Source organism: Nomia melanderi, chromosome 6, assembly GCF_051020985.1.
Source record: "Nomia melanderi isolate GNS246 chromosome 6, iyNomMela1, whole genome shotgun sequence".
Taxonomy (NCBI): Eukaryota; Metazoa; Arthropoda; class Insecta; order Hymenoptera; family Halictidae; genus Nomia; species Nomia melanderi.
The window spans coordinates 3,709,228-4,285,943 of NC_135004.1; the positions used below are offsets into that span (position 1 = coordinate 3,709,228).

The 576,716-nt window shown below is 39.7% G+C and overlaps 17 protein-coding genes, 6 long non-coding RNA genes and 1 other non-coding gene across 60 annotated transcripts in view; 13 read left to right on the forward strand and 11 right to left on the reverse strand.

The window, feature by feature from the left end:
* The window catches only part of slgA (proline dehydrogenase slgA), a 43,054-nt gene extending 19,631 nt beyond the window's left edge, over positions 1 to 23,423 (forward strand). Inside the window, exons 2-11 of one of the 3 annotated variants that reach the window (XM_031977976.2) lie at positions 10,003 to 10,211; positions 12,247 to 12,428; positions 18,691 to 18,755; positions 18,857 to 19,041; positions 19,316 to 19,490; positions 19,649 to 19,759; positions 19,846 to 19,977; positions 20,134 to 20,333; positions 20,418 to 20,506; positions 20,852 to 23,423. In XM_031977976.2, coding sequence (XP_031833836.2) covers positions 10,003 to 10,211; positions 12,247 to 12,428; positions 18,691 to 18,755; positions 18,857 to 19,041; positions 19,316 to 19,490; positions 19,649 to 19,759; positions 19,846 to 19,977; positions 20,134 to 20,333; positions 20,418 to 20,506; positions 20,852 to 21,057 — 1,554 coding nt within the window. In that variant the 3' untranslated portion in view covers positions 21,058 to 23,423. Of the gene's footprint in view, positions 1 to 10,002; positions 10,212 to 12,246; positions 12,429 to 17,292; positions 17,381 to 17,673; positions 17,800 to 18,690; positions 18,756 to 18,856; positions 19,042 to 19,315; positions 19,491 to 19,648; positions 19,760 to 19,845; positions 19,978 to 20,133; positions 20,334 to 20,417; positions 20,507 to 20,851 lie in introns of those variants that run through there. The other 2 variants (XM_031977983.2, XM_031977990.2) reach the window with 2 other exon arrangements.
* A 245-nt stretch (positions 23,424 to 23,668) lies between these two features.
* LOC116427164 (UNC93-like protein) lies at positions 23,669 to 35,536 on the reverse strand. The gene is made up of 8 exons (XM_031977178.2): positions 34,646 to 35,536; positions 29,530 to 29,904; positions 28,839 to 29,263; positions 28,207 to 28,412; positions 27,490 to 27,881; positions 27,181 to 27,313; positions 26,960 to 27,097; positions 23,669 to 26,742 (listed from the first exon to the last, which is right to left on the reverse strand). The coding sequence occupies exons 2-8, from the start codon at positions 29,719 to 29,721 to the stop codon at positions 26,522 to 26,524; spliced, it is 1,707 nt and encodes a 568-aa protein (XP_031833038.1). The 5' UTR covers positions 29,722 to 29,904; positions 34,646 to 35,536; the 3' UTR covers positions 23,669 to 26,521.
* An 8,133-nt stretch (positions 35,537 to 43,669) lies between these two features.
* Positions 43,670 to 62,179, forward strand: LOC116427046 (putative sulfoacetate transporter SauU). 3 transcript variants are annotated; one of them, XM_076368190.1, is made up of 10 exons: positions 43,670 to 43,817; positions 55,328 to 55,439; positions 56,139 to 56,262; positions 56,674 to 56,826; positions 57,764 to 57,874; positions 57,987 to 58,149; positions 58,801 to 58,999; positions 59,658 to 59,936; positions 60,791 to 60,988; positions 61,430 to 62,179. In XM_076368190.1, the coding sequence occupies exons 2-10, from the start codon at positions 55,334 to 55,336 to the stop codon at positions 61,624 to 61,626; spliced, it is 1,530 nt and encodes a 509-aa protein (XP_076224305.1). In that variant the 5' UTR covers positions 43,670 to 43,817; positions 55,328 to 55,333; the 3' UTR covers positions 61,627 to 62,179. The 3 variants fall into 3 exon arrangements, with proteins under 3 accessions (XP_076224305.1, XP_031832777.2, XP_031832788.2); XM_031976917.2 differs by lacking the exon at positions 43,670 to 43,817 and adding an exon at positions 54,669 to 54,790; XM_031976928.2 differs by lacking the exon at positions 43,670 to 43,817 and adding an exon at positions 54,680 to 54,807.
* A 1,056-nt stretch (positions 62,180 to 63,235) lies between these two features.
* LOC116427090 (uncharacterized) lies at positions 63,236 to 98,461 on the reverse strand. Of its 6 annotated transcripts, none has more exons than XM_076368189.1 (5): positions 97,941 to 98,461; positions 97,024 to 97,132; positions 89,679 to 89,855; positions 69,267 to 69,477; positions 63,236 to 69,121 (listed from the first exon to the last, which is right to left on the reverse strand). In XM_076368189.1, the coding sequence occupies exons 4-5, from the start codon at positions 69,449 to 69,451 to the stop codon at positions 66,904 to 66,906; spliced, it is 2,403 nt and encodes an 800-aa protein (XP_076224304.1). In that variant the 5' UTR covers positions 69,452 to 69,477; positions 89,679 to 89,855; positions 97,024 to 97,132; positions 97,941 to 98,461; the 3' UTR covers positions 63,236 to 66,903. The 6 variants fall into 6 exon arrangements, with proteins under 6 accessions (XP_076224304.1, XP_031832925.1, XP_031832902.1 ...); XM_031977065.2 differs by lacking the exon at positions 89,679 to 89,855 and adding an exon at positions 97,216 to 97,330; XM_031977042.2 differs by lacking the exon at positions 89,679 to 89,855.
* A 23,960-nt stretch (positions 98,462 to 122,421) lies between these two features.
* On the reverse strand, positions 122,422 to 224,437 carry LOC116427121 (protein amalgam). Its single transcript, XM_031977103.2, has 10 exons — positions 224,137 to 224,437; positions 128,362 to 128,562; positions 127,503 to 127,831; positions 126,782 to 126,932; positions 126,382 to 126,657; positions 125,754 to 125,860; positions 125,479 to 125,668; positions 125,170 to 125,196; positions 124,979 to 125,096; positions 122,422 to 124,616 (listed from the first exon to the last, which is right to left on the reverse strand). The coding sequence occupies exons 1-9, from the start codon at positions 224,186 to 224,188 to the stop codon at positions 125,005 to 125,007; spliced, it is 1,425 nt and encodes a 474-aa protein (XP_031832963.1). The 5' UTR covers positions 224,189 to 224,437; the 3' UTR covers positions 122,422 to 124,616; positions 124,979 to 125,004.
* On the reverse strand, positions 188,271 to 192,889 carry LOC143174584 (uncharacterized). The gene is made up of 4 exons (XR_012998745.1): positions 190,206 to 192,889; positions 189,886 to 190,112; positions 189,092 to 189,572; positions 188,271 to 188,764 (listed from the first exon to the last, which is right to left on the reverse strand). It is a non-coding gene; the product is annotated as an uncharacterized LOC143174584 (long non-coding RNA).
* Positions 188,729 to 189,639, forward strand: LOC143174585 (uncharacterized). The gene is made up of 3 exons (XR_012998746.1): positions 188,729 to 188,949; positions 189,075 to 189,242; positions 189,314 to 189,639. It is a non-coding gene; the product is annotated as an uncharacterized LOC143174585 (long non-coding RNA).
* On the forward strand, positions 203,216 to 207,751 carry LOC143174586 (uncharacterized). The gene is made up of 3 exons (XR_012998747.1): positions 203,216 to 203,369; positions 204,329 to 204,365; positions 207,535 to 207,751. It is a non-coding gene; the product is annotated as an uncharacterized LOC143174586 (long non-coding RNA).
* A 3,918-nt stretch (positions 224,438 to 228,355) lies between the features above and the next one.
* Positions 228,356 to 230,449, forward strand: LOC116427053 (uncharacterized). 2 transcript variants are annotated; one of them, XM_031976950.2, is made up of 5 exons: positions 228,356 to 228,599; positions 229,370 to 229,539; positions 229,617 to 229,754; positions 229,835 to 229,917; positions 229,980 to 230,446. In XM_031976950.2, the coding sequence occupies exons 1-5, from the start codon at positions 228,512 to 228,514 to the stop codon at positions 230,041 to 230,043; spliced, it is 543 nt and encodes a 180-aa protein (XP_031832810.1). In that variant the 5' UTR covers positions 228,356 to 228,511; the 3' UTR covers positions 230,044 to 230,446. The 2 variants fall into 2 exon arrangements, with proteins under 2 accessions (XP_031832810.1, XP_031832800.1); XM_031976940.2 differs by having other exon boundaries at positions 228,447 to 228,599; positions 229,835 to 230,449.
* Positions 230,450 to 231,773: 1,324 nt separating this feature from the next.
* On the forward strand, positions 231,774 to 236,293 carry Edc3 (enhancer of mRNA-decapping protein 3). Of its 2 annotated transcripts, none has more exons than XM_031976762.2 (6): positions 231,774 to 232,006; positions 232,203 to 232,369; positions 232,471 to 232,721; positions 232,916 to 233,064; positions 233,149 to 233,409; positions 233,487 to 236,293. In XM_031976762.2, the coding sequence occupies exons 2-6, from the start codon at positions 232,212 to 232,214 to the stop codon at positions 234,078 to 234,080; spliced, it is 1,413 nt and encodes a 470-aa protein (XP_031832622.1). In that variant the 5' UTR covers positions 231,774 to 232,006; positions 232,203 to 232,211; the 3' UTR covers positions 234,081 to 236,293. The 2 variants fall into 2 exon arrangements, with proteins under 2 accessions (XP_031832622.1, XP_031832633.1); XM_031976773.2 differs by lacking the exon at positions 231,774 to 232,006 and adding an exon at positions 232,013 to 232,107.
* An 860-nt stretch (positions 236,294 to 237,153) lies between these two features.
* LOC116427598 (MAP kinase-activated protein kinase 2) lies at positions 237,154 to 247,792 on the reverse strand. Of its 5 annotated transcripts, none has more exons than XM_031978127.2 (10): positions 247,641 to 247,792; positions 247,177 to 247,278; positions 244,712 to 245,000; positions 238,868 to 239,007; positions 238,697 to 238,761; positions 238,513 to 238,620; positions 238,323 to 238,421; positions 238,145 to 238,220; positions 237,856 to 238,066; positions 237,154 to 237,746 (listed from the first exon to the last, which is right to left on the reverse strand). In XM_031978127.2, exons 1-10 carry the CDS (start codon positions 247,655 to 247,657, stop codon positions 237,507 to 237,509), a joined length of 1,347 nt encoding a protein of 448 aa, XP_031833987.1. In that variant the 5' UTR covers positions 247,658 to 247,792; the 3' UTR covers positions 237,154 to 237,506. The 5 variants fall into 5 exon arrangements, with proteins under 5 accessions (XP_031833987.1, XP_076224317.1, XP_031834013.1 ...); XM_076368202.1 differs by adding an exon at positions 246,373 to 246,657 and having other exon boundaries at positions 247,177 to 247,784; XM_031978153.2 differs by lacking the exon at positions 247,177 to 247,278 and having other exon boundaries at positions 247,641 to 247,783.
* LOC143174581 (uncharacterized) lies at positions 243,673 to 245,142 on the forward strand. Its single transcript, XR_012998741.1, has 3 exons — positions 243,673 to 244,001; positions 244,130 to 244,179; positions 245,040 to 245,142. It is a non-coding gene; the product is annotated as an uncharacterized LOC143174581 (long non-coding RNA).
* Positions 247,793 to 247,898: 106 nt separating the features above from the next.
* LOC143174171 (orphan steroid hormone receptor 2-like) lies at positions 247,899 to 256,356 on the reverse strand. 5 transcript variants are annotated; one of them, XM_076368199.1, is made up of 10 exons: positions 254,256 to 254,631; positions 254,103 to 254,172; positions 252,459 to 252,599; positions 252,213 to 252,320; positions 251,944 to 252,096; positions 251,594 to 251,858; positions 251,255 to 251,517; positions 250,976 to 251,172; positions 250,623 to 250,900; positions 247,900 to 250,540 (listed from the first exon to the last, which is right to left on the reverse strand). In XM_076368199.1, exons 3-10 carry the CDS (start codon positions 252,591 to 252,593, stop codon positions 250,281 to 250,283), a joined length of 1,659 nt encoding a protein of 552 aa, XP_076224314.1. In that variant the 5' UTR covers positions 252,594 to 252,599; positions 254,103 to 254,172; positions 254,256 to 254,631; the 3' UTR covers positions 247,900 to 250,280. The 5 variants fall into 5 exon arrangements, with proteins under 5 accessions (XP_076224310.1, XP_076224314.1, XP_076224313.1 ...); XM_076368195.1 differs by lacking the exons at positions 254,103 to 254,172; positions 254,256 to 254,631 and adding an exon at positions 252,937 to 253,127 and having other exon boundaries at positions 247,899 to 250,540; XM_076368198.1 differs by having other exon boundaries at positions 254,103 to 254,630.
* Positions 255,318 to 257,093, forward strand: LOC116427634 (uncharacterized). The gene is made up of 3 exons (XR_004235126.2): positions 255,318 to 255,706; positions 255,784 to 256,019; positions 256,791 to 257,093. It is a non-coding gene; the product is annotated as an uncharacterized LOC116427634 (long non-coding RNA).
* On the reverse strand, positions 256,883 to 259,297 carry LOC116427625 (microtubule-associated protein 1 light chain 3 alpha). Of its 2 annotated transcripts, none has more exons than XM_031978181.2 (4): positions 259,098 to 259,297; positions 258,598 to 258,760; positions 258,331 to 258,515; positions 256,883 to 258,210 (listed from the first exon to the last, which is right to left on the reverse strand). In XM_031978181.2, exons 1-3 carry the CDS (start codon positions 259,138 to 259,140, stop codon positions 258,353 to 258,355), a joined length of 369 nt encoding a protein of 122 aa, XP_031834041.1. In that variant the 5' UTR covers positions 259,141 to 259,297; the 3' UTR covers positions 256,883 to 258,210; positions 258,331 to 258,352. The 2 variants fall into 2 exon arrangements, with proteins under 2 accessions (XP_031834041.1, XP_076224327.1); XM_076368212.1 differs by lacking the exon at positions 259,098 to 259,297 and adding an exon at positions 258,921 to 259,091.
* A 55-nt stretch (positions 259,298 to 259,352) lies between these two features.
* LOC116427589 (dual specificity tyrosine-phosphorylation-regulated kinase 2) lies at positions 259,353 to 320,721 on the forward strand. Its single transcript, XM_031978115.2, has 2 exons — positions 259,353 to 264,004; positions 305,378 to 320,721. Exons 1-2 carry the CDS (start codon positions 262,835 to 262,837, stop codon positions 306,455 to 306,457), a joined length of 2,250 nt encoding a protein of 749 aa, XP_031833975.1. The 5' UTR covers positions 259,353 to 262,834; the 3' UTR covers positions 306,458 to 320,721.
* Positions 274,280 to 277,736, reverse strand: LOC143174582 (uncharacterized). Its single transcript, XR_012998742.1, has 3 exons — positions 277,432 to 277,736; positions 275,010 to 275,954; positions 274,280 to 274,908 (listed from the first exon to the last, which is right to left on the reverse strand). It is a non-coding gene; the product is annotated as an uncharacterized LOC143174582 (long non-coding RNA).
* Positions 320,722 to 331,613: 10,892 nt separating the features above from the next.
* Positions 331,614 to 337,948, forward strand: LOC116426567 (uncharacterized). 6 transcript variants are annotated; one of them, XM_031975725.2, is made up of 9 exons: positions 331,614 to 331,671; positions 333,813 to 334,333; positions 336,318 to 336,374; positions 336,444 to 336,501; positions 336,570 to 336,698; positions 336,759 to 336,944; positions 337,183 to 337,450; positions 337,529 to 337,718; positions 337,795 to 337,948. In XM_031975725.2, the coding sequence occupies exons 3-9, from the start codon at positions 336,368 to 336,370 to the stop codon at positions 337,869 to 337,871; spliced, it is 915 nt and encodes a 304-aa protein (XP_031831585.1). In that variant the 5' UTR covers positions 331,614 to 331,671; positions 333,813 to 334,333; positions 336,318 to 336,367; the 3' UTR covers positions 337,872 to 337,948. The 6 variants fall into 6 exon arrangements, with proteins under 6 accessions (XP_031831585.1, XP_076224318.1, XP_031831577.1 ...); XM_076368203.1 differs by having other exon boundaries at positions 331,616 to 331,671; positions 336,318 to 336,501; XM_031975692.2 differs by lacking the exons at positions 331,614 to 331,671; positions 333,813 to 334,333 and adding an exon at positions 335,639 to 336,244.
* Positions 337,949 to 338,204: 256 nt separating this feature from the next.
* On the reverse strand, positions 338,205 to 340,052 carry LOC116426592 (small ribosomal subunit protein mS37). Of its 9 annotated transcripts, none has more exons than XM_076368207.1 (4): positions 339,326 to 339,470; positions 338,840 to 338,983; positions 338,562 to 338,685; positions 338,205 to 338,495 (listed from the first exon to the last, which is right to left on the reverse strand). In XM_076368207.1, the coding sequence occupies exons 3-4, from the start codon at positions 338,680 to 338,682 to the stop codon at positions 338,263 to 338,265; spliced, it is 354 nt and encodes a 117-aa protein (XP_076224322.1). In that variant the 5' UTR covers positions 338,683 to 338,685; positions 338,840 to 338,983; positions 339,326 to 339,470; the 3' UTR covers positions 338,205 to 338,262. The 9 variants fall into 9 exon arrangements, with proteins under 9 accessions (XP_076224322.1, XP_076224323.1, XP_076224320.1 ...); XM_076368208.1 differs by having other exon boundaries at positions 338,827 to 338,983; positions 339,304 to 339,448; XM_076368205.1 differs by having other exon boundaries at positions 339,304 to 339,442.
* Positions 339,356 to 350,134, forward strand: Zw (glucose-6-phosphate 1-dehydrogenase Zw). Of its 4 annotated transcripts, none has more exons than XM_031975649.2 (7): positions 339,356 to 339,507; positions 346,973 to 347,097; positions 347,758 to 348,125; positions 348,368 to 348,966; positions 349,092 to 349,297; positions 349,374 to 349,534; positions 349,638 to 350,134. In XM_031975649.2, the coding sequence occupies exons 1-7, from the start codon at positions 339,492 to 339,494 to the stop codon at positions 349,726 to 349,728; spliced, it is 1,566 nt and encodes a 521-aa protein (XP_031831509.1). In that variant the 5' UTR covers positions 339,356 to 339,491; the 3' UTR covers positions 349,729 to 350,134. The 4 variants fall into 4 exon arrangements, with proteins under 4 accessions (XP_031831509.1, XP_031831518.1, XP_076224316.1 ...); XM_031975658.2 differs by lacking the exon at positions 339,356 to 339,507 and adding an exon at positions 342,688 to 342,835; XM_076368201.1 differs by lacking the exon at positions 339,356 to 339,507 and adding an exon at positions 344,509 to 344,692.
* Positions 350,135 to 350,139: 5 nt separating this feature from the next.
* Positions 350,140 to 355,579, reverse strand: Strip (striatin interacting protein). The gene is made up of 11 exons (XM_031975617.2): positions 354,877 to 355,579; positions 354,683 to 354,799; positions 353,856 to 354,139; positions 353,291 to 353,780; positions 353,052 to 353,214; positions 352,830 to 352,984; positions 352,508 to 352,752; positions 352,200 to 352,427; positions 351,959 to 352,130; positions 351,683 to 351,887; positions 350,140 to 351,519 (listed from the first exon to the last, which is right to left on the reverse strand). The coding sequence occupies exons 1-11, from the start codon at positions 354,877 to 354,879 to the stop codon at positions 351,254 to 351,256; spliced, it is 2,328 nt and encodes a 775-aa protein (XP_031831477.1). The 5' UTR covers positions 354,880 to 355,579; the 3' UTR covers positions 350,140 to 351,253.
* A 149-nt stretch (positions 355,580 to 355,728) lies between these two features.
* U3-55K (U3 small nuclear riboprotein factor 55K) lies at positions 355,729 to 358,018 on the forward strand. Its single transcript, XM_031975671.2, has 8 exons — positions 355,729 to 355,894; positions 356,002 to 356,114; positions 356,188 to 356,288; positions 356,362 to 356,589; positions 356,669 to 356,778; positions 356,860 to 357,056; positions 357,154 to 357,491; positions 357,559 to 358,018. The coding sequence occupies exons 1-8, from the start codon at positions 355,844 to 355,846 to the stop codon at positions 357,789 to 357,791; spliced, it is 1,371 nt and encodes a 456-aa protein (XP_031831531.1). The 5' UTR covers positions 355,729 to 355,843; the 3' UTR covers positions 357,792 to 358,018.
* Positions 358,019 to 358,028: 10 nt separating this feature from the next.
* On the reverse strand, positions 358,029 to 429,047 carry Ephrin (ephrin). Its single transcript, XM_076368204.1, has 5 exons — positions 427,358 to 429,047; positions 377,469 to 377,610; positions 375,976 to 376,279; positions 372,776 to 373,081; positions 358,029 to 369,911 (listed from the first exon to the last, which is right to left on the reverse strand). Exons 1-5 carry the CDS (start codon positions 427,474 to 427,476, stop codon positions 369,751 to 369,753), a joined length of 1,032 nt encoding a protein of 343 aa, XP_076224319.1. The 5' UTR covers positions 427,477 to 429,047; the 3' UTR covers positions 358,029 to 369,750.
* An 86,723-nt stretch (positions 429,048 to 515,770) lies between these two features.
* Positions 515,771 to 515,877, forward strand: LOC116428425 (U6 spliceosomal RNA). The gene has a single exon (XR_004235261.1). It is a non-coding gene; the product is annotated as a U6 spliceosomal RNA (small nuclear RNA).
* Positions 515,878 to 576,716: the final 60,839 nt, after the last annotated feature.

Consider the following 576,716-nt stretch of genomic DNA (forward strand, 5'->3'; position numbering starts at 1 on the left):
AAGTTGTAAATAACATTGTAAGTGCCAACATCAAATTCAGGAGGAAGAAAGTTACCTAACATTACGTTGCTCGTTATGTCATACTGACGTCATCTTTCAGTATCATCGGCATAATGGATGTCTGCTATTATCGATGACTACGTACAAAAGGAAAATCACATTTAAATTGTATACCATAGGATAAGAATAGAAAAAGACCATTTTTCAGCTTTAACACTTACTGTTTTCTACTAAAACTCTTCAGTTCTGTAACATCGATTGGTTTTCAACATTTTGATCGTCATATTTTTCGAATTTAGATGACCTAATTTTTTGTATAATTTTAAAAATTAATTTTCTCAGTGACGTATTAAGTAAATCGAATTTTATTGAATCTATGTGATGCAAGAAGATTGAGAGGACAATACCTCTGAAAAATGTTGACTTTACAATTTCTGTTTCGCTAGGAAATTTGCTTCGATTATTGGAGTCATTTGATCAGTGTCTAGCCGATAATAATCAATATGTTACATTGATTTTTCTGAAAATAAAGCTTCGGACAGTAAAAGTTCGATCGTTTTCGACTGTTTTGAGAACCCACGTAGATGTATATCATGATTTTCGATTCACGCTCTATATTACTGGGCTAGGAAACGCGTCTATGAATTTCACAAGCGTCAAGGTTATCAAGTCGATGAGCCGGAAACTGATTCTAACCTAAACTACCGCTTAATCCAGCAGATCAGGTATTCTAATCAGTCTGATACAATTGGAACGTGTTTGGACGTTGGTCTTGTTACTGTGTTCGGCAATTCTGGAATAATATAGAAATTCGGGGCACTGCCGCTTACAAAAACATTGTACAGTTGTGCACATATTTGTGCACAACCGTTTTAATGCGTTGTCTACTGTTCATGAATATTATACTGTGTTTTTTCATTTTTCGGAAGTGTATACTTTCGGAAAGATTGAATTCATTTAATGGAATTCGAAACCGACACACCCAGGTTGGGCCATTTAAAAAATGCAACACGTTTTTGTTCAAGTGGCGTTAATAACAAGAAAAAAAAATATACAACCCATCGATTTGAAATTTTAATATGTTTGCCTACGTAACGCTGACTGTGGATAGTATAACTTATAATTGTATCGTACAAATGATGAAATGTTGATATTTCAAGTTTTTGTGCACTGCAAACGCCATTATCAGCGAAGTGCAATTTTTAAAATATTTCTTATTTAACGCAATAATTCTCAAAAAATATTATATTTATAATAGTTACACTACAGTGTTTGATTAATGGCAGATATTTCGGGGGTAAATCTTACAAGCAAAAACAAAACAAAAATGAAGGGTGACAAAATTGCAATTTCAGCTTCATCTTCAAGTTATTAGTGATTCAAAATCTCTTTCAACTATGACGATAGGTCAATAGTGGTGGGTATAGGGTAGGTTAGTAGCAGCGCGTAAAGTGGCGTAGAAGGGAAAGAATAAAGGCAGGATCAACTCACGCGACGCCGATGTTCCAGTTTTAATTTATCATAACTTGAAAATCAAGTCGGAATCACAATTTTGTTACTTTTGATTTTCATTTTATTTCGATCTGTAATGTAAAATCGAAGTTTTGTTCCCAGCAATGTACGAATTCATCAAAGCCTTTAACATTGTTATTTGTAATGTTCTGCCGTTTTTCTGGGTACCTTCAAATACCAACACGATAGAAATTCTGATGTTCAACCGAAGAATGACTGATCGTTGGAAAGAACCTTTTACAACATTTAATACCATCCATAATGGAACACCGTGTATAAAGTCGGGCGTTTCCGCGGTCTCGCGATGCATTCATTGATCGCTATTGACAAGCTGTCCGAGTACTAGGAAAAAGCAAACCTCAGCTCGAATATTCGTGCTGAGCAGAGCACTTGACGATTTCGAGATTCTCGAAAAAAAATGGGGAACTTGAAAAATTTGACTAAGCTACTTGTAATAAGCACGTAGTAGTACTCCTATACCCTATTGTTACGGTAATTGCCGAAAATTTTGGATTTTAAGTTATTTCTTCGTGTTTACAAAAATCTACGCGTACCTGCCAAATGTCATATTAAGAAAAATTACAGTTTTGGAGGTTCTATGAAAGTGAAATCATTTAATAAAAAACTATGTGGATTATGAAGAAACATGTCGATGTTCTTTATGTTTTTCTATTATCAGAAAACAAGCAAATTGAAAATATTGTATACATTCGTTAAATCTACTATACATCTACCGGGTACATATTAAATGAACGAGATTTATAGATTTTAGATCTTTAAACAAATACGTGTAAAGCATGTTCGTTTCACTTTATAGAATTTTTGAATATATTAATTCTTTAGTTTAGTAATAAATGAATGAATGTGTGTAAAATCTCTGAAGCATAGTCTTTTTATGTTTACAATACTTAAAATTTGGCAGTTGTATGGTGACATTTGTGACTAACTGTATAAATGTAGAGAAAGATTTGGATATGTTGCTTCGAAATTTGTTTTGATCTTACTTGGTTTATTTGTTCAATAGAAAATGAAATGTTTTGATTATACGAGGAAGTGTATAATAAGATACATAGACTGACTAGAAAGATCTGGTATACAATAAAAAGAGCAAATAAAATGCAGGAAGAAGACAAAAAAAATATACAAGATGATTCGTGAATCGAACAGAGTTGGTAAGAATAAAATATTCCAAAAAGTATGTCTCTAATAAAAATAAATAAAATAATAGAATCAATTTACACGATCAAATTGCAAATTAAAATTCAGTTTGGATAATATTATCAAGAAAATATTTTATTATTATGAAAGTATTATCAAGATTTTTTTATATTTGAAATATAAAAAATCAAGTATTAATCAAACAATATGGTAGTAAGATTTGAAAAGAATCAAATTGTGGATTCACTCATTGAAATCTGCGAACAATACACATTATGCTGCCGTACTCTAGCGACTGTTTACTTATTAGATAGTTATCAGTGAGTATATGTAATGTTGGCAAACTTCAGTAATCTTCGTGACACTTTGTTATCGCGGCTACATAAACAAAATAGTAGCCAACGTACACAGTGGTCCGTTTTCTTGTAAATATTGTCATTCGGCTTGTTCAGTGTTGGCTGATTCACCTTCATCCCCATAATTTTTTTTTAACACTAGAACAACCGGGCGTTTAACATAATTAGTATGTATTCCTTACAAAAATTGTAACAATACATTTTTTCTCGGCATCTTTGTATATTTATTATAGTATCCAAGTGAAACTTCTTGTTCATTTATCCTTCAAAACATTTCGGATATTTAACAACTTTAAGATATTAACAATCGACGTAAGAAAACTGATATCGAAGTAAGTATAAAGTATGTATAACATACTTCAAAATGAAGAATATAATAAACGTGTACCCTTAGTAAAGTTTAATATATGTTAATTATGTTAACCCTTAACAGCCGACAATTTTCTAATTACTCTTTGCAGACGAAACTGTCTTAAACTTCTAACATTTATTTTCACAATAAAACTGAATTGTACGTTAAAGTCTTAAATAGTTGAATAATTAAATTGTTCATTTTCAGTTTTCGATTTTAAATATCCAAGCTCGAAGTCGCCATTACGGCAATATTCGACCACAAAGGGTTAATACAGTTGGTCCACCATGTCCATGTCTAGCTCCGCTAAACTAAACAATTTTAGAGGCAAAGGGACTCTTTCACTCAAGGTGCTCGCGTTAATAGCTATAGAACAGTTGATGTTATAGCTGTGTGACGAAGAAAATAGACGGAACAGAATACGACGAAGCGAGATGTGACGAGCACTGCTGCTACATTTTGTTCCGCTGGTTTCTTATATTTACGAAATTCCAGCAACACAGATCCGAGTACTGTTTCCTGAAAGAATCGGGGTGGTGCGTGCGACCGTGTCCCCTTGCTCTTGTGCACTGTTAGCTTGATAGAGCTCGGCATAGACTTGGGGAGTCTACTGTATTCTATTTATTTCTATCTTTGAATATTTACCGTAAACATCTGCAGACTAATGATTGTAGCCTTAGTGTAGTACTGTAGCAGATATAGTAGTATTATGATAGTATTATGATAGTATTAAGTTACCTAGAAATTATTACTGTATTTCTAAAAACTAGTATGAAAATTATATTCATATGTGATTAAACAAAGCTTGAATGTATTGTTCATTTTGCTCATCAATTCTGTGGAATGAGATAGAACTCATGGAAAATCAAATTTTTTGTTTCATTCGAATTTATATGAAATAGTCAATGAAAATCATTGATTGAATGAACAAATGACGATGATCGTAATTTTTTTGATGCCTCAACGAACTATTCAGCATAATGAAAGTGCATTGGCGTCGGTGTCTGCATAACCACGAAGATTTACTTTTGCAGTGTGTCGTACCACAGTTTCGACGTCAACTGGTTTTTACCGGTACTGATTTAGTTGAGATTGAATTACGGTGTCTATTAAATGTCTCCTATGTTTGCGTGAGATATTTATACAGGGTGTCACCGAACGCGTAGTATAACACGATGAAGTAATTTCGTAAATTAACGAACAAACCAGTCCAAAGTGTAGGGTAATATTCGAAGGTTTTCAATGAAATCGATAATGAAAAGTTATTGTTTATTATTTGCTTTCTACGGTAAAGAATTTCAAAAATTAAACAAAAGGAATTAAAAAGTTTCATTTGGGATTTTGTATTTTACTATTATGGAAAAGATGCATATAATAATAATTTTCTGAAAAATAAATAAATTAATTTAGCGATACTCATTCTAAAATATAAGTCGATCAACATTTCAGTAAATGGACTCTTGTTATTTATATAAAAATATATAAACCAATCGATTTAACTATTCGATAGTTCTAAGCGTCGCCACCTTAATCTTTTCAAAAATTCCGCTTATTCCAACAGCAGAAAATTTGAATTTCTTAATCAGAAAGATACGAAGAAACATTTGAGCTTTTATATACTATTTTAAATTAATACATATAGTTACGGAATAATACTAAAATCGCAATTATACAGCTATATTTGTTCAAAGTAAGCATTTCAGATTATATTTACTCCGTTTAACTGTCTTCCCCCTATCTTTATAAGGATTTTATCGTAGAAAACTAATTATCCAAAGTGAGGACGAAGTATTATAATTAGACCGCAGGTTATTATGCAAATTCTGTGAAGTCCATGTAATGTTCCAGATTTTAACTGATTCAGAGCTGGAAAATTCCTTGTTGACTTTTGATCCTCACGATTCCGACTATAAGATTGTCTCGTGAAACCTGCCGTGATCGGATCGATGGGGAAACACGCTCGCAATTACATTCAACCCTTTCGCGTTTGCATCATAACGATCGACTGTTCTATTTTGGGGTTCCGACTAATTGCGCCTCTTCTCCTTTATCTAACTAGTATCGGTTTCCTAGCAATACGCGTTAATTGATTTCTTATTTATCTTCCGCGGTGTCTTTTGCGGCACACGAGAAACGCGTGCGTTCACTCTTCTATTCTTGAGACTTTATTCGTTAACTCAATTCGGTATTACTTTATTCGTTAACCCTTTGCCCTATGATTTATTTCGTAACTGTGATCGGTACATCTACTTCGTCGTTAATAATTTATTAGATAAAAGAAACTTATTAATTAAAAGAAGAAATTTATTAATTAAAAGAAACAATTTTAATGCTTATGCTACGTCTACGTTTACTTCAAAGGTTAATGATCGATGGTAGAAAAGTAATATTCAATTTATGAGTAATATTCGATTAAAATGTACAACCAGTCGTAAATTGTAACAAAACTTTCAAATAATAATAATAATAACTGATTTATTACATAAAATGCAGTGCACGCTTTAAGTTTTATGAAGATTGAAATTTGTGATGTATTTATCTATTGTATACCTTATTTTAATATTTTAATCTTTGCTCGCGAAAGAATGAAAAGCAATGCATGCTCATTTTTTATGTACATCGTTACATTTACAAAGAAAACTCATTTGTATGAAAATACACCTTATCGTACCATTTAGCATTCCATATAACTACTCTTTTTGTATGCTCGACTAAATTCAAGACATAATTGGCTTCAATTGCTTGCCCCATATACATGGTCGTAGATTTTAGTATTCTTGTGTCTATTTTTGGAAAATAAATAATTCTTTTATGTACCTTTTTTCCTTCCGAAAACATAAATTTTATCTTCTAAGTCTAAATGAAGTATAAATTCAAATTGTTTAAATTGTGATCTACTTTCTTTGATCTAAAAACTGTGGATATAATCCTTACTTTTCACAGGGTGCAGTGTCCCTAAAATATTACGAATGTCGCAGCAGTATGTCTCGTGTGCAGGGCTCGCGGTGCACGTAACCGACATCGATTAGAACTATATAGGTCGTGTGAAATGCGTCTACGAACTCTGCCAGGATCAATACGGTCTTGGCAAAAAGTTCTTAGACGTCGGCTGATCGATAACTGCTACCCCTGTTGCCATTGAACCAAAATATACCACCCATTTGCGGATGTAATGCTTTGAGTCGTATCTCTACTATTATGCAATGTCGCAATTTAACGCTTTAATGGCTGAACCAGTGTCCGGAAAAATCCCATAAATTCGATGCAACTCATTTAATGAAACGGAAACTGGGATAACGACATAGCGATCACATGGCAACATGGTTTTGTGTCTTTTCGACGAACTCGTAACCAGTCGGAGGAATGTATTAAATGTAGAAATTGATTCGATGTTTTGTTAAAATTATTTTATCGTCTGTTTAAAAAAATATTATACATCATATATATATATTTATATATGTAAGATGTATAATAATCATTAATTTGGATGAGTTTTCTGCCATTTTCGAAAGAAAAATAGAAAATTTTTAGAATGGTGAAGAAATATTTACAATTTAAAATGAATTTAAAATTGATTAAATTTTTACGCCTAATAATATCAAGAAACTGTAGAGGAATTTATATTCTACTTGTTCAGATTCTTAAGGAAATCAATTTCTATTTAATTAATTCTATCTAAATTCTTTCTGATCTCGTGCCGATGACACTTGGTGTTCAATTTTATTCCATTTATAACGTACTTCCCTGGTTTACGTTGTATTTATTTATAGCGTTAAGTTAGATAGTATGAAAGTAAAATTGTCGCGAAACGAGACCTTACGGAGGGTAAGTTTCCTGTTTCGATTACCTTGGCTCACGAGTCAAGCGCGTGCAAGAGGTTATCCAATTACACGTAAGGACCCGCCTGCTTTCATTCTGTCGTGCTATTTCTCTTTCTTGAATTTCTGCCCACCACTAACCTAAGGTTACCAAAGTGCAACGCTATTGATCTGATGCTGTATTTATCATTTGTCTCTCGTCTCGAAGAAAACAAAAGAAAATCATTAAGATACAGAGCCTATTTTATCACACCCTGGGTAATCCATCTAAAAAGCATTACATTTAGTTTTCAGCCAAAATTACTCAAGCTGAATTTGAGCTTTTCATGAGATAGAAGTATTTCTATTGAATTTTGTTAGTTTCCTAATCACATACTCTTCTATATACAGTAAGACAACTAAGATTGCATTATATTCACCTTGAAACTAAACAAGGTTGATCAAATGGATAGTTTTCTATCATTAATACTATGACTACCGTTAAAATGATGGGATTTAATTTTCTTATTTCGTAGTCACTGGTATTGTAAATATGTTAAATATTTGAAATGGTTATGAAGATTAAGAGTTTCTCTTATTTAATGTAATGAATATCAGTAGAAATAAAAATAAATATATTTTTATAATTTTTATAAGAATTATATGTTAATCATGTTAAATACTCGTACAAATGCTAGTTCTACTGTTAAAGGTAGGCAAGCTGTTTAGATCTATTTGAGATGCTTAACCCAGTATATCATTTTCTCTCAGTTTATCAGAGAACAACGTCATCCTGAATGTGAAACGTGCGCGTCCCTTCAAATGAGTAATAGGCTAGCGTATGCATAAATGATCATTCAGATCGGAGAATCAGTTTAATCGTTAATAGTTCCTCGTCACAACTCGGAAGATAATCGATCTAACAGGTTATCGTTAACAGTCATCGCAATTAGTTATAAAGGTCAGGAAGAATCATTTGTACTTGTTTTGTAGACATTGTCATAAGTGAATGATAATATCGACTATAGGAAAATATAGGATTTTTAAGAGAGTACGTGTTTACGATTGAATAGTACCTCAAATATTCTAACAATTTTTTGAAGTTAATGAATTATTAATTTTATTTAGAGATTTTTTTTATGACCTACTAGTAATACGAACAAATTTATTTACAAGATAATGAGTAATATATCATTTTAAATAACAGATACATTGTTGAAAGTAATTATACTGTTTAAATGACATTTGGAATACAAATATTTTACAGAAATAAAGTAATCTTAATAAATTTCGTCTATGTTTATGTTTTAATACAAATCATCACTTGTATATCACTTTAACTATAAAAAGATTATTAGTAAATAGTTTCGTATTAAGGATAAATATTAAATGAATTTTTATACTAGGTTTTTTTCATTACAGTAATTATTTATGTAATTTTATTTGAGTTACAAGTAAGTGCTGTTCTTAATCGTATTTAATCTCCTTAATCTCCTTTTTTAATTTTATGATCAAGATTTGCCGTACTTCCACAATGAAAATAGAAGATGTTGTAGACATTTTCAAAATTTATGGTTCGTAGAAAGGAATATTTTTATGACAGTAATAACATTATATATCGCTTTTGGTTCGTAAATCGGTGTAATTTGCTTGCGGTTATTACATCGTCATATGTGTCATAATTTATATCTGTGACTCGCGTGGTCTACAGTTTGCAATCATCAGAACAAACAGAACTCATTCGCAGAATGAGAATATGATTAGCATTTTATCCAGTTTTTAATTCTATAAGAATAATGCTTTAATTTTGTTTACATTCAGAAATAATATTTACAAGAATCATAATTAATATCGGATATAAGAGCACATAGAAATAAATAATTATAGTTAGTAATGATAATTATTATACCGACATAATATATTCAAATTACACGAATTTTTTCCATAATACAACATGTTAATGTTTCTTCTAAACAATTTGTGTACTAATTCCAGTAATAAATATACAATTCATATGAGTAACGCTGATATTTTAAATTCTGATAAAAGAATTACGGATTCGTTTAACGTATTGTGTTTTTATCGTAACAAAAATTTATTGTCGCAATAGGTATGTAGTCAATTTTAAAAAATAAGAATAGTCAGTTTTTATTTTTATCGTTTAATCGGTTCTCCGGTTTACGTCGAAATATTTTCCATTTTTATGCTCGCGGTTTCGCATGTGTTAAGCAGTCCTTGAACCGATTACGACCAATAAAAGCTTTTTATGTTTCACAACGTTGTGAAATACATGACACAACGGGACATTGCGTTTAACTCAATTCTTATCGTCGATTATTAAAATGAAGGAAAATCGAAGTAACCTTGTAATTGTTCCGAACTAACGAAACGTGTTCAGAATGTTTTCCGTTCCACTTCATTAAATCCCTGTCTAAATCAAATTGAATAAAATACAATTCACTAGAAACTAACATCATATCTCTGTCCGTTAGCAACAAATATTTCTTGAAATAAATCAATAATTTTCATTGAGGTTAAATTTGACCGATATATAATATGAATTTCAAATCTGAATTAATCTAGAATAAATAAGTTTGAATTTCTGTTATTCCGCAATAATTAGTTTAGTGACAGTACAAGCATTCAGACAACGAGGAGCTATCATTTCTAAGTTTCTCACAAATTTTTCACTGTCACTGAAACGACCAATTTCTACACATTTCCGAAGTATGAAATGGTACACTCTTCTCGACCTTCTTTCTTGATTGATTCGATTGAACAATATTATTCATTTACTTAAAAATAAATTGTTCTTTGTTCGTTTCAGCTAATGAAAATAGCCAAGCAGCTCCTTGGCGAGAAACTTTTCACAAAGTTTATGAAGGGTACATTCTACGGTCACTTTGTCGCCGGCGAAGACGAGGTGCAGATCACTCCTGTCCTGGATAGGTTGCGGCAGTTCGGTGTGAAACCTATTCTTGATTACTCTGTCGAAGAAGATATCTCTCAAGAAGAAGCAGAACGACGCGAAATACAGTAGGTTCCATTTTTACGTCCATTATACCCAATCTGTAAAGTTACCAAGAAAAGGCATTTCGTGCCAATTTTTCATTATCCACTTTCACCGGAAGAACAGTGCAATTCAAGTTTGAAATTTGGCACAAAAATATCTTTTCTTGGTGGTCTATCGGACAGTTCATCGTAAATACTTCTAACACATTTTTGGCTCCGTTATATAATTGCATTAATCTTCTTTCTCCATTTTTACATTAAAACCGTAATGCCATCCCTGCCGCTTCTACTTGCCAAAGCATTTTCGAAATGCTTACGTTTGTTCGAACTTCGATATTCCAAGGATTTTGAACCAGTTTTCTTTATTTTTAAAACACAAATAGAGTGAGAGTGTTCGAGAACTAGAGACACGTAGCAATTTTTTTAAATTTTTACCGGAACAGTGAAGTGTGTATAAAAAATATACAGATGGGTACTTGGATACCTGGTTGCTTATATAAGGATTAGAAAGAAGGGATGAGAAACACCCTAAAAAGCTCTGTCTAGAATACTCGGTTTTTATTTTTCCATACAAAAGAATCCTTGTACTGAGAAACACTTTCTCTTTTAGCTAACTCAGATACTGGGTCACTTCGTCGGCAGGTCCTTTCAAGAACTGATCCTTTAGGATTCTTTAGGAACAATGTACTTACCTACTTATTTTTAAGGCCATTTAAGAAAGCTTCAACATCCACTCAGCTCATTGAAAAAAAGCACCCCTGCGCCATCCTATAGCTGGAAAACTCAACATGACGTCGTCCAATCACTAGCCATCGCCCAGCGACAGCATCGTTCAACCCCACTCACCCTCATTTAAGACCGCACGCAGACTACTTAAGCCCCTATCATAAATCCTTCGAAAGCTGAATGGCAACTCGCCATACTCTTCCGACTCCACTGATGCGTTGACGCTGACACGCATTTGTAATGTCCCGCCAGGTGAGAATTTAAAGACTCTTGTCGGCGGGACAAGTATCGGTGATTGTCGTAATAATAGCGTTCTGCCGAACAGAATTCTTTATTTGTTTACGTATCAACGAGCGGAAATTCGGGAGTGTCTCTTATTTATTGTCTGTTGCCTCTGCTTTCGAGGAAAAATGTCGTTGGACACTTTATTAAATTTATAACATTCGGACATTATTATACAGTTTATTCTGTTGTTCCTAGCAAAATGGATATCCGTTCATTTAGATCTTGGAAAGTAGGGGTTTAAAAATAGATGATTAGAATACATATTCGTGCAACTACATCAACCAAAATCCACATAAACATTTACCATATAATGCTTATAAAATTCAATATACGTCGAATTCGCGCATTCCATAAATCTAGTGTTAAGTACAGTTGGTCCACCACGTCCATGCCTAGCTCCGCTAAAATAAACAGTCATAGGGGCAAGGGGACTCATCCACTCAAAATGCTCATGTCAATAGCTATAGAACAGTTGGTGTTATAGTTCTGTAACGAAGGAAACAGACGGAACAGAATACGACGGAGTGAGATGTAAAGAACATTGCTGTCGGATTTCGTTCCGCTGGCTTCTTATATTTATGGAATCCCGGCAACACAGGCCTGAGGACTGTTTCTTGGAAGGACCGAGTTGAAGCGTGGTGCGGTCGAGTCTCCTTGTCTTTGTGCACTGTTATCTTGCCGGAGCTCGGCTTGGACATGGTGGGCTAACTGCATTAGCTGCCGGGAAAAGTCTGTGCGGCTTTCTTGTTAGCAATGAATTGCGGTCCGATTTCAATCAGTATTTCACTAGTTTAATAAATGAAATTGGTATTAGCAGCAAGTTATGTTTATGCTGTTGGTATTCAATGAAATGAAATTATTTTAGAAAAATGTTCTCTGTTTTCAAATTTTGGTTTAAAAATCCATACGAACTTTTTCAGTACCTAATAGCATTGGTCCAAATTCCAGAATGAAAAACCGAAAGCACTTCGGACCGCAAAGGGTTAACCGTAAATTAAATTGAAAGGGGATAGAACGAATCGATAACGAGCGCGATGATCGATTGCAGGAGTTCCGTATCCGAAGCTGGAGACGAGAAACGAGAGGGTCCTCTGAAGAAGTATCATGTGGCGAAACCATTCGCCGACCGACGGTACAAAGTATCCTCGGCGAGGACGTACTTCTACCTCAACGAAGCATCTTGCGAACGGAACATGGATATATTTATTCGATGCCTTGAGTCTGTTGCAGGTGAGTCAACCCCTAGCCCCGGAAGCTAGAGGATTACTCCGACTGTGCCACCTATAAACCCTTCACTCCTAAATATATTTTACAATAAATTGTAATATTGATGCTGTGAAACGGATGATTGAGATGCTTGTAAATACTCGTGATAGATCCTTCACTCACGACAATCACAGTCCGTTGATAAATTGACATTTTGGCAGCCGACGGTTCTGGCACGAGATACCCAGGTAGATGTCACGTAGAATTTCTGAAAGTTTATAGCCGAATGCTACAGAGATTTGCTACTGAAGTGAGATTCAAATAATATTGCTTCACATATCATATTCAGAATTTTTATTCAAATTCAAATAAATTTAAGTAGTACAAACGACGAGGGACTGTATCAGCAGTGACTCGTTGTTGATTTGAAAGTGATGTGGATGTACGTCAACGGCTGCCAATACGTTAACTCTGTGCACTAGAAGTATTATCTGGCAGGTATCGGGTAACTGTGATTTGTAGTTCTTCTGTTTCATCCGTAGGATTTTGGGTTTATTGCGTAAGCGGTCATTTTTTTTACTAATTATTCTCTATTAATTAAGTGATTTTTTAGACTTTTTTAGTGAAGTTAACGTTTAATATATGGAGCTAGATTTGACTGTGTTTGATGTGGTGTATGAATTACTTAGATGCTACTTGGATATACAGTAAAACCTTTAATACATATAACAAATGTATTACGTGTAATTTATGTCTAAATGTATGGTGGTATGATAATTGGTTGTCTAAATACATGTCAGTATCTTCCAACGTGGGAATAGTTTGAATAATTTAAGGGGTAATTACGAAATGCACTTCGTCATTTCTTATAGTTAAAAGATCACTGTCGGTGATAAATTACTTACCTTGTAAACCCTGACTTTCCGGAAACTGTTATTAAATTGTAAATGACTTATTACTAAAAGAGAAATCATCTGGTATCCTACTTTGTGGAGATTTTAAATAAAAATTTAAACTAAATTAATACAACTGAAGTCAAATAAACTTTAGGCTCAAGGATCATATTAATTAGATTTGGTTTTTTTTGTTGAATGAAGTTTGATTTATATTTTTTAACATATAAAGTGTAATATAAAATTTATATTCATCAAAAATTTGTTTTTTATTTGAAGCATCTATCTTATAAAAAAACGTTGGAAAACATTGTTGTTCACGATAAAAGTGATGGAAAATGTCTATAATGAACGAAGTTTTTATTCAAATGACGAATGCGTTGTTCTGCGATTCTTGGGTATCGCTGCTTAAGAATAAACGTGAAATTTCAAATTTGTTTACCTATGAAGCACCAAGAACGTTTAAAGTAAAAAATTAGAATTTAAAAAAAAATGATATTTTAAAAAATCTACGCAATGAGAAAAGGTAAAAATAATGGTACATCGTAGAAATTGATGTGTCTATATCATATGTACCAATACATCTTCATGAGAACGAATCCAACGTTATCGGAAGGTCGCATATCTTTATGGCAATAGTTGTAGGATTCCTATAACATTCCATAAGAGATATGTTCTATTTCAGTGTTCTATGCCAGACTGTTACAAATTCAAAAATCATGAAAATACGACAGTGTTAATTGCCTGTAGGTCGTGTAGAATTTCCATTAAATTTGTGGCTCACGTCCAGCATTGGCAATTACTCAGTCCATAATTACATCGAGCAGGAGTAATTATTTATACTTCTTACGCTAATGTATTAATTTTGTAAGCGAAAAAACTCACTAATCAACGTCTGCGCTTGCTAATTTGATAAGTATATTCGCAGTGAATGAAATTCAAATTTTTATTGCAACGAGCAAACATTCGTGCACCTAATCATAAAGAACGAATGTTAGATAACATATCCACAATATGAAAACCCAATATTAAATTCAATAACTCCAGATTTGATCGGACAATAATACAACTAAAATAAATGATCGGCTTTTTCATTTTACGCTTTTCTCAAGACCCGTCACGTGAATTAGAAATAACCAACATTACTAATTTTCGAGATTATCGCTTATCGCGTCGTATACTCGTCAATGTCTCAAATCATTGCGGCTTAATGTAATCGCTTCACGGAATGTATATTAAACGTTTACAACGCGTGAAAGCTGTTGTATGGTTAATCAAATGCTATATTGCGCGTTGTAAATCATCTAAAAGTTTCAAACGCGGATACGAACGGGAACGAAATCTCGGCGGATTCGACTTTATCCGAGTCAAGGTCGATTATTCGAGGAAAATCGTTTTCCATTTTGCAGCCGGCGATTTTAATTAAACATGATACACATACAAAGAGTTATATATTTTTTAAATACAAAAAGAAAATATATATTTTTTAAATGTAATTCTTGCACACCAAAAAAAGATAGATTTGATTTTTTCTGTAGCTTTATTTAAAAAATAATTAAAAAGCGACTTGTATAATAATTGTACAATAAAAGTGCATTCCACAAAAAAAAATCTAATACATTTATAAAAAGTAGATGTAGATATTGACTAATTGTCCTTTATACAATATAAATAAGTAGAATGAAAGGATGAAAGTAATGGAGAACATACTAAAGTAGTATCCACACACACGTGACACTTAAATTTTAATGTCGAACTAATTTGATTTTGGCAACGAAATGCCACTTAAGCCATTGCGCGGCTGCTATGGAGTTATGAAGCTGATTGTCTCCATAAAAGAGATAACCAATTGCAAAGTGTTAAGATTTTATAAACACGGTGAATGTATACGTAGCATAATCGTGTGGAAATCATGGCAGTTTTTATGTATGTTTCTTATATGCTATTGAGAGTTTAGGATATCCGAACGTTGCGACACTGTAGGCCATTAATTAACATTGTTGTTACATCAGCCACGCAATGGAAAATACCATGTGTTTCGTTTAGAGAAGTCAAGGCGACTTTCAAATCTCGCAAGCTGTACCGCCAATTTATCACACAGTCTTATTAGGCAATGTTACATTTCTTTTATCAACGAATACTGTAATATTTTGATGTTTAACAAAATTCTACGTCCACGTGTCAGCCGGTTCGCCTGATAGAGAGTCCACTTTAATTTCGTAAGACAAAATTATAACTATAGAAAAAAACATTTAATGATAGTTAAATATTAATACGTTCATCTTGAAGTATTATATCGTTGGAGGGTTGAATGCTTTTTATCGGCGATCGCTAATTTGCAAAATTTATCAATGGCAGACGTTAAAAAAAATTCGCGATAAGATTGAAGAAAATTAAATTAATTAATCGAAGGTGACAAGCAATCGGACATCAGGATAATTGAATAATTTCGTGGAATGAAAAAGAAAAATTCGTTGGTGATGTTATATAATATATAATGGAAAAAAATATTAAATTATTTATTCAATTTACACGTATGATACAAATTTAATGAAATTTATGCGAGCCGAGTACTGCAATAGAATTAAACAAAGATAGTGAACGAATGTTGATAATTTGTTTAACTATTTATAAATCCTATATTTCGTTGGATGTTGAATTACAAAAACTAGAATCACGGAATTTGTTTGCATTAAGTTTTTGTTAATAGAAGACACTGTATCCGAATCAGATAGATGTTCACATATTACAGTATTCGATTAAAAAACGTTTGAATACAAGATCTCTACTGTACTCCTTTTTTTGGAAGATTAATGTCGTACTCAGAGCTCGTTCCGTCATTGTTGAGTTTTACGTTACCAGCAAAGCAAATATTTGATTAATTCAAATCATGATTGTACAGGTCAAGATTGAAAGTTTTATTTTGAATCTGTGATCATTGATTTTTGTTACAAAAATGTACAGTTAAACGAAAGTAATAGAGTTAAATAACAGATCGGCCTAAAAATTTGATCATTTTAATTATAGATTGATCTCGTGCTCGATACTGAAAAATGTTCTCGATAGACTTTGAAAATTTTGGTCGACGGAAACGCGTGGACGTACCCATCTATAAATATCTCCCCTAGAGAATCTTGTATTCGCCTAACCGTTCAAATAACGTGGCATAACGGTGCCTCGAATCGCTGAAAAAGTTTCCGATCCATTTGAATAATGTATTATAATTCGGAACAGCCGAATGTTGCTTCACTCGATGCGAGACGAAATGATAACGTTAGACGATTATTGATTTAAATGAATTCCTCGAGTTGATAATTTCAATATGCACTATTTTTTGTGCCAAAAACAAGCGATCATTTAGTTTCTTTGAAAGGATATTTTTAGGTAAAAATTTTGGAACGATCGGTAGTCAATATTCAATAATTTATTAATACTAACGAATACTCGATTTTTTTACTTTGCCATTAATGATTGCTTTATGATTTGGTTCGGGATAAAGGTATCAAAAATTACTTTATTGTTTACAATTTTCCAGTTGAAAAATAAATGATACAGGTGATGATATAGATGAAATAAATGATATAGCTGAACGATATAGGCGAAATAAATGTATTTTAACTGTAAAATACTAAATAGCAGTTATAAACGCAATTTATGTCAATGACTAATCATATTTACTAAATTCAACTGAATATTATTAAAACATTATAATGAAGGGATTAAGCCGATTAGATTTGTCAGTATATAATTTAACTTGGTATTTGTCGACCATTTACTAGCTACAAATTTTATGTGAAAGTATATTATAAGTTCGTATATAATATATGTTATGTGTTAAGTACAATACAGCTCTTACGTTCCTGAGTGCGATAAAGCTAAAAGTGCACAGAATTCGTTAAATATAAAAAGTATGTACATTTCACTTCATCGCATTTGTTTCGTTTGCGTTCTTTAAGGATATGCTAAGGACGAGGCATTATGGTTATCATAGCTATCGGACTGAGCGCCACGAGTGGACGTCTCCCTTTGCCCATTGTGCACATTTAGCTTGTCGATCGCGGTTGAGAACGTGAGAGCTGCACTGTAAATATTTACAGTCCTTGTATATTAAAGCGTACTAATATTTAATATAGCAATACGAAAATTGTCGTTAATATTTAATTTAGATGTGTATACTTTATATTATTAGACTGCAAATTTTATGCATTTGTTGCAAAAGATTAATTGAAGTTTAGCAAAGTGTTTCTTAAATTTATCCTCATTTAAGTTTAATTAATATTTGTCAATTGATTCATGAAAATCGATATGCGCATGAATATTTGCAGCCTATGTATTTATTATTTAATAGTATTATTAATTGTGATGTGGTGTTGCAGAGGACGATGTTAAAACTTTAAACATGAAATATCCCATACACTAAATTAAAATCAATATCGAACTCGATCCTTGTCCTGGAAGAAGAAAACATCCTTCAAGTACATAGACTCTATCCGATTTGTTCTGTAAATATCTATGTGCCTCGCTTAACATAATTGTAACCTTGCAACTAATTGTGCAACTAGTAAAGTGTACATTCCATTTGACTGTGTATGGTTTGAAGTGGTTCTGGGAATTCATTTCAAGAAATGCGCCGATATCATTTAATTCAATTACATTTTAATCTACTTCTATAATCTTTACTTTTTCTTTAAAGTTTGAAGTTTTCATATAAATTTTAACTCTCGTTCAATACATGAAACAGATTTATTATCGATTATTTCTTATTTTTATTATTGATTTATTTTAAAATGAAGTTAAATGAAAATTGGTTTTCTAAATCTACTTATACATAAGAGATTGGATTCAGATACAATGTAATTGTAAGATTGTAAATTCTTTCATGGATGGAATAATTGAATAATTTATTAAGAAAATTATTTTGTGTCCAGTTTCAACTCCCTATATGAACTAGGGTGGTTGGTACAGGGATAATTTGGATTATAAAATTCTGTACAGCTGTCTATAATTAATGGTTTAAAAAATATCTGACAGATTGTAGTTACAGAAACACAGATGAACAAATTTTTGTTCTATTGTTTAAAAACATACTTTTGGTTTATTTAATATTTATAATTGGTTGAATTTTAACTCTTTTAATTTATATATCATATTGCTGAATATGGAAAATACATATTTAAGCTCAAAATTTGAACATGATAAGCATAATGATACATCATTGTGATAAAAATGTAAATGATGTCACTAAAAATTTGAATATCCAAATTTTCCCTTTATTTACTCTTCCAGGCAAGATAGAAGGTTGAGGGTTGCACTATTTCAAATGCACTATTAGTTGCAAAATACATTGTAAGGTTTTATTTACATTTTTCTAATTTTCGTGTACTTTTGTACAGGTGCTTCAATGGGAGTTGGTATTACAGCTATTAAATTAACAGCTCTTGGTCGGCCACAACTCCTGGTATGTAAAACATTTTTCAAAACAATTATATATGTGATTCTCTATTAATAACACGAAATATTCAATGAATTATGTAAGTCATTTTGTAATTTCTTTTCTAGCTCCAGTTATCAGAAGTAATTATGAGGGCACGACAATATATGTCTGACGTGATTGGAGGTGAAGGTGCTGTTTTAACTCATCATGCAAAACCTGATGACTTCATGAAGAAGTTTGAAGAAGCACACATCAAAGATGAGGCTCCAGTGCAAAAGTTTCTTCAAAAGATTCAGTCTGACAAAGAGGGGTAACTTTCTTTATACGTGGTGCTACATCATAGTATTATATTTATATTATATTATATTCTTTTGTTATGATCCATTAAATTTTTCATACTATTTTTTCATATTATTTAATCATTTCACATTTATTTCCTTCATGTTTCACATATTAAATTCTATAATGTATCTTAAAACAATGAATGTAAAATATAACAATTTCTTAATCTTTATTATTTACAGCAAGCATTTTAAAATTAATTACAGAGACTGTAGTTCCTAATCTGTTTTATCTGATTTCAGTGTTATTCACTTGTTCCCATGGAGTGGTATTCTGGATGAGAATTATGAACTTAGTGAAACTTTCCAAGTACCTGATATTAAGACAGGGAAAATGGTGAGGCTTATGTCACAACTGACATCAAAGGAAGAAGAAATGTTCAGGAACATGATCAGACGTCTGAATAATATAGTTGCGGTATGAATACAGTAGAAATAATATATTAGAATATTAAACTGTTCATGATAAATAAAGAGTTAATCGAGTATTAAAAGAGATGAAACTCTATTATAATTCTAATGTGACAAGAATATTTTGTTAGTTGACAAAGACAGGATTATTAATTTCTGTTTCAGGTGGCTGATAAGTTGAATGTGCGTATAATGATAGATGCCGAACAAACCTATTTCCAACCTGCCATTTCACGATTGACGTTGGAGATGATGCGCAAGTACAATACAGATAAGGTAATGTTTTGTTATCGTAGATATGTTATTATCACTTAGTAAATTTTCAGTGAATGATTTCTGACTCCCAATGGTCTACTTCATAGGCTGTGGTGTTTAATACCTACCAGACATACTTACAAGAAGCTTATAATGAGGTGAAAACGGACCTCGAACAAGCTGAACGCCAAAATTTCTATTTCGGTGCTAAACTTGTTCGCGGCGCTTACATTGAGCAGGTAATTTTATCATTTATTATGCTTGTTAATATAAATTGATTACAAGATTTAAGGTGAACCGGATGAGATTAGTGCTTACCGGATTGATTAAATAACGTATAAGTAAACACTATAATATCAACTACATAACATTCTATTATGTCATTCGGGTATTAGGAAAGAGCAAGAGCGGCAGCTATGGGTTATCCTGATCCAACGAATCCTACGTACGAGGCTACAACCGAGTCATACCATAAGACGCTTATGGAATGCTTAAGGCGGATGAAACAGTACAAAGATAAAGGCGAAGATCCTAGAAAAATTGGTATTATGGTTGCGTCTCATAATGAGGACACAGTACGCTTCGCAATTGAAAAGTATGTAATGAGTAACGCTTTGAGAAATTTCTGTGACTCAATTTTATTTCTTGAAAGCAATTAACGATTTTAATGTTCACTTAGGATGAAGGAGATAGGAATCTCACCGGAAGATAAAGTGATCTGTTTCGGCCAATTGCTGGGAATGTGTGACTACATAACATTCCCATTGGGTGTGTACTTTATATTTAAATAATATAATTTAAAATAAACTATGAAATTTTTCTTCTTCTTTTCTTTTTCTTCGTTTTTATTATATGTCGCATCTATTGTAAGGTTATTAGCGACGATAGCAAATACTTCAGTTTTATATTTTGTTGAATATATTTATTTCTTTGGGTTAGTTTATTGTGTTTCGTATGTGATCCTGATCTGTTATTTTTGTCTTTGTAGATTTGTTGTTCTGCATTCATATAGTATATAGTTAGTTTTATGAAATTTTTGTTGGAAAGTAGTTTATTAATTTAAGGAATTTTCTTTATTGTTTGGTAATTAAATTTTTGACAATTGAATTTCAGGTCAGTCAGGGTATTCCGCATATAAATATATTCCTTATGGTCCGGTGAAAGAAGTATTGCCATATCTTTCTCGACGTGCACAAGAAAACCGAGGCATACTTAAGAAAATAAAGAAGGAGAAACGTCTTTTATTAGCTGAAATTATGAGACGCTTTGTGCGCGGCCAGATATTTTACAAACCGAAGGGCAACTACACTCCCGTCTGAGCAGCTGATTCGTATCTTTGCACAGACAGATTTTAAGTATCAAACTTAAGTAGTGATTGTAAATTATTAAAAAAAAGACTTCTGTGGTACGCAGAGTAACGTGCGCGCGTGTGTGTGAATGGAAGTATTTGCAGTGTTATTCATTACGCAAAATTTCCTCGGTGTGACGTTATCAAGTGCAAAACTGCTCAAAATCGCACCATATGGTAGGACTATGTTCATTATTCCTTATGTTTGTTACAGAAAACTCTCAGTGAACTGCGCTATGACTTTTAATAATAATAATAAGCACGTTTTACGCTTTGTTAATGAATACCGTGTTCATTAGTACATTCGTGATACAATATTGAACATCGATATTTTCAGTAGTTTATTTTATAAAGGAGAGAAGATATAAAAATTATCGAAATCTCGTTCGCAGTAACCTTTTATATGGTCATTGTTCAGAAAAGGTTCTACGAGGAAATACAAAATTCGATCAATTCATTCTAAATAAAATTTTAATTAATATGGAAAAAATATATATGATTGTTTGAAATGTATTAGCTTTGTTACTAATATTTTATTTAAGAATCTCGTAGTGCGTGCGTGCACGATTATTTATAATGGACATGTTTAAATACTTCTTGACTTACGTAATTTAGTATTTCTCTTGAAGAAATATAATTTCCAAATATGCAACTGTAAAATTATATCTGTAGCGAACTGCATTTAATTAAGTGGAATACTCGTGTGGAATGAATTTTCAGCTCAGTTTCAATGCTTTATGCGTAGTTACCATGAACGGTTATTACCAAAGTGATAGTATTGGCAAATACTAGGGACTGCAAGTCGTAGCAGAATCTGTTTGATTTGAGTGGAAGTGTTTGCACATAGCTTTAGAAAGTGGCTCTTATGAGCTTTTAACAAATTAACGATAAATTGTTGAAAATTAAAATGTTGAAAATGTTTGCTAATTATGTGCTGCAAGCATACGGTAAGAGCCACTTTTTAATATGTGATTACTACGCATGTTGAGATAAAAATTAAGTAATCTTGGGCTGAAACAGTGATAAACTGCAAACTAGGAATTGAAAAAAGTACGTAATCGTGACATGTTGCATAAGTATTTAATTCACGTTGCTTCAGCCTAAAGTTGCTTTGTCTTATCAGATAATAATAATCATGAATACACTATGCTGCTGTTTAAATGATGCGCCCCAGGAATTAATACGGCTTACACACGGTTCTTTGATATAATTTTTTCTTTTATGAATTAATTTTAAGAAAATTAAATATCAAAAAAGATTTATAATTTATAAATAATAAATTCTTGTCAAGTTTTAAGAAAGAGTTTTACGTATGTAGCGACGAAACCTGTGCTTTTGCTCAGTGGAAATTTATATTGTTGAAAATGGAAAGGTTAATGATATCTTTATATGTATTGCAAATTGCTGAGCAACATTTTCCTTTTTTAAAAATGAAAACACTTGAAATTTCGATGGATAATTTATACACAGTTGCATAACTTTAATACTTTCCCGTCAGTATTTTTTTTGTAGAGATCAACAGATGTAGAGATTTTGTAGAGATTAACAGATTTTCTTTTGTGTTTAATATTTTAATCTATACGTACATATTTACATACAACCGCTGTAAACATTTAATTTCATTTAGATAATATATGGAACGTACAATTTTTTTATGATCTCCTGTGTTATTATACATTTGTACTGCATTCGGAATGCGTATATAGTTTGTATTTGCAATTGTCGGATAGAAACATTTTGTTCTGTAGAACAGAAGTTTTGTAGGGGTATAATTTGTGTTGAAGTTAAGTAAACTCCCGGAATGACGTTATATTTGCAAATCTAGAAAGGAATTTAAACAAAAGAATATAAAGGGGCATTGTTGAAGTTATACGGGCTATAGCTAAAAGTTCTTATATGGTTAATGGTATGTGGAATGTGAGTGATATAGGTATAATTCTACTTGTTACATTTAGTGTTCGGCTATAACGTCAATACATGAATTAACTTCTACACGTCTCGTGATGATGACAATACTTTAGATAGATAATGTTACAAACTTATAGGCTATAAGTATAAACTATATGCCATGATGGATTGAATTCATCACTTATAAAATTGAAGTTATAAGAGAATGACACAAGATTAGTAAATAAAAGCCAGTAGAATGTGAAGAAACGGAGATTATCTTCGTACAAAATTGTACGAGTCAGTATGTACGACTATACACAAGGGACGTTTACTACCTCGACCGTGCATTCTACTGCCAGAGTGAAAATATACAAGACATTCTTTCTTGGCTCGAATATTATAATAACTATTTGCCTGAGTGTGAATAATATATTTATGATGAAAGTAGTACAGTGGTGTTCAATATATTGTTTTAGTATAATGTTATATAGTAATATTGACTTATTATGAATGGGATATATATATATACATATATATATATGTAATTTAATAAGTGAAAAAATGGTTATAATAATATTCTGGTATTTGCTTTTCGGTAAAGACATTTTTAATTGGAACCGACTTAAAATATTTCTTTTTCCTTTTTTTTTAAAGAAAAGTATGTCACAAAGGAAATGAAAGTACATTGAAACTTTGATCAATATAAAATAAGATAATATTTATTATTTCACGAAATACAGTTAATATATGCTTTTGCAATACCGTTTATAAATCCGTATTCATTTACTAGGACACAAACATTTGCTTCCATTATTTGTAACGAAATTGACCGTCACTGTGCAAGTCCGGCTCAATGGTTGAGGACTATCGCGTTTTCCAACGAAACCAGAATGAGCAATTTTATTGCTGAATATTTGAGATGTATCGGAAGTAATGTTCTTGTCCTAGCTGTACAACAAGTAACATTATTTTTCTCTTGCATATTGTTGATGCTTTATAAAGCGTTCCTCTTATATTTTCTCTTGTACAGATCTCAGTGATATTATTAATTTTAATATTGCAAAATATATCGGTGTACATATAAACGTGATACTGCTAAATGAATTACTTTTATGTTGATTAGCTTGGCTTGAACGCATCATCATAAGTCAATACAAATGATCAGTCATGTTTTGAAAATTATATAGTAACAAGGAGGGTGATTTTGTATTTCAAAAGTTTTTTTTTGTAAAATTTACAAATAGTCCGGCTATTTGTCTGTTTTTTATTGATTTTTATAAATTAGGAAATATTTCATATAAATACCTATTTGCTAAATTATCATGAAACATGTTGATTTTCTATATTGTAACATTATCCAAGATAACATGTATTAATTTGTATTTCAATTTCTTTTATATCATTACAATTTCATTCACCTTAAACTCTATGAGAAAATGTAGCAGCATTATTGATGTAATGATGCATGGTATCCTTTGTGTAGGTAAAAATTCTATAGGAAGAAAGCATGATTTAAATGAATTATATGTACCTGCGATATGGCAAGGATTATTTTGGAAGATGACATATTGAAAAACAGGATAAATATGAAATTATTTCAAGTACTCTTACTTGTGCTTATTTCAAGATCATTACGAATAATCATTACAGAGATAGTAATGATACAATATGTTACCCTTAAATTTCAATTCTTCGATATATAGTTGCAAAAGTAATAAATAACAAATAGATAATGTTGAAAACAGAGAACGTTTACGGTTAAAAAAGATTTATGACATTTATTTCTTTTTTTTTAATGTTAATAAGTAATTATTGACTTAGAATTATTCGATTCTTCTTGAAATTTATCGATAGACGAGTATAGTAATGATGTATATACTAACATCGGAATCGTATAACGTATGGAATGTTTTTTTAACATAAAACGGCAAGATTCTTTATAAAAGAAATTAGAAATGTTGTCTTTCATACAATAAATTCGTAACTTGCTTATTTACTCATCTTTCCATATAAATATCTTTGATATCGATTTTTATAACTATAGTCGAACTATGACTCTATTTTACATTTCTTATAGTATTCCATTTCGATTCTGTGATAAGAAGGTAGATGTGATTCATGGATTCCATTTCTTTGTTAGATTAGAATTAATTGGGTTTTGAAAGACATCAGGTACGTTTCGACGTTGAACGTCAGTTAATGATTTGTCAGAGAGATATTACTATGATTGGTATGCTCGATCGTTAACAATATACGTATGTATTTATATATTTTGCTATCGTTCAGTCTTGTACGATACCGATTTATTAAATCGACCGTACCTATAGCGGAACAACAGCTTGCCCGCGAGAGCATGTATTTATACTTTGTTGCATGAAATTTTTATGATCACACGTACGCACGTTCCATTCAACTTGAAGAAAGACTTCCCTGAATAAATACCATTTAATAAATAGACTGGGTAGATTGATGTTCAAGTTTCACAGTTAAATGATATAATAATTAGATTATGAAGAATATTTTTATAATTCTAATGTAAAATTTGTTTAAATATCAGGTAAAACGATATTTAGTGTTGTTTATGGTATTTCAATGTTTATACGTATTTTTATAGCTCCTCGTTTTACATAATTTTCTTTTATAAATAAGTTTTTATTATATCAATTTTGTTGGGATAAGTCAGTATCACAAAGTTTAATATTTTGATTCAAAAGATTTTACATTCGATTTAAATTATTTAGAAGTTATATATACCGAAATGGAAATTTTTTCCAATTTTATTTTATCATTGTTGTTTAAAGTCTTGAATATTTTAATCAATTCATTCTACTTATTTCTTCCTTTTTCTGATATTGTATTTAATATTAATTCGAATTAAGCGGTATATAACACTGTGATATGAATTATAAATGATTCCTTGAATCAGTGTAGAAAACACTCCATGTATCTTAACAATCAAAAGAGATAATTACAATTATTGGTATCAAAAGACTTTAATATGAGTGTTTTGAAAAGAAATATATCACTTGATGAGGAGTCTCATCTAAGAATATAACTTGTAGTTGAAGTATAAACTTTATGACAAAGTATAAACATTCTACAGTGTAACTAAGTTATAATTGAGTTAAAATACAATTAAATTAGTTCATTAATTAAAAACTGATCGGTTATTTTATCCCAGTCTATTATTTAAATGTTGAGATTACTGAGAATTTATTATAAATTCAGCTTGAAGAGACAGGAAGAACAGAGCTGTCATCAGCTTTAGTACTTTTTTGATGGTTATCTACAGTTATTGGTGAACATTGTAACAGAACGTCCTTTGTATTTACATTCTGCTCAATATTACTTGCAAAGGCAACACTGTGAGCTCTCCGTCGTGTGCACCTCTTTGTTCTACTTGTACCATATAACATAAAAGGTTTCCTGCTTCTACTATGTCTCTTAGCCATTCTTAAGTTGAATAGAACGAGTTTGTCTCAATCTCTGTAACGAGCGTCTGTTTTAGTGCTTGAACCATGATCACTCGTAGTTGAGTTTCCCAGTCACAATGGTGCCAAACTTTTACCTCTCTTTGCTAGTCTAATTTCTAGCCATATGTAAGGAACCACAGATAGAAGTAGTACACAAGCAAGGCCTAGTACCCTAAATTGTGTGCAGACTAGTCCATGTAAACCAAGTGTTAAAGCAAGACCAAGCCATCTCCAAAAAAGAGATGTTGATAGAGGTCCCTGCCAAGAATTTGGATATAAACCCAACACTAGTGCTGGAATACAAATAATTTTTTCTTATTATTATTGTTATAAGTTATTATATCAGATTAAACCATAGATGTTTTAATTTCATTAAATCAATAGGTCATATTACTATAATTTTTTAAATAGATTTGCATAACTGATATTCTCTGAATACAATCACAAATGATTAATATCAATATTTTCAAATTTAAATTAAGTTTTTTTTATTCTTACATATATACTTACTATATATTAGAGTTTCCCAAATAGAATTACAAACTCCCCAAGCAGCAGATATAACATGAAAGAGAGCTGGATCATCACCAGATGGTCTCCATGTCATCAGAACCAGTAATAAGCAAGCATGGAATACAAATCCAACAACTTATAAAAAAAATATAGTAGTTAGTAAAACTGAAAGTTCAGTACATCAAAATTAAATTATGTATTAGAAGTTGCTTACTTACCTACAACAAAATATCTTTTTATGTGTCTTAATAACATCGATAGTGTTACACCAGCAAGGGCTTGTAATGATGCTAAACTTAAAAAACTTAGAGTTACTGTGCCAGCTCCTCCCAAAGCACATACTACATATGCCTGTAATACAAACAATTGAGTAGTTATTGCAACGTGAAACATAATAAAACTACACAGAATATCTTAAAATATAAGGACAATTGTAAGAAAATAAAAATACAGAGTATCTAATAGAAAATGAACTTTTGATAAGGTAAAGTAGATATAGTATAAGAAGATTAAATCATATTACTTACTTCTATGAAATCTGCGTAGATAAATCCTTGCTCAAGTCCGATAAAAAGAGTTAGAGGTGCAGCCAATTGTAATTTGGGATCTTGAAATGCAGATTTTACAGATGCAAGGATATTTTGAGTGCTATGCTTTTCATTCACGTTCTGTGGTTCTTTCATTCTAGAATCAAGAAAAGCACAGGATATACTTAAACCAAGGACTGCAAGACCAAGCCATATACTGATCAGTATTCTGGATGTTCCAGGTGGTAGTAATGGTATATTAGTTGTGCCATTTTCAAGGTATACTTCCTCTGGGCAATATTCGGCTCCACAGACATCATTTGTTTCATTGTTTAATGTATCAAATGGTACTGAATCTGTCAGTTTTACAAGTATGGCAGCGATTAGACAACCTGAAAAAAACATACAGTTACAGATATTATTTTGTAATATCAACTTAAAACTGATTATTTTAAGTAATAAATTATTTCATTGATATCTTATTGTTATTATTTGATATTACTAATGGAATTGTAATATTGAGTTGGTCAATGTCTCCTTGGGTTTGTTCAAGAAATGTAGAGACAAGTTTTATTTAGAAACATTCTATCATTGTTCAGTGTATATATTTATTTTGTATTATAATACAGACGCTATATTGAAAAAACGAGAAGACCTTTTGCTATTCTGACAAATGATTTATTACTATTATTATTATTATAATCGTGTATTTCATACCCAGTGCGAGACCTATGTCTTCTGCTAATTTAATTCCTCTATTAAGTCGTCTCAGAAGGCACTCGCGTCTTGTTTCATCAGGATCCTCGGGATCAACGCACACCAGAGCTAGACTAGTTGCTGATGTGTTTACGTGCGAAACTCGTGCTATGAAACTCGGTGTAATGCAAGCACCTAGTGCTGCATAACTAGGTAATAGCACGTACCTGTTAATACAAAAACATGAGTAGTAAATACTTGAATTTAAATTTAACACCATACATTATTTAGCATTTACCTAAAGCACAGACTTGTTCAAACCAATTGTTTCGATAAGAGTGCTCAGTAATCTTTTACAAATTTCATTCTTTCAGTATTTAATTATTTTAATTATTACTTTTAAACTATGAAACGTACTGGAAACTGAAAATTCGTATTTTCCTAAATCGATTACTTCAGAACCACATTCAGGGAAAAGGAATTTACAGGTTCGTATTCACTGCTCAAAAGTCTATAAACAATGCTTAATGAATCTTATGAATTCGAAGTTAAATTATAATTTATCGAACAGTGTAATTTTATCGAAAATTTTGTTACATGATCAAAAATTTGTTTTCAAAGCGGAAGCAGCATGATTTCATAACTGAGCCTACCATTTTGGATAAAGATGCACCCCGACGAAGACAGTGGTAATTACATGAGTGGAACTTATCGCGAGATTAGTTCCGAGTCTTTGCACGAGGATCGGTGCAAAGCAGCTGGTGATCGTTGCGGTCGCGTAGAGAAGAGCTAAAAGCATCGGTCCTAAATGCGGATTGAATGTGCCGAGACCAGCCTGCAATGGAAACATGGGCAACGTGGCGGCTGAACAGGTAGCATGGCCCAAGAGGAGGGCCACGCAATGCCTCAGAATTGCTTTTTTCGGCGGCCGAGGACCAGAGGGTGCAGCTCTCACGGCGGCAATCAGTCGACGCACCGATGATGCTCCTGCCGATGAATTCATCGAGTCTCGTCGCCGCCACGATAAAGCGGAAGTCCTTGTCGAACGACAGGAGATGGGCGAATAAGCTGCCATGTGCTGCGAATTTAGAGTTCTTTCTTGAACTGGTTCGATAATTATAATAAACATGCAATAAAAGGTATTATTTGGATAATATAGGACTTTAAAGTATTTTAATTACGAATTGTTATTTGAATTACTTAAATTCAAATTCAGTTTTGAAGTTGTACATAGATTCAATGCAATATCTTCTTTTACTATATTTCAAGGTGAAGGAAATCTGTTGATCTTCCGATCAGCAGTATTGTTTTTATAAGAGAAGAGTTTGATAATCGTTATTATACCTCTAGCATAGCATCGTTATCCCACAGATTATGGTGATGACCATTACTTCTGGCGCGTCTATGTGTATGTGCTAGTGGTGGAGGTTGAGCTGGCAGTCGTATAGGTCCTAAACCACCGATCGGTGCTGGCCTGTAAGCAGGACTCTCTAGCTTGTCCTTAGACAACTCGTGAAGATTCGGCAGGGATCCCATGATTTGGTTTTTCGTGTTATCCTTCTTTCTCTTCCTTTTACTGAATCGCTACCCTTATAACTGTTCGGACGTTTTCTTGATTCTGGTTAGAATCATTGTCATGGAAGTATGCAACAGTTACCATCGTTGCGATCCTCATACCCTTCGGTTTTCAAGTTGTGCATCTATTGGTTTCGACGATACCTAGAACGGCAAGATATTTATTTAACGTAATATTTACTTTAGTTAATACCAATGCAATTACTTTAAAAAGACCTTAGACGGAAACTTGGTTTATCTTTCAATGATCAAACTGGTCAGCTAGTGTTTAAATTTCTTTTATGTTATAAAATTTAAAAAGCACTTCTTATGCATTTTCATATGCTAAATATAACTTTCGAACATAATAATAATATGTGAATTTATATAATAATAATAAATGAATTTAGTCTTCAACTAACTAATTAAGAATATTCATTAACACGTTGCGAACCGGAAACGAGAAATCTCGTTTGTATATAATTACCTACGTAACTCCGTTAATTACCATACCAAGTCAGAAAATATTATGTTTTATTAAAAGTGATTATATCATAACTGATTTTATTTTTAATATACGTTAAATACCAATAACATATTCGAGTGTTCTTGTGTGTAGCGATATAAGTTGATGTCATTGAAAATCGCCGGCTGCACAGCCAATTTTTCTGAAAATCAGCCGACGTGAAACGCGTTGAAATCGCGTGTAAAATCGAGGAAATCATTTCCGGACAGAATGATTCTACGTAGAACAGATGATCTACTTATTGATGGTTCCGCGGATAAAATTTCCCGGAGTTGAAGCAGGATCGCGAGCACGGTTAAACGGGAATGGCAGTTGCAGGTGTCCGCGGCGGAACGGTACGTTGTTCTTGCCTCTATCGATACTCTGTGGGAGTCTTGCATAATTTAACCGGCAATTCTCGGAGTCTAGTCGCGCCTCCAATTACGCAGAGAATAAAACAAAAAAATAAGAAGGAAGATAAAATCCCGTAGTCACCCGCAGAGACCTTGAACGAGAACTTACGACAGAAGAACTGTTAATATAATGAGTGTACCGGTCTTGGCCTTGATATTAATCCCGCTGAAAGGATTTCGACCAATCATGATGGTGCAACAAATCGATAGTCGCCGCATAGATCGGAAATGCAGATCGATGCAAATCGTTCCGTCGCTCGACGGAACCTGACTTTGGTCCCCGCGACCGTGCTTCCGTCTCCAAACGAGTTCAATACGTACCAGGTGGTGCTGATGGTGGTGTGCACCTCATTAACGGACATTAGCATATCATCGTGCAATTTTCGAATGATTTTATTTCAACACTTCTCTAGCGCAACGTTCGTGTGCATAGAAAATCCTAGCAGTCGATACGAAACCCAGGTAGCCGAAGAATATTTCTTACTAACATTTAATCGGTCGAGTAAGAATATCCATTTAGACTTTGTTGTAGATTGAAGTAATATCTAACATTTAACGGACGAGTGGTTTTCTGTCAATTCTTCTGAAGTCCCGGGAATTTTTTGGGGAATGATATAAACTTGTTTTCATGTATTTCGTACTAGTATGGTGTTTTGGATAGTATTAAGTTAACATGTAAATACGTAAATCTACGTGTCCCGTTCGTTAAGTGCTAAGTTATCAATCATAACAATTATCAATTTTTTTGTAAATTTATATATTTTTTTTGGAAAGGGTCATATGTTAGCAGAATTTATAGTTTACCTTTTCTTTCTGCAAACTTACAAAATATTGCCGATCGTCAACGGTTAAATGTTAACAGAGTTTGTGTCGAATTCGGTACACTGTGAAAAGCATTATTAAACCAAATGTAGTTTACGTTATTAAAAAGTATTTATACTAGAAAATAGTAATTGTTGGTATTACTATGTTTGGAAAAATAATGTTTCAGGCACGTTTGCATTGGATCTTGTAATTGCAGCGTTTGTTAGCAACAATTTTTGAAATACTAGAAAATAAGAATATATCATTTTTGTATATTCATCACATTCTACTCTGTACCATTTTTTGGCATACATAAAAACATAATATTTCTTGTATTTGCAATTTCTAAAAAATTAATTTCTTTCATGACAAAAAAATTGAAACGTACTTCACTGAAATACAAACTTCGCTATCGTTCTTGTTATTTATATTTATGTAAAATATTTGGTATCTACATTTGTGAAATATACTGCTGTGAAGTATAGAAAATTAAGTCTGGGATGGCGAACGCTATTTATTTGAGCCCATTTCGCGTGTCAAATTGATATTGACGATTGAATGACGTTTTATTGGAAATTGTACATATTTGTATACTCTAAGCGGCACAAAAGCGAGATCGGATTTGTAAGCTGATTTCAGATATGTTTGCGTAAGTCAAAATACTTGTGTAAATACGCGGATTTATCATTATCCCTTCAGATCTGAACTTTATTTTACCAAATAATAATATTTCACTGTTATTTTATAGATAAACGATAAACATATGAAATATTTTCTCATAAATATACTTAATTTTATTATGTTTTTGAAAGGGGAACAAATGTTTAAACAATATAAAAATAAACAAGAAAATATATAAACTTAAACACGAATTATGTTTTACTGCTATCAGGATGGATATATGTATTCTATTATTTACCGAAAGTAGGAAACAAATATAATTAATCAGATTAAAAAATTTTTAAATCTGTAATGAACTAAAAGATTGCTTCTTCAAAGTAATACACTATACAATAATAGGTATATACCACTTTGAAGCGTTCAGTTAGCTAATTTTAAACGTTTCATTCTGGCAGCATTTCTTTATCTTACTTTTTGTTTGATAAATGCCGCATACATGTTGTAACAAAAATACATTATTCCACAAAAAACACGATAACCTTGAATCCTCGTGAAGCTATTGCCATTAGAGCATGAAAACGAATTCGACCACAATATTGTATAATCTATTTTTTGTTACACAGAATATTCGAATGCGAGACAACATTGGAATAAATTTATGTTCAACTGAGTATTAAAACAGAAGGAATTATACCGTTTAAACAAATCCAAATGAATTATATATAGTAGTAAGATTAGTTATTATCGATGAATATAATTTTAATTATTATTTATTACTTCATTATTTAAACGTAATTAAAACAAATGTGCTTTGTAACTGTCTTCAGCGACGATATTGATATATTGCTCGTTTAGCTTCTATTGAAAAGCTTTGGACCGTTTGTGTCGAATTAATTAAAGCAACCTACAATGGACGCGGAGAGTGTATTGAAAGAAAGTGTATTAAGATAGTTAACGAACTCAATTTCAATATATTCGTTGTCGCTAAAAGTTCCACGAAATATAATTATACATTTGAATTTGTAGTTCATAATATTGCAATAATGAGTTTCATCAAGAATAATACTAAATAATTCTTCGCATTCGATTTTAATTTCACGTTTACCTACAGAAAACAATGATATTAATCTAACGATTCTTTAAAAAACTATAATCTTAAAAAAACTTATTTTTTAATCATTTTTCACTTAAATCAAAATAAGAATTGTTTTTTAACACTGTATTTTAGGATCGTTTAAACAACGTTTACTTGCATTGAAAATTGGTTGTTATTATGAAAATCCCATTCTTATATATTGCCTATTATGCCAATAAAAATTTATCCAACCCTATTAATTTCACATTAGTTCCACCGCTTTGCTGATCAAACTTTCGCGCATATAAGAATGAAAAATAAAATATTATTATAACGCGATAATACGCATACGCTTTGAAGTGCCGGGTGTCGTGCAGGCTATGATTATACTTTGCTTGAACTCAATCAGTTTTGCTTGCACACACAGAGATTCATTGTTACGCGTTCTTATCTGTTGCTTTGACAGTTAAGGAGTTAACAAGCCAACCATATACAATGTAAGTACCCCGTTCGATAGTACATGAGAGGAAATTTAAAGGGTGATTTTACTCGCAAGGGAAGTTACTCGATTAATATGTGTCAATCTTCATACTCTGTTAGCCTGGTATGGTATTAAATACAATATAGATTCCAAACAACTGTTCGACACGTATTTGCTTCTATTTATAATGGGTTCTATTGAAAAGGTGAAATTTGTTCCTTTAAATATTCGAAAGTTAGTTAGCACACGTTATACGGTTCTGTATTAAAATCGAAAACAATAAAATGTTTGTTAAGCTTTCATCATTTATTCCTAACCAGTTAAAATTCACATGAGAATTTTTCGAACGTATCAATCAGTTAATTTAAATTAAATAGCCGATTTTCATGTAAATATAAACTTAATAAACTGATTTACAAAGACCGAGATAGAACAGAAATGTTTTATTTCACTGTGGACTTTATGGGCAGCAATTACTTTCTTTAAAATACTATTTTAGAGCTCAGTAAAAATGTTTTACAGTATCATGTTCTACAAATATGCGAATGTTGCAAATAATAATTAATGATCTTTTGTTTTTATTCTTGCCGCATAAATGCTACGTACGCTTTCTACGTCCCAGCACTTACTATGAAGTGTATATTTTTGTGACAGACTCGCCGTCAGCACAGAAAAGTATTTTTTTTTTATTCCCTTTTCCCTCGCCATGAATATTTTTCAAACCTTTTGACCACCACCGTGTATAATAATAATATTGATTTTTTTACCTTCCGTTTTTATACTAAACGCTTTGTAATATCCACTATACGTAGCTTATTAATTTCCACATACACGCGACTACCAACGTTTTATTCTTTTTGCGCTTCTAAACTTCACGTTCGTTCCTATTCTTCATACATTTGTCCGACAATTCGAAAATAACCGAAAAAAGCAGCTACACATTAATAAACATTCCACTGAACCGTGAACAAATTGAAAGCCTGAAGAGACAGAAAAACTGAACTTACCTCTTGGTAGCCGAGTTGTTCAGTCGACGAAAATACGCCATGGTTCTTTCTGCGACGAGACAGCAGCTGGACAATCGTGGTCATCCTTGATCGTAGCTTACGGTTTACTGGCACGTTAATTTTTTAAGAACGTTGTAGACGCATGTACGGAACACCGTTTCGTAGAACACATGTATAAACACAACGTCGACTCGTCAAAATCGGCCGGGTCCCCTTTCGTCGAAGGTTCCGATCGAGTTACCAGCGACAATTATTCAGGAACATTAGAGCGTGACACGCATCGAAAACACGATTGACGCGTCTGCATCACCTTTACCATTATTCGCGACGTATTTATAACACTTCTCTCACCGTTATGTATCGTTACAATGATCGATAAACACGTTCAACGGTGGACCGCAGGAGGAAAAGCGAAACAAACACTGAACGATTGCCAGGCAAAAGCTGAGACTACGTCTTTGGGATGAACGTCGCACCAACGAACCAAAATTAACTGTCTGTATCCGATCGTCACATCATCCCTTAAATCTTCCCTTCGAATCGTATCAACGACTCGCACGATCTAACTTCACACTGAATAAGGGGAAGAAAAAGAAATAAGTGTCTCGGGGGATGAATCTTCTCAGCCGAATTGTTCCGCTTGATCGAAGGGTGTCTTCGTAGGTTCTGAAGCAATTTTCATAGGAATCACTGGCCGCGCGACGTGATTAGCACCGTGTCCGATCGTTTAAATGGGAAATCATCGAGATATATCGAAGGGGTGGCGAAAGGGGTTGTGGTGAACCTCCGTTCTTGGTCTCGAACGAAAGCACAACAGCGAGCCAGAGCGAGCGTCCCCTTCGGCCGAGCTCGGTGATCCTCGCCGCGGTTCGCTCTCCCTTGGTTCCACTCTCTCTCCTCTCGATATGGTCGATAACAGGGAGAGTGCGTACTGCATCCCCATTCCTCGATCCCTCGCGATTCTTAAGCGCACGCGAGCGGAACAAATAACACTGGAATTTAGCTTTTGTTTCGGGACGCACGGCTGCCGGCCGACCAAGTCGGAGGACAAGCCGAGCGTGAAATGGTCTTAACGATTCGATCTGTTGAATCTTTCATAGGAACAGGAGGGAGGGGGTGGACGACGGGGATCCGCGAATTTCGTCGGGAATCCCTTGAATTTTCGCGACCAGTTGTTTCAATTATTACGTTCCCCGAGGGATTATTGGAATCGTAAGCGTTGCAAGACTTCGCGAAATGCATTCGGATGATCTTAAGTAGTTAATAGATGATCACAGGTAGTTTGCGGCGTTTCTTTTGCTAGCGATTATTACGGCGTGTGTAAATGTGTTTTAGATTCTTGGCAGCAAGGTACATTCAGTTGTGATAGTAATAAAATAAAATACATGAAATAATGTCAAATAAAATGAAGTGGAAGTGTAAACACTTCTGCAAGTGGCTGTCAGAAAGGAATGTTGCGAGATTCTTGCTAATGTATCTGCACCTTAATATTTTAACAATAAATAGATAGAAATTGCTGGTGGATTTGGTGGGAAAATATCTTCTAGTTAGTACACAACGATACAACAACTTATTGAATGTTTAATGAATGAAATGAATTGTAAATTAATATGGAATATTAAAAAAACATTTTTAGAGTCAAAGTCATAATGTATTTCAAGATTTGAGGAATCACTTTTACATTATTAGGCATCGATTAAGTATAGGCGATACAACATTTTGTCTAGTCATAGTAATTAATTTATTTACGGTGAATATTGAATAAATTAATTTTTGTTATGATCTATATGATACAACAAGGTTCCGAAGGTGAAGTTTCATTTTCTTTATCAAAGCTTTATCAAATGCATTATTAGAATTTTGAAAATTTGTATCTTTTTACTTGAAATTAAACTTCTCGAAAACTGAGGATGACGAACAGAAAGGTTCTCAGTTATTTAGCTACAAAATATGTGTTGGATCATGTTATTGATCCGCGGGAAGGTCAAACAAATCCCGCAATATGTGATCAAAGATTTATAAACGAAAATGGTTCATCAGTGTGTGCACAGTAAAAATAATACCACCAAAACGCTCGCCACCTTTGCCAACCCTGCGGCGTGTATTTCTGTAGACAGGTCAAGAACTATGATTTCAAAACCATCGAGAAGTGTTTTTTAATCGATTGTGACCTTTCTAAAAGATCTGTTTGCATTAGGTTGCATACACTTATACATCATCAATAGCGAACACCGATTTATTCAGGAATGTTAAAATATGCAGTGTCACTAAATTGATTTCATCGCGAGAAATATTCTGTAATATACACAGTGTCCCAGTAACATATATTATTTGAAATATTTCTGCTATTATCAAAGATATGGAGAAAATTTATTAACATAAATTGTTAAGAATATTGTAATAAAGTTGACTGTAAGATACTAGTAATAATTTCATTGTAGATGAAGGATATTCAGAGGGTATATATTTTCTTAGATCCCATGTTGTACTTTTTTTACTCCTAGAAAAATGGATAATGTCTAGACAATTTTAATAACTTCAAATACAAGGTCATTCAATCGTAAATAAAACCATAAAACACAGAGCATTACATCAGAGAAGATGATCATAATCGTCGAGTCTTAAACATTTTTTATTATTAATCTCATCTACAAAATGAATTTGCATAAAAAGTATTTTTTCTTTCAATGACACGAAATTATTGACATTTTTTTATGAAAACCATTCGGATAATATCGATGAAGCTATCAATTTAAGTAATAATGGAACAAAATACCAAGATCTAATCTTTTAAACAGAGTTCAATTTTCTGTAGTAATGATTTTTGTAAATTAAAAACGAACGATAGGCAGAAAATATAAATTTTTAACAGTATTTTATAAAAATAATAGTTGATTACAAGTACTTCTTCGGTTAAAGCTTAAAGAAATGCCAAAATAATAAAAAAACTTCATTAAAACGTTTTTGAACCGTTTACATCTCTTATTTCGTACACTTGTGGATGCTACAAGTGTATAAAGTTTACAGTCAATCGCAAACTGTAAATATTAAATTAAATTTGAAAAATATTTAAAATTTAAGTTAACCGTATTAAATTCTATTGAAGTTTCCATTTTATTGTTTCTCAGAAAATTGCAATTGGCTTTGAAAATATTTGAAAACAAGGGTCGATTTCCTGCCCATTTCATGTGCTCAACGGGTGGAAGGAACTGACATGAATGGTGTTTGATGTGTTGACCGTGTATAATAATATTTTTCTATATAATCTTGAAATAAACCGTGGCGAAGGGAAAATGAAAGTACGTAGAATTTATGAATATCTAAAAAAAGCAGTAGGTTGTATAGAATGCGACCGTGGATTTCCATGCAATCGTAATAATAATGAATATTCAGTATCAAATTCACTTTAACCGCCATGTTGTCTTATGTCATTGCACTTTGAAATAGAAAATATAGAATGATATAGGATAATATATCTGTTACCTGTTTACTGTATCTACTTCAAACACTATGCACGTAAAACGTACTAACTTGTTATTACCAAGCTTTAATATGGATTCTTAGAAAAACCATTTTCAAATAAAGAAATATTTTTTATTTAAATCAAACTTATTTTCTCACGTAGATTCAGGTTCCTTCAAGTTGTACCACCAGTTCAAAAACATTTAGAACAAACTAAGAATTTTTTACGTTGAAATTGCAATCTAAAAACTTGGCAAACTTGCATTATCTTGACTAAAAAACCATAAAATGCATTCGTTTATAATTACAGTTATTTATAATTAATTGTTTACTTAGAACAACTTTATATTGACATCAAAACGAGACTTTTCAAACAGTGTAACATATAAGTGACTCGTGAAGGGTTAAACAATTTGTTACAGTATTTCACGATTGTGTGCACATAGTACGGTCAGTGAAACATCCGGTGACACGGGTGAAACACATGGAAACCGTCCAATAGTAAACGTGATCCGATTTTTGAGTTAGCCTCAGCTCGCACGAGCGACGAAGCACGCTCATCGTTCGTACGGAGCTGATCGAGGGGGATGGGGATCAAAAAATGTTCACGCATGCTTTACTTTTAGCGACTGTTCCCCTCCGATCGGTCCCTTTCAATTCAGCTCAATGCCACTTGCGCCTTCCGTTTCGCAGGCGTGGTATGCGCTTTGCTATGCAGCGATTGACCCGGATATCTATACCTAGCGCGTTCGTAACTTCTCAATGGTCTGGAAGTTCGTTTGTAAGGCGTTTTAACCCCCGGAAAACTGCTGCCCATAAATCATCGAGCGTTTACCTCGGTCTATTTTTATCCAAACTTTTAGAAACTTCATCTAATTTATCACCTTTTTGTAAATATCTTAAATTGTGATCATTGATTGCATTAGATTTATTAAGACGATGCACAGTGGGGTATTTGCTCGATCAGACCGGTCAAAAGACGAATTTAAAAATTTTAGCTGAACCGACAAATTTTTGCTGTTTGAGATAGCTGAATATTTGAGGAACAATGTCCTACAAATTTTTTACCCTTGGAGCACTCGAAAAGTGCTGAGCTGTCCTGAAAGTTAGACACTTTTCGACCACGCGTTTTACTAAATTTTTCGCAACACTTTCCGTATGTTTTGGAAAAATTGTAGGAATTTTTCTTCAGTACCAAATTTTTTAGGTAAGTATACGCTTTACCTTTAATAGTTCATTACCTTTTTACTATGCATCTTTATGTGAATATCGACATTTTAACATAGCTATTACATCGTCGATATTTCATACAGTTGTGCAACTTTACGAATGATTTTGTCGTAGATCAGTATGAGTCTCGGCATTCTTTCAAGCACAGTTGTATTTACTGAGGTTCTGAGATTGTTATCTAAAAATAAAATTCTCCGCATACGTGCGCCTTTTCATTCCAGAGCGATTTGTTTACTGCGGTGCGCCGCAAATTCGGCGACCGTCCGTCGCGCATCGTCACTTGCAGTGTTTCGAAAAGCCACTTTCTATGATCATTAATGTTTAATACTTCGAAACAAATTTTTTTCTTACAAATTTATATCACTTTCAACATCAGCTGTTTCTCAGCAGAGATATCGTGTTTTTTTAATTTTGCACGCTAGTATAGAGAATTTACAGAAAATTAGTAAATTAAACAATTATATATTATTTATGATATACTATTATGTATTATATAGGTTGCATCATTACGTATTACATCATATAATATATGATATATAAATATGTATTCGTTTATATACTTATATGAAATCATTATATTACATTATATTACATTCTTATATTTTCTTGTATAAAGTCGATTTAAACCTGTCCTTTATTTAGGAAACTCATATCAGGCAAATACCCCACTGTGCTACGTATGCATTTTATTGAAGCGTGTTTGAAGTATTTATGAAAATTGGTAATTTTTGTAAATTTTTAGAATTTGAATCGTCCCGAGCATCGTCGCTCAATTTATTTTAATTAATTATGAACTAATAACTAATAAATAAGATATTAAATCATTTTTTAAACGTTTGAATCAATTACTAAGAATGAAATAGTATGCGTGTCATAATTTATATGTTTCATACAGAATCCAGTACATTCTTGTTTATTCTTACAACTACGGGCAACTGGCAATTTAAATTAACGACTAAGAGCAGAGAAGTTGAATGAAGTCTTCAAAAAGGTGGGCAGTACCACCGAGTTGCCACATTGGAAACTGAATAAATCGGCAAACGTGAACTACAAAGATAATGATTCGAAAGAATGCAAAGTCACGCGCGGTTTGTGTCATTGTAGTTCGACAATCCTTGGGGGAATGACAATTATTTTCCCAGCACGGAAAAATTACTCGATATCCTACCGAGAGGTGATTAACCGACCAGTTCAGCAGACATGCATGGCTTGCACACATTGCATTATCGGCGTAACATTGACACACTTAACCATGACTCTCATGACAGGTGTTTATCAGACTGACATCCAACGAAGAGTTCGTAGACTCTCCTTGAAACACGGTATTGTTCCACAGACGGTTTAATAACACAGCTCTTCCGAAAGTAGCGCTGTTAATCTAATTATATAGAAACGTTCGCAATGCATATTACTGGTGAATCATAATTTCCCAGCTTTCCATTGCGTTGTATACGATTAATTCATTTTCGTAAAAGGATAACGGAGTAAAAGCATAGGACACATGTTAGTTTTGAAAATGGACTAAATCATATGTTCGTAGTTTCTAGATATTTAAAGCTTTGTGTTTGAATGCATCAGAAAATATTTGTGTACTGTGTAACAAAATATCTCAGAAAATATTTAGAATGCAAAAATAAGAATTTATTATGACCGTGTAATGTTGTGTGTAATTCATAAGGAAATATGATTGCTGATGCTCGAGATGACTTAAAGCATTTTCAAAATTAATTAAATTATTAATTAAATCCATTTGTAATTACACATTTCATAAATAGCTTTTCATCACTTTGGTGTTGCATATATGAAATGTTGCTTAACCAGCGTTGATCAACCAATGTCACGCAAACGTGATTTTATCAGGATGATATTCCCGTGCCCAGTCTATCATTATCGTTATTAAAACAATTGATTTAAATGAATACTAGAAATATAAATAACATTTGTCTATAAATATACAACTATAAATGACACTTATCAAGACTGATGATGACTGTGTGACATAAACTAGTGAATTTCAGCAAAATGCGATGTCGCAATTAACTGTTCCTAATGATCCATTCAACGACACCCGCCTAGAAGCATGTGGTTTACAAGAAAACCCTATTGAGCTTTGACCCTGTCATAAACCTCCCACGAAAGAACAGCGCTAGCCTACTTCACTCTACAGAAGCCTATTTCATACTACAGGACAGGACACGTCGCATCAGATGCAACGAGAATCACTAGCACAGGACTTGTAAGCAAACTGTTGTACAGTCGAACGTCGATAAATTGAATTTCAATTTAAAAACACTTCGAGTTATCATGGTTCCATTGTAATCTAAAATGTTCTCATTATTTTAAACATTATATCAAATGTTTGATTAAAGATTGAGAAGAATCTTTATTTCCTTCGATTCTCAGAGTGATTCTAAACTTATGTTGCGACAGTGCGTGAACGAGATACTTTTTATGACGTTTTGCAATCGGTAGGATTCGAAGGGCAGCGATCATTCAGATTGCCGTATTTTTAGCGCAAATAAAGGAAACGATGACAAATTAGGAATACAAAGAGCGAATAAAATTCAAACTTTCCGAAGATGAGCATAGCTTAACGAGACACGTAACCCCACAAAAAGAGGACTGCGTCGCGAGTGGAAATAGGGACAACGCTCAGCCCGATAAAAGTGCATCATATTCTATTGACGAAGCCAACAAAAAGCCAAGTGCCGGTCCAATGAGGATCACACAAAGGTTGCTTCAACGGTGCGTGGAATGCTTGCACTTTAATGTCGACTTTATTGTGTCTAATTCAACGGAGACGTTAGATAACTTACGAAGGAACATAAAGAAATAACATTCGTCGATTTTATTAATAGTCATCAAAAAATAGTCCATAGAAAATGTATTTTTTTACCATTGTTCGTATGTTAGGTGTAAATAGTTGCGAAAGTTAGGGCTCAGACAAATATTTGTTTGCATATCTTGAGTACCACTGGAATTAGGAAAATGTTGTGAAGGATAAAATGTATTTTTATAAGGAATTTAGCTGCGCAATTAGATTTTAAATAATTCCCTTTGTTAAAATAATACATTAAAGGACAACACTTTTTTCCAGTTTTATTCCTGAAATATGAATGACGATCGGTAACAGATATACGTGAAACGTCCAAACAACTGAAGCTTAATGTTTTCGCGATGAAATTCTATTACCTCAGCGATCGATCCTTACAAAGAGTGAAAACGGAGATTTTCAAGGCGTGTGGTGCAAAAACAACACTCATCCCTCGATTTACGTGGTAAATGATGCCTTTGTTTACGCAGTGCGTTTTACAGGCGGTTTCATGTAACGCGATCAGAAAATGTATCTTCTATGTAATATTTACTATTTCTTACATTCGTTGCATAGCGTTTTATTAAAAAAAAATCATCTAAAGATATCTTTCAACTATATTGTGTTAATTTCGATCGTCTAAAAGGCAACAATTAAGATGAGAAACAAAAAAAGACGCACAAAGAAGTTGCAACTATTTCTGTTCACAAAACATTAACAGTAATACAGTAAATCCGTAACGCAGTACTTCGCTGAAAGACCACTTAATATTTAATTATCAAATCATCTTACGTCTGTCTCGAAAATAATTATTCCATCGCTAGAATAACAAAAAATGTGTTAAAAATTTAATAATTTGCTTATTTTCCACTCTACGCGACTAAAGTTAAAATAATTAGTTAAAAAAAAAACTCTCACTTAAATAATCTCCCTATAAATAATTGATCTGTCGCTAAAATAACAGAAAAATGTCGCTACTACGAAATACCATAAAAATGAGCAAAGTTCTTCGGTGATTGCACAGTAGTACAACCGCAATCTTTACAACGTCCGACATCCAATCGGACGAATGCCCCGAACTTTCCAACTTTGACCGGCTACCCCATCGGTAAACAGTCACCCCGACACGTCCAAGTGGCCATTCGTCGACCGCGAACTTGATTGAAAATTCGAACGGATCCTGGCTGACTAATAGAACAAGATAGAAGCGGTCAACGCGGGGGACCTTGGAAATCGAAGATCAAGAGTATTCCGCGTTCCCACTATAGTCTAAGTACGCGGAGAGTACTTACCTATTAGACTCAGCAGACTCAGCTGGTCGTGCCCCTTCCTCGATCCTATCCGCGGAAGGTCCAATCCTTGGACACTTTCTTATAAATGAAGGTTGACCGGCGTCTCGTTTCTCATTTAACGCTCCATCCCTCGGCTGCCAGAGGGATCGATGCGTTCCACACACACAATACATCACACCGAAAGTTTCCCACACGTTCGTCCAGCTCTCTGCGGCTCTCCAGTGTAACGTGAACTGAATTGAAAACAGTGCGCCTCTTATTGTTTCTTCTTCTTTTCCTTTCGTTTTCTTGTTACTTTTTTTTTTTTACTTAAAGTTTTCTCCGCGAATCGCACGCGGGCAAGCGGAACCGAGCGGCGATACTGCTGTAAACACACGTAAGTAACGATCCTGGTGTTCGTGACATAACGCGTTGATTCGGGAACGACTAATTGCTCATTTCATTATAGAAATTATTATGTAATCATAAAAAAATCGAGCGTTTCGTCGTTGTGCATCGACACGCCGAGTGATCCGCGAAATTTCCGGTTTCTGTCGTGCGTTTCCTTCATACCATCCGCCTGGTATTTTATTCAGTTTTGTTATATGCTGGGGAATGGCTAAATAATTGGTTCTACGGTGTGTTATTGTTTACGTTGGAATTTTTTATTGTTTATGATGTTTGGGAATATTCAAGATGAAATAATTGAAAGGCACTGTTGTCTATTCTTTTATTTTGTATGATCGTTTACGGTTTCTTTTTATACGAGAACGTTGTCTGTTGTGTTAATTTCAAATAAATTTAGTCTGCAGCATTCAGTATTAAAATAAATGAAATAAAGAAGTAAATTAGAGTAAGGGGCAAAGTATGGAAAGAAAATAATACTTTTTTTTATTGAACTAGACATAATTTCGATCGTTCGTTAGCATAGACTCAACTGATAAATTTGAGTTTGTTGCTCATCAAAGATGTGACTACATATTTTTAAACACGACAATACTTAATGTTTCTCTATGTCTCCAATACTTCATTCTAAAATCCTCAGTTTTCTAGATTTTATTTTTAAATTCGAAAGTATGAATGTCACATGGGGAAAATACTTTAAAAAACCTCCGTTTCGTAAAATGAAGCAATTAACTAATGTCTAGTTACGAGCAATTATGGTAATTGGTTGAACCTTTTATCATTTTTCTTTTATTTCAATTTCTGTATCAGTGAACAGAAAAATGAAAAATGTTATGCTTCGTTTCATTTCATTTAAACTGTTGCAAAATCAATGTAGCCGAACGAATTCAAGGTGAAGAAAGGCTATTATTATGGTCCAACTTACTCTTCTAAATTTCAAATGCTTGCTGCAAATGAAATGTGGTTGAATAACCTCCGTACAATCAATACTCGCGTTCTCCCAGGTTTAGACCGTTATAAAGGTCACTATAAAGGTCACTATAAGTGTTCGTGATATTCTTATTTCCGTTTTAGATTGATCAGTGGCTGTGCCTGGGTCCATAACGACCCACGTTTCAAAGAATTCCTGACAATCCCTCTTTTATTTTACAAAGATTGTCATAAATCTACAGTTGTTTCTCTTAGGTATACATTTTAACCAATAAACCGTAGAAATTTATGGACCGATAATATTTATAACTGTGTAAAATACAAGGAAATGTTTACTTCAATTATCATAAGTGATACTGCAATTTTATTTTTAGCGTAAGGTATCTGTCAATCGACGTCTTTTGATTTTTATAAAATATGTTATGAAGATAGAAATTCCTTACAAAGATCTTTAGTCTATTAATAAATCTTTTTTATTATTTTTCGACAATCTGTACTACCTATGCAACCAAATACTTAAGAGGCATTCAATTCTTCATTATTTTCTACTGGGACATTTTCAAATGAATGATGGGATCTTTACTTCCACAATTTAATTTTATATACAGGTTCTTAAATTCGTATTGTTTTCATTTCATTCTCATTGAAATATATAACATTTGCTAATTGGCTACATATGTCACTCTAAATTCTGCCTTATAATATTCAATTACTTAAAGGAAAATAATATCTTCCATCTATTGTGACGTTTATTTTGTACAGAAAATTTGCTTTTACGATGAACATAAAACATTCCTTCTATTGGAAAGTGATTAACGATAATGTAACCTTTGCATGTCTTGTCAAGAAATGAAGTCATGGGCGGATAGGTTAACTATTCGTGACGAACTATCGATTTAAATTTTCGGTTTAATTTAAATAATTCAAAATTTCGGAAAACCACTAAAAATTGTGAATCAATTCCATCATCGAGACGAATAAGCGTTGCTTGGCCTACGCGTCATCAAACCCATTTTTCGCGAACAGATTCCCTGCTTGCATCAACATCATTGTCGTAACTTTTGCGTTTGAATCATTAATCCGTAGCATAAAAGAAAATTTTAATGATGTACATTTGCCCCGGGGCTTTATGAAAATCCTGTTAGATGCGATCACGGCAGATTTCCATCGAATTTGAAATGCAAAAAGTCGGGACACGCGTCATCATCGAATTACGAACGTACAATACACAATGTTCCCCATTCCGGAACTCATTCCAAACAGTGTTAATCACGGATTTTCTTACGAAAAGCTAAGCACAAGCGTTAGGTTTCAACTTACAACTGTTAGCGGTGTATCGAATCGTTTCGAATGATATACGGTGTGTCTCTCTGAGAATTACCACTCGATTGTCCCCGCTGTCTCTGGAAATATGAAAACACTTTATCAATAAAAGTTCCTCAGAATGATGAGATCTACAATGAGGCAGTAGTAATTTTGTTCTAGGCGTAGGAATTTTGGAGATTTCAATGTTACTTTCGTTTACATGAATAAAATCATATATTTTTAATGCTATAATAAATGCCGCCCTTATTTTCTATAGAAAAACATCAACCTCTGTACGTCGAAAACTTATCAGTTGATGTTTGAACCTCCAGTTCCTTGAATTTCTTAAATCCTGCCTGCCATATTTTCGTGTTAATAATTCACAGCACTTATCAATACGGGGATTTAAAGAATTCAATGAAATTAAAGTTGAAATATCTACTAAACTAATAAATATTTCAATATACATAAGTCAATACCTTTTTATAGAGAATAACGATTTTGGAAAAAGTTATAATTGCCACGGTATAGATCTCATTGTATTAAACAATTTTCGTTGATCTGAGATTTTTTTTTATATCTTCAGCAACAGCGAAGATAATCGATTGCCAATTGTTATTGAAGCACCCTGTATATACGTTTCGACGCGTGCACCCCGATAAGTGATCGCTGCAGTACAGATCGGACCACGATCGCAAGATTGTTTTGCATTATTTGCGCAACGGGCATTGCGAAAGCGTAAATAGATATGACTGCGTACAATTGATCGCATGTGTACTTTCAAAAATCGGTGCGCTACATCATCCGATACCTCTTTGCGCTGCGCTTCGACAGGCTTCGCCGCCGTGTGTATCACCGCTGACGCACATTAAATTTTTACTTCCACATCCATTATATCACGCTCTGTTTTTGTCGTGTGTTCATTAATGTTTATTAACGTTAACCTCTTTTTTAATATTAGAACTACCGAGCGTTTACTAATATTAATATGTAATCCTGATAAAAATTGTAAAAATAGATTTCTCTCGATTTCTTCATATATTCGTTACAACATTCAAGTGAAACTACTCATTTTTAAAATCATTCAGAGTATTTAACACTTTTAATATTATAAACTTTCAGTATTGTGATTCTCAAATGAAAAGTTGCGCAAGAGCACGTTGAACAGCTTTTGAAGAAAACAATGAGAATGTCGAAGAATCATAATAAGAACATTATTTGAAGATAAAACACAATTGTACGAGTGAATGAAAATTACAATTATTTATAAAATGAAATAGAAATTATAATTGACTGTGCATTGCGAAATAAACACGTGTTATGGAGACACTGCACAGCTGAATGCATCGCAAATTAAGAAATAATGTTTTTTTTCGGAAGAACAAAGATCATATAAGCAGGTACTTAAAACTAATTATTGATAATAAACATTTCAAAAAATGAATTACTCTTGCACTGTTAAGACCCTGGTTTCGCAGTAAAACCACTGGACCGAGTCGTTGCGCTTCACGTGTACCAGACAACGTGATTCAGATCATCGAAACGACTTCTCCCTGCTTTATAGCCGTACAATCACAAAAAGCTTAAGATATCAAAACGAAAAAAATCGGAAAACGTTACAGCTTACACAACATTCTACCATGAAAATATTAACCTTCTTTTTCTATTTAATCTCGAATGAAAGACCTCAGCCAACTTTTCGACAATTTCAATGCTTACAATTAACGTAAGTACCTTGGAAGGAATCAACCAAAATTTCCCCCCAAAAATGTTATAAGACCTTCAGTTTCATACTGAAAGAAACAAACATTAATCCAAAATTGTTAAGACGGAAGAAAGAAAAAGTAATTTAAAAAAGTTTATTTAAAAGTATCTAAGCAGCTATTTAAGATACGAATGTACGAATGGCATTAAAAAAGCTTCAGTTCCTATATGAAAAATCAATAAGAAGAAAAAAGATCGTTAATGATCTGTATCAAAGAATTTACCGAAAACATTACCGGAGAGCAATGCAGGCAAAGAACTAAATGTAATTTCGTCTGAAGCCGAGGAGGCCGCCCAGAAAAAGAGTTAAACAAAATGGCGGTTTCACGATGGGGCCATTGTGGCGGAAAGGGATAAAGCACCTAGCGGCCGTCAGCAATAAACTTGTCATTCAAAGAGTGACGATATCAATGAAGCGAAAATAGAAGTTATTATTAATCCATTAATTAATAGTGTAGCGTTGTGTTCTTGAACGTGTCTCCGACGGCTGACTAATTGATAGAGGGCCCGCTATTCCGTGTCCAATCAGAATTCCAGCTACTGTGTATACGCCCATGAGGCATGGTTAACCTTCGATTTAATGCCAGATCTCGATAAAAGAAAACCATACCGTAAACTAATCGCACCTCTGTCGTCGTCGTTGCTCTCGTTTCCGTTCTTGAACTATCCTTTGCAATGCTGCTGAGCAAAAAATGCTCGTTACGTCTGACTCGCACGCATTGAAAATTAATCTTGTTCTCTTCCATACCGGGTGTCCAGAGTATATTTCCTGAATCGAATGTATTAAAAAGAGGAGATTGATGACGACGGGCAAATATAGGTTTACAACGTCTGAATAGATTCTCGGAAGATTTAACTAGACTTTTAATTATTTTTTCGAGAATTCTAATTAGTATATACGACTTCGAATTTTTCATGACGTCTCAAATAAAATCAAGTGATTTGTTTTATGTAGATTTGCTTGTATAGATTTTTGATAATTAGCAGTGGTATAATAAAGTAGTTTAGTTACAATGAAACTACGGAGTAATAAGAAAAGAATTGTTATAAAATACGAGTTATAAAATATTCGTTGTAAAATATTGTTGTTTTTGAATAATACTCTGATTAGTGCTAAATATTTCTTTTATTCGTTGAAACATCTAAATTGCGTTTCGTAGGTTCGTCGTTGAACTTTGCGAAAGGAACTTCATTATGCTGTACAACTTTTTTACGGGTACGTGTTTCTCTGTTAGCAACTGAATAAAAAGTATAACAAGTTCCAGTCGTACGAATCCCACTGTATCTGTGTATACGACTTTTTTTCTAAAAACAATTATAACAGTTTGCATCGTTTATGCAAATCGCAGTTTGTATCTAGTTCAACCAGCAGAAACGAGATTCGGAAAACGTTTACTGTATTAAAGTCGAAAACTTCAAGTGTTTTCTAAATCAAATATCTCAAAAACTAGAAACAATGGAGAGGAAAGAATTTCAGATTCAAAATACTCATTGGACAGTTTATTTTTTAAATCACAATTTTAATGGCACTTTCATTCGGTGCACCCGGTATGTGGCCACGCGACGGACAATTCAGGGTTAAGGTTCTACCGGAAGCGTTAAATTTCACACGGCATTGAACGCGTTAAGCAGGGAAATATTTTATGTACAGTTATTGCGAATTCTCATCACATGGTTTCAGTTAAATGAAACGATAAAATTCATAAATTCATGTGTATCATCTTACCGGCGTGTTTCTCAGGTTGTTCATTCAATTAGTCGCGGGATAATTTGTTCGAAATATTAAACACCGCGGCGTGATACCATCGCGTCGACGTGTCTCGTTGATGCACGTGACTTCCGCGGAATCCAATAATATATTGATCGGTCGGAATGTTTAATTGCCGTGAAGAAATAACAACATGAATAATGGTGTCTTGAGTAATGGTATCTTGAGCATTAATTGCCGCGGCCATCAGTTCGCAACGTGAATCGAACAGCCGAACAATAAATCGCGCGGGGATGTTTGAGATTTCCGTGTCGACAATCTGACTTTGCTAGAAAAACTAGCATTCTGGCAAATGCGATTTTTATTGTCTATTAAGCCCTTGTCCTTTGATTTGCCTTTTCGCAACTATGCTTAATAAAACTACATTATCGTTAACAATTTAGAATAATTTAGGAAAGGAAAGGAATATGACACTTATTTTATGTCTACGTTTACTCGAAATATTAACGAGACAAATAATATTTAATTTACATTTAGAAAAAGTAAATAACATTTAGATTTGTTAAATCCTGTTTAAAATTTTCATCACGGGCCTGAAACATTATTATAGAACGAGGAGTTAAAAAATGAAGCATTTTAAAAATAATGGATCGCGTCTACTGATACGTTTTAAGATTAATCCAGTGTTTTTCGAGAAAATTAAGTAAACTCAGTCACTTTTTACTCTAAATTTAAATCACCAATTCTTGTACAATGTTTCATAAAAATATAAAAATTGCAGATATACATTAAATTAAAAGTCTATACTCATACTTAATTGATCATCGAAAGAATCTATATTTTGTCTTCGAGATATTTATATACTTAAGATATCTATTAGTTTGCAATATACGTGGATACGTGTATGTTCACAAAAATTAATGCAATTTCGTCTTACTTTTAACGCCAGGAATCTGTCTTATTTTGATTTTCATAGACTAACCCACGGAAATAAGAAGTCACATATCCGCAATTTAATGATGGCAATTACTATTTTGCTTTCGCATTCGAGTCCTTCGATATCGCCGGCGAAAATTTATGGGAACGTTCGTACGTTTTTAAAAGGGAGAGAGACAAAACAAAGGATTAGAACGTGGAAAATAAATGAAACACTTCAATGACAGGATCTTGCGCGATCATTATCGACTACTCTACTAAACGATTAGACTTGTTAGTATTGCTCGTATTGTGGCCGCATATATTTTTCTCGATTTCTTGCTCATTGAGCGGGCTCTTACCACTCGAACAGAATACATTTCCCGTCTCGCCTTGAGCGTATCAATTAATCATTAAGAAACGGTACAGGTTGTTCGTTCTATCAGCGTATTACAATTGACCGGTTTCATGATGCTATCATTTGGTCCATATGTTCGCTGAATTACAATTGCAGAATTCTAGTGGTCTGAATTTGTATGCTAGGAATGTCATTTTAATTATATAATTAATTTTATTCCGATTTCACGTCTCACATCTCTGGAATTTGATATCATGCTACCTTCGTTAAGCGCATAAGACGAACAACAGGGAAAAAATAATGGCTACGTAAAACATTTGATGATTGTACGTTTTCTTATTGTTGCAAATAATATAGTTACCAGTAATTACTATAATTAGTACTATAATTTCATATGTAAAATAAATATTTCTTTCTTACCAATTGAAATATCTTTTATTAAGAAATATCTCTTTCGTTTAAATTTATTAATGATATGAATCATTTCGATTATCATTTTCATAAATTACTTTATTTAATTTTCATAAAAAAGAATGGTATAAATTCCTTAATTAATTTATATAATAGATTCTTTTCGATTTCGATACCGTTAATAAGGTTACATAAATGCCAATGAAAAACGGTTTGTAAGGAAAAAGTTAACAACGTGATCAGTAATTACAAGACATTACATGGTGCGGTTCTAACAATGCGTTAACTATCGGCTCTCATCGGTATTAGTCAGAACAGTTAATGTTACCATTTTAGCGTATGTTCGTTCCGATATCTGCTAAAGGTTATGGCACAGAAGGAATCTAATTTCCCTCATTTCCATGTATCGTACGTCCGAAGTTCAAGAAATAAATACATACATACCCAATGTGCCTTGTATAACTTTGCGTTCAACGGCGGCTACGTTTCAGCGAATTCCGAGTTTTCATCGTGTGAAATTTTTTCATCTACGTCTGTTGCATGGTAATTCATCCGTGAAAAGTTAAGCGTATTCGACTGATTGATTGCTATAACTAACGATGACGTTAATCGGAAATTAAATGCATTCCTTGGTGGAACTTTATGAACTCCTCGATGGCGTCAAAGTATGTAGTAATAGCTTCCAGTTTAATGCACACTATCGCACGAAATTAATAATGGAAACATAGCCATATTTTTCGGTATAACATGTTCTTCACATGAAAATTTAAAAAATTCTTTTTAATTGTTTCCATAAAGAACTAAACTATGCATCGAAGTCTTAAATAATAGAGAAGAAGAAGCCACATATAAATTTGAATAATAAATTTATTTGTGCATAGATATGGATTTTATATATCGAAGCTCGAAGTCGCCATTATACGACAGCAAAGGGTTAAAAATTAAAAGAAGGAAGAAACATTTTGCTGTTTACTAAAAAAAATATTGGTACACTTCATTTTGTAATATCTTTACGTATTAACCAAATTTGTTTCTGGAATAGTGTAATATACTATGTATATAAGCAATGTGTATAGTAATAATTTGTTATAATTAGGTATATAATATAATACCTTAAAAAGGAAATTACAATGTTATTTTTGTTATATTACTTTTAAACCTTTATTTAAATTCTGTTACTTATGATTTGTTTTTCTAGCAGAATTAGTTAACTTTTCTGTTCGAAGTTATCGCAGTACCCTTATTTACCTCCAAATATTGCAACCATAATGTATTTTCCAATGACTTTTAAAGAAACGCTCACTACCCAATGACATTTGCCAGAGATAATTTTGTTCAGATATTCATTTTTCTGTTATCTAACGTGTAGTTAGTTTCAAGGTTACCCTCACTGTTTACACAGATCATTGGGTGGAGTTGGGTGGTATTTAGAAGAAAAAAAAAGTGAACTAATGAATAACGAATCCTGATTCGAAGATATCATTAAACATTAGCATCGCTATGAATATAGAGCGGGCTCTACCGTGAAGAAACACCGACGGTTGTGCTTTTACGTTTCACGTAACAGGTTCGAGACGGTTTCTTTTTGAAACGAAAAAATTTGTGAACCGTTGCAATTTATATTTATCGTTGCCGAATAACAATATGATTCTGCCATGTTTCCTAAAGAATCAGAAAATAAAAATCTTCGTTGGAAAAATGGCGTGCTACTAATTACTTTAATTATTTCAACAGTTATCTTCCAAAATTACATACAAAAAACAATATCGATTGAACTGTTTTATACTGAACTGCACAAAAAAAGGAGAAAAACGTAATGAATAACTAAGGGAATACTTTCAAAATCACCGACGTGTATCCTTCAAGGAGTCAAGACATTATGACGTCAGGATCCTCCTTGGAGAGGGTCAATGCTCTTCGAATCGACTCCCTCTCTTTCACGGTCGTTCGGTTTGCACCGAAAGAAACAGAAGTAGGAAAAGTGTCCTTGTACTATGAACCGTTTTGTTTCCGTTTCGACAACTTCTCTAAGGATACTTGAGAATGCTGACGATTGATTGGTCTCGATATTGTTTCCGTGATTCGATCACTTTTGGTTTCTTTAATCCTTCAAAGACGACGTTGCAGACGACGGTACAGAATACTGACTCTTAAGCCGTTTTTTGCAACTTTTTCCCTTTGTATTAATTACCTATCATGTTTTCGATTATTTCTAGAATTAAAGATATCTATAAAAGATATGAAAAATACCTATAAAAAATTCATATAAAAATTGTCGACGACATCTGCAACGGAGACAAAAGAATTGAAAAGAACCGCAAGAAAGAGGGAATATTTATTAAAAGGCTTATTGAATCGATACGGATAATTATATTGTAGACACAAAAAGCAATTTGCAATCCGTTAAGAGTATAACTGTTGTTTATACTAAAAATGTCACCAGAACAGGTTCTTTTAAAAGAAACTCAATTGTAGTAATTGTCACGAGAAATTATCGTCTGGGTAACAGAGCCACACACCGCAATTTACGACACATATTGTTGTAATTATCTGTGCTAAATTGTTGTTGCATTACTATTTTTGTACGTCATGCGTATTTACAGGTTTCACAATGATTTGTAAAAAAATAAATGAAGATAAATCGTAGAAGACAGAGAAATATGTAAATTGTTCGCGGGTGTAGTTACCAGACTGAATCATTGTCGATTTATTCATCGTGTTAGTATTTGATTTATTAACATAATTTTTCCCTCGAAAAACTCTGCGAAGATTTTTTTAAATAATCGGTAATTGTAATTAACCATTTGAGATTAATTTAAACAAATACACGTTCCAAATAAATTCTGTATGGATTTATGTTAAATATTGTACTATGAAAATTATTTACTAATTAATTAGGTTAATAAAATGAACAGATAGTTCGGAGGAAATAGGTTTCTTAATTAATTTGTGTTGAGGAGACAGACTTCCTTGAATAAAACGTGTCCTTTTTTAAATGTAATATCTCAGATATCCGCGTCGCGGTGCGCATGTTTCCAGACTTGTTTGGTGAAGACATTTTATTATTTATATAAATAAAGTATTTAAGGTAATTAAACGGATAATTTCCGTTCCGTCTCAATGATTTTGGTTCAAGGCGACCGAGTCACGCACGCGCGTTAACATCGTACAGAAACGTACAATGACGCTTCTACTGAGTATCTACCATTAAGCACACAGTAACAATCGATCCTGTACTTTATTCAATAATTACTAGAATAGAAATATTCTGATAAATAAAGAGGAATAATATCATAAATTCTCATTACACATTCATATTAAAATTTATTCTACAAACAATATAAATTACATTAAATTACTGTCATGTATCCCTTAGAGCTACCAACTTAAGCAATATCACAATATAGTGTCGCTTATATTTTAACAGTTTCGAAAATTATATAAGCCTCGTTAACCACTTGCGGTATAACGAAATTCACGATTGCGCGTGCCAGAACAGTCAACTGTAACTCGCTGCGAGGCGTCACACGGAGTTCGACGTGTTCCAGAAGAGAATATAAAAACGCATTAACTGGTGATGAAATTACATATGTATGAATAGTAAATTTGTTTATTAATAATCTTGCATATTATGATATTTTTCAAATCGATTTGGAAAATTGACATTTCTGTGACAATTGCCTCTCGACATGTACAACACGTCGCTGACGTTCCTGTAACAGAAGTTTTCCATTGCAAGTGGTTAAAGATATCCCAGTTTGATTGACCTTTAATTTTTCCTCGTTTAATTAATGTCTCATTACCGAGATCAGAAACAGTAAAAACCTTATCAGAGTATCCATCAAACTTCTGAGTAACGACAGTAAAACGAGAATCATAAAAATAGAGAAATGGTGGGAACAACAGCGATAAAAACGAAGTATTAATAACTTCTATGTTATATAAAATAAGGAAGTGTTCTTCATATATCCATCGAAAACTTAGCCAATAAGTAGTTCTTAAGATTCAAACAAAATATGCGTCAACAGTAATAATCTCGATCAAAGATAGAATACAAAACAAGTTTAAAAATAAAAGAGCATGAATTTAAAGAAAATTATTATTCTTATAGGTCACAATGTTCAGCTCGACCTTTCAGAAATTACAGTTCCTGTATAAACCGTATGCGTTGGCAATAGTTTCCATTGGATACGTACTTGGGGAGCTAGGTCATTATTTAATTGGTAAGCAATTAATATAATATTGTACGTCAGATCATCCCACATTTCAAAAGAGATTTGCAAACCATGATTTAAGCGGCATGCTAGTTTCAGCGACCATTCAGTTTCTCTGATTTACTTGCTACTTCTTCAGGTATTTGGAAAATATATCCTATACTTGTCCTGAACCATTCATGTTTCCTACTTCATCTTAATTAGTTCGTTGGACGCTTTATTTCCATGAAACCAAGATCCTAGGATTTCATCAATGCAGGGCTACCAATATCCTAAAGATCCATGGACGGTCCAGAATGAAAAATTCCCGTTTTTTTTTCATTACAACTGAATACTATATTCTTAACCTGATCTTGACCATCTTTGCTCCTTATTACTGTTGAGTTGCTTCGCTTGAAGCATCGTCCCGATAAGATCATCACCTAGGGATTCTAAATTGAAGAATTTTCAATTTTTCTTCTATCTTAGCTGAATACCATAATTTAGACTTAATCTGCATTACCATAAAAGTCCTCACTTCCTTTTAAATAGGCTAGGACTAGTGTAGGAATAGCCTAGAACTAATTTGAAACTACTTTATTTTGTGTAGAGCTTGCAGATAGGATTTTCGCTATGGTTATCCCGTATCTTCGTAGATATTTATAAGCCAGTATAGTTTTACAACGATTTTAATAATTCTAACAGTTCAATTTTATTTTCATTTTCAAGGTGTCACAAGTAAAGCCACTGCGGAAGATTTACATTATGGTGACATTTCTTGCCAGTTAAACTCGACAACATTATCCCTCATAGAGCTACCGGTTCAATGCGAGGCTGCCGAGAACGCAAGCTAGTAAGTTTAATCTTCCGTTTTTATAATTTTCTTTAATACAGCTTATTCTTATTGAAACATTGATTAAATCGATTCTGAAGAGGATTTATAATCCAATCATCTTCCCTTCAGTTTTCTAATTAATTTCATATGAAGTCGATCAAACGATTAAGTTCTCTTAACCGCTGACCTCTTCCAAAACCGAACTGATTTTTCTTTTCAATTCTTTTGTTTGTACCAACCATTCGAACTAAATCGAACAGGAGAGCGGACAAATGAAACTACAATAAGCAACAATTCTGGCTATTCTTATACCACGTTTACATCAGTATTTCGCTCTGATAATCATTCAGCCGTGCGAACATTTCCAAATGCGTCCGTTTTACTTTCACTCCAATTTGAATCGACCGTTGAAAGTGTTTTGTTTTGCAGCTGCGAGTCCCTGGAGCTGAACGGCACCCACTATTGCGAATGGAACTACAATGGCCTTGGTTTGGACTATCAAATCTTGGCGGGTCCAAGTTTCATCGCCGTGTTCACGATCGTCGGCGTCATCTTGGGTATCGCCGCTGATAAATATAACAGGTATCTCTTAGCGACAAATCATTAAGTTACACCTCCGTTGATTACACAACCTGTGCCGTTGCCCACTACTGTTCCAACGCCTCTTTATAATCCTGTTCACAGTTCCCGTCATTGTCGTTTCTCCAGCATAGATATGCATGTCCACTACTACTACTACCACCACCATTGACGTTCATAAGGAAAACTGCTATGTGGTGTACACCGTTAGACGAGCGGTATATCCCTATCATTATATAACTATTCAGTGTTCGTTTTGCAACCACTGCACTTAATCTTTGAATAAAAGTCATTATGTTAAATGTTTGGATTATTCCGCTGAGTCTGCTACAAGCCAATATCTAAGAACTTAATGGTCCGTGACCAGATGATTGAATTTTTAAACTTTGTTCTATGAGAGTATTCCATATGAACACAAAAATTTATCTCATTTCAAGCGTAAACAATGGTTCAATTTGTTCGATTGAATTTAGGGGTTGATTTTGATATGAAAAGTTCTAATTCAATCGGATAAGTTTTGCTAGAAATGTTTCTGAAAATTATCTACATATCATTTATTATATAGGGTATTTCATTTATAAATTCGTACAAAAATCGTTTATCATAAGACTATGTAATAAATCGATCTTGAATAATTGCACGTGTACATAAAATAAGACCATTCGTATCATCATTTTTAATTCTCCATATACCTTCCGAAAATACAAGAATAAAAATTTATGATATTCTCGTCGCGAGAAAGAAACGTACAAAGTAATTTTCAAAGCTATTAAACGATGTTTATATTCATTTTACTTCGGACATAAAATATTTTCCCCATTTCATTCATCTTTCTTCATTTACACAAATCTCACTGTTAGAAATGTTTCAACAAAAATAAACAATTGTAAATGTGATCCTCCAACAATCTACGTAATTTGAAACTATATTTAATTTACAGGGTAAGGTTGTTAACTGTCTGCACCCTGATCTTCAGTATCGCGATAGTTTTGATGGGATCAGTTACCCAGTACTGGCAGCTAGTTGTTCTTCGTATGATACTGGCAGCAGGGTAAGGCAAGAATAATCAAATTTTCGAAACAGTAAACTTTATAGCTTATCGTGTACATGTAAATTATATTTTATTAGTACAAGTAATTTATATTCTATTGTATTTTGTACAGGGAGGCAGGATGCAATCCTTTGGCCACAGGTTTACTGTCAGACTGGTTCAATGAAGAACAACGAGGACTTGTCATGTCGATTTTTAACTGGGGCATTTACGGTGGTTATGGTATCGCGTTTCCTGTTGGCCGATACATACCAAAATTAAATATTGGTAACTTGGTAAATACAATTTTCTTTATGATGTTTTGTTCCAAACTTTGAAATATGAATAGGAGCACAATACAACTAATCCATGTTAAAATGAAAAAAACAATTATCTTTTACTGTCGTTAGAGATTCCGTTAAAGTAGGTCTAATGTACACGAACATAAAAATTGATAAAACAAGAACATTTTTGGAATGTTCAATATTAAAAATTCTATTTCTATTAAAAACTGTTGTCACAATAAATTGAATCTTCGAAGCTAAAGTAGAAAGAACGTCAACTCAGTTCGACGAATAATTTTCAAAGTTCAAAAGGGAAATATGAACAAAGTAGATTTCAAGAACAAGATTAGTCAAGTGTTAAAACATGTTTAGATATTTCATTTAAACATCTTAATTACTAAAACGCTCACAAACTTGCTGTCAATATATAGAACAATGTCAAGTAAAATGTCATTGACCCCAAAGGGGTGCTTTGATTATTCTAAATTTGTTTCCGTTATAAATACAGTTTAAACGTATTGTACATAATTTTTATATATTTCAAAATAATTTCAAGTTATCGTAACTTGGTTGGATAAAATGTTTAACACGATCACGTAGGAATATATACGAGTTGTGCTATATGAACACAGAGAAGATGAGGGTTAAAATTGATTTTCATAGGGATGGAGGGCGTGTTATTACGGGGCTGGAATAATCGGGCTGATTATAACAGCGTTCACTTTGACGTTATCCGAACCGGAGAGAAAGACGATCGGCGAAGAGGAAACGAACAAGGATGCGAAAAAAATGCGGATTTGGAAGGCGATCCTGCAACCGAGGATCCTGCTCCTGTGTCTGGCTGCGAGCATCAGACATTGCGGTAAAGGGCAATACCTTAGCGCAAAGGATTGAAATACATTCTGAGGGTACATTAGCGTCCACGTGACTAGTTTATTCCAGTTGAATACACATCCATCCGATCTTCTAACGTTACTCCATGAGTTTTATCTTGTTCCCCGTCTTCAGTTTTAACGCTTCCACTAACAACTTACCAATGGCTATTCGTCGACATTGTAATACTAATCTTTAGTATAACAAAAATTGCGAATAGGTATATTTGTTACAATTGGAAAACTAATATTAATTTACTGCATAGTCTCCATAGACGAATTTCTACAAATCAACATGCAATATAAACCTATTGCTTTGTTAAAGAGTTAGAGTAATGAAAATAACACGGTAATTCTATGAAAATTTTGTTGTAACATTTGTTTTATCATGTTCCGTACAATGAGATCTATTACTTATAAATATAGAATTATTTACAGTCTTGTCACAATATTTAAATAGCGGCTTCATTATTTCTTCCAATATACATTCCATGTGATTTTTTAAATTATTCGGTAATAATGAAGGTTCGAGAAGATTAATTTAAATTCCATTCGTTAAAGTTGTCAGTGTTGTACTCATACTGTACTTGTGTAAAGAAGAATTAATTTTTTCAGAAATATCCTCTTACATGTTGCTCTTACTTTCAGGTGGCATGTGTTTCGCTTATAATTGCGATCTCTACTATAGAGATTACTTCCCTGATTACGATCTTGGCTGGTGGTTGTTCGCCGTGACGATTGTGATCGGCAGCATCGGTGTCGTAGTCGGCGGCGTTGTCAGCGATAAGTTCGTAGCGAAAATGGGAATCAGATCGAGGGTGGCTTGCCTCGCTATCAGCCAGATAATAGCAACTCCGTTTGCGTTTGGTTCTGTTTACTTTAATCCCTTGTGGGCGATGATCACCCTTGGTATTTCTTACTTCTTTGGTAAGTATCGTAGGCGAATACAGTACCGAATAATGCTACAACTTTTATTACATATTGAAAAAGAATCCCTGATTGAAAATATTCGCAATGTTTAAATAAAGCATGTAATCGTCGCGCAGAAACATTGGTTTTTTGAAATTATATGAATGGCTCAGAGTAATGGTAGTCTAATTGCTATTTCTGAGTTCTCGAAAGAAAGCTGTTGCGAAATATTCTTAGATTAACTACATATTAATATTACAATTACTGGTATTAATGATCAATTAAAATTAATATTATTAATAATATTGCCACTACTATCCTGAGTCATTCATTGTAAGATATACCAAAACCACCTATTTTTAAGTAACAAACTGCATTTTCGTGTCCATAGCATCATTCCTTAGCTAAGGGTGAATGTAGTGACCCAAATGCCACATCTATCGCGTGACCTTGACCGGAGACATTGAATCAAATCAGGATGCTACAGAGAATGCACTACCCTACGCGTTTCGAATGATTGAATACGAATATCTCCGGTCAAGGTCGCGCGAAGGTATTTAGGGCTTGAAATTCAGTTTTAGGTGAAGAACAATAGTATAAACATGAAAATACAGGATGCTGTTTAAAAGAAATTATCCACATCCTTGATGCAACCTTCACGATAAACTTGAACATTTGTTTTTATTTCTAATAATAATAAAAACATTCCAGTGCCCTATTACTGTCGATTCAACCTGTATATTAAATATTTTCTTATTCAATAAAACGATGAATTCGTTTTTTATTCGAATGATTTTTTTATGAATTTCAAATATATGCTTTAAAAACAATTATGTTCCAAAGCTGTTTGTTAAATAGACTTTGAATTTCAGCCGAAATGTGGTTTGGCATTGTATTCGCCGTAGTAGTGGAGATAGTTCCTTTGCACCTGAGGTCAACCACTATTGGTGCTTTCTTGTTTGTGATGAACAATATCGGTGGAAATTTGCCGATACTCGTTGAACCGACCAGGAGGGCCATTGGCTTCCGAGAATCACTTTATATCTTTTACGCTGGATTTTATGGCATCAGTAAGTAACCGTTTATAAATTATCGTTACATGATCAATTTATAAACACACAATCTATTTTATCACCATTCGATTGAAAATTAATTGCATGGCAATTGTTAACAACTTAGTATTGCGAGTAATTCGTTAATAATTTATCAATGATAGAATTAAAAATTTATTTTATAATAGTTATAAATTTCATTTAAATTCACATTTTCTTCAAATTTGAAATAACTGGACTAATAGTTTAAGTTTCTAAAGATCATAATTTAACAGAAAGATCGACATTCCCTTTAACATTACACGAAAGCAAATAATTTACTCGAGAATTTCTTTACCTGCAACTAAAGACCGTCTAATAATATTATTCTGAATTTGAACAAACTCTCGATGTATTTCCATTTCCGAAAGAATTTCGCTTCTGTACACCTTTTTGAGCTTGAATGAATGATCGTTCCAGGCTCCATCATGTTCTTCTTCACAATGTTCTTGATGGAGGGCTCCAAAGAAGAGTCAAAGAAGTCCGTGGTTACCACCAAACCAGAACTAGCATACGATAACACTATGTTTACCCATGACGAAGGAAACATACCGACTTTAGAATTGCCGCGGTTATATCCGCCATCGCCGCGCCGATTCGAGAACTCTAGGCTATAATGTACTTACCTATGTACAATTCACGAATTTGTAAATAGCATCTGAAGCGATTCAAACGACTGTACAATTGAATCTCGCTGCCTGTAGCAGTAAAACGCCGAACACGTTGCCTCTACGCCCAACGAAACACCTTGCTGTAAATAAAGTACACTGCAGAGGCTCACCGAATTCACGTTATTAAACGCTTGGAGCCCTCGTTCGCAGTACGTCCACGGCAAGAACGCAAGCCGATTTATTTATTCAATAAGAAGAGAAAGCGAAGAACAAAGAAGACACGGCAGTGTTGCGGTAAGATGCGCGGAAAACAAACAAGAGGCGGCGGAATGAATATTTTCAACTTCTGTAGTTTTTTTAACACGTTCTTACGTGATCGAGGAGCATCGGAGTTTCAAAGTATTCTTATTTTCGCTGCAGGACACGCGAAAACAAAATCAAATACGAATCGGTTCACCTTCGGTTGTACTTACCCTATTCACTGGAAACATCCTATTAGTAAGTTCCACAAATGCTTTCGTAAACGTTTTGTGTAAAAATATAAGAATTTTTATTCTGACTTTGAAAGGTCTTTTTATTTCGTTGTTCTCGATGCGGGGTGATCTTGGATCATTTGAATGAGAACGACCATGATTCATTTCCTGTGTCCATGAACAGGAAAATCGTTGCAATATTTATTAATTGTTTTCACGTCGATACGCAGAATTGTGACTATTGACCGCGAATCTTTGTGCAAAATAAGTTTTCTCAGAGTTCGCATGAATTGGAATATGCAGAAGTTTGCTTCTTCCGTCAATGATTTTGAGGAGTCGATCTGGTACGACCGATTCAAATAGTGGTGCATTTTTGGAAATTGATTTTCAAGTGACATTTGTTTCATCAATGTTCTTTAGTAAAAGTGGAGGCATGTATATAATTTTACTTTTACATTGTTTCTTTAAAAAGTTCTCGATAAGTAATTGGATACGCGATTGAATAGGAAATAACAAGATGGCGACACTTTGAAGCAAAGTTCACTTTCATAGTCAATCTGATTTTTATGCAAGGAAACGACTCTGTTCTACTTAATATGGAAAATAATGAAATCGATATCTGTTGTGGTATAGGAAAAAACAATTCGTAATTTTTTAACTGATACACCCTATAGAATCGAGGTGGGAGATATATACTATTTGAACAAAGCTATTGACAATGAATTTTCGTCGACCAAAATAGTATTGGGCAATTTTAATGCAACCCTTCCGTATGACCTCTCATCTTTTTAAAAAAATTAATTTTTTATCACGTATTCAGACGAGTATCGATTACCTAGGTACGAAAATATAAAAATTGACTCAAAATGAAAAGGTAATTCATAGTTTCATCTCTAGTATAAGTTGCAAATCATAGTTCATTCGACGCAATTTATTTTCCACGAGTATACACCGAATTATATGTTCGAACAAAAAGATTCAATAATTGTATTGACATATGTTACATAACAAATGTGTCGCATCGAAGTGAAAGAAAAACGTTCTCTGTATAGATAAGATTTCTAATTAAAGAAACACTTCCAAGCTATAAAACGTTTTATGATGGTTTTACTGATCAGTGGCAGGACAAGAAGATACAAGTCGGTTTTATCATTTTAATGTATTAAAAATAACTCGTTTCCTATACATGTGTACATGTGTCCACAGGGGTACGGAAGGTACATGTTTAAACACACGCACACAGGACACATTAACGCGGCAGCGATGCGATACGCGATATACAGTAAATTCGATATCGAGACTCACTATCGCATCGCTATTTATGTACAGTTTATTTAATATAAATAAAAAAGATACTCGCATTTGTAATGTACAAAATAGTGGGAAAGTATCCTTGACGATTCAAGACGTCACGTAAAACTTGTCATGAAGTGTGTACATATTTACATGGTCGTGATTTGCGAAACACATCTTGACATGTTCATCAATAAATAGGCCATCCAACAGTTATTACAATGTAAAGTGCCGCGATCCTAGTTACATTTCTACGGTTACCACACACCGTTTCCAAACGACTGGTTCTCATACGGTTCGTAAACAGAAATGAGAAGATTGCACAGAACAAAATTCATACTCATAAATCATACTTTTAATCATTAGATATTCAGATATCTGAAAACATACAGCTCATAAATAGAACATCCGAAAGACGACTAATCAACTGGAGATTTTTACGCATTTACTGTTTATTAATTTTTTAAAATTATTCTTAACCAATTGGAGTTCTTAATGCATTTAAAAATAATGTGCAGCATTATTTCAAAAAAAAAATTCTATTTTATCTGAATTTAGTGATTCTTTACTAAACACTGCAGTTCAACGGTTATTTCTGAACGGATGTTCACCAAAGTTGTTTCCATTCCTTTCTACAAGCTCTATTTGTCAATTTTTCTCAATTCCTGCAGTTCTCAAACATCCTATACACATAAATACATATATTCAATGACTCTTTACAACACGGTACATCGATGTTATCGCATAAATAAATACAAGAAATACATCTTCAGTACGACTTTATAAATATTCATGTATCCTAATACTTACACAGTCTAACTGCATAAATATTAAATAACTTAGAATAATATACAACGGTGTTGTCCGACATAAGCTTCTCACGGAACAAAGCTTTAGGGTCATCTATCTCCGCGTGGGTCTCCTATCTTACTAGCGTTATGTCTCTCACTTTGTTTCCATGTGAAGATGAAAATGATATGTTATAAAATGGATCTCACGAAAATAGTGCTATCGTAAAACATTATTAATTTTTCGTTTCTAAGCAAAACACTTCTATAAATTCTGATCGTAAACTGGTACGCAGAACTTAATTGAAAAATTTAAAGCGTAAAATTATAGTTAAATACGATAATTTGTTGATTAAAAAATTGAAGACAATGAGCAAATTGTTCAATGAACGTTATATAGTATATACAAAGGAATACACGTTTTGATGTAAAAGAATTCTATTTGCAAACGTATGTAATCCAGTTTGTTTTAATCGGTAATTTAATTTTTTCTCTAATCTATAGGTGAACATTTCTGAAGTTTAAAAAACTTGAAAAATTGTCTAGACAACAAATGAGCTCAAATACGACATTACTATAATATGATATATACCTCAAAGGAAGTCACGTCTAAGCTCACTTCTCGTTGAGAAAACGTTGTGACTAGATCGGAGGGTTTTTTCGTGAATGTAAAACGAGAAAGATGAATGTTGATTCTGATCTACATATGACCGTTAACACATTCGTTGTCACGTACCTGTGACGTTCCTATTTATAGTCCGAAGCATTGAGACATCGATGGGAGACGGGCAATAAAGTGATCGCAACGCTGTATAAGATATAAACACAAAAGTTTCACTCTCAGTTCATTAACGTTTCCCGACTGTTGAAGGGCAGTCCTTTTAAGTTCTACAAAAATCGGCACCGTTTGTGATATCGAATGAGAGGAGGTAGTTTATGACGTCACTTAAGTAAAACAAAGTGACCTTGATCGGCCGACCATATTAACAACTTGGCGTAGACATAATTTGTAACCACATACACGAAGTTTATCAGTAGATTGCGGGTAGTTATGCATTTTTATCGAATTCAAATCACTCTGAAAGAGAATCAAGTTCAATATCATTTTTACTACGATGTAGGCACATTAAAATCAACGACAGAGGGAATAAAGTTCTGTTCAACTCCAGTCTTTGTATGTTACAAAGAAAACTGTATTTAGTATCAAAGATCCGCGATCTACTTATCAATGTTACTTATAGCTGCATTCTTTTATCTTCACTTATTAATCTGACGCCTTTGATTCTTATAAAGTCTTGAAAAAAGTGAAAACAACTTTCCAAGAAAATTAGTGAAATCAAAGGACAGAATTTAAAAATATGATGCAGTCTTCTAGAACTTACGCCTGTACAATTAGTTACATGTAGTTAGGCCCGTAGTAAGAAGTCGAGGACAGAGCACAAATACATCAATATAAATGTATATTCTGCACAATTATAGCTAATAAATGAATTAATACATGATGAAATCCAAAGACAGATACCGTGCCTTCAGGATTCTAAGTAGTAATTATGGTTGCCAGACAATAAATATATCGAATTTTTTTTCTTGTTTTCGAATTATTAGTGTCGAATGTTATAGAATTAGGCTATTGAACTTGTTTCACAAAAATTTTTAAACTTTAGTTTTTGGATGTAGCTTTCAAGTGTACATATTTTCTAAATATAGATTTATACATTTTACACCACTGTGCTTGTTCTTATTCTTTAATTAAAGTTTCGCGAAGAATTTTTGGAGGTGATTCTGTTTCGTTCGTTCTCTCTCTCGTTCTCTCTCCCTCTCCCTCTCCCCCTCTCTCTCTCTTTCTCTCTTTCTTTCATACATTGTACACATAATTAAAGGTGTATTGCAAAACATTATTAGTTGATTGCAATTGAATCTCAAAATGATTGATCAAATGATAAATCGTTAGCACAACTTCAATTCACTTATAGACTTGTATTATTAGTGTGTTATGTAGTTAAGAGACATTTACAAAGTGTTCGGCACCAATCCAAATAAAACATTGTATGTTCATGGAGCAATAAACGAAGTGTCAGAGTTAAAATTTAGTAATACTAAACTTTTTCTCTCAGAAAATATGACTTTGTTATAAACGTAATTAAATATACGTTAAACTCAATACAAGATTTTCTTGCATTTGCTCATTGCATCCTTGAATTATTTTCTTAATTTTGTTACATTAATTCTTTTAAGTGATTTTACGTGATTTTAAGTGATTCGCCCCATAATACATGTACACATAATCCAATCTTGCTGACTGAAATCTTATGATACATTAAAATAAAGAATACTCTGGCAAATAAATAAAAAAAAAAAGAAAAAACCGTTTTGAATAGGTCATCACGATGAAAACTTCATTCACACTTCTGGCGACAATACACCGGGTTCTGATATATTTTCGCAATCATTCAATATTGCACTGCAAATTCGTAAGCGGCAATGTTAAAAATCACTGAATTTTAGAAAAACGTTCTTTCTAATTTAAATAAAAAATATATTCAAAAGAAAGAATTACTCTTCCTAAAAATTCTTCTTCACAAGAACCAGCGCGAGAAACTGCACAGAATCTATCATACAATCAACAACCTTTTAAAGAAATCCCTTCAAGAAGGAACGCATCGCGTTAAGTACGCTAAATAAAAGAATTCAGTAAACAGTACCATAGGAATATCAGGAACGTCATGGTTTTAACATTCATCTGTGGACGTGCTGGAGATCTGAGTGCTGGCGCCGCTAGAAAAACTGCTTCGACAAGTTTCAACCGCGAGCGCTGTGTCCGGCACTTGAACGAACTGCACCTTCTCTTTGGGCCACCGGTTCCGGCCGTACATGCAGTTGAAGATGTTGTACTTGTGATCGACCTCGAGATGGCTCAGGGTGCTACTGTGCCGCCTCTTGAGCACCTTCTTCGCCATCAGGCTCCTGTTGTTCTTGTACGATAGCTCCCTCCTGAAGCAGAAGAACCTCCTAAGCTCCCGCTTGACTCGTCTCGACCGATAACCGAACAGCAACGGGCTGACATACGCAGCCAAGATCAAGAAGCCCGACGCAAGCGCATCGTATTTGCGCGGCAGATATTGGTCAACGGATCGGGGCAGGTTGTTCATCACGAGCAGTATCACGTACGGCGACCAGCAAATCAAACCCATCACTATAACCAACGCGCTTATTCTAGCCGCCCTGGTTTCCTCACGGTGTCTAAAAATGGACCCGTTGCTGATCCTGTCCTTTAGCGAGCTTATGTAGCTCGACGTACTCCGTACGCTCGACACCCGGTGCAAAGCGTCGTTCTTGCTCGGCGCCGGCGTGATCGTCACTATCGGCGTCAGGAGACACGTGGACAGCTCCACGTTGTCCCTCTCAGTCTTGTTGCAGATGGTGCTCGAACTGTTGCACCTTCTAGGACCGACATCGATACTACCGAATGTCCTTACCAATTCCTCGCACGATTTACCCTCATCCGCACAGGAACCATTCAATCGACTAATTGGATTTGTTTCTATCGACTCTGGATCTCTCACGGGCTCAACGCGATTTTCATCGGTTTCGATTGCCAACTCCTGTTTCAATCGATCATCGCATGTTTCCTCTTCTTTTTCTTTTCTATCAATGATCACTGCTGTCCTCGAAGAATCATCCGCTAAAGCGGACCTGTAGTTGTGGAAGGACGATGAAATCTTCCGCTCGTATCGTAATCTGTTCTTCTCAAAAACATCTAAATTGTTATAGCACTCGATTCGTGTGTTGTCTTCCGAATCGCTTGCCTCTTGGAAATTCTTCAAATTCCAAGTGTCTGAATTATTCTCTTGCGCCGCAGCAATCTCTAAAGGCCTTTGCTCCTGGCCAGGCTTCTCCTGAGAATCAATGTTATCCAAATTTTCTTCAACGATAGGATCATTATTGGCTTCCCTATTTTCTCGATTATCATTCTCCGAGGACACTTCGACTTTTAGGGAGCCTACAGTGAAGACGATCCCCGAAGAAGGTTGATCATCGGTCACCGGCGCGGAGACTTCAATCTCCAGACTTGGCGAGAAGGATCGTCTTCTAGACAGTTGTCCCGTTGGCTGCATAGTTTCACTGGTTTCATCGATAGACGACAAGCTGGATATCTTCGGTAGCTTGCGGAAGTCTTCGATGGTGTCCGCGTGTAGTCGCTGAAGCCTGGGACCATACTGTTCCTCGCTGAAGCTCGCTGAAGACAGAATCGGCCTGGAGCCGCTTCGTCTAGCTCTTTCCGAGTTTCTGTGAGCTGCTACGTAAATGCTAACATAGATCCAGCAAACGGCAGCGAAAGGAAGGAAATAGGCAAAGATGCTGTACACCAGAGCGTAGACGAAACCATACGTAATTGTGCTCGGCAGAAGTGTATCGAAGATGACGGTGGTGTTCTCTATGAGATCTATGTCGTCGCCGACTCGCATGGACTCCAGGGAGTCTAATACACTTGGAACTCCAGTGGCGTTTAGTCTCTTGGATTCAGTCTGTAGTAACGTGATCGTGGACTCGCTTACGGTTGCTAGGTTTGAGGATGATGTAACGTTCCTTGGAATACAGGAGAGCCAGAACCCTCGAGGATTTGGGTTGAAAAAGGCTAGAGAACCAAAGACGATTGAGATCAACCACGTCGACACGATCAGGATGCCGGATTTGAGCTTGTCCACGCGGGTCCTGTACCGCAGAGGATCCACTACTGCGAAGTACTGGTCCACGGCGATCAGGAGGACTGAAAATACGGAAGACGTTGTGACCATGGCGACCGCACCTTCAGACATCGCGCAAACGTTTTCTGTGAACGTTGCATCCAGCATGAAAGTAGTAGGCGACGAAGAGGCGTCCATGATCATCAGGGGATTTATTGTTGCGCATACCAACAGATTCGACACGGTTAGGTTCATGACGAATCTGGAACAAACGACGGGGATTTGTCAATATATAAATAATATACAGATGATTCTTATTTATAATGGCTCATACGTTTATCCACAGAATGTAATGATTAATATATGAATGGAACAGTTGACAATGAAAAATTGTAATAAACACCAACCTGTTGGAAATAGTCCGCAACGACGGACGTATGAGGAATGCCAACAGAAGCGTGACATTTAAGAGGAAACAGCCGAACAGGGCAAAACTCCAGATCACAATGCTAGGATTATCCCACCATCCTTCTAGATCTCCTAGATCTGAGACCGATCCTTCTCCAACGATGTCTGGCGAATCTCCAACCATTCATATATACTAAATGTTACATGAACCTAAAACAATAATAGTCTTGGTGTTACAAATGAAACAGATTTATAGAAATATTAGAAATTTTATTGATTTTTAGAGCAAAAAGAATATGTTAACTATACAGAAAAAAATTTCCAAAAGACAAACAAAATTTTTCTTTTATCAAAAATTACTTCTTTTTCCAGTATTATTATATATTAGTAGTATAATAATAAAATTTACAAAAATAAACAAGTTTCTATTCAACTATTTGAAACGTTTGTTAAATCAACTTGGTCGTTGATTTCTCCATAATACTTATTTCGTTACTTGGACTTTAATTGGATATCCAAGGTGAACAAAAACAAAAAAGTGAAAATGAAAGTAAAGGAAAAAATAAGTACAAAAGATAATAACACTCTACGAACACATCAAGTTACACAGTCTAAAAATAACAATCGTTACTGATAACCTAAATGTATACTTAATACATTGGTGTTGGGACTTTACATTTTTTTCAATAAATTAAAACAAAATTCACAAAAGATGATACTTTATTCATGATAGTCTGTAAAGGATCAACGTAGGCATAATAAAAGTTTCCAAAGTATCAGTATGATGCCAATAACGTTGCACACCGTCGATTTGATATTCCAGACGTCGAACGCAGTTGTTCAAAGGTTCATTGCTCTAGCAGACGGAGAGAATATTCAAAAGAAGGAACTCATTCCAGATACAAAATTTTCACGTGTCCAAAATAAAAGTCTCGCGAGACTACCGTAAGAAATTATCGCTGAATCAAGTCACATTTTTATGTGGTATGATCACGAATTAAACGTTTCAATAATTGATTGAATTTTAAGTAACTTAAATAAACGACACTCCTGTGTCGGTCCCATTTTTCCTTTCTTCATGCTGCAAACTAGATTACACTTATATTTTTTCGAAGTTTTTTTCGATCGTTTGAATTTTCTAACGAGACTTATTATACAATTCAATCAACTTTTTACAGAACAAAACTAACTGATACTATTCGAAGAAGATTGAGGTTAAATGTTGAGGTTAAATAACGAGAGTATCAAGAAATTAATCGTATCAGTGACGATGGCTCCTTGATAATCCCTGCCGCTTGTGTTCCAGCTTTTTATGTGACCAACGGTTAATTAGGAATTGAAGGTCGTCTGGTTAGGTGAATCATTGATCACAATGTGAATCCCAATGAGAGTTTAATTGATTCCGAGTACTTCCTTGTGCTCGCGGTATTTCAAAGCATTCTTCTTATTCGTTGACAATGTTATCTAATTACGGAGACGGATACTAATCCTGATACATCTCGGTTACTTTTATAAGATTCTGCGGAGTGTTTGCGTGTCACTGTTTATCAATAAACTGGAGTAACGTATGTAGTAAGATTGTTTTTCTAAATTAAATTTGTGCGTATGTAGTATGCTACCGAAAGTATAAAATAAGTACAAGCTGGCAGGAAGTGATTCCGCGTATGAAAATAAATAGGGAGAATCTTTTTTCATTCGAGACTTAGTTTTTAAGAGAATTGTTCTTGGAAAACCTTTACGTAAGCGTGCACTGACAATGTTTGATTTTATCCTGATCTAATTATTTCGTAACGACTGCAGTAAATCAAGATTTTTTTCACTTTGGAATGCGAAAATATGAAAATCACATTTCTTAAGGCGTATACCTATGTTTTATCACGTAATGAGGAAGTAAATACATATGTACGTATAAAGTAACAGGTGAAGGCTTCTGATGTAAGTTATAATATATGTAACTTATTTATACGCAATAAGTGAAGTAACAGACTACTTAAGTAACCAAAACTATATGTAGTTCAGTGTACAAAAGGAAGGAAGATAGTTTAATCAGAAGATGTTTCTTAAGTTTACATTAATGGACGTCTTTTATGATTTGAATGGAATTCTTTATTATTATCACTCATTCTAGTATCTTATAATACTCGGTATTCTGAGAAAATCAAAACAAAACTGAAGAAAAGTTATTGAAAAAAAACTGAATGTTTGAACACTTAATAATTAAAAATTGGATAAGTCAATGATAGAACATCGAATGACCAAATAAATATTTGTTCAGGATAATATTTGTACAAACGAATAATCGTTAATTAACACAACTAAACAATTCAATAGTTGGCTAATGTAAAATTAAATTGTTTAGTAATAGAAAACTAAAAATGAAGAATTGAAAATTTAATAGCGAAAAAGAAGAATGATCGGGTAATGTAAAATTGAATGTCTAATTAAATGATTGTAAACTGAATAGTCGAGAATGGAATATTGTGGTTAAGACTGAACTCGAGACAGAATTCCCCAAAATCCAATAATAGGGAACCGAGTAACCGAAATTACACGTGCGAGACGTGCCGATTTCTGCAGTAAAAAGAAAATTGCGTGACCTCGATACATTGCACTAAAGTGTCGCCGTCGCTTTATATTTAGAGTTAACGGATTTTCCCGTAGGCTCAGGCTATGGAAATATCTGTGTAACACGGGCAGTGCGAGCATATGACTTACCGTCGACGATACCCGCATTTCAACTAATTGATGCTCCCATAACACTGTACTCGTACGTCGACGGTAAACACATGATATGTAAAATTTGTTTAGTGACGTAAATCCACGTCATTTCAGCAGGTTTACGTCGTTTTAAATGTGTTCTATGTAACTCATTATAATTACTTTCCTGAACTCATTATATTAGATATCGTCTGTCGGTTTCGTTATCTGGACAAAACGTCGTAAGTAGCGAGTAAAAAATAAAAATTTTGAATACACGTCAAGTTAACAGGCTACTGGTACAGTTAATAAACGTTTCCGCATTGTTGCCATGTAAAACTTGATAAATGGTGTATGCAATTTTTAAATATTTTTTTAAACAATAAAGAGATTTTTAACCTTTAATAAACTATAAGTTAAAAGACAAACATTAATTTATAACAAACGTTCATTATATAATATTACAATTTAATTATGTCTTAGTCATTTCATTCAACAACTTTCTGCTGTCGTTTAGTTCGAGCATCTTAATGCAAATATTACATTGAAAATAAAATACGAAGAATGTTGGTCAAATTCAATATTACTAAATATTTCTATTTATAAAGATACATAATAAACATACAAATGCACAGCTGACCCGAAAAGTTCACCGAATTTCTCTACTTCTAAAATATTTATTATTAGAAAAGTTCTGTTAAGCAATAAGTAAATATTTGCAACTAATCATGTATTATCTATTTCGAGAACGAAGAACGTAGGTATGTGAATACAAAATAAATAATTTTCATACTTTGTACCATATAGTACAAGTTAAGTTGCAATTGTTTTACTCGCATCGGCAGTAAAAACAAATATCGCAACAAATGTCACTGTTGCAAGAAATACCGTCTACAACATAGTTGCATCGAATGAATGCATTTTTGCATATGTATATACACTCACCACCACAGATATGTAACGTGAATGTAGGCAATGTTCACAAATAACTGCTCCTTTTCCGTAAATGAACGTGGAAAATTTAACATTGGCAATGTAGCCAACGAGGAAGGTGTCCGGAAAGTAGTAAACAATAAAATTATTAAATTTAAGTAAATACGTCGTGTGAAATTTGTCGAGAAATAACTTCCCACGCGAATGTTAGCGTACGATCATCTGTCACTTGGCAAAGTTTGACGAAATGAGAATGGTGGAAATGAACTTCTTAAAAATTGTGCAATCCACGGAAATCTCTGCTATGAATGAACGAACCCGTCTTAAACGTAAATTTGAAACGTACATTTTAAAACGAAAGTTGAATACTTAAGCTCGTACAAAAAAAAGTAATTGTAACTGTATCTTTCAATTTAAAGTGTTATACATTGTTCCCTCCGTAACATCGCGTTTGGTTGTCACCTTTAGAGTCACATTTCTATCTCCATTGTCCCGTCGTGTTAAAAAATGAAAAAATTTCAAGAAAAATGGACGAATTAAATAAACAAAAAAGCAAAATGAAAATAAATAAATCTTACTATCAATACATTCCCAGAAAACAGAAAGAATATTAGAAAAACTGAGAAAGTGCTAAAGAGTACAAAATACAGAACTTGTTTTTGATGAAGTGTCTTGAATGAAGTTACGATTAACAGAAAAAATTTGAAACTTTCAGTCCAAGTAAAAGCATTTTCATGAAAATACAGTACATTCGTGAACAACTGTACCATATGCTTTTGTGCGAAAATTTAATTCTGCAGATAAGTGATAAGAAATAACAAAAAATTGAAAAAAAAGAGCATGAATGCGCAGGGAACTGAATGATATCTCACAATGTTCTTTTCACGCAACAGGTGCTCGTTTTCTACTTCAACTGAATTGTACTTCAAGCAGTATTGAAAGTTGAATGTAGGTCGTAGCAGATTTGTACGATATTCTTTTCAAATATTTACTCAATAGAATACAATACAATAGCGGAGATACAAACGTTGGAATACTTATTCTCATATTGAATTATGTTTCCGTACGTCAGTTTACTCCACATCTTACTAATTATACCGTTTGAAAGTACGTAACTAGTTGCTTGAGTAACTCATGAATATTAAACATTTGTTTAACTTCGTTTTTGATATGCAATTACGTACGTGTATATACGTAAACAGTGTTTCCATAAACGATCAACTACACATGTGCGAAAATGAAATGTAACAGTGAAAGTTAATATTAACTGTTAATAACTGACAATTAAAAATAATCAATATTAACAACTAATAATATACATCAAAAACACTAATTTTCCTATAGAAGCATTTTTTTGGATCTTTACGAATAAAATTAAATTCGCGAGTATTCATGTCCATATTTTCTAATTATTATTTTATTTCTATATTTTGTAAATGTACAACAAAGTTTACTATTGTTCGAAATCTTAATAAAATCAGTAAGCTAAAATCTTCCATTTTCCTCGTTACCATGTATTTATTAGTTTCGTGTAGTTACTTACGTTAGTTTAATGTAACAGTGCTAGGTTTAAACTGACTTCAAGTTACATCCGAACTTATTTAAGTCACAAACTGATACATTTACTGTTTTCGCTCAAGAGCAAATATGAAATGTAACTTCTCACGCGAGAACGTAACACGTGCCACCGTGTATTGATCTTCCAAGCAAATGAGATCCTCTTCAAGTTCCCAAGGCACAAATAATCAAGAGTCCTCGTGTCTAAACAATCGTGTGCAATTCGCATGATAGTCGCGTCCACGTGGACATTGAATCTGCGTGATCTACATGTTTGTATATACGTTCCTCTAATTTCCGATATTTTACATGAAACACAATTAACATACAACAATATTTCACGGTATTTTATATGCAAAACTAAAAAAATATGACTTTTAAAATTACTTTCTAAACATTTTTTATTTATGGACGTATATTATTATATCGAAAAAGTAACGATGAAACAGAAGCGGTTCGATCCAGTTCAGATTCAATCGGTGAATGGATTTTACGTTAAATAAATACGTGTATAAAAAAAAAATCAACTATTCCCAAATTTTGACACCGTACTATCAGTTTTGGATTTTACATCTGATTTTTAAGAAATAAAATGGAATTATGGTATTTTGAAGCGTAACTACAGGTTTTATATGAATTTCTGCTATTGTGTTTGCAGTATCAATAAACTCATCGTTATAATTCTATTTTGTGGTTCAATAGAAAAGTTGTTCCGTTCTTTTATTACACATTCAAAACATACCTCGCAATATATTTCTACCATTATGTTCTGAAGTTTCTTTGAAGTAACGGATTCACAGGCAAGTATCTACGATTCCCGTTATAAAAAACGGAAACAGAAGTAACTCAACGTCAAGTAGTTTGAAAGCATACAATTTGTACCTATGTACATATATATATATAATAAAAATCTTTATTCATTGCTATGATTCACTCTTACATGTTCTTATCTTATATCCTTCTCATATACAAAAGGTTAAATTATATACAGAAATTTCACATGAAAACCTCATTGTCTTTTTATATAAAAATACTACAAATCGACTAAATTTTCTATTTAAATTTATGTGAATCTTTCCTTTGAAATTAACGTATGAAACATCCCATGAAACTCTTTTCGACCACTGAAATCGCTTAAAAACGCATAGAAAGAAAATTTCGTCGGACATGTTATAGAAGTCGAATGCGTTGCATGCGATCGTAAGATGTTGAACTTAGTGGGAAGAACGAATAACAAATACAATATAATAGTAACAGTACATACGTGGCCGCAATTACGGTTTTGAAGCGCTTTAAAAAACATCAAGGTGACGTCAACCGATGTTGACGTTCCCCGACGAGACGCGAGCATTTATTTTCGATGCCGAAGTTAAAGCTTCCCGCCGTTTTTTCCTCGTTTGTTAAGTTTCGGGCGAGCTGTTTATTCGGGTGAATGCATCTCCGGACGCAAGAAAATAATTGCCGCTCGCGTTTTTCTTAACACGCATTCGATTCAAAACGTAAATACACCATTGAACAAATTCGTGATAAAAGTAGAAATCAAGGTCGTCTCTTAGAGCTGATATTTGGAATTTAATTTGATCGGATGAATTTAAAACATGAGTAATTTGTCTTTTGTTCCGCGCGACTGAATAATAAGTGGGATGAAAAGTCATAAACGAACTACGAAGTTTACGAGGATGTATTAAATGAGGGCGCGAGTTATAAGAGAAGAATATTTGTAGGAGAAATTTCAAGTACCAAATAACAAACGTTTCTCAAACAAATTTTCACTTTTGGCACTTACAGTGATTTGTACAAGAACTTTTCGATTATTGAAAAAGAAAATGAATGTCTGTTACTTCCACTTTCCGTAAGTTACTTTAACGACATTTTTTCTGCATGAGGGTTCGTAATCTAATCAAGAGCCCTTGAAACGATTTCCAAAGATTAATCTCAAGTGGATACTTAGACGGATTCCATTCATCCATTCCAGATCCTTGTAGATAAATTTTTCTAAATATACTTTCCGTCGTACATTACACTTTTTATTTCATTCAAGTGCCACCACAATTTTAATTAACGTTTCAGCGTATATTGCGAGCCTCGTGCAAGTAAGTACTTGGCGTCGAGGAAGACTAAATCTGTCTTTTCAATCAACGCTGCTGGACGCTGAGACAATGTGCATACAGTTGTCACTTTTACGCGTGCAAAACCCGTCTTCACGAAGGATTGACACCAGTAACTTAATTTTGAAACTTCACTGACTCTGCATCACTATTTCGCGACGTGGTGACATTGCTTTGCGACCAGCTTCAACCAGATTCATACTTGTTTGACAACGAAACGCGACTACATCATATATTAATTTTAAAAGTAACCCTGCTGTGTCAGTCAACGCGATTTTTCTTGTCATTCTCAATTCAATTCAATCTTGAAGAATAAAATCAAATTCTCAACTTTAAAAATTACTTATGGTTTAACTGTGAAAATTTTACAAACGGTTCGGGCAAAAAATAAAGAACGGAAGAATCTGTATTTAGGTGGCCTTAAATAAAATATATTTCAAAGTTAACGAAACATCCGTTACCCATCAATTTTTACGAAGAATTGTACAATGCGATAGAACAGATTTTTTGGTATAGAAGTCATAAAAGTAAACTGTGATACGAATTTTGTTTTCGGTTTAAAGAATGAAATACTCTCGCGAGACATAAACCGCTGTCAGTGGCGCTCAACGTCAATGAGCGCGTGAGATTGCGCCGGGAGTAAAATGGAACGTTGGCGTCTTCTTGCGGAACTATTTTTATTTTCTCAGCAAATAGTTTCCAAAATAAATAAATGTTATTATTTCACGCGATTCATTTTCAATATAGTCTCTTATCTAATTTTAAAATGAACTTAACACATTGCGTACTGGTAACGAGAAATCTCGTTTTTATATAAAGACTCTTAGCTATATAACTTTGATAATTACCACAGCATGTAAGGAAATATTAAATTTGATTAGAACTAATTGTCCATTTAAAATATATTACATAACAATGATACCTGAGTTTTTTTTTATAGATAGCGATATAAATGGATCTCACCGAAAATCCGCACAATTTAATTTTCTGATAATTAGCCGGTTCGAAATGTGTTAATATTTAAAATAATCGGACAAACATTCACAGAAATTGGTTTGTAACGGGTGTCTCGTATTCTTCGGAAATTATTTAAACATGTTTACTTATAACACTTATAATATCTTTACTAACTTATTATAAACATATAACACTTATAATTTATAGTTTATATTATACTTGAAATAGAACCATTTCTCACAAGGAACGTTTATACAGCGCTTGTGGCTAATCTATTCAGAGGTGAGCGAACCGGAGGAAGAAAACAGTCGTAACTTCGCGAAAACAGTTGTGTTCGAAATAAGGTCCCGGATCCGCGACCACAAAGCGGTTGCCACTATCTATTCTAGTATATTTTAGTACGGCGAGGATAACCTTAACTCCGACAGTTAATGTCACAGTATGCACGTAATACGAATATTGACCCTTAGATACAGGAGGCTTCAGTCAGCGAGCGATGGTTTACAGAATGACGACACAAGGAACGTTTTCAGGTTATTCCGCGGGGGCGATTTGAATTTTAACAGTCTAAGAATGAAAGCAGACAACTTTTAGTCTGAAATTATTCGAATTATTTAATATTGTTTTCTTCAAGTTCAATGCACTTTATTTAGAGACGTTCTAATGCTTTTATGTCATCGCACTGTCGTACGTTAATAATATTTCAAATACTGCAACTTATTTTCGTCGAATTTCAATTGTACTGATAATTAGTTCAATATTTTAATATTTGCTACTTTATTGTAAATACAAGTATTTATTATTTAATTTCACTGGGAAAATAAAGATTCATTTTTCTGTGATGTATTTATCTGCTTCCTTGATACATTATTCTCATTTCAAATAAAAAGTGCTTAATGCCATAATTCATTGCACGGTCCAATGATTCCGTTTGGAACTTTTATTTCACTTAACAGTTCATAGAAAACAAAATTGTTTAAGGTCTCACGCGTATTCATGGAACTAACAATAAGCACAGTTCTTTCTAACCAACTTTTTGTGACCAATAATCAAGGTTCCAATCTTTAATTTATGAATCCTACGGTCTGCCACAAGTCACCGTTACTTTAGTTCAAATCATTTTGTTTGCTCCAATAAACCACATCAAACAGCAAAATAAAGGTTTCACAACGTACTAGTAACTTTGAATACTGTAGCCTTGATCGATCATACACCGTGAATTGGTTACCGATGCATAGCAAGAAGTGAATGTAAACATGTAAAATGTAACATCAATACATCATACTTTATTTACTGGTAATGATTCCTTTAAAAAATCAGTGATTAATGGTTAAAGATCTTCTGATATGTTATCAGGTAATATACCTAATCTAATCATTTCCTTCAAGATTATCATTTAAAAGAAAATTAATGCACATACTGACAAGCTCATTAATTTACTCTGTACAGTTAGAGTGTTAATTATAAATTAAACCGAAAAAGTTTATATAAATGCGGGTTTTTATAAAAATGTTTTTAAAAACTATTTAAAAAGTTCAACACAATTTAACTTTAAAGTACAAAAATTCAAAAATATTTTTATTTAAAAATTCAATAATTCAATATTGCAAAAATTCAAAAACTTTAAGATTCAACTCTTTATGAAAACAATTTCAGTAAATTAAAAGTAAAGTGAAATTGTATTAAATCCTGCCTTGATTTTACTCGTGCTGTGCTTCCTACGCACAAGGGAACACCTTATAAGATTGGCGAGCCATGTGTCTCCCTCGACTTCTTCTCACTGGTTTAGAAGATAATTGACAATAAAGGTCGTATTTTCCTTATCGAGGAGTAGAGAGAATCATTTCTGCGACACAAATCGAGGGGGAACCAGCTCCCCATAGATCTGACTCACACGTGCTTCCGCACTTGTATCCAATTTCGAGGCATGTGGAGGGTGCCACGAGCATATACAGGGTGAGTCACCCACTATTGGAAGCTCATAGTATTTCCATTATTCTCAACCCCTACAAGACGAATGAGGATTTTGACCTGTAATAAAACGTCCATTGTCCACACGTTTTATCGAAAATTCTACAAGAAACTTTATTCATATTGTTAACTGAATACGGGGTAAACATTGTATTCAAAACGCTTCTTTTCTATAAAATTGTTCTTTTCTGAAATTTCAATGTCATCGGCACCTCCTTTTTAAACAGGATAACTTACTTTTATTGTTATACCATTATACAGTAAAATGTAAATATAATCGATGAAAAACTGATTTTCACATAACTCTTGAAATTAATTAAGTAGGAGTTAGTTGAATTTGTCTTTTTTATTGGCTCTAATGCTACCATAATAAAAGTAAGTCGTTCTAATCAAACAAATATTAAAGGCATTGAAATCGCAGGAAATATAATCTTGGAAAATAGATCGTTCTTGAACACAATATTTATTCGTTTAAAATAAACATTTTTTCGTGTTATCATCAACAATGAAGATATATTGGATTACATTCTTAGGTGACTCACCCTATAGATTAGCTATTGTTCACGTCTATTCGTAAGTGGGAGCTCAGAATCGTTCCGTGGCAATCTCAATGAAATTCTGCAGGATGATACCAGCTGCTCGTTCATAGTCAACAGTGTCAGCAGCGAGCACGTGATACAAAAATAATGAAAAGTAGAAACAGAAGGTCGTGCAAACAAGTACCATTTTCGACCTTGCGATTGAGGATTAGTTGTTGCGTATTTATGTTGCGCGAAAAATTTTGAAGAAAAATGTTTTTGCCGTTCGAAAATGTAGTTACACTCTCGTGACACAGGATCTACCAATTTGTCGAACGTTTCTTTCCAAAAACTGGAGTGAATAATGTTTTTCAGTATGTGAGCATTAATCAATTAGTATTTTTAATCCTTATCCAGGATCTTTAATAAATTCTCTTTATGTTACATTTAGAAACTTTAGAAGTTTTAAAACAATTAATCATTGATTTCCTCAGCTGAGAAATAATATTCTTAATATAAAGATCGGAAATTGAAAGTGTTTGAATTATTATGCATACATCAGATAATCATAAATGTTACAAATATTTCCTTTATAAATGGAAAGTTCACTACTCTGTAAGAACGTTAGAAATTTTTCAACAGATACAATTTATCTCACGATCCAATTTATTTCAAGCAACATTACATCTGAAACTACTCAACGGCGAACATAAGTGGAAAATTCTATATAAAACCTCTATCAACGTATTTTTCTTTCATTTTTGCACACCTATTGCAGCATGCACTAATAAATACTGCCTAAATAAGTATTTTCATAATTTTGATGATTACAGAATATAAACGTTAAAACTAGCCATTTTCATTGTTTCGATGGTTCTAATGTTAAACAGATTTGAGCAGCTCGCGTCTGAAGCGGTGCTAAAAATGTTCGGTCAAAAAGGTCGTGGCAGAATTAGTTTTTTACTTTCTTAAATCCTAATTCCTTGTGCCTGTCCCGTTTGCGGAGATAAGTGTGTCAAGGTACGAAATCCCAAGGTGTATGTACCAAATGGTACTTGGTCGGGACAATCTCTTTCTGTTTTCTTTCGCACGCAGGTCGGTGTATGATTAGCGGATATTTTGAGGAACGAACGGTCGCAAATCAGCCGCAGATAGCAGGAGGCTTATTTGATTCCACGTCAAATATTTATCGCGACAAGCAAAAGTATCTCAAGTACAAATTTGCAAATCGAACAAGCATGTCTCGAGGATGTTCATGAAATTATATTTAACCTAACACATGTTCAAAGAAAACCGAACACGCGTCAAATAATTTTGTTTACGTTACATTGATAAGATTATAATGAAAATGCGGCTCGTTTGGATTTCCTTGCAGTACACGCACATACGGTCCACGTAAAGAATTAATTAAACTTAATTAAGAATACTCCACGTAAAAAAAATTCAATTGTAATCATTATAAAATAAAACTGATTGAAATCATAGTAATTTGAATTCATCGTAAAAGTTTGTCTTTTTCTACAATCACTTCTTACGAAACTGTAATTGATTAAAGGGCGCGCTTCTTGTGTAACATTTTTCGGAGATAGATTTAAGAGATAGATCATTCTAAACTGACATTACATAAGAAGTTAAATATAGAAAAAGACTTACAAGAGAAAAGAAGGCGACTTAACAAGTAAGCTTAACCGTATCGAAAATGAATTACATCAGCTTTTGTTATAAAAGAGTATAAATAAAATGCATTGCTCCGAGATACTTCAAGCACGATATAAAACGATACTTGGTATTAAAATAACTCTGAAACAAATAATTTCCAGTCACAAGCTTCTCAACCATCGAAAGCCAGACGGTTGCATCAATATGCGTACCGAATGATGAGTCGAAATGGATTCATAACGAACTTTTTCTTCTTTTTCGTTTAATCAGATAAGCTATACACATTAGCATTTCACCTTTTTTTCATCTGTGCACGGTTTATTATGCAAATGATGTAGGCACGCCCATTTTTCCTTATTTCGAAATATTGAAGAATTTGTACTCTCATCGATTCAAAAATACTAAAAACCGACTCTACTTAGCTTACCTACGTTCACAAGAATTTGAGAATATAAGTAAATACACTTTGTAAATGACTTTCATTAAAATTAACTGTATTTACATAGTTTTCATTTCGATTATAAATGGACAACTTTTCTGAGGGATTGTTGTACAGTTGGTACAACTTCGGATTAAATCAATGGTTTTCTATTAAAAGAAATTATTACAATTAATAAAGAAAGGTATTGAACTCATATTCTATATTATATGATGCAATGACAGAAAAAACTAAATAACCTTCCATTAAATAATAATCCGCACAAAAAGAAAGTCGTTACGCTACGTTCTCCAAAGGAACTCGTTCGAGTTGTCATAAAAAAAAAATTTATTACAAAAGCCTGAGTTGTTAATCGCTAGTTATTAAAAGACTATTAAACAACCGGGGGCAAGTGAAGTGTTAACGATCTCCCTTTGAACTTCGACGTGATCGTACCGCAAGAATCGTTGCCCATTGCCGATTATTGTCGTCGCGTATGCAAATCATTCTAGGTAAATCGCCCGGAAAAAGAGTCGTGACAACTGCACGCCTGGTGTCAGTATCGTGCGCGTGAAAGAATTTTTCTGCGCGTATAAAAATATCTGGCATCCCCGCACGGGTGTCAGTTAACCCTCGCAGTAACGATATCAGCGATTCCAGCGATCGTGCTGACGACCATGACTGTGTCCACGCGAACTCATTATCAAACCTTGCTGACATAAACATTTTGAGCTTATACTTCGTTATTTTACTGCTACGAAATGTCATGTGACTTGAGCATTTAAACAATGCAAAAAATTTACAGCTTGTATTTTATTATTTTATTGCTAAGAAATGTTATGTGAACTAAGCAATTAAACAGTGCGAAAAATTTGGAGCTTATTTTTATTATTTTATTGCTAAGAAATGTTATATGATTCTTTGAGTTTTCAAATTTATAGTTGGACTTTTTGCTCTTGATATCAATTTTTATTATAAATATTCATTATTATCTGGTCAAATATCCATAATATTATTTGCCACTAATATAAAGGAAAACCTTGCATAAATTAAGAGACAGAACTATTTAATTTCTATGTCTTATACAATTTTACATTGTACATACATTAATATTGTATACAAACTTTAATATTGAATTTAAAATATTATAATTTTGCTTGGATCGTTCAGAGTCTCAGTTATTCACAGACTCAATAATTCGAATTGTTAAATTATATCTGAGGATATATACGGTAGAATTTTGTAAACATGTTTCGTAGAATTTCTTGTCAAGTCTTCATTTGTCAAGATTGTTAATCGCCCAATTAAATTCGATAATCTAGGTTAAATTGTGCGTAAATAATACATTGTATATGTCAATATGGATATTACGTATAATCTAATGAGATATAAGAGTTGCACATCGGACGCATAAGAAAACGTTAAAAAAAGTTGCAGAACGTGAAGTTGGACATAAGAGACAAGCTAATTAGTGTTTCCCAATTAACTTGTTGATAAGTCCAACATTAGAGTACCATCATTAGATATTTAATAATTTATACATTAAACTTTCTTTTTTATTCAGAAGCATGCAGAATTATAAAAATCACAATAGTAATAAGATTCTTATAGAATCATGCATTTATTAAATCAATGATCAATGAGAAAGTAGTATTGTTTATTTGTTAATCATTTTGCCTTTCAGTAGATAATCCTACTCGAAAAATAATTGAACGTATTCCGTTAAACGATTACACTTATTTTTCGGGAGTACAAGTATTCGTTCCTATAAATATTATGGCGTGTATACGATCTTAAGAAAATGCAGTCGAAAATACATGAAAGTGCAAGTCTTCGAAACACCCTGACGATCCGTAACTGTAAAAATACACATATCCGACCGCTCTTTAAACGTTTCATCGAATTTTGTTTGTTGTCCTCGGTCGTATAAGAGCTTTCCACAAACGTTTGTTAGTGGAACAATTTAAGAGAAAAATAATACAGACTCTTATTGCGAACTTCCCTGACACGTGAAACAAACGTTCGCCAGACCCGTCTGACATTCACCTGATATACTTTGGATTCAAACATGTTTAATTTTTCTTCGTAGATACATCAACGTCCTTTACCAATATTTTTACGAACATATTATTAGCTTTTGTTACTCAAAGTGTATGTGAAAATTTTCATTAACAATTTAGATATTTTAATCACAACTCTACAATTGTTTTATATAATGTTCAATGTGTTAATCAGACATATTTCGTCTGAATGCTAGAAAACCGAAAATTTGTTAATAAGTGAGAGTAAAATGGAAATTAAAAAGTCGATTGAAATTGTTCCGAATACATTTTGAAAAATGAGTTGTATGCGAAACTATCAATTTTCTTTATAGTTTACCGTAAATACTATGTTCTTTCTATTTGTTAAACCTACCCGTCAATTCTATCGCATTCGTTTCAAACACATTGCTCAAAGAATTTCTTCTGACGTCGGTCACGTAAAACCTACAAAATCTTCAAGGATATTGCGTCACGATTGCATTAAGCTCAAGGAAGAATCGAAGATTAAGGAAACATGCTTTTCCGTTGTTCGTGACTCGATGATCGAGAATCTTATAACATTCGAGAGAGTGTGGTAACTTTATCGATACAGAAGGAAAACAATATTCGCAAGAAGAGCAAACGGTTTTTTCCTCTCATTGATTAAAACTTTGTGTATCAGGTGTAGACATAAATTCAGTGACTTCATATTTAATCCGGCATAAATTCTTTCTGGACATATAAATTATGGTAATGGAATAAAAGTTTGACAGACTTTAGATAAAGAGACCTTTATTTTATTACTGTAGTAATTAGACATAAATAATTAAATCCCAAATGTGATATTGGAATAAAAGTTTCATATCTCATAGAACAAAGGATATTTCTTTAATTTGAATGTTTGAGATCACACGTACCTTATTAAAGTATTTTTGTTTGTCCGATGAAATCAAATAACACATACTCAAATCCGAAACAAAATAGTATGCATTAAAATAATTTATTTCACAAATACATTATTATTCGAATAATATCAACTAGAATAAAATAATAAAGAAACTACAAAATAAGGTAAAACTATCATTTTACTGATCTTTAATGAAATTTGATTTCGATAATTTCTGATCTTAATACGGACTGTATTTCAGTAACATATACAATCATCTTCATGAGTCACAGCATCATCTGAACGGTGACCGTTAATACCTCCCGTCGTTGTGATCTAAACGCACACACAACAATTCAACGTACTTCCCAAACAGCTGCCGATTCATAATTATTATGAGCTAAATGAATGTGAGACTCGATCCGCCAGTAAATTGCAATCTCATGCTGACTCAGTATAATTTCCATCGTGAAAAGATATTCGCCGAAGGCTCATAGACGATTTCAAGAACCGGTAAATCTCTTGAGGACAAATATGTTACGGTGTCATCTGTAAATGTCGGAGTACAATAATATATCTCTAATGAAGATAATATTCTTTCGTATTTTAACGATCCAATTACTTTTTCTTTATGAAAGATTCTAAAAAACAAGATTTCTGCGAATTTTTGTGCGTTTATATTGAATACGAACATGAGGGGCATAATATAAAATATAAAAGATACAATTATTTCAATGTTTGAATAACAAAATTATTAATCAAGAAAGCAAACTTCTGTATGACTCCAATGTTAGTGAAATGTTTCGAGAATATTACATTTTGCATAAAGAACCGCGGTCTACCGATAAATCAATGGCCGGCCTTATCTGTTTCATACGATTTAATTTTAGACAACCTTAAGTCACTAAACTAAGATAATTAACACTACAACTACTGAATGGGTCGAAATCTGCCATTAGATTCTTTATTTTATTTGAAAAGTCTAAGCAATTACTAGCGTCAAATTAAAGACAGAAATATCACAAGTGTGTATATTAACCCGTTCACTGGCTGATATAGTCATTTTTTTAAAGAACAGGACTATGGACTAACGCAGCGTTTCTCAAATCATAAATTACGAGAAATTCCTTCCTTATTTGACTCACAAATAATTTTTTAAGTCTTGTAAATCATATTTGGTAATATGTAACGCAGTGAACGGCGAAAAAATGTCAAGAAGAAATGCAACAAATTTTACAAAAAAATAATCTGCTATTAGCACAGTTGTAGATACATATAGTATATGACGTAAAATAATAGTGGTCTAATTCATATTTTTAAATTCCTGAGAAAAAAGCTTTCGTGAAATGTTACTGTGTTAATTAAATACTATTATCACAATTATTAATGTCAACAATTAATAGTGATTAACATGATTAATAATACTGTAATATTAGTATCTAATTAATCCAAGAATATTTCACAAAAACTTCTTCCTGGAGATCTCAGAAATAGAAGTTACACCACTATTAATCTAAACTATTTGTACATGAAAACACTCAATATCGATGTACTTAATATGAAAGTCCCGTAACAAAGGAATCCCACTCATTTTCGATCAATAATATATTCGCTCGACGAATTAACCGATACGTGCCAGCACCATCGTCATCGTCACACTCTGTGTACGGTTTTAAATAGAAGTACCTAGATGCGTGTCTACGCATACGATATTGTTAGAATATCTAACTTCCGGTTTCGCGGTGACGGTACCGTAACACGGGCGCGTAACGAATGAAAAAGAGCGAAGGAAAAAAGAAGAAGAAGAAGAGGAAAAAAAGAAGAATATCACGGGCGTACATCGCACATCGCTGTGCTTTATGCGGGTTCCTGGTTCGTAAAACCGTAGTTTAATGACGTAAATTTCTCTATTTAGACGCCTCTGACGTTACAAATAATTTTGCACCTTAATCTTACGCCTCGCATTGTGTACCAGACCGCATTCCTGATAGATGAGAATTACATCGGTACACCATGAGGCCCGCGTATTTTTCGCACAGCACCGTCAACACGCGCGATCTCCGGTCGACGATGGCCAAACGCTTGAATTGCTCAAAGATGCCCGAAACATCGAGAACGATTACACAAGTCGATTCCCAGGTGTCACAGCTAAACATTGAAAGCTGAATTTCGTGTAAACTTAAGTTTCAGTTGTTCAGAGTGTTGCGGAATATACAGAGTGTCCCACTTAACCCCTTTCACAACTGCGTATGCTGAAAGTATTTTCTCGTTAATAATTTATTAGAAGAGAAGACGAATTCTATATTCGTACTGCGTCTGCATTTATTTCAATGATTAACAATTAATAATAGAAAAATGACATTCGATTTTAACTGAAATAAATATGATAATATTTACATTTGTTAATCTGCGTTAATCTACATTATTTAATGTTATAAGACAAAGAGTTGAGTTATTTGTAATAATAAGAAAAAAATGTTTGAGAAGAACACTATTAATTTTTGAAAGAATCGTTATATTGAAAACTTACGTGCAGTAATGAATATATCAGTCGCCCGATTCTTCTTCGGCATAAATATTTGAAATAGTTTATGGTTTAGTGGAAATACTTCTTCGAATCTTGATCGAATGTTTGTTTCAGATTTTGTATAAATTTTTGTTTGATAGATTATTTGTAACAAAATAGAGTGTTCGATTTAGCACAGTATTAACTCATTCATCATTGAAGTATTAAGTAGTGTTACGTTGATCTATGTTACGATAATAATCAGTAAATACTGTTAACACTTTACGACCCGCATATGGTTCTACGTCATCGCGCCTTTTCTATTATTGTGAATAGCCAATTTCGGGATTATGATTTATCGATAGCTTAGACACACCTAAAACTTTTACTAATTATAAGAAGGAATTTAGTATATACAATGACCTAAATTTGTGTTCTATGTAGTATTGAATCAAAACCACTGTTGTACCCATTAAATTACATGACTTATAATGACAAAAACTGAAACTATACTAACTTATAGTTACTTGTACTTATATCTAATATTGTAATATTTTTAACACATGAGTAATGTTACTATTAAAACGACCACAAAACTTGGATCGTAATGATTATTTCGTTCAATTAATATAGTTTGTATTTTCTTTGGCAATGGTCTACCGAACGGAAAAATCTAACTCTAATGCCGGAACCAACATTTACAATCGAGAGGAAAGGTTCATATAAATATTATGTACGAACCGACCTTGTTCTTCAGTTTCAGATTTTTCTATTCTGCACCAATTATTCATCTCTCTACAGAAGTTGTTCAAAGTCAAAGCCTTTGGCTCGAGTGCAAGCTTTTAAATGTCTTGTCATAGACCTCACCCGTTCAGAATTCCCAGGTGTTACCTGAATTCGTTGCTGACCTTCTTTAATACGCTGTTAGAATACTTCAATGTTATGTACTAATACATGACATACTCGAACTAGTGTATACAATATAAAAACTTTTATAACTTAAAAATAAGGTCACAATGGCGCATATGTACATTTCTATGAATTATCTTTTTCTTCGTACCCTTGTAACCCTTTTCTTCGTAACCTTTAAATTGTAAAAAGTATCGAAACTATTAATTAAATACTATTGGTGATAACGATATGTATGTATATTTGAAAAATGATATAAATATTTTCAAATTATGAAACTTTTTATCTGGCCAATTTACAAAAAAATAAATATGTAATTATATTAAAATACTGTGAGACTCACTTAAACTCCACAAAAATCTGATCGGCTAAATTCCACATCACCAGCCCTACTCTTCCTCCACTCACTGCCTCGAGCTCAGTCTGACGAGTTCCAGTAGACAGGGTCAGAAAATGAATATAACGAACAGAAAAGGGATAGATGTAGTCCATCGAGTATCAAGGGTCAAGGCGCGGGAGTTCAAAGCAATGCCGCATGCGTCAAATATACTCATGCAATAGAGAAAATTTTAATTGCAGTAACTTTAACGTTACCTTCTCAAATGTAGTACCGATGGATTGCTGAAACTTTTCTGATTAAAATGAGTCCAAACAGGGCGTAAATCATTATAATTTTATCAATTTGAGGGAAAAGAACCTTTAATTTCGTTAAGTACTTTAAGTCCGTAAAACTAGTCCAATTTCCACCGTGTTTGGACTCATTTTAATCACAACAATCTTAGAAATTCTCTGGCGCTATATTTGGGGTAAAGTAACTTTAAAATTACTGCATTGGAATTTTCTCCATTGCATGCTTGTATTTGACGCGTGCGGCATTACTTTGAAATCCAGCGTTTCCACCCCCGATTTTCGATGCACTGTACCTACACGGCTTTCACTCACTACATCGATTCATTGCCTTTATCACGTTGTGCTTGAGTCAATTCCTGGTAGGAAATAGGAATATTCCTTCTGTTTCTTCTGCTGGCGTAAATTCTACTACAGGAGTACGAAATTGTGGAATTTAAGCGAGCCTCACTCTATGTTCTCGTTAAAATAGCATGCAATTATCCATAACTAATAGGCCTATTCAACACGAATATTTCACGATCAACTTGAAATCATCAAATTGGATGAGTCACGCTTAGTTTGTTAAATTTTTTACATAAATCATCTCCATAATAATAAATCACAATAATAAAACTGACGCTTCGGCGGGCACAAATATTTACCGTTGGTCACGATGCATCTCTCAAACAGGTTACCACGTGCAAGTCTGCTGTGTACCGGTTAACTCGGCCCGTAGGTTACACATCCATTAGACCCCAATGATTAGCCACTGACTGCGCGTGATATACCGCGGTCTGGCTTTACAATGCGACAATCGTTCCGCGGAAGCATGTGAACAGCTGAAAATGCCTCGGCTATATACATACGAGCAGCAGTGAAAGCATGCAAGTTCCGAAATGCATCCAATTCTGCTTCTACTCAATAGATACATACAGCGTAAAAAAATATACTGTAGTTATACAAAAATAGAGATTAAGAAATATAGGTTTAAGAAATCAACAAATATTAAAGAACTATATGGAAATTTATGATAAAATTTGAGTGGTTATGCTAAATGAAACCAAATTGCGTAAAAAGAAAAGAAAATTTGTCTAACTCTTGTTAAATTACAGTTACATAAAAACAGAATTTGGTGTAATTTAATAAATTTCATTGTGAATCGATTGCAATCCATTCAATCTTCGACCAAAGTTTAATATAGAAAGTATTAACGATTTTATCTTTTGATACGAGAAACAAAAATCTTGTTTCTATTAAAAAGAATAACGAAAGTCTTATTTCTATTAAAGGAATTTCAAAAATTCTACTTTCATTAATTCGGCATCTAATTTCGTTTTTGTTCAAAAAGAGGAAGGGAGATTATATTTATCGATATTTTTTTGTTTGTTTACTCCAAGTTCTCGATTTTTCCTCATTACAAAATGTATAACCATAATGCTTGCAAAAGCATATCTGGTATTATGAGAATACGATATTTACTGACAAATATTTGTTCAGGATAATATGATAACAGACAATCGTAAATTTAAATGAGTACGGTATTAATAGTACCTATAGTATAAATACAGAATATAGTATTAGTATAACTTAAAGGCTTGTAATAGTGGAATTTAATGATTAACGATCGCGCTGACACATATCAGTTCGCAAGTTCGATCTAATCTCCAGATGTCTTAATTAAGCTGCGTTTCATTCTGTATCATCATTCATCCGAAAATGTTACAAGCACGATTCTCTGTCGAAGATTATCAATCGAAACAACTTTTCTTTTGCATTGGAATTTAGAATGGATTGACATCGAGTTTTCATCTTTTTTATAAAAATCAGTAACTGAATATCGAAGAAAATGTTTCCAAAGATTGAGAATGAAATTGAAGAAACTGATTCAGGCAAATAAAAAATAATTACGACTGTTTGCCTCATTCAGACAATTATGCGTCTTTCTCGAAGGTCTGTATATTGTTGGTCAGTACTACGAGACTATGCGAATAGAAATGAAACGCTAAGGAAGTTGGTAATGAAATTAACTGAATAAATCATTGATTCCAGGAAAGAAAGTGCGGGTATCAAGAAACTGATGTTATAAACATTCGTTGATAATGTAAGAAGTCTCGTTTCATTTAGAATTTGTTGGGACAACAAAGTATGAATTATCATTGCTGTATCATCGCTCGCGTCCTAGATATTTTTAATTTTATATTTAGAACGACCCAATTCAAGTATTCGAAGCGGGTTAAAGAGGAACAATACGTTTGCACGTATCAGCAGCGTAATGAAAAAGTGTAATGCCAACCTCAATAAACAAATTTAACTGTTCGTTTGCCAACTCATCGACACACACGCGCAGTTTCAAAGTCCTTTCACGCGCTCGAAAGATAGTTAATAGTAGCCATTAATTAGTCATCTAGAGAGATCTATCGATTCTATTCTAACAGATTGCTGAACCGTGAATTTTTTAAGAAATGAATACATTTGGAAACGCGATACAAGGATGTCTTCTCAGACGTTTTATGTAAAACTGTCTGCTTACGTATTTTATATATAGACTACATTTATGCATTCTTCTTATAGACAAACTTTATGTGCTCACTACTTATAAAGAGCGTTAGAGAAGAACATAGAAATGTTCATATAATTTAATGTCTTTTATATCATTTTTAATCCATCGAAACTATTAATATAGAAATACAATTCTAGTTTATCTCATTTTCTCAATATTCGATTATGGAAATATTTCGAACCGAAACGATTTCTGAACTAATTATTTTAATCATCGAATTATTTTCTGCCGTTAAATATTATTAACGTCCTAACAATCCAACTTTAAACAATTGAAACAATTTTTACAAAATAACTTCAATTAGATCATTTTATAAAATGAAAAATGTATCAAATATGCTGATTATCAAGCTTTCATTCTAATTATTTCTTTTATTTAATAGCTCAGCACGTATACAAAGAAAATTCGAGGCGATAATAAACTTATTCCACGAAATTCCTTCCTGGATATAGAATCCACTTCAGCGATAGTAATATTGACCTTCATGAAGCAATTTCCAGAGTTTCCTCGATAAAATGCGGCAGTATCGAGCGATCTTTGGTTTAAAACCGTCACCCGAATCAATATCAAATACCTATTAATATTGAACAATCAAATTTACTTCGATATACCTACTCAATATTACTTAATACCTATCTAACAATTTAGTAATCATCTTGGAAATATTTGTTCTGGTTAGTCGTAATAAACACTAGCAAACTTTGAACAAAGTTCTACCTTTACTGCATTAAAATTCTTATCAACTTTACACTGATATGCATAATACGTTAATGGTAACATCCGCTTCAACTTATTGTAAATGAAAAACTTAAAAAATTTTTTGCAATGCGTATGCATAAATTATACACAATTATTACGTTCTCTAATTCTTGCTCTAATAATCCCTACACTTTTATGACAAATGCATATTTGATTAGACAACAATGCTCGTGTGTAACTTGTACTTGTTATTAAAATATAGCTTATGTTTCAAGTAATAGCATGTAGATAAGACCGATAAAATGATTACAATCCCACTCACGTGTTCATCTTATGAGTACCAACACCCCACCTCGTGATACTAATTGAACAATTGTCTGTTGAAATCTATAGATTGACTCATTGCAAAATTTGCCAATTTCAATTATCATTCTATTCACATCAATCTTTTCAAAATATTGCGACGCAGAAGAACATGCCATTTTTTGTCTTTTTCATAAATAAAGAAAATCCAGCCAAATTAATTTTTACTATTAAATCGAAATTCAAATTTGAATCACTGAATTACCATGGATATCATAGACGATTAATTACATTGAAAAAAATTCTTATGCGAACTTGACAAGTATTTTTTGAGAATAAAAATGTAATTCGATCTAAAATTCGGAGTAAAACATGATGACATCTATAATATTCCATTATAAAAAGAATTTCGCTGAATAATTTCGTTATCAACCACGAACTATCACGATGCGACCCGACGCAAATGTTTGACCCAGGCGTTCTCAGGTTCGACGATCGACAAACCGTTATCGCGTGCAAGCTGTATTATGCAAATGCAATCTGAAATTGTCATTCCACTTCTATTGTGCACATGTCTAGATGGTGCTATAATAAGGATAGCCGTAACAGCTAATACCACATGAACAGTTTATCATGAAAATAGTGTAAGTACATTTAACCTCGTGTTAAGATAATTGAGATCTCCATTTCAATCGATTTAAAAATAAACGTCTATCGAATTTACCCACATTAATATAAATTAAAATATAAGTAACAAATCAACATAATACGTAGACGATTCTTCTGAAAACCAGCTATTACAGCCAGCTATTATTATATTTCTTTAAAATCATGAACAAACCTATTTAATTTTCATAGTTATCGAATTGCAAATATCATTAGATTTCAATCATTTCAATTTCAATTTCGCTACACTTATGCCACGTTTTAGTTCGAATTTCTTTGTAAACGGGAATCAGAAAAAGAATATCATTGTTTAATCTTAATATTTACTTATTGACCGCTATTTTCTTATTTTTATTTGCTTTAAAGATACCGACATGAGAAAATCCAACCTAGGTCCCTCAACCAGTTGGTAAGAAAGTTAAGGTTATGAATTCCACGAACAATATCGATATTTTATGAAACTTATGAAGTAAAGCATTTACCTAGCACTTCCAAGTACTGCTAACACCTAACACGGTGTATCTTCCCCCTCGGATTTCAAGAAAAGCGGACATTACAAGTCTCATCGATATTGAATTAAATATCCGATAACATCATTTTCAACCCACCGTGGATGTTTCGTCGAAACTGTCACGTGAATCAAGCAACAGAACATGAGTCGCGTTACATTTCAAGTTCAGGCGAATGAGATACACTGCTGACCGGGTTAGATTTCTATCGAGTATCAGCACTATAACTGCACCGTTCGCGGAAGAATGGCGGAAACTTTTCCACGCGACTTTACGAATGTCGAAACAGTACTTTTCCAAGCTAATTTGATTTCTTACAATCTATCCGTATAATAAAGTTGCAGCAACATTTTTATTTATACCTTATTTCTCTTCATGAAATTCTTCAATTTTTCCGTCGATTTAAACGGATGTTCCCAAAAACCTGGTTCATTCCTTTATGCATGATAAATAGAAAACGAAATATGGAACTTTAAACATATATAGCTTCTTTCCTTCAAATTCTTAAACCTTTTCGATGAATCAAATAGAGGTTTTCAGAAATTTTGTGCATTTCTTTAATCGTAGACAGAAAAGTAAATGTGAAACGCAGAAAATATCGAAGAAACGATTCAGATGGGTTTGCCAATATGTAAGTTAGCAAACAAAAAAGAACGTCTTTAGTTTGAAAAATAATAGATGAAAGTATATAAGTATACATTGGCAATAAAAAACGACTCTTTTTAGTTGCCTGTATCTTTCATTAAGAAAGGGGTAACTTACATACTCACCGATTTCAAAATCAGTACTTGTCATAGAAGAAACTAATTTTCATGTAGTAATTGTAAAAAATGTTCATCCAATTTTTTGGCCACATGTTTTAGTTGCTTCTGTCACAATACTCATCTGCAACCACTTCCCAGTCGTTTTTAAATGCTTCATGCTATTTAATAACTGGCTTGAGGCATTCTGTTCTTACACGGATACCAAATCTTTATGGATTACACTACAGGTATAATTTTTTGCCTATAAAAATCCAATAAAAATACGTACCTCAAATTCGAATGCACTTTTTTCACGAGGTTGCATGAATAATATACAAGGTGTTCCAAAGAATTGTATACGCAAATCTATTTGCATTAAAATGTAAGCGTGATATAGCACTATTGGCAAATAGAGTGTTCTAAAAATACATACTTATACATAATTTGATATGCAGAGTTTTTCTTCTACATAATTTCGGAACACATTGTATTATAGCACATAAACGACCAACGCAAATGACCTGAAACTTGTCCTACAAGAAGAATGCTGTATCATTGTTATAATTAATTGCGGTTTAGAAAATTTATATTATTCGATGATTTTTATTTTAAGCGTTTCTATCGAGCTCTTGCAGCTTAAATTTTATTTGTGGAATATTAATGGAATCGATTTATTTAGGATAAATGGATTTTTATAGTAATAAAATAAATACATGTTTTCAGTTTACAACATAATAGAGAATAAAACATATCATGACAAGGTTGAACTCAAACGATAAAAAAAGTACGCAGTTTTGGGCGCGACGAATTTCAACTGAAAATATTCCACAACGTCTGGGTGATACTAGCATGCCAATCACTGATAACTGCAACGGGTCATAATAAGGCTAAAAATATTTTCGGCATCCTTCAAACAAAGTATTATTTTTTAAAATATTATTTCAAAGATGTTCTTTTAATAATAGTTCTATAATAATTCTTTTGATACCTGTGTTGTTTCGACATATAATAATGCGTCAAAATTAAACTACTAAAATCGAAGAGTAGTATTTTTATACTATCACATGTGGTAACACTAGGTTTTGCGGACCGCATCAATCTGACGCATATTGAATTTAATAAATATTATTTATAATGTTATTATTGAATATTATTGGTAAATGTTTTCTTCGATTTCAACTGACGTAATTACAAGAGTATATATCCTAATTTTCTATCTTTAAACCTCCGATTTCCAAGATATGAATAAACGAACATCTATTTTTCTGGGAACAATAGAACAACCTGTACAATCAACTTCCGTGAATCTTGTGTTAAGTAACATTTGGATTAATATATCTAAGCTATCAAAAGTCATGTCAGCTAAACGTCTCGTCCATTATGTACTTAATGTCTACCCCTTTTTTGTAACTTAAACCGCGTCGCATAAAATATCGACAGAGTAGAATGGAATGTAATTAGCGATCGAATAATTTAACGCAATATACGCGGAATAAAATGAAAACAGATAAATTCAAATGATTCCGGAAGTGCTCAAGAGTGTATATACTTATTTAATTTTCCTGCGAGTCGAATACAACGGAAATACAACCAGAATTCTAAAACAGCCTCAGAACGTGTATTTTCTCGGAAGTTTATACCGTTAAAATAAGAACACCGAGTACAATACTAATTTCAAGACAAATTGGACATTTTCAATATATTCTTAACCAATTGTCGCGATCGTTGGTCACGAGTTGGTTCTCGAGTATGCCCAAGAAATTCGCGAGCGCGTCGTGATAATTGTTTTCCACGTTCCTAAAATCCACAGTTACGATGAAGAAAGAAACATCACAAAAGTGAAAGAACTTCGACTTCTCAAGTACGAGCAGTGATTCAGACCAAAGAAATTTAGCGATATTTTGAAGTCTAAATAAAATTTGTACTAGAAAATGCTAATCCTTTACACTTCGAACATTTTTTTGAAAAATCAATTCCAGCGACTATTGACTACCTTTTAAAATTTAATCAAATATTGTTTATTGATGCATACGGTATATCAATAACATTGAATTCACATAGTTGCCGACATTTTCTGCTGTTTGATTTCTAAATCAAAAATATTATTTCTCAATGAAACAAGAACCAATTATTGCCACTAATAATTTTAAATTTCAATGCTACCAAGTTGTTTATCTTGAAAGTTATTGAGCCGTTTATTTTGAAGGTGACTTCAATCCAATTTTCAAAAAAATCAAATTAGTGCTTATGATACCTACAATTCTACATTATATTATTATTTTTAAACGTTTCTTTTTAAGAACTTAAGCCACTTTTAAAATAAACAGCTCAGTTAACTAGAACAAAATTGAATCTATCCCGATTCCCCTTAACAGTGTGAACAGTCCTTTTTATTATCTCAATGAATCATCGAGCAATCATATATCTGACGCTCGAAATGTGTATCGCAATGAAATTATATATTTTAATTTTATAGTAAACAATGTAATGAGTTTGCAATTTTGAAAAAATTCAAACTTTGAACAACCTGGTACTGTGGATCAAGCTTAAAGGTCTTCTTTTCGAATGTTCAGGCATCACACGTGGCTGTTGAGATCCATTATGCGCGAAGATAGTTAGAATGAAAGTCATCGTGCCTGTCGAAAACGTTAATGAAATGAATGCCAGTTATTTTTACTTATAACGGAATATGAAGCAGAGAATTTCTTCTATTTTTTACCTGCATTAATGAGCTACGAATTCGTTGAATAAATCTCAGGTCACCAAAATAACATGGCGTACGCATGTATACTTTCTTTTAAAATTTTCCCTTATCGCGTTGATTCATATAGTTACTGAGAAATATAAATAGTAATTTTACTTAACCCTACCATGTTGTCTCATCGAATTTTCTTCTTGTTTCATCATATTTATTTACTGTAGTTGCAACAGTCGTGTAAAAGTAAAAAAATATTTCGAAAGCAAGAGATAAATATTGGCTTAATATAGAATAAAATCTCAATAACTTTAAATAATAGCAGGAAAATTATAAAATAACAAAAAGTAATAATAAACGAATGAGAATCTTATTGTATCATTAGGGAAGAAGGAACAGAAATTTCAATCATTTTCTACTAACTTTCTAATAATGATTTCGTTACAGTGTTTTCTTCGCGATCAAGCAATGTTTTCTTCACTATTACCGCTTAATCCTCTCGTCGCATCTACTGATAAATTTCAAATGTAACCAATCCTACAAGAAACTTCGAATGACCCTTAAAAAACATTACACGTGTTTTTTTTATCAATTTTACAGTAATTTCAAATATTTCGCAATACCAAAAACTACATACATGAAGTGAACGCAACGTTATAGCATCAAAAGTTAAGTGGGCGCTTAACCGAGTGTCAGATTCAACCCCCCACTCCTCTAGCGAACTAACCAAAAATTTCGAAACCACTTACCGAACGAAATTCCCTCGGCGAGAGAGCAAGTTTATTCCATTTGGATCGCGTAGACTCGAATCAATTCGCACTGCCGTGAATTCCCGGGTTACGATGATTCTCTTTTTCTTGTTTTAGAAGGAACGCGCAGGTTTTGTTTTGGGTATCGCGAAACTGTCAAACGGCACTGTTGCGCACAGACTTCCCCGAAACGCGGTGCATCGCCAGCATATTTTCTGTGACGGGACCCGTGTAAACGGCACGGTCGTCGGGGTACACGTTGACGGGGCAACGAAAGGGAAGCTCGTCGGCGTGAAACTCGTCGAAACTTGAACGCTGCCTATATACGATAAATATAAACTGCAGCGTTGGAACCATCACATCGCACAGCCAGCGTTTCTCCGCAACTGGCCGAACAGAAGCGAATTGCAAAAGAACCACGAACCGAACCGTGCTCGCCTCGCTCGCGGCCGAACTCTCCCGATCCGCCGTCACTCGGCGCGCTGTGATTGGCCCGTTATTCCTCTAACCGACTGGACGAAATCCTGTCTCTCTTTTTACTCCCTCTCCCTCTGTAAACCCCCTTCCCCCTCCACGATTCACGGAACCATGAGGTAAAAATCACCGCACCTCTCGCGGCGTTCGATTTCGACAATTTCTAACTGCCGGCAATGCACGGGGAATCCCCTGATAATTCCTTTTTTTGTTCATTTCTTTTTCTTCTTCTTTCATTCGCGTTTTGTGTCGTATAAATAGTACACGCTGTCCGTATCGACGCCGATACTTGGGAAGCTGTGCACCGCGCTGTAAATATTTCTCGGAGAGCGGCAGGTTGCTTCGTTCCAATTCAATTCGTTCCATTTAAACGGACCGGCGCGATTGTGTCATTGTTTGTAGTACCTTTCTAGGATTACACAGCTTAGTGCTCGATGTTTGGGTATGCCTCTTTTTTTTAATTTGAGGTTATGCTTTTTAGCGCTAGGTTTATGAAACGCGTCTATTTAAATATGTATAGATATATTCAATTTTATAGACATTATTAAGTGAATGTTTACGTCGATTTTGATCGATGCAATGACACGAATATATATTCTAATTGTCTCCTTTTAAACCTCTAACTTCTAAGATCCAAATGAACGAACATCAACTTTTCTAGGAACAATAGAATAAATTATACAGTAAATGTTTGTAAACCTAGCGTTAACGAGGGCATTCGAGATCATAAACATATGATTCATGCCTATTGGAATGCACGTTCATAGTATTCCGAACGTGGGATAAAAATAGCAGAAATAACGTGATTACTCTATCCTTTCTCTTAATCGTAGCAAAATTTCAAGTGCTTTCACCTGTATGAGGAAAAGAATTTATTTAAGGATCTAATATAATGAGAAACATGCATTCAGTTCAATGTATGTTGTTAACCCTTTGTGAACGAGACTTTTTAAAGCAATGAAACTCTTATCCGTGGGAAATTAGATAAATGTCGAACTCTTAAATGCATGCATTCTTACTTGCACGATTGAATTCTTGCATTGCAATTTACGTTTCTAGATGTGTAAACCTGACGTAAATAATACGACAATTTTCGTTTTTAAAAAGTTAATAAATACGAAATATAATAAATACGAAATACCTAACAATGGGAATAAAAAAATGGCATTATATATACATTCACGATTATTATGATTGGGAAACAAGAAATTCAAAATGAGAAAGTGCGCTTATCGAAACGAAAAAATGTTTTCTTTTTAATTAAAATTAATGTTAATTAATTTCTTGGACAAAATGTCCAAAATGTATATGAAACCGAAATATGATGTAGTTTGTTTCAAATTGGAAACTAGAAGTTAAAATCATTTCAAACTGTCAAAATTTTTCATTACAATTATAAAAAATTGCCTTATTTGAAAGTTTAGGAGACATTTAATTACACAAGTTTTGGAATGGCCCGTGCATTTGAAAAATGGACAATCTACATTCAAATGACATGATACGTTGTGAAATTGGAAATTTTATGCACAGCCTTGACTGTCAATATGAAATATGTTAGTAGCATTATTTTTAGACGTTTGAATAATACAATAGATAGTGTTCTGAGGTCCGTTAATTTTCCCAAATGCGTAACCATCCTACATAAATTTTACTTCGAATAACGAATCAATAATAATAAGTACATCACAAAAATTTGTTAAATAACAAACAATGATAAATGATTCACTGATCGCAAATTTATAAATGTATTTCAACTAGATTTATTTAATTAACGCTTTATTCGTCATTTGAGAGAACTCTGGGACGAATAAATGTGACGAATCAGTGGCGTTGTCAGACGGCAAGCAACTTACATCACAGATGAGAGTTTGAGGGACACCACCTGATGAGGGGAATACATATCGCAATTGCAGTAGACCATTGATGACAGAAATCATGCCTGGCAACTAGTTTTATCAATTGACTAAATTATTATTCTTTCGAATAAAAAATTGTTCATAACCATTTATATATTTATAATTATTATTCGATAATTATTCGGAAAAAAATTTTGTTCAAACGGATATGATCAATTTAGCACGTAAAAAATGTGTTATCTCAATGTTACCTCTCTCTAGCTATTTTTATCTAGTTGATAATCGTATTAATGTTTGCACAACTTGATGGTACTTGTCCTTCAACCAGTACTCTATTCAGGCTTTAGGGTTAACAGTAACGTTTCCATTTTGTTCGGTAAACGTTTATAACATTCGTTGATAATGTTATATTTAAGAATTCATAAATGCATCAATAAAAATTAAATTTCCTATCCCTTGATGTTGTCATTAATTTCCAAATCATGACACTTTTGTCTTCATGTTTTACATTTAGTACCATGTGTTGCAATTTTAATGATGTACATTCTCTCCACTCTTTCCCTTTTCCATTCGGTCCCTCCCTTTAATTTTCCAAAATTTTAAATCTTTGTTTTCATAATTTTTTGCAAATTCAATCTCTTTGGTACAATTGATATTGTTAAATGAGAGCTGTATTTCACGGTGCATGATTATTTTCTGCTTGGAAGATTATATGTGAAATATTTATTTTAATATTCAAAATATACAAAACCAAAAGATTAATAAGAGAATCCACAATATAAAATAGGGGTATCTCTACTATAATTTAAGATATTTCTTTGATATGACAAGTATTTTCTCAGTGTACGTTCACTTTTGTATGATGTGTAATTCACTTCTTATCTATTAAAATATTTCAGTATAATAATACATTTAGTTACAACATGGTTAATATTATCTAATATATTAATAAAAAAATAATTACTGTAGAAGACTATTATTTATTTTAATCAAACGAGCTTTCCCTATTTTATTTTCTACATCTTGTTTTGTTCCATTACAATATTATAAATTCTGTTTTATATTTTCAATGCATCATACCCACTTGTGGATCAAATTACATTATTACATGGACTTCAGATAAGACAAGGTTATAGGTGATAATGTCCGAAAAAGCTACTCAAAGTTTATGTGCCCTGTTTCAGTTTATGTACGTATACATATTTTCTCTTAGAAGATCCAAAAACCCAAGTCAAAGGCTTAAATTAATAAAAAGTGATTTTATTATTTATTAAATATTTTCAATTGAAATTTTACCTTTTATTTTTGTATTATTACTCTTCTAAGTTTTCAAAACTATCAGGATGCACACATTGAAAACCATGTATTCAAGTTTTGCCTATAGTTCATACATTTCCATTTGATCCATAACTGATTAAGAAATATTAAAAATTTAAAGCAAAGTTTATAATTTTTACACAAAATTGACCTGGTAACATAAATGTCCAATACTTTTTTTTATTGTTTATTAATTTTTGGATGTACTTTTCCAAATAAATTATCCTAAATATATTTTGTACTTTAAATATAACAAATTCAGAATATTTGTCACTTAAGGTGTTAAAGCTCATATGTCTCATAATTCTTATTTTGCTAAATTACTACAGAAGAACCTATATTTTCATAATAATTTAACTCATTCATCTGCAATAATTCATGTTCAAAATAATATAGAATAAGGGAAAGAAGTATTTCTTTTGAGGTTACTTTCACAATAACATCTTATTTTTCATAAACGATTAGATGTATTAGGTGTAATTACTTAACAAAAAATATCTATCATCAGAGTAATGTTTTAATTTGTGATATTCAATGTACTCATCCACTTATAAATTGTTTATTTAAAAATTGTATTGCAGTTCTTGGTAAGGACGAATTTTGTCACAACACAATGGCGGTATGTTTTGTCACGTGATAGAACTTTCATTGATCCACCTTGTACCGGATTAAATAAACCAACTTGTAATTAGTTTGAACAAAAAAATACCATTAGTCTTCCGAACAAATTATTATAGTAAGTTTGTAAATATCTGTTCAAATGATAAACATTTTATTAAATTTTCTTCTTCTTTGAATATTAACACAATTATTTAAAATGTATTAATGCCTGACTTTTTCACCAAATACTGTAACATTGTATGAATATTCGTATGTATATACATAATTCTTGCAAAAGTCAAGTGGCATTGCTGTGTGGAGTGGGTAGGCATCATTAGCGTGGAACAATCATGCAGCGCCAAATACACGAAGTGGTATTTCTTCCATACGTTTTCAAGAAACCAAAAAAAAAAAATATACTTTCTTGAAAATGTAATAAATAAGAAATTGGCAGATTAAAAAATATCTGTAAGGCAGAATCTATTGTATAAAACATATTCATGAATATAAATACTGCTGACACAACTACCAAGTATGCAGTTCATGTGCTCCATCTGGTGTGAAATTATTAAAGTAATACTTATCATATGTAGCATTGCATATTCAGGAAAAAGTTTAAACAAATTACACGTGTTTCATGTTTGCGCAACAGTATAAAATACGTATTTATTACTACGATAAACATATTATGTTAAATATTATTTCACACAGAATCGCATATACAACATCTATAGTAAAAAACAAATAACAGCTCATATTTATCAAAGTTTTGCATTTCATTATTTTGTAATAACGTTTTACATAAAATTATGTATTATTGTGGACTAAAAGAAAACATATTTCCTGCAATTTAATATTTATATTTTTATAGTAATTAAGTAACATTAAATATGTAAATCTTTAATTTTATACTAATTGAAATTTTATAGAATATATTATTACATTCAAACAATTTTTAACTATATTAGGTCACTTAATACAAAGTAGTAATATTTTAAAATGTTTTCATGTAGTATGAAGAGATTTAAGAGCCATTAAAAATAAATATAATAATAACTACTATATTAATGCTAATAATTTAGTGACAGAGTATTATTAAAAGCGAAAATGATAATATTACTATAATTTGCTATACAAGTACATTAAATAAGCATCCAAATAATGAAGAACTGTGGAACATTACAGCAGATGCAAACTTGGAGGTTCACATCAAATAGTATTTATATTGCAATCAATTTGTCGGTAATCATTATATGGAATAGACGTTTGCATTTAAGAATACCGTAACCCATTTTAATACCTCATATAGCTTTGCGACTTAAGTGTCACTAATCTTTGATGTCAGGACATTATTACCGTATCATTAAATGAAACGACATTTTCGAAGCCCCAGCAATTCTACTTTAATAAGTATTGTATACCAATGTATTTAACACTTCGCGGTTCGAATATAATACCTCGAATACCGTTTGTCTTGTAGAGGATATGTGAGTCGGTTGTGTTCCGTATTTCGGTAAATTACCAACTAATTGATCGGTGAGTTTGAGTCGGTTAGACTCGAAGATACGAAAAGAGATCAACACTGGATTAATAGTTATAACATTATCGAATTCAAGCTCGTTCTTTTTGAAACGTACATATTACTTTCGAATCACTGAGTCGTCAATAGAATTTCCTTTGTAAATATCTTGAATCGTTGCAATGACCTTTGTAGCGTTTAAACTTTGATTAAATTCGTAAAGCAAGAAATATCGAAATTGTTCTCCTTTTCTCCACTTGACATTGGGTCTTCCTAAAATAGTTGAATTTGAATTTTCACTTAAAATTATCAATTTGATAACACGATCTCGTAGAAGAAAATAATTAATGAATAATATATAACGTTTAACCTAAAGACATTATAGAAAAATGATGTTGAATGAAAGAAGCTATGGACTGACGAGGTAAAGTAAAGCCTTTCTGAAATATATAAGTATCATCCACTTAGTTATTACCTTCTTCGAACATTCAGTATAAGGAAAACACTTCTAACTTATCGGTATAACATTTGAGTCACGTCCTGTTTATTTCAGCATGATAACACAACTCGAGACTGATTGCGAGCAGTACTTACGATGTTGGCTGACAAAATCAACGTACAACGACCGTTTGCTATCGATAATTGGATACTTTGGCGAATGTAAATCAATTATTCCGGGAACGAGTGGAATTAAGTTAATTAAATGCTCATGCTCACGAACTTTCCACATGATTTGTATTTCGAATCCTTGGTAAATCTGAAGTGAAGGCTTGTGATCGGTGAAATTGAAGTGAAAATATTTTCTGACTTTAAATATTTGTTCTGACTTGGGAAATTTGCATATCAACTTCCTTAATTAAATAAAGAAAGGAAGTTGTTGTGTAAATCATATAAGAAAAATTGTCTGTACGCAAAATAATCAATTTAAATGATCATAATAAATGATTTAATTAACAAAAACAATGAAATCGATATTTATTGTAATCTCAAAGAAAATAATTTTCGACAGCTTTATTTGATGCATTTTGTGTACCGTGTGTTTATGATTTTCACGAGAGTATAAAATCTCCGATCTACTTACTTGGAAGTCTTCTTAATTACGAACGTTACACATTATGTAACGTTATATTCATAGAGGAACGTGCCACAGGTGTTTACTTACTTTGCCGCTGTATTGTCTTTCTTTGAGCAAACATGAAGAATGGTTTCTTTGTTCCACTTCTTTTCTTATTTTCCTAATGACTGTAGTTTTATGTGGATTCATTTAATGAGGGACACTCCATTGTTACATAGAAGTGGATTTACATAAAGATCACGGTTGAATAAATCGAACAAATATAAGCGAAATATATAACGGTTAAAAATAGAAAATGGTTAATTAGCAAGAACACGAGAAAGGAACGAAATAATTCGCAAAAAGTTTAATGAATAGAAAAAACCAATAGAACGGTGCGAAGTAAGTTAATTACTTTTGCACCTTTCTAGGCGAAGTTCTACCGTGTTCTTGTTTGCGAAAATGTTTTATTCACGGGCTTCTATAAACAGTTGATTGATCATTTTTATTTCACCTGTTTTCAAAGGTGACTACGCTGAAAACTTTTTCCAGCTTCCTACGCAGGTTTAACTTTCACCTTTAAAGAATTAAATCGATTGCGCTATTATTATAATGGTGCGGACGACATCATAATAGTCTATCGAAGTGTACGAAATAATAAATTTATATGTTATATCCGGAATCAGAGTAAATATAATCGTGATTTCAAAAATATCCGGAAAGTCACATGCGAATTAATTGCAAAAATTTTTGTTAGCGCATGTTTCGGTGAAGTTTCTAGAATATTTGCTTAAAATTGTCGAATTATATGAAAAAAAAATAAAAAGATAAGTGCAAGTAGAGTATTTACGTCAAGAAGAATTTGTTTTCTCCACTGCAGCTATTATTAAATTAAATGTAAACTAAGACTTATCCATCTCGTAATCTTTATCGACATTTTAATTTTATCTCGTTTTGCTTACTTGTATGTTCCATAAATATACAAAATCGTTCATTTAATTATAATTATCGCTGTCGAATGTTTGTTACGATAAACATTTGATCAGAAAGTATTGTGTAATTTGATTAAGTAATCTATATTTTCATCCGTAGTGTGTTTATCACATTGGTATATAGTCATGCGTATCCGTTGGGACATTATTGTTATCTAGCTTTGTTATCAGATGCATATTTTTTCGTAATTTTAAGTTTCATCAGTATTTAAAACTTGACAGGAGTTAAACCATTAATTCCGTATAATGCAAATAATAAAGTGGATAAAAGAAAACCAGTATGTTAGGACATTTCGAGATATTTAGAAGAATTTCATCTTTTACATTTTTTTGTATGGTCATATTTTAATAAAGATTTATTTATCGATTGTATTTATTCTATTCATATAATATGTGTTGTATATTATTTCTAAATGCATTATTAAAACAACTTCGATTTTCTCATACAAGATTCCCATGCAGTGATCTTGAAATAAGGAAATAATATTTTGAGCGGTCAATGCATTAATAGTATCGAACTTATTAATACGTATGAGATGCAAAGTTCAATATCTTTTGAATTCCTTTCACGCTTGTAAATCAACCATTCGTGTAATTATGCTATTATGAATTTCTACTGAAATTAATTAGTCAATTACAGGATACAAACTTTCTTTCTTTACAATTGTTTACGTTGAACATTAGTTTAGATGTTGCACAAATTTCGTCGAAATAAGATTTTCGTCTATCGGTTATGACTTTTCTTTTACTATTTTCTCGTGTACTGCTTCCGTAAGTACAATAAGAAGACTATGAAAATCACGGACTTTTGAACATACGTAATCGTCTAACACTTACCACGGTAAAAACTTTAATGAAGTTTAATGAGTTTCTTTTCGATCGTTTCGATCTTGAATGAAAATTCAATAAGGTAAACATATTTTGCTTTGACTTGATTTTATGTAAAGTAGGGTATAAGTAGATATCTACACTTTCACAATGGTTTATAGCTTCTTCACCATTAGATTATCAGATCTACGATATTCACGCAATGTAACAATTTAATAAGTGAGTTTAGATAGGTTCACGTTAAAGAGGCTTTTACTTTTAGTCTTAATAACTTCGGTACACGAGATAGATTTAAGAGATACAGAAAGAAATGAAATAAAAATATAATTACACTTATACAATTTCTCATTTTATTATATTTACTATCAAATTATAAGTTTAAATTCAATTCTCGATTAAAACATAATTAGAACATTGCAGTAAATTGATGCTCTAAAATAATGATCACATCTAGTGCAGAAAGTTTTGAAGTCTATTACAATAATGTCATCGTTCACGTAATATCAGAGACAATTGTAAGATTCATCGCAAAGTAATGCACAAGAAAGTCAATTGAAATTTAGAAACGTATCGTGTCCGAACGACTTTCTTGTCTATTCGTTGATAACGTTCCATCGGATCATCGGTCGCTTGCATTTATCTGTCAGACGTACAAACACGTTAAAAATAATCTTGCTAAATATTATTCGGAGTAAGATCGTAAATATCTTTGAACAGCATTTTATAGCAATGAGATCGAGAGTCTCCTTCGTTATTTATGCATTTGCTCGGAGCGTTTCGTTCTATTATACGACTGAAACGAAAGATAAAACATTACGCTTACGATGCTTTTAGTAAACGGTTTATACATTTATGGAAGTAAGCAATAAACTCCAGTCCTTCGCAGTCGAATGTTTATGCCGTTGATTCTTCGGCAAAGAAATGGCTCACAAATTTAACATGCTATCTAGGGCGAATTTTCATTTTATATTGATCTTTAACGCGTTCTCTACTAGACAGTTTCATGCCAATTTTCTGTACCATTCCTCGTTGTTCCTTACTTTTTCTCTTTACTCTCCTCCGATGAGTATTTGTTTGAAATAAATAAATTTTTCGGAAACCTATTGTCAATTTTAAAAACACATCATGAAAAATAGTTTTCACTGACCTTAAAGGGCTGAGAGTTTACCGTTTCTAGAAATTGTTAATAAGTTCTTTAATTTTATGATTATTTTGATATAATGTATTTTCAGTTTTATTTTAATTATTCTATTTCTTTTATTTCATGTCTGAAATCACCATTCACAATTCATAAAACAATTCAATAAAGAAAGAATGACTATTTCAGTTATTTCAAATTTACCAATTCTGTAATGTCCAAAGAAATAGATATAAACAGCAAATCGTAAATCGATTTAATAACAATGAATAATTTAACGAAAGATGAAAATGGAGAGAAATAATGAAGTACTTATCAGTATGTTTAATAAACAATACACACTTTATTATCCAAACAATTAATGTTTTGTGAATAGAAGCCTGTACATTTTTCTATAACGTATAAACACAATACACCTCGGTGGCCATTTTTCATTCATAAAACTTTGGCCATGTTCCAATTCGATCTGAAGCGTTTCCAATTAAGCATATTAAGTTATTAAAACATCAAGAAAAACATGTTTTGCACTGATTCATAGAGTTACGGTTAAAAAATATCACAATTCTGGTCCTTTGATAGAGCTCAAGTGTTTCGCACTGGTGTATATCGTGCATTGTATAATTATCACAACATACGAGATTACCACGTATCTACCTAAGTTCTAAATTAATGGCTGCAGAACGTAATACAGATCACTCATCCAATAGGGGTAAAAAACACCCTTACAATTTGATTATAAGATAATTAGATCAAGGATGTTTATGTGAAATTACATAAATCTATTACGTAATTCATCCAATTCACATGAAATGTTGTCTCCTGCATCAATTCAACGGATCGAGAATAATGTAATTATTTCGTGAAATTCAATATGATTTTACATTTTATTAATTCAGATTTTACTTCTTCATATTTCTATGACTCATAAATGCATAAACATCCATGGGTGTCGTATTATAAGTGTCTACCGTAACTTACTGAGAACAAACGTATATATTTTAAATTGTGAAAATAGTATTTATGAAATACAATACTATAGAATGCAAATTCGAATAAGTCATGAGTGTAAACAGTTTATTGCATACATTTATCTTACAAATTACCCAATATGTACGTACCATTGTTCATACTTTTATATCCATACTTATTTCTATCAAATATATACTTTTAAAAAGATTATTTTAAAAAAGTAGATTAAACTAGTTTCTTTATCTACTTTTTGTTCTAGATTTTACACCAGTGTTGTCTTTCTATACAGAAATATGTGTATTCTACGAAAATTCTACGAGACATTCTATCTAATATAATGTGTATTCTACGAAGTCATTGAACGTCTTTATTAATTTTTTCTATTCTCTTTTTCTCACTTTCTTAATGGATCTTGGCAAGTTCCAAAATTCGTCAATATGATTGTGCTTATACCCGGTTTGGGTTGATACATTACGAAGTTTTAAGAATGGAAACTATAACCCACGTGGTATATATTCATGTGTTCTTTATTAAAACAAATTTGTAATTGTGATACTATTTTTTATATTATGATGCCAGTCTTACAAAGTATCAATCTAGCCGGTCATTTTATATTTAAAGTTATTGAGGCCTTGTCAACGAAAATCAATCGAAAATGATTTCTTTCAAACAACTTTCGATTGTGTTTAAAAGTATAACTTAAAACTGTGTCGAATATTGTTGTTGGAGTCTTACCTACATTAAGAATGAGCGGATTCGCCAAACCTTCGTAAAAGTATAATGTATATTATTGTAATACTACATCAATATTCTATCTATCTATTCTATCTTGTGAAACAACGGCACATTTAAATTTAGGAAATACCGACGAATTCTATCGGCAAGTTCAAAATAAGACAACTTTGATTTAGAAATCTAAATCAAAGAATTGACAAAAATTTACATTTTATTTTATATTCATTTTACTTTTAGTTTTTCCATCTCTTCAATTCGTATTCTCTTACGCTTAATATTTCGTTCGTATCGGATAAAAAACTGTCATATTATTTATAAGATAAAAATTAACAAATTTGTTTGTTATTTGTTGACTTTTATTTTACAAGCCGAATATTTATGTATAATATTAATAGAAAATGAAGACATTTGATTTCTAAATGAAAGAACTTGTATTCACGTAATTGTTTCACGGAATAATTCTCAGTGGAAACTTCTGTACGCTTTGGTTGCACTCGTTAGATATTATTCAGATACTGGCAATCTCGAGCGACAAACAGTACGAAGAAAGGAATCGCTTTTGTTGCGAGATATTGGTGATCTTCGCGCGAATCTAATCCTTCAGATATTAACAACAACATTGTACTTTTCAAACCAGATGACACTGTGGAAATTAAATTTTCACTTTTTCAGATATACTTCTGTTACAGTTATTTTTGTTGATATGAAACCTCATTAGATAGGTAGCTTATACAATACTCTAATAAGGGAAATTGGAAAACAAGAAAATTCCTGTGATGCATGTTGTCCATTGTTTTCATGTTTTGGAAACATTCTATTAGATCATGCAATATGTAATATCATTTTTTAATAAATGGAAAATGACAGAACTTTGCAGAAAATGACATTAAGAAATTAATCGAAAAATGGGAAAATGTCATTCATAATGATGGTCAATACGTTAACGGTTGAAAAAGAAATATAAGTATTAATTGTGTAAACTATAAGTTAACATAAAAAAGCGGCATTATTTGTAGGACGAGTTAGTATTTTCTTTGTAGCTTCTATGCGCAACTTTTCAAAGAAATGTCGTATTCTTGCTTCTGGCACCTGGCACGTGAAAGGCAAGATTTCAAAATCGAATTACTCAGAACTTCGGCTGCTCGAGTTTGCGTTAAGCTCGAGACCAAAGCCCCTTATTAATCGAGCATGTATTATACTGGGTTAGAATCGTAAATAGACTGTGGATCTTGGGCAATTACAAGTTGTATAAGACAGAATACAGCAACCATTGAGGATATTTTTTTCACTTCCTTTTTCTTGATATTGCATTTTAATAATTAAACGCTAGGTTCTAATTGAAATAGAAAAGTTATTCAATTTTTGGTTGCTAAATAAAAATAGATGAAATCTGCAGTTCAATAATAATATCGCATTCCTGCATTATCGAGATTTTTAAGAACTGCGAGCGCTATTATTGTTAATCTATGTCAAGTAGGAATTGTTATCCACCTATCGACTCATATACGTGGTTACAATCCGGCATGAGAATCAATTGCAATTTACGATTAATCAAGAAGAGCACTCTGGCTATTCACAAGTGTTTACGTATATACAACAATAAAATAGTGATTTACGGTCAGATTATTATCATTAATAAATTAGAGATATAATAAGAATAAAGTATACGGTTTCAGTAATATGAATTTGTGAAAATAATCTGTAAAAGCAATGATAGTTAGATATTTTATTTTGTTGGTAATTATTTTTAATTTTGTTCGATAAATCAAGATATTTAAGAGGACGATAATATTAACAGGGGTCATCACAGAGATAACCAAAGCTGACTTTCATTTTTCGTGAAGTGTATTGCGAAGTGCGATATGATTAAAATATTTTCTAATAATTATTTTATACATTTATGGGTCATAAATACATTTTCAAAAAATAATTTAACATAGAGTTTTATAAAATGTCCCGCAGTTTTTAAATAATTTTACTTTATGAGAACAGTTGGCACAAGAATTACGACACTTGATGTCTGTTCTTTTAAATACATGTAGAATAATTATAATTGAAATGTTTTATGGGAAATTGTTGTAGAAAAACTGTGCATTTATCCAGACATTGTTTTATGAGTGAAAAGTTCTCTTGATATTACGATAATTGTTAATAGCAGTACGTGTTCTTTTATTAAATAAATCGCAATGTAATTTACACCCCTCATATTTTCGAGACATTTAATGTTCTCAAAATTAGAATTTTTCACTTTGTGGAATTTTAAAATCCGGGGAATCGTTCCATGCTTTAGTGAACGTCACATATTTGTAAGTCAATGATTAGTCACCTTTCACGGTCATTATTTTGCTCGTGTTCTTTGAAGTCGAGGTAACGATGAGTCTGCAATTTTTAAGCTATTTTTAAAAAGATAAGTTCTAGTGTGACGAACAAGAAATTAGCAATTGTCATTACATTAAAATTGTGATCGAATGAACATAGCTAAAAAATAACGTTTACATACTAATAACTAATGTATTATTTATCGTCAACATTATGTGCATTATTCTCCACCATTCTGAAGACAAAAAGTAGCGGGAAAACAACTATGTAATAACCAGAAAAATAATGTTCCATCTGAACTCAAAGGAATTGATTGACATTCATATTTGTTAAATTGTATTTGAAAACGTCGCCACAGGTCTGACACGGCATTACAAGGCAATGGGCTAAAAACTAAGCCACTTATAAGTCACGTAAGATAAAAGTTCATTACTCGTCAGTGGCTGATAACAAAGCTGAGTTCAGACGCGTGCCACATAACGACGTAGCGCGCAAAAATGTTGCGTGCTGCTGCAGCCAGTAATGATTTATTACTTTCCGTCGAATTTACGTCCGTGCCTTCGCTGCGATCAACAATCACTGGTAAACAACGTGGTACACGATAAATATTCATGACTCTGGGTGAACTTCGCCTCAAAAAAATTTGTTTACAGCCACGTGGTATCATAATTTCATTTTCGGTATTAAAGTGCAGCATACACTAGCAAGTAATTTGCGACATTCTTTCCCTTATAACGCTTCTCATGAAGAATCTAGTATTTGCTTTTACTTATGCTTAATACCGAGAAACATTTACTTTTTTTATGCATACAATCCAATGTCGCAAATTACTTGCTAGTGTATCTGCACTTCAATTTACGTCATGTGCGTGTGCACCCTGCTTAACCTCTTATCAATTTTTTTTCTCGCGATCGTGTTTGTCGGCGTTCTATGTCACGAATATTTTGCCGGGTGCACGATAATTCATTTGCGTGCGTAGTGCTCGCGTAGTAGCGATTAAACGTCAATATTGGTAAAATGATATTGCACACTGTCCAATGCGAAATGATTAATTGTTCGCGTTGGTTAATCGCGGTTCGAAATTGTTGTTTTCAGTTTGACCGATTAAGAGGCAATGGTTCTAGTAAAGCGGGGAATTGGCAGACGTAACGACACCGTTCGAGAATAAGATAATTATGCAGAACAGTGTTCACTTTGTAGATTTCAATGACCTTGAAACAAGGCATGAAGATCAAGGTCCTGAATAATTTTACGTATATTCGCTTATCAATCGATGTATGAACATACTAAATGTGACGAATGAATGTATTTAAAAATAGCGAAATTTGTTAATTTTATTACAAGCACACATTTTTGTATTCGATTTGGTAAAATCGCGTACAAACAGAAATGCATCGTTTAAACGTACACTTTTACTAGCAGATATTTATTTATTCCTTTATATTTACAATCTTAATGTTCGTACATTTAAGAAATAAATGTGTTATTGAGTTTCTATTTTTATTTTCATATATATATGAAAAAAATTAGGTCCACGATATTATGTTTTTATTGTGTTGCAACAGATGTTTGCTTTGTGTAGTGAATAAATACATTTACTAAGTATAGCACATTTTTGTATTTCATATTTTTACTGAAATTTTACGTAAATGCATATAAATGCATACATTGACCATTAAGTGTATACATTTACCAAATTTTACACTTCTCTTCGACACATGTAATAATTAAAAAGATATTCTTGGATGAAAAATAATGAAACGCATTCATTGATCGACTATGCACTGACATTGAATTTAATGGACAACATTTTGCGTATTAATTACATTAGAAATCATTTAAAGGATACTTCGGAAATGAATTTTTGAAACCGTGTAGTTTAATAGAATAGTCTTTTTACATAAAGCTCACTACAATTTCGAAATTTTAGGACCAAGTATTACAAATTGCATTTAAAAATCTCAAGAAAAAAATCAATTATTGCACTGTAAGCATTCCTTGACACCGTACAACTTTCCTTTGAATCGTTTGTTCATATGACAAACAGTTTACAAATAATTTAAGTTGGTAGACCTGGGTGACCCACCCTGCGCGTATAACCGCCGCTGACGTTCTCTCTTAAAAATATACGCAAACACTATCTATTACAATATCTTAAGGTGTTTTATCGTTCGTAGCTCTGATATTGTCATTTATGAGTCACGTATCGCGAGGTCGTAGACCCCGGAAATTACTCGATGTTTGTTTACTTTCCGTGTTCCGTAGTAATTGTAAAAGTACATTCGACCATATCTCCGAAATTAAAAACCAAGCGACGGTTATACGTCGCATTACATTATTCATACAATATAACATTATATACATAAAAATACTCAGGACACTGACAACATACTTTCGAAATCACTAAAATTGGTGCTGATGGATCTTATTTTATACAATCATCATAAATAAAAAAGAAGAGAAATACACGTCGACGTTAGGTATGTATGCGTCTCGCTAATGTCCCCTGTAACGTGGTCGACGGTACCAGATCGAGGCAGCGCCGGCGTGGGTAAGGATGGAAACGCGAGATAGACGGAAACTGTAATAAATACGTAATGCATGTATATGTACAAGTGCAACCGGTCCCCTTTCGCATGCACGACCGAATCGCAAAGGAAGTTCTTTCTAGTCGTTGATCAGGGGAAGCCAGTCGGTGTCTCGCGGTTGCCAGGTTAAAGTTAACGGTAGTTCCCGCGCAGAAAGGGACTAGCCACCGGTGTGCGCGGCGAATCGCAGCCGCCCGGATAATCTTCCATAGGAAAACGGCGGCCCTCCTCCATCCTCCCGGTCTTTTTGCTTCCTTCGTTCCAGCTTTCCCTTCCTTTCACAGACGTTTTATTCACCTTCGGGATTTCCCAACCTCCCTTTATATCCTCCGCTCACGGTTGCTGCCGATTAAAAGAAAGGCTGCGATTGGTCACAGCTGGCTAGGATCGATGATACAGCCGGCTGCTGGAGCCCACTACCAATATGGCTTCGTGTTCCAATCCTTCGAATCGCCGCGAGACGCAACGACAATGTCCGCGAACAGGAAGACTGAGACAGGTTACAACGATTCTAGTCCCGGGTCACTGGTCCTTCGACGCCGACGCCCTTGGAACACGAAAATCGATCGGCCGGCAGCGTTTCGAAATTCGCGGTCGTGCAAAATTCGCCATTGACCGCGCATCTCGGCCAACTCGCCAATCTATTTCGACGCGAGAATGGTTTCAGTCCAGGCCAACGATCTTTTGGGTTAACGGCCTCGACATTGGAGTCAATCGATCGGCTTCAAACGCCCCGAACATTTGGCAGGTCCTCGGAATCCGTCCGTCTGTCCCTGGGATCATCAGTCGTAACACGACCAATCCGTAATTCGTTCGGGCACGAAAGACGAAACTGCGAGCGGATGTTTCTGGAAAACGCGGCACGCGGCGTTCCTCGATAGACCAGCGGAGGTTCCAGCCAACACTGTTTTCGATCGATGACGAGGGAGGAAACGGAACGTTGAACCAGGGAGGAAGAAAGCTACGCGAGAGAACGATCTTCGTTTCGTATGGGGTCCATGAGGTACGAAAAGAACACGTCGATTCGGCTTTCGGCCGTCCGACATAAACGACAAACGGGGCATGTCGCCGTGCTCGTGTGACTTTTAGATCTCCTCTTCCTCGACGATTGGCAGGCTGCTGTGATGCAACAACGGGCTGGTTCTTGCCGTGAACGCCATCATCCAATAGTCTAGCTCCTTCTTGTTCTCCATGAGAAAGGTTAGAGCGACAGGCGAGTCAAAGCCCTTCTGCCTTACTAAGAAACCGTCGTCCCCGTAGCGTTCGATCATTGTGTTCCTAAGGTTCAATACGCCCAGAGGTCTGCACACCTTTTTCTGCGGATAGATCACGGCGAAATGCTCGACGCTCGTCCGATAGACCTTCACTTGAACACCTTGACGATGGCCGTTCGGACCCACCAAGGTCATGTAGCCGCTCATGTTCTCGGTGTTCCAGCACGAGTCCACGTTCGAGCCCTTTAAACTCAACTGGCTAGACTGCAGGTAGTTGGTGTGCATCGCTACGTCGGCTGGCATCTTGAACGGTGTGATCTCTTTTCACGTTTCACTCGAGGTCCATAGGGGAATCGATTGGAACTAAACACACGGTATATAACCGGGGAGGCCTGACAGCGGCGCCGGATTTATTATATTGGAACGCGTACCGAGCGAACGCGACGTGAACTTGTTACGCTCTGCGGTACGGTGAACGCACTCACGGCTGAACGTGACACACGCGTCTCACCACTATTACTCCAAGCGGACTATCCGCATGAACTTTCACCGCCTGCTATTTATATAAGATGTGCGCGGAGTTTCGCGCGACTCGGCGCATGCGCGCTTCTACAGAGGCTACTGCTTCCGTCTGATGCACCGCGGACGGATAGATATCTGCCAGTGTTGGATGCGATTTTATTTGAATCGTATTGAGCGAGAAGGAACCACACCAGTCGTGACGTTTTATGCAACCTTTTTCTTTTGACTTTTTCTTTTTTTATTAAATATTGGGAACATCGGATGAGACTCGTTTCAATTGCACACGTAATATAGTATACGTAACAGTATGTATGTATATGTTTACCATTTGAAGTAAATTTTTAGGTAATATTAAATGAATCACTAAACGATCGTATTTGGGTACAGAGATTATTTCTACAATTGATGGTAATTAATTTTTATGTTTTCGCAGGCAGGCAATTAATTTTGTGTGCTTCGCATAAAGCAGACATGAGTGACTGATAATCTAATTGATATTTTCGGTTTTATTGTTAGATTTATATTTTAGATCATCATTTAGCGGCGCATTTCGATTGTACTGGGAAATGAAATAGCTGCACTACGCCTATTAAGTGTAATAATGAACTAGGTTGAAAAGTCTTTATGAGCATGATGGAAGTTCTTTATGAGAATCATGACGTAATTACTTTAGAAATAAAGTTTTCGTAGAAGTATCCAACAAATTTGAACTTTATTTATGTGTTTCTGTATTCAGTGGATGATTGTAGATTCGTTTGTGATTACAAGTCTAAAACTGACTTTTTTCATTATTCACAATCTTTGAGGAATTTAATTCCAAAGAAAATGTTTAAACTTTGAAAATAAAAAATTGGCGACAAATACGCGTCAACTGTAAAAGTTATACAAATACTTCTAGTAGAAAATGATTCCATACACTTTTTTAAATAAAATTATATATATATTTTTTTATAGCATTATAAACATTCAAATATATTTAAACAATTTTTAATGCATTTAAATATGTCCAAACATTTTTGCGAATATTTTCTAGACTATATCAAAAACTGTGAGTTTGAGAGAATATCTAACAACTAATCACGTGTTTCAATTGTAATTATTAAATTTTTTATATATAAAATTCGATATTAAGTATCAGACTCTTGTAGGAATTAGAAGTATTTAAATATTTAAGTCTTGTCGATAATTAGTGAACGTTGACAACAATGTAGTTCAAATTCTAGTCTATTTATCTTAACAATAAAGAAAATTTGAGAGGCACAAATAAAGAAAAGAAGTATATATAGAAGTGTAATTAAATCGATTGAACGATGAGAACAGAAGTGTTGTTCGACTTACAATCCTTGTGATTATTGAACGAGAAGTGATCAAATACTTTCTTATCTATTGTTCGTTATTCGAAAGCCCTTATCTAGATAAGGAAGTTTGCCCATCTCTGGTATTTAGACTCGTGATTCTCTTTATTATTACTGTTCCGTTATATGCAAGAATCATATGAAAACTAAATTTAAACTAGACATATATGAACATATTCAATGTAAGAAAAAGTATTTATCTTAATTATTATATAATAATACTATGGAAAGACTTGGAGGGAATCCAATAGCTTGAAGTTATTTATAATCTGTACACTTCTCTTTATATTTTATTCCACAGTGATAGATGACAAGATAGATGAAATAAAGCGATAACACACGATTGTCCAATTACGTATTTTTGAATGAATTCTTCAATTTTAATTTATGTTTCATAAAAAAGAATTAAAAACATATTTATAATTATCATACACCTATGAACAATTTTACAGCGGTAAGTAAGAAGTAAATGTTCGCGTTTCACTTTAACATCTTAGATGGCCTTTTGTAACATAAAAATTCGCAAATGCAAAATATATGTAGAAGTGTAAAGTAGCAAAACATCAACTTTGTACTTACTTGACTCCGTATGTAAATAATATTCGGGTGAAAGATTTTACGTAAGAATGGATCAACAAAACCTTTTACATAATCATACGAATACGTGTAAGTATTCGATGTAAGTAAATACGATGTCCTACATTTGAATTTCGATGTATGGTTTTATAGTTACATAAAAATGATATTGTAAAGAATATTATACTGTATATTGATTTCTTTAAGAAAGAAGTGAACTGATAAATAGAATATCATACTATTCTTGAAACTTTGCCTTTGAGGATATGTCGAGTAAAGGTTTCTGAGAAATGTTGATTGAAAATGATTTCTGGAATATGTTGCGAGAATTTAAAAACGTGTACTCAGCGTTTCTATTAACAGCGCAGTATTGTTTATTAATTACATATGTACCTAATTATATATCTCATACATCATTAATTATACATTCGCTATTTATATCTCATACTTCGCTTTTTAAACGTAGTCTTCTGTTTTACCTACGTCATTCTTTATTCTTTACATAAGTTTAATTAGATTATCTGTTTTTTACATACTTCTAGATTATATAATTGTGTATTTCGATGCACTTTTGACATTCATAACTTTGATAAAAAAGAAAATAATAAAGCCTACAAATTATTTTCTGTTTCTGTGAGTCGAATTAATAAAAACTTTACTAAATTTGAATAAAAACAGCTCACATTTTATATTTTCATTTTGAGTAGGTTACAGTGAAAAGATTGGGTTTGTAAATTAAAATAATTTTTTAATTTATAAGCTCATAAGGCTGTTGAGAAATAAGTCGTAATTAATTTGTGTTTTTGTAAACAAATCATTGCGAATATAAATTTCTGCAGAAGTTCATAACGTATGCATTATTGTTTGCTCTTCGTCATAGTATTTTTGGCGAACGGTCTACCGTTTTTGTATCTCGAGTTTGGGATCGTATTTGCTTCCCAGATTTAGAGGAAGATGGTTTCTGCCATGGAGTATGAATCACAGTTCACAGCTCGTGTGACCCTTCACCAACTGAGTTGCCGGTACACTCATCGGCGTTTATTAAGAGTCACCCAATTTCCATTTTTCCTGACGAACGAGTAATTTCCATTGTGAACTATGATGCAGTCAACATTTGTTTGCATTCATTACTGTTTTTCCGTTAATACCATTTTTGCCGAAGGTACCAAAAGTTTTCATTTAAAATTTTAACTTAACATAAAATTTAGTTATATGTACTAATTTTATAATCGTCATAACAAAGATTAATTGAAGAAAAATATTTTGATGCAATAATTAATCTCAGAAAACAATTTTAAGTTAATATTTTGAAAGGTGCCTTCGGATAACTTCAATAAAAATAGTGTTAAAAGATTTGATCGACTGAATTTTATCCAAATAGAATCCTTTGGCCACGTACATTTGCTCTTATAAATACAATTGATTATAGGTTTAGGAATTTATTTGCTTAATAATGGAATACCTATATTTATTAATAATTACATGACCAATGTATGCACATCCTTGATCGGAGATCTCAAATATTCCTTGAAGTAAGTACTTAAGTTTATCTTATTTTCATATATATCCTTATCTTTCGTTGATTACTTACAAAGTGTCGCATTTAACTCGAACAATGAAAATGACTCACTTGCATTTTATTATAGGAAAAGTTTCGATGAAATAAATGTTTTAAAGTTGCTGAAATTGTGATTAGTAAAAAATTGGTTTGAAGACCATATTTAAGAGTCCAAGGTTATCGGTGTTTTTCTTTTTAAATAGAACCGTATCGTTTTTAATGTATTAAACGTTACAGTTTGTGTTACTCTCTACTACTTACGTCAGAAAATTATTAGTCTACGGAATATTTTAATTTCAATTATCGATTTAACAAATTCTCTTATTATGTACAATCTTTTTGTGACTTAGGATCAGTGTAACGGTGATGAAATGGTGCTCAACTGTTTTGATACATTCTAATTTTCCGGTGATACACCCATTTTTGCTTCCTTGCGACATTATACAATATCACTTTTTCACAGAAATGATGAAATCCCCAACAATCTCCAACCAAAATTCATCGTAATGAATTTCTAAGCGACACTGATTCGAAGAAGTGAAATCATCAGAGTTTATAATTCAACTGTTTGGCGTCAGGGACATATGCAATGCGTCTAGTCGTTCATTTATTAAAAACAAAAATATATTGCAGTTGATAAGAATCATTTTGAATATTTAAAAAAAAGTTAATTTTCTTCACTAGTTCGTTTGTCGTAAGTGTCATATTATTTACCGAGATTATGGGACTAGAATTTATGAAATTAGATATTGAAATCGAACAATCTCCAAAACTAATCATTTTCAACATCAATTTTATAACGTTCTTTCATGGTAACTGAGAGGATTGTATTAACAATGGCGCAGTTTTAATATAAAAACTAATAAGATACTTAACGTAACTGCTTTAATGAATATTTAATTCTTTTAATATACAATAGCGAATATAGAGTTAAATTAGACTTTATTCAAATATACACTCTTGTAGAAAATTAAATACTGAACTTTCTGTCAGAATTATTTCTGTCAAGCACAAATATATAAATGCATTTTCTAGAAATTATTGATGAATGTGGTCGGAAAAGAATCACAGCGTTACTTACGCAGAAATGTTTAAGCAAGTAGCAAAATTGCCTGTGCTATGTTGGTAACGCTGCAGGCGATATGGTTATCGACAAGAGATAGGACAGTGGACAGTCTGTGGACATTTTCCACAGTTGACAAGTTAGTTCCCCAAGCACCATTGCGTAGTCGATAAGTTAGTTCTAAGGGTACGTCTGCGGACATATTGCGTAATTGATAAGTTAGCTTCCTAAGTACCATCACGTAGTCGATAAATTAGTTTTAAGCTTAAAAGAAAATAACAATAAAATCAAAGCGGATCCCTACGTGGGCCGCCCACGTGAACGGGCTCCATTCCTGGGACACTGTACACAACTTAAAATAATAACTTTAAAATTCTGAGAAAAGTGTAGTCAGTTTCATTAAAGTTCTGCTTAGAAAACTCAAGTCCAAAAATATAGTTCATAATGAAATTAATACGACAATAACTCTTTAACACTTTCCGTGCCACGTGTACATTTATGGTACACGTGCAAACTTTGTAAGGAAACATTTTTTGTGAGACATGTGCCAAAAAACAATGGTACATCTCGCGAAACAACAAAAACGTAAAGAAAAAATATCAAAATATATTAAAAATCAGCAAAAGCTTGAATGCTTTCTTTAGTCGAGCAAATATGAAAATTCTCAGATTTGCAAATTTCTATTTTCCATTACTTGTTCAAATTTTTGTGAATATTAAATTCAGTTCATGTTATAATAAAACTTCAATAAAGCTTAAATACATTGTAACAGAATACTAATTTTGATGAATATTAAATACTATTGGTATTAAATTAAAATTCAATGAGCGTTAAATAAATTGTAATAGTGACTGTCAACTGCGGTGAATATTAAATTCAGTTTCTGTTATATTACAATTTCAACGAAGGTTACATAAATGTTAATAGAATATTGATTCCAATGGTTAGTGCGTACAAAATCAAATATTTTTGCATTGACCGTGACCCATCGTCGGTTAATTCGAGCAGTTTGATGCGCTCGGCAGTCGTGATTTTTATTATGGACGTATTCCAATACTTAAATATCCAAAAGTAATTATAGTGGGGACCACTAACGAGTAGGGCCGAAAGTCGCCGAGTATCACCGATAAAGAACGAAAAATGGGAAACAGCGATAAAGATTTCGAAATTTCACTATTAATTCACCGTGAATTATCATTTGCGGAGCAGCTCTCTCCTCTCTCGTCTCCTAGGCAACTACTGAAACTCTGACGCATTGCTGGACATTATTGGACTTCATTGAATAGTGTCGGACAATGATACACACTGTTTACCAGTTGTAATTAATGCTGAACGGTGCTGACCAGTAGCCATCCATGGCAAACTTACTTTTCATTTCTACGGAACAATGACTGGAATGTGATAACGATCGGTGAGTTGCAAAATAATACCTAAAAATATGTTATACATTTTAATTCTGAATGTTTAACAATTTTGTTAGAAACATTATAGTTTAAATAAAAATGTATATTAAATTTCAATTTTATTTGTCAAAATTTCAGTTATTAAAATAAAAACTATTGGTGTATATAATTTATCGAAGAATTTTCTATAACCATTTAATTAAATAGTATGTAAAATATATAGAAATTAGAGAAAGTTATTAAACGGAAACAATAGACACTTAATGAAATCTTTATTTTTGATTTAGTGTAAATACATCCGCTAACAGGCGAATTTTTTTCTTGTTCTGTCTTCAATTATGAAGGTATAATTAAGAAATACGAGGATATCACGGATTTATTTGGTGAAATTGCAAACAATGTATGTTATAATGTATTTATTTCAACGATTTATAACTTTTACGATTAATATAATTTTCGTTAGCATCGTATGCACTTTACATTAGATTGCATTATTGTACGCGGCCATATTCTTTGTACAGAACTGTATGGACTCGAATTAACGATTTCTATACATTGACGATTATCCGTTCGTTTCGAACTCTTCGATATAGTTTCACATTTAAGCAAATAGTATTTAACACATGTGATTTGCAATCCTGTGTAAAGCAAATACTTTGTTTAATATACACATCAATAATGCGGCTTCTCTTCTGTAATTGTCCTAAAACTAGCCGATCGGACAGTGACAATGCATTTCCTCGGTGCGAATAGTCGGAGCAACCGAATTATTATCAAATGAATAAATGCAACGAACGCTATACAAAAAGAAATGGTGTCGTCGGTCAAACATCGAAGTAAGCGTGACTGAAAACTACTACAATTAACGTTCACATGGCGCACATCATTTCACGGAGCGAATTGTTTCATCTTTTTTGTACAACTGATTGTTTAGTTCTATTGCTTGTAACGATCATTGTAACTCATTAAAACGACGTGTATCGGTACTAAAGCTAGTAAGCTATTTTGGAAACGATACATCACACAGTCCCACACATTCGCAACAATCATTCGTAATCCATGCATTGCATCGTATGCTAAAGGCAAATAAAAATGTTACAATCGTTTCAATTAAAAGCACATACTAGAGGAAGAAATCGGAGACAGTCAAAATATTTGATCATTATTCGACTTGATATAAGAATTCCAATTACATAAAAGTTATAGTTGTCATCTTAGATAAACTTCTATACAAAATGTCTCCAGAAGAAGACATTAACTCGGAACCTGACATTTATATTATATTGTGTAAAACTCAGTATAATAAAATGTTCAGTAACCTTTAATGAAGTCTCTATTTTATTTGAAGTACAAAATAACAAATTATTTTCATTTCAATTTTTGCCAATTAATCTTTAATGACCTTTCTTCGTATAAACATTTGCAGTCTAATAAAAATTGTTTGACAAAATGTTTCTGCATAAGTATCTAATATTCAGGTTCCATTGATTCATTTCAAATTAATCAATTCCATTAACTTCTTAAGATCACATTGCCCATTCCGCTTCTTGCCATGAATAAATCTCATTTCTATATAGAACATAAAGAGACGGAGAGAACAAGTAACATGATAAGAGAGGGTCTTTGATGAACTCAAGAATAATCAATAGATTTCCTCCCCCTTGTGGGTAGCAATTCTTCTAATATGTGTTGACGTTATGTGCTTTTAATTTACGAATTCTCGTCGGTCCGCTACGCAAATTGTAACGGTGTACATCAGTAACATTATTTCTTTGCTATTACACATTAGGTACCTACATGCCCGCTCGTTCACGGGGTATAATTTATTCAGTGCCGTTTCCTTTCTTTCCTTCTTTTTACTTTTTTTGTACAGGTCCGCGGAAGAATGAAACCCAACGTACATGGCACTAAGCAACATCATAGAACACGGATCTAGTAATCTTAAGCATACAAAAATAAATTATAATAATAATCATGTATCTCTGAACTTATACATGTACAGTGAATACTATATTATGTATACGTATATATATGTATATATTATATATATATATATAATATATATATATATAAATATATTTTAAAGTACACTATCCCTTATAGTTACTCCCGATTTAGGGCACAATTAAAATGCTCTTCTTTTTTCTTTCTTTTTGTAATACATAACAGAACATCTAGGAGAGTTGATTCTCGCACGCTCTGCGTTTCATTTTTTTGTTTAAATTCGCGCGTCGAGAATTGCCGTCGCTTCTTTCGGAATTGTGGGATATGTTTCTTCGTGTTTGTAAACAATTTCTTTCAAGAATAATGGAAGAATGGGGGGGGGGGGGTATTCGTGTTTGTTGTTCCTGGAACACGTGGTATCGCGGCTTTCTGTTTTGTGCCGTTGTTGGACACCGTTCAAACAACAGGCAAGAATACTGACTTTCCTTTTCATCGATATACTGTGTTGAGTTATTTATTTAAAATACGCCTAACTAATTGACTTTTTTCGAAAAATATAATACACTAATGGCATTCGGATCTCCTAGACATTCTTGCTTCACTAAACCCACCATTGCATCCGCTGGTGTTCGCTTTGGCTGCAGCAAATTACCTGAAAAGTTTATTATGAGACATTACTTTTGCAACTTAAATGAAGTAGGCATTTGCCTATTTAACAAATAAGTTAAACAGTTTATAATTATATTCTTTGATTTAATTTATTGAATATTTTATTTTGAATATATATTTATTTTATTTATTCAATACGAATGTAATTTATATTCTTCATATATTCATTACAGTATTCAAGTCAAACTATTTGTTTGCAAAGTTATTTCGGATATTTAACGTTTTTGAGATGTCAATAATTGGAAAATAGGAAAACTGACAGCAGTCATTCTTAGGGATACGATGGTTCTAGCGTTAAACAATATATTTCACATATAAAATGAGGAAAAGGAAATAGATACTCACCTACATAGTTTAAGAAGTTCAGTAAATTACAGACTTGTAAAGGCACAGGACGAGATGACTAGGAGTAATGTTGCCAAGGCTAACGTGGGTTGAGATGCAGCAGCTTTTTGTCCTTGAACTGCAAATATGATTAATTTATACGACATGTACGTTTACTTGTTAAAATAAATTACTTTATGTTAGATATTTACCATTTTCAGCTTCCTCGATTACTTCTTCTATAAAGTGACAGAAAAAGAAGAAAATTAATAAGATTATTTTACTCATTAACGTTATTACTTATGCTTCATTCATTATTAAAAAAAATAGCAACGTATCTATAGATTTGAATATTTCAATACTTTCGAGAGAATCATATCGTAAAATAAAGAAAGATTTCCATCCTTAATTCTTGTCCTATCATAAACCATAATTATCATATTGTTAAAAATAAAGATATTTAGCTGAGATTTCTGGCATACTTTTTCATATATCAAATATTTATAATGATGTTGTCATACCTCCCATAAATATGTACGGTTTCGAGGGTTGAGACCATCCGTATTCGTTTCTAGCTTCGAGAGTCGCTTCATACGATCCCGGCTGAAGTTCTTCGATCTCGTGTTCCACCGTAAATTCAATGCCCTTGCCGTTCGTTACTGTCGGTTTCAGAATGATCCAATTGGTTTCTCCTTTACGACGGTACTTCAACTATAGAAATTCAATATTCAATAGTAACGAAAAGCTTCTCCTAAACAATTCCTTATAAGAAAGAAACAAGAAACGTTAAGCTTACAACATATTCGGTGATAGGCGAGAAACTGTCCAGTCGCCATCTTAGGATTAAACCTCTATTAGTCTTGGCCGCCCCACCGCTTTCTATCCGTGCTTCGGATGGCGAACCTGAACAGTAAGAATTTCAGATTTAATAAATACTCTGATTACAAAGAGAATTAATTTTACTGGATGACATAACGTATCTCATATTTCAAGCGTATTCCGGTTGAGTTTAGACTCAAATATGTTTATTAAAGTTCTTACGTTACACTATTACCTAGTCATTTCTGTTATTAACACTACAACTACCGAACAGTGTTTGTGTATTATGAAAAACAGTTTCTTCAACCATTTTTGAGAATCATTTGTTACATTTTTGATAATTGCGAAAGAAGACGTAAGGAACGGGTCATTTTGACCCACATGGTAGTTTTAGTGTTAAATACCTTTATTCGACATTAATCTTTGTCGTAACTGTAGCAATTTGGAAGTTTCGGTCATTGATGACCATCGTGATAGTGGACGTGTTGAAAAAATACTTAGTTGAGTGGTTCATTATTTTTTAATCTACTTTTATTATTGCACTGACGCAGCGGTTAGAAACAGAACGAGGATATAGGAGAAGCTATGAAAAGCAAGACAATTACCGGTAAGGACAATCGACTTTTCAGCCTGTCCAAATTTGTTCTCCGCGACACACTTGTATTCGCCGAGATCCTGCTCTTTGGTGTCCGCGATTTTCAGCGTGTATAGCGGCTTCACTGTTTTCAGCTCTATCCTCCGCGGCTCCGGCTGGATCTCTTTCTGGTTCTTGAACCAGCGCACCCTAGCCGCCGGATGTGCGTAAACCTTGCACGTCAGATTCGACTCGACGTGGAGTCCAGTGTGCACCGAATCCCTTTCCACCTCTATTTCAGGAGGATCTATGAAAACAAATACGCGGTGTTCGTGTTTGATTCACTCGTTTGTGGAACATGGCTAAATATAGAGACGGCATGGACCACAGTCGTAAAGCAATACTGGGCCAAAGACTTCGGGTCTGCTTACAATTGACGACGACCGATATGACTTGCACGGGCGGCCTCTCCGAGCCGTCCTCCGCCAAGCAATAATACTCGCCGCTGTTGTGCCTGGTCACGTTCTTGATCGTCAGGTGGTTGGTTGGCATACCATCGTTCAAAACCAGCGATTTCTTTATCTGTATTCAACGAAAAAGGAGGTCCGTCGGTTAAAATTGCCAGTTTTAGGTCATCCGTAAGGGAGAAATTTCATTTCATTGTTTCGGGAGAAGAACATGAATTTTAACCATTTACACTCTTGAAAGGCGACCTTCGATCGTTACTTGATTTGACACGACAAAACTATAAAGTTTGATATTTAATATTAAAATTTGTATAATACATGAATGTATGAAATATTGAAATAAAATAACTTTCTTCTTTTATTTATGGACGATTTCTCTTTAAGCTGGTTCTAAGAAATGTCATCTATTGCTCGTTAAAGGACGATGAATATTTCTAGTGAAAGGCTTTCGAATGTAAAGGGTTAACTATTCATAATGGCACATGTGTAAAATTGTTCTTGGAGATCATTGAAGAATTTACTTCCTTATTGTTAAAATTTACTTGTTTCTACTTTGAAGATTCAACTATCAAACTTTAAATTCACATGGGTATCTGTAATTGTTCACTTTTCTATAATTGTTCTATACTATTCTATCAAAGAATGCTTAACTTCTCGTATTCACAATAGCACGATATTGTCTCACCTTGCGGTACCATTTTATTTTCGGTGGAGGTTGCATCGTAGTCATGCAACCGAGGACGAGCTTTTCACCGGCTGTGACTTGCACCGTGCTTCCGGGTGTTACGCGAATTGGTGACGTGTCAACGTCGATTATCAGCCTGTGCCTAATAGTAATGGCCGGTTTTTCGAGAATACTACATTCGTAATTGTCGGACATGTCGTTCACAGTGACGTTGTGGATCACCAAGGAGTTGTTCTGCAGTCGAACGATCCTTCTCGTGTCGTTCGTCACGGCGAACGAGTCGTAGTACAGGGTTTCATTGTTTCGTTTCCACGAGACGGCCACGTTTTCTGAAATATACGTGGCAAATGAAAAACAATGAATTACATATTAATATTCCCTATTAAAGCAATTATACTATGTAATAATAATATTATCTGATATTATGTCGCAATACGATGTACTTATGTATGCATATTAACCCTTAACGGACCAATGCCGTCATATAAACGGCATAGCACTTTTACTTACTGTGTCGAATGTCGTGTATATGGCGGTAAAAATCATTTTATTATTTTTATCACTATTATTGTTGTAGTATTTACAATTGACACGTTAAGTCTTGTGCTAGGTCACTTCTATGGATTTGTTTCCGCTTGTTACCTATGTTATGCTATTTCTTGCATTATGTGTAGTCAATACTTGCAGCAGGAATCAATAAAATATATAATGAATGAATGAATAAAGATGAAAATAAAAATTGATTTTCTCGAAATGTGTTGAGTGGTTGACTCGTGCAGTTTTTGAAATTTATGTGACTTCAAGTACCGAGAAGAAAATGCAAGAGGAATTCGGAGTGCAAAGGGTTAAAAACACTTACCTGTATTTTTCACGATACACGGCAACGAAACCGTGGATCCGTTCTTTGCGTGTATCACTTTTGGCTTGGACAGGATCTGCGGCGGTTCTGTGCTGGTTCCAGGTTCGTCGTCATCCTCGATCGGTTCGCTCTCGTAATCGGGAGGTGGATCGTCGTCGTGGTAATCCTCGCTCTCGGAGCTCTTCGTCGGCTTGCACCAGGCTGGAACAAAAGGAATCCCGTCACGTTTAATTAACAGCGGTTCGCGCGGTTCGGTGAAAACACACCGGAGATATCGCCGGTCACGTTCCATTACGCCGCGGTTGGTGTAACGTTCACTTTCAGCGAAACCCCTCGAATTCGCGGCGACCGTGACTCTCGCGCCGCGGCTTATTAGCATAAGACGACGTGGAAAGGGAGGAATTTCTGTACGAACACGGGACACGGGTAACCCGGGAACGATGCGACCGGATCCTCGGAAAAGATTCAATTAATCGAATCGATATTCAATATTCGAACCTCTTGTTCTCTGATTTCTTTCATAACTACGCTCGTTGGAATTGTTTTGTTGTTAATAATTTGCAAGAGAGGTTTGAAATTGTCAAACTTTTGAACTTTCGAAGCTTCAAGCTTTTAAACTTTCAAACTTTTAAACTTTTAAACTTTTAAACTTTCAAACTTTCAAACTTTTAAGCGTTCAAACCTTCAAACCTTCAAACCTTCAAACCTTCAAACTTCCAAACTTTCAAACTTTCAAACTTTCAAACTTTCAAACTTTCAAACTTCCAAACTTCCAAATTTTCAATTTTGCCTAACTGCAAAGGATTAATTATTATAGCTTGTTTTCTACAGTAATAGTTACAAATAAGAATAAAGACTCTTCGTGCTACTTTCATTAATCCAGTACAGTAAACTAATCGATTCGTATAACACAGTATTGTTCCTGCAGTTTCTCAAAAACGTATTGCACGAAAAGCAAATAATCAATTTTCTAGAAACTTCCTAATTTGAACCCTCAAATCAACTAACGTCTCAAATCGGAATGTGTATTCGACCGCTCATTCTATACCTTCCACATTCGTTTAGTCGCTTTAATCCAATTCAATTACATTGATCAATAGAAGGCACTTTCTTCTAAATCCACAAATTACTCCTCGGGACGGCCTGACAGCAGGGAGAGGCGAGGCGGAACGAGGTCGAAATTAGATTTCTAGTACACGACATGCGCTTAATTTCAGGGCAGCGTATGTAAGCACATCGTTTTCTAATAATATGTGGCCCCCGCGTGCTCCGGTCTTCCCGACAATGCTTTTCCACTCGTTCGCCGCGCTTTCACGCGAGAGCCGCGCACAGTTCTCGCCGGAACGGTTCCGGCCGAACAAAGGAACCGCGGGGAGGGGTTACGAAACGCTAGAACGAACGAAATAAGAGGTCCACACCCTCGGCCGCGTGTCTACACCCAGTTTACCCCGTTTTCTGGCACGCCGACCTCGTGTGTCCGGTCGTTATACAGAGTGTCCCAAAATAACACGTGCAAGCAACAACATGGTGACTCCTCACGAAAAAATAACAAAACCGTACAGAATACAATATTTTCATTCGACACTTCGTTAACTAGAAAATCGAATTTGAAAATTTGCTACATCTCAGATGAATCAAATTCGTGGAGTAACTATTACTATTTTGTTTGCATACAATTATGTTGACCTTTATTAGATTCAAGTGATATTTGAACTCGATTTTCTGAAAGCCTTATTGTGCATCTATTCTTTTATCTTATTGTCATCTATTCTTTTATCTTTTCAGGAGGAATCAGCTTGCAACCGTTCGTACGTTTCGACGCACCCTGTATACCTGGCGACGTTCGATTTTAACCAGAAGCCACGCCCTTATTAGCGAAAAAATATGGATTGCCAAGGGTTCGAGGGGCGGGCCGCTCTCGGACAACCACTTGTCACCGGAAGGACGCGCCGTCGTCCGACTTTCTTCTGATTTCGTTATGAACTCTTCCCGTTGGACACGCGATCTGACCCATATCGAGGAAAAAAAGAGGGAAAATTGAAGACCGGCTCGAAATTACGAGCGTCCTCTTTATCGCAACTTCCCTGCGCCGTTTCATGCTAGACCACGAGGGGTCGGTGGTCGGCGCTGGCCCTGTTCGAGATTTTCAGATTTAGAGCAGGCTTTTGATAAGGTCCGGCTGAATTCGAAGGCAGACTGAATTACCGCGCGCTTTGAAACGTTTGCAACCCTTTGTTTCGCGTCGATAACGTGTCGGCGATGAGATTAAATTCTGGTTTGCCGGCGTGGAAGGTTCCCGGGGACAGGCTGGTTCTGAAATAGGGGATTGTAATTTAGGTGTACGTTGAGCGAGTTTAGTTGTGATATTAAAGTCGATCGAACGTAACAGGTATTTGGAGCGGCTGGGAAAAGTATTAGGACACCTGCTGGTTTTATGGAGCCGGGTAATGTTGTAAAATAGTTTGATCTAACAGTTTTATACGCGGACTATTTAGAATAAAAATGCTTGCGAGTTATAAAACGCGGGGTTTAGTGGACCTTAACGCTGCTTTATTCTCTTTCCCGTTTATTGGAGGCATTAACGAAGAAATGGAAATTTATATAATGTCGGTCTTTTTAAATTCGCATAAATTCGGAAAGCGTAAACGTTAACTGCGATACTTGAGACACTTTTCGCAGCGTAATCTTTCCTTCAGCTGTGTAGACTGGAACGTTTTTCAACGTGAATAGATTGCTCGAAGAAACAAGAAATCTGTACCAGCGATAATTCTGCATTTACCTTAAAGGTTAAATATTGATGACAGAAACAAATAGTTATTACCCTGTCGTTAAGGGAACGAATAATTCTGATGTTTATTTTTAATTTCAAGTTTTGGACATAAAACATCGCAAACAACGGGACGATATTTAACGTTGGAAATGTAAATCTAAATTCAGTGCAATAAACATAGTCATTAACCTTGTTCGAGAGGAAGGGCAAAACTTTTTGCCCAATCCATTAGTTTCTACTTCAGATGTTTGTAACGAGCCTAACGTCATTAAGGCGTTCGAGTCTGGCGAAAATATTTATTCAAGAAACTAGCTCGTGGAAGGAAGCGTTTCAACGTCGCGTCACCGAATGCGAGATACGTTTAATCCTTTAAGGACAGGAAGTTTTTAGAATATTTAAAACCTTCAGTGGAGGAAGCTAAATTATATATAGAGTTTCTAAATATACGAGATACAAATTTTTGTACATACTTTCTTTCCTATCTAGTATCTAGTATCTAGTATCTAGTATCTAGTGTCTAGTGTCTAGTGTCTAGTGTCTAGTATCTAGTATGAAAGTTAATCGTCTTCAAAATGCCGACATTTGTCCCCAGAGGGTTAAGCCCGAGAGTGACCCGTGAATCTAGGTTAATGGCTGACCACTACGTGCCGATAGTTCAGTTTCTACTTAGCTTGCGAGCCGCGGTTAAGGATATCGGGTGGCGGACTCCCCTGGCGACGACCTAGAAAAGTCGCCACGGTGTCCCATTGTTCAATTTACTCTCACCATGGACACTTCCCGGCCGATCCTTCTCCTAGCTCGCATGTTCGAGTGAAATTAAGTTTCCTCGAGGGAAACGCGCCCAGCTGCCGGCGTTCACTGCGGAAATTGAACGTAATTCCTGCAGGATTACAATCCTCATCGCGACGCGATGGATTTAAATCGAATTTGCATATCAATTTCAATCGTCTAGCTTTCAACCGTTTGTGCGAGGTACTTGTACCAATAACTAATTAATTAAAACTATGAAGGCAGCGTACTTATATTATAAATATAAACATACTTCTACATAAACATTATATATCATATATTTAAATATTTATATATTTAATATTTAAATCGAAATATTTATATTAGATATTAAGTACTTATATTTATATAACCTTAACTGATTAGCCATTGCTCCCTAAATTCACCTTATTTTCTATTTATTTCGATTTAAAAAGATTAGTCAGTTATATGGTGCAAGAATCGACTCGTGAATTTTCGTCGTTCGGTTGGATTCGTGTTATGTTTTCCGAGAAAAACGAGTTTTCCGGCGCTCGCCGTGGAAACTGTATACAGCGCCCGCGGGATTACGATCGTTATTCAGCTGCGGCGGCTTTAAAACGATTTTGAGTATCGACTTCAACCACCTGGCCTTTAAATTCATTTCGAACATCGATTCCAGCTACTTGCAGTGGAGTTTAATCGGCGACTGCGTCAGCGTCTAATTAATTTTGCGATATTTAATCAGGAACGATCCTCGGGGAAGTAGTAAATGTACGTTATCCCTGCGACTATAGTAGTGGAAAATATTTTTGGTGTTTTCAGCGTGAGATATCAATCGTGCAAGTAGTTAGTTAGCTGGAAGTTTCGGTGGAAGTTTGTATGGCACTGCAATACTCATCCCTGGGATATTTACATTTTCTTTTCATACATGATCCCTTTCAAACTCTTGTCCTTATTATACCGATCCAGCCTGCTTACGATGCTTTTAAACGAAGATTAATAAACACGAAAATTATTCACCCTTTCAAAGTTAAACCAAGACACTATCCTCTTTTTGCCAACATTCAATCTTCAGAACACGAGCATTATTGGGATTTTATTGGTCACCATCGTACACCTCGACATATGGCAGTATATATCTCAACTTGCAATATTCGAGAATATCATAACGATTCGAACAGCGTCCGCCAACAAAAGGAGCGGACAAGAAAATAAAAATTCAAAGCCCAACGTGTCACGGAAAATCGTAAAAGGTACCACCGCGGAAAGTCGTTCGAAGAAAGCCAAGAACCGTGGCCCTTCACGATAAGGAAACGTTCGCGAAACGAATCGTCCGAGACACAGGAGCATTCGTAGTCGCGAATGAATATTCAAAGCGACCTTTCGTGAAAGCACGTTGTATACTACAGGGGGATCCGTTTCTCCTCGAGCTGCCGAAGTTACGAGCGCATTAAAACCCGGCGATTCTTCATCCGCCCGCAGTCCCATTTCGCTGGACAAAAGGTAAGGACATCTGAAAGCCGATCTATACGTTCGGCGATGTCCAAGGTGAATGGAAAGAAGCGGCAATACGCAATGCATCATAAACCAGGCATTCGAGTAAATGCAATAAAGGTACGGCGCAAGAAACTGGCCAGCCGGCGCGGTAACTTCATCAGGGAGGTCTTGCGAAATAGGAGGAAGAGAGAAGAAAAGAAAAAATTGAGGGGGAGCTGGGAGAGAGAAGAAAAAATTCTCCCGTTTCTCTCTCCTCGGCTGCGTTTCTCCGGCCGACCGGAGCGGGTCGCTCGGCTTCTATTGGGATTCAAGCGGCGCGCGCCGGCCAACACGAAAGAATAACGGACGTGCCTGAAAAACCGCAAAACCGTTTTGCATTAGGCACACGCGTTGCGGACGGTGATGTCATCCCGCTGTGACTCCGCATGTCCAAAAAAAGGGACCCGATTCATGCTCGCGATTCACTCGGAGGGTACACGTCATGCTGCCGCGTTATCCTTACGTGACTGGACGCTGGCCGTGGCCAACGCGGATGTAGAGATGCAGGATGATTGAAAGAGACGATGGCTCAGGGATTTGTCTTTTTTCATTGGCAGCACTGGTGAAAATGATACTGGTTTTTGTGTTGGTAGAGTTGCTGATGGTCGACTTGCTGATCGACTGATGTTTCGAGGACACCTAGCGATGAATAGCGATGCAACGATAGTTTATTGGAAGCTAGAGTGACTCATCTTCAGTGGTTAATAGGTTAAATGGCTGCGTATCATTTTCGAGAACTTTTGTCTGACAACGGGATGTATCGAGATGGTATTCACTGATTTTGATGATACTTCGAAACTGGTTGTTATAGAAATGTTTTGTATAAATGTGGTTTATCACGAATTGGTATTTGTCCGTGTTAAACAGGGCGGAAATGACTGTGGTAGTTAGGGGTGAGGCATAGAGTTATGGAATATCTTGAGAACAGCAGTTAGAAGAGTATTGTAAACGATGCAATTGTGTATTATTTAAAAACAAATCCAGATTCTGGGTAATTCCATTTGCGATTGGGACTTTCTTTATGTTATACAGTAGAATCTCGCTTATTCAATTTAAGTAGTAGACCGATAATCAAAATAAATTGAAACTTAAAACAAAATGTTTCAAAAGATGTTTGTAAAATTCAATGATACACATTCCGAGGTAGAATCTAAGGATCCAAATTATTGAGTTCCAATTTAACGGAAACTCTGAACGATCTAGATCGCGGAAAGCAGAGACTCGGTTAATTGAAGTCCTACTGTACCTTAAGAAGTATGCGTGCGTGACCAGTCTCGGCTATGATGAAGACGTGTATTTACCGTGGTATACCGTTTCACGGCAGGTTCCTCTACAACCCCAATAGATCAAACGGGGAGATTGTAAATTAGCGGGAAGATCAGGTGAAGGCGGTTCTACTAGCGACCAGAGAAATGTCAGGGTGCCGCTAAAGGGTGTAATTACCTTGGGGATGCGGACAGCGAAGCGATTTATACTGCGGGAAAATGTAATTTTACTCTCGCATTGCGGGGTGGTAACGGACAGTCTTTTACGTCTTCTGTAAGGGGTCATTTGAGATGTTCCAAATGGATTAACCCTTTCAGAAAGAGGATTTCTGTTTTTAGAGAAAAACGAGATGTAGCCTAAAAAAGATATTAAATACTATAATTACTCATTGTCGCGCAGTTCAATCTTGTTTACAATTTAATAACAGATTTCGTTTACTTGTCCGATATTAATTCTTTGCACTCGAAAGGTTTTCACTAGAAATATTCAACATGTTCCAATGAGATATAGGCGATATTCTTTGAAACTAACTAATGAGTTACTAACTAAATACAAAGATTAACGTTATACTTCTATAAAACTTTATAATTCTGGTATGTCAAATCAAGTGGCGACTGAGAATCGCTTCTCGGCTGCAAAGGATTAAGAAGTCAGACTATAAAAATTGTTTATCGTTAAAACCGCAATGTAAAATACGAATTACCCGTTAACAATCGAAAGTTTTCAGTTTCTCAGATTTACGAAATATGTTATCGTTAGCGAGGATCGTTGAGCGAAGGTAATCGATGCTTAATAACGGATTTCATTCGCTGAGTCACGAATTCAAAGCTAATCCGAGATTAAAGGAAATTTGTTTCGTTCACGGTTCGCCTAATTAATACAACACGAAATCCGTGAAATCCATTGGCGCGATAATCAACGCGATCTAAACGAGATACCGACGGAACGTGCAACGCAATGTAACCTTTCGTTCCGAGATCACAATCGATAGCCGCCAGTGTATCTATGAGGAACAAGCAATTAAGATTTATCGGCACAACTAACATTCCTAGCGTTTTGTAAAGTGTCGAATTACAACTGGGAGGCTGCAGGGAATGGAGTCGCATTGCGGATAATAGTTACCTCGGCTTCTAAGAATTTTCATCGAAACCGGTCACGGGTTACCGTTTACCTAATGTTTCGTCCGATATCATCTCTCGGTCCGCGGAAACGCATCGTATAACTACAAAAAACCGCTCACAGTTTAATCGAGAAGCAACAACGGCATTTTACGACTCACTTCCGCGAAAAGAAAACCGTTTGACTGTTGACGACGCCCTATTAAATTAAAATTAGTGACCAACGTAATGATGGATCCATAGGGAAGATTTTGAGGATTAAAACTACCCCTATCAACTATTTGCCTTTCAGTTGCCATTTATTGAATTTGGCCCAATAAAATTACGAAATTTTAAATTCAATATTAAATTTGGTATAATGTATTAATGCATGGAATATCGAAGTAAAATAATGTTGTCCCTTAGTTTATGCGAGATATTTCTTTACCTGTCAGAAATATCATTGACATTTCATCAGAAAGTAACGTACATTTATTGAGAAAAATATTCTCAAGTGCAAAGGATTAATATCATAAATTTTGAACAATTTTTAAAACAGCCAAATACCATCGTAGTTATGTAAAGTGGAAATAAATGTTCCAATTATTCCAGTTTTCCAATGTTGAGGTGATAACGGGTGATATCTCTCAGGATAATGGAAAATAATAACTGATTTCTGTTAATACGTTGAGTACGTCGATAACACGGTAAACTCGTCGACTTTCCCCCACGGTGCAACACTACCCTCGTGGAAGGGAAGGTTTGTCGTAGCAAACAAACGTTTTCCATGGGGGAGGAATGCACGATCGATAAGGGGGGAGACTGAAATCGTTAAGCTACGTCTTCCTATTCGTCTCCGTGGAAGATCCCATTCTCCTAAATTAAATGATTCGATGTCTACGAAACCGTTTTACTAGGGAGTAGTGAACAAATAAAATGCAGAAAGTAAACAATCGATGAACAGCGGTATATAAAGGAGATAAATTTTAAAACTAAACGTACTGCGACCGTTCAAATGACCGGTATTAAAATTTGATGAAAAATTTAGCGTTTTACGTTTAGTATTAATGTGAAACCCGCCATTTGGACAATTCTCAAGACGTGCTACACATCGATCTTCCAGAATTATTTAAATTTCACAACAGTAAAATTCCAATAACGGCGAGAATAATTCCAGGATTAATATATCAGTGCCGGAGCGCAGTGAAGCACGTTTGTACGTCTAAGTGACTCTTCCCGGTGCATTTTACGAGATAGTCATCCGCGAAGGTTTCTGAGGGTTAATTGAATCATATATGGTGGCGAATGATTCATAGCTATAAATCCTAGCAAATTCGAAACGATTATTCGACGAGCCAGGATTTCCATTTAAATGACAATGATTTCGTGAACGGCTGCGTTATTGGCAGACGTTGTTCCGATCGTCCACTTTGACATCCTCACGGTTTTGTCATTCAAAATTCAGGATTTCGTCAACGGTAGTTATATAAGATTGAATAATTGAATAGACTGTTCCTTAAATTTCATTGGAAAATTACTGAAATTTATAGAGTCGTATAAAAATATTCGTAAAGGAAATTTTCAAGGGTTTATAAAAATTCTGCAGTCTACAAAAACATATTTTCAGAAACCAGGAAAACAATTTCGAAGATAATTGCGAATATTTTTTGAAGAAAGAAAAGCTAAGGAGAAATCACTAGATTGTAAAATCTACGAAAATTTCAACATAAATCTAATCATGGAATAACACAAGAAAGTATTGCTTCAAGTAACCTTTTCAAAAGAAATGTTCCCGCAACAACGACGCAATCCTCTTTAAAATCACTTGAAACACCTTGACGTAACCGCAAACTCGATCAAGGCTCCACTCCCGAGAAACCGAGAAGAAGAAGACAGAGAAAAAGAGAGAAACTTATCAAACGTTCAAGGAACTCGCGTAAAAGTTTCAAAAGCGAGGCGTGCCGCGGGTTCCGTATATGGTTGTGGGACGAACAAAATTTCGTGCGCGGCTGTGATGAAACATCGTTTAAAAATCATTGTCCCCGATATCCAGCATTTCGTGAAACCGTGTTGTCTCGATATTGCGCCTGTGTGACCTCATGACGTACCGCCGGGCACCGGTTGGGTTTTAAGCTTCCTACACACGTTGAAACATGTTGGGATGGTATCGACTATCAGATCTCATGGAATCTGTATTACCTTGTTTCCTTTTACATCCCACTACACGTACCAATACCTAATCAGTTGTTATTATTGTATAAATATTTAATATGTAATATTAATGACATTCAATATTAATTATTTAATAATTTTAAGTAATATTCATGATATTTAATATTTATTACTTAATAATATTTAATATTAAATACTCGACATTAAATATTTATATTTACATTATAAATATACTACACTCACAGCCTTAACTAGTTCATTATCGGTACATTCACTTTACTGATCCTTCCATTGCGTTCATGACGCCAAACTTTTAATATAGATTCATCGATACAGAAGTACAATAGAACGTAAATTATTCTACCATGAGTTATCCAACTTTCGATTACACGAATGAGTCACCCAAACGTACACATTTCAAATACGTATCAAGCAACGTTTACATTCTAAAACACGTATCTTTCCTGCCACGAGCATTTCAGTGTCACGTTCGAATTTAATGTCTGCATTCAGGCCTCACCTATTTTTCTAGGAACAGTAGAATAAACTGACCGTTAAATATCCGTAAACCTAGTATCAGACGTTTCCAAAGAAATGTCCATGAATTCGGAGTCACGTGTCACAAAGGGTTAACCGATTTAGCCAATAAGAACGTCACGTATCCTGAAACCTTGGAATCGATGCATCGCAACATGTTTCAACGTGTGCAGGGGGCTTTAAGAGGGCCCCGTGTGTCGCGTCGCCGGGGGTCAATTCGGCCAATGGCACTCCCCGTTTTATTATCCCTACAGGGACAACAGACACACGTGCGTACGCGTACTCACACACGTAGTACGCACACGTGTGCAAAGGAAAACGGCTCACCGAACGGTGCACGTCGGGTTGTGCATTCCTTGGACCCCACGATCATCGACTCCCACCTCTTTTCGTGGTATTTCACCGGTCGCGCGTACTGACGCGACGGCGAAAGATGTTTACGGACGCGCACACGCGTACACGCGCGGCGTGCGTGAAAACGAGAGGGCCGGCTCTCGGAATAAGAGTGCGTGCCTCTTAGCAATAATAACCATTAAGGCGTGAGGGAATGCGAGGGTTGACGTCACCCATTCAACATTCGTGATCCATCGAACGTACTGTCAACCTCAGCCTTCGAAGGATAAATCCTGAATGTTAAATATACCCGCGGTGTGCTTGGGTGTTCCTTTTCTTCATGTCGGTGATTGTTGAAGGCTGCATTTGCGGAAATCATTTCATCGTCTATTAGGGCTTTGTTGCCGGCACCTAATCTGAATGTTAAACGTCGCTACGAACACTCGCGGAGGAAGTGAATGTTCATTTTCTTGTCGTAGGTGTTGAAGGCTGTGTTCATGAAAATAGTTTTTGTTGTTTATTAGGACCTTGATGGTGGGACTTTGTTTCTTGTTGTATATTGAGGCGTGTACGTTGTAATCTAAGATCTTATTTGTTTGTTATGTAGAATGATTGTTGGTTTTTGTCATGATAATGATCCGCGTTATGATAGATTTAATACATGTGTAGATACGTAAGTAAGTAGATAGATGAAAAGTTTTTGCCACAAGAAATCGAACGTCAGTTTCATTTAGATAACCAAATAGGACTAATTGTTGATTCGTATAGGTTGTAGATAGTGTATCGGATGTTTAATTGCATGTTATTGGGTTAATCATCCCCAATTTGTCTTATAACATGAATGGTCAAGTTATTTATAACATTTGTATAGTTGAATTGTAATTTAATATAGAATTATCAGCGAAATCGTTGTTCTATTATGCCTCGTACGTTTACGAAATCTATAAATTCATACGGTCTGAGATCATGCGATGGTAATAATTATAATTAATGAGTAAGTGTTACGACAATTTAATTCCCGGAACAATAACTCAGTAATATCGTGCTATGATAATATAACAAACGTACACGCAATAATGTAAATATTTTTCTTTTGAGTCATTCAAGCTTAGACTCACGGCGTTTCGTCACGGCAGCATTCTGATACGATAAAAGTGGCAATTGAATTATCAAGTGAACTGCAATAACCAAAAGAAAATGAAATAAAATATAAATAAATTATTGCGACACGTACGTTGTATATTAATCAGACGCTAAAGAAGTTAATTCTACTGCAATACTTCCTCGCGTGATTGCGTATTGTGGTTACTGGAGTATGATAGTCTTTCATATTCGTTTTCGCGCTCTAAATGTACCTTTTCTATTCCTCTGTGTCAGCGGTTCTCATATAATAACGACAACAGTATCCTATTGTCCAATTTATATTTTTTTCTCACAAGAAAAGTATTTTCTATTTATTTTTATACCTATATATCGTTATATTATTATATATTTCTGTTTATATATCATTATAACACACAAATAATTTATTCTTTTTCAGTTCAATAATTTTTCTATTCACACGCTCATTATAGGCATGTAATTGTAGGTGAATTCTACTTGTACATTTCATAAAAGAAGTTTCATTCTTTATGATGTATTAAAATATTATTCTCCATGTCATTTTAACCAAAGAATTTCACTTTCGCGAGGTCGATTGCTCCACATGCCAACGAAACCAACATTAACATTGGCAACTGAAACGGCGAGCCAAATAAAAGGCCATTTAACCCGCAGGAAATTGAAGTTGCATTTAATAAACCGTGTCGACCGGACGAATCGACCTCTTCGCAAGTCTTTAATATTGCGAAAGGAACTTTCCAAAATACTAAATCACACCGACACCCACTATGAATTTTATAGCCTACGGATTCAAATTTATCATTACTTAAATATTTGTCTCGTCTTCTTCCCGCAAAGAAGCGTTTATTAATAGATCTGACGTGTGACACTGACTTAAATACAATTTAGCGATTCGACTGTAGCAGACGTTTAAATCGATGTACTTCTATTTTGAGCAAACTTGGATTTTATGAACATACAATCAACATTCGCCGTTCTTGTTTTTCTAAGTATAAACCTACGTTTATGTCCTTTACAAAACGAATTATAAAGCGTATTAAAATATTATAATAACGGTTTGATATATTTAACACGTCGACTGCAACGATGGTTATTTGTAATTAGAGCTTGTAAATTGCTTGCGAATAATTACAACAAGGAACTGATATCGAATAAAAATATTTAATAACTTAAGCAACTAGACAATGGTGTGACGCAAGAACTGTGATACCGACTCGTTAAGAACTAACTTTAGCAAGATTTGTCTTTGTTACTAAAGAATAACTAACTATTATAAAAAAAAAACTCGAAATTCGTATGGCGGTCAACGTATTAATTCCCATACTATTCAAAAGTATTTTCTCTGATGCCTGGAAGATAAAAGAATAGTAAGTTAATAGCAAAATATAATCATAAGTATATTTTATTACTTGAACGCTGAATAAACAGAATTCATCAAATGTTTTCTTACTCGCTCTGTTTTTACAAACGGCGAAAATCGTTGCAATTGAATGAACGTCAGACGAAATCGATTAAAGAAAACGGTGGTAATACTCGCATTCTATATTTGAAACGTCCAGTTTCATCGAAATTATGATCGTCCGACCTCCACCTCGATAATCGGTGAAAACCGATACGGCAAACCTAATAAATCAGTCATATCCGATGAAGATTCTAATTGCATAACGGTTTCATGCTGGTTCTTCTGGCTAGTAGCTACGGTCATTTTGACATGGCGTGTCGATGCTTTACGGCAAGTTCTAAAAGTTTTATGGTGGCCGTTAGAATTTATCGAGCTTCTATTTTTGCATATTCACTTGCTCCTAAAGAAACTTCACCGCTGGTTGTTTCCGGCGAACAAAAAATCGTCGAACAATCACGCACAGTTTCGAATACGTCCCCAGCAGTCAATTAAGAAATGTTCATTCTATAATCTCCCATTTACTACGCGTGTCCCTAGAATTCGTTCTAAAATATCCGCGAGGATTTCCCGCCGCAGCTGCTGACACACTTCTCGCTCGTTACATAGCAACTTGCTTCTAAGCTGAAGCGGTTTGAAAGAGATTGAGGAATCTCTTGCGTGGAGTTAACAAATGCCCGCTTGCTTGTTTACTCGAAAGAATCGCGGTTGTTCTCGTCCTTCTCGTTGGATGCTATTTGCTATTCTGATTTCTCTTTGCCTAGTTACATGTTAAATCGTTTGAACGCTGTAAAATAAAAGTCGACGCTGGCATTCGTGAAGTTCCCGTTTCTAGAATTACCGCGAATAAAAGAAAGGGTAGAGCCAGTTGCTAACTGATTCATCATTTATGCAGGTACATATTGTGGATAATCCCTTATAACAACATTCTTGCAACACTCAAAGGTAAACGAATGATGCGCCAAATCGACGTTTCTTCCACTTATCTCAAATTCAAGATATAAAACTCCTATTGCAATACTACTATTAAATAAAGCATTTTCTACATTCAAAATAGAAATAAATCTCCCGACAGATGTTTCATTTACTCATTCAAACACCTTCTCCTCAAGGTATAACGGAAACACTACAGCTTCCAAAAAGAAAATCGTTTCCCAATTCGCTAAACGTTCTTCCCCAGAACAGTCCTCATAATAAATCCAGGCGTACAAATCCCACGACGAGGAGCCCGAAACACGCAATCGCTCCAATTGAACCCCGACAACCCGGCGAGAGGAGCCAGAATAGTTAGACAATTAATATAATTCGCCTTAAATGATAACGTCTAAGTCGTAGGGCTTCCTCCGGTTGCTTCTGCCGGATGACTAATGGTCCAGTTCTCACGGCGTCGTATTTCAGGCGTTGCGACACGTCCCCGATGCGTCGTCTTTCCCTTTTCTCCGGAGGCTAACGAATTGCGTCAGTGTTTTTCGGGGACGAGACCGAGTCTCCACTCTCCTGCGCGTGTGTTCCCGAGGAACGCGTAAAGGAGCGATTGCGTAACCGCGGGACAACCTCCGCAGCCACGAAACGATGAACGATTCGAAATAATCCCGCGATTGCAGCCGGTCCACCACCGCGAAAATAACCGGCCGGCGTGCATGAGAACATAACGGCCCGCGGGACGGAATAGCGAAAGGAACGGGACATTCAGGAGCTGGCGGCCCGCCAAACGGGAAGATAACATAGGATCGCAGATGCTCGGCCGCCGTTTCGGGTCTACGAAGTCGAAGGGAACCACGGGAGGAGACGCGACGCCTCTCGCCTTACCAGCCATGATTTTTATGAAGTCCAAAGCGGCCTGATTTAGACGCAGCCCGCGCTGCAACCTCTACTCCCACCCCTCCGCTTGTCTCACTTCAGGAACCGCCAGAGGCGTTTGCTCTAGCGATGGGGCCAAGTTCAATACACACCCCATCGATTGTTTAACACGTTGGACGCCATGGAAGTGATCTCCAAACAAATCAAATTACTATAGTTCAGTTAATTAAACGATGATTATTTGAAAACATTTCTGTATTCTAACTAATGCTACCTAATGCGCAGACGTTCAGCTAAATCGAAGTGGAATAATAATAATGTAACCGAATCGAATGATTTAATATTAAATTTTTTCTATTTTGTGTATTTTGCTCTTTGAAATCGCACGGTATCCAATATGCTAATGCTAGCCAAAATGGCGGTTCTCGGTTTTCTTATTTCGCAACTGTTGATATCTGAAACGTGTTAACGCTAGATTTACGTACATTTATTCTACATTTTATTCTATCGTTTCTAAGAAACTATGTATATATAGCTCGCGGAAAGTAGAGTTTCGAGAACAGAGAATTATAATGCGTATTCGCATAACCGCATCAATGAAAATCGACTTGAACTGTTAACAGATAATGTTTAAAAAATTCAATATCCGTCACATCGACGGGTTCCATAAATCTAGTATTAAATATCCTTTACCACTAGAACTACCGAGCAGGCAAGATGATCTTTTTAAGTTTTTCTATAGACACTCCAAGAGTACATTTGTTGGGATTTTAGTTGACTTGTGATTCAGTTTGCGTGTTATCGAATCAATTTCTTTAGTACTTTCTCAGAGAAGCATCTGTTATCTTTTCAATAATTGTAAAAGAATCCATAAATGAGCGATTTTGACCCATTCGGTAGTTTTAGCGTTAAAAATGAATAGTTTCTCTTGAATGTTACAACAAATACACGAAGAGAAGAATCTAGAAATGAGTAATTTTGATCCATTCGGTGGTTCTAGCGTTAAAAATGAATAGTTCCACTTGAATGATACAACGAATATAGGAAGAGAACTACACGAAATTACGGGAGCAATATTTACTTGCGATTTACTTGGTCCCATCGCTAGTCAGTTCCGATTTTGCCTCGCCCTCTACGCGCCCCGGTTGCATAGGTCCGGGAATTAATCCACGGTCCAAAGATAAATTCGCGCGGAATGTTAGCGAATAGACTCCCGGTACATTTCTTCGAAATTGACCGCATACTACGAGATATAATGAAAGCGCACCGTTTTGACAAACAAAGATATTTTTGTATACCGTTCTTTATCGATGAAATGTAAATAATAATTGTACTGATTATGTTTGTTATTTCAAATTGAAATTTTACACCATTCAATGCTCTTAACAAAGCGTCCAAGCAATCCTTTGTACAACGAGATCAGATACACCCGTCTTAAATATTAACCCCTTACTCTACAAAAACGTGTCGGACTCGCGGTGAAGATTTCCAGTAGAATTTTACAAACATCAATTGATTCTTCCACATTCGAATTGAATATTATTTATCTATTATTAATTGTAATGTTTCTGAGTAAACGTTAACATAGAACAAGTGTAAAATTTTCTTCCTCTTATAATGGATTATGAATAATAAAATATCCCTGTTGAGCGCAAGTGGGAAAAAAATCATAGGGCATGGGTTAATAATATTCCACAAATATAACATAATCCTTGTTATAAATGTTAGACGCAAAGGAAATTTGAACTTTCCAAGAATATTACTTTTTATTATTTTTCCGACCCCTTTTTAATTCCTTTCTGTGCAGAATTAAAAAGAATCTTTAGCAGTCGAGGGGGTTAAACAACGTGTCCTTCCGCAAGAGCCGCGGAATTTATATTAAAGTCTTTTTCCTGGAAACGCGGGATGTTCTTTCGGTGGAGGAAGAAAGTCGCGTACGACGTTAAGAGCGGAGGGGAGTATAATTAGTGGCGAAAAAGGACACATTTGCGCGTGGTGAGCGTTAAGCGTAAAAACTTTCTTAATAGCTTAAAATGGCCACGGTTCTCAAGGCCCTCGTCGTGCTCGACGAGCAGGATGTGGTAATTATTTGCTGACCGCGTACTCATCTCGCGTTAATAGGCGAATGTCAACAGTTTATCACTCTTTATGTAAACAGTGACTACCGTGCCGTATACGGGACGAATACGGGAAGAGATGGATCGCCGATCGAGAATCGACGGTCGCGGATGATTCGTTTAATGTGCGTTTACGTGCTCGGATACCATTCCATTTGCCTGACTAAACATTACGGTCACCGTTTAATTTAGGAATTTTTAAATGTCCGTGTAACGGTCCCTTTCACAGCTCCGCTGCAAATCTCCCGGATTAATTCATGTTTTTGACAGGCTTATTCGTAAGTATTTTTAAATGTTGGCCGGGGATTCGTTACGCGAATGTTTGTGAGGCGAAGTTATTCGATCCTACGTTTTGTGAAGCATTTCAATTCCGATATTTTTGATATGTTCGCTTTTAAATGTACTCGAATTGGTAAGTTCGCGATTGAAAATACGATAATTTGTTTTGAACCTTTGTTCAATAGAATTAATTGACGCTGAAAATGAAATAAATGTATTGATGGTGATATGAAATAAATTAATATTGTTTATCTGTAATAATCATTGATCTATGGACTTTGTATTATGTAGTTCATATCAGGAACATTTGAGAATAATTAACAATTATTTTAATCTTGAATGTTAGATAGTTTCTATATCAGTTTTACGGCATGGTGTACTACACATTATGTTCCTGTTCAGATGACTGTATTATTCCATCATGAAAACGACCATTACCCAGCAGGCTGCGACAAAACAAAGTTGTTACCACCGGTAACTTGATCGTTAGAATCGTTGTTAAATAAATAAGAGTTAATTGGCACTGCGCCATGAAATGTTCTCACAAAGTGAGAAATAATGAAGTCCCATAACCGTAACTCTCGCTACCATTACCTATTGCATAAACTTAATATAAAGGTGAAAGATTATATAAACGGTTAATTAAACCACTGCTGACAAGACAATTTAATCACTTTCTGTAAATTAATCTACGCCAAAGAATAAAGTAAAGTACATTAGTTTAAAATTATCAGTTTACCATTTCGATTTGATTACACTTGTCAAGAATGACTCTATAAAATTAAAACGAATATTTCTGTTTATATTATATATGCTTTGTATTTTCAAATATATAATATGTCTCGGCATCAGTATGTTTTATAGCTACAAAATATCATAAAAACGATCAATTAGACTACCATTAACAGAACACTTTAACACGTTAACTATCACGGTGGTCGCCGATGTCCGGAGCTTCCTAATACTCGAAAATAATTACACTAAGAAAATTGGTATCAAATAAAAATATTTAATAGCACAAGCAGCTAGATAACAGTGTAATATAGGTACCAAATCATTAATAATTATTTCTAATACCATTTGCCTCTGTTACGAAAGAGTAAGTATTACTACAAAAAACGCTCGAAACTCTCGTGGCCGTCAACGTGTTAATTAGAATAAAGTAACCTAGCGGAAAGAATAAAATAGAGGCTGCTGCGACACACTATTCCAAAATTAATAATTTACCATTTTCATTCAGTTAACAGTAACTCATGTAAAAAACCAAACTTGTATTTGAAACCAAGTAGTCAAGTTTAAGAGTACTTACACGAATAGTCAAGTTTTAAATCGTATGGTAAACATCTATTTCCATTTGTATTGTATATGCTTTGTGTTTTCAAACATAAGACGCGTCTCGACAACACTGTATATTTTATACAGGAGGAAGTGAAGAGAACACGACGTGACAACGTGGTTCACCCCTTCCTCCGCCGCAAAAAAAAACAAAGATGAATAGCTGTAAGATTTGATAATACGATACCGTCAAACACGAGAAGGAAACCAATCAAGGGTCTCACAGTGTGTAGATTCGCCCTCGCGGAACAACGAACTTAACCCGCGGGGAATCGATCGTGTAATCCGGTCACGTGGACATTTAACCCTACGCACGTCCCCCTGCATCTAATACTTTCCCTTGTTTGGAGGCGACGTTTCCCAGAAACCTCCCGCACAAACCAAACCCACGCACGTATCTCAAAACTCTCGTAACCGTCGGGTACCACGCGCGTCTGTGTGAACCCATAAAACTTATATATCTACGAATTATACGGAATTTTTATCGGTGGTCCCTCCACAGATTTACAACCGTCGCGTTTCACTTCACGTAATGCGAACGGAAGCTCCGATTCAGCCATCCTGGCTGTGGATTTAAATAGTACAGTTTTGAGTAACCAATAAATTCAGGATTTCTATGCAAATCAGTGTTGCTCAGATGAAATAGAGAATTTAAAATCATACTTTAACCGATTTCTTAATCTCCCAGGGAACTGTTGAATTTTATATACGAACGTATAACTCAATGTTTCCTTACTTGATGTACAAGGAAAATGCAAGAGAGATTATAGTAATATTTAATCGATAATTCAAAGAAATAACGTACGGAGCGTAGCCACCCAAAACGAGATTACTTCATAGAAATATTACTCTATTAACAAATACGCTGTTCCACGATTGCCTTCAAAATTTACTTGATACAAATACCAACTTAAGTATCATTCTTCTATTGAATTATCGACACAAAATTAACACTACTGAACATCTTACTTATTTAAATAAACAGAAATAACCTCTACACGTCTAAACAGCCAAAGAAATAAAATCAAAGTTGCAACATCGAAAACAGCTGAACCCTTTTCGAACGTAATCCACCTACGAGTATCGATAATTCTTCGAACCGTTGAACTCAAATACTCCCCCGCTACAAAAGCCGTGTATCAACGATTAAGGCGGACAATCGTCGGGGCACGGTCCCAGTCGCAGCCCTACGGTGTCGCTTTTCAATCCGCGTCATTGATCACAAGGAAAGGAGCGTGCATGGGCCGAGATCTTCCTCGTGAGAGACGATTAAACAGTCGTTAAATGGTGAGTCAGCTCCCGAGGTGATCGTGTCGCGCGAAGAATACAAGAGGAGTCGGTCGGCCGGTCGAACGCCCGGGGCGTGTACCGTGAATACGATTGATTAGCCGTGCTTACACATTTTTGAATAGCTACCGCGCCGCAAAGGAGGTCTGTTGACACGGCCGGAACTCCGTGTAATGGCATCATCTTCTTCATTACCATCGATACAAAAGGCGACCGGGACAGCTCGAAAGAACGAACGCCGCGAGCATTACGAACCGTATCGTTCCCCTCCACCCACGGAATCGGATTACACCCACAATCCAACCGAAATTCGACATGCCTCGCGCGAATTCGGAGCTGACGAGCGTAGTAGGGTCATCGAGGATGATAGCTAACCGAGGATTTTACTTATCATGGACCGTGGAAAGTGATTTAACAATTTTTACGAATTCGTTGGTAGATCGTAAGTTTCTTTTGTCTCGAGGGTTTTTAGTTCTTATTTGTTTCTGTTGATGAATCTGTTAGCTTGCGTAATTGGGTATCAGGATTTTAGTAGTAGTAGTACTGAGTAATTAATATAAGTAGTTTGTAAATGTAATTTTCTGTGAATTAGAAACTGTTTTTATTGTATTGAGATTTTGACTAATGTTCTAGCAGACGCGTGAGTAAATCAATTTTCTTAGTAATTTCTTAGGAAAGTAGTGTTGTCGTATCGTTAATAATTGCAAAGAAAGGGATTCGAGATGGGTTGCTTTGAGCTGTCTTGTAGTTCCCGTGTTAACCGACTTCTTTGCCCTATCCATTAGAGCCTGGGGCCGTTAATAGCAGCGGCGTCGTGTTTTCTCGCCGCACAATATTGACAAGTCTGATATTCAGCTTCGGCTCGCTGAATCTCGACCACGTGCCGCTGATGCCGCATGATGTCATCGTGAAATCGTCGCTCCCCAGCTCGGCTATTCTCGATTACAACGAACTCCCGTAATTACCGTCGCAATTAAAGCAACAGGCGCACAGCAGTCTGCGCTCGTAATCGTCCCCCCGCGTGCTCGCTTCATCGTCATCTTCTTTTACTTCTCCTTCTTCTTCCTCGTCTTTTTCTTTTATTTTTTCTACCTCATTTTTCATTCATAATTCATGCCGTTCGTTAAGTTAATTATGGCAAATTTACTAAAAGCGGTGATTAATCGCGCGATAAACACATGAATCAACATTTCGCTGCAGGAAAATGTTACAATGCCAACGTGTCACGACATTGTGCACCGAATTGCAAAATGGAAAAAGTTTACGAGCGTTCACGAACGGAAAGAATTAGGTTAAAGCGATTGAATATGAAATTGACCGTGAATTAGGAAAACGGAGCTTTCGCAACGTTGGCTTTTATATGCAGCACAACCGTGAAATATTGAAATAATGAAGTGTTCTTTAATCTCGTGCAAAAGAAAATATTGGAAACAATTATTCGTGATTAAAAAGATATTTACGACATAAATCTACAACACACTTTGGATATTTCAGATATTTCTATGTATCGCGTGCATTCTGTGCAATTTCGAACTTTCAAGTTTCCTATAAATGCATGAAAAACCGCAGTTTAATTATTATCAGCACTTAACACTCGAGAAGTGACTCTTAATCACCATTTGACACACCGAAATTATGAAACTTTATGTAGAATAGTAAGCTTCGTACAACGCATCAACATATAATATTTCAATGAAATATTGAAATAATATAGCTTTGTCCCTTAATTCATACTTCCTCATTAATTAGCTTGAAAGACTGTTGTCCGCGCCTCATCAGAAAACATTCAATATTTTTATCGAAAAACTTTCGAATGCAAAGAGCTAGACGCCAAGTCTATAATTGAATTCAGATCAGTAAGTACCAGAAGATATTAGAGGATTAAGAATCTAACTACTACCGCGATCGATTTTATTTCATCGAATATCAGGCGAATTATCTATGTAAATTACCACATAGTTTCGAAAACAGAGAACACGGACGGTCAAGGGAGTCAGTTTATTGAAAATTGTCTCGGATCCTCGAGTGCGTGTCGAACTTGATCCCGTCCGCGCTCGATGCAGCCCAGAAACTGGTAACCCGACTGGTCAATTAATACGGTCCATGACCGTGCGTGGAAGCCTAGCGAGAATGGAGTCTATATCGATTCGCAGTGTCAAGGAACCGAGTGCTTATCTAAACGAGTCACGGCTCGTCGGCTTCATTGAGGATTCACGGAAATCCAGCCGCGTTCCCCGTCACCGTGTCTACTCAATGATTTACAGGAGACACCCGCAAGTGGGTCAGCCGTGACTAAACCGTGGCTTATTAAGTCGTGGCCGTCGCCGCCGCATCTTTTCCCTCCTTTTTTCCCACCCATTTATCTCTTATCTCTCCTCTTCCCCGTCATTCCTCTACAATTTACATCTCGCGTCGCGTCGGTGTCGCGGGAATTACAGCAAGTCCACCTTCGTGGAATATCGCGGGCGGAGAGCGGATTTACTGGCAACGGGTCAAAGTGCGTTTCCTGTTTTCTTGGAAAACAAAGTGTGCGCTCTTCGACTTGACTCGCCGTGAACGTGTTCAACGGGATCGCCGTTTCGAAATGATGCCTTCTTCTTTCGTTTCTTTTCTACTCCTTTCTTTGATTTCTATTATTGTTTTGCGTTCTGTTGGTCGTATCTCCTTCTCGTTCTTTTTCTTCTTCTCCTTCTTCGCGTTCAACGCTTCCGACCGGAAACAGTAATTTATATGCAGACTGCCTCGCGACGTGTTGTGCAACCGCGGTGAAGTTCTTTGGTGCGAGAATAAATTGGTCACTTCGGGTAAAGATTTGTTTGTTTGAGGATCTACGGAAAGCTTGGAGTGGGGAAACGGAGAGATGAAACTGTCGGTAGAGGGTTTGTGGCACATACTTTTGAAGAGTTTTGGGATTTTTTAATTATTTATGTCCCTTTCAAATGGAGTGCTCTATTTTCTAAATGTAGTTTCTTTATGTGCATAAAGATGAATACAATGACATAATTTAGATTTGAATTGACCATTTTTGAACAGTAATTACACTTCGATTGTTGGCTTCAATACGATCGTTATCAGGGAAGCAATTTGCAAAATTAATGAAGCAGTTCATGTGTCTAGAAATGTGCCTGTAGATTAAGTTTCTACCCTCTAGTATCATATCAGATTCCTTGCGTAAATGTTTAAATTAAATGTAAGAAATATAACCAACTTTCGGTCTTCTCAAATTGAAACAAAGTACTATTATCCTATTGCAAATATTGATTCTTGAAGATAAATACTTTCTTCCAACCAACATACAATTCTTCTTATCCTCTAACAAATTATTTACCACAAAGAACTATCCTCGATGAGCGCAACTTTGAAAGAAATCGTAAGTCAAGCGATTAATCTTCGTCTATCAGAAATCCGACAATATCGATCGATCTATCATAGCACTAATCATTCGTATCAGATATACGTAAACACCGAACGAAAACAAGCCCGTGAATAACTAGTGTATCCAGCGCGGTGAACCGCGCGGTGAACACTGGGACACGGGGACCAGGCTTCAGCTGTTCCCATAAATCTCGGGGGATTCTTATCGAAAGCCGCGTGACAGATTTTTTTTCTTAATTCAGGTAGCCGGACTGTTACACGAACACTTCCACAAAGACTCAATCGACCAGTTTGTCGAGTTTCGTATATGGTGAAGCAAGCCTTATTGGAAAGTCCCGTCTGCTCCCGGCACAGGAAAGGATAAAGAGATGTCCCGATACCGATCGTGGCCTGGGATCGTAAAGAGTTCCATTGACCTTAGCATGTGCGACGTTCCACCGCACGACTCCAGCTCCTATATTTCATATTCGCGTACACAGCCGCCCGAGAGTACGACTAACCCTCGTATAATACAGTAAGTACTACTTGTGCTGCTGTAAAATTATTAGTACTGAAGGCAGCCATCAAAGAGGATGGAAAATGTGCCTTTCAATCAATTTTAATAATTAATGGATACAAAAACAAATTTTTTCTTGAAGTTTTGTATATGAAATTTCATGTTACAAATTTTAAACTTTAAATTCCAAATATCGAAATATCGAAATATCAAATTTCGTATTTCGTATCTCGTATCTCGTATCTCGTATTTCGACTATTAAGTAGCAAATAACAAACATCGAATATCAAATTTTAAATTTCAAATTTTGAACTCCAAATTTCAATTCGAATTTTTGAACTTTCTAGAAACAATCAATTTTTCCTACTTTACACCTGCCTTTTCCAAAGTTCCAAAAACTTTTACCCTCTCGAAAACTTATATTTACAAGAAACTAGATTCAAGCAGAATTTCCCAGCTGAAACGTTCAATTTTTCACCCAGCTATCACAATAAAATCTAATCCGAGGAAAAGGGAGAAGACGCGATACCGATCGCGGTGCAGAACCGTAACGTTCACGTTCGTTTTATCGGCGCGCGAAGAGGAGTGCGCGGCTCGAACTTGATCCTGCGGGAACGTTGCCTATTACCAGGACCCGAGGATAACAACTCGCGCTTCTTATTGTTCGGTTGGGTCCACTTATACCGATATGGGGCGGTGCACTGATTGAGAGCTTGAACCGCGGAGGGCAAGCCAGAGGGGGCAAAAGAAACACCAGGGCGAACGGCAGAAGCGTTTCTCCTTCGATTTACGATCGGACCGCTAGCATTGACCTTTGTGAATTCCTTCTACAGTCTGCTCGTCGAATCAAGACGGTTTCATCGATCTGTCTCGGCGTATAGCAGCCTCGCGCGGTCCCTAAATGGTTTCGTTAACGACCTATCGTAACGTCGCGAACGTTCAGCCCCGTCGACATGTATGTAACTACGATTTTATACAGGGTGTACTGAGTCTCGTCCGCGGAGCTCCCTTCAACCACGTTAAGATCGAAAAGTGAAGATAAATTCTGTAAACGTGCCGGCGAAACTGTATACTTCGAGCCTCCTTTAAACGTCCACTTGCTCCGCGAGAAATGCGAAGTGACGTGGAATTACGTCAGTGGCAACTGGAGATTGTTGCTGATATCTTTGGTAATACTATCTGACCGTTCATTTGCAAAATTGTTTATTTTCGATTGTAGACATGGGTACTGGAGTTTTGGAATTAAGGATTTTTATTAGACACTATGTTTTGAGAAATGCAGATGTTAAAATGCGTGTTTTATTTTAGTTTTAAAATTAACATTACTTTAGACCAATTATAAGTGTCGATTTTATGATGTGCGATATAAATATTTTGCTTGAGTACACGATTCCCAAGGTTATCTGTAATATCTGAAGTAATAGTATTTGGTATCGTGTTAATTGATAACTCGTTCTACCATGATCTAAACGTCTACAACTATTACTTTGATCAATGTATAATCTCTTGTCTATACAGTTCAAGAGACGCATTCATGCTGAACTAACCCGTGGAAAATTAACAAGTAATAAATTTAATGCTCTAGTTCGTGTTATCATGTCGACATGTAGGTCAGTAGAAAAAAAGGGAATTATTCTCACGAACTATTCGACGAACACTTTTTCGCAATAAAAACAACGTGTACGAGCAATGCCGTCGACTATAGTGTTCCGGGTAACGCGTCGATTTAAACAGTTAAGGTGCACTTAACTGTTCCGATAACGCTTTTCGCGTATCTGTCCAAAGTAAAAAGGGAAAAAGAACAGGAGAACGAGATATGATAATCTAAGAGAACGCATAACGTCGCCAGACATAGATAAAAAATTTAGAATACGTATATCAGCTTCGTCGAAACCTATACCGTTCGAGAGACTAAAAGTCAGCAGTAAAAATTATTCGCATAACTTATCGGCGACTTCGCCAAGGTTCCAGCGAGTCCATCGTGGGCATTTACACATAATTTAAAGATAAAATATATGATGCACATTGAAGCAGTTATGTAATTATAGATACGAATATAAAAGAAATGAAATTTTCTGTAAACTCTATTCTTGTAGGTGTCTAGTCTGTAATTGAATTCAGATTATTAAGTATCAGAAAATACTGAGGAATGAAAAGTCTGACTGCTACGATTAATTTCGTTTCATCGAACATCAAATGAATTATGAGAATTGGGATACGTATTTTTAAGCTATTTAGATCAAAGTAAACAGAAACTTCAATAATCTGTATAAAATTGAATATTCGTTCAATTGGCTGGTAAATCTAGTGCTCAAAGAATAAATTTGCAATTGCCTGAATTAAAATACGCCGACGCGCATCGGAAGAATATCAATATTCTGCGGCCAAAAGTCAATTCTCCAGTGTCCTCAAGGAAACCAAATGATTTATTCAACTAAAAACGAAATGTCGACTAACAAAAAATATAATAATTTCCTTCAAACATACTAAATAAACGCAAATAATAATAAATATTAAGAGTAGGTCATATATATTAATCACACACCTTGAATAACTATTAATACCTATAATCCTTAATTGCTATGAATAACTCTTCGCAAGACGATCGTCGTTTCGACATAAAAACTTTCGCTATTACCAGAAAAATCAGCTTGTCTTTATTTATTCAAATGATACGGACTGTTGTTCACTGCGCGGTTTTCTTGTTGGAACAGCTTCCTGGTTCCGTGAAACGGCGCGCGGCACTCGTGGGCCGGCTTCCTCTCGTTTAAATCTCAATCTCCGCGGGCTTGTTCAGTTTTTCGTGTGCACCTCCGGCCAACGAAAAGGTCCACGCCAGTCCCCTTTGTTCCCGCGGCGCTGGCACGCCGCTATAAATCACCCTCCGCCGTACTCCAGTGCATATATTACGCGCGGCCACAGCCGAATGCGCTTCCGCTTATGCAACCAGTTGCGCTTACGCGGTCCCGGGAGAGATCCATTGTGCCGTCGTTCGCATTTACATCTCGAGAATTCCGCCCGTAGTTTCCAGGGCTCATTCACGGCGACATAAACGAACAGCATTCGCGTATTACGTGTCTCCTAATATGTCCAAGATTTACGCAACTGTGTCCTTGAATTATGGGAGAACGGGGTGCCCGCTCGGTAGCCGGGCATCCAACATGGCGGCTTCTGTCTGACTTACTTTGGTTAACATTTTATCTGACGCTTCAAGGTGAACTCACTGGTGAAAGTCGAGATACATCAAATTAAAGATGATTTTATTGCTTATGGTAGTTCTTCGAATTGAATTCACTTAAAATCCCAATGATTGTTAAGTGCTAATAAATATTGTATAATTCGGAGATACTTCACGTAGAAAAAGATTATTAGTTTTATGGTGATGATTAGGTTGGTGGGGAAGGTATTTCCTATAATTGTTGTTTTAGAAGATTCTATTGCGTAAAATGTCATTGTTACTAATAATAGAATAATGCTGTATTTATCAAGGACGTTATAAGAAACTTACTGCCGTCCACGTAGGAAGTTGTCTAAATAAAAGTCAAGAAACGTGTACTTTTTACTCAGCAAGGACGCAAACAAATTATGCAAAATCAATTTACATGAATTAAGCGCGAACGTGAGTAACGGATGTGACGTTCATTGAAATTGTTTCTGCGATTAATTGCTATGGGCGTCTAAACTTATAATGTTTTTTGGTGAATTTTTATTGAGAGCAAGAAACAAAAGTTGAAACAAGGTTACTGTTAGTGTTTCGTTCGAAAAATTAGGAGGAACTCACGCGTCCAAGATGATCGCAGCTTTGAATCTCACTTTGGAAAAAGTCTTCCGAGAAATGAAATATTTACGCTTCGTTTTGTCGAAGAATTTCATCCGTCGTCCGCTAATGAATAAAAGAAGCAAACGTTGAAACAGAATTGCTGCTATTGTGGTAACCGAGAAACCGCGCGAGAAGCGCATACAAGATGGCGATCGCTTCGTTCTTCTCTACACGGAAATGATACTCCCGAGAAATCAAATATTTATGCGACGTTGCTCGATGAATTTCTATCCAGTAGCTTGTCGAAGAGAAGAATGAAAAGTTTAAATGAAACAGTTACTACCATTGTTCTGTCCGAGAAATCGTTGAGCAGCCGCACGCATATCTACAAGATGGCGGCTTCTTTCTGTCTCCGTTTGGCAAGAATCCGTCTAAGAAGTTACTATTTACATGACGTTGCTTGATGAATTTTTATCGATTCCTTTATGGCAGAGCAGGAGAAGAAGGGGACGTTTAAATGGGATTGTTACCATTGTCTTGTCCGAGATATCATGCGAGGACTCGCCGTTTCAATGAAGCTGGCGGGATGTCTTCGTAAAAGGCTTCGTTACTTCATTTAATAGGAGACAGGTGTGATGAAAGAGACTTCAGTTATGATAGGACAATGAAAAGAGTTAAAAGCGGTCTGGTTTTAATTGGTAAAATTAAAATGATTATCTTATTACTTATAATAATATATGACCATAATTAACTTCTATCAATATTTACCTCTTACACTCTGTAATATTTGAATCAATATACTTGTACCTTTCATAAATTGATAGAAATCATCAAGTACACATTACGAAATTCACATTCCTCCTAGTTTTACTCAATCCAAAAGAAATTCGTCTCGATTTAGGAATACTCCATCCTCCACGCGAAGAGTCCGGAATTAATATTTCCGAGCCAGTGTTCGCCATCAATACGCGCAACGAGTCTCTTTCATTTGGCAATTTAAGATTACGATATCTTTAGTAGCCGCTTTCCTACGAACGAAAGCATTTCCTTCCTGCATCCAGTAAATTATTTCTGAGATGTCCCACCCTCCCTCCGGGAGAGAGACATTTCACGAAACGCTTTTATTCGCTCGTCTCAACGTCGAGCTCGTTGAATTTAACTACGTTAATATTCGCCTCCCACGTACCCTTTCGAAACTCCGTGGTGGATAAGCTTCGCCATTAAAAGCGGGCAAATATTTGCCAGCCCCTTTTGGCTGCTCTTCATCATCCTATCTCGTAACGTCTTGGCTCAGGTAGAGGAACGGTAAATAAGAAATGATTTCAGAATTCTGTGGAGCCAGTCACCAAGTCAAATAGTCTCGGGCCGGTCTTCTCCTGCCGTTATTCATCGTTCAAGGGATCGCGGGGGTGCGTCTACGCCGCGGGAGCTACGGGACTGCCTCCCGATGATCATCGTCATTCGATTTCCATGTTCATAGAGGATCGTTCGTGAATGACCGACAATATATAATCGTGACACAGCCTCATACGGTCTCATTGTTATTAATAAATCGGAGATACCGCGAGAAAAATGCTTGACCGGGCAAGGTTCTCAGTTTATCGTCTTCCATGTCAATGTTTCTCGCTTTGGAACCACGATGATCTACAGATATTTGTTGCGGAACTGCTGCTACCAAAGAAAAAAATACAAATTACCATGGACCTTCATTTACAAGAATCACAATATCTGTTTGTTTAACCTTTTCCGATTTCCACGCATTCTCATTCTGCCAAGGATACTTTTAAGTTTGAGGACACAGTACAAGAATATTGTCTCTAGGTTGTGTACGCCTACATTCAGTATTGTTAAGGTAAATGTAGATAAGCTAAGGATCTCAAGGGTTAAATTATTTGTTATCAATTCGTACTACTAGGATCAGCGACAAGATTGTAGTTCCTCGAAATCTCCAATGATTACTTTCCATGACAAATCAACCGGGCGACTGGTTTTTGTCCGGCTGTGTCGGTTCGTCTTCATCGTTAACAGCGATGACGCAATTGTATTTCGATCTCATGCGCGCGAGGTCACGCGAGGCTGCGCGAAACATGCACGCCATGTCGGTTTCACGGCGTCCACCGTGTATCGGCTGGAAGGCATTGCTACGGCATCTATAAACCACAGAGGGGAAAGATATGCGCGCTCTCGGAATAGGGGGTCGCGTCATCCTGATATCCGACACCGCAAAAAAGACATCCGCTCGCGCCTCTGTTACGCCGGGTCGGACTCGGATTAATTGGTCCAACGCGAGTCGATAATCAAAGGATCCCTTACAGTTATGATCGGCCGTAAAAAGTGCCGATATCGGCGAGTAGTTACGCCCTACGCTGATTGAGGCTCTGATATCGACGGAGGATTCAGCAATCGTCGTCCGTTCGAAAAATGTTGAATATGATTTATGTCTGCTCCGAAATTGATTAATATTGAAATTTCAGGAGAATAGAAACTATGTTGGTAGCTTGAGTTTCATAGAGTTTCATGAATTTATTTAAATATTTAAAATATTATAAGGTCAGAAGAAATTTATTTTATTTGAAGATTGCAAAACAAAGACCAGAAATTCTGAATTCTGAATGAATTGCTTTTTGAAGAACCTAGAACGTTCCACTGTCAAATATCAGGAAAAAATTGAATATCTTAACGTACATAAAATGTTTTGTTTGAAACTCAAGACGTTTAAAGAAACTTCTGAAACGCAACCTAAAATCTTAAATGTATAAATGACATTTATTTTAATCGCGGTACTGAAAGAGTTAGTTAAAATGTAACCCTCGAAGGGACTGTGGGAAGAAAGCTACGCAAGCATATAAAGTCTTTCATTCGTAAGCTATCAATGCGCCTATCGTTAGAATTATGATATTAAGAATTCCTGGAAAAAAAGCATCAACACTCCTAGCTCCACCTTCGAGTAACGTTTCTCACTGATTTCTAAGTATACTAAAGCAACACGTAATCTAAGATAAACAGATGCAATCTGCTCAGTATCGAGGTAACAGTAACGTTAAATTCTGTTTACAACGACCGACACCCCAATTATCCTTACCGATTTTCGTTAGTACTGCGGCAATAGTTTATGAAAGATTGGTCTGACGACCATCAACGCTCCAGTTGCATTTCTTCACTGACATGTTTGTACCTCTGTCTAATCTTAATTGACACGACGACCGCGTAACGAATTTACGAGAAAAGTGCTTAAGAAAATACTCCGCGTACACCGATTAAACCTGTCAACGCACGAAAGTAGTTTCTCGCGGGCTTTCGAGTGGCTCGCTGACAATTTTCGTGACACGTTCCCCTCCGAGTTTTTGGAACGGGCGTAGAACTGTCGACCACGTGCGTTCTAACGGTGAATAGAATGGGTTACACTCGAATGCAACAAAATAATACTTTTCTCCAGTGTCAATTCGAAGCAGAGATTCTCCAATTGAACTTGAAATAGATTGGAGTTCTTCTAAATATCGTTTTCCTGCCCGAGAAATCTTTGAAAGTAGAATAATTAGTCAATTCTTCTAAACTGTGATATTCCACAGAAATGTTCACATTTTACTTATGATACCTCGTACCTGTCCGAATGTAATTATAAACTATTATGTTTTGACAATTAGATTTAAATTTCATACAACTGCACAGGAAAACTAAGAGTTAAGGGCAATCTAAGATTACAGTTGAGTGTACTTTGTTTAAGTCAGAGTTTTATTTGTTGTTATTACGTTAAGATCGATGTTTATCGAACTTAATTTCAATGAATTTCTTTGTTGTTGATTTCAAGGAAGCCCGTTTTAGAAAATGGTGGTCCACATCGAGTGGAATCGAAGCGCGTTTCTATAATAGTTTGTCTTTCCGTAAGGAAGGCGACAAATGGAGCCACGGCCGGAATCGTTCTCGCGACAAAAAGGACTCGCATAATAACGCTGGCTATATCTGGGACAGGGGACTGTACGTTATTTTCGATGGTGGGGTTCGTTGTTCCGCGGGCCGACGACCCGCGGAACCGAGAAAGTAACACGCATATTTGGTACGCCTATCTAGAATCACAGTTCACCGATTGCATTTCTGAGAACAGAAATTATTTCGAACCCAATTTCTTGAATCCCTTGTCGTACGATTTGTTTTTTGACTACGATCAATACAACTGTATACTTCGTCACTAGTAATTTACTGAAAACAGGAGAAAGATTCAAGGTTTATTCTACATCTCCGTTCGCTGCAAAGCGTAAACACTTGATAATAGGAGAATAATATTTAATTCGAACTGATTTACTTGCGCAAGTATTAGGTAGCATTAAACGTGGAAAATCTCACTAAACAACGCATGACAATTATGAAATATTGCGTCCATTTACGCATTCACTTCACCGAGCAATAACGAATTTAACGATTCAAGATGATTTAGCAAAATGTTTCTTATTGCCTCTTCCTATATCTCGCGCCAAGTTTGATACACGAGTCCGCAACTGTTCTTCTGATCTTAATGGCTAATAAATATAGCCGTAATTCCACTCGTTTAAAAGATTTCACGGGGACCGCGTGGCTCACTTCTCGAAGATTAACCCATTAAAAAGCAAATTCTTTTTCGCCTTCACTTTGAAATAATGATTGATCTTCAATTAGAGTTGATTAGGAAGAGGATTAAAAGGATTCTAACCGCTTTTCGATCGCTAATATTTCATTAAAGGTTCCCAATTAAGACCGCGCCGCTTTCAAGTAAAATATTCGGATTCCTGAACAGAGTTTACGATGCGGCCGTACGTACGTTTCATTGCACTTTACACGACCGATAAATCTCTTGAACAGGGATTACGGACGTGCTCGTCGGTAATGCCAATAACGGTAGCTAAATCCGAAGTTCGGCGGAACGGTTATCGAAGCGCTGATAAACGGTTTCGAGTGCTGTGCCGTGGGGAATCCGGCTTAAACGATGAAAACGATCGTGCCGATTAATATAATGTATAGCGGTGAACGAACCGCATGCAGGCGAAACGATCTATCAATTAATGAGTCATTGTACTAGCCGAAATTAAGAGCCGCGTAACGCGCATACCGGCGTTCCCCCTTGGCGATTGGTTTCACGATAGCTAGGACAGCCGAAGAATAGAAAGCACAATGGGTACACGGTTGGCCTTAATTGATCGCGCGGCACCGGGAGGAACAAGGGGAAAAACGGTTGAACACGGTCGTGCACACGGGGCCATTCGGAACGATTCGGACCGACAATCGGATATGGGACGATTCGAACAAGGGGGCCTTTCATCGTCGATTTCCTTGTTTTCACGTGGCCGCTCTGTTCCACCCACGAGCAAACGCGCCGAAAAGCTCGCGGTGCGTGACGCTCCACGCTCCTCTTTCGCTGTTCCTCTCTCTTTTAATCCTCTCTTTCTATCTCATTTTCTTCGCCCTTTCTCCGTTTCATTTTCTCTGTTTAACTCTCACTGTTTCTCATTCTGTTTACCTTTTCATCGTTTCATTTTCTCTGCTTAACTCTCTCTTTTTCATTCTCTTTATCCTTTCTCTGTTCCGTTTTCTCTGCTTGTCTCTCCCTTTCACTAATTTTTTCAGCTTCTCTTTCTCTTTCATTTCTTCTGCTCATCTATCTCATACTGTCTACCCGTCTGCCTTTTATGCTCTCTGGTCTTCTCTGTTTCTCTCATTCATTCTGCTCATTCCTCACTCGTTCACTCAGCTATTCTCTCTCTTTCACTCTCTTTACTTATCTCCGTTATTCTTTCCATTCGTCTGCTTCTTATTCTCATTGGTATTCCCTCTTTTACTTCTCTTCGTCTCTGTCTTACTGTTTTCTTCTCCCAAGGCATCTCCCTTCCTCTCTTTTTCCCGCTATCTACTTGTGTATCTGGCTGTTTTTCTCTTTCAATGCTTTTCATTCAATGTTTCTCTCTCCCCGATGCTCTTCTCATTCTCTCATTTTGTCTGTTCGTTCCTCTCGCACTCGATTCCTTTTTCTATCCGTTTCTCTCTTGTTTCCTTCTCACTTTGATACGGTTTCTCTCTACCCGAGCGTGTTCCACACACGTTGTACCATGAAGGCTCGTTGCATTTTTAACACCCGCCACGCGAGCACGCCGGTGGAAATAGGCACTATTAATAGAACCGACCGAATTCACAACAAAGGAAGGGGAGAGACCCTTCCGAACAACGTTAGTTCGTTGTAGGAAAATTTCCGAGGGAAAAAAATAGGTCAGTCGTACGATGTGTGGAATTTTGATTCAGGTTTATTTGTGCTGTTTCCAGGAAAACCTGTCATGCATATGTGTACATTAAAAGAGAGTATGGGGTTCGAGCAACAGACAAAACGAAACGTTATCAGAGTTTTATGGAAACAAGAGCGTTTCGGTAACCGGATGTTTTTAATTTTCTTTTCTACTTTGAAACCCTGACACGTCTACTTACTTGTTTCAACATTGCCTAATATAGTTACCAACGATTATATAATTCATTGCAAATAAAACTTTTATCTATTATAATCATACCTTGAATGCAATTGAAACATTACAACTATACAAAATATTACAAAATGCTACAACTATTTATAAGCAATTTAAATGCATCTATTCATACTTCGAATGAAATTAAAGTAAACATAGAAGTTCAAGAATAATTGGTGCATAGCTCGATTTAAATGAGGCTGCGGCTTTAAACTGTCGTCAAAACACAAAGACTTCCACGCAGGGAACATCAGTCACACCATACAACAGAAAGACAAATAAGAAACTTTCCGCGACAGTTTCGTTGAAGTCCAGTCAAGCATGTTATACAGTTAGTCCGGGCATGCTAACTATTGAACTGAGAAAGAGAAAAGAGCCAAAATCCGCAAAGACAACACAGTCCAAGTACAAAAACACATAACAGTAAGAAAGATCGATTTCTGAAATTTCCTAGTTCAATTTCCTTCAATTAATTACCTTAGATCGCGCTGGGAAACTGCAATCGGAATCCATGATCGACAAGAAGGCATCTCGATCGATCAACCAAGATCGTTAATTAGCATCTCCTAGACTACATGCAGCATTCCTTTCTCAACAGAACAGAATTCTTCTGTTGAAGAAAACCTTCTTTTCCTCCCCTAACTGCCATTTTGTCGGTTCAGCAAATGAGTAACTCTTTCGATCCGCGAGGGAGCTCGATCGGAATTCGAGATTGACTAGCTGCGGCGGCAAGATCGTTAATTAGCTCCTCGCCGGGGCCACGATATCTGGTTAATTGTGTGGGACCCTCTCGGTGCCGCGGTGACTGCTGTCGTTGGCGCTAGGCAACTTTTGTGCATTCGAAAATGAGCTTCAACGTTGGTATTGAATATGAATTATAGATTTGAACACCGATTCCCGATTTTTTCCAATTTTTTTTATTTCTTCTTCTTGCATTACAGATGTCACTACGATTTATTGACAACTTTAATTTTCCAATACTTTTCCACAAATATCTTTAATTCCAGAAAGCAGATCAATGAAGAATAAATAACGATACAGGAAAAAAGACGAATCGAAATTTACCAAATGATAAGTAGATAATAAAAAAAGAATAAACAGTGTACAGTTGTAATATTCCATATATTTAAATGTAACTAATTAATGTGCCACCTGTATTTGTCATGTGAAACACGGAACTCGAGTTCATATAGTTCGGTGATGTGATAAGGTTTAACCAAAACCCGAAAGCCACGGGCAGACCGTAACAGGCGATACCTGTCATTCTTATCACTCTTATTTCATATTTCTTCTTTTTGTTGCCTTCCTTCGATAAACTCTAATCCGTAGCAATTGTACATTCACGGGTCCGGAATCGTGTAACTGGCTCCTTCAATGTAAATTATGCGCGCACTTAGACCTCTAGCGATAATGCAAATGGGAGCACGCCTGCCTCGCCAATGCCGGAATTCAGTAGCGGTTAATAGTTCTACGTATTCCGTGGAAGCGAACGCATCCTCGCGTCTAACTTCGCTCTCGTTGTACTGAACTTAACGAGAAGTGGAGGGAGGGGTTAAGGGAAGGATGATGGCTCATTATAATTTCCCGGAATCGTTATTGCCTACCATTGGCCAGGTTACGCGATAATAACGTTCAACCGTGTTCCCTTGAATGATTGTTTTATTATTAGGGTAAACGCTCCGTTACGAACCGCCCGACGCTTCAGCGAAATTAAATTAACTTGTCTTACAATGTGGAATACGCGAGGAGACTTGAAGCGGAATTTGATAAATTCGATGAATGCTTTTTATCTAGATGTGAAACGAAAATTGAATAGGAACATTGAGTAAATAGATAGCATCAAGAGGGAAACTTCCCTCTACTCGAGTAATCACTAAAGATTAATAGTTAGTTTTTTATATTTCGTTTTCCACGTAACAATATGCTACAGCTTCATCTGCTTTGTCAACGTGAGCTGATGTTAATTCACAATCTCTTAGTGTCTTCAAGCATCAGAAAAAGGGGGAAACTCAATGATCTCATCACAAGTGATACATAAGGAACTCTTCGGACTCCCCGAACAGGAAGTACCATCGCTTGTGTCACAAAAACTTATTAGAATAAACAGTTCCTCCGGTAATATGTAATTTCTGTCCGTTAACACAGTTTAATGGACACTCGTAATGTACACTGAATACTATTAGAAAAGTATATTTCAAGAAAATTACTGAAATCGATATTTCTATGCGAATCACATTTGCCTATAAAAGTTAAGCGATAAATCAACGTATGTTAGACATCATTTCCGTAAACTCAGGTAAAAAGGTTGGGTGTGTGACGTAACCTCGCTCTTGATCCGACATTGAAGTTAATTAAGCCTGGAATGGTAATGAATCCCCGATATGGTCGCGTTAGCTCGGCTGTGCCACGCGCGCGTTCAAGCCCGCCAGAAAAATGGTCCCATGGTAAATGAGAAATGCGGCGTGGAAGTGATCAGGCAGGTGCCCGGAACAACACAGGAACCACTGTGCGTTCGTTCATAAAGATCGCCCTTATCCAGCTGGTGGCCTAATTCGTGACCGGTGTGTGTACTTGGAGGCAGACGCCATTAACGCGGCTGATATCCGATCGAGAGGCAGCCACGCGATCACTAATATCCGTCCAAATACGTTATCACATTCGGTGCAGGGTGTACCAAATTTCGTGGACGGTGAAACTCGTTTTTAGGCCGAATAGTGTTGACGTTATTGACGAATATGTTATAAAAAAGCGACTGCTGGTATCGCTGTTACATATAAGAAAAAATGATCGTTGAATTGATTGTACATTATGCTTTACAATTTCAACGTTTATTGCAGCGACAAATAAATTTCCAGTCCACAAGAAGCTAAGAGAAACTTTATTTTTTAAATATTTCATATTTGTTAATACATTCGATACGTTATGTATTTGTGACGGCCACGATTCGATACTTTACATACAAGAAAATGAAATTAATGTTATAGATATTGTTATTTCGAGTTAGAAGGTATAAGAATATGTTTGGGAACTTAACAACTCTTCTTAATTGTGCTCTTTTAATATATTTTTTCGAAGATTTCATAGATATAGAGTACTGTAACTGAGAAAATCGTCACCGAAACAAATAGTGATCGCGTTAAACTCTTTACCTGTATCATTTATGGCGTTTTTAAATTAGGTTTCTTAATTCCAATGCTTACGGTAGTAACATATGAATTCTCTGTTCATAAGAGGCAAAGAAACATTTGAGTTTAAAGTATTTATTAAAGTTGTATGTGTTATTCTACTTACGATACACACGCTCACCCTCGAAACGCGGCGTTATCGTGGCCGGTGATAAATCGTATCGGCCATCGCTGCCACCAGCCCGATCGATATTCAAATTTTCACGTCGCTCGTTTCGGTATAGGTTTATATATGTCTGCACGAAATTTCTGTGTCCATTGAAAATCCTAGATAATCTGATTGTATGATGATTCCGTGGCACGCCGCGTTAATTTCCGTATTTTGTGGCGAGCTATTAATTGAAATTGAATAACGGTAGACGGCGCACGGTTCGCGTAATTACCACGGGACCGATGTTCTACACGCGATAACTACTAGCAATTACCGTGAGAGAGATTCATTTCGACCGCTAGGAAAGTTGAATTCGTCGCATTTCGGAAATGAGGTTTCATTGGTTCCGTACGAATCTGGTTTGATTCTCGACCGAGGGAGAGTTAGTTAATTTCGATTTAGGTTTGTAGGACTTTCGTTTCATCCTTCACTGTCCGAGGACTTTAGTCAGTAATTTCAATGATTATGTAATCATCACTCAAGTAAATGCAATTATACTCAAATGTATTCAAATGTATTTAAAATAATTAAGCATGCACATACGTTTGAGCATACTTAACTTGATTACATTTATAAATACATCTAAGAAAATAGGATTTCAAATTACCTTGTGAAGATTAACGCATTAAATTCAAATTAAGTGAAAGTCGAAACTCCGTACAAGGAACGAAAAGTTTCTTCACGTATATAAATGGAACGATAGTTGCAAAAATAATAAAACAATAGCTGAAGTTTCTTCGTCTGTTCATTATAGCATTCAAATGGAACTAATCAGTTTGAAAATCATTTCGAATATTTATCGCATTTAATACATCAATAATTACGAAATAAAAAAACTGGAATCTATCATTTTGACGTGTGTCATAGTTCTAGTGTTAAATGTGATCGTGTCTCTCGTTTGTCTCGTTATAGTTTGGAGCCGGCGGCGGCGACGGCGACACTCGCGTGTTTACTATTTCACTTCGACACGAGCCGTGTATACGACAACGAAAGCGGCTTTAATTCAACGACGACATAATTTTCCCTGACCCAGAAACGGCTAAAATATTCAATGTGCCGGCGACCCTCTTCGTGCCTCTATGCCACCATTTTCCAAGTATTCCCGGCGAGGCATGCTTGAAATGTTTAATTACACTCGACTCGGGAATCGTTCCCCTTTTTCCCGTTTCTTTTTATCTTTTCATCTTCTTTTCTCTCGAAAGAAATTTACGCTAATCTTTTCTAACTGATAACGACGAGTCGAACGGTAATAAGAAATCAATGAGCGTGACCGGCGAGCTGAAAGAAACGATACATTCGATAAAGAATGAAAATGGTCCGTGAAAACGATACCGAAGTCAGTATTTAATAATCTTTAGAACCTCGAGATAGAATCTGTTTATCTAATTCATTACTTGCGATGGGACTGTCAAAGCATTCTTTTAGATACTGATATTTTTTTAACGAAATATCCATGAGACTTGAATTAACTTTAAATTACAATGTTTTATGGTATTTCTCTGAGAAGGCGTATCCGTCTCAGATAAATATTTTTATTAAATTATTTTATGGAACTTTATGAAATTAAGTCTAATAATTGGCGAATGAAGTAACATTACAAAATTATTTCGAATGTTCAAATAGTTGTAGTTAAACATCCGAGTGTTTAATACAAATAACTGAATTTGGAATAATAATTCTCATTACGAGCGAGTATAAACTTTCACGAAATTTTACGCAGCTTGACTTTCATTCACAATGACCAAGTCAACATGCGCATAAAGAATGTATTCATCGTGGGATGAACGGCAACTGTGAAGAAATAACTAGGAAAGAAAGTTCCTCGTCAAACGTTCAGCTGTCTCCAAAACATACAAACCCATTACATCCGTCTTAAAATTAGGAGTCACATGTCCCTTGTTAATAAGATGCACTTAAACTAATATAGTGAATGAAGCTAAAGACTTGATATTATACACTTATTTTATCCAAAAAATTAATATAGATACCTAATTCATACGAGTATCGTCACGTACAAAAGTGCACATAGAAAACTTAACATACTCTCAAGTAAAATACCATGAATATCTTAATAATTTCTTAACGACTGAAGTTTAAAATTACAATTTTAACATCAAACATGAGTAAGATAGTATTTGAATTTCTAATAACCCCAATCAGAAAGCACATTTCGAGACAAACATTTCACAACAACCACACCCTCAAAACCCCGTATCAAACGAACCACCCTTAACTCCAATACAAAAACTGAATAATACCTCCTCAAACATTCATACTCCCCAAGAAACCCGGAAAACCTATTTCACCACAAAAATGTCCAAACACAAAGCGATACCTATTCCATTCCGTTTCCGTGTACAAAACATCTCCACCTAGACGCCATAAAGAGCCCACGCAACAGGCCAAAGCGTTCCGTCGCGTCGGTGATCGTCAACGTTGCATCCAGCCGCAGCGTTACATATAGGTGTTCCTGGTGACCGGTGCCAAAAGTTGCACGCATCTCCAACTATTTCCAAGTATCACGTGGCCGGTCAGAAAGCACGTGCACACGTGCGTGCGTGCGTGCACAGTGAGCCGGCTGCTCTGTATTCGTCCGGTGATCCATCCACTCTACGCCTAAAAATTCATCTATGCGTAGCTGAGGGCAGACGGAAGGGGCGACAGAAGAAGAAGACGAAGAAGACGAAGAAGACGAAGAAGAAGAAGAAGAAGAAGAAGAAGAAGAAGAAGAAGAAGAAGAAGAAGCGGTAGGACGGAATGCCTCGGCCGGTTCAACGGCCTGTGCCGGCGCACCACCGTTTTCTTCGTCGTCTTCCCGTGATCCCGATGCACCCGGCCGGCCACATCCTCTTTTCTCCTCTCCTGTTGCAGGCCAGCGCCCGTGGAAATAATGCTCGCCGCTGTCGCCAAACCCGACCACCGCACCGGCGAGCCGTCGACCAAGAGGGGCACGAGACACGCGGAAAAGGAACGAGTAGGTGAACAACGATGTCAAGTGCGAGACCGTTCGCCGATGATTTACGAGCAGGCAAGTATCCAGGGAGAAGAGGACGGGTCTTGAGGGGGCCCGAGCTGGTCGGTAGACGCGATTCGACGCCCTTCTACGGGGAAGATACATTTGTAACGCGATATCAACTTCCGATTAAAAGCCAGCCGTTGATTTCTTTCCGTTGAAGCTTTCGAGGAAAGTGTGCTGGATGCTTGTGGAAGAACAGTCGGACATTTGTTGAGCTTCATAGGTAGATTCGCTCCTCTTTCGGGGAAGCGCGGTCGCTTTGATCTACACGGTAGTTTGGTTCGCAGGTGTTGATTGTTGTTAACCCATTGTCCTATGAGTTTTTTCGCAATTGGCGCCGGTGTAGCTGCTTTGTTGTTAATAATGTATTTGAAGAAGAGGAAAACGTTCTAGGCACGTTCTATGTTTGTGTTTGGTTTAGAGTATGATTACTGATAATAGGAAAATAATATTTAATTTGAATTCGCTAGGATTGGGTAATATCTGTGTTTGTTTCATTCTCTTTGAAATTTTCTTCACGAGGCTGACACGATGTTATAAGGTGAGTGGTTAGGGGACTGTGAATTTTGTATGTTCATGGAATAACTGGTTATCTGTGATTTAGGGTGTTGTAAAAATTGGTAAATGTTTGATGCGATCTTTTTGGTAGGGTTTATCGTTGCGTATGCTTTGATGAAAGACTTGATAAAAGAACCCCTTGACTTATGATATCGGGCGTCGAGGTGGCGGCTTTAAATTCGATTTAATAAGCGTGAATGTTATTAATGAGTTTCGTAATGCGCTATTGTGCTTACTTAATATGAAATCGGAGAAAGATAGAAAGAGGCAGTTAAATATGAATGGCGAATTAAGTAGTTCACGTCGATTAACTCTCAATAAATCATTTTTTATTGAAACAGCGAGGACTGAATCGATAAGAAATCAACGAGCGATAAGAAGACAGAGTTAAATATAAGTGACTTAACTAATCCCCCCTCGACTAACCAATAATAAATCATTCCCCATTAAAGTGGCGAGAAGTGAATCGATAATAAGTGAATGAATGATAAAAAGACACGGTTAAACGTAAATAACGAATTAACTTATACTGATTAAGCAACAGTCAATCATTTCCTATTAAAAATTTCATCAACGAATCAAGAAACAAGGAATTAAAGTATAATAAAACATGATAACACAAGAATACCATCCAATATATATCGATATTATTCAATTTCCTCGCATTAAAATCAAATACATCCATTCCTCTATCCTTTCTTCTAACAAACAACAAACAATAAAACATCATTCATCCTCTATCATTGATCTCGTCAAATGTCACCTCTTTATAATATTTACAACACGAAACAGTTTCCAAATAATTATCATATACTTGAATAAATGACACTAATTCAACTTGATTGGAGGTCACCGGTTCCCTCCACGGCATTCAACGCGTTAAACTCAAAGGAAATCATTGGGAGTTAACAGGCAGAGACTCGCGCCTCATTAAAACAGTTAGGAACGAATAACAAATAGACACGACACCGAGCGGGCTCAAAAAGGTGTTCGCCGGGATCACGAAGCGAGCGGTTCGTTCGGTACGCTCATTATAAGAAGCCGACTCGCCTTTTTAGAGTTGGCGCCTGTTGCGACGCGATCCGCGTCGAAGTTTAATGAATGGAGCGAGCGAGCGAGTTAGCGAGCCTGCAATTCGTGAGCCCGTTACGGGCCCGCGTACATCATAATAATTGTCGGTGGCCGTGCTCACGTACGGCCGAACCGTGAAACATAACGGGGTCGCCGTGGCCGGGCGAGATCGCGAATACTGATGTTACATTTGAATAATTATCGGCCGAGATTCGGCCGCGCACAGCCACCCCTTACATAATAAAAGCTGCTCGAACGTGCGGCTCGCTAATTTGAATAGCGCGCTGAACACGGATTTACAATTCAAAGTCCGGCGCGCCGCGAAATTCGAATCACGGAGGGGATCGGTTCGTGGAACGGCGAGCGGAAAACGGAGCTGGCTTCCTTTTATTCGGCTCCTTGACACGCTGAATACGCCGCGGAGGTCACCGATGACCGACACTTGACTTCTCGCTGACGCCGCCGACACCGCCGACCGAAAATTCACTGTAATTCGTTGCCAACGAACGATAACTTGTTCGTAAACTTCATGATGCTGTGATGTAACGTGAAACAATTAGGAGGGTCGATACGGGAAGAGTGATGATTTGTCTACATGTTTTTACAGTGTACTTCTATGAGATTTGTTGATTTGATTAAATCTGGCATAAATAACTGATAACTTTAGGTAGCTATTAGAGGCGGGGAAATTAAATAAAGTTTTTGAAGAGTTGAAATTCATCAGATGTCGACGTCTAATAGGTGAATAATTTGATATATTTTACTGTAACGAATACTTCGCTCTGTAAAAACTTCAGCCTCTCGGGCGACATATACGAAAATTGTCCGGCATTCAACGTATTATCGACACCGCACAGCTCGTTACACGATCGTGTATCGATAATTTTAATAAACTGCCGCGTACTTGTACACGCGGTGTCCGTTAATTGGGTTAGAACTAGAAGAAACCGTAAACAGTGTGTATATGTACCAATTAACAATCAGCTATTGAAGTCGGGTTTAGTTCCATGACATCGTTTTGCATATTAATACCGCTTTGCACTCAGCTATCGTCGCTTTTCCGCAGTTATTTCCCCGCTGTTGCTCTCTCGTGCCATAATAGTCGTTACAGTTTCGTCGTAGTTTTAAATGAAACCGTAATCGAATTTGTATCCGAGTAAATGTCCCGGACTTCGTCTTGTTAAGCACGAACACCGGCGATAAACTGTGAACCGTTTCTAACGTAGTGTAACTCGTCCTCTTTAAGGGCAGTCAAGTTGAAGGAACTGGTAGCTGCTTATCCACCGCGTCCAATGAACCGGCATAATTTCCAATTAACGCGTCGGCCGTAGAGGTGTTTCGATAATTTCTAAAAAAACGTGCGGTCGAGTACTTCATTCGAATTAAGATTAAGGAGTGATCAATGGCTAATTAAATGAACCGATTTGGTATCGCTAGCTTATTCTTTTAATCCTTTTCATTTGAACTAATTATTTCATTCAAAATACGATCACCGTGTCATACATCGTTAAGTTCGACTTTTTCATTACTACAATGTAATGTCATTAAAACTAGACGTCAACACGAGATAAAATGATAATGATTTCTATTGTCAAATAAAATATTATAAGATGATTATTTCTATTATCGGATAAACATTCCGAAACTATACAGACTCTCCTAATTCGTTTCTCCTTTCACTCAAATTAGAAACAATTTTTCAAACGAATCTCTTCGACGATCAATTTCAATTGATCACACCTGGTTATCCTGCTTCCAAAGACCATGTCTCCCCTAATATATCCTAATATCGATGAAAATAGAAAAAAGTCCAGGCTTCTCGAAAAAATAAAGGAACATCTTTCGAGAGAAGAAAGTGAGTTGTCGGAGAATTTTATCTGGCGGCAATCTCCGGCAGCTGATCGCGGCGAGGGAAACGATTCAAGCCACAAAAGAGGATGAAACGATGAATTATTGTACGCCTCGACGAAGGCGTGAACCCGTGAGGTCGGCGGCATGACAAACGGAGCAGCCAGGTGCTTCAAAATTCAAGGAGATCACATTCTTCGAGCAGGTGGTTCCAGGTAAAGCCGAGTTAAGCGTACCTGAACCTACACTCGAGTCCGATGGAACGCTGGCCCGTTTAGTCACGGCTCCTACCACCCACTCTCGGACTAATTAATTGCTGTTCACCGATCGCAACACTTTCGACGCTTCTGGTATTCGAACGACACACGATACGCTACAAATCTGCCTGTTGGGACGACATAAATCTCGTCTACATGTTTCTTCGCTTAACCCTGGGACCACTAAACCCTTTCCTGTTTTACTTTGGGACACGATTAAGTGAAAATGAATAACCAGGAGTAAATTCTAACAAAACGCTCAAACGACAGAATAATTCTCTAAATCAAGTAATTGGTTTATTTCATGAAATACACCCCGAACTTCTATTGAAATGGACAACGGTGCAATTCAAAAGGCATGTTTGACGAACTGAAATCTTTAATTACGCTTTCTGCGGAGTGTAAAGTAAAGCGCTTGCAAAGCTGAACAATGCATTTAGCATGTTGCGCAGTAGAATAATCACTGGGAGTCAACAGGTTAACCAACGATACTCGTTTACCACTTTGCAACCCAGTTTCGCGTTAAAACGCGGCGCACCGAAAACGCGCTCACCGCGAAGATGCTCGTACAATCTCTCGCAAGATCGCATTCCGTCGCGGTTACAAAGGGATTCCGAGGAAACCGTCTCGCGTCCGAGCGAAACGGTGTCTCTCGGGCTGCACGCGTAGCCGGCTTTCATCCCCTTGAAAGATAATTAGTCCCGCTCGGTCTCGGAGCGACAGCCGATAATAAATCCTGGCAGCACGTGAGTAAACCGGGGGAAGCGAGGAGCCACGGGTCTGTTTTAACGATCACCGTCGGCTGAAAAATGTTTTATTAACCCAACCAGCAAGAGAGACGCGGCCGCGCCCCGTGAAAAGTCTACAAACAATCGTCCCGGACGAGGTTAGACCTTTCAACCCTGGCTTTTCACACCGGACGCCGGTCTCATGGCTGACGGTTTACGAAAGCATCCACCTCGCGGTGCCGCCATAAAGATAAAAGGGTGGGAAGGTGGCGGGCTGTGACACAGCGGCTGGAAATGTAACTAATATCGGGGGAAGCCGACAGGAAACCACGGGTTCTGACTAATGTCGCTGCTGATAGAGGCCGTCCTTGGGGTTTTTCATAAGGTTTCGAGTTCTGCAGCCGTGACGGATAACGTTGAGGATACGATAAAGACGACTCGAAAGTTGCCTGAAAGTGTTTGAATAGCTGATGAAGCAAGGGCAAACGGAAGGAAGAATAATAAATGAATAAACATTTGTTTCTTTGATTGTAGGTCTCAGTTTTCCTATAGTTACACAGAAGTTGTGTTATCGTTACTATGAAACCGTTTGCTTTGTATTCAATTTAGGAAACTTACTCTTATTCGTAAACATAGTACCTTTTTCCACTAGAGAACTATCCCACGCGTTCATTCTAATCAAGGAAAAGTTAATAAAGCAAGGCTTGTACAAAAAAAGTTGAAGAACAATGTTGCTACGTTACTCTAACTGCTTCACAGCTACAACCCACTCCTTTAGCCAAGAAACACATTAGAAGCCACTCGTCTGTTAATCTAGAAAGCCAATTGGGCGGGTCCAGTGGGCGATCAGTTAAGAGGGAAAGGTGACAAATCGATCGGCGGACTGGATAAGCGATCGGAACGATCTCCAGCGGGTATATACGCGAAACCCGCTGGAAAACGTTTCACTTGCGGGGCACCGTGTACCAGATAAGATCGGACGCGCATTCCGTCCATCTATTGTTGCGCCGCGTCATTTGTTAAACGTTACAATGCGACGGACGAAACGGCGAACAACACTGAGCGCGGGCCGAGCAGAAAAGAACGGGCCGTGTTGAGCATACAGGGCCCCGGCGTCGTCCGCGATAACGATATACCCTAGAACGATTGTCACGGGGCCCCGCGCGAGTGAAAGTACCCCGGGATGCGGCGCCGCGGGGGAGAGAGTGTATTCCGTCGAACGCGAGGGCGCGTTTAAATTCGCCTCCGCCTGATCGCGAGAATGCGGTTGCCTTGTACATTATGCTTCCTTGTCGCGTGTTGCCGCTCGGATCCGCTCGCGAAACTTATAACGAGGACGCGCTAAGTTTCTATTCCTGGACTGGAACCTATGTGGGACCGGAAAGAACAATGAAAGTGCATTCTTAACGCAGTATCCGGGACATTCTGCTGATTTCGACGTGTATCGATTACATTCAAACTCATTTATTTATTATCCAATATGTTTCCGGGAGCTTTCATTGCAAATAGAAATATTTTTAATCGTATGTAAAAGAAATCAAATATTTCCTTTTATTGTGAGATATGTAAATTTGGTGTTATCCCTTGGTAGTCGTATTTGTTGGCTTGATATGCAATATTATTTGAATAGTTAGGTGTTCTATGAATTTTGGTTGTAATTATTTAATGATTAGTTTCATTAAATGAATCGAAGAGAATTTTAGTTGTCTTATTAGGTTTGGTTAAGTTTATTCACTTACTCGAATGTTCCAGGGTCCAGCATAGCGTTTCGAAGAGTCAGGATGAATCATTCGAAGAAGGCTCTGCGTGCTTGGGATCATTAATAACGGGTATACTATGTTCTTGCCAAAGGCAAACTGAAGTCAAGCCGCCATTTTGAAGTCGTCTATCTTCAATGCGAATGAACCGTGGGTAAAGGGTATTATATCTATTGTTGTAACTGAAAATATTTAATGAAAGGAAAGATTTCCGTGGTGTTTTTCTAACAAAGGGTTGATAAAGTATTGATGAACCACTGCTTCACAGTATCCTTGTCCTATTTTTACACATACCATATGACAGCGATTCTGACAAGAAAAAATCTTAGAATTCTTTACGCCTAAGGGATTACGCTCGAGAAATCAATCGGTTAACAGATTAATCATCAAGAAATTCAAGGATAAGTCGCAGATCCACTTTTGCTCCCCCTAGCATATTCATGACTCCATACCGGCGCGATCCTGGGACGCCAATAGGATTGAAACTGGCTGCATATTCATCGCGCTTCATCCTCGAGAGCACGTGGCGGTAAAAGCACTTCAGACCGGTAATGCACCGATCCAAGGTGTATCGTGAAGCCGTGGAACCAGCCCGAGGGACAAGAAGAAAAAAGTTCCAAGAAGTTCCAAGATATTCCGTCCGAACACCCCCGAGGCGTCATTTGTCTGGCACCTCCTCGATGATTACGGAGAAGCATTTACCCTTTTTTATCTTGCTGAGAAACATGCCTTGAACGTGGCCTCTTTTTTTTCCTTGTCTTACGAACATTTTAAACTCCCCTTCAGTAACGCTTTTTTGAACGGATAATGGATCTCTCGACAGGGTGTTGCAAATGGCTACCGAAAGACATTGAACATCGATGTTTTAGGGAGGTCTTCGGGATCATCCGGGAAATTCATCTGTTTTCTGCTTGTTAGGAGATATCACGGGTCTGAATGTTTTATTAGTTCTGCGATTGACACGTTAGGCTCTTTAGTGACAGAATTGATGAGACCTTTGGGGAAAAAATGTAGCGATAGGACAGAGATTCTACTTGTTGAGATTAAATACATGAAATATTTGTAAACGCGAAAACGAAAGGGGTGCGACTTATATTAACGGTACCAGTGAAATATAATTCTTCAATGATTCATAAATCTAAACTAAAATTATAATTAAAAAAAATGTGGAGACATGTATAATATCAATGATTCATTTTATTAACAATAAAACTACCAGAAGGGTCAAAATTATCCATTCCTGATATCTTCTTTTTATAATGATTAAAAAGATAACAGATGTTTCTCTGAGAAATGATTAAAGAAGTTGATTTAGCGATATGAAGACTGAACTGTAAATCAATTAAAGTCACAATAGATGCACACTTATATAAAGGAGTTTTAAAAAGTCAATTTAACTGCTCGGTAGTTCTAGTATTAATGTCCGCTCTTTGAAAATAAACCACAGCTTCAGACAACTACGCTCCACAAATCTTCCACTTCAATTTCCTAATCTAACCGATTAAAGATTAGGAAACAAATAAAGCATTAGATCACATATAAATAGAATAAATAATTATATAAACACAAAGTGTTCGAGTTATCTAAGCCCCTTTCTATCAAACAACCATTAAACGTCCCATCATCACCAGGTAACATCTCCAACGCTACGAAACCAACAATTACAAACTTTCCCCAAAATTCCAGTCAACTAAAAGCAAAAATATCCAAATCCAACGATGTCCACCCAGATTAATCATCCCTTACGCTACAGATCCGCGTGCATCAGCGGCACGCCCCCAAAGTTCAATCGCCCTCTTAGCTGCATCACGGTGGTAGCTAAAACGCTCTTTAATCGTCCCGCTTCTTCTGTGCCATTAGTGGGCCGTTTCGCGGGGAGGCTAATGTATCGATCGCTCGCGCAATTTCCCGCGCAACCATCCGGCCGGCATGGGTAAGAAGAACTCGAAGCTCGGCCGTGTAATCATAGTAATTTTCTGGTGTCGACTGGTCGAGGGCCCTGTCGCGTTCTGGCTTTTTAACAGCCAACGCCGGTCGGAGGAATCTTTGGATCGCCGCGCATGCAACCGGCTGACGTTGCCGCAGTCGGTGTATCGGAATGAAAGAGCAGGAGGGCGAGAGGAGGATGAGAGAGAAAGGAAGAAGAAAAAGGAACGGAAGGCAGGAACACGGTGGAGGAGAAAGTTGGGTGGCTGAAGAGCGATCGAGAGAGACGGAGGGTTCGGGAACGAAAGACGGAGCGCGCGGTTGCCGAGTCATGTTTACAAACGTGCAACGAACGGCCCTCTCGGTTAAATGGCGATTCGAACCCGGTGAAATCGGGCTCCGGCTCGCTCGAACCCTGGAATCTTATACCACGCGGCTGCACGACGAATGCGCTTTATCGTGCTCGCATGTGTTACGATTTGCGCTTTCGACCGCCGGTGCACCGTGCGACCGTTCTCACCCCCCGCGTGACGCAACGCTACCATGAAGAACGTTGCTTGGGGACTTCGGAAAATGGGATTGAGTCCTTTGTTTTCTAATTTAATCGAACCTGATGCAATGAAATTATGCGAATCGGTTTTCTTCGGTACTTTTGTTACTGTGTGCAGCTCTTACGTTAGGATATACGAAATGTATAGAAGTGTTGGCTGTTTGGAATAATCGTTGTTATAGGAATGACAAATCGAGGTAAGTTGTTTGATTGGAATGTGATGGACCTTGGGTACAAGAAATAGAGAAAATTGATGGTATATCATTAGTTTTTTAGTTCGTTTCGAGTATATAAGTATTGTCTTTGTATAGTCAATTGTGAATTGTGTTGGTGCACGTGTTTTTTGTGACGCAACGTATGGAATGCGTAAAAGTAAATAGACGATTAATCCTTGGATGCATATCATCGATTCAGTCTCGTTAAGAAGAGTTCAAACAGAAAGAAATAAACATCAATATTACTTAGTCTTCTATACCTCTAATGGTATATCAATCTTCTATTACCAATATTTAACCTTTGGAGTAAACACACGCTTAAGACGTATACAAATTACCTTTCCCTCCCGGCGAGCTATCGGGCGAATGTGGTCGACGCAACAGTGGAACCTAATCACAAGAGAAGAGGTTAACTACGAAACACAAATTAAGTCGTCATCGATTACACGTCTGGTAACGATATTACACCTTGGCGATCTCGTAAGAACGTTCGCGGAAGGTGTCAGCCTTATGCAATCGAGTGAATCGCCGATGACCACTTATGCAGTCGTCCTCACATCGGTATTCGTGTCACAGAGACACGAGCCAACCTCCTCCGATCTCGCTTGTCAGCGAAGAAAGGATCTCCGAGATTTTCCGAGATTCAACAGGCGTTGATCGGTAAATCTTGCATAACTTTCGAAACAATTTGCCTGCGCGTCGAATGTAACTCCTTAAAGACGAATGACGCTGATAAACCAACATCCGAATGCCCACAATCGATAGTATCTACGGTAAGATCTGATTATTTAAACAACAAAAGACTTTTTCTCCGCAAGAAAGTAGCGATCCAAAGCTTTTTCTATGAAATGTCGGTAACACTTTTCATAACTGGCGCATAAAGAGAAATCGCATATATGAATCAAGAATCATATATAAACCGATAATACTTTTAACCCCTTTCCCTATGCTTTACTTCTCAACTATGAACGATACAACTACTTTATCATCAATAATTTATTGAAAAAAGGAAAATTCTAGGCATACTCAATGTCTACGTTTGCTCTGAAGTATAATTATTGATACCAGAAGAACATCGTTTAATTTGAATTCAAACAAGTTCAGTGATATGTTTGCTTGCAAATTTTCTTTAGAATCTTCACCAAGAGTTTAACACGTTGTTATAAGGCAAGTTAATTCTTTGTTGTTCAAATAATCGATTTCTTCAGTCACAGTCTCCGGTGTTACACACGTCGCCACACGTCGACGAAATTACGTTGGCCCACATTTCAAAGAAATTTTCCCTCCACCTGCGGCCCGAACTTTCAACGGTATTTCGGGATCGCGTGATTCACGGACAGGAATACATGTAACGCACGGTAAAATTTCAAATACCGCCGCGCCACGTTGGTTCCGCGATTAGGCAACACCCTGACCCGCGGACAGAGGAACGTTCGTTTCGTGCCGATCGGGCCAGGTTTCGCTGAACTTTACCGAGTTTAATAACGGTTGCGGCGGGACACGTAAGTAAGTACGCTCGAGCTGAACGGTGCAACCCAATAGATCGAAGCTCGATCGTGAGGTGTTCGCGGTAACGAGCACGGCGTGCATGCTCGAGCGCGCGTGCACCGATCGACGAAATCGCGAATTTCAATCACGCGTCTGGTGCACCGTGTGATTTATCGGAGAATCGAATCTTATGACTTCATTTCTGCGGACTGATTGGGGACAATAATCTTGCGGTGTGAGGTGTTTACCGGTGGGTCTGTCGTGATAAGCGTAGCATAATACTGTTTACCGATTCACGTACTTAAGAGATACCGGTAATCATCTGAAAGGTGAGTCAGTTGTAGAAACGGTGTTTCGTAACGGTTTTTAGGAGGTTGTTCTCAGAAATTTTTTCCAATCAACTTTTAGAAGTGTATTTTAGTTGGGATTATAATAAACGAAGTTTCACTTGACGAAGTGAACACGGACTAACTGTTGTCTTTTATATCTTCATAACTAATGTCCTACGGTTTATTAAAGTTTATTTATTTAGTTTATTGAAAATGTTTCTTCAGAAACACACAATATTTAGTCGTCGCTAGGTCGTTTCCTCGATTAAGTTGAAATATCGTTAACTCACCATAAAAATAAATGCAGCAGCTCGGAAGGAGGATTATTGTGTTTCTTCCCGCAATTACGGCGCCACTTTCATCCACTAATCAGAAATCACTGAAGAACTTAACTTTTCCTCTACAGCTACGCCTAGAATCGCACGAGACCAGCCGCGGACTTTCGATTCCCACGAGCCTACGATTCGCAATGCAATTACTACTGCCTACTATTTCCAGCGTTGTACCTAACCGAAGATACCGCGTCGCAAGCGCAAGGTACACTAATCCATTAGCTTAATAAAGTTATTAAGTTAGGTCCCATTATAGGCAATCATCAGGTAATAAAGTCTAGGCCCTAAGAGCTTTCTAAGAAATGTGTCTTCTGTTTCTGTGTTTCCTTCAAATACCTGAGCCGTGATTCCACGTTGGTTCGTGAAAGGATGATCGTGTGACCTTCGATGGTCCGCAGGCAGCTTCCTTCTTCGTAGGGATGGGAACAAGTTCAACATGTACTCACGAATTCGAGTCAGCTTCGGTGATCAAGTTTCAGTTCTCAAGTTTCGAATGTTGCAAGAAATTGTGTTTAGACTTTCAACATTAAATAAAATTATATCTCATCAAATACTAATTATACTTTCGGTGATAATTAGTTAATTGATTAGATAAATCTTTAACTTATTTCTTCTAGAGATTACAATCTTTCATAATTAATTCTGTAAAATATCTGCTCGTAAACTTCATACTATAATTTGTTTTATAATATAATGTAGGGTGTTCGGCAACAAGTGGAGGAAAATTTGAGAAATAATTTACCGTGACACATGATATATAAGACAGCAGTTGAAAGCAAAAAGTTTTCGAACTGTACATGGCATTAGTCCAAAATCTAACCTATTGACTTTTTTATGCACCTCAAAATGTGAACATCCGTTTTAAAGTGGGAATCGAGTATATTCCCATTTTCTCAATCCTTGTATATTCTTCCCTTCCGTTTTAATATTGATTTTGATGGGATGGGGAAGGGCGCAAAATGAAAATAAAGAAAAGTGCAATATTAAAATAACTATCTGTTGTAAAGTTCAGTAACAACCAATCCTACATTGAATACAACTTTTATGTAAAAAATACGACTATTCAAACTTCCAAGGATCTTGCTAAGCAAACCAATTTTTATAGTTAAAAATTTCCATTTCTAAATTCTGTAGACACAAATATACAATCTCTTTAAAATTTTCATAAACGCCAAACACTAACGAATCAAATCTAAAATATCTAGTGTAAAACACGGTTCAACTCATGAAATGTCCTGACGTATTCAGTCAAACTTGAATCTTCTCGCCACACGCTCGAACCCATCTCTAGATCCCGTGTCCGCGACAAAATGGCAACGATTAATCACCGGGCAGGTAAATTTCAGTGCGTCCTGGTGAACGTCGAGGACGCGTTACAACGCGAGGGTAGGTGCGAGACAAGCGAAAACGGAAAATCAACAGAAAAAGATCTTTAAACTACACGTTTCTGCGGAATCCTCTACGCCAAGCCTGTGCGATTAATCTCTCCGCGGCGAGTGTATAAAATTTGGTACCGTGTAATCTCCTTCCGTTACGTGGAGCCGCGATGCACCGCAACAGTGCGCGTTATCTTCTAGCCGAGACGGCCTGTGTAAACACCTTTTACCTGAAATTTCCTGGATGATAATCAAGGTAAACAACGTCGCGACGGGACGTGAACCTTTGATATCTCCGACCGCTCGTTCCATTCACCTTTCTTTTTGGCGGTGAAAGACATCGCCACGGTACGAACGCATATGTTCCATTCCACACGTTGCATTGCACTTTTTAGTAAAATTATCCCTATATAACTGAACTCTGTTATTCACTTGGTTACGTATAATATTTATGTAATTTATAACTTTTTGGAAGACAATAAGATTACGAAGCAATTGTTTTAAGTTCGATATGTTCGTTTGAAATTGATGGAAGAGATATTCATACAAAAATAACGGGACGTGACGAAAATTAAGCAAAAATTAAACTATACGAGACCCATATTTTGATAATAGGTAGCTACCTTTTGAGCCAACGATATCTTCAGTCTCAGCGTTATCAAACTGTAGCTGCTAGAATAATGTTTTGAATTGACTGCAGACTTTATACGAGAAAAACCGATAGTTATCACGGGACGTTGCACCCTGCGGTGAACGGACGTGAAAATGTGCATCGCCCAAGGATACAAAGCGTCGGAATGTCCTCGGCTGATATTGGGGCCTTGAAGTTCCTCGATAGTTTCGTCGGATTCCATAATTTGAATTTCAAAGTGGGCCCCGATCGAATCAGATTAAGATACGCGGGCCGAGAATTAGCGTAGATGGTACGCGGAGGAACGGTTGACGTCGGCACGCCGCTAACCGGCCAATTTGACGCTATTTGCCTGTTAAGTTTTATGAATTAATCGAACGTGTCCCGAGCCACACACAATAAATCCCATTTACACAAGGTGGTCCTTGTTCTCAATACGTGTGCTGACCTTTCGTTCAATTCCAGTTTAATTCGAAACGTGCAAATTGCACCTTAGACGTTGCTGATCGGCCAATGAACAATACTTTCCGATTGAGTTATAGTTTCGTCCCCGGGACATGGAGTTGTCGGTGGACTCAACAATGGTAATTGAAAATTTATTATTTGATAAAGTGACGTGCGATATCGGGGAACACCATTAAATGCAAGAAAGGTATCGAAGACACACGATCTTCTTTGAAACAAACAATAGACTACTAACCGATATTCACGCCTAATAACAATAAAGGATATGATATGTCTCATAAAATGCTGAACGTTATAACCCTAAGAATCAATAAAAGCCCATAATACTCTTTAATAACTGTTCGATACATCACAGTCTTCTCTGAATTAAACAATGATCACAGACAAAGCCTTAGACTGCTAACTGATATTCACACCTAATAACAATGGAATACATGATGTATCCCCTAAAATGCTAAACACGATGAACCCGGGAGTCAATAAAAGAACATAATACTCTTTAGGAACTGTTTAATACATCGCTACAAGCAATAAATCATACTCGTAGAGTCAGCTCCTTTGTTGAGACAACATCGCATTGCCACACAGTTCCCCTATTAGAATATTACGAAACGCTTTGGAAACACATCGTGTCCGCCTGTGTGAAAGTCATCGATGACACGGATGCTGCCATGGGATCGCTCCGAAATGACACGTCGAATGAATAGGACCCGCGAGCCACTTCCGTGTCCCTCCGAAAATTTCATTGAATTCACCCTCATCAGGAGCAACACGGTTTCTTAATGCCCGGATTAAGGCCCTAAGTCCGTGATGCTGGCAAAAGTAGGTACCGACCACCCACAGGCGAACCTATCCGCCTCGATTCGTCAGGACGGCTCAACAAACGAAATCACGCGAGAAGAGCGGCCTGAATATGCTTCGTCGCCACTGCGGCATATAGTTGTCTACGTGACAGAAATAGAAAAACCAACTTTCCTGTTAGCTGTAATGGATCCCGCAGCCGCGCTTCGGGACAGTCGTTGAAATCGATAAGAAAACGATGGTTGAAATGTGTTACCCATGACGGGAAGGGAAACGCCTATTCAAATATAAATTCCACCTTGAAGATAAAACTTAATTAAATCATGGCCTATTCATTTTATTCGATGATTTCCTTCAGTGCATGTGTTTATAATGTTTATTCGTGGATGCATTATAATATAAGCACTAAATTAAACAGAGAAGGGTACTAAACAAAAACCCAAATTTCACATTTGAAGCATACTTTGTTTGTGATTCCTTCTCAGGAAGTCTCTAAAGATGAAAATTAAGCGATCAGTATGGCCAGTGATGTATATCCTAAGAAAAGAAAGATTTACAGTCTAAGACAGTAATGTCTGCAACAGCGCAATATTCTACAACACTACAATCTCTTTTAATTCCTCATAACATAGTTGAACATGTCAAAACGTGTCTAAACGAATCACGGAAAGCAGAAATTTAATTTCTATCCCCAAGCCTCGTTGACTCGACGCACTCGTGCGTCGCGTCAGCAGTGAAGAGGGAATGCGCGCGCGTTACGAAGCGAATAAGTAGAGGAGACGCGAAACGCGGCGGAAGATGCGGCCTTTGTGCGCGGATTCAACGATAGCGGCGACTCTGTCTCTCAAACGGGGCCACAAGAAGCAATTTATACTTAATTAGCGCGAGTGGCAATAAGGGCGCACTGTGGCGGTTCGGTTGCCGCGGTTGTCGGGTGCCCCCGGCATCATGGTGGACCGTGATGTGCGTCGAGTCACATGTTAAGGGACACGTCTGATCAACTGCCAGCCGTGGAGCGGACTAACCGACTCGTGAATGAAACACGGGCCCTCTGTCGAGGTGTCGGAAGACAGGATCGACGGGAAACGGGAACATCTGTGCGTCGGAATGTCGAGCCTCGGTTAAACGCATTTTGTACTGACACTGTTAACCGGAGATAAGTTCCTTTCGATAATTGCTTTGATGATCCTTGTCACTGAACATGATGGGACTAATTATTGTCTTTTCGTGTTTTGATATTTCGACTGTTGAGCGAATATGTTTCGTGTCTTTCATATATAAAATTTAGGAAAATTAATGTTTAACTAGAAACTGAAACAAATCATTTTGTAATAGAATTCATATACTTCTCTGGTTACCTGTATACAAACTTATAAACAGACTTGAAGTGTCTCCGATTAATTGCTGTAAATATCATTAGTTTAAGTCGGCAATAAAAGATACTTGGTGATTCACCAATGAAAATTACTCATCGTCTATTTCTTCAACATTCACTCTGAGCAACTCGATCAAACAGAGTTCGCCGAGTCTAGACATCCAAGTCGACGACGCATCGAGAAACGTTTCATGCTCAGATCAATAGAGCAGATCAATAGAGAGATGAGCGTAAACCGTCGCGGAAAAGAGTGTCCGAACGGCTCCATTCAGAAGCATTTGCGCACGTGATCCCTTGGCCTCATTGTCCCTCATCGATTGACGTCCCGATAGACGTATGAATCATTCCTATGGCGTAATACTACGAACGCAATACGAACATCGTCGATAAGCTAGAACAATGGGGTGGGGGATGACGGGGGAGGGGAAGACGAAAAGTAACATCGCACACGATAATGTTCCTACAGACAATGTACACTCGTAAAGAATAGTTTTATAATCGATATCGGGTCGGACCTCCATTCATAACTCTCTGAAACGTGAAATGATTCACGAGCAACCGTGAACAGCCTAGCCGACCGAACGATCGTTCGAAAGGAGTCAGGAGGTCAGCGCAGCCTCTATCCCGCGAGATCTAGACTTTATCACTAGCTCGATCCGAGTCGCCGATGAAACGTTTCGGCGTCGGAATTTCGACACTGAAATATTTCTTTGGGCCAGCTGAGTCTTCCTTGTACCTCTTTACGTGTCGCCCTGAGGAATGCACGGCATCATCATCTTCATCATCATCATCCTCATCATCATTATTATCATCATTCTAGCCAACCGACCGAGTTAAACCTCCCTAATCAAAGCTGACTGGCTCAACGACGAATTCCAAGAGAACCTGCACTCTCCTACCTCGACTACCTTGTGTTTCTGACCATCCAACCCTCGTTAACGAAAAAACCTCCGGCGAACCACCACCCATGGAGCTACACCGAGAATATCGTAATGTCATAATTACAAGAACTATGGTATATCTGTAAATTGTAAATACTGGACAATAGAGAAAGATGTCCCTTACTTTTTAAAATGCTTGAACTCTTATTACGGTCAAGTGATGACATAGTTATGGTTAACGCGTGTAATTAAATGAAACTAATTTTTACCGAAAATTTATTTTCTTCCGTAATACCATAAATAGTATAAGCAACGTAGAGACGTAAATTCTAGGAATATTCGACGTTACTAAGTGCTAGGAACCTCCACGGAGCCATTGACGAAACGACTTCCGGTACCGAATCGACTTCAATGCACTCTGCCAAACTAGATATTTCAGGATCTCGCGCAAACAGTCAACTCGCGCGAATAATTAACGTCTATAGTCGCAAGTGAAACGACTCACGCCCAAGTTGGAAACCGGCAGTCAGAAAATGGCGGCCAGACGATTTTCGCCGGGTAGTATGGGCGCGAACCGGCGTCCACCGTATTTATAGACCGTCAGACAGAAAATGGCGCTGGATAGGCGAGGAGGGTCTTCACGTGTTCTCCGTACTCGGTGAATTAATAACTGTCAACGGACCCGATGAAAGTGAAACCTTCATCTCCGTAAGCTGTCCATGGATATAAGTACACGCAGATCCATCAAGGACGAGCGTATACAGGAAATCCCAGTCGAACAAGTGACGAGTCATCCGTTTAGAAATTACTTCACTCGTTTTCTCTAGCCGGCGGCTTTACAGACCGTGGCCACTGAAAATAATCTTTCTTTGTAGCTTGATGGTAGCTACGTACTGTGTCACGATCCCGTCGCTGCGCGAATTCGGCCGTCTTGGGTCGGTCTACTGGTTTCACATGGTTTCACAATCTGATAATTTTAACTCGTAAACCGAACATTCTCGTCCCAGAACTGCTCTCAGGACTGCCTTGCATCGAAGTTATGCAGCACGAATAATAATTTGCCAAAAGAGGAATTAAGTTTTTTCGCACGTTGCACGGAAATTAAAAACTATCTACTTGCAACTACTTTCAACTAAAAATTAGAAATTTAGGATTGAAAGAATACATTTCTAGAGAATTTAATTTTGAGAGAAATTGATTTATTTTGTTAACGTTTGCTTTGTTTAAAAAAAAAATGATAATACTGATAATATTCTGATTTACTGCACAATTCAATCTATCACACCATAAAACATTGTCAGCATACATCTAACAGAGGATAAACTTGATTTGATATAATAAAATGAGCACGTAACATTTTCCTTGCAATCAATCAAGGTAATTCTGAGCAACGCAGACGGAAGTCATCTAAGATTCAAAAAGTTCCATGAATCTGATCCAAGTTCCTGAATCGTTGAAAAACTCTTGGGATTGGAGCTGAGAACCAAGCCGCACGAGGTCTTATCATTTTTCTTTCGGCGATGGAATGAAAAATGTCCCACGATCTTGAAGGAACGAGCACCTGGGCCCCCGATAAGATGGCGAGACGCAGCCCGCTGTGGTGTGTTGTCTGTACGACCGAAATAGAAAAACCAATTTTCCTGTCGGTGTTAATGGATCACGTAGACGTGTTTAGAAACAGTTGTTGGAATTAAAAGAAGAGGTTTATAAACGAATGAATCAGCTTCTATCTGATATAATTCGACAAAAATTTTGGAAAGATTACATTATAAAACTTACGCAAAAATAAAAGAAGGTAATAGATCAGAATGAACTATACTTCAATACCACGTCATAAAACATAAGACAGTGTGCATCCTTTAAGTAATGATACGAAAAACATTTTTCGGACAACCAAATAAAAGTATCAACTTTGATGTCAGTCTAGATAACTCTTCAGATATAAACACACTAGCAAGTAATTTGCAACATGTTTCATAACAGCAACTAGTAAAAATGTTTACTTCCACTTCATTTCATGTAATTACTGTTACCGATGTATTGGACCCGCCCCCAGCAATCTCAAACGCGTTTGCACGCGCCTCGAGAGTCGCTATCAGACTGTCACAAATTATTGAAAGCAACATAAACACATTCAGATGTATTTAATCTTTCCCTAGATTACTAGTTTCAGAAAACACTGAATTATCAGCGTTGCGTTTAAATCGATCAGAAGTGGCTTCTTTCATTGCATTTGTTATCCACTTGCAATAAATCACCATTCTTAGGCTCAGAAGGCGTCACACTCGTACCCGAATTTACTTATGTTATAGCCTAATACTTGGCCATTTGAATCTTAACGCCGAGTGCGCAGTGCTGAAAAATCTGGCCGACGCAGTCAGCTTTACGGCGGGACGTGGTTCGAGCTTTTTTCTTCGGGTTCGTAGCGAACACAGCGTGCCATGTGCGGGTGCTGTGGAGGCCCCGGACCTTGATGGGCTTGCCTGGCAACCACGGCAACCACGCTGCCACGGGCGCAGCGTTGCCACGAGAACGGTGAACGAACATGCGAATGCAAACGAGCTGTTCGGGGCTTATTGGTTATCCTTGAACTAGCGAACAAATGGACCCGTGCGGATGACGACCGCTCGGGAGACGCGGCGATGACCGTTCCCCCCGTCGCGTCGGCCCGATGTTGTTCCGATGCTGATAAGGGAGCTGATTCCTACGGGCCGTCGGGACCGTCCTTGAACTTGACAGCCTTGACCCCTGTCGAGATCCAAGACAGAACCCGTCCGTGGCATGGCTGAAGAGAGATTCAATGACGCGAGGGTTCTGAGACTGGTAGATGGGCCAAGCGGTCTTTCAATCGTTTTCTCTTGATACCCTGTGCGATCATTTTTAATACTTCCCATTTACGCTACCGGCGTACGCTATCTTCTTTATGCGAATTGAAGAATTTATTGAAAAGGACTTTTCACGGAGTTTTCATTTGCATTGGAGTAGTTGGGAAAGATTGTCACCTACAACTTGCAATGCTTTTCCTCTATTTTTCAAGGCTTCGAACAAATAAGTAATACTCAGATTTATTTAATTTATTTCGATTTCTTCGCTAAGAACTTGATTTTACAAGAGAACGTTATCTGTTGTTATTGACATAGTTTCATTATTGAAACTTGCAATACCTATACAATTTAGTATCTGTTTAACAGTAAACTACCAGGTCAAAATGGCCCAATTCAGAATTTTTATTTTGCAAGTATTTAAGTTACGAAGGCATTTCCGCAAAAGATTTTCTATTAAAGAAACGTATTGTTCTAATTTTTACAAACAATTGGAGGTAAGTCATTCTAATTTCTCTAGTTTTAATTCTAGTTTCAGTGTTAATGATCTTTCTTGATATTGTTAACCATGAGTGACCAATATTTTACAGTCAGTTCGCGCATCATCAACCCCCATGAACATTCGCGATGTGGCGAATTGCCACGCGGTTCCTCTTTGCCAGCGGCCCTTTTTTAATCGGTCTGTACACCAGAATTGTCATAAAATCCAATGTCGGGGGCCACAGAACCGGCTGAAAGGAAATACAATGGTCAGTCCAGCTCGACACTGAATCGCGTAGGGTTAAGGTAAAAGGTTTGCGGCATTCCGTTTGGGCGGCTCACGTCGCGGAACATGCGCACCGACGCCGCGGCGTTCAAAATATGATGAAGGAAAGCGAATAATGATGTTCAACGGGTCAACCAGTTTCTGTATAAGGTACTGTCCGCGGATCTCATTCCGGACGGCGCGCGCTCGATTTATCGAGCTCCAATTTGCTTGCGACACCATTTCGGCACGACCGTCCGCAACCGGCGCGCGATGAGAACATTGTCCAATTTAAGGCCGCGCCAGACGATACCTCGATATCCGGTTCTACCGTCACACCCAACAGATCTTGAAAAGCGACGCGTTCAGTCTCGCTGACAGCTTGATAGACGGAACGACGTTGGGATATTATTATACATTTGATTTTGCTTTCGATAGACGGTGAACGATCCAGTATTTCGCGGGTAATGATTGAAGAAATTTTGTTGAGTTCAAACTTTGTGCCTTGAATTATGGTATTTTTTGCTTTTTATAGGTCAGTGGAAGTTTGGTTTTTTCGACGTGCCAATAAGAAAATAAACCTTTAAATTAACTTTGTTTTTACTTGTATGGTAGCTATTAAGCGCAAATATTGTTTCTTCCGATGTTTATGTTTTATAGTTTAAATATAGCTATATGGAAACGGAATTGAATTAGATTTTTTGAAAGTCTGAAGTTTTAGTGATAAGAAAATTTGAAGTATGATTTACGTTACCGCGGATGTTTAACGAGGTGCCATCAGATCTGAGACTTACCTGAAACAAAAGAAGACAATACAATTATCACGTTTGTCATATCAAATAGAAAATAAAATGTAAAGGGGTTAACTCCACTCTCTCGAAATTTCTCTGTGAAAATGAGAAGTCACATGAACAGTCTGTATATGATTATTATCAATGTTCCTTACATTCTCAAATGACACACTTTTGTTTTCTTCTCCTCATTGCCACGTAATCACTTAGCGCCAAGCGAAAAGACAATGTGTTTTTTAATGCTGTTCGCCGTTCAAGCGTGCACCGACCGAAAAAAAACGACCTAAAAACTTGCCTCTAATAATACATGACTCACTAGCTATTCACTTATCTATCTAACCCAGGGGTTTCCAGGCTGCGACCCACGGAGATATATGTATCTAAGCAGTTGTTCCACCCTCGCTACTGTGGGTTAACCGTCGTTGATACACTTCTGCGAGCGAACAGCCGTAATCAAGCCACTAATCTAAATGTAATACACGACGATTAAAGCGGCGTTTCCTTCTCCTTATCGCGACCATTATCATAACGCTGTATCGAAGTCTGTAAACGCGGAAACATAAAAAAGTTAATGAACGGTTAACTATGTAAATCAGACACGCACGGGCGCGAAGATGATCGAACTTTGAGACTTACAAAATATGCATCGTTTTCCTTCAACCTTCTTTCGTTCGATCATCTACACTGTGAATTTTTATGCGAAACGAAGTTTCCTCGATGTAAGTAATGAGGACTGAAAATAAAGGTTTATTTCTGTCATTGATTTTGAAATGAAATTTTAACCTCTGGCCTTATGATATCGGGTCAAACTCGAGGGTCATAACATCACAACGAGTTTAATAAATGTAAATATCATTCGACCCACAATTTAATGAGAACACTCTTTTCCCTGTATGAATATTTAATGTTTACAGAAAATTTACTCTTGTAATGAATATGTAATCTCTTTTTCTGTTGGAAAATTATTAACGATAACATCGCTGTTGCAAACGTAATGAAATTATAAAGCGAGGGGTCTCAGTCGTACTTTGCGCTGTATTGCATTGCACGCATTCGTGTTTGGTATAAATACATACGTATCTGTATTTGAATTTTTTTTCACTTAGATTTAGATTAGCTTGAATATTTCTGTGTGACCCATGCGTCTATCTTACGCCTAAGCAGCAAAGAGTACATTACGATGTTATGTAAAGGCGTTCATAATAATCTCCTTATGCAAAGTTCGTAACATGTCCCCACTCATGGAGCACAGATCAGTTGCAGTCTTAAATGGCATGGAACGAAGTCCTTCAGGGTCATATTAATTCATGACTTATAAATATCTATACAGATCTGCTTACACGAATCGCACATCGAAAATAATTACAGGAATTAAATTAAACTTAGAGTATCACTATATTCTGGTACCTATCGAATAAAATATAAATAAATAACAATTTATGGAACAATGAAACTCATCAAACTAACGGATTTCAAATTTCTTGTTTTACATTGAAAATACTACGAAGGCACTTTTATTGCAGTGTACGTTGTCTTTCGCCGGAATAAAGGAATAAATATATATGTTAATTTATTATGTTTTCAATTAACCACTCCTACCTTAAAGTTCTGAACATGGGACGCGTCAGTACACCACAATTGATCAGTATAATCAATGCTGATCGTTCTAGTGTTAAAAACACCACCGTAAAGTCCCTAGCGGATAGAATAACCGTTTCCGAACGCAATTTACTAAATAACACAATATTACACATTACATTATACAGCAGAAAGTATTTAGTGCGCTGGAAACTTTCATAAACGTAACTCCAGCAATTATCGTATTAGCCGGCCTAACATCGTAAACCACATAATGGTTAATCTCAATAGCCGAACGGTTCAATTACGAAATTCCTCGATCCGATCCAATTATGCGGCACGATGACGGTGGGCTGCTATTGGACTGCGCTCGCGCGCGCCTTCACTGCTGTACACATTGTTGTACGAAGAATTCGCCGGTCTAATTTCTCGTTCGATTAGTCGCACCCAAAAATCGGGAAAAAAAGGAAAAAAAAACGAGGAAACAAAATAACGAACGATTGGTATTGAGTTTGAAACGATCCTCGACATTGCAAATGCAAATATTAAATAAGTTTCTTTCGTGTTTTACATGAATCATTTAGTCTGCCAGAAAATAGAAGCAAGAAGACAGTTGAAGACACGACTGTAGGAAGACAAAGGAATCAGAGTAGACAATAAGTACATAATTCAATAACATAACATAAAACATGAAACATTCTGCAACCATTATGTGCCAATAAAACAAAAGAAACTCTTGGGACAACCTAATAGGTAAATAGGTATGTTAACCTATTGTTAACCTATTTCCACCGAGTTTTCCCGTTAATCAAGTTATTCAAAGTCTATTCTAGTTTAAATATTTATTATTCTTTATTACTAACTGACTATACAACCTCAAACAACGACATATAGGATATATTAAGATTAATCAAATTCGAAATAATACAATCACGACTCACAGATTATTCAATGTTCAATGATACAGAGTAGTCTTTTGTTGCGGATGCAAACGGGTTAATAAAAGAGAAGAAACTTTAAGGACAACCAAATAGAAGCGTCGCATTTCGTTGGCAACGGCTCGGGTAACGATGCACAAGCGCGCGTGTATTGCACTCCGCTTCGGCCGTTACGTATCAATTAAATCGCGGGCGTAACGGTTTGCAGGGCATTGAACGGTTGACTGCTCTTGTCTCCGCGGATAATGCCTGTGTTTATAGCGATATTGATTCGTTAGTGGGAATGGGTTACCGTTCGGCCGATCGGTGCCGGCCGGCCGCTGATAACCGCGGCTTCTCGTAACACTTTCTTTATCAGCTTCCCTTCGTTCGACGTTGCATCGGGAACAACCGGCGTTCATGGGATTTGGGAAAGAGTTTCATAATGCTTGCACTTTCACCGCGAATCAAATGTAGTCCCTTTAGCTTTCGAATTCCTTTTTCTGATCGATCAGCGTTGGAATTGCATAAACCGTCTCGTTCTTCAGTCGAGCAATGTTGATTACTTTTTAATTTTAATTTGTGACACGTGTGCTCCGGTTGGATCGGGTATATCCGCTGCAGTAAAAGATATATTATTTTCGTTGGCAATCGGAATCCGGCGAAACTGATATTTCATAGGGATATTTCATTCTTGGCAGTTACAGGAAAGTGGAAAGCTAAACGAAATCTTCGAGTATCCAGGTCGAAACAGTTAACGCAAAGAAAAATCAAATAACATTCACTTTTTCAGATTCGTGTACTGCATAAACGCGTGGCATATTGTAGAATCTAGTTATTGCGTACGGTACAGGCCATTCCCATTTTATTTTCGGTATAATAAATCGCCACATGAAAAACGTAATAGCTCGAGTTATAGAAATCGCGCGAGGTTCGGCTACCCGAAACACAACAATAAACGTCTCTAAATTAAATATACGGATCAATGAAAGTTATGTAACATCAAGAGACCGCTCGAACGTAATTTAATGCCACACAAAACTCGACGGTTGTTTCTGCTTCAGCGTCAGGTGTGTTCAGTGTTCCCGTTGTGTTTGTCTCGTCGCGGGTATCGAACAAACCCTCGACGGTAATCCGGAAAATAAGCTACACCGCGTTTATCTTGCGCCTGGGATCGAATTTTCCTCTCACGGGACTCGCCGGTGATCTATTTAACCGCGGAACGAGTAAATCCGTGCTCGTAGCAGGTGTAAAGGTACCACGGCGGCGGTTGCCGCGAGAGATTACGGCGGTTTCTCTGGAATGGATCCAATTACCGTGTTGCGGTGCACAAGTATGAATGAAGTTGTACTTGGCTTCCTTTTTCATCCCCTGATTCCATGTACGGTCGGTCGGATTTTCAACCGACGGAATTAATAGGCAATTGAGATTGTCTCACGCCGCGATGTACAATCGAGAATACCTGTGCACAAGGTGTTGAAGATGTATTCATCATTGCGTGATTCTTCTCTTGCAAGAACTTCAGATCTGATACGTATAGATTGTGAGAAGAATCGGAGATGTAGCGGAGGATTGTATAGACTGTATGGATTTGAATGAATTTGTATGGATTTGTAACGAGATGCAATGAAGCGAACAATTTAATGGAAATAGTTTTTGTATTGGGTACTATATGATAGCGAAATCTATGATAAAACAAACAATCTTCTATAAATTTAAGTCTTTATTAATCAGTACATTCGCCGAAGGAAGAATCAAGGGTTTCCATATTAATCTTGTTTTTCAGGATAATGGCTTTACCTTTTTTATTACAGAAATCATCGATTTTAGCTTACAGAGCCAATCGCTTCCTCCAAGTATTAAATTTCAAATTTACTCTCGCCGATAACAAAATTTCTCACTTCGATTGCACAATTATCCCCTCTATCCCGACTACACCATGAAATTCGATCCACCCTGTGTAAGCGTAAATTAGATCGCAAGTTCCAAGCGCCGGATGAATTTACTCGGATCAACTTTTTCATGCTAGTCGATATGCAGTCGCAATATTATCTACAGCGAACGCACAGGAGAAAAACTGAATTCTCCGATAATTCATCAAGATCGAGCGCACACTTTCACTTACGTAAGGCGATAACTCGCGCCGCTCGATACCCGGTTCATTCTAATTAACCAAGGACACGAACTTTAAAATTAGCTGCACAGAGCGGCAATGAACCGAGTCGGGACCACGTAATTTTAGGGCATCGTCCATGCTCCGTGACATCATCATTCCGATGATGCTCATTACTGCTCCGCTCTCAACTCTCTCTCCCTCTCTCTTTCTCTCTGGTGTGCGCGAACCGTATTAGTAACATCATCGTCCGCGAAGGGTTCGAGCGCACGCCGTTTGATCGATGATTACGAGCATACCCTCGAAAATAGATCTGTCTTCTCGCAACGAAACTGTAACTCGACACCGATAAGCCCCGCCCCAAAAACTCTGCTACCGAACATGAAATCATCCCTACATTCGTAGCGCAAGATCAACAATGTTGCGAAGATCGATACGCAATTAGGGTTAGTTGGTATCTAGCGTTACCGTTTCATAGATTGAAGTGCTCTCAGAGTTCTACTCTAGAACTTGTATCAACGCTATGTAGTTAATTCAACTGTACAAAATGAACATATGCTTTCTTTCAGTAATCCATCATTTTAATTACATAATTCAAATATAGTTCGATATCTCGTTTTTCTGATTGATTTGTAAATATTTGGGAAGCGCTGAAATTGTACTTATGAATAAAATGATTCTGATACTGTGAATAATCACTACAAAACTGAAATACGTAGCTTGTTGAATACATTTTGTTCTCCCACTTCGAGTGTTCTCATTTTTCTGTCTCCCTTTGGTTTGCAGGCAAAACTACAGAAAATTTCATAAGATAGAATTGCATTTGCGTTTCGCTCGAAAATTTTTAACGATAGTAAAGGTGTGAGACTGGAAAAGCAAAATCTGTCGGCTTACGGAAGACACTATTTTCTGTCGCGTGACGGTCGCAAAACTCTTATTTCACTGTCACGTGAAAACAAGCCATTAGCTAAATGAATTATTCCGATCGGGGAAACTCTCTCGTTGATAGTCGCTGACATGACACAAGGCAGTAGTTCCCGAAGTGGACAACAGAACGACCCAAGGAGTCAGTAAATAGTGACTTCAAACAATAACATAGAAATAAAAGGTTATTTCGCTAACGGTTTACCTTCAAACTAATCGCTTACAGTGAACAAAACACTTCCTCGCGTTCTCATAAACCGTTAATATATATTAAGATAAATCTAACGAGCAAAGCAGCAAAGAAACTCATGCAGCAAGAGGTTACAGAAGATATATCTTAATGGTAAGTACAGTAATGTCTCTATATTAGACGCATACACATCAAGTTTTATCGCGGTACAATTTTAAGAAATACTGTAGAACCTCGATTATCCGCTTTAACTAGACTAACACATCAAAGAAGACTCTAGAAGAAATTCACCGAAACACGTTCGCAAAATTCGTGACCCGGTTAATCGAGGTCTTACCATAGCGGAGATGATTCCGCGTCTATTATCGAGTGACTACTGCGATTTTATTCTCGAAAAGAGGACGGTAGGCCAAATAACTTGCAACACCGCCATAAAGTCTCGACTCTGGCGCATCTTACGGTACGCATTTCGGGGTTTACGATTTCCAGGCGATCTGGCCAGCTTCATGGGCACCGCGCGGCGGCCACCATAAAACGGCGTCGCGTCGCGCCGAGTATACTTGACCCGTTTGTCGGTCGGTTGCAAACGCAAATGAGGATGTCCGCGCTTATAGCATCGGAACGAGGATGTTCGACTGCGCGGGCATCGGAACGAGGATGTTCACACTTAGCATCGGAACGAGGATATTCACACTTACCCGGCCCGTTGAATCTGATAATCCTCGAACGGGTCCCAGCTAAGTACTATGTGCACCCGCAATCACGGCATGCGGGACAATGGGTCGCGTCTAATTTTAGAATGAAAAAAGGAATCCCGTAATCTCGATTGTCCGATGTTTAATCGTCGGCAACCGCGGCAAACTTTTATCGCGCAACGGATCGTTGCGGCACGGAAAACCGGGACGCACACGGGGGCGGACGGAAGTGAAGCCAAGCGTCTCGTATTAGTAATCTACGACAATACAATCGACCTATATAGTGGCCAAGGGGATAGAGGCGAGGGAGGTGCTGGCCAGAAGGGTGGCAAGGCATGGTGGTGGCTGATGGTGGTGGTTTCGGCGGAAACTGTAAATTTTCGTTGGGCAATTCCGATTCCAGCCAGGCCAGCCAGCCAGCAGCAGCGCAGCGGTTCGAGACGGGTGAAAATAACATTCCCTCGTCAAAACGGCTGGCTCGTCAAGTTTATAGGGTGACGTCACTTTGCCGAGCCATCTGTGGGCCACTGTGTCCCGTGGCTTGCGCTTCTTTTTGCTCGAAATCCTCCGTCGGTGTCCCTCCGAACGTTTCACTCCGCGAGCGAGCAAAAGAGTCTATGTCCGCCGATCCCAATGCTGGCTTCTTGGCACCGCATCTCATGTATTCTCATGCCGGTTACATGTGCCGGCCCATGAATTTTTTCAGTGGATCGATTCAATTGCGAAATCGTGGAAAGTACCCTGGTATGCGCGTGTTCTACGAGCTATTCGTCGATAATGGGAATATGTGGAGGGTGTTCCGGTAAGCAGGAGGGATGGTTTTTTTATGAAGGTAAATGTGTTGTGGTTGAATATGTTTGCGCGATTTTTATCGTAGTTTATTGTTAACACTTAGCCAACCGAATGGGGAGATCTCCCACTTTTCATTCAGCAACGTATTGCCTTTTATTCTGTTTATCTTTTCTTTTGTTATGTAGTAAGTCTTGACGTGGGATTATTTACAATTCATCAAATACGGTTCTTGTTTTTACAAAACATAGTTTTTAACTAAATTAATTGAATGAGTACAATTGAAGATAATGGAGAAGGTTGTAGTTATAGTTCTTTCTAGGCGGTTGCCTAAGTGTTAATGTGAAGTCTTTAATCCTTTATTTTGTGACTTTCTTTGAAATTGTTGTTTTGGGAAGAGAATTTTATATTCGTTGTAAGGTAATATGTAACTTTATAAGGTTAAATATTGAGTAAAAGTAATTGCGTTTTATTTCGTAATGTTTAGTAATAATATATTCTTTTTGGTAGCAGAATTCTAGTTCTTTTAAAGTGCAATAAATAAATTTCGTTTCAAGTTTCGTAAAAGTTAATAAGGAAAATTATTGAAGAACGTGAACCTGTTTTATATTTACACGCGATTCAATTGTCGATTTACAGTTGCACAATTTGAAAGGAAAGAAAGGAAATGCTAAAGTAACAAATGTAGGACAGTAAACTGCAGGCAACTTTTATCTTTTTTCTGTCATTTAAATTGTGAAACTTGCGTCTGAATATTTCCGTATGGTAATGTGAATGTTACATAGGAGACAGCGTGCGACAATAATGCTTGCACAGTAACGCGTCTAGCAGTCCAGTTTTAACCGTTGGGATCGCTCGGGGAAAACAGGCGTTCCATGTTTTAATCGAGGGAATGTGGAAACGAATTAGTCGGTGCGGGTTGTAAAATCAATTTCGTTGGTTACGAGCCGTGAGAAACCGGGCGGACGAGCTTTGTAGTGCCTCGTTATTTCGGAACGTTGCGAGGGCCGAGCATACTTGACCCCCCACCTGACCTTCCGCAATTACGAATTGATAATGCGGCTTATAATTCTCCTACTTTCCACGGAATTTTTTAACAGTTTAAACTGAATCGCGCAAGAAAACTAGGTTATTATACCAGCCATTATTAAGATTGCTTTCTATCGAAGTATTTTTCATGTAAATTTTTACAATCAACTGTAATCTCGCTGAAATCTTAAAGGAACGTTTATTTCTTGTGCACGAATAGGTCATAATAATTCCTTTTTCAATGAGCAGATTGTTCCTGAATGAAAAAGATGTAACGAAACATTAATCCTTTGCACTCCGGAGGCGACTCTCAGTTGCCATTTGACTGAACGCAGCAAAGTTATAAAATGAAAAATTCAATATAAAATGTTGAATAAGGTATTAACACATGAAACACAGAACTAAAACAATTCTGCTCCATAATTTATACACAGTGTTCTTTTATGTTAGTTGCAAAGAATATTTAATATCTCGTCTCGAAGTTAATATCTCGTCGGAAAATAATGAATGTTTGTAATGAAAAATATTGTTGAGTGCAAAGGGTTAATGCCAAGGAAGCAAACAAGAAAGGAGCTGCATTGTTAATAGCGTCCTCGAAGATTCTTGCCAAAGATCACCTGGCATGCTATACCTCAACACTTCCTGTCTCATTACAACACTTAACTGTATTCAAACCCTATTTGCAGCTGAAAAATATATTTTCAAACAATTCAACCAATGAAACCCAACAATGCTGAGACAAGAAAGGAAAGACAGTATCGTGACTAGTCACGAAATACTAAAAATCTGTTGTTTCATTTATCTAGAATATTTCTAAAAAATCACTTCACCGGACTTTCACTTCTGAACAGAAATAAGAAGAACAGCATCGGAAACACATGGTTCCCTGCGGAGATAACTTTCTCCGTTTCCAAACTCAATTCTTCCAGGGTTGATCTAATCCAACCATGCGATCGGAGACGAGTCACCCTCCGCTTTCGAAATCAATCAACATCAACATCGTCTCCCCAAATGAAAAAACAAACGTTTCGCGAGTGGCCGTAAAAGGCATGAGCAATCCTTGCGGATACGATCTAGCCGCGAAATGATCGATCGTGCCGCGAAAACGGGGCGTTTTCGAGAGTGCACGATCACATGCGAGCCGCGCGGACGTAACGATCCCTGTTGTCCTCGCGTTCGATTTGTTAGCCGTCACCGAGAATGTCGGAGCGAACAGCTACGGAGCGGGACCTGACCCAGACCCGACGAGCAAGGAAACCGTCTCATCGTCTCGCCTAATAACGGTTCTAGCGTCAAAGCAGCTCTCTCGTGATTTCAAAGGCTCTGGAGAGAGGCCTCCTGGCTGCAGGAACGTCGCAATCGAGAAAGTCCGACCGAGGACGAGGGAGGGCCGGGGAGAGAAGACGGCGGATGAAAGGGTGTGCTTGTAGGCGAGCAATTGCGCGCACGCTTCCACTAGTTGACCTATTCAACCCTCGATTAGATGCAACGCCGAATTGTAGCCGGGCCACTACCGCGTCGCCCGGCCACCCGCCATTATGCAGCATGTCGTTCTTCCTCCATTTTGTTTCGGGTTCCGCGCACAGCGCTGTGAAACTCCGATGAACACTAAGGGTGCGGATGTTCTGAAAAGACTTTGTTTTAGTTAGGGTAAACACTCTGACACTGTTTTTTTACAAAGGAAATACTGTATAGCTTTCATATTTGGATTAACTCTTCGTTGTTCTTATTTATTTTGTGATTAATAATTGATTTGATTTTTTCGTTGCTAGAGCTCGAACAACTTCAATTGGAATGAGTTAGTATAATTTTGATAATGATGATATAGTTTGATAGAAGAATTTCAGAATTTAAGAAATCTGACTGAATACTCATCGTCGACTTGCTCAATCTTTGAGAGTCATCTATGTTTACGCGATTCTTTCTTGACTACAAAATAGATACTTCTTGAATTATGCGGTACGAGGTGCGGAAAGATCGAAAGTAAATTGCAGCTCGATTCACGCGTGGAAACACAGCACATTGTAAGTTGCAATTCACGCTGTAATAAAGTTATTATACCTACCACCCTCTGTACTCTTTTCCAAGAAATTCTCGCTTCGAGTCTAATGGTAAATCTATGCTAATAACTTCATTTGCTTCCGGAATCAATGACAACTCACAAGTACATTTAGGAACAAAGCTATTTTATTACAATATTTCATGTATTGAAGCATTATATAAAATTCAACATTAAATATCAAAGTTTATAGGTTTACAGTGTCAGATCAGGTGGTGACTGAGAATCATCTCCCAAGTGCAAAGTATTAATATCAATATAAAATCAAGATATTAACATCATACAATCTACCTTTTGTAAGAACATAAAAACAAGAATAAGACTGGGAATAACAAAATAAAAATATTTCTTGTAGTTATTACATGACTCATTCCCATGTGATTTTCAAGCAACACGTTCTTACGTAACTAAGTAAAAAATTGCGCATTAACAAGAACACGAAGCAATCAATATTTGCCGAGTTCCCAGATGTTTCCTAACCACCGCGGAACACGTTTCAACTAACATCGCGTATGCTGCGATTACTTACGGCAAAGTAATAAAGCTATGATACGTGACCATCACAGCATTTAAAGAAAAAGTTGAAGGAAATCGTGACCATGTAACGATATAGTTTACAATTAATATTGAAAAAGCAACTATTTTTAAAACGTATTTATTAGGCTGCCTTTGAGCGCGGTTGATCGAGGATACAGACATTCTTATGCAACAAAAGTCAAGGCTTGTCGGTAAACAATAGATAATAGGGGAAATCGTAATAGAAGGTAAATACATACTTAAGCATCACGCGTGCTTTATCCGAGAGACAATATGGACGGTGCTCGCGCCATTTTGTCGCGCGCACGCGTTAGTTTTGGGAGGCGATATGAACTTTCGCCTTATTGTTCGCGATAGAAAATGAACTTCTTAGGGCTAATTTATACTGAAACGAGTTGCGGTCGTTGGAAGGCACAATGACCTAGTAACATATGGGACGAGCCGACAAACGTCACACATTCCGACCGATGTATGCGAAGACCCCGACCGGTCACCGTCGCTACGTCGAGGAAAACTTTTTACGAGGAGACGCACACGCGATCCGTCCACTAATCCGAGTTAATTGAAACCAGCCGCCTTATGAGCCACGCTGTTACTATTCGGTGTTCCTGGCATGACTTTTCGATTTCTATGAGCCTTGAGGATACTTTCACGCAAACGAACTTTGTTGTTTCCTTTTAATAGTCCGGACCTTTCATGTTCGAACACGGCAACACATTTCTTTTTTCTGTTTTATTTTGGAAAACTGTTAGGTGTTAAAATGTATGTTTTATAGTTTTGAAATATAGAAATTTAACCTTTCACCCTATGATTTATTTCCTAACTATGATCGATACAATTACTGTATCGTTAATAATTTATTAGCAAAAGAAAAAATGTGTTAATTTACTCGACCGGGGAACAATTGATATTAGAAAAGTAATATTTAATTTATATTTAAACAAAATAAATGACACTTAAATTTGTCAAATTCAATTTAAGGGTTTAATCAACTGTTATTTCGTTTCTTTGTTACACTATTTGTGATGCTTTTTTAATCATTGCAGATCTACTCGAATAGGTTTTGAAAATTAATGTTAAAACTGTAGAATATTTGAAATAATCGGTATGCAATTCATCACGAGAATTAAGTTGTATTACGTAAACGAAAACAATTTTTAACTTTCCATTCACGAATAAGTATCCAATTCATTTTTGTGAACGGTCATCAGTGACGACGAATGTATCGATCAATATTTCCGAGCACGTTCCTGATTGGCGATTGAAACTATGCCGATTGTATAGGAGATGATAATTAATTACCGGTAATTGTTCGTGGAATCGATTGTCGAAGAAAGTTTTGCACCCGGCGGACCTAGAAGGCCAGTTAAACTTGAATCGGCGACGCTCTTTAATATGTATGCGAATCTTTATACGGGGGATCATTAACGCATGAATAAGGCCACTTCAGCGTTACGTTAATGTCAAGGACGCGGAAGGTTGCGTCGTGTGCACGAGCAGCACTTTATGGTTAGTTTGTTGGTGCATGATGCTTCTGGCCCCCTCGCCACCATCGAGTACTCGTTCAAGTGCCGCGAGCACGTGTGGCCGGTTCTAAAATTGTTTCAATTAATCTGCTTCCTCTGGAAAAAGATGTTCCGTTGCTTGAAGAACGCGCGTGTAGCTATGAATAATACGTCCGTGATATATGACACATATACTGCCGCTCAAAAGTATTTTACCGCCGCTAAAATTTATAATTTATAGAATACAAAGAAATAAACGACACATAAATAAAAAGATTACGGTCACCGTAAACTTTTCATTTTTCATCAAGCAAGTGGCAAAATATTTTTGAACGGTAGTGTAGTTTATGTAGGTAACGTTGAATGTGATAGACGTGATCTACCCAGAAGTCAATAGACCGAATAAAGGCAACTACAATGTCATGTGATACGAAAACGCCCAGTTAAATATCTATGGACACAAAATAGGCGAGTACGAGGTCATCTGAAACAATATAAATAATATATGACTCAATCTACACTGCAGATGTGAATTAGAGCTCGTTCGAAAGTATACAGTACAGTACATAAAGAGGTGCAATTATGTCTCCCAAATGAGTTTTATAATGCACTGAATTCATTTGCACAGTTCACCCTTAAACTCCACACCCACTATTTTGTTAACACGGTCACGACCAATGACACGACGGTAGCGTCAATTCTTACTAACATATATTTCTGTGCTAACATTGTTTTAATTATTGATTTTTAAATATTTAAAGTTATTGAATTGTGTTTATACGAATAAGAAAAATCATATTTTGTTCGTTCTGGAATAAACTGCTGATTATTAGAAAAAGTTACTTGCGGTAAACGATATTAATAAACCTCTTGAACCTTCTCAACCTAGTGACACAGTTCAACAAATCTCTATTCAAATAAAAAATGGCGATTTTATTAAATTTATTTTATTTCAATTCGAATTTTTATTCGAATATCATTCGAACTGGAATCAAAATTACATTCGAATAAAGACTTATTAAAAGTAATAGAATATCTTAAACCTTTTTAATATCTAGCTGCACTAGGCACCACACTCGCAAATTGGTCAGTACTGAACTCACTGATCTCTAGTGTGTAATTCATATGGAATCCAATGATTTCTAAAGGCACTAGGTTACATTCTACGACATGTAATCTACCTGTCTTAAAACTATTAAGTCTCGGCTGCGTCCAATCAACGCGCATGACGTCTGAGTTTATCAATATCCACTATAAAATCTCAAGTGGACTAGATCGCGTCAGGCAACTTTTCAGTTCCCGAAGTCTTCTCATTCCTAACGAACCTTCGCTGGTACAAATTCATTCGGTAATGGCACTTACGTAGTTATTCGAATCCAACTTATTTAATTCTACGTATATCCTGAAACCGTTAAATCTTTTACTGGTTCGCCTATATTAATATTGGTCCATAACATAAATAAGGTCAGTTACATTCAATATATATTTTCTATTATGACTTTCATGAAGTAGTTGAATGAACAACGCTAGGTTCTAACTAACCATAAGTTTCCCCTTTATCGACATGAAATTTTCCTTTTACAATCAGTGTCTCATGGAAAATCATATCAAACTAAAATTGATACTAGCTTCTCATTAATCCCGGTCATGCATCGTTGCACTAAGTCATAACTGAATTCTTCAAATCAGAACACGCTTGCACCTGCAATCGAACTGATTTATGTTGCAGTCTAATATTTACAAAACTTCTTATTCGTTCAATTAATTCTGCCACTTTTCACTATCTCGTAAGTCGTTCATAATTACCGACAATGAACGGTTTACAAACAGTGACTTCATTGTATAAGAATTATCAATTTCGTCCAAGGTTGCTCCCACCTTCGTTTCGCGAGTCTAGATACGATCTCATTAAGCCCCTCGATTCTTCGCGCCGGCAATTATCGGTCCGTACTCCGTAATTCCTGCCGACGATCGATGTTATCTGAACACACCGCATTACGTGAAAACTTTACGGTTGATAACCATCGGGATCAAGAATTCGATTGCGCAATATTCCGTGACACGCGTGCCCCGAAAGCTATTTACACTTCACCGGAATCGGCGCGACGCGACGCTACGCGAGAGATCGGTCTCACCGGTTTCCACTTTCCCGCGCATTATACTCCATTCAAGCCTGAAATCTATTTACGACGAAGGACTCGTCCCACGATCGTCGCACTGAACGGACGCTGACAAATTCATTCTTCCGCGACACAAAAGACCTTCCGACAAACTCGGTGTACCCTCTGCCTATCATTTTGTATTCGGCCGGTTCGACGACAACCGGCTACACCAATGGAATTGTACCGAAGTGAAGTGTGGTTTGTGAAGAACATAACCAAGATCGAATGGTAGACCTCATATAAATCGTCGTTTAATTTCAGTAAGTTGGGAATACAATGAGGACTGCGATGACTAATTGTAAGTAATAATGAAAATATTTTGCTCGAAGTAAGCTGTGTTTGTGAGCTCTTAATGTTTTCTAATTTTGTTAATATTCCCTTTAAACGTAGTCATGATAATTATATTCATAAAATCACTGTAACAATTCTTTTCGCGCCAAATCTATTATTCAAACTCAATGCATTTGTTAAACTGGAAACATTTACATATTTTACTTGTCAAATCTTATTCTCCTGGTGCAGACTGCAGAAGTAAAATATGTAAACGTTTCCAGTTTAACAAATGCATTAAGTTTGAAGAATAGTTACAGTGATTTTATGAATATAATTGTTATGACAACATAAAATCAAAGAAGAATTTGTTTCATCCGTTAACCGTTTGTCACGTTAAAACTAAGAAGCAAAGGCTTCGTTGATGCTCGTTAACGCGTCTATTGAACGCTTTTCGCTTTGTCGTATTTACGGAATGCGGCAGAGCCGTACAATTCTACTCCGGTAACTGTTCCCGAGCCTTTGGAATCTCCTTTCTCTTGAATTTTTCTCTACGGCCTGAACAGAAAAATGGATGGTTTATTCTATATCAATGGCGGATTTGTGACACGCGCGAGTTCCTCCGTGAAGAAAAGCCGGAAAACCAAAGGCGTTGAAAGGGGATGAAAGGGGAACAGGAGAGACGCACCGATGTTCCGCATCGATGCGATTTTCACCGCGAGGGAAAGGAATGTCAGTCACCGGAGTACTCGTTGGACTACTAATGATCCTCGCCATCTTCCTTCTCTATTTCCGTCCCCTTTCTTCCCCGTGTAGAATTCAAATGCACTGGTCTCATTCTAATTACAAGGAGCGCGTAAGCGACCGGCGTCGACCTCGCCCTATCCTTCTCCCTCCCTGTCCATCCATCTTTTTCCATCTTTCCTTTCTCTCTTTGCGTCTAACCGCGACCGTGATTCGAGTTCCTTTGAACGCAACCGACCCGTCCAGGGTTTAAGGCCTCCTACACTCCAGTTGTTCGTGGAAATGGTAAACAAAGGAGATCCGTCATCGGATAATTGAATTCAAGATCAAATGATCCGTGTTTGATTAAACGAGTTCGCGTGACGAGATTTATTTGTATGCGATGCGATGCAACACACTGAGATCAATTAAAACATGAGATTGAATACAAATTATTGAAATTAAAACAAAAAACTGAAACATATTATACGAAACGGAGCCAATCGTCTGTGAATACTGTCTGATTCTACTGCAGGTACATTGCAGGATTCAATTTTGGCATCAATGGAATTTTGATTTCAAAATTAGTTTAAAAACCAGTACGATACGCGTGAGAAGGGATAAGATGTAGATAAACATAAAAATTGTAGGGTTAAAAATCTTTTTTCATTGAAAACAACTCCTTAAAGAAAGAATAGAAGAATTATTTGACCAATGAAAAACGACACACATAACAGCTTAATGTACCAATTTCCATTTAATCTTTTCTTACTTTCTATGTCAGCTCCAACGGAAAAATCAATCGAGAATATTGAGTTCGTCGATCTCAAACTCCAAACTCGACGTGCGTCGTCTCCCTCGAATCGAGGTTTATTAATTTACGCTCGGATAATCGTGACCAAAACGACTTCCTCGTCAACTAGGAGCCGCAATCGCGGAACTGTCGCGACGTTTCGCTGTCTCCCCGTGTCCCACTGTCTGCGAATGATAAATAGTGGACGCGATCGAAAAATATCGTGATTAAGGCCAAATGCACACTAGCGGCGGGAAAATGTCGCAACTGCGACCGTTTTGGAATAACAGAGTAACAAAGTTCTTCTCCCTCGGAAAAAGAAGGTTAAGAGAACTTTGCGTTTCTATTCTTTCAAGAGAATCACATCTACGATATTTTCTCGCAAGCTGTTAGTGTGCATTTGGCTTAACCCTTAAATATAAATACTTTAACTCAATGATAAAACATAAACAAAAACATAAGCGATCAATGGTTGAATATTATAGTATAATTGAAAGGTGTATGCAGTTTTAAAATGTCCATGAATCAAAATTTTGAGCAGTCTGACAGATCGACTGTCGCTTGGGGTTAATCCCTTGCACTCGACAGATTTTTCGCTGTATATATTTATCATTTCCTAATGAAATACTGATGAAACTAAGTATTAAACAGAAATAATGCACGAACAAAAGGTTGCAACTAGTTCATTTCAATATTTCATGTTTATTTAATTACATTACATAAAATTTGGTATTCAATATAGAATTTTCCAGTTTTTCTATGTCTAATCGAATAGCGACTGCGGATCACCTCTCGAGTGCAAAGAATTGATACCAGACAATGAAAGTCCTCGGTTCTAAGAAAAAAGGGGGACAGCGATGCGTTTCGATCTGTTCGCGAGAGAAGTAATTACTCATTCCCTCCCGGCATCGTTAAATGAACGTTGTCGCGTTATCGGGGGCGAGGTGAAGATCGATGAACGGAAACACAATGACAATTAATCGGAATGCCTTCAGCGTTCTCGTCCTGGCTATTCGGTCGTGGTACACGCTCGTCACGGCAGATGAAAATAAATGAACCGGACTAATAGGGTTAACAGATAAAATTATCTGTGAATAGAGCGTGCTTGGGCTTATCGTGCTCCAACGTTACATGGTTTCGAGGTGACACCTAGTGTGTTTCAATCGCTCGACTTTTCAATAAAACATAGGCTAGACCGATCTCAACGTTGTGGTGGTCATTAATTACTTTGTACACTAAAAATATTGTTGAAAAAACACAAACGCGTAGAGATATTAGTTGCGACTTGTAGTTTTCTCAAATTCACAGCATCTGGAAAAATGTAATATTGATCTTTGGAATATTAAGAAGTGGTTGAGTCGAAAAAGAGAGGAAGAAGGATTTGTTGAAACGTTTTTAATCGTTGGCGTTGATCATTTTCGTACTCTTGAAAATATTGAAATTAAAAAAGTTGGTTGTTTCTTCATTGATTCTTAATTATTTTTAAAATTCTTGATTAAAAAGAAATTATTTGCATTGCATCTAATTTCATCATTTCAAATGATTTACAACACAAAAAGTTACGCCTTTTTGAACGTAAGGTAAAGTGTTAGCGAAACATCAATAAGTAGATTGATAATATGTGTAATTGTGTTAAATAGTAAAGATACGTATTAACAGTCGTCTGTATTACGACCGACAGGTACCTCAAATGAGACACGAGTATCATCGATAAGAAATGGTACTATTGAATCATATCGTGTAATGTTTTATCATTACATTGTTATGGAAACACAAATATCACTGCAGCAGCACGTATGAACAACATTTACAGAATGAAACTAACATGTTGACTTTTGGTATTTTTTATTTTTAAACTATGGATATCATTCGAGTTATTGTTTTAGACAAAAGAAGATTAAACAATGGAAGTATCTGGTATGTTGAAAAAGTAATCAAAGAGATTTATTTCACTCGAATGATTTAAAATTTGAAGTAACGGTATTTTTCGTTAGTTTTCGTTGTCGGTACTCGATTAAATAGAAATAGATATTGAGTAATTGCAATGGAACTATGATAGGCCATTTACGTCGCTGCCCTGAACGAGATGGAACCCAAAGATGAAATATAAACTTTGATATCGCAATCAACCAATTTAACCTTTGTTTCGCCTTGAACACTTATACAGAAGCGAAGCTTCTACGAACACTTGCCATGTATCCATCATAGGGACTCGTCTATGCGATACATAAATAAGTTTAATCTTATGTTTTGGAATCGTTGAAAAAGTTCAACGACGAAGTACAGTAAGTTAAAAATCGACTCTCAATCAGTTTCCTCGTATTAAATCATTCCTAAAACAGAGTTTACATTGGCTTATGAAAACGCATATACTTTCAGTGACTCCTAATCATTCAGTAAGAGTAACCAGAAATATTACATTCAAATTGCATCATATTACGAAAGAAATTGTGCATAATCATTTATCATAAGTGCTTGCTCCCGAAGCAAACAATATCGTGAAACGATCTATACCTTACGGATGCTCTCGCATAATTTAATTTGCTTCATCAATTCAATTTCGGTTTTAATATCAGAGACCGAAATAACACATAAACAAAGAATGTCGGTGATAAATAATTAACGGCAATATAATGTAATAGAATAAAACATCATCTAGAAAGAAAAAAATATAAAAAACAACAAGGACACATTGGACTCAAATATATTTCACTGCATCACACTATAATCATATACTCGGTTACATTATATTATGTGTAAATTTCAATTACAAATCCTATTACTATTACGTGCATAAATGAATGTAATGGACGCGTGTAATACACGCACAACTTGCATGATACCAAACGCAACAAACATTGTACGATCGCTGTAATCATTTAAAAAGAAAATAACGTTCATGTAATCGATGCACAAAAGAGCAAATTAGCATAGAATGATGAATTACAGAGTCACCAAGTTATTTAGACGGTAAAAGTTTCGCCGTTACCGAATAACGGTGCGTCCGAGTCACCGTCTATGCACAGTGTGTCCCGAAGTGGCGCGTGGGCCGCGAGAGAGCTCGTTACGACGGGCCCGCGCGTATGTAGTACCTACTATCTCCATTGAATCCGTCGGAGCAAAGATGGATTTCATGTTACAAATCATCCTTCTGGTTCGCGTTACCGACAACCGGGTGACTCATTACAAACGATCACGGGCCGCCGGCATAAATCAACGTAGAAAAATATTTGGACAACTTTCGCTACGCGCCGGACCGACACGACGCGACGCGACGCGCACGGGAACCCAACTCGCGCGAAAACCAGTTCAGATCGGTCTGATTAATGCGCGTGTTCACGCCCCTCTAACTATCGATCGAACGATAATCACGGAGAAAAATTCTAATCGTGGATAGATAGGGAAACTCGTAGTCACCTTATATACCAGTATCTTATCGCAAGTTTCCCTGGTGTCAAACGAAAATCGGGAACTAACTTTCGACGAAGTTGAAACGAACTTCACAGATTAATACACTTAGTACAGTTTTGAAATATTGCTTTCTTTGCGATTTTCTGGTCCATAATGAATACTCTAAAGATACTATGCGATACGTTAGTTGTAGAGAAATGGTTATAAAAGAATATTTTTGGTCGAGCTAATGTAACGCAATTTGGAGCAATTGTTTGATTTAATGAACTTTGTATGAGCGTTTATATAATCAAATATAAAATAGTGAAAAAATGTTCGATCGCACTTTTTAATGACCTACTGCTCCCTTTAATCCATGCTATATAGTTTGAAAATAATTTTGTCATATATGTAAGCTGTAATTGGGTGGCTATACATTGTCATCATGTATGTGACAAACTACGTTTGCCAACAATTTTCATTCATGAAATTTCGATTAACGCATCAACCGCTCCATGTTTTCTTACAGTAGCTATTTCACTACTCACTGACATAAACAATATTTTCGCAAGTTCTACATCATTCAGTTGCATAATATCCCTTACGTACAACACAAGTAACAAGAGCATCTCCTCTTCATCCAATGATGAACTACCTTGTTTGCTACACTCGTAAACCGAACTAGGTCTCACAAATCAGTAACGAACATTTCTCACTTCGATGTAACCAATACACACGAGTCTCGCTGCTGTTGCCAATATTTCTCGTTAGCGAGAGAAATTCGTCAATCACCGAAGAGTCGGTAAAATTTTAGAGTTCCTTGCAAATCTTCAAATTCTGCACCACACGTATATACCCTATACTCACTATATATAAATACTCAAACAGTATGAACCTGTGTTTTCATGAAAAAGTGTCAATCTTCATTCTCGTCCGATGAATTATCCACCGTAACAAAATTAGTCCAGCGCAAACAGGGTCCCGGACAATGATTTTTCCAACGCAGCATCGGGGATTATCATTTTCTTCCGAACGAAAGCGGAGTACCCTATATCTACGTTTCACGTTATCCGCAAATAGCAATTTCTATGCAACGAGCGAACGCTTTCACGTTCGATCATCGTTCACGGTATCAGGCCGGGACCAGACCGGAGCGGACAAGGAGGAAGCCCGGCGTCGCAGCGACCGGAAAACCAAAATAAAACCTGCATCACTCTTTCGCATACCATTAGCTAATCCCTATTTATAAGATATTATACTCGGTCGAGTACACGTGTATACCTAGTCTAGGTTAGAACGGGGCCGAACGGGATCGGACATGTTTCACATATGTGCAGCACGCGTTCAAGCACACGTCGATGGTTTTCGACGTGCGCGCGGCAGCACGTGAACCATAGTGTAACGCCGCACTAAAAATACCCAGAAACGGCCGAGAGATAACTTTCTGAACCTGATGGTGTCTGGTGGGCGGTTTATTAATGGAGTCGGATTGCTAGAAATCAAAATTATCGCGGACTGTTTGCACGCGGACACCCTAGGACAGCTAGCTGGCTAGCCTACGAGGATCGAAGTATCTAGCTGTCTTCTTCGAATCGTTTGGGCAATCCATTCAAGTCTCATTTCCTGACGAGCCGGAGGTTTCATTTTGTTTTGGATCGAGAACAAATTCTGTTACGTGAGATTTCTTGCTGGCGCTTAGCAGTGTAAATAGAAACATTTGAGCTTGGTACGTGCTAGCAGTTTAGGGTTCAATCACCGGCCTCGATCGGATTAAATAGTTTAGAGTTATTTGAAAAAGTCCTGTTCATTCTGTGGATAACGCTTCGGTTCAGGTTGGAGTTTGTTTTAAGAATGTTTTGTGAGGAAGAATATTTGTATAGAACGAGACAATTCTGTTTTGCTTCTGTATGTATCTTCTTTTCTTAATTCTGTGTCAATTTCGCTATCATTTCTTTTGATAAGATTGGTCTTGATAATCCTTTTCTTTTATTGAAGCATGCTCTATGTAAAGAAGCAATTGTTTATAAGTAGATCGTTGCACTTATGAAGAAGATGAAGTCGAATGAAAATAAATAGATTGAATAAAAGTAAGATACATTAAGGCGAACGTTTTAACTGAACTCAACATGGCCATTTCAAGATCAATGCAACCCTGGCTTCTCAAACAAGATAAAAGAAATGTATCAGATGATTCGCCGAGCATTGGTACAGGGATCAAGCAGCTGATCAAGTGATCGAACAAATACCCGACCCTCAAAGATATCTAAGAATAGTCAGAATCGTGGCTTTATAAAACAAATTACTCGAAGGCTTTCACTTTACTTCAAATTTAATAAAGCTTGCTGTATATATAATTTCTATTTCGAAATCCCGTTGAAAGTTTCTATGTATAAATATCTGAAAATAGATTTCGACACTCTGAAGCTCGTGTCTTCAGAAGAAAAAATTTCCGTAATGTACTTTTTCTCTTTTGAAAGTACGAATGTTTCATTATGAATCTAACGATATATTACTTTTAATTTCAGCTTTATAAGAATGCACTTGTCATTTAAGAATTCTATAACTTTGTAGCCGAATGTTGTATAAAAATTTACATAGAAATGAAGAGATATTCTACCTAAAACTATTGAAATATAAATCACATCAAACACCTACAACTTTAAATCATGTTCAATTTAAAAATGTCACCCGAAACATGGACGCGGTACGCATAAAAGAAATTTCGCGTCGTCTTAGTGGCTGAACGCGCGAATCATTAACTGGAATCACGGTGACCATAAAATTTCCGTGATTTACTCTTACATAACTTTCCCATCCAACGTCACCGTTAGCTCGCGATGATTCGCCACGGAGTTTATTTGCACGGTCCCGATTCCCGTTTATTATTCACCCGATCTGATCGCATCGTATATTTTCATCATCCCCCGAGCGCCCTTCCACCGCCAAACTCTTGCAAATAAACCGACACTCGTAAATCTTCGTGAACGAAAAGGAAAGAAGGGGAGATCTTTTCAGCAGGTCCAGCCTATTAACATTCCAGGACAACAGCTGGATAGGATGTTAATCGCCCTTGGCCCCGTCTACCTTTACAGTTTCAGCAGAACCTACTTGGAAATGATAATAGATACACTTGCCTGCGATTCCAACTTTGATGATCTACTTTGTGGTAACTCCTTATCGATTGAGCTTTAACCACTGGACCACCACAAATAGGTTGCTTTTGTCTCAAAGTTATTCTATGTTTACATACGTGTAATTAATATAAAAATACATTATAAAACAATAATTTTATTTTGTATATAATACAGCATGTATAATTCTATAGCTGACTCAGAATAATGCTGGTTTAACTCCTATTTCTGAGTTCTCGAGAGGAGAAAAATTTTGTGACGTGCTCTTGGATCAATGAAATTCTAATATTACAATGTTATTAAGAATACTAATTACTATTAATTATTTAAATGAATAACGGTAATATTAGTATTTCATTAATTTAAGAACATTCCACAAAAGCTATGTTTCGGAAACTCAGGAATAGGAGATAGACAGTTATAAAACCCTTTTATTAGACATAGGCATTAATTCAGTGCCTTCTCAAAGTACATCCGCTATATAATTACAAAAAGCCATTCATTGTTCAAAACAAAGAAAAGTATTTAATAACACAATAGAAGCAACTTATAAAAATAGTTCAACTCTAATAGAATCAACGACTCTCCGTCGTGACATAAGTCTCAAGGGAAGTAACATTCCACGCGGATCATCGTGCAAGAATGAAACGTTATCTGGAATCATTTAATAAGTCAGCCGTCCAAATTTCGTGGTGGCGTGCGTTAAATGCAGGCAAGGCGTTCGACGATGAATAAAAAAGAAGGAAGATCAAGAGGGCTCCCCTCTCTCTCTTCTTCTAGATCACGGATCGAGCGGAAGAATTACGAGGCACGGATCCGCCGCTCGGCCTAAATACGAAACGGGAACGCCGAAATCGTGTCTCGGCCCTACACCACGCTCCGCGGTTCTGCTCGGAAATAAACGCGGGATCATCGACATCCGTGTGCGCGCAGTTCGTTTGAATAACCGCGTTTCTTCGGAACGCACGTGATTCACTGCGAGTTCCTTAGCCCTTGGAATTGCCGAATGATCAAATGCTTCTCGGTAATCGAGATCGCTGTCGTCATTTCACTTACGATTAGCAGGAACTATGCAAAAGCATTTCCGAGGTTCGGAGAGTCTTTAAATGTTCATGTAGACTGGGACAAAAAAATTTCAATGATCTTATCAATTAGGGCATCCAACATTCGACGTGATTTACTAATTGTAAAACATACTGGGAATATGTCTAGAAACTATTATTCTAAATATCCCATGAATAAATTGTAAATCAACTCGAGGAAAATACGGAAACAGACTCGTAGTTTAAAGTGTTCTGAATTTTGTATTTAAGAACCTGTATCTTCGTTGTCTGTTTTAACTATAGTTTGATGTGTCGCTTTGATCCTTTATTTGAAAACATCTGAGAAGTATTAAAATTGTAAATAGTAAGTTCAAATTAAATTAGTAGAAATATTTCTCTAGTTGCGTGGTGGAGAACCGGGACACCGAATAACAAACACAGAAGCTAACTTCAAGTCATCTTTATTGTAAGCGTCACACCTAGAATGCACGATTTTCAAGTTCACTTTGAAAATCAAATCATACCTAATCAGATACTGTTGCGACAAAAATGACTTCGACATTCTCCGTGAAGGCTACAAGAACGAAACGCTGAACACTACGAGCAGAAGATGAGAAGTCACGGCTCTTATTAAGACCAAAAATCATTTCGAACCGAAACAAGACAAGGTTCGCTTTCCGACCCGCGTTGACTAAGCACTTTCCGTTGGCATTAAGCGAACGGTACACGCCCTCGACGCCAAAAAACCCTTTGTATTCGTAACAGGACTTATTTACTCGTTAAGGGAATATGCGTGGCAGACGTGGCGCGTATAGGAGAAACTTTCGTTGCGCAATGCAACGAACATTTCACAAGACGCATTATCGAAATCTCTGGAGCAACGAGTCAAGGGCAACAATAGCAGGAAAGATCGACGAGTATCTGATATCGAAACAGGACGGGCAGCGTGCAGGGTCCTTTCCACGGTTCTTGTTGTCCCTCTCCTCTCCCGAATCGGCGTCGATTTCTTTGAAGTCGTAATCGCGGATTAATCATTGGCTAATTTCGTCGCTGAACCATGGCGTACTCTCATTTCAACGAGCACGCAGATAAGATCCTTATGTAAATATGTAGCACAAGAATGGCGTTATCGGTGCTCCTATTCACGGACTGGACAAAAAAAAATATGACAACGGTCCGTCGTGGAACGGCGTCGCTAAACGCTATGGACAACGGCCGGTGATTGACGGCAACTTACGCAACGAGAGAAGCGTCGATCTAATTTTAGTGGAAAACAACGAAACGGTGGATGCATTAGTCGGACGATAGGAAACAGGAATGATTTCCATGGTTGCATAATGCAAGAGACTTCTTGTCGAAGAAGAAAAATTTTAGACCCTTCCGATTCGGTTTTTCCAACGTTGCATATGACAGGGAAAGGATATTGTAGAAATATTCTTTTGAAAGGATACTGAGATTTCTTAAGCGCACAGATTTGATTTGATTGTATTAATATTATGAGAGACGACGGAAGCTAATATGCATGCCAGTAATTCTTTTGATACGATATAATTTTAAAATTGCAAGGATACTAGAAGATCTTTGAAGTAGAAATATATTTGTAGGACATTTCCGTTAGCAAACGTTTGCGATAAATCATCCGATGCATTCATTAAACATTTACATTATTGAAAGGAATTTCTTCGTTGTCACATTGCAGATATGAATTTCGTTTAATAACCGATTCCTGCTACTGATAATGAACGAGTACGTTCAAAGATAAACAAGAAGAAGCAATCTTTGCTGTTGCTTCGGATGCTGCAGACATTCTTCATTGATTTAAACGTGTGTATGTTATTCGCAGTATTAAAGAAATGGAACGCCTTCTTGTGAATTTTGTCATGTATAATGATCATCAATTAGAAGTTACAATATTGTAATAGGGGGAATTTGTTCAAATAACATCTGCATAATATGACAAATATTTTTAACGGTGCATGCCTAGTAAGAAATCTTTTCCCTGTAACAATTCTTTGAGGAAAATCTTGGAAATGAGATTGACCATATTTCATGAATATTCTACTGAAATTCTACCAATTATTGAGAGTAGCTCATAGAAACTAATAGGAATTTCTTGCCATGTCTACCTATAAATATTTGAAAGGCCTTTAATATTGGCGTGAAGAATGTCAGCAATGTAATTGCATAGTAAAATATGTTCCAACGTAGCTAGATAATTCCTAATTGCATCCTAAGCATTGTACGCGTTACGACTGTCAATGCCGTTGCTTATACGAACCAGTTTCGACAAGTCAACTGTTTTAAGCTAATGGTACCACACCTCAAAAGAACTAATGCTGCATAGCATAGCAATTCTTGAATAAGACAGTGTCACAAATCACGCAACTGTGCATGCCGTACATACTTATACCTCTTAAGTTTCAAGACAAAGCCTCGGACTGGCCAACTATGGGGCCAAGCAGAGTATTGTTGGTACTAAACAAGTCCGGGCGATCGGATCCAGGTGTCCAGTACCGAAATCTGGGAATTCAGAAGCTTGAAAGGAAAATCCCTGGGGAGCTGACAGCCTAGCACTGATGGTATCTTAGGATGAAGATCTTAACGAAGTAAAGCCTCTAATTGTCTAGCAATGAGAATGAAGGAGTCTTAGCAGTATAATTTTCTATGCATAAAATTTAATTTTGACATAAATAATTTAAATAAAATATCTTTTTCATTATCATCCTATTTTCTTTTATTTGTATTTATACTTGATGGATTTCTATGTTCATTCGCTTATTTTTCTTTGTTTCTCACGTGATACAAAAATCACATATATTATCATTCACATGTTATCGACATTATTGTATTGAATGAATTAAATCGAAAACTGATTTTTGATCCGAACGTATACTTTAATATTTCATTGTTTCTAAATCAATCCGTAGTAAATATGTGAAACGTCGATTTAACTGACGCAATTCTAACGTCAAAGAATTCCAAACTTCATTTGCAAACGAAACCTCTGTTTGGAAGTCATTCTTTTGCGTATTTTAGACAACCCATGGATCTAGAAAATCAAAATACCTTTATTAAACATCGGAGCCACAGTTCTAGGTATCGTAGAAGAATTCCGGGCCTGGAAACGTGAGTGCGCCTAGCTCAGCCAGCTGAAATCACGAATACCTTTTTCCTTGAAAAAAAGATACGACAATCTGGCGTCTAAGGTATCGCGTTTCTCTCGCCTGCGTGAGTGGGCGATGCAGGTAGACCGATTAATACGTCTTCCTCCTTTTCCAGCCTTTCATGGGAAATTCGAGGAAACTCGAGGGACCTACTTCTGAAAAAAAGGTGGACAACGAACGGCCCACGAAACTATTTTTCTCATGCGGGTTGACCTACCATGCGCCAGCCTCTCTCACCCCCGTCAACGGTCAATGAAGCTCAATTAGTTAATTACTCGGATAAACCGGGATACACGTGACGTAACCTTTGATAAGTATCCGCGTACTGCTTACACGCACGCCACTGGCCTCCTTAATTTTCGATTATCGTGTGTTTAAACTGCGACATTTAGCCTTTGAGATTTAAGAAATAGGATCGACTGGTTTAGCCTAGCTTATTCGAAATTGCGTTAAATTATTTAGAATGTGACATTGTAATGAATATTCAGCGTACGTAATAAATGATAAAAGAATGAATAAAGTTAGAGCCCCTTTTAGCAACATTTTATACTAAATACGGGAAAAATAAGGAAAATGTATTTCTTTCGTTAAAAACTTCCTAGATTGAGAAAGGGAATACAGTAAAGATGTTATTGAAAATTTCAATGGTCAGAGTAATACATGAAAAATATAAAGTTACATATACAGTCTAGAACTATTTTCAACCGAAACTTACATCACATGGCCCATTACTAACTTAGTACTGACCCACATATACAGCTCGCTATCTTTCCCTCGTGCTTCATAGTCAAGTCATAGTCAATAATTAAGGAAAGACCTTCGAGTGGTATCAGTAAAAAAGGAAATCATATACAGAACGGTGAAATAAATTATGACATCGTCCTTGAATAAACCGTTACTCGATGAATTCACAAGCAAATCCGGATTAATCTTTACATAAGCACGATCAGATTCTGACACACTGCAGCTGACTGACGTATGACTAATCAAGTGGATTACAAGTCATTCAATAAAACCTCTCCATCGACTTTAAAAAAAGAGTGAAAACTATAATGCTTACAATTCTATTCAGTTTTACACAATGTTTTATACATTTTCATTTTTACGCAACAAAATATTTTTTATTTGTGCCTTTACTCGTTAAAAAATATTTGCAATGAAAACAGTAAACCTCCATAGGAGTGAGCGTTAATATTAAAGCAAAGGTTCTGGTTGAAAATTCTGGAATTGCATACAGAGCACGATACTATTTTCGTGCACCGTATCAGTCCACACTTCGGCGAGTAGAAAAACTTAATCATCGTGGCTTGTAATTATGCGCGACAGTGCGCTGCTAATGTGCCGATTACAATGCAGTCATTCCACATATTTACCGGTCATTTCTGCTCTGACATTCAAAGCGCACACAGTTTATCGTCTCTTCTATTTTTACTTCTAGTGAACCCACGTGAAAGAAAAAGCTTAAAACACCTCGTCAACTGCACGAGCGGTGCTTGGCCAAATATTACTTAAAGCGATAAATAGTCGAAGGGGTTGACCCAAACGATCAAAATACCTAAGACCATGGTCTCTGAAAGTTATAACATCATTCGATCTACTTTTATCACCGAGAAATATTTTAATAGCACATTCGATACACAAAAAAATCATATATTCATCGAAGAAACGAATTGACTCTAAAATTAGAGTACCCGTAAACGCAATATTGCATATTCCTGCAACACATAAACTAAATAACAGTGATAAATTGATTTTAAAATACTTAACGAGAACCTATATAAATATTATAAGACAAAGGATGAAAATATTTTAATGAAAATCATTGCGTGGAATTTTACATTGAAACAAATTATCAGAAGATACATTGAAATAGGTTGTTAAGCATATAATATTATTAAATGAAGATCTAATTCTGAATATTTTCAAAGATACACATTCAAAGGTACAGAATCACAATAATTTTCATGGGTTTAAAAGTTATCGATCATAGAAAACTGAAGTATTCAAATGGAAAATAATTAACGAAACCATCAGCGTATTATTTCCTTGGAAATCAATTTTGTTCGACTACACGTGCACCAAGCTTCATTAAAACGTTCGTATTTCACTTGAGCGATGTCCCTCGCGAGTTCCGTTCAGAAGCCATGAAATAGAAAACGTTTCCCAACTATCGATGTTTTCTCTTGGAAGTCATTTGTTTTTCCGATCAAGGCGTCACGGAATCGAAAATGAAGAATTAATGCAAATTTTTCTAATCAACGTGGCATGACAGCTCCATGAAGCCTCGATTCATCTTCTCACCGACTCGTACGCGACACGTTTTGTAATCTTCGAATTCTCCGATCGTGTCCGACTCCGACCGCGCACGTATGCATATGCAGATGTGTGTTACGCGCGCGCAAACACGCAACAGGTGTAATTTCATAATTCAAGAGGGACCCCGTCGAGTTTATTTTGCTTGACCGCTAACTGAAATAGCCGTAGCGGTTAGCCAATCATTTTCCTTTTATTATCCACGTCTTGTCGATTATAATTAGCAATAAAGAACCGTTTCGCTTTCAATGGGACGTTGAATAGTTAATTACACAGTATTTCGAAAGGAAACGATTTAGGAATTGTTGGGCGGATAATATGCGCCGAACGGCGCAAGAAATAATTAATACATGTAGGTTCTGATTAGTCAATCGAATTATTAAAATCAACAGGCGAAACGATAAAACTGAACTTCAAATATTTTACAGTTACCATACAAATATTTTTATAACCGACTGTTAAAATGAATGAGTGCATCGGCGCACGCACTACAATAAAAATTCACATGATATCGATGAAAATGGACATTTTCATTCATACAATTATCACGAAAAAATGTCAAATTTGTCGTTTCGTTGATCCGGAGATTCTAGTGTCTACAACAACGATCAATTCCTTAACTGTATCTAATAAATTAAATGAGCTCACGAACGCGAAGTCTAGATCTTTCACTTTTTATCACTTTGTCATAAATATTTCCTTACGACAAACGCATACGAGATCTAAATCAATCATACCCACTTAAAGCACCGTTCTCATCATTGAACTTCCAACAATCGCCGCTCGATACCCGGCAAAGCGATAAACAAAAACCCTTAATCGGCAAAAATCGCCGCGGTAGCGCGTTACCATTAGGTATCCAGGCATTATCAAACTACGTTATCGCCTCTTATCTCGGGGACCATTGACCTTCGATGTTATCGCGTTCGTCTAAGTCTAGTTACACGGGATCAACAATCCCGTGGAACGAAAAGCAGAAAAAGAGCCGAGGCATAGGGGAGGAAAGGGAAGAATAGAAACAGAAAGAGGAGAAGAGAAAAAGGAAAGCGGCGGACTCGTTACCGTAATACCGTTTTTCTATCCAGGATTCGTGGGATTGTCCGTGAACAGGATGCCACGGACTTCTACTTTGGATGTTCGTCACGTACGGAGAAACGAGTTGGAACGTTGCCGGTGGTATTAGGGATGAGAAGAAGCCGCTCCTATTATTACAGAAAAAATGGAACATCGTTCGGCGGAAGGCTATTGCCGGGTTAGTGGAAGAGGAAGAGGAGGAGGAGGAGGTGAAGAAGAAGAAGGCCACCGACCAGTTACCAAAAATCTGTGAATGCCGTGTGCTGGACACGGGATACCACCAGCCGTTCCATCCTCATCCCTACGGACCATCTGCACCCGGTCGGTCAATCTCCTTACCTGAAACTTCTCTGTTCACCTGGCGTTCCCTTCCACCTAACCCCCCACCCTCTCGAAGCCGGTGTCCAGGTTACTTTCGTTTATCTTATTTTCGGGCCATTCAGCAGCCTCCGCCAACTACTGCCACCGGTTCTTTGTGAACCAGCTTGCTTCGCGATACGAGGCCTACTCGGCTTCTCTCTGACTGTCTTTCTCTTTTTCTCTCTGTCTGACTAGCTTCTTCTCTCTTTGTCCCTCTCTGCGTGTGTGTTCCTCTCGCTCCTCTTCCTTCCTCTGTCTGTCCTACCCCTCTTCTCAATGGAATTTGCCAACAGCTGGACCAGCCGTGCAAGAAATGGATCTCGCTCGGAGGATACTCCAGCTCCGCTCTCTGGGACTTATGCTAAACAACACGTAATTATGGACGATACGCGCCACGAGCAAATTGTTGATTTCGCGCGACGCTTTCCGAGTGGGTCTTGATCGTATAGACTTCAACAATAGAATTGCGTATTTTATCAGGGCACGTTAAGTTGTAATTCATGATCCTGAATGCGATTCATCTTTTGTTGTCAGAGTTTGAAGTTGGTTCTTTAAAGTTTCTATGGCGTGGTCCTCTGATTATAATGTCGGTTGGGATTTTTGAACGATGCTCGTTGGAATTTAACGCGGAAAACAGAAATGTAATAGAACTGATACTAATAAACCTGTTCATTCAAATATACCGACATATATAACATATATTCTTAATTTTTTATGTTAAATATTAAACCGGCTTGTAAATTTGCATATAGCAGCCATATATTCAAATGTAAAGTACGGAGTAATTGATATTTCAGTGTTTACATCGAAATGATTCTATGAAATATCTACTTAACACATTTTCTTATCGAAGTAATTTGCCACCTCATTTTGATATTCTAAAGATTAACTACTACTCGGATGTATCGATAACTCTATAAATAAAGCTATTGTATTTTTGAACCCCGTTAACCAGAGTACCTCCTCTTGTCCACCGTATTTGGCACACTCCACTGAATAGTTCGCGGCAGCAACGTAAACTATGCGGTTTGCGCGTAAACTCGATTTCTCGCGCGTTCGCCACGTACAACACATGCCGATCGAGCGTTAAACGCACGCGGTTAAATATGCGCCGGAATGTAGTTTACGCGGAATGTTAATGAAACAATTAACCAGCCGTAGCAACGTTTGCCCTGAAACCGAACGATAGAATTCAGGGCCGCAAATCCAAGACACGCGAAGAACGGAACGCGCGTCAAGCTCGTTCAACGAAGGGAGGATTTGTACCGGCTGATTGAATCCGCGTGTCGCCGATGGCTCTTCAAGCGATCGAAGGTTTTGTGCGAGAGAAAAATGCAGCAATATCAAAGATCCCGATCGTATCTCCGTTCACACTGTTTCACACCACGAAGAAAGCTCGCATCCTTTTATTTGCTCGATGAACTCAACGAAGTTCACTGGATATTTCTGCGATACGCGTGTCTAGATTTGTGCGATTACGGCTGAGTATCATTTGAAGAGAATTTTATCTAAATGATTGTCCAAATAAATTTCTTTTTACTTTAATTTTTTTCTATTCAACGGAACTATTATCGTAGGATATGAACTTTTATTTAACTTCACTTTTTTGTCTGTAAATATAGGGATTTCCATAGTTATTTTCATTCTACGTTGAATGGAACGATTGAACTATTTCTTATCATTTGAGAGTGGTCGGCTTAAACATAGTTACCATTCTACATATTAAAACCAAATATTTACCTCATACCGATAATATTCCAAGAATCTCTATATCACACGCATACGTACAGCGGTACGATTAATATTATAACAATTGCCTTATCAGAAGTAGAATGTAGGCGCTAGCAATTGGTCCTTCCTCTCGCGAAGCGAGTGACTTCAATGCTATGTGGCTGCATAAACGATGAACTAAATTGGACCGCGTGGTGAGTAACCAATAAGCGAAATTGAAGCACAAAGAATCAACTGGCACGTACGGTCGACGAAAAAATTGCGTGAATGAACGTGTTCCCTTATTCACGGTCGCTCTTCAATCAATTAACCCATTCGCTTAGAATATCACGAGGCAAACCCGTGACAAAGATTTTCAACCATGCCTAATAAACATGAATATTATGCCTCTCGATTAAATCGAAATTATATGTTAGCTGTCTCTTATCGGAACTTAATATTTACAATAAATACGTACTCACGATATCATTAATATATAATTATTTCTCCACTACACTTACATTTTATATCAAACACAGTAATTTTCTCAACTTTTCACCAAACAAATTCTATAACAGAAAAAATTAATTTAAAATCTCTAACTTTATGAATTCCTCTACAAATATACATTTAAATAAACATGTCCAATTTAGTCCTTTAAAAATTAGCCTACTAATTAGTTTTACCGAAGAAATGGTCCCGCGGGGGAAACCTTTTTTATTTATGTTCCGGAAAATTTTATAATTGTTAAGAGGTCGAGACTGCGGAATTATTCATACGACACCAGTTCGCGGCGAAGAACCTGACACAGCTCGGAGACAATGATTAAAGTTGCCCGCAATTATAACTTTATCGAGACGGTGGACGCGGCCCGCGTCGGTTCACCGTACGAGGAAGAGTAATTAAGCGTTTTTAAGACCGAGTAATTGTTCCTTCCGCAACAACGATTACGAGTTCTGCTCGCCGATGTTACCCGCAATGGTAACTATTGTTACAGCCGCTTATACGGAACGGACGGTGAGGTAACTGTTCGTTATTCGTGCCGCATGCGAAATTATCGTGACAAGTGGATCCGAGATCCTGCCGGCTTTAAACTTTCCTAGCTACAAGCTTCCTCGATCGCCCACGACATCGAGTACGTATACCTAAATATAATTTAGCTAAATGAACCCCACATTACACGCCTCCGATCTTCGTTACATCTAACGGACTACATGGTTCAAATTGGACAAGACTATCAATATCTTCGCAATCGATGACATGCCGATTTAATCAATACAATTTAATTAACTGAATAAAAGATTGAATACATTTTTTTTGAATGACATAGTAACATCTTTTCAAAAGAATATCATATGGCGAGACGTATCTTTACTTTCTTCGCTTTTTGCGAAGATTATTATGGAGAAATAACTGTGCAGAACAATTAGGGGAGAATAATTAGTGGTAAAGGTAATGATTTGATTTTCATTGAACTTCACGTTTTTGATTTTTAATAAGGAACGTACTGGTCTCTTTAAATTTTCCGTGTACTATACAACACAGAAGAATTCATATTTTATATCGATTTCGATAATCTAGTAAAATATCGTGAATAACAGATGATTTTAATAAAGGGAATTTATCTAATATCGATTATTGTTGATAAAATTTAACAAGCGGCTTCGCTGAATGCAATTAACCGAAGTGGTCGCAGACGTCCAAGAAAAATCCATTAACCGAATTAATTAAATTGCTTAATATACACCCTGCACGTATAAAACTGTATTAATTAGACATAAATAAAAAACTCTCCATGGACATCTTTACCAACCACAATATTCAACAAGTTGTCACGTTCGAAATCGATTATTCGCAGGAAACTTAGATGTCAGTAACTCATAGGTCAGGGGTGCATTGAAATACAACAGGTACCATTCAAATTTCAATGCTTTACTCTGTTACCAACGGTAACGTGTAACAAACCTTTCAAAAAAGGAGCATGTCATCGAGTATCGATGCACCATCGACAATGGCCATTTCGTTCCCATTCGATTAATCAAAATAAAATAAAACATTGTCTAGTAACATTTAACATTTACATAATTTTGAAACATACCCTGCGTGACGAAAAGCACCAACAGTAGACCAACAAATCGCGTCGGCAGCATATTGTTTCGTAACCCGTTGAAAACCACTGTCAAAACAAATCGCACAGAATTGGCACTACTGGCGCCTTGAACTCGGTTACCTTGGTCAAGAGAACGTGTACTTTCGGACGGTTTTTTCGCGGCTCGCAGAACGAATGGTTCGTTGAACTGAATTAAGAACCGAACGTATCCACCAATACGAGGTGGATACTGAATACAAACTGAGAGAAGGAACTCGCGCGCGGTATCCGAACAGCGGCGACGGAATCGCGCCCCCGGCTTTTTACGGGGACCTGCGCCGTCTAGCTGCGCAATGGACACATGGTTCAACGTGACACGCGCCCGCACTTGTGTACACCGAACACACACAGACAAATTCTCCCTGCATTAATTCGACAGATATTTGAATAACTTTTAAGAAATGGTAAATCAGAAATGTATTTCCTTTGCAAATGACAAGCGAATTCTCTGTGTTTAATCGGTTACGGACGTTCGGTTGAATGGTACCAAAATAGTCGTAGTTTCTGAACTAAGTAACATTACAGAATTAAATGTTTCCTTTAAATAAACGACGAAAAGGATCACGGGTAATTAAAGTTTGCTTAAGTAATATCGTAAATAATTATTTTTGTCCCTCCCATACAGGGGTGGTTTTACAGTATATGTATTTTAAAATTTTTGTTTAAAAATGTCCGCCAGTTTGTATTGACTTTAAAAAGATGTGTGCAATAGTTCTCGATAATTCATAAATTAATAAAAGAGTTAAGTGTCTTTTCGTGTTAGACGCTATTAATTAATAGGTTAAAAAGTTATATGTTCTCCATACGTTTAAATCCCTGAGATATAATCCTTGATATATCTAACCCGCAAGGTAAGTCAGCTTACCTTGTCAATCAATTACTATCTAACATCAATTATTCTGAACTAGGTAGAATACAATAACGTTAGCATTGAAATCCTATTTCTTAGAACATTATTCATATTCTTAATATACCTATTGCAACTCTGTACAAAAAATAAAATTTCTGTTTATTGTTGGTCATAAAAAATGTATTTCTAAAACCTGAAAATTTCATAAACATCTTTAGTTCACTTATTACATACTGACTTAAAAAAAAACTGTTCTACCTGAAAGGTATTACAATTCATTCATTAATTTTACCCGAATGTCATTGAGAAACACAGAACAGGTGGACCACTTCCAACTCGTTTAGAGCACAACCAATAATATTTGTTACGCTCGATTTGCAAGAAATTATTTCCCGTATTGTGAACACACCTTGTACAATTCAATGGCCTAATCCGAGGACTCCGAATCACCGAGGACCAAACCCCGGTTAAGCGTGCCAGTCCAATCCCGTTCCGCTAATCCCAAACCTACTATACTCGCAATCAGCATTCCTGCGTGTAGGAATCATGCTCAATGTCAACGCGTAGGATTTGCTTAATAACTTATCGTCGTTCGAAGAACACGAGGCGGGCCTGCCTGGTACTTCGAAGACTTCCGATTGAACGTGAATTTATGTGACCAGACATACAAAACCATGAACGTGTAACAAATGACGAATTTACGTGGCCGTGCAGAATTCTAAGGGAATGAAGCATGAGTATGGAGGCGCGCGAGAACCAGGCGTTCGCAGACCGCTTTCGTTGAACGCCTGCCCCTTTCGATTCATCCATTCACTTCGTCATTGTGCACAAGACGAATGGAGAAGAGAGCACTCGCTTCCTCGCGTACCTTTTTCGCTTATGCCAATTGAAAAGGATCCCATTGGGTTTCAATCGTAGTTTTCGATTAACCCTAGTCCACAGGATGGTAAGTCTGGGTTGGGTAAGTCTCAGTTAAATCGAATAGCAAGTCACTTTTAACCCAATTTTGCATATTTCTGTTTTACAGAACTTATGAGCTCGGTTTTAGAGTTAATACTATTTAGTTTTTAGTAAGTTAAGTGAGACTTACTCTGTTATTGTAGATGATCTAATATAGTTATATTACATTTGCGTTATAACGCAATTACGTTAAATTAAATACAAGCTTTGTGTAAATTAATTTGTTCATTTAACCGCTGGTGAAAAGTGTTATATATTTATTATGGAAATATTAATTTATCGACAACATTATTTCATATGTATTGTGAAGTAAATTTTAAACTTCTTGTGTATTTTTATTTTATACGTCATGACTCATTACATTTGGTTTGCGACCTACTAAAGGATCGGGACATGTAATATAAAAACCCCTGCTCTTAAGTTACACCACTTCCATTTCTGGATACATATTGCGGTTTAATATTATTATGATAAATGTCTACATGTCGATTTGGCAAAGTGAGCTAGTCATCCAGGGAAAAACTACAGACTATAAATTTAGCGTCTCGCTCATTGAACATGATTAATTTACCAAGAAAATGGCGGTTTACATTGCATTAGGAAGTACCAAACGTAAAAATAGTGTGCTATTGTATTGCGTGAGTTATTAACGAAGTGAGTCACACTTGTACAAAAAATTCTGGTGATGTCATTGGTAAGAGTATTCCATATTTATGAAAATATCCTTGTATACAGAATGAGACACCTGAAATTATCGCTTTAGCCTATGTCAATATTATAATTTATAAAAAAAAGTAGGTCAAATAAAGGCAGTATGGTTGAGAGAACTACAAACAGAAATGAATGAAAATATTATCAAATGAAAACGTCGTCGAGATTGAAAGTAACATTCCTTAAATCATATTGCATTGTGTAGATTTCAACATTTCTTAACATGCCTAATAAATTTAATAAAAATTCAGTTTTATTTTATAATTATTTCCTACACTCATAACTACATTCGTAAAGTTAAACGATATAAGATATGAATCATTCATTTTAAGATATGATCTATTAAAGTTTTAAACATCAATTTCATTTTGAAAAGATAATAATTTGCTTAAGGTTTACATTTTTTTTAAAAGAATATATTGTGTGATTTTGTATTCTAGATATAAACTGATAATTTGAAGAACCCTCTCGTATAAAATTTCCAGTTATATTTAACCACTTTTTTAGATTTATAGACTAAAAATTATATTTTTATTACTTAGAAATATCAATAGAATACGAGTTTTTCAAAATTCGTTCACACGGATAGAGTTATCTTTTAATCCCTTTTTTAGAGTTTCTTATATTAAAGAACCATGGGAACTTTGTATGAAGGAAGTGTCTGCATCCTAGGCTGCTGATAACCCATATCAAACAATATTTAAATTATGTATCCGCCAGGTGAACGGGGTCCTTCATTTCTTTTCTGTGATAATAAACAAAGCCCTTATTTTATATCACACAGTTATCTCCTCGGAAGTTACAATGAAACTTTACTAGGTGTACATTTGTAGTAAAATTCTTCATTCAGGAGAACATATTTCATAGAAAATGTGTACATTCCCTGTTTGCAGATTCTTTATTATAATTTATTTCGCCAAATTGTTACCTCAATCAAATTGTGAGTTTAATATGCGTACTAGACCGCGCATAAGAATTATTTCATATAAAAAATTTAAGAATGTAACTTTTGTTTTATTTTATAAAATATTAAGTTTATTTGAAAAATGAATCACCAGTTTTATACGTTTAAAAATACACGGATATAAAAAATCCAGTATACAATAAAATTGAATGAACATCAATAAAATTTTTATTTTGCTTTCAATGTAGTAAAATTTATTATTTATTATTTCTTTCATTTTTGTAAATTTGTTAGTAAAAATATGAAACAATCGTGTGTTGCATGAAATAATTTCAGCAAATTAAATAAAACAAATTATTCGAAGGTTATTATTAAATACATCCTAAATTATTTTGCAGTTTAATTTCTTCTACAAAATGGCGATTGGTGCGCCATCTTTCGACAAAATTGTGAAACCAGTTGGCGGTAAATTTACTTAATTACGTAAAATGCAGGGTATTGAGTGCATAGAAAAAGGAATTTTGTGATTTACTGTGAATAAATATTGTTGCAACAAATGTCAGTATATTAATGCACACAGAATAATATAAATATGGAGATGCTTAAGCATTTTCCGGTATAGCTCGAGTAACGAATTTTCAGCGGCGGATCCTCACGTGTGATTGGTCGGTTTTGAAACGGCGACGGATCCCGCGACGAAATCCGGATGCGTTAGCGAACGCGAAGGGACAAAGGACGCTGTCGTACGCAAGCAGATAGACGCCATGTTCATTTGTCAACGGACGTCAAGGTGTGATCATCGGAGGGAACGAGACTGCTTCGATGAAGTATAAAGATTAATTCAGTGCTCGCTTAAAATTATTATACAGTTCGCGTGTATTCGAAGTCCATTAACAATAATGGCATCTACGGAATCGCGGAAACGTAAACTAGAAGAATACGAAATGCAGCTGTTTGGCTTTCATTCAAGAGCTGTATACGCTACCAGTAAGGCGCCGCCGATTTTGATTTTTCGTTCAAATGCTTTTCAGATTATACGGCATTCTGATTGTGCAGAACAATATATTCCGATCGTTGGACGGGTGCACTCTGGTATCATGTAGATTTGATCATGACTAGAGTCACACTCGTCCATTGCTTGGAATACTTTCACCGGCCCATCGCGGACGAAGTTAATCACAAAGGCTAACGCTTCTTCTCTCTTTCTCTCTCTTTCTCTCTCTTTCTCTCTCTCTCTCTCTCTCTCTCTCTCTCTCTCTCTCTCTCTCTCTCTCTCTCTCTCTCTCTCTCTCTCTCTCTCTCTCGCTCTCTCGCTCTCTCGCTCTCTTTCTCTCTTTCTTTCTCTCTCTCTCTCTCTCTCTCTCTCTCTCTCTCTCTCTCTCTCTCTCTCTCTCTCTCTCTCTCTCTCTTCCTTTTCTTTTTCTTTTGTCTCCTTTCACGCTACAAATTGAAGCAAATAAAAGTTGACCTTGTATCGAAATGTATATATGTTGAGTTCTGTTTGCATCATTTCTTTTGCTTCCTTCTGCATTCAATTTATCAAAATTCTTTAGCGAATTAGGAAGTTTGTGTGAATATGCACGAACAATATACCAGATAGATAACTGAACCATCTGAATCGCTTCTTTGTTCACTCCTTTTTGTATTTTTGCTGGATTACTTAAATAAAACAGTTCATAAATTCAATTGTATTGTAGTTTTGTTTGTTGTATGGCATAGTTCAGAAATGCGTTACCCCTTCTATTTTTTTTTTGTAGTGCAAACTGTTATCTCAAATAGGATTTGTTGCACAGCTGCAAAATTGTGTGAAACAATTGAGAAAACCTACAAACTAGATTCTGAGAATACAAAGATACTTAAGAAGAATCAGAGGCAATTAGAAAAGGCATATTGCAAAGGGGCATTGTTACATTTAAAAAGTATTGAGGTAATTATTTCAGTGTAATGAAGATATATACCTTTTTTCCTTTTTTTATGTATGTATAATGTCCTGATTATGTTTAGAATATTATAAATAAATATATTGCCGTACCAAGTAACATTTTAATGGATGAGGATAAATATCAGAGGACACAATATACTGATGCAGAATTTAATAATGTAAAACAAAGGTTGGAGAATTTACAACAAAGAGCAAAAAGAGTATGTACTTACAAATGTTATTAATTTGTTGAGATGACCAACAATTATTTCATAAATTTAATTTTATTTGCATGTTTCAGGCTACCATTTTAAATGCGGTATTAAAGGAAGAATTAGAAATTTTGGAGAAGTTTCCAATTTCTGAAGATAGTGTGAATGAAATGTATGAAACTATTGACAATGGACTTAAATGTGTAGATATAAATAATAAGTTATATCAATTAGTTGCAGATTACAAGCAATTTTCCACAGATTTGTTTGGTGCAATATCAGTTTCAGAAAAATCTAAATATAACATGATAGACAATCTTAAGTGCAAAGCAATAGACTTAAATAGTTTATGAAACTAAATAATGCAAGAAGAAAAATTTTATATTTTTCAAAAACAATAATATATGTTCAAAGTAGTTCTTTGGACAGTAATATGTATATATTTAATGTAACATTCTGTGAATGTAAAATACTGTTTATTCATTTTGTATCTTTTATCAATTATTTCTTGTATAATATACAAATAAAATATTTTTTATGATTTTAATACAATCCTCTGCAAGCTATAAGACATATGGAATAACTAATGAACACTTGAATAAACACTTAAACAGAGTAGTTTGATTATGCTAAAACCTGATCTTATCTTATGTGTACTATTTTAAGTTTCTTCTGCAATGTTCAATGTAAAATCGTAACTTAAAATATACAAAAAATAACTCACACAGCAATAATATTGAATTCGTATATTTTAAATTTTCCAAACCCCCTAATAATATAGAAAGTTGTAATATAATATAGATTATAAATAAGAAATTTCTTAAAGATAATTCGATTATATAATCAAAATTTCCTATTTTCTAAAGTGAAAATATCTGAAAACGAGAAATGTTTGTAAAATAATGAAAAATTAAGGATAAGTTTAATAATTATACGATTAATCTACCATTAACTCGTTTCTCTTTCAAAGTAAGGTCACTTACATAGCCCCCTTCTCCAAGAATAAATATAGTGGGGATATGGTTAACAGTGGAAACGCTTTCCAGTAAATCGTATTGAAGAGGGGATTTTGCTCGACTTTAAGTATCAGACCAGTGAAATAATATATTATAAAATAAAATCAAAAATTTTTATATATTTATTTATCACTCTCTCAACAATATCCAAGAAATAAGACTAAACAAGTTTAGAACGAATAAACAGAAACTGATCCAGCAACTTAATTACCCAAAGTATTTCTTTTCTCTTCGGAATTTATTCTTTGCTGAAAATATCTTGGTTATTTTTTTAAGAAAACTATACAGTTTTTGTATAAAAGCTATTGACTGAATATTTTTGGATATAGATTCTAAACTTTGCTACAAAAGATCCTATACGATACAGTTATAAAAATAATATCCTATAAGTAAGAAGGCTTAAGTCGTTGACCTCTATTTCTCCTTGATATCTTTGTCTACAGAAAGAAACGTTATTATTGCATGTTGTCTCTGATAAAATCATACAATTCTAATGAAAAACTGCACATCAAAAAGATAGACAAGAATGTCTATCATAATATTTTCTTTTCATTATTATGATAAATTTTTAATTCATCCTAATAAACATCAGCATTTGAACAAGATTAAAGAATACGAATCGACCCATTGCTGTAATCGAAAATGTCAATAAATGTACAAAATTTGTCGTGTATTTAAGAAAATTATATATAAATTATTAATTTTATGTTTTCATTATGTATATTCAAAATAAAATAGTTTGTAAATGAGCAAGAATCAATAGTATTAGTGGCTGGTTTGTTCTCTTGAAAAATGAAGCTTCTGTATATAGCTGCATTAAGCTTCCTTCTGTTTATACTCATGAAAAAGTATAATAATTTAATTTGTAAAAAAATTAAACATTTACTTAATATTATGATTTTATGGAATTTATTCTTAATTTTCTTTAAGCCGTTCAAAAAGTTTTAGTACCTTTTGTTAGGGATAAATCGATAGTTTGACTAAAAGGTACGCCAATGGTATGAAGTTATGCCTGTTTTCGCGTAGCGTGTTGTGTAGTCCTTTATAAACCGTACGCGGTTAGAGTAGGGATGAAAATGCATGGAAATTTTATGTTCGTTATTACTCATTCATGAATGCATTGTTACATTGATTTCATGCATTCTAATTTAAAAAAAAATAACAATATTTTAAATTACCTGTGATATTGTTAAAAAGAATAATCTTTTTTAAAATATATTTGTGTTTACGTATTACTTACATCAGGTTCGTATGTTTTCCAGTTTTTTCGATAAGTGTCGACTTGTTATAACGTTTATTTTGTAATTTTCAATGTATCCCCCAATAATTTTATATCAATCATTAGTGTAAATATCATTCATATAGCATAATAATTTTAAAGGAAACAAATGTTGATGATGAATCAACACTTTTTATTGATAAACTTAACATTTTCAAATAGGTAATTAAGATGTCAGAACAATTTGTGGGCTGCACAGTTTCTGTAAAATGTATTGAAGAACTTGGAACGTATCAGGGACAAATAGTTGATTTAAACAAAGATTATGTTACACTTTCAAAAGCTTTTTGTAACGGAGTACCTCACTCCTCATCTGTTGTTGTTTTAAGGTAGCATATCTTTTTCTTTTACTTTGAATGTAAATATTAAGCCAATTTAGTGTTCCTTCAGTTTAAATAATTTATGAACTAATTGCATTTAATATTTTTAGTACAAAGGACATTTTAAATGTAGAAATTATATCGATCAATGAGACAGGATCTAATGCAAATGATAATAATCAAACACAAAATAAGGTAACTGTGAAAAGACCTATTGCTAAACGGGCTGGAAGGTCTTTTTCAGAAAGTGTGCCATCATCTACACAAACAACGTCATCCCAAACACAACCTAATTTTAAAAAACCTGACGCTAATGTTCAGTGTTCTACAGAGCAAACTGCCAATGGAAAAGTTTTATTAGGTAAAAAAATAAATAATGCCTCTCAATGATATAAGTTTTAGCAGAGTTAGTTATAGTATTAAGAAATTAAATATGAATCAATTGATAATGATATTTCTTATTCCTATGATAAAAATATGTACAAATGAATCAATTAAAAGCCTTTTTCATATTTTGTAAAGGTACAATATCTTTGAAATAAAATATCTTTTCAGCTGAATCTGCTGGTAAACCAATACAAAAAAGACTGAGTCACAGACAAAGAGTTTTAGAACGAGATGAGCATACATTTGGTACACCAATTGATGAATCTTTAAATCAGGATTTTGATTTTGAGAAGAATTTGGCATTATTTAATAAAGAGGTTTGTTTATAAATATACAATGTACATATAGAGAATAACAGGTTTAGTAGAACTCTGTTGAAAAATCTATATATTTCTGATCAGGCTATATGGCAAGAAATAAATTCTTTGAAACCTGATATGGTCAGGCAGTCTGAAAATAATAGGGGTACTACTGGAAGATATAGACACGATGAAAATATTATTGTTGCTGAACCTGCAGTCTTTAGACAAATAACGGTTCCAAGTGCTGATGAAAAAGAATACGTAACAGATAATGGCTTAGTAATTCCCAGCATAACACTTAATCTTCATCGTCAATTAATGGGAGCAGCAGATCGTTTTGGAATCAGTTGGGAACGTAGAGTATGCATTACAGAATTTATTAAAACACAAGAAAATATTTCTAGTTAAATTTGAATCAATAAAAATATATTAATTAGGTGGAACTCCTTGGTCGTGCTGGTGCAGAAATTATTTTGCAACTATTAGGTGGAAGCCATAGATTAAATCCAAATAATGCACATCAATGGCCAACAGTTGTTGCCCTTTGTGGACCTCATCGTTCTGGTGCTGCTGGTGTCAATTGTGCTAGGCAATTGTCTAGTCATGGTGTTAAAACAATAGTGTTTGTAGAAAATTCTGAAGATGTTTCCCTTTTGCAAGAATTATCTTTATACAAATTGACTGGAAATAAGGTAGAAACTAAAGTTAAAAATTTACCACCAGTGGTAGATTTAATACTTGTATCACTTTGTGACGAAAACTCTCCAAGAATGATTACACCTATAGCAAGATGGGCAAATAGTAATAGGGCACCTATTTTAGCTATTGAACCACCAGCCACAGGCACACCAGGCATTCTTAGTAAATTTAGTTTGCTTGGTGGATTACCAATGTCTCATAGTGTTGATAATGGCAGATTATATTTATGTAATCTTGCCCTACCGAACAAAGTATATGCAGATGTTGGTATAACATACAGGTCGCCTTTTGGACCCAAATTTGTCATTCCTTTGCATTCCAATAATTCTTAGCAAATTTATACAGAGGACGATGCTTCTAATAAAATATTTTAATTTCCTGTAACTTTAATTTTAAGCCTAGCATCTATGAAATAATACTTTTGCAAGCGGATTGTCCGAATTTATTTATATAACAATATCGCATTTAATGTTATAAAGTTGAAATATAGTTTGTGTATAGACTGTTGTAACTTAATGAGAAAAATCATACATGATTGGTTATTTTTCCTTTTTTTTTTTTAGTTCCGTAAGCATTCAAAAAATCGATCGGGCAAACGGTCAATGTATTAAAAAATTCATTGTTTCAATCGGCACAATAAATTTAGCAGTTTCCGAATGTTATAATTGTGATGATTCGATACTACATGTATTTTGTCCATCTTAATAGGTGTAAGAACTGTTTGCTTCTACAATGCGCGTGTAATATTTCTTTAGTAAATATAACTAGATTAAAGAAATTCATAATTAATAGAAACAAAGCTTATGTTACTTTACGTTTTAAACAATTCTATAAAACGAGAAATGGTTTTTCATAGAAAAAAATCCTATAATATTTTTTCAGAATTTATCTTGTGATATACTGACATAACAAAATTTGTAAAATACTTATTTATAAATTATCTATTTTTTAAAAGTGAAATAGGATTTAAATTTACTGTTAACTTTAGAACTATCACAAAATACATAATAAACAAAACTTCATTACAAAATTCAGGGCACAAAATAAAAACATAATTGTTTATTGTATTTTAATTGTAATGTATGTATTGAGTATGATGAATTTGTTTAGAATTTTTGTTATTTTCTGAATCATTATTTTTCACTATTCAAAATGTTTTATTATATGTTGTGCCCAGTTATATATTTCACTGTAATGAAATAGTTTCTCATCTATAATAATGGAACTGAAGCAGTTTGTTATTAAAAAAACACATTTGTACAGCATTTATTCCAATTATGACTAGCCTGAGTAAGTTATTTATAATTTGTATGTAAATATATTTATATTTTTCAGAAAGTAATCTTACCATTTACTGGTGATGATAATCACAATGTAATTTTGCAGTTCTTCGAAATCGAATGAAATATCTAAATAAATTAGCAAATAGATCGTGTGAAAAGAAAAATAGCTATATTTTAATTACGTGCGTAAAGGAGCATGTTTTAAATAATAATTATTTCAATTTTTGTGACCCTAATGTAAGAAAAAAAAGTAATTGAAAATTGTGATACTAATGATGCTATGTTTATTATTTTTACGTAATGATAACTTATTAAAATCTTATCATGATTTTGACACTGAAATAATACAATTTGAGTAAAGTAACATTATAAAGTTGCATTAAAATAATAAGTTGGTTCTATGTTAATTAACTTCACCTTGTATATTTATTGTCAAGTTTCATAAATGCAGTGCAGACCAACAGGCTTAGATCCATTACAAAAATATTTTAGTACTCTAGTTCAGCTCAAATTAAAATTAAATATAAGTTTTATCTACTACACAACTGCTTTAATCTATGAAAATTGTACTATCGCGATATCATTAAATACATCAGTGTAACGGTATTTTATATTATATGAGAAAACTATATATATATTATTATGATTTGAAAATGTATTTCAAGATTGTTTCTTATTCTGAATTAAAGTTTGTTACAATTTTTATATATCTCCAATAATTAATATGTTGTTGATTTCACCGAAGTATGAAAGCTGAACAAGCACCGCATGACACTTCCGTTGCAAAAAAATTGTTTCCAAAGTTGTATGTTATTCCATTGTATTCACAAGAATAGCAGTACTATTAAATTGAAAATATTGCAGAAATTTATAGTTGTAAAGAAACCTTTATTAAATAACATAAAACTATGGGAACAAATTAAGAATCAGTCGCATTCCATCTCTTTCTGTTTATCAGTCACAAAATCCACTTTCAATCATGAAACATTTTAATGAATATTGGTAAAATATGCAGAGCTTCTAACAATATTACTATTACTAATTAATATAGATACAGATACCCCTATTAAAATTATCAATACGTATAATATTTACAGTTTTCAACGCGTCAGTCGTATCTGAAAAACACTAACACACTCATGAGATTTGATCACCTTTTGATTCAAGATAAATATGCAGATAATAAAAGTACTTGATTATTATAGCTGAAATATGATTAAATTAAAAATTGACCTCGTATTTATTAAGGCCTCATATTAATTCTTTCGATCTAAATTTATTTAATTTCTATTTTATGATATATCTAAAAAAATATAACTATTACATTTGTTTAATAAATTTTACATCTTTATTTCCAAATTTCATTGCATTTATTATATGTTCTCTTTATTTTAAAAGGTTATTTTAACTTTTTATTGTAATCTTTTAATGTTTGATTAAAAATAATTAGGGTAATATATAGTTATAAACATACTGAAACAATTTTAAAAATACTTACATTGAATATTCAGCCTCAGTCAAAATATTACTTAAAAGAACATTTTCTGTATTATTTTGCAAATAAACTATGCTTTTATGATACGATGATGTCATTCTGATAAATAAAAGCATTCTAATAATTTAAAAATACTACAAAGACATATTATAAAATGTTTTAAGTAAACAGGTAGTAAGAAATTTATTATAGCTGCTAAATTACGTGTTCGGTATATTCAAGTGATAGACTTTTAATATAAAACTTAATTTAAGTAGGCCATAAAAGTCGAATCATTTCATATGTGCAGATAATGAAAATACCTTTCATTACCAATGTTTTTTCAATAGGCATACATTTCAATACACGTTTTTAGTTCTTTAGTTATAATAATTAACTTTTTACTGTATTGTTCAATTCCATTAAAGTATTACTTTTACTAGAGAACGTAAAAAATGCACCATAACTAAAACGTTGTGAAGTACTCTTTACAGGTATATACCCATCATTATTTTCTTCATGAATACATCATGATAATAGTGATATTAAAATTTAACTTTGTTAGTTTATGTTCCGAATAATTCTCGCATTGCGTTTATAACATTAGTAATAATCTCATATGTTTTCCGTTGTTTGAAATTTAATAGATTGTATACATTATGAATTCTTTTAATTATTTCAACACTGCATTTTCGTCACTTGCAGTAGAAGTTATTTATGAGTCAGCTTAATAGTCAGTAATCAAACAGAATGTTCTTACAATGAAAAACAAATGTACAATAGTAGAAATTCACGCAATGAATTTGAGAAGCATTATCTTCGAGTTTCTTTTCCTATGACATGATGTTTGATATCTTTTCTTTCAATAATGTTCTGTCCCGTAATCTCTCACCTCTCATGCAACATAATTGTCACGAAACAATTCTTACTGTCAGTATACTATATCTTAAACATCTATGTAAAAAAATACGCCAGTGTTTCCTGGCTCTTGCAGCATCTCCCTAGGAAGCAGGCGTAGGATTAGCAGTTGGTGTTACAGCATTCGACTGTTTTGCCCTTCTACGTTTATTTAATAATGCATTGTTTGTGTGATCCAATTGTTTCAAATTAGCTGTGTCGTAGTCCACGCGCATTGTTGCTAAAGACCGCGTCATCTCTTCTTGCACCTCTGGCCAAAGTTCTTCGCCTTCCCTCAGTACTCGACCAGTATGTAAAGGAGTAGGTGGTACCTCCGTATGTTTCTGTAGAAAAATCATAATGATGTTAAACACTTCTTATTCATCTATCTCAATACTTATAGGGATTTAGCTTTTATGATCAATTATTTATGAAAAAAAATAAAGTTCTTACAGAGATCCACTTATTTCGCATAACTTCGTCAATTTGCAGTCTTCTCGCTGGATCTGTGCATAACATTCCCTTAATAAGATCTTGTGCCTCAGCGCTTACATGTGACCATTCAGGAGCTGGAAAATCATATTGACCTAACCGAATTCTCTTCTTCATTCCTGGTGAAATTGCTAAACCATGATTACTATAAAAAGGTGGAAAACCACATAACCTGGAATAATCGACAATTCTCGTTTATTATATATCATCTGATTCAAAGTTATATCTAATAATTAACGTATTTACTTACAATATATACATAATAACTCCAAGTGACCAAATATCACAGCTTTTGTCATACTTTTCTGGTCCCAGAACTTCAGGAGCTTAAAAAAAATCATATTTAACAATTTACTATTAATAACATTCATAATTAATACAAAATGTGTTAATACAAAGCCAAGAAAGTAAAATATGTTACAACTTACCTACATAATATGGTGTGTAACATGGTGTTTGTAAAGTGTCTTTTAAATGTGTTTCCTTTGCAAAACCAAAATCTGTAAGCTTCAATATTCCATTATTATCTGAAAAATACAGTACATCTTGTCAAATTAAGTTATAACAATAGAAACTCTGTTATTAAACATTTTTACAAAAAGAAGATAAAGAACATACCAGGCCTAGAATAAAGAAGGTTTTCAGGTTTGAGATCCCTATGTGCAATGTTCATATCATGCAGGTGCTTTACAGCAACACAAATTTCATACATTATTTGTGCAGCTTCTGTAGGTAAATTACAAGAAATAACTTCAAAAGGTTTACAATTATTAAAAAATTGTACAGAAATTAATTTTTTTACCTCTTTCTGTGAAAGCACCATCTTGTCTGTCTTGTATTCTCTCAAACAATTCTCCTCCTTCCATACTAAACATTTATTAAACATATATTTCATTCTCCTTTTGCCATTAATAATGTTTATTAATGTAGGTATTATAGTAATATCTTTATATTAAAGTATGCAAAATCTTACCATTCCATAACAACTAATAAACATTTATTGCCACTGTATGTGTTTTCATATACATCTTTGACTTGTACTATGTGTCTACAATTTGATGCTCTCCAATGTAATTCAACTTCTCTTCTTGCCTTTACACAATCGTATAACACCTGTAAACATAAATTTATTTAATGAAATATTCATCCTTACATATCAGATGTAATGTTTTTAATGTCATATTTAAAAAAGCATATCTTTATGAAATTTAACACAAAGTTATAAACAAATAGAAAATTTTTATATTCATGCTATTTTCAACATAAGAAAATGCCAAGAAAATAAATTCTAATTTTGTGAGATATTGTATAAACATGTGAAATCGTCTTATTGTAAAGTAAATTAAATTATATATGAAATTATATAAGTAACACAGTCGAATCATCGTTTCTGTTTTTACGAAAATGTGAATCCTTGAACAAATGAAGTTGTGTAGAATAAACACGAGAAGTGATAACTGTATGACTTGTGCATAATATTGCATAATTTATAGTTTCGACGCAAGAAGGGATATATAAAAATGGTATCAGTCTTCAAAAAAAGAAATTGTACCCGTGTAAGTAAACTTCTGCAACCATTTTTAAAAATACTGGTGAATGACACAAAAACAGCTGACGCATTGATACCGTTAAATCGATGAAGCCTTATAATGCCTCGCTACTTAATATTCTTGGTTAAGATAATGGGACATTCGATCAATAAATGTAGTGCATTCACGGTATTACATTTATCGTTTGTACAGTGGCAACGGTTTGATCAGGTTTGAATAAAAACGAGAACAAAATGATTTATAAAAACTTAACACTACATTATATAATTGTAATACGACATTTCCAACGAGTATATATCTTGTATTTGGAATTATAATTACAATTAGTTACAAAAGTATTCGATTAACTGGGTTTAAAATATACATATTATTGATTCAAGTAATATTTCAGACTTATAAGTTTGCACGCAATTTGGTCGACATTCAGAGGTCAGACGGCTACATTTGTACCCAGACGAAAAATGCATTTAGCAACATTGGGCACAGTTTTTACAATTTATGACATACAGTAAGGTATGTATTACTACATACTTTGCATTAAATTTAATGAATTGGCTGGGCTACAAAAGCATTATCTAATATTTCAAAACTATTATTGGCACCAACTAAATCTCTTCGTTTAGTTTTCCAGATTGGGAACATTGTTATAATTTATTATTCTATTTCAAAATACTATACTGCAATCCATTTTATATAATAATTCATATTATTTTTCAATTAATAGCCATGTATTTGAATTGAATTTTTTCAATTATAAAAAATGAAATAAAAATAGCAGTATAACGAATACAATTTTTATATTACTGTATCTACCTACATGTAAAAACCCTAAAACTGATGATACGGTACTGTCAAGGCGGAACGAAAAAAGTGCCTCGCAGTTAAGTGATATATTTTTAAAGCACCGGGAATTTTAAGAGTTCTAAAAATATTCAAACACAATTAAAGCTCGGGAAGCAGCTTGGAATGAAAGTAGAAACTGGTTCCGTTCCGAAGTTATTTTTTTAAACACTTGTGACAGTCAAAGCGGAATAGATAATTGTCAAATATAGTAGAATTAAGATGAAAGTAATACCACATACGTAAATAACGTTTCTCATTGCAGCATAAAGTTTAATGTTCAACCAGTTGAAATGGGGAACTTATTATTGTATATACATGAATAATTGATTAAAAATTACATAATTAACGAATGAACGCACGGTCTCATTTTGTGAACAAAGTCCACAGAAATCATTCAGCATAGCACGTTTTAATGATCCAGTAAATCTTGTTCATCAGTAAGCTTCGATACATACAATTTCTAACAATTGTCTGTTGCCTTCGTCCTCAAATGAAAATATATTAGTCACGCGCCGTGAGCGCTCGACGTCTCGTATTATTCCGTAATAATGAGATTAACGTTTCGCCGAGTGACATATACCCATTACCAGAATTAGCAGACAAATGTGGACGAGAAATTACGCTTGATACGCTCTGCAACTAAATTACATTTCTCATCCTACGCGAACGTATTTTATAGGAGAATGAAACGTGCGTCACAACTGATCCGAATGTGACGTAAATCCCTGTGGAAATGTATATTAAATCATCCTGTGTTTCCTTTTCACGCCGTAACTGCGGATATGTTTACCACCTCGCCAGGTTTCACTGGAAAATTCCAGTTGGTTTTTCTATTTTCAGTAGAACTGTCGCATCTCGGATTCTTTGAAAGCTGCATAGTTTACTATACTAAACATCACCATCTAACAAGCGATATTTTAATTGGCAGAAATCACCAGTGAGACGATGGACTGCATGGACACCGTGTCCCTATCGGTTACCTCTCACGTAACTTATAACTTTCCTTTCAACCCTTAATCGGCGAAACAATTACGACTTAACGTAACTTTTTTCTACCTAAGTAGTAGAATTTTTTTCTCTTTGATAAAAAATTCGAATTATTTTCATACGTATCAAGAGCATCAATATCTGTGTATTGCGATTAATTTCAAATATTTTACAAAAATTGTGCGATTTTTCGTCTGATTGTGAAAACCTGTTAGTGAAATTACAGAATCACGGTAAACAGATCAGGTTCTTGAAAGAATCTGAAATAATTCCGAGAACCTGGCAGCCAAGAAAAACAGAGAAATGGAAAACAATGCAAGGCGACATAACAGCAGTCTGGTTGCCTGTTGGTAATCAGTTATGAATTCATAAAGGGAGAACTAGGTTGCACCGGTAGATCATGACGTCTGCAGGTATTGACTTTTTTTCATGACTATGTTAGGCGCACGGAAATATGATTCGATGACTTTCTCTTGGACTATGCTCGCGGCTATTCTGTTTGAATCAGAGAGGCCCGTGAACTATTTTTCTTGACAGTTTGACCATTGTCGCGACACAATGATTCAGAAACATGCTGAACCTGAACGAATCTAATCGATGCAGACTAAACTCATCGACCTAATTCTCCTTGAATCGTGTAAAAATATCACCGGATCGGCGCGACATTGCCTTGGAAGGTCAGAACGAAAAGTTTCCAATTATCTCTGTACAACAGATTTATTGTCCTTGCCGTCAGATCTCCTCACGGTCGAATGAGAGAATTCAAATCGTTTCGCCAACCTACGTGGGCTTTATTCCAATAATTCGATCTGTTCGATGGAATGGATCACCGTAAAAAGTTCAGCTTCTACGAAGTTATGTTACTGACTACCGATTCTACAGTCTGTAACAAATCGAAATTATATTTCAGTCCTATAACGGTCTCACTGAACGAGTCAGCCTATTAACTTTTTACTACACGTACGACTACGAGATTTCACTACGCATTCTTATTTTACCTGTTATCTAACCCAGATAAAAGGCTCTAGTGATTAATTATTACGTCATGAAAAGATTATTCAACGTGTTAATAGTATTGCTCGTAATTACGAAACAGAAGCAATGAATTAAACTGCTTGTGACTTGGATGTACGCAGTTGAGCGAATCAATAGTATTTCGATATCTGTGACTGATATAATCATATCAGGGTAATTTATACCTTTATGTCTATGTTTGAGTAACGCTTTAATATTACATGAAAAAAGGCGATAACGGTCAAGATAGTTTCAATATTAATTATTTTAACAGGTAACCCCCGATTTATTGAGGAAGATATTAGCTTATAACTGTTTATTACTAGATAGATTAGTATAGTCAAATCCATCAACCGTTTCCGCGCGAGCAAATATGAGATCATTACTATATAAATAATGAGATATTTTCGTTGAAGTTTATCAGTCATTCTTATCCATTCAGTCAGATACATCTAAGCGTTCCCCCACTTTCATGTACATATTTACTTTTTCAAAGGTTAAACAAAATGTTATTGAATTTATGAGTTAAATGGGTTTCGAAGATTATACGTTGAAACTGCAATTGATCACGTCGGTTAAAAATGTTACACTGGCAAAATCTACTCGTGCAGACGGTGACACATCGTAAAATATAATTTTATGTATACAACCGCATGCTGAATTACATAATAGTATCTTTCTCTTTACACACGACGTCAATACTTATATTTTATATATGTATTTATGTATCTTGTAATATCAAGAGTTACGGAAACAAACCGAACTTCCGGTCATATGTATCATGCCAATCATAACGACGTGGGCAGAGTTAAATTTTGTTATATAATATATAGAACTTAAATATATTACAAAAATTTATAAGGAAATGTTTATGCACAGTTTGTCGATCGTCGGTTTCAAAACAAAACAGTTTACGTACATGCACTTTTTTATGGTGACTTTATGAACAAAATATCACACATTTCAAAAATTATTGGTATACAGTAAACATAAATTTATTAGCGATGCAACATTAGGAAAACAATAAAAAAACGGTCATGAAAAAACTAAACGTGCAAATATTTTTTAACCCATTGCATATATCGGTCGAAGTACTTGTTATGAACTTCAGATAGTTAGAGTGGGAGGAACAACTATTATAACCGTCAGTGTAAATATCTGTCTCTCAAATGAAAAGAACTGTGTGAATCATGCCCACATGTGTATATTCAAAATTCGCCAATTTTAAAAAATTTTGTTTATCTACGAAGCAGAAAGTTCTCCTTATACAAGCAGTAAAATGAATACATCTTTAAGTTCACCATTATATTTCTAACTGTTTTTGATACTGAACCTACAGTAACTGATTGCCCCTGACAACGCTTCTAACTGTAGTTCAAAATTCTCCACGCGCGAACGGCTGACCCAAGAACAACAAATCATTCGCAAGAAGGCAGAAATCCGTAGCTCCACGAATTTTTCCAAGGAGATGCAGTAAAAATAAGAAGCGCAAGCTGACTTCGTTGATACACCGCATGGTCGGAATCGTCGAACGGGAAATCATCGAGTATAAATAGAGGATGACTCGCGGTCTGGTCTCGCTCGGGCATCGTTAGTCAATGATCGTACTCTGGGACATTAAGAAGGTGTCGATACACCGTGGGATAGGTGATTCCCCCGAAACGTGTGTTGAAAATGCACATTTGACGCCGGATATCGGGACTCATCCTCCGGGTATCTATTCTAAAAATAGTCAAGGACGAGGATCTCGTGTTACGCTTAGGCGACTACAAATAAATTTTTTGTGTATCTCGATAAGAAGCCTGGAAACCCTCATAAAATTACGTTGTTCTGTTTATCAGAAGCAAGAACGCTCCCGAACGGCAACGTAAAAATACCCGACGTTTTCCATGTACGTATATTCAACACGGGTTGATAGTTTGTAACCGCCCGTTTAAACACGCTGCTTCACTGTTCGTGCGTGAAATTTTAATTAAACTCCGCGAAGTTGCAACTCATAACAAAAAAGAATATGGTAATCCCCGGATTTATACGTGTACGCAACACGTACGAGCTACGTCAATGTTTACAGAGCACTTTCGAAACCACTCTGTTAAAAACCAGAACCAAAATAACAAAATTTATAAACGTCCCAAATCTGTCAAACTCACTAGAAATATTTTAAAATGTTCATACATGACTTCGTAGTATATGATCCGCTTCCACGAAATAAATTAAAGAAAAAATATTATTTCTATCCGATAAAGCACATAAGTGCTAAAAAAAACTGTTCTTTGTTTTTAAGAAATCTTTTCATATATGTATAATCGTTTCACGTTAACATTACGATTTCCCGCGCGTTCTCGTCCAATTGGCGGAAGCGAAAAGAAGCGTACTACACGGTTTCCGTGAAACTGTTTCCAATTTTGATTATTATCTCTCACCTTGAGCGCATACTTTTCCCTGGTATTCTTGTCATAACATTGAACAACTTTTCCGTTGATTCCGAGACCGAGTACGTGATTGCTGATCTCGTAATCGTCCGTGATCGGCGTGACTTTTGGTAACCGGGCGTCGCATCTTGTGATCGTGTGTTCCATGGTTTTCCGTTTAACGTCCGAAACCGGCACTTCCTTCTCTTTCGTCGGCACTACGATGTCGGTTTCCGCTGTCCGTTTCCGCTTTCCCTTTTTATTCACCTTGGTCTCCTCGTCGGCCGACCTCTTGCACTTTCTAAAATGGTAATTCGACCGTTAGTCATCTTCGTCGCAGATTCACCTGGGCGATACAAGATTGTTGTTGCACGAACAAGAGGAGGAATATTATGCTAAGCAAACTGAACCGCTTCATGGGTAACTCGCAAACGTGCGACGATTTAACTGGCGGCGGTAGAGATAAGGAAAATCTTAGAACGATAGTATATTCCGTGTCGACACCTCTGAACACGGTACACAAGTGACACAGTACGCACAGGTAAAAAAGAAATCATTGGCGAACAAAATTATCGCTCACACGGAACGGCATTTATCTTTGAAATTATTGGAAGCGCACACTCCGCGCGTTTACGTGAATCTTACTTCTTAACTATACACCGAATTAACTCGCGTCGCGTCAACGTGTTGCATATCAATTTTTCTATATATTTTTTATTATCTAAAGATACACTCGTTGTGGGATGTTTTCAAAACAACACTTTGCATCGTTGAATCCCGACATCTGTGTACAATATAAATTCAATGAATAACTTTAATTAAAAGTAAATGGGTTATTTTATATATATATAAATATACATATTATATGTATACATATATATATATATAATTTAAATAATAATATATTTATATATATTTATATATATTATTATTTAAATACATGATGTGAAATTATGACGGTTTAATTCATATTACAGTATTATCCTTTGTAAGAATGTAACATTTGTAAGGAATTATTATATTGAAATTTTATATTATTTTACTTACATCAATTTTTCTTTGATTACATATGAAATCAAATGCTTCAGTTCAATAATATAAAGTTGCGTTACGTGCATACACACATCTATGTACATATATATTCCTGCATATACGCACACCTCTACGTATTACACAACCACTTGCAATCGATTAAAACTGCAGAACATAGTTCAATGCACGCAATTGACGCATTTTGAAATTGTCAACAGAATTTGCTAATCGTTTGCTTCCAATACGTGCAGTGTTCACTGTTGGGTTCCGATAAATGGACTAATGAAACGTTAGGCACGATTGTTCGAAAAATTGAGAAGAAAAAATGAAAGGGGAACAGGAAAAGAAAAACGAAAAACGTGCGAAAACGATTGTTAAATTCTAATGCGAATTATCGTATGTAAATATATGTTCAATATACCGAAGTGCGACCAATGGAGGGGGGGGGGGGGGGGGGGCTTACGAATAATATGCATCTGTTATGATCGTAACGGTAGAAGTGTACGAATGATGAAGGATATTAACGCTTATCGTTACGTGTAATTCGAAGTATTCGGATACATCATTAATTAGCATTTTATCGTTATCGTTATAATGCCGGGAATGGATATGAGAAAAATAAAAATAAATATGACAGAGACCTCCAAAATGTCCACTTGCGTGCCGATTTCGGCATTTGTGTAGCTCTTTAATGTTTTGAAAGTTTCTAATCAGATCGCTGATGGGAAGAGAAAAAGCATCGCCGCCTTCCGGGAAAGCCGAAACTCCAAAGAATTCTTGGAGGCGAGAGGACAGCCGGCGGTGGTGGTTATGGGTATACCGTGAGCTCCGCGTCGTCGAATAAATTAAGAAATAGTATTTTTCCTAATCGTAACTGAAAATCTCGATATCCGAAGGATAATCACGGGAGGAAGGCCAGCTGAAAACTGAAGATAAAAAAACTAATGTAACTCATCGATTTATAATGAATAAGATGGTTGCTGATGAAAAAGAAGCGTGCAAGAAAGCTTTTTTTTTGGAAGAAAGAAAAAGGAAACGGAGAACTGAATAAAGCGATTTTATGGATGGATACACGTAATGGTGCATGTATCCCAACACTTCCGTGAGATGAATTGCATTTTTGTTACGCAAGCTGTACACAGCTAGATATTCATGAAATTGCCAACATAAATACAAACGAGAGAAACAAAACACAAAGGGGTTCTTCGTCGGGTGATCTATTTGCACAGACTCATACACACCGCCAAATTCGCCATCTATATATTATTAAAATTTAAACGACTGGCTTGAACAATTTACTTAAAATAGCGGTTACACATGACACGTATGCAAACAAAATAATACATTGAACACACATTGATAACGTCCGAGCCAGGAAAAAAATTGAAATAAGAAGTTTCAGCATGATCATGTATGAACTAATTTTTCGTGGTGGTTTAACGTACCTGATGACGTTTGCTTCTTCAAAATTAATTTCCCGCCACGATATAATAACGCATAATTGATGGGAAAGCACCACTATTATAACATCGTGTTTTACACTGTCACTGCGAAAACACACAATATATTCTTTTGTACGAATAACTATTATCAGAATACAGCCAACACTGATTCACAATTGGTAGATGTGTAAAGTTGCTAAAATTAATGTTCATGGACGTTTATCGAGTAATTCGATTTTTATTTGGATTTTTCGAAAGAAAGTCGGGATAGGTAAAGTTCTTCGGAGGTGTGTCACTCAACTTCCAAACGGTCGAACAGATTGGAATACCTGTCTACCTGTCCGTGGAATAGCCGGTTTTACGCAAGTATTACAATATTCAGTGGCACCGTCGGGGAGAAACGAATTTTCTCGCCGAGAAGAACAGAGCGATAAGTGTAACTTAACAAAGCGCGATCATTCCCATACCTGTACTTTCCGTACATTCGACCGACTACAACTGAACTCGAGTCCACTCATCGGCTCTGACTTTCATACGAAAAACCAATTCACAAACACTAGTGGATAAAACGGCTATGGCGGTAAAGCGCCTCTACAAGCAATCTTAGGATGTGACTCACTGCACAGGGACGACTCTATGCTGCAAGTATTTGGGTTCTTCCGTGAGCTCCCCCACCCCCTCCCGCCCCCCCACATATTTTGTGTAGAGAATTCATTATAGAGAAAATGTTAGTAAACAATTTTACAAGCTAATCGTTATTTATTTTTTTTTAATTTCATTTATACGTTATTTAAAGTTATACCACAATTAAACATGTACGTATATACAGAAATCTTCGATATAATAAAACTGAAGGAGCAACAATCTTCAGGTCTCTTGCATTTCATAACTTACATAATTACAAAACTACAATATTTAATATAAATATTCTTCTTTTTTTTCGTACAGGCACAGGTTTTATATTTACATACAGTTCTCTTTTTTACACAGGTCAAATCTTTGCCCATTGTATTGTCTGCTAAATATTTCACACTTAAAAATTGTATCACATTAAATTTATCAACTTCCAGATAGGTAATTTTCATTTATGGTTTGTTGTGTGGAATATTATATCTTACAACATTTCATAAAAGTTTCTCTGCTGTGAAGTACAAATGTAGTAAAGTGAATATCACGTATGAAGATGCAAGAAAATTATTAATGCACTATAGTGCCATTTTTATGAAAAAATTGCTGCTTATTCGTAACGAAAATACAATTATTATATATACTATTTGTATACTTTAAGAATTAAATCAGAATTTAGTTAACAAATATAATTTACATGAATATTTGTAAAAAAAAAGTGTATTGTTGTTTAATCTTTGGATTATCGAATTAAAAAGGATAATTAGATTTACCTAGATATAAAACATTGCTATAAGTATAGTACAAGCTTATCATTTATGAAGATATTGATGGGAATCTCATAACCAGCTGAACAGTTTCTATGAACATTAACAATCTGAAGAGCTTAACAATATTTAACGACTCGATTCAACATATCTTGGAAAAATATCAATATTCTAAACATTATCAATAACATTAAATACATAAGATTATATTATTATCCTACAAATACTAATCCTATCTTCACTGCTTTGCAATCAAGTACATACAAATAATATAGATAATTATATCTATGTTCATTGAATATTACTCAATATTAGATGTATACAATTACAATTAACAATACGATATAAAATGTACATTCATTTAAGTAAACGCACATACAATAATTCCTTTGTTTCTTCTAACTTGATAAGCATTTTTGTTTCCATAAAAAATATACTTTTATTGTCCTTTTTTGAGGAAGTAAATAATACTTGTTTGCGTAATAAATATAATCCATATTATATCACTTTAATCGTACAAATATTCGCTTGATTCAACCGATGACATTTGTACACCTATTTCATTTCACTTTTTGAAAATAAAGTACAGCTAGTTTCTGTTTTCAATTTCATTCGAATTTGTTTTTACTATTGCACGTCCTATGTTCTTAAAAGAAACGCGAAACACAACGTACGTCTCTCCATTAATATACAATAAAACAGTCTAGAAATATATCCAGTGTTACGATCGAATTCTAAAAAAATAAGTAAAACACGTGCATATTTCTTTGTACTAATACTTACATAATTGTTATTTTTTTTCGTTTCTTGAAATAATTCTAATGTTCATGTAATGTAATTAAAAATATTAAATAAAGTATATTTTGCGATTTCTGTTGGCGGACGGAGAAGTAATATTTAGTATTCACAAAGAAATCATATTACTATCATTCTATTTTTTCCAAATGATTCCAATTACAAATAATTTGATTTTTTCTCTTTTTAAATTTGTATAATAACTATAAAAAACGGATACGATAGACTTTTATCTTTTTCTAATAATTTTGTACAAAAATAATTATATTCTTCATATAAGATGTTTCAATTGATAAAGTTAAAAGTTACTAATTTGATAAAAGGATAATCTTTTACTAACAATAAATTACAAATACAGTCGTACTGTCTCGTCTGTTCTTTTTAAACTACTTGCCAATACAAAACTTTCCAGATATATCTTTGTTCTGTAACTATTCTTGTTGGTGACAAAATTCTTTTCCTTTTTCACGTTAACGCATGATACTTTATTGTTAGCGTTTATAATACTGCTACAATTTAAGTAAAACAATCTATAGCAGGGCAACGACATTAAATCGCTTCTAATAACAAATGTATACAACATTAATAGTAACACATTTTTATAATAAAACGTCTTTGTGCAGTATGGAAAGTTTTGTACACTAGGCAGTGAATTTACAATAAATAAAAAAAATGTTAACCATCAGAATATTGTAAACTAGACATTATATCTGATTAACAAGTTAAGATACTACCCTGAGTTTCAACACTTTTATTTGAAAAGAGGCATGTAGTCTTTTTACGAAAAATAAACATTAATATTGCCTCATTTAGTTTCTCTTCTTCTGTTCCTCAGCGTATAAAAATATTTAAGGCATTTAGCACTAACGTATATATCACTTTGTTAGGTCACGACTTACATTGCACAGATAGTAATTGTCACCCCATGTGACTTTCAGGTTCAGTTTTGTAATCGTGCATAGTAAGAATATAAGGCACTACACTAGCTACGCTTACTCTACCAATGAGACCAGCAAAAAACAAATCTTCCAAAACTCTAGGGTTAATCGAACGCAACGGAGCAAGTTTTAAAAGAAGGCGTGGTAACCGGTCAGACCCTACACGTTGCTGCAATTCTGTCCACGCAGCTTCTTGTAGGACTTCAACCTTCTTACGCCAAACACCAGCTAAAACATTATCTAAAAGGAAAAGCAAAATTGATTTATATATTTTTCCTGGCGTAATTATATGTTTACAATAAATAACCTTTTTTTTACTTACCAGCACTAAATAGAGTTAACGCCTTAAGGTAGGCATATTCAACAGAATCCACTTGTAATTTATGAAGTGAACTAACACAATCTTGCAGTCGGCATATATGTTCCGTAACAGATTTCACTTTGCTAGCCGTAATTTTTTCCTGTGCGATACTGGCTTGTAAATGATTTATTATTGATGTTAAAATACTAGGAAGCGACAAAGTATACGCGCATTGTGCCAGGCCTAATGTAAAGAGCTGTCCCCAAGAACTGCGTACTAATGTTGTTTGAACTTCAGATCTATAAATGCAAACCGTTTAATTTACTATTCGCGTTAGTGATTTTAGTGAGTACTTGCGTCATCTGATTACTTACGGTAATGCTTGGAATGCAGGGATTCCTCTTGCCCAGTGAACGGACAGAAAAAGTAATCTGGCTGCACTCTCGCAAATATAATGTATTGATAAGTATGCAGGAGCAGGACTAGGTGCTCTTAACTCAAAAAGTGTATGCCTCTCAGATATTAACTGACCAGTCCATTCTTCTTCTGGTTCACTTGAACCATTAACACTCTGAAAATTAATAAATTTATACAACAATGTATAAAATATCAAAAAATATTAATATCTGATGCATATAATAACTGCAACATACATCTCCAATAAGTTTAGCCATACTATCCAAAGCATGTGAGATAAGTAAACGTTCTCTTGCTAATGTTAATGCATCACTAAGATCACTATCACTACTTTGGTCTTCCATACTCGGACTTTCAGGTTGTTCCCAGGTTGGAGGTGCTTCAGACACAGGTTGCTGTGGTTCAGGTTTAACTCTAGGGCTTCGATTTCCTACTTTTGCACCTGCTGTCTCCCCCAATACTGGCTTCCTTTCATGTTGTACAGCTGTAAACAATTTATCTTACAAATCCATTTTCTTTTCGCTTTATTTTATGTACTATATGAAGATTTTTTAAAGTATTTTAAAGATACTCACAGTCACTTCTCATGCCCATCGCAAGACATTTCTGAAGTCTACAATACTGACATCGATTTCTATGATGCTTGGTAACTTCGCAACTCTTGCTACCTCTACATTGATAACCCAACTGTTTTCGAATACTACGCTTAAAGAAACCCTTGCATCCTTCACAACTTATTGCTCCGTAGTGTCTTCCACTAGCTCTATCACCACAAACTACACATAATTCTAATGATAATCCCAATCCTAAGGAGCCACGAACATCTCTTGCTAGTTTTACCTAACAAGACATACATGAAAACAATAAAAGATATAAAACTGAATTGTGAGAAAACTAAATGAAAAGAATAAGTAAAAAATTCTACCTCTACATCCACATTACTTAAATGCTCAATTCCAGAGTGTAAATGGACCATGCCATGAGGACCTAAATTACGAAAATCTCTTCCGATTTTGTGATCGACTTTTTCATCATGCACGTTGTCGGCGTGATTATTTTGATCTCTTTCCATATCTCTCTAAAAATATATCAAAAAGTTTCGTTATCGCTTAAATATATGTTAAAAATAATATAATAATAATAATAAGATGACAAAATCTTATTTGGAATTTAATATAAAAAATTAAAACACACCATAGCGGGATGATGCGCTAAGTTATGAAAATTCCTCCCAATGTTCTGATCTATTTTATCATCGTGAAGATTCTCGACACGATCGTTCTGATCAACCTCCATTTCTCGCTATAATAAATTTAAAAAAGAATTCAAAAAAGTATCGTTCACAGTTTTTACAAAAAAAAAATTATATTTGTACGTTCTAAATAATAATCCCTTCGAAATAGGCTTATGATAAGATTGAAGCTAATAAAGGACAAGCACCTCCGTGTCTGCATCGGTTGAATGATCCACACTACGATGATGAGACAAATTACGAAAATCCATTCCTAGTTTTCGTTCTCCTTCGTTTTCATTTAAATTATCGTGATCGCGCTGCTCCCTACGATCCCTGTCCATGTCGATCTGTAAAAGCAAATCATAACGATACTCTCATGAGATTCTCAAAAATTATCCATAACTCGAAAAAATATTTCTACACTGATGTCATGGTTTACGCATTACGTACTACCCAAACAATTACTGTCTACTTGTCGTGTAATGACGTAAAGACATAGATAAGTATGCCGCTTAAAGTTCGTAAGTAATATCTCAAGAAAAGTAAAGGAGGAAAATTTGTTTAGTTAAAATGCTCCTGCATTGCAGTATATTCTTTATTTAAAATAAGATCTCCGTAACCATAGTGGATTAAACGTTTATTAAATGACAATTAGATTTAGATTGATTTGGAATTGTTACAGACAATTTTTTTTAGAGGATTACATAACAGTCGGATACTAGAACGAAACATCGCGTCGAATGTGATCGAGCAAGTCGTGATCATGTATAGTCTGATCACCATCTAGGCAGAGTGTATCGTTTAAAGGCCTAAGCATCAGAGCGGCATAAAAATGAAAACTGGAGCATTTGCCGCCCGTCCCTACCTGCCGCAACCCTTTTCCCCCTACCATTTTAAGAAGTGAAAGAGATGGGCTCCGAGTTCTTCGATTCGTAGGTTGCTACGTGGTTAGGCGCATGCCGATACTACAGCCATGCTACTTTGGCTGTCATAGAGCGAATGGTCCATTTCCATACACTCGTGATCCGACTTCGTCACCACTGTCACAGTGCAGTAACACAAGAAAACGGTGCCTGTACCGTTGCCCCGAAATAGTTAACATTCTTAGACCTTGCGCTCGTTACATCGTATTACAGGAACGTTCTCTTTCACCCTTTCTAATCACGGCGATAAACTTTCAACTTAGGAAGCATGTCGGCTTTCGAATACAACGGTATATGTGTATATACATACACATATATATTTACGAATTTTCACATTCGAGTTCGACTTTACTTTTTTCATGTACAAAAACATCAACGAGTATTCAGTGTTATCTTCTATCTTCATGATCAATACCGCCAGGCGTATCTGATCTTGCGGAAGTGTCACGCTTGAAATTCATCGTCATTTTTTTTTTTGTTCGCGTACAAGAATCTCACGGTTGTAACTCGACACCTGTTCTTTGCTTCATTCGGTTTTTTTTTTATTTCAAACTCGAGCCATTGACCCGTTTAGACACGTGTCACCGTTAAATATTACCGTATTTTATCATGTCCGTCTACATCGTAAGTATTCCCGGAACAGTACGTTTACGAAAAATCGTGCAGCATAATAAAAATTCTCGCGGGTAGTGTCGATTCGAAATATGCTTATTCGCGTATGAAAGGTCAATTCGAGTTGAAAGTGTTAAGTCCTGGCTCGTAACTTTTCTGACAAATTCGTCGCTCAAGCTTTTCACTTGCGTTAATTCAAACGAACGTTGTTCGACATATTTCACGAAGCGGTTCGCGTTCCCTTCACACCGACCTTAGAAAACACGCGACGTGTCTTACATTAAAGTTCGAGGACGGGTACGCACAATACACTACCTGTTGGGTCGACCTGTATCACCGCATTTGCGTGTGTCGGCGGTGGCGCTCTCACAGGTCACGCACGGTTCTGAAAATATAATGTAGCCAGCCACGCGGTAATACGCGCGGAAATCTATCTATTCGTGATCACAACGGAACGATGTTATTTACTTTTTTAATCGAAACTAACGGCGAACAGATCAACGAGGCGAGAAACACGTTTGTGGCGAATGAAGATCTTTTCCGTAGTCGTTTGAATGGTCGGACACGAAAACACCACGTCGAAGTTTAAAGGCAACCTTGCGCAGGTGAACGCAGCCAGACCGTTCGCTGTACTGGCAGGTTGGCAGGTCACTCTCTTGTGTACCGCCAAGACACACCGGCCAGGTGCATTCTCGCCCCGCTTGCCTGCTTTTCTACCTGAGCGAGAGCATTCGCCGTGGAGGACCGCATAGTGGCCTCTCGACGAGCGTTACAGGTTATGTCACGTAATACACGCCCGCGATGACTTATCGGTTGAGGCTCGAGGTCGCAGCGTCGATCGAGAATAGGTCAAACACGAACTGTTCATAACGAAAATACACATACGGGCTATCAAATACTTTTAAGTATGCTACCTTTTGTTACACCTAAGCGTTATTTTTGTAGAAATTCCTTGCCCAATCCGCTTACTATTTCTTCTAGCAACAGGTAAAACCTGTAACGCTGACTGGCAGCATCGGGGCAATAGATAGTAGTAGATAAAATTCGTTTGTAATGAATTAACAGTACGCATATTCTCAAAAATATTAAGATAAATTCTTCGATTCTTTAAAAGTATTTATTAAGCGTTATTTATTATTACTAGTCGACCGCTGGAAAAGTATGGTAGAAGAGAAACTTCATGAACTTACATTTTAAGAATACGTTTTTGTTGCACATATACAATGAATTTCACGTAAAAAGATCGTTTAGAAATAAATGATATTTTAAAATATTTGAAGGAAAACAAAATGTTGATTTAAAATTTTATTATTGTATAGATCAACTCTAAATACACTGTGACAAAGCTTTAATGCATTTTTTGACTAAATAATTTGATGTTTATTAAATTGATTTTATTTTCGTTAGTTGTAATTACTGTCTTTTAAAAATACTATATAGCCTTATAACCTTTCGAGTGGTCATTCCAAGTCACCTACAGACTTCTTGGAACAGCGTCAGTGAAGAAGAATAGTCACTCGAGAGTAATTATTTCTATACGACCGGACTTCACAGGTAAAGGTCGCTCGTGGGTCCGAAGGTTACCTCCTACCTACTCGATCACCGCATCGACACAGATTTAACTTGTAATCCTACTCGTTGCGTTAAGCTGCATTACTAATTGTGCATTATTTCTTTTTTGTTATGTATATTTATTGTACTTTATTTTGTCTCCACTTTCTACGCTTTAGTTTTCAAGAATTTACAATGACGTCACGCTTTTGTTCGTAAAGATAAGGAATAATGACACGAATTTTTCCATCCATTAAAAAAGGTTTTTCTTCACTTCTGTGATCAGAAATTTGACTGTTTACTATTGGTTTAATATATGCTACAAGTGTAGCGAGTTATTAAGATGCTTTTTAAATAAAAAATATAAGGTAATTGGAAGATGTACGTATACAGAAAATAAATATTCGGAACAGAAGTCTGCAATAAACTGACTTATTATCGACAGAACACAAAGATGCATGATGGTAATGTCAGAATAACATATGATCACTGAACCGTCATTAACAGAACTCAATTCTCCACCTACTAATATTTCATAAAGATGAAAAGATACAAATATTTTGTACCTTGTAATACAGTAAATGGGACGTGTATGTATAAATTGATACGACATAGACGAGCCATCGTTCGAAATTTCAAGTATCGTTATCGATGGTAGGATAAAGGCACAACTAAACAAAGGTAAATAAGTAATCGTTAGATAAACTTACCTTTATAATTAATAATGACGTCTGGTCCGATTACGCGTCATTTGGACAGTTCATAGCAACAACTAGGCTTCGTCAACTATCCGTGGGTTAGAGTTCATAACCTCTTCTAACCTTTACCTTTTCTTTACCTCTTTCCCCCCGTATCTAACCCCACCGCTCACCTTTATACCCACCCGACATTGCATCTACTGGCATCGATATGTAGTTGCATTAAGATCGACGATTTCAAATCACTGTTGTAGAATTTGTACGTCACGCTAAGTTCTCGGCAATCTTGAGAACTGTTTGTAGGAAGTATCGCCATAATGGGAACGGAAGTGGTGGTGTGACCATCACTTACTTTAAATTTGTTCTTAAAATGATATTCTTGTTTAGAAAATCAAAAGGTCGATTCATTTTTTCAAGTGTACTATATTAGATGTTTAAAAGACCCAGCAATACATAGAAATGTGAGCAAATGAAATTAAAAAAGTTGCAAGTTTATGAAAACAGCACAAAGAATTGTAGTAAAACCACATTATGTATTGAAAAGATTCTTTATTGCAAATCATTTTTCATGTAATGCGTGTAATACAATATTTCATTGTACAAGAATTAATAAAGCATATCATATTGCCAATACTCATAGTAGTTAATATTACATGTACTGGCATCAGATTTTCGTCACTATTGAAATATACATTTACTTATTGTTAATGAACTAACTTATTTTTACTATTATATCACTATCGTATTTTTACAGATGTAATAATATTCGCAGAAAGCCCTGTTATTTATTGTTATTCACCTATAAAATTTGGTGTGCTCAAATGATGTCTTAAATAATGCCATACGCCGAGATGAAAGACACTGTATTGTTTAAACTAATTTAAAAAATATACTAATATTGTTTTTAAATGTTCAATTACAATTAAATTCAAATGGTAGTTAGCAAAACATAAAACTTTACAATTGATACAGTTTTTAAATGTTTGCCCATTACCATTTATATTGCAAAATATTATAATTTATTTACAATGGAAAACAATAGATGTAAATAACAAAATTAATCAAGTTTCAAGTTACTTTCTACTATTGGCTTTTTAAGTCTTGTAGAATTGTCTTACTGGTACAATCAATTAATTGTAACCATTATTATTTATAATGCCAGGTACATTTTGTTTCTTATTTAATTTACTTCTATGAAAATCAAAAACAAGTGCGCTTATAACTTTCCAAACTTAGAATGTAAGTGAAAATAACAATTTTCATATTTTTGAAGTATCAAATAGCAGAAGATACTACCAGTAATATTAAGTGTACAATTCTTCTTTCATAAAGAAGTAAATACGAATGAACTGAAAGTTCATAATACAAGTATAGTCAGTAAACTTATTTCAAATCTAATAACATTATCACATATCAGTAGATGTTACATATTGTGTAATAGTATGCATGAACACTTTTTTTAATGTTTCTGTGTCTGGGGATAATAACAGACCTCATTGTAAAAGTTCTTTACATTCACAAATGTCATTCCAAATAATATAAAACATTTTTTCCCTTTTGTCACCTAGAATGTCATATATCCATTACAAATTTTTACTTTTTACTGCATTAATCAGCAGTAAGTAATCTTTTGCATGAATCTAGTAAACGTACAGAAATGAAGTTCAATTTCATATGGTCTTGCAGTTACAATACATATTTTTTTTAGTATAACTGGCTACTACTTGTATAATATTACTTATACAATTGTATTTTTTCATATATATGTTTAAAATTTATTATATTGACAAGATGTGTTATGGAAGTAAACAAATTCAAATGAATTGTAAAATTTATATAGGTAAGCCTTTCACCTATTAAGAATGCTTTCACTAGATATGTTTAATACCTCATTGTTTTAGTTTGTCATTTTCAGAAATTATAAGTACTGTCATTAATAACAGTCTAAATTAACCTTACACTTTAACATATAAAATACAATTGATGCATATGCTGAAGGCCCAAACACCTTCATGATTTTACACAGAAGTGTCAATTGTGATTGTTCTGTCAATTATTTCAGCAGGTACTGCAGGTTGATCACAAAGATTTTGCATATTCGGATAAAGGCAGATATAATAGCAGATCTAAAATCCTGTCTAAAGGTCTTAAAAATATTTAGCACATAGTGTATCCTGAAAGAAATTTATATTTACCTAGAGATTAAAAAACCTTAAATAAATGTGATAAAGCTTTCTTTATATATTATTAATGGTAATTAAATTAACACTTTTATTATAATAATTTAAACTTACATTTACACTATATCAGTGAATTTTAATGCCCAAATACTTCTTGGCTAGCAAATTCTATATAAAGAAAACCATCCTCATCTTTTTCTCTTTGATACAGTTGTGCCATAGTCATACTACCGCTTGCCATACTTCTTTGGTTTACTAGTAGAAAAAATGCTTGTGTTGGATGAAGTTGTAGTCTACGCCTGTTAATTTTTAATAATAAGCAAACCGCATTAATTAAATATTGATATTTTAAATAGTTTAAAAGAATTAATTAAAGCACACCTAATAATTTTTATAAGTTCTGCTACTGTCAAATAATCGGGCACCAAGAATTTATACTTGTCCAGCACGGGTAACTGCTTTTCTCCATAACATCGTTCAACAATAACAGGTATCTTATTTGGATGTTGTTCTCTAATCAAATCTACATCAGCCATTCGTTGTGCTATAGTTTTTAAAAAGAACATCTAATACACTTCTATGCATAGAGGTTAATAAAAAATGAAAATAGCTGAATTATTAAAATTACAATAATAAAAGTAGTATTCTTAAACTTATTATATAACTTATACATGTAAATGAAAATTAGAAATAAATATATTTACAATTCAGTTGTATTTTCCTTGATGAATAAAAATATATCATGTGACTTGTCAATAAAATAAAAGTAAACTATATTGTAAAGCAAATGAAACGTCACACGGAAATAGTTTATTTACATTTCCTTTAGATTTTATTTAAAATCCCGGGAGAGATATATTTGATGTTCCAAATATTCTTACCAACGGAACGTTTTTCTTTAAATGATTTTGGCGTCAAACTCATCTTGATTTCACTATCAGCTACTACGACGTAGTCCTTACGATATCAGCTGTACGCTTATGAAAGTATTCTTGACGAGTCAAAATAACGCCAGTCTCTGACTGTTTGAAGCTTAGGTTAGGCTTTGTGGACACTAACGATAACATATGTTCGTATTGCCAAGTGCTGCCCTCTTCAAACAGCATCAAGCTTTTTGCATTCGACCACAACCAATTCTTCCTTCATTGTCTTTTTGACAGCGAATGTTTGTCATGGATAATACAGTACACAGAGACGAACAAAGCAGATCATACAATTATTATTTTTCATACGAGTACTGTCATAACACAATATAATTCTTATTATTAACGGGGAAGATCATTTTAACAAAAGACGTTTAAATAATAACATTACTTCCTTTAAAATGTATTAAGATGAAGCAATTTAATCAAAGTATCGTTCAACGAGAAAGCGGGGAACTAACACGAGACGGAGGTGCCACGATCTAAGTAAGATTGCAGTCTATGACCTCCCCTTGGCTTCGAAACAGGAATACGTACGGACATCTGTGCGTGCGGCAAGCACAACCGTCCGTGTACGTGAGAGTGCACGCGTGGGTGTCATAGCAGGCGTTTCTTTATGAATAGAGAAATAGTGCTCGCGCCTTGAGTGCCTCGATAAGTCGGTGAGTGTGAATATTTCTCAGTGAAAACGTGTGTCGGGATCAAATCAAGATTAATATCGTTAAATGAAGCTACGAAAAGCGTACCTGCCGCTCATCAGAATCGAACGTGCAGCTCCGTTAGTGCACGCACGCTAGATACCGAAAGGAAGGGGAACGAAGCAACAAAAACACCTGTATACAAAATCTATAGTCCTATCTTAGAGGCGCAACAGGAATGAAAGACAGTTGCGTCTCACTAATCGTGGAAATCACGATGGAGGGGTCTTCACCACCGGAAGCGTCGTGCTACGTTGCCTAACCGTGAAGATCCGCGAAGATCTCAGTGTAATCGCGTGGGTTCTCTCCGCATTTTAAGAACGCGACATCAAATACCCGGGAGGAATTGTGCATCAACCAGCCAGTCTGGCCGTTCATCCGTTTGCCTGGTCGTCTACCCCTACTAAACCGTCCTGACCAAACGTTTAACAGGGGTACAAAAAGAATAAACATGATGGCGTCGCGAGAGAGATAGGACGACTTGGCGACCAAGGAGAGGGAGAAGGAAAGAGAGAGAAAGAGAGACAGACAGACAGACAGACAGAGAGAGGGAGAGAGAAAGAGAGAGCGAGCGAACGAGCAAGGGAGAAAGAAAGAAAGAAAGAGAACTCAGCCAGTCAGCTAGCCAACCAACCAGTCAGTGTGCCAGAAGCGACGAACGTTCGTCTCGTGTTTTGTTTCTATGATAAAAAGAATAATCCGTCGTTCCTGAATCATCCACCCATTTTTGCATTTATCCGTCGTCAGACGGAAATCGTAACCATCGGAAGTAGAAACAACCGTTGCCCGATTAATGTTGAAGGAACAGTTCGCTTGTAAACAGTTATCAAGGTGCGGCCACGTTCTTCGTGTTCGCGCGGTGTTTGCTTCGATTTTCATGGGTGCGGGGTCCACGACCGAGCCGGCTAGAAATTCAGCGTATCGTCCGGCGACACGGTGGCTCGATTTCGGCGTCAGGCAGCCGCAAGGGTAATATGTCGCTCTCGAGGGAATTTCGTGTTGCGATTCGGTGCCGGTGACGATGACCGCTGTTTGAAATCGTGATACGTTTGAAATATTTTTTCTGGCCCGATTCGCAATAACGCCAGCAGTCCGGCGACGAACGGAATGATAATCAACGACCGAAGTATGCTGTAAATAAATTCATACGCAACGTTCGTCCTTCCATGCGACGAGCGACTGCCCCTTTGATTCTCAAAGAGGAAAATCTTTTTCTAATTAGACATAACGATTTCGACCGGACTAGAACTTTGCCAGCGACGTTATTCAAGATAATCGGCACAATGATCCACGGAGGGTGTCAGGAGATCTGATGGTGACGCGTGTATCGGGAAATTTCTGTGCGGTTCGATTCGAATTTTACCGCGCTCATGGTCGGTACGATTAAATTGATTAACGAAGAGTGGCCCCACCGAACGAAAATTTAGAGGGACAAATTGGGGCGGCCGGAATCAAGATAATATACATATATACGTATATCGACGGAAAACAACGTATTGGGGAAAAGGTGTCCGATGGAACGAAGTGGTAAAACTCGGCCGGCTCGGTGCCAATAACCTCCGGTCAGGAGAGGTTGGACAGTTTTCGCACGATGCTGCATTCGCCCTCGTGCAATGCGATAGATTACAAAATTAGACGTTCGAAGGCTCGTACGAAGGTAAAAGGAACGGCGCGTCGTTTCCATGCGGTAAAGAAGGTGGAGACACTGGCCGATGGTAACGAGGGAAGAAGGGTCAAGCGGCGAAGGGAATTGATACGAGTCGGATGAATAATTTCGACCGACTGGGGGGTTAGACAGCTGTGCGTTGTAGCCGGGAAGTGACGTCAGGCCCAACCGGGTTCCATAGTTCCTCTTGTTTTTCTCGCTGGCTCGTGCGTTCTCTTGGCTGTTCGGCTGATCCTATTTTTGTGGAGGGGTGCGTGTTCGTGCGGCAACGAAAATCGTATCGAAGGAACCAGGCACAGAGCCGGAACTGGCCCGCCGCGCTGTTTCGGTGCGGTGCTTTGTTCTTTGTCGTTAGAAGAATCACATCACAGCTTCTAGTCCGTTGCATTTACACACAACACCTATTATAGACGCGCGTATAACAAATACGCGTACCGAGGAGGCTCGTCGTTCTTTTAATTCCTTTCTCCGGCTTCTCGGGGAAAATATTTTTAGACGATCGATCATATTTCGAATTACAAGCGAGTATCTTTCGCAGCGCGACGTACTTTGGGGGATCGAAACACACGTTCCTCCGAGCGGTTTCTGGCCAACAATATACCCGTTGACCGGCAACGGTTCGAATACGTCCCGATACGCCTCGCGCTAACTCGATTATTTTCGTTTATCGTTCGTCTTCACGGAACGGCTCGACATTTAAAGCATTTTTACGACGAGACTGAAACCAATCGTATTGATTTGTCGATTCATTTCTAAGAACATCGACGACAGACGTCACAGGATCGTCTGAAGAATTATTAATTACAAATCCCGGTTGACTAAGACGAACGGTAATACCATTTATTGCGTTCGACTGATGCCGACGTCAACGAACCAATATGCTTTTTTATCTACACGACAATACATTGTAAGGTATCGAAGAACAGCGACCGGAAGTTAAAACAAAGAAATACGACGAAAGTGTTCTGCGCGATCGATGCGCCTGACTGTCCTCCATCTTATCGCAGGATCTATCTTGGAAACGTCAAGCGGTTGCGATGACCACGGCCAGGAAGTGATCATAGACGCGGAAGCGGACACTCCAGCGAGGCTGAGTCCCGACCTTCCTCGGTCCTTGCCCCCGAAAATATCGCGCGCGTTCCGAACTCGTAGTCGGGTGGACGCCACCCACCCAATGAGGGGTCTAACACGTTCGCCGCCACGCAACTCGCCACGATCATCGTCACCGGGGGAAGACCAGACCGCGAAGTCGGGAGTGTGTTCACTGTGGCCGTCGTCGATGCGCGTCCCTTTCCGCCAGCGATGTACCGGCTGCGTAAAACTACAGGTACATGCTGTTGTGTAGCATGAACGTTCCAGTTGTGACGCGACGTCGACGAACATCGAAGCATCGTTCACCATTGACGGACGTAGCGGCGAACGTGTTGACGATATCGGCGACCACGATCGAAATGCCGTTGCCAAGGCCGCAGACCTACATCTCGTCCAGCGAGAACAATCATTTACCGCCATTGAAGGCGAGTACACTGTCCCTGAAGCAGCCGGCCGGCGAGTCTTCGCCGAGTCACTTGGCCCATGCCGGTCACATGGTTAGCACCCACTTGCCCAGCCTGAGTTCCAGTGCGAACAACAGTCTGCTCAGCCTGACTGGGAACTCGGACAGCCTGAATCTGAGTTTGAGCTCCCACACTAGCCACAACTCGAGTCATAACTCGAGCCACAACTCGAGCCACAACTCTAGCCATAATTCCAGTCACAATTCGCACGCACAGCCGAACGGCCAGTCTAGCAGCGCGTTGGTGAAAAACGGCCGGTCAGACGCCAGCTCACTGGACGGTGTGCCTTTCAAGCCGAAGTCCATCACCGTCACGCCAGAGTTGGTCATGAAGGTCTACAAAGACAAGCTGACTGCATACGAGCATCAGGAGATCTTCAAGTATCCGGAGATCTATTTCATCGGGGCGAACGCGAAGAAGAGGCAAGGCATCATCGGCTGGCCGAACAATTGTGATTATGACAACGATCAGGGTTCCTACATACACGTGGCGCACGACCATGTGGCGTACAGGTACGAGGTGCTCAGGGGAATCGGTCGGGGCTCGTTCGGTCAGGTGGTGAAGGCGTACGACCACAAGATGCAAGAGCATGTCGCATTGAAGATGGTCAGGAACGAGAAGAGGTTCCATCGACAAGCGCAAGAGGAGATCAGGATACTTAGGAAGCTACGGGAACAGGACAAGGACGATACGATGAACGTTATACACATGTTTGACTCGTTCACGTTCCGTTCCCACATGTGCATCACCTTCGAGCTTCTCAGCATCAACCTCTACGAGCTGATCAAGAAGAACAAGTTCCAGGGATTCAGTATGCAGCTCGTCAGGAGGTTCGCTCACTCGTTGTTGCAGTGCCTCGACGCTCTCTACAAGAATAAAATCATTCATTGCGATATGAAGCCGGAGAATGTTCTTTTGAAGCAGCAAGGACGTAGTGGTATCAAGGTTAGTCTCTTTCTGCCTATTTTTTGGGGAAGAAAATTTAATTATTCACGAGTTTTATTGGGGAAACATATTCAACTCTTTCTATTCAAACAATGTCGATTTATCTATTAGACTCTTTCGAAAACAAGATTAAGAATAACATTTGCAGAAATTGTAAAGAACGAGAAATTTTTGTATGGAAATATTGTATATTTTATCAGCAAAAATTGTAAACAGAACATTTTTAAATTAGGAAAAGGTTTATCAAACAATAGTTCTTGAAAACATGAACAGTCATGAACCACATTTACTAAGAAATCTAAAAATGAGACGCGATCATAATTGTTACGTAAACGTTACACATGCAACATATGAGACTGGTTGTTAATGTGTACATACAGCAGGGAGTTGATTTAGGACGTTGCTTTATGCAGAAAAATAATCCAAATCGTAGTTATGTAATTTTCTCATTTACGATAAATTATTCTTTTATATTTATATTTTCTCCGTTTTATTATGTCCTATAATTTAAATATGATAATAAAAATGACTGAAAGGGTTAAATAATAAAAAAAAAACGTTCGACTTCCGGCTTTTAACGAGTATATACGTTTCGAGATACGCAGGGGTCGATAGGATCGTTTTGGGGTTGATTCTGTTTGTCCCTATACTGGGGCGAGGCGAGGAATCAAATGTAAGAGAGTTCAGCGTCTACAATAACCTTAATACCTACAGCCCTGAGAAGCCCTGGAAACATTAGGGGATGACGGCTTCTCAAGCTCACCAACTATACAATAATAAAAGTACATTACACTTTTTATCTAGAATATTTAAGAAAGAATTGTTTCTTGAAATTCGTACTTTCAAAATTGGTATTGGATTTCAAAATAGTTTGCTTAAAGAACTTATTTTTCAAAGGAAACATTAGAAATAAATAGTTATGTGCGCAGATAAGGTGCTTAGTCTGGAGGCTCAGTTTTTCTAAGGTTACTGAACCTTTTATGAACCATATATTCTGTAGCTTCGCAAAACTAAAATCACTGAAACATTTTATACGAGGTCTCTAATGTGAAGATTAAAAACATTGTATATGTGTAATTAAAAAGAACTTCTTTGTTTATCTATATCTAAATTGTATTTGCTAGTACCTATGGAGCCAACTAGAAAGCTTGACATAAGTGAATATTTTAAAATTTTCTTTAATATAAGACATATGTCTTCCACGTAAATGGGTTTACAGATAAAGTTACAAATCGAAGGTAACCTCTCGATTTAATAAAAGAAGTCAAATATCTCTAGAAGAGACTACACTGCCCCACAGTGCAGGAAAATATACCTTGAAACGGTGTCTAAATACTCACTTAATCCACCATGTGAATTTCGTTGAACTAGAACTACTTTCTTCATTGTGGCGAAGAAACAATTGCGCCGTTGCACTTCGCGCGTGTACAGAAATATTCGTCTTGACTAATCAACGGTGATTACGTGTTCTCGATCACCGATACACTTCCTAGTTCCATGAGTAATCCTCTCTAAGAAATAGCTGCGGAGAAACCGGCGGAGAATCTCTTTCTATGGAACAACTATGAATTGTACGTCTTTTTTTGTCCCAATGGAACGTCATATTTTTTTCAAAGCGTTGCATAGTACAAGGTCGCTTAAAGTTACGGTGAAAGGTCCTTGGTAGTGCATTTTACATCATCGATTTTCGCTCGACAGATACTTGATCTACCTGACAACAGCGTCGAGAGGAAGGTTCCACGAAAACTGCTTGGTCCAATGCTTTTTCGACTTTACGTGACCCGGTGCCATTGGCTCGGTGGTCGCTGCCATTGGTTTCAACTCCTCCCGTAAGGTCTCAAGTTCGCTTGGTAACCCCATGCCACCCCTATAGTGGTCTCTACGAGAGAGAAAACTACGTTTTGGGTCTGTCGGAGTGGCTGTGGGTGCGGGACGTGATAGCAAACATGATAATGCGTGAACTTAGTCGGGGCGAACAACGTAAGGGGAGAAGAAGCAGGGGAGGAAAATCGGTGGATCTCCCGCGGCGGAAAAAAGTATTATGTGACGAAGCAGAGTGGATGGTGTTCGGGGAGGGAAAAGCGAAAACGGTCAATAGGGAGTGATGGGTTACCTGCCGTATTCTTCTGACTCCACCCTAGAACCATTCATCCCGTCTCTTGTCGGACGTTTCTAACAGAACTGGATATGATTTAAGGAAAATGATATTTTAAATTCTATTGAATGTACCAGTTTCTATATAATTTAGATAATATAATATTTCAAACGTACATAGCAAGATTTAGGTAAATCCAATTGTTCGTTTGAATCATTTGAAACTTCAAGATATTTTATTCTTACGTTTCGAATACGAAATAATTTGTACCTGTCATTTTAACGCTTGGACACTTATATTGACTACTTACGAAAGATCTTAGTAGGCATTTAGAAGGATATTTCACAGGACATAATATGTCTTTGCTTAATTATCATAAAAATAATATAAAAATATGGTTTACTTAGAAAGCTATTTCAAATGTAAAATTTTAAAACAGTCTATACAAAGCTGCGATTGGATTTAGACAAAAAACTTTTCTGTTTTACGTTTTGGTACATACGTGCTTATCTTTGTTTACGAAAAGATGCAACGAGCCCAATATGTTTACATAGTTGCATCGAGTCAAATTTTATGAAAAGGGGCAAGGAACTTCTTTCAGACAGTCTAGGTGTTAAATTTTTGATTAATATGTCACGGTACCAAGATAGCTTACATACTAGAAGATCAGAATAATTCAATTCTTCTAGATTCAACTGTTATTGAACTGTATAAATTATATTTTTCACACTTGTCACTAAAAATTAAAATATGGTAATTCAATGGAGAAAGAGAAATAATATGCGGCATATAATGTGTTATTATAAGAGATATAGATGGTCTGCGGTACAAGAAATTTGGGTAGTGTTACGCTGGCGGATACTACGGGTACATCGACCTTTCCCCTCGAACCGCCCTGTAAGCCTCGCATTTACAAGTCCCATGAAAGGCCCCATAAAGGCTAGTATCGATCACCCGTCTTGGCCGCGTAGTATCCACCGGAGAGATTTTCAGGTTCGTTTTTCATTCGGCCGGGTATCGCGGGGCCGCGGAACGACCGTCTCGTGCCAATATCCAATACGTCCGGAGGGATTTTTGCGGGGCGGGCGCGCGGCGGCGCAGCACGGGCGTGATTAACCGGGAGAACTCGCAGCGGACAACAAACTCGTCGTTAGCCCGAATACCGCAAGGCATAAACAGAATAAGCGCGACAAGCTGGCTCGCGTGCTCGCGATACGCTTTAATACATAACACAGTACGCCGGCATATATCTGTATGCGGGACATGTCTCGTGGTCCGTTCGTACGGGGTGTCCGTGAAATATGCGGCATCATTTTTCTAAACTTGAAGGAACTGTTCGGACCTGTACGACCTAGATTTCACGTTGGCGTATTAAGTCTCGATTGTCTCGGATCGTTGGTAGAAGAATATAGAACTCAGTGTTACTATAGAATTATGGCCTCTAGAAGATCAAGTCAAATGAAGAACTTTGGTCTGTATTTTCTAGGATTTTCTTAGTGCCACATTTTGTATACTTTTAATTATCTTTATTGTAGAATTGGATTCCATTCGTTTCTACGAGCTCGAATTGAATTGAAGATAAACATTAGATTCTACTTTTCTTGTGGATTAGTCATGGAGAGCTATGACTATTATTCTACCATCGAGTGTTTCGTTTCTGAATGTAAACAGTTTACGTTCTGAAAATAGACACGGACTTGACGGACACCCTGTAGAGGTACGTATGCGCATTACAGACGGGCGCGAGCGCGGAGACCGCGGAACCACAACAATGCGTGAAGATTAGCGTATTGACAAATGCAATCGCGCGAACCAAGTGTCCTTGTCCTCGGCAATAAACTCGGCGTGGACGATGAACGTCCAGCCGAAGCCGCATTATCTCGCCGGTCTATAGAATTCGCACGCAATACCGTGAACTTTCGACTGAAGCCGCTTTCCTCACGACCTTGCCGAGGTTCCGTGTGCATTATAGGCCGCGCTGCCCGGTAGCTCTAATGTCCACTATAATTGGACCGAATTATTAACGACCTAGTGACTGCCGCGTTCTCAGACATGTACACGTAAAGATGGTAGTTCGGGATAGGAAAAGTTTACTCCTCAGTGATTTGCAAGAGGGTACGTTAAACAGTTGTTCTTCGGAGCCTGTGCGAAGAGTTTCGGTGAATTAAAAGTGAAACGACGGCTTTATTAGTCGTCACCGAGAGCTTTTATTAGATTTATGATCAAGGTGTTTTTAATCTGTTTCTCATTTGTTATATTATCTACGTTTGAATATTTGATCAAGTTGTGGCAGTGATAAACGATTAACGTTTGTGATTCCATACACGTAAATCTGTTGTGTAGCGTGATATAAGGTATTGATATTGATTTTAATCTGGTTGAAGCAGTTTGAGGAGATGTGCTTCGTTCGACGTGAAAATCAAATATAAAAGGAAGTTGCAGATCACTTCGAGACCTCGGAAATGATGTTTGCCTTTATTTAAAGAAGGTATTGAATTAATTTGCGTATTAAATTGTTGTAGATGCTCGAATTATTGATACTCATTCGATTTGAATTTAATTAATCGTCGAATTTATTTATTCTCGTCGGGAAAATTAAATTCTTTAATATTGTTATCCGGTTTTCACGCTGAGCGGAGGGCGTACGGGGATGAAATAAAACGGCCAGGTCACAGCGCGTATGAATTTTCGGATTAACGGAAGGTATAGAAATAAAATTTAATTCTCGTCGGAGAGAAGATGCGAAGGTGCTTATTAAATAGTAATGCATTTAAATCAAGGGTTGCAAACAGACTTCCCTAAATGCATTTTTTACTGAAGACTAGCCTGAATACGTGAATGCTTAAAATTTAATCCATCAAAAAGTTTCTTCATTGAATCAATTAAATACATAAAAGCATTTTTCATATACAAAATATGAACATATAAACATATTTTTTATTCTCAGTTACATTGTAAATATCATGTTTCTCCGCGACTAAACGATTCTTTTTCTTTTTAATACTCCCAGTTTACCACAACGCAATAACACGTCGTTCGAAACGAGAAAAAGGTCTCGTTGCTCATCAAAAAGTCTCGTTGCTCATCAAAAACTCGATGAATCAATTTTCTGCCCCCCCCCCCCCCCGGTTATTTTTGTTTTTCCTTTCGAATCGACGATATTATCGAGACTAAATTGGCTTAATAACCAGAAAAACCGTCATAAACTCCAGCGAAATCACGCTTTCCCGATCGAATTGAGCTTCATTACTCGCCGGTAATAATATTCACCAATCCCGCGGATGCTTCTTGGACCGTGCGCGGATCGGGCTTCATGTATTATCGGATACTTTGAATAAGGTCACGGATGGATGGTATTGCGGGGCGATCGAGCAGCATATCGAAATCAACGACGTGTGAATCGAACGCGAACACGCGCGGTGAAAATAAGTTAAAATTTCCGTGCAACCCGAGCCGTTTCCGTTGGGCGTCGTGTTGCACATTGAATCCTGTTCCTTCCAGGTGATGTAAAAAATTCAATTTTATCCGTGCAATTTGAATCCGCGTCTTTACAAGTGATGAAAGCCCCGGCAAACTCGCTACGCGCATCTACTGAGTAAATAAATAACAATTTTTTCCCTGCCAATTCATCCTTCATTTTCTTCTATAGACCCATATCGATTTTGCTGCTCACAAAATTAAATGAAATCACGTTACCGCTGAATATCCTTTTTTTTCAAGAGTTAGAACGTATTACCTTGGTAAATTCTAACTTAACAAATTTATTACACTTTCGACATCGTAAATATCGTTGAACGTGTACTTTGCGATGAATATTAAAACTTAGTTGCTAATTTTCGCAATATAATCCTGGTTGTGTACACTCTTGAAGCACTCGTTATACTTCTCAGCGTTACGGGGTGAAAAAGTTATTCTAGCATGAAATTAAAATCCTGGGAAGGTAATGTTAGACTAATGTCACGAAATTAGCGAATATTAACGCACGCATGAATAAAACATGGGGCAACAGCAATTTAGAGAAAACTTAGTACTTGATTTCATTAAGAATCCTGCCGAGTTTCATTTCTGGCATATTTCATATCCCCTCGTTCACGCTTTCCAAATATTTGAGCGTCAGCGGTAAGTTCAAGGCGGCCATCGCGGGTTGTTCGTGTCGCTGGTGAATATTCATCGATATCCTTCCCCGGAAGGAATCTCGCCGAGGACGCAAACCACTTTTCACGTAATTGCGCTCGCCGTTTGTATTCCATTGTTGTCGACCGCGCGGTGACTTATTGCCTCGTTTCTCTTTTCGCGGGAACGGGCCGAAACTCGCAGCGGGAAAGGTGGAAAGGGGAAGAAAGGAAGAAAGGCGGAAGAAAAAGAAAACGAACGGGAGGTAGAAAGAAGTTCCTCGCCCCTTTTCATGAACTTTACCCCCCGAGCGATCGACCGCTGTACGAACGCGTTGCACCACTCGTAAATTACGAGATACGAACGCGGAGAGGAAACATATCTAACGAGGAAATACTACGTCGTCTCGCAGGAACCAGAAGTTTACGGCGATTTGCTCACAGAGGTTGCGGCTCGAAAAGCCAACGAAATCTCGCTCGCGATGAAAAACATTTTCCAAAAAAAAAAAAAAAATAAATAATCGCTTTAAATTTAAAAATTATTTTTATTTATTTTATACATTTCAGATTTAATTGCCCGATTTCGAGGATGTTGGTTGAAATTTAAAAATTATTCTCGAAACATGTCGATTGAATTAAACATTAAAGCGTTCTACGATTTTTATTGAATACGCGACGTTAATGATTAAACAGGGAATAATAATAATATCACGAGGCTGAAACTGAACATTTTTCAAGAGTAAATAATGAAAATTCTCGCATCAGGTATTGCGAAATAAATTTTCGAAGACGATGGAGGCCTAAATTGCTTTTTTTCTGTCGGCAACGTGAACCAGGATTTCTGGGTAACTGCATACTGCTGGCTGTCTCTTAATTTTTTCACAAACATAAATTCCAGGAATCCCATAACAATGGGATTCCATTTCCGTTTATGTTCCTATCTGCGTAGTGACTCACCCACATACGAGGCGATCAGTCAGTCGTAGGGGAGACACCTGCACTTTCATAAAAATTATCCAGCGAAAAAGAGTTTTCCCGGGGATATTTCATTATTAACCACGAAACTGTAATTCTATCGCAGTTTGTCTATATTCTTTAACTTTCTACAGAACATAACCTCCGAGACATAAAAATCAAAATTTTCTATTATTAATTAAACGCTGAAAACGATTAATACACCATTTTATATTTTCATACAATTTCATAATAGAAGTTGAAACTTGACTTATTATTGAAATTCCTCGAAACTTCGTTGTAAACTAATTAACCCGCAGTTATCACATTTTTGCGTCATCCGTAACACATGCCACCATTCAATTTAACGTAACGTTCACTCATCCATCTATAAAGGTGCTAACGATAGAACACTCTATTCACGAGAGCTTACTAATACCTTCATATAGTTTTAACAAATTATTTACTCTTTATAAGAGTTTATTGAAACTAGCCCACAGTCATGACAGTATCTTGCATGCAATATTCATCTGATTCATTTTTGTGTCGTCCATAACATATGTCACCATCCAATTTAACGTAGCGTTCAGTCATTCATCCGTAAAGGTGCTAACGATGGAGCATATACACGAGAATCGTAGGTTTCCAGTTCGCGTAACCCAGCACATAGGTCTAACAAGATCGGTCCGTTATCGGATCAATTTCCTCCACGCGTGGTCCTCTCCGATTTGATTTGATTCGATTCGATAAAAGCGTAGGAAGTTACCGGCAAAACGAGTCCGTTCCTGAGCAGGGTTTCCCGAGATGACGGCGAACAGCCGGCCGGCTACTCCCATCTTGACGATCGATGGGGAAGGACCAGGGATATCCATTATTACTGGTTCGGTAATCACCTAGATGGATCTGGTCTGGCGTCACTCCGACTGTCGTTACAACTATTGACAGAAATAAATATTTGACATCCGTCCAGTTGCTACGCGGATCCGTTTCGATTTGACTGCACGAAAAACAGCAGCCCCACCTCCGGGAAGTCGTCATCGATCCTGGACAGGCTAGATCGTTCCCAGAGAATAAGGCGACCAATCATGACACGGTAGAATATAAAACAATCATGTTATCCGGTTTGGGCGACTAACGCAGTTTAGACAAATGGAGAGGAAATCTTTCCAAACATATTTATACATATTTATATAGTTCGATTGTGTATATTCCTATCTAAGAGTTTATTATTAAGAATTACGATCTAAGAATTCGTATGAATTTCAATTTAACACTAGAACTATCGAGCAATTGAACAGAATTATTCTTTAATCTTTTTATAGAAGTAGTAGTGCACTTAGTAGTATTTCAATTGGCTTATTTTAGTTTGCGCGTTATCAAATCAACTTCTTTAGTCGTTTCTCAAAGAAGCATTTGCGGTTTTCCGATAATTCTGAAAGAAGATATCGAGAATGTGTTATTTTGAGCCAAATAGTAGTTCTAATGTTTACCAAGGCTTCAGACGATTTGGCTCGCGGAAAATAGCGACTCGGTTAATTGGGGTCTCCTTGTATATGTATCAATTTTGGTAGTTAGTGATTCGGACAATAGTGATTTCTAAATCAAGAACTGCGATAATTAAACCTGTCGAACAGTGTGGCTAATTAGATGTTGGAAATTAGCAATATCCATTTGGCACACCTACAGAAGCACTGATTTTTATTCGGGATTTCACGGAATGATTGATACCAATTTGTTATATTCCGGAAAAATAGAGATTGATCTGATGCTTCAGAAAAATATTGATATTCCCCCGGGCGCAACATGTTTTGATTAAAGTTGTGAGATTGATTGGAACAGGGTTTGTTTACAAGTGTATTGTGGAACAGAGAATATTGCGCTTGTATTAGCTTCTTTGGCTTTACGCAAACAAACGGGACTCGTGGTGAAGATTCACGGCGTATATTAATGAACATTACTGTTATTTGTTACATATAAATTAAAATGAAAAGCTACTTCGCAATTAAAAAATAAGCATCTGTATACGCACAGAACATCATTTGTTCTCAATTATTAACAAAAGAAATCTCAGTCACCAGTGTTATTCACATAACGAAACGCGTACAATCTCAGTATCATAAGTTGTAAATACAACTCAATCTAAATGGATCTCAGTGTATCTAAATGCATACATAGGTGTCTACTATCGTCAGAATACAATCTCCAGTGCAACAATACCTTTCGTAACAAGAATACCTTTAAAACCTAGAATCCTCAGCATCCCACGGGTCAAAGTAAGAATTGAACGTGGGCTTCTCCACGACACGAGAGAAAGAAGCGTAATCGAAAGCGTCGTCGTGCTCCCGGGATAATTGAAACGGTACTCGCGATTAGATTAAAAGTCAGGGGAATTTGTGCCGGATAAGGGATAGCAAGCCAGCGAACGAGAAAGAGAGAGATGGTCAATTAATCGTAATATTATTAAATCGACTCCCGACGAGGGTTTATGAATTCGATACGAGGTATAAGTACCCATTACTTGTAATCCCTCCACGGATATCGGGGGCTCGTTGTGTTTGTGCGGGCGTGCATTGTCGTCCGTGTGCACGCATATCCCGTTCCCGATCGATTCCGAGACGCACGGCGTTCTCGAAGAGGTGCACGAGATGGGTATAGGGTTGCGTGCACACGTACGGATGACTCAATTTTGGTTTTCGCGGCGTCAGGTAACGAGGCGTTGCCGAACATCAACAGCAATGATTTCGCTTGATTTATTTACCTCTTTACGTCGCCCATTATCCGGCAGATTATTGGCAGATAGTTCTAAGTGGTTCACGACACGCAGTTCGTTAATTTTTGTATACGATGAAAATTGGGAAGATATTATCGCGCTGAGGCATTATGCACACCGATGTTCGTGAGCGTTCAATAATGGGTTTATTTTAGCGGAAACACGCGAAATGTGTTCGATGTAAAGCTTATTAATTTCGTTCATTGATAAACTTAAGGATTAACGATACAGATGATATTTAGTATTAATTACTGCGAAGAATGAATAACAGTTGAAGAAGAATCAGTTTGACTGAAGTAATTGGGTACAATGGTTCTAGGAGATTCTGTATTTTGTCAATTTATTTCTAGTATCCAAGATAAAGAAGATATTTACAAATTTAGCTAGGGAACTGTTAAAGCGAAGTTCATATAATCTTCTATTTCTGGAAAGTCACGTATTATTCATTTCAAATGTTGGGTAATTCCACGCTGAATTTTCATTATTAAACAAATTGAATACCAACAAATGACAACCGACGAAATGAAGTCACGCATACGCGACACTGGCCATTCAAATGTTAATCTAGAACACGGATTTTACACAGTGGACAATGTTCAGTAGAATGCAACACTTTCGTTCACCGGAGCGTTGATAATGGTTCCTTTGACTGTACACTCGCAATAATGACTTTTCATGACCATTGTTGCTTATTTGACGAACCGTGATTGCCACAATAATCCGAGAAGAAATATGCCGGTTAATTATTAGAATTAGCTCGATTGTTTTTCACGGCTTACTGTATGCACACCTAGATAAATCTTTGAGGTTTCCTTCGACAGTAGCTGACTTCTTTCGTTCGGCGGCATCTTAATAGATACACACGCGCCCGGCGTACGTACGATAACGCGTAATTGGGTCAAAGCAATCGTTCCTCGAGCGTCCATTTATCTGGAGTTCAATAATACACCGTCTGTAATCATTGGCTGCGTCGCTGGTAAAAATGAAGCGAAGACATCGATTGAGTAGCGTTCTGTTTGATATTGAGAAGGTGAACTCTGCGGGGGTAAATAGACATGTTCAGATGATACTCACTGTTCTTAGTTGAGTGATATATGTTCTAACAGGCAAGAATAGTTTAATTCATCAAATTCATTTTGTCGAATAAATCAAACTACGTTGCTCCATTGGATTCTTCTTCAACCAAAGCTTAACTCAAACAGCCGCTTTGAAGCTTTACGTTCAAATGAATCCTTCATTTTACATACAGTCAATTATTATCCCTCATATTTTTCGTATAGTAGAACATTAATGAATGAATAAAGATAGAATAAATGAAACCGTATAATCGAAAAAAAACAAGAGCAAAGTTTTCACTGTAGCAATGTTCATACTTCTTTTGCACCGGAAATGTATGGACAGTTTCTAAAGTGGAAGCACCTACGTGCACTAACCATGCAAACTTCTGGACCGCTAACAGTAATTTGTGGGAACCTAAAGTGAGTCCGTATTAGCAGCAAAACTTCCTCATCGAATCGAGTCTTGAGAACTTTTTTCTTTTGTTACGACCGATAGAGTGATGGTTTGTAGCGAATTTGGCCATGTTGCGTCCAAATTAACCGCTATCTTATCGAGAAATAATATTTTGCAAGAATGAATCAATCCGGTAATTGCATAGGTAGCGTTCAGTTCACGATGTGTTTTTTCAGTCGCGTCTTTAACGGGTCTCCTCCATTTAAGCATTACACCCACATTGTACATCTTCGCATCTCAGCCTAAATTTAATCTTACCGTTCGCTCCCCAATGTCTATTTTCGATTTCGTTTCTACGACGGGCTTTCCCTTCTTCCGATATATCGGTCGATTCTAAACCAGTGTCACCGTATCCCCCGGCTTATTCTATATTCGAAAATAGCTGAACAGTTCCGGTAAACATTCGTCTTGGGATCGTTCATTTTTCAGATTCGTCGGCGTTCGGGAATATTTCAGTTACTTTACCGTGAATGTTCGCGGTAACATTGATTTCCGTGACGTAATTCGCTGAAAATGAAATGCAATGGAAATCTATTAAAAACTACGCCGTTAAATATTCTGCGCATTTCAATTCGTTCGAATTAGATTTCCTTCTACCCTTTACAGTTTTGCCTCCCATAATCCAAAGTATTCCAGGCTGTTTATTTTGCATTTTGCATCGATGTTATTTGATTTCACTGTAGTTTATTTATTTTTTCTTTTGTTTATGTTCATTATGTTATAGTTGCCACTTCAACAGTTTATTTGAAAACATTTGGAAATCTTCGAAATTGTATTTATTAAATTATACTTTATTTATTATTTATGCAACTATTTCATCATTAATTATTATTTATTAAGAAAGAGAAGAATTTTAGTTATATTCTACTTCTACATTTGCTGTAAAATATAATAATTGATAAGAGAATATATAATATATAATATTCACGTTTGTTAAGTTCTGTTTAAAATCTTCACCGTGAGCTCGACAGGTTATAATAAGATGGAAGGTTAATTACGCGGAGCACCCGGTGTATTGGAAAAATCAACGGAAAAAAGTTGCGGGAAACATTCTGTCTGGTTCGTTCCCAGTCGCGCGAATTAAGTGGCAATAACCGGCGGCCAGGTTTCCGGGGGAGAGAGAATCAGTCAGGGTGTATATACTTTCCGGGCATTGTCTCGGCCGTTCGTTCGTGTTTCCGAAACTTCGAAAATCGCTTTTCGTCGAGTACCTGCGGACTCTTAAAACAGCTTCTTCCTCGACCCTTTATTTTACTCGGCATTGTCATGGCGGGCTTGCCCGTTGAATGGGTAAATCCCGGGCAGAGGAAAAGTTTCCGAACGAAGTAAGAAAGGGACGAGGACCGACCGTGAAAAGAGGACAAAGACGAACGAGTAGGCGGTTCCACGTACAGGGTGATCCCGAAATACACCGAATCTCCTACCGTGATTCTCCTTCAAAATGAACAAAACAGTTTTGATACATGAATCTGAAATCTCCTCACACGTTTCTTTTTCCATAGTAAAATTGCTTTTTACTTGATATATGATCTAATCTTCAATCTTCAATATATGACTATATGATATATGACTCAATCTTCAATATGGCGTATTTTTCTATTCACGAAGATGCTATCTTCCAAATAATTTGAATCTATCCCTTACCTTTCGTTTACTAGAAAATGTTACCGATATTTAGTATGAAATTCTCAAAACTAGGTTTGCAATTATATTCTGAATACTCCAAGAACTAAATAAAATATATATATTTTCCTAAACCTACCGGTAAAAAGGATAATTCAAACCTTCCCGTTTATCCAGTTAACTATTGAATTTAGTATGAAAAATCTCTCATTGTGAGCGCAATAAAATCAAGTAATAAAGCGTATATTCGTCTAACGCATAGCAAATGCATCTATAATATATTCTAGTGAAAAATTAAGGCAGAACGAAGAAGAATTACACATTTATCTGAAGAAATAAATAATTTATCGTTGAAAAGTACCATTTTGTGCTTTAATATGACGTGTATACTCATCGAGCGCAATTATCTGGTCAACAAAAATAGAAGATACTAGAAGGAAGTATAAAAATGGTCCAAAAGTCACATGACACCCGAGACTCACGAAAGCCACTGCACCGATGCGCATCTCGCCCGAGACAACCTGACCACCCTGTTCACCGAGAATTTCAGTTTCGCCTTACGTAACTGCGGATGAGGCGTATTGGAGCGGCGTTCGATCGGCGCGCGATCGTGGCGGTGCACACGAGGCGGAGAACCGAAGCGCCAGGGAAAATCCGCTCACGGCTCTGTTTATTTCCGTGCGGCTAAGTATCACGGGGACATTTTACTCGGATGCGTTTTAAATAGTCAGGCGCGCCGGTAATTATGCGGAAAACAGGATAAATATACTTAAACGAGACACGGCCTAAATGTAATTGGCGAGGAGGCGCGAGGAAGGAGAAGAGAATAGCCGGTACCGAGCGGAGGAGAACCGCCGGCTAGAGGTAGCTCGGTCGTAAAAATAGGGAACGAATAGGTTCCTCTCTGTTACGCTATTAATAGCCCCAGTGCGTCGATACTCGACGCTTTAATCCGCGATTTCTAGTTTATCGGAAATCTCTACGTCATCAGATTCGGGATACACAGTTGCTCGCTACTTCTGGAATACACGGATTGGGATTTTATTCTTGCCTCTTTCCTGTACGCTTCGTTCGGAAGTATATATTTTATTATTTTAGTATACATTTGATTATTTGAATGAAACTGTATTGGAATAACAGTAAGGAATAAGTCATTAAGAGTAAACGAGAAATAATGAATAATTATTCGTGTTTAGAAATTTGGTTGATAGTAAAATGTCGCTTTTGTTTTTTATGTTATTATATGCACTGTTGGGCGAAAGTTATTCAAAATAACGGAGTAATTCAATTTATTTATTATCTGAGATGATTTTTAATTATTGTGATTAGAGTGAATATCAAAGAATATTAAATGAATTGATTAATATATTTATGTAGAATAATGTATATAGAAATGATGTTGGTGAAACGGTAACATTAGAATTTCAGAGATCTACAGAAATTCAATTTTAAGAGATCGAGATTTTATCAATACGTTAAATTGTAATTATGTAGGAATACATGGAAAGGAGTTACGGTGGGTGTTAAAATATTCTCATCGAGGGAAGTAGAAATTAATATAATTCTTACAGTTAGAATCAGTTTTCTTAATGTTATCTTTGACATTTTTTAATCAATGTTGAAATTCTTTAATTTTTCTCATAGGAGATAATTCCAGGGGATATTTAAAAACCTGGAATATTCAAGCACTCCCGGTCAGAATAATTCGAGATTCATTATGAAATCCTGAAGCTGGATTTTTCGCTCGCAGAATCACCGTTTTCACCTGTTTCGCATATTTCCCTACACCCTGTACATAGCTCATTACCAGTTTAAAAAAAAAGGAGGATGAAAGGAAAAAAACTCGTTCAAATCCCGTCCATATTTAACAGCAACCATCAGGTAGATAAATACAAAGGAAATATCGTCGGACCACGCGAACACCATATTATCATTTTAATTCGCTACGAATGAATTTTAATGTTTCGCTCGTTTCATAGGTTCTCTTACAGAACGCTTAATGAGTAGCGTAATGATGATAACCGGTACCTCGTTTTACGGTTTGTTACAGTATATCAGGGAACGTGTATGCACAGGTCAGTGGACTCCGATAGGTAAAAATAGCGGAAGAAAGTTAATAGAATGGTAACAACGTCTTCGCTAGGTGCCATTTTAATTACTTCTCGGTTCTATCAATCACATTCATCGAATTATTTCGATTTCAATTTTCGAATTCGAACGATTCGATGCTTTTCAACCCTCATTATTAGACCCCTCCATTAATATTTTCTTTGCACAAATAATTTAATACATTTCTTATAAGGAACAACCAGAGAACTTATTCATTTCGAACTATTCCTTGATCCATCGTATCATTTTCTCATTTTCTCTACACTAAATGAAAAATATAAAATATGTTAACACAACCGATGTTTATGCGAGATTATATAATACTTTTATCCCATTGCTTTTTAATATCGAGCCAAAATCCTGTTGAAAAGTTTAAGCTGAATTAAATAAACATAGATATCGCATGTTCCCTTTAATGATTAATCAAAATTTTTTCCGTTATCAATATTGAATTTAGTCCTTACAACGAACGTACTCTTTCACGACAAATCAATGTTCGTGATCGCGATTACCAGACTAATAATACAGCGACGCGGTAAACTGATTCAATCCGATATTCTACCGCCACTATCGCGTTTATCCGGCGTCAGGCATGGGGTTAAAAGGTCACGAGAAAATTGGCGAAACGAGAGGGAATCACGACGCGCCCGCACCGATCACTGACCTATCGCTGCGTTGCAGTAAATGCGTCCGTATCAAACGGTGTCGTGTGCGAGCGAACGAGCGCGGAAGCAACCTCGATACTTGCTCGTGTCGTTAATGGAAAAATGGGCGAAAGCGTGAACGCGTGGGATCGCAGCGTGTAACCAGCTCGAACGCAGCTCGCTCGCGATGCTTCCACTTTTTTTCCTAGAAAATCCAGGAAAATGATTCTTCCAGCCGACGATTAAAACTTCCCGATTATTGAGCTCGGTTCCAGGCCGAGCTGTCCCGTCAGGAACGGAGCGAAATAATTTACCGGGCCGCTCGAAGTAATTAGTGGATCGCTTGTGCTCGGATAACTCTGTTTCTACGGCGCGGAGCACTTAATCAATTTTCAAGTTCGTGGCTACTGTACCGGGTGGTCGGTGAATCCCGCCGGGAACAACGAGAGCGAGTTCTTGTAGTTTTGAAAGGAATTGATGCAAAGAAACGAGTTTTCGTGCGAGGCTTTATGTTTTTTCCCCCCGGAGAAATGAATTTATAGGTGTATTGTGCGCAGAAACGGTCACGGTAGTGGATTCTAGTGAAATCTTCGTTACGCCAGGAATCGGTCAGGTGCACGTGCACCCGATTGACTTTCAAATTCATTTTTCTGGGAAAACGGTGCGGTACCTGGCGTAAGGTTTTCTGTTGTTCCGACTACTTACGGCGAAGAGTTGGTAATAATAGTAATAATGCCTTTTTGTTGATCGGTAAAATTATGAAAGGAGAATGAAAGAAGCGATATGCTTGCTTATAATGAACTATTGTGAAGATAATGAGGATAATGCGGTGCGAGTGAAGGAGAATAAACCTATTTAACACTTTATTTGTTTAATTAACCGCATAAAATATTCTTTGCGAGCGTTGACTAAGTTTGTTTCTGTTTGAATTTTATTATAAATACTCAGATTTTAGTAGCTTATGAAATAGAATTGAGGATTATAGTCGTCTTCCGATGTAAACCTAAGTTTTGTCCCTCCATAACACAGCAGAACAGCTGTGGTACATATGGACAGTTTCATTGTAAGCAAGTTGATGGTAGTCGCAGACAGAAGATGCGTTCAAATTTGGGTGTACTACAAGAGGAACGTAAGCAACCGTGCTTCTGCCGTGACAAATTGCTACGGCAAAAACTTCTATCGTTCCAACATCGTGCGACAAAAACAGACCTAGTTAGACCACTCAACCGTTTCTTTCTACCTCTAATGAAACTTGAAGGGTGGTTCACCTCGAGCAGTCCACAAGAAGCAATCTAGAAAGCATAGGAATCGTAAAACCTAAACGCGGGTAATATTGTTCAAGCAGATTAATCTTTTATATCCTGAATTGTCATTTGTACTTTTTATTTCTATCATTATTTTCGATGCTCGAGCACATCACCAACACGTGCATTACGTAGGAATAGGTTCTACAATCATTAAACGAATGTTACTAGTATTTTGTGAATTGAATTGAATTTTTCTTTAAACTTCTTAGCTTATTTTCTTCAATTCTAAGCATAGATTTTATATTTATTCGAATATAATGATTTTTTTCTGTGCGTATGGACTAGTTATAATGAAAAATCAATTTCTTTTGTTCATCTAAGTGGATGCAGTCTTCTATCCAAGAAGTGAAAGAATACAGAAAACTAAGGAAAAATGTTTGAAAAAAATGTGCGGTTAACTTAAGTTTCCACAACACCACGTTCAGAGATAGATTAAGATAAAACCGGGTCCGTTCTATCCCAGTTGGATCTTTGTTTTTGGGATTTCACGATGGGCGTTCACCCTGAGTTTACTTTAGATAAGGCGGAATTACAAATGGTTTCGAAATTTCCGTGTTTGCGTCGGACCGTTCTGTAGTCCATTCGATAAACCTTTACACTCCCCCCTCCCCTCCGTCGCTGCACGTTGTTTTTACCATGATTTTAATCCATTTTGAAAACGTTATCCTCTTACGCATTTATGATTCTCTTGTTTTCTGAGATGCTCTTACGGATTATTTGAGAAAGGGGGCGGGAGGTTTATTCAAGTTTTATTACAGACAGGACAACAAGAAAAACAGTCGAGCGGTTTAACCAGATTTGTTTCCTGCTTTCATTAATTTGCACGGTGAATAAATCACTGTAATTATAAAAGGAATTACAGTCCTGCAAAGTAAGACCCTTTTAACGCGTTTACCGCAATAAAAGGACGAGGTATCTTTTCTTCTTTACAATCGATTCTTATTTGTACTTATTACTACTTCACAATCCTTTTATTAAATTCGTTTTTTTTCTCCTTAAATAAGTGCCATCGTTTGCCTCGATACCTTAATGATTGTAAGAAATATTGATATCCAGCGTATATTATTTGAATATTTTTCACGTATCTGGAATCAAGATGGCAGTAAAAAATAAAAAGCGTCGCGGTTTATGGCTTAATCTGAGTCCTTATAGAATCAGAGTATTACCAATTAAGTTATAATATTATATAATAATTATAATACTATAATTGGATGAAATTCCTAATTGAATCGATAGTTAAAAACGGTAACCCTTGATCAACGCAGTCTATTGTACTGGGTGAATTTCAGAAATATTATAAAAAAGTCTCATTGTCATATATTATTTAAAAAAGTTTTACTTCAGTAACAACATTCTGAATAAAGTACATACGATTTTACAAATAAATACGATTTCTATGCATTCGTCAATTAAATACTCTCCCGACAAAGTCATTCCGTTGTAATATATTGCATATTATAATTACATACGAAATAGTATTAAATGAATGATACGAGAATCAAAACTTTCAACGATAACATGTTTATCTTTTAAAAAATCACCATGATACGACTACCAAAGGACCGTGCATCGCCCGAAACTTTCGAGACAGCGCTGTGCACACATTTTATTCGGCGGAAACACAGAAAAACAGGAATGGGGAACTCGGCAACCGATCGTTTGTTCTGAAACTCGAGTAACAAACTCAACATGCGCAGAAACGGCTGGGTTTTTGAACTTTTCATCGATAAGTGTGCATAGACGATCGCTGGACACACATAGCCGGTGAAACATATGAGAACGATCAATAATTCCACTGTCATTCGTTCTCTCCGTTCGTCCGCGCCTCTTACGATAGAGACACTAGTTGCACCGGGAGACATGACTCACCCGGTGCATTTAATAAAAACGAGACCGCGTTAAGTGCACACGGAACTCCTTTTATCCCCCGCTAATAAAAATTGATCCGCCTTCGGCTATCGCGCAAAGGAACCCCTATCGGACTAATTGTCGCGGAGCAGAATACCATTTAAAAGACCTCTCCAAGGCGACGTGTCCGCGTTTTGTATGTGGAATTACAGTCCGCCTCACAAGAGCGTACAAGCGTTATCTGCGAAACTTGATGCCTAATAAGGAAGTGATCGCGATTATGTAAACATATACAGTCCTCTTGAACACGTTGGTTTATAACATCTCACAATCAGTTCCGTGTTGATCGTCGTAAAGAATGATGATCAAGGTTCTGAAAATTGCGGAATAACAGTTGTCAAGCGATCATCTATAATGAGAAGACTCACTACTGCATGAAGGGGTAGCAGTGTTTTCGATGTAGTTTCGATCCATATTACATTTGATTATAAATATGTTAACACGATTCTATACTTTACACAATGAAAACGATATTAATTCTCCAGGCATTGTTATTTAACGTTATAATACATGATAGTATATTTAGAAACTCAATAACTCCTGTCAGTTCCACTGTTTCGATATTTTGAAGATTCGTTGAATTGAACAGAGAATCGCAACTGAGAAGATCCTCACCAGAACAAATGATGGCAGCGAACGTCTCAATGCTTTACAGTCGGAAATTCTGTCGCTATATATATATTCATAATTCTCTAATGAAATATTAAATTACTTACTCTCTTAAATAGTAATAATGCACGAATCAGTGAATAAAACTGTTTTGTTTTAGTATCTCTTGTCCAACTAGATCAAACTCGAACATCGAATTTTATAAGTTTACTATATCAAATTAAATGACGACTGCGAATCGTCTTTCAAGTATAAAGGGTTAATTTTTGTCAGAGATCTAACCAGCACGCTCTTGTGAGACAGACTGTAAGACGCGACCACGAGGTACTTATACGTGTGCACGCGGCTCCTCGGCTCTTCGACTGTGTATCGTTATTTAGTGTCTCGAACGCTGAATGAACCTCTACTCTCCTCATTGTTCCGAAGCTAATTGAGCTGCGCCCACTTGAAGTGCTGTTACACGAACGATAGCACTTCCACGGCACTTAAATCAGAACATAAAGTGGTCACGTAAACGCGTCGCACGTGGTATCAGGTTTTACGGTCATTTTTACAGTTATAACGCCCTGCGAATCCACGAACACCGATTCTAGCCGAGAAACTGTCGTCCTCCCTTGTTCCTTTTCTTTTCTTTTCTTTATCTCCCATATTTGCGTATTTCAATTGAACATCATTAAACAGTAACTTGTATTCTAGTGTCTACGTTAGAACGTACCTTTTTGTCTATCTAATCACATTTCCATTTTCCTTAGCAGTATTAAGATTGATTATCTTGCTTTGATTTAACCATGGTTTCATTTTTTCAGGAATACTTTTGAATTCCAGAAGAGTATGAGGAAGCATTTCTGCTTGTTCACCGGTACTCTAAGTATATAAATAAACTTAGGACTGCATCAGGGTGGAACGAAAGAACACACCAATGTTTTCGTATGTTTCGATCGACCTTTCAAATTTTCTTTTTTCCAATTGTAAAAGGAGAAAAGAATTTTTATGCAAATTCAAATTTTCACGGTGTCAGTGGATTGAAAAGAAAGTGAAAGGTGAAATTTGATGAAAGTTCTTTGCGTAAAGATTTTTATTGAATTTTTCATAAGGTATTTATGAATGCATAATAATTGGTGTTGCGCTTACTTGCAAATCTATTGATCTTTTTCGACAGTTGAACTTGCATGATGCACAGTTACATAAAGACGCAAGGAGATATAGGGGAACAAGGGATTTGCGAGTGAAATAGCGAATCGAGGCAGCGATAAAAACATTAACTGCATTTAGTCCGCAGTATATTGCATATTAAAAATCCGCTGAGTGCTAAACGAATCGCTTTGTAAGTTGAAGAACAAAAGACCGTGTTCTTGTAATTCTCAAAATTGTAATTCTAATCATTGTTTGGTAACTCTTTGAGGGTACACTGGTAGCTTTTACGACGACGAGTTACTACTCGCATAGAGAAACTAATAGGAACCAGTGTTACGCGTTAGCGTGAAGCACAACTAATTGAATGAAATTAAGATTATCGTCTTCCGATCTAAAGTCATGCATGCCGACAGGTTTCATTCGAGCAAGAATTTCAGATTACCGAAAAGATTAAAAAGGTAAAGTCGCATTTACTTCTAATATTTCTTTTATTGCGTTTCCATGTACAGTTTCGCGTATTTCATCCGGTCGTTGCTAAAAAAAAAAAAAAGAACACTACATCCTAATTGTTGGCGAGTGATTCGCGTTAATATAATTATGTCACGGAACAGATTAAGGATTTACTTCAATTTGCACTAATGTTTATAACTGTATTACCGAAGCGTGCGCGAAATCCTATTAACATGAACTGATTTAGGAAAGCGGGAGTTATGTGTAAATTTGTTTCCTCTATTAGCGGATTGCTGGGCATTTATTTGGTGGCGTTCTACTCTACCGACTTGTTTTATGAACATCTGGCATACATTGTTTCAAGTTTGAAGAAATGAACTGAAGTTGAATTATGATGATGGCAGGAGAGATTGTTGTAAATAACCGATCTCCTCTAAACTTGTAATTACTCGAAAGTTTAGCGAGGCAGAAGTCATTAAGACTCAGTTTTCATCATTAATAATTCTTGCTGCAGTTACAGTTCACAGAATAATATATTCCGGTGGATTTTTCGAAACTGTCTTAATGCTGACCATAGTAGTTACTTCTTCGTTAGTAATTTTCTAGAGGAAATTGAAGTTCTATGTGTACCGCACATTTATATTTACTTTGAAGATTAAATGTTGAAGGCGGGGGAGCAGTATTTCATTTTGACTTAAAGGGAATGTATAATATATTCGTATTCGGAACATCCGATTTTACATTTTCACCATCAGTGTGATTTCATATTGCAAATCAATATATATATATAAAGAAAGGCTGATAAAAATCAATAATATTCTTGAAATCTCAAAAGGCACGACCTGAATCCAAGAAAATTTCATAAGCATTTAAAAATACTATTACCCTGTTTTGAATTTGTTAAAATTCTTAAGAGAATTCTTCGGAGATAAAATTAATTTTGAAGAATTCTTAAGAGGGAGGATAAAATTCTTAAGGTAAGAATTCAGTATTTACTGAACTCTGGTTTCTTAAATTACATCGAGAGATTTTGATTTTCACGCAGTGCTGCTATCCAGCGATTCCGCGATTTTTGCTGATGAGTTCGAGGTTAGGTTCCCCGGACTCGGTCCGGTGATCTCGGAAGTTAGCGGAACACCGTTGATCGCTGAATGAATCCCCGGCTTCTTCATTGTTTCGATACGTTAATCGAGCATGCGAACTTAGACTCGGGACGTTACCGCGGACCAGGCTGTGGGCACTTCCGCGACACGGACACTGGACCGGTTTTCCATGCTGGATACGAATTGCCTGATCTTCCTTTTGCCTGGCTCTCTATATATACATTGCATTTCTCGGGAGAAGACGAGCGGGATGGCACAGGAGCACAGGAGATCTTTTGCTGTGTCTCATTTATAATTTTGATTAATTACATGTAACCGTATTCATGAATAGCAAATTAGTATCGAAAGTAAGATGAGAAAAGATGAAAACTGACCAATTAGACCTGTTTTCTCAGCCTGACCAAGTAATAGATGGATCATACCGTGAATAGCTCAGGAGGAGGCAAATGAGATGGTACAGTGGTAAGAGGGATTTCTCGCTATTTATTTTGCTGATAGTTTCGATTAATTACGTGTAACCGTATTGATGAGTAGCGAATTAGTTTGAAAAGTGAGATGGAAATTGACAACTTATTTGCTTTTGCTCTCCTTCTGAGTAATTCACAGTATAGTCTATTTACTTCTTAATGGCTAGGCTGAGGAATACGAGCTTAAGTAGTCAGTTTTATATAACTATATAAAAATTTAATTTGCTATTCGCCAATACGGTAACCAATAAAAACTATAAACGAAACATATAGCGGGAGATCCTTGTTGCCTCTGTCTTGTCCCGCTAGCCATCGAATGGTAGACGTGCAATATATACCGCACAGACGCTGCTAGAATTCTCTTTCGCGAACGAAACGGCTGCGTTACGATCTCTTCCCCGCTGTTCATGAAGATACATTTCTTTCCGCTCTGATTTTATTAGTTTATCTATCCTTCATTCAAAACTTCTACGTTTCGTCGCGCACACGGCCGTTCTTATCTTCCCAGGATTCATTCCTTTCCGCTCTGGTTTTGTTAGTTTATTTTATCTTCATTCAAGAGCCTCCACGTTTCGCCGCACTCCCATGCGCTTTTATCTTGGCCTTTCGTAACAATCGGTTTTTTCCGCTTTGATTGTATTAGTACTGTTTCCTTCCATTCGGTAGTCTTGTTTTATACTTGACATTGGAACTTGGATTTTCATAAAAATAGTTTTTCCTTCTCCAACTTTATTATTTTAAAGTTGTACATTTACCAATGTTTTCCAATTGAAATAAAAGTTAATATGTTATTCCTTCATTCGAAAATCGTGATTTTGATCCTTTCCACTGTCAATAATTATTTTCATCTACCTTACTTCAATTACTTACGTATTTCCTCCTCTTTTAATTGAAAATTTCTGCCTGTTTTTCCTGCTTGTGTTTCGTATTAATTGTTTTTCATTCGAAGGAAGCCACGTTTGCCCGTCATTTTCCACTGCATAAACAAAGAAAATATTTGAATACTCCTCTTCAACTGGAATAACCTGTACATTCAATAACACAGAAACATCAGTGGTTTCTCGAAAAAAATAAGAAAAAAATACGCGAATCGTACCGTTTTGCCCCTACTACGAGAACTGCGGAGCGCATGAAATTGCTGGTCCTGGGGCGGATCCGCGAGCCTCTAACCTGAGGGCGCGGCCTACTTCCTTAACTCGATCCGGAGAAGTCGCGATTAATTTAAAAATTCATCACCGTGCACCCCAACCGAAAGGCAACGGATCCTCTGAACGGGGACACAGCCTCGGAAACTTCTTCGTGAGGCACGGCGGTGGAATTTACGAGACGGCGGAGCACGGGGCGTGGAATTAGCCCCCGGTCGATGGAATTGTCCTCATTGTCGTCGTGGCCGCCCTACGCCCAGACCAGTCTCTCTTTCTCTCTCTCTTTCTCTCTCTCTTTCTCTCTGCTATTCTCCCGTTCCCTGGTTCTTTCTCGGTCGTATCGGGCATTTCTTATTTTCTGTCTCGCGGGAAACACAGCCCCAATTAATTTTCAATTACACCCCGGGAGTAATTCAGCCCCCATACCCTCTCTAGCTGCTGGCTCCCTATATCCGGCAGTCACGCGAGTTTACCACTCGACGCACGATCGGGTTCTATATCATCGTCGAGTGGAGCACTTCGGACTGAAGAAGGCTTCGTTCGGCTAGTAACCGAGGTACATTACCGTTCATAAGTATATTTCGTTCGTTGATGTTCCGCAGAAGTTTCTGGGGATTGTATGCGTATGCGTATTGGGTTGATGCTGGAACGGAATGGGTCGGAATGATACGTATTGGGATTTTTATTATGGGGTTGGCGGAACTGGAGAAAGTTTCGTGGGAAATTACAAACTAGTTACTCGAACTGTTGGGTAGTTCTAGTGTTAATGGCGTTGCTATGCAATGGAACTATTAATTTAATAATGTACTTTTAGAATATTGAGTTTCATGTGTTTGAACCCACGTATCGAGATGATTGAGTGTTAGATTCACCGATAAGTTTGTATCATTTCCTATGAATGTGGAAGTTTAGTTTTGTTTTAGACAATCCTTTTTTGTTTCAGAATATGACTTTCCAAACAAAGTAGCAATAGTTAAATGTCTTGAATCTTTGTGAAACTAATAAACATGTTAACAGACTTTTACATTAAGGAATATTGTATCTTGAACCCATAGGAAATTCATGGAAATACCATGAGATCCTTAGAATACGATACAGTTTACCTTGAAACAATCCGGATATATGCGCACAATATGGTACAGTTTACGTCAGACCTATAGGAAGCCGACAGAGATATTACCGAACCAACCCCATTAGCATACAATCTGCTTTGAACCCAAAGGAAGCCAGTAGAGATGCCATCGGATGCTTATATATAATATTCCACAGCTTGCCTTGAACCCATACAAAATCCATGGAGATACTTTTAGATCCACACAGTAAGGTACAGTCTGCTTCAAGTCCATAGAAAGCCATAGAATACCCATAGAATATCAACACAAACTAAATCTTTGAGCATCCAGATTCAGAATTCCGAACTTTACATCTTTCAAATATGTACACCCCAGTCTTAGAATCCAGACCTGGGATTTCAAATTCTGGATTTCAGACATCGGGTGTTCAAACTTTGAATTCCTAACTTGAGGATTTAAAACCTGTACTGTTGGATATGAGACTCTTGATTCTTGAACACTGATTACAGTTCTAGATCAAGGATAACTGATTCTGCTTTAAGGTCGAAGATTCAGGGTTCGATGGTCCAATGTTAGAAAGTCTAGGTTTCAAACCAATGTCGACACTTGGAGGATTGGATATCCAAAGTCACAGGTTCCTTGAACTAACATTCAAGGTTCGAGATTGAAAGTATGAGATCCTTCGGTACAGTTTCGAAGTTCGAAACGTTCAAGGATTGAAATTTAGAGTATTATATGGGACCAATATCATTTCTATCGGTTTTTTACAGATTGCATACTATACTACATTTTACCCGCCCAGCGTCCTCAGTGTCCATGTTTTTTATCGTATCATATGAAATCTGATTTCTATTGGCATATTCAGATTCCACGTCGGACCATATCGCGCTCTATATGGATGGAAGATCATTTGTCTCGTCATTCCACGAATCCAAGGCACACTTTATCATATTCTATGGGTTTAACATCATCTGTATCGATGGGCTATGGTTTCACGACAAGCTATATCGTACTCTGCATATACCCGTAGCCGTTTCTATCGGCATCTTACGGATCTAGGGCATGCTATAATATATTCTGCGTATCCAGAGTTATCTGTTTCCTGTTCTCTGAGTCTGGGGACATCTGTATCTGCATCGTATGGGTTCAAGGGAGGTTGTATCGTATCTTATGTACCCAGAGTTGTCTGTATCGGGTTCTTACACGCAGTGGAAACAGAATGTGTCGTGTCCTAAATGTCTCGTGCCTTCTCTATAGGGATTGTATGACTCAGGGGTGATACGTATTGAAGTCCTCGTGTTCAACTCCCGCTATATTCTCTGCTTTAACTCCGTCCTTGTCATTATCGTGCTCTTTCAATTTACAGTTCTTCGCGCTAAATAAAATTTCATTTCCCCCATTGAATACGTAATAAATAAACGTATTTTCTGTTCGGACAATTTTCTCGTCTATCAAAGTCACCCCTAATTTTCTATAACAAATTGTCTCAGGTTAATACAATTTCTAATGTTCTCTCGGTCTTTCTGCGCTAAAGACAATTCTATTTCATTCTCTTCGATTATTTAATTCCGACAACTTTATGTTACTACCCGAACTACAAGCAAAACCACCCTTAATCACGCGTAATGCATAGCTCCAGTCTATTCACTACAATTTCAACTGTTCATTTCTTCTGCACCAAAGAAGATTGCATCCTATCCTCCTAAACTCCTAAACATCTAAATAAATACGTCTTTCGCCCGAACAATTTCGTGACCAGCGAAACTACCAAAACCTACCCCTTATCTCGTGTAAGACAGCCCGATTCCATCGGGATCCCAGGTCGTCGACCGTGGCAACTGATCGATCGATTTGTCGTTGAGTGACCGACCCCATCGCAAGACTGTCGCTTCGGAACAAGAGAACGCTTTTCCTCTTCTTTTCTTTCCCTACGGTTGCCTCGTTTGATCGTTTCTTCTGTAGCCGGTGGGTCGCTGGGATCGTTGCATAACTCGCGAACGATATTGCGTATACGGACCAGATAGATAAGTAGCGGTAGGTGCACCGTTTATCGCGGATACGCTTCTGGATGGTGAACGGGGAGGCAGTTTCGCTTATCTGCGGCGCGGAAAGCTTGAAATCGGCTCGACTAAGTTGAAAGCTTCGTTATCGCAGACGCTACCCTGGGGCCGCTTCGTCATAACATCGTAATGTAATAGTTGTATTGTCCACGTTATCGACCACGGTGGCAAATCAAGAGTAAGGATGACTCGTCTCTTCGGACAGCGGGGCGAACGGTGTCCGATGATGATGATTCTGAGAACGGTGACTGGCGGAGTTCGCACGCAGGCATTTCGAGGTTTGTAAGGAATGTCGTTAAATAATTATTTTTTTGTGGAACGTAGTGGTTAATTGAACAAGGAGGTACAAATTTGCGAGAGGTCCAACATTTTTGTAATGAAAGGAGAAGTTTTACTGACTACTTCGAAGATAGAACGATAAGGTTATGAAAAATATGAAGTATTAATCCCATTATTGCTCAAACAATGTACGTATAAAATATTATTATTAATATTCTTCTATAGAAATATATATACGAAGATAAAATCGAATTAACCCTTTAACAGATTAACGTCCGTGACTCTCAAAAGACGGTATTAAATCTTAATTACTTATTCAAATTCAAAGATATAATACTTTTCAGAATATAAATAAGTATAATACCAAGTTCGTATCAAGAGCGGTTATTTATACAAAGGAGAAGCTTTTGCTACGAGTCAATAGCGTAAATTTTACATTGACGATCAAACACGACGCTAATGAGTAACGCGGACCGCGAAAATTCGCGTGACGAGGAATGATGTTTACGTTGAAAAAGAAATTTGCGCGCGTCCGATCGATAGCAGTATTTTCATGAAAATGGCGCCGTAAATTACCATCAGGACACAAAGGGTTAAACCTTCCGTCGCCGTCGAGCGCGAGGAACCGTTATTCACGTAGTGGTTCGTCGCCGGCAGATTTACATTTCCGCGATTTAATATTTACGCCGGGAGTGTTCTAATACCCGGCGAGCCGTTAATTATCCTGATCATTGGACGGCCCGTAAATAACGTTAACTGCTTAACCGTAGAAGACACCGAGCATAATTGATACTCCAGGCGTGTTTGTAACCCACAACGCAGACGCTTTTCAATCGACTCTATTCGTTTCTCTCTCGTCTTCGGTCCCGCACTGTTCCTCCTTCCCTCTTTCTCCTTCTCCCTCTCTCTCCTTCTCTCCTACTCGTATTTTCGAGTGGATCATTGTTTCAGCGTACAGTGCCGACCGCAAGTACGGAGATGGTTCACAATTCTCGATTTATTCGCATGTGTTGCGTCGAGGAAAAACCTTTCTGTACCATTCGATTTTTATTATCATCTATTTGCGCGTGATACCAGTCAAATAACTAGCTACAAGATAAAAGTGAAAATATATGCGTGCAGTACGATTTATTATTCTTCATTCGCGCATATCGTGTTTTGATATATAATTAGTGCACGGTTTATTTTGTTACTTGACCAATAAAGAAAATGTTCGCTGAGAATTATAGACCAAGAGAAAAGAAAAATACTTCCGACGTATCGATTTTATTATTTTTGTACCGTGATTTAATGTATAATAATCGGTCGCTTTATTTCGCATTGAACGTCATAAACAAAATGTGGGAAGCTATTAAACGGATTTATTCGATGCTCGAGGAACGGAGGAAAATGTTTCTGTCGTCTTGATTTTATTATCTACTATTTCACACTATGATTTAGCGCGCGGGATATTTTATTTTCGTGAGAAAATGTGTAAGACTACTGGATAAAATGATTTATATTTATTTATACTTGAATAATTTATTAATAGGCCTCTTACGAGAATGAATAATAAATAATATTTAGTATTCTTATAAATCGCTAACAATTTTTTAAACGATTAAATGTTAAATTAAAATACATCCGTCTAATCTTTGTATCACAATTTCTCATTCCAGCATAATAGCTATCAAACAAAACTCGTTATCATCATCATCTACAATTTTCTTCTCATTCTTTCCAGCAAAAGGACAAAAATATTTCAAAGCTCTAACCATTCCAACTTACTAACAACCAAGAACTAATTAATTTCACATAATCCTTTCTCCCATAGTGTTACAAGTACTTAAAAATTCATGAAGACCGTTACGACGAAGAGTTCTATGCATGTAAAGCACTATTTGAAATTCTATCGCGGTCTGGCTTGTCTGTTCTGTAATCATTTCCACAATGTTCATATATTGAAGACACGTGCTTGTGCTTGCGAATCGCGGAACCAGGGGAGGAAATACACAGAGAAAAAAATGGTGTAAACGGAGAAACGGAAACAATCTGTGTGTATCGCGTGATATCCGGCAGGCCGGCCGGCGTCAGCAGCATCCCTGTGTCGTTCATAACTCTGTTACGGCTCGTTAAATATTGATGCCTCGATTTTATGTTCACATGGCTGTGCGTGGAGCGTCTTGATCGCGACGCGTGCCGCGAGATGCGTGTTCGAAAACAGGAACGCGTCCACGCTTCCGCGTTTACTTTCCGCGTGACCTTCCGCCGCTCTTCTGGACGTGCTTAATGATAATTCTCAATGCCAGTCGTCTTTCTAAACACCCCTGTTTAGGGGTTTGATCTTTGTCAGATCACGCCGCTATACCAAACGCACTTATAAGAATGAAACTTGACTCAATGCAATTATGTAAACATATTGGGCTCGTTATGTCTTATTGTAATTAAAGATAATCACGTAAATAACGAGACGTAAAAAAGATATTTTTTATCTAGATCGTCTTGGCCAACTTTGTATAGACTGTTTTAAAATTTTACATTCGAAGTAACTTTCTAAATGAACCATGCTTTTATATTACTTTTATGATAATTATGTAAAGACTTACTATATCCTGTGAAATATTCTTCCAAATATCTACTAAGATCTTTAATAAGTAGTCAATATCAGCATCACCCATATGTGGGTGACACGATCTGTTCAGAATCTTTGTCGTCATCTGAATACAGGTGACACTACAGTCTAAGTGTTATCCGAATTCTGGTAACATTGTTTTGTACATAAAGTGAAATATTAATTTTCTTGGCGATGTATTGAATGAATCGAATTTTGTTGGATTAAATATGAAGACTCATATAATAATCATGGATTTTTATTGTCAGCAGTGAAAAGCTAGCTTACTTTATTAGTTAGTAGTAAAAATTGTAGGTTACTCGTTTCGAGTAAAGCACAATCAAAACCGTCGAGATAAGAAAAAGTGAACAATAATGGTGAAAGTAATAACTTCGAGTCTCGGCTTCCTTTTTTAAAAAAATCTGGGTTAAGAAAACTGTTTCGATTGCATGGGACTTTAATCTGTTGATTTGACGAGCGCATTCGTTTCGTAATGGTGTCTTAATATAAATTGCACTTTAACCCTTTCGCTAACGAAACGCCGTGCCGAAGGTGGAAACATTATGCGCGTGCAGTCTTCAGCATTCGGGGTCAAGTCTTTTGTCTCAAAAACGCCGTTGTGACACTGCTTTTAAAAGCAAAATGATTTGTATTCATAGCAATGTGTTTATAATTTTTCCATGAACGTATCTTTGTTACTGTTTATATTGTTTTAACTTTTGGCTTCATTTTTGTGACCGGTGACTATAGTCACCCGTCGTGTGTGAGTGGCATTTTGTGCCCGGTGACTATAGTCACCCGTAGTAGCGAAAGGGTTAACCATTTCCAGTTCACTATGAAAGGTTAAATGAACGTGTATACGCGAGAGTATACGCGATAAGCGAATAACAATTGTTTAATTATTCATTCATAAATATAAAATCGAGTTTCTTAACGACAATAGAATGAATTTGATTAGACATATATTACCAGAAAAATAAATGGAATTATACATCAGAATCTTAAAATACTGGTAAAGAAGAATAACACGCGCAGACCTCTCGTCGTTTGAGCAGCTAAATTATTCATTAGCAACTTTCGATTCTAGATACAAAAGCCTGAAGACTCCTTTGTGCGGGACTCGTTCTCAAAGCTTTAATATTAAAACACTTTTTAATTTAGCGGAGAAATTAATATTTGTATCTCGATTTAATTGTGTTTTCCTATTCTATTATATTTACTCACTTTCTCCGCCCGTTAACGAAGTTTTGCGTAAGTGAATCGTATACAGTCTTTTGTTCTGTCTTCTAATATGAATATAATGAGGAGAGTGAAATTAAAATTCTGCTGTGGACATGACGCTTAATTCGATATACCCACCGTGTGCGCACGTCAATTGTTTTCCGAAGATGAAACGGCTAAGCGAGCCACAGGGACACGGCGGCCCAAGTATTTCCGGTCCGATGTAATGCTTCGACCTTGACAATAACTCGCTGTTGTTCGCTATGATCAACCTGCCGGCACGATGTACGCTTTCAACGACAAACCGTGCTCACGTTATCGGTGAATTGTAATTCACATAGGTAGTGGAGGAGGAAAGAGGGGCAATTAATCGTGGATAATGATCTCATCCAGTGAAAGAATCAAGGAATGTAACTAGACTATGAGTATTTCACAACATGGTGGAATCTGGTCTTAATTAAAAAATTCCAAATTTTACTGATGCGTGGATGAAAGCAATTAAATATCGGTTTGTTTCATTATAAAATAATAATGTTGAACAGTGAAGTTAAATAATGATATATTTCTTAGCGAAACAAATTAGTCATTCTCTTTAAATACTTACGATTAAATTCGGTTCAATTAATTTTCAAATTAAAATTTAATTTGAAAAAAAAAAACGTAATTGAAAATGCGGTGAACAATGCACTTTCCCCTCTTTTTAGAGTTATGCGAGACACGAAAATTTAGGGAACTCCGATTTCTGTATAATAAAATATGATTCCTCTAGGATACAGCTCCGAAAGTGTTATTCTTATTCGCTGATATCCGGTGGTGTGTTTAAATGAAATACCGTTGAAAAATATTATGAAGAGGTATTGGGCATATAGCAGATGCAGACCGATTTTGGCTCAATTGTTTTCGCCGGAAGTGTGCGAGCCACATGGAGGCACTCGAGGGGATTGTTTTTCTTCAACGTGACGCCCGGAATAGTCGGTTGTCGGAAATTCGTTTCAGGAACGATAATAAATACAGATAAAATGCGAGAAATGTAAAAAACGTTTGAATATTAAATGTTCATAAGAAAATTTACGTTCCCACTTGCTACTTTAATTAGTTGACGGCGTGATTTTAGATCTTCGACGACAACTTAGAGTATCATCATATACAATACGAATATAAAAATATCTACCTTTAATATATTTATATCCAAATTATTCTACCTCTAAATAAACCACATAAGAAAAATACTTTCAAGATACTTCGAAGATTTTAATTAATACAGTAATACATCATTCAGTTCACTATGTATTTAACTTTGATTACCAGTATAAAATAAATTAATAATGTTTAAAGGATGGAACGAGTGTCAAAGTCATTTGGACAGCGAAGGTGGCGGACAGAAACAAAAATGGCATATTCGGGCTGACAGGCAGTGGCAGACAGGGGTTGCTAATCGATCAATAACTCAAAAGCAGAGAGTAGAAACGTAACGAGGTAGACGCCACTTTGGCTTTTCCTGCAGTCCCCGCCGGTGACTCACAACTCCCCGTGGTTATCGTCCCCTGGGGACGAGGATTCAACAATAAACTGGATCGTCGGACCGCTATACAGAATGTTCTTTTCTTATGCCGCCATCATAATACGGCAACGAGTTTATTCGTAAGCTTGAAACAAAACGGTGTATACGTAATGACGTACGCCGAGATTCGAAGCAAAGGGTTTCCCCAAATCCAATTCCCGCAAGTTCTCCTGGCCATCCTTTCATTCCATTGTACAATCTCTTTTGTCTAACATAAACTGACACCCGATAAGAAGCTTAGGGGACGCTTGGTAACAGTTTCAAAACGATATTTCAGTTTATACGATATTAAGTGTGTATTCTTTTATACCCGTGCGTGTATATTTCATAACTGTCCATACATTTTCGTTTATCTTTAAGACAGTATCATGATTTTTTGGATCTCAGGTGGATTATATCGTTACGTTACTTTCAATACGTTTTCGTTTATTTTTCAGACCACGTCATCAATTTATGAATCTTAATAAATGACAGTGTCTTCTATAGTTTCAGAATCACCATCTCTGTTACTTTTGTATCAGTTCTAAGCAGACTGTCATGCATTCAATGATCTCATTGGTCTATCGTCATTCTTTTGATCCAAAGTAAACTATACTATACTTTCTAAATTTGAAAAGTATTTATTTTTTATGTGATAGATATAACACGAACTTCATACAACTCATTTCCATCGATGGTTTCACGATAGCGTCATATTCTACCCATCTGTATGCCATTTTTTAAGGCATCCCATAGCTCGAGGACATACTGTAACGTGTTCTGCGTATCCGAATTTGTCTTTCCGTCCCCTGCGTCTAGGGATGTCTGCATCTGCATCTCTTGGGTTCGAGGCAACTTGCATCGCATCTTATGCATTCGTCTGTTTCGGATTCTTGCACGTGTGAAGCAGAATGCGTTGGTTCTTACGTGTCTTGTATCTTTTCTACAGGAATTGTGCGATTCAGAGGTGGCACGTATCGAGGTTCACGTGTTCAAAGACACTTACACCAACATGCGCATGTATATCCTAGTCCATGTCATTATCGTGTTTATTCATAAATCTACATTATGGTCTGTTTGTCCCAATTCATCTATTTTTAGGCTTTCATCGATGTAGAAATTCCCTATTTTAGACTCTAACTTCTTTGAAACAAGAACTATAATACTCTTGTAAATCGAATGTTATCGATCTTCCTCGACAAACGTTAAGCAGCGCAGTCCTCGTTGAAATCGATATTTATAAATTGCTCAGATAACGTGACTGTCAGGTTTAATTTTTGTTTTCCATGAATCACACGGAGATCGATATCGTGTGACATAATTTGCTTAAATGACATTCTTTGTCCGCTCGTGTCACGGTGAATTGATTTGTCCTGTTAACATCGTTGTCATTTATTTCAGTTTAGTCATTGTAACCACAGCTCTGACATGGCTGGTCTTTTTATAAAAGGGAATGGATCAAAATGACAGTCACCGGTCTTGATGGATCTTCGTTACAATGTGATTCTTGTCAATATCTATATTAATATTCTGATAGATATTTACGACACATTTGATTTTAATTACTAACATTCATATTGGAACGATAAAAACGCATCAGTAAGCAACTTTTCTGTCAGCTACTTCATGAAAATTTCCAGTTTCAACAGAGGTCGAATCGACTTCATATTTCGCATTTCCACTCACACAGTTAAAACCGCATTCGAGTACGAAAATACTTTTGCAAATAAATATAAACTATGAACTTGTCGCTAGTTGCGAAGTTCAGTCATGGATCGAAGGTCGTTCAGCGCATAGCCTGAATATGGGGTAACTGGAATTGAAGTCCGTCGTTGCAACGGTGATCGCAATAAAATAGAATTTCGACAAAGGTCAAGGTCCGCCGGTGACCTCCGAACCGATCAATGGAGAAAATCGATTGACGGACGACCCGGACGCTTTACCGTGCACACCGTTGATTACGGATACGTCAAAGGCATGCTCGTACCTCTTTAAACGCTGCCGCGCACCGCGCAATCTCAAATTGCTATCACAGACTTGCAATTTAATTGTCGGGACCTGTACGAAACTTGTGGACCGAGCTTCAGTTCGCCAGCGAATTGCGATTGTTATTTTTTTACGACACTTAAAACTACGTATTGTTTCTAAAAAGTGGTTAATTGTTTGTATAGTTCGACTGGTGATAGAGGAAAAGAAAATAAAAGACTTTACGTTGTGTCGTATTCTAATTGTTCGACCGTTTAAAGCCCATTACACTTCAATCTTTATTATACAAAGTTTGAAGTATACGTTCGCATTTCGTTTCACTTGAGAAATTTTATTTACGTTGATTTTCGAATGTACAAGTATAATCGTGAAGTACTAGCATTTAAGAGTTCTCTCAGACCCTTTAGTTGCATATCACTCTGTGCATTTAATTAAGATGTGATTTATTATGAAAATGAATAATACTATAAAATATATTCAACAATATTTAGTTACAAGAGTTTTCTAATTATATCCAAATACATTAAAAACGATGAAAAATTTTCGTTTATTTACAATATTTATAGTTTAGAAAGCTTCATATATTCGTACACTTATTTTATAGTTATAGTAGTTATAAATTGATTATAAGAAAGGAACAAATAGAATTTCGTTGCTGCGATTATTCGACGTTCATTCATTAATCGGGTCGTCTACGCAATACAACTTATATAAACCAAATATTTGACCAGTTATTTACTGAACAATGGATCTTTGTTGTTTCAGGAACAGCAATGCGAACGCGTATTTAAGCATTTATGTAAACAAAGCTAACACACGTCCTTCAATGAAAATGATAAGATAATAATCACGAAACAATAAATTGAGGAGTTCTTTATTTGTCTTTATACTGTCAATCGTTATTATCAAACATTAACATTAATATTAACATATTTCTCAGCAATATTGTACACGTGATTCCAACACACCAAATCATTATCGAATAATATTAAAATACACATTACCGAACAACTCGAAAATCAGCTGACACCTTTACCAAATTAATTAATACCTAATCTAATCGCAGCAATAAACGATCATCGTTACCCGAATCCGTAGATATAAATTCAACGGAAAAAGGAAATTACAATTTATTCTACACGTCGTTCACAGCGAGTCGAGATAGGAAACCGTTTCTCTGATAAGATATTTAGGAGCTACCGCGATTTGAATTCTCGCTGTCGATGTTTAAATTTTCTTCTCTCCCGATCGTTCGACCAATTAAATCGGGATGGTGGCGTTTCATCTACAATTTTTCCTCTCCCTCTTGTTTTTCTATTAATTTCTCCGGCAACGCGTTAAGAATCCATGTTTACGGTAGTTCAAACAAGGCCCGCGCGTCCCTCCCGTTCTCTGTTTCTCGCCGATAAAATATTAAAAACAATTCTGATGCGTCGTTCGATATCGTGGAGATACTCCGCCGGCTATTCGACCAAATCATTCCGCCATTGGACTACGCCTGGATCGATGGGAAACAGATAATACCTTGCATTCGTCAATGTTCGAATAGAACGGTTGTTCCAGACAGTAGGTTTTACATGAGACGACGAAAGAACACACGATGAGATTTCTGAAATTTGTTATGTTCGGAGAGAATACAAAGTGCGTGGATCTTGTTTCGGAAATTCTTTTTTTCGGTGGAAACGAAAAGAGCGAATAGCGCATTTGTTAATGTTTGCAGATAATGTAATGTGTTTCTGTTATTTAATTCTCACTTTGAAAGTTCGAACTTTGGCGAGATTCTCGGTGAGTATGTTTTTAAGCTTTCAAATATCAATATTTTATATTTTATAATAGATGTATATTATCTGCAATGCACGATTACCAGTAATATCAACGAGAATTATATGGTTAATAAATTTCCATTAAACTGTGATTTATATGTGTTCAGTTTCTGATTGAATTGCAAAGCTATGTTAAACATGTTTTACAAATATATGTGAATTTTTGTATTTTCCATTAAGAGGATTTATTTTATAATATTTCCATATATTTCCATAAATAGTTACGTGAACAAAGCTGTTCATAAAGCAAAAATATTGACAGCGGTATACAAAATTTGAAGCTTACAGCTCGATGTCATGCAGTTATCATTATTGAGGTCAGCTAACGAATGAAAACTCTCCGATTGGTGGCTATTGAACTGGAATACAAGCAGGGTAGACTTTAATAATAAACCATCGCGTAGCGCACGCCAGTGTCAGCTTGCCAGTCGATCCCTCACTGAAGCTGGCTACAATGTTGTTGAAACGTTGTAATCATTTTTCCAAAAGCTTCTACATTCGAAAATCAAACACACGTGAATTAATCTTTATTCACACAATTTTTAGTGAATATTCTAATGAATTTCGATCCACAAAATCAAAATAACGCCATTCGAGGACCCCAAATCATATCTTCGTTATTATTAATTATTATAGCTTATTTCTTAGAGTATAAATTAAAAACAAATACTATAACTCGCAATCAGTACCGCTAACACACACCTTCCTCATTTATCGCCACATCCAGTTTTAAGGGATATAAATCACAAATATTCTTTACAACCAAAACCCTCAATTTCCAGTAATAACAGAAATTTATAAATTACCAAATAGACTTTCCATTCTATCCAATTAAATCAAAATGAAACATTATCTTCCTATTATCAATTCCTAATGATTGCAGTAAATGTACACGAGAAGCTTAGAATTTTCTTTTTTCTAATTGCTGATGAAACAGTTCCATCGAACGCAGCTGTGGGAGAAAATCGCAGGACAAGGGGTTGAAGTTGAAGGGGTAATTCGTTGAACGCGGTGTTAGAGCACGTTGCCGCATTGTCGTCGTGATCAAGAACGAGGGAGGAAAACGGCCTCAGGAAAAGTCTCGAACGAGCGATCTTCTCGAGGCCCGGCGCGGCGTGTTCGTGTGAATAAAGTAGCGGCGGCCAGGAGGCACCACCTGTTACCTCGGCAAGCTAAACAGCCGTTCCAATTAAGGGAATGAGCTTCTTTTTATCGCCCGTGTCCCGGCGCCGGAACGAAAGCGAAACCACGAATAAACATTTTTCACCCCCTTCCCCCGCTGCAGCCTGAGCGCTCTTCGCTCTTCTTCTCGAGCGTATCTCATTTCGCGACCCGATAAAACAAGCCCCGAGTCAGGGGGGTGGTTCCTGACCCCATTCGCGAAACGAGACGGGACGCGCACGCGCACGCGCGCTAGGCACGCGCTTTCATAATTATTCGCGACAGGACCTGGCGTAATTACGGGGCCGCACCGTCGACGGCGAATAAATCCGCATTAAACGCGGGGTCGCGATCTCGTGATACGTAATTAACGAAGACGGACCCGGCCGATTGTTCCGTAATTTCATTTGCCGCGGTGGGAATAAATTAATGGACGCTAATTGATTCCCCGCGAGTAGGGAAAACCAACGTTTACTTTGGTTTGCTCTTTGTGTTGCTCTTCGTTTTTGCTGTTCTTTGTTGATTATTCTATTTACGCTTTGTTTTTTTCTCTTTTCTTTTTTTCGTAAGATTTTTGGCGCAAAGTATAACCGTTTGATTGTCGAGTTTGTATCTGGTAGGGGTTGTTTTTGTATGTTTCGTTAACCGGAGAAGTGTGGACACAGGATTGTGTTGCTGAGGGTTAAAATTGTTTCTTGTATTGCGATTTATATTGCGCGTTTAGAAAATGAATGTGCACCTTTTTGTGGTAGTACATTTCTGTCAATATTTTTACTAATTTCTACTGACATTTTTGTCAACGATTAAAGGATTAATCCAAGTTTATCGATTACAACTAATTGTAATGCTTTCACAGGTGTATTTGCCGTGTTTCGTGGTTATTGCTATATTATTAAAGAACTTCTGACACAGTTAAATAATTTCGTATTGTATTTGACCGTTATGGAAATTCCGTTTCGTGTAAACTCCGGAGTTTCAAGCGGAACATGCGAAAATTGTCTGGCATTCAACGTGTTAACCTTTTCTACGCTGAGTGTCCGTGAAAAAATGAAAGAGGTACAATAATAGAAAGGGGTATAATATAGGTAGCCTGCTTGCGAATCGTATAGAACCGGATGTCCCGAGCGTGTTTACATTGTTACATAAAGTAATTTCACGGTAAGAGCTCGGCTGAGTGCGACGTACGATCAGTGAACGTGACAGCAGACCCAGATTCGACCCGCGGCATTTCCTAGTTGGAACCGGGACGCCCCACGCTGGGCTACTTCCGTCGAAAAATGCGCCCTTCGGATCGCTTCCGCCGCAACACCCCTCCGAATCGATCGATCGTGTGGCTTCCTGTAGAATGAGTCCAAAAATTCGTGTAGTACCTAGATTATTTATTTTAGTTTTCATTGCTGACAATTAATTATAATCGTCAAATGTGATAGTTTCATGATTGTATAGAATAATAAATTATTAATAGAGTATTAATAATGTTAAGATGCAATTTTAATGGATCGATTAGAATTATTCTAACTTATTAATTACAATGATTCTAATCTGGTAATTAGAATAATTTTATATAGTAAAATATACTAAATTACCAATTATTCAAGTTACCACAATGTTCATGATCGTTCGAACTTTTCACATCTAATTTACTTATTTCATTTCTATTTTGTATGAATTACTGATATTTCTTTGGTTTGTTGAGATTATTCCTAAATTATTATTATTGACATCTGTCAAGGGAAATAATGTATGAGGATCAATTATGATTAAGTTTCTCAGTACCTTAGTTAACATAAAAAGAAACAATAGATTAAGGGAGTAGAAGTTCGTCAGTCAAGCTTCGATAATATTATAGCTTATTGAACTCTACATAGACGTTGGTTTGCCAATAACTAGGTGAACCACTATAACCCTGGACAAATTCCAACGTGGCGTTTTTGTTGGCTACACGTGAGCCACTCGATGTTGCCCGAAATATTAAACTAGGCCGGTGCGAAACGGAGACGATTGCACAAAATTATCCACTGCTTAGTTGATCCTCTATCTCGCACTCGTTCGCGTTAACGTGTTAATAAATTCCGGCCAGGGGAAAATGATCCCCGAATTTTCCACCCGTTTTCATTCCAAACCAAATTATGAATTTCACTTCGAAACTTCCATTCAGTGCAACGCTGCCCTGTTCATATATCAACCTCGAATCCTTTAAATAATCCAGAGAAAATTGAAATTTAATTGAAATAAAAATTACGCACGACTCGCTCGATTTCATTGAAATTTACAGATTGTTTTACATTATGAATTATCGATAATCAGTTATTGAATCCAAGTTCCTTTTTTAATAATTATAGAATTATACAAGAATATTCACGAAACAAATAAACAAAAATATGATCGGAATAACGTTTGCAATTTGCGCGTACACAAAGGAAAAATGCAACATTGAACACGCGTAACTCGTGTTTGCAGCATGTGGGTCACATTTTACGTGATTTCTCGTGGACGTTCGCGGTTTTCGTTGTCAGTTTGCGCGAACGTGCTGGCGATAACGATTGTTTAACGCTTTAAAGCGTAAGAACTCGGGTAACCGATTTCTGCGTACAGTTGAAAGCATTTATCAGCGGCGGATTCCCGCTGGAGAGGCGTATTATTTTGTCACGTTTCGTTGCCAAATGCGCCGTAAAGGATACACCGGTCTCGTTTCATGCGGACCACGTACGTTATTCATGATACACTTCAGACGGTTGTATATCCGAGATTTCTCGTATCCAACTCGAGCAAATAATATACTATTCCGTCAGTGGAAGCGGTCTCTCGGAATCGCTCGGAAACTGTTGAAACGGCGCTGTCCCCCTGGTAACAAGTTTACGCCGTGTAATAAAATAAGAAACGGTTAACTTTTCGTGTCCCCGTCGGGATAATATTCAGACGCGCCGCCACGTTCCCTCTAGGCGGTCACTAATGTAGATCGTCGCCGATTTCTTACGAGAATTCGCGAGCCTCTCGGAAATAAATATCAAGAGCTCCGTAAACGAAGAACGAGTTCCTAGTAATAAAAGAAAGAGAACGATTAACGATCTCCTCCTCGCCGAGAAAATTAAATTTGAAATTAGTTGTGTGCTTTCGCGTGCTTCCTAGACAATGGCTAGCGTGACTCTCAACGATCCGTCATAATTTTATTCGCTCCGACTGCGAGCAAATATTGACACTAGCGCAATTTGCTTTAATGCCGGTTGCGATATCTCGTTTAATAATTGGCTTAATCGTGGAGATAATTTACGGTTCGGTTAATTTGGGTTGTATTAAATAAGCGTCGTCAAGGATGTATCGCTCGGACACGTTGCAAGATGGACAGACATGAATCGGAGATGAGAATTGCTGAAATCTTTCGTGCTATTTTCAAACGCGCATCATCGGCTTTGGATGCTTATATAAACTATTAATTATGTGTGTTCAAGGTTCTGCTACACTATACCTCGAGAAGAACGAGCTTTCGAGATTTTAGTATAATCTGTTATTTTATTGTGTTTTCTTACATAGTGTAGAGTTTGTTAAAAACGAAAACTTCTAGGAAAGCATTGTTTCCGCTAAAAAATGTCCCCAAATTAGACACTTAAGAATAGTTGATAATTTCAACTGAAAGATCACCAGCAAAAATATCGTGTTCGCACAGAATAATAAATCATTTCAAACCGTTTGTGTTCCAGGTGATAGATTTTGGTTCAAGCTGCTACGAGAATCAGCGCGTCTACACCTACATACAGAGTCGATTCTACCGGGCGCCGGAGGTAATCCTTGGCGCGAAGTACGGCATGCCGATTGACATGTGGAGCCTGGGCTGCATAATCGCGGAGTTGGTCACCGGATTCCCGTTGTTGCCGGGCGAAGAGGAGGCGGACCAGTTCGCCTGTATAATCGAGCTGCTGGGCATGCCGCCGCCGCGGCTACTCGAATCCGCAAAACGATCCAGAGACTTTATTAACTCGAAGGGTTATCCGCGCTACTGCACCGGGACCACGATGTCCGACGGTTCCATCGTATTGAGTGGCGGTTACTCGCGCAAGGGTAAACGCCGAGGCCCACCTGGCAGCCGGGATCTGCGTCGAATCCTGAAGAACTGCGACGACCCGTATTTCCTAGACTTCATACACCGTTGTCTGGAATGGGATCCGGAGCAGAGGATGACACCCAGCAAGGCGTTAAAGCACGGTTGGTTGCGGCGCAGACTGCCGAAACCACCAGAAAAGACAGCCAGCAGCAATGACAACGCGTTGCCCTCGGTGCCACCTGCCGCGGCGCCACCATCCTCCACCACCGGTCTACGGATCTCCGCATCGGGCAGCAGGAGCTCCAGCAAGACAAACAGCCTGCAAAGCAACAACATCGAGAACACGAATAAGATGAAACAGCTGAACGACATGTTTCAAACGGTGAACACTCTTTACTCGGCACTGCAACGAAAGTACGGAGGTCCGGTGCTTGCTGGCGGTCATCAGGCAGGCGTCAGCAGTCACCCGCTGAACTCCGTGGCTGGTGCTAGTGTCGGTAGTGGTGTTGTTTGTACTGGTGGTGGTGGTAGTAGCAGTAGTACTAGTGGTGACCAACAACAGCAGCAACAGCAACAACAACAGCAGCAGCAACAGCAGCAGCAGCAGCACAGCCATCAATTGCAGGGACAACAGCACAATAACGGATCCCGCGGCTCCCATGGATCCCATGGATCCCACGGATCCCATGGATCTCACGGATCCTCTCACGATAGCCACAACTCGAGGATAGTACTGTGATCGACGACGCGTTACGTCGCTAAACGATTGCTGAACGAACTGACCAGTCGTTCGCGGCAACGTCGACCCTCCGTCTCGCCAACCGGCCGACGCTGCGTCACCTCCAGCGCCCCAGCCCGCGTCTCCAGGTTCCGAACATCCTCGCCCGAGAACGTTCGTCTGCGATGCGTTACTTAGCCAGGGTGGTGCATCGCTACCGACGTTCACGGGCTGAGATTACTCGCGAGGTCCGTCGAGCATCTCCCAAACCGAACTCAATACGTTCGCAGCGGTCTATAAGGCACACTGCTACTTGCGTGCGTCTGTTTATTCCGATGCGACGAATCTCCCGCTGAAAATGAACATCTCGCAAACAGTTTGATACTTGCGAGATTTTTCGCTGAAACTTATTAATAATACGAAGGAACTGTTCTGCGAATGTTTCGGGGTGATAGATTCGCAGCGGTTTACGCGGTTCAGAGAAGTTCCTCCCATCGAGGATCCGGTGAAACGGTGTGCGAGTGTTTCGCGGCAATCGATTCGCAGCGACACACTATACGGCGTGCACGTTATTTCACGTTGATGCGGGAAATTTCAATTGATATTTGTTACTGAAATCGAGACGTATTCCGCGGATACATGGCACCGGATGAATTTTCAGCGATGTAACGTGACGATTGCTCGCGGCGGCGCGAGACGCACGAAGAAATATTTCATGGATATTTCACTGCCGCGGTAGTTGCGAGTATTCCGCGTTGGTTCGGGGGATCTCTTTCGACTCCGCGACCCTCGGTTGGCTAGCTTTGAGGATGGATCGACTCGTTTGTTCGGTCTCAGCGCGCCAACTTCGTTCTCGTCGGAGAACTCGGCGAAGTCTTGGGGATTGAGCGGCAGAATACACTGAAAGAAATAAGCTGGACAGAGAGGTCCTCCACGAAAAGCGTCTTGTACACGCTTTGCTGAGTAAGTTGTTAGGATTCTTTTCTTTTTTATCCTCTGCTAAGAGAATCATCCCCAGGACTTCGTTAAGGTGTCCGCAAAGATCGCACTTATCTGGTGCGTCACGAGGCGAGCTGGCTCCCCGATTCCGCCTGTGATAACAGCCGATCGGCTATCGTTTCTACGTACTCGGGTAGCTGTGTGACCGATACAGGATCTACATGCGCATCGTGAAATGAGAAAAGTTGTATTCAGTCAACCCTGCCAGGTGTAAGAGAAATTATTTAGCGAAACGCGCCAAGCAACCATCTCGACCAGCCGAGATTCGCGGACTCGAACATTTTAGGAGTATCTCGAATCAGTGATAGATACTCGCAACGAATGGCAGACTACTTCTCTCTTTAAATCTCCATTGAGACTCATTTACTGATAGAAAACATTCAGATGGCCCATTTTGTGAATATTTCGCACTGGTTCGGGGGACTCCCAAATGACACTGCTCGCCGCGTAGCCAGGCTTCGCCAGTTGCCAGTCCTAATTGGTTGCGCGAGGACGACCACCGCGAGGTCATTGTGCCGGGGAGGGTTGGGAGGTGGCTAGGGGGGAGTAAACCAAAGATTCGCGCAGCGTCGACGAGAGATCGATCGCAGGCGTAGCCGAACACGGTTCACACGGTCGACGACACCCCGGCCTGTTCGCGATGTCCGAGCGACGGCTTCCGGGAATCTAATAATCGAAGGGCACGCGCCGTAGTGAATAGAGTTGTCCCGAGTTTTCTGGGTCGGTGGATTCCTCTGTGGCGCTGCCAGTGAGAAGAGAGCGTTGATTTCATTTGTACTCTCTCGTCGGAAGAGAGTTTTGTCGTCGATCGAACGGACCGTTGGCTTCCTTCAGCCTAGCCCCGTCTTTTCTCGAGTGGACGAAGTTAGAGATATGTACCTCACGGAGATGCGTGTCACGAGCCACCGCGAACAGCCTCGAACGATCGACGGATTCGTATCGACTCGACGACGTTCCGATTTTGCGACACCTGTCGCTTCCTTTTCTCTTTCTTTGTCCCAAGTTTCGTTTATCGTTAAACGACGATGATAGTGGCGATGATATTGTTAGCCCTGTTCTACGGATCCTACAGGAATTGTGAATAGGCTCGCGAATTGGGTCGCGACTCCGCCCACGAATCGATTGTACAGAAATTAAAAATGAATCCCTTCTTTGTCTAGTTAAGTGGCGCGTATGTCACGTGTTATTTAGTAATTTATACGGATAGATCGTACTCGTTCGGTTCATAGGATCGACGATGACACGCTCAGATACTTAACCCCCTAATGAACCTCTGTCCGCTACTGTTTCCGGATATAATTATAGCGATTTTCCCTTTCTCTTGAATTTTACTTAATTCTTTCTTATGTTTCCTTTCACTTTATCGTGACTGCCTATGGACTCGTCCTTTGTTTTTCTTCGTTTTTTTTTTTAAACTGTCATAGCATTAAGTTCCGATCAGCGAGACGATTAATCGTCTCGCGTGTAAATATTTGACGACTGTCGTGCATTTTAATCACTGCCTTTTGTTGTTTTCTTCTGTTTCTTTCGACTTTTTAATTAGTATTTGTTTTTAGCGTTTCTCTGCGCTGTATGTTGCGCAGCATTTATTCTGGTGCGACTCGAATCGGCTGACGCAGTTAAAGCACACGTTCCTCATAATTCGCAGGACGACCGAACGGAGACGGAAAATTGAATAAACTCGGAACGATAAAGGAAAGAATGAGGTCCTCGTGATGTTCTCCTCTTCTCAAGATATTATTAGTGTTTTTTATTCTATCGAGGAATAGTCTTTAAAAGGGAATACTCTTTGAAATACTCGATTTTTAAGCTATGTTTAATTAATATACTTGCATTCTTGCTCGAGAAGTGGTCCAGTTACGTGATTATACACGATACAATTATCGAAAATTGATTGCCTTCTTCAAGACTGCGCATATTTTTGTTAAATGTGCGATCCCTGTTTTTCTTGCAATCTTTTTAACGATAGCTTCTGGTTTTTCGAAGCTCAATAGTATTTTTAAAACGTCTTTCCTCGTTTTCTTTTTACGAATTGAATTTTTGCGAAAGCAGATTATTATTATGTCTTCAATTATTATGACTTCAATTAGATTCAAGTCAAAGGATCATGAATGCAATTTTTTATCCTAGAATTTCGTATCGGTCAGAACACAGTATTCGCGTTGCTAGACTGCGGATTTTTATGCAAGCACAGACTCTTATGGACCAATTTACTGACAATTTAGACACTGGAACTGACGAGAAGTTCACCGTTTGTTAAGACGCGATTTTACCAAGTTTTAGCAAGCTTTCGAGGCGCAGAACCATTTTACCACAGTATACACTTACGATGTTTTACACGTAACACACACCTTGCGGCACACCTTTAGTCTCGAAACTAAATGTTAATATTTCTAACAAGCTGTTAAATGGAAGGAATTTAATTGAGAACGCCATGATGCCATGAAAGAACAGAAAATTGAAAGTTGAATTAAAAATTGAAGGCACTATACTTTGATAGAAATAAAGATTCTGTTAACACATTGAGCGCTGGCGACTTAAGTGACATTTAAAGTCTGAGCGCCGGCAACGTATCGGCCACTTAACCCAAACGCCGGCTTCATTCGTTTGTATGTAATCAATGAGTAGCCAAAAAAAATATTCAAAACATTATACATTTTCGTAAAATAGTACATTTTAATTGCATATTCGTCAAATCATGCGATAGACTCAGAATCCCGCGTTTTCAAGGGGCGGCGCTCAATGTGTTAAGCTGCGAATTATGAAAAGATTATTTTCGAAACGAATCAACAATATGCGATTGGTTGTATCGCGAACTATAAGCCGAAATTCGTGCAAAAGTACAACAAAACGTTACCTTTTATTGGCTTAACAAACACAGCTGATGGAATTTGTGGACAGAGACAAAATGCAACACGGAAACGGAGAGCTGCGCTCTCTCTCTCTCTCTTTCTCTCTTTCTATCTTTCTCTCTCTCTTTCTCTCTTTCTATCTTTCTCTCTCTCTTTCTCTCTCTCTTTCTCTCTCTCTCTCTCTCTCTCTCTCTCTCTCTCTCTCTCTCTCTCTCTCTCTCTCTCTCTCTCTCTCTCTCTCTCTCTCTCTCTCTCTCCCCCCCTGTCTCTCTCTGTTTGTGTACCTTTCTCTTTCTGTAGAGAGACGCTGCCCTAACCGGGGCAGTCATGGCCACCGGTACCCACTGCACAACGAGCTGATCCATTAAAAATCGATGACGCATCGTGTGCATTCTATATTATTCACTCGATGCTATCACTGACGCACAATCTACTTCGACCAGGTAGAACTTTCCATGTCCGAATAAACAGGGAGACAAACAGCTTTTGTACATTAATTAATATAAACATTAATATCAATCGGAGGAAACTATCGTTTTGCGATCATTGATGCTATTCTTTTGCCTAGATATCCGTTTTGAATAGTATATATTATTAGAATAAAGTAATTCAATCATAAATTAAATAGTACAAATATTAATCGTACATTATTTTCTTTAAACATTTTCTAGTTCATGTTATTTAATGTTAACATCTTTTTCCGCTGGAAAATAAAAGAAACCTGAGTTACCTGTAGACGGCAGTAGAAACGTTCCCTCGGCACCACGCTGTCCTAAGTCTGCCTTCTCACTATCGGCTGTGCTTGGCAGGACAATAAGAAATTTTATTACGGACCCCTGATTGGGGCTTTATAGTTACGCTTTTACAATTTAAGTACTTGAAATTCTCAAAGGGTGCTTACGATATGAATAGGTTACACTCTCTCTACTTGGTACACGTTTAACCCTTAGTTGATGAAGTGAGGTATTCGAGGCCCAATAAGAACTTTTAATTGGTAACTTTCCTGTATTCATTGCCAATCAAGCTATACATTTAGACTTTCTTTGTTTTAAGGTATCCGCTAGTTTATGTTAACGTTACGACCCGAAAAAAATCTCAAAATTTTCTTTTTTTTCTTTTCTTTCGAGTAAGAAAATGTTTGGTAAATTCAGAATCCACCTCACCAGTTAAGGGTTAACCAAAATGACGTGCAGTGTAAAAGGTCGCCTAGAAAGTGGTATTAGAGCACAGATATAAGATCCACATTTCCCTAAAGATAAATACAAATTTGGTAGAACATAATGAATTTCTTATCAATACATCTAATATACTACGTCGTCGCATCAGTTCATGCTGTTTTTTCGCAGCAGCACTATGCAGGCTACTATAGATACCGCTATCATATCTTTAATTCACAGAGTAACAAGAATGACAATCGCCAATTGATTCTGCACTCTCATGACATTCCTTTCACAGAATGATTGCAACGTCATCACAAATCCTTGTCACAATATTCTCAGAGGCAGTTCCTCCAATCATGTTAGACTTTCGAGTTCATCACACACAAACACGAATCGCGACACAGAAAACGCTCAAGCCACAAAGCGTTGTGCGCGCACCGGAATTTTCAAGTGGCCGCGACTCGTCACGTAACTTTCATGATACGTTTCCATCGTTTTCCGCACACGTCAACAATAATGGTTCCATTGTTTCGGTAACAAGCTTCTCATTGCGAGTCACTCGGTGACCTAGACCCTCTCGCACAATGAAATACAAGTTTGTAACATCAGCGTTGATGCGAGTGCACCAAGGGTTGGCGTTTTATCGCGTGAAACTGCGCATCCCGTACACAAACTGCATAAGATCCACAGTCTAGATCACTGTTTCGCGAGCTGTCAGGCGCGACAAGACGGATTTAACTGGTCAGGTCCGCGCGTCGATGGTCAGAGATCATCAAGGCGGCAACGCGGAGGGAGACGTTTTACTCAGCATTTTTGTGTTCCCCGTGTAGAATAGATCCGCGCGATGCATTTAACCGAATCGCGTCACCGTCGAGGACGACTGAAAGGATTCACGGCTCGGGACACGCGAGCAATGCTTCGAGAAAATCGCGATCGACCGAGTCGACGCTCTGCGAATCTTCGAGGTGAATTGTTGTGGGCGAACCTGGCACAAACGAATCCAAGCTAATTTTATTATAGTTAGACCGAACGAATGAACGGTGTGATGAGAAATATGTGTATGTGTATGGGGAAAAGAGAGAGAACGAGAGAATGAGAGAGCGAGAGGATGAAAGAATGAAAGAATGAAAGAATGAGAAAGTGGGAGAATGAAAGAATGAAAGAATGAAAGAATCAAAGAATGACAGAATGAAAGAGCGAGAGAGCGAAAGAATGGAAGAATGAAAGACTGAAAGAATGAAAGAATGAAAGAATGAAAGAATGAAAGAATGAGAGAATGAGAGAATGAGAGAATAAGAGAGGGAGAGAGGGAGAGTGAGGGAAAGAGAGTGAGAGAATGAGAGGATGTTTTTGCGTTAATAACGAGACACGTGAGTGAACAACGATAGAAGAAAAGAGTGGAAATGTTGACGCGACGAATGATGAAGTAGATCGAGAGATACGGCGTTCCCTCGTTACATGCTACATGCCCGGGGTCCGCCGGCGAGCGTATAACGAGGCAGCGTCGCGTTTCTGTTTTTTTTTGGAATTGTTGCCTGTCTGTCGACCGTCCCCGAAATACTATTGTTGCTCCTGGATGAGGATCAGAGTTGTTGTCAATGGGACAAAGATAATGACTTCGAAGAATGACGAGTAGAAGATTAGATCCTTTCCGGACGATAGGTCTTGCCTCTTAATGTCTCGAGTATATAAGGATTTCAAATGACGAGCCCGTTATTCAGAGGCCTGTAACGAAAAGCAGCTTCAGCTTTTTGTAATCTAAAAGAGGTTTCGTCTACTGGATTCACAAAGAATGTCAGTGTATTTGTTTCAGCGATGATACGTCCAGGTGACAAGGGTTGAAAGTTGCGGACAAACTGCGGTAGGACTCTCGGTGGAATCTCGTGATCGAATGTTTATGAAAAATATCTTGTTGGACAGGACACAACGGAGTTGTACAATTTCGAATTCTCTCATTTTAGGGACACTGATTCTTGAAACGAAACTGACGGAGAGCAAATTCGCGTTGAGATGGTACGTAACCTCCGAACGAGTTCTTCCGTCTTGAATTTTTCCCGTGAAACGCTTCCGCGGTCGTCTAGATAAATTCTACGAGTTCTTTGTGCCTTGTCCAACAGTTACAAAAAAATGTTCGTGAGAAAGAACATATAGTCAGGAAAAAGGAAATAAAAAAGTATTTCGGATGGGAGGAAAACCGTGTTTTCCCTCGATATCAGATCGCTGTTTGAGACTGACAGCAATTTCTTATCGCGTGGATTAGGTCCGCATACTGTATCACTTTGTATTCTTTATTATACCTTCTTATGCAGTGCCCAACAGAAAACATTGAGACTGCTGGAAGGTAGAACTAAAGTCGAAGCTGTCGAACGTAAGTTACGGAGCTTTAATTTCCCTGACTTTTATGTTACGCTATCGTCTATGTTACATCTGTGTCAGTGGTTCCCAAACTGTCTAAGATCACGATGCTCTTGATATACCAGAATTTTTTCTATGGCCAATTCAGTAGCTACAGGCTATTTATAATCAAGGGAGTTCCATTAAAAATTCTGATATATCGTACAGCAGGGCTGGGCAAAATGTAATGTGCTCGGCTAGTAGAACAATCCAACGTGGGTAAGTTTTATATTAGCAAAATATGTAGTATTCGGGTATGTAATCTAATAAAACATAATATCAATTTTAGTACAGATTTCCTTAATATTCCACTTTAAATTGTAATATGTTTACTAAATGTTTTAACGAGCCTTGAAGATTTACAAATTTTAAATGTAATACTTGATTCCATTGCAAATTGTTGGGAACCACTGGACCATATTCGTTACGTAGCGAGCCGTCTGCCAATCAAATGGCCGTAACCATTCCCGAGTAGTGGAGATGACCCGCGAACAGTCATAAAGGTTTAAAGGCAAGCTCTCGCGAAAGTTCTACAGTAGTTTCTTCGATTCACGCGGCAATCGTTGCACCGTAGTCCGCTCTTTGCAACTTCGGTAACGAAACGAATGGGGAAAAGTTGCTCGGCAGTCGTTGAACATGTACAAAGGAATTCATTTCGAAATGGTACAACTGAACGAAAGCAGGGCGTCACGAAGTCGCTAACGCGTGTCTATCTTAAGGAGAGACTGATAATACAGATGATAACACGATAAGCGACGACAGGCACGATCCAAGAAGAAGAAACCGAGGAAAATAGAGGGGGTGACAAGCAGGGGTTGTTGAGGAAAGTGAAGAAAAAAAAATGGAAATAATGAAAAAATCGTGATACTGAACAGGATATCTTGTGATATGGAACTTAGGCGTACGTCGGGGTCCGCACCGATGAGCATAGATAAATATATAAATATATATAAATATGAAGTTCGTATATAATTATATCACGATGTAACGCTGAAAATTGAGAAAAAAAAGAATGGAGAAACGCCGTGAGATTGTAAGAGCGTGGCGAGAGAAGTAGAGCCAGATGAAACGCGTTACAAAGAGCGAGAAAGAACAACGGTCTCGTGAAACGTTGCACGACACATGCATGGCTGTCTTTCACGATTCCTTCTTCTGTTCCCTTCTTTTTCTTCTTCTATTTTTTTTTTTTTTATTATTTGTTTGTCTTTTTACTTTTATCTTGTGATCACACCGGTCGCTCGGATCAGCTTCCTGTGGAGCGTGAGCTTTGAGAAAATGAACCACTTTCTGCTTTCGTGCTGTTCTCTCCTTTCTATTCGTATCGCATGAATTCGTCGACCGATTCGCCGCCCGGGAAAAACGGAAAACGCGCAAAGGTCGGCGATCGATCTTCACGGTTCCTCTCGGTTTTCCACGACTAGAAAAGCGATACTGATATCTTCCTCGGAAAAGGTTCGACCTCTCGTTTTCTCGTTGCTGCCGAGTGACCGCGCATGTATTATTTACAAACCTAGTCCCTCCCCTCACGACGAAATTTCAATAATCACGCGTTGCCATCGCCGTACAGGATATTTCTTAAATAAGGGACAGGATTATAGAACTCTATTCCTTCCTTATTAGTGATCAAAAAATGTTCGATGAATATAAGTCAAGAAGTTGCTTGGTTTTGAATTAGAAGCTTTTGAAGTTTCGAGGTGGAGAAAATTTCCAACATGGCGGCGTTCAATGAAAATAGGTTAGATACTCATATTAGAACGCCGTCGTATAAACTATTAAGCTCGTGTAAGATTTCGTTCGACAATCGAATAGTCCTGATTATTGAAAATTAAATTATTGACAATCGAGATTATAATTAAAATTCGGTGCTCGTGCTGGACGCTCGCTGAATAATTCGCGGCAGTTTTACTTTGCATGTTTCGCAGTAAAGATTACTTTTATAATGGAATGATATACAAGTAGATACACAAAATTTTTAAATTAATATATAGAGGATGTTTCGTAATAAACAAACTGTGTTTTGTACGTAATAGAAAAGAACGATTGTAATCTGTTTATAACAATCCAAGCTGGGACAATAGGTTCTAATAAATTATTTGCAAACCGCATTCGACGACTCTTTCGTTCTGAAATGAATTTTGAAAAACCAAGAATCCAATGCGACGATTCAAAGATCACCAGTTTGGTCACATTCTCTGAAAGCAAATGGCTGATTATTATAACACATATGGAACACCTTGTATAATAACATCAGTATTCCCAAACGAAGAAATACAAATAAAGTTTGTAAGTCGAACGTTTGCGTGGAATGAAAACTCGTAAGGTTTGCTCCCTTATTTCATGAACATCCTGTACATCGTGTCTTTTCAATCGAAAGTTACAAACAAAAACAGACCTCCACACACAAACACCCACCGCGTGCGAACGTTGTTCACGCAGCTCTCCGGTTTTATTATTAACAAATATCGCTCTAGTTTACGTTCGTTCGCTTAATTTATCGATCACACACTTTCATATACATACACGTTACATACACACTACATACACAACCATACATACATAATACTTACACATGCATATGCATATACATAGACTCCACACTCATATGTGAAAACGCACTCACTCCGCTTTATTACTGTGATCAACGTGTATGTACAAACGACACGTTCGTGGTTCGTGCAACTTCGGCTCAAAACTCCACTCTGTGTGTATATCGTCGACTGATCTCGAAGAAGATTGCGCAAAAAATTAATTAATACAGGATCGTTCGTAACCGAAGGATACCTTAATTACGTGACTAAGCGATCTATTCTTTTCTTTTTTGTTTGTTTTTCCTTTTACTACTATAATTATTATAATAATTATTATTACTATTATTACCATTAATATTATTATTTACGAATTATTATTATTATGATTATTATGACCATTATTATTATGACTATTATCATTATCATTATTATTTTACTCCTCTTTTTAATTTAGTGCTTTTTATCCCAATCATGCAACGTATCCCGACGAAAATGTAGTTTAAGCGATAGCTTTAGGCTTTGTAATACAGACACCAGCAGGATATTGTAAGCGCGGACGGTTTCAAGGTCGAGGCTTTAACTCAAGGCGAACGAGGGTGTGTTCCGATTGTCTGGAAGCCGTACTCGAAGATTCCTCTTCCCGTGATAAAATAAAAGCTAGAAAAGGAAAGTACGCGTCGCTTTTCCTTCTTTCTCCATGCTATTAAGCGGACACGGTCGCTCGCGTGCCGCCTCGCTTTCGCTTGTTCCGTTCCCTGGAATTGATCGACGAATACTTCCATTTTTTTCTCACGTCTGAGGAAAAAAGAGAAGAACGTCCTCTTTTTGATCGCCGCCGCGTGGCGGTCCTCGCTGCGAACTCACCATTCGGGGGCTGATCGCAAACTTATAGAGAGGTACGGTGGAATAAACTGATAACCTTGATACTTCGAAATATCTCTGAATATTTTCTTTTCTCTTTTGAATTGGTGAATCGACAACATTCAGACGTTTTACCTTGATAATGGAAATATTTGTATGATCCGATAAATATTGATTTAGAACTTACTTGGTCGCTGTTCGTTATTAATTGCATAGCACCATGATTTAACAGACCTTCGATTTGTAGAGTATCAAATTAAACTGGTGCACGAATGAAAGATCATGCCTCAGTTGAAACAGAAGCGACAAAACGTTCGTTTCGATTATATACGTCGAGTATAAAATAGGAGATACAAAATTATTTATTGATAAAGAAAAACCGTTAAAACGACTAGGTATATTATCATCCCCAGGTATTACACTTAATGGATTCTGATCAAGTGTATCACGCTACGGTTTTGAAAGTAACTTTTAATCCGACACGCATCCAAAAAGTCGCGTGTTCTCGATAATCGCGCGTTCATCGTTACTGCTTTGTTGAATACCTACCCCATTATCATTGGCCGCTGTCGCAGTTGAAAAAAAAAAGATGGCCGTTACAAACACTTGGGGCATAAAAACAGGTGTAACACAGGAAATGACCCGTGAAACGATCCTTCCCATATCTATCCAATTGCAGTCACTGTCCATTAATTTTTACTAGACGACTATAGGTACCATTTTCATTATTCGATATTAACTGTACACGTTTTCGCTGAAAAGGTTTGATCAAATTACAATCGGGTGTGGTCAATATTTTCTGGGGAAAACACGAGCGTCCAGATATTGTTGGGAAATGATTTGATTTCGCTGAGTGTTTCGTTTATAGTTCTGATTGGTTACGTGCAATCATACTGGCGAGTAGCAAAATAAGATGGGAACAGATAAAAACCAAACAGACTCGTTTTCTTAGCCATTAAGTAACCTCCTATTACTCGCGAATCGTGGTGTAGCTGATTCCAGTCTCCCCTAAACCGCTGTTTCATTCCTTGTGAAGGGGAGAGAGCGAGCTCGTAGCGAGGAAGTGCCACATTTCCGGTTTCCGTTGACGTCGAAGCATATCCGTACGCGACCGGACCTTCAACCGTTTCTTGAACCCCCGGATCAAGGGGTGTACATCGAAACACGTTTCACCCTCGCAACTCGATGACAAATATAGTGATAGGGCGATATTACGCTACCGTCTATAAATATTTGAACACTTGATGCGATTTTATTTAATGTCTACGTCTTTATTATGATACAATATTGTAACGTTTATTTAATATCATCATCGAAACTATATTAAATCGTTTTACTGAACGAAGAGCTACCAAATGGGTTAAAATGACCCATTCTTGATTTTCTTTACAATTATTGAAAAGATACAGATGCTTCTTTAAAAAATTACTGAATAAGTTGATTTCCTAATTCGCAAATGAAAGTATAAGTCAATCACAATTTCGTTACGCGCAGCATTATAATTCTTGTAAAGACATAGACAAAAGTCAGTTTAACTACTCGCTGATCCAAGCGTTGAAGAATTACTTTACTCCCACGCGCGTCTAGCAATGCATATGTGTGCGAATACTTATACACGGTGGTGTGTATTTATAGGCGGTCGCGCGACCCGTTCGGACGTAGCGAATTTTCTAAAAGGACCTCGGCGAACATCAAAGCCCCCCATTAAAAATAAACGTGTCGCCAACGATTCACGACGACAGACGCTTCACGGAAATGCATATTAAGGCTTAACCGACACGATACGTTCCGCGACAGAATCTGGGGCGGAGTTTCAACGATGATAAAAATGGAGGAAGAGAGAGGAAGAAAGAATGTATAAGTGAGTGAGTGAGTGAGTGAGTGAGTGAGTGAGTGAGTGAGAGAGAGAGAGAGAGAGACAGAGAGAAAGAGAGAAAGAGAGAGAGAGAGAGAGAGAAAGAGTGAGAGAGAGAGATCTGTTTGATCACAGGACAACTTTGTAACTTTTATTCACGGTTTGATAATCGACGTTTTGCCGTGTTAAGAATGGCCGACGATGGTGACGGTAGTAATGGCTGCGTAGGTGAGCCGACAAGGTAACGGAAGCTACTTGACTTGCAACGAAACGGATGGAGGACATGGAAGCGTCGCTCGCGTGTTCGCAAAACTTGTAATCGTGATTCTCGTGTGAACGATCGAGACCGCTTCCACAGGGTTTTTCGTCGAAATTCTGTTTAACACTGCCGTTCATAAGTTACCAGACACTCCACTGTTCTGAAAGGAACATTACCCCGAGCAGAAAGTGTTCGACCAAGAAAACAAATATTTATCGCGATGATTACTGATGCTAAGTGATTTTATTAACAGATCAAGTTTACGAACAAATTTTAATTAATTTCTGTCGATTTCCTTTTTTTCTCCCACTTTAACAGGGAAATCCCTGGAATTTGCCTCCTCATTTGGCCTTTGTAGAAGATAGGTTTCACCTCCCAGAGAGGGATTCCCGTCTGGCGATTGTTCCTATTTCTTCCTTGCTCCCTCCATCTCAGGGTCTCTCCTCGGATTCGTCGTCTTAACTGTCGTAGCCTTCGGATGGGGCTTCAGGTGTCCGATCGGATCCCTCAAGGTACTCTTTGCACGAAATGTTTGGGAGCAGGAGGTGTTAGGCTGTAACAACCATCCGTTGACTGGGACTTTGCCCTTGGGGAATAAAATTAAGTAAAGAAACCTTGTCAGTTGATATCATTGAGATGTAGTCTTCGTTTCTTATTTTTTCCATTTTAGTATGTTCCTAATGTTTAATATTTAATGTAGTCATTTCTTCGACCATCACGTTCATGATTTGAATCGAACACTTTCTGCCAGGGATAGTTACAACCCCTTAACCGTCCGCTCTTACATTCACGATAGTTCACGGATGAGTTCGTTTCCCGTTTTACTTTCAACGCAAGGATTCATTTATTTAATATAATGGAATATAAACGTAATTAAAGAAGAAAAAAAAACATGTAGCAAGTATTTGTAACAAAAGTGTTCGAACGAACTATGTAAGCATCTTTTTAAGGGTATATACTCGGAATGAGAATGGTCAATGAATCCAAAATTCGTTTCCACGTTCACCGATTTAAAGTGTCCGACAGCTTATGGACTTACATCTTGTTTATCTAGTCCCGTTTTAACTTTTGTAAACGTTCCCGACTTCGTCGATAAATTTACCAGCCGAGTCGACGGTTAATAGCGACTAATAATAAATTCGAATGTTTTGCGTCACAAAGCGTACCGTTCGTATGAACTTCTTTTTATCGTCTTGAGTGCATCAGTGTAAATACATACAATGATATATGCGGCGTGCATTTGCATCGCAGTTTTAATATGCATGAACGAAGACACGCGTCTTTTAGACATTAATTTTATTTCATCTTCGAACACGCGCTCGGAGAAACGACGCCATTGTTCCTTGTGGTAATAAAAAATTTTTAGATCATTAAAAACGTCGTGAAAGTTTCCCGTTCATAGCCTATTTTTGATCCTTTAACGATCACGTTCGAAGTTTCGCACTGGAAGGGCTTCATATCGATGCTGTTGGAAGTTGCGCAGTTCAAGAGGCCTTACCGCTCCGCCATTTTGTTTTCATCCGTTAATTGCTCGGGGTCGCCGGTATATTCACGGAAAAGTTGCCGGGTGCGCAACGTTTTAATATACCCACATTTCCAGATGTTAATATTGATTTCTCACCAACTTTATTTCTAACCTGCAAACATTATCGTGTTCTTCTTTTTGTTGTGGTCTACATAGCAGGTTACGAAAGTGTCGGCCACGCCCATAAAATAAGATCCTATATTCGCTCGCTTCGAATTCACATCGTAAAAAATATTTCAATACAACGTTTCATGGTGTGACTTCAGTAATCTTACGTCTGATATAATATTTTTTCTTTAAAATTAATAACTATAGGTTAAGAAAATTTAAAGTAGAACTCGACGATTTTTCGTGACAATGGTAAATTCACGTCAGTTCGTTTCGTATCGCTTGCAATCAATGGAGGGACATCTTAGAATTCGAATAAAAAGGAATTTATAAAATTAAACGGTTACGCTAAGTTCATATTACAATGGATAATCGCGAAGCGTTTCTAATGTAGGAACACCGTGTACATTTTGTACAAAGTATTACCATAATGGAAAATATGAAAGTAATCATCGTTACGTACGAAATTCCGTTCTGGGCGAACGAACTTACCGATTAAATACGAAGTAAGTTAGTAAACGATTCATAAAGTTACTTTTGGAATGAACTGAAATTTTATTGTACATTTTATTTACGAAGCCAGAACAATTCCTATCTTTTTTAAACTTCATGGTTGGAAAGGACGGACGTGTATAATTCAGGAAGTCTCACAGGGTCCGTGTTTTATTATACCTTTGTATGAATTCTGTCTTGAAATTTCATTCTTTAATAACGAAACGTAATACTTTAAAAAGTAATTTCGTGCGGGTCTTTAAAGAATAAAAATTAAAAGTATGTGAGAGAAAGAGGACGAGAATTTGAGGAAATAAACTTGAAACTACCTGCGATATTTAGTTCAACCAACAAATAATCTACAATTTAAAAAAGAATATTTTTAATTGAAGAATTTATTTCACCAACTTTAACGGAAACGAGTTTCTTTATAACCGACTTAAGAACAATCGACACGGTTATTTACAAATTCGTATTATCATAATTGAATTTTTGCGAACAAGATATTGTATTACATGAATAAAACGAAAGATATTACGAACAGTATGGAAAATACAAATTTATTGAACATCATAGAAATGTAAAACATTTTAAAAAATATGTTTTATTATTCTTGTTCGCTTTACCTTATTCTCGTTTTCGCAGATTAATATTCAGAATTGGATATTTGCAGAAACATCCGCAGTCTATTGGTTAATATATTTAATGGACACTTCAATAGATGCATGTAGACTTGCAGGACTGACTGTATATAATATTCTCTAATACGTTTGTGACTAGTGGGCATTTGTACGGTAATTAAAGGGTTCGTAATTAATCTCCGGGGACGAAAATTCATTGAACAGATCGGCGCGGCGCGGGTGGCTCCGAGTTCGTTGAACACGGCCGTCTCATTCCGTGACCTTCCCCCTTTCCGATCTCGCCATTCCGGTGAATCGATTCTTCTCTTTCTCTATCATTAACGATAAGACAGTCGTGTAACAGAAACCACATAGAACACACCCTGAACGTGCGACGATCATCACGGAAAAATAAAATGCAATCCATATCGCGGTGCTTTCGAAACATGAGTCTTGCACTTGCCAAAATGATCACTCCACAAAATAAAAAATTGAAAAATTTCATAAAATAATACATACAAAGAGGGAATCAATATTTTATCACTAAACGTTGAAAATTCAAAATGTAGAATTAATGACGTCCTCTTGTAAACGACTTCTATTATTATATAATTATATTCGATTATATAATGCAAAGTGTAACAATTAATTATCCGAAAATTCTGCTTTCACTCAACAAATTTTACGCGCACGCGAAACACGTACGTGAAACATAAAATTAAAACTGCCTCATCCACCCAAATCAAGTTTCGAATATTTCCACTTAAATGAAACTCAGTGATCAATAAAACATACGTTTCCTTGTTTCTGATTTACGCGAAGGAATATTTTGAAAGAGGACGATGCGTAAACGTCCGCGGTCTAATAATGAATAAACATCGTAACGGGAGTAGCGGTAATCGATTCAAGCCTTAAATAAATAAGGGACGATTATTAGCGAACCGGTAACTAGTCGAGGTTAAAGGCGAGGAAAGGACAATACACGAGATGGAAACGATAGAACGTATAGATCACCAGCAGCTGGTCTTTATTTCGTTCCTTCCTTTAGTTTCCTTTAAACGGCGTCGAACGATGGATTTCGATGCGTATTTATATCTCGACTCCTCTCTTCCGGAGAGGAGGGAACGACCAATTGATCGCGCTCCGCGTCTCCGTCACGACAATTTATTTCGCGTTCGACGAACCGTGAGTTTTTATCCGCTTCGAAACGTGCACCGTTTATTGTGTTCTCTAGGCACAGTATAACTTCGATAGTTGCACAATTATCGAAGCTGAAAACAGCATTGAGGAAAACTTTATTCCAACAACCGATTAACGCTCACACCATGATGTTTTTTGTATATTTTTTTTAATAATCGATCTGGGTAAAACCGAAGAAATGTATCATTATTGTTTAATATAATATTCTCCGGGGTATACTTTGTTTCAGTCCACGTTTCACCAAATATTTTAGTAGTGCGATGGTTGCAAATAATAGTAACGAATCAAATTGTATTACATGGTGATTAATAGATTGAATAGCAAAGATAAATAGAATTAGAAATAATTATTGATAATTCGATGTCACAGTTCTCACGTTACACGATTATTTAGTTCTTCGTACGTTTCCTTTGTTCTACTTTACTTGTTTATTACTTTTGGTTTACTTATTATTGTAATTGTCCTCAAACGATTCGGAAGCGTCGGTTATCGGTGATCGCCGTGGCGCCCAACGTGTTAATAAATAGAACATTTCTTAATCGCGTCCGCATCAATGAAATCGATATCGATTACGTTTCGCGGACACGAACCGATCGTGTCCCAGTTCGATGAAATACACGGCGCACGCGGCTACGGGATTGATCGTCGCCGGGTTTTCTATTACGAATGTACCAAAAGAAAACGAGAGAAAGGGAGAAGGAGAAAGAAATTGTGAAAAAGGGAGGAAAAGAAAAATGATCGAAGAAAGTATGCTGCCGTTAGAACTTTATAACCGATCGGGAGTCCATGATGTTCGTATAACTAAATCGAGATACTTTATAAAATATGTATATCTTCGTACATACATTATCCTTTACACGTACGATCACACATGCAGGTAAATACGTGCAAAGAGGATTTTTGAGATACGAAAACAAAATATTTTTTATTGAATTCTGGTAAAACGAAACTGAGAAAAATGATTTTATCACTTTCCATCTTTAAATATTATTATCTACTTCTTTTATTGGTAAATTGAATTTTCAATGTAATTGAATTTCTTAATTTTATTTACTCTGATTCGTGATACTCATTTTACACGTAGAACTGTTTAATTCCTTGGTATTTTTCTTAACTTCAGATCTTTCTCGATGATCGTTTATTTCTGTTTTTTTTTCATTCTTTTAACCCTTTCGTTATTGACGATGGCGATTGTGCCTATTATCCGCAATCCAAACATGTTTAATAAACCAAACATACTTCGATACATTTTTTATCCAGTTTGTCAACGTTTTGTTTTCAAAGTTTTATTTTAAAACACGTCAACGTACAGTTGAAGTGACTTCAATAAAAAGCCAATAATATTTCTAATGCGACAAAACGGCAGACGTTCAGTTCGCCGTAACGAAAGGGTTAATGGTATTATCTAGTTCGTTTTTAACCGCTCAAGGCCTTTTCTCTATATGGTCTCTAATTAAGACTGCGGAAGATTATGCGAGTTCACGTCTCAATGGACTGTATTGGATTAAAAGTGGACTTGATCTTCTTAACCCTACCACGGTCCTCAGTTTAACTGTGCGTTTAAAATAATTAGAATTGTACGACACCAGGTCATGAAAGCCTTAAATCTCTATTTACATTTACGTACAGGTAATCCTCATATAATACAGTGGTTATGTATCTAAAAATTACGGTATTATATGAATACGTATTATAGGAAACCAAGATCTCTAAGGGGGGAAAAAAAAGTATAAAGCTACACTACTTTGCTTCAGTATCACATTTCATACAGCTACGAAAGCAAAGTCGTTATTTGGTATTTGTCTAATTACACTGTACCATGAGAAACGTGTTTATTAAAATTCCATTAATCTTAAACGGTACACTCTAATCTCTATCTTCTTCGTCACTGGTAATTAAACAACTCCATTTTCTTTATTACGAAATGCTTTTACCTTAGCGCTTTTCTTTATACTAGTTTTATCGCCACGCTTTGTCTTTCTCGACAAATCATTCCCTATATTTGCACTTAATCTGTATACTTATTTTCAAGAAAACTTCGCAGTTTCGTAATATGGAACATTGTAGAGGTCTCCGGAAGATTTATGCATTTTTCCATCAGAATTACGTATTACGCGGGGATTGTTTGTATTAAATTGACCGCAACGCAACTATGTTCTTTCCGCGCCGGTTAAAAATGCAACTTATAGTTCCTTCGAAGAAATTGAGTTCCCGAACTTCGCGATTCGTTTCCTTGCTCTTCTCCTGGAACGATTCAACGAACAGTTGAAAAGTTCGGTGGAAGGTAAACCCGGACACGTTCATCGGAGAGTCAGTGCTTCGGTGGTCGTACCAGTGCAACGCTCGTTGCCAGTGCAATAAAAGGGAACTACTCTCACTTCATAGTCAGATTTCTGTTATGTTCGAGGTAGAAGTGTCAGAGTGTATAAGCGATTCAAAATCGACGAAGACAGCGTTCGCGTCTTTCGGAAGGGTTTCCGTAAATCTTTATTATGGGAAAATTGTTTGGGAGACTAAGATAGTGCGATGAATGGCGACAAAATTGTCGGGCGACGATTAATAATAATGCTAATAATAATAATTGAACAAAAAATAATAATAATAATGATAATAATAATAATCATAACGACAGTAATAATAATAATGATAACGATGATGATGATGATGATAGTAATAATAATTAATTTAACTATAGACCTTTGATACAAAACAACTAGACTGCGGGCTTCATACGCTCATAACATTCGTAAACGTATGAACACGATAAAAATAAACGATTTTATGAGAATTTGGAGAATGGTATTTCTATTGAATTTTGTTGTAAGTGATTGCCACTTTTTACACTAAGTTAACTTATTATTTATTTCATAAATTTGTTTTAAATTTCTATGTTTTTCATAGCATTAATATTTTTTCATAGCACCCATATTTCTTTAACAGTTGAATCAGCCCGGCATGAGAAAGTACGTACAGAAATTAACTTGACCTTGGAATCTCTCATTACTACACCTGTACAATAATCATTTATACCGTATAATGTGCTATACAACTTTCGTATAAACATTTTCACGAAATATTCAGTTTTTCACGTTTAAATATATATATATATATATATAATATTTATATGACACATCGGCGTCGAGTTCTATTGCCCGTGCTGAAACTTCGCGGAATCTTAAACGCTCAATTAAAATGCGGTAAACCGTATCTTTTGATAGTCCAGATTCATTTTCCAGCAATCGTTTCGAGGACTTTCGCTGAATTTTTATTGCTCCTGCGCACTTTCCTGCCGTTTTTTTCTTAGTGATCCCCATTCTTGGTCAGCCCGGCCGAGTATCGTCGTTAATGTCTTCTCGACCTGTTTCGAATCGTTCAAACCAGTCGTAAAGTAGTATGCGCGATAAACAATTATCGCCATATACTTTTTGCATCGATTGATATGTTTCGGTGGGCGATTTACCAAGCTTAAAACGGAATTGAGTGTTCAAAGATATTTTTCTTACTGTTACACGAAAACGACAATTGTTTTGAATATTGTAACACGGATTTCGAATGATTCGAAAGCTGTAAAATATCGTTACTATATAGCTAGTTCTACATGTAACGCATAATAACCAAGGTGCAATTTTATTTTAAAAGTACATACATTTTAATTCATCGTATCTGTTGAAATTTCCGGAAATTGAGTTACTGTAACAATGAAATTGCAGATTTTCATGTGAATTCAAAAGTTAGGATACTAGCTTGTTACTAAGGATTTTAGACATATTTTTATTTCCTCGCGTTGCCATTTTGGAACACGTACAGAAATAAAGTTTATCGAGATCTTCGTTTTAGAGTATTTCACGGGTCAGAGGCCGCTATGAATGCATAAACTTCCGCAGTCTAATGGTAACCGAAGGTAATGCGAGGTGTTCCTTTCTTTCTCGTTTCATTATGTTCCATCGGAGTGTGAACAAGCGCGGATAGTGTACAGAGTGTACGAGTAAGTTACGTATGTCGTAGAATAACTTTAAACTCAATTTATACTGAGCTTCGCATTTCTAACGAGAGAATTTCATGCTCGAACCCTTCAATCGCAAGTTCTGCCGAGGGACAGAAAAATCACCCGGAACTCGCTTATACAGCACAGCCATCCGATGGTTAACGCTGAAACCCTAGATGCGACCGTTTCGATTGTCCATCAACAATTCAATAAAATAGTTAATCGAGTATGAAGTTAATGATAAAAGTATTGAATGTAACTAAACAGGACAATATTTAACGATAATGTTCGGTGAAGGCATGCGTGAAATCGAGAGAATCTTGCGCGATCGGAACGACTCTAGGCAGAATGAAATTCCTGAGATTCTGATGTTCAATGGAAAAGTATTTCTTCAATGGAAGATTCCTTCGTGTCAAAAATAAAACATTCATTCAGTGAAAGATTTAATCGTGTCAAAAAGAAAATGAAACTAATGGTCAGGTTTTTCGAAAAATGTTGTTTCAGATTGCTACGGGACAGTCGTGTGCTGTAACGCACGAAATCTGTAGTCTGTTAATCGTAACACTGTCGCGAATCGTTTTTATTCGGCCCACACTGTTACAACGGTTGCGTATACGTATGCGTGCGTGTGTGTACGCGTGATACTGTGGATTTGTGGGAGAGATGGAGGGAGAATAATTGTCTTTCATGCGACACGATATTTTATCCTATCATCCATTCGCAGGAATAAATTGTATCATAACTCCTCGGATTATACACATATACACTTATGAGCGTCTGTATTCGATTATGTACCTCGATTTGTATATATATTAAAAGAACAAAAAAAAATGAATTGATCCCCTATGGGGGAACGTTTTAAAAAGCGAAGTGGCTGAGTTTAGTACTTTTCTGGTACCTTTCGTAGTAGTAATTAGAAATTCGACTGGTACCTGTTAAATTGTCGTCCATGGTAATAATAAGTTTAAGTGTTAATTGCAGATTATTTTAGTTAAATATTAAATATTAATTATTAAATAAATATTTAAGTTAAAGATTGATCCACGGTGTAAGGATAGTTTTTCTAATCATTAATATGAATTACTTAAGTGAGAATATCTGGTTCCCTCAAGCCGCAAATTAAGTTCAAACTTTATTGAATTAAAATGATCGAGTGTTCTGTTTTTAAAATCTGCAATGAACAATTTCCATCCGAGGTAACAATAAGAAACTTCGCGACGAAACACGCGAGTATCATTATTAAAACGGAAGCGCGGGGATCCTTTTGTGCCGCCACGCTATACATTGTATAGCGAAAATATTAAATTCTGCTTCGTCTGCCATATTCACCGAACCGTCGTCTAACAGATTTTCATTTAATGTTTCCAAAAATATACAGGTTGATGGAGACCCGACAAACGTGACAGAGTTAAACATTTCATCAAACAGCTGGAAAAGCTTCCTTCACGATTTTTATGAGTTTGCTATGTATATCTAGAGATCACAGTCGATGAACAGAATACGGCGAACTTTTAAAATTATCCTTCAGCTCGTCGGTTAAATGTTTCATTTATTGCAGACATTTACACAACAAACACAACTATTTCGTAATTCGATCCATTAATTTCAATCTACTTTCGTATTTTCGCCATTGTAATTTTCACACACGACAGTCAGACTATGTAATCGTACGTTGACCCTTAAGTCGGTTTACCAAAACGCTTAACAATTTCATTTACCTAGCTTTCCAGTCATTGCAATTATAAGTAGTTTATATTTTCTTTTACATATCAACATTGACTTATAACTTGTTAGAAGCTTGAAAGATCTACCGTAACACTTAACCTCTTACACTGTGATTTCTTTCGCAACTACGCTCGACAGAATTATTTTATTGTTCAGAGTCTATTAGAAACAGATAAAAATTTCTCGTTCACTTAACGTCTACGTTAACTCTGCAGCATTATGATTAATAATAGAAAACTAATATTTAATTGGGGCTGGAAAGGATTAAGTAACACATATATTTGTTAAATTTTTATCTGACATCTTCGCCAAGAGTGTGACTCTTGTGTTATAGCTCAAAGGATTGAAGGTTAACTAACAAAACGCGGATCATTCGATTCCCGAGCGTTCGTCCGACATACAAAAGTACACTCGGCGAACAAGATGTAGTGAACTCATAAAATTAGCCTCTCGAGGACCGTAATCGGTGAGGCGAGACCTAAACAAGTTTCGTAACTGGTCCAGAACGCGGCTTAAGCCGCACTGTATCCCATTTTGGGGACACTGATTTGTGTATGGAAACCGATGAAAAGCGAATTGGCGTTAGCCTCTCTGGCCAAGTTCCCGACGCTCCGCGCCCCGTTTCGACTTTTCTTGAAGGGGACCGTGCCAAGACGAGAAGCAGGCCTCGCCACCGGTCGAAAATCCGTTTTTATGGGCTCGCTACACCGTACCCAGAAACTGTTTAATCGAACGATATATAGCAAACATATAAAATCACCCCGCCGCGGACTGTCATTGACGGAAAGAGATCTGATCAGCTGTCGAGCCCGTGCACGCTATCCCGTTTTAGAAACACCAATCTTTATAGCGAGACTGATAAAAATCGAATTCGGATCGTGGCTGCAAACCTCGCGCATCTGGACAAGCTACTAGGTCCTATATCAAAATTCAAGAATGGCATCGTTCTAGGATGGAAATAATAAATTGCGATGATCCAATGATTTATGAGTTTTCTGTGTACATCTGTCTATAAATATTTCAAATTTGAATGAAATATTTAGCATTTATCTTGAGCTTCAAGATCTCGATTCAAATTTATGCAAAGAAAATCCTTCTGAGGTACGAAAAAGGTCTTATGGGATTCTCCGAAGCAAACATACGAAATTTCTGTATGATGTCCATTAGATGACTAGTGAGAAGGTACGCGTCGTGAATTAAGAAAACCTAATACTGATTTCTTCAATGAACTGCTCCTAGAAACGAAATACAGCGAAGAAGCGAAATAAACTTAAAATTTCGTTCCGTTAAACATTACCTGTTAAAAAACTACGACCAGACAGAACCATTAAATAGAACTCGTTATCGTCATATAAACTGTTGAAGAATTATTTGTCATTCGCCTCCAAAATCGATATACAAGATCCGTTTTCAATTGTTCAAAGTATAATAAACAGTTGACGTAAAAGTTCGACGAATGAATCTCATTAACGTAACAATGTATTAATGAGACAAATCTCTCTTATTAGCGTTTCTCGATTTAACGAGTAGTCACGCAACACCAGGAAAAAAGCCGCCGCCGCTGCAGTCCGCGGCTGTTTTGTCGGTCGATATACATCACCGCGAATTTATCGCCGCGTTTATTTCTGGTGAAAGCGAATCGACGCGAATGAATTGGACGAGTTTTATGATGTGCTCCCATATGAATAAAAAGCAGAAAGTGTCATGATAGTGGGAAGACGCGGCGTCGGATGCACCATGACATCTGGAGAGAGAAATGCGGGCTTGCTGCCAAAACATTGGATCGACGTCGACGTACATATCGCTGACGGAAATTTCCGTTTGAGAATCGGCACCGGTGGGATCGCGGAAATCGCGGGGACTTCGAAGACTCGTCGCAACGAATGCTGCTGCGTTGGCATTGGAGAAATCAAAAACAATCGTCTCTATCGCAGAGGCAAACGGTAAAGTTGTTTGTCCGAGAATTACACACCCGAAACGTCCTCCCATCGTTTGATAGAGGCATAAATCAACAGACTCGCGGTTCCAAATATTACTCGCAATTTCTCAATGTTCGTCGCCTCGACACCTATCCATTTCCGGTTCCTTCCTGCACTTCATTCGTATCGTTGGGCGATGACTCGATGTCTAGCTAAACAGCATAGAGACAAAAGCCTTTTTCGCTAAGTGTCTTGTTTATAGTTTTAATTGGTTACCTGTAACCGTATCGGCGAATACCGAATTAGCATTGAAAATGAGATGAGAATAGATGAAAATTGATCAATTAGAAGACTCGCATTCCTTTTGCTAGCATTCTCATTAGTGACGCAGAATATGTAATGTTGGGAGTTAACTTGATGTCTAGCAAGGTAGCACAGGAGCAAGAGAAGTCTTTCGCTAACATTGAGTGTCCTGTTTATAATTTTCATTGGTTACGTGTAACCGTAGTGAGGAATAGTAAATTAGTATTGAGAATAAAATGAGAATAAGTGAAAACTGATCAGTCAGACTCGCATTTCCCAGCCCAGCCGTCAAATGATCTCTCAGCTTTATACCCAAGATGGATAGCTTTCTATCCAGTCCGCCTCCCATCCCCTTTCTAGTGTGAACGACTGGATAATAATTATCGTACCTGACAGGCAATCAACGACGACAGCTTAACGTAAACACAGATCATCCGATTGAGAAACCAGGTATGTTCATTATGCTATCAATTAATTAATTTTAGCTCATTGATTCGTCGTTCAAGATAATGCAGGCCGGTGGAAAATGTTTAATTTTCTTAGATTGTTCAAGCTTTATTTAAGCTTGTTAAGCTTTGAAATTGATATCTAACTTATCTTAATTTAACCTGCACATTTTCAGTTTTATTATAATTCGACAACTTTTTGATAAGTTTCTCGGTTTCATTCGCATTTAACTGTCATGTAAGCAAATAATATAAATACATAATATTTTATCGTGTAAATAATAGGTGAACATTGAAATTAACATTCCTTTGCAAATTCAAAAACGAGCGAATTATTGAATTAGACGTAGTCCTTTGATGCTTCCCAGATTTTCACAAAATTATAATCTAATTACATGGAAAAATAAAATTATATTTGTAATTAGAACATTTCAACGATTTAAAACGGGCAATAAGGAATACCCATGAAAGAAAGGTTTCTATTACTTTAATCAGCTTGAGAATCGAGCGTTACTCTAAACGTCCAACAAACACTGAAACATTCTGCAAGAGAAACAAATAAAATTTCTCTCGTGCAAAAGCTTTTCCATTTCGTATATTTTTCACCTTAAGATTATTAATTCGCATACCTCATTAAAGCAACGGTTAGATGCGTATCTTCTGGTGTCCTATTTCCGATGCGGTGTCCAGTGCACGAACCCCCGATGAATTTATGCGCTCACGCGGCGGCACCGTATCGAAAGGCATGATAGCAGGCCTCCATAGTTGATTCATCATTTCGACCTTCGTCATCGACGATCACCCGTTGTAATTTAATGATGCGCCGCGCTATCGGATTGCCAGCGATCCGATTCTTCAGCGTGAGATTCGAGGGTTAATTAATTACAGCAACGACGCCCGTCTCCGGTTACCACGCCGGCAATCGCAGTCGTCGGTAAACGAATCGTTAAAGCTTTGCAGCTGGAATGTTTTTAAATTTCCTCCCCAATGACTCCAATTATTTCGAGTGTTCCGATTGAAATATGCTTCAAAGGACAGCTGATTGATCGAAAGTAATACAAACAATTTTTTCTGTTAATTATATTGAACATAACAGATACAATTAAGAAATGTTAAATATATTTTCACCCTCGTGCAGATAATCGATTACCTATTTTTTATATTTCCTTCTTTCCAATTTGTCACAAAAAGATTTATTCAAAAATATTGTAATACTAAATTTAGTATAGCCGTAAATATTTTGATTGCCTACGCATCTGCGAAAGAATCACGTCGAGTCATACTCAGTAAAAGAATATAAAGAGTTAATCGTTAAAACACGCGTCGTTACATCAGGCTTTGGGTTACTTGCTTTCAACCCTAATCGCGATGCGTGACGATTTTGCGGGCCAGGCCGGGCCTGGCGCAACAATGCCGAGCCTGGCAGGGACCTCTGCGGCCTCGAGAGGAAACGGGATACTGGAATAGATCGGATTGCAATTATCCGGCATTCACCGCTTTTCCGGGTCGCATTTATTTTTAATCCGGCCGATGCAATGCGATGCGATGCGATGCGCGCGGTTTACGAGGCTGACGTCAAGCTGCCTAGGCGTGGATGATTCGCTCCCGTGCACTTCGGCAAATCGCCAGTGTGCCGGTGATCGATTGATCATCCCCTCGTTCCGATCCCCTACATCCACGTGAACAATATGGGGTGCCCCAATAATATTGTTTCTGATTTCTAAATGAAATTGAAATGAAAATGAAATCTTAAGGATCCGTAATCATCCTGATAAGATATAAGAATAACAATATTACTGTGGTTGTTACACAAAACCGGACAAAATGTTTGTAATGAGATAATAAACAATGTAGAATCCAGTTACAGTAGCTAACAAGTAAATATACCTATAATAACAGTAAGAAAAGGAAACGAAGACAAAGGCAAATTAATCGATGAATGTATAAGATAGACTTAATAGAGTAAAATAAATATAATGTGCAAATGTCGGATTCTATCCCTAAAGACAGAACTACTTTATGTGTCAGACACTTTAGACACGATAAGGTTTACCGAAACTTTTCGGTTCTTCAAAGATAAGATCAATATAAGGGTTTCCAAGAGAGATACAATTTTCAAATAAAAACAGATATTTTATGATTTAGATTTTGTGAAAACTGATTCTTACATCGGCATAGTATAGAAAACATTAAACTTGGTGAAGTCGCGGATTGGAGATACCTGCGCTGACACATGGAGATATGTACATCGGGATCAAGTGGCCCTCGGTGAAAGATCTCCAGGCAGCCTTCTAACAAGACGCAGGGTATTGATTGTAGAAGAATGATAATGCTGAGAACTACAAAATCGAGTGACCCAGCGAGGAGAAAATGAAAATATTATTGTTTGGAGAACCTCTAGTAACCTGGGTATCTTAATGGTCTAGCAATAAGAAGAAGAGAATGTTGTTGGTGCAGGGTTGTTAAGGACTATGAAAGTAAATGACTCATTTTCAGTGGTGAGAAAGGAAGAATATTGGTGGCACTATCGCTAAGCAGTAAGGGTATTTGGTTCAAGAGATCCTCGGATAAAGATCACCAGGGAGTCTCCTAATGAGAAAAAAGGAGTGTTAATAGTATAGAGCTACTAAACACTGTGAACCTAAGCAACTCAGGGTTGAGAGGATGTAAGTATCGATGGTACAGGTTTCTGTGCATTTAAAAGTTCTAGTGATAATGAGTAGAATATGTATCATTTGAATTTAGAATTCACAATATAGAATATAGAACTTAGGATAAAAAATTTAGTACATGTAAATTGAACTCAACCAAATTTCTACACAGTCCTGAAATTTTTTAATTACTCTTTCGATTGGCATACGTTTCGTAACTGTACATTGCCAGAAAATCAAATTTCCAATATAATTTAATACATCAATTTTTTCAATCGCAAAGATAATGTAGTAATCGACATATGATCAGGATAAAATGAACTAACCGATGCTGCCCTAAGATATTACTCCTTTGTCCCCGTAATTCGACTAAACTTTTTAACAAACGACTGTACAACTTTTTTATCGGCGCATAATATCGAGCTAACGAAGATTATCGATAGAATCGTCTCCCATAAAATGCTTAATCATCAAGAGCTCGTGTTAACGGGGCTGGCTTTTCCTCTATGCGAGCATCTCCGAGGAGAGCTCGTACGAACAATGATCCCGTGAACTGTTTCGATGTTCGTCGGAGGATAAACCGGTCTTCAAGATGGGAACGAGGAGATCGAACCTGTGTCACTGTTCCTATCTCGGTACCGGCCACTTATTTTCGCTCCGTCCGAATTCAATGGCAAAAGTGGCTGGCCGGTTGCCAGCAACGCTCCAGTTGCACGTTGTCTTTTTACAACCCTTTTGGAAGTCACGTAGAAAGCACCCACCGGCGTTGTTAATTTTGAAAGGATCCTTTTATTATTTAAAAATAACCAGGAACTATAAACCAGTCACTAAAATAATCCAATTAAATTTTGTTTGTTTGCTCAGAAGTTGATCGGTGTCAGCTTCCAGTTTCATCATTAGTCTCAATTTATTATAAAATATTCTTAAGTCGGCTATTACTTATTTATAAACAAGAAAAATGAATAAAGTAGATTATTTGCAGGTATTCAAGTAATGTCTGCATCTAAAATCGATTTTTAATTTAATTTTCATTCTTAATTTATTAGTAAATGATATGATGATAATGAAATGAAATGATTGATATGATAGAAATCATCTGTTGTATGTTCTTACTATTCTTACTATATATATATATTTATACATAGATTTCTTTAAAAAAAAAGATAATGTAGTTAAATGACGGCTATTCCCTTGTTGGATTGTTTAAATGTAGTAATGAAGCAGATGACTAGATGGCGCAAGAATCAGAAACTGTTTCATGTGATTGAATATTCTATGCTTGAATGAGAAGACTTTATTTGAGATGAGAACAAATGTTAGTTAAATGATTTGTTCAAAAATAATTCATTCAATATTTTTATATCGACGGATGGAGCAGATATCTCTCTCATTAATACTCTCGATAATTAACCCATAATATTAACGTGCTTGAAAATCCGCCATAGTGCTGTCTGGTGTTTCTAGATTCTAAATCGACGCGCGCATTGGTCACATGTACCGACTTTTTGTGCATAAACTGTAACGTAAATTTAAATTTGAGTGCTTCGAACACAACAACAGTAAATTTCGTGCATTACAAGTGGTATAGTTGTTTTTGTTTCAATAAAAGTATTTTGTTCATTGTTTGTGACACTCGTTTAATGAATATTTTTAAAATTCGACTTACAAATACTACTTATTCAAATTACGATAAATAATACTTGTGTATAAATAAAAAATATCTGTGTGTTTGATAATGCGAAAATTTAGTAAAGTTTTTTCCAAATGTATAACTGAAATTCAAAAGTTAGTGTGCATATTTAAAATAACCAATTAAGTTACACACGATGATTCGTTTAATATTTTTCCCGGTCTTTTATTCATTTGCAATCGATGGAAGTAGAATATTGAAAGAAACAGGAGAAAAACATTATCAAATAATAAAAAGTATATATCATTCCATTAGCATTACAAAAAACAGTTTTTACGTTTAAGTACTTATGTGATAAAATTCTTTCAGCAAAATCTTCTGTATTGCATGGAACTTGTTGGCATAATGCTTTGACAACAATGAAAAGTACTTGTAATAATTTAAATGATGAAGAGCATTCTCTTCTTGCCCTAAAACTGATGAATTGTTTTTTAGAAGATTCAGGACATACAACTTATGATTGTCATTTCAGTAATTCAGATATGCAAAGAAGGTAAATTATGTATATTAATTATATTCTTGAATTAACAGATTCTAACGTAATGTTTCTTGATTTTGCAGAGATTGCATCAATAATATGTCAGATAGAGCATTTAATGCATATAATGAATTTTATATACATACTACACATATGTGCTTTTATCTAAATTATGAAGTTTGGCAAGCTCAAACTGATAACACCATTAAACAGTAAGTTTTGTGTAAATACTAAAACTACATTTTAAAGTAACATATACTTAATATGATTAGATTACATCAAGTTTCCACAAGAATGAAAGATCAATTACTAGAAGCTTCAGAAGTACAGGAAGTTATGTTAGAAAGTCAAAAGGAAAGTTTAAAAATGCAAAATAAACTCTTAGATCATGGAAAAGAACTTGGTGTAGTATTGAAGTCTTCATCTGAGAGTGTTAATAATATGGTAAAAGATTTCAAGTAAGTAAACATTTATTTTAATGAAATACTTTAAGCTTTGAGGGATCATGTTACTGACATTGTCAATTATGTAAGAATTTAATCTATATAGATGGTAATTTATTTTATTTGGTTTTTATACATATTTGCGAACAATACTTGTGTTCCAATAATTGCTAACTATAATAATAATTTTGCGTATTTAGTTTTACGTTTTTAATTTATTATTACAAAAATTAAAAATTATTATTATTTGCAGAGAAACAGCAAAAGATCAAAAAGAATTATTGTTTGAAATATTTTCATATCTACGCACTTTTCAAAATTGGATTATTGGTGAAGTTTCATGGTTTCAATCCATTATGTATTACACTATTAGTTGTATTTTGTGTGCACTATTTAGTTCTTCTAAAAGGACAACAAATGCTAGAATAACGCTTTTTATAATTTTGAGTGTAAATGTTATAATGGAACGCATGTTAGTTCAATATTATGGCAATACTATGTTTCATTCAGAAGATAATAAGGTAATACAAAACAGGCTTTTTATATGTGTTGTAAATTTGAACTTAAGAAATAAATAAGATTGTTATTACTTAATTTAGGAAAGTTTAGTGAGCACAACATGGATGTACAGAAAAATAGCTCTTGGTTTATGTATAATTACGTTGTTCTGTACATACCACCGTTATAGAGATGAACAGATAGAAAACTATAAGGCATTAAAACGCATTGAACATCAACTAAATACTATCCAGGAAGTTACAACCATTTGTAATACCAATCATTCCATTCGTATGTACAACTAATTTGAATCAACTTGTATTATAGAACAAAAATTCAAATTAATTTTATTTATTTGTATACACAGGTTACTCTGCACGATTGGCTTTAAAACGTGTACAGTCTCAACAAAATAAACAGAGTAAAATGGAAAATTCTTTATAATGTATTTCTTACTGTTTCATAATTTTATTTTATAATGTACTAAGTAATGATAATTTAATTAAAAGTATCTTAACATATGCACGGATGTGAATACTATAGCCTTTATTTTCATTGTGATATAAAATGACATGAGTGCTATAACATTCAAATTTCTAAGTCAAATTATCATACATTTAATTCTATATAGTTTTAATTTTTTGAAATTATTACCTACTTTCACCCTCAGAGTACTGCAACTCAGTACTTACTATTTTTATAGCTCATTAAAACATTTACTGTCCACAAATATGTTACAAAAGAATTGGAAGTTTGATTTAAAAAATTAACTAAAAATTATACTACTATAAATATATTTTACATATAATAATGATATAATGTTTCTTATAATTTTTTAAATGTTTGGATATTTTTTTAAAAGATAAGTAAGCTGTCCACTTGTGTACGTGTTACTACCAGGTTCAGGCATCTTAAGTAATCGTGATTTCTTTTGTGTACATTTAGTCTGCTTATAATTTTGCACACATGAATTAAAATTTTTTATCTGCTCTCCACAAGATTTGTCGTCAAAATCATTATCTTGCAAACAATTGAACAGTAGCGATATTTCATATAAACAATTTTTTTCTAAAACGTGAAAACAATATTATCAGTTCAAAATATTTATTTATATTGATCAAACCAAATATATACCAGTCGCTGCACTTCCTCCTCCTTTAACATAATCATTTAAAACTAAAGGCTTATATGCTCGAAACGGTACTTTTTTTTCGGATTGTGGAATTCTTTTCCACAATGCAGTTGTCTGTCTCATTTTCTAAGGACAAAAAATGGTATTAGTGATTTGAGGTTAAGAAACATTAAAACTTGAAAATCAGATATATATAACTCATATTACAAATCATTGTAAAGTATATAAGATATTATGTATAAAGTATTTTTTAATATGTTATTTTACCGAACCAAATTACTTTTTGTAATATTTAAGAAGAAAAATTTTCCGTAATAGATGCTTTTATCATCAATCGTTCTGAACTGTAGTCACAAATACATTTTTTACTTATCCACATTAATGTGTATGAAATAATTGTAGAGAAATGTATAATATTCTTTCACTGTAATATTAAATATATTACTAATATAACTAATATTAATGTATATATCATTAATATCAATACTCATTAATGTATATATAAATATATGTATAATATATACACTATTATTAACTATTATTATTATTATTATAATATATATCTTTTAAAAAATATAACTGTTTATATTAAATTAGGAATCGTAATAAATAGTACAGAGTCACAGATCTTATATATAAAATCTGGTTGGTCTAAATGGGGGGAAACAGGGACCTCGAAGAAGTGAAGTTTTTATGAACAGAATTGTAAAAGACCAAGTTGATTAGTGTTGAGCGTATACTGACACTTCACTTTTTTACACTTAACCTCAATTCTATAAGAGGAAACCATCTACGACATTATTCTTTGACGATAGTTTGAAGACTACTTGCAAAGTCCAGTTTAACGCTCCTGGAAACTCTAAGTTGCTTTTAAAACGATCTATAACATTACTAATTGAAAATTTTATCTTTCGTATTATTATATATCAACGATGGACAAAACTAGGAGTAAGTGTTGTATTTTTTAATAACTATCTACATTTATATCTTTCTGACATACTTTAGTACCGATAATTCTTACAGTGAACTTTTTTATTGTATACGTATTTTAATTATTTCTAAATATTTAGTGTTTGTACACTTCCGATATGTGCACGATAAAAACGTACAATGAATTTTTCTTTCATTTCATAAAAGACAATCAACAAACAAACAATTATCATAAAAAGTTTTACATCATTTTTTCATGTATTTATGCTATGAAATATACTTGTTTTGTATTAAATACATTTTCTCAAAACCACTTTCTAACTTCTTAAATAATAATATATCGTTTTTATGTATTTATGACTTTCTTTAATTTGTCCAATTGGTACTTAAAACTGACGACTAATTCCTATTTTACATAGACCTTTCTTTTACTGATTACACACATTGTACTTACACAATATTCTCAATGCTATGAGTAACTCGTTGCAAGTCACTGTTAAAAGTAGGTCTGTTACATAATTTAATTCTAAACGTTTTTATACGAAAGGAATTTTGTTAGTTCACAGAAATTCAAATTCTTTTGCTATTGGATTATTGACGGAGAAAATGTAATTATTAAAACTACATAATACAAATATTTATTGCGTATCTTCATTTATTTGTAAATAAAGAAAAATCATTCTTAGGAAAGAATTAATCATATAGTCGTTATAGGTAAACAGTCTCAGTGTTCAGATAGGAAAGGACAATGATTGTGCGGATATTATTTACGATCGTATAGAAGCTCGATGTTACGAACGGATAACGTGAGTCGTATGTATCGCATGATGCTGTTGATAAGTCTGCGGGAAAAGGCATTATCAGTCCCACGCGTACTCAATCGTACTGCTCTTTTCAAAATTCATGCACATCACGCACATTTACATTGAATTAAATATTATCGCCGACAAAAAAATTTTCCATCAATAATAGATTAAACATAGAAGACACAGATGTTTTAATAATATAATATATAATATTATTTATTTCACCAATAATCACTATTCCTTTGATGCAATTAGTTTTTAATCACATGTGCAATTAAATAAACTATTACAATTATTCCAATAAGTAAGTATATAAGAATATTTATTTTTTAAATAGGTCTCATATTACTTTTTTTAACTAAATATGCACTTCCGTTAGTAATTATGTAATAAAACATTTAGTGATAGCATCAGAGATTAAATATTTGCAACAAAGACATTTTTAAATTCATTTATATAACCTTTTTTAAATAGTAAATAATATCGTAATATTACGATATAATAATATTGTAAAAGTAGATTTTATCAGAACATGAATATTGTTTGTTAATATTATGCAACTTTAATACTGATCATTTAATAGCACTCAGGATCAGACCATGTTCGTTATCGATAGATTACTGTTAGCTGATTGCAAAAAGTAAACTGTGATTTTCTTAACTACAATCTGTATTTATGGTATTATTATTCGTTTTTAACTATATTTTGATTATTAGCATCTTATCTGTCAATGAAATGATTTTTATATAAAAAAACGTACCAAACGGTACATATACATTATTTTACCATTTTAAAACACCTATCCAACTTTATCATCATACTTGTAGTGGTATGCTATATTTGTATTTTTTCGAAAAGTTGGGAGCAGAAGAAGCTGAGGAAAATATATGTTCGGTGAATAAAACTTCCAAATAAAAAAATTAACAGAACATAATAACTAAATTAAATAATTAAGTGACGTACTAAACAAAAATTAAGGAGTCACATTATTTTACAAGAATAATAAAATTAAATTTCACATATTTACTCTTACATTAACGTTTTTCTAAACATTCAACGTAACTGTATATAAATTGCAACTACTGTTGGTGTGTTGCACATACAGTATTCGTGGCAAAAACGTGATTCCGATACGCAAACACATTATCATCAACAGTCACGTTAATTTCTTACAGTTCCGATTGATAATGAATCGTCGTCATCGATATCGCAATTGAAATCTACATTGATTATAATCATTCGATTCCATTCAAGGACTACATTAGACAATTTGAACACATCACTCACGTGTTACTTACCGAATCACTGATACCCGCTAGAAACTCATACTGACAATCAGCCTTTTACTACATAAATGTTTACATGCTTGCATAATAACGCTCACTGTATACGTATACAATGTCACCGTAAATGCGAAATATGTTCGTGTATACGGATCTAAAAAATGTAGGTTAGATAAGAAATGTATATAAATTAATGAGTAATAAATAAAATTAGAAATAAATGGAATTAATTGGACAATCTACTTGAAAAATTTGTTTGTAACTACAATTGTAATTAGTCTATAAATATATAAACTTAAATAAATAATTTTTAATCGCATGTATTAAGAAAAAAAGTTGTCAGTCGTTTATGGCGTCGTTGCGATGAACGTTCTTTTTTCTTTTTACAGATTAAGGAAATTGATTTAAACAACTTGTTTACGGTTTGCGTGAAATGTTCTAGATGAAACAATCTATTTCAATAAAATAACAATTCTGCCTTTTCCAAGTTACAGCCCTTTACATAACAATGGGGATTAGAATGGATTAAATCAAAAATTCTATTTGTTATTAATTAAAGTCGATGTTCAAATTTCATTATTTAGTTGAAGATTTTGAATATCGACCAACAATCAATCTTTAGGGAGGAAATGTAATTAAGAATATGTTTCTTCTTGTTTTATTGCCATTCCTTACTTTTGTACAATGTCTGAACATGTAACGATGAGCCTAATAAACGAAATGTCATTTAAGGTTAGGTTTAAAACTATCCATTTTTTCTGGGCCCTAGGTGTTTGACATTTTTCTCTTTTTTCAAAGAAAATTATCATTCATGATTAGATAGGAATATAATGCATCTTGATCTAAAAATTTCTCTTACAACTGTTTCTTTTGTTAATGCCCTTTATGTAGATTCTAAATATTATGAATAAATAAAAAATTGATAAATTTTGACCGTATATCATTTTCCATCTTACAATGGTTTATCATTGTTAGACGTGAAAGAAATTTGTAAGAAATTATATTCAGTGTGCTGATGAAGATTCGTGACTGTCGCATCTTGCTAATTCATTTTTCATATTAGAATGTCCTTGACTATAAGGAACGCAATGTATTTGTACTCCAACCACACGTCCATTCCTTTGTATATTAGACAGTCATAGAACGTCCTCGTAACCGAAAGGACATTATCAAACGCAGATACTGAGATTAGGCGAACGCAAATACGGTGCGGTGGTGATCTTGAACATTAGAACCTCAAGTGAAAGTCATTCTATGGTGCGTATCGAGATTTGAAATTAGGATTTGATTTTTTTGGTTATACAGCATGAAGTAGGACCGACTGATATAAGATATTGTGGTCCAGAAACTATTATTTAATACATCTTTCTTATTTTACAGGATTTGTAATTTTTTAAATGTTCGTTTAAATTAAAAAAAAAATACGTATTTTATTCTAGTATGTCCGCATTTTTGTTTTATCGTTGTTTGTACATTTTTGTTGTAAATTAGATGCGTTGTAATCCGTTCGTACTATAATGCAAGTATAAACCATTACAAATTAAGTTATAGAAAATTGCATCAGGAAAGATTAGGATCTGTAAGTTTCCAAGTGGAATCAAAATTTTAACGAAGGCGATTAAAGTATTTTTTACAGCAAGATATTACAACGGAATATTATGGAATAAATACATTCAATATGCTTACAAAATTTAATTACATTCCTCATGTTTATGTACAACGTGCAAAATGTACGAATATTTTAATCGCTTCATGGTCATTATTCGACTGTATGCAGACTTCGCAAATACTTTTTGTGCATGCGTTTCGTAAATTCTGTTTACGAAACGGAATTAGTTCAAATTTTGTTGTATTTCTTCCTCTGTTAAGATAACGCGGAAGTATTTACTTTTCAGCGCAAAGGATGATCTTGTCTTATATAACAGAATGAATAAGTGGTCTACTTTACGTAGCCATTTTTTTGTTAATAACGGGTGCATTGCGAAACAAATCGAACATAACAATGTTTTTAGAATTGGTTTATTATGAGAGAAAGAATCGTGAACGAGTTTTTTTACTGTTTTAAAAAAGAGAACGGTTATTTCAATATTTATGTTCTTTTACCGTGAGAATGAAAAGACAACGAAACTGGAGAAAATGAATTTCTTGTTGTAATAACGCAAAACCAATTACAACTATCTACGTACTGAACAAGAAATTATGGAAAACGAATGCATATAAATAAACGTGAAGCATTAAAGATATCTATAACAAAACTATAACTACAGCTGAGAAAGTATAAGAAGATATTAACTGTAAGACTTAACAAAAGCTCTCTAATATTACAACAAAAAAACAGTTATACGTATCAAAACAATAATTGACAAAAGTAATTGCATAATATCTCTAGCCTATTCGTAACTATGTTAAGGTACATTCCGATAACAGAACAGTTATTTATTAGCTATTATATTTCATTCATAAATAAAATTCGAAAAAGATGACAGTTCCTTTAAACACCTTTTTCGGATATTATTCTGTTGATCGCTAAATTGCAGATATTTTTCCACGCAAGTTGTTTCGCCGAATCATTCGCCAGATTAAAGGAAAAAATTATATTCAGATTGATCATTCGGTTGGGAAGAGCATTATCACATAAACTTGTAAATAACTATAAACATAAATTGTAAATTATAAATAAAGACTGTGAAAGCTTTAATCGAAGTTAAAAATGGAACGAAAAATAAATCTTTCGTTGGTAAACATAAACGATTATCGAGTGTCATTATCATGCTGTATATATGGAGGATGAATAAAGAATAATTGCCGATTATCTGGAACCACGTAGTAACGATTACACTTAATCGTTTTCTTCGCCTCACAGATACACCTGAGTCATTATATATTGTACTTCGGAACGTAAGTACTTACTCACATCTTCCCAAAGATGTGAAACACTGACAGCAGTGAATGGCTCGATCAGTCGGTGCCGAATAGTTGAAGCGATCGGTTCAAGAATCATCGTGCGGTTCTGGCTCAGCTCGCGGTGCGCACGATTGCCGGAAAAATACACTGTTTCCGATATTTTTTCTGTTCGTCACGATCAAGACAGTGTTCCCTTTGTAATCATGTTGAGTAAGTTACCCAGTGCTTGTGATAACCATTATTTCCCCCCCCCCCCCCGTAACGATTAATCGTTATCACCATTAATTTTTCCATCCCGAGTATCGAAACACCGTTAAATCCCTCTAGGCATCATATTTATAGATTATTCATGCATCAGTGGAAGCAAGGACAGGTTGATTTTCAAAGAATTTTACATTTTCAATCGTAATCAATATTCTGTAATCATTGCGGCGTGATGCTGTTTACAAAAATCTTGATACTTTTTACTTCATATGTTAAATGAAGAGGAAGTGAGCGGTGAAGGTCGTTACTATTGGGTTGAATTACAAATAGGTTTGTCGCCGATTTTAAGAATGGTTAAGTGAATGTTAATTTTGAGTACAGTCTGTGAGAAAATGCGATTTTGATTTTATTCGATCTGACAAAGGTCTTATCGAGTAAAAAATTGAATAAATGATGCGGTTGTAATGGTCAAGGACTGCGTGTTCGGAGTGCCTTGTGTATTTAATACTCTTTTTTTTATTTAACAGCTAATTTCTTTTTGATGTTCCTGTATGTAATCTATCGTGGCATGTATGTGTACATTTTTCTTTTTAACTCATCGTTTCTAACGTGTAATAAGTTTCTACAATTTTTTTATACAAGTCGCTGGTGTTTATACAGTAGCGTGTAAAAAGTGTCGTTACCATGATGTGGTCAGTTCTTCAACGTTACGTAAGATTCTGTGGAAGCGGTCTGTAGATTGAATATGAAGTAACTCACGTATTACCTACACGTGATTTGCGATATGCGCTCGCATACACAAAAAAATTGTGTAATTGATTTCCGTTATACGATTGTCCAGCCGGTTGAACCAAAGAAGAAATTAATTTTGTCGAGAAGATAATGTATACAATTGAAAACGAATTCGTATACTTCTCAGCTTTAAATTTCTAAATTTCTAAAATATTGTACAATTACAATTCGTCTATTTCAAATTTCTCATTAATTTTGATGGACACTTTAATGAACCAACAAACACGGGCAACGAAATTTCAATATGTTTATTGTTTAAAGTCTCTTTTATTTTTACATTTTTACTATAAAAATATTTTCGTTCCTTCGTATAAATACACGATAGATCAAATATTCGTTTAAATTTGGTTCTCTAAAATTAATTGTTTGTTAAATATTTGTATGTATGTCCGAAAAAATCGAAAATCTAAGAGGCATTAGCAATATTTGTTGCTGCTTTTACCGAGTGGAGTACCAGACAAATATAGAAAATGTAAACTATAATGATATCTTATTAAGCAAAAAATAAGGTATTAATCGTAGTTTTAGCGTTTTTAATGATAGTGTACATAGTTTCTAGCTATTTTATAATGGCAAACTTTTATTACGTAAAGACATATGCTATTTTAAAAAATGAGACTTAATTCTCAATATAACATTTAAAATTGATTTTCTTTGCTGATTATTATGTTTTATAAATCATTTGATTTTAGTTTTAGAATGTTAAATGATAATTATAGATAAATACATTTTGAAAATGATATTCGCATCAAATGTCGTACACACTTCTGATAACAACAGATTACAGGACTCTCCACAAAACGTTTTACTGTTCAAGGTCGCCTTAAAGCCATAATGTCATGGGTCATTGAACTCATCTCCGTACAACGTGACATTATGAAAAACAGTTGTTAATATGGAAAAAATGCCAATAACTTTGAAATGACCTTCAATATGACTTTGAGAAAATTTTCCTTTTTTTTCTTTCTACTATCTAATAAACATTTTGAAATCATTTAAATATATTCCTATTAAACATTTCTTCTTATTTTCGATACGAGCGGAAATAATATAAATGTTCATTATAAGTAAGTTACTGTATAATAATTAATACTCTACGGATGTTCATGCAAATACGGATCTCATAAAAAAATTGTTTACGCCATAAAGAGTTTCATCAAACTCCAAATGAAATAAAAATTGGTGTACGCGCCTGTAATAATTAAATAGTGATTATTGGAGTAAGCGGAAACTGTAAGTAATGAATAGACAAACGGGTTGAATTTTATTTATCAATCCCCAAAAATCCTCAAAATCTTCCTTGCTGAAAGTTAAGCTTCGAAGAAAAGTTCTTTAGAGCTATTCTTTTGTTTCGTTTTTTTGCATCACCATTTCAGCTATCCTTGTACAATGAATTAATTTACATATGTTATACATCAAAGTGTGTGTGCAATACACTTTTTTAAACTTATTTTTAAGCAACATAATTATTATTTTTACACTTTTGTATTGCAGAGAGGTCTACAGAAGAGAGCCTGCGCTTCATCAGGCAGTCCCTAAAATCGGATGAAATGGATCACCTCGAAGGTATCCACTTCGATGGACTGTATCCGCACGTTTTCATCACACTCGGTGCTTCTGTAAGTGTTAATATATTCTTAAAGACATGATGACTGTACAGTCAATGTGCTTACAGAGTGCTTATCGTAACGATATGTATGATTTTTATGATACTTGCGATAAGATAAAGAAAATAGATTAAAAAAATTATTGATAAATAGTTGAACGTGGTTTCATCAATTCGGTACGTCATTTTGAAGGACGTTATATTTTTGATTTTATAAGTTCATGCTGAATGAAACTACGATTTCAGCGACATATAACACTCTAAATTTTAAATGATTTTCGTACTCAATTAAGTACTATGATAGTTGCTATAGCTTGTAAAAAGTGATCTAAAACACATCAAAAGTTACAATAGTTGCCATCTTACTATGAGCACCCAAATACTATCAATCTGAAATGATTCACATCCTTAGAATCCTGAATGTGTTTTAAATTGTTCAATATGAAGAAATGTTCTCTAGTATTCAATCTTCTTTCAACCATAGTTTGTTTCTTCTACTAAACAAATACTATTTTATTTTAATCCCGTATATCCTGAATTATATTATTTTAATTCTTTATGGCTATCTTTAACATATTTTCAGGATATGAAGTACAGTATGGAACTGGAATACAATCATGATATATACAATTCCTTCAGCAGATCTGATTAACGAATTTATCGATGATTACAGGGTGACTTAGCCAGAAAGAAGATCTACCCGACGTTATGGTGGCTATTCAGGGACAATCTTTTGCCAAAAACCACAACTTTCTTCGGCTATGCGCGGACTCATATGACGGTCGCTCAGTTACGTTTAAAGTGCCATCCCTACATGAAGGTAAAACCAGAGGAACAGGAGAAATATGAGGAGTTCTGGAGACTGAATTCTTACGTTCCCGGGTCATACGACTCACAAGAACCTTTCGAGTTATTAAATAATGAATTGAAAAAACACGAACAAGGCTACCATAATGCTCACCGGTTGTTCTATTTGGCCTTGCCACCGAGCGTGTTTGAAAGCGTCACCGTACACATCAGAAATGTTTGTATGGGCGACAAGTAAGTGCATAATATAAGAATTTGTGTAAAGACACTTATTCGCACAGACTAATGTCAAGTTTGAAGTTTGTGACAAAATTGATTAAATAGCTCTAGTACAGATAGATTAATTTTATAAGTTAAGGAATAATTAGCAGTGTAAAATTCTGCAATATTTTTTGGATGTTTAGGCATGGGTATTTAGACTTACAACCAGCTAAGACTATAGTTCAAAGTTGATATTAACATCTTTTTCATTGCAGAGGTTGGACAAGAGTGATTATAGAGAAACCATTTGGCAGAGATGCAATCACATCACAGCGTTTGTCTGATCATCTAGCATCCTTGTTTAAAGAAGAACAGATTTATCGTATTGACCATTACTTAGGCAAGGAAATGGTTCAAAATTTGATGACACTCAGGTTTGGTAATAGAATATTTAGTCCAACCTGGAATAGAGAAAATGTGGCTTCTGTGCAAATTACATTCAAAGAACCATTTGGTACACAAGGGAGGGGTGGCTACTTCGATGAATTTGGAATTATTAGGGATGTGATGCAGAACCACTTGTTGCAAATCTTGTCGTTGGTTGCAATGGAGAAGCCTGCATCTTGTCATCCCGATGATATACGAAATGAGAAGGTTAAAGTCTTAAAGTGTATGAAACCGTTGGAACTAGAGAATGTAGTGTTAGGTCAATATGTTGGGGATCCTGATTCAGATGATCCTGAAGCTCAATTAGGCTACTTAGATGATTCTACTGTTCCACGTGGTTCTAACACACCTACATTTGCTTTAGCTATTCTGAAAATTAATAACGAGCGGTGGGACGGTGTACCTTTCATCCTTAGGTGTGGGAAAGGTGAATACAGCATTGTATAATTCATTACAATAGAAAGTACCAATGAAGGCATTTTTGTCTTTATGCCGCTTAGTATACCTTGATAAAGTACATTATATTTAATTAGATCGTTTTTCATTCGCTAGCGTTAAATGAACGAAAAGCAGAAGTTAGAATACAATATCAAGACGTACCCGGTGATATATTTGATGGAAAGGCCAAAAGGAACGAATTAGTGATAAGAGTACAACCTGGTGAGGCTTTGTATATTAAAATGATGACAAAATCGCCTGGTATTACGTTTGATATGGAAGAAACCGAGTTAGACCTTACTTACGGTTGTAGATACAAGGTATGCACATATATTGGATTGGTTTTATTAAAAGTAGAAAACAGGAGTTTTTATAATATGTTAATACCTATTGTAGGATTTAAAACTTCCTGATGCATATGAACGATTAATATTGGATGTATTTTGTGGTTCACAAATGCATTTTGTACGTAGCGATGAGCTTTCAGAAGCGTGGAGGATCTTCACGCCATTGCTTCATCAAATAGAGAACGAACAAATTAAACCCATTCCTTACAAGTAAGTTTTGATATTTTAATACTTTGAGACTTTGATCGAAGATCTGAAAATGGTATATGCATTATTAACCGTTTAATAATATTATATACGATTTTAATTTCAGGTACGGTTCTCGTGGACCTAAAGAAGCTGATGAAGTAGCGAAACAAAACAACTTTGCTTATTATGGCTCCTATAAATGGGTAAAGCCATAATGCTTCAGATATCTTCACTATATTCAATATTGTCAATATCATAAGCCACAGAAATCTGTACTTCAATTCATTATCTGTGATCATAGCATCCCATATTTTTTATATCAATAGTTATACGATACTTATCCAAAATTTTATATACATATATAATCAATTTATACAACTAATTTATTAATATATCGAATTATATGGCCTATTAAAGCAGTTTTTAAGCATACAATGGGGAAAGTGTACATTTTAGATGACAAATGAGATATGTAAATGCCTATAAATAAAACGTGATCATTTGATTTATAACTTTATACAATCTCAAGTAATTTATATTGTTATAAAATGTTTTATACACTTTTATACGACAAATGTAATTTATGATATGACAGCTTAATGAACCATTTAAAAATTACAACTGTGTGTAGATCATAATTTTATTTAATTTTGACCATTTAAATATAACGCCAATCACATGAAATATTATGTACAGTAGCCGAAGTATCATAAATTATACGTAATTAATACATCGCGTTGAAACAGTTTAATTATACATTATAATAAATAAGTAAGAGAAAGTTGAATTATTCAGTCTATTAGTTTCATATTTTATATTTTACACGATTCATTATCAAATAAAGTAAAAAATGATAACAAAAATGCATAAGCCATTCCTGCTTTCTGCACGTTTGAAATTTTATAAATTTCTATAAGACTGTTTCTATTATTCAGCTCTCTCCCTCAATCTCTTTCTTCCTTGCATACTAAGAGACTAGCTAAATACAAAGACACAGGTCAGACACATATAATTGCCACATTTAATAATGAACCAAGAAAATGTTTAAAGTACGAAGTTAGCAAATATTTCTTTTAAATATGATTCCAATTGAATTAAAATATATGTTAAAATTTCTTTTTGTATTTTTTTGTAAATATTGTAAAGGTTATAATCATATATATTATCCTTATAACAATGGAAAAATTGAGTACATATAAAAATTATACAAAATACAAGAAAGTTGAGTTGGTATGCAAATTACGGAATACCTGTTACATCATTAAAAATTAATTTACAGAAACTTAAATCATAAAACGTGAATAATATGAATGATATACATATATATTTTCGAATAAATTTATCCTAGTATATCGTAAATACGTAAGAGACGATTATATATTTATTTATAAGTATGTAATCGTAAAATATTGCTATCAGCAATAACCATTGCACAAATTAAATACACACAAAAACTGTAAAAAAACAATGAATACAGATTATTTTCTAAACAGTCGTTTCATTTTCATATTCACTAGTATTTTCATTGAACGTCTGCTTGATTAGTACCATTCACAGTTCAAATATATACAAACCAAATACAAATTCAGTTTTCGAAGTATCGATTTAGCAACGTTCTTTTTTTCGCTTCATTTTTTTAAACACTTCACAATAGTGCATAATTTATAAAAACGTCAAAATTTGATGCAGGTCTGTTTGTCAGTGAAAATATCATTTCAATATATTACACTCATTAAAAATTTAAAGTTCACATGATTCAGGATCCAATAACTGGTCCCAGTTAATACTTTTCTCAAATACTTCTTTCTGTAACCATAATTCATAATGTTGCTTAAACTCTTCGCTCAATTCAACGTTTGCTCCAAGCACTGATATAACGGATGTGTCAACAGGTTCCATGTCTTTGTTTTTAGGAGCATTAGAGTATCGTCGATTGTTAAATTGATCGACGCATCTGCGTAACTCGCATTCTTCTCCTTGAAAATCCCATGGTCGTGCTTCTAAATCTAAAATACGACGTAAGAATATGTTTACAATGTTTATACGGGGCAAGAAACATAACACCTTCAACTTATTATAGTAATATTTACAATGTCGAAAATCGTTATATAATGATATACTTCTGTAGTTAACACGCATAAATATAGGTTTAATCATTTTGTATCTTACCATTGCCGTAAGCCCAATCATCGTTTAAACGATGTCTAACTTTTGCGTAAATTACACTGATTGTTTTCATATTGTTTTTCCGCCATTGCCGTCCTAAGTATTTGGTCTGCATTTTTAATAATTTTAATACATATAATTGCATCATTGCATGTCTAACTTTTAACGTACGCTTCAATATAGGTGCGGATTTAAAAACGACCAGCATCTGTTAAGAATGGTTGAAGGTGAGATCTATTTAAAGATAAAATAAATATTTTAAATAAATATAATTTTTACCATAATTCTACTATGCTTCCATTTTGTCAGTTTGTTAAGAATACGCAATAAATTAATGCTGGAAAAAACATTGCGCCAAGAATACGTTTGGCTATCTCCAATTTCAAGGCTTTGTATAGTTAATTCTGGTTGGTCACCAATAACGCACATAGGAAAATCCAAAATTGGAATACTGTAAAAAAGTTTCATAAATGTAATTTAGATAAATTCTGCAAAGCGATAATCATAGACGAATACATACACGTTCTTAGCTTCAATATAAGCTACAATATTCTGGTTCAAAAATTTTAAGACGAGTGGTATGCAGTTAGCAAATACTAAATGTTGCGACATAAATTCAAACTGGTATATATGACTCAGTTTGAAATGCTTTAACAAGAGTAACAGAATTGCAGAAACTGCTTTAACAATGATTTCCTTATGCCTGTTTACATCGATACCAAGTGTCATTGATTGTACGACCGTCATACTGAAACAGGTAATGTAAAAAAAGAATTAAAATGTAATAACAAAAATTTGTTACTGACTGTTTGAAATTTTCATTCTTACGGCATTTGTTCTGGTAAAACATCGGCCATGATATTTGTACTATCTGTCTTAGCTTTACTGATGGGTGCAGCAGCGAGTAAAATTTTTAATAACGCGATCATATATTGTGGAAGATTTGGTAATATAGCTTGATATAATATTTCTGTTGGTGTTTGACGAATTGGAGGCTCTGGTGTACTCATTGGGTTCCTGGCAATTTCCTCTTCTTTTTGTATTTGAAGTTCAGCTAAAGACGTATACATATGCTAAAAAAATAGTAGTTAATGTTATATTTATGTAACCTTTAAATCTTAAATATAACGTTTGTGATTACTACACTTACTCGTTTTAGTGTATTAACACCTTCATGTATTGGTTGTGGCAAACCAGCCAAACTTTCTCTATCTCCTTGTAATTTATAACCAACAAACTTTAGTCTGGATACTTCCAGAAAAGTGTCAACGTCCTGTTGTCTGACTTTTGGTGTCCATGGTAAACCTAAAGAAATAAGTTATTATATAATCAATTATTCTACATATAAAAATATATAAGATATAGATATTACCTTTCCCCTTAGTAAGCGGTGGAGTACTAGGCCTTACTTCTGGTTGATTATTTTGGTCTTCAAGGTAACAAGGTTCATTCCAACCTGCATTTCTCATTTCTGTAAGTTCGAATACCACACCTGATAATGGTTCATCTAATGATCTTTGTTTTATTAAACATTGCTAAAATAAGTTATATGATTATAATTTTAGTGTTCATACAATTTTTATGCATGATTAAATATGTAACAGTACATACTCGCCGGTATTTACTATTTATCTTCTGATTTTGTGTTTCAATTAAGTCTCCAGCATTAATTGGAGGTGAGCTGGGCCTCATTGTCTTAGCAACTTCTATAGTATCTTCTTGTTGTGTATCAAGTCCAGCTTCCTCACGATATTGTTTTTTCAGTCGTCTCAGTGTATCAATACCACCAAGAGACACTAAAATTAACTTCCACAAAAGTAGAAGTACTTTTTTCATAGCAAAATGTGGTGCAGATCCACTGCAAAAGCATGTCACCATACCAAGAAGCTTAACAATAAGCAATTCTTCGCCATATGGATTTATTAGATCTTCTTTAAAAGCTTCAACATGATCCTTATAAATACTATTATCTAAATTTTTCATTTCTTCTCTCATTACTTCAGTTATAATGTATAAAACAGATAAGATTACTCTTAAATCAATAGAGTCATCAAGACTAACAGTTATTTTCCTCATTGCCGAGGTAACTGTTGTACTGTTTCTGGAACATAAAAAGTACACGCATGAAAATACTGTACAAAATTTAAAAGTTGCTTACACATGTGTATATACTTACTCGATTTCAATATTAAGAAGTTCAACAAATGCTGAAAAAACTCCAGCTTCGTATAATAACATTACATTTGTTCGAGTCCTGTCTTGTTGCTCTTTATCAGACTGTACTTCAGCCCAACACCCTTGAGCTAAATATAAAATACACCTTGCAGCTTGCATTCTTAACTGCTTGTTGGAAACCTCTAACTGATCCAATAATTTACAGATCACTGACTTTTGTTCTACTTCTGTTAAGTTTTGCCATAATGGTCGTAATTTATAAAACTCCATTTGTTCTTCAAAAGCCTATATATGAATATGTCTGTTTTATTAGTTTTGTCATAATTTATATAATTTAAATATATCATAGTGGACACATAGATAGCAGATCTTCATGCTACTATTTAAAGTCTAACAAAATAAAAATAAAATGAAATACAAAGTTAATATACTTTTTTCTCTAGTTCCTTTCTAATTCCTGTTTTAATACAATTAACTGTCTTGAGTAGTGAAAACAATAGAATAATAATAAAATGAAATCTTCATATCATGTAAAAAATTATATTCTATAAAACATACACACACACTAAAATACTTTTTTACTTATACTCTTATTTTTGTTTCATTTCCAGAAAAAAACATTTAGTTCTTTGACATGGGTGTTATATGTCAACTAATGAATAAGTATAACTAATTACGTGCACATTTATTAGTGTTATTAGTCGCAGAAGAGAAATTGACATTATAATAGATTTCTCATTAAACTACAATCTATTATATAATTTTTATGTAGAAAAATTCCAATATTATGTTATTCAAGGATTTCTGTTACTTGCTTTACATACTCACAGTAAGATTAACATGTAATTCATATTGTTCCGTATAACTATATAACTCAGCAATTTCATTAGCATGAGTATCTGCATCATCGTAAACAAAATCCAAATCCGTAGTTGCAGGTGTTTCCTAAGCATGAAAATATGTTCATTCAATGTTAGCCTTCTTCATGGAGAAAACGTCAAAAGTACAAATAAATTACACACCATTTTGTGAATATTAAATTTAATAAGAAGTGTATGTGAGACGTTATCAACAAATTGTATTCTTTAACGAACAGATTGTAAAAATCCAAGAATTGAACAGTAAGAGGTACTTCTGCTAGAAAAGGTTAGGGACGATTCGGTCTTCACAATTATCGTTTCTTACTTCTGCCAGGTTGTCTTGTTCAATTCACAAAACATCTATTCACATCACTACTGATAACACAAGAGTACACAATTATGTACTTGGGGAAGATCATGCTTCCCATTTCGATTTATGTCCATGGCTAACGTCACATAACATTTTCTAACAATGATTAAAGATATATTACACACTGCATGCCTGACTTAATATACGAATCAATATTTTATGATCGCATTCAAACATTAAAATCAATTTTATTGATTGATTAATTCTTGTTATCGATGTTCTTCTGTCAGAAAATATCGGTATATCTTTATAGTGTTCAATAATATTGAAAAGTATCACAAACCAACGATGAAAATATAACACCACACTGCAAGAATTCGAGAGCAGTACCAAACGAAATTATAACTCCCTCTTATGCCGTGATACTCAATAATATATAAAACATCACAGATCTAAGATCTGTATAGACGGAACGTGCAATATAATTTTCTGTCTACAGTTCCGAGATACCAACTCCGTCAAAAATACCCTGTTAGACTAGCGGACTTTATCTGAATGGAAGGCTAGGTCAAGGATGTCTAAATGTGGCCCGTAATACTCTAGTGACACTCCCCTCACGAAAAGTTGCCCTCTCAATACCTAGTTGACATTCTTGTCGTACCACAAGCATTTTGATGCAGACTATTTTGTACTAGATACACTTGCGGTTAATAGGAATTTTATAAAATGTACAGTTGGTAGCTCCTATGTATATGAAATACATGCCATGTGGTTACTGTGAGATAGGTTAATCAGTTTAAGGAGTATTTTTAATATATCATGTCATTTTTTATTCGAAATAATCAAAGCACCGGAGGTAATAAGAGAAAGGTACACTTTATATTTCTTTTGTATGCTTTTATATTTTTGTTCATGTACCTAACGAAGTATATTTACTCCACGTAATTTATAACAAAATATTTGTACTAAATTTTTAGTTTAATGGTCATGCTGGGAAGAGTAAAGGAAAGAAGAGTTTAAAGAAATCTGTACACGATGATAATGAAAGCATTGCCAGTACAGATGAAGAACTTGCAGAAGAAAATCAGAGGTATTCATACTTCAATAGTGTTGTATTGAAAAGATTAATTATTCATATATGATTTTACTGTTGCCATTTCCAGAGATCACAGTAAAGAATATGAAAGTGAAGAGGAAGAAGAAACTGCACAGGAAAAACGTATACGATTGGCAAAGAAATATCTTTCGCAAATTGAAGAAGAAGGTAATCTGTTATAGATATATTCTAGAAACATAATATTTTATTAAATTCTATCTTCTTCCATACATATATATAGAGAGGGATAGAGCAGAATTTGAACAAGGAGCAGTAACAAAAAGATTGCACGAAGAATATCTAGAAGAGAAGGGACGGTTACGAAAAACTATAGCATCAAATTATGTTAGTCACAATGAACCAATTGTTTTGAAGTGTAAAGAACACAGAACTTCTATTACCTGTATATGCCTTTCTAGTAATGGGAAGTTCTTATACTCTGGCTCAAAGGATGGCAATTTAGTCAAATGTATATTATTTATAGTTAATTTATTATTATGTATAACATTTTTTTGTACAGTTCTACTTTACTTTGTGTTATTCATTAGGGTCTTTAAAAGAAAGAACTAAATTAAAATCTATTAAGGGAAAAAGAAAGACTGAAGATGGAATAAAGTGTGTTCAATGTATAGCTGTTAGCACTGATAACAAATTTTTGGTAAGGCCATATAAAGAAATTTTCTAATAGAATATAATTAAATATATGAACACATTTAAATGGTAATTTTTTCATTTAAAGGTAGTAGGAGATACTGGTTGCAAAGATATTAAGGTATTTTGTGCAAATACCTTGAGTCACATAAAGAATTTACAGGGTCACAAAGGTAGCGTGACTGGTTTAGTGTTTCGTAAAGATACTCATGCTTTATATTCTGCTTCTGAAGATAGGTGTGTAAAGGTGTGGAATCTGGACGATATGGCATACGTAGAATCTTTGTAAGTGTGTGTATTTCTTTTTAAATATACATATGACTCGAGGTAAATTTCATTATTTGTGATTTAAAGAAAATCTATTACTTCATTTCTTTAATAGATTTGGCCATCAAAGTGGTATCACATCGATTGATGCACTAGCACGGGAACGAGCAATTACGAGTGGGGGTTTTGACGGATCAATTAGAATTTGGAAAATCGTGGAGGAATCGCAACTCATATTTAACGGACATGGTGGCAGCATAGATAGTGTAAAGCTTATAAACGAAGAGAATTTCTTTAGTTGTGGAGACGATGGACAATTATCTGTTTGGGGTTCTTTAAAGAAGAAACCTTTGTGTTCTGTACCAGATGCACATGGAAGAGATGAAATGAATAATCAGCCAATGTGGATTTCGAGTATAGGTGCATTGCTTAATACAGATTTAGTTGCATCAGGTACTGAATATATTTGGGTACATTGAAATTTAGATGTTGAATATTTTTTACGTCTATAATATTACAGGTTCTCGAAATGGTACCATTAAATTATGGCAGTGTGGCGATTCCTTCAGGTCGTTGAATCTACTATTTGAAGTTCAATTAACAGGTTTCATAAACGCATTATGTTTTACTCCGGACGGAACCGAGCTTGTTGCTGCCGTTGGTCAAGAACACAGACTCGGAAGATGGTGGCGTATTCCAGAAGCGAAAAATAGTATTGTCATAATACCGTTAGTTCAAACGAAAAATAAATAATTTATATAACAAAAAATGTAAAGAATTCAAATGTATCTGGACGTTAAATTGTTGTACAGAGTATATATAATTTTTGATACGTATAATATAGGGGTACTGTTTACGTATAAGAGGCCACCTTACTTCTTTCTTGTCAGTTGCAATGTAGTTTTATTTGCCCATCTTCTACGGTCCTTTCATTGTCATCGAGTTCGGTTTCTATTCTCAGGGATACTAATGAAATAAAACAAATATTGGTCCACAGTACAAGTATTTATTTATTCTGTACAAAAGTTGAGTTATAAAATATTATGTCCCCATTTTAGGTCTTGTTCTTAGTCTTGTATACCATGCCGTCTTGAATTCGTTCGTATAATAACAATTATCGCCGCAGAGGACATTAGCGTTTACGAAAAAGAAGCGGATCGGTCACTGACTGCTACCGGCGGTCAAGCAAAGGGACATGGTTGTCAATCGACAGATTGCTCTCGCTTGTTCCTGCATAAACGCGCGTGTCCTCGTGCGAACCTCGGGCTCACCGTGTACATATAAATCAAATCGACTTTTAATTCGCGTGGTTATTCGCGTCAACAAACGGTACAGTGAGTGTACGCTACTTCGTGTGCATTCTTGCAATAAGTTTTCAAACGAGTGCGACAGTACGTAGGCCTTTTAAATACGCCTTTCTCCCATCATTTCATGTGCTCCGTTTTTAATTCTCCATTATCTTCATATTATTTTCTTTTATGCTTAGATCTTAGGACCGCGAATGTGCCATTCCGCAGATAAGTCAAACAACATCGCCTTACGCCCGCTCAGTGTCTTCCCCGTTACTTTTACTTTCACTAAGGACTCTCTACACGTTACATCGATACCTCTTGTCCTAAAATGTCTTCCTTCTTCCGTCTCGTTTTCGACCATCTTAAACGTCGCGGTCGTTATGATTCACACGCTTCAAATTGGGCATCGCTTTCGTTCATGCTACCCTCATTCTCTCTTTTCCGCACCACTGAATCTATCCAATTCTTTCGCAAATCAGTCGAATTTATTAATTAAATCATTTTCGAGGTTAGCACTCGATAACAAATATTTCTTTTCATTTTTTGTCATTTAGCGGGTGGAAAGCGAGTCCACGATCCGTCCTGAGTGCTTACGAAGGAAAGCGATGGCACGGAAATGGCACTGAAATTGACGCTAACCATCGGAACTTAATTCTAACTGTTCAAAATATATCCGCTCGTCGTTGCACTTTTCAAATCAGAAGCGCCGATGCATCTCTTTTCCGCAGTTGAAGCACAATACTCGTGTAAGACAAAACTTATATAACACGTTTACAAATATTCTCTTCTTAACAACCGTGTTTAGTCGAGTTCGGCTTTCTTAAACCCATAAAGGAAAATAAAAGCTACTATTCTCGAGATTTCTTATATTCTTCGTTTAACACCGCACAGAGGAACTCAGTTTTCATCATAGTCTTTTCACAGAAAGATACGATTCGAAAGTTTTCACAACATCGATTGTTTTAGGATTGAACTTAGCGCTATACAATACTTCGGTCGTTCAAATATAAACAATTTTCGTAATGAGAAATTCGTTTCAGGACACTTTGGATAGTTGCTTGAGAGTGCTCGATCGTTTCTCCGTTAAGTTCTGTCTTACGTAACAATACAAATTTCTGCACAGAAATAATCGTGTCGAAGGGTCGCATAAACTATTGTCGGTCGCGAGTCATTTGGCGAGTCGAGAGATTCGTTGTCTGTGAAGCATACACGGCTAGAAACCTTAGGCGAATGAAATCGAGGCTTAATTAATCGGTTCGAATCGACTGAAACAAGTGGCATGGCCGCGTGCCCGACGTTGGGGTGGCGCGTCTCGAAACATAATCATCTTCCTTCCCGACATTCGCGAATCGTGAGATTTCATACACTACACGCCGCCGCAATTTTTCCTATTATGTATACGCTATGTACATTCGATCCCATAAAGCACACGATATCCCATAGACTCGACATTCTTACAGTCACCACTTCATATCGCTTTCTCAGATTACATAAAGAATCATCCGATGCGTCCGGAATATAAAAAGTGTCGTTGATATGTCATGTTTAAGTGTAAATCAATCGAAACGGTTGACCAATGATGGACGTCCCAGAGCTGAACAATCGAATTGCGTTTAACACGTAGATCATGCATAGATCATTGAGCGTGCAATGGGATGAAACTATGCCGATCAAAGTGAATTTTGAATTTCCGCGATCTACGGTGTACACCAATGCCTTGACACTTCCAATTAGATTCAAAAGCGAAATGCTTATTGAATTCTTAATCTCACGTAATTCGATAGTTCCGTTTCCAGTTCGTTCGGTGTAAAATATTCGAAACGGATGTACGGAATGCAGAAGAAATTCGTTATCGACCGTGTCCTATGAACATTCGAAACAACGTTGTAAATACTTTCCGAAATAATTGACCCACCTCTTAAGGATGCTTGATGAACCGTGGATATTATGTGCTTTGCAAGATAGTACTGCTCGTGAATGTAGCGCGTTCGTCCATGGGAGACGACATTTCGGTTTCGATGGAACGAATTGGAGCGATTTGTATGATCGGTACCGAAAGACTCGCGAAATTGATGAACGCGATCGAACCGGACATCCGCTTTCGCCGCGAACTCTCGCATTCCTCTTTTAACCTCCGCAACCTCTACACCTCCTCACACTTCCCTCTTCGCATTCGCAAGGTAGGACAACGAATAAATTCACGGTTGTTCAATGATTTCTCGATCTTCCGTGGGCGTCGATGATGATGATGTATGATAATTGGAAAATGGCAGTTCTCGTCTTCGTTTCGTTCGAAGTGTCGCGCGACGCGAGAGGACCTCACACGAACAGGAACCTTTGTTTATTTCTGTGCGTTAGAATAGGATACCGCGTACATCGCGGCGAACGGTACCCTTCGAAGCAGAATACCCCCGAATTTACCCCCAACACCGAAACGACACGCGACCCAATACACCCGAGTACCTCTCGCGCCACGCGCGCGCGCCTTACAATCCTTTAAAACGTAGTGACGCTCGAAGATGCACACCTAACATCGATATAAAGTCTATCCGGCGAAATCAGCGCAACAAAGTATGATGACAGAACGTGTTCCCGGCCAGGTGGTTTTCGAAATCATCGTCGCGTACCCATTCCATACAAAAAAATATACGTATTTCCCGGCGAAACCGAACGGTCCACAGCGAGCGCCGTGCGGTGTCCCCCGAGTTCAGGCGGTAATCGTTCAAAAGCTGCGCTTCTCTTCTTTCCTGTTTACATCGGAAATTTCTTTTTCGTTCAGGAACACTGTTAACACGCCTGTCGTTGTTGGAAACGGGAAGAGCTGCGATTCCTTTGCATCCAAAACCACAACGGCTACATTCCATGGATCGTTCGGGTCGCAGCTCACACGATGGTGGCCCCCGTCGCTGATGACGTTAAATGCAAAAAAGGAAACCTGGTTTCTCATCGAATCCGCGGACTGGTGCTCTATACCCTGGTCTGAATCGCGTGGAACGTGGATCGCACGTATCTTGTCCACCGAGAGCATTTCCATTTTGTACTAAACAATTCGAGACGACTCGCGCAAGGTACTTTCAAAACGAAACGGCGTCGACGTCCGTCGACGTACTTCCTTCTTGTACGTGTGTTGCAAATGTATCTCCGTGTGTGTAGTGTGCATGTACGCGTATGTGTGTGTATAAAGGGGGGACGCCCGGTCACCCTGTCCGGCACTTTTACATCGTAATTCTCTTTTTTATTTTCTCTCGTTTTCTCCTTACCGACTTACTTCTTCTCGTTTCTCTTTCATTTATTTTTCGTTTACTTTCGTTTTCCATCGATATATGCGACTGTATATCGACATGCATAATACAATATACATATATAAATCTGGCGACGCTGACGGGCACTCGTTCGGGCGCCGTCGACCCTTTCCATACTTTCCTCTTTTCGTATGCGAGCACACGCGCGTTCGCGTCGTCTCCCTCGCTTGGCTATCAAAATTTGTCCTTCGCGTGATCTCGTGTGTATCGTGTGCGAGTGTGCAAGTACGTGTAGGTACGTCCGTGTGTGTATGACGCGTATTACGCGTTTCCCTTTCTGTCTCTCTTTCGTTTCGTGGCATCGTTGATTCCTCAGCGATGCCCTTCCCCCTTCCCGCCCCCAGCTGAGTGCACGATTCCGCTCTGCCCCGTGTCACGATGTTCGGTGCCAATGATGCCTGAGTGAGTGCGTGTGTGTCCGTGTAACATCTGTGTATGCGTGGTCTTCCATGTACTTCATGAAGATCGATTCATTTCTTGTTTTTCCTGTTTTCCCCAGTTTTCGCTTTTTTTTGCCTTTTTCTATCGATCAACGTTTACTCAGTGTTAACGTTTAGCTGCAATTTCTTTTTTTCTTTTCTTGTCGATTATGTGTCTTTTTTCCGGTTTCTTTGTCTGCTTGGACTGTTTAAATACTATTTCGCTACAAGTGGACTACCATTATGAAACTCTACGCTACTTTGTATTGTATTGTAATGCTTTGTAATGAACGACTGTACTGTACTGAACGTGCATACTTGGTGAGCACACGCAATCTATAAAGGGATCCTGTCTCACGTACGTCACACGTGGACCGCGCTACCGTTTCCCGTTGTTCCGTCGGTTTCCTTCGAATTCATCGTGTATCTTTCGTCCTTAACTTTCGATCATCTTCATAATTAATTTAGTGATCTAGAACCAAATATAACGATCGAACGTATCGAATGGTCGGATAAGTGGATCAGGATACGAGTTCAGGTAAATCGTTTCGTCGGATCTGCGAATGAACTAATCGATATTCATAAATTAATCGATCGGATAATAGATTTTCAAAAGTCTCGAAACTAAACGCGCGGAAGCAAACGTTGGAAAGTCGTGGCTGGACGTTAACGCGGCGCCCCGTATGCTCTCTGTGACTTAGGACCGTATGTGTCATGTAATGTACCTGTTACAAAATTAATATATGCAACTGTGAGAGAATTCATGACCTGGCTAAAAAGTGTGGTTCTGTATTCAAACGTTCTCGTTTAATTAGTACTTGTGTTCTCGGTTATGAGTAATAATCATACTTTAATAATAACCACTTCGTGTTCTTCCATCTTGTTAAAAATCTTAGACATCAACGTACATTCACTTTTATAATAAATCGTTATTAGAAACCTATCCTCGTTACTTGCTATAGCATTTAATATAAATTTCATCGTGTTATCGTTATTGATCGTAATCTGTTTTCTCTTTTTTTCTTCTTCTTCTCCAGCTTCTTCATCTTCATCTTCATCTTCATCTTCATCTTCATCTTCAGCATCTTCTTCTTTTTATATTTACAACGACGTACCTACGAAATCATCTCGATCCCTTCCCCCTTACGCTCGATAATCCGCGGCCTGATTCTTCATTTCGCGGGGATATAATTGAACCTCTTTCCCTTTTACTCTCTCTCTCTCTCTCTCCTCTCTCTCTCTCTCTCTCTCTCTCTCTCTCTCTCTCTCTCTCTCTCTCTCACATACACACTCACTCTCTCCCTTTCTCTCTTCCTTCCCCCTCTCTTTCTCTCTCAACTTCTTTGTATCTCTGTGTACTCGTGTTACATTTTACATCGTTTCATCCCCCTTTTAAACTCTATCTTGAGAAGAGAGGAACAAGTTCTTCGCGTACGCAACGAGAGAGTACGCGCCGTATCTTCCTCGAAGACCTCTAATCTCCTTCGACATTGTTCCTGAACACGCACACGAGAGGATAACACAATGAAATAGCGAAAAACGAACGATAGAAATCGGCGGTCGGGGAAAACACGGGGATGTCTTTGGAATGAAACGTGAAACCTGTTCCTCGTTCTGTTCCTTGCGGATCTGCCCGGAAACGCATGTTGCTCGCTACGTTCCTCTTTGCATCTGTCTGTTTCTCTCACTCTCTCCCTTTCTCTCACTCTATCTTCGACTTTCTCTCTCTCTCTCTTTCTCACAACGTGCGTTCATATATGCCTGTGTATGTACTTACACGATTAATGCTGCGCGAAGAGCTAAATCTTAACGCGCGACCTAATTAACTGTTCCATTAGACGTTAAAATTATTCCTGTCGACGATGGTGTCGGTGCCTTTAACTCTCTAATTATATCAAATATCTACACAATTACTTTCTACCAACGATTTAAATACTTCAGACGACGCTTCTTGTACCTGGTTCGCGGGGGATAAAAAAATATTTTTCCGAGGAGCAGCGTTTCACGTGGTGGTCGGTGGTGTCGTGTGTGACGAATGGGGTTAGTTGGTTCTCGGGGGTGTGGCTGGATGGGATCGGTTGCGGTGAACACCGGTCGGCTTGGTAAGTAGATCGGAGTGCTTTGCAAAACGGATCGAAAGAAAAAGAAATCAAAGAAACCGAACGGAAAAGGTGACCAAGAAAGAAAAAGAAGACGCTCGCGCGCGAACACATACACACGCGCACGCACACGCACACAATAAGAAACAAGAGAACGGAAGAAGGAAAGAAAATAAAAAAAATGAGTTGCAGTGAGTGACCTTGTCTATTTTCTATCGATAGTTCGAGTCTATATTATTGTTATTACTGTATTTCACCTATCGTCCGTAGAAATGAGTACCCATTCGAACATGGATCTATGTAAACTTTGCTGCATTGCTATTGCATTTAAATGTAAAACCGTTTACGGGCGTCTTTCCGCTGGCTCTGATTAAATTCGCTATCGAGGCGATCGATGTGTCCCGGTCGCGGCGGGACGGCGCTCCCGGCGCGATTACAATCCAACGATTCCCGTTCCGCAAATCGTTTCGCGGCGCTTTTCGTCGATCGTGCGCACACACACATACCTACATACGTATACAATATGCGCGATTTCCGTAGACTGTGTGCAACACGCTTGTCGCGCGCCCGCCCCGATAGGCGGCGGGGAGGGGGGAAATCAAACGAAACCCTGATAGACCCGCAAAGCGAAGTTGTTACGTTACAGAGAAACATTTTGTACATCGCGTGAAAACGCTCCTACGGTGAGGATACAACGACGAGCGATAACTATACGACGGGGTCGTGTCCCTACGGGCAAAACTGATCTACGACTGGGACGTTCCGCGGAACGCCGTTTTACACTGTGTGTGCAGGTGATTGTCTTTGGGCTTTTCGATTTGCGGGTTGGTCAGCAGCTGTCGGTGAACGGTTCTACGACTAGAGAGGCTAAATGAAAAATGCAAATAAGACAAATGAAATAAAAAAACAGGAGGGGACTTCTCGGCGCGAAACGCGAAATGAGAGAAAGGAGGAAGGAAAGGAACGAACGAGAAAATGAATATCGTCGAGTGTTTCTCCCCTCTCCCCCTCGCGCCAACGCTCACTGCTGAATCGATCGCTCGTTACGATTAACGGATTGCTATTGCGATTAACACATGGGGCGTAAAAGTACAAATCGTTAAACAGACAGGCGAACGGACAGACATACAAACAGACGTGGATCGGAGGCATGTAATACTTAGGCTTACAATACTGTATTGGATAACATTATACACGCGTTCAAATTACCGACGATTTTCCTCTCAACATTCCAGGCTGATCGTCGCGTCGTTGACCATTTATCTTTTTTGTTTCGCACACTGGTTTGTCGCGTCAGTGAATCAAGGACCATGATGAACCATCGATGAACGATGAAAAACGAGTCGGTCAATCGAGCAGCCTTCAGGATACATTTCATTATTTTATTAACTACGATTCGGAATTGGGGGTTGCTGTTATTTTCTTTCTCTCCCTCTCTCTCTCTCTGTCTCTCTCTCTCTCTGTCTCTCTCTCTCTCCTCCTCACACGCGCGCACGCACACTGTCACACGCATTCTTCTTATCGCTCTGCCTCAACACGATACACCTATCTTTCACCGCATTACTCGTATTTACAATAATTCGTTAACTTTCCCTTAGTCGTCGTTATTCGGTTCAATATGTCTCTCTCTCTCTCTCTCTCTCTCTCTCTCTCTCTCTCTCTCTCTCTCTCTCTCTCTCTCTCTCTCTCACACACACACACACACACACACACACACACACACACACACACACACACACACACACACTCTCTCTCTCTCTCTCTCTCTCTCTCTCTCTCTCTCTCTCTCTCTCTCTCTCTCTCTCCCTCTCTCTCTCTCCCTCTGTCCATGGCCGACGCGAGACAACGCAGTTTTCCTCGCCGTTCTTCTTTTTCTCCTCGTATCGTCGAACGATCCTCGCGCGCGGAAAATGACCGTGCCGCGTTTTAAGCTCCGTTCACACTGGTCACCGTGAATCTCCGGCCAAGGTGGTTTCCTGGCGACGATCACGGTCCGTTGCGTTTACTGTGTAATTGCGTCGCGTTCAAACGTTATTCCTCGATCGTCGAGATCAATCGTGAATCAAATCAGGCTCGCAAAGCAAGAGAGTGCATGGTTGTACCGGGTGGCACCCCGGGACACCGTGTCCGGCGCCGCGCGTCGTTCGATTACCGACGTTTGCGTCGTTGCGCGCGATTTCATCCCAGATACATACTCTCAACGTATATAGTGTATATATATATTTATATATGTATATATTGTAACTATGGCAGTACTGTGTTCGGCAGAGATGCGGATCGTTTGATCGCGCTCGGTCGCCGAGACGCGTCAACAAGGCGTGTACGAAAAATCGGCTGCGTCCGCAGCGTGAACGGAGTTTTAACGCTCGCGAAGAAGTCGCTGCTGACGGTTATGCTTGCGGATCCGCTTGGGGCGGCCGTGTGAACGCCGTGTAAGCGCACAGGGACCCTAACGCAACACGGTTTCAATTTGAGCTAAAAAGAACTAGGGAAACCGTCAATGCAACATTTTCACTAAAATCGGTACGAAATTCAACGGGGAACTCGGTGAAAATGTGACGGTTATTATTTTCGAAAGGTAAGATACTTTTTGAAAAACAATGAGCTGAGCTAGGAAATGATACGACAAAAGAGAATTTCGTTTAAAGATACTCAGCAGTGAATTTATACGTTTACGAAATGAAAACGATGGATTTCGATATCTGTTCGAACTTAATTGTATCTTTTGTACTAGCTTCCAGCTTCTTTTCAGAAGAGAACTTCGTGGAACCGTGTCATGTGCGGATACACCTGTACACGTGATCCCGTACTATATTTGTTTTACAAATAAACGCGAGCCGCGCGGGAATGAACGCGTTTCGGCATACAAATAAATAGAGTGCGAGAAAAGAAGGCGATACAAATGGAACGATCACACAGCCGATCGGTCTGGACCGTTTCGAGCCCCGTTTCAACGGTTCGAGCGTTCTCGCCGCGAGGAATACCCGAAGAAGAAGAAAACGAACGACGATCGGTCCGACGGTTGACGGACGGTCCTCGTCGTTCCCCGATTTCCCTATGTTCCCAGTTCTCGCGTCAATCGTCGTCTTGGAACCCCGCCGAATACGCAGAATTTATTCGCTAGTGAAATTTGATATTTTCCTTTCTTTTTACTAGTAAATATAGAATATCGAATGTGGATTATTCGTAGCGTAATGATAGCGGAGAATAAATATAATACAGATCTATAAGATAGAGTTCGGTATGGTACAACTATGATACAAAAAATTTCATTTCTCGCTCCGCGAATCAGTCTCTCTCTCTTTCATGCAAATTCGCCACTCTCGCTCTTCGTCGGTCGGTCGGTCGGTCGAAGCAAGAAATCTCTTTCGACGCCAACGAAGCTGCGCTCGCTCATCCGTGAACGCGAGGAACACGGATCCCGCGAATCGCGCGGCCGGACGGCAACAAAAGCCCGTCGCGCGTTTTACAGTCTCTTGTGACACTGGCAATCCGTTGGAGCGAGGCCCCGTGTAAACCACGCGTCCCGCCGGAAACGCAAACGCACGTTTTCTCACGCACTCCGCGCACTCTCTTTTTTTTTTCTTCGCGTGTCATATATAAGATTTTTACCTAGTATACGGCACTCTCTTAAATCCCCTTGTCCCGGGCGAGGGGACACAGGAGCCACTTGTACATATTCATTAGGAATTTATTTACACACGTGCTAATTATCCCGCCGGCGATCCCATGTGGCACGTCTCGAACGATCCTCCGTCCGCCGACCGGTCCCGGCTCGATTGCCGATTCGACGACTCTAACCGAAGCTAGACGTTCGACTGGATCGTCCGAAATATAGTTAGTTCTCGATTCCAATGCCCGGTGCATCGTGAAACTCGTACGTTCAGACGGACGTGTCTTTTTTCTGTTTTTTTTTCTGTTTATTTGGGAACAACACGTGAAGAAAGACTGCAGAGAAATCGATGCATTTGTGTCAGTCGTGGTTTCGTTTGAACGAGCGTGAACGGTTGCTGTTGTTACCGGTGGAAAATATTCGATCGAATGAGCCATTCGTTGGGGCGCAATCTTTTCATTAACGGCGAAGATGAATGTAATGACAATATTCTTAAATGGATAGAATGTCGATAGAAAAGTAAATAATGTTTTATTCACGAACAAAACTAGAACCGAATAACGATGCAATCAGTTTCATCGAAGAAACTGTTCGGCCGTCTTTGTTCGATATAACTCTTAATAAATTTCGCATACAGACCAATACTACTTCACTTTGTATATTATACGAAACGGGTAAAATCGATTATTTTGTCGACATTCTTCTTAAATGAATGATTCTTCTTTTCGATACACGCACGAAAGTATTTTTAGAAATGAATAATTTAGAAACGATTAACGGTCTCGATCGACGATTTTCCGATGAGGATGGAGCGTCGCGATCTCGATCGCTGTCCGATTGGTCCGTGACAAAGGGACATTCGTTCATCCGTCAAACGTTCGTCCCGGGTTCCAGTCGCAACCGATCGATCGAAGATCCCGCGGAAACGGGGATACGTTCAAACAGTTCTCTCCGACAAACGACCTCGAGAGCTTCGCGTGACTCGCCTGGGGGATAGTTAGCACGCTGTTCCATGGGCTTCGTTTACGTTCCCTCGTATTTCGAATAAATATCTAGGATTAGCGTAATGATAAGAAGGACAACCAATACGACTACCATTTATAGTAGTGATAATAGTGGGCATACTATAATAATGTCTAGTAGTAGCATTTTTCACCTTGTTTCGTCTTTCTTTCGTCTTTGTAATCTTACTATCTACGGTTTCTCGTTCATCTCTCCTCCGTCTTCGTTATTAATATTATCATTATTACTAATTATTAATCATTATTATTATTTTATTTTCACCCGATAGTTTTTTTTTTAATATGGCGTTGCTGCTCGTGTGTCGTGCGTGTGTCTCTTCTCTCGACGGTACGCTTCGTCTTGATCATCGTCGATCTAACTTTCCCTAGAAGAATCCGTATCTCGTTTTCCCTTTTTGTTTTTAGTTTTGTTTTTTTCCTCTTCCCGTTTAAGAATACTTCCCGTTGTCTCGCTCTGTTTCATTCTCTCTCTTCCTTTCTTTCTCCCCCTCTGTCTCTCTCTCTTTCACACACTCTCTCACCCTTTCGCTCTTTTTCTTTCTCTCTCTCTTTCTCTCTCTCCCTTTCGCTCTTTTTCTTTCTCTCTCTCTTTCTCTCTCTCCCTTTCGCTCTTCTCTCTTTCTCTCTTTCCCTTTCGCTCTTCTCTCTCTCTCTCTCTCTCTCTCTCTCTCTCTCTCTCTCTCTCTCTCTCTCTCTCTCTCTCTCTCTCTCTCTCTCTCTCTCTCTCTCTCTCTCTCCCTCTCTCTCTCTCGCTCTCGCTCTCTCTCTTTCTCTCTCTCTCTCTATCTATCTCTCTCTCGAGGCAGTCCGACCATAAATCGTGCGCGTTTTACTTTTCCACGATCGAGGGGCGGCCGCGGGCGGGCTCACGCGCGTACCTCAAGAAATTAATTAAACGTAGGATAATCACAGAAAAAGGGGTTTCGACGTATGGGGTATACGTTCTCGTCGGCGGCACCGTCGCTTCACCGCAACAGCTGCAGTTGCAGATACGCGCCGATCACCAGGCTTCCGGTCAGCACTACCATCAGCTGGCTGTACCGATCCTGGTTGCGGCTGGAACTCGCCCCGTTATAGGTCAACTCTTCGTTCTTCACCACTTCGTTCGGGTGGTCTGAATATTCTTCTGTTGGCAGAAACATCGAAATGATTAGTACATTGCGAATTATCGACTGGATCGCTAATAGGATTAACAGTGCGCGGATTTTTATGCATTTACAAAACATTCGAAACTACCAAATTCCACCATTTTCTACTGTAACTCCATTTTTCTAATCACATTCTCAAAAAATTCGCACAGTGATTCGTAATCTGACGATTGACAAATTTTAAACAATCTTATTAATGAATGAACAAATTTTACGAAAGAATCAGCCGACCTTTTTTTCTAATATTTTAAGCAACCGCAAATAATTCGATGCTCTTCGACCATTCACTCTCAGTGTTCCACCCACCAACCACATTAATACTTGATCCGAACACCGATGAATTAAGCGTATCTCCATACGTTCGCCAAAGAAACCGAAAGTTGCCATCGCAAGCGAATCCGCGGGACACGAGTTTCTCGAAAACCGCCAGCCTCCCGGGAACCCGTCCACTTTTTACGGAGAATATTGCGTTCGGGGAACGTCCATCGGCCAGCAACATTATTAACCAAAAGTGTATCGCATCGTCCTTTTCCTTCCCCCGAACGAGATAAGATACGGTATATCGCATTAAGGCGTTAATGCGGCGGGCGACGTTGTAAATTTTCCCCGCGCCTTGTAATTTCAAGAGGCAGCAAGATTGGGACCGGAGTAGATTGAATCGTGATTACGGGGTTGAATTAACCGGAATCCGACTCCGGAGCGAGATTTCAATTCGACAGGTTCGCAGCGAGGAGCCTCAGCCAGTCGGCCGGTCGAGTCGTGGCTCCGTTTAATGAGCTGCTTATCGGCGGGGATGCAAATGGGCGCGTCCGCGCGTTTCGAAGCTCGGGATCATCGTAGGTGTCGACTCGTGAAAGCGCGAGCGGCCGCGGCGAACGACAGACGGCCGCCGGGGCGACTACTCGTTCCAATTTCCATTCGAACTGTTCTCCATCTGGCACGTGCGCCCGTAACGAGGGCGTCCGTAATGCCTTCTTCCCCCGATCTATTAACATTCTTTTTACGCGTGCGCGTCCCAGCATCGGATATCGGTAATCGGCATGTCGAACAACTTCAATTTGTTCGCCCCGGTAATTGAAGAGAATTGAGATGCCCGTGCGTCGATGCCCCGAACGACCGTTAAATTATTCTCCCTTTCTTTCTGTCTGCCTCTCCTTTCGTTTTCTCTGCCCCCTCCCTCCACCTTCCTTCGCGTAAAACGAACAAAAAATTTATTTTTGGCCGCTGCAACGCGCCCGTTAAAATGTTGCAGGATCTTTACGTACATTGGACCGACTCGACGCAGCGATTTTGGGGATACGAGGCGGTAACAAGTAGAACAAGGTACAGCGAGGCGGGGTATGGGAACGAGTTGGGGTGGGCGGGACGATAAAATTTTAAACCTCATTAAAATTGATTCGCTCGTTATTTACTTTATTCGACTTAATGCGACCGGGTCGATAAGTCGAATGAATTACGTAAAATGATTGTTTGACATGCAATGGACCGCGTCGCGTTCGGCTACGTAACGGTAATTTAATGAGTGGAACACACTGGCCGCGCAGCTCCGGTGACGAGCTCTGTTCCTCCCTCCACGGCCCTTCGGGCACCCGTCGCTCGCATCGAACACGATCGCCAGGGACAGGGGAATACGTGTAAAGAAAAAGAATGTACAAAGAGCGAGGAGGGAAAAGAGCGAAAGGAATGAAGGAAAGAAAAAAGAATGAAAATCAGGGGAGAGGGAGAGATGCCCGCAACTATGTGCGGCCGTCTCGAAAAGGAGAAATATCAATTACGCGGCGCTAATAACGAACCCCGACGCAACCCGGCAATTCCGCCTCCGAAAGAAAGATTTACATAAGATAACGAGCAGTAAAGTCGTCGGGGACGAGTGGTTTATCTTAATTTTATGCAACGGTAATTTCGATACAAAGTAATAATTACTGGCCCGGACAAAAAGGAGGCAACGATTAAAGACACCTTAAACCGTGTGCGGCGCAATTGCAAACGCGGGTCCCGGCCAGCCGACAGACGCACGGGGGACTCCCCGTTCCCGCGATCCATCACGGCGGGAAGTCCTTTTACGTTCGGCATTCACCCGATACCGACTCGAATTTCCGTCATTACCGGGGCTTCCGTTCCCAATAATTAAACTGCGCACCATCGTCTGCCGGACAATTGACCGCGAAAAAGATTCGCGGACGCCAATCCGCGGATACCGATGCACCCCCTAACGGATTCATCGCGTTCCGAGCTGGGCGCATTGAACGAACCGAAATGACTCGTTTACGGTTTCTCGTTTAACGATTGGTTAAATTGTGAAGGTACTTTTCCGAGTAATTATTAAATTGGTTTATTCATTTGTGTAAGTTCTATAATTAATTTCGTTGCAATTGGAACGGAAAGGAGAATAAAGGTCATGTTCATCACGGAAAAATAAAAGAACCACCTGATTATTAGGTAGTAACATAAGCACGAATGATTCTAAATAATTGTGATAAAAAGAATAAACTTGGTTAATTGAAACCCAACACTATTGTGTGTCACTGCTCCGTGAAGCTAGTGATACGAACAAAAATGTTGAATAAGTTTGAAGGTACTTATGTTGCAACCGATACTAAATCAATTTGATAAATAATTTCTGAGAAAATCATTTGTATCTTTCAAGTAGATAACCGTGAAAGAAGACAATCGAAATGGATCATTTTCACCTGTCTAGTGGTTCGAGTGTTAATGTCGATGGATCGGGTCTCGGTGAAAATCGTTCGCCGAGATAATGGTTCGCGAGGAGCATCGAAGGAAAAAGAGAAGTTTGTATCGCGGTGAACAGAGCAGGTGGTGTGGTGCGTTGTATAATACGTACTGTTCTTCTTCTTTTGGCCGATCGAGGTCTTGGGCGGCGAAGAGGACGGCGGTCCATTGTGAATCGGAGGCTGATGCGGATGCACGGGATAGACAGCTGGAGGGGGCGCGTGGGACAGGGTCGGCGCTGCCGTGGCCGGTTGATGATGATCGTGATGATGATGAATGTTGCCCCCTGGGTAGAATCGATCTCCGCCCTTGAGGACGGTCGGCGGCGCCGGGGGTGGCAGTCCAGCGGCTCCTCCACCCAAAACCGTGGTGCTGGTCGAGCTGCTGCTCGGCACGGTGCTGCTGGTCACGGGTACGGCTGCAAAGAGACATCGAGAATTATTAAAGTTGGTCTTGTCCTATATACAGAACTTCTTGTTTCTTGATTGTCTCTTATATCTAGGTTAATCGTAACGCATGTAAAAGGAAAGCGATATACCTGTTTGTCTAAAGTTTCTGTTCAACACAAATGCTAAAACTAACATGTTGCAATTATGGCACAGAGATTTAATATTCCTGTTTAGATGAAAGAGAATGGCTTCTTTTATAATTAGCTTAGCGTCTAAATACTACGTATTTGGTGGGGAAGTTTTACAGTCTTTTATGATGGCGCTACTTTTCACGTGATTTACGCTGCTGTAATTCCCTGCACTTGATCTCCGAATGAAAACGAAGAGTCGTATTAGCAGAAAGGAGGAATGAGACGAATGATCCTATAGACTTTAACAATGAAGAAGAGTTCAAGGAACGCGGAGGAAAGTTTCGGATCGATATAACAAATCGGTCGTAATTCTGGCGATTGAATGCTCGTTTTCCACGGGCGATAACGGCGTTCGTGATCCGATCGTTTCGAGATAACATTGCGTCCGGAATTTCGGTGTCGGCGACGGGCGGGTTTTGCGTAATTTTTAACGCACTCAGAGCTAGATCGCGGACGCGCGGCCGCGTCGACGGCAGGCTATAAACGGGGCTCGGTGGAATCGCCATCGATTTCAATTACCGGTGCGCGCACGGTGCCGCGTTCGGTATTTTAACGCGGCGTCCAAATCGAAATAGACGCGGTTATGATTGCGGCCGTTAAATTTTATTTAATCGCGCCGACGATCATTCGGTTCTCCTGCGTATGACGTTCGTATATAATAATAGAAACGTGGCTGCCCACCGTTACACGTACGAACATAAACAGGTTGCCGTAAAAATTTGATACTGGTTCGTTGGCAACCGCAACGCGCCTATCATGAAAACCGAATATAGAGATGCGGGGTTTCCATTTTCGGTTTGTTGCGTCGAAAGCGAACGGGAGTTTTCGAGCGCTAATAGAAATTCAATTTTCCTAAACATCTCTAAAGAGTGTCGATTCATCGACGATAAAACATTTTTCTACTTTCCATTTACCGAAGTTAATCATTTTGTCAAATAAACAATTCAATTATATTCAAACTTCCGTAAAAACCGTGACAATCCTTTCCATTTGTCGCCAGAAAAACAAATGAATGCGCTATACATTATCCCTTGCAAAAACAAGAATCCTCCGCGAAACACGGAAAAACAAATCTTTTCACGGAACATCGCCCTAGGAAACGTCAAACTCAACGAATACCGATGGCTTCGAACACTGTCAAGACATAGCTTCCACCGTTGAAATAAAATCGAAAATTAATTTCCCGTTTTCACCGGCTAATTGCCTCCGCGAGCGTCGTTCAGTCGCGATCGCGACCGGGTGCGCGCGCGGTTGGATGGGATTGCCTGAAATTTTCCGCGAGATTAACATTTCTCGCGGTTCGTGACCGGCGATAGTAATCGTAGGCCGAGCTGCTGCTGCTGCTACGGCGGTGGCGGCAGCAGCCACGCAACGGGCAGCAACCAACGCCTGCCGCGTAGGGATTTCGAGGCCGTGAGTCCCGATGGAATCTTGAATGCCCGGACGCCGAAGAGTTCAGAGTTCTCGGGCAGCGAAATAGCTAGTCATTACGGCGCATGAATCGTCCGTGGCGAGTGCCGAGGCCGGTGGTAGCGGGCTGAAGGAGGTGGCGTCGAGGGCAGGAGGAGGAGGGGCGGCTGGAACGAATTAGGGGGAGCGCGGAGGGAGCCGGGCCTAGAATGAAATAGTGGAATTTATTGTGCTCTGGGACGCGCGGCGTTGGCCTTCCTCCCTCTCTCTGACCGCAACAAATGGTGCACAGTGAGAATTATAATTGATAGGGATTATTTAAGGGAAGAGGACCGGGCGCAGGGGGGAAGAGGAGCGAGCAAGAGAAAGAGAAAACCAGCCACGGACCGTCTGCGCACATAAAAGTTGTTCTCCTCTTTAGAACTGATCACGGGATAATGAATTTATGGCGCGGTCCTCTTCTGATTCGTTTCTTCCTGTCGTTCGACGGGGACGACGAGGAATCGCTTGCTCGCTCGCTTGCCGGCGCGAGTGTGAGCGCCAGTCTGACGCGAAAGCGTGAAGACTTTAAACGTGATTTACACGCGGAATGAAAAGGCGGTGCGTTCACGCCGGGGATCGCGTCTGTAATTTTGGATTATGATGATCGGGTATTTAGAATATGGCCAGCGTACGAAACGACTCTTTGGAACGGGCCGTAGATTTACGTGCGCCGGTGTTCACCGGGGGATGGATCACGGTAGGTTGTCGGATGAGCAGTGATGGGGTAGTAATCGCTTTGAATTAGCTTCGAATATGTATGTAGATGCCAAGTAACTTTGATCATCTCGAGTGTCTTGGTTATTCTTGGACATGGGAAAACTACGAGTGAGAGACGCGATGGGGGCATGAAATGTTGGTAATGTTTCCAGCGTGGATCATCATTTTCGCGAATAAGTATTTTATGTGTTTTGGAAAATAATAGAGATTACAAGCAAACTCTATTAAAATTAACTGTTATATTCGTTGATCTTTAATATTTCCAGGTGTTTTCAATCTTTTCTTCTCAAAACCACTACTAAAATCGTAGTTTAATTACGTTTTAAACTCGTCGAAGTAGTGGCTAAAATATGTAGTTGTTATTTAGATCAACGTAGGACTGCGAACGATTAAACTTCGTCAATCTTGTAACTTTTCTAATCTCCTATGCGTCTAGGTAATTTCTATCAAAATCTCCCAGACATTAACTCTTAACATGTTGCACCGTCGTCGAAGACTTTCACGCCGACAGACACGTGAACAGCGTACGGGAAAGCGTAAAATTTCGGACAGCGTGTACTCACAGTTGTTGCGCGACGTCGCAGAGGACGAGGAGGTGTCAGCTTCGTTGCTGCAGCAGACTTTGAACACGACCTTCATGTTGTTGGTGCTGCACCTTCCGCCGATCCGCTTGTGCAGGTCCTCCTTGGTCGAGGTGCTGATGAAGTAGTAGTCGTGTCCCGCGAGGAACTCCAGGCCGCCCGGTTGCGGCGTGAACGGCCTGAACGTGATCGTGAAGTACATCGTCCTAAATGGCTTGTCGCAGACCGCGATCACCCGCGGATTTGGATTCGTGATCCGACACGTCTCGTACTCCTCCTTAGACACCTGCGGGAAACGCGCACGGTAGGCGTTAGTTAACTTCCGAGGCGAATCGATCGGCGACGCTTCCGGTTTGCAACGCCAGCCGGCCTGGCCCCGACGCCGTTCTCCCCCGTTTTCTTTGTTTTACGTCCGGCCGCGGTTGTTTGCGGAGGCAGTAACACGACTCCCACAAAAGGACATTAATCGTTGATTGACTACTGTAAAAAAGACGGTTCCGCCGCGTTTAACTCCGGGAAAGAACTGATGGTTTCATTCGATTGCTCTAGGCTCGATTAGAATCCGGGGGGCGGACGTTTATGACGACTTCATGAGCAGCGACGTCCGGGATCATTCAAATCCTGACTTATCGGTTTTCCTGTATATTTTTGAAATATGCTCCTACTAGGTACGTTGATGCTTTTGTTGAATACAATACACTGGATTGAAGGACAAAAACACAGGCGCCGGAGGATTAACGCCAAAACTACTGAGTACTTAATATGATCTATACCTATTTGTTTCTACTGACATTTATTATATTATACAAGTAAAACCATTAATTCTTTAAAGAATCTTAGATATTCCACACTGTTCTAGCAGTAATTGCAAACTGAGAAAACAAAAACCAGCCGTTTTGACTGGTACATGGTAGTTCTTGCGTTAAACACAGAAACAACGTCTGTTGTCCGGCACGATCTTGAAAGCCGGCGGGCCTCAACAAGATAATACGAAGCTGAAGACCAATCAGAGGCGATGATTAGGTTCCGGGGAAGATGACTCGTAGGCTCGTGCTCGCGCGCCGGGCAATTGGAATACATGATCGTATCGCGTCGGGAGCGGGGAGGGAGAACTTTCCGCGACAACGATTTGATTTACGCGTTCCGCGCGATTAGAACCGGCAGGCCTCTATTTATTTCAGGAATAACGGCGATGATACTGTGAATATTTTTAAGAAGAGGGTGGGCAGCAGCTCCGCGAGATGCGGCTGAGGACTCGGCACCGAAGCGGAAGTCGTTCTCGGGGGTCCGATGCGTGCGAGCGAACGAGTTAACGAACGAGTTTCGAGCAGCTGTCTAAACATCCACGAAACGCCCTTTGACAATTTTTTATTTCGTATAATGGGCCGCCGGCCCCGTGACTCGATTTATATCTGCCGATCTCCGAGCGGCGCGTGGTGAGCAAGGAAGATCGTCCACGGACGCGATTCACTTACGTTGTAGATGATGTACTTCTCAGCGTCGTCGTCATACGTCCCCGGTTGGTACACGGGACATATTATGTTCACTTGATCGTACTCGAACTCCGCGTTGTTCTTGTTCACGTCTATTATGTGATCTGTGTTGTCTATTCGAAATCTGTAACAGAAAGGTAAATATTTGGTTAGATTGCGTTGGTGGACAGAATGTTTTTGGAGACGGTATCGGATTGATGAAAAGACAATTTGCTTTCCATTTTCAGTTTTACTGTTTTACTATCATTATTACTGTTAGTACTGTTATTATCATATAGGACTGTTAGGAACATTATATGATATACGAATATTAATAGTAAGAAGTAATAATACTGGGGAAAATATCGAAGCTAATTACAAGTAAAACGAAGTTATTATAATATACAGTTTTAAATACCGAATATTGGTGATTTCTAAACCAACGCCGAATAATGTTAACATACAGTTCTCTAATAATACCAGAGCTGGGTGTTCCACCACTGAATTTCTGCTAAAAAATAAACTGTTACGGTACAACGTCCATTGTTTTCTATAATTATATCCCGCGCAGTACCATTGCATAATACGATCAAACAAACAGTACAATAAGATCACAGTATACTAATTTACCCACGCGACACAAGGCCTGTGAGTCCGCAAATCACAAGCATTCCCGCGAACGCGAGCGTCCAAGAATTTCCCCGGCAACGGTAAACGCAGGAATATCCATCGTCGCGGCGTCGAGGAGTCCCGAGAAATGAATTCCGGGATATCTGCGTGATGAGTACGAACATTAACGACCACGTTTCGTTCACCGCGGGACGCCGCAGGAAGGAGGCAGCGGGGAGCACAATGGGCCCAGCCGTTTCCGCGTATCGGGAACGAGGGTATATCCGTGAAACATTCGCGAAATTCCGACGCCCCCGGAGGTTCCTCGCGGGGAGCAGATACGAGGGGTTCCCTTTGGGTCCGTCGGTAGCCAGGTCAAGAAAGGGGGAAAAAGGTAAAAAAGAAAGAAGAGGAAAAAGGACGAAAGGAACGAAAGAAAGGGAGACGACTCGCGGACTCGCCCTCGTAGGCACCCAGTGTCAGATAGGCAGGCGCCCATGGTGTCGGGACCCCACGTAAGTGTACATACGGGCCCCTTTCCCAACGTATGTGCATACACACGCTGACGCACACAGGTGAGCTCATATATATATATATAGTCATGAGGCTGTATTATGTAGCGAGACTTGCTGGATACTTAGATGGAACGAAAGGTCGGCGAATATGTAGAAAAGAAGAAGAAGGGGACGAAGAAGAAGATGTAGAAGAAGTAGAAGAAGAACCAGAACAAGGAGAAGATGAAGAAGAAGCTGAAGAAGAAGAAGAAGAAGAAGAAGGTAGAGGACGGTTCCTATATAACCGGTTCTTTCCAACGGCGCTCACACATGCCAATGCGCGTCTCTTTCCTCCGTGTTGCACCGTGCACAGTAACGTCTCCTGCTGTTCGCACCGCCCTATTTCGGGTCTACGAATCGGCGCGCAGTCGACTATTTTCTTGGTTCTCGAGGTCGGCTCCACTTGTTTCGCCCCCTCTTCGTATTTATTTTCCTTTCGCCGCGCCGCGGACGCGCGTACACGGCCGTTGGTATATTTGTTCTGGGTTACATAAATTAGATACGGCCGCGCGATGATGCCCCGCGTCCACGGGAATGTCGGGGCACCGTTGAAATACGGTTTCCCTGTTTTCTTAGCTTCTTACGCGCGCCCTAATTAATTTTCAGCCTTTTTTCTCTGCTTTCGTTTTTTCGCTTTGCTTCTCGAGTCATATGGATATTCGGTTAAGGTACCTTGAAAATTTTAAAGCTTGTCGGTGTTTCTTCTTTTTGTGCTCCGAATGTGGAACGATGACATGTTCGAATTACAGAAATTGAAATGAAGTTCCCTCCCTTTCAACAGCTTGAAACGATATAAATTTTTTAATGTTTCGAAATTTTAGGATTTTGTTTCTAGGTAATAGAAAGGAAAGGTGTGGATCCATTAATACTTTTTTTTCTTCTTACGCAGGTGTTGTCTTTAAAAACTGTTCCATTCGCGAATATATGGGTCCCTATATGTTTCGAATGTTTATGAACACATCTTTAATCAAATATTCTAGGAATATAAAGGATTTGAAGGATGCAATAAAAAATCGATTTCCTCAAACTCCTAGATCGGAATCTTCACTTAACGCTTGAACGAACGGCCCTCAATCTTTTCTGCGACACACGATTTCATTTCCCCGTGGTAGTATAGCCAATATGAATTCTCTTTGCGTGATAGGACAGAACGCGTTATCGTACCTTTATCGCGTCGAGGGTGGAAGACGTTATCGATGTTAAATTTGCAGCCGCATATCAATATCGGAGTAAGTAAATTCGTGCATAGAACTGAATGTTTGGTAGCGGGGCTGCATAAAATCATACAGGGCGTCCTAGTAGGTTTTTACAAAATGATACGAACATTACGTTTCGTGAATAAGAATAAGAACAAAAATTCTCATATAATTCGATACATTGTAAAACAAGTTGTCAATGTTCATTAATCTAATCAAACTGAGTTCACTAACTTCCTCGATTATTAATTTGAAAGAAAAAAATTTACCGAACGGGAAAAGATAGTCTGTTATTATTTCGTAACTTTGTTGTACCTTTTTAACCATTTCGATGCTATGGGCGTGTATACAAGTCCACGAAATTGGCCGCTGTAAGCACTATGGGCGTGTTTCCACGTCAATCGTATCTGTAAGTATTGAAGCGACATCTAGTTATTTGTAAAATGCTTGCGAGTATACGTCTTCGTGCTCATAAAATTCTATAAAATGAATAAGATTGTACGGTAAAGTGACGAAGAAAATTTGTCAATAATTTTTCAATAAACCATTAGCAAGGGGTGGGTTGTAATCTTATTTTGTTCTTATCTCCGTTCACGGAATGTGGTGGCACCGTTTGACAGGAAAAATACAGAACACCCGATATAATGTTACATCATATAGCAACATTATCTGATACCTAGAGGTTTATTACTGAGAAAGGTGGTATTTGTATAGAGCACCAGTAAACTGAAGGTTCAGTTCTTAAAGCTTAATATCAGGATCCACATTTAGGATCTAAATTACTGGTATCATGCCGCACAAATTACTAGTATCCGGAGACCCAGTACCTAAACGTCTGGTACCTGGCAATTTGATGTTTCAAAGTTTAGTCCCTTCGTGTCTATTTTGTAAGAACGCGACCGCGCGCGGAGACCGAGCGCGAAAAGACTGTTCGAATAAAGTTGGACATATTTCAAAAACAATCCCGGATCCATTAAAGTACAAGATACTTTCCATGTTCAAAAGTAGTTTCGGTTTTCATTCCTAATTTCAAACATCGACTGAAGCAATTCTAGATTTCAATAAAGTTTGACGGTTGAAAACAATACCAAAAGTAGTTAACAATACTTTAATTGTACACGAGAAAAATTACTTCAATTGAAATACTGCATACTATAATACTGCAAGCTTCAATTGAAACTTGCATTTCAATCCTTAATCTTAATATGCAATTAATTCCGCTAAACTCAGTTCTTCCAGACCCTGAATATCATTAAAATTCCAAACTGTTTCGCATTCTTAACACTATGTTATAAAACGCATCAATCTAACACATATCAAATTTCGCAAACACATTAAACGTTTCCATCGCCGTCGATTGATACAGTTGCACGAATATATATTCCAATTGTCTATTTTTAAACCTCTAATTTCCAAGGTCCAAATAATCGAACATCAATGTTCCTAGGGACAATAAATACTCTAAACACTCACTTCAACGCAGCGTCGCAAAAGGAACGCTCCTGTACAGCGACCCGCTTTATAGTCTCACTCTCGAACGGACATCTAGTCATAATACCGTAGAATTTAGAGAGGTTCGTCGGAGGTGTACTCTCGGCGAGGGAACGTAGGTATGCCCGGGTGGCGCGGCGGCTGGGAGAGGAGGCTCTCCCGTGGCGGTGAAACGCGGGCGTCGAAAACGCGTCCCGACGTTTCGGAGCATTAACGGACAATCTCGTAAGTGGGCGTGTAAGGGCTCGAAAATTGGAAGGTAGGCCGGGCCTCGACCAAATTAACGTTTGGCGATAATATCCGCTCTCTCTCGGTGCCCCCATGTCGGCCCGGTCGGCTCCGTTGTACCCACCCTAAGCCCGCGCGCAAACCGAACGCCAACAACCTCGCCACGGACCCCGAGAGCGAGGCACGCGCACACAACGATCCGACGTTCGTGGCGCGGCCGGGGCCCCGCGGGTTGTGTGTGAGCCAGCGCGCGTGGGTGTATAGGACATTTCAGTCGCAGCCCCGGCCATTCACGAATTTATTAGACACCGTATACGTACGATCGTGGCCCGAATTACTCGCGATAAAAGCACGGCCGTGGCTCCTTTTGGTACTTCGGGGGCCGGCCGGGCTCCGTTTCCACGGAGGTTGATGTACCGTGGCCCGTCTGTCTCGTCGACCCCCTCCCCCGCGTTCCGGTCCCACCGGTCGTCGACGCGTTAATGGCGGCGATGCGCGGTGAATTGTGATGTATAAATTTCGCTTTTTGGGGGAAACGATCCGCTCCGAGGCCCCCCTCGCCAGTGTGTCCTTGCTCGGCCAACGGAACGCAACAAGGAAATTATGGTAAACGGTAAAAGGAGGGATCCTCCAACAGCCCCGGGAGTTTTGAGATATATTTTTTCTTTGGTATTTTCTTGTTTCTTGTTTCTGTCTCTATCTTTCCTTCGATTTTCATATCTGAGTTTCGCGTGGACAAAAGGCGGGATGGAGATGAACGTTACGACACGGTGTGCCGATTACGCGGGAACACGCGTCGGCATTCGTCTATTTGTTATTTTAATCCCGTGCGCGCGAAATCGCGCCCGACGAAAGCCTGTTATTGCATGTTACCGTACTTAGAACGCGATACCTTTAACTCGAGGACGAGCGTTTCGGTATTCTAGTCGGTACCAGCGCATAGAGGCTGTCTTGTATTACGATCGTCGACGTGTTATTGGTAGCCTCGATGTGTGATTTAAAGGTTTCCCCGGCAGGAATGGCGTCATTTGCATATATCTACGTATTCGTAGGATCTCCACGAGGACCCTCCGTATTAATGCGATACGTTGCCTTGGTTCTTAACAGTTCTTTTCTGGCCTTAGGTAAATACTTCGCATGAATATGTATGGGGAAGTAGTTGGCCGTTGTGACCCTCTCGAACCTGAAACCCGCGCACCCGTCGAGCATCGGGGGCTCGCGTGGACAACGTTTTCGTCCACCCGATACACACGATTATGTTGCACGGGTTAATGTTCGCGCGGTGTTATTGGGCTCGTTCCACACGACGCAACGGACCGCTGAATTTTGCTGCAACGTCGTGACTTGTAATTAAATGTTACGTATTTGTGTACATTATGAATTTGCAATTTACACTACATTATGAACTACATTATGAAAAATTAAAATATGGTTTTCGCGATTGAAAAGTCTTACAGAAGACTCGATATCAACGAACAAAAAGTTCGTGAAAATAGAGATCCACGGTAAGACGTCATTCAATCGTTAAGAATAGTAATTATTAAAAACTCCATTTCTAATATTTTGCAATTCCCTCTGAATAACACGTGTCCCGAGACACGGTACCCCCGAAAAAGCAACACCAAAAAAATCATCCACAGGGTGGGAGGATTGGAGTTCACAATTACACCTTATAAAATTTCATTTACCTTCGCGAGCGGCGTTTCCATTATCAAGGAACGAAACCTCGATTTTTTATTGTTCCGAAATGTTTCATTAGTAATAACGCGAAGAATCGGTGGGTGGCGGTATCGGCCGGTAAAATTTGTTTAATGCTTAACAGACTGCCTCTCGCGTGCAGTGATCCAGGGTCCGGAGTGATATTATTCAGCGTTCTCTTACACTTTTTGGAAGTGCCAATGAACCTTCCGTTGCCGATGAAAACGGTCTTTATTGGTGATCGTGGGCTGACTATATTTACGGAGCCCGGCCCGGAGCTGTCCGGGTTTATTCGTAATTTCCGTGGCGCATGTATAATACGCGTATCCGCGGCTCTCTTTCGCCGGGTGGAATCGTGTCGCCGGTGCTAATTGCTTCGACGGGTAAACGCCTGTAAAATCCGCGTAGCGCCGGCGAAATTATTCGGGGGCCAATAACTGTACGACATATCCTACCCTTAACCGTCTTCATTAATTCCCACTACTGTCCGGCCGACACCAATCAACTACCAAATAAAACCTACGCGAGGGTCCGCCTAATTGGAACAACGAAAAAGTGGGCGTGTACCGATCGGGGACCTCCATCGTTTCAGGACCCCTGGAAATTCCCTGTTGATCGTTTCGCCGAGATCAATTTTATACGTCGCCCTTTCTCCCCTTTGCCTACGCTCCCTCTCTCTCTCTCTCTCTTCCTTCATTCTCTCTCCGTTCCTCTTCGTCTTTCGTACGAGAGTTCGCGAACGATCAACGAACACACAGGCGTCCGCGCTCGCGCGTCACGTTCGCGCGGCACCGTGTCCAATCCTATTTCCCGTTTTCAAACGGCCATATCGTTTCTATTTCTCGGCCGATCGCGTTAGGGAAGAAAAAAAGGAAGAATGGGGAGAAGGGGCGGAAGAAAGGCAGACGCGTAGCCGAAGCTAAAAAGTTATCGCTTCGAGGGCCGCAATTACGCGAGATTCCTATCGGCGGTAATTACCCGTCGTTCTTCCCGCGGTTCACGGTATTCAAGGATCTTAGGAAAGGAACGCTGGCGAATAGGAATCGGCGGCGGATCGACGGTGAAACGACACGGTCCCTCTTCCCTTACGTGGCTTGTAAAAGAGATCCTTTAATCATCGATCCCTGACCTTCGTTTTGCCGCGCTAACCCACCGCCTCGCTGTTCCTTTTGTAGTTACACTTGTCGAAGCTACTTACTTTGCCTGTAATCATTAATAAACAGGACAAAAGATCCTCAGGTTATAGTAGCACTTTTATTATTAAACATCGATGAGAGAAAAGTAGTAGTTCCTTTCAAGAGAAAAGAGACCAGTAATATTTATATCTGTTAAATTCAATTCTTCATATAAACAATAAAACAATGAAGCAACTACTTGAAATTGAGTGTCCGTAGCTTTATACAGAAATACTCACGAGTGCACATTTCCTAGTAATTGATTGGTACGCTTTGAACTAATTCTAACCTCAAGTATCTCGTATACCTGGAAAACGTGGTTACTTGGATATCTTACGAGATGCTCGGGTAATTCTGCTCTAACCGGGTATCTCCCAAGACACTCGAATGCCCGAATATCTCGCATGTCCGATTAGGTACTACCTCCAGTGCGCACACGCAGGGAATATTTTCAAAGACCGTTCAGCGTCGTCCCGCGTGCGAGTAGCCGGGACACAAAGGCTCGGGTGAGAAACGGGGTGGAAGGGAATATCGTAACCGGGACTGCAGACGCGAAGGAAGTGGGACAGAGAGGCGAAGAGGAAGGGACCTGTGAAAACGAAGAGAAGGAATGATGAAAAGGAGCGAGATAGACAATGACACAAAAACGAGTAGCAAAAGAGAGAGAAAGAGTGATAGGGACGAGAAGAGAAAGCGCACGACGCGCTAACTGTAAGCGGGATATTCTGGCAGAAATATCAAAGCTGGTGCTCTGCGTCAAAGAGGGCGGACAGGGATGAACTATGGGAAGAGGGAGGCAGCGAGAGGAGAAATGGAAAGAGGATAGAAGGAAAAGGAACATTTTGCGGATGCATCCTTGGACGCTACCGGCTTCGGAATCATTCGGTTTCAACTCTTTCATCCATTGTGACCAATCCTTGAACAACCGTTCTGTTCCTATAATGCGGATTTTGTTACTATCTCCGTCGAAGCTGCTAGAAGTCACGGGATGTCTGGGAAACGGCGTTTTAAAAGGAGGGAACGACCGTTTTTGAGTCCACTTAGAAAGGAAATATTCATTGGATGTTGAAGAGCACTTGAGGATCGAAAAATGTTGCGAGCATTTGGGTATCCGATAGAACAAAAAGTGCTGACTCAAAATACTCTTGAATATTTTTAAGCTGAATTGGTGTCTGAAGAAGATGACGCGTTGATAGATGAGTTTGATTAGTATTGGTTCGTTGTATTTGCATATTCGTTTCTCCTTGTGATGAAGCTGGCAAAAGTGTTGTTCCGATGAAACGTTGTAGGCTCGTACAATCTATCTCTCTTAACCCCAAAAACGGTTAAAAACGGAGACGCAAATTCTTCAATAAATTTTAAATAACCGTCGACATCCGAAATCAATAACAAACGATAAATTTAGCAACCTCAACAATCAACACGAGAATCCCATTCTTTATACCGTTCGCTACATTTACCCGAGAGCCGGTTTACAAATTCCCTACGAGGGACACCTATGAATTATTTAGAGGAGTCCAATGGTTCGTTAAAACGAATCCTGATTTCCAGGACCAGCGCGCAGCTGCCCGTTTTCGGCGGTAGGATCAGCGAGGGTCTCAGTTTCAGTAATTATGATAATTCGAGCATTAGTCACGTCAGGCGAACCGCGACACCTGCGCCGGGAAAAACGGCCGTGTCCCAAAGGACGCGCCGGTACGGTTCCTATACAACTAAGGATCATAGGAATCGATTACGGTTCCAGGAAAGTGTTGCGTACAGATTCCGTTCCGCACCTGCCGCCGCGATTTCGTAACGCGATTTTTTTTTTTCGCCCGGTAGAAGTTGGACCTTTGTTTTCGTCACAGTAGCACGGCGGTCGTAACGCCGCCATGGAACGGGTCACGCGACGGTCATCAACGTTTTTACGGTGGTGGATCTAACGAGTCCGAATAGCCGTCGATCCTAACGTTGTGCGATTTCCTGGACGGGCCGCGTGTCACTCTCTAAAATTAGCCTCGGTTCATATCCCAGGCGAATGATTTTCAGGAAAGTTTTTTAAATCAACCGAAACTCGATTGCACTTCGACGAAAACGAGCTTCCCCGTCCTCGTAAAAGGGAAAGAAGCGAAGCGAGCCGGATGACTTCTTAAGCTCGGCCATAAAGAAGTTTCTACTCGGCGGCTGGCGTAACTCACTTCGACGTGGAAGTATAAAAGCTGGCCCGCGCCTTGATTCCGTAAATCTGTTCCAAACACGGACAACGTTTCTGCCGAAACAGACACTCGCGTTACGGGCACGTTCCCTCGTTCGCTTGTTCGTTCGCTCTTAGCTGTCGTTGAACTTTTAAATTATTTATAAAAGACGGCTGCATTCCCGTGGCTTTTCGTACCGTGACGAATACCACGACCCCGTGCCGTATTTATAATAACTTCCTGCAAGATGGTCCGCTATACACCGTCGCAGTCGGTCCATTTAATGCACGACATTAATGCGTTATGTAAAAGCGCGCGGGCTGATTCCCTTGTCGTCTCATCGTCGTCGTTTCGTCGCCGGCGTCTTCGTCGTCGTCGTGGCCGTCTACGACGCCGGACGGCCGCCGGCGGCGTCTTTTCGTCTTCCCCGTGCCATTAGGACGTGCCCGTGTTATTATTAGTTAACTTCAAATATTTATTGTATTCTTCCTCCCGGCATCTGCCTTCGAATCTGTCTCTGGTTCGGTCTATTTTCGTGGCCCGGTTAGCTGAGCTACACTTCCTGCATTTTCTGCATATCGTGTTCTTCTTCTTTCTTGGGATGGTTATCGTTTTTTTTTATGAATCGTAAGTTTTCCAGCGCGTAATATTGATTACAATTTCGCAAACGTATATGGAGAATAAAGTTGACCGGACAATGGTGAGAAAATGCCTCGTAATAAAGGGAAGCGATTATAAAGTGGTGTTAGCGGGGTAATGAAGATACCACCGTGTAAATTTATTGCTCCGAGGTAGCAGATAAGTATCGAGCATATCGCGTTCTAATGGCAAGTCAGATAAGTAACGAGGATTTCCAGTTGAATTCAATTATCGTGGATATAATTCATTTTCCTTTTCAATTGAAAACCGTGTGCCGGGCTCTCTGTCATCAGTATTGAACGTTTAGAATATACGCGGCGATGTATTTGCCTCCAGTAAATTATCGCAGGAACGCGGAAGTTTGTGCGAACGTGCAGTTTAAGAAAGTAATTAAACATAATGAAATGAAACTTCATTTTGTTTGCGATTAGTCTCGCCGAATAGAACCGCGTTAAAGATATATTAAAATCGAGTGAAGTTCGTATTTTATTACGGTCTCGAAGAATTTCGAACGTTACATGTGTACGAGGTCCCGCAGTTTAACCAATAACAAGGTCTTCAAATGATTGAAATATTAATTTCCACTTACGCTGCTACTGTCCGAACAATTTTCTCGGAATTCGCTGATGATTGAACCATAAAGCTCCGAGAGCGTTACACTACCGGGGAGATTGAAATTCATTTTTCACGAGCTTAAGGAAATTCCTTTCATAATTTCACGCGTGGACGTTTGAAACGGGAAGATTGAGCAATCGCAGAAAAGTATTCGAGCAGAGAGGGAAAAAAAAGTTTCTCTTTTCACATTCTAATTACCCTAATCTGCCGAGAGTTTTTCCCTGACGCCGATAATCCGTGGGATTTACGAGCGCGGAGGAAAACACGGGGAAGAAACATTGCCGGAGCGGGGCGTGGAAGACGAGCGAAAGTTAACGAGGCGCCCGGTAATTTTTCCCCCGTGGTAAAACTCTGTCCCGACCGTAAAGTACCGAACGATTGCGGATACGGAACCTGTTAACGGCAATAATTCGTCGTACACCGCCGGCCCTTTCTTTGTTGCTTATTTTTCCCCGCGGTTGGCTAATTGACGCGATTTCAGCCGAATTAACGATAGATTTATGGCACCCGTTACATTCCGCAAACAGATCTCGTTTCCGTTGTCGCAGGAACGTTGACTTTGATCGACGGAATTGATATGGAATACGTATTCTAATTAATTTCCTCTTCGGTCATCGAATTTCGAGCCGGCACATTTATCTTTTGGAAATTAGAAATCGAAAACATGAATTAAATCGTGTTCGGTGCCTGTCACAGAAGTAATCGAAACGTATTAATAAAACACATTTTCTTACAGATTTATTTTCCTTGTAATTGAATAGAACTGTTACGAGCGAGTCGTAAAAAAATAATCAGTACGGACGAGGCCAACTCCGCTGACGCCAATTCCAATGCAAATGAAACCAAGCTGTGTGGAAGAAGGAACGAAGTCGAAATTTCGGACTTCGATGGGAACTGGGAAATTAAGCTTTCGGATAATAAAGATGAAAATCTTTGTTATTGTGTATTGCAATGGAAAAAAGAATTCACATTTACTTAAACTACAGAAATATCATTTATAGATGATAGTAATCGAAACAAAAGAAGAATTTTTGTTATAAGGAATAAGATTACTTGTGCTAAACATAAAATAAAAATTCCAGTAATTTTGGTTAATATAATAAATTCCACATATTTCCAGTAAATTTATTAATGGGAAAGCCTTTATTTCAAGAATATTTGTTCGGATTCCACCTCGAAAATTGAAACGAAAGGCAACAGATCGAATTCTGTTTCTTGAAAAATCAATCGTCGTTCTGCGGTCAAAGCGTGGTCCGCGTTTGTCCCAGCGATCGAATTTGCGGTCATTTCCAGCGCGGCCTAAGTTCGAGTTTCGATGGAAGTTTTATTAAAAATTGCATCTTGTGTGCCCGTAATGGTATAATTCTGGCTCCGAAGTGGGCTTGAGCTAAGCACGTCGAAACTCAAAGAATCAAGGGGAACGGTCCCGCTTAAAATATACGACTCCATTATAACGCCGGGTCGTTAGGAAATTGATGATGTTTCGTGGGGATAAATCTCCGCAAAAAAATATACCGCCGCGCCGTGGTTTACGGATATAAAAGTGGGGAGGACAAAGTGATCATAGTCAACGAGAGCATTTGAAGAAATTTACGAGGTTCTCCGGGTCTCTCGAAAAACGTCACAGACTGTTCGCCCCGTTCTCAAGATATCCGAGATCAAAGCACGGGAACACGGATCGGCGACGATAGAGTCGTTTATTCGCAATCAGACGAAGTATCAGGTTGGTGCACGTAAAATCACCGTTTCAGGAATGTGAAGCACGAGCGAAGAAGTTTCTCGTTCTCTTTTTTTAGATTCTATCAAATCAAAGTATCTTTCGGTGTTCTGTATCCATTAATCGCAACGACCAAGATATTCATCCCTTTTCAACAAAAATTATTGCCCTCCAACGATTCAAATTTGTTGAATGTACTTTGGAGAATTTTTCTATTACCTTTTAATTAATCTCCGGTTGTACATTTCTTCATTTTCTTTATAGATACGTGTACATTGAACACTTGGCACTCACAAATGTAATTTTCCACATTTCCAATATAATCAACTATTCTCTAAACTACATTTCAAATAAAACGCTCACACTAATTCAAAGTTACTACAAAGACAAGCGAACCTCGCACTAAAAAATCTGAACGATGACTACCAAGATGGTCACCGATACCCAGCGTTTCCAAATTGGAAACATTTATTATAAGAAGATTCTCAAATGAAACACTCAATAACATAATTAACTACAACATAAATACCGTGAATACAAATTCTTAACTATCATTTCTAACACCATTTGCCTATGCTATAGAGGAATAATCCGAAGAAAGTGAAAAAAATGTATTATTGCAATCTTACTACACATCAACCCTAATGAGTGCTCGGTAATTCTAGTGTCAAACAAAAACGTCTCACCAACTCCGCTCCACCATTTACCCCGATCAACCCCCGACTACCTGCGACGAGCGGTTTCACGTGCACCGGCCCCGGGGAAAGCGGGGAGAGATGACGGCAAAGATCCTCGCGTGTTCTCCATTTTTCCGGTGGCGTGCGTACCCGATGCCCCAATAGGCGCGCGGGATTTGGTGTGCGAGACGAAGAAAAAGGAGTTTCCGCAGGCAAAGTAGCATAGGAGATGTCGCGACCCTGAGGTCGGAACTTTCGGATCGGAGGCTGGCGGATTGGTGCCGACGCGAGTGCCGCGGAATAACGAGCGAGAGGATCCCCGACGGCGTGGCGGGACTTCACCGAAAGTTCATCGATCCACGCGTACCGCGACGTTGCGTCCTATTAAAAGCCGGGCCGCGGCGCGCGCTCTCGGCTCAACAAACGCTCCTCGCCTCCCGGCCCATTCCCACCTCCCTCGCGAGGCGTGGAATGGAGGCACTAAAGTGGCTAGACGGAGTGTCAGAGCCGGCCGGAGATCAGAGGGCCGCCGTTGAAAGAAATAGTCCGCCGGGACGTTATACCGCGGCGCACGTCCGCGCACGTGTTTTCGGGGTTCCTTCTCGTACCGTCGATTTATCAACCTCGTCGGAAAGCAACGAAGTGCGCGCGCGCGCGGCTCTCTCCCGCCGGAATTTGCCCTCCTCTCGAACAGGTGACGAGCGACGATCTATTCTTTTTTGTTATGGTTTCAGTGTGATGAGGGTAATTCGATTATGAATTGAATACGTCTTGTTCTTCCTGATAATGTGTGTATACAGGTCGATGGTTGGTGTATGAAGATCGATGGATTGTTATAATGCCTGGTAACAGTGTGAAGTGAATGATTACGTCTATCGGTAACAGGTGTCGCGATTGGTTCTGCTATCCATATGTTAAGATTTCCTGTGATTCTTTTAGATGTTTATTTGTACATGGCATTATTTCCAATTCGATATGATGTGAATGGTATTTGAAGTACCATTCTTTGAAAGATTCGCGCGTTGATTTATATTAGTAGGTTACTTGAGAATATCGTAAGCGAAATAGTTTCTCTTAACGCCAACATCGACTGTTAATTTCTTCAGTACCTTGATCACTTTAATGTTTCGAGAATGAAATTTTCCAGGGCCATTTTTTATGCCCTAAAATGCTGCCGAGATCGTGCGGCAACGTATCCATTTCACGAACGCGTGACTACTTTACGAGCCCGGACACGCAATTAAACGGAATTCGAATTAGCCACGGGTTCCCGTAATTTATGTGGATCGGCGCGCCACCGCTTTGTAATTGGACCAACCGCGCAAGCAGAGGTGTGTCTGTCCCGATTGGTGATCAAATACCCGCGTCGTCGAAAGAAATAGTCGGGCGACCCGATGGGCTGCACCACGTGGTCGCGTCTCGTCGACGCGCGTGCTTTCGGAGTTCCTGCGGGCCTGGTAGCCGCAGATTTATCAGCCGCGTCGCGTCTCGAATGTGTGTCGAAAGCGACCGCGGCGCTCGCCCTTTCAACCTCCGGGAGAGAAATATTCAACGAAGGACGGAGGAGCCAACGTTAATAGACCTAACCAACGTACTTTCAATTAATCGAATCCTTTCGCTAGCGTTAACCCCTTAGCTTAAAACAACGTGCTAGGCTCGTGGTGAAAATTTTCAACATGATTCAACGAGCATAAATATTACTTAGTTCATTCTAATTCAAAATAAATATTATTCTCCTGCAATCAACTATTATACTTAACAGGAAGCAGAGGTATAGCATATGCTCAGAATTTTTCTCTTTTTCCAATAAATTATTAATGACAAAGTAATCGTACCGATCAGAGTTGAAAAAGAAATCATAGAGCAAAGGATCAACAACGATCACACCTTCGACTACAAAGCTTCATTAATCGAAAACCTACTGACTTGCAAATTTGGAGAACTAAGTTTTGGTTCAGATTTTGTGACATTTTAAGAATCTGTAAAATAGTGAAAAGATGTAGAACAGAATTATAGTTATATTAGAAATGCAACTATATAACTATAACATTTGTAAATAATTGTAGAAACAATTCATTGCGGTGGATACAATTTCTTGAAAAATTAAACAAATTTGACGGTTATGCGTATAACAAAAATTCAAAACGTTGAATCCTACATATTTATGAAATCATTAAAGTCCGTGAGAAGTTAGTCTTTTGATAAGGACACCAATGTAGCTTTTTAAATGAGATACACGCCTTTTTCTATCCTTAGTACGGTTGGAATCTCGCGGGCATGGATACCGGTCGCGAGACATTTTACCGTACATCTCCTATTCCGAGATCGTCCAATAAAATCGGTGAATTTGCTTGAACCGTAATTAAATGTTAACGACACATCGAGGAACATAGCCTTCCAATTTCCTTCGATACGATATTTTGATATGAATTTCAGTAACCGATATGGAGACCAGGTTTACCGTTTCCAGTTCCGGAACCAGTTTCCCATTCGCCGCCAGTTTTTCATTGGAATATAAAGATAATCCGTAGACCGTTCTTCATCCTTTCGGCGGTGCACATGCAATATCCGTTAAGCCTTTCCTCTGTATCGGAGAAAAAAGATTGTAGTTCGATATGTGCGTAGGGTCAATACGAAAAACGCTAATCAATCGATCCTCGAGTTTACACGAATTTTATAATCGCCTTTAAGCTTTTATCTTCTTGGCTACATGTCTCGCTACGCGAAACATAACAGTCAACTAGTAATATGTTTCTAAACAACTAGCAAATAACTTTCATCATTGCTTCAGATTTATGAAAATCATGTATAAAAACGATAAATAAAATGAATTGTAAGGGTTACTCCAGAAAAACTTGTGCCTTTAACACGTCAACCGCCAAATGAGGATTAATCAAAATCCTACAGAGTTAAAACAATGTTCTCAATGAGAAAGAAAAACCAAGATTTTCCACAGCAATTCATCTTCCAACCTTCCTGCACTTTATAAATCCAATACAATTCGGTTTGTTTCATGTATCACCGATAAAATCCATTTTTAAATCTCTACAAGAGATTGTGTCTCAAGGATCCGGCGACACAGTGGCGAAAGCGTTAAATTGGCCGATTCCAAGACGACAAAGCACCATTTGTTTCAAAGTATCATTCGACGGACCGTAACGACACCGGTTACACCCTTTTCGACCGCGATTTAGCGGGACGCTCCGAGCCAATTGCATCCAGTTCCTTCACCGATGGCCCGACTTCGTTTGCTTCTCTTTGTTTCCCGGCTACTCGGACACTGTCATCGCGTCCCGAAAGCAACGAAAGATCGACCGACCCCCGGTGACATTTAACGACGATTTAATTTTACGATCGGCAAGTTTATGGCGATCCCGAGTGCCGATTAGACCGGTGGACCCACTCTTCGGTGAAGTACCGTTCGGCGTATTAGCACTCCTCGTTTTAGTAGAAGAAATCATGGAGCTTGCGGCGTGACCTTGCTACGTTATAGCTTCTTCAGTTTTATGGCTGATACCAGCTGCCGGGGCACGAGGGAGTCGATGAAAGGTTTACGGTTATGGAAATGTTTGTACCTACGGCTGGCGGGGAAACGGCGCGCCGTCGAAATTCCCGTTTCCGAAGTTTTTCGGAGCGACCGGCGTGGCGCGGCGGCGTCATGGCACGCTGGGCTCGTCCGTTTCGGCGTGGCACGCAGGTAAACGCGGGAAACATTCTCCGACAGGGATAAGCCACGTGTTTCCCTCCTGCTCGGTTTTCCGGGTTCCCGGTCCGAATGATAATACTCGCTCGAAAGGCACGGTGGGAAAAAGCAGGACAGAGATAGCGTTGAAAAGTTTATGAAGCGTAAAGAGGAGGAAGCGAACGATGCCTAATGCGATTCATGATATTAAACATACTCATTTAAACGGCCGGTATTCCTCGGCGTCGGTACCAGTTTGAACACAGGCTTGTAATTGCTTCACGAGTTTACGTGCAGTTCGTTCATCATTTTTACTGCTCCCTCACTGTGTACTCCGGCGGATTCATTTGCTCTTTACCTTTTTTTTTCATTTCGCCTCGACGGGGTGTTGCTCATTCTTTTCCCTTCGGTTTTATCGTAATTTTCGAGGCGAGATTATTGTAGATAATTTATTTGTTTCGACTGATATGATGAGTTATTTATATACATACTAGTATATTATTTTTATCAAGCATTTTATTTATAAAAAGGGGAGTTCCTAGAAACATGTATAGATTAATGGCAATAAACCTAGCGAAACCTTCCAGTTGATTATCACTATTAACAATTTCAAAAACTGTAATATCCCCATGCACATTTAATAACACTTCACTTTTTCCATTTGTTAAGTATCATCCATTCTCAAACTCCCGAACCCTTTTTCCTTCATTCCTGTACACATCATCTATTTCTATTAATTAGATCCAACCATGGTGAAATCACACGATTCTCCCGGACGTTTTAAGCTCGTGTCAGCCTCATAGCTCTCGAAGTTGACGGTCAAGGTGTGCGTTCAGCGATCAGATTAATATTAGAATAATTCGTGTAAATCACCGTCATCCCTGGAGGCGCGTCGGGGATGTACGGAGCGTGCTGGCCGTGGTACCGCACGGGCATCCGTCTCCATTGTTCTGTTATCTTAACAAAACGGCCGGCGGAGCAGCATCAATCACGTTATCTGCGTCGCGATTCCATAATCCTTATAATTAATCTGTCCCGAGGCGGTCCCGATCGCGGGTCCCGCCTCGCATCCGTTAGAGGAGCGGACTTCCTTGACAGAGACGGAACGGCCGCGCGGCGCAGCGCATCGGCGGCGTTCCGCGGGATTTGCGCCTTCAACGGGAAGATCCGGATCGCGCATTGAGACATTTCTGTCCGGCCGATATGGAAGATAACCCGTGTCCCGGTGCACGTTCGGGGTCAGGGCCCCGTTTCTTGGGTCAGATCCTCGGACGGTCATCGTGTTGATATTCCCGAGATAGCTCCCATTGTTTATGGACATTGTCGTGCGCGCAGGTACGCGCGCGAACGCTCGGGCCCAAGCGACAGTTCGGGGTCACTTCCTAGTGCCGTGACGTTTCACACCAACGTGACACATCGGCCGGAGATTCTCGGGATTCAGTCACGAATTCGCGTGACTCGCGGAAAATCACCGTCCCCGACCTTTCCTCGGGGAGTCCTGCGCGTCCCGGCTCCCTTGGGTCTCCCGTTTTCTCGGCATCGGTGAGAAATCTGCGACGGGGCTACCCTTCCGCGCTCGTTCCTCTTCCGCGTGGCCGACGAATCGTTGTCTTTGATACGAATAAATGTTCAGCCGTGTGGTATTTGGCAAGCTTACTGACCGTATTGAGGCTGAAATTGTGACTTTGTGCATATTCGAGATATAGATCTATAATTCTAGATTTGTAACTGTAGATGTAGATTTACAATTACTTTCCGAAACCAATGAAACATAATTTATACAGGGATTTATTAATAGAAAGTAGATAATATTTGAATGAAAATAGTCGTAAACCTATCAAGAAAACAGCGTCCACGTAGATGTGACCAGTCTCAAATTCAGTTTCATATGAAAAATATCAAAAATTCCACCCAGAATCCCGAGCCTACCTTTCCCGCTAACCTCTAATCGCCATACCATTATTCGCACGCCGTTCCGCGACTCCGAAACGACGATCTCCACGAAATTTCGGAGCGCCTTCGATCCGGCCCGCAGGAAGCAATTTATTACATCGTGATTCCCCGGAGACCCCACGCTCCCACTTAACCCGATAACATTCGGGTTGCCATTATCGAGAGGGTCCGGCATTAAACTTCGTCCGATGCCCAAGGAGCATTCCCACATTCCCCGCGAGATAGGAAAGCGACGGCGACGTGGCCAGGCCAGCGGCGTGTCGTCGCGTCTGGTGCGTGTGTCGGTACGATCGACGAACCCGCGTTTGGGTTCTCTCGTGGCGCGGTCCTGCGAACGGTGCAAACAAACAGACACAGCGCGCATGTTTAAACGGTCCGTACAACGCCGCGCCACCCCTTTCCCCGTGTTCAAGCCGAAACGAGTGCCGAATCAGGAAGTCGTCATTATCGTTTACTCTCGGACCGCGCCAGATCCTCTTCGCGGTAGATAAACTTTTTTTCTCCCCTTTTCGACTCTTCTGGCCGCTTCTCTTTATCTGGCCCCCTCTCCCTTAGTCCCCTGTGCTCTGTCAACATCTCCAAGATTTTCTCGAGTCCACCCTCTTTCGCATACGTCAATGCCTTCTCTGCTGTTCGTCGATGTCCCGGCGGTCGGTTCAAGGAAATAGACTTGTCATCCCTTTACGACGCGCTAAGCAGTCGGGTAAACAGGGCCGGCACGCACCGTGGTCCTCGTTGAAACGGGCCGGAAAAATCCCCCCGGCGACCACTTTTACCTTCGCCGCGTCTACGCGCGTCACTTTCGGCCCCCGGTTCACCTTCTTGCGGGAATATATACCTGCGACCGCACCACCACGTGCGCCGCGCCTAGTCCTTTCGAACAAAGGACCTAAGGATAATCGGGATAACTTGGAGAGCCATCCGGGGGAGGAGCTCTATTTGGCCCGAGGATCGTGACCGTAACCTGAACCTGGTTTAACTCTTCACCCTTTGCACTCGAAAGTATTTTCAGTATAAATATTCATCGTGTTTTGATGAAATGTTGATAGTTCGTACGAGATGGAGAGAAATCAAGTTTGAATCGAGGGACAGAAGTGCTTGAATTAAAATATTTTAAGTATTAACCCTCGAAAGGCGGCCGTTTGTACCACCTTCGTGGATAGCCGCACCTATGATTATTCAAATTTTTATTTATCCCCTTTGTAGACGTATGTTTTGAGAATTCTTTCATTTCATTTACAAGAAATGCTCTCGATTCACGATAATTTTACTCTCAAATGGACATATAGCTTTAGAATCATTCTCCAGTGATTGATATGGGTTACAACAATCTTTAGTTAATTAGGTTTGAGTTAATGCTAGGTGATGGTTCGGATCTGAAATTTTGACTGAGGAGCGCGTACGAAAATGTACGATACCGAGAGCGGCAAGTGACGTAGAAATCAACCTTGAGGAACCATCCATGTTCTTCCACCTTCCCTCCTTTTCTTTTTCTTTATTTCTTGACGCTGGCGCGGCCACGGACACTTAAGCCGTGGATGTGAATAGCTCGGGCCCCTACGGCCGGGTTCAGGGCGGGGTTACCTTTCCGTATGAATCCCGGTCGTTGTAGACAAATGGAGACCAACGGTGCAGGAATCCCGTGCGCGTACAGGTCCCTTTATTCGGGGAACGATCGAGTGTATTTATCTCGAGGTTTGGGAGACTTTGATGATGCCCCGGCTAAATGATATAGAAGGTAGACCTTTCGAGGATCGAAGAATGCCTCGACGTCTAATTTTCTTCCAGTAATATCTTATATTTTACTGTAAAAGTTTTGTTATAAAAGTACAATTTTAATATTCTTCAATTGTTCTCAAATAAACGAGTGATATATTAAACATCTATACAATTTTTAGAGTGGAAACCCAAGAACACCGAGCCGCGAAGGCTCAAAGGAATGAGAAATTGAATCGAGTCAAATAACAAGCCCGAGAACACGAGAAACTAGAATCCCCCATATGTTTCAGTGGATCAGAAACATCCGAGTCACAAAACGAACACGATACAATTTCTCGCGGCGTCCTTGTCGTGTTTCACAACTGGGCATCGCTCCACGAGGATTGCCGTGTGCTTTCTCCCGGCATTTTCTCTTGCGCAACCGCGCCACAGAGTAGGATCATCGGACGGAGCGAGACTTTCCGCTTTCTCGTAGCCGTGGTAGTACGTATATACCGCGGGGCCATAAAAGTAAATCGGTGGAACTCTCGAGGGCCCAAGGGCGGGGTAACCTCAGCATAAATCCCGATCTTCTAGACAAATGGGGCCTCTAACGATGCGCGTACGGGGGAAAGAGATACGCATGCGCTTGCACAAGCCACCATATCGTTTCGCCTTTGTCCGACACGCCGGAGGAATCGGCGTCCTTTGCTGCTTCGGTCCCAACAACTGGAAGGTCGCGTATACCTGGAGAAGATGCCGACTAGGAGTATCTACCCAAGGATCGCCGGTGAATTTAGGCGACCAGATACCTGACGTCTTTCCGGGGCATCCCCTTTTATTTTCCGCAATTTTCCACCGACCCTCCCTCCCCCCTCTTGATCCTTGTTCCATCGAGGTTCTGACGAATAATAGGGCACTCGATTGTGAGCGTGTCCCGGGTCAGGGTGGCGCGTCGTCACGCTTGATCCAGATCCTTCGGGAAAGGTCCTCTTCGCCCATTGTGCCAGGGATAAAAAATGATTGCGGACAGAAGTGCGGCGTTTTGTTCGGCAGGCATTGTTGCTAGAGGTTAATAGTTCGCGGGGTACTTTGACGGGGCTTTTTTCGTCGAGTGTTTTCGGGCCCGGGGAGAGTTACGCGCGGCGTAACAGTTTAATGTCTATGAATGGGGGATTAGAGACGGTAATGATCATTCGGTATCGTTCCCGGGTTTGTGAGCTGCAGCTCGAAAACAAGTTTAAGAGGCTCTCTCGCTACAGGAACTTTTAACTAGGGGTTTTATGTACTGTGATCCCTCCCCGCACGCGTTTAGGAGATTTTGGATATTTCATCTCCAAATCGAGTTGTGTGATTTTATGATTTTCTGCAAATGAACGATATTCTGTTTTTTCTGTTCTTTGGTATTTTCTGACTAGTGCATTTACGATAATCGTGACTACATTAAGATTTACGGTATATTAATGTAATACTCCATTTGTTTTCTTAATGTAGTAAAAACATATACATAGTTCATTAGTGACAAGTAAATAAACATAGAACAGAAATCAATAATCACTACGATCGTTCAGAACAAATTAAATCGAATCAAAAATTAAACTCCTACATCTATGTACTTACACATTACAGTTCTCTAGAATATCCCATGAAAGACCCAAATCCCATTCCCGAAAAAATCTCCTAGGAAGAAGGAAAAATTACCTTCAACTCCTCTAAGCGACAGACATCGATCGACGTTCAAAGCTCACAATAAAATCTATTCACCGAATCACACAAACTTGCCTCCCTCCCCTGAGTAACACGACGGACCCTCCGCCACCGCATTTTAATTGTCACACACTGTCCGCGCGCGTCCCACGAAAATTAACGACGCGTGTCAGCGTCGATCGAATCACCGATATTTCCTCCCAACCCATTCCACTCGTAGATGGTCGATATTAGTGTTAGGGGATCTCGCAGCGAGACGAGAGGAGCCACCGAGGGTCGTTCGTCATTAGACGTCCGACCGTCCGTCGACAATACGGTTCACGGTCACAAACGTATCCAAGACGTAACCCGGCATCAATCTTAGCTGGTCCTGAAAATCCGAGGAATCCGTTTCCCCCTCAACAGAGGAGGGAGTCGCGGGAGGAGGCTCCCTCGAGGAGCCGTGGTCTTTCTCGCCTCTTATTCTCTCCTCTCCGCACCTACCTTCATACCTCCCTGCCGTTTCCTTTCTCTCGCCAAAGCTTCTTTTTCTCTCCTCTCTTTTCTCTGTTCTCTTCCTTCCCTCGCGAGGGCACGCCGCCGTTTCTCTGCTCCACCTTCGAGGAGAGAGAGAATCGACCTACGGCTGTTCTTTTGGAAACCATATATTTTTCGTTTCACAGTTCGCGGCGCCGTTGAATGCCCTGCCTCCATTCAGACGAGGGTGCATCTCTCTCCTCCCGTGGCCCAGCCGCCAGGTATAAATTTTGGCGTCGGTCCATGAGGCTCTCTCGGGGTTGGGAGATTCTGAAGGCGAGGGGAAGGCGGGGGAGGGGGCCGATGAAGGAAAAAAGAACGATCGGGAAGGAAAAAAGAGGGAAGAAGGAGGAGAAAAGATCGGTCCCATGGTAATCGATTACCTCCCCCGTATCCCCAGAATCCCATATATTGACCGGCCCCATGGCCCGAAGATTGAACCTTCGATAACCGGTGTGTGCTCCACTCTCTTTCTATCTCGCCCTTTTTCTTACTTTCTCTTTCCCCTCTCTCTCTTTTTCGCTCTTTTTCTATCTGTTCTGCTTCTTTTCCACCTCTTTCGGAGTGACCGTGCCGGCATTAGTCTATTTTTCTTATATGGTGCACGGAACACGTAATTTCGAGAGGTCTCGGAAACGAGTCGCGCTAATTAAGCGGCCACGGATTTGGCACCTGCTATACACGCCAGGGACATTTTGGTCTTCTATCGATTTCACCGGTGACTCGAATTTATTGAAATTTTTGGCGTTTTCTTAGTTGAAGGATTCTTTCGCGATTCACGTTTATTCGGAGTTGACTTCGTATCAGTAGCTTAGTGACGGTCGTCTATAATTTTAGTAGACCATCGTAAGTTGTAAATTGAAGAACGAGAAGTGCCCTTTCTCTTTTTGAGCAAAATATGAATTGTCGTCAAATAAGAAACTAATGCCATAGAAAGCAGCAATATTTTCAACACATTTCATCGATCTCATGTTCCACGAGCAAAGTTCCCGCAGCTTTTAGATCACCGACCGGCAACGCGGTCTCGGCTAAAACCGCTCGGCGTCAGTGACGGCCGTCTACGTAATCCCCGGACGCCCGGCCGCGTTATTCAGTTTAAGGAGTTCCCCGTCCCGCCTAAGCGGCGCGTTAAACCCGTCAGGCTGTTACTTTCCCGTCGCGGCGTCGTTTACATACCAAACTCACGGACAAGTTAATCAAGACCGCGTTGTCGCGGCGTAACAAGCGTAATTCGATATACCGGGGCGACGCGACGTCTTCTTCGTCTCCGTGTTCCGCCGCGCGTTTTCTAAATTTCCGAGCGGTTCGCTGCCAGCAAACCCGCCGCGCCGATCCGGCACTGTCCCACGGCCGCGACAGATGTAAATGTTTAACGAACCCGATACGGCGCGCCGCGCAGCGCCGGCGAAGACAGATTAATTTAACTTTATTGCAACACCTTTTATAAACAGCCCGCGCGCCTCGTAATTGCCACGACTCGCGCAGGGCTCCCGGAACCAGCCGGCGAGGAAAGAGTAACGAGGACTCCGATTTTAATTCGGTATCGGTTATGATTCAGTGTTGCTTGACGGGACACGGAGGAGGTGGGATCGGTGGCCGAGGTTCGGAGAAGGGGCGCAGGGAACCAGGTCCCAGGCTAACAAGCTTATCGCGCATCGGCAGATTGTTCCTTCTCGGAAGCCAGTTATCCTTCGGCGTATTTGATAACGTTCGACAAGAAATATAGTATAACCTTTGAGAGATCGGGGCCCGAGATATATTCTTATCAGAGCGGAAAGGTGGCGGCGGCGGCGGTGGTTGGCTCTGCGGCCGGCCGGGCTGCGCGCAATTTCGAGATCCTTTGCAACCGGCTGCATTCTCGGCGCATCGCCCGTTTCCGATGAGAATTTTTTTCCCTTTCTCCCCTTCGATATTACTTTCTACTATTTCCCTGGCGGAAATGTAAAGAAGCTTCTATACGGCCGCGATGAGATGTCGGCTGGATATCTAGCACGAAACAAATTACGGGTTCCATGAGCCGGGGGGGTTCACCCGGCGGTCTCCTGGTAATGGGTATCGATTGATAAGGGCGGTTTGAAGCATCGGCTCTGGGACGATCTCCGATGATGTTCCTCGGACTTGATTAAAATGAAACGGCATGCCAAATGTGTTTGATGAATTGAAAAGTATTGACAATAACATGAAATTCTATTAAATTCCAATAACCATTCTGTTCTTCAACTTCTCGAAGTATATATTATAATTTTCACCATAAAGAATACACAAGAATATTTATCGATAGAGGTACAGTACTAATTAAGGGAACAGTTTGTTTCGACAGGTTCATGAAATAGTACTAACAGAAAACGTTGTCCTATCGTAACTCCATACGTTTTACGCGGTTCGTCGTCACCTGAAGAAAGAATTGAACGACGAATGTCCCGTCATGCGCATCGTTTCTTTTCCATCAAAAAGACGAAAAGCGAAACGGTGAAATAGGGGAGTCGCCAGGGTAGAATGCGCGCGGCGCGAAGTCGAGAGGATAATTCGGCGCGGAGGGTGCAGCTGCTTCTTTTTCTGGGCGCTTGCATCTGCCCTCTTGCCTTCTTTTCCGTTTCTCTTTCTCTCTTCCTCTGTCTATCATTTGGGAGAGATTTCTCCTCATTCTGGTCATCCAGGTTTCGGCCCCGCGGCACATTACGTGGCACATTTTCTCGGTCGGCGCGCGTTACACAGGAGAGACGCTGCCTCCTCGCCCTCGAGTTCCCGACCGGAGGCGATCTCCATTCTTGGCGTTATGTTCGGGGAAGGCCGGCCCCCTTTTCCCTCCCCCGGTAATAACATCTTTCGTATTTCGGGATACATGTAATATGTGAAATATATTCATGAATGTTTCGGTTGATCATACGGTACGGAGCATAGTATGCCGCGGTCGGTACAGTTCGAGATGATTCCGGGGAAAAACGGGGTCGACACGAGGAAACTTACCCGCAGCGCCGGGGTGGAGTGTCCGAGGCAAGAATTGAAACAGTTCCGAAAATAACTGTTCCAGACCGTTATGTGAATGGGTATGCGTAAGGAGGGCGTGTGTCATATTTCGCGAGAGTTATAGAAAAACGTAAAGACAATTCATTATTCACTGTCATATGCATATATAATTGGTGAAATTGAAAAATAGATAATAGTTGGATGGTAAGAAATTTGTTAATTATAAACGCTAAATTAGGTAAAGAACTCATTGTTCTCGATAATATTTGAATCTCCATTTAAAGTGAAACATTACTTTCTTTTTGGCTTTGTATTATTTTATGTCTTCTAATTGGTACTTTCGAAATATTATAATGTAATATTGAAGTATAAATTATACAAAACTCAAAATGACAGCTACAAAAATAGTTATGATATAATATGAGGTCCTCGTGTATCGATGTCAGAAAAACGGAGTGGGGTGGGGATTATAATAATCGAGTACTCCCGGTGGGAGGAGAGAATTAATGAGAAGGCGGCGCGTTTGAGTAATCAGCGGGAGCTGTCATCAATTTTTTTACTTTGCCGCGCGAACCATCGGTTATCTTTGGAAATGACTTGCGATACGTTCGGCGAATCTGAACGGATTACGAGAATGAATTAAAGAAACTTGAACTCGAAAATGGTGATTCTTAAACAAACTTCGACATAGAAAATTCGCGTAGGCTATTTAAAATTAATTCAAAGACTTCATTCTTTGTAAAATAAAAAATAAACATTGAAAAGATAATAAGTAATGAAAATAGTAGATACTATATTTGCAGAATTAAATATATTTAATGATTAGTTCAAAAACTCAAAATAAATATTTTAATTAAAAATGTCACTGTAAAATTCTTCCATTGCACATCTAAGTATATTCTTACATAAATACTCGGCTACACAAATTCTGTATTCTCCGTTAGAACAATTCACCCCTCCTCCTTTTTCCCCTTATCATTTCAAAAAAATAGTACTGACTCATAACAGTCACAGATTAATCCACGCAAGCTTTTCAAGTTCAAAAGGTTATCACTCCGCGTCAAGATTTCCCAATAACTTCCCCGCGGCAGACAGAATACGTCTCCCGAAAAGGTTTCACTGGTTTGATCCGTGAATCCACGGGTTGCCGATCGGTGGAGCGTTTGTTCGTCATCTCGAAACGGTCACCGAGGGTTCAGGGTATTTGCCGGTCGACGAGTGGTCTGCAACATCTCAATGCGTCCTGTTTACACTGCGCTTAAAGCGTACTCGACCGCCGCGTTATTTGGTCCTAGTGTACGCATCCCGTGAAGGAGGAAGAGGAAGAAGAAGAAGAAGAAGGAGAAGAAGAAGGAGAAGAAGGAGGAGAAGAAGAAGGAGAAGGAGGAGAAGAAGAAAGAGAAGAAGAAGAAGAAGAACGAAAGGAAGGAGGAGGGAGGAGTCTGCGAAAAGCGAGGGCCGGTGTTCGGCCGCATTGTATCGGGTGCCCGCGTTTAACCTCCATTCAGAAGAACGTAAATCCCTCGGGGATAAGGCCATTCAGCGTGCGCGAGAGCGCAAGTTCTTCGGGGTGGTGGCCGGTCGCAGCAGAAAATCCGTGAGACACGAACGTAAACATGCCGGCTGCGTTTTCTGGCCTTTATCCCGGGCCACGCGGTCGCCGGACTCGAGGTTTCACCGAAAAGGACGAAGAAGAGAGGACGACAAACGCGACACTTCAGAACCAGTCTTCAGAAGCGTACGAGGGGCGGCCACGCGGGGAGAAGATTTCTAACCGCGTGTATCCGCCTTGTGTGCACAATACTCCAATTGATTTTTGCCGCTTTTACTCAGTCCCGCCACGACTGCGGCGGCAACGATCACTTGAGTAGCGTCGCTTCTTCGACGAGACTTCCCGTGTTGTCTCTTCGACGGAACCTCTTCTGCGCCGGTCCCTACATCGGAATCGCATTAGGATGAGTCGCGTTTCCGGCACGCAACGTCGGTCTCGCTAACATAATATTTTCGGTCCCCGTTCAATGAAGATTGTTTGCCCAAGAATTGGTGAACAGAAAGAGATCGATGGTTTAAGCATCTTAACCCGGAACATCTTTATCACGGTTTCCTTGAAATTGAGCAGAGGCAATAGATCGTAGCAGAAGTTGATCTCTTGAAGTACAATGATTCAGTTTAGTAAATATATCCTCGTTTCTTTTCAGTCGAAGTGAAATGTTGTCTCCTTTCCATTGATATTTGTTTTGTCTCCTATGACCACAGAAGCTCTTGTCTATATAGCTGGTTAATAATTACAGACACACAGGACAAGAGGCTAAAGTTCCGTTATATCTTTCAGGTGTTGAACGTTGTAATTATTCAATGTTATAATTATTCGTAACATCGCAATCATATCATATTCATACAAGTAAACGCAACCTCAGCCTCCCGAAACAAGTTAGCAAAGTGGCATATCGAATAACATTGGTGCGATTTCCGGAGTGGAAAACCGAGAACACTTCACACCGCAAAGGGTTGAACGTGTCGGAGCGTTAACCGCGAGACATCCACTCGTCGGGTCGACGCGTCGGTTTTCAAACGATGGATCGTTCCGAGCAACAAGAACGAGTATCCCGTTCGTTATCGGTTTCCCGTGGAGGCGCTAGCGCGCGAAGCGAACCACAGTGTAAGCCGAGATTTCGCATTATAGAGTCATTATACTCGTTTTACGGAAAAAGAATCGCAGGAATGCGGGAACCCCGCTCCCTCCGGTTCCCATTATCGTCGCGCGGCCAGGGATCGTTTAACGAGAAGATCGGAGAACGTGACGTGACTCCGGAAACTAGGGGTGGAGATTCGCGGACACGATCGCCGCAACTTTGTTCCGTCGCCGCGAGAACGGAACCTCGAGAGATCGGAAAGAATCTGCTCCGGTGAATTTTCGTTCGGCGGACCGATACGCGCACGACGCGAAATTACAGTGAATCGACGATTAATTATCGATCATTTTAGAAGAGCACCGCCGGGAAGCGAGCGACGCATCGCGCGCGTTCCGCGCCGTGCGAACCCGACAATTTACCCAGCATTATGGACTACCCGTGGCGGCTGATCATGCGGTGCCCTCGTCGCCCGGTACAGATACGGTATACAGTTTCAGCGTGATCAGCAACATTTTTATAACCTCGAATTGGGGGTTCAGCCGGGCTTCGAGGTGCGAAGACACCGAACAAGCACTTTGCCAGGCATCTTCGGAAACTTTGTTCGCGATCTCTACGCCCGATTATTACCTTTCGATAATTATCTACTCCTCTTCTTGTTTTGTGCCGCCATTTTCACATGCGACGCGTAAAGAAAGGAATTCTTCATTGGAAAAGAAAAGAAGATTTTAAAAACGGCGGATTTTTTTTGTTCGTTTATAGAGAACATTCAATTAAAATGCCTTGATTTTTTGGGCATCGCGGGATCCAAGTAACGCAGCAAAGGAACAAAAAAACCTCGGACAAAAAAAGCCTGCCCACGATTCTGGAGTAGCGAGACAATCTTCCCCGCGGACTTGACCATAATTAAATATTACAAATGATCGTGCATATGGAGTGGGCCCGCTCTTTTTCTTTCTTTTTCTCTTTTACTTTGCGCTTTTTGCTGACCACGGGGAGAGGACTACTCTTCCACGTGATAACGATCCACGATCACCCCGAAGGGAATCGTTCCGTTCGAGAGAGCGTAACTCGCTCTGGTCTCTCTTCCTCTCTCTCTCTCTCGTCGTGCTTCGAGCGGATCGGCGGCTAGAAAATCGAGGAGAACATAATGCCATGGCGTGAATCGGCCTCTGATCCACGCGTTTCGTTTCGTGTCTGTTCGATGCAGAAATCTTGCATGATTTATTGAAGCGTTTTAGCACGTCCTTTTGTTTGTAGCTCGGAAATTGGTTTTCGAATTTTGTTCAGTACCGATGGATAAAAACGTTTTTGTAAGAATTATATATTTTATATAATTGTTCTTTTTTTAGCAGCAGATTTGAATGGTAAAGTTACACTTTTATCGTCAACCATGAAAATGGGATGAAATAGAATATTTCTTTTGGAATGAATAATTTCATATAATTAATGGTAACGATAAAGAAGAATCGAATTTTATCGAAGTTTTTGTATTATTCTTCTTATAAGGGTCTTTGTAGTGCTTGAATTAATTAGCGAAGAATTCATAAAAGGACTTTCTTCGATCGAAGTATTCAGTCAGACGAAACGTTTTCTGAATTGTGCGTGGAAATCTGCGGTCGCACGGATATCGGGTAATTAAACAAAAAGCTATCTTCTCGAACCGGACATGCTATACAGGATACAATATTCCGATAAAACTAATTCCGGGCTTTGTGCGAAGCGACCTTAACGCGCACGGTAACAGCTGTTCGATCCGAGCGTAACGTTTGGAAATAATCGGACGTACCCTACTTAATTGTTACGTTTTTCTTATTTGTCGTTCGACCTTTATCGCGCTCTCTTTCCCCGGTGTTATGAACAGATACTGAATATTAGCAGGTGTAACGATGTTGTAACGAGTATTCCTTTCCCCCCTCGTAAATACGTGATCCGTACAGTTTATCGTACTGCGGATACACAAGTGAGCATATTTATTTCGATTTCTCGCAACTCCCAATGATTGGCACCGTGAAATAATCGCCGGTAGTAATTAACATTAGTGTATATAATACGAATGATAGATATTTCTAATAAGAATTGTAAAAATAGAACCATTTTCTTATTTTTCTACCAGTATTACCTACATTATATAAGTAAAGTTATTAATGCTTAAAATATTTTCAAATATTTAACACTTATATAACGTCGGTAAATACAAATTAAGAAAATTAGCACAAGCAATTTTGAGTGGTACATAGGCTTAGTGTTAAGGTTCATCGATTCGACAGATCGATACTCGTCATCGGTTCGACGGTCGAATGAATACAATGAGAGAAAAATGTTTGACCAAGAGGAACGGTCCCTTGTGCCAGTCGGTGCTCTCGATTCGTTTCTTCGATTCTAGTCACAGCGATTCGTTGCAACGCGGCGAACGTCACGGTTTAACACGGCGCTGTAACGCTTTTTAAAGTAATTACATTCGCGTCCATACAGCGTCTTGATCGCAGAGAGAGACCGGGCGAGCAAGCGCTCGCAGCATGGTTTCTTTTTCCATTTCGTAGAAAGACCGTGACGGGAATCCAATTTCATAATTATGTGTACCCCCGTTTCGTGAAACATTTTCGACGCTTAAACCTGGTCGGTCGGTCGACTAGTCGATGTTCGATGTTCGAGGCCGAGCGGAATTCTTTAACGAAATTATCGCCCGGTAACGAAGGTAACGAGCGTCAACTGCGTTTCGCATAATTGAGCAATCGATTCGACGCGTTGTTTCCCGGTTTTTCCGGCACCGCGAACATTACATCGTTCCCTCTTGTCCGAGATTCGAGGGAAAACTCGAAAGTTTGATAATTATACGCCCCGACGAGAATACTCGCACATTATTTCAACATTGTTAAATACTCGCGGGAAATGCTCCAAATTCATCGAAATTAATACCAGCGGTAGTACACCCATCAGAGTGACTGGATTTTCGGGTTCTCATTTTACAAGGATTGAAATTATAAAGATGTTTGTGTTCGATATTATTTGAAAAATTCAGATATCCGTATACGTAATACAACAAGTGTGACACCGAAATTTAGAAACTTATTCCCTTACAGTTTTCGTAGGAAGTTACACAGTATATTATTTAAAAAACTCGATAGTCCTAGTGTCAACACTAAACAATACTGTTAATAAGTTAATAATCTGTTGCATAAGAATACTTTAGATTTCTTTATCACCGGAACTGTTGGATAAGTGAAAATCGACTCACCTCGGGTACAATATCTCACTTCTTATTATCGCATTCTAAATAAACGATTAATCTGATATACAAAAGGAACATCGCTGCATGGGTATCACCCGTACAAAATAAATCATTCCTTTCCGCGTCCCCTTTAGTTTCAATCTCCCTACAAATATTCTTCAAAGGAGATCATCGAAGACAGTCGACAGACACCGTATCATCGAGTATATTCGTAACCAGTTTCCGCACGCTTCGCGACAATTCAAAACCCGTCTCGCCCCTACGACGAGCAGTTCATTCTTCCAGCTAGAGTCAAAAGCGAACAGGTTTCCCATGGAAGACGCTCTCGATCCCAGGTGCAAGGCGGGCTCCGGATCCTTTCAGCGCACGTCCTATATCAATGTCGCTTACGAGGTCCATTCAGCGGCGCGCTTTATCAGCATAACCGGAAGGGAAACGTTGCGAACGCTTATCGGCGCGCTCGGCTGCGATTTCTACTTCGAAACGGTCGCTCGAAAGTAACCGGAGAGGCCCCCGGTCCGGGCGCTCAGCTTTTATTAATCGCGACGGCTCGCCTCGATCGAAAACGTTTAATTATCGCGCGCTTTCTCTCGATAACACTCACGAGACGGTGAAACAAAAGGTGGGAAACCGACGGGAGCGACGCGGGAGAGAAAGAGAGAGAGAGTGAGACAGGGAGAAAGGGAGAGACGGAGACAATGACCCCTCTCAGCCCGGGTTCGTGGTTTCGTGTACGGCGAGGCAGTCGAGATCCATCTAGATAAAGAGTCGCGGAGCAACGATCCGTATCGGCCGAGTGGAAGGACAATTGGAACCGAGATTTCGTAACGGCGACATAAACGTAAAAGCAAACGATCGCGGCACGACGCCTTCCACCGGTGTAGACACAATTCCGGAATGCTGCTCGGGGTATCGTTCGTTCTGGCGTGCCCGGATAGGAATTAAAATTCTGTGAATGCCGAGCCTCTCGTTCGGGAACGGTTCGTTAATGGTGACCGGTGACCGGTGTCGAATCGATTTTTTTCGCCGCCGCGGAACTCTCTTATTTCCGCGGGCCGGCTTGACTGCGCTTGCTTGTTCCCATGCTTGCGCGGGTCGCCGGATCCAGGCGCGCGTTTCGCGGTTTCGAAACGTTTCTCCATGAAACGACGATCCCCGACGTAATGGCCGACGGTACTTCGACGCCGGCGGCCGTCTCGCCGATTCGCGGAGGATCGCATCGGATTTCCGCCAACGCGCGATGCTTTTGGTTTACGAATCACGAATAACGAGTTTGGAGCAATTCGTTCTCATTGTTTGCATTGCTTCTGCTTTCGAAGTGAATATTTTATTGGTTATACATATGGACTAATTTTTTCTAGATGTTGGTGTAATAATTCATCAGATGTCGAATTATCGACAATTGGTTCTAAGAGTTTCGGTATTGTTGTATTGTTATATTATGTAAATTATCTCAAAGTTCAGTTTTCAGTTTTTTGTATGTGTGCACGTGTTTGCTAAATTTTTTAAATTCAAGTGTGAATTGCGAAGTGTAAATGATGAAGAAGGGATTTTATTGATGGGAACAACGATAGAACTTGCATCGATGGATATCGCGTTAATATGTTCTAAACGCTGCGAAAATCTAAAAGATATCAGAAAAGAATTGAATGTTAAAGCATCAATTGTTAACCAAAAGAGAGGAGTTAGTTAACCCTTGTGTCAGGAATAATAATATTAGACATTTGTTTAATGTTGATGTAACTGTGTTTTAAAAATGGTGATCCGAAGGAGTTTCGTCAAACTTTCAACATAAAAAATTGCATAGGAGAAAGTACAAAAACGTGTACCTTGGTACTCGGTTACTAATGTACGGGTTAATTGCACGAGCCCTGCCATTCCGGCACTTATCTTCGGTCCCGTTTCCGTGCAACAATCTTCGCTCTACCGTACCAATTTCCCCAAAGTTATTGCTACCGATAAGAAGACTGCAGGAGCTGTTACAAGAACAACGACGCCGAACCTCTTCGGTGTTGAGTGCGTGCCACCGCGTAGTCCGATCCCACGGGTTGGGCACGAACGTTGAATTATAGTCGAACAGTTAACAAGGGAAGAAATAACGAGGACTGGGTGCCCGGCCAGTTCTCATCAGGACATTCACGAAATTTCTCTCCTAGGATACGCACACGTGTGTGCGAGCGAGAGGCAGCGTGCTTCTGATTCACCCAAGAAATCTGATACGATCGTGTCCTGTGGGTCTACCGACAACAGTTTTCCTTGTTTCTCGGCTGTACAGTGGAGTCCGGTGGAAAACACGTGTCCTAGCCGCAGGACGCGACTGCAAGGGAGGAAGGAATAGGGTGACAGGGTTGCCCGGCCTAGCAGTTGTCCTAGGTATCGGCATTCCCCGTCTCTTGTCGAGCACGAGGAATGCCTTCCCCTGTCATTCGGACAACTGAGAAACATGGGGATCGTCGATGACGATCGCGTTGGAAAAGCTGGATCCACAAGCCAGATGGGTGGAGCAGGACACAGGAGAGCGGAACAGAAAGAAGAAGAAGAAGAAGAAGAAGAAGAAGAAGAAGAAGAAGGAGAAGCAGAAGCAGAAGCAGAAGACGAAGAAGAAGAAGAAGAAGAAAGAGAAGAAGAAGAAGATGAAGAAGAAAGAGAAGAAGAAGAAGATGAAGAAGAAAGAGAAGAAGAAGAAGATGAAGAAGAAAGAGAAGAAGAAGAAGATGAAGAAGAAAGAGAAGAAGAAGAAGATGAAGAAGAAAGAGAAGAAGGGCAAAGACAAGGAAGAGAGGGAGCCGAAGCAGCGAAGAGGAGCAACGAGATACGAGCTGGCACACAAGCACAAGGGAGAAAAAAAGGTGAAGGTGCAACGAGGTAGAAAGCAACCAGTCCAGGTCCAGGTATTCTATTATGCTCGGTTATCTAGATTATGGCATTCCTGCTTCGAGGAACCTGGCAACCTGGGGTGGACGGAATGGGGTGTTTCAGGATGCCAGAGAAAGAGACCAAGCTACCATCTTCATCTCTCCTTCTATCCTTCTGCGTCACGGTTTCGTTGCTTCGGAGCACCCATTAATCCTCTTCTGTCGGGTGAAACTCCAAAATTAAAAAAAAATATATATATAGGTATATACATATATATAGAGAGAGAGAGTAAGGTATACGTGTAGAGATATGTATGAAGGAGGATCTCCGCTAAGAGAAACGGTTAGACACGTTCTCGGGAGCACCACGGGTCCCCAGGTAGCCTCTCTCACGGGTCTCCGATCCCTTTTTCTGACTTCGAATCGTGGAATTTGTTATACCTCATTGAATTGCGTTAAACCTTTCTCGAAACGACTGGCGTCGTTCTCCTTGTTCTCTCCTTTACGCGATCTCTCGAGGAGATGTTCCGTTGGTTTGACGTCATCGGCGAAGAGAAACGGATTCCCGAACGTCGCGTCGTCGCATGCCGATTCGTTAAACGTTGAACGGACTAATACGGTCCGCAAGCATTCGGGAATCCGAAAATCGTTCGGGAGGAAGGATTCCGGGAACGGGTGCCGTGTACGTACACGACGCGTGAAAGAAAAAAGGAAGGAAAAAAACGCAGAAAAAGGAGCAACCGCGAGAGAATGGTGGACCGAAAGCCGGCAGCAGGTAGCCACGGTCCAGGTGTTATGTTGCCGTGTCCTAGGTTTCTACGTCTTTGTTTTAAGGCCTCCCTATCATATTACACTAGTAGATTTCTTAGATCACTGGGATCAGATTGTTCCAGCTCGGAGCACATGGCGCCCGTTTCGTCCGCGGCAGCCCCCGCCGTGCGCCCGCGCCGAATTTTCATGGAACGAACGTTTTTCGAGGCAAAGATAATTTGCACAGATAAGGGGCAAGCGGCGGCGGTGCGGTTTGTCTCGGGGAAGACAAACCACTCCCAGGTATTTCCATTGTTCGCCTGGCATTTCCATGCGGGGATAGGCGACCGTCGGATCCGAAGGAGCTCGTGATTAGTTCATTCGCAAATAGTCCTTTCCCGACCCCCCTTTCTCTTTCTCCTTTGGCGCATGGCGCCACTAGGTAAAAGGCGGATGTGTCCTTTTGGTATGCCAACCGTTGCTTCCCCCGTGTCAACAGGTCGATCCATTAGCACGGAAATTCTCGGTGTTTTAGGCTTCCGCGCGCGGGGATCTATCCTGAGTTACGTTGGATCCCGGCCATTAGCACGGCTACGGGGACCGTTAATGCGAGTATCGGGGCTTGTGTACGCTCCGAGATAACTCTCGAAGATTTCTTTGTCTTAGCTAGGGCGGATAAGGGAATATGGAATCTGACGGGATGATTAGGACAAGCGGAAGGCTCGTAGAACAATGGACGGAGTAAGGAAAAAACTGGAAAGAAAGGAAACGACGGGAAACATTCTTGAGATTAGAGGATCGTACGAAGTTCGAGAAAAAGGAAACCTTTGCACTCTTTGCGTCTTTTGAAGTGTTGGGAAGGTACTTTTGGGAAGTGTAAACAGTGATACGTGCTATCGCTTAATGGTTTGCGATTGGTTCTGATATACGAGGTTTACGAATGAAAATGAAACGGAGAATAAGGTGGTTTGCTGCTTTTTGTATTCATCACGTCTACTTGAGGTTCGTTTCTATCGTATCGCCTTCTCCTTTTCTTAGAAGCCGATTTGTTTTACTGCTTTACTGTTAAAGCTAGAGCTTTAGTTCTAAATGTAAACGTTCATTCCTCACTTAAAGCCTTATTTAACCTTATTCAATAATCCAAGGAAAAAGAACATCACGGCAAAGCTGACAACAGCTTAATCAGTATCTCCAAGCGCAATTCTCGTAGAACCTAATTACCCCCCATGGAAAAAGCCGAAGAAAGAAAAAGTGAGATTAACGAGGCCGGTCCAATACGCCACAAATCCGCCGTAATTGCGCCGAATCCTGGGAAACTCTCCGGGAACAAAGGATACCAACGCCCGTGGTCCTTCGTTAAGGAATAACAGTACCGTACGGCGGCGCGGCAGCAAGAAATCTCGACTCCCGAATGGAAACGCCACGCCGGATCTTGTTTTCCTGGACAACGGTATTTTCCTCGGGAAAACGGCGCGTAACATGCGACAGATGTTATCTGGCGATCGTTTCGACTGTATCCGATGGGCGAGTGGAGTCGCTGAAAGCGGCGACCGCGAGGAGCCTCGATTGCGCTGAAAAGTAACTGTGGCTGCTGGAGGTGGATCGATTAATGAGAGCCGATAACGGGGATGATTACTTCATTACGCGACGCCGTTTATCGGCCGGTAAACGCGAAAGTCGTACCGTTCATCGGAGATATGCCGAGGACTCCGAGGCGAACGCCGCCAAGTGGGGGAAGACGGGAGCAAGGATTTAGTGCAACCAGATCCTTGAAAGAGTCGTAAACGAGGAGCGGGTCGGTGGTTACTAGTCGTGCCCACAGATGGCGCCGTATGTGCCATCGTCGAACTCTCCGCGCGACCAGAGATCCCGGTTCGAAGACCTTCAGAGCATCCGAGACACTTCGAGGATTACCTTTTGGTCGCTATGGTTGTCTTCCGCGGACAACCGAAACTATTTCTTATTAATGTATAATCTGTATTAACGTTAAATATCCTCGAAACTAACTTATCTGAATTTTGGGCGCGGAAAACACCGCACTGCCCTTTAAATTCTTGTCCTTTTGGGGATGATGCTTATATTCGCCGTTCAGGGTGGTTTGAAAAGAACTTCACTAGAAAATATCAAAATTCTAAAAGTAACGTCAGTAATGAGAGTGTGGTTTACCAAAAATTGGAAAACCATTGATTTAAGGAATTTCCGTAAGCTATTTTTATCTGAAGGTCCCTATTTTGTACCATTTAATACAAGTTTCGTCGTTTTCTTATTGCAATGTTCACGAATCAAAGCGCGAAAAATATAAACGCATAGTTCTTCACTTGCAAGACGAACTAACAGAAAACCACGTGATTCACGTCCGCGCGCAGGACGTTTCCTACAAATAATCTTACAATGCTACATCACACTGATAAGACGACTGTTAACGCAGCTTTGCCCTGCAAGAAGCAAGCGAGCTAGCCGGAAGATCAGGATTAGACGAGTGCCAGAGCGTGCGGGACAAAGAACCGTTTAAACGAGTCAGAAGAGATACCGAACTCTCCGTGCGTTGAATCAAACAAAAGATACCGTGTGTTCGGGGAAGACGCAAACCGGCCAGAAGCGGCCCAAGATATCCTCAGTTGTCTAGTTTTCCAACTATTGATCGCAGTCGGCGTCGCGTTATATTCCACGCGTATATTTATGTCCTGAGCATATGCCCTTTCCCCGAAGTCTATAAAAGAAGAACCGTGTTAGGGCGGTATAAATAGGAACAGAACTACAGATTTACCGCGATAATCGCTACCTATGGCCAGAGGCATATATCAAACTAGTCCACAGCAGAAAAATCGCGACACACTGGCCCCATATATCTATCACTCAACCACTAGCAAGACGTACCTACATTTTCTCCACGAGCAGAGCACGTGGATTTGACGCGCGAATTCTATCCTTGGTCACTGATTCCCCCATCAGTCGCGCGTATTAATACGTTAAATGCCAAGTCAATTTTGTTCATCTTTCCGTTCGCGTCATGCAATACCCTGAGAGTAAGCAATGCTCTATATCTCACCCTTGAACAGAAAACTCACCGTTCATCTTTGATAACCGACGTGGCGCTCAACGCGCCAATAACCTATCGCATGGAACCCGGACGAGTCGTGTCCGCGGGCCCGGAAATTCGTAACACCGTTGATCGCGCGAGCATCGACGATTCCCCCTATGTAAATGCGACACGGGCCCGTGTTCGCGCTCTAGCGGGATGTACGTGCGCGCGCACGCACGCAGGCTACGCACACGCAGCAGGCGCGCCGCGTTGCATCCCGCGCGCGGACGTGAATGCACCGCTCATTACGGGATAATGGGTTATTTCGATCCTCCTCGAATTACCGAGTCGACAATGAGGGATTCGATTCGAAAAAGCCCTCGCTCCCGCTTCTTCTCCCACCGCCGTCACCCCTTCTTCTTTAGCCTGACGAAGCCGCGAGGCCTTTTCAGGGGTCCCAGCGAGAGAGCGATGGATTGGAAGCGAGATGGCGTAAAGAAAAAAACGAGAAGGAAAAAATGAAAAGAGGAGGGAACGGGCGCGTATGAGGGGCGAGAGGCAACGGTGAGGGGCGAGCGGGAGGCCGGCACGGCCAGCGCAAGATGGTGGGAGAAAGAAGGGCCCCGAAAGAAAGGCCACGGAGTTTTGGCCGGTGGCTCGAAAACCGAGGAGACAAATGAGGACGAGCGAGCCGAGGATACGTCGTTGGGCAGGAACCCGGAGAGAGGCAGTTCCTCTCTCGTTCGTGTTCGCTCCTTCTCTCCTTTCCTCCTTCTCCTCTTCCTCCGCCACCGCGCGTTCTCCTTTCTCTCTTCTTTCGTCGTACCTGCTGTATCCCTTAGCGGTCGCGGCGCAGTCGCTTCACGGAACGTGTGTGCACCGCAGGACCTCGAGGTGCAATCTCCTCCACGGTTTCGCAGGCGAAACGTGCAGTTATAACGCCGCGGTTCACGCGCCCGCGCGAGTCTTCTATGCCGCGCTGCTCCGTAGACACGCATGCGCTTGGCGTCGCGTCTCTCTTATTTGAGGCATTCAAGGAAATCATCGGCGTTCAGAAGACACTTCCGGGTGCTGCGACGCCATGGAAATGGCCATTGTATCGTACGGGACTGGATAGACGGTTCGCGGGACGGCGCGGAAGCGCGAGGGATCTTTCGCTTTGCGTTTTGTTTATTCTCACTACTAAATGGTCAAATTACGGTATCATCTTGCTCGTTGTATTGAATTGAGAATCCGTGCAAAAATCGAGGTGCAACGAAAAGGTAACAATTGATGCCAGAAGTTCTTTTAGAACTGATGAAGAGGACCATCGGAATGCAATAAACGAGAGAGTGCAATGAACGATGTTGCAATCAGCGAAGTCCCATTGTAGTTTGTATGACGATTTCAGCGAATAGCACTCTGATTGGAGACGTCTACCGTTCATTTTGACCAATTAGGTCCACATTCCTTCCACGGAACTTTTTCTTGATCCGCACAGTGCCAGCCGATCATCATCCTTGTCTAGATGTTGGTTGGGGTATAGTCGCGAGAAGTAGAGAAGGCGGAACGGGATTTTCTTCGGGGATCGGCCGTGGAACACCGGGAACAAAGGGCGCGGATAACCGCCGATAACCATCTGTCTGACGCGGACCGACGTTTTTCCTTCCGACAGAGAACGTTCGAGCCGTTATCGTCCTGATCTTTCGTCGATTCGTTCCTTGGCTTCCAGCGAACGCTCGAACGGACGATGACTCGTAATGTAACGCCTAGGCGTTAAGCTTAAGAGTATCGCCCCGTTTCGTTGGTCTTGCGTTGCTTTGCGCGAGGCGTTTTAAGTGATCGGATCGAAGGAAATTCGTTCAGAGAACGAAAAGAGAATATCCGGACACGTTTCTTGTTATAGAAAGAAAGAAGTTCATGTTCATTGTAAGTCTACATCTGCTTCAAAGGTTAGATACTAATATTCAACATTTGTACTTACTAAATGCAGATTCGTGTCTTTGCTGCGACTCTGATGCGATATTATGGAACAAAAACTTAATTTCTCTCAGATTTCCATTAACGTTCATCGAAAAAAGGAATTACGCTACTTCAAGAATTCTGCCGCACAGTATTAACATTAGTTTCCTTCTTCCACTCATAAATCACGGTAATACCTCGATCACTTTGTAAATTCCTAATAAGATTAATTCTCCAGCATTTGCGTTTTAATCAATTCAGCTTTACTTCACCGCGAAGGTATTAAACTCTGTTTTAAACCTCAATACATAGTACCCGACGTCTCGCGGAGCGTGACAAGTTCTAAACGATTTCCATTCTTTGATTATGATTCACCGTTAATTACCGATGATCGCGGCTGTGGTTAAAATGCCTTAAGCTTTTTTCTATGAAAAAAGGCAGAAAAGAAGGAGGACAGGATGGAACCGAGCATAGGACAAAAATTAAAGGCATCGATTACGAGCTAATTGGGGCAATCGTGCGATGATGCTTCGCGAGTTCTCACAGGAATAAGATTATTCTTTCATGTGTGAACAAGCGAGCGAAAGCGCGCGAACGGACGAGTCAGTTAACTTGGTCACAGGTAAAGGCAACCGTGTGCGCCGGAGCTGTCTAGAGAGCGCACGCATACATCCCCGGGGCGCGCAATTATTTTAAGTGTACAGCGATATCCGACTAAGCTATTAATGACGTTCCTCCGCGGATGGAATCGCGTGCTGACCACGGATAACGCTCGGTCCAGTGTACACATGTAGGCGCGAATTAATTGGCGTAATAATGATTATTACCGGCTGTGGCCCGGTTGTTCACAATCGAACGATACGACTTCCTTTTTTCTGGAACGCGAGCGCGCGCTCGCGATCGCGCAAGCTGCACCCCGAGTTCCCACCTGCTGAGCCGTGGAAATTTTCATTCGCGTGTGCTTTTGCCCCACGGAGTACGCGGGACAATTGACATGCGAAACGCGCCGCCATCGAAGATCCGTTGGGGGTAGAGAACCTAGGGGACCGGGAAAAATGGAATGCGTGGGTAAACGTGAAATATCATGCGCGCCGCGTCGACGCTGACGGCTATCTGTCGTCGCACAATACGAGATTACACCATAATTCTGATGTACGAGCTGCGCCGCTACCCCTCGACTTATTCCTAGTCGTCATCCCCTATTTTCTCGGGTCTTGTTGGGTAAATATTAATTTCCATAGATCAAGGACGTTCGTTCCGCTTTGTAAGAATTGACATCCTATCTTGACAGATATATTTAATCTTGTGCTCCCGGTGTTTCCGTGAATTTTCAAATACCTCTATAACGTTTAACAAAAATTTTAATGTGACAAATTGTAATTGCTTGATGGCTGTACGCATTATAACAGTCTCCAAGAAATTCCATTAAATACGTTTCAATAAAAACTGACGCAGTTATACATTACTTTTCATTATTGATATACTGTACGAGTAAAATTATATTTCACTTAATATCCTTCAGTCCGCATATCTACGCAAAAATGTATACTGTCCCAACACTCGCAATCCATCAACTGCCTGAAAACCAATCTACAAACCGCAGCAACCCATAAAGCGAAAAAAGGGAAATACTGAAAGTTAATCACTCGTTTCGAATCGACCAGTATACACGAGGGTTGACAAACACTCCCGACACGCCTTCCACGAGTTTTCCCCGGTCGATCGAAGCGATAAGGAAACCACCGAAACAATTCATCGAGACGATTTTCCCTTCCGCTTTATATCCCCGTGTTCAACAGCAGATCTATGGTCCATCTGTGGTACGAGAATTAGTCGGGGCATAAATTCGGGGGGTGGTCGACAGGGGGTTTTATGGATTACCACGGTGTCTCCGTGCACGGGCTCCCGGAGGAGAGCACATAATCGTGTGTAAGTCGTAACCGCAACGCTACCGGTGGCTACCCCCGGCTGGAGAGGGTGCCCCGCCCAGTATCCCGTGAACCCGGACAGTTTTTGTGACAGGAAACAGCTGTCGCGGGAAGGCACTTTCCTGACGTGATCTCGCGGAGGAGGCCTGGAACGCCGGGCCCCGTGTTCTGGAGCGTTTCCTTCTGCGGCTCTCCAGTTTCTAGGCGATCTTGGGTATCTGGCCGGAGCCTGGGCACCGTTCGCGCTTAATTAACCGTAACGCGGTCCTCGTACAGCCTCGTAACGCCCCGACGTACCGCTTTTTCTCCCGCGCGCACCGGTGACTCGTCGACCGGGCTCCGTATTGTTGCCGGAGCAGGAAGCGGGAGGAGGAGCTGCAACGGACGGTGCTGGCCCGGCCGGGACACACCGAGTAATGATGTACACGCGGTGCTTACGCTAATAATGATCTTTTGTTTCTCGGCCTCTTCAGGGATTTTTTCACGGAGATATTAAATACTGATAACGGGCAGCAGGATTTATTGCGCGCCGCGGACGGTACCGATAAACCCCCGGCACGACGCGAACTACAACGGAGAAGCACCGAACGATGACGATTTTTCTAGGGTAAACTTGCTTCTAGTCGAACGAAATGGAATATTACGACGGAGATAAAGTGGAAAACGGTATTAGCGGTGTTACTTATGTTGAATTAACGGTGTGCTGGATATGGAAGGGAATCTGTAATGCTGAGACATTGTTTGAATGTTATTAATATCGTTTTTTATATTTGTCTTTTCGATAGAACATGTTATTTAATAATGATTATATTATGTATAATATATATAAAGTGATACGAATTTTTCTACTGTTTCGAATAGAAAGTGTAACGAATCAGAGTTTCGAGTTGTTTTCCCAATAAGCAAACCAAGTGAACATTTAACTAGCGAATCTCGCGGCGAAATCATAATCCCAAAAATAGTGAAAGTCCTCGTCGTCGGTTTATAAACCAGTTTACGAATCTCCAACACACTTTCCTCCAGCTTCCGATCTTTTTCCTTTCTACCCGGGCGGACCGTGTTTATCGTCTAATTAAACGCAATGGTTCCCGCCGGGGTTGTGTGCGCGCGTAAGTCAGCGAGCGTTCCGCGTGTAAAGTAAATCACGCGAAAACGACACCACTTACTGCTCCGTAAATCAGTCGGTGCACGGTTTTCCAGCCGCTGTTCGCGCCGCGTTTTCGCGCTTTTTCGCGGTCGCCCATCTCTCGCCCCGTTACTCGCGTGCCTGAGATCGCGGATCGTCTCGCGAGAACCGTGCGCCGGTTCTCGACGGAAACGGGAAAGAGAGCGAGGGAGAGGAAGCTCGTTTTCTTTGATCCGAGCAGCCGATGGAACGCGAAACACGTGGCAACAGGAAGAAGGCGTCCCGCAAGTTCACGGAGATATTTACGCGCTGTCCGCGCACTCGTAAACGTCAACGCGGTGTCTCGCGTCTCGTTTTTCTCACGCGGACACCGCTGACGTGACGCCACATCGCGGACCGTTAGCCTTTAATGATGAATAATTAATTTGTCGCTCGTTAATGCTGCGCACGGACTTCCCCAGAATTTCAACCATTTGGATTCCAGCCGATCCGACGCGAACAGATTTCGCGGTCACGATATTTCCAATTTGAATTTATGTTTCTCGTGGTCTTTTTCGAGGACTTATTTAGCAAAAGTAGATTCAACGTTTTAGTCTTTTTGGTTGAATTTTGTCTGTTGTAGTATTAATTAGATTTTAGATGCACGTATACGTAATTATATCGTTTGAAATTCATTTTATTTACACTAATGCGATTTCGTTAATATATGAGCTTCGTAATACTTTTGTTTCAAAGTTGAAATTTTATTTTTACGACGAATCGTCGAGTGAACCGAATGTCAGTGCATCGATATGTTAAGATATTGCGCTATCGATAGAAGAGATTACTGTGGTGTTCATTTTCGTTTTCTGCTAACATACTGCAGGTTTGAGTAGTATTTTCTGTCATCGAACTGATCGAATGACCATTTTGATCGTGTGCGCGGCTTGTTCACCGGGTTCCCGAGGAATTTTCAATTTTCTCGAACGCGCAGCGTCACTTTACTGTAGAAAACCGACGATTTGCGCCGATCGTTCGACGCAAATGCGGGTTTACACACTATGGGTAATGGTATCCTGTGACGAAGGCTACCGTTGCTACATCACCTAGGTTGTATGCAATTTGCCTTCGATACGTACCTCTTTATCGTTTGTTCCGATTAACGTAATCGAAGGTACTATCTCATTTTTCTGCGAGCGTGATTCAACGAGTAAGTACCGTTTTGCGTCGCATTAATTATACCGTATCGTTTTATGCTAGTAATGAGGAATCATTACGTCAAACATAGAACGATTATATTTCATCTATCACGGACAGCACGAACAATTTCCTTCATTCCATAAGGAAAATTCATTTAGAAAAATCAAGTGAAGTATTATTGCAGAAAAAGAGCGTAAGAAATGAATCTGTTTTACTGAAGTCGATTTGTATTTACTTTGATAACGAATATTGAGCTATTACATTTTTAAAATAATTGTTACTCGCATATTAATAAAGTGTAATATATTATATAGCACTTTTCTTACTGTGCGCATATAATAGAAAGACAAAACGAAAAAATGAACAATACAGGGCGAAGAAAAAGTGAGATTTACAGACGAAACGTTCGCACTGAAAATTTATCTAGGCAAAAACTCGAACAATAGACACGTCGTATTTCTTCTTGTTTAGTCGCCGATGGCTTACGGTTCACATGCGTTTTTATTTTTCGTTAGTTACGTCGTGACCGAAGCGTTTCTTTGTTTCCGCGTAATTCGACGTGGCAGCGTAGCAGCGGTCGATGGTTATTTCCATGAATCGGGCAGCGAATTCTCAATCTTCGGTACGAAGGGTACTAGTTTCCTCGGTGAAACCACTGATTTGTGGCTGCTACAAATCGATGCTGCCTTAATACTCGGAGCTATAAAGCGCCACGAAACAGAGCTACCGAGAGGATAATAGGAACCTCGACGGCGGTTTTCAAAAACGAGCTTCTTCGCCGCGTATAGTACACTGGCAATTTAATAACGGTACCGAGGCCGTGTTAAAGTGTAACGGTTTATGAAATCCAACGCCGACGAAAATCAAGATTTTCGGGTTGTTACGCGCCCGTCAGCGGACCTCTCTTATCCGGAACTTTACTTTCGACAATTTACTATTTCTCGAAAAGCTCGAATATACCTGCAATATTCACCGTTTGTAGAAGATATTGCGTTTTTAATGCTTTTTAACTTGACTTTTAAGAAGTACCCTCTAGTACTTAATATGTATTTTATTTCATTGTTTTGGACGTAGTATATAAAGCTTGAGTTAATTCGAATTTGTAGGTTTTTTTCTATCTCTTTGGTTGAGTCTAATGTTCAACGAAACGTCACGTTCAATCAAGCGTCTAGCTGAATCGGAAGGAAAGTGTTAACGCGCGACCCGTTAAATCTATAATTTTCGCTCGTGTTCGGTGATTTCGTATCGTGCCGCGTGCTCGATACACACAAAGTCGAAGAATTCGGCTCGTGTGTACACATTACCGGATGCATAATGTATGAGGGGAATAATGACGAGCGAGAATATTTCGTGACAGGCGAAACTAGCGAAATGATGAACGGTCCGAGAGGTTGCGAGGTATCGAGGATCCCGGCGGAACGTGTCACCGGCTTGGTACTCCGCCAACTTGCCATTCATTAAGTTTACTCATGCTTGCCGGTGTGTACGTGACTCGTTGTACGGAATAATTGGACTCGCGTCGAAATGACAGCCGCGAACGCTTCGCGTCTCGGTGGTTTTCTAACATCTCGGGGGGGTGTCGCACGGAAATTGCCGTCTACTCCTCGTCGGCTTCAGTTTTTCGTTGGCGTGTCACGTGATTACGCTAAACACCACTTTTCGCTGGGGGGCTAACAAGACAACTTTCTTGCAGCTACCAGTTCATCACGTATTTTCTTGCGTTTTAACTCCTTCAAGGATATTCGTACATATACATACATTTCATTTCGATTCGATATTAGGGCTCATCATTATTTTCAACTTTCATTTCTTTTAATTTCTGTCCGTTTAGAACTAACGAATTTCATTTTGCGATTCAGCGGAATTTTAATTAACATCGCTTATATTTTGTTTCGAAAGAATTCGTGTCTGTAGAGGTTAGTTAAAATATGTATCGTCCTAGGGACTCCTCACACGGAAGAGTTTTTAACTTTTTGTGTTGCGACAAATGTGATTTCCAACGTTGTAATCAAGATTCGATGTTGCATATTTTACGACACTCGATGAATTAAAAGTGAAATTAAATTATCACATACTACCACGCATCACCTGATAATTAAGACTTCAACTTTCTCGAACATCACAGGTTTTCGAAACTTTCTTCTGCTGGATATACAAACGTATCAATGATAGAAATTCTAATATTACAATTTGCTAATTCAACACGATAGCGTTACGCTGTGAAAGAAATCAAGAGGAGTCAATTAAGAAAAGAAAAAAAAAGCCATCCTTATTAATGGGACCCGTTTCCTTTCCCTATCCACGATTCACTTTCTTTCCACCGTTTCGACACTTCCATTACAGCCAGGAACTCCGGCTGTCACGCGGAACATAAAAATCCTACACGCGAAAAAAAGTTTACAAATTTTTTCACTGCGGACACACTAATTCTTTCGAGAGGAAAGTGATTAATTTTACGTGTTCGCTCTTGACGTCAGCCGTTAATTATTCACGCGTCCGTGCCGAACACCATGGAATGCGAAACATATTTTTTTTTCCTTGTCGGAATATCATTATTCCCGTCGCAAAGTTCATCGGGAACCATCCCGGCTGAGCTGTACGACTCAAAACACGTAAATAAACATTTGTGTCTCGCGAGTATCCTGTTCGACGGTGATGAACGTAATCGTTTCCGATGTATCGATAAAATCGGGCTGCGCCGTTATCGTGAAATATTAGATACAATTTAATAGTTTGTCAGCACGTACGAGCGGGTCGGTCGATAATTAACGATCCGGTCGCCGGAAAAATACGACAGGGCGTGTTACGCGCGGAACGAGTAACGAATGCGGGAACCGTAAGCGCGGGGGATAACTAGAAATACTTATTGCTCAGTCGGGTCCGTTCCACGGCTTCTTGAACCCGATAGAATCGTCTAGCCGCGGCCGGAGAAGGAGAGTTCAATAATCTGCCGCGGGAGATCTCCTGTCCGGCATTGAAGTCTCCAGCGGCGCAGCGGCAGCGGCAGCAGCAGCATCATCTGCCGCCCGGCCAGCGTACCATCTTCCTGTCCTCGCCTCTCCCGCAAAAACGGAATCTTCCAGCCGACGAATTTTTCATCGAATCAATTACAAGCCCCCGGGTACGGAATGACCGAACGCAACCGCGGAACGGCGGAGAACAAAACCACCGGCCAATAAAATTTCCGAATTAATCGTTGAAATTTAACGAGACGTTTACGACGTTTTCCATGAATATTACCTAATTTTAACGCGCTCACGAGCGACACGCCCAGCGGAGCTGAGCCGGACCGATCCTTTTTAATACATTTCGCCGTCGTAACTACAAAGAAACCTCCACTTCTCCGTCCCGTCGGCCTTCCCGGCCAACGTCGAAAATACAACGAGAGGCAGTAAACGTCAAGACAGCGTACTTGAAACCGGCGAGCCGGAATACGCCTTCCACGTGGAAACAGATTTATGATAATCAAAGAGCCACCGGTTTTCATGCTTCGCTGACAGCTTTCCGTCTCTTTCTCTCTCATCCCTCCCTCCTCCCTTTCACCTTTCGTACCTGGTTCAGTCACTTAGACGTTTTTGTTTCGCGTTTTCGTCTCTCGCCGCCTTTCCGTTGCAAGCGGATTTCGATTTTCCAATACGCGGTTAAGATTTACTGCCATCCGTGGCCCTCGCCGCCACCGTGCCCCTTTTCTTTCTCGGTTTCTCCTTTTTCTTCGTTTCTTCACTCACTATCTCTCTCTCTCCCCCTCCCTCCCTCCTACCCCCTTTCTTTCTCAGATTTTTTTTGTCCGGTGTACGCGTTACTTCCTTTTCGATTTTTTTCTGCCACGGGACGTGTTTTTTACTGCCCTCCGTACGTCCCACGAAGAAGACAGTCTGACAACGTCCTTCTCCTTCGCGAAATGGATTCTCACACGTACGCGGCACGCACACGCTCACCCGAGGCCCGGCCACCTCGTTCCGGGCCTCGGGTAAGTAATGCATGCGCGACTTCAAACCGATCGTCAAAGTCAGCCGGACGTCGGGTCCGGGGCCTTATACGAGAGAGGAGAATAGGGTGCCCGGATTTCGCTGTGGCTCGCGATCGCGAGCTCGCACACAATCGCGCCACGTTTTCGGAAGAGGGAAAGAGTTGAGGAACCTGAATACGCGGGGTACCAACGCCGTTTCGGACGTCGCGTTTCTACCTAAAATGCCAAAAAAGTGATGAAACTTTTCCGGACTACTTCCTCAACCGAACGACTCTGTACTGAGGAACACGGTAACGCCATCCCGAAAAATTTCGCCTCATCTCGAATATACGCGGCGATCTTTGAACGAGATTCTTTGCGACGTTGCACCGATAATGCGTTTTAGACCCGCCTTTATTCGGCTCCGGCGCAATTTCGCTCGGATTCCAGAGAGCCGGTGTTACCGATCCGGGCAAAAATTTTTCGTTTTACGAGCGTTCCGCCGCGGATCGAATTAGCCGGTCAGAGATCGGCGAGACCGTCGGTAAGAAATTCTTGGTGCGGATCGATGAACATTGTCGGCTAGCGAGTTTTTTGCGATGGAAGAGGAAAAATACGAGGGAAGTTGCTATGTCGATTGCTACATTGACGCGTTTTGCTGTGGCTCGTTCTCAGAATCGCAGCAAGTGTCGCGATTTAAGCAAATTATCGCAAGTAAAAGAAGTTTCTCGGCTGACAAGCTTGCTTATATGGACAACGCGCTGGATGAGGGAATCAAAAAGGGGAACGGTAACTTTGGCCACGTCTCTCGTTCAATTGCCTAAGCGAGCACCCATGATTTTTAGTCGGATTTTCATTTGTTATATTTTAACGAGAATTTTCGGAGCTGATCGGCACGGGCAAGACTTTTTACGGGTAACCGATAGCGGCTCGTAGGTGCAGAAAAATGCCGTGACAAATTAGTTTAACCACATAATGTGGATTTAATTGGCTCTGTGCAGTGAGTCGCGTCTCACCGGATGACCGATTTCACCTTCGACAGGCAGCAACGGGAACGAGCGATCATAGAATTTTTTTGCGGATAAAGTAACGAGACACGTTAATACGGTCTGATTTACACATTTCGTGCGTAAATAACAGAATACTCCGTACAGCGAAGAAACGTGTAATTTCGTGGAGAAATTTTTCCTTTCTTACAAACGTCTTTTTTCTCCGAGATGGAACTTTAAAGTAATTCAGTAAAAAGTTTCACGTTAACCGCAAATGTATTACGATTAATTCGTTTGCTTGGGATGGGACAATCGAGACCGATGTTTCAATTTCATTTCCGTGACATTCAAAAATGATACTGGTTGGTAGAACGAGTGTCCACAATCAGATCGGAGAGTCTCACGCGAGATTTCAAGGAGTAACAAAGACAAAAGCCGAGCAATTTCACGGAACCAGGTACGGATTCCACGGCTGCCGCCGAGAATCCTGTCGTTTCTTCCATTTTATCGGCGACGATTTGGAACTGCGTCGTCGTCGAAACGATCTCGGGCCGAGGGCCATTCGCGCAGCGTATTAAAGCGAACAGGAGACGGTCGCGATCCACCCTGTAATTTTGGCATACGCGATAACCACGCGCGCGGCTCGACGCGATAAAAGCTCCGCCGGAAGCAGACGCGGAGAGAGACCAGTCGAGGGGTCGTTACTCAAAAGCGACGACGCCGTGTAAGGGGAATAGAGGTTAGGGGGGGGGGGGGGAGAAATCGATTCTCCGGCGACGACTTTGAAAACGGTTTGGCACGCGTGCCAGCCAACGTCTACGCGTCGAGCGTTTTTCGGAGTCCGCTCTCCAAGGAACGGAGCGACGACAGAATCTCCGCGTACACCCCCTAGCCACGTGGACATTTTCTTGTACCTAGATCGTCGCGCATGATCCTCCACGGTGGACACAGCGAATCGAAAGAGAACACGGAATACATATCTCGCGATCACTTACATAGAATTGGTGGTGTTCCAGTACATGCTGATCGTCTTCGCGCAATTGCTCACCGTCGATAGTAGAACCGTTTGCAGGCAGACGAGGAACACCAAAGTCACAAAGGACGTGGAAACCATCGTAACAACGTGGACGAACGACCACCACCGTGTCACCACGTTTCACTATGACTCAACAACAAACAACAACGACGTCGACTGCGCCGACGACGACAACAACAGCAACAACAACAATAACAACACCTGCAACCTCGTTGCCGTCGTCCACAACCACGTTCCACCACCGTTGTACGAACACCACATCCACGCTTCACTTTCCCTGAACGATTAACGGTTCTCTCCTCTCATGTGTACTTTTTACTTTTCCTTTTTGTTTTAAACTTTCCAGCTTTCGCCGATTCCGCTAAACTTTCTGCGAACACTTTTCTTTATCCTGTTCTCCCTCGGTCGGTTATCCACGAGACATTCCCGGGCGAACGCGACGAGTCACACCACTCGGCTTCACGGATGAAGAATCTCCGAAGTCGGGCTCAGGAGTCGCGGTGCTGCTGTTCGACGGAATCGGCCGCGATCCAGCGCCGATTAGAACCGATCGAGTTTCTCCGGTGTTCGACTGCTTCCAACGTAGTCCACCGAGGTACGCGTTCCATGGATCCACCCCGTGTTTCTCTCACCTGGAGCGCACCTCGCGGAAAACCCTCTCATTGGTCCAACTTTTTTGACTTTTCCTCTTCTCAGTTTTATTCCTTCTTCCACCAACTTTTTTCCAAATCGAACAATGATGTAGTAACGAATCTCCAGAGATGCGGCGATTATTCGTAACCAACAGGCGAGGAAATTATCCGACAGAATGTATCACACCAGTTCGACGACGCGCTCCGATCGAGACACAGAGGATCGCATCCGACGGTATCACTATGACCGCTGAACGATCGAACCTCCGAACATCTCACTGACTCCGTTTCCTCGGCGGCTGGCGTGCCTCGAAACGAGAAACGAAAAAAACGAACCAAAAAGTAACGAAGCACACGCGGTCAACTGTTTTCCACCCACAAACAGAAATTTTCCAGTTGAATGGAAGAAACAAAAAGGAAAAACACACACAGACACTTGGGTTAGACACCGAGAGCAGAGTATCGGCCGCTGGCTAGAGGATCCTGTGCATACAGGCCACCGGTCGGTCGGTCCGACAAGAAACCGGCGGAGTCAAAAGATCGCACTGCAGGGTCTCACGAGGAGCACAAGAAACGCAGCGAAGACGAGGCGGTATCCTTCTCGCCTGGAGTACACCACCCCCGGTTACTTTCTCACGCACTTCGCGGCCTTGCACTGGTCGCTGTTTAGCCTCGCAACGACGTTAGCGAGATGTCTTCACTTTATCCACGGTTTATTAAAAAAAAAAAAAAGAAAAGAAGAACTCCAATAGTATCCTCCTTTCCCCCAGATATCCGTTGTCCCGAGACGTAATCCTTTCGAACCGATCCTCTGTGGTCCACGCGAAGAAACGATCCGACGGTGCGTCAGAGTCCCGGTTGTACGATGCCGCGCGGCTCTCGACGCGATAGGGACAAGAGAAGGTTTAGTTGAAACGTAAGGAGAAGGCAAGAGTGTACGCGCAGAGCGAGACGAGGCAAAGCGCTGTGTGTTCGGAACGGAGCGAGAACAGCACCTCTTTTCTGCTCGGTGTCGCGGACGCGTCTGTCGGCCGAGCGGACTGTCGCTGCCGCTCGTCTCGCGTCGGCAGACTCGAACGGCGAACGGGGGTGTCGGGGATCGCCGAGCGGCGGCGGAGCCACACGAACCGGCTGGAAGAACCCCCGCTCGGTGCTCCCCGCTCGGCGACCGACGTGCTTCGCGGCGACGCGGTATTACGCCGGCTGCTCGCGAGACGCGAGTTTCCGAGGCCGGAGAGAGGATCTCTCGCCAGGCTGCGGCGTTCCGCGTTCCGGGATCGTCGTCCGTGTGCCGACACCACCGTCGCGAACAAGTGCCGGGTTTCGGTTCGCTTTTTTTCCGAAAGTAAACGGTACTTGCTCGAACCGTGATTTTCCTCGAGCGGATGTATTCTCGACCGGCGAACGGCTCTTCTTGGACGACTTTGACTTACTGGGACCTTAATCGTCGGCTCCAGGATCGGGATGATAGGGGTCTATCGGTCACCAAGAGCAGGAACATCGACACGAATACAAATAACCACTTGAATCCTGGAGAGTGACTATTCGATACGAGTTCCCGTGTCGCGGTTTTTGTCACGGGGGAAGCTTGCCGTCGGACGTCCACGTGGAAAGTGGAGGGGCGTGAAATTCTCGTACGAGTTTCGTGCCGCGAGGTGCCGGGGAATTGGAATTCTCTTCCTTTTTTTTTCTCTCAGCTCGCGCGGCCGCGTTTTTTCGGTTCGGTTTTTTGGGAAGCAATTTTCATGAGGGAATTACGTTTGAAGCGGCGGCCAGAGGCGGCGGACGCAGGCCGGCCCGGCGGAGGGAAGCGCGAGTTATTCGCCGGGGCACCATGTTTGGCCGTGGCCAGGGTTTTCGGAGTCGATCGAACACCATTAAAACGAATTCGCATAATTGCGCGGTCCGGAGATAAGATACGTAATTTCCTGCTTAAATACACGGTTTATCGTTCGACGCACTCTCGGGGCACCGTGCGGTATCGCGTTATAAATATTCACGGATCACTGCGCGAGACGGTTGTTACCGGCAATCGGGGAAACACGCGGGGATTGATCTGCGCCTGCCGTTAACGAGGACGTCGTTGGATAAACGCGACGAGACGCGGTGATCGAATTAAAGGACGGGTTTCGACGTTCGACTGGTTTTTACTCGGACTCGGAATTCACGAATTTTCGGTGGAAATACAGTTTTGACGTATGATAAAGGAAAACCGACCGTTGTAAAACTGTAACCGACAAATAGTCGCGTATTCTCAAAGTATCAAACTCGCGGAACTCGCGTGGAATGTCGTTTTTATAGCATGGAAAACGTTGTTTTCTCCGTTGTTTTGTCAAGTCGCTGATTATACAACCATTCCTTAAGTCTCATTACTATTGCAAGAAAATCTCCGTGCGTCTCGCGGCGCGCCGCGACAAAAGAGGAGGTGCGTCCGGATCACGATCCATCCGTAGTCCCTCGCAAGCTATGAATTAACGTTCCTCCGCATCCTCTTTTCCCGTCGCGACGGGCTTTTACGGGGCCGAGAGTGCTTCCTTGACTTACGATCACCGTCTAGTCTTCGTTTCCTGTTTCAATTTCGGCACGCGCGCGCACCGCCTTTCCATTCTCCCGTCACAGCCGAGATTTTCCCCGATTTTAGCCTCCACCGGGGTCGCTCGCTGGTTCAATCCGTGGAAGACGAATTCGGCTGCTATAAATATGGGATGTTTTTGGAACTATTTTACATTCGGTGTATTTTTTCGGACGAACTGTGCTATGAACGATCCATGGAAGTTTATCCTAGCGGAAAGTGTTGGGCTGGAATTGTGAACGTGATTGCTGAAACAGTTATTCGCGTGATTCGGGCAAATTGGAAATAATATTGCGCATGTGTTTAAGAAATTGAGTATATTGGTCGACGTTGTTCAAGGATGTTAAGTAACCGATAAGTACTGTTTTTTTTTTCGAGTATATGACACAATGTTCATGTGAAAATTTTGAGATAGCCGACTAGCGTGGCAAGGTATTGAAATATTTTTTATTCTATGAACGAAGACAATAACGATAGACGGAGGTTGTTGAAGTGCTATTACTATTCTTGCTAATAATTGAATATTTCCTTTTTCTTCATTAAAAGAAAAGTTCTCTCTTTAGCAAATTCATGTTTACAACAACTTCAAAAAGTACTAACTCTAAAACTCTAGAAAATTTAGATACCTAACAATCGTAAAGTCTAGTTCGTTCAAATGTTCATAAATTTCATATTTTCCTAGATCAATACAGGACGCATGACTATATCTCCATCGCATATTTCATCTTCGATCGATCGCTCTCTCGTGATCTAATACACACAAATCAACGAAGTGAAACTACTTTCATAAACGTTTTGTCGAAAATTGCAAATTAATCTAATAACGTTTCTCTGTCCTCTTGGCCATCTTTTTTTCTGGTGACGCGCTTTGAATCCGACGAATCTTCGCTAAGATCGTCTAACAACGAAAAAAGTGGGGCTCTGGGGTGGTGTAGGGGGAGGGTGGAAGACGAATAGGGTGTGCGAGAACATTTCTCCGCGGATGCGTGTGCTTACAGACGAAATATGAGAGGCGGGGAGACGAGAGACCGAGGTGGAGAAGAGCGATGCATGCGAGCGTGCATATTAATTCCCTACAAACGCTGCCGGGTACGTGGCGCCCTCTTCGAGAACCGCGGTCGCTACGTGCACTACACACGCCGTATGCAACGATCCTCTCGGGGGCATGCTCCTCTCGGATCTCGAAGAACCGGTATCTACCCACGGACAGTCATGTCGGTCATTAGTCCGACTAATGTAACGCTTCAAATTCTATCGGGCCACGGCGCCAGGACCTCATCTTCCCACTAGAAACCCGACGGATACGTTAATAAAAGAAGGCGAACACGCCCGATCCTAGCAATTCTCTCAATCTCATCCGCCAAATATTTCTCAGAGCAACATAATTTCTTTTCTCAGCGATCTCCGTTTACTCGGTTCAAATTTGGTTCATCGAAATGAAATCTTGTATCCTACGAATAATGGTCGTAATTGTTTTACTTGTATTTTCAAATGAAACTCTGAAACCTTCAAGTTTCGTAGTTCATCTCTTTCAAGTTGAATACGTATTTTAAAGAAGTCCTCTAGTGTTTCGTTGTAGATTAGTCGTTAACAGTGAAACTGTTGCTGAAGGAGTGGTAAATTTATCTTCAGTTCGTCGAGAATACGAAGAATTGATATTCCAAACTTCGGAACATTCTTATTTCCCAGATCAGGGGTACTCCGTTCGACTTCGGTGTCTCGTTTCTTGCGAAATTGTACCGAATACGCGGCAATCTCGGAATAAAAAGAAAACAGGAGGAACACGCAAGAAAGTGGAGCAGGAAATCGGTGTTTAGAGAAGCTTACCGGCCTTAATAAAGTCCAGTCACGCTCCGTTCCGTGAGATCTCTAAATCGTCCTCAAACAAAACCCGGTCGGGTCCCTGATCGTTGACCCGCGATTCGTTTGTTACACATCTCTCGGGGGTACTTTCTTTCTCGTTATTCCCTTCGTCTTCCTCTTCTCGCGATCGCGCGCGATCGGAGGAGGGGTCGGCCCTGGCGCGGCGCGAGATGAAGATATCAAACGAATGCTGCGAGCGGATAAAGAGGTGAAGAGCCACTTCGATCGGCGGGTTGTATAAATACGACGACTCATGGAGATCGGAGTGCTTCGCAAATATTGATCGTTATTCTCGCGGTTCTCGCAGATTTCGGGAGAATAAGAAAAAAAGAAAAGAGGCACGACCCGTCGGAAAAGCCAAATCCTGTGCACACAACCGGAGGATTCCCATTTTGGGGGATTGTTCCCGTTTGCTCCCGTGGACCGATACGGACCGAAACTCGTCGGAGCGAAACCGCAGGCATTCCGGAAGGCAGGTGTGTCGATTTAGGAGCAACGTTCCTCATCCGTTTACGGAAAACCTCCGAACGCTCGTCGCTCCCGTTTGTGTTTACCCCAGCCGGGATTCGTGCAAGAAGAACTTTCACGTGGAATCCTCGTGATTGCTCGTCTCGTTACTGCGATCGATCGGCATTTTTCTTTGGCGAATTTATCGATAGATGTTTCGCCGACAGAGATACTTTGCATAACTTTCCTCGAAATTTGACTGCGACAATTGTTTTTTTTTCAAAACTGGGTACTTGACTTGAACAATGTCTATAGAATTTGGCAAATGTTTGTTGTTACTGTGGTTCAAGTATTGTAATGAATTAATAATAGGATTATTAAGATATTTGTATTCGAAATACATCGAACGTTGGACCTGTTAATTATGATAGATATCGATACGAATGAAAAATTGAATATACCGCGTACCACATTACTTGAAAGCAACCGGCTGTAACTTTTTTAGACAATTCTGACTTCTGCGTAAGTTAAGCGATACAGAAATTAATTTTCTATCGCGCAACTAAGGTTTCGAGAAACGAAGCATAATTTTACTGGATCGTCGAATGGTCGAGACCACATTCGGTCCAGCGATCCTCAATAGGCCATCAACAGCGAAAGTTCCGAGAAAGCTTTCGAACCGTCGGCGGGCCATAATGAATTTTCAAGTGCCTCCGGAAAAGGGAACCTGTGGGACAGCCGAAATCCTGAGCACACATTAGGACGAACAGCCGAGAGAGAGCGTTCGAGTTTCTTTGGTCCTCGAGGGTCTATCGGATAGTCCCTGTACATCTGAATGAATCCACAGTGATTCGGGCGAGGGCAGGTGCAACGATTCGGAAATGGTAATTCCACAGGCCTCGAAATTTCCAACGGGAATACGCGAACCCTGGAGTTATACTTATCGATAATTCAACGTCGGCAATCGCGCAATCATCTAATGGTCTGCAACTTTAATATTCCGTGCCGATGTGCGATTATTTCCGGCGCGACCCACGAATCAAGAAAGTTACAGCCATTATTAATGCATCGGTATCGATGACGTTTACCGCTGGAAATAAATCAGTCGGAGGTGCGGACCGATGATAAATTAATCTGTTGCTATTGCGGCGATTTATTACGCGGATATCAAAGACCGATCCCGCGATAGCACTCTCCTCGACGGACGCCGTCGGAGATTGAAGATTTTATGCGACGGGAATGTGGTTGCGACGGTATAGAGAATCGGAGATTTTGAATTGGATCAAGAAATACGATCATCGCGAATGTTTACGTTAGTTTGACCAATTTCGAATGTGTAGGGGAAAACATAGGCTTTGTTTGTTTTAGGAGTTGTGATACGGTTATTCATTATGATTGGACAGATTTTCAAGAGAATGCTGATATTTATTAGCAAATTGGAGAATGAAATTTGGAACACAAAATTATGAAATCATAAGTATCAATTTTATTCATTTTTATATATCCATAGCAATAGTTTGCAGATTTTTACGAGATTATGTTTTAAAGATTTATCAAGCTTTGCTTTTAGTTCACCTACGTTTACTTATAAAAGAAAATATAATTATATAGTTTTAACTTGTAAATTTATAAATATTCTTAATGTGTTCAAATCTTCACTGTCCGATTTAAATACTTCGAATTCGTTAAATGTACGAGAATATTTGTAACCGACAAATATTTTAGTACAGATTGAAGTACAACGTATCCTTATGTCGGGAGATCTTAATTACAAACAAGTTCGGTGTATACCAACTTTCCTCCTTGTCCTAAATACTTCGTGGAACTCTTATTCCCAGAACATCCGTTATGCTCTTCTGTTTCATTTTCATAAAACGGCAATTAGCTTCACCGAAATGGTCGTTGCTCTTCCCGAACGCCCCTCCCGCTTTCCAAGAAAGATTCCTGGCCATGGTTACGTGTGAATTATCATATTTTAATAACTCTGTGGCCACCAGGCCACGCTGCCTACGTTCAACTGCCCGTGATCTTTGGTTCGTACACGTCAAGATACTTAGCGGTCATCGATCATCATTATTCACCGGTGTTTTGCCGAATTCGTAACGAGCGTACCGCAGACCACGCTGCGCACCCATGTTCGTGTTTTCACATTTCCCTTAACACTTTAACTGCCACATATTTTTTACATAGATTGAAAATGAATTTTTATGATCATGTATTGAGATAGAATTTGTTAGAATCTAGGAGAGAGCAAAGACAGCAAACGTTGCAAACAATTTTGACTTTTTAATTGTTATATTTTTAAGAAAATTGTTTCAGGTATATCACATTTTGATAAGCACTGATTTGGCAGTCAACGTTTTACATTCCTAATTCATAAAGACAAATCAATGTTGCAACGAATTCCGTCCACGTTTCAAAAATTATTGTAATAATTTAATGGTATAATAATTAATTAATTCAATGATTAATATATTGAATAATTATTACTGTATAATTATTTCGTGTTATAAAATTATTGGTAATTAATGATGATTGAAACAAACGGCGCACACACGTTCGAAACCGCAACCCCTAATTCTGATCCCGCGTGATTGTTGCGGCGTTTCATCGATGTTCACTCGAGAGTTTCGTTGATTGTTCCTGCAATTTGGCATAACAGAAAGGAATAAATCTATGGGGAATGAAGCTCGAATAGAGCGAATCCCGTGTTAAATTCTTGCTCTATAATGACGAGTGAGAATGGTGGTGAAAATGTTCAGATGAATTTAACAAAAACCAATGTTTCTCACTGCACATACGTTAATAAGTAGACCACGGACTTTTACATAAACTCAAATTTTTAAAAATATAATTTAAAAACAGAATTACAATACAAACTGGTTGATTCCGAGAAACATTATAAAACTATTTAAACACTTGAAACATTTTATATATCTTTCTATGTCACGCACATTTAGTGAAGTCTTGCACTTTCAAATTTCTTATAGCTGCATAAAAATCCGCAGTATATATAAACAAGTATTAACAATAAATGAAACATTTCTTCGTAATTCTAGCAAATTATGGATGATCAATCAGTTGATCGAGCTTAATCGCGATGGAACTCATACGACAAGGGGTTAATTGATCCTTTGAGTCAGGATTAGCAGTTGTGCGACACCGGGATTTAGGGAAGCAGTGCGCGGCGATCGTAAAAGATTTCGTGGATCCATTAGCCATTAGGCAACGTTTGCGCGCGTCAAGGTGTCCGCCGGAACAATGGAGCCACCGGAATAAGAATCGATTTCTACGGGTTTCTTTTATCCGTCGGTTTCTCGCCACCTCTTGCCAGCCTCTCGATCGCCTCCGCTATCTTTTTCGCATAATGCATTAACCCCGCCGTCCCCCGCCACGCGTACGTATTTAATTTGTAAAACGATCGGGTGTCCTTGGCGGCGAGCGTGACCACTGGCGGCGGTATCTGCAGAGTGAGTTCCTTGGGAACAGACATTGTGGTATTTTCCAGTATGTAACTTTGTCGTGCGCATTGTTGGAAATAAAAAAAAGGAGAAAAGAACAAGAACAAGAACGAAAAAACTCGAAATAAAGAAATGTAACAACCGAACAACATTTTTCTCTGTTACCTGTTACTCCCTTCGCGCGAACGGATCAACATTGACCCCCTTCTTCTCCTTCTCCCGCAATTTCAATATTACCGTGTGTTGAATTATTTACCACGAATTTGTTTCGCTCGCAGTCTCGGGTATCGTTTCGTGACCAACGAAGGCTGCTTTATTGTTAATATATTTTTTCTGTATGCAAGAAAAGGTATCCGTCGTTTCCCTTTTCCTCGAAGGCACTGTCCGACACAGCGGATTATTGTACAGAGGGAATAATCTTTGTCCGTTTCATTGTCTATTTCAGCCTATGTTCCATTGTCCGTTTCATGGTCCGCTTTGTGATACTTCCTTATGCGTTTCGAGGCCTGTTTATATTACTTGCGGTTTGACTGATTGCTTTGAGAACATACGAACAGGAACTTTCATATTGAAATTATCGATAAGTAAAATTGATCAGTTCGTCGGTTCTTGTAACAACCATGTACGACATGGCGAAAATAACCAATTGGCCGGAGACTTCAATCTTTTTGAAACTGGAGGTAAGTATTCATTTTTTTTCTGCAGGGGAATATTTACATTTTTATTATCGATCTTATTGTCTTATATATTTGATTAAATTACAGAATTAATTATGTAATTATGTAATAATATACAATTTATATGTACATAATAATAATAGTTACAAAGATTTCAAATCTTCAACGCGGCCTTAACTTCACGTTATAAGGCAAGGGTTGCGCGGTCTATGATCACGGCTAATCTCTAAAAATCTAGCGTACGAGCTTCCTCGCCGTCTACGCCACTGATTGCGAGCGTATCCTGGAATTCGACACACCAGCGATCTCGAGGCGCCAAGACAATGGTCCCTCCCCTCATCCCTCATTGTTTCGACCATGTCTGGAATCTTAAAAGACTATCCATTATTATACACCCATCGAAGAGATGCCAACCCTCTTCTCCGCTTGTGTCCGCGTAATAATTGAAAGGGCGCGGAACACCTGTCCGTGAAATCGACACACGTAGTCGTGAGCGTGCCCGTAAAAAATCATTGTAAAAGTAGATACTAGAGCTATGGGCGAGATCCGGTAATCCTGGGAACTCGATGTTTGCGACAGGCGGAGTTGTGTGTTTCGAAACAATCGTAAAGAAGCAAGTACACTAGCAAAAAACTTGCAACGTTGTTTTTCTGATAGTAACTTACAGAAATGTTTACACTTCTTTCATTTGTATACACCATGAAAACCGCTACGAAAAGAAATGTTAGAAATGATTTGCTAGTGTATCTGGTTCTTAAGAAATAATATATACAATAAGAATATATTATATATATTATATATAATAATAAGAAATAATAATAATAGTTTAATACGAATATCAATTATTGGAATATTTTTTCTACTAAAAATCCGTGATCAGAGCAGAGAATGGATAATGTATTTAAATTATATCATAATGTAACCAGAAAGAATATTCGAAGCGTATCAACGATTAAATAAAATTACCTAGTCTCATATACAATTGTAGCTTCTGTAATTGTTCACGACTGATACAAGTTTTTTAATTTCACGATTTTTGTAATTTCGACGTACAACGATCGCTCGCATTTCGTTGCGCAGGTGAATCGAAATGACTGAACATTCAAAATTCGTTCGTGGCGAGCTTCGTAATGCGAAAGAGTGTGTAACTTGTACAACACGTGTGTTTAATATGCATCAAGGTAGCGAAATAGAAACATATCACTCAGAGAGTCTCGTTTCCAGAAATGTGGATGTTACTTTTCTGTACCCGCTATGCAAGTAAGTAACAAGTAACCAGAAATAGCTGGTTTCTGTTGCTTGGTAATGTTATTGCAACAAAAGGAACAAAGTTATTACCAGAGAACATGGAATAATTATATTCTTTATGTGAAAATTGAAAATACATAAAATACTACATACTTTGTTTGGTGCTTTACTTTAACCCTTTATTCCATGAATTTTTATGAGGAATAAGGTAATATATGGCTGTTATCCTATTTAAATTTTGGTGTGGTAATAAAATAAATAAGAAAGTATGAATAAACAACGTTACTTATGGCATTGTATGACGGTTCCCATATGAAAACTTCATACACATACCGGTACAAAATCAAAAATAATAATTAATTTCATTTCAAATAAAGTTCCCAATCGGCAACGGAATCCAATGGAGGGTTAATCTATATTTTATATTCACAAATCCTGAGACCTCAATTTGCGATCGCGTTCGATAAAGGTGTACGAGAACCTGGAATATCGACCACCCAACACTTCCAGCGAGTTGGGTTCACGAATGGTACCTGCCGACATAAGAATGCCGGAATTCTCAAGATTTCGAGTACTCGAATCACGTTTCGGGAGGAGCTCCGTTGAATACGATACATAGTACGTTTTATCCTTAGGAAGGTTATCACTTTTTACGCAGTATCTTGAGCATCTTATAAAATTTACCATCAGATATCTAGCGAGTTACTTTAATTAAGAATTAATAAACTTTGCATTGTGTTTTTCGAGGAGTCTTTGAAATTCTCTCTAAGAAACTGATTAGACACACTTCGATTTCCTTTTCCACTGCTGTCAATACTGTTAGCTTCAACAAGTTCTAACAACAAAAAGCATGGAACAAATATTCTTCATTATTTCCTTCGTCACAGTAAAAAAATCTTATTCTTATTTCATTTATTTGACACGCAGAATTTGTCTCACCTCCGACGCTGGGACAAATCGGAAACCGTTCGAAGTTATTTTTTTCAACAACAGACACTAAAATTACTTATTTCCTCTTTATATTTTCACCCAGGATCACTCCCTCCACAATTCTATCTTCGATACCGATGAACCTTGTAACACTCACACCGAAATGATCCACACAGCCACGATTCCCGATTAGAGCTTTGTCGCGAGGTCTGTTGGCGGTGTCTAGCTACGTGCGTGAGTTACATCATTACGCATTTGAATGGTCGACAAATTATGCCGGTGCGACGGTGGCGGTGACGGCGTGTGCACGCGCGTCCTCGCGGCCCAGTTGGCCCTTTAAGGACGCCTTTTCAGGTGTCCCCGCGACGACGAGGACGGTACGCCGCGCTGCGCTCGAGGACGCGCCGGATTCTTCGGGGATCGAAGCCGAGTATAATGCGGTCGGGCGTACGTGTGCGGGCTGCATAATCCGCGGGTAAAACGCGCCGACCGGCATAATGCCCTGGGCCCTCCGTAGGTGTACCATATTACGGAGGGAGGAAGGTGCCTGCACTTTATCTAGACTCGGACGCATCTATTTGTATCTACGTTTATACACGCTCGCTGGATGTGTGTATATATAGCGGCGGGTACCAGCGGAGAGGAAAAGAAATCGGGGGTGGAAAAGGGGCCGAGCGAGCGAGAGACAGAGACAGAGAGGGAGAGAGACAGAGAGGACACAATGGCAAATGGTATTCTATTATTCCAGATGGGCATCGCGGGTATCTCTCCCTACGGTTCTCGCCGCGGCGTGGAATGCAGCTATGAAATCATTCTCCAATATCTCACCGTTCGGTTCTCTTGTTTTCCACCCCCCTTGCGGCCCTTTTCCTATGCAACAACCAACCACTGTCATCGGTAAGTAAACCCTAAACCATCGCCAACCCCTTTGGATTCTATTACAACTTCCCCCACCGCCGGATCGAGCCGCGGTCATTCATCATTCCGGTTTAATAATCCTCTTTCGGACGGGCGGTGCATATTAATCGCGAACGAGCGAGTGAGCGAGCGCGCGTTCGGTACACGTGTCGCGGGGGAATCAATGGCTGCGCCGCTGATAATGGCTAAATTGAACGATACACCATGACAACCGGAGGCCTTGGAACTTTCAATTGAATTAACAATGAGTTTCGATTTGATTTATTTTGGTTTCGGTTTGGTTTCCGCTTGATTATTGTGACGCTGAGATTTTTTCAGAATGTGTGTATTGTTTTTTGATGTGTATTAGTGATGGATATTTATGGATATGTAGATTGGGGAGATTTAAAAGATACTAGTTTTCAGTAAACAATGTTGCTAATGTGATAATGAGAAGGAAATAGTGATGGAAAGAATTGCTTTTGATGATGCGGTCCGGAAACCTTTCTCTTTTAGTTCAACGCAGTGTTTTATAACACACACAGAATCTACGGGCAAGAAGAGAGATTTTTTACTTACGAAATTATTTACTTGCATAGGTATTACATTAGAACAATTATCTCTGAAGGTTTTTGTTTCCTTCACTGTAAATTTTAATTAGAAATAAAGACCAAGTTCATCCGATGACATAGAAATGTTAACATTTATGGCCATTTTTTATAATGGCCGGAGGTTTTTACTCGAAAATAGTTCATAACTATGCGAGCGGCGTGACAGCTACGCTAGCCTGCTGGAACATATATATTTTCTTCTAGCAATTCCGAGAGCAATAACTTTCGATCCGTTCTTTAATTAAATTTAATTAGCTAGCTCTCTTAATACGACCTGGAATAGATCTTACATCGGTTTTTCCCTCTGTGTCCGATAGTTTTTTGAATCATCGTCGTACCACCACCGTTCCGACCGAGACTTAAAACTCTTTCTTTCGTGAGTCACGAAGATAGTACTTATACACATTAGGACCATTTAAATTAATTTTCTTCTCCTGGGAAAATATCACCGTTTTCAACATTTTTCCATCTGTCAAAGAAAATCATATAATTTAGTATAATTTAACTGTGGCATTATATGTTGTCATTTTATCTACCGACATAACCGTTATTTCGAGGTATATCTCTTAATTTCCTTAATTACTTCAACCGCGCATGAAGGGAGCCATAATGGAGCATTGAACATTTTTCCATTCAAATTTCATAATATAATATATTCATATTACGTCATATCGGAATCAAATTTTTTCGTTGGAAACTTCATTTCCCAGATAATCTAGGTCAAAAATTACTGACCAAATATTCGAACTGAATTTTTTTGAGATTTCGGATGAAAAAAATTTTATTCCACACTTTTTACTAACTTTTTCATGCACAATTCCCGTCCACTAATAGCACAGGCATTCAAACCATATCGAATACTGCATACTACCCGGAACTTTTAATTCTATACTTCCAATTTATTTTTTCATAAAGAATCTCTTCGAATGACTATCAAACTTTATTTTTGTAGTATCCTGTATAATGTACTTTTTAAGGTAGTTTTAAGAAACATGAGGCTATAAAAAAGGATATTGGCAGACAGAGGGACCTAAGGCCGTATAAAGAAAAGCGTACACACAGAGAGCGAGAGAGAGAGAGAGAGAGAGAGAGAACTCTTTTATTGAATATAATATAAGAGGGATTTTCGACGCGGATGGAAAGGTCAGACTTACACTTGTCAGGGCCGTAGTCGAAAAGTCAAAGTGGTTATCAATCAAGTCACACGTTATTATTTATACCTGTTTTGTACAATAGTAATAGTATTTTTTTCTGTAACTTTTAGTTAGAATCACGAAGAAATTTTAAAACATTGTACATAATTAGCATTAACATACTGTATACTTTACAACTTAATTTTACTTCTACATCTTTATCATGTTACTTTTCATCGTAATCGATTTTTAGTTGCAATCCAACGAAATCTGTGATTCCATTTCGCTTCACGGTTGTATGGTAGAAAAATCGCGGTTACTCGTCACCCGAACGGACCCTCTATCGTCCACATAGATCCCATGATCGTCAAGGTTTCCCATTCCTGATCGTTTTGTTACTTCCTCCACGGCTTCTGCTGTCCCCATGGTTAGGGAATATGAAATCGCGGGCAATGATTCGTGACGAGGCTCTAACTCGGCTCCCTCGCCGACATTTTTTCGCCGTTTGTTTGCTCCGTTGGCTCGCGCGCCGTCACAGGAAATACGCGTTCTGCGGCGGACGCCCCCGTTCGTTTGTAACGCAACATTTATGCTTTCGATCCTGTGAACTTTGACAGAACGCGGAGAGCTGTAACGCTGTTTTGGCCGGCACGGTTCGCGCGTCCGCCCCTAACTCGATTACGCTGGGCGACTTTGAGCCTCGTTTCGATCACTTATTTCCGTGCAGTGTGACGGCTCTCCTTTGACAGCCAACGAAACTGCGTTAAAGCTAGTTTGCTACCCATTCCGGTGGAATGGAATTACGGGTCTATCGGCGAGGTGGTTCTGGCGCGATCGGTGGAAAAACCTTAAGGGAGTATGCAATGAGTCTGAGTCCGACGTCTAAAGGAAATTGATGTGGAATTGATAAAGAGTACAGATTTCTTGCAGATATAAATTTAGATTACGTTATTAATTTTAGTTTTGAATATAGATTATTAGTTATTAGTTTTTAATATAAATTGAAGCATTGCTTAATATTCTTTATAAAAATGTTTGTTCTGTAAGAATTACACATAGGTGAAACAGAATGTGAAAGTCGCTTATTTTCTTTAGGCTTTCGAAGTTACCCTCTTAACAAGTACGTCGATAGTTCAAAGTTTCAATCTTCGAAGGTCCAACGCTCGGACATCGTTATTGTCATCATTTATTAAGAGGATACGACGGTGTTCACCGGAACAACGGATATTCTCAGCAACTCTCGGATGACAGTTTTAGAAGCGTCCAAAGATAGCTTAAGGGCGCTTAAACTCCTTGCAAGCCGGAATCACGTATGTTTGGCATTCCGGGATTAACCCCGGGATTTCCGAAGGATTAGGAGACCTACGAGAACTCATAATTAATAGCCGGACGGATTTCAGATCGATTCGGTCTTCTAATTTCTCGATTCTTTTTTAAGACAACAGCCTTTCCTCATTCTCTGTTTCATCCTTATATAAAGTACTGAAATATGTAAAAAGTAATGTGTGACCATTAGGCTGTAGATTCTTTTGCGTCTATAACATTCGCAATTTTTTAAAGTTTAATATATTTAAAATTAGACAAATTTTCAATTAAGATCCATTCATTTTTTATTTAGATTATAAATAAATTGCATTTTTCCTATTTCGAAGGTAATTGGCAGTACAAATTATTTACATTGCATCCTATTAATCATCTGTCATTTGACGTGTCCTTCAAATATTTTATAATTTTATTATTTATACTTATTTATTGAAAACAATACAAAATTATCAAAAAGAAAATATAAAGAACAGTAATAGCGCTAAGAGTTGAAAAGTGGAATGATTATCAATTAGTATGCGCACTAGGCCGAACAAGCGTGATAACCATACAAGTAACCCTCATGAGGGGAAGCGGAGACAACGATCGCGACGATGACAACGCCCAACACCTACCGTTCAAATTGTTCGCGTACGAGCGTGATATCGGTGTATCGTCCGACAGCTGAAACTCGTTGCCCGTCGGCTATGGACGAGCCCCTAATGGCTCGGTTTCTATTGCACGCGAGGAATGATACTCCTCGCGCGACAGGTGCATACCGGCCGAGAGAATTCGGCGGCTTTCTCGCAGACGGCGGGAATTTCTATGCGCAATTTCACCTGCCGCGAGTTTTGCCAGTTGTTTCTCGGGCGTACGCGCGCGCTTGAAACACAGCGGAGACGAGCGTCGACGCCTGGCGAGGCGTTCGTCGATTAATCGAGACACGTGTGCGATCTGTCCGAGAAAGTTGCGTGCACGTACTTCGAATACGCGAGGGAGACGATCGTTGTCTTTTCTCTTTTCGCGTTTTCCTTTGTCCCCGTTCGGTGACGAGGCAGAAACATCGAAATCTGAGGCGAATGATCGTCGCTTTATGAAGCGGAAACGCGATACAAAACGGGGTGGAACGGATGACACTCGAGATTCTCTTTTTTTGTGGATTACATTGGCCTGCTGTTCTCTTCCGACAGATTGATTTGTGAACTAGAAAATATGTCTTCTAAGTCGACTTAAGCAGAAGAAATTGTTGATTGCGTTAAATCTGGCGTTAAAAGGATTCGATTTTTAGGTTTTTTAGGATCAGTGATTTTTAAGCAGCATTTTCATGTATCTTCTGGATAAATAAGATTAATGTATCAATCGCATATGTAATCACTTTCTTGGTAGTATTTTTGAATATAACAATTTTTATTAAGTATACTATCCGATAAATAAATTTTTCCAAAGCAATTGACATGGATTCATTATTTAAAGACACACAATTCCAAGACCAGTTGGAAAAAAAAATCAGAAATAGAATAGTACAAACGCGCCCAGAAAATCGGATATAAATCTCCCTGGGGAAACGACATTTTAATTAAACACAGCTCTCTACAGAACACCGACGACATCTCCCGAAGCGACAGAGGAGCCCGCCGAATATCCACCGAAACAACAACTTCAACTGGGGACAACAGTCACAGTGTTGCAAGACAAGATTTACAGATGTTCGATGGGATCTTAAGTGCGCCGACAGCCGCCATAAGGGGCGCGAAACGATTACGTTAATTGTCTGCGGAGGCAATTATCCGAAGTCATGCAAAGTGAAAGAAACGTCCGTCACGAATCGCCTTTTCCTTTATTCCGTCTCCTCTTCCCTTTCCAGTGCGTCGGTAGGGCCCTGTCCCCGTACGTGCGCGGCTTCGTCGCGAGTTGCCTCGACCTATACGGGGCCCCATCGACCGATCGCTATCTCCGCGAGATCGGGAATTCGCGATCGAGCCTTCCGCGTTCAGGATTCCATAAAGAGCAACCGATCGGTTGGTCTGCACCAGCGATTTTCAACCTTTTTCATTCCACGGCATACCTATTGTTTACCAAAATACTACAACATATATACTACTAAATACATATAATATTTTTCCTACTATAATTAGAAAAATAAGAAACTATCGTGGTCATCACATTTAACATTTTAATTGCCATGTCATCGGAATTTTGGAGAACGTAGTTTTTGCAGAAACTTAATCATTAACTTTTTTAGTGACCTATCGAACTTCTTAAGAAAACTGTTTCGACTGTACGTGATAGTAGCTGCGAAACCTTGACAAAGTAGGGGATTGTACAATTTTTTGAAGGTTTCATACACCGAGCGTCTTTCCGTTTAGTCCTACACGTTACATTTTTGGAAATGACACAAGCATCGTATGCTTAATTACATCGTAATTCATTTTTAATGAACCGTTTCATTTTTAAACTTCAATTATATTCTTCTAATATCTTGAATGAACTATTCTGATCTTAATTTCAAATGTGCTTCTCGTCTTTTAAATGAACTTTTTCAATTTTAAACAGTATACTTAATTAATTTCCACGCCGCTGTTCACAATGTTTAAACAATTTTCCAGAAATTTGTGTCCTTATAGGGTTTTAGTCTTCAAAACTCCCCTGTGGAGTCGCCTTTGGTAAACGTGATCGGTACGCGCATGTATGTATGAGCATTGCCGGTCGTTTGTGTCGCCAGACGTGTCGTAATACTCCGATCGACGAACACGGAAAATATCGAACACTTTCTCCCGTCGGCCGGGTATCGATAATGCCTCGATTTATCGGCCGGTGTTTAGTCGGTGGCCCAGATTCTTCCGACTGAGACGAAGCCCGCGCGCCGGTGTCTCCCGGGGCACACAATGTGAATTAGGTTCGCACGTTAATAGTCCGCATAAAGCGTGGGCGTGGTAATAAGTAAGGTTTATGCCTTCTTTCGGCTATAAACTTGATCGATAAAGCTGGAAACTACACGAGCTCGGTATGCGGCCTTCTTTTTCTCCCCGTTCTCTTCCTGTCCGATTCATAATAGTCGGGCTCTGTCCGATTCCGATATTTATCTTCTTCCGCTTCGTGTCGGTCTCCTTCCCTTCTGGGAATGTTTACTCGCCTGTAATGTCTTGCCCAGACGGGGAACGCGGGCTGGTTTGTAACCACGCGCCGTTCGTTTCTCGTTGTCGCCCCGTTTCTGTCGATAGCGCGATCTTTTGGACATCGTTTCGCGCTTTGGACACGCGGTTTAATCCTCGATTAACCGATTTATTATTTTCCGCGATCTAAATTGTTTCGAGTTTTTATTTGATTTGAATTCAATAATTCTGATTCTTCGGTAGTAATAACATATACAATCGGATTTTGCAAAGGTATTTTCAAAAATATCTTTTCAAGTCTCCATTTGTCTGGGCCATTAGTTGCCCAATTAAAGCGGATAATCGAGGTTCTAGTGTTATTTTAGAATCAAGGAAAATATTGATGCGAGTCTCAGCTGTCGGGAGAAGTGGTTGTCAGAAAATAGAAGTGCTCGTCAACTTGCTTACTTAATAATACGTCTTCTCTCGAAATAAGATATTGGAATTTAGCTGTGAACATTAATCTTCAAGTGGACTTATTGTTAGTAACAAGATACTTGTTACCATCGTTATAAGAAGTGTTTGTTTCTTTTATTTATTTTCATTTAAAATATAAACCTAGTGTCATCTCTCGGCAAAAATGAAATAACTAGGTTCTTCATCAATTCTTGAGCAACTCATTGGACTTTTCGAATAGTGCGACGTTACGGGGGGAGCAGAAGAAGACATCTGTCTCCGTGAGACATTTCGTTCGTGTAACGATACGTCCAATTAAGAGAGCGTTCTTATATTAGAGTGTTCGAATAACGAGTGTTCGTAAACGGTGCAGATTGTAGGGTATTGATATGAACGGTTCGCGTAAATTTTAATTGATGTGTTTTTGCCTACAGGGTGTCCTACATTTTCTCGTAAAACGGAGTCAGCGTCTGTCATGCATAAGTATGAGAGAAAAAAGAATGAGCCTATAAACATAAAACCATACACGCTTCGTTGATAAGTCACGAAAAAGAAGAACGAGGCAACAAGGGACAGGTTTTTCGTTCGCATAAAACCTAGAAAACAGGTTGGTGATATTTAGTCCCGTTTCGACGAATCCCCCATTTTTATAAATACGCGATCGACATCTACGGATAATTGAATTTTTACCACATTACGAATCTCAACTCAATTTCCGTTCGTTTCAGAGAGCACGAATTATTTTCGTGTTACGTGACTCCTGGCGCATATTAATTTTCATCCCATATATTTTTCTTTTAATGCGCGCGATGTACAAAGTTAGTAAACGCGGCGCGCAACGAACCCAATTAACGAGCGCAATTTGCAAAACCGAATTAGAAAAAAAGCCAGCGGTATCTGTGTTTGTCTCAGCCAACCGCAAAAAAGGTCAGACTTTGTTCGATATTATTGTCATAACTGAACCGAGCGGAACTTCGAGCGTTTATAACGTACAAAAATCATTGGAGGTGCTACTACGTTAGAACGCGGTTTAATGAAATTTAATTTAGCCGCACCTTAATGTTATTTATAGAAACCGTCTATAAAGAAAATTAAATGGTAGCGTCAATTTCTTTAAATTGCCGCCATGAAAGATATACACTTGCGTAAACTTCGGTTGTAAATTTTTAATGAAACGATTTACGAGCCCGCCGATTATGCGACATCACTTAACATAACATAGAACATAAAAATCAGGATGGCGGGTACGGTCGTTGTCCACACGCACCGATATAAAACGACGGATAGTTTCGTCGGGGTCTATTTTCGCTGTCTAATGGTTTAAATCGATCGAGTCAGCGGGTGTCTGAGGATGATACCAGAAAGGGGCTTTTTTTGGCCACGAGAAGAGAAAGTCACGATCTAAATGATCCAAACGAGTTCTTTTTTACTCTTCGCCGGGGCCCGAGTCTCGGCTTATAGGGTTTCGGGGAGTGTAAAGAAATCCGAGAACACCGATGGCCCATCTGATCGATTGTCCCCACAAAAAGTGCTTTTAAAACACACAAATTTAAATGGAGTGATAAAACGCCGTGGAACGAGATCATATGCACATTAAGAATACAGGAGTGGAATGAGAATCGTTCGTGAATCTGGCCGAGATTCGGGTTAACGAGCGGCACCGACCAAATCCCATAAATCGAGCACGGATCTGATCGAAACGATGATTGATTTCAGAACAAGACCGACCAGTAACGTTCGAGCTTGTAAAACGTGGAAAGTATAAGCTTTGATTCCTAACTTCGACCATTTGGAACGAGTCGTTTCGACAATACCAATCGACTCCGGGAATGTTTAATTAAACGATTATCGAAACTTCAACGTTTAAGGCATTCGTTCGTAATAAGAATATATAGTTATACGAATGATTAGTCCTTTGCAGCTGAAGGACCATTCTCAGTAAAATTATAATGTTTGGTATTTAATATTAAACTTCGTACAATGTATCAATACATGTAATATTCAAATAAAATATTTTAGTTTATTAATTAACGTGTGATGTTTCTTCAAGTTCCTTTTCTTTTAGTTTCAAACAATATCGAATGTATCTCATCAGAAAATGTTGAATATTTCTAGTGAAATATTGTCGAGAGCAGGGAGAGAAATTCAGCACGGTCTTCTCACTGGTTATTATGAGACATCAGGATTGATATTACTGATCTATAGAGCTCTTAGAGCAGTGACCGTTGTAAATTACACGGGGATCGATGCAACTGGATCGATACACACCGAGACCGTCCGTTTACGCGGGCATATATCGACATCAATTACATCGCCGAATTGCGGAAGTACTTACTGAACGATTCATCGCGCGATAATAGCGGTGTCCAATTACAGCGGGTATTGTTTAATTAATTACACCGCGACGAGACGCGTGTCCTAATGTTCGAGAAATATTTGAACAGACGAGCAGGGACAGAATCGCGCGGCGGAATCACAAATCCACGGCGAGGCCAATAAAACAGTTCGAATGAATTTGTTTCGACCGACGAATTGCCGGCGGCCTGTATCATTATGAATTTTATGGGTCCCCGGCAGCTGTTGCGGGCCGCATGCATGCGCTTGATGAACTAGAAAGCAATTATAAGGAACTCATGATTGCCGGATGGAAAAATAGTCGGCGTAACGATCCGGCATCGAATTCGAATAGGTCCAATTCCGTGTCATCTGCCGTGCGGGAAAAGTTAAGCGATTCGGCGACCGCCGGAAAATCAGGGAAATAATAGCCCGGCAGAACGGAAATGGAGCAATAACCCGGTGAACATAAAATAATCGAATTTCTCCGGCTCGAAAGCGGCGGTGAACAGGGGGAGGGGAAAAAAAAGGGAAATGAAACGGTTCTGTCGATAAAACCAATTTAAGATCGTTGTCATTTGTTTTGATTATCGTTCGGACATAGTTAGCGTTATCTCTCAGCATGAGTATATAATTTACGACGCGGGATATTAATAATTAGCGTGCGCGACACGTGTACCTTCGTTTACACTGCGTTATTGATTGGAGAAAGTTGGCAATAAATTGTACCGCGTGTGTAATGAACTATACACCGGAAGGTATTATATATGGAGTATGTGTTCTTGTAGCCGAACGCCGGTCTATTAAAACGTTATTAAAATAATCCTTCCGAACAATGCTGGGAGTATGGATGATCGAACGTATATTATGCCGGCCGGAATTTCGTTCGAACAATAATTGCATTTGGCATCGGTAAAAAAGCGATCGCTGAAAGAAGAGGTTGGATAAGAACTTGCCTCGAATAACAATCAATTCGAACAGTCATTTATTCCTTTCTCGAAGTATCTGTATTTACTGTTACCAGTCTTGTTAGAACTTCGCCAAGCGTTATATATACTAATTCAAGTCTATTTACCCCAACGTTCACCTGAGTCATTCGAATAAATACCATTTCTCCGACCGAATTCCTCGAAAATATAGTACTAACAAAATGATCAAAAACTCGGTAAGACATTTATTCACGAATAACAAACAATCATTAAACGGACGAAGTACTCATCAATCTATCCCACTAATTATCTCGGATAAGTACATTTAATCGATGCAAACAGTACTGCAATTCGAGCGCAAACATCTTCTTATTTACTATTTGTTCCCCAAGGCCGGTTGGAAGAATATTTCGGAATCCACGGACCGGTCCGATAAACGCCTCATTGTCCTCGGGCCGAAAAGGATAAAGTGGCCGAGAAACATTTCGAGCGGCGGAAAGAGCGCGCGCCCGTGGCGAACCTGTCTACGTGATCTGCATTCGTCGGCAAGAGAGCGCGGCCACGGGTTCCGTGAGAAGCCCCAGCGCGCGTCGCGTCGCGTCGCTGAAAGTTGCCCGATTTTTCGTCGCGTTTAACCGGGCTAGTGATATACGAGCGAATATTATAAATGTATCCCACTCTCGTAAAACAACGACTCACTTCGTGGCGCGTATCGCTATTTATCTCGGGAATTTATCTCCTCCACTCTCTGTCAGCGTAATAACGCGGGTAATTTATGCGCCGCGAGGCGCGGGTTACATAAGACGCCTAGAGCCGTCGACGATATTTCAATTCCGCTTTTATTTCGGTGGTAATGCGTCGCCGATACGGGGAAAAACGGTTCCCCGTCGCGACGGTTCTTCCCGCGGGAATCCTCGCGGTGGAAAGAAACGTCGGGAACCGGACGGACGTGTCGCCGCCACTTAAACCGTATCCACCTGCGAAACGATTCGCGTTATTTTATCATAAAAGCTCTCCGCGACGAAATCGGCTGCCACGCGGTAGCAACCGGTTCCGCCGTGTTGCGAGGATCGGGTCGTAAACGTCCGACGGCACGGCCGAAAAACGCGGCCGAAATGTTAACGCTCCGGCCAACGACGGCTGCGGCCGTTCTGTTCGCGCCTGTAACCCGGCCCGCGCGAAATTTTACTCCTTTTACGAACACTCTGGCCTCCCTCGCTCGCGCCTACTTATCACTTTTGCGTAAAACCGACGGAGGGCCGGATGCCGCGCCGGATCGGGTGTCGGGTTTACGGCCCCCGGGCCCGATCGGGATCGACGTTTCACTCGTCAGCTTGTATTCTTTTAACACGTTCACTACTGTGATGGCCACTGATGACCGACGCTTTGGAACTGCTTGAAAATAATGCTGATATGTAAGATGATTGATGTTGAATAAAAATGTGTGTTAACAGAAGTAAGTCGATGATAGTATAATGTAAAGATTGTGATGCAAAATAATTAATACTTGTTCCTGTTTATTTTTTTTACGAATGAATAAGTGTTATGTGTCCTCAAGATTTGGCAATTAACGCGTGAAACGTACACCTTTTTGCACTCCGAACATTTTTCTAGAATTCAAATTGAAAAGTTTCGTCTGAAAAAGAAAAAGGATAAATATCCATAAATGCATGTATTTCAATTTCTTTCGTCAGTTTACTTAATTTCAATGGAAAGAAACATGATTTCACAATTTGAAATTAACCTCACACCAGATAGAGATGCTTTTCTGAAAAACTTTGAAATAAAGTGATTTACTAATGTGCATTGCAAAGTGTAGATCAATCGAAATCTTGATAAAACCACTCTTACAATTTGTGCCAGGGAACACATAACAGGCAATTTAACTGCTTGTTAGTTCTAGCCTCAGTTCCACCGGTTCGTTTCAGTAACGACTGAATCTTCGATCGGAACAGCTACCAATTTGTCCGACCAATCGAAGAACTCCATCGCCTATTGAATGCTCCCGACGTACGAAGGAGAAAAAAGGAGCGGCGAGCCGAACGTGCACGAAAAAACGGCAGCTATTTAGTATTCGTAAAAAATTTCAACTGCGAAATGCCGTGGCGTCCCGCGAGCCGAAATCACAGGGGAATTGTGATTCAGCGGGCGGACGGCGTGCACGTCGCTCGGACATCGATGATGCGCGGCTAAAGGGACTTAAACGGTTCTAAAAACGACGGGACACGTCAGGGTGTCGATGTCTGGGGAGTCGTCGGTATCGGCGCAGGCGACGAAAAGCAATTGGTTTCACGTCACGTACCGAACAATCGTCCGCGAAGACAAGAAGGAGGTGTTGGCCCACGGTCAGGGCCGTGCGCATTCCACCGGCCGGTCGAATAATCGCGAAGGACATGGGGCAACGGCGCGTGTGATTTGTTCTCTGTAAAATCCGCGATTCTCCACGTGTCCACGCAGCACGGTAACGTAAACACGAAGGATGACCTGCGTTCAAGGGTCGACCATTTCTTTGAAATCGGACGTTCCCAAACCTTTTGTCCTGTTAACCCCTTCAGACTTGAATTTTATTTAAGCTTGGATTCACGGAACCTGTAAATTCTTACTTAGATGTATCATAACCGTTGACATTATTTTTCAGCGATCTATAATATGTTGACTTTAGCCGATGTACTCCAATTTCGAAGTATCAAATAATAAGAAATTTTTTAATTTTCAAGAATTAATTAAAAAAAATTATTTCAATTTTGGAAGATATAGCGGAACACTGCTCCGAGATATTAGAGAATCCAGCCGAGCAAGTTCAATCTTTTTCTTTATAGAATTATAATGTGCCAGATATTTAAAGCAGGATACATAAGAATGCACTCCAAGTATGGAGTGACCAATTTAATTTGCGAACAGGTAGCGACAGTCGTCAAAATATCTTCTCTTTTAACGTTTACGTGGCGAAAGTGACGCGATTCGCCACGACAATAATTTTTTTATATAATACCGCGGTTTCTCCGGGTTTGCGTAATCCGTGAGGTGTGAACGCTCGTAATTAAAGCGGCCGGTTGGAAGAAATGTGGAACATGGAGGAAAGTGTGCGCCGAGTCAGATTTAATCCTTAATTAACTGTCATACCTATACGAAATTTCGTGTGTTTTGTCGCGGAGATATATCGAGCGAAAGAGACTGAATGAAACAAGAGTCGAAAATTGAAGTGAAACGCGGACCCGTCTTGTACTTACGTGTGGTACCTAGGTACCTAGCGTCGGGACTGTCAGCTATCACAGATCGAGAATCGTATCGCGGCAATTATCGGAACGACAGCTCGTTTCGACCGAGTAGAGTATAAATTAATAGAAACGATGCGAACATTCCCAAAGATGGCAAAAATAGTCGCCGCATAACTGACAGGGTGAGAAACCAGCCGCGCCGTTCGACGCGGGAAGAAACATTATCTCCGTCGCGATCGGTTTCCACGCTGGAAAAATTGGTCTGGATTCCCGCGGACAATTCAGACGGAGCAATCAATAAATTAGCCGGGACCAGTGACGTGCGCCGGTAAAGCATAAAACGAGAGGAGAGCACATAACGATAACAAGGTGGCGGACAAAGAAGAACCTTGGTAAACCTGTCCTACCCTTTTTGCCCCAGATTCCTGGGGTTCGTGAGACGGTGCACGCAAAGTCGGCTGAATTTATGCATCGACTGCAAAAACCACTATCCTACTCTACCTCTCTTTCTTTCCAGGTTCCTGTCTTTTTCCCTCGGCGTTTTCTTGCGCCGCGCGGTGTACATGATCGGAAAATTTAGCAGATGCTGTTTTCCTGATTCCTCGAAGTCGGCCGAGACGAGGCCAGATTTATTGGAACGCGTTCTACTTGGTTGTTGAACGAGTTCCGAGGACTGTCCACCACGGGAATATTTGTTGACACTTTGTCGATGGGTGTCGTGGATCGGTGATATTTTATTTTTCAAGCGTCCGTAATTGGAAATGGGAGATTTTAATTCTATTCTCCATTACGCGTTATCGCGTGACACGTTTTCATTCAATAACGAAAAAATTGTCGAGTATGGATTATAAGTTTTTTTTAAATGATTCGAAACAATTTCTCCGTAACGTTAAAGAGCTAGACGATTTAAAAGCAACCTACACAGATCTCTGTAAAAAAACATTATTCTTTCTTTCGTTAACATTCACGATATTCTACCGTTCACCCTCCTATATACTTAACTTTTATCCTTTCTATGTATACATATTCCATTCCAACACTTGTAATTTTGCAACAAATAATATTGCAGTAAATCTCAATAAATCCTCGCGTTCAAAAACAATAGAAAAGAACGTGGAGCATGAAATCTAAAGATTAAAATCTGACGCGAAGGTAGTTCCAGGAACCTCGCATTAAAGTAACTGTTAACGATCGGACATTGTTATGTGTAGCAACCTAATATTTTCCTGGTTCCTGGAAGCGTGGACGTCGGTGAATCCAGATTCATTTGTGGTGCGTGTACTTACACGCGCGCACGAATTCGCGTACCCATTCTCCCTGACGAAGAGATTGCGCAACGAGGTCAACCTCTCTCTGGGCCCAGAGCATTGGGTTCACCGGTTAAAGCGTCGAAAAAGGAGGAAGGGGCGATCGGAGCAGCCTCCGCTCGGCAGAATGCGCTGCTTGATTGTCGTTCTTAATGCCAATAGGAAATGACTCACTCCTTAACGCCGCAATGATATCATGCCCACGGTCGTGCGACTGGCTGAACGACCGCGCACACGAGACTTGCGAGCTTGTTCACGAGATCGCGATTCGATATGCGGGGATGTCGACCACGCGGTTTCTCTTTCAACGAGAGCGTCGGAGGAGGCTCTCGTTGCAATTAATTCCGGGGGGTGGTGTCGCCATTGTTCTCCCACCCTCTCTTTCCCCTTCCGTCATCGCTCGCTCGTATTGCGCTGCGGCGTCGTAACAGCGAATTTCTCCGAAATTGATATTTTCAACCCACAGAAAATCCCCGATGTCTTTTATCGTTGGACCGTCATGAAAGGATAATAATTAGACAGCGGTTCTTTATGCAGTCGCAGGAAACCTGAAAGCTTGGGTTTCGAACATAAAATGCACGTAATGTGAAAAATTGTATAGTATATACGAACTTTAGTGTATTTTATGGTATTTGTTAGGAAATATTTTCTACAGTGAGATATATTTTATTTTTGTAACTATATTTGGGAAAATTTGAATTTGCAAGAAAATCTACAGTTTACTAGTAATGTGATTATTGTACTTTTGATCCCTGATGTGAACGTGTCTAGCAGATTACTATAGCTGTGTACGAAGATGGAATAGGAATTTCAGAAATGAACAATTTCTCTTATTTAAATTCTGTCTGAGTGTTCATTTCCAATGAACGTTACGACACTCAGAAACAAAAAAAAAGAGGAAAATCTAGAACTCGTATATAAATTCGCTTTTATTACCGACGGTATTACTGTTTGTCCAAACGCGTAAAGAAATCTCCACTCGATGATTTCCTTTCCCAACCGTGGCGAAAGCGAAATCGAGCATGTATCCGCAAAAAGACGCTGAAACGTTCGAGCCGCCAGTAGCACCGCCAAACGGAACACTGTTAACGTTAGAGCCGGCGAGTGTTTAAGGTAATTGATACGTGTCGTTTTATTCACAAGTTATAGAGGCACGATTTTTCGAGTTCCCGTGACTTTCGAACACCTTTTACGATTCCAGTAATATAATCTCCAATAATATTCCGCGTTATAATATACAGCTTCGGTGGTCGTAAAACGGGATGCCTAAAATCGGTCACTTTGACAGGTATGTTAATTTCTCGATCGAACTCCACATTGAAATGAAACGGCGTGCAGTCGCGTTTCTTGGCGAGTTATCGAAAGACTCGAACCGATCGTAAAATTTAGCTAATTACGCGAAACCGCGGTCCCCCGTGTTTTCTGGGAAGAAATCGGAGGGCGAAACTTTCGCTCGCGGTTTAATTGCGAGAAAATCCGATTCTGGCGCGCGTCGCGACTCACCTTGTCGCTTTTACAACGGAGAAAGATTTACACCGGTCGGGGCCGAATAAAACAGAACACCGGGGCCGACCGTCTAAAAATCCTGCGGCGCTGGCCCGATGCGTTTTGAGCGCGAACTTTATGACACTATTTGTCGCCGGCTAATTGTCAATTAGAAAGTGCGACACGCGTAAATTATTCATAGACCGGCCAAGATTTAGAGGCCATTCAGTCGTGTTCGGTGTGTAAAACGCGTGCACCGCAGGGCGGGTGTAACGGCTAAGGATCGTGCTAGATATCTACATAGAATGGGAAGCTCGCGCGCGCGCGCGCCTTTCCGCGGGTCCGATCGAAAATAAAATAAATGGCGTTGCTCGGCGCCTGGGTTATGTTAAAGCCCGGTATCGTCACTGTGGATCAGATTTGAGCAAAATGTAATCTGATGACGTGTGAACCCCCAGCGCTACTAGTTTATTTCAAATTAACATGCTCGCTCATGTTATTTCACTTTACAACTTGGTGGTCATGACTGTTTACCAAGGAATGATAATTGAAATGTAATTATTATTTGGTTATTAACTGCTGTTTGTAGGTAGTAGTTAGAACTCACTGTAGTCGCTTCAGTTTTAATTATACATTAATTATAATTAATTGATTATTATTCTTTGGTAATGATGTCATTTACGAATAGGTTACTTGCAAAAGAATAATTATAATTAAATTGTATACAATAAGATAAGAGAAAGAAAATTTGTCAGTTTTAACAGTTACAGCTTTTTCTACAAGCACTCTTCAAATGAACATTGCAAAAAGTTAATTCATAACCAAATCACGATGGGAATCAATATGCTCATAAGAGTTACGGATATTTCTTGGTTCTTATAACTGTTTGAGGAACCGAAACCGATATCACAACTGCTTTCCATTCTTGAATTCTCTATTGTTCGGTTTAGATCGTCGGTCGTTTGAAACGACAACGGGAATTCCCCTCGGGCACCCCCCTTTTCTCCGCCGTTCTCCACCCCCGCGGACTTTGAATCTGGGTCGAAAAGAGGCCCGATCGAGAGCGAAACGGGCAGAAAATCGCGGCCGGCTCTCTCAGCTGGCGGACTTCAAAACGTACGGCGGCGTAGGTGTTCCTCATAGGCGGCGTCGGGAATGCTGATTGTACCGGTCTTTGTAATTATTTAGGTCGTCGCGGATTGAGCAATGCGAAACGAGACGCGACATTTAAAGAGGTACTGCCGTCTCGCCTCGGCTTTCATTGAAATCGTCTGTCGTCGGACGGTGGGGCTTTTCATGCGAGAGAGGCACCGTTCGCTAGCTCGATCGCCCGCTCGTACAGCGGACGCTTTTTCTAAGTCGTCTGAACTCCTCCAGGGAGGCAGTTTAGCAATTATACTGATGAAAATGTCGTCGTCGTCGCAAATATAGAACACCAGCCGCGTTTGCACTGCGTTCCGCGGCGTAGGTTCCCGTGTTTTCGCGTCGCGGAGGAAAACGGCCGCGATGAACAGATGTATTTCGGACATGGTATTTGACACTCGCGTTAGGCACCACGCGGTTGTCGCGCAATGTTCCCTGAGTAGTGCCGCCGCGATCCCCTTAGTCTCGTTTTCATCGGTTAGCGTTTTCGACGGACAGGACTTCCGTAAATAGCAAACGATAGGATAGAAGCAACCATGCCTTTTTATAAGACCCTCAAGTGTACGGTTAGACAAAGGAAAATGCGACGATACAATGACTTTAACTAATTGGAGGTAAACAAAAGTATTGTCGTCTATAAGTAAACTGACGGAAAAGTTTACGATTACTTGAGGAAACCATATAAATATTTTTTTGTAAAGACACTATAATCGATGTGTAGCGCCACATTATTAATTCTTATCTAATAATATTATTATTATTATTATATATTATTATCTAATATTATTATTATTTCATTTCCATAGAATTAATTTCGAAGGCAAGTCTTCTTAAAAGGTTACGATAATTGTGCTACGCGTAATTGAATAGACAACACGATTATTTCTACAAAAAAGAAATCGTTCTTAGGACTCTCCAGCGCATCGCAAAGACGAGGAGTGTCGATCGAAGTGATTCAAGTAGTCTTCCCACCGTGCGAACTTATAAGTTGCGTGACGCTAATGAGGCGAAACTGCATTAAAGTAAATATCGTGACGAAGACGATCGTTCGAATAACGATGAACGTCGATTGCTGAGGCTAGAAACTGGTTCGAAATATAATACTTCATTGTGGGTCACGTGTAACGGGAGTATAATATTATTATTGAAGCACATTTGATATTATACGAGCGACAAGAATGCGTGGCGTAAAAGTAATTGCTCGTTCACCTTCGATCCTTCGGAGGCTGACCTTTCGCTGGTGTCATGGATTTGACAATAGACGGCGCATTGTCAATCGTGCTGCGGGGACGAAAAAGAAGAAAGAAAAGAAACGATCGGAGCCAGGTAAAGTTCTATTCATAACTACAGGTCGAGGAGAAAATTGCTTCGCCACTGGCAGAACGAATAACAGCTCGGTTCGAATTTCATGGGTGAAGCGAGGGCTACGACCGACTTACAGCACAATCGTCGTGCGATATCTCGCGCTGCGCGGACAACGGATACGCTCCTAATAAATTCCTTATGTAAAGCATCGATCGCTTATTTGTCAGAGTTAATTGGCAACTTTCTACGCGCGGCGCGAGTAATTTAAAGATCAACCGAAGGGGGAGCCGGATCGGCGGCCGTAACGGCGCACGCCCGACACAGATCCATTTCGTATGATTCAAGATCGACCGTCAATACATTTCATAACTGTAGGTTTATTTGATAGTTTCTATTGAGTTCGTGAATAGAAGACAGCGTGTACCGATCGCGGTAATAAATTTTCGTGAGTTACTCATTTCTCACGGAACGATACGCCTGACGTAACTCACCCACGGAAGTAATACAATTAGAAGAAATCAGTCAGATGTAAACGCTCCGGTGAATAGATTTTGTTAGGTTTTGTTATGTTTATGTGACACCTCATTTATATTGAAATATTGTCGAGTTTCTCGTATTTGGATCATTCTAATTATTCTGATCTGTTTTATTAGAGTTTAGAATGCAATGCACGCTTGAACGTACATATCTCCTAAAATAGGCGAATAAGGGTTTAAGATCAGGATTTTAGACGAAACTAAATCTACTTGCAATTCTTTCTCATTTCAATTAATCGCAAATCTTTGCCCAAATTTTAAGAACGCATAACTAAAAACAAACGCATAACTTTCCTGAAAAATTTTCGTGATAAAAGCATCGATGACCAAGCCTGAAAGAGGAAGAAAGAAGAAAGGAGAGCGTGTCCCTAGAGGATCGAAGAAACCCAGTCCGGAGTAAGACGTGAGATCCAGGGTGCTCGATCGGCGGCACCGAACGAAGTGCGCGCGACGCGACGCGACGTAACGCGGCGGCTTCGAAAGGCGATTCTTTAGTCGCTTTCTTGTGTGAAAACGCGAGTCGTGCGCGTCGACGTCCCGAATCCGTGCACCGGTGGCCGAGCGAACGAGCGAGCGAGCGAGTAAGCGAGCCAAGCCAGGAGACGAGAAAGCGCGGCGTGTCTCCTACGATCGCGAGTATATCTTCGCCGGGAGGTGAGGTAAGCGAGCGATTCCGGAGCTAGAACGCTCGTAAAAGCCACATCAACGGGTGCTAGAAACAAAGAGCACGAGAAAGAGCGATATAGGTAAACCGACAAAACAAGGGGAACAAGAAAGAGAGGTAGAGACAGACGCAAGAAGAAAGGAAACGAAAGATGAAAGCAAAGGGGAAGGAAGACGAGAAGCTGCGAAGTATATAAAGCACGTTGGTGGTAGTGGCGGTCGGCGGAGGTGGCGAAGGAGGAGGCGGCAGTGGTGCACGAGGAAGAGAAGTAGATCTACATAAGAGATCATGACTCGATGCTAGCCGAGTTTCGCCGCGGCCGAGAGGAGAAAGTTACCAGGAACTGCCTGAATCTGCCCGATTGGCAGCCTCCTTTTCCACGGGGGCCGGGGCATTGTAGTCACGAGCCATGCAACTATAACACAGCGAACGATAATGCTCGACAACGAACGCGTCTTTTGTTTCAGCCTTTCTCTCTCCTCTTCCCCACTCCCCGCGTCACGCTCTTTCTCCTGCACGATCACCGCCCATACTTTTTAAATCGACTTTACACGCTACTCAATCATGCTGTTACTCTCATTCCCCATCCCTCGTTCCCTCACCGCCTTCGCTTCTCCCTGGCCCGAGGACTGCAAGTACGAAGTATTCGTCACCGGCGTTCGGCCGAATGCAACGCCATCAAGCCGGCATCGCAATCCGAGTCTCTTCTGGCAGCTTAACCCCGGCTGATCCTAGTCCCAAGCCATTAGTCGCAATTAGTCTCAACGATGAATTTTCTATGAGCGAATAATCAGCAGCGGTGCACGTAACCGGTGTACGTACACATCGGGCTGTGTCCTTTTCTCGTTGCCTCTATCTCTCTCTTTCTTCCTTTCTCTCTCTCTCTCTCCCTTCGATTACACTTTCATGATCGAAAGGGTACAGACGTCGCGCCGCGCCGTGACGCCGAGAAAGAAATCGATCCGCCGTGGTCGGCCGCGGACGAGACGTCGCCGATCGAATGGGGCGCACGATTTCCAGGCCGGGGCCCGGTTTTTCGAAATCGACGGAACGCGGCGCGACGTTGACCGCCGATCGAAACGCGCGAGGAAACGTTTCGCTTAACGAGCCGCGATTACGATCATGCAAATTTTCTTAATTAACGGGGCCCGACCGGTTCGCGACTCGCGCGCGTTGCGCTTGCAAAAGCGGGATCACCGGGTTCGGTTAACCGGGGCCTTGTTCCGCCGTGGTTTCAATTACTCGCGAACGGGGGCCCGACCCGACCTATTGTCTGCTAGCGGTCTGCGATACAAGGAGGATAGGTCTGTCGCGATCTCGACGATCTCTCACGCCTTTGCGCGATCGCCTCCCGGGGAATTTCATCCGCGGCGCTGCCGGGGTCGGGCGGCGACGACAACGTGACACTAGGCTACCGGGTCGTTTCGAAACGCGTAATCGGCCGATAATTACGGTCGAACCTCGATAACTCGTCGAGTTCCTTTGATATCTTTCTTTCCGATATGAAAACCTCTGCTACTCGAAATGTAAGGACTCTGTAACTGAATTGAGATGATCGACCTATCGAAGTGGAAACTTTTACGTGAAGCTTTATTATTTTAACACATTTGTAATCTATGCAATTGTTGTGTACGATTCGTTTGTTAAAGCTTCTTTGTTCGTAATTATTATCCTTAATAAGGCGAAACTTCTATAACTAAGCACATTTGTAAGGTGGTATTGTTAGACTTCCGGTGAGATGAAGGTAAACGATAGATTAGAATCAATCACACATAATTTAATAACATAACGTAAGATATAAAAGATTGTGCAAGATAAGAATCCAGCACATTTCTTACAGGTAAACTATATTGTTTGTTTCTTGTCTTTTATTTGCAGATTCTTTTTCTGCGTTTGTCAGGAATGTTTCAGTATTTTTATTCTTTTATTGTCAACGAGAAAACAATCTACCAAACAAAAGATACCTCTGGGAGACTTTAATAGTGTCATATCGCACGGAGAGTTATTTGAAAATTCTTAGTTTCCTTTTCCTGGCAGTGGATCGATCGCGTGGCTCGTTGTAGGAGGAAATCGGTCGCGATAGAAGTCGGCCGTCGACACCCACGCGATCCGGCTATGGATATTAAAAGCTGCGGCGCGCGGTGCGGGTGTAACGCGAAATGCGCTCGCCTCGGCGCGCGCTGGATTCTGAAACTTCGCCTCGTACGTTGAGATTAGATAAGGGGGGCCCATAGGAGTGGCAATTAAATCCGCGATCGCCGCGACGATCGCGTGGCACGGTGAACGGACCGTTCACTGACAGCAACGATAATGTTTGTCAGGCAAATTTTCGTTGAAATTAATTTCTTTGTTCGTCTATTTATATATTTAGTGTTTAATGGGCTTTAGTCCTACAATACGGTTAAGTAGTATAAAAGGAGATTGCAAAAGAGATATAGAATTTAAGGATAAGTAGACGTAGGCAGGAAATAAATGAATGTAAAGGAAAAATGGATTAAACATGATAAAACTAATAAAGACACAAATTAAAATGGAAGTTAAGTTTCTCGAAATAATGTTTCGGTTTATTATTTCCCGTGAACAGGGTGTGCGATTTAAAGTATTTTAGAATATATTCGTTCGTGATTTTATGAATGGAGCTTATTGATCACGACCGAATATAAAGTTATTTAAGTCGTTAGGTCGACGGATTTCCAGAAGCATAAGTATACCGTATTCAATTTTAAGAGCTCGAAATGGAGAAAGTAAATTATTGAATAATAACATTTACGATCTCTGTAAGTCCGTGATATTCGGGAAATCGATCAGATTAAGGTTAGGTTGTTTATAATAAACCGCCGAGGCTCGTGTTATCGATAGAAATAATGAGTTGGCGAAGGTGTTAAGTAAAGATAGATGCTTTTTCATCCGTGAACATAACAATTTCTTTCGTTCCACGGTATACATACAGTGTAAAACAGGTATAAACGGCGAAGTTGCTTTACGATCTAAGCAGAAGTTTAAGTGAATTCTGACATCGCGCGGAACACCTACCTATCACGGCGTGTCAAGAGAAACGCAATTAGCAGTCGTCGGTGATCTCTAATGCCACTTGTGCGGCTGTTCAACGAACTTTTTAAACTTTGAGTAACAGATATAATAGGCAATAAACACGTACTTTACGATCTATTGTTTTCCAGATACTTCATTTTTTTGCGGGAATACGCGTACAGGCTGATTCACGATACGTGGGCACAACTTGGCGGTGGATTTAGAACGGAAAAATAACTACAACAAGGCTGCTCGTGTTGAAACGCGAAATATTCCATAAAGCTTATTCGAAAATTTCAATGAAGCGAACGAATTCAGAAGGATTTAAATATCTGTTTATCGGGCCAGATTAACCCGAACAGCATACTAATTAAACGAACCGCTATTTTTCTGGCTCCTGTGCTGCGGGTTTTGCTCACCGAAGGCCATGCATTGCGAAACAACCACTACACTTATGGTGTTAGTCACGGATTAACGGAGCGCCGAACGTAAAAGTAACAGATTACATACGTAATCAAGTTTCGCGTATCGCTCGACACCGATAAATGAAACTATCAGTATAATACCGCGCAGGAACCGAATCGGTCGCGCGTAAATAGTCATCAATAACTTTTGCCCGCCTTCTGAAGATTTCCTCGGCCAGTGCGTCGTGGTTTCCCATTGGAGAGAAAAATAATAGAACCTGAGAATCCGACCGAGTAATTATCGCATGGACGGAATTGAAATGTAGAAAGCGGTCGATGAAAAATGTATCGCATTAAATATTCGACTGTTATTGCGCTCGGGAGTTAGTCCACGCGGCGGGACTGGTTGGCTCGGCGCTTGTCTCGCGGATCGGTCTTTTCCGTTTTCGCATAACTAGCATACACCACGCCTGCTATAATCTGATTAGCATATTCTAGCCTTTGCCCTCGTTTGCTTCTCTCTCTATTACGGAATTAACTGGACTTAGAACAAACGTTATAGCGGCCGGAGACTGGAACCAGCCAGCTTAATATATTTATGCGACCAGGTATAAAATAATCAATGCATTCCTATGATGGCCGGGATAATGGGAGAGGGAACACGCGCAGTGTTTAAAACACACGCGTATATTCCGCTGAAATCCTTACTCGGTATACGAGTAACCCGGAGACTTCTTAATTGGTATCAGGATGTAATTAATAGATCGCGGATCCTTCTGCGTTTATGGCACTCGGCAATTTGTTAAGTACCGGACAACGTTTATATTAATAACCATTAACGACATTCGCGCGCTCCTTTTTACCGGGACCAGCCTCCTAATCGTCGCGGTAAATTTTCTTCTTAATCTGGGTTTTATCTAATAATCTTAGGGAACGAGGGTTCGAATGGAAATCCGCGGTTTAATGATTAACAACGTAGATACTTTACTCGGAACTGAATAGATGTTTAAATTATTTAGCCATGCGAGAAGTCTTTCTCTTTTTTTGTAAAACGGTTTAGTAAAATAAACATTGCACAGGTTGTTTGACAACTCTGTGCTGTATCAGTGTATTTATTTATAGTATTTCATTCTGCGAGCATTTTTGTTTACCCCACACGATAATACAAATAACATTGTTACTTAGGAATAGATAAACAAAGTAAAATACGAAATAATACTATTTAGTCACAATAATTTATTAAAACCTTACTGTATATTTATCAGTAGACAATAAATGAAACTAATAACGTTTCAAAATAAAATATTCTATCAAACATTGAATAACCTTAACATTCCAGTTCATCTCAGTACACCGAAGAATATTTACTATTTAAGAACTATCTGCCGTCTGTAGTTTTGTCTTTCTCATTAATAATTTGTTAAGGGGTCGGAAAATAGAAGCAATCGTGCAGCAACGAAATTTTTTCCACGTACAAACAGATCATAAAACATTGAGCCCGGTAAACGAATTTCGTCGGGTTAGAAATATTGTGGGACGCGCAGTAAATAATATGACCGCAAAAATATCGTCGCTTCGGTTCGCCGTTTCGTTTGTGCGCGGTTTTCGCGTGAATAAAACAACAGGGTCGTAAAGCGTGCGTAAAGCGTCCGTTACCACATGGCGATAGCCCTATCGGGCAGGTATCGATGGCTTATTAATAATTTACACGGGCCGAACCGATCCGATCGGCGAGTCTACCGCCCGCTCGGAAATGTCAATGAGACCAGCCGGGAATAAGTTTTTCGCGGGCACCGGTAGCCGCGGCGGCCGTTCTCTCCCTGTGCTCAATATTTATGCAACAATAACTGCGGACCGGTAATGTCCTTTTTCGATAACCCGTAGCGCTGTTGTCAAGAAAGCGCCGCCACAGTTGCGACAGCTCTCCGTTTCTCGCGCTACCGGAACAATAATAGTTACAATGCTCCGTTGTTCCTCCTGGCACGTTTGACTTTTCAATGATGTTACCTATTATGTATCGGAACAAATTCGTGCGGTTTTCTTGTTAGAAATGAATTAAGGTCTGATTTCAATCAGAATCTCACTGGTTTAATGAATGAAATTGCTATTAGGAGGTTATTTTGTTTACGTTGTTGGCATTAAATAAAATAGAATTATTTTACGAAAATATTTTATGCGTTTAAGTGTTGATTTAAGAAACCGCACCAACTTTTTCCGGTACTTCATACTATTAATCAGATCATTTTATATGTAATATGATATGTATATCGTCTGAATTTTTTAATGGGATGCCATTAAACATTTTCGAAATTGTTATTAAAAAATTGGAAAAGATTTTATACAACGATGGTTAATACGTTGACGGCAGATAGTCGAAAGAACACCTTGTTAAGAGGAAGGGGAGATCTCCCTCATTGGATGATTATGCGTTAATGAATTAATATATGTATGTATAATAATTTTATAATAATATTGGATATTATTTATGTGTTCATTACACATGACACACCTTGTGAAATGTGTGAATGTATTTTCAATTATACCATAGTAATTAGTAAGGTAATACGGTATGAGTAACCATTTCACAAATCATATACGAATGCGATTCTATACGAATATTATCGTCGAACATTAATTACTAATACCATTATTATTTTATTTTCTTAATTCAATCAGATTTTAAACATAAAACGACCATTTACCACGAATCCACGATAAAAATTCCATTCCGCTTAATGTCTCCTTCGTCGACCCACTTACGTTTAACCAAGCCACTTTCAACTAGACGAGGACCGAACATTGTCATCTTGCCGTTCAATTATCAACCAAATCTTTCTTCAGTGATCAATGTGTGATTTTACGGCCCCATGAACATTCGTTATAAAATAAACGGCCTCAAAAATATTTCTCCGCCAACCCAGTCTATTAATAATCCGTCTAATTTACCGCAAGGGAAATATAATCCGTATTTTATACATTAATTACACGCGTTACTCAATGCAACGATCCGAACCGGCCAATAAGCGAGTCAAGGACTAAAACGCTTCGGCTTCGGATATTTACTCGCGTTCCTGTTTCAATTCGCGTCGAAAGAAGCGTGCCGTCGCGGTGATTAAAACGTGGCCGAGGATGGGAATGATTTATATTATAATTGAATGTCACGTTTCTTTTCTCTTTCTCTATTTTCGTTCGGGCAACACCTTTTCCCGCGATCCGATGGCGTCGGCGAAAGAAATCCTGGGATTAATTATGCCGTTTCAGATCGATGATCGTGCGGCCGCCGCGAGGAACGACTCATTTAATATCCGCGCGGCTACCGGGCCCGCTCGTTGTCCGACAGCACGACAGGTACGTCTGGTAATCGGCGGAGAACCATTGCCCGGCACAATGACTCTCGAATATCAAAGTTCCGGCCGTGTGCGATCGGCTCACGCAACCACCGACGGACGCATTAATCGTTGCGCCGGTGACAAACGAGGCGAATCCGTCGACGTTCGCCCGTCGAATCGCGCCTCCAAGAATTAATAACTGTCGGCCGTATAATCGTTAATGGCCGTTATTATTAATAACGGGCCGGCTACGTCCGATAGCCGTCGCGAAATAGTAAATTACCGCGAGCACCGCGATGTTTCCTCGGGATTCGACGCACGGAAACGTGACCGCGTCGCAACAGTTGCCGGCTTGCGCGCGTCAACCGGCGACCGGCCGACTCGCGTCCGAGCAAATCGACTGTTCGACTCTTCCTGATTTGTTAATAGCCGCTTATTCGCGTGTAATCGATGTTAACGCTCCGTACTCTAACCTGTTAACCCTGGAAATACGGCCTCGGAAACGGGTTAATGGAGGTTAAAGGTGTGTTTAGAACAATGATGTGGGTGACTGCACGTAATGGCACCGATTTATTGACGATGACCGATCTGATGTGGCTTTCGATGTTTTTCTTTAATGACGCAGTCTTGATTGGCAAATGATTTTTCGACATGTTGATTGGTACGGTGGTCACCTAGTGACATGTTCTTTGAAATTGTTTGAAAACGATTGCAAGGAAAGAATTGATGTAGAGGAAACGCGTTTAGCGATGGACGTAACTGGATAACAGTGTAAAGTAAAAAAATGTAGTATTTGATAATTGATTACTGTTCCTGATTATCAGAGTGGAAAGGATAAATAATATACAAGCCTCAAATTGGTGTGTTCATTATAGAAAACTCGCGAGTAATATTAGTTGCAGAATTATGTATAAACATTTTTGTAGCGCTACAAGTACATAACCATTTATAAATGTATCTAAGAAGTTCAAGGTGCATGTTACTCTCGTTTATCGTTACAAAATGATGATCATGTTTATTTTATTTGTATTTAATTAAGCCTCTATTGGCGTGTACGTTCGAAAATTCGCATAATTAACAGGTCAAGAATTATTCTGACTGGACTGCAAATTTTATGCATGGGAAGCATTTCCGAACATACATAAGTTTAGACTAGTGTTCATAATATTTCTAATTAATGGAAGTAATTTCTCTTCAATGCAGGTTTCTGGTAGTCAGCGTACAAGAACTTGTACTTACAGAAAAATCCGTAGTGCAATTATGATAATCCGACGTGAAAAATACGACAGAAGTTTGCAAGACCAGATTAAAAGCCGGTTTCATTAGGTATATCATTATTAGTGCACATATTCTATGCATATTCCAAGTTGCAAATGTCGTGTAAATTTTGGATTTCAACCGTAAACCAACCTCAGAGTCCGATGCTTCGAAAGCTTTATTAATTCTCGGTGTTAACTCGGTCAATAGACTATTCAATGGTCCCATTCAAATTGAATTAACCCCATTTCACTTGGGAAATCGCATACGGTTGCGTTAAATAAAGAGGAGAAAATAAATTAAAGAATATAACGAAATAATCAACAGAAATATAAACTAAATTAAATACAAAATATAAAATCAAATAAACAATAAAAAATTCTAGCGATCCTTGGAAGCATTCTAAGTATCAAAGTCATTAACGCAGCTCTAAGAATATTTCCAAAGAAATTATCCTGCGAAACGCCTTAATACCTTCTGTTCCTAGACAGATCGATTAGATCTGGTTTTTGATCGTTTCATCGCGAGATTGCAGGGACCGGACGATTTAGAACCGAGTCACTGACTGAGAGTAGCTTCGTAACTGGTTTCGTCGTTAAATACGCAGGAACGCGCGCGTGTAGAGGTTCCGATGATCGATTTCACGAGGTAAACCTATAGTTATCGAGGTTCGTACGATACAAAGATTCCCTGGGATTCGTGTTTAGCCGCGATGCCTGTAATGACATCCGCGGCGCGCGCGCTCGCGCTGCCTTAAATCATATCTTCCGTCAGAATTGCTAAACCCGACGTTTAATTCTTTCGCTCGGAATGATATAATAACACGGCTGCCCGCCGTGAGACATAGTTCTATCCCGGCCTCTGTTTCCACAGCGAAATCCATCCCGTCAGTTTTTTTCTGCCCTTGCTTTCTATTCGATTGCACGCCGCGAGTAACGAAAGCACCGTGGATCCCCTCGCGTACCGAGATAACCGACAATTACCTGACCTGATTCTGATAAAGCACGATCCTAGGATACCAAATATCTTCGTTCCGTTGTCTGTTACAGCGAACGATAGATAATGCGTGTTCTAAATCTCATATTGATCATAGACGCCATATCGAATGCTTACGAACACGAGGAATTTTAGCACGTCTATTACAGGATCAGCACTCCCGTCGATAGAGAGTTGATCTTTATGGAAATTCAGATTTTTAAGAATGTTATTGGAAACAGAATTATAGTAGAAGAAGGTTTTTTCTAAGAAATACTACGTATAAAGAGCAGTACACTTTCAATATTTTATATGTTGTCGTATTGTGTGTATTTTGTGCAATTTTGCACTCTCATATTTTCCATAAATGCATAAAAATAATATAGTTAAATGGTTTTGTTCGTGAAAGAGAAACTGAATAGTTAAGATTTTTTATGAAGATTAACTTCGTGAACAAATTTGCTTCGTTCGATATATAATTGAGAAAATAAATCTCTAAATCAATGTGGAACATTGCCACATCCGAATTCGAGAGTGATAGCAGTCAAAGTGTTGGACTGGTGATTATCTTTATCGTCCTATTAGCTGTATTGTCTTTTTATAGGACGCCGCCGTTTCACCTTGGTTCACGCGATGGTAAATACGAGACGGACGTTCCACGAACTGGCTGATTGCGAACGATTTACATTTGTGATTGGCATCTACCTCCCTGTAGCGTATTGCTCAATCGGATCCTATTTTTCGGTCCAGTTCGTATTTGGTATAATAACAATATTCTGAAAACTGTTTGGCAGAATTCGTTGAAACATCCTTTTTTACCTCGGAGAAACGAAAATATCCTCAAATATGCTTCTCCGAAATTAGTCGTCAGCCTTTCAAAACTCTCGGTTATGCAACAAATCTTCTACGTATTTAGAGCCATTCGAATTTTTATTTATGAGAAAAATAGTTGCACGACTTTATTTCATATAATTGTAATCATTCAAAATGCCGATATTTTTCATGGTTATTTGATTTACATGAGTTACATGATTCCTCTAGATTTCAATTTATTGCACAATGTTTACATCTTAAAAAATAAAAAACTTCACATAGAAACATTGTGATATCAAAATTTGTATGTATGCAGATATCTTGAAATACTTACGAATTATACGAAACACCTTTGTTTTCTAGCTGACAGTGGTAATTAAATCTTACATTACAATCTTAATATTTTATTATTACTGTCATTATTATTACAACTATTATTAACATTTTATTTCTTAAAAACAAACGTAATCCGTAAGTACTTGTTTTGGTTGCCAACGTAAGGGTTGAGCTCTTGAGCGTTCGGGAATGCTCGGTCGAGAACTGTCACGCTCAAACAACTTGCCAGTTTAGCCACCTGTCCGATTTGAATTTAAATAAGTGCAAGTGCCGAACGAGCGCGCAAACGCGGGGGGTGTGCAACGGTGTGCCCAACTCGTTGACGAGCACGTTAACGGCGTGCGAAGTTGCGCGTGATTGTACGAGAGCCGCATTCCATCCTGAAGGTGTAACAGAAATGGCCGAGACGGAAAATAGCGGTGCAAGTTGGGCCACGCGAGCGAGTTCGGTTGAATACGGGCAAATGCGCCGACCCTAATCCAATTCCGGTCGCGCTCGATTCGGAAGCCTTTAATTCGAACAAATTCACGACCCGCTTAGCGTTCTAGTGGCCGCCGCGCTGCGCGTCTCGTCGCCCGAAAAAGGTACGGCCTATTTCCGGCGAGCTCTCGCGGCCCGATGAATGCGCCGCTGATGATAAATTCGCCATACCCGGTTGTAAGCGTCAAACGCTCGAGAAGTTTGTCTCTGCAACCGGCCTTTTCTAAAGACGTCGACGGTTTGTGTACAGGGTGTCCCCCGGTTACGCGCGGCAGATATTTTAATGCGTTGAATGCCGGATGAATTTTGTATGGTTCGCCGACGGAGCCTGCGCTGAATGAAATATACGCGGCGATATGAAACATTATAACGATGAAATATAGGTACGCGACGATGAAATATATGAAGTTGTTTAACCCCTCACGCGGCGAATAGAATCGAGGAAATCGATCCGACGCTGTCTAATTTTTCTTCGCAACATACTTTAATTGTATATTTTTGAATTCTTTTTGCGGTAATAATTTTATTTTGTATTTTATATTATGTTTTATATTATGTTTTATATTATATTTTATATTATATTTCAAATTATAATTTATGTTATACTCCGAAGAATTTTCTCTTCGTATGTGTATTCGAATTGTTAATCACCAAATTGTATTGGAACCAGATTTTGTTACATACGATTTTAACTGCATTCAATTAAGTATTCTTGAAGAGTAGTGGAGATTTTCTTACCCACGTGGCTCGACCCACGCCAGGCGGCGTTCAGCGACGATTCGCGAATCAAATATCTTTCCTTTCTCACTCGATGGTCGTGTGGCACGTATGCAATTAGAAATTTCCTTTCACCGGCTCGTTGACACTAATCACACGCGCCCCCTCGTCCCTCTCTCTCTCTCCCACACTTCGACGAATCTGACCTCGGCCGTCCATTCCGACTATATACCCGTTCCGCTGCCGATTCGCCTAACGATCGGCCGTTAAATACCAATTACGAAACGGTTAATTGCGTTTCCCGCGTAAAAGGATATACATATTCGCAATCGGACGGCCGCCGATGTCCCTTTACGTCGCTGAACGCCTTCTGCCCGTTCGCACAGCGGCCATTTCGCTATTTTACACGCCATTTGCCGTACACGTAACGTTGGGTTTGCACATGGTAATAGTGTTTGTAAATTGTTCATGAACAGAAACTACTCTGTATTCTCATCGCTACCTGAAGTAGCATCTTACGCACACTTGCGCTACCGAACAGATTAAGGACAGATCTGTCATAAGTTTGTTCGCTAAGTATTCGTTGGCAGTAGATTATTGTGCCTTTATCCCATGGTTTCTTTTGCAACTGTATGTTTGTCATGTTTACTCTCGCGATATTCACCGATGTTCGTCGATATTCGCCGACGTTCGGCAATGTTCTTCTATCCATCGACGACCGTCTACTCCCCCTCATTCGATACGGCAGTGATCAAACGCTAATTGGAAATTGACGTTACAGAAACGCTCAAATCGATGAACTCTGGAATTTCGAGCAGAGCCGTGGCACGATGCTTCGCGAGATTTCACGTTGAATCATCTTAGAAGAAGGGTAAATCTTTCTCGTATTTAAAATTGATATTTTAATCATTCCACTAGGCATTGGTAGATACTGGCTATAGTCTGTCCAACGAGAGCAGATTGTAAACGTAAACAAAAATGTACGATGGCTAAATTAATAGGATTGAGACAACCGTATGTGACAGTTAACAGTTGTGTTTAGCTCACGAATGTTTTGTTCATGTCTATTGCCTTGCCTCGTAAAACAACTATAGTTGTAGATCGAAATAGATTGAAGTTAAGAGCCAGCTGATCATCGAGTTTACCAAAAGAATGTTGGTCTTGAGTCTCCATACTTTCTGATTTCGCACGTAGATTCCTTGATGTACGATACCATCTTCCGAGCGAGAAGTGTTCACACAGATGGTGAATACATTTCGCGAGCTGTTTGTAAGTTGTCCGCGAATGTGTTTTCGGGTTGTAACACACGTGACACATCGGCACGTCTTAGTGACACCGTAGACGAATCCTAGAGCCGTGGAATTTATCCTTTCTCCGGGGCACGGAGAAGACCAGGAGTGGGTGCGAGCCTGTCTAGTGAGTCACGCGTTCGTGCTGTGGATCTTGAAGAGACGGCCGACCCTATGAATGTGAATTTTTGTACCACGGAAATCGTTTTGTTTCTCAGATTCTGTGTTCGCAAGTTTCGCGCAATTGGAAATTAATCTTAGCGCTCCAACGATCGCGGATTACAAAAGAAATGTTACGAGGATATTATAAGATCTTGTGGGAAACAGTGAAACATTGTTATTATTAATAGCATTCATATATAGTATTGTACAATAAATTCTTAAGTGAAGTGTTAGGGGATCGTTGAAATTGGAATCAGTATAGCTGCGTTAACTGCCAGTGATCAAACGGCTCTAGCGTCTAACTTGTAACTAAATTTCATGGACGTGACAAGCAAATAATTCCACTGAAACTCAAAACAACACTTCAATATTACCATTGTATCAATAAAATCCACGACAAAGAAAATAAAATTCAGTTCAACCCGACTTTGTTCAAATCAGTACCCATCGAAATGCTTCCATTTGCATAAAAATCCGCGGTCCGCTTATTACTAAGCGAACGAAGGACCGCCTCAGCCTGCGTTTAATAGAACCAAATCCCAGTCCTATTCGCAATGGTAGTAACGAATTCCCAACCGTCGCAGAGGATTCGGGCTCCATATAATCAGCATTTCGGGAGGAATTGCTCGCGTCTAACGATCGCTCCGGGTCTTCTCCGAGTCCCGGGAGTATCCAGCGGAGAGCCAGCGAGTAGAGGAACCACCGAAAATCGCACGTTCCCGGTGGATTCTCACGGCGCGATGCGTTCACTGACTCCGGGGCCATAATGGACATTCGAAACGAAACGGACTGAAACGAACTGAAACGAAACGGAACGGTCACGAAGAACCGAAACGATTCCTGTGGCACGCTCTAATCTCAGGTAATGGCTAATCGGCGTCGGGGCCGCGGGGCACGCAACAGAAGCACTAGAAACGGACGGCAGCCCGCTTAGGTGGACCGAAAGAGGAACGGCGAGACGGGCAACGGATATTAGCAGCAGGCTAAAATGAGGCCAGCGGTCTCTACTAGCGTTTTGTCTCTACAAAACCCTATGGAAACAGGACAAACGTATATTTTGACAACTGGAAATCGGCGGGTATCGGGCAACGAGCCTCCAGGCGTTCACCGGCCCGACGGGACCGTTCCGTTTTTGGTTGGAACTGCGGGGCCACGGGTTCTTCTAGGAGAATTGGTTGAAACGATTCCACGGCCCCCGTGTTCCGTTTAAATATCGGGATCCGCAGCACCGCGGGACTCTTCTCTATCATTTCCAGACAGATCGACCGGAGTATAACTGTGCCGGGCCCCAGTTGGCAAAAGGTTACATCCCTTTTTCGTTTCCCTTCGCCCTTTCCGCCGATATCCCAGGTGCATAAAATTTGTGGAGAAATTCTCGGCGCAGCGCGGCGCCACACCGCGCAACCGATCGCATACATAAAACCGACGGGAAATTACATACGGCCCCGAAACCGCGAATCTTCTCCTGTGTTCAACGAAGATTCGCTTCGGCCCGGCCCCCGTGAAAATGGTAATGGAACGGAATTAACAGGTCGTGGCCCACCGATCCTCCCCGTCGAACGATTCTTCTCGGCGCGCTCTGTGTCACTTAACCCTCCCCTTTCCGGTGTTCTCCGTGCGGACTCGATCGCAGGGTGCGACCGAGCTTGCACGCGATTTGGATGATTGATTCTGTTTTTTCGGCTGGAATGCCCGGCGTTACGCGATTGGGATCGATCCTGTTGTCCGAGACTCTGTTTCGCGTTGCTCAGTGAGAAGGTAAGTGGAGCACTGAATGGACGTGGAGAAAATAAAGCGTGAGGTTTTCTTGAAAAATAAATGAAAAAGATGAGAGGACTTTATTATTGGTTAATGAAATATTCGTATTATTTTGCAGTATATTTGCTATTCTCCTTGACTTCATTTTCATACCTTTATCAATGGTACCAGGAAATTTGGAAAATATAGTTAATAGCATGCAATGAATAAGAATAAGAAAGGAGTTAATAAGCACTGCAGAGTTTCGCGCCGCCTTAAATTTCAAAGTAATGTTAATTAAATTGGAAACAGTCTAATATCATGATTATGTTGCCGCAATCTACGCGTGCCGATTAAAAATCTCTGATTATGTTTGATTCGAATCGAAGTCGATGAAAAGTTCGCCGCGATTATCTATCAGCGGAGAATTGATATTGATGAAATTCTAATCGGACGTGCCAGTTAATTAAAAATCCGTAACCCTTCGTATACAACGATTCAACGAGAAACCAATTCGACGGCTTATTAGCTTCTCTCTTTTTCGCATCGACGTCTTTCTCTTCTTGTTTACTACCAATAAATTTCTCAATACAGATATATACCGGCGAGCATCTAACCGCGCTGTCAGGGATACACTCCTCCCGCGAGGCTCGCAGTCGAGCGCCTCGAAGCGCCCGGATTCGCGTCTCGTCGCGATAGTGGCCGCTTCCGGCGACAGGCCTCCGCCTGCCTGAATTATCATAATCCGCTTACTCGCCCGCGGTGTCCTCTTAATATATTGATTTCATAATAAAATCGTAATAAACGATATTGGCGTTACGAGTCGCCGGACGATTTACGATTACGTTAACGGCGTGTACATCGCGCGTCTCGCGCAACCCTGCGGCCGGACATTGATCGTCCATCGATAGACTTAATTTGCTGCTAGATCTCGCCGCAATAAAATTTAACGCTGCACGCGACGAACGCGGAAGGTGATAAAGAGGCCGAGATGGGGGACCGGGAGAGGGGCTAAGCGGAGGAGGATACCCGCGGATAATCGGAGCCGTGGGGAACGGCGAAGAGAAAGAGAGAGGAAACGGAGACGAGCGGCGAGAGATGAAAGTACGATTGCCGAGACAGACATTGGGGACAAGAATCGGCTTGTATCTGCCCGTACGGATAGGATACTCGCAAGAAAATGTCGTAACGATGTTCAGGTCCTTTTTTCCGCGGTCGTAGAAGGCGACCAGGGAACGTACACGTTTCGAAACCCCTTTTATGTCGGTTAATTCTTCCCTCGTTGGGTGTTCGAGGCATACAGAAAGAATAATTGATGTAATTTCGTAGGTATTCCGATGTCCGGTACACCGATTGAAGGAAATATGGATCGAGAAATCGTTGTTATCGCGGTCCACCTCGGTCGCGATCTGTTTCTGATCTCTACTTCTAACGACCGCGCGCCGAGAGCTTGTCGCGATGCATGGAATTCGCTTGTACGTCATTTGACTGAGTAACCTGGACACTCTTATGAAACCTCGATGTACTTCTTGTATCCTGTCTCGTGGAAATAGTTAAGAAACAATGACGCGTGAAGATTAATAGAATTTTCTTTTGTAAATCGTTGCTACAAGGACAGTTATATTCCAATATATCTTTTTATATCATACAGTTTCTCCAATAATTTCATGTGCATAGCTCCTTTTATTGACATTTTATAATTAAAATTATACGTAAAGCTCTGCAACTTTGTAACTAGATAGTAACTAGTCTTGTCCTAATCGTAAGAAACGCAAAAGAATAAAAAATCTCGATAACGCAAATGGGCGAGCACGAATATGCACGGTAACTAAACTCGTTCGTATCGAACTGAAATGCTCGCAGCCACTCTTTACTGCAATATACTCCGAAAAATATTTCCCCCTCCGATCGCGTTCAGAGGAATCAGGCGACGAGCGCGATTCCGGCGAGTTATCGGGCCACGTCGCGCGTAAATATACTTATGCAAAGCGTGTCGGAAGCGTATTCCGGGTCCGTCCTTAAATCTTCGCCGAGCCCCTGCCGGCCGGTGTATGAAAAGTTTCGTCTCTTGCCTCATCGAATCTGCAATTTAGAAATCCGAGGCGAAAGGGCGATTGAACTTTCTCTCCTTTACGGTGGATGGATTTCATCAGGTTCTCTAGCTGGAATTTATGCGTGCACCGGCCTGGACAAAGAATACTGTGCAATGTCCACGTACACAGGAAGCTGTTTTCAAAATTAATACTCCGGCCGAGCTGCCGGTAGTAACGCCGCGCTCCCCGATATTATTCGCTCCGTCCCCAACCCCCTGCCCCCTTCCTTTTCACTTGCCACGGCCCCTGTGTGTTAAACTGTCACTTCCAATAAACGGTCATCGGATGCGCGCGAGGCCTTATGGCTGCCGACGCAGCCGCGGCCACTTTCTTCCCCGTGATTTCGACGAAGGATTTAAAAGGCTGTGCTCGGAGAACAGAGGCACCATCGACGCTGGTGGTACCACGGAGGTATCTAATTTCGACCGCTCCGAATACACGAGTTTCTACTCGCGTGACGCTCTAAACGGCTCGACTAACACCCCCCCCCCCCCCCTGAACCGTTCTACTCAGGGATTCGACGCGTTTCCGTTGAACGCCTCCGATCACACTAGTCTTATGCTGGGGGATGATTCGCGGAACCGGAGTTGATTGTACTAGGTTATTCCGGAAGCTTCTTCCATTTCCTTACCACGTTGAATACCGTCAACGGTGACTTCCGACTAAATCAAATTACTATAATTCTGTAATTACTAAAATTGCTTTTCTACGGTTAATTGCTTTCCTAATTGGTTAACTATGGTACGAAAACATATTAGGTTGTTAAGAGCTGAAGAATAATTATTTGGAAATTTTGTTGTATCATAAATAATGATACCTAATGCGATGACATTTAGCAATATAAACGTGTAATAATGGTAGGTCGATTCAAATAAATAATTCGATATCTTTTATGGTTTCGTATATTTTATTCTTTGAGAATTTGAAGATTGAGTAATTAACAGTTTCATGGTTTCTGACTTCAGATAGATTAGAAGCAATTTGAAAGCACTTAATGTAGAGCAATAAATGGTTGCTAAGCATGATGAGAAACTAAATGTTTGGTCAAATTTTTCTTTATCTTCGTACGCCAAAATTATTCGTACTTATACATCCATTAGTATTTGACCGTCTTGCGAAACTCGCAGACAATATTTAATGACAATCGCTATAAATGAAGAGGTAAAAGACAAGAGCCGAACGAAAATTGGTCCGCTGAAAGCACTTCGGTATAATGGTTCCAAGAAACTGTAGCGGTCCTGTTTGCAGAGAGACTGGGTACTTATATATACCTATACTCTAACAAGCTGCAATCATCCTCGAGAAATCATAAAATGACAGAACGATTCAGGTTCGATGCAATTAGTTTTCCTTTTTTCAACAATTTATTTTCAATTTCGAATCCAGAATGTCTTTCAAGTTCGATTTCTTCGAGTTCATGGGCAAACTGCGAATTAATCTCAATCGGAACTCATATTTTTGTACGGCAAGGAAAAATTGTTTCGTTGCCTGATTAAAGTGGATCCAATTAATCCAGGTGAATCGTCCGCATTCCGGAACAGAAACGAACTATTTGAGCGCAGCACAGATTCTTCGCGTCCCACGATAAAGAACCGACTCGCGCGCCGATTTATTAATGGTCCCGAAGTTTTCTAGCTCGCGCGATAAATTACGATCCGATTGGGTAACCAGCCGGACTTCTCGGATCGAAAGGAAGAGGCGGGCAACGAACGGATTCGCCGAGGTCCCAGTACCCGAGTCGCCGATTAGAAATTAAGAATGACGAATCGGACCGTTCCTATTGATTTTAATTATACGTCGTCGCAGCGTGTACGCTCGTTCCTGAGGAAACTGCGCCGAATGTTTCGTCGTCGTGCAAACGGCGATTCGGGTGGACATAATTTGTGGACGTAGGAACCGATTTAGGGAACAAAAACGCCTCGACGCTGTTTTATTATTCAGTGCTAAGTCGAAGATGAGTGGTTTATGGTTGTTCTAACGGTTGGAATACGTAATTTCGAAGAATCAAGCGATCACGTTTGCATAAAGACATCGCGCGATCCAAAATAAGGTCAACCAAAGCGAATTAGCATCATTGTCATTATATTAGTCTAAGTTTATATTTTTCAATGTTAATTATTCATTTGATTTAAGTGAAACAGTGAGTTCTGTTTCACACCTACATGAATCAGTTATGAACCTAAAAATACTTTATGTTCGCAGAAACAGCGAACGTGTATATCGTCGTATCCAAGTGGAAACATGTTAAGTATATAAATAAGAGAGGAAAGGTAAAAAGAAGTTGACTATTCAGGTTATAAAAGATTAATGCAGGCTACATTTTTACATTTCAAATATGCAATGTGAAAAATATTCATAAAATATTAGTAACAAGTGTTTTACATCCAGGTTCCACTTTTTTCCTTATTTCCCGATAAAACCATGCGCTTGCATGAATATCCGCAGTCTATTCATAAGTTATTATCGGGGATTATCTGAGGTGAGTGGAAGAGGTTCGCATCACGAACCTTCATGCGATATTTCGTCGTCTCGGCACGCGGAGAAGGCACGAGGATCCTTCGCGCGGCGTTTCGAAGATGCTTCGTCCACGGTAAGAGGGCCACTTAATTGCCAGTAGGAACGCGTTGGACCGCGGCGTTTCGCATATTTCATGCTGTCCTGGATCATCGGCGTTAACTGCCGCGACGTCGATTAGAAATTAAAAATGACCATAATTAAATCATCCGTTAATTAATTCTGAATATGAATTTATTAGACGCTGTCGAGGTGGAAGGTCGCGGGAGTCGGTCGTTAGCCCTGTCCCTAATATCTCGCTGCTCGCCGTTAGACCTCAAGCCGTCGTGACCCTGACTTTACCAAGTGAAATAAACGACAGTCATGGCGGACGAATTCTTTCGGTTGGTCGTAAGAACTTTGAACACAATGAACGAAATAGTGAAAACACTTCGAAAATTGAATTCCTTGAACGTTCACTGGACAATTAGATATCTTCAATTCTATTTTTAAACCATCTACACTTTACCAATTCATTTATAATATTTGCGATGGTTCAAGACTATATATATTCACGATTTATGGAATTGACGTTACAAACAACTGTACTACAAGCTGTTCCAGTATATAATATTACATAATAGGAATAGAATCGAAGAAAAGTTCAACGGATACCCAAACAAAGCGAAAAGTACAGAATATTCACCGAATACCAAGAGAAAATCGCTGTTCCCAAACTCCAACGCAATAATCGTGTAACAAACAAACAAACTATCTCGACGATAACAAACATCCAACTCGAAACCATTCGAACGGTGCACACATTTTCTCAGGCCACTCCGTGAAGCTACGGTAGCTCGCGAAACGCTCCGTAGAACCGCGCGCTCAAGGGAAGAGGGCGCAGCCCTCGAAGATCTCCGCGTCACCTATTTTCTCCCTCGCCGAGAGAAACGCACGGCTGCCGGGATTGAGAGAATTCCAGGGCGAGCTCTCTCCCCTTTTCTCTCCCTTGCTAATTTCTCGTTTCCAGCGAACGTCAGGTAAGTCGTGGGTGGTGGTGGAGTGCGCGCGAGGAATGGGGCGCGCGGGGACGGAGGCGAAAGAGGGCTCGAGGCGCGTAGAGCGAAGGTAACACGAAAGGCGGCGGAAGAGTAAGGGCAGAGAGCGAGCGAGGAACGGAGGTGGATTCCTTCGATTCAGTTCGGTTCGAGTTAGCTGGATTTGGCGAATACGGCTCGTTTGTAGTCCCAGCCGGAGGGGGCCCTGCGGCGACTGCTGGCCGCTCGGAGCCGAGCTGAGCGGAATGAAACCAACCGTGGCGGTGTGTCTGGGCCTGCTACCTGGCCTCTCGAGAACGGGCCGGGAGGAGAGAGAACCGTCGAAACCGAGGACGACAGGATTGCGCGGACGCCGACGGACCGACAGAGACGACACGGGAGGAGAGGACGTCGGAGCCAGCCAAGAGGAGGAGGAATTACGGGACGCGGACCTGTTGTTCGTAACACGTGTTTGCGTGAACCACGTCCCCGCGTGTCTCCACCACGTCTGTCCGTACGTCCGTCTAAGAAGAGGGAAGGAAGGCGACGATGTATTACCCATCGGGTGACAGTCCGTCTCGTCGTCTTCGTTCGTCGCCTGTCCTCCTTCTCCTTTCGTTCTCTTCGTGTACACCTATACCACGGGCCCCGTTGTTCGCAGCTCCCCCGCCTCCTCGCACACACTCGCTCGAGGGAAATGAGCAAAGCGAAGCCGGCGGTGCCGGCACCCGGCCTCGATTTCGCAGCCCTCGATTTCGGAATGCGACCCTAAGGAAACGCGCTGACTCCGGCGCGTTTGCAGGGACGAGCCGCATGAACGACGGCTGGCTGGAGACGTCGTTGCCGATCGTGCCGCGTACAACAAGGAATTATTCTGTCGCGCCGCTGCTCGAGATAATGAAGGCGGCCGTGGGCTGGCCGCGTCTCTGTTCTCACGCGCGATCGAACCGAGTTTTACTCGAATTCTCGGGGAATCAGAATGTTTCGGACGTTTGTGGTTGGAAGCGTTGTCGGTTCTTTGATTTAATGATTGTGGCATTTCTGACTGGTTTGAGAACGCTTCGGAGGTACTAAGATTGTAGTTATGTATGACGTAGTTATGATATTAGGGATGAATATTAAATTTATTAAGTACGTAGCGATTGCAGTGAAATCAGATATCGAACAATGTTCTCTACGTAGTGTGACAAGTAAGTTCCGCACCGTAGCTGCAGTATACTCGTATTTTAGTTTAGGCATTTTTCTACATTACTGTAAATTATTATATTAAGCAACCGATGTATCTGATATTCGAATTGACGGCGGTCGTCCATGATAGGACCGCAACGCTCTCTCGACGAACGTGCGTGAATCATGAAAACGGCTTGGAAACGCGACGTCGTTGCGCGAGGTTCACGAAAGGGTAGATTAATTTTTTAAAATCACCCCGGCTGAGTCATCCGAGTTAGCTCTCGGAATCGAGGAACAAATTCCCCCAACGCTGTTCGCTCAAAGCGACGATTCCTCTTCCCATTCCGCCCAGCGTGCCCCGTGCGTAGCAACGATCCTCGAGCGGCGACGATATCCTCCCGTCGGAGGCGAAGCGGGGAAAAAGAAGCGCTCTCGTGTAAAAACTCCCTCGGAAGGACTAGTCACGGAGCCCGGAGTCGGCTCGTTCACGACAATGAAGCGTGTTCTATCGTCGGCGAGGGGTAGCAGGGCTCCGCAGGGTGGGCGGAGGGGAGGCGTCGGCCAATGAGAGGCCGCCGATACGGCGGCCATTTTAATGATCGGCCCTAAGGTAAACAAAAGGGAAAGAAAGAACGAAAGAACGAACGACAGAAAGAAAGAAAGAAAGAAAGAAAGAAAGAGAGAAAGGCAGGGAAAAGAAAAAATAGAGAAAAGGGGGACACAGAATGACTTCCAGCCCCTCTCTCGTGGGGTTGCGCGCCGGCGACCGGGTATAGTAACCCTTTTCTGGCGACGACGGTCGTCGCGCACGCACACGCTCGCGCGCACGGACGTTGCACGGTGTCACGTACGCACGCCCACGTGTAACCGAGGGGTGCGCTATCGACCAATCGTTGGCCCGGATCTTCTTACAGGGCCCGCGTTCGAGAACACCATGGTTCCCTCCATGTGTCATGTACTCGCGGCGCTTCCCCCTCCTTCTCCCTGGGCACGTACTACACACCGGTGACGATGACCCCATATATACGCGCCACCCTTTCCGTTCCCTCTTCCTACCTCCTCCCTCGTGGCTCTCCTTTTTTCCCTGTCACACTCGTTATACATTTTTATACCTATGGGAACGGGAAAGTTTGATTGGAAAGCGGGACTGAGGGGGTGGTAGGTAACGGCGGTCGTCGACTCGCCCCCGTGTGTCACGGGGATATCCCGTGGAACTCGATGACGCGGAGGAAGGAGGAGGGCGAAACAGTGGGGGAGGATGGAAGGGGATTTATCCCGGCCCCCGATTAATTAATGCACGCGTGGCAACGCTAACGAGAAAGAGACAAAAATCATTGGATAACGCCAGCCGGTCCTCAATGGCTCCCGATTGAACGGGGTTAGAAAGGATGGTGGGGTAGGTTCGGGCTCGGGGTTGAAACCGGCCTCGCCTCTTTTCTTTGACAGAACGGTTGAAAACAATGATTTCTTGCCACGGGGCTTGTATGGCACTCGATCCTGGCTGAGTAATGACTCGGGTTGTTACGCGGGAAATATAAATAAACGAGGAGGATCGAGCCAGGTCGTAGACGGAACGTTCTTTCTTGGTCGAGAGGCGCGCCACTGGCTCTCTCGGGCTTCTGTGGGAAACTCGTCGCGCTCGTCCCTTCTATGCGTAATTGCGCGTCGGGGCCCCCGGCTTGAATAGTTGTAAATATAGATTCCCGATTGAAGTGATTCTCATGCAGATGGCCGAGGCGTCGTCTTGCGCTAACCATACGACGCCATCGTGGCGCTCCTTTGTCGTCGAGAAATTTCACTTTCGATCGTTAATAGAAATCCCTCGTTTAAACCCTCTCGCGACATGCGGCAACGGAACAATGAAGAGAGAGAATCGGCAATACCTACTCTAGATAAAAGCGTAAGAGTTGAACAAAATGTAGTCGACGTGTTCAGACTAACGATTCAAATATAATTTTCCACTTTGTCGAGAATTATTATCTGTAATTATCACTTGAAACTCGCTGCGATCGCTTCAATTACAGCAATGCAATACTAACAATCGACAATTTCAAAAGGTAATTCGTAATCGAATCGGCACCTCATATTTAAATCATCGTCACGTTAAACTAGAACGGACTTAGACAAACTTTTGTCGGAACGATTCCAACGGCTCAAAACCGACTGAAAGTTTATCGGCAAAGTCTTCTTCCGAGGCACGTCCGTTTGGTAACAAGACGGCCACGTGGAACAAAGCCGAAACACCGTGAACCGGGCGATATACTTTACGCCTCTACCGGAAGTGCGGTGGTATGCGCCGTGAGGGGTGGGAAAGCGTAGGAGGGAAGAGGGGAGGGCGCGGCACACACGCGGAGTTTCCAGAGAATGCGTGCCGTTCTCGTGAGAATGGCGGCGGAAAGGCCCGGCGGCGAACGGGGCGTAAGAACGTTTGGGCCGCGCGTCCGAGGGGGTGCGTTTTTTTCGTGGCCCCCTCCTCCCACTCACCTTTTCTTTCTTCAGTTCGAGTGTCGGCCCGAAGTGAGCCTGATGTGATTTGACTACATTCACACCTACGTCGACGTACTCGGTGCCCACTCGTCCCTTTGAGTCGTCAGACTCATTCCGTGCACCACCGGCCACCACCACCACCACCGATGCTGCAACGGCAGCCTTCTTTCCAGCGCGTTAAAGAAAAATAAAGAAAAGTAAAGAAAAAAAGGAAGAAAAAACAGAGAGCGAGCGAAAGATGAACAGAGGCGGAGGAAAGAGGAGAAAGAAAGCGTTGTAGTCGGCTGCAACTCGCGCAGCAAGAACTTACCCGGGGCCCCGGTCGAAGTCCCAGTATTATGGTGGTGCCCGTCGTGCGTTATGGGCCGTACGATCCACGGACACCACTACCACGGTTCGCGCGTTGTCCCGCGAAGAATACGCGCGAAACAACCGACGAACAACCGGGGGTAACGGGGACCTGGAGAATCATGGAGATCCAGTTACTTCCAGTTTCGCCCGACGACTCTTTTGCAGATATGTCCAAACTTGTCCTTTTTTTTTGTTCTTTTTTTCTTGTTCTCTTTTCACCTCTCCTTGTTCTCGCGTCCCCGCTACGCTTGGAACAGGTTGATGTCGTGACAGAGAACGAAGCCAGGGGTCACGGTCTTCCGTACTATTAGGTCAAACCTTGGGTTCACGGCGCGACGCGTTTACGATGTCCGTTTAGAGACGTTTGTAAACACGGTTGAGTTGGTGAAATTGTCGTGTGTCTTTCTTTAGATAGCGCTGACAAGTAGCGAGGGAAAACTGTTGGACTGTTAGACTTGGAGTTATCTCGGTTAAAGTAAAATTTGTATTTCTGAGGTTGACTAAATGCACACTATGCAAAGAATATTGAATTATTTATTCTTATTCGCTCCTTATTACAACACTTCATCTCTTATTATCTTGTAACGTATAACAAAGCTGATAACCGATTTATTAATTTCCACGTACTACTTAGGAAGCATGGAACACATTTCCGAAACATAAACTAATATTTTTCTAATACCAAAATTCGAACTTAATACTAAACTAAATCTTCTTTCGATTCATCGGAAAGAAAAGTCGAAAGATCGCTCCAAAAGGCACATCGAAACCAAACGACCGCCCCCAGGTTTTCCTAATCCTATACATAAACTAGCTCAAATTACTCGAAGGAAGGAAGGGAGACGCAATACTTGGTGCTGCACAACCGTTCTCTACGTCTGGTACTCGGAGTTTCATGGAAACGCGTCCCCATTAAGCCCTATCCCGACGCAGTACGTACGCGCTCAACATTTCTCGGAAGAGGAGATTGGTCGGAGTTCGAGCGCGATGCACTTTTATTTCAACGACCTCGTTGCCAACGGGGGCATCGATGCCTCGGACTCGTTAAGCATCGGAGGAGTTCCCCTTGACACCGTATGTTCCACCGGTACCGAACCTCAATTTCGAAAAGAGAGGGGAAAAAACGAAGAAAGAACAAAGATGAAGAAGAAAAAAGGCAGGAAAAAAAGAAGAGAAACGATCGACCGTAGGTGTTCCCGCCGACCGTAGAGCGTAACAGCAGCCGGATCGCGTGATCCTCGTCGTAACCCATGAACGCGGGCGCGCGCGCGAGCGCGCGTATACCCGGGAGATACAAATTGTCTGGCTGGTTCGAACGGATTGTGCGATCGTTCGTTCTCGATCGCGATGGGAACGCCGGCGGATCGCGAGCGGACGCGCGAACGAGAGAGTGAGCGCGCGCAGGGTTATTCGTATCCTCATCAGGAAAACAATCATGACGACATTACCGGTCCCCGTCGTTCAATTAAGATGGAACGCGGCGTGGCGGATCGGTTCTCGCGTAGCGTAACTCGTCCTCGATGCGATTCTATTATGCGTCGGTAGTAGGCTCGCAACATTTTTCGGCTTTTTCGTCGCGCTAATAAACTCGTTCACTGCGTTCCCCATGCCACCGCCTAGCGAAATTGCGCGCGACCGATCGCACCCTGCTATCCTTGATTTACATACGTCCGAAAACCAGTAGTGGTGGCGCGGCTCTCGGTACCGACACCCACACGCACGCCGGCGCACAGACGCGTTCACGCATTGCGACGGTCGTGTAGTACTAACACCGGTCCGATACATTTTACAACGCTATTCTTAGGTTTTCGATTGCGAAATCAATCCCGCTCTCGCTCGTAACCCCGGATCGCTCGTTCGCTCGTGGAACAGAGACAACTGTAATAGGAGGGGGTGTTCGCTGGGGGACGGAGAGACGGAAAGAGACAACGAGAGAGAAGGAGGTAAAGAGAAAAAGCGGCCACTCTCTCTCCTAGTATCAGCCATGTCCTCGTTGGTTGTTATATAGCCGATACAAGCCGATATAACTGCTGCACGTCCCATAATTCATTAGAGCGGTATTCTCGCGTTCGGGGGCTACGACGAAGCCGGAGAAGCTGTTATCCCGCCGGCTCTTTTTCGCTTCGCGTGAAAAGAGTATGGGGCCCACGGTACGGCACGATGAAGAGGGAACGTTTCGTATTAATTAACGGTAATATCCCCGGAGCCCGCGGAACGTTTCAGCTTAAAACACGCCGTAATGGATCCTCTTAATCCGTCCCCCCTCTTCGCTTGCTCCGACCTGGGGATCCATTACGGTGTAAACTATTTCAGCGAGTGGCGGCGGAGGTTTATAGGTCCCGGGACCTCCTCCGTTTGACGCTCAGGGTTAATTCCGATCGACGATAAATTCTATCCCCGCGGAATTTGATAGACACGGCCTCGAGTGGGGGACGTCTGGCTTAAGGCGGCGCACGGTTAATTAAGCCCACTCTCGCCGCGAACGGGTGTAATTGAACAGTGACGAGTGTCTTCCCGGACGGATACATTCGTAAATTTTAACAGCTGCGACGGAATTCGCGGATAATACTTGCGGCTGGGGCTTTTCAGAGGGACTTCATTTGTGGAGATACGGACGAAACTTATTGCAGGAATGGGAAAATGGATTTTCGTAAAAGCTGAGGATTTGTATTTGAAAATGGATTAAAAACGTGAAGGTAGAACGTTGGGAAAGGTAAATGGAAAGACAATTGTTTGCCGTTATTCTGTAAATAAAACTGGCGTTAGATATTTGTTTTCGATAATTGAAGTATCTTATCACAAAAACGAATTTATCATTACAGAAATCTTTCCCAACATCTACACAATTTCAATTAACAAACGAATATTTTTCAAATAATCGAAACCCTCGCTGTGTCTTCCGAAATATTCAAAATTTTTTACCCGAAGGGCGGACTTTCGTGGACAACGCTAAATCGACGATTCCCCATACGAGTCGGACTCGACGACGCGCATTCACCGAAAACAAGTTCCGAAAGCGCAGATGTGATACTTATCTAAACGAGAATCTAAATAATCCGTACCACATAGTTTCACCGAGGACACGATAAACAATGCGATCCCACCGAAAAACAAGTTCCTCGACGTGGCAGCGACATCGGACCTCCCGTATGGCTACCATTGATTTACCATCCAATAACAATGGCTTATGTAACTACCGTGCATCGAGTGATTCATTGCGGAGACATTCTCGATCACCCACAGTCTTGCTCTCTCTCTCCCTCTTTCTGTCTCCCTGTTTCCCCTTTCCTTGCCCAGCCTCGATAAGGAGCGGGAATTAAAACGAGTAGACGGGCCGATGCATGTATTAATTATCAGTATCATCGTCGCTGGGAGGGGAGAGGGGAGAGAGAGTTTCTCCTTTACGATTCTATCCGGCGGCGTGCACGCTCGTTGCACAACACCGATCGCGTGTGGCAAATTGAATCGATACCGCTTTCGCGCTAAAATACGCGCTTCCCGGCGCAAGTAAATCGAAGAGTGACGTCACCCACGCGAAGCCGCGACGACGTCCGGGCCCCCGATATATATCGGTCTTTCTGGATCGCCACGTGGGCGTTATCCGCCGATGTAACTACCGCACCACCTATAATTCATTAAACGGAGATCCCCGGCCTTTCGGGGCATTCACGATCTAATGGAGCCGCTATCTCGGGCTCGCGTCCTGCGAGCGCCGATCGTCGGAACTGCCGACCGGTAAAAAAAGATGAACACGAATGGCACGCTAAGAACGCCGGCAGGGCGGGGACCGGGGTCGGAACGTGTGTATTAATTATCGGTATCACGAGGTCGGAGGACGACGCCTGAGACCCGGTTCCGGGCGGAATAGCTTCATGAAACCGCCCTGGATACGTTCGCTAACGTTCATTGTCGGAACGTTGCGAAAATCTTGTTTACTTTCTCAAGGATATTCCTAGTGACTTCTAGTTATTTGCAATTCTTTCGAATTCTTGTTTCTCCGGTACAGATGTTGCGCAGGTTCGTTGGTATTTCAGTTTCTTGGATACCTTTTGTGGGTTTCTTTAATCGTAAGAAGCGGGGAAACACGGTAATTATATGACGGAAAAGGAGTAAAGATGTTATGAAGATTATATTATGTGAATGTGTAATATTGTACGAATAAAATTTATTTTATTCGAATAACTTGCTTTATTGTATTTTAGATTTCCTTGTATATCCTTATATGTCTTGTTAATCGCGGTGTAATGATTATAAAAATAATCAGTTCAACCTTAAATAAGATAAGTTATGATAATAATAACTGTGATTGACCGGATACTTTTCAATTTTGTCTCAGCCGTATTGGACAATAATTCTATGCCTTGACCGAGCGGAATGGTGTTTAATCGGGTGTAACGTTAGCCGCATTAAATCTGGCTGACGATAGTATAAATTTGATTTGTATAATTTATTGCTGAATCAAGAAAGATTACGAGCATATATATTTTTATAGACGAGTTCGAAGTTACCGGCGTTACGTAAAATTCAATTTTCCTCGTGAATGAGTTCGCTGAATTGAAACCAAGGTAAAGCAGTATCGAGTTTTATTCAAAGTTTTTACATTTCATAGATACATCGAGTTTCGCAGTCTATTCATAATGTCAGTTTTAGATTAAAGTTGTTCCTTTACTGTGTTTTCCATTTTGGAGCGCGTAATTGCACGAGAATAACGCGCGCAACATGTCTACTATTTTCATTCCGACAGTCGCATTCCTTCGCGTTGAGTTAGTTACTGAGGGCGTTGCCAACTTTATTAAGAAACGTCTCATTGCTTGCGAATTCGTGAACCAATTTTCTATAAACAGAAAGCAGTATCCTCCTTTCAATTCTCAAAACTCATTACAATTACTCATTCCATGTTTCCAAACACTATTTTCGATATTCGCGACACTGCCAACAAAAAGACACAAACCATTCAAATTATCCAACGTGTAGTTCTTTTTCGAGTCATTTGTAACTGTCAAAAGAAGAACTCACATACTTCATACCTGATTCTCCACAGTTCCTATCATACAAATTACGCAAGACAACACTCAGCCATAACAAGAAATAGTGGAAAGAAAATTCAGCATATATTGAAATTTTCCGAATATTAATATTTGTGGTAGCGCACGGGTCATAGAGCAACGCCGAGGATTTTGGTCACCGAAGGTTAAGGGAATCCGGATAGGCGGAGATAGGCCACAGGTAAATTGCTCAATGTCAAACTCGTTGATCGCACGTAATAAGGGTAATTGAAAATCCAAGTATACAGGGGTACCGATATCGCGGCCGCGGCGAGGCCCCGCTTTCCCATCGTTTCCCGTGGGCAGCGGCTTTATCTACCGTTGCCGATTGACGGAATGTCAGTACTTGGATGCAAATTACCGTAGATTATCGGTTACTGGGAACGGAACGGACGCGTTTTTTGTCTGTCGGGGGCGAACCTCCGCAACGCGGGGGTAATTTCTCCGGAACGCGACACGACGGCCACATCGGGGACGCGTGACGGTCGTCGCCCGGCTCGTACCCGCCTGGAACGGGGCCCGAATCCGCTGGGAAGAGAGAAGCACGCTAAGGTCCCAAAGATGGCTGATGGCCTGTAACCAACACCATATCCCGGGCAGCCATTTGCGAGACATAAGGAATCCGATACGGGGTTTTGATCTCCATAAGCCCACCCTCGATCGTGTTACCCGCGGACACCTCTCACGCCGCCACGGCGCAACAAAGATGGCCGTGGCGTTGCCCCCCTCCGCCGTTCCCTCCCGCGCGATATTCGCCATTATGCGAACGACGACGGCCCCCGTCGCCGAGAGCATCCTCGATGCCCTTTTTTGACCTACGGTTTGAGGTTAATCGTCTTCTTTGTCGTCGTGCCAGCCTTACCTCGGTTGCGGGAATCCGAGGAAAGAGGCCGTGAAGATGGAACCCGGTTAAATTGATCGTTACTATGGCGGAGACGGAGCACGGAGACGATGGGCGATCGGTTTGTCATAATCTTCTTCGGTTTTTCCTTCATTTTGATGTACTACGGGCTCCTTTAAAATCACGTGTGTTATTATTTGAATGATTTCAATGATCGAAGACGGATTCTTTCAATAAACAGTTTAATCGAATGAAGATTTACTTTATTTTCAAGTAATCGAGAGTTTAATACAGATTCTCTCTTTTGATCTATTAATAACATTCAAGTGAACGAATAAAATAAGTAATTAATAAATAATCTACACCCACTAATACTTAGACAACAACTTAACAATACAGACATCTTACGGAATATTTCCCACTCGACGCATGATCGAAAATTCCGTCGGCGACGGATCCCAGACAGACGACGGCAATGCCGTATTAAACATGCAATCACGGCAGGGAACCACGCGAATCGCGGCGATTACCATCGATCGATCGAAAACATCGTTCCCCAACGGCCCCGATTGATTTTGAATTCCCGGCCGATTCCGCATTCCCACAATCTCCCGGGCACGATTTCACAAAGGATCGGAAGGCGGCGCGGACGATCGTCCGCCGATCCGTGGAGTTTCACCGGTGAACGGTCCATGCATGGTCGCGCCGGCTAATCTGCGGCAGCACGGCGGCGTTGTCCGTTATCTAACGATCGGGCGTAATTCGCTTCGGTCGGAGACTTCGCGGGTCACCTTCGTGGTCCAGTCGCGTTTCATTTGGTTAGAGGCGCCCCGTGGTCCTCCGCCGGAAAATAATTCCTTTAATCTCACGGTCATCGTTTTCACACGGCACGGCATTAAAACCAGGCGAGCAATTTGTCCGTCGATACTTCGGTCGATTTGCCCCCGCGAAGGAACGCCCGCGTCGTCGGTATTCCCGTTACTAATGCCTGACTCAGTGCAAAACTGCAAAAACAGAAAACTTCTTATCGGCTGTCTCGTGCTAGCCGATTGAGAGAGAAAGGGAGAGATACCGGCCCCGACCGCTCGCCGAGCCGGTTTCCTCGGCCGCGGCCCCGCGGCAAAAATCAGTCGAACCCGTTTGCATTTTCGAAACGACGCGACGCGACGAGGCGTCCTTTGAACCCCTTTCTACGTCTAGTCTACTCTGATATTAATTTTCATAGATTGATCGGCCTGTCATCTGAGTTGGATGACATGATTTTTTGTGTAGATTTAAAAATTCATTTTCTAGGTGCAATATTGAATAAAAGGAACTTTCTTGAATCTGTCAGGTGCAAGGAGGTTAAGGGATTGATTTTTTAATGTTTGTTTCGTTAGAGAAATTCCTTTGATTGTGTGAGTAATTGTAGAGTGATTATTGGGCGGTCAAAAATAGCCAGGTGCTTGACTATTTTTAGTACTCTTGTCGCGTTGCGAACCCTATTTTATGGCCTCCAAAATGAAACGCCGAATCTAAATAATTGCCTTTAACAACAGTAACCATTCAAGAACCATCATATAACGAAATTTGTCTTTCCTATCCCTCAGTGCCAGATGTTTTAGAAGTTACTCGTCAACCCTGTTTATGACTGTTTTTTCCAAACCACGGCTTACCAGGTTTATTACGAGCCACGGTCAATCGAAGGCGCACAACGGTACCTTCGGGTGACCATCGGGATTGCCCAAACTCTGTAATTTTGGTACGTCCCCGTACTACCCCTCCTTGTAGGGGCTGGCCTTTCCCACCTCACAATTTTCCTAACGAATCAATTTTTCGTAGTAATTGTACACGCCCAACAAAAAATGTATAAATAAGGACGCTCACGAGAATTTGCAGATCTAACAAGAATTTCGAGCAGACAAGCAAATAAAGAGTATATAACATATTTCGAGTCACTACATTGATTTCCACAAGTGAATACAGTCCACTTAACGAAACTAAAAAATTCGCACAAAGTTAATTCGGCGTGCAACGTACTAATTTAACCACCGAACATCGTCGGTGGAAAACGCGTACACGACAACTCTTTTAGTACAATTTTAGTAGTTTTTAGATATTCTTGAAGAACTTATTGGAGTGACGCTATAAATGAATGTTTCTTGTAATTTATATAACAAATTGAAAAGACTTCACAGCGATCGTTCTCTTAACCTACTTTCACCTCAGAACCAAAATTCAATCTCTGCAATACGTCACCGAGACATTTAGTTTTTAAATCTATACGAAAAGTTTTCTCCGAAGTGTCAATCAAAGAGTAAATAAAGTTCGCGATTAAATCGGGAATACGAGCACTCGGGGGTGCCGTGAACACGAAGTTTCCCTTATCATAAAGTCATCGGAGTCGCGCGAATTCTATTAAGGGATTCTATTAAGTGTTACTTAGTTCTGTACGTCGATTTATATTTTCATTTGTGGCGTGTGCACCGCCCTTTCTTCTTTTCTTTCTCTCGTGACTTCGTTTCTCGAGAGTTCGCGTAACCATGTACCTTAGTTGCTTCGCATACACGTCGGTTCGATTCGAAGAAACGAACGTCGGAAGATGTATACGTCGAAGATTGACGCGGAGATAAATGTGTACCGGCGTGAGAAATCAGGCTGGAAACAATCAGATCGAGTGTAATTAATGGAGTGGATATTGAACTTCGCTGATAGCGATCTCGGATCGTTCGGGACGGGGGTGCGAAGCAACTCCGGGTGCCGCAGGTGGACACGCGGGGAAATGATTGGCCGACCCGCGTTTGAGATGTTACGATGGAAGATGCACCGTTGAAAGGAGTAAATGTAAATGCTTCTGTTGCCCTTGATAGCACGCAGGTTCACTTTGCGCGAGAGAAGAGGCCAGCATGAGAGAGAAAGAAAGAGAAAGAGAGAGAGAGAGAGAGGGAGAGTCACTTCCCAGCAGGTGACTTTTTATATCTTGTACTTCTTGTCTGGCGTTTTTATTGAGACTAAACAGGTAAATTTTCCGGTTCGCAGGAATTTATATACAGCCGCGATACGTATTTCTTCTTAAGCGAATTCTTCACGCGATAATTCTTTATGGGCGGGGCATTAAAATCTTCATTTTCGTGGGCTCCGCCGCATTTGTCTTCAACGTTGCTGCGAGAATGTGGCCAGAACCGTTACGGGTGATAAAACGGGTATAATACTGTAAATTATCGAATTTGTTTCGATAGTCTTTTCGTGTCTTTATATCGCCACAAACGATAGAAACGTATATTTATTGAGTTCTAGTGTGAAATAGTTGAATATTGTGTTGCACATCCGAAATTTCAAATGTATTTGACGTAACATTGATGTTTTCAGAAATAAGTTGCCTCGGATATGGAAAAATTTGTGGTAACATAAACGATAAAAGTGTAACACGTTGCTGACTTGACAGTTGATCGCTTTGAAATTCTAATGAGACAAAACTGCGAAATGCTGCTGCAAAACAAAATAGAACGGGAACACTGCTTTTTTATTTGTTCGGAACTGAATAAACACAAACGCTTTTTAAAACTTTTTCTTTCTTTCTCGAAAGCGGATATTTTTTTATTTCAATATTGACTTACGACAACCAGAGTTGATTTACAATGCTCACAGAATCCATTTTCCTTTATGAAATGAATAACACTGAAATAACCTTCACAATCATAATTGCGAAAGAAATCGTGAGGCAAGCGATTAATTAACCCTTCGTACTTTGAATGCCAATTGTGTAAGCTCATTGTAATAATTCGGAATGTCAATTTTGCTGACGTACCTTCATTATGAAATACAATAAAAACCTGACGATCCTCAGACAAAATAATTAAACAATTCTAAATTCATCCTAACAAAACGAGTCTACAAATACCAAACAATCGCAAATAAATGTAAAATCAATTACTAAATACAAACTATCAATACCCGTTTCGTTTAGTTTTACCTAGATATCATTCCTCAAGAATAACAAACAAGCAATCCTAAATTCCTACCAAAACGTCTCTACAATCACGAAGCAATTGCAAGCAACTGTAAAGTCGGTTACCAAATACAAAGTGTTAATTCCCGTCGCGATTCGGCTCGATAGCATCACGGAATTCCGATCGAATTGCACGTGATACTGTCACGACGAAAAACGGTTCTCGAAAAAGTACAAAAGCGCAGTCCGGTTTCAGCGCGGACGGGATCACCGCCGATCGCCATGCTGTTGCGCTGCCGATATGTACCGATATAAATATATCGTTCCATCGATCAGTCCTCCTCCTCCTTCGCCCGTTGATTCGGCCGCCGATATTCGATCGGCGACGAGTATCTCCGTCGAGGCTCTTAAAGGCGCGCCCGTTAGGCGACTCTCGCGAAATGAAAAGCCGCCGTTAAGCGATAAGGCTTGACCGGCCGTTAAGAGATCGGCCGCGCGAGCGTTTTTCACGCATCGCTGGACCAGTCGTACGCCACTCGTGTCGAGATAAAGGGCCGCCCCTCTGTTAAGCCTGGTTTCGTGTACTACACCGGCCGCACACCTACGTTCTCCGCTGGTCATCGTGCGCTAAAGCACAGGAATATCGGGCGGCGGGCCGACCCGCCGTTTATGCGACGCCGAACATCGCCACGGATTTGTAATGAGGTCAATGCCGGGGCCGAGGGCCGACGGTACAACGCTCTTGATCTTGCTGCAACCAGCCGCCCCGTCAAATCTCCAGTCCAGCTGTAGATTTAGTGGACGGTATCGGTACGGTATCAGCACGTTCGCGCGCCGCAATCGAGCAGGACAATTGATCACTCGGAATACAGATATATTTATAGCGACGCTGCATGTGGCGCGAGGACGCACGATAGTTTTCAGGGATAGGTAAACAATGCTTGTCGTCTAATTTTCTGACGAATTGCAGGTTTAATGTGAGCTAGTGTGGATCGAATGAGTTAGTTGTTTGGATCCTTCTAGTAATTCATGGTTTACCTAAATTGACTGTTAGCAGAACTGGGTACCGTATGATCGAAGCTAATTGTAATATTCTTTAGTTTTTCGGCTTACTCAGTTAATGTATACCGTAAATATTTCATCGATATTGAAATTAAAATATCTTCCTAATTGATAACATTTGAATTACATATGTACGAACAGTTTAATGTAATAAAATATACCAGAAAGAAAATCTCATTGTAATTTCAAATAATTTCAAGAAAACTTCTATTTCGTTGAGTCGAACTTTACTGAGCCAAGAGTTGCGTATTTCATTTAGAAGTCTTTAATTTATCAATATTCGTTAGTACATTGTAATTGAACGTCACATTGAAAAGAAAAACGGCAAGACTTTTCAGCCAACCATATATATTTCGCAATATAATTTGTTCAATAGCAAACGAAACGTCTCTCGCTCGTGAACACGTGATCGGCAGAAATATCTCTCGGCTGCGGGTTCGCGGATGCACTCTCCGTAGCTGGTTTTATGGTGTAAAACGTGTGCAACGGTTGGTGTAGACCGCGTCGAGAGTCGAGGTCTCGAGTAAAGGGTCTTCGATGCCTCCGTAATACACCGTGGCGAAGCTTCTAGTTCCGCGACGGCCGAGCGGAACGGCAGAAATCCCGTGCCCGCGCGCGCGCGCGTGTTCCCGTTCACGGAGAACGGTCGGGACGAAAGGAAAAGTTTCGAAGGCTGGCGGAACGAAGAGAGCCGACGGATATACCTGACACGTGAGAAACAAAAGTTCCGCCGAGAGCGTGCTTCCAGTCAGAGAACCGAGCGGCTCGGTTCTGCTCGGTTCGGCGGTGCAATGCACCTCCATCCTGATCTCTCCGAGACTTCTGCTCGCGGAAGCGCGCCAGACGCGTCGCGTTTTCTCGATTTTCTGCAGCAATTGAGAATCGTAAAATACGAACGCGGAAGCCGGCGATGCTCTTGAAAATTGGCTTCGCGGTTGCGATTGTTTTACGGTCGTCGCGGAAGGAGACGCGTGCATCCTTGGGAAAAAGTTTCTCGATGTACTCGAACACATCGGGAATAGTTCTAGACAGGATCGCTTAGGATTTAACGAATATTTTTCTGACAACAGAAATCGAGATGTATTCTGATTTTTACGTGCTGCCGATGGTACTTCAAAAGATTCAAAAGATACAATATAAAATGGTACACGTTTGCATTAATCGATGCGAATTTTCATTCTGCATGAAATATAGAAGGCAGACATTGTTGGAGGCAGGGTACCAATGGAATTTGAATATTACCAGTCATACGATTATTACCATACTAAATACAATTCAACTGGTAAATACTTTCTCATTGTGTCATCGGGAATAACGCCCACAATAGCTTTTAGGAATCACCGCATCCGCACGGTCATCGGCTTCATCGAATCATGACACGTCCAGTGAATCATCAACCGCGAATGCGGCTTTCCCCGGAAATCTAAAACCGTCTACAGTGACGGAAAACCGTCTGCATAACTGGAACAAGAAGTGAAGTGAAGATCGATCAGTAATACAACAGACACTGCAATCTTGTCTTCTCGCTTACTCCAACAATCTGAACAACCAATTCACACGGTAACCCTTCTAAAACCAGAGATCAAAGTTCGCGAAACAACCGCCAAGACTCGTTTCCCCTTGCTCTCGCCTAAACTCTCGCTTTCCTAACCCGCGACGAGAACGCGGGAACTCATCCCTGGTTCACACCGGGAACAGCAGCACAACATTTCAAGGAAACGGCACATCTTCGAGTAGCGAGACTCGAGTTCGCGTTTATTGTATCGCAGAAACGATCCACCGCGTGGATTCGGATTGCCCAGATAAAAAGGGAAGACGGGGAAAAGAAACGTCGGGGCTCAGCGTTCCTCTTCCTGGTCGGGTAATGCGCGCGCCTCGCCCGGTGATTTACATTCTCGCGATTTTTCTGCCAGCGGCCGGGCGCCTAGGCACCTATCAGCGAGCCCACGTGAATACGCGCGCGGCCGGACGTGTATCGGGGCAGGCTGGGACGGACAGGCGGACGAGGAAGAGCAAGCGGCGAGTCAGGTTCGCGGGCATCTCGAACGCGCCGGTGGTGGAATGCGAAAAAGGGGGAACGAAGAAGGACGGATGGAAGGGCCAGCGTGTAGGGTCGGTCGTGGTGGGCAGAGGGGCAGGAGGACAGGGTGAGGAGATAGGGAGGGCAGTGGTAGTGCAGCTAATACATTATTGCATTACGCACAACTAGGTAGGTAGTTAATTTAGCAGTGGCATACCTCCATTGCCGGCCGATTGCTTCTTGCATTGCCTTCCACCAGTCATATGCATAATGTAATTGACTTCATCCCGCGCTACCACGCTTTTCGCCTCGTCGCTCGGCTTTATTCACGTTCGCCCTCCCCACACGGCCATAACATCCTCTTCTCTCACTCTCTCTCGCTCGTTCTTTCTTTCCCTGTCTCTTTTTTTCCTCCTACCCCTCCCTTTTCACCGATGCCCACTTCTGCCAATCCTCCTCGAAACGAGGAGGATGAAGCCTCTCGATGCGAGCCGGAGTTTCATTGCGAACGGAACTCGCGTCTTCCCGATGAGAGCGTTCGAGCCACTAAGGGTACGGGCCAGAGGAAGGCGCGCGCGCGTGCACACGAGCGGATGGATCATCGAGGAAGAATGGGGACGCTGATTAAATTGGAAGGAAAAGAGTGTTTCGTATTGGTGTTACTGGGTATCTGCTGGTTACTGGGTGCTTGTGGGGTTAGAAGTTGAGTTTGGATTATTGAGTTTATCGTATTGTTGACATCGATTGACATCGATTCGATGGGTTGGAGAAAGTAGCACAATCGTAATGGAGATAACTTGTGATGAATTGAGTGATTTTCTCGAATAGAGAATGAATTAGTTGAATGAAATAGTTATGTACTTTAAAGTGTTACAATTTTTCAATTATTTTTCTTATGGAAGTGGTTTCGTTGAAATTGTATCACAACTTCAGTGATTTCACGGGGACAATATGAATCTTAATGAATGATCTTCTAATGAGTTGCTTTGTAATAGCAAATGACTGTGGGTACCTGTCGAGACGCGCTATTTATTTTATAACCATTACTGTGCCACGTCAATAAATTATTTGTTAAATACCATTTCATCTACATTCTGCCACCCCTAATAAGTTTATTGAATACATTTTCTAGACAACGAGTATTAATGTCGAATTATGCAGGTCGCCTTTACCCGGCTTACAACTTCCAAATCGTCTGATATTAAACTGGAGGATAGTGAAATGGCTGACAGGTAGATAATAGACGAAGTAGCGCCACGTTCATGACAAGGTTTATCATCCCAGTAATACAGATTAATCTGCTTCTAATCTTGACATCTCGAACGACATTTTGTAATATGCCACTTGCAAAATTTTCATTACTTCAGAGTATAGTTTTTTCATCAAAGATATTAAGCTTATCAAAAATAAACCGGCAAGTATTTAATTCCTGTTATCTTTTAGTTGTGCATAGATAATTTCTAAAAATCTTTGAAAGTATAAATGAAACAAAAATTAAGATACCATTATGAATTTATGACAAATTTTTTAAAAAGATAACGCGTCGCTGTACACTTCGAGTACGGTTTATCCTGTTAGTCGGCTAATTGCGCGTCGGACGGGCGAAGTAATGAATGACGAATAGAAATCGCGAGGTGTCCGCTTGGATCAATTCCAGGCTCGTTTTCTCGTCGGAGATGAGCTCGTGTTCATTCTCTTTTTCTTTCGTTCAATAAGTAATATACTACAAGGTGCAGTATCCCAGGGACGTTTATAACGGTATGCGAGGACGATGATCTACGCTCGACGATTTTTACCGATTTCCTCGCGTGCGTCGGAGTTACTTAACGTAGTCAGTCGCTCGAAAATTCTATCGGGAAATTTTTATCCAGACAGGTGCATTCATTGTTTTTGAGAAGCATGTCGTATACCCGATGCCCAGTAAATTGTGCTAAGAACGGGGATCGAACGATCCCACAAGAAAAAGTGAATCAATAATGGAGAATAATATTTTTTTGATCCAATGCTCGTGTTTTCGAAATAATCAAGCGTGAATACGTGTCGAGCACGGGTGCCTTGACTCGATTAAACATGGATGGTTTAATCGGTAGACAGTTATTCTGCATGGAAAATAAATCGGAAATGTAGAATAACATTTTTTCGGTTGGAACTACGTTTTTGAAGAAATCCACTTTAAAATTTTTGTCGCGCACACCTGCATTCGGACAAGTGCTTGGACATATTTTCAAACCTGATTTTTTAGAGAACAATGTCCCGAATGGAACAATTTCATTCTACAGTTTTTATTCATATTTACATACAGAGCAATCCCGTTTGTAACACTGTCTGTATTTAACTATTAATTATTATTAATTACGAATTTAGATGGATACAAGTAATTATCTATTGCATACTAGCATGTCGAATAGGTTCCACTCTCTTGTTTAATTTAACATTAATAATCATTTTATTTATTAAATTAATTATTAATGTTGACCCACAATTAAGAATTGAACTCAGAAAACCAAATATGTATTAAAGTGAGTCGCCACTCTCTTCCTTGCACCTTGGCGAGTGCTTTGTAAACTACTATATCAAACTGAATTATAGATCTTAATATTTATATACTATATATCTAAAATGTAAAAATATACAAAGCATTCAAATAAAAGAATTATTTTCAATTTCTCCACGTATGATCTATTTTTATTTCTTTTTTGAAAAATATGACGGAGTTGGTGGTAGCCATATAGGAAAGAAGCTTAGGGCGCAAAGGGTTGAACATATAAAACAAGGTCAGACGTGAATGTGTTAAAACGTATTGAGCGTGAAGTGTGTGGGCACGTAAAGAGAATTTCATCGAATCACGGTTATGGTCACGACGCGTGACGGAATTCTGATGGATCGTGGTCGCGGATCGTTACGACGTAATTGTCTCACCGGTGTACCGGGTCTCCCGATATATATGTCCGATGAACCGGAAAGGTCAGTTTAATGTTTCAATGACTCTTTACGCTGACAGAATATGTCAGGGGTTACGGACGATGCAACGATCCTCGTGATCTCTTCGGTTGCGGCAATCCGAGCCTTTCCACGACCGAGCCGATTTCGCTCGGTCGTTTAAACGGCATTCGTACGGCCATCCACGGAAACGGAATGGCTCGTCTTGATACTTTGCTGCCGGGTGATGGAGGCCCGAGAGAATCGAGACCTTTATTGCGCAACGTTACTTTCAATTTGAGAGAACCGCCGCGCCGGGTGAACGTAACAGTATTTCAAAAAATAAGGCCCGCCGATACACGAGACGAACTGTATCGTGAATCAGATATAATCTTCAAGACAATTCGAGTTTATGAGATGAGAACGATTTTTCAAAGTCCGATTTATCTGTTAAACAATGGAATTTAAGCGTAATTTATTTAAGACATTTTTCCTACACCTTTAAACCGGGCGTATAAAATTAGAATTCCGTTTTGTTTGTAATTAACTATCTCAGATTCATCTTGGATATCTCATCTGTGTAAATTTTAATTGCACATGTGAGATAACCTAACAGATATTGTGTTGTTATTTCTGAGAACGATAAAACAATTTTCACAATATTATTCTGCCGAAGTTTCCTGTTATTTCGAACCCGTCGAAACTCTTCATACGGAAATACTGTGCATGAACTTCACGATCACATAAACATTATGCATTAATAACAAGCAAACTTTACACATTAGCGAGCCCACGCGAATAAAAAGTTTAATAAATCCAAAAACAAATTCAGCCTTTCCTTCTGATCAACGAGAACATTCAACGAAATAGTAAATTTCCATGTAAATTCCGTCTATTTATTCTCTAAGCCGTGAATTTGCATAAATAACCGGTCGCAGTCCGCTCGCTCGCAAATTAAAAGCATGATTAATTAAGAGACAAACGTTAACCAGCCGCATTAATCTTTACGGTTAGCCAGGTACGTTACGGCGGAGCCCCCTCACAATGAGTTCCACTGATAAGGATTCCCAATCCGATTTTTATGGTTCGCCCACACACGGTCGTGTCCGCTAATTACACCAGTTTATCGAGACGTAAACGAGAGGAGGCACTTTCTTGCCCGCCCCCTTCGAACCCTCCCGCTCCCCTCGGCGTCGACCGCCGCTTCCTCTCATCGATGGCCGATCCGCGATAAATGTCTTTATGCGATCCGGCAGAAACGTAGTGCGGGCCGTGCCCTCGTATCTCCCCGGCAGCCATTTCTCAAAACGGTCCCGAAGTAAACTGTTGCAAATTAAGGTTGCACAAGGAGCCAGCGGTCATTTCTCAAGCTGTCTCGCCGCATAAATTATTGCAAACGAAATGCCGCGACGAAAGAAACGCATAAACCGCCCTCTTCCCCCTGCCCAAACCATCTCATCACCGTTCTCTTTTACGCCCTTCGCGCCACGATCCTCTTCCCTAGTCCCTTTAAGCGTTTCTTCGTTCGAGGCTCGATATCACGGCTAATCCAACCGACAGGAAAAGAAGAGGAGGAGAAAGAAGAAAGAAAAAAAAAGAATGTGGAACGACGCGACGGGGAGAGTCAGCGACGCTGTTTCGACAACGTAACACGGGAACTCGCCGATTATCGAGAGAGGCTCGCCTCTCCTCGGTACCCCGCACATGGTTGGGAGCGTCATAAATTCAGAGAAAACACGTTTGTCGGGCCTCTCATTGTTTACCGGACTTAATTGAGCGTCGACGGGAATAGGACGCCGGCCGTTCCGGATTTAATGGGCCGAATTTTAACTTACACGCGCCGTGCGACGGGGATTTCGTTGCGCGCCGTGGTCGCGCCGGGGCTAATGACTGATTGGATTACGTACCTGGAACAGAAAGACAGACAGTAATTAGAAATGGCCAAACGCGAAGATTTTCGGGGATATTATATTTACAGCGGAGTCCTCTGGACCTGGCAGCTTATTACCATAAATTTTGCGGGTGGTAATTTATGCAACGTCAAGTGCCAGGCCGCGGGAAACTTCTATGGCGACGCAGAAATAACGGATGCGTATTTTATACCGTTGCCAATGGGGTGGACGAAGCGATTGTGTGGGTGACGTTGCAACGGCCGGCAGGCCTGTTTACTTTCGATCACATTGTACGCTCCGAACCGCCAACGTTTATGCACATACCGCGTCGAAATATGTAAAATATGCGCGTAATATATAGATGATGTATGGGGTAGAGCCGCGCAATTTGGCCAGGCTGTTCATCTTGATTTTAGTCGGGAATGGAAAAAGATTGAACGGCACAGGCAAGTGTATTCCTGTGCGATGTCGATTGGTTCGGATACGAAAACAGAATTGCATTACCTCTGTTTAATTTTTTTCGCATGTATTGTACATTCTTTCGCGTAATTTATTTGCAATATTTACATACTGCTGCGGTGTAGTAATACAAGAGAAAGTGTAGGTATTATCGTTTCCTTCGCGTTTTGTATTTATATTATAATTTTCTGATAAAGCAGTTGTGAATTTGTTACTATATGCCATTTTAATTTAATTATTTAAATGTTAAATAGCATAAGTGATATCTTATCTTGATCGTTTTTGCTTTTTGAAACGATAATATTAAAATGTGATATTATCCATTATCTAACTTAAGTATCCTCAAATGTACAAAAATCTGTTTTGACAATACGAATCTTCTATGGCATTATGAAATTGAATTAATATATTGATAAATCATCTATAATTAGAAACGTAGCAGCTTAATAAACACAACTACAGCTAAAAACATGAACGCTATTAAAAACGTCTACGAATGTCAGTAAAGTCCTTGAGTCAGAAAGGATTCTTCTAGAATTAGACGAGATGCGAAATCTTCTGCATGGAAACTTGATACCCAGACTACTTGAAAATAATATTTGGATACGCTGAAGGCGATAAAAATCTCGAACGGACTTCTAGAATATCTTGAAACGAAAAAAATCAAAAAAACGGGAGACAAGAATTCTTCTTATGACGGAATTCTTTTAAAGATGTCATCACATATCAGCGAAGCGGATCAGAGAAATGGGTTAAGTTTTTGTCTGAGGATATGCTAATGAGGATAATATCCGACGCAGAGCCATTATTCCCGTCTAGGAAAAAGTAAGTTAAACATTTGCCAGAACTTAACATAAAAATTTTTAATTGTCGGTATTCAAATACTTTCTTAGTTACTGTTCACCGTTCAAAACCGTTCCCATGAAGCTTCCGCTAACATGAAGCAACGAGACTCTCGCGATTCCATACCATCTCATGGGAATTCTCCCAGTTTTCGGGAACTTCTCGGAAATTGGCTCGGCAACGACCGAGATTAGCAGCCCGAGTGTGAATAATTATAACCCACTTAAGGTTCCCTTCGGTCCTAGGGGAACGGAACGGAAAAGGATCCGAAATAGGGGAAAGTGGGCGCAGGGCGTTTAGCATTCACCGGCCGATGGGAACGTTTAATATCTCCACTTATTGGCGAACGCTTGCCAGGCGCGAGGACAAAAAATTCCGCTACAATTGAATACTCATAATTGACTACGCGCATGAGTTTATATAAAAAAAAACTTAAATGGATTCTACAATTTACGAGCACTTTATTACAACCATTATCATTTATTACTTTTCAAAATAACTCTTCGAGTGATCGGTTTAGACCCGCGTCTAGCAACAAGAAAAACGCGTTTAAGGCCTTCCGTGAAATGCCTCCTGGAAAGAAATACGGCTCAATTTCTCGTTGACCGGTGTTCCTCTTCCGTTTCCGAGAAACTCGGCTGCGAAGCTTCCTTCTCCACGGAAACGGACAGTTCGAAGCGTGCAGCCTTGCGCTTCCATAAATTAATTAGCCACCCCGGGCTACGAAATACCGATCGCGCACGGGACCCGGTAGTATATTACCCGGGTTGCTCGGTCACGGCAAAAAACGCGCCTCAAAATCGGTAGATAGGAGTGGTGGCTGGCGGGTGTGCTCAAAGACAAATCGGTGCAGAGGACCCGGTTCACTCGCGGGCCGACGTACACCTCCCGCGTCAGGTTAATTCGATGAAAATTGGCGAGGCCGTCTGGGCTTATCCATCAATTTTAATTCAGCCGACGGCCCACCCAGCGAGGGTGCGCCGCTCCTGGCAACTTCCGTTCGCGGTCTTTCCGTGAAAAAAAGCCTTCTCCGCCCAGCCCCGCGTCGCCCCTTTCTCACTCTCCTTCCGCACTTTCATTCTCTCCGTCCATTCAGCGTGTTATGCACGAATACGAGCAAGAGACAGTGAGAGAGAGGGGGGGGGGGGGGGCGTCGGTGCCATGAAAAATCGTTATTAATCGTCGGGTCGCCGACCCGAAACAGGCCTCGGCCGCTACCACTCGCAAGGTCTTCAGGCCAGCGTCTAGCCGTCGAAAAGCTCGCGAATTATATTTTACGGCTTATCTGACGCTGCCGGCCATTAACGTAAACGCGGCGCGCGAGTCACCGGGCCCGCGAGTGGATTCGTTTCAAATATCGTTCGCACAGCGTATTCACGTAAGCGTTTGAAGCCGTTGAACGGTGACACGCGGCGCTTTTACCCGGCTCCATCAGCGAACTTTGTTCGCGACAACGCTCTGTCGGTTTTCGTCCCTTTAGACCGGGTGTTAAATCATCTTTTCCGCGGGGCGCTGCGAATGGAGTATTGTCTGTGTCGCGCTGTAACCTCTTTTTCCCGGGACCGTAAACCCTCGCGCGCGACGCGCCGTTTCGTTTCAATGAGCTTTCGCGCACTTGTCTGCCGGAGATCCGCGACGCTTCGTTTGTCAGGCTCACTGTTCGCAGGTGTTTCTTGCACCGCGCCGAAGAAAGATTAGTTTCGGCGAGCGCCCCGGAACGGGCCCGGGAAGCGGAAAGCCGAGGATTTCGCACGGAATCTTGCAGAAATACAATGGGCCATGGTGGAAACTTTTAACGACGAGAGTAGACTACGGAAGTTTAGGTACTTATCGCGTCTAAAGATCTTCGGGGGATTATGAAATAAAAAATGTTGTTTTGTCGGACGTTGTTTCATTTTATTCTCTGTTCGTTGAAAGTGCACGCAAAGGGAATGGTATTCTGTTGAATTGTAGTTTAATTTAACGATGCACTACAATTTCACAAATATTATGTTTCCGGGCGTGTTTGTTATAAGTAACAATAGAATGAGTTGAAAAACTTGAAAGTTATAGGTATGGTGACCACTTTGCATGGAAAATATTGAAACTCTCATGATATATGTAGATAAAAATATATCGATTCATAAGAAGGATAACATTAAGAAATTCCTATTTAACTTTATTTTCTTGAAATTCCTCCATTCAAACATCACGTAGCTAGAATCCCCTTTCAAAAAAATCTGTTTACTTTCCGGATTTCGGGCACGACCGGAAGATTTCCAATTCCAAGGTGAAATTGCGCCCAACGACGTTCGGCGATGACGTTCGCACTTTAGCGAGATTTATAGACCGGAAGCGGCTTTGTTGCGCCCGGCGATGCCGTCACGACAGCCCGGAATATCGACGAGGTCCTGCCTCGTCAAGAGGATTAGGACTCGTCGCCTCCCGGCTTATCGGCTCGTAGTTATGAACCTCCCCTACCTGGCCGCCTTTTTCCCTTTCCCGATTCACAAGACAATGTCCGGGGGCCCGTTCGATCAGCATAAATTAGAATAAATAACGAGCGCCACCGTCTCGTTGGAATTAGCATAAACCGTGAAATTGGGCGATAAAGGCAATCGGTTAGACGCGTTTAGCGTCGAACCCCGTCTCCTACAACACGTTGTAAACGTTAATCCGTCACAATCCGTTGTAACGGTCCGTTCTTCGTCCAAAAGTAAGGCAATTTTCACCCTAAAAAAAAAGCATACCCACCAGTACCGGATTTCTTTTCGACTGAAAAGGACCAAAAACCCGAGCCCGAACAAAGAGGAATTACAACCCCTGTAAGGAAAGAAGGTAGTAGAAATATTCCCGAGCAACTAAGAATTGTCGCAACGGCTGTAACCATCAGGGCACGCCGATGCTGTGCTCGGAAAGAGGTAAATGAAAGGGGTACCGCCCCAGCTTCACACTTTTTCCATGAAGACCTCGACAAAACCCGCCCCTTTTGCGCAGTCCCTTCTGCGAACGGTTGTAATACACCGTAATTCACAGGGATTATTACGGCCGGTAATAATTTCCCCGCGAGGCAACCCTCTCTGAGGCTTCACTCCTCCGTTACAGGCGTCCATCGATAGGGTGCCCTGTCGTCGAGGGGGTGGCCGGCTCGCGTCGAGTAGCGGGCAAGCCTGCGCGAGCCTTCTTCATCGGTCCGCGCGTCGGTGTTAGAAAGGAACGGTTATTAGGGTAGGAAGACGCGGTTACGACTGCAACGACGAATCCATTGCGCTGGCTGTTACCGTTTCCTGGACACGATGGGTTTACAGTGCTCGTAGAGCGCCGCGATCGCTCGAGCCCCTTTCTCTCTGTGGTTCTTTAAAGGGACGTTGAGTACAAGCGAGAAGTTCGATTACGACGGCGGCAGGATATCTCTTGTTCGCGCCATCACACCCTCTCGTCCTTTCCGGCGTTACCGTGCGACCAGCGCGGAAAGGGACAGAGAATTGAAGAAGATATCGATGGCAGAGCGGAACGTGGATCGAAAGAAGACGGGGAGAAGCTCTTTGATGCGCTCGGAGTAGACAGAGCGGTAGGTGCGAAGTGCGTATGAATTTCATAGAAGGGTTGTAAATCTTTCTCCCTTTATAATCCCTTCTACCATCACGCATCCTTGTTTCCCTCTCTCTCCGGTGTCGTTCGCGCCGCACCATCCTGCGAGGACCAACCACCGAGCTATGGGGGTTGAAGTCTTGCTCTGAATGCATTCGAGTTCACCGTGGGGTGCCGTCTATGGAAATAAGAAGGGTTTGGAGCTAGCTCGAGAAAGTATCACTCGTAGAAGAGGAAAGTTGTGTGCACGTGTGTGTGGGAGGGGGGGGGGGGGGCAGATGGGAGCGAAGGAGACAGGAGCAGAGTATACGCGAGGGATTATGGTCGTCGGAAGACGACGACTACGACGGCGTTCCGTGTACTCCGCTTCTTTTCCACCCTCGACCGTTTCACCGGGCCGAGGAGCCTCCTCGCGTCTCAATTATTTTTCACCCTTTGAGCGACCTCGGCTCAAAGTGGAATCCGTCCGCGTTAATGAGACACCGTTACGTAGTTTTTTTCTCTCTTCTGTCGTAGGCCAGCGCGCACGGACGAGTTAGGAACCCCGGCCATAACCACGGACCAGGCTCACCGGGTTTATGGGTCATAGAGTGAATGGGAAACTTGGACACCCGGTTTTATCGTACGCCCGTGCCGCGCCAAGAACGGTCCCTTCTCTCAGGTTCCTCTAGTTTGCTGTCTATCTCTGCTTGCTCATGGAGTGTTAACGCGCATGGTGATGTTGTTGCGTGGAAATTGTTAATAATACGAGGTTGCGCGGGATAATGGCATCACCTTCTGCTCTGTAACGCCTCTGTTCTGCGGGGCACTCGCTTTAACAGCTTCCAGAGTGCCGCTTTCAGAGGATGTCTTGGACTTCGCGCAACCCTTTTGCCCTCAATTTATTTATAAATGTCTTGTTAAGTGTTCTTGTTAATAGTAAGTGTGTTCTATGGAGTGTGCTCTTAACTAAAATGTCGGAAGGTCCAGTGAACTATTTATACTAGATGGATGTATTTGTTACTGAACAACTTCGTAACTAATAATTCTATTTCAGATCTTGAATAGTTGCAAGTGTAAATTTAAATAAATTTCTAGTAGCTGCGTTTAGAATGTATTGAAAGGTACCTGAGGCAGTTAATTAATAACAGTAAGAATATTTAATTATATCGAATGAATCTTCGAATGAAAAAAATACAATGAATATTATTTTTAGTAAAGCTGATCTCTATATTGTAAATTGTATGTATTTATAGTACTTGCGAACATATGAAACGCAATAGAGTTAACAATTCTATTCTTGTGACAATAAAAACTATGATAAAATTGTCATTTAAACCAACTTCAATTACTTTCTTAATGGAAATGTTCTTTTCATAGTAAAGATATTCAGTTTCGTGTTCTACATCCTGATTTTATCAAATGTCCGAGGAGTTAAATTTTTAATTAATGAAACCGAATTCCTAAAGTTCACCGGAAATAACACTTCAAATACTATCGCAAATACAATTATAGCTAACATGACATTTTATTCAAAGCGCGAGAAAATTAATGCCATTTAGCACAGAAGAAATGGCAACCGCTATAGGTCAGTGACGTTTGCGGTCTCTGATAAAATTAGCGCGATTTGCGGTCGTGGATACTGCTTTACCGTACACTAAATCCCAAAGAAATATTCTGCACGCGTCGGAAATTACTGTGCAGGTACACTCGATGGGTTTTACGACACATTAAACCTGGAAAAAGCTTGCGGACACCATTCAGACGTGAGAGCGACTCCTCTCGTTCTCGTCAATATTACGTTTAGCTATTTTGAAACCGTGGAAACACTTATTCGCGGAAGGCAAGTACATTTTAACGCCCCGCCGTCGCAGCAGTTTGCCCAGAAAGTAGACGCCTTGTCATAACATTTGTCATTTTTACAGTCTTGTAGGAAAGCAGAATTTCTGGCTTTTATGGCGGGCGTTCGTTGTTTGTCAACTCCTTGGTTATTCCCAGAAACTTCACTCCCTTGTAGCAGCAAGTGATATTAAATTTTATTCACCGCAATAAATGGATCGTCGAAAACATTGTTGGCCATTTATAAAACAGGGTACAGAAATTATTGATTTTAACGATCGAAGTATCGCTTTATCGTCAGTTATCCTTTCAAATAAACTATCGTAGAAATCACCTGAATTCAATATTCAATTTAAACAAACGCAATTCAGTATTATACGAACTTCAAAGTACAGAGACTTCGATTCGATACAGGACTCTAAATATATAATAAATAATAAGACACTCCAGAAGGAATGTTTGCATAATGATATCGCATTTATCATTCAGTATATCGGCGATACCCATGCCAGGTGTCTGTAATAACAGTAATAATAACCGCAATAAACCAAGGTGCACGAGTAAACCAATCAAAAGAGGCTAACAAGCGTAATCGACCGAACCATGCAAATCGGAAATGAACTTGTCGCTGCGCAACACGGCGGACAATTTGCGAAAAGTGCGCACCGGACTTCGCAAATGATATTCATTGTACCTGTGCAACGTGGCCTCGGAGAACACGATCCCCGACGAGTCCACTTCACGTTGCACCGGCCCCGTGTCCGGAAAATGGATATCGCGTGCAACCTAAACGGAAAGTAAAAGTTGATTGGTTCGCAGCGCAAGTGGCTGCGTGGCGACCTTCAAGGAAGACGACTCTTGGTGCGCGCGAGAAATCAATTAAGCCGATGAATATATATTGGCTATTAGACAGTGGGCGTGTGTCCCGCGCGCGTTAATAATGTATGACATGTTCTTGCAGTATTGCTTCGGGCGCGCGGCAATCATTTCGAGCCGCTCTCCGCCCGGCAGCGCTAATGGGATGCACCCCTCGGGAGACTTCTACCATTGTCGTCCCATAGCTGCGTGTATCTTCCCTGACCTTCGCCATGGGTTTCTGCGCGGGCCAGATTTCCCCTCGTAAAAGTTTGATCCCGTGATTACCGGGCGAACCGGGAACGAGGAAACTCGCGCGCCGGCTCTATCGAGATCTGACCCTTATAAAGGGTGGCGGGCGCCTTTTAAACGGTTTCCCGAAGGTATTAAACTCGGTAATAAGATTCAGACCCGACTGAAGAAATTTATTGCTAATGACGATTGATCTTAACCCCTTGTTGCTCTAGTTTGAACGGGTATTAGGATGCAGCACTATTTGCGGCAGTAATTCCAACGGACCCTTCGAGTTCCTAGGTTTACATTCCAAAATACGCGTGGCGTATGAAGATTACAGGTTTCAGTAGATTATGTAGAGTTTTTAACTTTGAAAATCGATCTGCTTCTAGAAAAAGAAATCATTCGAATAAGTTGGAAACAATGAAGAATGGGAAACAGGGGTACAGTAAAGTTATGAGTTAGTGTATAGCAATAAATATAAGGAATGCAATTGTAATCCTCTTGATTGCTACGAGAATAAGGGGAAACTTTTTAAGAACACGATAATCGTCAAGCTGGTCGAAGCGAGGCGCCCTAATCATACGAAACGCCAGGAACGGCCACGGTCCCGCCATAATTCAATCGCGGGAAGGCGAGGAACACCTTGACTTAAACCGGTGATCGCAATGTCGCGTAAAGAGGGTCGGCGAATAACAATTTTGCACTTAAGTGCCGTCGGATCCAGGGCGATACAAAGCGGTGCGTATTTCACGGGTGTTCTTGGCCGTGATACGCGGAATCGGTCCAGGATCACGTGTCCTGCCGCGTGTCGGCCATTGAACTTGGAACGGAACTGGCCCGGTATTGGCCAGTAATCTCGCATTGTCTCGGCGGTGTCAGTGTACGAGTGACAAATGCGTCCTCGACGGTACGATACCCAAGGATACGGCCGGGCTATCTCTCAGGTACCCGCGTACCTACTCGGCGCGCGTACGGCGACATCCTGCGTCCTCTCTCTCGGCGAGCCGAGATTAGCCTCTAAAACCCCTTCCCCGAGATAACGGGACCGCTAAGCTGTCCATTCGTCTATTGGTCCATCCTTCGTTCATGTAATGGAACTTGGGGAAACCTCAGCCCCGGTGTGCCGCGTGCGATTGGGTTGTAGCCGAGATACCGGGAACTCGAGCAGATCTCCGTCTTACGATACCTTGCTTCCAGGCCAGCGGTCACGGCGGCGATAAAAACAAGGACGATAAGAGGAAACGGCGGCGTGCCTGGGATTCCACGGATCGGAAAGCCGAAATTATGGGATCCGTCTTTATGACGAGTTTATATTTAACGACGCAACTCGATTTCATTAATAATCCGTCGAGGCTGAAGCGGCCATCGAACGGGTCCTTGAAGGGGACTCTTTCATGGATTTAAACTGTCATAAGTGAAAAGATCCCCGATGAAAGACACTATTAATATATCGTAAACCGCGCGATACAGCTGTACCACTCGAGGATACAGGGAGGATTTGACTATCCCAGCTACCAACAAGCGTTCGTATTTCATTTAGTTCCAGTTACCGTTCCCGGGGCCGGGGATTAAATATTTTAATCGTTAATTAAAAAGTACCGGCGATCCAGGGGGAAGAAGGGGGCAGGGAACGTTTCGAAACAGGGTATAGTGCTATTGTGATGTGACGTGCTTCACGTGTCCCGGGTGGTAAATTGTCGCCGGCCTTGTAAACCCCCGCCGATTCGTTTCGCGCCGGCTCGAAATAGAGTGACGTTTGAAATAAAATCGCACGAGCGCCTCGGCCGCCGCGCTTTCCCTGCTTCGTGGCCAGGTAGCTGTCGCGTTATTTTCGCGACGGATGTATTAATGTGCAGCGACGCGGGACCGGATTAACTCGACAGCTTTCACCCCCGAACGGATTAGCAGAAAATCGAGGCTTCCTTGTTCAGCGGCTGACACGGAGGGGTTCACCGATCTCTTTTCCGCGTCGCGCGCCAGGCAACCTGAAAGCGCAGATAGCGAAAGGTACAGACACCCAGGCGGATGACAGTTTGACGACTCGAGAAATGTTTGAGTTATCATCGGGATGACAACCATATTTAACCCGCCATAAAATAGCACTCCGCTGTGCTTTTACGACGAAACCATAGCGACCGCGCGCGCGTTCGAACGTCGGCAGCGTGACGAATGCAGATAAGTTATTCCCTCGTCTTACAGGGCATTCCACTTTTCCCGGTGCCCGGGGTTGAACGAGTTGTCCCCAGGGACCGTTCTCCGTCTATTATCTAATCGAACGAATTTCCCCTGGCGTCGAATTCTTCCCCCGAGGCTGCCCCTTTCCCTCCAGGGAGCGTTCAAGGAGTCTCGAGTTGGTGCTCGAGACGTGAAAATAAGAACAAATAAGAAGAAAGCGTTTGTACCTTTGTATTAAAAGTACGTTATAAGAGGCGTTCTGTGGATCACGATGTTTGCCTTTGCGATACACAGTTGCGTTTAATGATTTTGGAATAAGCAGGCAGTTACAAAAATTAGAATGTGAAAAAGAATTAAAGAGAATACTTAATATAATAACGTTACAAGTATTTTAATAACAAAAAATTATTTGGTAGATCGTAAATAAATATTAATGAACGGTTCAGCGTGGCACGGTTGCATCTGAGAAGACACAAAATAATACAGGAGTTCCCCCTCAATAAACGGAAACATGATTATCACAATATTTTTATTTCAACGTTCGGAAGGACGCCTGGCGATCTCAATGCTTCGATCTTAATTCGAGACTCTTTACAGCGACTTCTTTGAATCGATTTAATGAAAGATTGTATCCGGCTACATACAATATCCGTTTCCTCTTCGAGAGGAATCAAACGTCCGTGTTCTCCCCATCCAAGAATAAGAAGCCCCTATTTGTGTTCGGGAAGGAACCGTGTTCCAATCAACGGAAAGTCCACACACAGCACGGGCGAAAGCTATCCTCGAGAACGTTCCTAATACAATCGGCGAATAGGCTGGCTCGAGCGGGCACAAAGAGGATAAAACATCCCGTCGAATGGCCTCACCCCACTATTTCCCCTGGCCCTCGGCTTGAAAGAAAACTCCTCTCCTAATCGAAAACAAAAGGTTTCCGAGCCTGGTTCCCGTTTTCGCTCTGGGGGAAGGGAGAAAGATGGCGTGCTCGCGCGCGAGTAACCGAGCGGCGTGACGGTTCCCTGATTAATTTCGCCTTTCCGCGTCGGTGTACGTAATCCGCCTAGTCACGGAAGTCTATTCGACTCTCCCCCTCTAGTCATCGATGTTCGACGGGTCGATGACGAGAGCATAATAACCCAAATCGCGAAGGGGATGCCACGCGAGCAACCCTCCTACGAACCGACCAAAGTATTCTCGAAAAATGGACCGGCCAGATTTTCCAGGAGCCTGTCGGGATCGGGGACAAAGGGAAAGAGTCTTCGTGGTTCCCGTTCGATGGGGAAAGGACCACCGGAGCAAATAAGGGAGGAATTGTAACAAGCGGCAAGCATCGTTCAAGATTGCGAATATGTACTGGATCTTCCCTGTTTCTTAGTCCATCATGGAAATACGTTCCTTGAAAAGAGGGGACCGAGACTTAATCCCTCGCCTTGCAATTTCTTTTTTCTGATCGAGATTGGAAGGGTTATTTTACTGTCAGTGTTTCTCTCATGAACAGAGAAATTATACGATCGTCTTAAGAGAAAGATTTACCAATCGTTTATTAACTATTAATTAAAAAGTTAATATTCTAGCAATTTTATTGAAATTTAGTATAGATTATCTTCAACAACACGTATACAATTTTTCGCTGAACAATTCTTTTGTAACATCCAAAAGAACGTTAGCTTTTTCCATTGAATTCTCCAACTTTCTATTGCAAGCCCATCCATTTTATAGAAAATCATTTTTTCCTTTCAAAGTCCCGTACACGCGTAAACGAAGTTATCGCCCGAAATTTCAAAACTGAAAATACTTGACTCCTTTGTTTTGCAGCTTCCATTGTGCGGGTACGCGTATGTCGGTTTACAAACAATTTTTAGCGGCGATTCACGCTGATACAATGCCTCAAAACGTCAATACCTTTCAACGGAGCTTCCACGAAACGTAGTTCGAGTTTCCAATGCCCAACTCCGCCGAAGTCGTCCGAAAAATGTATAATTTACCGGAACGAAGCAAGAACAGGAAAAGTATCTCGAAAACGGTCTTTTTCTTTAGCGGTCACCCTAGTTCCTCCCTCGAGCGACGCGGTCTCTCGAACTTTTTCAATACCTTTTTCAGTAGCCCCGACAAATCGACGGGGTCCCGTCACCGGTCGCAACGGTGGCTCGTTAATATCTCGGATGATACTCTGGCGGCGCGAGGGTGGCTCGAGTGTATCCGCGGCATTGTGAACGCGGCCGAAGCCCCCCGCGGATCCTGAAATATTCAAGGAGCCGTCGCGGTCGTCGGTGCGCCCCGGGCCGGGACTCTCTCTTTCTGGCTTTGTGGCGGATTCCTTTTTTTCTTTCCTTTCTTTCTCCGGTGAAGGTCCTATCGTCCCGCTTAGCCGAAAGAGGGGTTGGCAAATCTGATAAGGACTCTCCGATCCTTACCACGACGATGTTGGCCGCGGGCTACGGAGATCAGCTCTGTCGACCTGGGCCGTCCCCGTGCGCTGTCCGTCGGACTGGTCATCTTTCGCCACCATTCAATTTTTATTGAATTAGAGGTTCGAGAGCGCACGTGAACCGCGGGCATCAGACCCGTGTAATCGAGATTAGGTGTTCCAAATTGTTCGGCTAAACGAGGGAGTAATGCGGCCGAACCTAAGATTATTTTCATCTTGATCCCAGTACACCGATAACGCTCGCTAATGATCATCGTCTTGCTAAGGAGTATCGTTATTCCACGAACCACGCTGTGGACCCACGGCACCCGCTCGTACTTTTGCCGGTTTTCTCGAACTCGCCCGTTAAGTATACAGCAATTATCGGTGGACTGTCATTTTTTAGATTCTGAAATGGTAATTTTTTCTGCTGCTCTGGGGTAAATTGGAACCACCTGCTTGTAATTGCGACTTGCTTGTTCTGCTCTCGAAATCGACCTTTTGTTCGTTTAATTCTCAGGGATTTCATTAAATTGCCGGTGAGCGTATAAAAATCGAGCAATCCAATACTTACAGACACGACGAACACGATATTAGCGGTGTAAAATTGCAGACTCGTTAATAAAATTTTTTTGTGAGCATTTCAACATTCATGGAACTATGAAATTGTGAAACAATGTTAAAGAACCGCTCGTCGACGATCTGAAACGGTCCTCGTTAAACGTGTCCCAAAAATCTGTCCACTTGCGCAACAAGTATCACGAGCAACTCGAGTAATCCGTGCACAGTTTCGTCGAACGTTTACTGCACTCTCGCCGCCTCGGAATAACAGTCGAGGCTGCCCACTTAATTAAGCGCTTTTAAAACGCGGACTTAATTTCTCCGGGAGCCGCGTTTGAACGTCTTCCCACTCTCAATTAAACAAAACCCGGATCGGATCCGTCAGGACGAAACCGTTCGCGTATTCAAGGCGTTACTCGCGATCAATTTCGCCCGGTGCGGTGCGGCAGGGCTTCGAATTCGAACTCTCGATCGACATCGAATCCGGATGCGTCAATTACGTCGTTAATTAATTCGGGCTAACCAACCAGCGCTGCAGCGCGGTCTCTTCTGCTTTCTGCCCGGTGCTCGCTCCCGCGAGTAAGAACGAATAATGCATTCGGCGGACTAAAAATACGAGACGCGACGGATTATTACGCGAGTCGGATCACGAATATCTTGGGAGCCCCCTTGTTACGGCCGCGAAGGAAAGGAGCGACGGGATGAGCCGCGTAAACTTGCGGATGGGTGGGAGTTAATTAACAACCACCTTGGAAGCCCGCCCGGGAATCTCCGCGCTTAAGCCACGTTACCTTGCCCGCGAAACGCGGCTGTTTAATTGTTGCCAGAAGATCTGGCGCGGCGACGAGCGTTCCCGTGTGCAAAACGAAACCAATTAACCCGACGCCGACGCCGACGCCGACGCCGCTGCGAAAGGTTTCCCCGAAGACTTAGCCGTGACGCTGAGGAAATTAATTGTGGGACTTTCCTTGGTCGAGCGTATCGGCTCGACGGTATCGGGAATTGTTGTGCTATTATTGGATAAATGTAATTAAGCGCGTTGCTCTCGATAATTTGAAGCTTTGATGTTCTTTTCCTTGTACGCTAGATCATTTTGATGAACGGTTTAGACATACTGTATTGGGATTATTTAATTAAACGATAGATGTTTGAGTTTAGTATTTGAGAATGAACTAGATACTTAATACAAATGCAAATGCTTTTCGTATTTTCTGTTTACCGAATACAATCATTAAAGAAAGAACATTTTATTTGACTTGGCTTTCTTTGAACTTTTCAATGAAAATGTGAATTTACATGAAATTCTGTGTCCTAATGATTACTATTACTACTATATTATTAGTACTTGCTTCGGCAGTACATATAGTAAAATTGGAACGATACAGAGAAGATTAGCATGGCCCCTGCGCAAGGATGACACGCAAAACCGTGAAGCGTTCCACATTTAATTTAATAAGTGCCTACATATTTCGTATCAAAATAATTAATTAAGAATCGATCCATTCAATTATAAACCCGTTGCTTCTGTAACGACATGCTACACGCCAGCGAAACACGGGGCATACTAAAATGGCGGACGCGCGTGTACAGTCACGCTTCCAAAGAAATGAAAGCATTAAAAAAGGCAACACAACGTATCTAATTACAGTACCACATACAAACGACCATTCTCCCAGTCGCATTCGCATACACTCGCTCACTCTTCAAGTCTCGCGGGATTCCTAAATAATATTTAGCGATTTTTTCAAACCGACACACACTCGTGATTTATCACTCGGTTATGGCCGCTACGTTCCGTTCCCCGTGGTTCGAAGCAGCAACGGTTCCCGCTCGGGCCATTAATTCGTTCAAAGCCGCGGTACTGGTTTAAGCGTCTGCGAACTTCGACCCGGCCGCCGGTTCGTTAGTAATTTTCCGAGCGATCCCATTCCGAGACCTGTTCCGCGGCGAACGATTCATCGAGGACACCGGTGTGCGTCGCGCGATTACACGCCCGGTCCCGGCCCCGGGACCGATGCGACGCGGCGACGACGACAGGGATGGGATCGCGGACAAGCGGGCCGGGACAGGCATAAGAAACAAGAGGAAGCAGACGCGCGTCGCGGTTAAAATATTTCACGCGTGACAACCGGCGGATACGGACCCCGCGCCGGCAGGTAGGTCTTCTTGTGCCCGACTGCTTTCAAACGATGACAATTATGACCGTGAAATACCGGCGCGCGATTCTAGCAATCTCGCCTTCGCTGAATTGATTACGCTCCGAGCTTCGAGAAACCGCGCGCAACGGAACCTCGATTTGTGAAGTTAATGCAACCAACGCTACCGATTGGATTTAAGCTTTTCAACGGACCATTATGCGGTCACAGGCGGAGTTAATTCATTCTCTGATTGGGGTGTTATACTTTGACGCGATTGGTTTGGAGTGAAACTTTAATGACAAATACTTTTCGATATATAAATCAGAAATGTAAGGAATTGTTAATTACCTTCATTAGAGAAGTCATAAGGAATATTTTCGGTTAAATGATTTGGATTTGTTTTATTTCTGATAGCTTTTTTATGGAACCATGGTACTGTAGCGTCAAGCGTAGAATTTTGTTGCTTTGATAAATATGTTTCTTCAAACTTGCTCGATCATACAACTCTTTTTGGTATCACGTACGGTATGGTAACACGAACACGATAATCTTGTAGGATAACCATCGTCTTGTCGATTCTGCGACGTTCTTTGCGAGCGACCGAGAAACGCTCTGTCCGCGATACGATCGCGTTAAACGGCCACGATATCGGTCTGGTGTCTCCTCAGCCGAGCAATCGCTCTTTTTGCATAACTTCCCACGCTTCGTGGCCGCGGCCAGTCGGACCAGCTGCTTCGGAGTCCAGTTAGGCCGAGTTATTTAGCGCTCCGTTAATATCATGCTTGTGTAACGAGCTCGAGCGGTTTACTTTCGGGATCGTTCGCGGCTACGCAGCCGGAAACAATTTTCGCTGTGAGAACTTCTGTCCGGCAAATTAATTTCACAACACTATGGAACATCTCGAACTGGCTGAAACTTTGATTCGAAAAGGTGTTTCTCCCGGTTTAGGTTTCTACATAAATTAAGATTACTACACCGGTGAATCAAAATTAATCAATGAAAATCCATTATGAATGAAGAAATTATTATCCACTATTCCTCACGATAATTATTGCAATTATGTATCCACGAATATTTGATATATCCACTTAGACCATAGATTACAATTACAATTACATTTATTGCATTCATCTCTCGCCGTATTAACCTCTTATTTCACGATATTTTCAAATCTACATTGATCGTAGCCACTTTATAATCAATAATTCTCCAGAAATGAAAGGAAATCTACGTTCATTAAAACTCTATTAAAAATCGTTAACCACACGCCTAGACATTCGCGCCAGTACCAAACTTTTTTACCTCAAATCCCAGCGAAACGGACTCAAGCGAAAAACCGTTTCCTACAGCAATCCTCATCTCGACGAACCAAGGAATACCTTAAAACTGTATTAAACTCAGCTAAACTCTATTTTACTGTTTTCTGAAACCGTTTACGAGCTATAAACGCGTATAAGATCCGCGGCCGATCCATAGCGGCGCGCGGCGACGCTGAGCGCTCGACGACAGATTCTTAAACAGCGTTCCGTTAACGAATCATTCGCGACATTGATTTCAACCCGCGGTACGAGGCGATATGTCGGGAGTGTCCAGGGATCATAAAACCCTGAATAATTTCCGCGTGACCGAGTACTGAGCGGTTTCCGTGGCGTCCGTCATGGCGCCGTTGGAAAAAGGATCCCGAGGATCAGACCCGCTGCAGGTGTTAATTTCGCGATGCGCCGTAAAAAGCGTGGAAGGCCGGCTATCCTTCGCCGCGCGAGCCGAACGCGTGGGTGCGGCCATATTTGCACAGCGCTAATTTCACCGTAATGAAGATCATGCGCGGCCAAACGATCCGGAGAGAGATAGGAGAACGTTTATTTAACGGACGAGCCGCGTACCGACAAAAACGTCGCGTTCGTAAAACCGCTGTTCTGTCTCTCTTCCGTTATCTCTTTCCTTTTCTCCATCCTTTTCTTCCTCGCGGTCTCTCTCTCTCTCTCTCTCTCTCTCTCTCTCTCTCTCTCTCTCTCTCTTGGGGCGTGATTCCCTTGTGCCAAGAAAAACCGTGAAATCGCGTAGAAATTGAGCGATCACCGGCTCGCGAGAGATTTCCACGGACCACGGACAACTCGGATTCGGGACGCGCGCGCCTCGTTCCACCTACGCGCCTCCGATTACCTGCGGGATATAATTAACTGATCCCCTCGGAGCGCTTGCTCAGCTTGGTAATTCGCGGACCGTTAAGACAATGAGGTTTTAACAACTATTAAGAACGATGATCTGGGGAAAATGGAGAACTCGCGATGGGCACGGCTCGCGTACTCGACTCGGGCATCGCCGAGCGCGTTATGTTGGGATTGATCGTCGAAGGGGAAACGAACCATGATCCTTAATTTACTCGCAGCCCTTTTTGCTCTTTTCGGTCTGATTAATGGATCGGCGAAATCGTGCTCGTACCGATATTGCAGTAATGTGTAATGCTTGACGTGATTGAAACAAAAAGGAAGGTTCGAATAGCTGAGGTATGCCCTATTGAATCTTTCTGTCGTGATCTGTTTCGTGTTCGTGGGAATTAAATTTTTATATTTATATCTGTTATGTGTGATTCGAAATCTTTGTTTCGAGCGTTAGTTGATGTTAGAAGATGAAGGGTTGGAACGTTGTTGCTATGGATCGAACGTTTGAATCTTAAATAAGGGAAAATACTGAAACAGTTTCTGTTAATGTAACATATTAACTAAAATCGAGATTCCAGTTAAATAATTATGTGAATAAGATTCCGTTTCAATTATATTTGATTCTAATGTTCTTAATATTCTGTGTGTTCGATGATTTTCGATGATAAAAATAAATACGTTATCACAGTTGCTGATTGGTTGTAAAATAGAGTGTCGCATAAATCTAAAGTCAGAAATCTAAATTTACGACGATCTCAAGCGGAAAAGAAGTTACGGTATTCTCACGGGTCAGTGGACACCTTCGGGAAGTTTACGCGGGAAACGTGTAGAAAATTTCCTCCATCGGGATGTGGAAAGGAAACTCGTTGAAATGGGTCAAAGCGGATTCAGCGTGAACCCACCTGTTGCCCCTGTTCGTCTTCGCGTATACGTGTGTGCGAGTGTAATATATGTATGTATGTGCGCGCACATAGAACCGTAGATCGTTGGAATGGTGGAGGTAAATGGACGGAACCCGTGCATCTGGACTAACGTTGGATTGCACGAATCGCGACTGATCGAATTCTTTTTATCGTCCCGCGCTACAGGTGCGCATAAGCGTGATCTATTATCCGTCAGCCGGCAAAATATCGAGATTCGATATTCATATGGTCGAACCGAATAAATCCGGTGACGTGGGTTGCATCTAATTTGACAGCATGATTTCATAAAAAGTGACTTCAACCTATCAAATTATTCGATTTAAAAAAGTTCAAATACGATACGTAACATTAATACCTTTGTAGATAATTTGAGAATTGACGTGCTATTAACCTGTTAGTGACAGATTTTACTTTCACAGTTCAATAATAATAAACACTAATACATTATATTTTCCAATCTCCCCTTCAACGTTGCATCTTTCACTGCACTTTCAATCGCTTAATCCATCGGCATTCATTTTGGTGAATGGTATTACTATTTACATTCAACAAAGAGATTCACACGTTCTCTACATCAAAAATCCCAACCAGACACAGAGGCTCTCAAATTCCGTCGAATCGAACCAACTGCGCTAAGCCGACATACCCACATTCCTGCAAAACGAACAACAAATAAATGCCAACAAAATTTTTCCCGGACCAATATCCAAATATCAAACGATCCCCGTCCGATTCCCCGACATCTATAATCGAACCTTCCCGTCGCGTTGCCCGATCGGCGGATTCCACGGGACGTGTAATCGCCGGTGGAATCTGCGTCGATCGTCCGCGGTAATCGCGCCGGAGAGAGATGCTTCGTGTCGCGAGGCGGAGGGATTCAACGGTCGTGAATCGACACGATCGGTCGGCCGGTAACTCAACGCGCGGCTGGTCGGTAGAAAGAACGCCGGTACTATTAGTTGCATAGGAGCATTTCAATTCCGCGGGCACCGAGTACACGCGCGACATGGCCGACGCTACGTATCGCGTGTACCGGGTTGTACGTTAGCCGCGTCGCGTCCGGGCTCGTTTCTCCATGCAACCGGGTTCTCCGAGGGCCATGCCATCCCGCTAATTACTGAATAACTCTTCGGAACCGCGGCGGTGCCCGCTTTCGAGTGTAGCGCCGCGACGATCCACATCCCCCGGCTCCGCCGATTGTCCCTTTTAACCGTGGCTCTCCTTTATCGATCGCATCGATCGTATCGTCGCGTCCTATCGCGCCGGGATCGTGAATCTCCGGCGGCCACCGCATCGGAGAGCTATTGCCCGGCAAGAACGGATAGAGACGCCGCGGCCGGCGATCGGGGAGAGTTTAGTGTCCACCCGACCCCGTTGCTCGCGGGTAATTAAATCATGCCGTGGCTCGCTCGCTCGTACAATCGGTTGACGCTCCGTATCCTCCGCCCGCCACCGCCGCCACAACTTTGACGTTTCGGACGTCTCGCCAGCTGACGTACATACTTTCTTCTGTCGTGGCGTGGTTGTAGGTGGTCGGTCGCGTGGGTGTGACGGAACGAGCCGGCCCCAGACGTTTTCATCGCCGATGTGCGCTAGGCTATGCGCGGGAATTGAAGATCATCGTGGTATGATGATGCGCAAGTTCATTGTCGAAAGTAGAGGATTTTTTCAGTTTGTCCGTTGAATAAATTTTGTTTTGGTACGTTCGTGATAAGCGTGTTTCTTGTGATCGTACACTTTTAATGGTTTAAACTGTTTTTTAAACAATTTGACAGAAGATGTCACAGCGGTTTTTGACGGAGAAATGAAATAAGGTTAAAGATGCTGCGCTCCGCAGGTATGCGGCGTTCGGAGGCAACCACTTATCTCTCGATCTAGTCAAATCTATGGTGAAAATCTCAAATTAAACTCAATAAATGTAAATATTAATCATTTCCTTTAAGGCGAAAGGAAATACTTACTATTTTTCAGTTACCAACATATAATCCTCAAAAGAAGTGCAGCTATACAGTAAACGTGGAAGCCCTTTTTCGTCTCAGTAAATTATTAACGATGAAATAGCTCTGGCGAGCGTAATTACGAAAGAAAATCGCGGGGCAAGGTATTAACCAAGGAATTATAGTAACAGGCTCGCTTTATCCTCTTAGACACGTAAGACTCAGTTGACCGAGGCCAACGAAAACGGGACCAACAAAAAACGTGTATAATAATAACGATAAACATTATATTTTCATTTAATCATGAGTCGCATTCTCTCGAAGAAAAGAGAAACAGAAAAGAAAGGGGTCGGAGCGGGGGGTAGGAGGGAAAAAGAGAAGGGTATATTCTGTAAATAGTTAAAAAGTTAAAAAGTTCGAAGTGGGATTTAAGAAAATGATAAGCCCCATCAGCGAGATTACGATTAAGTGAGATAGTCCATGCTGAAAACGGAATAAAAAGCATCTTTGCTTAAGATAAGTCGGGATTATGGCACGACTTTCAGGAAAAACCTTCGACCATTCAATTAGTATCTACACACCGAACGGGCTAATCCCTTTATCCGTGTTTACACATGGACAGGCCACTCGTAAAACGAAACGATTCGAGGCAAGCATAATACATGTTACGTATCCGGCGGACGTTTACTGCGCCAATTAATAACGCACCGGTAAAGTTCATTTAAGAAATTTCACTTCCGTAACAAGATTCGCGCCGATATAATCCCCGGAATTTATTTCGAGCCAGTTAAAAACCGCCCGAAACAAGGGAAACGCATTCATGACTTAGCATCGCTATAGGTGAACCCAATAAAGGTACCAATACCAAAATATTGCCGCAGTAAAAATCCATCCCACAATCTCCGTCGGAGGGCCGCCATAAATTCGGGAAATTTAATTAAACCCTAAAAGAATTTCCTTATTACCCTACCCTCGTCGTTAAAGTCCCTCTCGGAGCCGGGCCACCGGCGATCCGCGCGCGATGAATGTCGCGTGACAAAGCGTCCGGCGCACCCGAACGAATCGCCGGAGAAAAGAAACACGCCGCGACGAGCGTCGCGCGCTCAACCCTTTCAGACCTGATTTCCTCGAAAAATTATGTTTGGGTGCCTAACAACGAAGGAACACCATTCGATGTAAGACCAATAACGGTATTATTTCGAATAACATGATGGCATACCACTTTTCATATAAAATTCTTATATTCCGATTACAATGTTCGAGACAAATAATTTAATTATCCAAACGATGAGGCTTCCAAATATTTAAAAAATCCTCGTCCACGGAGGGTTAAAGCAAGATGGTACACATGGTCTCTCGTCACAGTTTTAACAGTTTGTCACAACACCAAAGTAGTAAAACAATCTACGTCACGATGTGCGTCAAGTCTCAAGGGGTTAAATCGCGTATCCGCTCGTGTCGGAGCTTTTACACCTATCTGTTAATCGGCGAAATTATTTATTGTCGGGAAAATATGATGGACACCGGGCCTCGGGATCGTTCGAGCAGAGCGGCCGCGCTGAGGCGACCGAAATCTCCCGATAACGAGACACGGCCGGGGCCACAGAAGGGACCCGGGAGTAATTAGCGGTAATTAACGACGCTGGCCGGTCAGATACCGACGGTTTTAATTACTCCCGCGAAAGGCAGCGGCGCTCGCGTTTCCTTTTCTTTCGTGGTTGACCCGCGCCGATACGGCCCGAAAGAATTAAGTGGCCGGCCCGGCCCCGAGTCGATCTCTCTCCACCCGGGACCGCAATGACTTTCGACGTGTGCCCGAACCCGAGGACCCTCATTAATGGCGGCCGAGTAATTTGCGTGGATGACTTCGGCCCCGTGGCCGCCCGCCGCCCGCCGCCCGCTTCGTACCTCACAGCGTAGACGGAGCTCGCCGCACCCCGACACCCACGGCTGCCATGGAAACGCGCTGCTTCGAGACGCGTCGCGTGCTTGCGGACCATTAAAAAGCTGACTCCGTCGTTCTCGCGACTAGCCGCGAGACGGCCGGCCGACGAGCGAAACGCTCTTAACACGTTCATTGCCATGCCAGCGCACTGAAGTCGCGCTACCGCTTATTTTGGAATTCTTTTGGGGATAAACTGTTGCGAATCATTGCAGGATCGACGGAAATGTAAGAGCTCAGCGTGATCCTGAGGCTTAACATGTAATTGTACGAAAAATATTAGGGGTACGTCGTCGTACGGAGTATAAGTCGTCAATCTCAGTCAGATAACTCAGTTAATTTAAGTTAATATAAAAATGTTCATTAGTGAGGATAGGTATTTTATTATCTTCTGGGATATTTGGGTGCTTTTTAGCTAAATAATATAAAAAAAATGATCTTGATACAAAGTGGAAGAAAACTTTGCATGTTGTTTCATTTTTACTCAGAAAAAACTTTTCCAATTTCATTATATTTATCATTTAAATAAAGAAATTTAATTAATAATTCCCCACAGCGTTCTGCAGTGTATAGTTCTATTGTTAATCTCGAGCTCGCCGCCATTAACCGTTCCATTCCCCGAAACCAGCGGATCCGAAGGAATCCGTCGGAACGCGCGCCACGCTCGCCGGTTTCGATTAAACGATGCGATGATCCGGCGATCCCAAACACAAATTCGCCGCAGTTCTAACTGCTCCCTCCCCACCCGTCAAAGCCGACTGCACGGATTCTCGGTTAGAATTTCGCATTATTCGTCAACGTCGCGCCGCGTGCCGCGGAGGTTCGCCAATGCTTGAACGCGGCGGAAAATTTCCGATAATTAACAACGGGAGGGACGGCTCGATCACCTGTGGAAGCCGAAGGAGAGGATGGGAGAAGGTGAGTCGGTAGGATGATAAATCACTTCGTAGTCAGGCTGTTCACGAAATTCGCGGCTGGTGAAACTGGTGGCGTGGAGGTTGAACGTACTTACCTGAACGGGCGGCGTTGCTGCGCGGGCCCTTAATACCGTTAGTATAACGAGAGAGGATCGGCTATCAGCGTGCGATCGGCCAATACTGCCGGGAATAAATGAAGAGGCGAAGATCCGAGGCGAAATCATTACAGTAACGAGACATTAACCAGATAAGAGTCCGCCGGTCTCTTCGGCTCCTATCTATCTGAAGCGCGCGCAAGCGAGGAGGGCGCGCATGCCGATCCGTACACGGCCCGGTCCCCACCGGCCGGGTGTGAGTGCAGAACGGAATTCAAGTTATTAAAATACGCCTCTTTGCGGTGGCCGAGACGCGCGTGTAAAAAATCTGCCGCCAATCTACGCACCCGGGGCCCCGATGTTTATTACGATACCCTCTTTTTGGCAATTTCCGCGCCAGTGACGCGGGCCCAGCAGCTCCGCTATACTCGACTCGCAGCCTGTTACCGATACCGGGCCGATTGCTTCTCGTGTACGATATTCGCGCTGAGACCGATGTACGCCATTCAACCAGGGGAATTATAGAAATTAATTTGGCTGCGCGATTTGGTCATTTGAAAAGATACGAGGATTCCCTTCCTTCTTTTTGTTGCGGTTCTGCCGGTTTTTTCGCTACAACGACGAGACGAGTTTATTTGAATATCGGACACTTCCCCGGGGAACGAGGGAATTAATTCGAATTGCTGTCCAATTACTGGGTGAAGGATGATGCTTGAAGGGATTGGATATGAAAGTCGTGAGGAAGTAATTCGATTTCCTATCGATGGTCATTTTTTTTGGAGACGTGGAGGGTATATTTAGATTTGCGGGGGAGTCTTATTGGTGTACTCGAAAATGGATTTTGTTGTATTTTTAAATGTTTTAGTAGTGTTACGTTCATATTGTAAATAATTGCGGGAGGATTAATGGCTGCGTAGCTTTTGTGTTCCGCAGACTATCAATATTGCTTCTTCTAATTATTATCAACTCCGAAATTACCTCACGTCATTATTATATAAGATAGCAAGGAGGAAAATAATTACGAACGAAGGTAGTGAATATTATTGCGAAAATTGGGAATAATTACGAGAGAAAAAGTGTCCTTTCATAAGATCATAAAATTCTGTATCAATTTAACCTTTAAACTTTACGCGACAATCGAGCGCAATAAAAAGGAAATCTTAGGACAAAAATACTCATTAACAAACGAAACCGCGATCACAGGCAAAAAATAAGGTCCTCCACTGTCAGCCCGACGCGTTAAAAGCACGCGACTCCGAATCCGTCGGGGCACCACGCAGCAATGCCAGATATCCGATATTCTTTTCATTATTCCAGCTCACCGTTACGAACCGCTCGAATATGTTAATTCTTCGCGAGCAACGCGTTATCTTTCCCTGGAATAATTCATGAGGATTTCGATCGCGCAACAAGGCCGTCTTCGCGACTTGTAACCGTGAAACTAGTTCTCGATCGAGACAGATCCGAGAGAGAAAAAGACAGGACAGAGGATCGAAGAGAAAGAAGACAGAGACAGAAACGGAAAGACGCAAAAAATGAGGAAAGGGGAAAAAAAGGAGGCCAGACACGAAAACAGGCGGTTAACCACGCTGTTAATAACTTCATTTCTCGGGTACGGCCGCGAGAGACGGGGCCGATACAACTGTGGCGGCGGATCAGGCCGATTCGGTCCGTGCGTAATTGCGATACCTGCGCACCGCTTGGCCCCGGCGAGACGCGGCGACGCGAGATGGTTTCTTCTGGAGCCCCATTCTCGATCCGTGACTTTTCAGCGACCCGGACACCCGTACCCGTTGCTTTATCACCAATTTACAGAGGTGTTTTAAGAGCGGTACCAGGCTGGTCCGGGATCGTTCCGCGGTGGCTGTGCGGGGGGGAGAGGCGTAAGGGACGGGGGTGTCGGGTAAGGGGCGGCCCGGTCAGGCGGACGGGTCAGGTAGGTGATCTTGTTTGCTAATGGCGTACTCGTGTTCGAATGTAGTTGCTCCGCTATGTCCATACGTCTTCTGATTAAGATTAAAGAAACCGCGTATCTCGTTGAGGCCGCGCGCTTAATGTATTCACGCGGCCGTGTAAAAGTTAAGACTCGCCCGGGGCACGATAGACCTCACTAAACCGTTTCGTTTCTGTTACACCGGCCTGCATGTGCAGTTCTTGCCAGTGTTGCGTCCGTGTGTCCCGCGTCGCCATATTCGGATATCGATCTAATGCAATTACCACTCCGGCTACCGCGGCTATGTGCCCCTCTATCCGTGCCCCGCACGGCCCGTTCCTTTCATTCCTCCCGGTTTCCCCTCCCTGGCAAGTTTTTCTTTTTTGTTCACCTTCTTCCCTCCCATTCTCACCCCGCGCTAGTTACGATCCCCCCGTTTCGTAACAGCGTGTCGAAACGACTCGCCTTGCGAGAAATTCAACGCGGAACCCCGAGCTCTGATAAAATCGGAAGACACCGATTCTGTTTGTCGGGACGTCTATTCGCCGAGCGGGTCTCACGTGCCTGCTTCCACGAGGCGGTGTAACTTTTGATACCGTTGAGCACTGTCATAGTCAAATCTGCGAATGAACTTTTGAAAGAATTGGAGCCCGAAATTGTATTGGACTAATTGGATCATTTAGATAAGGAAAATCGGTGTGTAGTATTCTTTCCTTCTAGCGTTTAAGGTTTCTTCAAGGTTACTTTGCAATACTGAGTTGTTCTGTAGATATAATTTTTATTTAAAAGCCAAATTTCGATCCTTTGAGTTCATTAAACTTTCAGGACAATTATACAATGAAAACACGTAGATGATTCAAACTAATAGCTCGCTAAAAATGCTTCGACACCATCGTCCCGCAACGGAGCAACGCAAACCACCGACAACAATTAAAACGTTTGCCTACACCGATTCGCGTCGGCCGAAAAGAAAGCAAGAAAGGAACGAGTAAAAACGGCAAAAATTAATTGGAGTCCGGTGGGAGGTGCGTGAAAGATTAAGCGATTACCGGAATTGATCAGTCAGCATCCGCACCCGAACGATCTATCTCTTACGGTATGGCTACGATAAAACAACGAAAAAACAGACACGAAAAAAGCGGAACGAAGCTACGATTCGCCCGATTCATTTTCCGCCAGCGACTTCTCGTCGCTGATCAATCGATGGCGGCGCGTTGCCCGGCGATCCGTAGCAGCGCGTAACAACGGGGCACTAAAAAAATCGGCCGCTAATAGGTCAATTACATCGTTCACGGGTCTCTCGATGCAACGGTGCCCTCTCCTCGCCCCTTTTCGGATCAGCATGCATCTCACGATCGCAGAACGTGTTGCGGAGGGAGGGAGGGAAGTAGAGAAAACGCGTCGCTCGCGTCAGGAGGGTCTCTCGAGGATCTCGATCTGGTTGATCGCAGCCCGATTACAAGCGCGGCGGCGGGCATCTCGAGAACGTGTACACGGGGGCTGCCGGTTGTAAGTGCCGCGCCGCTCGTATGTGCGCGCAGCATGTACTCGTGATCGCGCAAGGCTTCGTGACGAAGAATGAAAAGCGAATGTGCGTGCGCTACCGTACACGTACACGGAAGGTAAACGTGTGGCTGTGCGCGTGCATAGTAGAGCTGGCGTAGCGCGTCGCGTTTAAAACACAAGGCGAACGCGTGTGACAGGCGGGCAGGATCACACCTCGAGCCCCCGAGTGCCAGCGATGGAAGCTGTTGGGGCATGGGAGGGGTGGGTTTCGCCTATGGGGAGCCGGTCGAGAGTGCCGTGGCCCGGTTCGAGCCCCGTAATTGTAGAAGACAGACAGAATTTCTCGCCTCGCTAACAAAGACATGAAGAAACCCGCACTCGAGCGACCGCGTTCGACAAAGCAGCCCCCCGGTGGAATAAAGGAGGTCCGCGGTAACCACCTCTTTGTCGCTCCTCCTCCTCCTCCTACGTCCTCGCCGGGTCCCGTGTAGGATGCTTGGACGGACGACGGTGGCGCGCTGGAAGGAAAGAGGAACCGCGGTGGAAAGAGAGACAGGGATGAATATCGAAGAATGGCGTGTCGACGGGACAGGATGGAGAAAGATGGAACGGCCGGCCGGGCTGGCGGGTAGGCAGGGGCGGCTCGGGGTGGATGGAAACGTGGGTAAAAGCGAGGGAAGAGGACGGGAAGGAATATATTAAGGAGGAGAGGAGGAACGGTAGCGCTCGTATAGGTCGCGCCGTTCTCGAATCGAAAACATTCTGGTGCGTAGAACTGCCTGTGAAAAGAGATCCCCGCTTTTTCGCTCGGCTCCGATTATAACGACCCCGGAGGGCGGGCGGGCGGGAAGGAGGGAGAAAGAGGTGGCGGAAAAGGAGGACGAAGGTAAGAGAGAACCGGGTGTGACATCAATGGCTAATGCCCGCTCCAGAGGAAATATCCCGCTAACCGATGTTGACAAGCATTGCGACCGCGAGCGGAGCCCGGCTCCATGGGCCGTGCGGCGCGCCATTGAGAGGAATCCAGCGAGAAACGGGGAGGAAAGAGGGCCCGGGAACATGGCGTATTGTTTTTTCCAGGTGTCGTCGCAGTGTCGGCCGTACGGAACCTGGTCCCTCTTTCCTCGTCCGCTGGAAATCCGTAACGATGGATATGTGCGCGGGGCGAGAAAAGGAGAGGTGGAGACCTTTCTCGTCTGCTCGGGTTGGCTCTATCTCGCTTCTTTCCCCCTTTCTCTCTCTTTCTACTTGCTGGCCGTGCGCTATCGTGTTACGCGCGTGAAATACGCCACGCAGGACGAAAAGAACGACGAGGATGGGACGAGGAAGAGGGAGGCGCGGCGCAAAGTTGGTAGGCGTGTGATCGCGACCTCCTGGCACCTCCGTGCCGACCGTTGCCGGTCAGACTTAACCCGCAACCATCGAACCGGGCCCGCTTCGCCGGATCGTCCTACTCCGATGACCAATCGGCCTGACGCATCCTAACCGAAGGGAACCCCGGTTGTCTCACGTTTCCCTCGACTCGCGTGCACGCGCTCCCGTCTGCGTGCCTGACTTTTCTAGTCTTCACCTGGTACCTCGATTGATTGTTTCTCGGCGCTAGTTTCCGCCTTGATGGATTCGCTCGGACGACTGTTGCTAGACTCGTGGGAAGTTGGAATCGCTTGAACTTTGATGTTTGTTGGAGTCACTGTTGTAAAAATGAGCAATGACTGAGTTTCGAGCTTTGAAGACTGCAGTCCTGACTTGAGCCTTGAGAGCTTAGCTCTTGGAGTTCGAGCCTAGAGCTGTAAAACTTGAAAGTTTTAATGCTCGGGTCTTCGACAGAAAAGACTTGAGGTAAGGTTTAGATTGAGCGTCTCAAGCTTGAAGGTTGAGCTTTGAAGATTTGAAGACTCTAGCTTTATGAAACTGGGAGTTTTCAAGACTCAGCTTCTAAAGCTTGAAGGTTGAGACCCGAAGCTTCGAGAACTTCAGATTTTTACAAGACTAGTTGGAGTCATTATTTGGTATTGATGAAGCTGAACTTTTTTTTGTTAAGAATTCTGCATTACTGGAGGACTGGTACTGTTTCATACAATGAGTTGATTCAATTAAGAAAAATTTTTTAAATTATGCGTACATATGATGCACGAATGTTACAGATTTCAAGTTTTCTAAAGATAGAAGCTTGTGAAACGTCTATAAACAGACATATTAACGCGTGAAAACAGTGGCGATAAATTTTAAGCAACAAAGTTTCACTTTAAACAGTTTAGATTGTTTGTCCCAGACACCGACAGTTTACGACTCCTAATAGTTGAAGTCCATAACTAACGTAAGGACAGAAACACAATCGGTCGTAATAAATTTTTAGCGACAAAGTTATACTCTGATGGTCGGCAACTCTTACGAGATACACCCACACTTAGTGACCGAAGTCGACAATCGTCGTACGAACGTGAACGATGTCAATCATATCAGATTCGATTTAATAAAAGAATATACCTAAGGATACGAACAGATGGAATAAATATAAAAAGAATGCGAATAGAATTCATGAGGACGCATTACTCGCGACGATTTTAGGACAGTAAATTTAATCATTCAATAGCTCATGTATTTTTAAATTACAAACATGTAAGGTAAATGTCCTGATTAGTGGTGTGTTTCTATCATCAACCAGCTACTCCTTCCAGTATTTTATGATTAAAAACTAAAAATAAATATTTCAGGTTAAAGTATTTCAGTTTCCGATTCACTAATTAATGAGTTATTGTTATATTTAGTAACGCGTTTACTTAACGCTTTATATTATATTTTTTAATTTCGGACTGTGTTATTGCGGTAGGTAACAGGACTGTACAATGAGTTTCATTAATTCGTATCATGATGGATCGTCAGGAATTTCATTTAAAATGACTTCTTTTTGTATCTTTTAACCTGTTCGATTATTCTTTTCAAATGGACACACCCACTTGTGACGAAACTCGAAAACATCGTGACCTTTTGAACACGATCAGGTAGATTGCGGAAAACCCGCTCTCGTCCTGGCTAAAAATGGTAATCTTGAATTGCCTTTATGCCGAGCAAATCGTCGCTGGACCGCAAAAAAGGCTGTAATTCAGAGAGAACGTGATATTCGACACATATTCATGGGGACATTTTTGTCGTTTTCGAGACCTGAATTCATTCGCGCGTCACTACTCACATGGACGCGTTCAGAAACACTCAGACCGCAGATAACGCGTGACGTTGCAAATGGAACTGAAGAGCTTGCATAATTTTATAGAAATACGCGTCCCCTTAAGAGCTCACCTTTTCAATTTAACGAATACTCGAATGTAATCAACGCGACTTAAGATAAAACACAATATGAAACGAAGCGTCAGGCACATTGAAATCCCGCCGTGATAGAAGCATAATTAAATTATTTTCTTCCAGATTTAAATAATTTAATTTCATACGAAGTACAATAAAGCATATAAACCTGAAAACAGATGGAAATGTCAGTTAATATATTGATATTAATAGGTCGTAATTAACTTGTATACTAATTAACTTAATTAATATGCTGTTACTACATACGCAATTATACGTACGCAAATGAAATTACAGGGCTTTTCCAAACAATTGCAATGTACACAAAGAACAAATCAAGTATTCTTTTCTGAATCGTACGTCATTAACAGAAGCTATTCAACTGGACAACAAACGTTTCGCTTGTCCACGAGAAAATTGTAAATAACACAAATTCAGAAGATTCTTCGCGATCCTACGAGAACACATTCCCTGATTCGTGTATCGACAAGTGTCCATCGAACGATTCGATAAGCACGAATTCCACCGATAGAGACGTTAATCTTCCTATTTCCCCGAGTTTCGAGACAATCGCGTGCGACGGTGGGTGACGTTATTGAAAGTTACCGTCGGGAAAGAAAACTTCGCCGCTTGGTCTGTTTTTCCAGAGCCGAATGCCAGACGGCGGTGAAACACGGCGAGCCGGTCAAAGAAGCTGTTTCTCGAGTGGAACGGGACACGTTGTCGTCGCTGGGAAAGTCATTAGCGAGCTCCCAGACGTTCGACAGACAGTTTCTATGAAAAGAGTGTCCCGGTGAAACTCGGACGGTCGGCCGACTGGTCTAGTCGGGCCAGACTGGAGAACTTCAGTCGACGGAAGTTCCTTCCGTCTCCCTTTCCATATTGATATGGAAATTCACAGCAAAGGGAGAAGACTCCGCGAAGGGGCTCCGGAGATTGCGATTACTCTCAATGGTCGTCGACTCGAGCAAACAGGTGTCTTCCGCTACGTAATCTTCTCTCGACAATTAGCAGAATGAATATAACGGGACGGAGGAAATCGAAAGTTTATCGAACATCGAAGGGAATCGGAATTCGAACGGGTTGCTCCCGTTAGACGATCTCCTTCCGCCGTGGATCGTGATCGGATCCGTTACGGCGCTGCTCACGATCGGGAATACTCGCACGGTCGATCTCCACGCGATAGCCAAATGCCCGTTGATAACTTAATAACGTGGAAGTTGGCGCGCTTCGGTCTGCGAACGAATTAGATATTTACGCGAGCGAGTACGAGATTGTTGTGGCTACATCAAAGAAGTTTATGCGTTTGTAGTGCTTTCTGACACGCGGAACGTGATGGAGTGAGGGTCTTAATCAAATATGCTGCAGGTGTGTATATAGAGAGAAAAGTGAGATCGAAGATTGAAATATTCCATGGAAAACACTCGGGGCAAGCGATGTATGTTTTAAAGATAATGTGTAAATATTATAGTGAAAGCAATTCTTTGTTTAAACACCTATTTTCTGAAATTTCAATGTTACCTATGGTTACGTAGAAAATGTTATGAATTCTATACAGAATCATTCATCAGAGTCACTTCAAATTTCGAGGGATGTATCTTCGTAATTTCTATGAGAAATTATAAATGTTCTTTAACGCTAGTGTTAATGTCAGAACCACCAACTATCCCAGAACATTAATATGTAATCCTTGTATAAATTATAACAATAGGTTAGTTTTGATTTCCACAGATATTTATTACAGTATTCAAATAAAACCTTCTATTTCTTAAGATACCAATAATTCCGAGATAAGCAAACTAGAACCAGTCACTTTGATTAGTACGATGTTCTAGTATTAAGGAACACATGAATAACGTGAACACGCCGATGCCGGGCATGCGTTGCGCCGTCAGATGGGCGATGACCTTAAACTGGAAGAATTCCGTGAGTCGCCGTAAGAAACGGGAACACTCGAGGGGGCGGAAAACCGAGGAGGTGCCATCGGCGGATAGGTAGTCGATGTCGGCATAGTGTGTGCCTCCGAATAACTCGGAGCGATGATACCGGAGCTACAAATTACCAATGGGGGGGGGGGGGCAACCATGGTCTCGCGGAGAGGAACCTCTGCTGTTTTCCAGTTCCTCCTTCGTACGGTCCGTTCCTCCACCTCTTTGTCCTCCTGTTCTTCTTTTTCGTCATCCTCGTGGTCCAAGTTCTGCCTGTTACCGTTTTTTTTTCGACCATTTTTCGTGCCCGAGACTCCTCCATCGTCCCCCGTGCTCTCCCCCGTCGGTGTTTCGCTCTCCAAGGAACTTCGCATCGATTCATCAGCGGCGTTCGCCAAAATTATAATAACAGTAATGATAAAAGCTGGAACGCAAGATGCGCCGCGGTGGCCGCGCGCGGAGATCGCACGATGGGAAAACGGGGAACGGCCGACGGGATGGGCACGCAGGATGGAATCACCTGTCGCCCGGTAACCATCGTAACTCCTCCCGCCTCGTTGTGTCCTCGTCCGTTTCCCGTTCGCTGTCTTGGTCCTCCAGCCAGGCCGTGGACTCGCGAGCGGTTCGACTGGCGCCGCGTCCGTTTGGTCATCAGGCATCGATAAGCTTTTGTGATTGGATCCGAAGGGAGGCGGTAGTCCATTCTCCGGAGAAGGCCACGGCAAAACTTTATATGGCATTATAAATTGTCCGAAGATCCGGGCCTCCTGTCGTAAATTCGTTAATCGTTTTCCCTCGGGTGTTTTATGCTGCCTCGCCTGCCTCTCTTGTCCGCGCCTCGTTTGCGTCTTAAGCGCGACGGACGCGGTGCTTATGCGAGTCACGCGTTCTAGAATGGATATTATTAATAACGCGGTAGTTCGGTTGTATTTTATAGAAGGGTGTCATTGAATTCGCTCGGCCAGGACATTTTTATTTTCGTCGTTGTAACAAGGCTCTGTATCGGTGTTGCCCGTGTCGCCCGTTGGCTTCTGGTGTTCTAGAATCGTAGCTTCGGGATGAATATCGACACACACGTGCTGCTCGTTTAAAGCCGACATTCCGGGGTATAGCTGAGCGTAACAAACACGTGTTTACGGTACGCTGTAACACGTGGAGCTAAGCTACTCGCAATGGCGCCGCTGTATCCTCGACAGATGAGGGAAATGCTCGTCAGAATCAGCTGGTGCGACATCGGTGCATACGAACGCGTAGAGAAGTGCCTGCACGAACTGAACGCGTTCCTAACAAATGTTGTCGAACGAAGACTGATGGAATAAAAATTGCGCTCGAACGCGAAATGAGCTTCGTCGTTTATTCGCCAGAAATGTTTATAGAAATCGAAAACATGTATTGCATTTCTGTTTCCATCGCTCGTTTATAATATTATTGTACATTCGGATAATATTGTTCTGTAAAGTTTGATATAGTTTCCAATATTATATCAACACTAGACCAATCGTACAAGCAGCTTAATATTCTAATATTACATTCTGACAAATAATAATTTTCCTCGCATTTTGATTATGAATAATTGATTGATATCTTTATCGAGAATACAATGATTAGCGATTAACGTCAATTAGAAACAAATGAAGATTAAATCAATCACGATTGTTAACTATAATTCCCGTGTAATCACGATTATCACTCAATTGAGCCAAAAATTTCGTCGATTAACGCATGCAATATTGTTCGCAGATAAATATGAAAATATAACAACTACACCAACGATTCATCGAACATGCGACACTCTCGCGAACAGCGCGCAACCGTTCTAAAAATCCTGCGCAGCCACTCGCAGAGCACGAGAGCTAGTATAATAACCGATGCACAGTGTCGGGAAATAGAAAGTCGATAAATTTCGTACGCGGTTGAAGAATAACTTACATAGACCCGGCCGATGGTCGATTAAAATAATTTCCCGTATAAAGGCCGGGGAGAAAGTACAGTTACGAACGGTGGTGTCGGGCGGCAAAGGGAGTCCGTTGACCCGCGAAGAATTCGGAGAAGGAATCACGGTCGCGGGACTTGGGAGGCTGATTTTTCGACGCGCCCGACGAGATACCCTCTAATAATTAATGCGGAGGCGTTTGAAGTACGGCACACCCATCGGAACTCAATCAACCGGGCTTGGGAAGGTAAGGGGCTTTACGGGAGGGAACCGACTGGTTCCGAGGCTTATCTTGAAACTCCCAGTCATCCTAATCAATAGCGTTGCCGGTGAACAAGATGACGGCCGCGTCTTCCCGTGGCGTGATCACGGCCGTTTCGTGGCGTTTTCCAACGTCGCCACCGCGTAACCCGCGGATCCACGCGTTAATTGAAATCACTGGGACAATTAACGAAGTACGACGAGAACGTTACCCAACCCGCGGATTATATCGCCTGTCACGAGGCAAGTTTTTTTTTCTCGCCACGCCGATACACGCTATCTAATCGGGCAGCAGCTGTCGAAACGTCGCCTGTTACGCTTTGATAATCAGCCAACGTGATCATTAATCTAGCGCGAGGTGTACCGGTTGACTGGTAATTGGGTTCTGGCTGGTCTACGTCGGGGGCTGATTCAAATTTACATCGATAAGGGGACATTCGCGAACATCCCAGGGAAAGTAGCGCCATTCCGGGATTCTGTCGGTTTTGACGACGGTTTATCTTTGATTAAACTGCCGACTTTTCGTTATCCGAATGCTATCAATGTGAACGAACGGCTGGACATTTGATAATGTTGTTGCTTACATAGGAAGGAATGTTACTCTTGTTTCGCGATGCTTGGTGCTTTTTAAACATTGTATACGTACTTTGAGATTCCCTTTAAGTCCCTTTTCACATGAAATTAGCACTTACAAAATTGTTCTCTTCTAGCTTGAATTACCTAATTAAAAGAGAAGCAACTTTGTCGATGTCATTCGAGTTCAAAAGATCCTCGATTCAAATGAGTCGCGTTACTTAAGAAAGCAACGTCCGTTCTTCGAACACAGGACGGTAGCTAGAATAATTATCGCTCATTATCATTCGCAATCGGGAAAAATCTGACAATATTTCCAAAAACCGCGGCGTCCTTCGACGTTTCTCGTTACGTTTCATCTACAAACCAGGCTCCCGCCGCGCCGCCAGAGACTTCACCGAGCGAAGCCGGCACGGCGCGGCGCAGCGGTCACCTCGACAACTTCATTAATGCTTCGACTATCGCGCTGCCAGGCGTCCACGACGGGAAATCAATCAGTTTCCACGTCTCGTTATCCGGTCCGCGGCACGAAACGAACTTCACCGACGACGGGCAGGGATTGGCAACGGAACGAGGAAGGAAGGGAATTCTTTGTCTTCGCGCACAAATTACTTGTGCCCGGGGATGGTGCTCCTGTTCGATCGCGGGCACGGAGAAGAAGAATGAGAAGCCGGGCGAAGCAGTACACGACGACGAAGGAGAAGAAGAAGAGACAAACGAAGAAGAAGAAGAAGAAGAAGAGAAAAGAGACGATGACTGCGAGGAAGAAGACGAAGAAAGGGAAGGGATGGAGCAAAGGAGCCACGGGGAGAAAGAGGCGCATTCTCGAAGGAGAGCCGATCCATCTCGCGGCCTCGTTAGGTTCGTAACTGCACGAGGAAGAGGAGAAGCAAAGAGATATATATGTATACAGAGAGAAAGAGGGCATATGTGTGTGTGCGTATGAGAGGTGGGAAGGGAAGGCGGGCCAGAAGGGTGAAACGGTGCCCGAACTTCTCCCCGGCATCGTCCTTGCAACAAACAAATTGTCCGTCGTGCGGCGAAACACGCGGAAGTCCCCTTTCGACGTGCCGTCAGGGGCCCCCTTTCGTCGAATTTCGTATGTACACGAAACGGCCGTGGAATCGAAACTTCGGATCACGGAGGATCGATGAGGTGGATGACGAAAAAGGGAAGAGGAACGCCGGGGACAGTTGGAATTCGAGCGTCCGCTGGGTAAACGAAGGCGGCCCCGGAGGTAAAATGAGAAGAAAAGCTGCCCACTCTCCGGCGAAGAGGAAGGAACCGTCCCTGCGAGTTCGGTCCTTTGCGGCGCATTCGCGAGCAGGGCTCCTTGCCAGGATATCGCGGATTCTTGTACCGTGGATGAGATTGAAATTTTATTGTACGATTTCTTTCGTGATTATGACTGTTAGATTTATTATACTAGTCGAAGTATTGTACCTCGTTGTTAATAACTTGACAATGTAGAGCAATACTGAAGCAAGAAAAAGAAAAGTAGGTATTATGAATTCGAGATTGAATTATGAACAGCTGAAAAAAGCCGTACAGCCAGGAGTATACGCTTTTGATAAGAATTGAATAATAACGAATTATCTTTTAGTTCCTTGACTGCTAATTCGACGTCTGAAAACATGCGTCGTCCCTACAACCCCAAAAACAGATTCCGAACGTTGTATTATAAACTTCGCTGCGTTACAATTTCTCAAGCGACAGGTATTTCCTTCGCGAAAAGTAGCGATCGAATCTTTAAAAAAACCTTTCTTGGCCAAAGACAAAATTTTTGCTCGAAACATGGAACTTTACAAAAGCGTGCACAAAATATATTAATTGGACCCCTCCCTGCTAGCTGCTGAAAGCCACGCGGAAGGATCCCCCTCTCGATTCATCGTGCTCATAAACGGCATCAACAACTCCCGAAACAAACGACGTCCACGAGCGTTGAACAGGGAGAGGTGAGGGGATGGAGGATTTAAGAAGTCGATGAAAGGGAAGAGAAAGCGCAGCACCGCGGCGGAGCCCGCGGAAGAGGGAGTGAGCTCGGTGGTTTACCGCGTCGCAACCGCGTTATTGTCATTTGTCATTGTCCCTTATGTTAATGTTTGCCTGCGCCGGTCTGGTGAGGAGTTACTAATAGCGGTAATTAGCGCCGAGGAGCCAGCCACTCCGTATACATCACTTTCAACGGACTAGCTTGTGCTTCGGGTCCGTGGTACCTCCTCCTTTCTTCCTCCGCGATGTCTCTTGCGCGAGAGCTTTTCACAGTGTTCCACATTGAATCGCCGCACATTCGCCAGTTCAACTCAAATACGTCAGATTGAATACGTAATTCGATTGCAAGGAATCGAGTTCCATTAAAGTTTTCTCTGAAGTTTTACACGTTGACTCGATGTTGCACCTAGAACGAGGATCATTAAAAAAATTGGGGAATATAAATTCACTGTAAGCACTTATATAAGATATGAACCACAAAAATTGGAATACTATATTTGCAAGGTAACGAATATCAAAATTCCGAAACATCTTTATTGGATTCAGTTGAGAAGCATACGACTTCGAGTAATATGATTTTTGAAGAACACGTTACACAAAGATTATTCGTGCTCATCCTTATCGTCGAGCCGTGTAAACATTTAAAGTCTCATTCTCCGAAAAAAGCAAATAAACGTTCGTTCATCGCTGTATAAATATTAGCGAAGCAACGCGGAAGTCGGCAGGCCGTAGACGATGGCCTGAGAAAGCGCGAGGGGAGCGGCGGCCCCGGCAGAAAGAGAGTAGAAAAACGCAACAAAGGGTTCTCTTCTCGAATGAGCGCCTTACCAGGCAGCAGGTGTAAACGCGGTGGCAAAGTAGGATGCGGATAAATATGCGGAGCACGCGGGATTCTCTCGAGGGTCCTGACTGCGCTCGGTTCCCTTCCCGGCCCTCACGCAATAAACTGGCGCGATGATAATTAGAGCACCGCGCTCCTATTATCGCGCCATATTCAGCCTACCCCGGCTAGGCTCGCTCGCAACGAGGCCCCGGAGTCGGTAATTGACAACGGGCGTGTGCACCTTACACGGTCATGCTTATTTTCCGCTTCGAAGGAAACGTCCCTCGATTGGCGAGGCTCGGTATTCATTCGTTGCCGCATTTATGGAACCGAAACGCGGTTCAGCCGACCCCGTCCCAGCTGAGTTAACAACCGGCCAATGCGTCAAATAGTGAGAAGCTTATCTCCTCGTCTTGTAAACGCACACAGGATGGTGAAAAACGCACGAACGCGAGATTCGCGAGCCGATTACAGCGGAAAGAAGAATAGCCGCGAGCGAAAAACGCGTTTGGGGGAGGACGTTTGATTCTCTTCGTCTGAGAATCTCGTTTTCTTGGAGAACTGAACTTGAAAGTGTTCGCCGATCTTGGGCACCGCTTCCGCCGTGACCCACGACGGATCTAATTTCACACTGTGTCGCCTCGGCCGTCTGTTTGAAATGCAAATTACGCGAACCACCGAAACCAACCCTTCCCGCGGGGAACGCGGACGCGAGATTAAATTATTCGAAGCGGTGCTGTAATAAATAATAAGGCGTGAACTTCTGACGGGAAAGGTGCTGTGTCCTCTGCGTTTGCGGAGGTAATAGCAGCGTTGGTAACCGTGGAAATTCGGAATTGTAACTTCGAGTTTTCCTCGATGTCTCTTAATCTTCTCAAAACGTTCGACCAGGAAGAAAATATTCTATTCCCTGTTAGCTGAAGTAATCGCCCGAAAAATAAGAACTTTGACACTGGGTTCAATGGTCGGTCAATCGATTATTTCTTTTCGTGGTCTGAAGAACAGTACATGACGCGTTTATCAGTCAACAAGGTTGCACTTTTTCGCCGTATGATAATTAAGAAGCCCTGGCGTTCCAAAATCAGCAGGGGAGAACACGAATTTAATCGTGGACCGGTTGCTTCGTACACAAAATCCGACTGAAGAATTTTCGTCGATCCGGCCGGCTGACGAATCATCGTTCGTTCATTAGATCGGGCCAGCTGCCCGTGGATCGGCGTTGCCGTGATTGTTGCCGGTCATCGTTTGCAATCGATGCTTCGGAAACAGTATGGGGCCTATCCTTCGTTCGTGTGTCATTTCAGCGTCGGCCGGACGGGTTCTAGCCAAACACAGCCCGTCGATAACGAAACACCTTGCGAAATAATTGAATATTAAAGACCCGAGGGCGGCGAAGAGTTTCTCACGTTGGCAATGAATCACTCGACTATTGGAGAATTCGAATGGTCAGAAGCGTGCGTTATTACAAGCGCGGTTGGTAACTTGAAACGGTGGGAACCGGAGATCCATCTTCGGATCGAATTGAAGACACGGTTTCAGCGCAATCGAGCATTCCAAACGCGTCGGGCCCGCTAAAATAAACATCGCAATGAAAAAAAAACGAGACCCTATGTTATTAGATTCTATCGAACCATCGATATTCCCTTCATGCAACTTGTTCGCGGAAAGCGGTATCGAGCGTACTATTTTTGATCTCTCCGAATTAGACAGGTCTATAAAATATTGAAACGGGTATTTAATTATTTTCGAGTCTCGATTCATCAAGGTACCGGTGAAATGTGATGGTTAAGCGAAGCGTACGTCATGTACGAAGTTCCAACGGTATGAAGTAATTCAAATTAAACTTCGTTTGCTGCAACTTATTTTTAGTTTCTTCGAATCGGACATGTCTATAAATTATCGAAATTGACCATTGGTTATTTCTAGTTTTTAATGCATCGACGTGCTTAGCGAAATATGATAGCTGACACGGACGTCTTCGTATCGTCGTATCTCACGTATCCACGGTACAAAGTGTTAAAATCGAATTTTCCGTGATAGAATTAAACACTTTCAACCGTACAAGCTTATTAAGTACCAAGTTGGACATACAGTTATTTCCAATCTTCGATGCTTCAACGTGCCAGCTGAATATGATAAGCCAATGAGCGTACTGTACGTTTTCGTATCGTCCTGTCCCATATTCTCATGATACAAACTATTAGAATCGAATATTCTATGAAAGAATTAAACACGCTGAGTCATATAAGCCGGATATTTAGTTATTTCTAATTTCCGATGTTTCAAGACGTCAGATAAATATCATACGCAAGCAAAGCGTACTGTACGTTTTCGTATCATCGTGTCCCAAGTTCCAACGGTACGAAGTATCAGAATGCGGTGCCCGGAGGCGACTGGATAGCTCCAAGGCATCTGGAAACTGTCCGGTACCGGTTGCAGGAGGGTCGCAGCGAGGATCGCGAACACGAACTAAATCCTGTTGCATAAAGACCATTATTTGCGGCAAAGCGCGAAGAAAAAGAAGGTCACACCGATGCATCGGTCTTCCCACGCGGCCGCTAATTACCCGACCGTTACGGGCCCGGTATCGGGAGGATGTTTTTGTAGACGTTAGCTCCGGGTAATCATGAGTCGGCGGGTTGCGATGCTGATGCTCGAATGTAACGCGGCAAATGAAACAAGTGGACCACGTGAATAATTATCAGCCGGCTATCCCTCGGAAATATCTTCGTTTCCCCGATATCGATTGCTCGTGATGATCTGCAACAATCGTCCGACGACCGCCATATTACGCGCCATTATGATGGCCACGCGATGATTCGCGTGTATAATACACGAAGATTTTCAGCAATGGAATTCGCATCAAGGATTTCCGATTTTTTTCTCAAATGCTTTGGAATACATCTATAATTCGGAATTAAATGATTAAACTACTTATTAATGAAGAAAACGTAATAACTTTACTGTAAAATCCTTGATTCTTGATCTAAATTCCTTGTGGTCATCAATCTTTTCTTCCAGATGCTTTAGAATACAACAATAATATAAAATTCGATAATTAAACTGTATGTTAATGAAGGAAACGTGACAAATTCACTGTGAAAACCTTGACTCTTGGAGTGAATTCTTTTAATTGGGCTTCGCGTATTAATAGACAGTACTGCGAGTAACGAAAATATTGAAAGCAGTTGTTATGCTTTAAGACCTCGACCCAACGGACCTTTCGCACTCCCTTAACATTTAAGTGGTCCATAAACGGTCACGATTGTTATCGTTGTTTGACGAATCATGATTGACCACCGGCCATGCGCACCTCGAGAACAGGGACACGCGTTTTGTTACAAAGTCTTGTCTCCCCATGTCGCGTATGACACCTTCTTACCAAGAAAAATGCGTTGCCAGGCAACGGTATAAGTTACCTGCATGATTGTGCAAGTATCCGGCTTCACGGTGTAAAATCAAACGTGTTCGATCGTTCCTCCATCATTTGCGCGATCCTTCAAGCACCATCTCCGCCTGATCAAAACGCTTACTCGCCCATCGTGATTGACAACCGTCTGTGATAGTTTACGGATTATTTTGTGTACCGACATCTGAAGATGAGTTTCGGAGATTGCCGAAGTAACGGGCAGAGGAGCTATATGAGCGAGACTTTATTGATTCCTTTGGATCCTTATGTCTCGTGAAGTACAACTACCATTCGAACGATTAAACGAAACACCTGTTCTTAAATTTTCTAAAGGAATAATCAGGTTAATCTATGAAAATTAGATTGAATTTCCAGAATTTACACTGCAAGTTTCTACTACAACCATACGCCTTATTACAATATCACGAGATGATTTACGAAAATCACCAAATCTTCCTTGAAGCGTTATTTAAAGCTTTTCATTTTACAGTCACCGTATTAGAAGTTACAACGTCGACGACGCAACATGTAGGATACTTCAAGAAGAAGGAAAATAACATCAAGAACTAGAGAGAAATTCGTCAAACGGATCGGCGCAGCGACGCCTCCCATCTATTCTGTAATCTCGTCTACGAACGCTATATGATCACCGGCTCCCACTTTCATCTTCCGTTAAATGTCCTTCCATCTTCGCCCCCTCCGCCGCATTATTTTTATGCGCGCGTGGAATCCAACTTCAAAGCGACCGATGCAATTCCGCCGGGACGTTTCGCCGCGGATTCGAGCGAAATCTTTGTTCGGATCCAGAGAAAAAGGAATGAAAAAAAGAAAGGAAATGAAAAGAATTGAAATTTTCGTTCCCCGTGATCGCCGATCCTCGTGGACCCGACAGGTCAGAGGATGGTCCTCCTCTTGTAGCCAGATTGGTAAACAAGGTCGGCGCAATTATTGTGAAAGAAGTCGGTTGTAAAAATTCGGCCCGTCAGCGAGCAGCCCTGCCCGCCAACTCTTTCCTTCTCTGCCTTCTTGTCTCTTTCTCTTTCCACCCGGATGGAATTTATTGCCTTCGGGACGGGGAGGCTCGCATCGCGCTCGCAAGTGGCGATTTTCGATCATTACGCCTGGTTAAGTGGATTTCGAGAGCCGAGAACGTTGCGCATAACAAACAAACAGCTGCGTACGCTCTACAATGTGTTCGACCCTTCCTTCGTGTTACGCCCTGCTGCTAAATGACGGGACGCTCCGAAATTGTTGGTGTTTCTCAAAATTGATGCGACGCGGGAAAACGTTTGCATATATTATCATATATCGACAGAAAGCTTGAAATGTTCTTTTAGTAAAGAGATACACATAAAGTTTCGCAGTATATTCTATGATCTGATGATGTATAATCTAATTACTTAAACTAAAAGAGAGCTCCGTCTGTGTCCACAATGCGAAATTTTAATGACTGAATTTAGACATCTTTATGATACAAAAAGTTCTGGAGGATCGTCAAGGTCACCGTGACCGTTGTTAGTTATATTGCGGGGAGGAGGTTGAATTTTTCCAATTTTAAGTTCAAGGCTAACGATGTCCCCGCGGCCACAAAGGAAACATTTCTTTCGGCTGGAGAACAAAGATCGTTGTTTTGTTATTCGCGTCCTCTAACCTACGGGATCGCGAGTGATCGATGCACCGTCCTGAATCCAACGCACGAAGACGCTTGTAAGCCGTAAGAGCATTATTATAAGCCGAGAGTCGTGCAAACGGTCCAAAAAGAATGAGGATCGCGTGGGACGAGAGGTATGAATGAATGGCTAGACGGACACGGGCATTATGTTGTGACACGCGTCCTTAAATGGTCGACACTTAACATCCTAATTGTTCCGTATCCTGCGTGGAGATCCGCGCCTCGCATTTCATACATCTGCTCACGCCGTTCTGCGTCGCAGCTGACTATGACAAGCCCACAGGAATCCTGCGAATTTTTCGTCAAATCATTTGCATTCAGTCGGACGTCCCTTGCGACGCGAATGCCCCGAACTTTTTGCGTCGATCAAATGTTCGGTATAAGTGGACAAAAATTCAAGTCAAGGTTCTTCAATATATTATTGACCGATTACCAGTTAAGTTAACTCGTCTTTGTATTTACATTAGATATTTCAATTTTTGAAATGCAGGGCAATGTAGAATATTGAAGAAGCAAAATATTCAAAGTTTTTTATAAGAATGTCCAAAGTTTCATTTTGATTCATTACGTATAAATAAAGTAATATATTGAAGTTTATTTAGATGGTTTCTCATTCATGTTTAATTACGGAATAATAATCAGTGACATGGAATAGCTTCTGTATAAAATTGCCGATCAACAATGCGTTAAGATGTAGATAAGTGTGAGAAAACAGTGGAGATTTTTGTTCGTGTCTCTAGCATTAGGTATGTTTCTACCTCACGCGTGCTGATCTATCTCACGCGCACCCCTAGTGACGCATTGTCATAGTCGTGAAAGACCTTACATCGCTTATAACTCGACAAAGAAATTGCAGTTTTTAGCTCTTGTTGTTCCTTTTACATTGTAACGGAGAATTATCTTTTAACTCCGTCATTTGTTTCGGAGCGTATGAGATTGGCCGTCAGTTATTAACATTTCAATTACTTTCAGTAACTACTGCATACACAGATGCTAATCATCGATTGTTATAATTTTCACTTATATCCAAACATTACAACCTTACAAACAAAAATACTGATTCTGTCCTCAGTTTTCTCTCTTTAATTTCCTCCAATTGAACCGCGAAAAGAACTCAAATTCCCAACCCTCTGTATCCGAAGTGGCCGTCCCGCGCATTTAATGGACCCAAACCTTCCTGATCACCCGGAAACTTTTTCGGAACGATCACTTACCCGTAAACTCGCGTAGAAATGAGCATTATTCAGCGTCCCTTTTCCACGGATCATTTTCGAGTCGGTCGGTGCTCAGATAAGGGAAAAAGGAGACGCGCAATATGACAGTCCCTTTATGTCCGTCGCGGCCGGGGAGTACTTAGTGGCTTGTATTTATGCAGCCCAGGTTATCTGTCCCGAGGAACCGGTTCCCATTGCAAAATGCACTATTTTTCGATAAGCGTATCACGCTCGCCTTTCAAGCTGTGGGCCCAGCTGTCGCGGGGTCCCGCGTGAAAATTCCAACGGAGTTTCCATCGAGGGCCGTCCTCGGTCCGCGCCTCTCTCGGCCGGTCGTTAAGTAAGACGGTTACATTGAGAGATGGCCGATGTAAATTGCGATGACGCATACATATGTGTCGCGCGGCCGTGTAACGATATATCAACGTCAGCAAATTGTGATAAATAAAGTGCAATTGAAGACGGCGCGCGGCGGTGGCGGCGCTCGAGCGGCCCGCAGGGTGGAGGGGCCCAGCGCACCTTCGCCTTTTTCCCGGGCCCGAATCCCCTGGAAAGAACCCGACCGACCGACCGACCGACCGGACAATGGGCGTATCAACGTGCCTGCGGATCGATTAATCGTCCCGGGGTATCGTAGATTGTTATTCAAGATCAATTTCTTCGTTGGGCAAACGTAATTAACCATTCGAAAGATTAAACAAGTTTCATCGATACCCGCGGTACCCTTTCCGCTCTGCCCGTGGATTTCGCTCTTATTAATTATGTAACAGGCTGTGATTAACTCCGTACTCGGCGGGGTTACGAATGAAATTGGCGCTCTTACATTTTACGCGTTATCGTTCTCGCACTAATTATATCGGTGTCGGACGATCTCGAAACAATCCGCGCGAAAATCAAAATATACCCTTAAGTGGACACGTCGGAGATACAGGAATATGCTTTCCGGCAAGGCATTGTGCGCTGTTTCCATCACGAAAATTGGAATTACGTTAAGAGACCGCGCCAGAGATGCACGAGTGAATTTGTTAAAAAGGCAATATGTAGTTTAATTAGGAAAATTGAAGGTGTATTAAGATGTGTCAGAGACATCGGACTATTCTAGAGAAGATAACGTGCACGGGTTTAATTATAATAATTAAAGGTATTAACGGAAGTTCGCGTAGTTTCTATGTGAGCTGCGAAATATTTTTTCACGCGGTCTGTACCTAGACTATAATTGTTCGAAGCGACGAGCTTACAATCGTTGCGCACGACACGTTCGTTAACCAATGAACGTAGCAGCGGCGAATAGTTTCAACGCTGAACGGTAAGTGTGATAAATAACAGAAGGGAATGGAAAAACGCTCCAATTTGTTCGATCCTTCAGCCGGAATATAAATGACGCTCGTGACGAGCACGCAATTAACGGTGATTTCGTCGGAACAATCAAACGCACAATGAGATGAGTTCTCTCTTTTTCATCGTGTACAGTGTTTCGTTAATATCATTCGTTAAAAATAAAAGCCCGTGAAAATGTTTCACTGTTGTAAATCTGTATAGAGCCGCAGTGTATTAATGACGAACAAAATAATTGATAGGTACAATACCGCAATATTTCGAAAAAAAATCTACATGAAACGCCAAAAGCAATATACAAATATTTTTCTAAACCCTTAACAATGCGATGTTATTTGGTGTCATAATTGTCCAACAACTTTTAATAGGTATTGTTCATAGGTATGACTGAAAATTCCAAACATTTCATTAAAGTAAAGCAAATAATTGATTAATATTATATTACTTATACAAGTTACAAGTACTATTATTCACTTAGAAAAACAGTTTACGCCAATAAATCTCTTTAAAAACGCGTCTCTCGGACATCTCAAACAGAGTTATTAAAGACTAACTAAACTCGGAATACAAAGTCTACAAATTGAAGTGACCGATGCCACAAAGAAATCGAAAGAACATCCGCATTTTTTTCCTAACTTTCATCGCACATACCGCTCGGTGACAAATCCGACGTCGAAGGGTCCGTCGTAATTGGATAATGGTTAGAACTAGTCCCATCTTCTCTCGGTGTCCGCGTGTCGCCACGGTAACGGTAAAGAGTCCCGCATGGTCAGTGTAAATAAGGGCCCCGGTTAATTTTTAATTTTCAGCGATTCTTCACGGGCGTCGGCCGGTAAATACCTTGCTGACGAATCGGCGGCCTCATCGGGCTACGCTACGGGACGCTGATGGCCTCCTGGAAGGACAACTAATACTCTCCTTGACGTATCTTTTCAGAGGATGGAATTAAAGATAGAATAGAGGGTGGAGGGCGAGAGAAACGGGAAGAAAGATGAAAAAGGAGAGAGAGGAAGGTGATATTGGCTCCAGTGGGGAACGAACAGGAGAAGGAAAGAACAAATGCCACCGGTGGAGAGTATCGATGCTGCGTGAAAGTTGCATCGCAACACCACCGTGGGCATCGGTAGAAGTAATAATCTGTAGAAAGAGGGTCGGCGCGGGCGGCAGGGGCTAGCTCGGATTCCGGCACTATCTACGTAATATATCGTCGGTTAATTAATCGTTTAATGAAACAGTAGTTAGCCGCGATGATTGTGATATTTTATTATTATCCCTCGCCGAGGAAGAGAGAGATAGAGAGGCACCGGCAACTTTCGAGCCTGGAAGATCGAAAGGACCGGGCGTCAGCGGCCTGATGAGCGAGGAGCGAGGGAGGACGGGTGACGGCCGTGAACGGAACAAGGGAGGACGATCGTCGATGGAGGGAGAGAGACCGAGAAGCAATTTACAAGGAAATCGGCGCTCGACCGACTCACTCCGGGCTCCGGCCGATTGTTCCTGATCGAGGTATCGGGGGATCGCAGATGGATTTTGCGTATTATCGCGGACGTTATTTATACACCGCGAGAAGCCCTCAGCCGACGCTGCAATCAGGCGTGATCGTTCGCGGCATATTGCGGAATGCGAGAATTAAGGGGAAGTATTAGCGTACTTCTCATGAGCGTCGGACTCGAATTTCTGCGAGGAATCCAAGCAACAAGCTTCGATATTGAATGTAAAGCGACAGCACATGAGGAGTCGTTCGTGAAAATGGTTTAACAATGTTGCTGCCTTGGTACTGATGCTTTTAACGATTTTGAAACTAAAGTTTAAGAAATTCGTCGCGATTAGAATTTACGATGCAATATCCATCGTAGCTACTTTGGCAATGTCTTCTGTTCCTAAAGGACTACGGTTACACTCGTGAAAATTTAAAACAATCCTTGAGTCCTCGAATAAACGATGTACCTACTTAATAAGAATTGAAACAATCTCCCCAATTTCTCTACGAGGAAAGCGCGCATCCTCGATCCCCAAGGTGCAACGGCTGCGCAGACTCCCCATCTTCCATTCTACGCACACCACGTCCGTTTCTGTTAAACTTGCCCGACAACTCAGCTGAAGAATCGAATGAACTACAATTGTCGTTACGCGTAATCGCACCGCCTCCGGCGTGTACGGAGGATCACGTTTGCACGGGTCATTTTCGCGGGTACGCGGAAACGGCGCGACCCAGGAATTTGCGGGGACAGGCGAGCGGGAGGACCCCACACCCTCGTTACAATGCGCCGAAGCGGTCAATGGACCGTTTAATAACGATGATTCGGTGGCCGGGTTGTTGGTTCGGGCCGCGTCGGCTCTATCTCCATCTAGCCCCACGGCCTGGCTCTTGTCTTCTTTCCGCGCGGCGTCGGTCCCTCGTCCTCCGTTTTCTCTCATTGTCCTCCCTCCCGCGCCGCGGCTCTCCCCCCTTCCTCGCTTTCTAACTCGCTTCTCGTTTCGGTAGGTGGGATATGTACTTCTTGTAGAGCGGGTGATTGATCGCTTAAAAAACTCCGCTCAGGACCAGAAGACCCCACGGCCGGTTCGTTTCACTCCGTCTCTCTCTTCCACCGATTTCGCCGGTGTGCCCCTTTTCGTCTTTCTCCAGCCGTCGGCCATTTCTCTCCCCCTTTCGCTGCCGACGCGGTCGCGTTCGCCGAGTTTCTTGGTAGCAGCGTCGTATCGGCGCGGCGCAGCTTCTTTCATTATGCCATTTTTAATCAGCCCTAAGAGCGGCTGCACGAGGAGCCAATGTCATTAGGTACGCGCGCGCACGCCGACGAGCGAGGGGGCCGATACACTCCTTCTCATCTTTGGCGAGCCCAGTCATCGACGGAGCCCGGCGGAGAATCGGCCGAGATAAATCAATCGATATCGATACCCGCGTCACGGTGTCGATGCGTACCATATACGCGACCGCGCGCGCTTGATTTCCATTGCAACGTCGAATTCCAGGACGAGAGCCGCTCCCTCCACTACCGAACTCCATCTTTCCGGCCCCCGCTCCGCAGAGTTCTTCAATCTTTTTCGTCGCTCGCCTTTCTCCCGCGTTCTCGTTACCTCTCGCTTTTTCGACGCTCGTATAATAATTCCGACTATCTATTTGTCGTAACGCTCAGGTAAATGATCCCATTAGCAACCGGTTGGTCGTTTCGTTACGTTGACAGCGGCGAATAACGTTAAACGCACGTTTGCGAAAACGATGAATCTGATTTTCTGTTGCGTTTTACCATTTGTTCCAGCACTGGGTTCGCTTTTAATGCGCGTGTATTCGTTCCTTGGGATCCGTTTGTGGCGTTTTGTTAGTTTCCAATGATCACAGTACACTAAGGATATTTTATTTCGCTCTTATTGAGACTATTTTGAAATATATTCATTTTTATACCGTACATTTATTGAAACGATTCGACACAAATCTTTAATGATTTATATTTTACTTATCTTCAGTCCATTCAATAATCAAGCGCGCTATCTAGAAAACTGCAACCATGAAACAATCTATCCATTGTTTCAATAAAATATTTACCAATGTCAATAACACTCGAGACTCGCACAAATAATTAACCAATAATAACACGCTAATGAACCGCCAGATCTCTTCAATTCGGTGACTGGTTCTCCGTCCGCGGACAAGAAGCCGTCTAATTAATACGCCGAAAATATCCCATTCCCTTTTTTCAGAATCACTATAAAACCGTTTAGACAATTAGGGCCGCGCGAATCAGCTACGGACAGTTTATGGATCCCGCTTCGGTTCTGCACGCAGAGCCGGTGGACTGGCAACCTCCGCGAAATGATAACTTTATATTCCAACGCAGGGACATACCCACGGTGATCAATATCTGTTGCTTCTTGTTGAAACGAATCTATATTCATTAGGTCGAAGAAGTAGGCCCCCGCCTCGGCGTCGTTCCATCGACCGTCGTCGAGCTGTTACTTTTTCTGACGTTGATCTGTGGACCGATCGACTCCTTTCTTCCTCCTCCTCCTTTTTCCCTTTTTTCTTTGCATCGCGGATGGTATCGGTGAACCGTTTCGTTTCGTCTGGCATCCCCACCTGAACCCATCTTGTGCTCAGTCGACCGACGCGAAAACCTCGCGAAAAATAGCGACACGTAATAACCGGGGTTCCAGGTTATTAACTGCACGAAAAATAAAAGAAGAACAAAAAGGTCGCCTTCGTTCGCGCGCGCCCGCGCGCCTTTGAACAAGCGCGAGCGTGCGGTATCTCCCGGGCGAAGACTAATTTCCAGCTATCGATACCTGTTGCTCTTTGCAGCGCGAAGTCGTTAAGCACTTGCGTATTGACAAATGCCTTCGTTCCATGGCCGAGCCGCCGCCACCGCCGCCGTGCGGTCCTGTTATCGCGTTCGAAATTGCACCGCATTGTTCTCTCCTGGTTACGTTTCTGTTTTTCTATTTAACGACAATGAGAGAAAGAGAAAGAGAGAGGGAGAGAGAGGGGCTGAGACCGGGCCGGCCTGCGTACGCGTAACAATCGCAGCTCCAAATACGGCTCGACGTGTCGGGCCGCGGGCATTAGAATCACGTGCCGGCGATTTGCGTAAGGCACGGCCGGTCCTGACGAGGGAGGCGTAAAATCGATTTTTCTGCTATAAACTTTCCTCCCCCGCGGCGGGGGAAGAAATTTATTGTCCTGCGCACGGGGTGAGCGCGTCGATCGTTTTGTCAATGCGCTATTACCTTGACGATTGAGTCGTCAGATTGCAACAGCGAAATTCGAGGATGATGCTTTGAACTATGTCGGATATGAATGACTTAATGGCATATAGTGGTTATAGAATAGAAAAGCTGAGGTCTGTTTTTTCGGCGTCGTAGATAGTACTTCAGACACTTTTACGGTTCTAGTTTTCGAAGCAAAAGATTATGCTGAAAATTCTAATATTAAAGCTTCGACGATTTAGAATTTATACTTTGGAATTTATGCATATTACTTCGATCGCTTTACTCAGTTAAAGAAAGAATGAAATACATTTTTATTACCGAATTTTGTTCATCTTCCCGAGTTCCTTCCAATTACAATTCATAATTTTAAAATAATCCACAAACGTCGTATTCAGAACACCCAATTCGTCTCGACGAATTCGCGATTACGATTAGAGAACGTCGGAATGAAAAACAACAAATTTCCCGAGAACCTGATAGCGATAAAGTTGTCCGGTGCGCTGTTAAGCCGTTGCGAGGCAGAGCACGCTATATTTCCCCTTCGTCGCGGGACTACCGTAAAAAATGAACGCAGAAAGACATTAACAAACCTCGCGTCGTCCAACGGGGGAGAAATTGGCCGGCGAAGATAACTCGGCCGGGCCGAGACAAATTTCTAGCCATCGATATCCGTTCCGGCCGGGACTACCAAATCTACATTCATTAAGCGGGAAGCGGGTTTGCGCGGGCTCCCCCTTGTACGCCGTTGCCGCGCGCAGCCGATTCGTCGCACGCACACACCGGTGTCCCCTAAAAGCGCGTAAACTGGCGCGGTTGGCGAGTGATAAATGCCGGAGAGAAGAGGATTCGCACGCCGCGTTATCCCCCTCCTTTCCCTCTCGGTTTCCTCGCCGCATCGTTTCGTTCGCTCATTCGCGTCAACTCGCTCGTTACCTTCTGCACACTACCAGAGAATATTTAAACACTCGATGGCGTATCGTGACGGATAAGAAAGAGTCTGCGCGATGTATAGGCTGTATGGGCGAGCGTGTGCGCTTGCGCGCAAGCGGACACGGCACGCACGCATGTGTAGAGGTAATGAAGTATCCCGGCTCCTCTCGCTTGCGCATGCGCGCGCGCACGTTGCACAGGCCTCATCCTTCTTGCGAGCTACTGACGCGCCAATAAGAGCGCGCGTTTCAGTTGTAATTAGGGAGAATGTAAATCAAAGTCGTGGCCGCTCCTCTTGGGCCGAAACTGCCCCGCGGCTCCGTCCCTCTTTGTCTCGACGAGCCGCTTTTCGGCTCGGCCGCGCGCTAGCTGCTCGCGCTCCCTGTGGCAAGTCTGCGATTGTAACTGGGAAACGTTTTTCATCGATGGATTTTTGAATCTTAGAATTTCGTTGATTGTTTAGACATCGTTTCGTTTGAGAAGGTTAAGTTATTTTGTTAGTTGGTGTATATATGGGGTGTTTCAGTTAATATGATTAACTTAACGTTAGATATATCGGGTAGTCCAAATTGCTCGTCTATGTTTTCCTGTGGGAGTTCTAGAAGCGATGAACTTCTTCCTAAAAGTAGTCATATCGTGATTTTGATGGATGTTTTTCTAATACACATGCATAAATATGGCATATCCGTTTCCTATTTTAAATGTCTCGGAACCTATATTGAAGGAGATATAATTACACGTTTCCGTTCCTCCAAAGTCGGCCGCGTAAGAATAAACTCGCGGACAGTTCTACAGTCCATTAATTGTCTGTTGATTTGACTGTGACATGCTGCCGAGCGTTCAGTTGAAAATAAGTTCGAAATGTGCCAAGCTTAGTAACAAACTTCACGACCACAGCAACGAAAAGCGTTCTAATGGGATGGCAATTTAGGCCAATAGATTTTCAGTAGCATTCAATTTAGAATACACCAGAAATAAGTGTCGCCAGTTTATGTAACCCTTCAATTAATCTGCATGAGATAGAGGGAGAGAGAGGAGTTTCCATACTGGGCCATAGTTGTGGATTGATGAGATGCTATTTTGAGGTTTGATAGACGAGGACCCCTTCGAATTATCGGGTTCAATATCGCATCCCAAAATATTTCGAACCTGATCGTACGTAATGCACCCGGTATTCGGGGCAGCCTGCGGTACCCTTTTCAGCATCGATCGACGGTAATCAGGTGAATTGAACGCGCCGCTCGAATCACGAGCCCCGGAGACAACCTACAAATTTCATCGTCCGCCTTTGCTGACTTATCGATTCTAGTGCCGGTCGTTTCCGCGTCGCGTGAATTCGAGCGATTTGCCGGCCGCCGGTCACCAGCTTACTCTTTCCGTCACGCGGGCAAGAGGAGAGTGGTTATCGCAAACATGGGGGTAGAGAGTCCTGCGAAGCTATGCGTTGCGTTTGGCTGTTCAGATACCGCGTCGCGGCGCGTGAAACACGCGTTGCGACGTTTAGGACTCGCCTACGCCAGTGGTTCTCAAACTTTTATAGGACTCGTTCTCGAAAATAATTATTTTTCTTAGAAAATTCAACTCGTTTGCTTGTAGCATCTGTCATTAATCAGTTGACTGCGTTTGATGAGTATATCCGTTATTTTAAAATAATACTAATTTGTTTAACAATTAGTTACTTATTTTTCCAAATGAACATGTAATTCTCTTTTATTTTATTTCGATGTTATATTTTAATATTTATTAAGTGCATATGTTCTGCGTTTGATGTGTATGCCCGTTACTAGCTGATTTTGTCGCATACCTTATGATAGATTTTTGAGACTAAATTCTACGGTTAAATGGTTAAAGCTAGAAGGCGTTGCACGAAAAATACAGCTTTACTACTTATTCCGTTGAATTACATTTTGGTAGTTTTTGTAACTCATAGAAAATCAACTCGAGACTTACAACTCTGGGAACCTCTAGCCAATGCGCTTACACTGAAACGTGACGACTGACCGCGCGTTTACTGGACGAGAACAGACCTAAAGCTTGACGGCTGCGCTTAAGCGCGAGCATTAGTCTGCCGTCCGTCCGGGTTCCAGGTGTCCGACCGGTTGAATGTTAATTTCGTGGCCGCGTTCGAACTTGGTCAATTAGGAAACTATCGCTCTCGGTACCGTTGCACGCGAATCGACTCCGTTTCGCAGAGACTTGCACTGTTTGCTTTGAGTTGTCGCAGAGTTCGAGTTTCGCGGAGCGATGGGGCTAAACGCTAAAAGGAACAGTGTGGCACGTTCCAGTATGACAGGAGAGAGTCAAAAATGATTTGTGTCATTTTGAAATATGTTATAAGCAGTTGTAGTTATATTTTCATCACATTGCGAGATTTGAAAATTTACCAATTCACTGGAGGATCGTGGAAACCTGCTCATCTTCAACTACATTGGCTGGTTACATGATATTATCTTTTATTAATTGTCTTTTATGTATACTCGACCTGAGTTTTATAGATCTCGATATTAAATGCAGCGTTGCTCTTCCATAAAATAAGAAGAATAATTATGAAGTAAACATTGTATGTTATTATTTTTACCATTATATTATCGTACAGTCTCTCATCGTTCATTTACTACATATATGAATACGTCTACGAAAGTATGGAAAAAAGAAGTTTATATTCGTGTACTTAAATGGAGAATAAAATGCAGAAATAAGCAGAAAAATGTAGGTCCTTAATTCGTTAATGCACGTGGCACAGATCCCGTGCACACACATCCCTTCAGTAAGTGCACGCTCAAAATCATAATCTCTAGTATTAAGTGACTTCCATTCACGCCACATGAACCACCGATGATCCAAGTTACTGCGTTTCTTGCGTACGTAAGGTAAGCATGTGTATTGTGTAGCTACGAGTAGTCACGCGGGTTTTTTTCGGAACCCGCATGGGGTTGGAAGTCCTAAACTTAACTGGTTGTAGAATACGATTATCGTGATCGTATCCTGCCAAATTAATCATGGACGGTTTATTAAACATGTATTTTAAAATTACTTAAAAGCATGTACCGAATATACCGATTCCACATAAAAAAACAAGTTAAAAGCGCGGAGAGAAACGTTTTCTTTCGATTTACGAGAAAATTCAGATTAGAATAAGAAGGTAAAAAACAGATTCTGCAGCTATTTAAGAAAAAACTGTATCCCGCCCTTTCAACTTAATTTTCCATGTAGAATAGACAGTTCGCTCTGTTTAACAAGATAAAGAGATATAGGCACATCAATATTAGTGTCAAAACAGGAATATCAAACTGACTCGAAGATTTATACCGCACTGAAGCTGCTAAGAGCCACAGAAGCAGTCACCATACTTTTAGCACACGAAACTAGACAGTTACACAACAGAACTCGACGTCCAAAGTCAGACATCCATCATCGATCCATAAACGAAACAACTCGACATCCGCAATTCGTCCACAACACTTCGCAAACCGAGGACAGTCCAACCAACTGATTGTCCTATACAAACAGCCATCGCAATGACCAATGCAGCCCAGAAGAAAAGCTCACGCACGAGAGAAGATTGACCACCAGCCACCTTTCGAAAAGAACAGAATTAGCGGCGACACCCACCTCTCGGCCGCTCTGCCTCGAGTCACGCGAAGAGAAAAGGAGACACCGGTGCATAAAACCGTTCCAGGGTAGCAGGCATCGAAGAAGTCGCTTCAAAGGGAAGAAAAAAAAGGGAAGAAACCACCGAAGAGTTTTTCTATCCGGAGACCGCTCTATTTACCCGAATCGAGCCGTGGGACACAACAGGCCTATAGATCGCGGTGAACAAAACCGATTGGTGGTGGTGCTGGTGGGAGGAGGAGAAGAAGAAGAAGGGTGGTTGCGCGATGCGGCGCGGCGCGGCGGTAGACGCAGAAGGCTCTCCTCCGCTCGCTGTCCGCCGCTTCTCGCCCGGGCTATTCGTGCGAAAGTGTCACTTTCGTGCCGGCGATAAACATGTGCAGGAGTCGGGGCGAACAGGACAGACGAATGGAAACCGTCCAACCCCCCTATCCCTCTGTTGCGTCGCGGGTCGATGCAAAACGACGACCGAGAAAACGTCGGTGGCCACCTTTTCGGCCGAGGGAAAAGGGCCCGGAAGAAGAGGGACGCGGAGGACAGGAAGAAGAAGTTCTCGGAGGCGCGAGAGCGCAAGCGCGCGCGCGAGTCCGCGCGTCCGGCCGTTTCGTGAAGCGCGCATACCTACCCGCGGAATGCGCGTCCACAGAAAACGAGGGGAACAGCTATTGTCTTGTCAGCGGGAGCCGCTAAATCTGCCCGCGGATCTCCTCACGATCGTACCTGCCTCTCCGCTATTCCTCTTCGCTTTCCCCCAGCCCTCTTCTCCTGCCCCGTTCACCATCGATTTTGCCTTTTTGTCCCCTCGACGACCGTGTCCCTCTTTGCTCGTTTTCGCCGCGTCATTTTGTTACCTTCGCTTCTGCTGCGGTCGGGGACCAGGAGATTTTGGTCGCCCAAGGTCGGATCTTTCTCGTTCTCCAATCCTACTCGCGCGCTCTTCGCTCGCGTGTAGTATATACGCTTTCTCGGTACTTCGGTTGTGTTTGGTTGACGCTTCGATGTGTGCCAGGGAATCGGAACTGTGGATGAACAGTTATGGAGATTGACCGATATTTCGAAATGATCGGAGAAAGAAATTCTTTTCTACAAGATCGGTATCTTCTTTCAACGATCGTCTTTTGACAAACTATTTTTCTTGATCACGCAAAGTTGAAAACTTGAACTCTTAATCATTTTCGATGACCATCGATCCGTCCATACCATCGCTACGCAAAAAGTGTGAAGCGTTTCTCACGACAGTTTCCGAGACTCGCATATCATTTCGCACACGAATCGGAACACTTACCTCCGTTCCAGCGGGTACCGAAATGACGCGAAATTGCGCGTATTGTGCTCAGTGCTTCGCTGTATTAGCATATCAGCTCGCCAAGGAGAAATCGAGATACGATTCCAAGAATGGAAGAGGTGAGGCGTCGTAGCGGGCAATGGGGCGAGAATACGAACGGCAAGCGAAACTTCGCTGCATTACGTTCCCATTGGAAACACATTGCGGCGCGTCTTCCGCGACGAGTTTCGAATGAAATGCTTACATCCTCGACGAACATACACCCTCCGAACGTCGCGAGGGACGAGCATCGTGACTAATGAACTAATTCACACTTCTCTACAATAATTTCCGGCTGGAACAATTTCATGTCTGCAGTTTCGTTTACAAAGTGATCAACCGTGTCGCGAGGACACGCGTCTGGGTCTCGTAACGTGCAATCCATGCCGTTTTCCGCGTGGAGATTAAACGTTTACGCATTGAATGGTTCGTTTCGCGTGGAAACGTTCTTGTCAGAGGGGAAGGGGCAGTAAAAATCTGTCGTTTTCCTGGTTGGTATCACTAACAAGGGGACAGAGACCGGACGATGCCTATCGAGTCGGCGACGAGAACGACCCGCTTGGAGAGGTGCGGCGATACGTTCGCCGCGATATTGCAGACGAGGCGCAACGGAGTGTCGACGGAGCCCTAGGAATCCGAAAGCAGCGTCGCCGTCACCGGCGATCGACGCACGGGGGAAAAGTTTATTGCCGGCACGGCGCGGCCGGCGCGCGTGATTGCCGGGCCCGCTGGATAATCGGCCGGGTACCGGAGGACGTTCCGTGAATATTTACAGACGATGGCGGTTTAATGATCCCCGTGGCTTGGGGCCGGTACGGCGCGAGGAAAATGTCGCGAACGTACGCCGCGTGTAAAGTTATTATGCTTGGTTTTATGCCCTGCTCGAGATATAAAGGCCGGCCACTAACGTGCTTCTCGGGGCGTAAAGGAAATATTGAAACACAGTAGGAGAGGTCCCGTAAACGACCGGGCACGGGTCCCGCGGACTTTACCGCCGCGGGATTAGCTCGTTCCCTGTCAGTGTTTTAGGCGCAGGGATATATCAGTCAACGCTACTACGTTGCTTATTGGACGCGCGTACGCGGCGAAATTCCGTGAGGAAGTTACATCGTAACCGCGACAAGGGGAGGGGTCCTCGGCGACACTTCAAACTCCGATCCCTTGATCCTCTGCTTACCCCTTCTCCTTGTCCGCAATACACGCATTTGTTCTCTAGAGGGGTTATGCGCACGCAGGGACGATAAAAGTGACGGTATATTCGAGGGAATTTTTTTCCACGTGTAAAACTGTAATTGATTGGCTGATTATCAGTATTATTCGAAATTGCACGGTCGCGTGAGAAAGTTTCCGACGGATTGCTTTTTCTCCCTTCCGAAGCCGGAACTCGCGAGACGTTTTATCGATGTTTGACATAAACATACAAATTATTGCGGTATATAATCCTTCTTATATTCCACTGTTCTTTCTTCGATGAAGATTAACAACGAACCTGCTGCACAGGCGTTTCCGTTGGCTTACCTTGCTCAAGTTGTCGATTAAATCGCGAATACGAAAATGATCGAAAATTGAGTTCCGGTTCCGTTGAAATCCGTGACGAAACGTCCGCCGTACACGTAGCGCAACATTCATCCCCCGTGATATCCTCGTCGCAGCGAAGAATCGCTCGAACGATTCCCATCTCCCTAACGACCACGACATTTATCAGCCGCCTCGCATCCACGTACACACTATTCCGGCCTAACTAACATCGCCCCGTTCGGGAACAACGCCTTTTCCCGTCTAATACATCTAATGCTCGCCGTTCCCCCGTCGCTTCCGGCAGGCTCCTCCTTCAACGCCAATCGCATTTGCAACTTGCTTACAGGGGATCGAGCGTGTATCGATCGATCGTGAGGGCCCACAGCGATCAGTTACCCTGACAAAGCTCGGATGGAAACGTCCAGGGGAGAGAAGGTAACAGTCGCGGCCGGGACACGTCTCCGAGAGACGAAGAAGAAGGGACCTCGCGGACAGAGCCGTGGGGACGTCCGGCGACGATACCGCGCCGCGGCGAGTATTCCACGCGGTGTCCACCCGGAACGTCTAATAGGGGCCCTGATACCTTCGTCACGGATGTATCGGGACGCATCGCGAGGGTATCGATCTTGTGCTCCATATGCCATCGACGGGGAGTATTATCGTATGTACGCCGTCACGGGAAGGACGGACGGACGGTCGGTCGGACTGGGACGGGTCCGTGGCCAACGTGACCGTTGTCTTGCCTGCCCACGCCTCGGACCCACGGACGGCCACGAAGCGCAGTCCCTTTTTCCTTTCGTCCATTCTTCTGTCTTCTGTCTGCCAACCGTTCGTGATCCTGCACACGGGCTATATTAATTTCTCTACCCAGCATTGATGAATGCCAAGGTCCCGGCGCGAAACGTGCACCAGGAACGTTAGGTGGATGTGGTCAAGCGGAGGTAAGTTGAATCGCGTGCCGGCCACCAAGGCTCACGTGAAATACGCGGACCGTTCTGAAAAGTTCTGTCGCGCGGCGCTGAGCTATAGCTGGCTGGCATCTTTTGTGCAAGGGACAATATCCTCCAAGGTACTTTGATCTGTGATATATTGTTTTTGAATTTAATTTTGAAATTCTGTTGGATTTTAACGGGACTTCTTGGGTTAGATGTTATTATTGCGGATATTTAGGTAATGTAGCGGGTATTTTTTTAATACTGTGAACGTATGTGTTTGACACTAGGTTTATTTGACACTGTTACACGAATTCTAGAAACAATATAATAAACTCCATAATAAATGTTCGTGAACCTATTATTAAACAATCGTCGAAACGAGTGATATAATCGAAATTTGCAGACACTTTCATTCGTCTCAACGACACAAATCAAACGATAATGATATCAGTAATCAAGCATCATATAAATTCATCCACAAAAATTAAATCCCCGCGATCCAATCACGTTTTTTTGAGAGGAAACTTCCATTCGAAGGGACGTGGATCGCGTTTCGAAAATCTGAAGCGTGGCTCGTTAACAAAGAAAGGCAGAGAAGGGGAGGAAAAAGGATAACGCAACAGATTCCGAGCAATCGCTCGAGCCGAGTGCGGTTACGTTCGACCGGACCGTACTGCTGATTAACGTTAATTAATAGGATATTACGTTTCACTGGGAAAACACAAATGCCAGGTGGCCGGAGCGCCTGTTGCCGCAGTGCACGGATGCGATTAGCTCGTTCCCGGTCGAGGCCGTGTGGGTGAATAGAATTCCAGACGCGGCTAGCCCCGGCTCGGTTAGGAGTTCGAGCGTTATTAAGCGGCATCTAAAGAATATCGAAACTGGTCCACGCGGGGCTCCACGGGCCCGAAGCCCGGTGATTACAAACCGGGACGAGCAATTATACGGCTCTTTTTCATCGGGCCGCCTCACGTTCAACACGCCAGCCGATTATCGAGGATCGTCTGGCGAAACCGGCAGCGGCGGCTACGCGGCGGGAACGAAATGCCACGAAACAGTCGTCGAATCGACCGATTACGACACCTAATTCAACATCCCTGCCGCGCCGGTAGAAGTTCCCCCGGTAATTTCTATTAATCCGAACGGTTGTTGCTTTTCCAAGGATCGGTTAGTATCATTTAATGATTAACGTAGCGCGGGAAATTACTTAATAAGGTATTGCAGGCTCGTGGGATTGCCACGCGGGTTAGACCAGCCCGTCTTTCGCCAGCAACACGCTCGAAAGTACGGCGAGGGGTCGCAATATCTCTGACTGCGATTGTGTATCGCGCCGGCGCTGCCACAATGTTGTCAATTACACGTTACTTTCCCAGAGCTCCGTGTTTCATTAATCCGACAGTGTAAAGGAACATGCGCGACGGTATAATTGTTACAAACAGAAATAACGCTGCACGGCCGTGTAGGCACGATAAATTGCAGGTTTTATCGTTCGTCCCTTTTTCGTACGGCGGTTTAATAAATGACCGCCGAGCAACACGTGTTACAGCTCTGAATAATAGATTAAACGTTTTCATTCGGTGGACAGGATTTATACGGTGATTATCTTTATCGAGGATTCTCGAGATTACTTTACTGTTTAAACTACTTTCTTTCGCGCGATCAAGGATACGTTTCGTTTTTCTTCTCTGTTTCAAGTTGATTTCGTTTAATGGTACCATCACGCGTAGAAATAATTGTAATATAGAGAATCGGGCTTCTCGTTTTACTATTAGACCGGAATCGTAAAGATATTTTTGTAGGCGTTAATTAAATAAATTAATACATTTATGCGCGTAACACAATAAAAGCCGCGCCGGATCTCGAAAAATGCGCTCTTAAATGTTTTTATAAGGAATTACAAACTGGTTATTTTGACCGTTCGGTAATTTTAGTATTAAGGCAGCTTTCCCACTTCCGATTAGATATAGTGGATCGTCGCCATTTCATTCCCACTTCTCTCACGTTCCTTCGCTTATAAGCCTAACCAGTTCCTCGTCTGGTCTTAACCGGCGTGGTCGTAGTATTAATCCGAATCTCATCTACATGCGCGAACGAGCTAGATTCCGTCGTCTAACACGTCAATAAAGACGGACTACGCCGTAATACGCAATACCACGGTCTAATTGCCGCGATAAAACGGTCCCCCTGAAATTTCATATCGTCGCGGCCGCATTAAGATTCCCGTTCGACGGTAATAAACGGCGATGAAAGCGAGGCTTCTCACAAAACTCGTGCACAAGGCACACGAGGGGACTGATTACGATGTGGAGGCTCCTTCCCGATGGCCGAGTCTGGTTTCACGCTTAGAATAAGTTAACTTTTTCCGTGGCTCCCTGTCAGAAGGTAACAGGGAAGAGAGCCGGTCTGCGGGCGCGGACTCGTCGGATGACTTACGGCCGATCGTTTTCGGGGCTCCTCGCTGCACCCGTTAATGGTGGAGTGTGCCAAACTGACTTTTTGTCTCGACCTCGAGTTTCTATTTGGTTCGCGGATTTACCACTGCGTCCAGAGCGATAAGACAGTGAACAGGTACAGAATTGGAGTGTATTTGTAGTACTTTGTACGAAAGATTATAAATGTAAAGGTATCAAATTTTTTAGGAGAGAGAAAGTTACCTAATATCACGTCGAACATCTTAATGATGTCATCTTAGCCTTATGAGTATTATAAGATAAGATCATTTTTCCGTTTCAATTAGTTTTCAATGCTTAGACTTTTCAGTTAACATGAAGTCATAAATGCTAGGAGATGAAAACCTTAACCCGTTGAGTGCTACGGACGCATATATGCAGTGCACGTGATTAATATACGCGTTCCTTACCAGTATTCAATTTGGCGAAACTGAGGTATTACAATTACAATGTAATTACAACTCAATTAATTGTATGAATTAAAATAATTCATTGATCTTCAGGTGAGCAACAAAATATTCCTTCCACGTAGAACGTTTCGGTTGCAGAGTATTCAGTACTCAAAGGATTGAATGATCATTAAATTTCAAACGTCTCACCCTTATAAATTTTTTGTTCAAGAACACTTCCATTTCTGTAGAACTAGAAGCTCACCAAAATTCAAAATCCTCGAAAATCTGTAACTTAATTTCGAATATGTATATCATATCAAGCGAAAAAACCAACTTCTAGTCTGTAAACGCTATAGTACCGAAGCTCGCTAAAATTCAAAATCCGTCGTATACCGCGGCGCGTCGAGATTAACATACGTATCAGATGGAATCCAGCCAAGAACAAATTTCCCAGCGGAAATAACTCGCGGGCAAACGTCGCGAGCCGGAAAGAATCAGAAGGGCCGAATGGCGCGTATGCAGATTATATCGTCTGGCTTACTTGTCGCCAACGTGGCCGGTAACGGGCTCGTACACTTAACCCGAACGTACTGCTGTACGTGTACGTAAGCGCACACGTTTGTACAGGGATCGTCGTTCTCTCGTCGCTACGCGAAAAGAGCGACGGGCGACGGTGTGTTTCCATCGGGCGAGCAGCGCGACGTGTACCGGATCTCCGCGCGTCGACGTAGGTGCACGAACGTGAAAGGGGATGTTGAGAGAATGCTTTGAGCCGTGGTTAATGATACGCGATGATACGCGGCATTCGTCACTGTCCGATGTCCGGCTTGATTGCCGCTACTGTTCTCTATCCTTTATCTTTCGCGGCCTCGTAACCGCCGGCGTGTACACTGCTACAGTTAAATACGTCCACGTGCACACACGCGCACCGTCGGAGCGTAATGCGGCCGGAGATCCACGGTGGAAGTCGAGTCTGAGAAGAACACCGGAGAAACTTTATGAAACGCTCTGATACTAATTTACATTCGAATGCGAGGCGTGCGTGGCTCTCCGCGGAGTTAATAGAGTAGTTCGTTCCCTTTCGAACGCGCGCACTATGAAAGTCGCACGAGTTTATTAGCTCGAATCGGAATGGTTTGTAATCGATGGTTTTGAGTTTGGGTCGTCTTGATTATTGGGCGATCAGTGTTTTTTATTCGCTCAATTAGGAGTTTTTGAAATTAAGTGTTTTGCAGTTGAAGCTTTTTCACTTTGAGTCGTTTGAAATTCCGAGTATTGTGAATTCGAGGAGGATTTCGAATATTTGAAAGTATTCGAGGAGCGTATTTCGAGTTTTAGAATGAAAGGATTTCGTTAATTTGTCTAATTATTACCTACGGATTCATTAATGTTGAAAGTACCTACATGGGAAGCATTGTATAATGATAACATTTCGAAATCACCGGCTCACAGGAATCCACGATTCAAAGGTTTTCCTTTTTCCCCGTCCGTTCGGAAGGAGGCTGGTATGCGACCGGAATCCATTTTGTGAACGGTAGCCGATACGTCGATGTTAAATGAAAGAACGAAGGACATAACACGTGAAAAGGCGACACGGTATCCGTGCCGTGATTTGTGATGCGCGGACGCTGGTAACAGCCACCCAAGAAGTTTTTTGGTTCTTGGTTAATAGCATGAGATACTGGACTTAAGGAGCCTTTAAAAGTTTCTCGTCCCGGGAGATAAGAGGGCCGCTAGAAAGGTTACACTGTTTCCGAACAGTTTATCAAACTTCATTCATTCGATTTACACGGAGTAGGAATCGCTTTATCTATTGTTCTTAATGCACGGTTTCCGTTACGTTGCATTTGGGAATAACACCTTCATTGTTCCTTTGAATTCCCGTTTGCGCTCGTCTGTTTATGTAATTTATCACGGAAATGAATCTTTCACAGCGTTCTCCGCCGTAATTATTCACAATTAAACATTGTTATCTTGCATACCATCAGTATCACATTTCATGTAATTATCGAATCTCCTTATTCCCCTGTTTAATTGACGATCAAATTTCCTGGCATCATTGTTCGCTCAATACTAATATGTGTTCTTATTACATTTATGAGAAACACGGGTGAGAAATAAGATGGAGTCCAGAGAGAAATTTAGTACAGAGAGGACTTAATTCCTGCTTACTTAAGTTCTTCGAAATTCCACAAGAAATTCTAAATCCATGAAAAACCCCGCGGAAAAATTACCACAATATACGAGATATATCTCAAGTACAATGAAGAATTATTTACGATCCACCCTATTTACGTTACACATGTCGCATAATGTAATCAATTATCTCCATTACCTCAAAGCATCCGGACTACACCGCGTGAGGAAATAAATGAAATCGAAAAAAACAGTGCAACGAACAATGTAACCGGCGTCCAAACTCCCTCCGAGTAGGCGTAATTAATTTCCCAAGGAGAGCAAAATATTAAACAGCTCATAATCGTGAAACCACACCATTCGAAGCGTACGCGGCCGTTAATGACCAAGTCGGTCCACGAGACTTAAAACGGTTCTAAAAACAATGCAAAAAGTCCTCCTCCATATAAGAGCGCAGGAAAGCTATTTCGCGTCGACCATTCCCGAACAGAACAAGTTTAACAAGTGTTTATCATCCACGTCCCGTGCACAATACGATTCAAGATTACGCGTTGGCCTCCTCGATCAATGGCTGCGGTCGAAGCGCGAAAGTATCGTCTCCTCGGCTTTTGTATCATTAGCCGATTCGCCGGGTCGTGAGAACGCGAGCGCGACCATTGGCCTCTCCCTTTCTCTCTCTTTTCAGTGTTCCCGAGAGTTTGCCCTCGTTCGAGCAGCCTGAAATCCTCTCCGCGGCCGACTCGTCCCATCAACAATGCCTGACACTTTCTCATACAGTTTACCGTGACGTTTCAGGTCGTCACTCGCGGGCGCAGCGGCCCCGGTAATGGTATGCACGAGGCGAGTTGGTTGCCGAGGTCGTTTCCGTGTCCTCAAGAAGGAATTTCGAGATCTCGCATCAGCCGCGCGGACTCGCACAGGCCGCGTGCCGCGCATGACGGAATTTAATTCCGTATAACGCGACGCGGCGACCGTGTGGAAACACGGGAACGACAATGGCCGCCTTTTCTAATTGCATCCTCCGCCACGTGTTACACAAACGCCACGGGTAATAGTCTTTTTTTCCATTTCGCTCTGTGAAAATTGTAATTAACACGGGGCCGGAGGTACCGTAACTTGCGTCCCGCGGAAAGTTGAGGTGTTCATTGTTACTTTGGTAACTGGCGAACGGCAACGGGCGTTTTGATGAAACAACTATTGTAGTTTGTTCGGTTAACTCTTTGCGAGAGGTGATTGATTACCACTTGATTTGATATAGGAAAATTAGGAAGTTTTATAGATAATCTGAAGCTTTGTGTAATGCAGTGATATGTAAAATAGTGGAATAAAATAACTTTTTTATCTCATTGGAAAATGTTGAACGTTTATAGTGAAGAATTTGTGCAATGGTTAAGTGATAATTGTTTATTCTTTGGTATTGTTAATGATGTAATATAAGGCAGAAGATTGATGTAGTTTCTGAAAATATCCATTAATATAGGAGTTATTATAAAAATCCAATTTGGCTTAGATTAGCGATAATCGATAATGAAAACGAAAACAGGCTGCGCAGATCATTAATCTCCTGCGTATTATGTTGAACCCAGCGGAACTACCAACATAAAGCAAAATTTATATTTGGCCGAATTTAATCATAATTCAGCGTAGAAGAACGAATTTACATAAGAATCCATAGCCTTAATCCTGCGCCATTAACGTTTTTTCTACAGGACATCGAAGCTCAGTGAAACTATTAACGCAGGAAGTAAAATTTGGCTCAGTGGCGAGGTATCGGTTTACAATAAAACCGCAAATTAGCATAAAACTCTTTAATCTAATCATACATCATCCGACGGTCGGCGTGTTCCCTGCGGGTCCGTCCATGTCGCCGGCACCACGAATTTCGTGAGTTTTATTACATCGATGGGGGCCAATCCGGCGGACGCGCAAACTCTGGTCGACGTCGATCATTAAATGCGAATTAACGATACGGGGAATTGTGAGCGACTCGCGCGTTTCCCCAGCGGCGCTTTTATCCGGCCGAGCGATGATTAGCGGCGGATTACGTTGTAGAGTGACGTTGTGAATGTAATGCCGCGGCTCATTGAACGGCCCGCCGCCGACTAATTTAAATCCGAACCGCGAAAAAGTACCGCGGACGGAGGGGACCACGAGGTTTCGTGCCGGGACGAAGCCAATTTTCAATTTAATACGAGGACAGACGGACAAGGCCCCGGTGATCCCCGCATGATATGATTCCCCGGCCCTACCCGGCAATATCACTTTGACGCTGCGCCGGTCGGCCGGCCTCGTTACACGAAATTGTGTTCCGTACAATGGGCATTTCTGTCGGCGCGCTGCAACGAAACAACCCGGCAACCGAAAACGCCCGGGCCTGCCCGGCTACCTGCGGTATAATGACGAATTTCGAAAGGATCCGCGCTTCCGGGGGTAATGATCCCCAGGGCCCCCGGGATGTATTAATATTTTGCAATTCGCCACCCCGGTGGTCGCTCGGGGTATTAATGGTAGCCGAGGTGTAAAAAGTTGATTCGTTCCCGCGCGAATCCCGATGTGAGGGCTGTTAATTGTTCCGTACGATTCTTAATCACTCTTATTGTGAACTAGTTCATTCTTCGCCTGGCGGAGCCGCGTTTATTGTCAACGTAAAGAACGTCGGTTAACGAATTCGCGATAAAAAGAAACTCGTTTCGATCCGCCGCGGCATCCGATTGGCAGTAATGGCTTCGGAATAGGTATCAGAAAAAGGGCCGTCGCGCGATGCTTTCCTTTGGTATGCATTGCGGGAATGAAATTGTTTCATACCGATTGTTCCGTGCTAGTGCATTCAGATTCGAGGAATAAAGTTTCTTGAATGATCGTTGCGAATCGTGTTGTTGTTTCTGCGGGACCGTTTATCGATGATTCTTATATGGAATTGTAGATTCGAAGACACGGATAACGTGAATTTTTTTCGGAGCTACTAATTTTTGTGATTATTGAGAATGATTGAAAGATAGCTGCGAATGAAAGCTAGAAGGCAAGAATTTTATATGGTATTACTTATTCCAAGAATGTTGACAAAGAACTTATACGATTATTTCGATCTCACTGATTGACTGTCTGCGTTCTGTTAAGGACGTGCGAAAGCCCGTCATCGCTTGGTCTTATCTTTCGTCTCTGTTCTTTGCGTTTGCGTATTATAGTTCGCGCGAGCGTACAAATCTCAAGACAAAGTAGCATTGACAATGGAGCGTAACTTGCGCGAGCAACGGAAATACAAGCAAAAAGAATGGCCGCGTTGTTCACCGTAGCTTTCTCGTCAGCAACATAATCGACGGCAGCCCGGGTACGCTAATCGTCATCGAGGATCGGCCTCGCGGCCACTATTCTCATTGTCCTAATTTTCGGCGTTGCTTCAGGCCACGGCAACGTCATTCATCAACATCCACTTGGAAGTAATACCCTCCGGGTCAGGTGGATGTGAAGGATGGCTCGTTTCCGAACGAATTCCCGCCCTCTGACAAATGGTCGAAAAGCTGAAAGCACGGTAGACCCCGTGCACGACACGAGGGAACACGCCAAGTTACAAATACCAAACGTACCTGATTTTTCTTTCATTTCTGAAAGATCTTTCAAACAACTTTCGAAACAAATGTTAAGTCACGCAAAGCTTCAAAGGTTCAAACAAATGCACAGTTTCAAACTGTTAATTCGCGAACAAGAGACCCACACAGAATTTTATTCACCGAACCGGGGATTTCGTCATATTCACGTTGACATTTGAGGAGTGTTAAAATTTATCGAAGTCTTTATATACTTTGCGGTTCATGTAGTCAAGAGACGCTATAAATCACTAACCTTTACAGTTCGGCTATTACTATCACGTACGGCACTGGAAATATTTATTGCATTACTGTAATGTTAAACACGTCGCCGTTTAGATTCGTACCGCAGCGCTGGAACTCGAAAATTAATTAAAACAAATGGATTTCGCGAAAACGCGCAGCTCCGATCCGAATCGTACGTAAACTGTTTCATTAATCGCATCGTCACTGTAATTCCGCGCGCCATAAAATTCAGTATGATGCAACAGATATTTGAATAGCAGCGTCGGGCATCGACACTCTGACGCAAATTCAAGCGTAATTCCGTTGCATCCGAGGACTTGCGTCGCTCGGCTCGCGCTCGTCGTTCGACATTTGCGGCCCGACACGATCTCGCGGCGGTGCACCTGCGTCTTCGGCCGCTTTCTAATCCCGCAAAAATGGTAGTCGGCCGCGGACGTCCACGATCGAACAACTAAATCCAATTCTTCGAGGTTTCCCGATTAAAAGGGCGACGCCGTACCGACGAGTGAGCGTACTCGCTGGGAACCGCGGAACGAAACCGCGGCCTCACCGCAAAAAAGCCAGTCGCACGATTTTTATCTCATTAAAATCTGCTCGCGGGTGAAAGTTTCGCTTTGTCGACGACGCGGGGAGGGATATATCGGCGGACTAGCAACGGAGTCGGTCGCGATGGGTCCCGCGATCGTAAATCCTGCTGGCCGTGTTAAGCGGCACCGTGTACACACGCAGGTACGTACATTATACATAAAGGGGCATAGTAAGTCACCCGGCCAAGAGTATTTCCTACGCGCGCTTAGAAGAGCGAGAGTAATGCGGCTCGACGAGGAAGGAAGGAAAAAGAGGAGAGAGGAACGACGAGGAAAACGAGGAGAAGGACGGTGGGGGCGAGCCACATCGCGAGGAGGCCACGGACTCATTGATCATTTCGATCACTTATGCTAATCTCCGCGGGTAAACTGGTTTGGATGCCATTCGAAGTAATTATTTCACACTCGCCGAGTGGGTCGTTATTAGTAACTGTGGCTACGCTGTTTGATAGAACAGGACAGAAGTAAATGCACGCGCGCGTGAATGCTGGAGGATCGCGTGGAAAGGGGGTGAGGATCGCTGGCTGTGTACTTACGTACCTGGCGTGCACACACGGGGTGTCCCGTAATCAGAGATCGATGCTACTGATACCGGTATCGTTAGCCGGCACGAGTGTTATGCAAAAACCGATTAACCCACTTTGTTAACTCGATAGCGATGCTCACCGGTTAGTGTCTTCATTACGACGACTCGCGGTAAGTGCGCTTTGTTTCCCGGGGACATTTTTATGCCTACTTGTGTCACGCGAATATTCATTACTTCTGAAAGGCGAGACTGATATTTAAAACCTATTCACTTAGTCTTATATGGGCATTGGGAACGTCGTTGGAATATACATTTAACGCTTCGTGACTCGGTAAACGTGCCGTGCGAATTATATTGAAATGTTCAAGTTAGCTTCGGTGTTTAGGAACATTTCTGAGTGTATGTATATTCTTTACAATTTATAACTGTGGAATTTTTAATATTCTTTACAATTTTAATTGTGGAGTAATTTCTGTTGATCGTTCGTACTGTATGCTTGACTATCAGTCGAAGCTAATTGAAAGCAACAGAAAGTGTGTAAATAAAACGTACAGATTTAAAGGACAGAAAATGGTTCACCAATCTTTCTTAGTTTTTGTTAGCGACGTCAATTAGCAGAATCTCAGAAACTTGGTCGTAGGGTCGAACCACTTTTCGAGATCATTTTATCTCGATCGCTGCGACCGGACGATCCTTCTATCGGCAGGAGTACCCCGGGACGCAATAACAACGTACCACCCTTAAGTGTTAACGTAATTGATAAGGCGTCAGAATCCTTCGCATCACCGAAAGTAACGACGTATTCCGGATCATTAAGTCGAGGTGTTAGGGCGAAGTATCGGGGGTACCCCCTGCGCCCAATCAATCTCCTTTCTCCCTTAGGAAATGAGACTGAGAGCTCGCTTCTTTTTTCATCGATGTAATGTTCATTTCTTTTCTTTCGTTCCAGGCCCCTGGTTGTGGTCGGGCATCCAGTCGCGCATCTTTCGCGTTAATATTCGTCACTATAGTAAAAAAAAAACATGTTCCACGAGAATTTCGGGGCTAAACGAATTTTTACGAGTGTTAGACACGTGATCGGGAATCAATTTTTATCGGAACATAGCGGATGGACATTAATGGACAGCATACTGTACAAAAAGAATTTTCTACTACCTATTGTCTACGGTTGTGTATTGTCAATTTTTTTATTTCTGCTGGGCACGCTTTAAAATTATTTCGGCGGGACGGTTTAAAAAAACGCTTTCAGACCCGACCAGCAGAGAGAAATGTGTTCAACGCTCTTGCATAAATTCTTTGTGAATTCATACTATTGTGCAAAGGCAACATTATTTTGTCAGAGGTATGCGGTATTTAAAATATAAATTCTGGATCTCGTGGAACTGTTGGAATGCCTCTAGAGACTCTTCAAGGACAACTAGTGATCTTTAATTCCCTGTAACAAGTATGTGCTCGATTTAGAACACAATCGCAAACGTTCCTGTCATGGGCGAAATGTAGTCAAAATGTTTCACTTTTTTAACGACACCACGAATCTTTGAAATGCAAATAAACGCATACATATCGACAAAAACCGATAGCATATGAATTTTATTTTTATCGGAAGAAATGACATAGAACTTAAGCAAGTACCTATCTCTTAATCGGTGAAAAACACCTCCCTCGTTCGGATGTATTATAAATCAACCTGCGAGAATTTGCATGTAGATCCACAGTCTAACAATAATTTTTCAAGTTAGAGTGACCACGCGCACTGGAACAACGCAGGAAACACAGTTCCAAGGGTTAAAGACAACCGCGTGCACGTTTCGCGGTGTACAGGGAACGCAGAAGAAAAATATGCCGATCGACACCAAGGGCCGCGAATGATTTAACGACTCTCCTGAAATATCGATCGGATCTGCGGTGGGATGAGAAACGAGAGTCGGGCTGTCCAAGGAGCCGCGTGGCCGGGAAAGAGAAAGAGGGCTCCGGCCACGGGACGGATAGTCGCGTGTTCCGATGATTTACGAATCGGACTCTCACGTATGAATCATGCGCGGCGTAATAAAGAAATGACGAGGGACTATGTATTACACCGTAAAGGTTTTTCGGCTTTGAAGAGTTCCGGGAACGGCGGATAGCGTCGCGCCGGTTCGACCGGTATTCGAATTCGCGCGGTGAAAAATGGCCCATCGGGGATGGGCGTGTTTCAATCGCATATCGCGAACAACGCGCGCCGGATGATTACTTATTAGAGGGTATGCCGGCTCGCGAAACGCTTTCTGGCGGAACATTTTCCCCTTGCGCCGCCATTGTGCGCTTCGTTCCTTTGGAACGCGGCAATCATTTTTGGCGCGGGTACGACGAAGCATTCCGAAATCATTCCGTCACGATCCAGACGTACCTGTTTCGTGGATTCCCTACGGAATAGTTCGCGCGCGCTGCGTATCCCCTAAGTGGCGTTAATAAATGTTAATACCTCGGCGAACGACCAATAAAAACGCGAATCCATTAGGTTTATCGTAAAATTAACATTTAGAAACCAGGTTGCCTATATTGCTCCGCATAATGGTACATATAATCTGAGAGCTCGTAATTAAAACCTATTAAATTCGTATTATATAGGATATTACTCTTTCTTCGTTAAGTGCTAATGCAGGAACTGAATCGATGTTAAGATTGCGGTCAGCCGGGGCGTGCTCGTTGGGAACGTCGCGGGATCCGAGCCGATTCGAAGTTAACGTTGCCTGAAATTTCATTTTATGTCACGTTAATCACGCGGGTACTCGCCGTTACGGCCGACAGCCTGTTTAAGCGCAACGCTTCGTTCGAATTTACACGACCGCCCGTATCTCGGCGTGACGCTTTCGAAAATATCTTTTTCTCGGTAATTACACTCCCAACTTCTTAATTTCTGTTCGACCGACCAATTGCAGTGAAATAAATGTAAACAAAAACAGTCAACAAGAGCAACTATCAGAAAAAAATGATCCATAAAATTCGAAATTCTATCCGGTCGTTTCGAACGAAGGACTAGTTAAGAATCTAATATCGTTTCCCCAAGAGAGACGAAAATGACGCAGAGATCGTTCGAAAAGGGACCATTTAATTGTCTTCTGGTATCGTTTTAATATTCCCTCGGCTAGGAAACGGGAATAAGGGAACAGCGAAACGTTCCCCGGAGCGTTACTGGCGCGTTTCCACGAGACAAAGCTATCTCGTGTCTATGCCCATATACCGACACACAGGCCACGGTAGGTATTCGTATTTGTATACAATAGGGCATCATAATACGTAATCTGCCTAACGTATTCGCGGCCGTAGCTACCTGAACATCTCCCACGTTCGAGGTGTACGTGCTGCGCTCGCCCTTCCCTCTCCCGCCACGCCCTCGCCCTGTCCGTTCGTTCTTTCGATCCTTCCTCTTCGCACTTGTTCGCACGTAGAGAGGCGCGCCGCCCGCGAGAGACCAGGCTGCCGACCTTACGCACTTCGGCCACGTGTGAAACGAGCCGAGGCGGCCGGGCCCGAACCTGCTGTCCGCGATCAGCCCGATTCCATTTATAATATTTGCCGAACCCACCGCAAATCAGACACCTCGGCTCGCCGATGTGTGAACCTTTTTGGGTTCGTATTACTTTTGCATACCGCTCCCGACAGTGAGGTGCGGATACACTGGCTAGTATTGTAGGAAGATGACTTGGTGTCTATAGCAACGGCGCAGCGGCAAAAGGAGTTTTTCGTTATGTTTTATACGTAATTTTGATTGGTTAAAAGTAACCGTATTCACGAATAGCAAATTAGCATCATAAGAAAAATGAGAACTGACCAATCAGCTTCACATTCCCCAGCATAGACATCGAGTGATCTTCCTATAATACTGTTGGGAGATGCCAACCTAATTTCTTTGGAATTAAAATAGGTGAGATTTATTGCAAAAGAGATTGTTGAGTATTAATAAGAGACTGGTGGTCTTTGATTCGAAGTGTTATGAGCTTTACACTTCTGAACTTTCGTCAATGTTGCATATGTATTTTAAATATTTAAATATTTAAATATTTAAGTATTTATTTTTATTGTTCCCTTATTTGTGAATCGATTGTATTTACATTAAAGAAGTCTCCTTGAGAAGCTACGCATCGCTGGAGACGTTACTCTCACTACCGCAGGTATTCAATTGATAGTGTTGTGAGTTAGTGCTTTCAGTAGTGCCCACTGAAAACACTTTGCAATATAATTTACTGTTTACAGGTTAAATATCCATAAACAGGAAATACTGTTTTACAACGCGGAGAGTTAATATTCGCTGGCATCCTTCGTCTTCGTGAAATATCGTTGTGCCACGGAAATTGACTTCGCTGTGATCTTATGCAGCAGATTTATTTCAAGAAACGACATCGATTAACCTCCTTCTAGAGAATCTGTCAGAAAAGTAACGAGACTGGTAGCGTGGATATTTTTATCGCCAGTTTATCTATAAATTAAATTTATGCCTTGCATGGTAGTTCTACGAACAAGCTATACATTGCTGGTGACGAACTTCCTACTACTGGAAGCAGATACCTTTGACTGACAGTTAACAGTGTTCCCAATTGGCACACGACATTTTCAATTTCGTTTACAGACTGTTACATGAACACGTGATTTATAATTACTTAACGAATCCGAAATATCTTTAACCTATTTTTAGTTAATATCCTCAATGAACGTTCCGTATTGTACTCAAAATTCATTCGAACTGAAAGATGATGGACATTCGGACAGCCACATTTTTGTACAAACAACCTTAGTCATCGTTCGTACTTTTAAAATCAATTCAGACCTCCATAAAACTCACGACAGCGAAGATTCAAACACATACTCGCTCAACAGGAAGAACGCGGAACCATCTTCTCGCGCGTTCGACTCCAAACGAGCACGCGAACACTGCAAACCGACATCCTAGCGTTCATTGGGCGTAAATTAAATCAATTACAAAAAACGAGAGAAGGGGGAGAAATAAAAAGAAAAAAATCACGAGCGAAACGGGCAACGCGAACGTAAGACGCAAGCAACAATGCTTTCCAGACTCCCGGGAAAGAACGCTGACATAATACGCGTAAAAATAACCACCGGGTGTATCATAAAACTCGCGGCGAGGTGCGTAGCCTCCAGCAACCAGTTAAGTTTCACTTCATTATGGTGATCCTCCTAGAATCTCCATCACTTGCATTACCGTGGAATTACGTACGACGTCCAATGTAAATAAATTATCTCTGACCCAGCTCCGAGTTTCTGACCCACACTTCCAGCGAGCGACGCGGCGCGACGCTGCGACGTCGTTCTTGCATACACGTCGTATCGCGTCCCGATCTCGGGCTGACGCGGCCGGAACGCGGGCCTAGCTTGGCTAGACCCGTGGCGCGTCACCGCGGGAAACGACATTTGAATTTCCGCGACGTTGGATCTCGTTTCCCGACGCGGATGGTGCGCGGCGGGGTACGAAACGGGACGGTGCCGCGGAATAATATCATTGAAATGCGGCTTATAAATATTGCAAAACGTGAGCGCAACCGTGCCGGCTGATCCTAGCGCCGATGAACCGTTCGCCCTTTTATCTTTTCTTTACGCCGCATTGCAAATTCACCTCCGGCCAAATCACGAGACGCGGAACGTCGCGGCAGTCGTCGTCGCCGCCGTCACTGGCCCCCTCTTTCACAGTTAGCATGATTTTCGCGTTACTGTCAACATTGTTGAGGGAAACTGCTTGTTTATGTAATGATACCCACAGGAAAGAAGAGATACAGGGCCTATTGTGGTGCCAGTCCGCTCGCTGCCAGCCAGTGGAAATGGAGCGTCGAATCGGGGGTTCGCGAACCCAATAGCCTGAGACGTTCCCCCTTTGACTCAGAGATTCCGGTAAATTTACTTTTTATTCCAGCGAATCCTGTGCAATTTGTTTGGAAGGAGTGTTCGGGTTTTTGTGCTCCAGATGTGGGTGTAGAGATAATCTTTTCACTGGAACGGTATCTAGAGATATTTAGCTAACTTTGCGTTTGTATATATTTTTGCATTAGTTTTTGTTTGTCTATCAATTTGTTCATTTGTTTTTACTTATTCATTTCACTGTGTATGCTTTACAATTTATTCTATCATTTTTATGATCTTAGTATTTTATCTAGTAGTATTTTACATGCTTGTTCGTTGTACTAGTATTTCCCTTCTGATGTACTTTTTCGTGGAGTTTTGTACACTATTTTCTTTATTTATTCGTATTTTATTCCGCTTGACTCTACTCCAACATGGTAGTTCGCGGTATTTAGTATTATTCATCTTAATTAGCAACTGGCAAGAGCCTCGGGCTTAACTCCGTAAGTTATATGCGGACTGCAGATCTTTACGCGTTTATAGCGTTCAAAAATTTGCATGAAATTCCGCAGTCTGGTTGTATGAAATCTGGAATAATAATTTCAAATAATTGATGTATATTAAAATCATTTAAATTTATTCAATATATTGTTTCAAATTTAAGAGCGCTACCGCACGTTGTCCGCAAAAAAATATTCAGATACGATCGTGCGGACCGATGAGGTATTAAAAATATCATCTACCTGTGTAGCTTAAATCGTTAACAAATTTATTTATAATGCATCGACGAAGGAAGCGCCCCGGCCGTTCGGGACGATCCCAAAATTTTTACGACCGAGGCACCCAGGTAAAAATTTCACCGTGCACACGGTCTTACCGGAACGGACGGTAAGAAAAATGAAAGAATCCCTCGGCGAGAAAACGATCGAAAGGAGCCACTGTCTCCTAAATAGTCGGCGTGTCGATAACATAAGTACAATTCCTTCATAGAGTTTATAACGCGCGGAGAAAGTCCATATCGAAAGTAGGCAAAAACGTCGATAAATTCTCGAATGTCACGCAGACCATTAACGAAGAAACCAACGGAAACGTCGCGAAACGAGGCGTATCGTTTGCTCTTGCGAGGAACTTGAGCACAACCGGAAAAATTATGAAGCCTCTCGAAGGAAGAAGAAGCAGAAGGAGGAGGAGGAGAAGAAGAAGAAGAAGAAGGAGGAGAAGGAGAAGAAGAAGAAGAAGAAGAAGAAGAAGAAGAAGAAGAAGAAGAAGAAGAAAAAAGAAGAAGACGAAGAAGAGGAAGAAGAAGAGGAGAAAGAAGAAGAGGAAGGAGAGGAAGAAGGAGAAGAAAAAGACGGAGAAGAAGAAAAAACGGTCGACGTTAACGGCACGCCGTTCGCTTTGTAATTAAAGAAGCGGCGAATCGATGGATGCCCGAGATACGATATATCCTCGACGTATTCGGAAGTGAAACGAAACGAAACGAAACGAGACTGGGAATCGTCGATGAGATTCGTCCTA

What these genes read in the sequence shown, in the direction of transcription:
- LOC116427164 (XM_031977178.2), bottom strand. Translation starts at nt 29,721, where the DNA reads ATGGGATCCCTGCCGAATCTTCACGAGTTGTCTAAGGACAAGCTAGAG. An exon ending in AGACATAGGTCTCGCACTGG is followed by an intron (nt 27,882 to 28,206) that starts GTATGAAATACA and finishes TGTTTTTTTCAG; the next exon opens with GTTGTCTAATCGCTGCCATA. An exon ending in AAAAAGATATTTTGTTGTAG is followed by an intron (nt 27,098 to 27,180) that starts GTAAGTAAGCAA and finishes TTTTTTTATAAG; the next exon opens with TTGTTGGATTTGTATTCCAT.
- LOC116427046 (XM_076368190.1), top strand. Translation starts at nt 55,334, where the DNA reads ATGTTCAGCTCGACCTTTCAGAAATTACAGTTCCTGTATAAACCGTAT. An exon ending in GCTGCCGAGAACGCAAGCTA is followed by an intron (nt 56,263 to 56,673) that starts GTAAGTTTAATC and finishes TTTGTTTTGCAG; the next exon opens with CTGCGAGTCCCTGGAGCTGA. An exon ending in CGCTGGATTTTATGGCATCA is followed by an intron (nt 60,989 to 61,429) that starts GTAAGTAACCGT and finishes TGATCGTTCCAG; the next exon opens with GCTCCATCATGTTCTTCTTC.
- LOC116427090 (XM_031977049.2), bottom strand. Translation starts at nt 69,451, where the DNA reads ATGGTTGGAGATTCGCCAGACATCGTTGGAGAAGGATCGGTCTCAGAT. An exon ending in TTGCGGACTATTTCCAACAG is followed by an intron (nt 69,122 to 69,266) that starts GTTGGTGTTTAT and finishes CGTTTGTTCCAG; the next exon opens with ATTCGTCATGAACCTAACCG.
- LOC116427121 (XM_031977103.2), bottom strand. Translation starts at nt 224,188, where the DNA reads ATGCTGCCGACGCGATTTGTTGGTCTACTGTTGGTGCTTTTCGTCACG. An exon ending in GGTGCTTTTCGTCACGCAGG is followed by an intron (nt 128,563 to 224,136) that starts GTATGTTTCAAA and finishes CTTTTGTTCCAG; the next exon opens with CCTGGTGCAAGCCGACGAAG. An exon ending in CGCCTATCACCGAATATGTT is followed by an intron (nt 125,669 to 125,753) that starts GTAAGCTTAACG and finishes GAATTTCTATAG; the next exon opens with TTGAAGTACCGTCGTAAAGG.
- LOC116427053 (XM_031976940.2), top strand. Translation starts at nt 228,512, where the DNA reads ATGGCATCTACGGAATCGCGGAAACGTAAACTAGAAGAATACGAAATG. An exon ending in AAGAGCTGTATACGCTACCA is followed by an intron (nt 228,600 to 229,369) that starts GTAAGGCGCCGC and finishes TTTTTTTTGTAG; the next exon opens with TGCAAACTGTTATCTCAAAT. An exon ending in TACAACAAAGAGCAAAAAGA is followed by an intron (nt 229,755 to 229,834) that starts GTATGTACTTAC and finishes TGCATGTTTCAG; the next exon opens with GCTACCATTTTAAATGCGGT.
- Edc3 (XM_031976762.2), top strand. Translation starts at nt 232,212, where the DNA reads ATGTCAGAACAATTTGTGGGCTGCACAGTTTCTGTAAAATGTATTGAA. An exon ending in TCATCTGTTGTTGTTTTAAG is followed by an intron (nt 232,370 to 232,470) that starts GTAGCATATCTT and finishes TAATATTTTTAG; the next exon opens with TACAAAGGACATTTTAAATG. An exon ending in GAATCAGTTGGGAACGTAGA is followed by an intron (nt 233,410 to 233,486) that starts GTATGCATTACA and finishes TATATTAATTAG; the next exon opens with GTGGAACTCCTTGGTCGTGC.
- LOC116427598 (XM_031978127.2), bottom strand. An exon ending in TGGTGCTTTCACAGAAAGAG is followed by an intron (nt 238,621 to 238,696) that starts GTAAAAAAATTA and finishes ATTTACCTACAG; the next exon opens with AAGCTGCACAAATAATGTAT. An exon ending in TTACACACCATATTATGTAG is followed by an intron (nt 238,221 to 238,322) that starts GTAAGTTGTAAC and finishes ATTTTTTTTAAG; the next exon opens with CTCCTGAAGTTCTGGGACCA.
- LOC143174171 (XM_076368195.1), bottom strand. Translation starts at nt 253,035, where the DNA reads ATGGTGATCAGACTATACATGATCACGACTTGCTCGATCACATTCGAC. An exon ending in TAGCGCATCATCCCGCTATG is followed by an intron (nt 252,097 to 252,212) that starts GTGTGTTTTAAT and finishes ATATATTTTTAG; the next exon opens with AGAGATATGGAAAGAGATCA. An exon ending in TAAGTAATGTGGATGTAGAG is followed by an intron (nt 251,859 to 251,943) that starts GTAGAATTTTTT and finishes ATGTCTTGTTAG; the next exon opens with GTAAAACTAGCAAGAGATGT.
- LOC116427625 (XM_031978181.2), bottom strand. Translation starts at nt 259,140, where the DNA reads ATGAGTTTGACGCCAAAATCATTTAAAGAAAAACGTTCCGTTG. An exon ending in TAAAGAAAAACGTTCCGTTG is followed by an intron (nt 258,761 to 259,097) that starts GTAAGAATATTT and finishes TAAAAACTATAG; the next exon opens with CACAACGAATGGCTGATGTA. An exon ending in GAACTTATAAAAATTATTAG is followed by an intron (nt 258,516 to 258,597) that starts GTGTGCTTTAAT and finishes AAAAATTAACAG; the next exon opens with GCGTAGACTACAACTTCATC.
- LOC116427589 (XM_031978115.2), top strand. Translation starts at nt 262,835, where the DNA reads ATGCTGTTGTGTAGCATGAACGTTCCAGTTGTGACGCGACGTCGACGA. An exon ending in AAGGACGTAGTGGTATCAAG is followed by an intron (nt 264,005 to 305,377) that starts GTTAGTCTCTTT and finishes TTTGTGTTCCAG; the next exon opens with GTGATAGATTTTGGTTCAAG.
- LOC116426567 (XM_031975684.2), top strand. Translation starts at nt 336,145, where the DNA reads ATGATTCGTTTAATATTTTTCCCGGTCTTTTATTCATTTGCAATCGAT. An exon ending in ACATTATCAAATAATAAAAA is followed by an intron (nt 336,245 to 336,317) that starts GTATATATCATT and finishes AAATTCTTTCAG; the next exon opens with CAAAATCTTCTGTATTGCAT. An exon ending in TAATACCAATCATTCCATTC is followed by an intron (nt 337,719 to 337,794) that starts GTATGTACAACT and finishes TTGTATACACAG; the next exon opens with GTTACTCTGCACGATTGGCT.
- LOC116426592 (XM_031975738.2), bottom strand. Translation starts at nt 339,349, where the DNA reads ATGGTTTCCTCTTATAGAATTGAGGTTAAGTGTAAAAAA. An exon ending in TTGAGGTTAAGTGTAAAAAA is followed by an intron (nt 338,686 to 339,310) that starts GTGAAGTGTCAG and finishes TTTTGTCCTTAG; the next exon opens with AAAATGAGACAGACAACTGC. An exon ending in AGGAGGAAGTGCAGCGACTG is followed by an intron (nt 338,496 to 338,561) that starts GTATATATTTGG and finishes TTCACGTTTTAG; the next exon opens with AAAAAAATTGTTTATATGAA.
- Zw (XM_031975631.2), top strand. Translation starts at nt 344,956, where the DNA reads ATGTTAAATGAAGAGGAAGTGAGCGGTGAAGGTCGTTACTATTGGGTT. An exon ending in TCATCACACTCGGTGCTTCT is followed by an intron (nt 347,098 to 347,757) that starts GTAAGTGTTAAT and finishes CGATGATTACAG; the next exon opens with GGTGACTTAGCCAGAAAGAA. An exon ending in CATCCTTAGGTGTGGGAAAG is followed by an intron (nt 348,967 to 349,091) that starts GTGAATACAGCA and finishes TTCATTCGCTAG; the next exon opens with CGTTAAATGAACGAAAAGCA.
- Strip (XM_031975617.2), bottom strand. An exon ending in GTTTTACCAGAACAAATGCC is followed by an intron (nt 352,428 to 352,507) that starts GTAAGAATGAAA and finishes TACCTGTTTCAG; the next exon opens with TATGACGGTCGTACAATCAA. An exon ending in GGAAGCATAGTAGAATTATG is followed by an intron (nt 351,888 to 351,958) that starts GTAAAAATTATA and finishes CATTCTTAACAG; the next exon opens with ATGCTGGTCGTTTTTAAATC.
- U3-55K (XM_031975671.2), top strand. Translation starts at nt 355,844, where the DNA reads ATGTCATTTTTTATTCGAAATAATCAAAGCACCGGAGGTAATAAGAGA. An exon ending in CTTGCAGAAGAAAATCAGAG is followed by an intron (nt 356,115 to 356,187) that starts GTATTCATACTT and finishes TGCCATTTCCAG; the next exon opens with AGATCACAGTAAAGAATATG. An exon ending in ATGGCATACGTAGAATCTTT is followed by an intron (nt 357,057 to 357,153) that starts GTAAGTGTGTGT and finishes TTTCTTTAATAG; the next exon opens with ATTTGGCCATCAAAGTGGTA.
- Ephrin (XM_076368204.1), bottom strand. Translation starts at nt 427,476, where the DNA reads ATGGTTTCCACGTCCTTTGTGACTTTGGTGTTCCTCGTCTGCCTGCAA. An exon ending in TGGAACACCACCAATTCTAT is followed by an intron (nt 377,611 to 427,357) that starts GTAAGTGATCGC and finishes TTTCTGTTACAG; the next exon opens with ATTTCGAATAGACAACACAG. An exon ending in CGGCCAAAAGAAGAAGAACA is followed by an intron (nt 369,912 to 372,775) that starts GTACGTATTATA and finishes TTCTGCCAACAG; the next exon opens with AAGAATATTCAGACCACCCG.